We start from the raw sequence: 567,422 nt of genomic DNA on the forward strand, positions 1-567,422 counted from the left end.
GGTTATATCAAGGACGCTGCAGCATACCTAAAGGAAACAGAGATATTTACCTTTTGGGATCAAAAGCCAATGTCATGGCGGTCTCGGCTAGGCGAGCATTGTGGATTCACCAATGGAATGCTGATGCAGACTCCCAAGAAAAATATGGAGTCTCTCCAATATAAAGATGGTGTCTTGATTGGGGATGGCCTCGATGATTTGGTATCTACGGCTACCGCGGGTAAGTCATCTTTTTTGCCTTCTGTTCCTCAGCAACAAAAGAAAACGCACCACTATCAAATGCAGTCCTTTCGGCCCAATAAATGCAGAAGAGGGCGAGGCTCTTCCTTGCTAGTAGAGGGAGGGGAAGAGGTAAAGGATCAACAACCTTGTCGAGTTCGCAGGAGCAGAAGTCTTCCCCTGCTTCTGCCAAATCCACCGCATGACGCTGGGGCTCTCTTGCAGGAGTCCGCACCGGTGGGGGCACGTCTAAAACTCTTCAGTCAGTTCTGGATTCGTTCGGGCCTAGACCCGTGGGTTTTACAAATAGTGTCCCAAGGGTACAAACTGGAGTTTCAAGACGTTCCCCCTCGCCGATTTTTTTTAAATCGGCCTTGCCAGTTTCTCCTCCGGACAGGGAGGTAGTAAGCGAGGCTATACAAAAGTTGTGTCAGAATCGAGTCATTATCCTGGTTCCCCCGTCACAACAGGGAGAAGGCTTTTATTCAAGCCTTTTCGTGGTCCAGAAGCTGGACGGCTCGGTCAGGCCAATCCTAAACCTGAAATCCCTAAATTTCTACCTGAAGAATTTCAAATTCAGAATGGAATCTCTCAGGGCAGTGATCTCCAGTCTGGAGGAAGGAGATTTCATGGTTTCGGTGGACATAAAGGATGCCTACTTACATGTTCCCATTTATGCTCCGCATCAGGCTTACCTGAGATTTGCGATTCAGGATTGTCATTACCAGTTTCAGACGTTGCCGTTTGGTCTATCCACGACTCCGAGGATTTTCACCAAGGTGATGGCGGAAATGATGGTCCTCCTTCCAGGGACCAGTTGGTGCGAAACATTGCACTCTCCCTGACATCTTCAACAACATGGTTGGCTCCTAAACTTGCCAAAGTCGCAGTTGCTTCGAACAACGTGATTGTCATTTTTGGGAATGATACTGGACACAGAACTTCAGAGAGGTTTTTCTTCCAGTGGAAAGGCTCTGGAGATCCAGAGTCTGGTCAAACAAGTTCTGAAACCAGCAAGAGTGTTAATCCATCAATGCATTCAGTTGCTGGGGAAGATGGTTGCGGCCTACGAGTCAATTCAGTTTGGCAGGTTCCATGCCAGAGTGTTCCAGTGGGACCTGTTGGACAAGTGGTCCGGGTTCCACCTACACATGCACCGGAGGATAATCCTGTCTTCCAAGACCGGGTCTCACTCCTGTGGTGGCTGCACAGCTCTCGCCTACTACAGGGGCGCAGGTTCGGGATCCAGAACTGGATCCTAGTAACCACGGATGCAAGCCTCCGAGGCTGGGGGGCAGTCACGCTGGGAGAAAACTTCCAAGGAAGATGGTCAAGTCAGGAAACTTGTCTCCACATAAACATTCTGGAGTTAAGGGCCATTTACAACGGCCTTCTGCAAGCAGAACATCTTCTCCAAAATCTACCCGTACTGATCCAGTCGGACAATGTAACAGCAGTAGCGTACATAAACCGTCAGGGCGGAACGAAAAGCAGATCGGCGATGGCAGAAGCCACAAGGATTTTCCGCTGGGCGGAAAAGCATACAAGCGCTCTGTCAGCGATCTTCATTCCAGGAGTGGACAACTGGGAAGCAGACTTCCTCAGCAGACACGATCTCCATCCAGGAGAGTGGGGCCTCCACCAAGAAGTCTTCGCAGAGGTGACAAGTCGTTGGGGAGTTCCTCAAGTAGACATGGTGGCATCTCGTCTTAACAAGAAGCTGCAGAGGTATTGTTCCAGGTCGAGAGACCCTCAAGCAATAGCAGTGGATGCACTGGAGACACCGTGGGTGTTTCAGTCGGTGTATGTATTCCCTCCACTTCCCCTCATTCCAAAAGTTCTAAAGATCATAAGAAGAACAAAGATTCGGGCGATTCTCATTGTCCCAGACTGGCCAAGGAGGGTTTGGTATCCAGATCTTCAGGAATTAGTCATAGGGGATTCCTGGCCTCTTCCTCTGCATGAGGACCTGTTACAACAGGGGCCGTGCGTGTATCAGGACTTACCGCGGCTACATTTGACGGCATGGCGGTTGAGCGCAAAATCCTAGCCCGTAAGGGTATTCCCAGTGAAGTCATTCCCACACTTATTCAGGCCAGAAAAGGGGTAACATCTAACCATTACCACCGTATTTAGAGAAAATATGTTTCTTGGTGTGAATCCAAGAAGGCTCCTACGGAAGAGTTTCAGCTAGGACGTTTTCTCCATTTTCTACAAGCAGGTGGGGATGCGGGCCTAAAATTGGGCTCAATTAAGGTACAGATTTCAGTCTTATCGGTTTTCTTTCAGAAACAATTGGCCTCCCGTCCAGAAGTTCATACTTTCGTGAAAGGCGTGTTGCATATCCAACCTCCATTTGTGCCTCTGCAAGGCGGGTGTCTGAGTTAGCGGCCTTGTCTCACAAGAGCCCTTATTTGATCTTCCATGAAGATAGAGCTGAATTGAGGACACGTCAGCAATTTCTACCGAAGGCGGTTTCCTCTTTCCACATGAACCAACCTATTGTGGTGCCTGTGGCTACTGACGCTTTCGCTGAGTCGAAGTCTCTGGATGTGGTCAGAGCTTTGAAGATTTATGTCGCCAGAACGGCTCAGATTAGGAAAACAGAGGCTCTGTTTGTCCTGTATGCTCCCAACAAGATTCGGTGTCCTGCTTCCAAGCAGACCATTGCGCGCTGGATCTGTGGTACGATTCAGCGTGCTCATTCCACAGCAGGATTGCCATTACCGAAATCGGTGAAGGCCCATTCTACTAGAAAGGTGGGCTCGTCCTGGGCGGCTGCCCGGGGGTCTCGGCGTTACAGCTCTGCCGAGCAGCTACTTGGTCGGGATCAAACACTTTTGCTAAGTTTTACCGGTTTGATACCTTGGCCGATTACCTCAAGTTTGGTCAATCAGTGCTGCAGAGTCATCCGCACTCTCCCGCCCGTTCTGGAGCTTTTGGTATAACCCCGTGGTTCTAATGTGACCCCAGCATCCTCTAGGACGTATGAGAAAATAGGATTTTAATACCTACCGGTAAATCCTTTTTTCTTAGTCCGTAGAGGATGCTGGGCGCCCGCACAGGGGGGTGTTGTGTATCTGCAGTTATTAGTTGTGGTTAAACAGATGTTGTGTTACGTTTGTCAGCATGTTGCTGCAATTGTTCATGCCGTTCTGTTGAATGCCACGTTGTGTGGCATGCTTGAGGTGTGAGCTGGTATGAATCTCACCTTAGTTTAACAATAAATCCTTTCCTCGAAATGTCTGACTCCCTGGGCACAGTTCCTACTGGAGTCTGGAGGAGGGGCATAGAGGGAGGAGCCAGTTCACACCCTTTCAAAGTCTTAAAGTGCCCATGTCTCCTGCGGATCCCGTCTATGCCCCATGGTTCTAATGTGATCCTAGCATCCTCTATGGACTAAGAGAAAAGGATTTACGAGTAGGTATTAAAATCCTATTTTTTTTTGTTTTAGATTAATTCTCCCCCTCCCTAATATTTTTGGATAAAAAAAAAAAGTAACCATTAAAACCTATTTTAATACAGATTGGCCCTCATTCCGAGTTGTTCGCTCGGTGTTTTTCATCGCATCGCAGTGAAATTCCGCTTAGTACGCATGCGCAATGTTCGCACTGCGACTGCGCCAAGTAACTTTGCTATGAAGAAAGTAATTTTACTCACGGCTTTTTCATCGCTCCGGCGATCGCATTGTGATTGACAGGAAATGGGTGTTACTGGGCGGAAACACAGCGTTTTAGGGGCGTGTGGTTGAAAACGCTACCGTTTCCGGAAAAAACGCAGGAGTGGCCGGAGAAACGGTGGGAGTGTCTGGGCGAACGCTGGGTGTGTTTGTGACGTCAACCAGGAACGACAAGCACTGAACTGATCGCACAGGCAGAGTAAGTCTGAAGCTACTCTAAAACTGCTACGAGGTTAGTGATCGCAATATTGCGAATACATCGGTCGCACTTTTAAGAAGCTAAGATTCACTCCCAGTAGGCGTAGGCTTAGCGTGTGTAACTCTGCTACATTCGCCTTGCGAGCGAACAACTCGGAATGAGGGCCATTGTGTCTTATGATTTAAATGTGCCTGCAGTATTTCAAGACTACATTTTGCTACTGCAGAGGTTCCCAAACTCCTCTACTGCAGTCCAGGTTTTAAGGGTATACATGCTTGAGCACAGGTGCTAGATTAGTACCTCAGTCAATTTTATTTAACCATCTGGGCTCAGCATGGATATCCCTAAAATCTGGACTGTAATGGTGGAGTTTGGGAACCTCTGTGCTACTACTTTAATAATGGGGAGGTGTTAGTGGGAACAGATCTGTCTGTCACCTGAAACACAAAAATGTTCTGCATTATGGCCCTCATTCCGAGTTGTTCGCTCGCAAGCTGCTTTTAGCAGCTTTACACACGGTAAGCCGCCGCCTACTGGGAGTGAATCTTAGCATAGTAAAATTGCGAACGAAAGATTCTTTAAAATTGCGATTACACACCTCTTAGCAGTTTCTGAGTAGCTTCAAACTTACTCGGCATCTGCGATCAGTTCAGTGCTTGTCGTTCCTGGTTTGACGTCACAAACACACCCAGCGTTCGGCCAGACACTCCTCCGTTTCTTCAGCCACTCCCGCGTTTTTCCCAGAAATGGTAGCGTTTTTTCGCACACACCCATAAAACGGCCTGTTTCCGCCCAGAAACACCCACTTCCTGTCAATCACATTACGATCACCAGAACGAAGAAAAAAACGTGAGTAAAATTCCTAACTGCATAGCAAATTTACTTGGCGCAGTCGCACTGCGGACATTGCGCATGCGCGACTAATCGCTCCGTTGCGAAAAAAAAATAACGAGCGAACAACTCGGAATGACCCCCTATAATCGCACACTGATCTACTGCAGTTGTGGGAATGTTTTCCTGCTGAATGTGCCATGCTATATAACTGGATGTTACATTCTGTAAATCTGTGTTCAGGCCTACACTATGCAGCAATCCTTGTATAATGGTTCAACCCTCTGTTGTGAACTTTTAGTTAAGCGGGTACTAGGCAAACATATTCAGGTTTTAGGTAAATTTCCCCATAACTGGAGGTTTATTCAAGTTTAAGTTGCTTTTCATGCTCCTTAGAGGATTACTCTGATAGGGATGCCGTTAATATGCTGGCTGCTTAGATCCTGGCAGTGGGAATACCGACACCCATCAGAATGCTGATGTTGGAATTCCAAAAAGGTCAGTACACCGCTGGAATCCCAGCCATAGTGATCAATAGTGGTTTAGGCCTGGGTGGGTTTAGTTAGGCGCAACCTTGAGAGGTTATGCTTAGCAACGCCCGGGGAGGGTTAGGCTGTGAGAGAGGTTTAGGGTGTATGGGAGAGGGGAGAATATAACATACTCACCCCTGTCTATATTTTATTGACCGGGATCCCAGCGTCTATATAATGACAGTCTGGATCATACTGAACCCCTCTGACTCTTGTACAAGAGAGAGGTACTTCAACCCACTGCAACCAGATGATTGCTTCAACTTTCTGTATGAAAGTCTGTAGAACAGTCCTGACCAACCTGTGGCTCTCCAGCTGTTGTGAAACTACACATCCTAGCAGACCATGCCACAGTTTAAGCAATCCCTAATGATAATGCTGTGGTAGGGCATGCTTGGACTTGTAGTTTCCAAGCTGCTGTAGAGCCACAGGTTGGCTAGGCCTACTCTAGAACATAATTTCTCAAACTCTGTCCTCAGGACCCCAAGCAGTTCATCTATTCCAGGTCTCCTCAGAGAATCACAAGTGATGTACCGTATATACTCGAGTATAAGTCGACCCGCATATAAGCCGAGGCACCTAATTTTACCACAAAAAAATGGGAAAAATTACTGACTCGAGTATAAGCCTAGGGTGGGAAATGCACGGTGCCGTGGGTTTTCATGCTCAGGGTGTCATGCTCGTTGCCATGGGTTTCATGCGGTAGGTGTTATGCTTGTTGCCAGGGGGTAATGCTTGTTGCTAGGGTTGTGCCCCCAGTGCCACATATACCCCCAGTGACATATATCTCCCCACAGTGCCAGATAAAAACATGCCCCCGCTGCTTTGCCCCCAGTAGTTATGCCCCTTCTTTGCCCCCAGTAGTTGTGCCCCCTCTTTCATTGCCCCCAGTAGTTATGCCCTCTCTTTCTTTGCCCCCAGTAGTTGTGCCCCCTCTTTCATTGCCCCCAGTAGTTATGACCCCTCTTTCTTTGCCCTCAGTAATAGTGCCCCCTTTCTTTGCCCCCTGTTACTGTGCCCCCGTTGCCGCTTACAAACACACAAAACACACACTAAAACAATACTTACCACTGCCCCGCTCCTGCTTCCCGACCGCTTCTTCTGCTGCTGCGCTGCTCCGCTCCGTCTGTCCACCGCTCCGTCTGGCCGCCCGCTCCGGCGCCCGCTTCCCGGCACCCGATCATGTCTATGGGAGAGACGTCATGACGTCTCTCCCATAGCAACGCCGCACAGACACTAGAGGTCAATAATGACCTCTAGTGTCTGTCCCTGGAGCCGGCTGCAGCGGACGCCCACACAGCCCACGGCGTCTGCTGCAGTTGTTGACAACTTGACTCGAGTATAAGCCGAGGGGGGCTTTTTCAGCATAGAAAAATGTGCTGAAAAAGTCGGCTTATACTCGAGTATATACGGTAATTGGCTCCACCTGTGGCTGTTTTAAAATGTGTCAGTGACTAATGAGCACTGCCTGTGCATCTGTAAGGTGACCTGGAAAATGTGAACTGTTTGGGGTCAGAGTCTGAGAACCACTGTTCTAGAAAGCAGTCCGGAAAAGCAGTGTAACCAATAAAATTACCTACTGTAAGCTACTGGACCAGCGCTAATGTAGAGATTATTTCTCTAACGTCCTAGTGGATGCTGGGGACTCCGTAAGGACCATGGGGAATAGACGGGCTCCGCAGGAGACTGGGCACTCCACAGAAAGATTCAGCACCATCTGGTGTGCACTGGCTCCTCCCTCCATGCCCCTCCCCCAGACCCTAGTTAGAATCTGTGCCCGGCCAGAGCTGGGTGCTCCTAGTGGGCTCTCCTGAGCTTGCTAGAAAAGAAAGTATTTTGTCAGGTTTTTTATTTTCAGAGAGCTTCTGCTGGCAACAGACTCTCTGCTACGTGGGACTGAGGGGAGAGAAGCAAACCTACTCACTGCAGCTAAGTTGCGCTTCTTAGGCTACTGGACACCATTAGCTCCAGAGGGATCGAACACAGGTACCTAACCTTGATCGTCCGTTCCCGGAGCCGCGCCGCCGTCCCCCTTGCAGAGCCAGAAGTACAGAAGCAGCAGAAGCATGAAGACATCAAAATCGGCGGCAGAAGACTCCTGTCTTCACTTAAGGTAGCGCACAGCACTGCAGCTGTGCGCCATTGCTCCCGCAGCACACCCACACACTCCGGTCACTGTAGGGTGCAGGGCGCAGGGGGGGGCGCCCTGGGCAGCAATTAAGATACCTGATGGCAAAAGTATACGTATATACAGTCAGGCACTGTATATATGTGCGAGCCCCCGCCATTTTTACACATGAGAACCGGGACAGAAGCCCGCCGCTGAGGGGGTGGGGCCTTCTTCCCCAGCACACCAGCGCCATTTTCTCTTCACAGCTCCGCTGGAAGGACGCTCCCCAAGCTTTCCCCTGCAGTATACAGGTGCTATAGAGGGTAAAAAAGAGAGGGGGGCCACATAAATTTAGGTGCAGATAGATATATATATATATATATATATATATAAAAACAGCAGCTACTGGGTAAACACTAAGGTACAGTGTAATCCCTGGGTTATATAGCGCTGGGGTGTGTGCTGGCATACTCTCTCTCTGTCTCCCCAAAAGCCTTTGTGGGGTCCTGTCCTCAGTCAGAACGTTCCCTGTATGTGTGCGGTGTGTCGGTACGCCTGTGTCGACATGTTTGATGAGGAAGGATACGTGGAGGCAGAACAAGTGCAAATAGATGTGGTGTCGCCCCCGACGGGGCCGACACCTGATTGGATGGATATGTGGAAGGTGTTAAATGATAATGTAAGCTCCTTACATAACAGATTGGATAAAGCTGTAGCCTTGGGACAGTCGGGGTCTCAACCCATGCCTGCTCCCACAGCGCAGAGGCCGTCAGGGTCTCAAAAGCGCCCAATATCCCAGTTAGTTGACACAGACATCGACACGGAATCTGATTCCAGTGTCGATGACGATGATGCAAAGTTGCAGCCTAAAATGACTAAAGCCATCCGCTACATGATTGTGGCAATGAAGGATGTGTTACACATTTCTGAGGAAAATCCTGTCCCTGACAAGAGGATTTATATGTATGGGGAGAAAATGCAAGAAGTGGCTTTTCCCCCTCACATGAATTGAATGAATTATGTGAAAAAGCGTGGGATTCCTCTGATAGGAAGGTAGTAATTTCCAAGAGATTGCTGATGGCGTATCCTTTCCCGCCAACGGACAGGTTACGCTGGGAATCCTCCCCCAGGGTAGACAAGGCGTTGACACGCTTATCTAAGAAGGTGGCCCTGCCGTCTCAGGATACGGCCGCCCTAAAGGATCCTGCGGATAGAAAGCAGGAAGCTATCCTGAAGTCTGTTTACACACATTCTGGTACGCTGCTGATGCCAGAAATTGCTTCGGCCTGGATGTGTAGCGCGGTAGCAGCATGGACGGATACTCTGTCTGAGGAGTTAGATACCCTGGACAGGGACTCTGTTCTAATGACCCTGGCACATATCAAGGATGCGGTCCTATATATGCAGGATGCCCAGAGGGACATTTGCCTGCTGGGCTCTAGAGTAAACGCAATGTCCATTTCTGCCAGAAGGGTCTTATGGACTCGGCAATGGACAGGGAATACCGACTCTAAAAAACACATGGAGGTTTTACCTTATAAGGGTGAGGAATTGTTTGGGGACGGTCTCTCAGACCTAGTTTCCACAGCTACAGCTGGGAAGTCAAATTTCTTGCCTTATGTCCCGCCACAGCCTAAGAAAGCACCGTATTACCAAATGCAGTCCTTTCGTTCGCAAAAGAGCAAGAAAGTCAGAGGTGCATCCTTTCTTGCCAGAGGCAGGGGTAGAGGAAAGAGGCTGCACCACGCAGCTAGTTCCCAGGAACAAAAGTCCTCCCCGGCTTCCACTAAATCCACGGCATGACGCTGGGGCTCCACAGGCGGAGCCAGGAGCCGTGGGGGCGCGTCTCCGACATTTCAGCCACCAGTGGGTTTGCTCACGGGTGGATCCTTGGGCTATACAAGTTGTGTCTCAGGGATACAAACTGGAATTCGAGGTGACGCCCCCTCACCGTTACCTAAAATCGGCCTTGCCAGCTTCCCCCATAGAAAGGGAGGTAGTGCTGGCAGCAATTCACAAGTTATATCTCCAGCAGGTGGTTGTAAAGGTTTCTCTCCTTCAACAGGGAAGGGGTTACTATTCCACTATGTTTGTAGTACCGAAACCGGACGGTTCGGTCAGACCCATCTTGAATTTAAAATCCCTGAACATTTATCTGAAGAAATTCAAGTTCAAAATGGAATCGCTCAGAGCGGTCATTGCAAGCCTAGAAGAGGGGGATTTTATGGTGTCTCTGGACATCAAGGATGCTTACTTGCATGTCCCCATTTATCCACCTCATCAGGAGTACCTCAGATTTGTGGTACAGGACTGTCATTACCAATTCCAGACGTTGCCGTTTGGGCTCTCCACGGCACCGAGAATATTTACCAAGGTAATGGCGGAAATGATGGTGCTCCTGAGAAAGCAAGGAGTCACAATTACCCCATACGTGGACGATCTCCTCATAAAGGCGAGGTCCAGAGAACAGTTGCTGATCAGCGTAGCACACTCTCAGGAAGTGTTGCAACAGCACGGCTGGATTCTGAATATCCCAAAATCGCAGCTGATTCCTACGACGCGTCTGCCCTTTCTGGGCATGATTCTGGACACAGACCAGAAGAAGGTGTTTCTCCCGGCGGAGAATGCTCAGGAGCTCGTGACTCTAGTCAGAGACCTCTTAAAACCGAAACAGGTGTCGGTGCATCACTGCACGCGAGTCCTGGGAAAGATGGTGGCATCATACGAAGCCATTCCCTACGGCAGGTTCCATGCGAGGATCTTTCAGTGGGATCTGTTGGACAAGTGGTCCGGATCGCATCTTCAGATGCATTGGCTGATCACCCTGTCCCCCAGGGCCAGGGTTTCTCTTCTGTGGTGGCTGCAGAGTGCTCACCTTCTCGAGGGCCGCAGGTTCGGCATACAGGACTGGGTCCTGGTGACCACGGATGCGAGCCTCCGAAGATGGGGGGGCAGTCACTCAGGGAAGAAACTTCCAAGGGTTGTGGTCAAGTCAGGAGGCTTGTCTGCACATAAATATCCTGAAACTAAGGGATATATACAACGCCCTGAGTCAAGCGGAGCCTCTGCTTCGCAACCAACCGGTGCTGATTCAGTCAGACAACATGACCGCAGTGGCTCATGTAAACCGCCAGGGCGGCACAAGAAGCAGAGTGGCGATGGCGGAAGCCACCAGGATTCTTCGTTGGGCGGAGAATCACGTGCAAGCACTGTCAGCAGTGTTCATTCCGGGAGTGGACAACTGGGAAGCAGACTTCCTCAGCAGGCACGACCTCCACCCGGGAGAGTGGGGACTTCATCAAGAAGTCTTCACGCAGATTGCAAGTCGGTGGGAACTGCCACAGGTGGACATGAAGGCGTCCCGCCTCAACAAAAAGCTAAAAAGGTATTGCGCCAGGCCAAGGGACCCTCAGGCGATAGCTGTGGACGCACTGGTAACACCGTGGGTGTTCCAGTCGGTCTATGTGTTTCTTCCTCTTCCTCTCATACCCAAGGTACTGAGAATCGTAAGGAAAAGAAGAGTGAAAACAATACTCATTGTTCTGGACTGGCCAAGAAGGACTTGGTACCCGGAACTGCAAGAAATGCTCACAGAGGAACCATGGCCTCTGCCTCTCAGACAGGACCTGTTGCAACAGGGGCCCTGTCTGTTCCAAGACTTACCGCGGCTGCGTTTGACGGCATGGCGGTTGAACGCCGAATCCTAGCAGAAAAGGGCATTCCGGATGAAGTTATTCCTATGCTGATAAAGGCTAGGTAGGAGGTGACAGCAAAGCATTATCACCGTATATGGCGAAAATATGTTGCTTGGTGTGAGGCCAGGAAGGCCCCTACAGAGGAATTCCAGCTGGGTCGATTCCTGCACTTCCTACAGTCAGGTGTGACTATGGGCCTAAAATTAGGGTCCATAAAGGTCCAGATTTCGGCCCTATCCATCTTCTTTCAAAAAGAACTGGCTTCACTGCCTGAGGTTCAGACGTTTGTTAAGGGAGTGCTGCATATTCAGCCCGCTTTTGTGCCACCAGTGGCACCTTGGGATCTTAACGTGGTGTTGGATTTCCTGAAATCCCACTGGTTTGAGCCACTTAAGACCGTGGAACTAAAGTATCTCACGTGGAAAGTGGTCATGCTGTTGGCTTTAGCTTCAGCTAGGCGTGTGTCAGAATTGGCGGCTTTGTCGTGTAAAAGCCCCTATCTGGTTTTCCATATGGACAGAGCAGAATTGCGGACTCGTCCGCAGTTTCTGCCAAAGGTGGTGTCATCTTTTCATTTGAACCAACCTATTGTGGTGCCTGCGGCTACTCGTGACTGGGAGGACTCCAAGTTGCTGGACGTAGTCCGGGCTTTGAAGATTTATGTAACCAGAACGGCTGGAGTCAGGAAGACTGACTCGCTGTTTATCCTGTATGCATCCAACAAGCTGGGTGCTCCTGCTTCAAAGCAAACTATTGCTCGCTGGATCTGTAACACGATTCAGCAGGCTCATTCTGCGGCGGGATTGCCGCAGCCGAAATCAGTGAAAGCCCATTCCACAAGGAAAGTGGGCTCTTCTTGGGCGGCTGCCCGAGGGGTCTCGGCATTACAGCTTTGCCGAGCTGCTACTTGGTCGGGTTCAAACACTTTTGCAAAATTCTACAGGTTTGATACCCTCGCTGAGGAGGACCTTGTGTTTGCCCATTCGGTGCTGCAGAGTCATCCGCACTCTCCCGCCCGTTTGGGAGCTTTGGTATAATCCCCATGGTCCTTACGGAGTCCCCAGCATCCACTAGGACGTTAGAGAAAATAAGAATTTACTCACCGGTAATTCTATTTCTCGTAGTCCGTAGTGGATGCTGGGCGCCCGTCCCAAGTGCGGACTTTCTGCAATACGTGTATACAGGGCCGTCTTAACAGCAGTGTAGTCCCCTGCGCACAGCAATGCACTGGGCCCCCTACCCATCCTCCAGCAGTAGGGGTGGGGGGTGCTATCAGCGGCAGCTTTGAAGTCCCGCGGGCGGTAGGGGGTGTTCTATCTTCCGCTCAGCATGTAGGACCTGGAGCAGTAATTTCTGCCAATTACTCCTTTACTGCACAGGTGGGGTTAAACTGTAGAAGGGGGCATTGGGCTGAATGAAGTGACCTCGGTACATGACTTCCAGGGTGGTAGGGGGTGTTTAATACGTAGGGGAGGGGATGGACAGTGGAGTGGGCTTAATATTTATCATTTTCCGGTGGGAGGGCAGCTTGCTTGACTGCAGATATCTCAATTTCCTCAAAATATATTTCTTAGCTTTGAATGGGATAAAAATTAGAGAGTCCCGCCTTTCAGAAGGTTCTGGGGACTTGGGGATCAGATTTCAGGAGCCAGAGCAATTCACCAACGAAAATATAAAACTGCATACCAGGCATGTGGAGCTGGAGCAGGGATCAGCTGCTTGAAGGCTGATATCTCTGGTTCTGGGCATAATAGAGACAAGCTGCCAGTGTCCACCACAAGGGGAGAGCCTCAGTTTTGGATTATACCCTCAGAAGAACTCTAAGTCAGACAGAACCCGAGATATCTGTCTGGGAAGAGCAATTAACAGGCTTGGATGGGGACCACTGCTTTCAAGTCGCATATCTCCGGTTCCCCAGGGCCGATTTTCAAAAATCTGGTACCCCTGGAAAGAGGGGACCCTCAGCTATCAGCTTATGGCCCTTATACTCCTGGGGCCCTTGGGCAAGAGCCCATTGAGCCCATACGAAAAGACGGCCCTGCGTGTATATAGTTATTGCTTAACAAAGGGTTATGGTTATGTAGCATCGGTTGAGTGATGCTCAGTTGTTGTTCATACTGTTAACTGGGTAAGTTTATCACAAGTTGTACAGTGTGATTGGTGTGGCTGGTATGAGTCTTACCCTGGATTCCAAAATCCTTTCCTTGTAATGTCAGCTCTTCCGGGCACAGTTTCCTTGACTGGGGTCTGGGGGAGGGGCATGGAGGGAGGAGCCAGTGCACACCAGATGGTGCTGAATCTTTCTTTGGAGTGCCCAGTCTCCTGCGGAGCCCGTCTATTCCCCATGGTCCTTACGGAGTCCCCAGCATCCACTACGGACTACGAGAAATAGAATTACCGGTGAGTAAATTCTTATTTTTTGCAATCCTGGATCCACGGTTTTACCTGCTCTATTAAAGCAAGTAGTATCTGCTGGCAGGTACCAAACCGCTTGCAAGGACTTGGTAATAATACTCTCTTACTGGGTACTATACAGATTTGTTTGATTTAATATCGATTTACAACCAGTGACTGTGTCTTAAGACATATAAAAAGAATACATTATTTCTCCTTCAGGGTCCACGGCCACCGTATTTACATTGGGTTGTAGGTGGCATCAGGATTGGGCACCAAAAGGTTAAAGCTTTTGGGGATCCCAGCATGCATTGGTCCATAAGTGGGGGTGGTCATATGGACCACCCCCACTTCTACTGTCCTGTATGTCCTTCCATTCAAGACCCCTTCAACATCTGATTCTATCGAAATGAAATGGACAGCATCAGACGATAGACAATGACCCTTCCACTGAAAGATTGTCAGTCATTAGCCTCGTGGCTACAGACGTCTCTTCAGACTGGGTGTTTCTGACAATGGACGCCAGTCTCCAAGGCTGGGGAGCCGTAACACTGCTTGTCTGCCCTATCCTTTTCTCTGTCCCCTGCTCCCACTTCTATCCTTCTCCCCTCATTTCCTTCTCTCTCCCCTCCTTTGTCTCCCATCCACTCCACTGCCTCATTTCCACTCCTCCCCTGACACCCCACTGTCATTCACCTTTACCCTACCTTGGGCCCAATCGTCCACCACTTTGCCCTGTTCCCTCCCTATCTCTCCTCATACCCCTCTGTACCACACTTTACTCCCTCCATGCTCAACTGCTGCAGTGTCCCTTCCTAGCCCAGGAGGGAGCCAGCACCCTCACTACACCCTCTGTATCCCTGTCTTCTAAATCCATCTCACCTCATTGCTACAGCAACCCTGATAATCTCATTCACATCACTACCTCAGACTCTCTCCTGTGCCCTCTGGAATGGCAGATCTGTCTGTAACAAACTGGTCCCCGCCTATGACCTTTTCATCTCAAATTCCTTGCATCTCCTAGCCATCACTGAAACTTGGACTACCCCCACTGACACAGTTTCTCCTGCTGCTCTCTCTGCAGGGGGTCTCGCATTCTGCCAACCCCCCCCCCCCCCCACGGTGGTGGTGTTGTGCTTCTACTACCCTCTAGCTTAGCGGTGGCCAACCAGTGGCACTAAGTGGACTGAGGGAGCCGGATACTAGGTGAGAACCCACTGAGGAAGCCGGATACTAGGTGAGAACCCACTGGCAAAGGGGGACTACAGCTACCTCAGCATGGACCACCTCAGGTTTGGAGCAGGGGCTACTGGACACATGAAGGGCTACTACAGTGGCATGGGGGGCTGGAGTGACACATGGAGGAACTGAAGTGTATTATGTTAATCTTGCTTTTAAATGTATTTTATTTGGCTCTGGCTTTTTTAATGTATTTTATGTGGATGTGGCTTTTAAAATTAATTTTATGTGGATTTGTCCCTTTCTATGTATTTTATTTTGGATCTGGCTTTTTCAATGTATTTTATAACGGCCGTGGCCTAGCGGGCACCAGACGCCATGCCCCATTTTTGCACACGGGCCTTTGGCGTGCACATGGTGTTGGCTCTTTGGCATGCCCAAAGATTTTTATTGGCTCTTTGTCGCTGACTGATTGGCCACCCCTGCTCTAGCTACTCATACCAACTCATACATTTGAGGTCCATGCGATACACCTCTTCCAACCTGTTCATCTCGAGTAGCTGTCATTTACCGCCCACTTGGCATGCCCTCCAAATTCCTTGACAACTTTGCTTCCTGGCTTCCTCACTTCCTCTCTTCTGACATTCCCTCCATTATCCTAGGTGTGTTCAACATCCCTATTGATAACCCCACAAAATTACCTGCCTCTAAACTCCTTAACCTCACCTCCTCTTGGTCTCTCCCAGTGGACCTCCTCCCCCTCCCATGTGAGTGGAAGCTCACTGGATCTGGTTTTCTCTTACGTCCTAGAGGATGCACCATGGGGTATAGACGGGTCTACCATTGGCACTTTAAGAGTTTGAGAGTGTGGGCTGGCTCCTCCCTCTATGTCCCTCCTACCAGACTCAGTTTAGAAAATGTGCCCGGAGGAGCCGGTCACAGCTAGGGGAGCTCTACAGAGCTTCTTTAGTAAAGTTTTTTTTAGAGTTTATTATTTTACAGGGAGGTGGCTGGCAACGGCCTCCCTGCATCGTGGGACTAAGGGGGGGGGTTGAGTAGTGTCCACCCTGCAGGGTCTGAGCCACTATCTCTGCTGACGGGACACTGAGCTCCTGAGGGGATAGAATGTTCCCCGCCACAGGGGATCGCTCCACCCAGCAGCATGCAGCCACCCTCTTACAGAGCTGAAGATCAGTGGCGAGTGAGTCACCAACCCCCCCCCTTACCAAGCGGGGGGCCAGTGTGAAGATGGCGGCAACAGGGTACCAGAGGCTCAGCTGTATTTAGTGCGGCGCCCTGAGCCAGTGCCTGAACCCTGCACTGGTTAGCAAGCTTATCGGGGTCCGTGGATCTCAGCTAGCATTTTATCTCGGACCAGTATAATCCTTGTGAAGAGTGGGACTTCAGCGCCATTTTGGGGGCGGAGCTTCGCATCAGAGCAGACCCAGCAGTGTTCAGTTTCATTTTCTTGCCTGCATAGTGCTGTCCAGGAAGAGCAAGTCCCTCCACAGCAACTCCAGCTATCTCTCACGGTACCAGGTGGTTGTAGAAGGGGGGAGGGAGGCTGAATTAAGACTGTGTAATCTATTAAGGTGCACAGTCGGCGCTAGTAGGGGTCTCCCATTACATTAAAAGTGCTGTGTGTGGGTTGGCTCCAATCTCTGTGTCTCTCTTGCCATTCTTGGGGGTGAAACTGTGTGTGTGTATGGAGTGTCTGTGGTCTCCATTAAGCAATGTTCAGGGACTTTGTGTCATATGCTGCAGAGGATATGTCCTCTCAGGATGATCCCATTCCATGTAATCGGGATTGCACTGGTTTAGCACAGGTACCAGCAAGGGAGCCTGAGTGGTTATTCTCTATCAAATCTATGATTTCTCAGATTTCAAATAGGGTTGCACAAAATGAATCTGCAACTCAGGCTTTACAGAACTCTATGGCAGTCTGGCACAGTTCTGGTACCTCAGGGCTCCCCGCTGTATATTCACATAAACGTGCTCTTGCGGAGATCATGCAAGATGATACTGATTCTGACACTGCAGACGGTGACGGGGATGTGTTGCGGGGGGAAGCATCTCTTTTTAAAGGGGTGCAGTTTATGATAGAGGCTATTAGAGATGTGTTGAATATTGCTGATACAACACCCGAGCAGGTTGAGGAGGCTTACTTCACTGAAAATAAGAAAGCCTCGCTAACCTTCCCTGCATCAAAGGAATTAAATGCTATTTTTGAAAAGGCTTGGGAAAACCGGGATAAAAAATTCCAGATACCTAAAAGGGTTCTGGTGGCATTTCCTTTCCCGGTAGAGGATAGGAAAAAATAGGAAAATCCACCTATTGTTGACGCATCAGTATCCAGACTCTCAATTAGGTGGTTTTACCTGTTCCAGGATCTACCGCCTTGTAAGAGCTGGCTGATCGTAAAATTGATAATATGCTCAAATCCATGTACACGGCTTCTGGGGCAATACTACGTCCCACTATTGCCAGTGCTTGGATTGCCAAAGCTATAGTAAAGTGGTCAGGCACGTTACTTGAAGACTTGGATACTATGGGGAAATGTGATATTGAATTGTTTTTACGTAACATTCAGGATTCGGCAGGATTTCTGGTAGAATCCATGAAAGACCTGGGTTCCATGGCTGCGGGAATTTCTTCCATGTCTGTATCAGCTCGTCGAGGACTGTGGTTGCGCCAGTGGTCTGCCGACGCGGAATCCAGGAGAAGTGTGGAGACCCTACCCTACACAGGTCAGGCTCTCTTTGGGGAAGCGTTAGATGCGTGGATCTCCACGGCTACGGCTGGTAAGTCACCTTTTCTTCCCTCAGCTACACATGCCCCGAAGAAACCCTTTTCTTCAGCTACATCACAGCCCTTTCGGTCTACCAAGCCCAGAAAGGCTCCAACACCTTCTTTCGGGGAGTTCGGCCCAAGTCCAAGAAACCTGCGGCTGCAGGTTCCCAGAAACAGAAACCTGCTTCAGGTACACCAAAGTCCTCCGCATGATGGTGGACTGCACACCCCGGAGGTGGGGCCGGTGGGAGCGAGACTCAGGCATTTCAGTCACGTCTGGGTGTCATCTGGCCTGGACCCCTGGGTGCAAGATATTGTGTCTCAGGGGTACAGGCTGGATATTCAAAATCTCCCTCACCGATTTTTCAAATCAGGCTTGCCAGCTCTGCTGGCAGACAGGACTGTCCTGCAAGAATCCATCCAGAAGTTGGTGGAGGCACAGGTCATTGTGCCAGTACCACCTCATATGCAAAACAAAGGTTACTTTTCAAACCTTTTCGTGGTACCAAAACCGGATGGTTCGGTCAGGACCATTCGGAACTTAAAATCACTAAACCCCTTTCTGAGGGAGTTCAAGTTCAAAATGCAGTCTCTAAGGGCAGTGATATCAGGCCTGGAGGAGGGGGAATTATTGGTATCCCTGGATATCAAGGATGCGTACCTCCACATTCCGATTTGACTGCCGCATCAAGCTTATCTTCGATTCGCACTGTCAGACTGTCATTTTCAGTTCCAGGCCCTACCATTTGGCCTCTCCACAGCACCGAGGGTATTCTCCAAGGTGATGGCGGAAATGATGATTCTCCTCCGCAGACAGTGGGTGAACATAATTCCGTATCTGGACGATCTGTTGATAAAGGCATCGTCCAAGGAGAAGCTGTTACGGTCCATAGCTCTCTCGATCCAGCTTCTCAGGGAACATGGTTGGATCCTGAATCTTCCAAAATCACATTTGGAACCAACCTCGAGGTTGTCCTTTCTGGGAATGATCCGTGACACGGAAGTGCAGAGGGTGTTTCTTCCAGGGGAAAAAGTGTTAGTGCTTCAAACGATGGTCTGGGATGTCCTGAAGCCAACCCGGGTGTCTGTTAATCAGTGCATTCACCTTCTGGGAAAGATGGTGGCCTCTTACAAGGCCCTGCAGTACGGGAGGTTTCACGCTCGGTCCTTCCAACTGGATCTCCTGGACAAGTGGTCGGGATCCTATCTACACATGCACCAGAGAATGCGTCTGTCACCAAAGGCCACGATTTCACTCTGGTGGCTGCAACTGCCTCACCTAGAAGGACTGGATCCTTCTAACCACAGATGCAAGTCTCCGGGGCTGGGGCGCAGTCACTCAAGGTGAAACCTTCCAAGGAAGGTGTTCAAGTCTGGAAGCCGGCCTGCCGATAAACATTCTGGAACTAAGAGCCGTCTACAACGGTCTTCACCATGCGGCCCATCTTCTGAGAAATCGGGCCGTTCAAGTGTAGTCAGACAATGTGACAACAGTGGCTTACATAAACTGACAGGGCGGAACGAAGAGCAGAGCTGCAATGTCAGAGGTAACAAGAATCATCCTCTGGGCAGAAAAACCCACGTTGGCGCTGTCGGCAATCTTCATTCCGGGAGTAGACAACTGGGAAGCGGACTTCCTTAGCAGACACGATCTCCATCCAGGGGAGTGGGGTCTCCATCCGGAGGTGTTCAAGGAGGTAACAGATCTTTGGGGCGTACCCCAGATCGACATGATGGTCTCTCGTCTCAACAAGAAGCTTCGGCATTATTGTTCCAGGTCGAGGGAACCACAAGCAGTGTCGGTGGACGCCCTAGTGACTCCGTGGGTGTTCCGGTCGGTGTACGTGTTTCCTCCACTTCCACTTATCCCAAGAGTTCTAAAGCTCATAAGGAGAACAAGGGTTCAAGCGATCCTCATTGCTCCAGACTGGCGAAGAGGGGCTTGGTACGCGGATCTTCTGGATCTACTGCAAGAAGAGCCGAGGCCTCTTCCTCTTCGGGAGGACTTGCTGCAGCAGGGGCCGTTCGCCTATCAAGACTTACCGCGGCTACGTTTGACGGCATGGAGGTTGAACGGCTGATACTAGCTCAAAAGGGAATTCTGAACAAGGTTATTCCTACCCTGGTACAGGCTAGGAAAGGAGTAACGTCTAAACATTACCATCGAATTTGGAAAACATATGTATCTTGGTGTGAATCCAAGAAATTTTGTTCGGTGGAGTTTCAACTGGGACAGTTTCTCCTCTTCCTACAAGCCGGTGTGGATATGGGCCTGAGGTTGGGAACTGTGAAGGTCCAGATTTCGGCCCTATCCATTTTCTTCCAGAAATAATTGGCTGCCCTCCCTGAGGTTCAGACCTTTTTGAAGGGTGTTCTGCACATCCAACCTCCCTTTGTACTGCCTACACCTTAACGTGGGACCTTAATGTGGTGTTGCAGTTCCTCCAATCGGACTGGTTCGAGCTTCTACAGGAGGTTGAGGTCAAATTTCTTACATGGAAGGCTGTCACATTGTTGGCCTTAGCTTCTGCTAGACGTGTGTCGGAGTTGGGGGCTTTGTCATGTAAAAGCCCATACTTGATCTTCCACGAAGATAGAGCTGAGATCCGGACACGTCAGCAGTTTCTTCCGAAGGTTGTGTCGGCATTTCATATCAACCAACCTATTGTGGTCCAGCGGCTACTGACTCCTCAATTTCATCAAAGTCCTTGGATGTTGTAAGGGCTCTGAAAATCTATGTGGAGAGGACCGCTCGTCACAGAAAATCGGACTCTCTGTTTGTCCCGTATGATCCCAAGAAAATTGGGTGTCCTGCTTCTAAGCAGACGATCTCTAGCTGGATCAGGTTCACTATCCAGCATGCGTATTCTACGGCAGGATTGCCGTGTCCTACGACTGTCAAGGCCCCATGGTACTAATGTGGACCCCAGCATCCTCTAGGACGTAAGAGAAAATAGTATTTTGGTTACCTACAGGTAAATCCTTTTCTCGTAGTCCGTAGAGGATGCTGGGCGCCCGCCCAGTGCTTCGTTTTCCTGCTATCGTTATTTGGTTCAGTACAACTTCGTTTTAGTTGAGTACTGCATTGTTACGTGGTAAGTAATGTTTCAGCGGTTGCTGAGTTTTCAAGCTAAGTTAGCTTGATGTGCCATGTGGATCCCAGCATCCTCTACCGACTACAAGAAAAGGATTTACTGGTAGGTAACCAAAATCCTGTTTTCACTCACCGCTGTGATCTTTCTGATTTCTCTAACTGTTCCCCCTCTCTGACCATCACCTGCTCACTTTTAACCTATCTCTGTCTGCTTCTCCATCTTTACCACTTAAGACTACCATCACTAAGCGTAACATTGAGGCTATTGACACCACTTCCCTAACTTCCCTTTTTGACTCCCTGCTCTCTCCTATTCTCTCTTTCCTGCCCTGAACAAGCTTCTTCCTTTTACAATGCATCCTTTACTCTGCTCTTGACTCTGTCGCCCCACCAACCACTATTCACCCTCGCAGATCGACACCTCAACCCTGGCACACCAAATGCACCAGATATCTGCAAAAATGCTCACGTACCACTGAGCGACAGTGGAGGAAATCACGCAATAAGGCCGACTTCCTCCACTACAAATTTATGCTCTCATCCTACTTTGCTGCCCTTACCCTCTCTAAACGATCTTACTTCAAATATCTCATCTCCTCCCAATCCTCAAACCCCAGGCGCCTCTTTGGCAGAGGAGCGAGTTGACAGTGGCAATCTCTCCAACTACCGACCCATCTCTCTTCTCCCTTTTGCCTCCAAAATCCTTGAGCATATTGTCTACAACCGCCTCACTGTCTTTCTTTTTTCCCACTCACTGCTTTACCCTTTCCAGTCTGGTTTCTGTCCTCAGCACTCCACTGAAACTGCCCTCACGAAAGTCTGCAATGACCGCCTTGCTGCTAAATCCAGGAGCCACTACTCTCTGCTTATTCTCCTTGACCTCTCTGCTGCTTTTGACACTGTAGACCACCCTCTTCTCCTGCAAATCCTTTACTCCCTTGGTTTGCTTGATACTGCTCTCTCCTGGCTGTCCTACTACTTTTCTGACCGTTCCTTCTCTGTCTCCTCTCATGACTCCACCTCCCCCCACTTCCTCTACCAGCAGGTGTGCCCCAAGGTTCTATTCTTGGGCCTCTCCTTTTCTCTCTACACATCATCATTGGGTGAGCTCATTAGCTCTTTTGACTTAAAGTATCATCTCTACGCTGACGATACTCAAATCTACCTTTCCTCCCCTGACCTCTTCCCTCTTCTCCTCACTCGTATCTTCAAATGTCTCTCTGCTATCTCCTCCTGGATGTCCCAGCGCTTTCTTAAACTTAACATGTCTAAGACTGAGCTGATCAACTTCCCTCTCTCCCGCATAACCTCACCTCCCACAATTTCATTATCCATTGATGGCACAACTATCTCCTCTAGCCCCCAAGTGTGATGTCTTGAAGTAATCCTTGACTCCTCCCTCTCCTTCAAACCACACATTCAGTACCTCTAGAAAACCTGCCATTTCCATCTCAAAAACATCTCCAGGATCAGACCCTTTCTCACCTAGGATGCTACTAAGACCCTCATCCACTCACTGGTCATCTCCAGATTGGACTACTGCAATCTCCTCCTATCTAGCCTCCCTCAAAAATGCCTCTCTCCACTTTAATCTATCCTCAGTGCTGCTGCCTGTCTCATCTTCCTCACCAAACGTACTACATCCACATCCCCTCTCTTGCAGGACCTTCACTGGCTACCCTTCCCATTCAGAATCCAATTCAAGCTTCTCACACTCACCTACAAAGCACTCACCCACTCTTTTCCCTCTTACATCTCTGACCTTATCTCTCTTTACATTCCCACCCGTCCTCTTCGCTCTGCTAATGCACGCCATCTCTCCTGCCAACTGATTACCTCCTCCCACTCCTACCGACAAGATTTTGCATGTGCTGCTCCCTATCTCTGGAATGCTCTCCCCATCTGACTCTTCACCTCTCTACAAAACTTAAAACGGGCTCTCAAGACCCACTTCTTCACCAAACCCAGCCAACTCTCCTCCTAACCCTCTTGTCTATGCTCACTGTCTACCCCTTCTGTGTCACTCCGATCTGTTAGCCCCTCACCTTACATTGGCCCTCATTCCGAGTTGTTCGCTCGCAAGCGGATTGTAGCAGATTTGCTCATGCTAAGCCACCGCCTACTGGGAGTGAATCTTAGCATCTTAAAATTGCGAACGATGTATTCGCAATATTGCGATTACACACCTCGTAGCAGTTTCTGAGTAGCTTCAGACTTACTCGGCATCTGCGATCAGTTCAGTGCTTGTCGTTCCTGGTTTGACGTCACAAACACACCCAGCGTTCGCCCAGACACTCCTCCGTTTCTCCGGCCCCTCCTGCGTTTTTTCCGGAAACGGTAGCGTTTTTTCCCACACGCCCATAAAACGGCCTGTTTCCGCCCAGTAACACCCATTTCCTGTCAATCACATTACGATCTCCAGAACGATGAAAAAGCCGTGAGTAAAATTCCTAACTGCATAGCAAATTTACTTGGCGCAGTCGCAGTGCGAACATTGCGCATGCGCATTAAGCGGAAATTCGCTGCGATGCGAATAATTTTACCGAGCGAACAACTCGGAATGAGGGCCATTGTAAGCTCGCAAGAGCAGGGACTTCTTTCCTCATGTGCCTTTCCTTTTCTTTCTTACACTATCTTATACTCCATACTCCCTTTGATGGCACCTAACCCCGGGTTTTCTATACCTGTTGTCAGCGTCCGGAGTCTTACCGGTACGCTGGGGCCACGGGGCTGGCTTCCTTGGCGATGTGCGAGCAGCGGCGGAGGTGGGCTGCTGCGCCGGATCCGTGGGCAGCAGTAGCGGCGGTGAGGGGGTCCGCTCGTCGCGGCGGGACGCCGCTACAGCGGGTCACTCTTGCTGAGCCGTTGCTAGGAGACCTGGGGCAGTGAGCATTGTGGCTTTGCAAAAAGGTCTGCATTACTGGGCGCCGCCATGTTGGAGACCAAGTTTTAAGCATAGTTCCCGTTTCCTGTTTCTTCCAGCCAATCCAGGGGAAGCTCTCCCTATAAAAGGGGGCTAGTTTAGGACAGGGATGCCAGTGTTTCAAGTTACAACCCTGTTGTAGGTGCTTTAGCCTGTGCTACCAGGATTCCTGCTGTATTCTGGTTCCTCCTGATTCTGTTTGGTCGGTTCTCTGTTGCTGCTGCAGCCCTGCCGTCTCTAGCCTGTATCTGCCTGTGGAAGCGCTCCTGGAAAACCCGGTCCAGTAAGACTCTTTGGGCACAGTCGGCCCCGGGTCCGCTGCCTCGTCTTTCAAGCCACACTCCACAGATCTCCTTCACCAGTCACGCCTTTGTACCACCGACCACAGCCTGCAGATTATTATCTTCAGCCTTGTTTAACAAACCACAGTCCACAGTCTTTGTCTCCAGCCACGTCTTCAACCACCATCCACAGTTCCACAGTTCATCATCTACAGTCTCGTCTTTCAAATCACAGTCCACAGTTCTTCGCCCCCTGCCACGTCTTTAACCATCGTGCTCCGTGTCCCATGCGAAGGAACTATATCCAGCCCCCTCATCTGGTTCATTCACAGCCTGCTTCCTCCTCGGGCAAATCTCAGCTGCCGGATCCTCAAACCTTGCTAGACGTGACACCTATCCTATATTGTCTTGTACTGTAAGTGCTGTTTTCTTGTTTGCTCATTTGATTATGTACTGTGTAATGGGCGCTGCGCATTCCCTGTGGCGCCATATAAATAAAGAATAATAACAACAGAGCAATACTCTCTCCAGGGGCGTTGGACCAAGGATTGAAGTTGTCTGCATATAAATGTCCTGAAACTTCGGGAAATCTATAAGGCACTCACACTGGCAAAAGAAGTGCTTCACGCAGGGCCAGTGCTAGGGGGTTAGGCGCCCCCTGCAAACTATAAATTTGCGCCCTCCCATCTTTAATTAAGGGATAGCGTTTGCCAAAGTCGCACAACACAAAAATGGGTGTAATCTCACAAGAAAAGGGAGTGTCCACACAATTAGACATTTCCTTCTATCCCCGTCTGTCTGTGCTTCTACATGTGCTCCATTCTGTCTGTGCTTCAACCTATGCTTCATTATATCTGTGCCTCTATCTGGAACCCCTTCTGCCTCTCTGAACCCCTTTCTTCCTCTGTGCCCCATTCTGCCTCTCTCTGTACCCTCTACTGCCTCTGTGCCCCATACTGCTTCTCTGTACAACATTCTGGCCCTCTGTTCCCCATTCTGGCTCTCTGTGCCCTGTTTTGCCTCTATCTGTACCCCCTCTTGTCTCTCTGTCTGCCCTTCTGCTTTTCTGTGCCTTTATCGACTTTCTGCCTATTTTCCCATTCCACGCTATCCATTATTTATTTCACCCCCTACCCCTGTGTTCTCTCCCTGCCATTGTCACCCCTTACCACTATGTTCTCTCTTAGCCACTGTGTCACCCTCTACCCATATTATCTCCCAGCTATTGTCACCCCCCCCCCCCACAGTGTTCCTCCCCCTTCCCTCCCACACTGAGTCAGTGCTACCTATTGAACTGAGCTACTTACCTGATCCAGTAGACCAGGTATAGCTGCTCCACTTTAGTGTATGTGGTGGGCCGGTCATTATAGTGCCTTCCAGGTCTCACTGAGCAGCGCAGGTACAGGCGCTAACCTCTGATTCTCCACGTCTGTGTTTGCCGGCATCTATGTATGGCAAACAGCAGCAGACGGCATCCCTCCCATTCCCCTCCCTGCCCTGCTATTGGTTCGCATTTCCCCACCCCGCCCACACACTACCCCTCCTCCAGAATGCAGCAGGAGAGCTCACTCACTGTGATTGCAGCTGCCTTGCTTCCACCGGCGCGGTGCCGCTCTGTCAGGACGTGAAGTCAGAGTATCGTGCTGGTGCTACTGCTCAGCAGGGTAGCAGAGCGGGGAGAACGCCTCTCCAAAAAGGCGCCTCCCTGCTTTGTATACCCTTGCTGAGCGGGTTGCACCAGCTCTGGCTTCACGGCAAACAGATTCAGATTCAGTCGGACAACGCCTCTGCAGTAGCGTACCTCAATCATCAAGGAGGCACTTGCAGTTGGATGGTAATAAGGGAAGTAAGCAGCACATTAAGGTGGGCAGAACTTCATCATCCAGCCGTGTCCCCAGTATTCATACCCAAATTCCTAAATTGGGAAGCAGTCTTTTTCAGCCAGCACGATATTCATGCAGGAGAATGGGCATTGCACCCAGAAGTTTTTCAGATTCTGGTAAACAAATCTGGTCTGCTGGAAGTGGACCTAATGGCTTCACGTCAGAACAACAAGGTATCAGCTTACGGGTCAAGAACAAAGGAACCCGAAGCAATGTTCGTGGATGCCCTGTCAGTAAGATGGCATATGTCTTCCCACCAATCTCCCTGTTACCCAGGGTGATTCAAAAACTCAAACAGGAAGGGGGCGCCGTTATATTAATAGCTCCGGTGTGTCCCAGACAGAATTGGTAAATGGATCTGCAGAGGCTATCTGTGGACGCTCCGTCCCTACTACCTCAACGACCAGATCTACTGATTCAGAGTCCCTGTCTCTACGAACACCTGGATCATCTGTTTTTGACGGCATGGCACTTGAAACATCCATATTAAAAGTAAAGGGCTTTTCACAAGTGGTAATTCAAATGATGCTTAAAGTAAGGAAGCCATCCTCAGCTCGCATCTATTACCGGATATGGCATGCATATTTTCAGTGGTGTTCCACCAGAAAATATGATCCAAGAACTTTCAGAGTTTCAAGAATTCTAGCATTCCTTCAAGCTGGAATGGAACGAGGTGTCCGCATAACTACCCTGAAGGTATAAATATCAGCATTAACTATTTGGTTCCAAAGGAAAATTGCAAATCTACAAGATGTTCACACCTTTTTCCAAGGAATGTTCACATTCAGTCTCCGTTTGTACCACCAACAGCTCCTTGAAACCTAGGATTGGTTCTCAGGGCACTTCAAGTTGCTCAATTTGAACCACTGCATCGCGTGGATCTCAAATGGTTAACAGCTAAAGTTCTCTTTCTACTGGCAATTGCTTCAGCTAGAAGAGTATCAGATTTAGGGGCACTGTCGTGTCATCCTTCATTTCTAGTATTCCATCCAGACAGAGTGGTTCTCCGAACCAAATCTGGATATCTTACTAAGGTAGTCTCAAAGTTTCATCTTAATGAAGAAATAGTAGTTCCTGCCTTCCAATTGCCGGATCTCTCTGTGGGAAATGCATCATTGGACGTAGTTTGTGCACTAAGGATCTACGTGGATCGTACCAGTGCCATCAGAAGTACAGACTCTCTTTGTGCTATACGGATTTCACAAGAGAGGATAGCCTGCCAATAAGCACACATTGGCTAACTGGCTTCAGAGGACTATCTCAGAAGCATACTCTCAAGCCGATCTCCCTATCCCGGAAAATGTCTCTGCCTATTTTACCCGTTCAGTAGGTCCTTCATGGGCAGCCTACCATGGTGCCTCAGCTGAGCAACATGGTCTTCCATAAATACATTTATTAGACATTATGCCTTTGAAACCTTTGCCTCTCAGGATGCTGCGTTTGGGCGTATGCTTTTCCTGTCCAATCAGGAGCGTCCCCTCCCTTAATTACTGCTTTGGGACATCCCAATGTATATCCTGTGGATACTACTGTGGACCCTGAAGGAGAAAACAGGAGTTATGGTAGACTTTCCATTGATAACTCTGTTTCTCTGAAGTCCACAGTATCCACTGGGAACCCACCCTGATGCACATGATTTGAGAATCTATACACTTACTCAGGGCTGCCATCAGAAATTGTGAGGCCTGGGACTTCCCCTTCTCCGGGGAAAGGTGGAACGCAGAGGTGGGCGGAGCTGTGACTAATGTGGGTGGAGCTACAACGGGAGTGGGACATCAATTGGTGCGTAAACCAGTTTAAAAATAAATTGCCAAAGTTTGGGCTGTGGGTATAACATGTTATCATATTATACTATAAAAATACTGAAATATAGGAGAGAAAACTGATGTAAATTCACACACCCACAGAAAACCAAAATATATACTAAATTTATAGTGAAAGTCAAATCAATTCTACATACACACACCTAAATTTGAGAGGAAAAGGGTGAAAAACAGAGGAAGAGGGTAGCAGGCAGGTGGAGAGGGTGGCGGGGAGAGAGGAAGATGGTGACAGGGAAAGAATGACGGGGTGAGGAAGAGGGTCACAGGAAAAGGAAGATGGTGACAGGGAGAGGATGACTGGGCGAGGGTGATGGAGAGGAAAAGGGTGACATGGACAGGATGACAGTGAGAGGGATATGGTGACAGAGAGGATGATGGGTGACAGAGGGTGATAGGAAGAGGTAGTGGGTGACTGGAAGAAATAGAGAGGGAGAGGGTAAGTGTGACAAGAAAAGGGTGATAAATATACGTAGTGCTAATTACAATTTACTTACCTGGGTGCACGGCAGAGCTGCAGCATCACCTCAGATCCACATCAGTGGTCGCAACGGCAGGTGAAGAACTTCCTCAGAGAGCAGGCAGTCACTGGAAGAGGTAAGAAGTGCAGGGGACTCGGGGAGAGATGACAGGAGGGAGGAAATGTTGTGGGCGGGTGGGGTAGGGGCTTTTGAAGGATGTGGGGGTGGCCTTCCTCTTCTCCAGGCAGACCTCACCCTCTCCTCCCTGGCCTGGATACCAGCTGGCGGTTTTCCTATATACCTGTACATTTGGCGCTGGGGATGGTCACTAGAACATGACCTCAGATCCCCAGCACCCAAGCTCAGCAGTCACATAGCAGGGAAAGCGAAGGACCAGAGAGGAGAGATGCAGCTCAGCGGCTCCTCCTTCCCCTCTGGCCTCCATTCACAACAGCAGCAGCAGCTGCTTCAGGACCTGAGTGTCAGCACTGCAGTGTGGTATATGTAGTGCCGGACCGACCAGTGTTCCAAGTAGCGCAGTAGCCAGCATATAGAGAGAGACAGGGACAGCGGCATTTTAAATGTGGAATCGGCCGCAGCCCGCGAGCCAATCGGTGCTCGTGAACCGGCAGCCAATCAGGAGCCAGCGGTCCTCGAGCTCTGATTGGCTCGCGGCCGTTGCCATATTTACAATGCAGCTCTTCCTGTCTCTCTCTATATGCCGGGTACTGCCTGCCGCTTGTGAGCTACCTGGAACACTGGTGGGTCCGACACTACTCAAGTACCTGCAGACCCCTCTTGATGGCGGGCCTGCACTTACTAATCCCTTCCTTCCTTCTTGTATAGAAGTGTGAGTGTTCTTCTCGCCTGAATAGGTCTTCCTTCTTGATCTGATCCTGCGCCTACTTCGGTTTTGTAACAAACTGAGGCTGGGCCAATGCATGCTGGGAGCCCCAAAAGCTGTAACCATTTGGTGCCCGAGCCTCTGACGCCACCTACAACCCAATGTATATCCTGTGGATACTGTGGACTTCGAAGAAACAGAGTTATCAACAGTAAGTCTACCACAACTCCTGTTATCTCCATTTTCAGTGCAATAAATGAATGGATTTCATTCATGGTTTTTTCTTCAATAAACCGGTCTATTGACATTTTAGAGTTAAAGACACACTTCTTGTATTTGTTAATTATCATGTATTTTATTTTGTATTAACATTTATTCAATTTATTGTTTTTTTAACTAAACTGCATTCTCTATATCAATATGTTGATTACACAAATTGTGTTAGAAAAGCCCCTAGCACTGTTAATTTTTTCTTTTTAGTCAAAGCCGTGCTGTAGCTCATTATTTGTCAGCTGTCTTAGCAGCTCAGTTGTTTTCTTCTTTACCCCAGTAACTGATGCAAAATGGGTTCTCTTGAGTACAGATTTGACTTTAGGGAAAATAAATAAGTCTCACTGTTCTAGGTCAGGTGGGAATGGAGGGTGTTCTAGCACTGCAATCTGTTTCTCAGTCAAAACTGCTTTACAGAGAGAGGTGGGCTGGTGCATTGTCCAGATAAAGGGTGAAACTCTTTTCCCACAACTGTGGCCTACCTTCTGTTTCGATGTGGGGTTTGTTTGGTTTTTTTTGGGGGGGGGTGTTCCCCTGCAAAGTTTCTAGAACATTTCTGCAGTAATGTTGATTTCAATGTTGCGCCTTCTGGTACCCAGTCTGCCACAATAACACTGGACCGGCTGAGCTGGATGGCTTTAGTGTAGCATACCTTTACATTCTATTAACACTTATCACTTATTCATTTCTTTAACACTATGGGCGGGATGTACTAACCTCCGCCACCACATTAATTGCCGTTTTCACTGCGATCTGAGTCACCGCTCCGCTAGGAGAACTCTGTGGCCGCGGCGGTGATGAGGAAGGAGAAGAGAAAGAAGACGGGGAGCAAGGGGGTAGCGGCGGGCAGCAGATTGGTGACTCAGATCGCAGTGAAAACGGCAATTAATGCGGCGGCGGCGGTTAGTACATCCCGCCCTATTTCTCCATTTTAATATTTTAATTACATCTAATTTTTGTATCACTTTCTTTATAGCTTCGGCTTCCTAACACTAATTTATTACCACTATAGTTTTTTCACTGGTATGCTGCCCTGGACTTTCTGGCTTATGCTTATTTTTTGGGGTGCCACACCCTGCACCTAGATATAGCGCTAGGGACCCCAAATATACAGAGAGGCCTTGACGCGGCTTTGGGGCTTATTCATACATTTGCGCAAATATATGTAACCGAGAACTCTGAATTCTAATATTGTGTGGGATTTAAATCTGGTTACTGTTATCATTCAGGGTGCTCCGGGAAACAAAATGCCTTTTTTTCTTGCTTAGAAATACCCCTCCCTTTCAAGCACCTGAATGTTATCACTAAGCTAATTGAGCATCTGCCACTATATATGCCACAATAACACCCCTGATATCAAAGAAAACAATTAACATGGCTTTGGAGTTGCTTTAACTTGGTTTCTTCATTCTTGGTGTTGATGGTGTTTCCAGTACATGGACTTATCTCAGGATCATCCATGTTTTATCACAAATAAGTAATAACTTTATATAAAAAAATATGCAGATCTACTTGAATTTGTTCCAAAATGTCTGTACAAATTTGCTTGGCAGTGAGAAGCCATGGAACCATACTAGCACACACTTTTGTCATACCAAGATCTCGATGCAAAACTTTCCTAACAGTTTCTTTGAATGATAACAGAAATGGTAAATAAGTAAGTGATTGCCCCTTTTAAAAAAAAATCCGAGTTTGGCTGGCATTACATCCAGCCCAGTATGTTTTTTTTTAATCCTATTCTTTAATAGCCATACCTCATACATGAATTAGTTATCTTGTGTGGGGATGTGTGTATGTGTCAAAGCTGACCCTAGCGCTAAAAGCATAATGTAGGAGAATTGTTCAAGTCAAACTACATTTAGCAATAATACTTTCATTATTAACAGACAAAAATAATTGTTTTTATTTTACAACATTATTTCACAAGAGACTAAGAGGATCCTTCTTCCCCATGGCAGTGCCCCATATGTCCCCTGCATTCCCTCCAGCCTCCTGTGTCACTTCTAACCTTACGGGTCCTATGTCACTCCAGAGCCCAAACTTCTGCAGCCCCCTCTTCTGTTTTCCCAGTGTGTGCCTGCACCTCTAAGTGGCTTAGCGGCTACTCTTTCCTTCGGCAGTGCAATGGGATGACATCAAGATGTATGCTGCCCAGCAGAGAAAGAAAACTGATCTGCGTGTTACCCGCTTTCAGAGGGAGAGGTAGCCTGGCAGCTGTGTCACGCGCATCATCTAGTGTGTTGGGCAACGCACATAGGTACTTTAACCTTTGTTGTGTCTGGGTTGGCCCTTTCGAAAATGTCGCTAATGACTCGGAGCAAATTGCGCAGTGTGTACGCTACCAAAGACAAACGATATGTAAATTCAGGCTGAAACCCACCAATTTGGTAGTTCAACGACTCGCATATCTCGTTTAGTCTGTTGTAAAATCGCTCAGTGTGTATGCACAGTATCGTTTGTCCGGGAGTTCAGGGAAAATCATGTGCAACATCGTATCGTTTGCATGTCGTCTAGTGGGGATCTGCCATTACTGAACTTAAGGGTGTATATTTGTCTTAAGCACATGTGACTGGTCTCTCTTGTATACAATTAGCATGTCTATAAATAACTAACCAGAGATCTTACACAGCTGCCTGCAGTGAAAAGAACCTGTAGGCCAATCTCCTGAAAATATAAACTTCTCAGATAATTTATTCTAAAATGTATTAACAAAAAGCACTATTATTGAAGAGAAACCAATTTCAGTACAGCAGCCACCCCAAAACAACTGTAAAATAAAGATTCATTTATCCTGCCCCAGTGTTCTGTATAATCCTGGTGCAGATAATACATGCTTTTTTATGCTGCTACCTCTAGCTAATGTGTTGGATGGGAATATGCAGTAAATAACTTCACCTATATCGATTTAACATCTCAATATTTCCTTGAAGCCAGCTCTGCACAGTATACTAACCTTATTAATTCACCCACCTTGTTGCTTCTTCAGTGCCTATTATCGCAGGGTTATAGGATCCTGTTATTGTAAATGACAACAGACTTTGATTTTGTCCCTGTCTGCTCTGGGTAAACATTAGAACAGTTTTGACATATTTATTATAGTCCAGGTTTTCCTTAAAGTCAATATTGTCGTTGCTTTACTCGCTTGCGGACTGTGTGTCTCTTTAAATCCCATGTATTCCTATTGTGATCCAGCCAGGATCCTGGTGGTCAGAATACCGGGTAGGTGTTAGGCTGTAGGAGGGGGAGGGTTAGGTTTAGGCTGCTAGAAGTTAAGGTTAGGGGACCATTGGGGGAAGGTAAGTATATCATTAGTATGCTGCGGTCAGTATTCTGACAGTCGGCATCCAAACCACCGGCATTTCAATCCCAAACCTGCAAATTTGCAGCACAGTAATCAGGTCTGAATTAGGCCCTTTGTGTTGTCAAAAGTGGAGACTTATTTGACAAACCAAGTGTTGTTCATTGTGTAGACAATTATTGTACTTTAAGGACTATATATAATATACATTTCTGCTTCACCCACTAGGGGACACTGGAGGCTTATGGCAGTGGGGTATAGCTGGGTGGATAAGTAGAGCCAGAACTTTAAATTTAGAGGTGTGACTGTCTATTCAACACACACACACACACACACACACACACACACGTTTTAGAAATGTGCCCGAGGGAGCTGGTCACTCTGGATTTTCTCCAGCAGTTTTTTTTAGCTGGAAGACAAGCTTTGAGGACAGGCGTACCGAACTGCCTCTGTCTGCCTGCGATGTTGGAGCTGTTGGGGGGACTGGTCGCTGCCTCTTGAGGCTGATGCCAGTGTCCCTGGCTGCAGAGACACCAGTCTCTTTCAAATGTAGCTGCTTTCGGCTTGCGTTTTTGGTCATCACCAGGAAAGCAAGGCAGAATTTAAGTATTACCGGGAAGAAGAATAGGGCAGTAATTAGGGTCAGCTTAGCAGACAGCAGTGCACAACATAGAGTAAAAGAAAAACAACTCACAACAGGGTAACCGCAGCATGTATGACAGCGCTAGCATTTTTTATTTTTTTTTAAAGAGTGCCATACACTGAACAGCAGAGGGTCAGAGTTTAGCTCAGTGGGGATTTCAACTCTCAGTCTCCCCAGCACTTCCTGTCTGACTCAAGACAGCCCCTGCACATGGTTTCAGCCATTTTGCAAGAGCACATTGCTGTTCCATCTCCCTGCGTCCAGCCATCCCAGAGTTCCCTATTGCTGTCTCTCCTATACCAGAATACATATTATCTGTTTTCTGTATAACTTTCTGTGTGACAGTACTGTGAGAATGGCAGGCAAAGGGGCTGCAATAGAAGCTTCACAGAAACTATTTACATGTAAAAAGTGTAATACAAAATTTACGCAGAGCCAGACAGAGGCCTCTCTGTTTTGTGACTCCTGTGAGTCTGCTGATTCAGTTTCTCAGGTAGATCCACCTGCACAGGACCCTAATCCAACTTGGATGTCCACACTAGTAGGAGTGATGTCAGATTTATCCTTGGAACTGGTTGCCTCTAGAAGGGACAAAGAGACATCCAGATCTCTAATGAAATCAACACCAGAACCTGCTTGGGCGCAGGCTTTGCTAGGTCGGAGGAGGGACTGACAAGGGCCATGGCTCCTACAAAACAGCCATCTGCTTCTTTAAGCAAGACTACCTCAAAGAAGAGACTTTTACTGTCTGTTTTACAATCAGACTGAGGAAAAAGAACACACTTCCAGGAGTGGGAATTTCTCAACGAGTCAGAGGAGGAAATTCCTCAGGAGGACTTGGAGGTAGTTTCCCAGGGCATAGAGCCACTTATTTTGGCCATGCATCAGGTGTTGAAGGTCTCCGATAATGACCAGAGACCTTCATCTGCCTGTATGGCAAGATGGTGGCTACATCCAAAGCCATCCAGTTCAGTTATTTTCATTCACAACCCTTTCAGCTGGATCTCCTCTCACAGTGGAAGGAGTCACACTTACAGCTACATAGCCTAGTTCACTTAACACTCAGAAAACCGGAGTGTCGATCCTCTTATGGTTGCAGACCTCTCACCTAGAAGGGTGTCGATTTGGCATATGGAACTGGGCTCTCCTCATGACGGATACCAGCCTCTGAGATTGAGGTGCAGTGACAATGGACAGTTACTTCCGGGGCAGTAGTCTCCTCACCAGTCATCCCTGACAATCAGCAGTCTGTATCTCCGGCAGATATACAATGCCCTTCTTCTGTCTTTTCTTCTACAGAGAGGTCCGGCAATTCAAATCCAGTCAGACAATGCCTTGGCAGAGGCATACATAAACAAACAGGGCAAAACTGGAAGCAATGGAGCCATGCGAGAAGTAAGACGCATTCTCCTCTGGACTGAAAAGTATGCCATCTTCGTCCCTGGAGTAGACATTTAGGAAGCAGATTAAGTCATCAGGATCTTCATCCTGGAGAATGGGCGTTAAATCCACTGGTATTCACGCAGCTGGTCCATCGTTGGAGCGAGCCTTGAACAGACTTCATGGCATTCAGGCAAAGTCATCAGCTCCGGAACTTGAGACCCAAAAGCTGGGGTGGTAAATGCCTTAGGGACTCATTGGCCATTTCAACTCATCTACCTTTCCCGCCGTTTCCTCTTCTACCTCGAGTCCTCAAATGCATAAAGATCGAACATGACACAATCATCCTCATAGCTCTCACAGAGTATGGTACTGACCTGTGGCTTCTTCTAACAGATTATCCTTGGCCACTGCCTCTGAGGAAGGACCTTCTCCACCAGGGTCTGTTTGTCTATTCAACCTTACAGCATCTGTGTTTTACGGCGTGGCTGTTGAAACCACATTGCTGAGAATGAGCGGTATTCCCAGGTTTGTGATTCCGACTATGCTTCGGGTTCAAAAGCATGTGACATGGTGTGGTGCGAAAGTAAGCAGTTTCCTATCACGCCATTCAGGTTGTCCCGACTCCTGCTATTTTTTCAGCTAGGGTTTTCAACTGGATTAAGGCTAGGGTCTTTGCAAGTGCAGATCTCTGCTCACTCCATTTTTGCAGCGACGCCTAGGCTTAATTCAGGCAGTGCAGACTTTTTTCCAGGGCGTGGTTAGACTTCAGCCTCCCTTTGTTCCTTCCACTGCACATTGTGACTTAAACATGTTGCTCTCTTTCCTCCGGACATCCTTTTTCGAGCCTTTAGTATCTGCTGAGTTAAAGTTCTCTCCTGGAAGACTGTGGTCCTTCTGGCTTTGGCTAGAAGGGTTTTGGAACTGGGAGCTTTGTTGTGTCGCTCTCCTTATCTAGACTTTCATGAGGATAGGGTGCAACTCCATACACAGCAGGATTTTCTGGCCAAATGGTTTCTTCTTTCCACATTAAGCAGCCTATTGTTGTACCTGTTTTTAAAGGGATTCTCCATCCTCTAACTGTTTGGACGAGGTAAGAGCCTTGTGCATCTATGTGATCGGGGTGGTTCAACTGAGGAAATCAGATGCTCTCTTTATCCTCTATGATCTAGCTATGCAGGGGTGGCCTGCGTCAAAGCAGACGTTGGCTTGCTGGATTCTCTTCACTATTCCACAAGTCTGTCTGGCTTCTTCTCGAACTCCATTGGCATCCATTTCTGTACACTCTACACATTCGGTGGGACCCTCATGGGCGGCTACCCGAGTGGTTTCAGCCATACAACTGTGTCACGGAGCTACTTGGGCTAGTCCGATTTACCAAATTGATACCTTTTGCAGCCCCTGAATCTCAATTTGGCCACTCTGTATTGCAGGTGTCCCAGCGCTCTCCCCACTGTCATAAGCCTTCAGTGTCCCTTAGTGGATGAGGGAGAAAAAAGGATTTTGGCACTTACCAGTAAATCCATTTCTCCGATTCCACAGGGGACACTGGGCGCCTGTCCTGAGCTATGTTTTCCTGCTATTGTATGTTTGGTGTTTGGTTGTGACTGCATCTGTTGTGCAGATTCTTATACAATTTTCATATTCTATTTTATACATTTAACCTCCTTTTAAATTTATGTTCTCTCCATCTCTCCTCATGCTCCGTTTCTCTAACTGGTCTGGAGTAGTGGCAAAGATGGGGAGGAGCCAGTCACACTTCTAAAATTTAAAGTGCCGGCACCACTTATCCACCCATCTATACCCTACTGTCATAAGCCACAGGTTCCCTTGTGGAATCAGAGAAAGGGATTTACCGGTAAGTACTAAATTCCAGTTTTTGACACTCTTAGTATGACTCACAATCATTTTTCTATGCATTTAACTTCTAGGCTGGATGACAAAAATGTGGTCTTTGGATATGTGAAAGATGGCTATGATGTAGTCAAGAAAATGGAAGCCTGTGTGAGCAAGAATGGACGTCCTACCAAAAAGATTGTTATAGCTGATTGTGGCGAACTTGATTAAAGTCTAATCCTTCCTGGATCTGGATCACCTTGTAGCTGTGAATTTTTTCAACCATTTCACTTTTGTGGAATCTTGTAATGTGATTTGTGCACTTACTGTACAATGGAAAGTTGGTAACCAGGTACAACTAAAGACTTCACAATGTCACTTACCTCAGCCTTTACGAACACTTACTAATGGTTTTTCTAATCACATTTTTTTATATTTTTGTATTATTTTAATCTCACCTATCACTTACATAGCACCTATGTGCTTCTTAATTAACCCTTACTATTTTCTTAATTTTCACCTGTGTGCTGCCCTCTGGTTGCCAGCCTGTACCTATTGTTATGGACTCCTAGTGAAACACAGACGCCTTGCCGATTGGCCTGGGTGCTTAAACCCTATATTTGCAAATATAAGCAACCAAGATTTCTGTATATTTTATTTATGTAGCGTTATTTCAAAAGTCACTCAGTGTGCATTAGGGATATCAAAATGTTTTTCTTCATCAGCCTGAATGTCTTGTTTCATTGCCTGAGTAGCTGGCAGAAATAAGTGTGTGATGCTAATGAGCACTGTTCAAGTTTACTGTAATCTCTGATTTTATGAACATTAACGCTTACTTACCCATAACAGAATATGGGGCAGATGTATTAACTTGTAGAAGGCATAAGGAAGTGATAAACCAGTGATATGTGCAAGGTGATAAAGGCACCAGCCAATCAGTTCCAATATGTAAATTAACAGTTAGGATCTGATTGGCTGGTGCCTTTATCACCTTGCACATATCACTGGTTTATCACTTCCTTGTGCCTTCTCCAGGTTAATACATCTGCCCCAATTTGAAACGCAAACCTGCTTCTTGGTAGTATTAAATTATTATTATTTTTGTATGTATTGTGAGGGTGTGGTTTTTTATTTTCGTTTTGTTCATTCTTCATGTGCATTAAACTTTTAACAAGCAAATGTCAAATCACTGTACTGATATGTGTATGTTACTAATTTGTAATAATTAGAATCTTACATATTTGTGTAGTCCATCATTGATTCTGGGACTGTTTCTAGGCTCCACCCACCCCCCCATTTAAAATTTGGAAAAGCCTTTCATAGTCCTATCACAGAAAGTCAGAATGCACATTCCACAGCTTCCGTATGTAGGTTTCGCTTTGTGCCTCTCAGCAGGTAAAGTGGAGCATGTTAGACAGAACAGATTTTTGCTATACTCTTCATAGGCTTATTTACACCAATGTAGAATAAGGAAATGAATAATTACTAAATCTTACTATGCCAATTCTAGATGTTTGAGGTGTAGTTCTCTGCTCCTGAGTACATGGCTGGAAATGCTATTTCAGGAGCTTGCCAATGCTACACCCTGTTCATGAGAATCTGTGAAATCTTTAGTCTGCTGAGCACTATTAACTGAGGATCACCTTGTGATTTACAGGTAATGTAAAAATGTATTGCACATTGTATCCACCCAATGCATACCTCCCAACATGACCCTCTCTGTGAGGGACAAAATGCTCTGTTCCTGGACTTCCCTCTTATTTATGACTGCCATCACCTGTGCTGAAACACCATTCTTATCCATTAACCTGCTCAACACAGGTTCAGGTAATAATAATACATTAAGAGGGAGGTCCCTCCTGGAGAGGGTCATGTTGGGAGGTGTGCCAATCTGATATGTCTTCCCATGTTTCCTGTTGTCCAGTAATGCTTTCCTCACACAAGCAGAGGCAGGCTGTAACATTCATGCAGCATGCTAATTGTGGGCATGCCTCAGCCTGGGGACCTGCCTGATTGGGTGGGATGCCTGACTAAGCAAGATAAGTAATATACTAGGTTAGTGTTGCACCCACAAATTAATTCTCAGATTTTGGTGGAGATTTCTTTAGAAGATAAGGCTGGCCCAAACGTGTGCTATTTACTGTATGTACATACAAGGAAGTATTTGCAACCCTACTGTATTCTGTTTATGTATATGATCTACAATAATAGGTGAATGTGATTATGGGTTTTTTAATGTGTGTCTGCTAGAACGAAGTTTGTCCTGTTCGTTCCTCTCCCAGACACAGTTGTATGGTTGTATTATTATTTTTATTTATATATGTTTTATTCTCCCTCCTCATATTTTGGGATAAAAAAAATAGTTTACACATTAAAACTTATTTTAATACAAATTGTGTCTTCTGATTTAAATGATTAAATGTTAATTTAGTATTTCTACAGTACCATATTTCAAGACTACATTTTCTTTCTACAGAGGTTCCCATATTCTGCCATTACAGTCCAGGTTTTAATATTCATGCTTAAGCACAGGTGGCTTAATTAGTACCTCAGTCAATTTAATTTAACCATCTGGGCTCAAGCATGGATATCCCTAAAACCTGGACTGTAATAGAGTTTGGGAACGTTTGTGCTACTACTTTTAATAATGTGGAGGTGTTAGTGGGAGCAGATCTGTCACCTGAAACACTTGTAAAATGTTCTGCATTATAATCGCACACTGATCTGCTGCAGTTATGAAAATGTTTCCTGCTGAATGTGCCTTGCTATATAACTGGGGGGGTCATTCCAAGTTGTTCGCTCGCTGACGATTTTTGCACCGCAGCAATCAGGTAAAAAAATGGCAAAACTGCGTATGCGCCGCAATGCGCACACGCGTCGTAAAGGTTCAAAGATCATCGTTGCTGTGCAATGATTCTAGCGAAGAATCTATTCGCACAGCCGATCGCAAGGAGATTGACAGGAAGAAGGCGTTTGTGGGTGTCAACTGACCGTTTTCTGGGAGTGGTTGGGAACACGCAGGCGTGTCCAGGCGTTTGCAGGGCGGGTGTCTGACGTCAATTCCGGGACCTCCGTCGCTGGATTCATCGCACAGGATAAGTACAGGGCTAAAATTTTGGGGTTAACTGCGCACTGAGTATCTCCTTGTTCAGATGAGCTGCTGCACTTGTAGGTGACCAGCCTATTTAGCAACAAATAATACAGAATCTAGTGCTGCGCTTAATCCTAGCCAATAAGACTAGTTGTATTAGGCTATGTAATGTTTGTCTTTGGACAGATTGTAGTGAGTAGGATATGATCTACTGTGTCCCCTTTAAATGTTCCATAAATTACTATCTAAATAGTGTAGCTTGTATTAATACAATAAGGCCAGAGTGACTCAAATCTTGTACTATGCTGAAACCAATAAATAAACAATGCACAAATGTATATAGTCCACTTTAGCACTGTTGTGTGCCACTTTAATTCAGAAAAAATTCAAGATTCGCTTAAGAAAAGGCGATGTCCCTTTAACAGTTTATCACAGTCTCTGTAGTAGATTGCGGCGTCCCGCACATCTGCATGTGAATGCAATTCTGCTTAAATGGAGTAACACTTTGAATAAATGCTTCAGTAAACCCCTAAAGGTTTTCACGGTGTGAAGAGCTTCTGGTGTAAATAGCACAAAGTAGGATAACAATGGGGCTCCGGACTGGCTTGTCCTCTCTCGCCCCAGCTGCCCGTGGTACGTCCTGGGCGCCGGTCGGTCCGAGAGGCAAGCGTGTCTAGGGTCAGGGGAAACTCAAAGAGCGCTCTGCAGAGCTGCCCGCTGTGTGACCTCCACCTCGTACGGATACTCACCTGTCATCCTCTACCGCTGTCCACCGCGCTCAGTCACCGACTTCCTCCCCTCGTTCCCCGTGTTGCAGTTGCCTGGTTACGGGTCTGGGTCTCCTGGTCACGTGACCGGGTCTTTCTCAGTTCCTCCGCGGTGAGCGCTCTGTATAGCGATTGTCAGTGTAACACAAGTAACAAAGTCAGTTGTAGCTCCAACGCGTTTCAGCCTCTGCTGAGCCTTCCTCTGGGAGAAGTGAATCTTGTTTTGCACAAAATGTTTTTGTACCACTCGGCTGCAAAGACTTTCGCACGTGGGCGACGACAATGCGTTTACACGGCTGGTAAAAGTAGCTAGCGAGCGATCAACTCAGAATGAGGGCCTGGATGCGTTACATTCCGTATATCTGTGTTCTTGCCTACACTATACAGCAATCCTTGTATAATGACGCAACCAACCCCCTTAAGGTACATACACACGGTGAGATAATGCCTACATGCCAATTTTTACTTTGCGATTTCCCTTGATCTCCCCAGAACACAGAACCACCGATATTGACTATCTTTACTTGCGATTTTGACTAGGTGGCAATTTTGACTATACTATGTACTAGATTGTACACAATATAGTCAAAATTGCCTTGCCTGCACAGTCTATTTTTTCTTGTGCTACCGACCCCACGGGACCGCGCATCGATATCGCAAGCTATGGGGTGTAGTTTGAGTGGCCAGCTGTCGGGATCCCGACGCCCAGAATACAGATGCCAGGAGCCTGACAGTCAGAATGCTAGCAGTGGGGTGAGCGCAAAAGAGCCTCTTGTGGGCATGGTGGTGCGCTATGCACACCTCGCTATTTATTCTCCCTCCAGGGGTGTCGTGGACACCCCAAGAGGGAGAATAATTGTCGGGATCCCCGCGCCGGTATGCTGAGCGCCGGGATCTCGACAGCCGGTATATCAAGTGCCACCCCAAGTTGTGTACACACGGTGCTATTTGCACTAACTTTCCTTAAAATTTTCACTATATAGTCAAACCGTGTGTATGCACCTTTACTCTTGGTTTAAAAGCTCTGACAAATTACTTGTAAACTTTTAAGCGGGTACTTTGCAAACGGGTGGTCTTCAGTTTGCCGGCTGTCGGGATCCTGGCGCCGGAATCCTGACAGCCGGCATACCGATACTTTATCTCCCTCTTGGGGGTTCACGACCCCCCTGGAGGGAGAATAAATTGCGTGGCGAGCGCAAAGAGCCCGCAAGGGGCTCATTTGCGCTCGCCACGCTCTCGGTATGTCGGCAGTCGGGATTCCGGCGCCGGTATGCTGGTCACCGGGAACCCGGCTGCCGGCATACAATACTACACCCTTGCAAACATTGATGTTTTAGATATAACTGAAGTTTTATTCAAGTTTGAGTTCCTTTTCATGCTCCTTAGAGGATTTCTCTGACACTTGTATAAGTGAGCGGTACTGTAACCCACTGCAATCAGATAATTGCTTTCATTTGCTATATGACTCTAGAACAGGGCTGGCCAAACCAGTCCTCGAGATCTACCAACAGTACACATTTTCCAGACCACCTAGCTGGTGCACAGGTGTAGTCATTACTAATTAAGATGTGCTGCATTCATTCCTAACTGACAATTCTACAGATCTCCAGGAGGCCTGGAAAACATGAACTGTTGGTAGATCTCGAGGACCGGTTTGGCCAGCCCTGCTCTAGAACAAAACTCTGTCCTCAGGACCCCACACAGTGCATATTTTCCAGGTCTCCTCAGAGAATCACAAGTGATGTAATTTGCTCCAGCTGTGGATCTTTTAAAATGTGTCAGTGAGAAATGAGTACACCTGCTAGGTGAGCTGGAAAATGTTAACAGTGTGAGGTCCGAGTTTGAAAACCACTGCTCTAGAAAGCTGTTCATTAATTTTATTGGTTACACTGCTTTTCCTAAGTTATGCACACTGGTTGTTAGTTTTACATATATATGTCCAAATAGTAATAGAACTCGGTGCCTTCAATGTCCAGTCAATCCTTAAAAATTATACATATATGCGTACCAACAATCAAAGTGCCAGATTCAAATGTCCATCTCCCCTCGCGCTTCCTATCGCGCCCGCCGGCAGTGTTCTAATGTTACTGCCGACGGGCTCGACAAGTTAATTTCAGCTTGCTACCCCCGGAGGTAGCAAGTTGAAATGCAAGTAAAGAGACTCTCTTCACGATCGTGCCCATTAGTTTAGTTGGGTTTAGGTGCTTTACGCACCTAAACCCGACTGTACTGGGCACAATCAGCATGATAACGGGGGCCATTTGAATATCGCCCCTCTATCTCCCGTCACTTTAGACGGGAGATACGGAGCGCGTGAACATTTGAAATCCTCCCAAAGTGTTTCCAGCTTGTAGCAGTGTCTTTGATCTCTTTTTCCTCTTATAACCCCTATGGCCCTCATTCCGAGTTGTTCGCTCGCTAGCTGCTTTTAGCAGCAGTGCAAATGCTAAGCCGCCACCCTCTGGGAGTATATCTTAGCTTAGCAGAAGTGCTATTAAATATTTTCATGCAGTTTCAGAGTAGCTCGAAACTAACTCCTACCTTGCGATCACTGCAGACAGTTCAGTTCCTGTTTGGATGTCACAAACACGCATTGCGTTCGGCCAGCCATTCCCCCGTTTCTACAGGCACGCCTGCGTTTTCTGCTGACACGCCTGCGTTTTTTAGCACACTCCCGGAAAACGGTCAGTTACCACCCAGAAATGCCCCTTTCCTGTCAATCAGTCACCGATCACTCGTGCGATATAAAACAGTCGTTTGACCATGTGCAAAATTGCAAAGTTTTGTGTGAAAGTACTTAGCACGTGCGCACTGTGACCCATATGCATGCGCACAACAGCCGATTTTTAGCCTGACCGCTATGCTGCGAAAAACGGCAACGAGCGATCAACTCGGAATGAGGGCCTATATTCGATTGGTACATTGGATCATGGGTATGGGGAAAAGGACGAAAAGTTTTTCTTATGGCAAATAGATAGTGACTTATGATCACATAAATAAAGTGAAAAAAAAAAGCAGAAAGGTGATAACTCTCAATCAATTAGAGCTCACCAAATGCACCCAGTGTAGAACAACGCTACACAAACTATGCCAATCAAGTCAATAAGCCCACAGCGCTGGGCAAAGGCAATGAGATCAATGAAAGAGAAAATAACTTTAAAAAAATAATGATATATATATAATATATAAAATTTTGGGGTTCCAACAATATGCTTGTGGGAAACGCTGTTGTCCTGTAAATGCTTCTGAGGACTTTAATCCTCCACCTTAAGTTTAGAACAAACTCCCAAGAGGGAAAAAATACCATCACGGAAGCGTCTGCTTACAAATTTATTCTGCAGCAGGACAACAACCACAAACATACAGCCAATGTCATTAAGAGCTATCCTCAGTGTAAAGAAGGACACGGAGTCCTGGAAGTGATGATATGGCCCCCTGATCTTAACATCATCGAGTCTGTCTGGGATTACAAGAAGAGACAGAAGGATCTGAGCAAGCCTACATCCACAGAAATTCTTTGGAACAACCTCCCCGCTGAGTTCCTTCAAAAACTGGTTGCAAGTGTACCTTGAAGAATTGATGATGTTTTGAAGGCAAAGGATGGTTACACCAAATATTGATTTGATTTCGATTTATCTTCTGTTCATTCACTTTGCATTTTGTTGATTGATAAAAATAAACTATTAACACTTCTATTTTTGAAAGCATTGTTACTTTGCAACATTTTTTCCACACCTGCCTAAAATTTTTGATGACGAAGGATTTGCAGTAGTCCATGTGGGAGCATCTAAATCAGTGGTTAAAATTTTTTTTTTTTAAGCACAGCGCCCTAGAGCATCAGAATTTTTTTTCATGTCACCCCTAGTTTCTTATTGAAAAATTTAGAAAAAAATATTAAATTAAGTTGAGCTTATATACCATCCTTAGGCTCAATTATGTGATGAGAGGCTAGACTGGCTTCTGTTTATCCATGTAGTTTATGATTGGCAGTCACCAGCACTGGGTTTGTATAATACATTGACCATAAATAATTGTAATTGGTCCTGGACCACAAACCCAGGGCACCCGTGCAAGTGTCCTGAGGAACCCCAGTTTGTTTAATTATATTAAGTACTGTACATTTCAACTCCATTCCCCTTCTACATACCCCCATTCTGCATCCACAGACCACTGCATTCTTACTTTCCATTTGTCAGAGCCGTGCTGTAGCTCATTATCTGTCAGCTGTCTCAACAGCTCCGTCATTTGTTTCTTTACCTCAGTAACCAATGCAAAACGAGTTCCCTTGAGTACAGAGCAAGAAGTCACACGGCGCTAGGTCTGGCAAGCATGGAGGTTGTTCTAGCGCTGCAATCTGTTTCTCTGCCTAAACTGTCTTCACAGAGAGAGATGTATGGGTTGGTGTGTTGTCGTGATGGAGGATGAAACCATTTTTCCACCACTCTGGCCTCTTTCTTCTGATTCTTTCTCCCAAAGTTTCTAGATAATTTCTGTAGTAATGTTGATTAACTGCTGCGCTTTCTGGGACCCAGTTTGCCAAAATATCAAAGAAAACAATTAACATGGCTTCGAATTTTGGGTTGATTTAACGTGCTTTTTCATTCTGGTGTTTCATGATGGTGTTTTCCAGTGGATGGACTGGCGTTTTGTCTCAGGATCATACAGGAAGATCCATGTTTCATCACAGGTAATAACTTTTTCTAAAAATGCAATTCCGATTCAATTTGTTCCAAAATGTCTGTACAAATTCTCTCTTTCGGTTTTATTTTTGTTTGGAAGTGAGAAGCCTTAGAACCATCTTAGCTCATACTTTTGTCATGTTGAGATCTTAATACACAATGTGCCCAACAGTTTCTATGTCAATGTTTACCACTTCTGCTACTATTGTGCGTAGACGATCAATTCAACCATTAAAAAAAAAATTTGCCTACATTTTTGATGTTTAAGGTCTTCCGGGACATTTAAAATGGACATCCTCACAACCATATTAAGTCTTTGGTGCCACTGAAACACAAGGGCACAAGACATCTGCCCCATAATCCCGAGTTAGCATACAGAATGTTTCAGTGTGCGTTAATACATTGCTCTACTTTTGAACTAAATATTTTTTAACACGCATGTGAAAAACAACTTATTCGAACACTGTGCAACAGCAAACTATCTGTGAGAGGGGTGAAACTTGCAAAGACATTTTGCGATAGTTCAAGCTCAATGTTACCCCACTCCTTTTTAACTCATGCAGTGTGTTGGTTTTCTTTACAAGTACAGTCTCATTATCTAATAGCCACACCTCGTACACAAATGAATTATCTTATGCGTGTGTGTCAGGGCTGTCCTCAACTCTAAAAGCACCCTGCGGGAGAATTTTTAAAGTGCCCCCATCAAACTACATTTATCAATAATACTTTAATTATTACAGAAAATAAAATGTTTTTAATTTTACAACATTATTTCACAATAGAGACAAAGAAATACAAAGGTTCATATAGCCCCACCCCTCTCTTCTTCTGTGTTACACCAGAGCCAACCTGCCCACAGCCCCCTTTATTTACCTTTTGTCTGCTGGCTCCTATTCCCTTTGGCGGTGCAATGGGATGACATCAAGACATATGCTGCTCAGCAGCACAGCAGAGAAAGAAAACTCTGTGTGTTACCGGCTTTCAGAGGGGGAGGAAGCCAGACAGTTGTGCTGCCCACATCATCTTTATGTGTTGGGCAACAAACAGCAGGTACTTGAACCCAGTGTCGGACTGGGACATGATGGGCCCATAGGGGGGGAATGCAGTGGTAGGTCCCATGCTTAAGGGTATGGCCAGTCTTCAAAGGGGGTGTGGACAGGCAGCTTCCACAGTGGCTTGGCTAACATTTAGAGAGTGCCTGGTCTGGGCCCCTTGATACAGTGCATCTGGAAAGCATTCACAGTGCTTCACTTTTTCCACATTTTGTTATGTTACAGCCTTATTCCAAAATGGAATAAATTAATTTTTCCCCAAAAAAATCTACACACACTACCCCATAATGACAACATTGCAGCACCTCTAAAGCTCCATCAGGTTGGATGGGTAGCGTCGGTGCACAGGCATTTTCAGATCTCTCCAGAGATGTTCAATCGGATTCAAGCCTGGGCTCTGGCTGGGCCACTCAAAGGACATTCACAGAGTTGTCCTGAGGCCGCTCCTTTGATATCTTGGCTGTGTGCTTAGGGTCATTGTCCAGATGAACCGTCGCCTCAGTCTGAGGCCAATAGCGCTCTGAAGCAGATTTTCATCCAGGATGTCTCTGTACATTGCTGCATTCATCTTTCCCTCTATCCTGACTAGTCTCCCAGTTCCTGCCGCTGATAAACACCCCCACAGAATGATGCTGCCACCACCATGTGTCACTGTAGGGATGGTATTGACCTGGTGATGAGCGGTGCCTAGTTTCCTCCAAACATGACGCCTGGCATTCACACCAAAGAGTTCAATCTTTGTCTCATCCGACCAGAGAATTTTGTTTCTCATGGTCTGAGAGTCCTTCAGGTGCATTTTGACAAACTCCAAGCGGGCTGCCATGTACTTTTTACTAAGGAGTGGCTTCCATCTGGCCACTCTACTTTACAGGCCTGATTGGTGGATTGCTGCAGAGATGGTTGTCCTTCTGGAAGGTTCTCCTCTCTCCACAGAGGAATGCTGTAGCTTTGACAGAGTGACCATCGGGTTCTTGGTCACCTCCCTGACTAGGGCCCTTCTCCCCCGATTGCTCAGTTTAGACGGCCAGCAAGCTCTAGAAAGAGTCCTGGTGGATCCAAACTTCTTCAATTTACGGATGATGGAGGCCACTGTGCTCATTGCGACCATCAAAGCAGCAGATATTTTTCTGTACCCATCTCCAAATTTGTGCCTCGAGACAATCCTGTCTCGGAGGTCTGCAGACAATTCCTTTGACTTCATGCTTGGTTTGGGCTCAGACATGCACTGTCAAGTGTGTGACTTTCCAAATCATGCCCAATCTACTGAATTTACCACAGGTGGACTCCAGTTAAGCTGTAGGAACATCTCAAGGGTGATCAGTGGAAAAAGGTTGCACCTGAGCTCAATTTTTAGCTTCATGGCAAAGGCTGTGAATACTTATATACATGTGACTTCTTTGTTTTCTATTTTTAATAAATTTGCAAAAATCTAAAAACAAACTTTTTTTTACGTTGTCATTATGGGGTATTGTGTGTAGAATTGAGGCCAAAAATTAATTTATTCCATTTTTAAATAAAGCTGTAACATAACAAAATGTGGAAAAAGTGAAGCGCTGTGAATACTTTCCGGATGCACTGTAAATATAGTAAATAATGCTAGTGCATCATGATAATTTACCAGATTAATACCAGTACTGCACTGCAGAGAATACACTATAGTCCTGGGCAGTATTAGGTAACATATGTTTTATGTATAGTTCAAATGTACAGCCTGGGACCTGATCACTAGAGGAGGAGGTGGGCCTGCAGGCAGGGTGGAGAGGGGCACCAGGGGGTCTCCCCGGTACCCCTGTGGGTCAGTCTGGCACTGCTTGAACCTCTGTCTGCAGTGTCTTTGTTGGCCAGGCCACAGTACTCCTTTAGCTTTGGCGTCCTAGGGCCTAATTCAGACCTGATCGGTGCTGTGCGTTTTCGCATAGCAGCCGATCAGGTCTGAACTAGGCATGTGCCGGCGCCACAGTGCGCCGGCGCATGCAAGACAGCTGACAGCCGTCTCAGCCCTGCAATCGCTTCTGCCTGATTGTCAGGCAGTGGCGTTCGCTGGGTGGGAGGGGGCGGGTCGGCGGTGTTTGGCTGCGGTTTTAGGAGAGCGGTTTTAGGGGCAACGCAGGCATGCCCACCCCATGCAGGGCGGGCCACGGCGGCTGCGTGACGCCACACGCAGCCACTGTGACCCTCACAGCGACAAGTAGCTCCCTGCCAGTGCGCAGGAGCTGCGCTGGTGGGGAGCTACTCCTAAAGTACAAAAGCATCACAGCTGTGTGTTGCTTTTGTACTTGTGTGGGGGGGATAGGGCCTGACATGCGGGGCAGACTAGCCCTGTGCTGGGCATCCCCCCGCATGTCAGGGAAGCTGATCGTAGATGTGCTAAATTTAGCACATCTACGATCAGGTCTGAATTACCCCCCTAGTTCGCCAGCACTGCTAGAACATGCTTTGGACCGGTCCTGATGTGTGTATAATGCATATGTATGTAACTTGTTTTGAGTAAAGTTTGGTTGTTTGAAACAATTGATGTCCATGAGCAATGTCAAGGATGACTGGGCAGTGAGCTTGAGGATTTATCATTATGTAATCATCTACAGAAAGATGCTGGATAAGGTTTTTAATAGAAAACAAAACCGCAAAATTTGTTCTACTTATATTTAATCCAGGCTGATATCTGTAAAGGGCCCCATACACTAGAACGATAATGCCCGATGTCTTGCAATTTCGACCTTTCGGTCCGATATATCGGATGAAAAGTGTCACATTGTATGTGTTTTCCATCCAATCCGATCCGATGCGCGTTTCCGCGAGTGTCAGTTCGGATCCCCTATGTCGCTAGTGCTGCACTCATGATATATCGTAATCGCATGGAATCGTATGAAAAAAGGTGTGTTTTTTGTGCTTGTGAAATATCGCATACAATATATCGTAGGAAGTTTGACTGGCATTCTCTGGACACTCCCATCAGCAGCAGCAGTAACGCAGCAGGATGAGAGCTCTACTCTGTATATCCGATTTGATTGTATTTCGCATTGCCCCAAGTATGTATTTCCACACTGACCACCAATCACTGTCCACCTAGCACATTGTCTACCAATGTATATCAGTGTCCACCAATGTATATTACACTGTCCACCAATGTATTCTAAATTATTGATCACATTTTGTTAATTTCTGTTGCCCCAAAGTCATTTCAACCCCCAAATGGCCTTGTGTTTTCACTACCACTGTACCCCAATACTGCACCTTGTGTTTCTGTGTCCCCAAAGTCATTTTAACCCCCAAATGGCCATGTGTTTTCACCGCCACTGTACCCCAGTGCTGTGCCTTGTGTTTCTGTGTCCCCAAAGTCATTTTAACCCCCAAATGGCCATGTGTTTTCACCGCCACTGTACCCCAGTGCTGTGCCTTGTGTTTCTGTGTCCCCAAAGTCATTTTAACCCCCAAATGGCCATGTGTTTTCACCGCCACTGTACCCCAGTGCTGTACCTTGTGTTTCTGTCCCCAAAGTAATTTTAACCCCCAATGGCCATGTGTTTTCACCGCCACTGTACCCCAATGCTGCACCATTGATGTTTGGGTAATGAGGAAACTATTTTCAAAAAACAACTTTATTTTAAAACCATATATTATCCAAATTTAACCATATATCAAAACATTTCGAAAGTATATGTTTAAACTTAAGTAAAACCATTTTGAAAAAGAAAAAACAACTTTATTTTAAAAACAAATATTACCCAAATTTAACCATATACCATATAACCATTTAACCATATACCTTAAGTAAAACCATGTTGAAACAGAAAATATATAACAGTTTTTGCACATATTATGTTTTCTTATAGATATGTCTCTGGATCAAGACATAGACTTCTTCACCGGCCTACTAGACATGTACCGTAGCCATTAGAGACAAAATATGGAGAAAAAAAGAGACTCTTTTGTGGGCGCACTCTTAACTTGGAATAATGTGTAAGATATTGAGAGTAATTTGTAAAATAAGATTTAACTTTTATTTATATCATCAGATAAAATTAGTCAGTGGTCACTAGTATAGAGTAACATTCGATTATTACAATAAAGTGAGTAGCAAGTAAAATACTAATGCTAACATAAGTGAACTGAGTAACAGTACAATCAATCACAATTTAATGCTAATATTAGCATAATATCTTCCAGCTGCCAGAGTCTGATCAGAGTCCTAGGGGAAATTCCCCTTGGAGAAAGATTTTTGTGAATAAAAATAAGCTGCCAATATGTGTTAGCCCCACATCAAATGAGTAATTTAAGTATCTTGTGAAACTCTGAAATTCAAATGATGAAATGGATAATAACCAGCTTTCATGAGGAAAAGAGGAAGAACAGTAGGAGATAAGATAGCAGGGTGAATCTGCTGTCAGTGTTAGACTTATAGTATTTTGGCTGTGTTTTTAAAATGAAAATGCATTTGTTTATAATTCTCTTGTTTTACTCTTATTTTTCTTTTATGTAATATCGCCCGCGGGTGTCCCTGCCGAGTTGAACTGGTCTGTGAATACAACACATAGCCGGGTTTGGCTGTATAAACTTAGTGATATCAGCTGGCAAGCAACAATTCTGTTCGCTCATCTCAGCTGTCACGTAATACATCTGTCCAATGATTGGACATGAAGTGACCCAGACCACGTTTAAAACCTGCAGGATTACAGTCCGCACCAGGAAGTGATCAAGCCCGGCTGACGGGTGAAACGCGTCTTCCGACTGCCTTTCTTTTCCGGCTCTCCAGAGTACTGCATATCCACTGCATATCCACTGACACCTGCCGCTGCCCTGCGCTGCTTATGGAGTTCGAGAATGTTACTAGCTTCCTGACCGCCTTGCCATTTTCTCATACCCGGAGTGCTACATACCCGCCGCTGCTCATCTTCAAATGTCAGAGACGTATCCCGGCGCGGACAATCCACAGTAACCTGCGCCGCAGGTTTTTTCAAGCCCGACCGCACGCTCCATCCTCCACTGACGGAGATTCTTTGCGGCACACCTGAGGTCTCATCCCCACAGCTGCTCCGATTTACCACCGCTCTCTCAAGCCCGGCCGCACGCTTCATCCTCCATTGACGGAGACTCTTTGTGGCACACCTGAGAACTCATCCCCACTGCTGCTCCGATTTACTACAGTACGGACGTCGTCACCCATCTGGAATTGTCACCTTGCCAGCACGGTCGCCTGTTCATCCCTCTCAGTGACGGCCAATTTACATGCAAGGCACAGAATTTTCCATTTGTTTCCTGCTGTGGGTAATCTTCTTCTCTTCAATTCAATTGTCATCTGAGCTATATGAATAGTTGTGGGTACCTGCTTATTTATTTCCAGCATTTATAAGAATCAATATCCTCTCGTTACTTTGCTCATTATTTGACTTCTACCTTTAAGGTAAAATTATTTAAAATGATTTAATATTATCGGTAATGCATGGATCTATTCAATATATTTTCATCTGCACAGATTTAATTGCATCGATTGTCTCCTGCAGCTTATTATTAGTTTAAATTACCAATATAATGCGCATCATTTATGTTAACTATTATTCAGTTATCAATTTATAACATGTTTTGAGGTCATCTTTTGCAGCCTAACTGTGATTGATTTGCAACCACTCTCTCATACAGCTCATATGTACTCACAGTCTATCAGATACTGACAGAGTACTGGATACATTGTTATGTTTTCTCTGCAGCTCAATTATTGATACGTTTGTACTTGGCACTCGAATTATAGTATCATTATTCTGTTATTCTGATACTTATATGTGGGCTCATGATTTTGAAGTAGAGATACTCAAGATCATTGTACTTAACATCCACTGTTGTAGATTTTACAAGGTGTTTCACCGCAATCTATTTCATTTCGAACAGTAAAGCTGTGTGTTCAGCCCAGTATACTCCTGTGATTGCCACCAACAATTCAAAAGTGCCCATTGCCAAGTAAATCCTGACCATCTGAAAGGGCTCTTATATTCTCCCTTTCTTCTTCCCATTTTTTCTTTTGCCTTTTTCTAATTCTCATTCAATCTTTACTCATTTTCGTGGACTCTCACCACTGATTCAGGGTTATCCCTGTCTAACATTGGCAGCAGATCCATCTAATTCTTTGCACTATCAGTTTCGTGAACTCTCATCAGTGATTCCAGAGTTTCCGTTATCGTTTAACTTTCCCTACTATCATACCACACTGGAAACGTCCAAAGCCGTCCGAACTTGGAAGCTAATCAGTGTTGGGCTGGGTCAGTACTCAAGTGGGCGACCATTGAGGAAGACCTAGTATAGTAGAGCATAGACCGGTCTATTACGCTCAGAGTCTAACACTGACAGCAGATTCACCCTGCTATCTTATCTCCTACTGTTCTTCCTCTTTTCCTCATGAAAGCTGGTTATTATCCATTTCATCATTTGAATTTCAGAGTTTCACAAGATACTTAAATTACTCATTTGATGTGGGGCTAACACATATTGGCAGCTTATTTTTATTCACAAAAATCTTTCTCCAAGGGGAATTTCCCCTAGGACTCTGATCAGACTCTGGCAGCTGGAAGATATTATGCTAATATTAGCATTAAATTGTGATTGATTGTACTGTTACTCAGTTCACTTATGTTAGCATTAGTATTTTACTTGCTACTCACTTTATTGTAATAATCGAATGTTACTCTATACTAGTGACCACTGACTAATTTTATCTGATGATATAAATAAAAGTTAAATCTTATTTTACAAATTACTCTCAATATCTTACACATTATTCCAAGTTGAGAGTGCGCCCACAAAAGAGTCTCTTTTTTTCTCCATATTTTGTCTCTAGTAGCTTACATTGACTCAGGGTGCACCACCAAATTAGAATCAGAAAACTACGTTTTCGTGTTATCCTGTATTTTGGTATTAAAATTGATACTTTATATCTATTATATACACCAGTGCGGTATTTCCCCAAACATACAATGTACCGTAGCCATGAAATATCTATGGAAGGTCAAAGCTAAGGATTCCGATAAAGTGCGTCAGAATGCGGCCTTGGAGGAGCTAGTCGATTACAGCAGGCCCTTTGTGTCCAGTGCAGACAAGGACTGGGTTAAGAAAAAGATCCAGAACCTGCTCAAAGAACACAATAAAATGGAACATCAAAAAGGTCTGGAGCTGGTTCCTCCCAAGTTTACAAGACCTCGCTCTGGTACTACCCCTTTCTGGAGTTTGTCCTGGACCAGAAGCCTACCCAGACATGTTTCACCTCCTTCACTCTGACTACAACACCAGAGCCTGAAGAGGGTGAACTACCTCTGTCGAATCTGTAAATATATTTTTTGGAATACGTTTTTAAAAGGTTCACTAAAGTTTTTGCAAGTTCCATCAGTTCAACACAGTCGACTTAAATGTGGTCCTCCTGCCAATCGACTGCACCCACCCCGTTAAAATAGGCCAGGTACTCATTCCTGACCTGTTTTGCCTGTACACTCGCCCTAGAATGGAGTGGAGGTGGTTCCACAGAGGGAAACGATGAATTCTCCTCTGGGTGTTCTGGGTCTGGGTCTCTTGGCGCTGCTCTGGACAGTGTCCTATGCTGGGTGACTTTTCTGCGCAAATAGTTATGCAGGACACAGCACGCAGTCACCATCCAATCTATCTTCTCCACCTGCAAGTTGATAGCCATTAGGAATATCCGGAAGCGGCTAGACAGGATGCCAAAAGTGTTCTCTACAATTCGGCGTGTCCGGGATAGCCTATAATTGTAGATCTGCTTCTCCCTTGTCAGGTGCCTCTGGGGGTATGGCTTCATAATGTTCTCGTGGAGTGCGAATGCCTCATCAGCCACAAAAACAAAATAGAGGCTGTGCTTGGTTTGCTCCCTAGATGGCAAGTTCAGGGTCTTTGTGGTGAGCCACTCGTAGAAGGTGGTATTCTTCAGCGAGCCACCGTCTGATGCACGTCTGTTTTCTCTGACGTCCTAGTGGATGCTGGGAACTCCGAAAGGACCATGGGGAATAGCGGCTCCGCAGGAGACTGGGCACAACTAAAGAAAGCTTTTAGGTCACCTCCTCCCACTATGACCCTCCTCCAAGCCTCAGTTAGATTTTGTGCCCGGCCGAGGTTGGATGCACACTAGGGGCTCTCCTGAGCTTCTAGAAAGAAAGTATATATTTAGGTTTTTTATTTTACAGTGAGACCTGCTGGCAACAGGCTCACTGCAGCGAGGGACTAAGGGGAGAAGAAGCGAACCTACCTGCTTGCAGCTAGCTTGGGCTTCTTAGGCTACTGGACACCATTAGCTCCAGAGGGACCGACCGCATGGAACTGGCCTTGGTGTTCGGTCCCGGAGCCGCGCCGCCGTCCCCCTTACAGAGCCAGAAGTAAGAAGAGGTCCGGAAAATCGGCGGCAGAAGACATCAGTCTTCACCAAGGTAGCGCACAGCACTGCAGCTGTGCGCCATTGCTCCTCATACACACTTCACATTCCGGTCACTGAGGGTGCAGGGCGCTAGGGGGGGGGCGCCCTGAGCAGCAATAAAAAGACCTTGGCTGGCAAAAATACCACAATATATAGCCCCAGAGGCTATATATGTGATAATTACCCCTGCCAGAATCCATAAAAAAGCGGGAGAATAGTCCGCAAAAAAGGGGCGGAGCTATCTCCTTCAGCACACTGGCGCCATTTCTCCCTCACAGCTCCGCTGGAAGGAAGCTCCCTGGCTCTCCCCTGCAGTCTACACTACAGAAAAGGGTAAAAAAGAGAGGGGGGGCACTAAATTTAGGCGCAGTATATATAACAGCAGCTATAGGGGACATAATTCAGTTAGTCCCTGCATTATATAGCGCTCTGGTGTGTGCTGGCATACTCTCACTCTGTCTCCCCAAAGGGCTTTTGTGGGTCCTGTCCTCTGTTAGAGCATTCCCTGTGTGTGTGCGGTGTGTCGGTACGGCTGTGTCGACATGTTTGATGAGGATAATGATGTGGAGGCGGAGCAGATGCATATAGAAGGGATGTCACCCCCTGCGGGGCAGACACCTGAGTGGATGGACTTATGGAAGGAATTGCGTGCACGCGTCGACTCCTTACACAAAAAATTTGACGACATGCCAAATGCGGGACAGCCGGCTTCTCAGCTCGTGCCTGTCCAGGCGTCTCAAAGGCCTTCGGGGGCTCTAAAACGCCCGCTACCTCAGATGGCAGACGCGGATGTCGACAAGGATACGGACACCAGTGTCGACGACGATGAGTCTAGTCTAATGTCCACTAAGGCCATTCGTTGCATGATTGAAGCAATGAAAGAGGTGTTACAAATTTCTGATATAAACCCAGGTACCACTAAAAAGGGTATTATGTTTGGGGAGAAAAAACTACCCGTAGTCTTTCCCCCATCAGAAGAATTAAATGAAGTGTGTGAAGAAGCGTGGGCTTTCCCTGATAAAAGATTGGTAATCTCTAAGAAGTTACTAATGGCGTTCCCTTTCCCGCCAGAGGATAGGTCACGTTGGGAGACACCACCTAGGGTGGATAAAGCGCTCACACGTTTGTCTAAAAAGGTGGCACTACCGTCTCCAGATACGGCCGCCCTCAAGGAACCTGCTGATAGAAAGCAGGAGGCTATCCTGAAGTCTGTATATACACACTCAGGCATTATACTTAGACCTGCTATTGCGTCAGCATGGATGTGCAGTGCTGCCGCTGCGTGGTCAGATTCCCTGTCAGAAAATATTGACACCCTAGACAGGGACACTATTCTGCTAACCATAGAGCATATAAAAGACTCAGTCTTATACATGAGAGATGCACAGAGGGAGATCTGCCGGCTGGCATCTAAAATAAGTGCACTGTCCATTTCTGCTAGGAGAGGCTTATGGACTCGCCAGTGGACAGGGGATGCAGATTCAAAAAGGCACATGGAAGTTTTGCCTTATAAGGGTGAGGAGTTATTTGGGGATGGTCTCTCGGACCTAGTTTCCACAGCAACTGCTGGGAAGTCAGCATTTTTACCCCATGTTCCCTCACAGCCTAAAAAGGCGCCGTTTTATCAGGTACAGTCCTTTCGGACTCAGAAAAACAGGCGTGGAAAAGGCGGGTCCTTTCTGTCCAGAGGCAGAGGTAGGGGAAAAAGGCTGCAACAAACAGCAGGTTCCCAGGAGCAAAAGTCCTCCCCCGCTTCTTCCAAGTCCGCCGCATGACGGTGGGGCTCCACAGGCGGAGCCAGGTACGGTGGGGGGCCGCCTCAAAAATTTCAGCGATCAGTGGGCTCGCTCACAGGTGGATCCCTGGATCCTGCAAATAGTATCTCAAGGGTACAAACTGGAATTCGAGGCGTCTCCACCCCACCGGTTCCTAAAATCTGCCTTGCCGACAACTCCCTCAGGCAGGGAGGCTGTGCTAGAGGCAATTCACAAGCTGTATTCCCAGCAGGTGATAGTCAAGGTGCCCCTACTTCAACAAGGACGGGGTTACTATTCCACACTGTTTGTGGTACCGAAACCGGACGGTTCGGTGAGACCCATTTTAAATTTGAAATCCTTGAACACATACATAAAAAAATTCAAGTTCAAGATGGAATCGCTCAGGGCGGTTATTGCAAGCCTGGACGAGGGGGATTACATGGTATCCCTGGACATCAAGGATGCTTACCTGCATGTCCCCATTTACTATCCTCACCAGGAGTACCTCAGATTTGTGGTACAGGATTGCCATTACCAATTCCAGACGCTGCCGTTTGGACTCTCCACGGCACCGAGGGTGTTTACCAAAGTAATGGCGGAAATGATGATACTCCTTCGAAGAAAGGGAGTTTTAATTATCCCGTACTTGGACGATCTCTTAATAAAGGCGAGGTCCAAGGAGCAGTTGTTGGTGGGAGTAGCACTATCTCAGGAGGTGCTACACCAGCACGGTTGGATTCTGAATATTCCAAAATCACAGCTGGTTCCGATGACACGTCTACTGTTCCTGGGTATGATCCTGGACACAGTCCAGAAAAAAGTGTTTCTCCCGGAGGAGAAACCCAAGGAGCTGTCATCTCTAGTCAGAGACCTCCTGAAACCGAAACAGGTATCGGTGCATCACTGCACGCGGGTCCTGGGAAAGATGGTGGCTTCTTACGAAGCAATTCCTTTCGGCAGGTTCCATGCCAGAATCTTTCAGTGGGACCTGTTGGACCAGTGGTCCGGATCGCATCTTCAGATGCATCGCCTAATAACCCTGTCTCCAGGAACCAGGGTGTGTCTGCTGTGGTGGCTGCAGAGTGCTCATCTTCTAGAGCGCCGCAGATTCGGCATACAGGACTGGGTCCTGGTGACCACGGATGCCAGCCTTCGGGGCTGGGGGGCAGTCACACAGGGAAGAAACTTCCAAGGACTATGGTCGAGTCAGGAGACTTCCCTACACTTAAATATTCTGGAACTAAGGGCCATTTACAACGCCCTAAGTCAGGCAAGGCCTCTGCTTCAAAACCAGCCGGTACTGATCCAGTCAGACAACATCACGGCAGTCGCCCATGTAAATCGACAGGGCGGCACAAGAAGCAGGATGGCAATGGCAGAAGCCACAAGGATTCTCCGATGGGCGGAAAATCACGTACTAGCACTGTCAGCAGTGTTCATTCCGGGAGTGGACAACTGGGAAGCAGACTTTCTCAGCAGGCACGACCTCCACCCGGGAGAGTGGGGACTTCATCCAGAAGTCTTCACGCTGATTGTAAATCGATGGGAACGTCCACAAGTGGACATGATGGCGTCCCGCCTAAACAAAAAACTAGAGAGATATTGCGCCAGGTCGAGGAACCCTCAGCCGATAGCTGTGGACGCTCTGGTGACACCGTGGGTGTACCAGTCAGTTTATGTGTTCCCTCCTCTGCCTCTCATACCAAGGGTACTGAGAATAATAAGAAAACGAGGAGTAAGAACAATACTCGTGGTTCCGGATTGGCCAAGACGAGCGTGGTACCCGGAACTTCAAGAGATGATCTCAGAGGACCCATGGCCTCTGCCGCTCAGACAGGACCTGCTGCAGCAGGGGCCCTGTCTGTTCCAAGACTTACCGCGGCTGCGTTTGACGGCATGGCGGTTGAACGCCGGATCCTGAAGGAAAAGGGCATTCCGGAGGAAGTCATTCCTACGCTGATTAAAGCCAGGAAAGATGTAACTGCAAAGCATTATCACCGCATATGGCGGAAATATGTTGCTTGGTGTGAGGCCAAAAAGGCCCCAACAGAGGAATTTCAACTAGGTCAATTTCTGCATTTCCTACAAGCAGGAGTGACTATGGGCCTGAAATTAGGCTCCATTAAGGTACAGATCTCGGCTCTGTCGATTTTCTTCCAGAAAGAACTGGCTTCATTGCCTGAAGTTCAGACGTTTGTGAAGGGAGTGCTGCATATTCAGCCCCCGTTTGTGCCTCCAGTGGCACCTTGGGATCTCAACGTGGTGTTGAGTTTCTTAAAATCACATTGGTTTGAGCCACTTAAAACCGTGGATCTAAAATATCTCACGTGAAAAGTGGTCATGTTATTGGCCTTGGCTTCGGCCAGGCGTGTGTCAGAATTGGCGGCTTTGTCATGTAAAAGCCCTTATCTGATTTTCCATATGGATAGGGCAGAATTGAGGACTCGTCCTCAGTTTCTCCCTAAGGTGGTATCAGCTTTTCACTTGAACCAACCTATTGTGGTGCCTGCGGCTACTAGGGACTTGGAGGATTCCAAGTTGCTGGACGTAGTCAGGGCCTTGAAAATTTATGTTTCCAGGACGGCTGAAGTCAGGAAAACTGACTCGCTATTTATCCTGTATGCACCCAAGAAGCTGGGTGCTCCTGCTTCTAAGCAGACTATTGCTCGCTGGATTTGTAGCACAATTCAGCAGGCGCATTCTGCGGCTGGATTGCCGCATCCTAAATCAGTAAAAGCCCATTCCACAAGGAAGGTGGGCTCATCTTGGGCGGCTGCCCGAGGGGTCTCGGCTTTACAACTTTGCCGAGCTGCTACTTGGTCAGGGGCAAACACGTTTGCAAAATTCTACAGATTTGATACCCTGGCTGAGGAGGACCTTGAGTTCTCTCATTCGGTGCTGCAGAGTCATCCGCACTCTCCCGCCCGTTTGGGAGCTTTGGTATAATCCCCATGGTCCTTTCGGAGTTCCCAGCATCCACTAGGACGTCAGAGAAAATAAGATTTTACTCACCGGTAAATCTATTTCTCGTAGTCCGTAGTGGATGCTGGGCGCCCGTCCCAAGTGCGGATTGTCTGCAATACTTGTACATAGTTACTGTTAACTAAAGGGTTATTGTTGAGCCATCTGTTGAGAGGCTCGGTTGTTTTTCACACTGTTAAACTGGGTATAGTATCACGAGTTATACAGTGTGATTGGTGTGGCTGGTAAGAGTCTTACCCGGGATTCAAAATCCTTCCTTATTATGTCAGCTCGTCCGGGCACAGTGTCCTAACTGAGGCTTGGAGGAGGGTCATAGTGGGAGGAGCCAGTGCACACCAGGTGACCTAAAAGCTTTCTTTAGTTGTGCCCAGTCTCCTGCGGAGCCGCTATTCCCCATGGTCCTTTCGGAGTTCCCAGCATCCACTACGGACTACGAGAAATAGATTTACCGGTGAGTAAAATCTTATTTTTGCCAACGTCAATGAAGATGAATTCATAGTTGGCATTCACCACTGCCATCAGCACGATGCTGCTGATATACCCTTTATAATTAAAATAAGGGTTGATGCTGATGTGTTTGCCATCTATCGCTCCCCCACAATTAGGAAATTGCCAGGTGGTGGCAAACTCCTCTGCCATGGCTTGCCATTCTGATATACTTGCAGGGAGCTATAAAAAAATAGAAATAAAAAATTAAAACGTATTTAAACAGTGTATTGTTTTTTTTAATCTACTACAGAGTGGAAGTGTGGAGATTCCCAACACCCCAGACTTCAGTCTCCAGGATACGGAGGAATCCCAGACCCAAGATTCTACCTTTGAAGCACCAGCTCCTCCGCCGTGCCAACCCCAAGCTCCCTGGAAGAGAACCCCCCCAAAAAAACCTCATCTTTGTGGAGATCAAGGCAAGACTTGCCCAGCCCCCCGACCACTATACAAAATTTGGGGAATTCATGGCCTCTGCGATGCGCAACCTGCCACCTGGGCAAGCGGAGCAGATTGCGCGTCTAAATTTCAAGATGCTTAACAAGGCCCGAAAAGCGCAACTACATGATAATGTCATACTGTTCGAGTGCCTTCCAGTCACTGCTCCTCCCACCCAACCCCATCTTATTCCGCCACCCAACCCCATCTTATTCCGCCCACTTAACCACAGCCTATTCCGCCCACCCAACCACAGCCTACTCCCCCACCCACCTGCTCTTTAGCCATATACTGTGCTATGCTGGAGGCAGAGGAGGACATGCCTCAGTTTAAATTTTTATAGGCATCTTGTAATTCCCCCAAAATATGGTGCGGTATAGTCTATATGGCGTTTTGGGGGCAGATTTTTGGCGGAGGATACACGCATGCTGCAGGTGCATAATAATCGGGCCAGGCCCATTCATTCTGCACTTTACAGCATATGTGTATTCTCCCAATCAAATCTGTGCCCAAAACACCATGTTAGGAGTAAAAGTACCCCACCATATTTATTGGGAATTAAAAGTAAAATAAACTGTTATTTAATCATTTTATCTATTTTATAACATATATAACGAAATTGTGATGTCATGTTTTATATTTATATGTGCCATGTTGGCAAATCATTGCATAGTTATGGCCCAGTTGTTTTAAAGAAAAATAAAGTTTAAAAGCAACTAAACAGGTGTGGTGTGTATTTTATTTACCTTTAAATACTGGTCCTGCAGCACCTTCACAATGGCATTGCAGGTGTCAGGATTGATCTGACCCAAAGCCTGGGGGGAGATGAGGGTCCCGAACTTCAGGTCCTCCAGCGACCGCCCAGGAGCCAGGAACCTCAGCGTAGCAGTCAGCCTCTCCTCAGCAGTGATGGCCCTCCGCATCTTGGTGTCCTGCCTCTCGATGTAGGGAGTCACAAGGCCCAGTAATTCCTGGAAGGTATTGTCATCCATTCACAGGTAGTTGCGATAATCTTCAGGGTTATTATCCTTAATCTCGGTCAGGAGCGACATGTGAGAGAGAGTCCCCCTCTTCAGCAGCCACTCCTTGCTCCAAACAGACATCACCCTCTTCTGTTTCAGATCCCTGTCACGTTTCAGCTTCATATAGCCATAGGCAAACAGAAGTTGATACCTGTAGGAATCCATCACAGAATAGGGTATAGCACTCAGAAGGTATAAACCAGCCTCGCTAATCACAGAGCAGCAGTGTGCACATGGCTAAAATGGCTGCTGCTATTTATATGCCTATTTGGGCCAGCCCCCCTAGCACCCTAATCAAGCCCATCAGATATATCTTATGGTACATGTGAATGCATTGCAATAAATCGCATGCGATATGTCGCTGTGTGACATCGCATGCAATAGATCGCATGCACACAAAAAACACACATGTACCAAATCGTATGGAATAATATGGAACCACTCCCGGGAAGCTCCTAGGAGAGTTCAAGGGAAATCGCATCTGACTTCAGCCTCAGACATATCGTTGTAGTGTATGGGGCCCTTAAGGCTTTCTTCATCCACAATGTGTTTTTTTTCGCCTCATTTATTGTGTCCTTGTATGAACAGGTAATAACATTATAACGCTTTCAGTGTTTATGCAATGTGTATTTTTTCCCCAGGAATTTACAGAATATTTTTGACTCTGATACAGTGTTAAGAATTTATAGGATTATTTTTAGTTCTTCTGTGTTTGTCACTCTGTTTACATTTAAAGTTCTAATTAAGGTTCTGTCTTGACAAACTATACAGTATGTGTGTCACGATCCGGGAAACTAGACGCCTTTTTTTACCGGTTAAGTGCCCCCTGAGGTAGAGATGAGCGGGTTCGGTTTCTTTGAATCCGAACCCGCACGAACTTCACTTTTTTTTCCACGGGTCCGAGCGACTCGGATCTTCCCGCCTTGCTCGGTTAACCCGAGCGCGCCCGAACGTCATCATGACGCTGTCGGATTCTCGCGAGACTCGGATTCTATATAAGGAGCCGCGCGTCGCCGCCATTTTCACTCGTGCATTGAGATTGATAGGGAGAGGACGTGTCTGGCGTCCTCTCCATTAGAATAGAGATAGATAGATTAGATAGAGAGAGATTGTGCAGAGTCGCAGACAGAGTTAGTTTACCACAGTCAGTGACCAGTGCAGTTGCTAGTTAACTTTTATTTAATATAATATATCCGTTCACTTCTCTCTGCTATATCCGTTCTCTGCCTGAAAAAAAAAACGATACACAGCACAGTCAGTCACACAGTGTGACTCAGTCTGTGTGCACTCAGCTCAGCCCAGTGTGCTGCACAGTCATCAATGTATAAATTAAAAGCTTATAATTAATTGTGGGGGAGACTGGGGAGCACTGCAGGTTGTTAGCAGGAGCCAGGAGTACAATTATATTAATTAACAGTGCACACTTTTGCTGCAGGAGTGGTGACCAGTGCCTGACCACCAGTATAGTATTGTTGTATACTACTAATATCTCTTTAAATATCAACCAGTCTATATTAGCAGCAGACACAGTACAGTGCGGTAGTTCACGGCTGTGGCTACCTCTGTGTCGGCACACGGCAGGCAGTCCGTCCGACCAGAATTGTATTATTTATTATTATATACCTACCACCTAACCGTGGTTTTTTTTTCATTCTTTATACCGTCATAGTGTCATCCTAATTGTTACGAGTATACTACTATCTCTTTATCAACCAGTGTACAGTGCGGTAGTTCACGGCTGTGGCTACCTCTGTGTCGGCACACGGCAGGCAGTCCGTCCGACCAGAATTGTATTATTTATTATTATATACCTACCACCTAACCGTGGTTTTTTTTTCATTCTTTATACCGTCATAGTGTCATCCTAATTGTTACGAGTATACTACTATCTCTTTATCAACCAGTGTACAGTGCGGTAGTTCACGGCTGTGGCTACCTCTGTGTCGGCACACGGCAGGCAGTCCGTCCGACCAGAATTGTATTATTTATTATTATATACCTACCACCTAACCGTGGTTTTTTTTTCATTCTTTATACCGTCATAGTGTCATCCTAATTGTTACGAGTATACTACTATCTCTTTATCAACCAGTGTACAGTGCGGTAGTTCACGGCTGTGGCTACCTCTGTGTCGGCACACGGCAGGCAGTCCGTCCGACCAGAATTGTATTATTTATTATTATATACCTACCACCTAACCGTGGTTTTTTTTTCATTCTTTATACCGTCATAGTGTCATCCTAATTGTTACGAGTATACTACTATCTCTTTATCAACCAGTGTACAGTGCGGTAGTTCACGGCTGTGGCTACCTCTGTGTCGGCACACGGCAGGCAGTCCGTCCGACCAGAATTGTATTATTTATTATTATATACCTACCACCTAACCGTGGTTTTTTTTTCATTCTTTATACCGTCATAGTGTCATCCTAATTGTTACGAGTATACTACTATCTCTTTATCAACCAGTGTACAGTGCGGTAGTTCACGGCTGTGGCTACCTCTGTGTCGGCAGTCGGCAGGCAGTCCGTCCATCCATAATTGTATTATTATTATAATATATACCACCTAACTGTGGTTTTTTTTGCATTCTTTATACCGTCGTCATAGTGTCATACTAGTTGTTACGAGTATACTACTATCTCTTTATCAACCAGTGTACAGTGCGGTAGTTCACGGCTGTGGCTACCTCTGTGTCGGCAGTCGGCAGGCAGTCCGTCCATCCATAATTGTATTATTATTATAATATATACCACCTAACCGTGGTTTTTTTTTCATTCTTTATACCGTCGTCATAGTGTCATACTAGTTGTTACGAGTATACTACTATCTCTTTATCAACCAGTGTACAGTGCGGTAGTTCACGGCTGTGGCTACCTCTGTGTCGGCAGTCGGCAGGCAGTCCGTCCATCCATAATTGTATTATTATTATAATATATACCACCTAACCGTGGTTTTTTTATACCACCTAACCGTGGCAGTCCGTCCATAATTGTATACTAGTATCCAATCCATCCATCTCCATTGTTTACCTGAGGTGCCTTTTAGTTCTGCCTATAAAATATGGAGAACAAAAAAGTTGAGGTTCCAAAATTAGGGAAAGATCAAGATCCACTTCCACCTCGTGCTGAAGCTGCTGCCACTAGTCATGGCCGAGACGATGAAATGCCAGCAACGTCGTCTGCCAAGGCCGATGCCCAATGTCATAGTACAGAGCATGTCAAATCCAAAACACCAAATATCAGTAAAAAGCCTCTTTTTTTCTTTGCGTCATGTGCTGTTTGGGGAGGGTTTTTTGGAAGGGACATCCTGCGTGACACTGCAGTGCCACTCCTAGATGGGCCCGGTGTTTGTGTCGGCCACTAGGGTCGCTAATCTTACTCACACAGCTACCTCATTGCACCTCTTTTTTTCTTTGCGTCATGTGCTGTTTGGGGAGGGTTTTTTGGAAGGGACATCCTGCGTGACACTGCAGTGCCACTCCTAGATGGGCCCGGTGTTTGTGTCGGCCACTAGGGTCGCTTATCTTACTCACACAGCGACCTCGGTGCAAATTTTAGGACTAAAAATAATATTGTGAGGTGTGATGTGTTCAGAATAGGCTGAAAATGAGTGTAAATTATGTTTTTTGAGGTTAATAATACTTTGGGATCAAAATTACCCCCAAATTCTATGATTTAAGCTGTTTTTTAGGGTTTTTTGAAAAAAACACCCGAATCCAAAACACACCCGAATCCGACAAAAAAAATTCGGTGAGGTTTTGCCAAAACGCGGTCGAACCCAAAACACGGCCGCGGAACCGAACCCAAAACCAAAACACAAAACCCGAAAAATTTCCGGCGCTCATCTCTACCCTGAGGTTGGCGCAGCGAGCCAGGGCCGGGCTGTAGTTTGTGTTGCCTACAGCGCTGTCTTTAGCAGGCCTCAGTGTTTGCACTGGCGGTGGTGCGGCGTTCTCAGTCCCGTCGCGGCTGTTGCTGCCGCGCCCGTGGTTCCCCGTTGGATGTTTGTGCTCCGGCTGCCGCTTCCATCTCTGTGGCCGATGAACACGCTGGGCGCGTGGACTTCTGCTGTTGCGGCCTCCACCACCATTGTTACCTCACACATCGGTTCTAAGTTCCTAATTCCCCTTCTGCATTCGTCTATGGGTGCAGCCATGTTGGGTTTGCATCACATGATACCGTTTCACCTATCCACAGTGCTGACAGAACCGGAGCCTAATTGCCCACCAATCCCAGTCATCCTACAGGTATAAATATCCTGTCCCAGCGCTTGGAGGGTTGTTAGTTCTTCACTTGTCTCCTGTGACTCCAGTGTGCAGTTCTCTGTGGACTCTCTCTCTGCATTAGCCTGACTCCCTGGTGGTTTCCTCTCCGGTGATATTCCAGCTCCCTGTGCTCCTGCCCTGTGGTGCACCCTGTCACCATTGTTCCTGCACCCAGTGCTAATAGTATTACATGCTCCGGCTTCCCAGTAGCCACTTCCCAGTGATCTACAGTTTTCCAGCGAACCCTAGCTTCAATTACACTTTTCCAGCGAACCCTAGCTTCAATTACACTTTTCCAGCAAACCCTAGCTTCAACTACAGTTTTCCAGTGAACCCTAGCTTCAATTACACTTTTCCAGCAAACCCTAGCTTCAATTACACTTTTCCAGCGAACCCTAGATTCATCTACAGTTTTCCAGCGAACCCTAGCTTCAATTATAGTTTTCCAGCGAACCCTAGCTTAATCTACAGTTTTCCAGCGAACCCTAGCTTCATTTATATTTTAACCACAAACTCCAGTTTTATTTACAGCTTCACCTACTGTTTCCAACAACATGTTATTACTTCACTTGGGTCCTCAGGCATTATACAGAACTTTATTTCACATTCCGGATTACTGGTCTGACCAGTTGTGCTTCAAATAACCACTTGTGACGTGTTATTATTCTTGTGCACCTTATACAGGTTGAGTATCCCTTATCCAAAATGCTTGGGACCAGAGGTATTTTGGATATGGGATTTTTCCGTATTTTGGAATAATTGCATACCATAATGAGATATCATGGCGATGGGACCCAAGTCTAAGCACAGAATGCATTTATGTATCTTATACACACAGCCTGAAGGTGATTTTAGCCAATATTTTTTATAACTTTGTGCATTAAACAAAGTGTGTGTACATTCACACAATTCATTTATGTTTCATATACACCTTATACACACAGCCTGAAGGTAATTTAATACAGTATTATTAATAACTTTGTGTATTAAACAAAGTTTGTGTTCATTGAGCCATCAAAAAACAAAGGTTTCACTTTTTCACTCTCCCTCAAAAAAGTCCGTATTTCGGAATATTCCGTATTTCGGAATATTTGGATATGGGATACTCAACCTGTATGACTTTTATTTAATAAAATCCCTGAAAGATACTCTTAGTTGTCATGGTCACGCCTTCGGGCATTCATTTGCTACTGTCTTAGCGCATGTCTAGGAGTCTACTCACACCACCCAAATTACGGTATCCGTCAGCCCCTACAACTGAGGCTTCCAGATACCCTCACCAGCCCTCAGTTGTGACAATGTGGAGGTCAGTGTGTATGAGCTAATATTTGATGGCCCTTTAGTGAGCCTTCATGCCTTAACTATTTTTATTTTCTTTTTGTTTGTAATAATATATAATTTATACTATGGCTAATATTGATTTTTCTGAGCAAATATGTAGAAAATATAAACCCTTTGAGACAGGGAAATGCTAGTCTGTTTTTTTTTTTCTGATAGTAGTATGATTTACACCTGTGAGGGCAAACAGTCTTGTATAGATAAATAGAAGAGTCATTTTATTAAGAGGAAGTGAGATCGAGTTCAATCTCTAAACAGATAAAAACAAACCCCCCAAAAAATGGATGACCTCTACAGAACTAAGGGCACTATAAATGCTTATTTGTCATACCAAATGCTCTGGGCAGCTGATTACCATCCTGGTAAAACATGATACCAGCATTCTAGAAAGGTATTCCAAAGAGATTGATATTTTAAGCATGAAACGCTAAAACTAAAGCAGTTAACTGTTTTGGTTACCTGCCAAAAACAAGCTCGAGGTGTGGAATAGTGACTTTAAAAAGTTGCAGTATTCACACAAATGATATCACCTCTTTTTTTTTTTTTTAAGATGGCTTTGTATTTTCAGAAAATACCATCAGTGTTTTTACTCGTAACATGTAAAAAGAAAATGTATCCCAAATAGTCCAAAAAGTTTTTTTTATATCTTTCAAACAAATTTTCAGTGAAATTCCAAGAAAGTTTCTTTAAAAAACAAAACAAAAACAAACAACTTTTCACCCTCTTCATGTGAACGCTTCCTACTGTATGGGTAGGGAGACTATGGTAACCCATCAAAGCCTACCATTTTTAACCTAGAGAGCCTACCACATTAGATGAGGAAATACTTTTTTTATTTAAAACAAAATGGGGGAGATATGGGCTTTAGAGCCCCCCTGGTCATCAGACAATAGCTGCTTAAGAAACAACATAATTTGAAAGAGGGGATTTTCCTCTTTTATATGTGTATACCCCACTGTGACCGGAGACCCCCGTCCCACGTGGCAAAAATGGCCACAGTGATTTGTACACTTCCTGTAAAATGGAAAGTTGGTTACCTACAGTAGGTACAACTAAAGACTTCATAATGTCACTTACCTCAGCCAGAATGTCCTCTATTATTGCCTGAGTAGCTGGCAGAAATAAGAGTGTGATGCTAATTAGCACTGTTCAAATTTATTGGAATTTCTGTTTCTATGAACTTAGACACACACACACACACACGCGCAAAAGTTCTCACTCATTCACCACTTAGGGGTTATGCAATTACCTCCAATCATTTCGGAGCTAATTAATTCGCCCCACTGAGTATCCACTTAGGGCCATTTTCGTATGTTTTGAAGGCATTTTTGCCAATGCCTTTTCACCTTTTTTTTTTAAGTGAAAAGTCATTGCTGAAAAATGCCTCAAAATCGTCGGAAATGGCCAGCGTCTTTGACTGAAAACACGTGGTTTTGCCAATCCACATGTTTTCCGCCCCGGCTGATTTTTCACCTAGGCAAGAATACGGCCCTGCTATGGCATAGGTTGAATCCCTATTCAGCCTAAAAATAGCGAAAAAGCTCAGTTTTTTTCACCTTGGCAAAAAAAAACCGGAGCTAATCTTACTTCACTTCCCGATATGTTAAGAAGCTGAAATTTAACATAGGTATCTTCAGGTGGGAAATGGGAAAACTACTTAATTACAATTTTAATAAACCTCCCCTAAGGGGATGAAAAGGGGGTTGACATAATGACATCATTAACGATGCGTGGCTTGCATTGTGGGAACGAAAACGCCCAAACTGAGAATTGTATCAAAAATTGGATTGCACCTCCAGTGTGTAGAATTTAATAATGGGAATTTTAATGAACCTCCCCTAAATGGATGAAAGTGGGTTGACATAATGACAACATTACCGATGGCTTGCGTTGCATGAACAATAACGCCCAAACGGACAATCTTATAAAAATTTGGATTGCAAAAATGGTCCTGTCACTTTTTAATGTATCTGCTACGGGTGCTCCTCAGGTAACACCAAGTACCATGGATTAATATTTACTTACATTAAGAAGTCTCAAATTTGCGTCTCTTTGCATTTACCAATTTCTAACACTCAGTTATATTTACAAGCGTGAAAATCAGAAACTCCCGTGTGAAGAACGAGTAGAACCGCTAGTAACTGAATATATTTGAAATTCAAACCTGCTCCTTGGTGGTATCCCTTTTTTTTTAATGCATTGTAGGGGTGACGTTACATTTTGAAGAGTCTTTCATAGTCATATCACAGAAAGTCAGAATACACGTTCCACAGCTTCCATAAGTTTGGCTTTATGCCTCTCAGCAGGTAAAGTGGGACATGTTAGACAGAACAGATTTCTTGCTGTACTCGTCATAAACTTAATTACACTAGATTAGAATAAGGAATAAATACTAAATCTTACTATGCCAAGTGTAGGTGTTTGAGGTGTATATCTCTGCTCACATGGCTGGAAATGCTATATCAGGAGGTTGCCAGTGCTACACCCTGTTCTTGAGAATTTGTGTAATCTCCATTCTGCTGAACACTATTCTCTAAGAATCTTTCTTTTAGTTTTTATTCTCTGAGGATCATCTTGTAATTCAAAGGTCACATAAATTAAAATGCAATCCAGTACATTACCTGCGTTTCAGCATTACACCCAGTCCAATGGGTCTTCCCCATGTTTTCTGTTGTCTAGCAGTGACGTGTGGTGGGGTGAGGGGAGAGCCTTTCCTGTCATACTAACGTTTGTACCAGAGTTTTTACTGTGTAAAGTATATGTAAAATACAAATAATATGTTTGAAATATTTTTTTCTATTATTTCAATCATTTTTATAGCCAAAATTCTACAGTAAAAAGTCCTTGCAATCTTTTCCGCACCTCTCAGATCAAAACTCACAAATAATCCAGGAGTTTATACTGCTGCACCCGTGTATAATGCCCAGATGTACACTTTGGCTCATAGATTGCGTTTAAATCTGGCTCTGGCGCTAGCCAGTGCCTCCTGAGCCATTTAACTCACCGCACGTTCCTGTAAAATGTCCTAGTAATGCTTTTCCCACACAAGCGGAGGCAGGCTTTATCATTCATGCAGCATGCTGATTGTCTCACTCTGGGGTCCTGCTGGATTGGGTTGGATGCCGGACCAAAGCAAGATAAGAAATATGCTAGGTTAATTTTACTCCCACAATAACATTTTCTGGTTTTGGTGGAGATTTCTTTGGAAGATTAGGCTGGTGCTAATTTATGTCCATGCAAGAATGTGGAACCCACACTGTTCTGTGGTTATAATATTTAGAGATGAGCGCCTGAAATTTTTCGGGTTTTGTGTTTTGGTTTTGGGTTCGGTTCCGCGGCCGTGTTTTGGGTTCGACCGCGTTTTGGCAAAACCTCACCGAATTTTTTTTGTCGGATTCGGGTGTGTTTTGGATTCGGGTGTTTTTTTCAAAAAACCCTAAAAAACAGCTTAAATCATAGAATTTGGGGGTCATTTTGATCCCATATTATTATTAACCTCAAAAACCATAATTTCCACTCATTTTCAGTCTATTCTGAATACCTCACACCTCACAATATTATTTTTAGTCCTAAAATTTGCACCGAGGTCGCTGGATGACTAAGCTAAGCGACCCTAGTGGCCGACACAAACACCTGGCCCATCTAGGAGTGGCACTGCAGTGTCACGCAGGATGTCCCTTCCAAAAAACCCTCCCCAATCAGCACATGACGCAAAGAAAAAAAGAGGCGCAATGAGGTAGCTGTGTGAGTAAGATTAGCGACCCTAGTGGCCGACACAAACACCGGGCCCATTTAGGAGTGGCACTGCAGTGTCACGCAGGATGTCCCTTCCAAAAAACCCTCCCCAATCAGCACATGACGCAAAGAAAAAAAGAGGCGCAATGAGGTAGCTGTGTGAGTAAGATTAGCGACCCTAGTGGCCGACACAAACACCGGGCCCATTTAGGAGTGGCACTGCAGTGTCACGCAGGATGTCCCTTCCAAAAAACCCTCCCCAATCAGCACATATAGACATATAGCTAATATAGACTGGTTGTTAAAGAGATGTCGTAGTATGTATGTATAAAGAAGAAAGAAAAAAAAACCACGGTTAGGTGGTATACAATTATGGACGGACTGCCGAGTGCCGACACAGAGGTAGCCACAGCCGTGAACTACCGTACTGTACTGTGTCTGCTGCTAATATAGACTGGTTGATAAAGAGATGTCGTAGTATGTATGTATAAAGAAGAAAGAAGAAAAAACCACGGTTAGGTGGTATACAATTATGGACGGACTGCCGAGTGCCGACACAGAGGTAGCCACAGCCGTGAACTACCGTACTGTACTGTGTCTGCTGCTAATATAGACTGGTTGATAAAGAGATGTCGTAGTATGTACGTATAAAGAAGAAAGAAAAAAAAACCACGGTTAGGTGGTATACAATTATGGACGGACTGCCGAGTGCCGACACAGAGGTAGCCACAGCCGTGAACTACCGTACTGTACTGTGTCTGCTGCTAATATAGACTGGTTGATAAAGAGATGTCGTAGTATGTACGTATAAAGAAGAAAGAAAAAAAAACCACGGTTAGGTGGTATACAATTATGGACGGACTGCCGAGTGCCGACACAGAGGTAGCCACAGCCGTGAACTACCGTACTGTACTGTGTCTGCTGCTAATATAGACTGGTTGATAAAGAGATGTCGTAGTATGTACGTATAAAGAAGAAAGAAAAAAAAACCACGGTTAGGTGGTATACAATTATGGACGGACTGCCGAGTGCCGACACAGAGGTAGCCACAGCCGTGAACTACCGTACTGTACTGTGTCTGCTGCTAATATAGACTGGTTGATAAAGAGATGTCGTAGTATGTACGTATAAAGAAGAAAGAAAAAAAAACCACGGTTAGGTGGTATACAATTATGGACGGACTGCCGAGTGCCGACACAGAGGTAGCCACAGCCGTGAACTACCGTACTGTACTGTGTCTGCTGCTAATATAGACTGGTTGATAAAGAGATGTCGTAGTATGTACGTATAAAGAAGAAAGAAAAAAAAACCACGGTTAGGTGGTATACAATTATGGACGGACTGCCGAGTGCCAACACAGAGGTAGCCACAGCCGTGAACTACCGTACTGTACTGTGTCTGCTGCTAATATAGACTGGTTGATAAAGAGATGTCGTAGTATGTATGTATAAAGAAGAAAGAAAAAAAAACCACGGTTAGGTGGTATACAATTATGGACGGACTGCCGAGTGCCGACACAGAGGTAGCCACAGCCGTGAACTACCGTACTGTACTGTGTCTGCTGCTAATATAGACTGGTTGATAAAGAGATGTCGTAGTATGTACGTATAAAGAAGAAAGAAAAAAAAACCACGGTTAGGTGGTATACAATTATGGACGGACTGCCGAGTGCCGACACAGAGGTAGCCACAGCCGTGAACTACCGTACTGTACTGTGTCTGCTGCTAATATAGACTGGTTGATAAAGAGATGTCGTAGTATGTACGTATAAAGAAGAAAGAAAAAAAAACCACGGTTAGGTGGTATACAATTATGGACGGACTGCCGAGTGCCGACACAGAGGTAGCCACAGCCGTGAACTACCGTACTGTACTGTGTCTGCTGCTAATATAGACTGGTTGATAAAGAGATGTCGTAGTATGTATGTATAAAGAAGAAAAAAGAAAAAACCACGGTTAGGTGGTATACAATTATGGACGGACTGCCGAGTGCCGACACAGAGGTAGCCACAGCCGTGAACTACCGTACTGTACTGTGTCTGCTGCTAATATAGACTGGTTGATAAAGAGATGTCGTAGTATGTATGTATAAAGAAGAAAGAAAAAAAAAACACGGTTAGGTGGTATACAATTATGGACGGACTGCCGAGTGCCGACACAGAGGTAGCTACAGCCGTGAACTACCGTACTGTGTCTGCTGCGACTGGATGATAAATAATGATATAAAATATATATATATATCACTACTGCAGCCGGACAGGTATATATATTATATAATGACGGACCTGCTGGACACTGTCTGTCAGCAGAATGAGTTTTTTATAGAATAAAAAAAAAAACACCACACAAGTGAAGTCACACGACGAGTGTTTAACTTTTTCAGGCAATCACAATATAGTATACTACTAACTATACTGGTGGTCAGTGTGGTCAGGTCACTGGTCAGTCACACTGGCAGTGGCACTCCTGCAGCAAAAGTGTGCACTGTTTAATTAATTTTAATATAATATGTACTCCTGGCTCCTGCTATAACCTATAACTGGCACTGCAGTGCTCCCCAGTCTCCCCCACAATTATAAGCTGTGTGAGCTGAGCACAGTCAGATATATAATATATACATAGATGATGCAGCACACTGGGCTGAGCAGTGCACACAGATATGGTATGTGACTGTCTTGTACTCCTGGCTCCTGCTATAACCTATAACTGGCACTGCAGTGCTCCCCAGTCTCCCCCACAATTATAAGCTGTGTGAGCTGAGCACAGTCAGATATATAATATATACATAGATGATGCAGCACACTGGGCTGAGCAGTGCACACAGATATGGTATGTGACTGAGTCACTGTGTGTATCGTTTTTTTCAGGCAGAGAACGGATATATTAAATAAAACTGCACTGTCTGGTGGTCACTGTGGTCAGTCACTAGTAAACTCTGCACTCTCTTCTACAGTACTCCTAAGCTCCAGTAAATCAGGTCAATCTCTCTCTCTCTCCTAATCTAAATCACTGTACTCCCTAACAGCTGCTCCCCGTCCCCAATCCTCCCCACAATTATAACTAAGTCACTCAGTCTTTACTCTTTTCTACTATAACGGAGAGGACGCCAGCCACGTCCTCTCCCTATCAATCTCAATGCACGTGTGAAAATGGCGGCGACGCGCGGCTCCTTATATAGAATCCGAGTCTCGCGAGAATCCGACAGCGTCATGATGACGTTCGGGCGCGCTCGGGTTAACCGAGCAAGGCGGGAAGATCCGAGTCGCTCGGACCCGTGAAAAAAAACATGAAGTTCGTGCGGGTTCGGATTCAGAGAAACCGAACCCGCTCATCTCTAATAATATTATTAATATTATTATTAGATATTTTAATTCTCCCTGTCCCTTCTCATAATTTTTGGATGTAATAAACCATTTACACATTAAAACTTATCAGAAGACAAAGTTTGTATTAAAATATTAAATGTGATTTCGATTTAAAACATCAATATTTTTGTTTGTAATAATAATTAAATTATACTGTGGCTAATATTTATTTTTATGACCAAATATATATAAAATCTAAAGAAAATATAGAAAATATATAGAAAAGGAAGTGCTAGTCTGTTTTTTTCTGATAGTAGTATGATTTACACCTGTGAGGTCAAACACTCTTGTATAGATAAAAAGAAAACTCATTTTATTAATAGGAAGGGAGACTATAGTGGTCAATTTAAATCTTCAAATCTAAACAGTTAACCCCTCCCCCCACCCCCAAAACGGGATGACCTCTACAGAACTAAGGGCACTATAAATGCTTTTTTTGGCATACCAAATGCTCTGGGCAGCTGATTACTAACCTTGTAAAACATGATACTAGCATTCTAGAAAGGTATTCCAAAGAGATTGATATTTTAAGCATGAAACGTAAAAACTAAAACAGTTAACTGTTTTGGTTGATTGCCAAAAACAAGCTTGAGGTGTGGAATAGTGGACATGAAAAGTTGCAATATTATTTCTGTGCAGTATTCACACAAATGATATCAACTTTTTTTTTTAACATTGCTTTGTAAGAAAATGTATTCCAAATGGGCCAAAATGTTTGTTTTTTTACATCTATCAAACAAATTTTCAGTAAAATTCTATTATTATTATTATTATTTTTATTTTTTTATATATTTTTTTTCACCCTCTCGATGTGAACGCTTTCTATGTGTAGGGAGACTATGGTAACCAATCAAAGCCTACCATTTTAATCCTAGAGAGCCTACCACATTAAATGAGGAACTACTTTTTTTATTTGAAATAAAATAGGGGAGATAGGTGTTTTAGAGCCCCCCTGGTCATCAGACAATAACTGCTAAGGAAGCAACATAGTTTGATAGAGGAGATTCTCCTTTTTTTTTTATATGTGGGTACCCCACTGTAAACGGAGACCCCCAACCCACATGGCAAAATGGCCTCATTGGCACTGAAGGGGTGCTAGGCACAAATTTTAAATGTATGATTGGCAGAAGCAGCGGTGAAAGTATGCAGGTACGCTCGGGTACGGAGTACCCTTAAGAATTTGGCAGCGGGTACGCAGTACCACCTGCCACACACTTTGCTATTACCACAATTATAATGTGCCACAAAGCAACAAGACCATGGGGCTTGGCAGCATGATGGCTCCTCCCATTTTGTCAGGGTTACTGGGAGTGCGATAGTGGCTGTATTTTCCTGTTACAATGGAGGCATAACTATATATTGTTATTAAATTGGGGACATTACTATATATTTCTATTATACTGGAGGTATCACTATATATTTCTATTATACTGGAGGCATTACTATATATTTTTAGCCTTGCCTCCAGATTCCCCCCAAAAAAGGGGTTGTGTCTCACTAGCAGCATGTGGCCATGCCCCCTCACAACACATGACCACGCCCAGTACCACTAAGAAAATATTTCTACTTGCACCACTGGGCAGAAGGTGCCATTTTTTAATATAATACCGATGCTAGGCACAATTTGTGTAAAACAAAATAAAAAATGTATGTTTTTATGGGCTATTTCAGCGGTGGCCAACCCGCATCTCTCGAGCCGCATGCGGCTCTTTCATCCTCCGCATGCGGCTCGATCCGCTCCCGGCCACCGCTGCCCGACACACAGCAACTTCTAAGGCTTAGAAGTTGCTGTGTGTTAATCTACACAGCGTGTGAGGAGAGGGCAGGAGAGCGCAGTGAGCGCCTTTCCTGTTCCTCTGACTCCTGCGGCGGCTTCAATTCAGTGCCGGCCCATGAGCCAATCAGAGCTCTGATTGGCTCACGGGCCGGCGCTGAATTTAAGATAGACACCGCCGCCGGAGTCAGAGGAACAGGAGAGGCACGCGCTGCGCTCTCCTCCCCTCCCCTCACAGCAGTAGCATGGCGGCTGAGCAGCACTTGGGAAGGGGGGGGGGGGAGGCACTGTGGGGACATGTGGATCTGCACTGGGGGCATAGCTGGCACTGTGGGTACATGTCGATCTGCACTGGGGACATAGCTGGCACTGTGGGGACATGTGGATCTGCACTGGGGGCATATCTGGCACTGTGGGGCATGTGGATCTGCACTGGGGGCATAGCTGGCACTGTGGGGGCATGTGGATCTGCACTGGAGGCACAGCTGGCACTGTGGGGGCATGTGGATCTGCACTGGGGGTATATCTGGCACTGTGGGGATATGTGTATCTGCACTGGGGGCATATCTGGCACTGTGGGGACATGTGTATCTGCACTGGGGGCATATCTGGCACTGTGGGGACATGTATATCTGCACTGGGGGCATAGCTGGCACTTTGTGGACATGTGTATCTGGCACTGGGGGCATAGCTGGTACTGTAAGGACATGCATAGCTGGCACTGTGGGGACATGTGTATCTGGCACTGGGGGGCATATCTGGCACTGTGGGGCATGTGTATCTGGCACTGGGGGCACATCTGGCACCACTAGGACATGTGTATCTGGCACTGGGGGCATAGCTGGCACTTTGTGGACATGTGTATCTGGCACTGGGGGCATAGCTGGCACTGTAAGGACATGCATAGCTGGCACTGTGGAGACATGTGTATCTGGCACTGGGGGCATATCTGGCACTGTGGGGCATGTGTATCTGGCACTGGGGGCATAGCTGGCACTGTGGGGACATGTGTATCTGTCACTGGGGGCATAGCTGGCACTGTGGGGCAGGTGTATCTGGCACTGAGGGCATATATTTATTTGGCCCTGTGTGGACATATGTGTATCTGGCACTGTGGAGGGGGGGGGTATATGTATCTGGCACTGTGGAGGCACCCATTTTTGGGCATTTTTATATGTATGTGGCACTGTACTGGGGCAATATATGTATATGGCACTGTACAACATGACTAAAAACGGGGTTATGACACAAGGTCATACTCATACAAATGTCATACCGAAAGGTGCGCGCACAAAAATGGGGTGTGGCTTTGTGAAAAGCAGGCCTCACCCCCATTTTTGTGCGTGCGCCTACGGCGCGCGCATGATAGTGGCTCTTGCCCTTTACTGTGGATCTTTTCTGGCTCTTTGCCTCTGACTGGTTGGCCACCCCTGGGCTATGTGATGTGCCACAGGCAGCCCCCAAATGAAGGGCCTAATTCAGATCTGATAGCAGCAGCAAATTTGTTAGCTGATGGGCAAAACCATGTGCCCTGCAGGGGGGGGGGGGGGGGGATATAACATGTGCAGAGTGTTAGATTTGGGTGGGTTATTTTGTTTCTGTGCAGGGTAAATACTGGCTGCTTTATTTTTACACTGCAATTTAGGTTTCAGTTTGAACTCACCACACCCAAATCTAACTCTCTCTTCACATGTTATATCTACCCCACCCCTGCAGTGCACGTAGTTTTGCCCATTAGTTAACAAATTTACTGCTGCTATCAGATCTGAATTAGGCCGGAACTCTGGAGACCACGAGGAAGCAATGTGTTGACTGTATGCAAAGAGCCACTGCAACCAGGACATAGTCCCAGGGCTGCAGGGCTGTATGCCAACTATAGGGGGCCAGGAGCTTAGATCCCAGTCCTCAGCACTACAGGGTAGTCAAGCTGTTTGGCTGTATGCTGGGGGACAAGGAGATCCAGCCTCCCCGGATCCCCAGCACTGAGGGCAGACGAGTAGTAGATTTATAGTCTGGAGCACTGCACCTAGGAAGAATGTTTGAAACTGCCTGCTGGGGTACCAGAAAAAGCCGGCTCCCAGTGTAGCGTTTCAAGCTAACACCCGGTGTGCTGCTATGCACCCGGGGAGAGCCCCAGCAGTCCCAGGCTACTGGACTACGTTGAATAAAACAAACAAATGCATTAATGTTTCAAATAAACTGTATAATTTACGTTAAAAGATATGGTCAGCACTGAGCTAGGCAAGCACTTCTTGTGCTGCATGGCTACAGTGTATATAGTCTGGTGCAGGGGACCAGGCATAGAGTATGTATTTAAAGTTAAAAAAAGTAAAAATGCACTTACTCTGGTCCCTGGAGACCAGGGTGATCCACAGCTCTCTGTGGGCTGCTGTGTCATCCAGCCCACTTCCCAAGCACACGGAAAGCCTTCCTCTACAGCAGGCATTCCCAACCACGGTCCACAAGGCACACCAACAGTGCAGGTTTTAGTGATATCCAGGCTGCAGCACAGATGGTTAAATCAAAATAACTGAGCTACTAATTAAGTCACCTGTGCTGGAGCCTGGATATCACTAAAACCTGCACTGTTGGTGTGCCTTGAGGACCGTGGTTGGGAATGCCTGCTCTACAGTCTCATACCTGAAAATGAGAGCGTGCAGGGGGAGCTGATCCATATAGTCAGCTAATTGGTTTCAGAGAGCTTCCACTGGGTGAACGGACAGTAGACTCTGCCAGGGGATCTTGTCTGCCCTTCTTTGGAACTCAAGTGTAGCCAGAGTAGATGATCAGCTGCCCCTAGCAGAATCCTGGGAGTCTGTTTTGGAGGGAACTATCCCCCCTCTCTAGACTGGGTGTGACTATCACTCCAGGTGTGCTCAGTCAAAGGAGTGGCCACGTCCCACTGTCCGCCAGCTACTATGGGGCCCAGAGCTGAGAGAGGCCACCTTCCCTGTCACAGTTACATGTGTTATATATAGGGGTGTAGCTACCTTAGGTACTGTGACTGCCTACCAGTGCAATGCCTCACCTACTGGTCTGATCTCCACCACCTCCTGTGACACGATCCTCCTGCTGTGACTGCCTACCAGTGTAATGCCTCACCTACTGGTGTGATCTCCACCTCCTGTGACACGATCCTCCTGCTGTGACTGCCTACCAGTGTAATGCCTCACCTACTGGTGTGATCTCCACCTTCTTTTACACGATCCTCCTGCTGTGACTGCCTACCAGTGAAATGCCTCACCTACTGGTGTGATCTCCACCTTCTTTTACACGATCCTCCTGTTGGTGCTGTGACTGCCTACCAGTACAATGCCTCATCTACTGGTGTGATCTCCACCTCCTGTGACATGATTCTCCTGCTGGTGCTGTGACTGCCCACCAGTGCAATGCCTCACCTACTGGTGTGATCTCCACCTCCTGTGACATGATTCTCCTGCTGGTGCTGTGACTGCCCACCAGTGCAATGCCTCACCCACCGGTGTGATCTCCACCTCCTGTGACATGATTCTCCTGCAGAGAATATATGACTGGCTGCTATACAGCAGGCCAGGAGCACGAGCAGGACAGTAGAGTAACAGTCATATCAGTAATAATTTGCGGACCCTGTGAAATTAGCATTCAGTAAAGACGGGAGACTCGGTCAATGAATACATAAAACATTTTTTAGTTTATGTTAAAATATAAAAAGTTTATTAAGTGGAATATTTTATAAATAATATTTGCGAGACATCTCCAAAAACATTCTGTTTTGGGGGCTGCCCACAAATATTAACCAGCCCCTAAATGTATGTATTGGGGACTGTAATGGGTGTAGTATGGTATGCTGGCGCCGGAAGCCCGACCACCGGCATACCGACAGCGTGGTGAGCGCAAATGAGCCCCTTGCGGGCACGCTGTGCTCGCCACGCTGCGGGCACAGTAGCGTGCTATGCGCACCACGCTATTTATTCTCCCTCCAGGGGGGTCGTGGACCCCCACGAGGGAGAAAAACTGTCGGTATGCTGGCTGTCGGGATTCTGGCGCCGGTATACTGTGCGCCGGGATCCCGACAGTCGGCAACCTGAAGATCACCGGACTGTAATGGATATTTGAGATATCTATTGCGTTCCTCCTATTTTGAACACAAAAGCCGCCACCAAAAGTTTCTACGGCAGATGGTAAACTGTGAAACTCACCAAGCTCCAGAATGCAAAGCATTTCTGAGCTTGGCCCGGCAGCTAATGCCATTTCTAAATGGCTTTTGTAGCCTGTGGGCTACATTATGCAATAATTCCCAGGACTGCTTTACTGTCTGCTCTCACATACGCAGTCTGACGATTGCACATGTGAACTAGCGCAGCTGGGGTCTAAACCCAGAAGTAAAGTGATCTCATTAGCAATTATTTTACTTATACATTGCAGGGACGGGCATGAGATTGATACTCATTATGGCATAAAAGCTACACCTCTGGACTCACGAAGAGTTATCCTTCAGCACTCAGGAGAGGAAAACCCTCTTGGGGGGAAACCTCTGGGGAACCATGGCCTCAGGATCACCCTTCCCTCTGGGCATTAAGAGGTGCACTAATAGGGGGTTAAGTATGCTATCCCAGCGCATGGATTCCCGGTGATTGTCATACCAATGCCGGGATCCCAGTACAGAAAAGACCGACAGGGCTGAGTAAGGGGTGTTCTCCCCTCTCCCCACTCCCCTAACCCTGCCTGTCCACAATCTAACCCTAACCTCCCCCTTTGTGCCTAACCCTCCCACGGAGGTGCCTAATTCTAACCTCCGTCCCTGCTGCCTAAACCTAACCCTCCCTCTCCTGCAGCTTAACCACCCTCCCTCCGTCCCTGCTGCCTAAACCTAACCCTCCCTCTCCCACAGCCTAACCACTCCCGGGGGTGTCTAACCCTAACCCACCCTACTCGCAGCCTAATGCTAACCTCCCCCCACACACAGCCTAAACGTAACCCAGTGCCTGACGCCTAAACCTAACCCCCCCGCCTGATGCCTAAACCTAACCCTCCTTCCCCTGCAGCATCCTTCCCCCCCCCCGGGGGTGCCTAACCCTAACCCACCCTACCTGCAGCTTAACCCTAACCTACCCCCACCCATGGCCTAAACTTAACTCCCCACCTGATGCCTAAACCTAACCCTCCCTCCCACGCAGCCTAACCACCGCTGGGGGTGCCTAACCCACCCTATCTGCAGCCTAACCCTAACCTCCGCCCACCTGCAGCCTAACCCTAACCCCTCACCTGATGCCTAAACCTAACCCCCCGCCTGACGCCAAAACCAAACCCCACCACCGCAGCATAACCACCCCACCACCCCCCAGTGCCTGATGCCTAAACCTATCCCCCCTTGCCCAGCCCTAAACCTATGATCGTGGGGATACGGGCATCAGTATCCTTGCCCATTCGGAGTTCCAACGTCGGGATTCTGAAGAGTGTCGGGATCCCAGTGTCAGTATTCTGACTGCCGTAAACCCGACAGCCGGCATCTTTACCGCATCTCCTAATGGATAATGCATATGTCCCAACATTTAGAGCATGTGTTCGCAGCTCTCCTCCCAGGACAGCTATTCAGGGATCACCCACTGCGTGTAGACGAAGAGGAAGAGATGAAAAATCATTGTTAGTGGATGAACAAGCAGAGAGACAAACTGCAAACAGTGGTGTGGTTGTGTAGAGAGAAAAATCTTTCTATGTAAATATGTTACTCTAACTACTGAGGACATGGAAAATACCTAAAATAAGGACAATTATCTCAAAGGACCAATTGTTTTTATACAATACACACATTGGGGGGATAAGTTCTCTCTTTCAGTAATTAGTGGGTACCTTCAGAAAAGAAATTTGACAAGGAAATAATAAAATCTAGAAATTGCTAACATTTAGGGGTCAATCAAATTAGGTACGAGTTACCATTGCTGCAACGTTTCAACAGCATCCAAACTCACACCCTTCGTGGCCAGATTCAGCCTATGGGGCTACCAGAAAGTGCGGCTGTTGTAAGACAAACTCGCACCTAATTAAAGTGACCCTTTAGTTGTTAAATGTGATAAAATAGTACAATATAATAGTGTAATTGTGGGCCTGATTCAGTTGTGGTTGTTGAAGCGATCGCTGCTGCAATCTTGCCGTTCACAATTGCATCGTGAGTCTTTGCAGTCGTAGGCTGAGCCAGGGGCGGAACTACCGCCAGTGCAACCAGTGCGTTGCACTGGGGCCCGCCTCTGTCCAGGGGCCCAAAGCATGTAATGAGTCAAACTGACTCATTACATGCCGCTGTGCGCTGCGGGCAACCGCTGCCCGCAGCGCACAGCCGCCCAGGAAGAGGAGAGGAGCAGCGGTACGGGGGAGAAGGAGGAGGAGGGAGCCGCAGCAGCGCTTTACTACTGGTGGAAGTGCTGCTGCTGCTGCCCCTCTGCTTCACTATAGGCTGTCTTCCGAGAACAGCCTATAGTGAAGCAGAGGTACAGCAGCAGCAGCGCCTCCACCAATAACACAGCGCTGCTTGCGGCTCCCTCCTCCACCTCCCTCCTCCTCCTTCTCTCCAGCCCGGGAATCGTCTGACGCTGCACCGAGGAGCCTGAGCCAGCGGAGACGCCAGAGAGGGTAAGCATAATTCTTTCTTTCTGTCTCTTTCTTTCTTTCTTTCTTTGTTGGGACTGCCTGCCGCTATGTGTAAAAAGGGGGAATCTGCCTGCCGCAATGTGTAAAAATGGGGAATCTGCCTGCCGCAATGTGTAAAAAGGGGGAATCTACCTGCCGCAATGTGTAAAAACGGGGGACTGCCTGCCGCAATGTGTAAAAACGGGGGACTGCCTGCCGCAATGTGTAAAAACGGGGGACTGCCTGCCGCAATGTGTAAAAAGGGGGAATCTGTCTGCCGCAATGTGTAAAAATGGGGGACTGCCTGCCGCAATGTGTAAAAATGGGGGACTGCCTGCCGCAATGTGTAAAAAGGGGGAATCTGCCTGCCGCAATGTGTAAAAAGGGGGAATCTGCCTGCCGCAATGTGTAAAAATGGGGGACTGCCTGCCGCAATGTGTAAAAACGGGGGACTGCCTGCCGCAATGTGTAAAAATGGGGGACTGCCTGCCGCAATGTTTAAAAAGGGAGAATCTGCCTGCCGCAATGTGTAAAAATGGGGGACTGCCTGCCGCAATGTGTAAAAAGGGGGAATCTGCCTGCTGCAATGTGTAAAAATGAAGGACTGCCTGCCGCAATGTGTAAAAACGGGGGACTGCCTGCCGCAATGTGTAAAAACGGGGTACTGCCTGCCGCAATGTGTAAAAATGGGGGAATGCCTGCCGCAATGTGTAAAAAGGGGGAATCTGCCTGCCGCAATGTGTAAAAACGGGGGACTGCCTGCCGCAATGTGTAAAAAGGGGGAATCTGCCTTCCGCAATGTGTAAAAAGGCGGGACTGCCTGCCGCTATGTGTAAAAATGGGGAATCTGCCTGCCGCTATGTGTAAAAAGGGGGAATCTGTCTGCCGTAATGTGTAAAAAGGGGACGCTGTCTGCCGTTATGTGTAAAAAGTGCACGCTGTCTGCCGTAATGTGTAAAAAGGGGGACGCTGTCTGCCGTTGTGTAAAAAGTGTACGCTGTCTGCCGCTATGTTTAACAAGGGCACGCTGTCTGCCGTTATGTGTAAAAAGTGTACGCTGTCTGCCGCTATGTGTAACAAGGGCACGCTGTCTGACGTTATGTGTAAAAAGTGTACGCTGTCTGCCGCTATGTGTAACAAGGGCACGCTGTCTGCCGTTATGTGTAAAAACGGGACGGTGTATGCCGTTATGTGTAAAAAGTGCACGCTGTCTGCCGTTATGTGTAAAAAGGGGGACGCTGTCTGCCGTAATGTGTAAAAAGAAGACGCTGTCTGCCGTAATGTGTAAAAAGAGGAATCTGTCCGCTGTAAGGTGTAAAAGGGTCTCTACCTGGTGTAGTGGTGCTACTGTGCGGCGTAATTTGAAGAATGGAGACTACTGTGCACCGTTTTATGAATTGGTATTATTTTGTGGCCACACCCCTTCCCCACGAAGCCACTGCCCCTGTTTAGCATGCAGGGGTGGGGCTCCGATGCCGTTTCTTGCACACAGTGCTAAAATGTCTAGTTACGGCACTGTTGCTAGGTATCCATTTCTCTGGCCCTGAGCAGGTCCCCCTCACCAGATCCTCTCCAGGGGTGAGGGGGTGGACTTGGATGGAATGTGGGGGGGGGGGAAAAGCATTTTGTCGCACCTGGGCCCACCGCTCGCTAGTTCCGCCACTGGGCTGAGCAAGTCTTCTAGACACAGGGGGCTCTCCAGTAGCAACACAGGTCACAATGGCTAATTTATGCACGCACATGGAGCGGCATTTGAATGGACCTGACACGCCTGTATACAGTTAGCCACCCCCGTTACCACCTCAGACGCTGACTGCCTGTCAATCACTTTGCGATGGGATCCTCTATGTGAGCCACTTGGTGCAACAGCAGCTCTGCGTCCGCATCTGAATCAGGCCCCCTGAGCGGTAAGAAGGACTCTAGGGAAAGGACTATGGGCTAGATGCATCATCGCTTGTAAAGTGATAAAATGGAGAGTGAAAAAGTACCAGCCAGTCAGCTCCTAACTGACATGTCACAGGCTGTGTTTGAAAAATGTCAGTTAGGAGCTGATTGGCTGGTACTTTTTCACTCTCCATTTTATCACTTTCCAATAGAGATGAGCGGGTTCGGTTTCTTTGAATCCGAACCCGCACGAACTTCACTTTTTTTTTCACGGGTCCGAGCGACTCGGATCTTCCCGCCTTGCTCGGTTAACCCGAGCGCGCCCGAACGTCATCATGACGCTGTCGGATTCTCGCGAGACTCGGATTCTATATAAGGAGCCGCGCGTCGCCGCCATTTTCACACGTGCATTGAGATTGATAGGGAGAGGACGTGGCTGGCGTCCTCTCCATTTAGATTAGATTTAGAAGAGAGAGAGAGAGAGATTGCTGTGATACTGTAGATTAGAAGAGAGTGCAGACAGAGTTTAGTGACTGACGACCACAGTGACCAGTGACCACCAGAGACAGTGCAGTTGTTTGTTTTATTTAATATATCCGTTCTCTGCCTGAAAAAAACGATACACAGTCACACAGTGACTCAGTCTGTGTGCACTGCTCAGCCCAGTGTGCTGCACATCAATGTATTGTATATAAAGCTTATAATTGTGGGGGAGACTGGGGAGCACTGCAGGTTGTTATAGCAGGAGCCAGGAGTACATGATAAATAATATTATATTAAAATTAAACAGTGCACACTTTTGCTGCAGGAGTGCCACTGCCAGTGTGACTAGTGGTGACCAGTGCCTGACCACCAGTATATTAGTAGTATTGTATACTATCTCTTTATCAACCAGTCTATATTAGCAGCAGACACAGTACAGTGCGGTAGTTCACGGCTGTGGCTACCTCTGTGTCGGCACTCGGCAGGCAGTCCGTCCATCCATAATTGTATTATAATATATACCACCTAACCGTGGTTTTTTTTTCATTCTTTATACCGTCGTCATACTAGTTGTTACGAGTATACTACTATCTCTTTATCAACCAGTGTACAGTGCGGTATTTCACGGCTGTGGCTACCTCTGTGTCGGCACTCGGCAGGCAGTCCGTCCAACCATAATTGTATTATATACCACCTAACCGTGGTTTTTTTTTCATTCTTTATACCGTCGTCATACTAGTTGTTACGAGTATACTACTATCTCTTTATCAACCAGTGTACAGTGCGGTAGTTCACGGCTGTGGCTACCTCTGTGTCGGCACTCGGCAGGCAGTCCGTCCATCCATAATTGTATTATAATATATACCACCTAACCGTGGTTTTTTTTTCATTCTTTATACCGTCGTCATACTAGTTGTTACGAGTATACTACTATCTCTTTATCAACCAGTGTACAGTGCGGTAGTTCACGGCTGTGGCTACCTCTGTGTCGGCACTCGGCAGGCAGTCCGTCCAACCATAATTGTATTATAATATATACCACCTAACCGTGGTTTTTTTTTCATTCTTTATACCGTCGTCATACTAGTTGTTACGAGTATACTACTATCTCTTTATCAACCAGTGTACAGTGCGGTAGTTCACGGCTGTGGCTACCTCTGTGTCGGCACTCGGCAGGCAGTCCGTCCAACCATAATTGTATTATATACCACCTAACCGTGGTTTTTTTTTCATTCTTTATACCGTCGTCATACTAGTTGTTACGAGTATACTACTATCTCTTTATCAACCAGTGTACAGTGCGGTAGTTCACGGCTGTGGCTACCTCTGTGTCGGCACTCGGCAGGCAGTCCGTCCAACCATAATTGTATTATATACCACCTAACCGTGGTTTTTTTTTCATTCTTTATACCGTCGTCATACTAGTTGTTACGAGTATACTACTATCTCTTTATCAACCAGTGTACAGTGCGGTAGTTCACGGCTGTGGCTACCTCTGTGTCGGCACTCGGCAGGCAGTCCGTCCATCCATAATTGTATTATAATATATACCACCTAACCGTGGTTTTTTTTTCATTCTTTATACCGTCGTCATACTAGTTGTTACGAGTATACTACTATCTCTTTATCAACCAGTGTACAGTGCGGTAGTTCACGGCTGTGGCTACCTCTGTGTCGGCACTCGGCAGGCAGTCCGTCCAACCATAATTGTATTATAATATATACCACCTAACCGTGGTTTTTTTTTCATTCTTTATACCGTCGTCATACTAGTTGTTACGAGTATACTACTATCTCTTTATCAACCAGTGTACAGTGCGGTAGTTCACGGCTGTGGCTACCTCTGTGTCGGCACTCGGCAGGCAGTCCGTCCATCCATAATTGTATTATATACCACCTAACCGTGGTTTTTTTATACCACCTAACCGTGGCAGTCCGTCCATAATTGTATACTAGTATCCAATCCATCCATCTCCATTGTTTACCTGAGGTGCCTTTTAGTTCTGCCTATAAAATATGGAGAACAAAAAAGTTGAGGTTCCAAAATTAGGGAAAGATCAAGATCCACTTCCACCTCGTGCTGAAGCTGCTGCCACTAGTCATGGCCGAGACGATGAAATGCCAGCAACGTCGTCTGCCAAGGCCGATGCCCAATGTCATAGTACAGAGCATGTCAAATCCAAAACACCAAATATCAGAAAAAAAAGGACTCCAAAACCTAAAATAAAATTGTCGGAGGAGAAGCGTAAACTTGCCAATATGCCATTTACCACACGGAGTGGCAAGGAACGGCTGAGGCCCTGGCCTATGTTCATGGCTAGTGGTTCAGCTTCACATGAGGATGGAAGCACTCAGCCTCTCGCTAGAAAACTGAAAAGACTCAAGCTGGCAAAAGCACCGCAAAGAACTGTGCGTTCTTTGAAATCCCAAATCCACAAGGAGAGTCCAATTGTGTCGGTTGCGATGCCTGACCTTCCCAACACTGGACGTGAAGAGCATGCGCCTTCCACCATTTGCACGCCCCCTGCAAGTGCTGGAAGGAGCACCCGCAGTCCAGTTCCTGATAGTCAGATTGAAGATGTCAGTGTTGAAGTACACCAGGATGAGGAGGATATGGGTGTTGCTGGCGCTGGGGAGGAAATTGACCAGGAGGATTCTGATGGTGAGGTGGTTTGTTTAAGTCAGGCACCCGGGGAGACACCTGTTGTCCGTGGGAGGAATATGGCCGTTGACATGCCAGGTGAAAATACCAAAAAAATCAGCTCTTCGGTGTGGAGGTATTTCACCAGAAATGCGGACAACAGGTGTCAAGCCGTGTGTTCCCTTTGTCAAGCTGTAATAAGTAGGGGTAAGGACGTTAACCACCTCGGAACATCCTCCCTTATACGTCACCTGCAGCGCATTCATAATAAGTCAGTGACAAGTTCAAAAACTTTGGGTGACAGCGGAAGCAGTCCACTGACCAGTAAATCCCTTCCTCTTGTAACCAAGCTCACGCAAACCACCCCACCAACTCCCTCAGTGTCAATTTCCTCCTTCCCCAGGAATGCCAATAGTCCTGCAGGCCATGTCACTGGCAAGTCTGACGAGTCCTCTCCTGCCTGGGATTCCTCCGATGCATCCTTGCGTGTAACGCCTACTGCTGCTGGCGCTGCTGTTGTTGCCGCTGGGAGTCGATGGTCATCCCAGAGGGGAAGTCGTAAGCCCACTTGTACTACTTCCAGTAAGCAATTGACTGTTCAACAGTCCTTTGCGAGGAAGATGAAATATCACAGCAGTCATCCTACTGCAAAGCGGATAACTGAGTCCTTGACAACTATGTTGGTGTTAGACGTGCGTCCGGTATCCGCCGTTAGTTCACAGGGAACTAGACAATTTATTGAGGCAGTGTGCCCCCGTTACCAAATACCATCTAGGCTCCACTTCTCTAGGCAGGCGATACCGAGAATGTACACGGACGTCAGAAAAAGACTCACCAGTCTCCTAAAAAATGCAGTTGTACCCAATGTCCACTTAACCACGGACATGTGGACAAGTGGAGCAGGGCAGGGTCAGGACTATATGACTGTGACAGCCCACTGGGTAGATGTATGGACTCCCGCCGCAAGAACAGCAGCGGCGGCACCAGTAGCAGCATCTCGCAAACGCCAACTCTTTCCTAGGCAGGCTACGCTTTGTATCACCGCTTTCCAGAATACGCACACAGCTGAAAACCTCTTACGGCAACTGAGGAAGATCATCGCGGAATGGCTTACCCCAATTGGACTCTCCTGTGGATTTGTGGCATCGGACAACGCCAGCAATATTGTGTGTGCATTAAATATGGGCAAATTCCAGCACGTCCCATGTTTTGCACATACCTTGAATTTGGTGGTGCAGAATTTTTTTAAAAACGACAGGGGCGTGCAAGAGATGCTGTCGGTGGCCAGAAAAATTGCGGGACACTTTCGGCGTACAGGCACCACGTACAGAAGACTGGAGCACCACCAAAAACTACTGAACCTGCCCTGCCATCATCTAAAGCAAGAAGTGGTAACGAGGTGGAATTCAACCCTCTATATGCTTCAGAGGTTGGAGGAGCAGCAAAAGGCCATTCAAGCCTATACAATTGAGCACGATATAGGAGATGGAATGCACCTGTCTCAAGTGCAGTGGAGAATGATTTCAACGTTGTGCAAGGTTCTGATGCCCTTTGAACTTGCCACACGTGAAGTCAGTTCAGACACTGCCAGCCTGAGTCAGGTCATTCCCCTCATCAGGCTTTTGCAGAAGAAGCTGGAGGCATTGAAGAAGGAGCTAAAAGGGAGCGATTCCGCTAGGCATGTGGGACTTGTGGATGCAGCCCTTAATTCGCTTAACAAGGATTCACGGGTGGTCAATCTGTTGAAATCAGAGCACTACATTTTGGCCACCGTGCTCGATCCTAGATTTAAAGCCTACCTTGGATCTCTCTTTCCGGCAGACACAGGTCTGCTGGGGTTGAAAGACCTGCTGGTGACAAAATTGTCAAGTCAAGCGGAACGCGACCTGTCAACATCTCCTCCTTCACATTCTCCCGCAACTGGGGGTGCGAGGAAAAGGCTCAGAATTCCGAGCCCACCCGCTGGCGGTGATGCAGGGCAGTCTGGAGCGACTGCTGATGCTGACATCTGGTCCGGACTGAAGGACCTGACAACGATTACGGACATGTCGTCTACTGTCACTGCATATGATTCTCTCAACATTGATAGAATGGTGGAGGATTATATGAGTGACCGCATCCAAGTAGGCACGTCACACAGTCCGTACTTATACTGGCAGGAAAAAGAGGCAATTTGGAGGCCCTTGCACAAACTGGCTTTATTCTACCTAAGTTGCCCTCCCACAAGTGTGTACTCCGAAAGAGTGTTTAGTGCCGCCGCTCACCTTGTCAGCAATCGGCGTACGAGGTTACATCCAGAAAATGTGGAGAAGATGATGTTCATTAAAATGAATTATAATCAATTCCTCCGCGGAGACATTGACCAGCAGCAATTGCCTCCACAAAGTACACAGGGAGCTGAGATGGTGGATTCCAGTGGGGACGAATTGATAATCTGTGAGGAGGGGGATGTACACGGTGATATATCGGAGGGTGAAGATGAGGTGGACATCTTGCCTCTGTAGAGCCAGTTTGTGCAAGGAGAGATTAATTGCTTCTTTTTTGGGGGGGGTCCAAACCAACCCGTCATATCAGTCACAGTCGTGTGGCAGACCCTGTCACTGAAATGATGGGTTGGTTAAAGTGTGCATGTCCTGTTTTGTTTATACAACATAAGGGTGGGTGGGAGGGCCCAAGGATAATTCCATCTTGCACCTCTTTTTTCTTTTCTTTTTCTTTGCATCATGTGCTGATTGGGGAGGGTTTTTTGGAAGGGACATCCTGCGTGACACTGCAGTGCCACTCCTAGATGGGCCCGGTGTTTGTGTCGGCCACTAGGGTCGCTAATCTTACTCACACAGCTACCTCATTGCGCCTCTTTTTTTCTTTGCGTCATGTGCTGTTTGGGGAGGGTTTTTTGGAAGGGACATCCTGCGTGACACTGCAGTGCCACTCCTAGATGTGCCCGGTGTTTGTGTCGGCCACTAGGGTCGCTAATCTTACTCACACAGCTACCTCATTGCGCCTCTTTTTTTCTTTGTGTCATGTGCTGTTTGGGGAGGGTTTTTTGGAAGGGACATCCTGCGTGACACTGCAGTGCCACTCCTAGATGTGCCCGGTGTTTGTGTCGGCCACTAGGGTCGCTAATCTTACTCACACAGTCAGCTACCTCATTGCGCCTCTTTTTTTCTTTGCGTCATGTGCTGTTTGGGGAGGGTTTTTTGGAAGGGCCATCCTGCGTGACACTGCAGTGCCACTCCTAGATGGGCCCGGTGTTTGTGTCGGCCACTAGGGTCGCTAATCTTACTCACACAGCTACCTCATTGCGCCTCTTTTTTTCTTTGCGTCATGTGCTGTTTGGGGAGGGTTTTTTGGAAGGGACATCCTGCGTGACACTGCAGTGCCACTCCTAGATGTGCCCGGTGTTTGTGTCGGCCACTAGGGTCGCTAATCTTACTCACACAGCTACCTCATTGCGCCTCTTTTTTTCTTTGCGTCATGTGCTGTTTGGGGAGGGTTTTTTGGAAGGGACATCCTGCGTGACACTGCAGTGCCACTCCTAGATGGGCCCGGTGTTTGTGTCGGCCACTAGGGTCGCTTATCTTACTCACACAGCGACCTCGGTGCAAATTTTAGGACTAAAAATAATATTGTGAGGTGTGAGGTATTCAGAATAGACTGAAAATGAGTGTAAATTATGGTTTTTGAGGTTAATAATACTTTGGGATCAAAATGACCCCCAAATTCTATGATTTAAGCTGTTTTTTAGTGTTTTTGGAAAAAAACACCCGAATCCAAAACACACCCGAATCCGACAAAAATAATTCGGTGAGGTTTTGCCAAAACGCGTTCGAACCCAAAACACGGCCGCGGAACCGAACCCAAAACCAAAACACAAAACCCGAAAAATTTCAGGCGCTCATCTCTACTTTCCAAGCGATGATGCATCTAGCCCTTTGTCACCTTTATTATATGTAAAGATAGGGAAACAGTCACTTGTTACAGTTACAGCTCCAGTTCACATCATTTATACCATTCTGTACCATTTCATAATTTGGTTATTCTATGGGGGAGATGTATTAAGCCCTGCAGAGTGTTAAGTGGAGAGAGGTAAAGAACCAGCCAATCAGCTCCTAACTGCCATGTTACAGGCTGTGTTTAAAAAATTACAACTTGGAGCTGATTTGTTGTTAGTTTATCTCTCTCCACTTTATCACTCTCCCAGGCTTTGTACACCTGCCCCCAGCTCATTGATATACTTTAAATGTCAGCCATTTCACTATCTCCCCCGATCTGTATGTTCTGTGTCATGCTCTCCCCACCCTTCTTGTTTTTCTGTATTACAGTATGTTCTACATCTCGCAACCCCCAAAAAGTGTATCTCCTTCCTTTATATGTCTTATAGAGTACTCCACAATTTCTATGGTTTTGTATTGTGCCCCCACACACCATCTGTATGTCCTATACCAAGTTGCCCCCTTCTGCATGTTTTGTATTGTCCGCTCTCCCCCACCATAGACCCTATGTTTTGTTCTGTGCTTTCAGTACCCCCCACCACACACACAATTACACAAGTATGGTAACTTACCTCCTGCATGCTATTCTCCAGTCACTAATTCCACTGTGACCCCTCCCGTCGTCTTCAACTAACACTTTGCAGATCTCTTTGCCGGTCACCCGACACTCTGCAAATCTCTCTGCCAGAACTTTGCCAAATGATGATCTAAATAACCAGAATTTCCTAGTCAGACATACTGGGGTATATTTACTAAGGTCCCGATTTTGACCGAGATGACGTTTTTTCTTCAAAGTGTCATCTCGGGAATTTACTAAGCAAAAATCTCGGCAGTGATGAGGGCATTCGTAATATTTTGGAAGTCCTAGGAAAAAATTACGAATCAATACACCATCGGTCAAATACGCCTGCAATTTGGTAGAAATCGGTAATTTACTAAAAAGTGCAAATCACAAACACTGCCGACAATAGCCAAACACTGCCATGCTGAAATACAAATCGTGAAAAAGTGCTAAAAAAAAAAACAGACCTGCTTTTTTATCCCGTGTTTGGATAGGCATGCACGGATCCATGAGATCCGTGCATGTTTATCAGTGGGAAGGGGATGGGAAAGTGTTTTGTTTTGTTTTTTGTTTTAAATGCGTGGGGTCCCCCCTCCTAAGCAAAACCAGCCTCGGGCTCTTTGAGCCGGTCCTGGGTGCAAAAATATGGGGGGGGAAATGATAGGGGTTCCCCCATATTTAAACAACCAGCACCGGGCTCTGCGCCTGGTCCTGGTTCCAAAAATACGGGGGACAAAAAGCGTAGGGGTCCGCCGTATTTCTGAAACCAGCACCGGGCTCCACTAGCCAGATACATAATGCCACAGCCGGGGGACACTTTTATATAGGTCCCGGTGGCCCTGGCATTACATAACCAACTAGTCACCCCTGGCCGGGGTACCCTGGAGGAGTGGGGACCCCTTCAATCAAGGGGTCCCCCCCTCCAGCCACCCAAGGACCAGGGGTGAAGCCCGAGGCTGTCCCCCCATCCAAGGGCTGCGGATGGGAGGCTGATAGCCGTTTTGTAAAAAAATGAATATTGTTTTTAGTAGCAGTACTACTAGTCCCAGCAAGCCTCCCCCGCAAGCTGGTACTTGGAGAACCACAAGTACCAGCATGCGGAGGAAAACCGGGCCCGCTGGTACCTGTAGTACTACTACTAAAAAAAATACCCCAATAAAAACATAAGACACACACCTTGAAAGTAAAACTTTAATGCATACATCCACACCTCCATATACACATACTTACCTATGTTCACACGAGGGTCTGTCCTCTTCTCCATGTAGAATCCATGGTGTACCTGTTGAAAAAATTGTACTCACAAAATCCAGTGTAGAAGGCTCCTCTTGTAATCCATTTGTAATCCAGGTACTTGTCAAAATAAAAAAAACGGACACCCGACCTCGCACTGAAAGGGGCCCCATGTTTTCTCATGGGACCCCTTTCCCCGAATGCCAGAAACCCCCTCTGACTTATGTCTAAGAGGGTTCCATCAGCCAATCAGGGAGCGCCACATTGTGGCACCCTCCTGATTGGCTGTGTGCTCCTGTACTGTATGACAGGCAGCACCCGGCAGTGTTACAATGTAGCGCCTATGCGCTCCATTGTAACCAATGGTGGGAACTTTGTGGTCAGCGGTGAGGTTACTTTCGGTCAACCGCTGACCACAAAGTTCCCACCATTGGTTATAATGGAGCGCATAGGCGCTACATTGTAACACTGCCGGGTGCTGCCTGTCATACAGTACAGGAGCACACAGCCAATCAGGAGGGTGCCACAATGTGGTGCTCCCTGATTGGCTGATGGAACCCTGATGGAACCCTCTTAGTAACCAGCAGCAAAGCTACAGAGTTACAGCTATCTTACATATACATTTTCTACATCAATTACAACTGGATATACATGAGTTTCTAGTTTTAAAAAAATGAGACTAGTGTAGAAAATGAAGTATAAGGCAATGTTGTACAGAGTGCCTCAATATATAGGTAAAGGGAAAATATAAGTGACAGGAATTTCTAGACTAAATCACGCTTACATTTTATAAGGATAAAAAGCTCTTCATCTAAGAGGCTGAATTAATCATTTTCCATTATGTGTGTGTGTATGTATATATATATATATATATATATATATATAATTTTCCATTATGTGTGTGTGTATATTTACATACCCTAGCAGAATTTGTGATTTTCTGGCCATTTGTCAGGGAATATGAATGATAACTCACAAACATTTCTTTCACTCATGGTTAGTGGTTGGGTGAAGCCATTTATTGTCAAACAACTGTGTTTACTCTTTTTAAATCATAATGACAACAGAAACTACCCAAATGACCCTGATCAAAAGTTTACATACCCCAGTTCTTAATACCGTGTATTGCCCCATTTAACATCAATGACAGCTTGAAGTCTTTTGTGGTAGTTGTGGATGAGGCTTTTTATTTTCTCAGATGGTAAAGCTGCCCATTCTTCTTGGCAAAAATCCTCCAGTTCCTGTAAATTCTTGGGCTGTCTTGCATGAACTGCACGTTTGAGATCTCCCCAGAGTGGCTCAATGATATTGAGGTCAGTAGACTGAGATGGCCACTCCAGAACCTTCACTTTATTCTGCTGTAGCCAATGAAAGGTCGACTTGGCCTTGTGTTTTGGCTCATTGTCATGTTGGAACGTCAAGTACGTCCCATGCGCAGCTTCCAGGCTGATGAGTGCAAATTTTCCTCCTGTATTTTCTGATAACATGCTGCATTCATTTTGCCATCAATTTTGATCAAGTTTCCAGCTCACACATCCCCAAAACATCATCGATCCACCTCCGTGTTTCACAGTAGGAATGGTGTACCTTTCATCATAGGCCTTGTTGACTCCTCTCCAAATGTAACGTTTATGGTTGTGGCCAAAAAGTTCAATTTTGGTCTCATCACTCCAAATGACTTTGTTCCAGAAGTTTTGAGGCTTGTCTCTGTGCTGTTTGGAGTATTGATTGGAAGCACACAGAACAAATAGCGCACTTGGAGATAACATGTGATCATTTAACAAACGAATAATAATTAAAGCACAAATCACCCTTGTTTTTCTTATGACTTGAATGCTTCAACTTTGATCATAATCCAGCATCCAAATATTGAATCTAGAAAACAGGTGTTCTTGCCACACAGATTAAATCAGTGTAGAAAGAACACACATAAACGAATATAGTGTAGTATTTCTTTAAAAACACCATTCATTCAAGAATTCCAAATGTACACTTACAAACGTAAGCGAGTTCACAGCATATAAAAAGTCGAGAATGCTCTCAGCTGATTGGATCTTCTCACAGACGATCTTTCTACGTCAAGCTACAAGAACAGAACCTCTAATCCCTGGACACTTTGCAGTGTATCCAAGTAAAGAGAGAAAGGAAAATAATAGTGCAGTAGTTCTTGATTAAAGATAACAAAATTTAATACTAGTTGCACTTACAAACAGAAAAGATATAAAAGCATATATCGAACTCCAGGTAGACAAACTGCAAACAAACAGGATTCCTATCACCTTCCCAGATGGAGCAGTAATGGAAGAGGGAGAATGGAGTCCGGAATTCCAATCCTACCGGTGGTAGATCCTGGTGTCCGTCTATGTCTGGAGTCTATGTATCAATAGTCCCGCTTAACGCGTTTCAGACCGTGTATGGTCCTTCCTTAGACGCTTCTGGGAAGGTGATAGGAATCCTGTTTGTTTGCAGTTTGTCTACCTGGAGTTCGATATATGCTTTTATATCTTTTCTGTTTGTAAGTGCAACTAGTATTAAATTTTGTTATCTTTAATCAAGAACTACTGCACTATTATTTTCCTTTCTCTCTTTACTTGGATACACTGCAAAGTGTCCAGGGATTAGAGGTTCTGTTCTTGTAGCTTGACGTAGAAAGATCGTCTGTGAGAAGATCCAATCAGCTGAGAGCATTCTCGACTTTTTATATGCTGTGAACTCGCTTACGTTTGTAAGTGTACATTTGGAATTCTTGAATGAATGGTGTTTTTAAAGAAATACTACACTATGGCCCTCATTCCGAGTCGTTCGCTCGTTCTTTTTTTTCGCATCGCAGTGAAAATCAGCTTAGAGCGCATGCGCAATGTTCGCACTGCGACTGCGCTAAGTAATTCTGCTATGAAGAAAGGATTTTTACTCACGGCTTTTTGTTCGCACCGGCGAACGTAGTGTGATTGACAGGAAATGGGTGTTACTGGGCGGAAACACGGCGTTTTATGGGCGTGTGGCTGAAAACGCTACCGTTTCCGGAAAAAACGCAGGAGTGGCCGGAGAAACGGGGGAGTGTCTGGGCGAACGCTGGGAGTGTTTGTGACGTCAAACCAGGAACGACAAGCACTGAACTGATCGCACAGGCAGAGTAAGTCTGGAGCTACTCTAAAACTGCTAAGTTTTTTTTGTTCGCAATATTGCGTAAACTTCGTTCGCACTTTTAAGATGCTAAGATACACTCCCAGTAGGCGTAGACTAAGCGTGTGTAACTCTGCTAAATTCGCCTTGCGACCGATCAACTCGGAATGAGGGCCTATATTCGTTTATGTGTGTTCTTTCTACACTGATTTAATCTGTGTGGCAAGAACACCTGTTTTCTAGATTCAATATTTGGATGCTGGATTATGATCAAAGTTGAAGCATTCAAGTCATAAGAAAAACAAGGGTGATTTGTGCTTTAATTATTATTTGTTTGTTAAATGATCACGTTATCTCCAAGTGCGCTATTTGTTCTGTGTGCTTCCAATCTGTATTCTATGTAATTGAGTGGTTGTGGATTACCCCTCTAGCACCTAGTTCAGCTGCACCTGGTGGTTTTACTGCGCCTATTCTTGGAATTTTTCTCTATACTGTTTGGAGTATTGTAAGCGGGATGCTTTGTGGCATTTGCGTAGTAATGGCTTTCTTCTGGCGACTCGACCATGCAGCCCATTTTTCTTCAAATGCCTCCTTATTGTGCATCTTGAAACAACCACACCACTTTTTTTCAGAGAGGCCTGTATTTCAGCTGAAGTTATTTGTTGATTTTTCTTTGCATCCCGAACAATTTTCATGGCAGTTGTGGCTGAAATTTTTGTTGGTCTACCTGACCGTGATTTGATTTCCACAGAATCCCTCATTTTCCACTTCTTAATTAGAGTTTGAACACTGCTGATTGGCATTCTCAATTGCTTGGATATCTTTTTATATCCCTTTCCTGTTTTATACAGTTCAATTACCTTTTCCCGCAGATCCTTTGACAATTCTTTTGCTTTCCCCATGACTCAGAATCCAGACACGTTAGTGCAGCACTGGATGAAAGATGCAAGGGTCTTTCAGGAGTCCAGAAACTCACTGACCTTTTATATACACACACACACACACACCACACACACCACACACACACACACACACACACACACACACACACACACACACACACACACACACACACACACACTACAAGCAAACAGATCACAGGTGAGGATGGTTACCTTTAGTAGCCATTCAAACCTGTTTGTGTCAACTTGTGTGCATGTTATCAGGCCAAAATCTCCAGGGTATGTAAACTTTTGTTCAGGGTCATTTGGGTAGTTTCTGTTGTCATTATGATTTAAAAAGAGTAAACACAGTTGTTTGACAATAAATGGCTTCAACCAACCACTAACCATGAGTGAAAGAAAAGTTTATGAGCTATCATTCATATTCCCTGACAAATGGCCAGAGAATCACAAATTCTGCTATGGTGTGTAAACTTATGAGCACAACTGTATGTATGTGTATATATATATATATATATATATATATATATATCAGAAGAAAATGATGAGGCGGCACTCGGAGTCTTGTGAAATACCAACAACATGTAATAGTGCAGAATTCTGCACTATTACATGTTGTTGGTATTTCACAAGACTCCGAGTGCCGCCTCATCATTTTCTTCTGATGTTATACAAAGGGTTTGTACCCCTGGAGGAGGGCACCTGAGCAAGTCAGCCCCATAGCAGGGGCAGAGCCGAGTGCCGGAGCAAAGCACGTGTGTATATATATATATATATATATATATATATATATATATATATAGGGAGAGAGAGAGAGAGAGTGATAGCCATACTAACTATACTATCCCATTAAACCAGGTAATTCATGAATTATACAGTTTCTGTGGCTGGCTGACCTCATGTCTGCATTTCACCTGGTTTAATCAGCCACAGAACCTGTGTAACCCATGAGGAGAAGAAATAAGAGTTGTTGTTTTTTGCTGGCGCACTAGAAATGTATTATTCAATACCAGCGTATATAAAACTGTAAGGCAGGCCCGCAAGGTAACATTCACAGGGAATAGGTAATGACATCATCTCCACTTGTTCACACCCGCTGGACGTGTTGGAAAGAGGTTGAGTGGACAGTGAGCGTGGCTGTGCCCCGTGGCACCACATGGCACCCTTGCACCAACAGCCGGACTGCTGAGAACGGAACCTGGAGGGTACATAACTTTTTTGTTTTCATGTCATCTCATGACGCTCCACCCAAAGCTACTCTTCTGGTTATCCTATCAACTAGGACAACAATGAAGGTGACTCCATAACATTTCTTCCATTGTTTTTCCATGTCACAGAAACATTGCATGTGTGTTACAGGTGACCATCCTAATCATCTCTCCTTCACTTCACAGTAATGTCATTGTTAGTGATACATTATTTGGATCAAGCATCAAAAGGAAACTTAGGTATAAAAGTCTGTCCGGCATATCACTTATTGCATGACGACCTTGTGCCTGCGCTGTACTGTATGTAGATGGAACATTTGGTTTTGCTAATGACTTAGATAGACTCCATAAGAGGGCATGCCGACATAGCATATTATTGAATGTTAACATGTATGATCTTAAACTCTATCTATAAATGTTCTGTTGAGACTTCCAATATGCTCAGAATATTGCTACTGTGACAGATGATTTAGTATATACTAGCTGAAGTACCCAGCGTTGCCCCGGATTTTATGAATGTCTGTTTACAAAAATAAATGGAAATATTAAACACACAGTATAAATAACATTGTAGATAGCTGAATACCCGTGCTTTGGTACGGGATGAGGATGATAAATTAGAATGATAGTTTGTTAATTTACGTTGATTGGAGATCTAGTATATAGGCATATCTTGCTTCCCTGATGCACTTTGTGTAGTGGCCGCACATCTTTTTGGTCCCCCAAGGGACCCTGCACTTCCCACTATACAACTCACAGTCTGTGGCTTCCTGCTGCCTCCATTCCCCTCCTCACATCATGTCACTGGCCCTGTCACTAGAGATGGCTACTGACTCTCTGTCTCAACACAGTGACTCGAATCATCAGGAAGTATGAATGATTCGAGTCACTCACTGTTTAATGAGTCGAGACAGCTGCAGCAGCCTCCCTCAGCCAGAGGGAGAAGACTCACTCAGTGGGGTAAATTTACTAAGATTCGTATTGTTACCGATTTGGTGAGCAAATCATCACGAATGACATCGAAAGTGTAAAACTGCAACTTTTTGAATTGATTACGACTAATTTACTAAGCTGTCGTAATTGTATTTTTAGTGTTGTCCGATGTCGATGTCATTCGTGTTTTTTTGATGTGTAATGCGGCCGATTTTGTTGTTTTGCGGCCGTGTTCTTAGTGTTTTTTACGACTGCGTCACATGTCTGTTACGGCAGTGTTTTTTCGTTTCCGGACGCGTTTTTTTACTAAGTTTCGTTTTTGTCACTCGTCCGTGATTGGTTGTATTCGTGATGGAGGAGTGTCTGTGCACATTACTATAAAAACGCCCCAAACCGTCCGCACCTCGTGGGTTTGGCTAGTGGAGAGGAGAGAGGAAGGTGTATTAGGAGTTGGTGAGTTTGGAGGAGTTTTTGGTGGATTTGGAGCGGAGTTTTGCGATTGTTGAGTGCTGTACTGTGTGTGTAAGTAGTCTTGTCATACTTGTGTAGTTTTTTCGAAGTTTCTCTACTTTTTTGTCATTGTTTTTTTTTTCTAGTCTATTGTCATTGTTTGTGAGTGAGTGAGTGTGTGTGTGTGTGTGTGTGGTGTGTAGTGGTAGTGGAGGAGTGTGTTTTCTGTTTTTTTTTCTCAGTGTTTTGTGTAGTTTGTGGGGATTATGTCTCAGTCAGAGGTCAGTGTGGTGGAGGAGGTTAGTGAGAGGGAGGAGGTGAGTGAGGTGGAGGAGGTTAGTGAGAGGGAGGAGGTGGAGGAGGTTAGTGAGAGGGAGGAGGTGAGTGAGGAGGAAGAGGAGGGGGTGCCTGTTGCTGCGTTATCCAGTGATAGTGATGGTGCTGTGGCTCCGCAGCCACGCACCACTACCAAGACTGGGCGCAATGTGAAGTTCAGCTATGCTGAAAACATGGCTTTGGTGCGGGAGCTGATGAGGCATCATCGCCAATTGTTTGGGCAGGATGCTGTACACAAAGTGGAAAGCTGCTCAATCAGATTGTAATGTCACTCAGGTGCTAAAAGGGGAGGGGTAATTCTGTGTAGGAAAAAAACTGTGTTCCCTAATGCACACCGAGTGAATAATATTACTACATAATAATAGTCAGATAATACGGAGATCTTAGTTGCGTATATCTGCAGATATAGGGTTAAGCCCCCAGGCCGATCGACAAGGCTTCTCCGTCACTGGGGGTCCCTAATACTAGGTATGGGCCCGGGGTGCAGGACCCCACGATGTCGGCACAGGTCGGCCACCCCAGGTCAGCACACAGGTGAGAATTAATAGGGGTTAATAAGAAGCACAGAAGTGCTATGTAAGTGGTGTGATTAAAATAATATATACAAAGTGATAGGAAAAATAATAAGGATGCTGCCAAGGTGTCCTCACGTAGGAAGTCGGTCCTGTGGGGAAAAGTTATTGCTGCAGTCAATAGTGAGGGTGTGGTGAGGCGGACTGAGGACACGTGTAGAAAAAGGTTTTATGATATCAAGCGCCGTGTCGAGGCCAAGATGGCCAAGGAGGCCAAATCAGCCCGCCAAACCGGGGGTGGACACCCTTTCCGTGCCACTTTTTGTGATTGGGAGGAGCCTGTGCGGTCACTTATTCCTGCAGAAGTGGTGTCAGCGACTCATGTTCGGGATTCGGACCGTCCAAGGCAGGATGGTGAGTTGTATTTTATAATTTTTTGGCACTTGTTATTTTTAAAATGATAATGCTGCTAATTGTTACGGTGTTTGTAAATATGCAAACATTGTGTTGGTAATGTCGTGCAGGCCTGTGCAACCTGTAGCTGTAAATGTGTTTCAAAACTACAAGGCCCATCATGCATTGCCAGAGTTTTGCTATTATTGAATGTGAAATCTGTTGCAGTGCATGCTGGTATGTGTAGTTATAATACATAATCTTAGATTTTGCTTGTCCCTATCTGTTTTTTCAAATGGCCTTTTTTTTATTATCTTTTTAAATAATTTTTTTTTTAATGGTTTTTATGTTTGTGTGAAATTTTATATTAAAATTATCTGCAATATATTGTGACGAATTAAGCTATGTTTCTGGATTATTTAGTGCAACATCATCTTAATTTAAGAATACACACCCAATTAATTAATCCAGAATAGCTTAAACATAAAATAGTTAACTTAACATTAGGTGCGAGATGTTTACATTACAATAATGATTTTCAGATAACAATGAGTTTTAAAAGTATGGTCATAATGTTTTGTGCAATTTTTCAACAGTACGCCAGAGACGCGACACAGACAGGCCACAGCCAACTGATGATGCTGCAGGGAATGCAGGTAAGAAATCAGTGTTGTCACATATTCAGCAAACACATAGAACCTCAAAATATTAATGTTGCTATTTTCACATAGGTTCTTCTTCTGCAAGCCGCCCTCCTCTAAGGCGGCCATCACAGGGCTCTGTGACTTTAACTAGGAGGCCCACTAAGACGCGGCGTGTGGAGTCGGAATCTGCGCCTCCTTCTTCACCACCCAGGCGGCGCATCTCGGCAGTCTTGCCCCAGCCACCACAGGCAATTTTGGCTAGTCCCCAAAGTGATGAGCCACGATCACCTCAGCTGTCTGGTGAGTAAAAACTTAAAAGAAATACATTCAAACATTTCGACACAGTACATTTACTATGATGTGAGCTCAATGTGAGATGGCATGTTTCCCGTAGCAACCATTCAGATTCCAGGTATTATCTTCTTGAAGGTGCCAAATAAATGTGAATTAAAGTCTTATTGGTTGCTATGGGCCACATCACATTTTAAATAGAACACCCACCTTACTAGATTGAGCACACAGACGTGCACAGAAAATGAATAGCGGGTTTCTCACCGGACTTAAACCCCCCCCCCCCCTTCCACAGCATTATATTCTTCCCACACCTCCCCTGTCCGGGATGTAGACTGCTTACCTGATGCGCTCCTCTGGTCCGTCCAGGTGAGAAGTCTATATCCAGGACAGGGGAGGTGAGAGAACACAGTATAATGCTGTGGAGGGGGGGAAGTTTGGTGCGGAACCCGCCAGTCAGTCTCTGTGCACGCCTGTTATGGCACATATGTGTTTGTAAAGGAAAGATTCCTAGTTTAAAAAAAAAAAACCTCCAAAAAAATAATTAATTTTTTAAAAATAAGTATGGAATGTTTAGGACAAGCAAAGATATTTAATTATAACTAAACAGTGCCTGTTGGCCACCCCATACAGAACCAACCTTCATGGGAGACGATGACCAGCAGGAACCAGACCAACAGGCAACCTATACACTGCAACTTACGACTGTTGATCCTAACCAGCCAACCCAGCCGCAGGATATGCCCCAAGCCTCCTTAAGTCCACAATTGATACCACCTCCACCCCAGCAACAAATGTCCGCTGACTTTTGGTCCAGTTGGGCAACGCAACAGGCCCAAAACACTGCCTGGCTGAACACACACACACAACACCTTGCCAGTCTGCCCCATCATCTTCCGCGCATTAGTCGGAACTCGGGCAGACTGATTGTTCAGGTAGGCAGAATTGCGACATCGATGGAACAAATCAGGGCGGACAACACGCAAATGCTGGCAAATTTGACGCGCATCATCGATGAGCAACAGCGGCATCAACAAGCCCTGATACAAGTGATCCAACACAATCAGGTAGTAAATGAGACTTTGTCTCGGATTGTGGCCAGCCACACTGCCAGTAATAATCAATTGAATGCCAGTATCCATAACTTGAGCCAAAGCATCACTCTGATGTCAGCACAACATCTCATCTCTAGCTCAGGAACGACTACCCCTAGCCAGACCCCAGTTACCTCCCCTGTTCGACGATCATCCAGAACACGGGCCAGCGACCCTGCTCAAACCTCGGCACCCAGCACACAAAAGAAAAAAAAATGAATCTGACATGACATTTGTGGAACACAATTAAAATTTAAATATTGTCTTCACCAAAAATCCTGTGTCCGTGTCAAACATTGTAAAACACGCTATGTGTGTATGGTTTAATGGGGTAATGAGTGTCAATGTTTTAATATAAAATTAAAATACAAAATTACACAACAGTATAAAGAACAAACAATACTGTGTTCTAAGACCGACCAGACGCAACACTTAGACATAGACGTGTATGTATTTTTCAACACACCTATTTCAAAAAATTTGAAAAGGTTGGCTGGGAAATAACAATGACGTCGCCTGTCACAGCCTGGAAGCTGCCAGTAGCCATAAAGTGCTACACAGCCATGAGTTTGTGCAAGCCTGAGACAGAGCGTGAGCGTGCTGTCTCAGGATATAGTCCCAGTTTGACAAGGTCATACAGACGGCAAATGTTAGATGTTTTTAGGGGAAACATCTATATAACCCTATCATCAGACAATGCGTTTAAGTTTAAACGTACCCTAAACAAACGTGGCTGGCGCAGCCTCCGCGGAACCTGTTCAACCTGCTGACCATGTACACTTACCTGGGCCAGATTTCTTGAAGAGTCATGGAGCACTCTCAGGTATCCCCCAGCAAACAAAAAATCTGTTGCACACACCACAGCAGCCATTTCAGAGTGAGAGATATTCAAAATGTGCCTGGGACCCTTTTATAGGGCCAAACATTCAGGTGTGAGTAATGGATAATTGACTACACATGTAAACACGCTTCTCAAAAGCAGGTCTGTTTTTTTTTAGGACTTTTTTACTAAATGTTTTTTTTCACGGCCGCAAATGCATTTTCACGGTAGACATTACAAATACGAATGGTTAGTAAATGACCGAGATTCATATCTAAACAGCCGCGTTTTGACCGATGGTGTATTCATTCGTATTTTTACACTTGAACTTCCAAAAAAATACGAATGTACTCATCACTGCCGTGATTTTTGCTTAGTAAATTACCGAGATGACACTTTGAATAAAAAACGGCATCTCGGTCAAAATCGGGACCTTAGTAAATATACCCCAGTGTGTCCTTCAGTCAGTGTGTTCTGCTGAGTGTCTTTATCAGTGATTGGCCAGAGGCTATACCAGGTGGCACCCACTGGGAGGGGGGAGGGAGCAGTCACGACTCGCCAGTCAGTGAGTGCTGTGCCTGATCCATTTCATGAATCATTCATGATTCATCCTGAGTCTGCCAGTGAGGTGAGACAGTTGTACACTGTGTAGACTCAGTGACTCAGTGGATGGATCTGATTCATGCAGCATAAGCCTGCAGGAGGTGGAGCCCCTGTGGTACAGGGCTCTCAACTCACTGTTCCTGCTCAATGTGATTGTGGGTGGTAAACTCCCTGGAGGCTAGATAGCATACCCTCCAACTGTACCTTTTTAATAGGTACAGTACCTTTTTTTCATGGTCTGTACCGATTTTTGCCTCTCCAAACTTCCATTGAAAGTATAGGAAAAGGGGCGTGACCACGCCCCCTTTACACACGGACACGCCCCCTTTTCGGATTTGTACCGATTTTTCTGTGTAAAATGTTGGAGGGTATGAGATAGTGGATAATATAATAAATCCAAGCCCACCTAAAAAAAAACGCCCATCTAAAATCATCCAATTAGCAAAGAATGCAAAATAAAAAATTACATTTTTATTTGGTTTAGTTACAGACTGAATGATGTGTTTCATGGCTGTTAAGCTTTCTCTCCTCAGCCAGAAGTAATGTGCATATTCTGTAACTAGTATGCAATAAGTGCTTATTAATAATATATCAACATAACAGTGAATCTATATTAATATATTATTAACAATCAGTGCATAAGCACTGCAGCTGCCTCTCCCAGATACACTGCACATTCACTGCAGCTGAATAACTCACTCCATGAGTCCAGCACTGATCTGCCAGCACTGGCAACTTATACCCCTTTTCCACTAGCACAAAAAACACGGGTAAATGCTAGTGATGAGCGGATTCGGTTTTACTCGGTTTTACTCGGTTCTCAAAACGGCATCTTATTGGCTCACGGATGTCACGTGTTTTGGATAGCCAATAAGATGCCGTTTTGAGAACCGAGTAAAACCGAGTAAAACCGAGTAAAACCGAACCTCGCTCATCACTAGTAAATGCACGGGGGCGCGCATTTACCCGTGTTTTTTGCAAGTGGAAAAGGGTAAACCCGGATCGAGTGACCCGTGAACCCTACCCGGCTATCTACCTGGGTAGGACACTAGAGATGAGCGGGTTCGGTTTCTCTGAATCCGAACCCGCACGAACTTCATGTTTTTTTTCACGGGTCCGAGCGACTCGGATCTTCCCGCCTTGCTCGGTTAACCCGAGCGCGCCCGAACGTCATCATGACGCTGTCGGATTCTCGCGAGACTCGGATTCTATATAAGGAGCCGCGCGTCGCCGCCATTTTCACACGTGCATTGAGATTGATAGGGAGAGGACGTGGCTGGCGTCCTCTCCATTTAGATTAGAAGAGAGAGAGAGAGAGAGAGATTGACCTGATTTACTGGAGATTAGGAGTACTGTAGAACTGTAGAGAGTGCAGAGTTTACTAGTGACTGACCACAGTGACCACCAGACAGTGCAGTTTTATTTAATATATCCGTTCTCTGCCTGAAAAAAACGATACACAGTGACTCAGTCACATACCATATCTGTGTGCACTGCTCAGCCCAGTGTGCTGCATCATCTATGTATATATCTGACTGTGCTCAGCTCACACATCTTATAATTGTGGGGGAGACTAGGGAGCACTGCAGTGCCAGTTATAGGTTATAGCAGGAGCCAGGAGTACATATTATTATTAAAATTAAACAGTGCACACTTTTGCTGCAGGAGTGCCACTGCCAGTGTGACTGACCAGTGACCTGACCACACTGACCACCAGTATAGTTAGTAGTATAGTATACTATATTGTGATTGCCTGAAAAAGTTAAACACTCGTATCTGACTGTGCTCAGCTCACACATCTTATAATTGTGGGGGAGACTGGGGAGCACTGCAGTGCCAGTTATAGGTTATAGCAGGAGCCAGGAGTACATATTATTATTAAAATTAAACAGTGCACACTTTTGCTGCAGGAGTGCCACTGCCAGTGTGACTGACCAGTGACCTGACCACACTGACCACCAGTATAGTTAGTAGTATAGTATACTATATTGTGATTGCCTGAAAAAGTTAAACACTCGTCGTGTGACTTCACTTGTGTGGTGTTTTTTTTTTTATTCTATAAAAAACTCATTCTGCTGACAGACAGTGTCCAGCAGGTCCGTCATTATATAATATATACCTGTCCGGCTGCAGTAGTGATATATATATATATTTTATATCATTATTTATCATCCAGTCGCAGCAGACACAGTACGGTAGTTCACGGCTGTAGCTACCTCTGTGTCGGCACTCAGCAGTCCGTCCATAATTGTATACCACCTACCCGTGTTTTTTTTTTCTTTCTTCTTTATACATACATACTACTACTACATCTCTTTATCAACCAGTCTATATTAGCAGCAGACACAGTACAGTACGGTAGTCCACGGCTGTAGCTACCTCTGTGTTGGCACTCGGCAGTCCGTCCATAATTGTATACCACCTACCCGTGTTTTTTTTTTCTTTCTTCTTTATACATACATACTACTACTACTACATCTCTTTATCAACCAGTCTATATTAGCAGCAGATACAGTACAGTACGGTAGTCCACGGCTGTAGCTACCTCTGTGTCGGCACTGGGCAGTCCGTCCATAATTGTATACCACCTACCCGTGGTTTTTTTTTTCTTTCTTCTTTATACATACATACTACTACTACATCTCTTTATCAACCAGTCTATATTAGCAGCAGACACAGTACAGTACGGTAGTCCACGGCTGTAGCTACCTCTGTGTCGGCACTGGGCAGTCCGTCCATAATTGTATACCACCTACCCGTGGTTTTTTTTTCTTTCTTCTTTATACATACATACTACTACTACTACATCTCTTTATCAACCAGTCTATATTAGCAGCAGACACAGTACAGTACAGTAGTCCACGGCTGTAGCTACCTCTGTGTCGGCACTGGGCAGTCCGTCCATAATTGTATACCACCTACCCGTGGTTTTTTTTTCTTTCTTCTTTATACATACATACTACTACTACTACATCTCTTTATCAACCAGTCTATATTAGCAGCAGACACAGTACAGTACGGTAGTCCACGGCTGTAGCTACCTCTGTGTCGGCACTGGGCAGTCCGTCCATAATTGTATACCACCTACCCGTGGTTTTTTTTTCTTTCTTCTTTATACATACATACATACTACTACTACTACTACATCTCTTTATCAACCAGTCTATATTAGCAGCAGACACAGTACAGTACGGTAGTCCACGGCTGTAGCTACCTCTGTGTCGGCACTGGGCAGTCCGTCCATAATTGTATACCACCTACCCGTGGTTTTTTTTTCTTTCTTCTTTATACATACATACTACTACTACTACTACATCTCTTTATCAACCAGTCTATATTAGCAGCAGACACAGTACAGTACGGTAGTCCACGGCTGTAGCTACCTCTGTGTCGGCACTGGGCAGTCCGTCCATAATTGTATACCACCTACCCGTGGTTTTTTTTTTCTTTCTTCTTTATACATACATACTACTACTACATCTCTTTATCAACCAGTCTATATTAGCAGCAGACACAGTACAGTACGGTAGTCCACGGCTGTAGCTACCTCTGTGTTGGCACTTGGCAGTCCGTCCATAATTGTATACCACCTACCCGTGTTTTTTTTTTCTTTCTTCTTTATACATACATACTACTACTACTACATCTCTTTATCAACCAGTCTATATTAGCAGCAGACACAGTACAGTACGGTAGTCCACGGCTGTAGCTACCTCTGTGTCGGCACTGGGCAGTCCGTCCATAATTGTATACCACCTACCCGTGGTTTTTTTTTTCTTTCTTCTTTATACATACATACTACTACTACATCTCTTTATCAACCAGTCTATATTAGCAGCAGACACAGTACAGTACGGTAGTCCACGGCTGTAGCTACCTCTGTGTCGGCACTGGGCAGTCCGTCCATAATTGTATACCACCTACCCGTGGTTTTTTTTTTCTTTCTTCTTTATACATACATACTACTACTACTACATCTCTTTATCAACCAGTCTATATTAGCAGCAGACACAGTACAGTACGGTAGTCCACGGCTGTAGCTACCTCTGTGTCGGCACTGGGCAGTCCGTCCATAATTGTATACCACCTACCCGTGGTTTTTTTTTCTTTCTTCTTTATACATACATACTACTACTACTACATCTCTTTATCAACCAGTCTATATTAGCAGCAGACACAGTACAGTACGGTAGTCCATGGCTGTAGCTACCTCTGTGTCGGCACTGGGCAGTCCATCCATAATTGTATACCACCTACCCGTGGTTTTTTTTTCTTTCTTCTTTATACATACATACTACTACTACTACATCTCTATCAACCAGTCTATATTAGCAGCAGACACAGTACAGTACGGTAGTCCACGGCTGTAGCTACCTCTGTGTCGGCACTGGGCAGTCCGTCCATAATTGTATACCACCTACCCGTGTTTTTTTTTTCTTTCTTCTTTATACATACATACTACTACTACTACATCTCTTTATCAACCAGTCTATATTAGCAGCAGACACAGTACAGTACGGTAGTCCACGGCTGTAGCTACCTCTGTGTCGGCACTGGGCAGTCCGTCCATAATTGTATACCACCTACCCGTGGTTTTTTTTCTTTCTTCTTTATACATACATACTACTACTACATCTCTTTATCAACCAGTCTATATTAGCAGCAGACACAGTACAGTACGGTAGTCCACGGCTGTAGCTACCTCTGTGTCGGCACTCAGCAGTCCATCCATAATTGTATACTAGTATCCATCCATCTCCATTGTTTACCTGAGGTGCCTTTTAGTTGTGCCTATTAAAATATGGAGAACAAAAATGTTGAGGTTCCAAAATTAGGGAAAGATCAAGATCCACTTCCACCTCGTGCTGAAGCTGCTGCCACTAGTCATGGCCGAGACGATGAAATGCCAGCAACGTCGTCTGCCAAGGCCGATGCCCAATGTCATAGTACAGAGCATGTCAAATCCAAAACACCAAATATCAGTAAAAAAAGGACTCCAAAACCTAAAATAAAATTGTCGGAGGAGAAGCGTAAACTTGCCAATATGCCATTTACCACACGGAGTGGCAAGGAACGGCTGAGGCCCTGGCCTATGTTCATGGCTAGTGGTTCAGCTTCACATGAGGATGGAGGCACTCAGCCTCTCGCTAGAAAAATGAAAAGACTCAAGCTGGCAAAAGCAGTAGCACCGCAAAGAACTGTGCGTTCTTCGAAATCCCAAATCCACAAGGAGAGTCCAATTGTGTCGGTTGCGATGCCTGACCTTCCCAACACTGGACGTGAAGAGCATGCGCCTTCCACCATTTGCACGCCCCCTGCAAGTGCTGGAAGGAGCACCCGCAGTCCAGTTCCTGATAGTCAGATTGAAGATGTCAGTGTTGAAGTACACCAGGATGAGGAGGATATGGGTGTTGCTGGCGCTGGGGAGGAAATTGACCAGGAGGATTCTGATGGTGAGGTGGTTTGTTTAAGTCAGGCACCCGGGGAGACACCTGTTGTCCGTGGGAGGAATAGGGCCGTTGACATGCCTGGTGAAAATACCAAAAAAATCAGCTCTTCGGTGTGGAAGTATTTCATCAGAAATGCGGACAACAGGTGTCAAGCCGTGTGTTCCCTTTGTCAAGCTGTAATAAGTAGGGGTAAGGACGTTAACCACCTCGGAACAACCTCCCTTATACGTCACCTGCAGCGCATTCATAATAAGTCAGTGACAAGTTCAAAAACTTGGGCCGACAGCGGAAGCAGTCCACTGACCAGTAAATCCCTTCCTCTTGTAACCAAGCTCACGCAAACCACCCCACCAACTCCCTCAGTGTCAATTTCCTCCTTCCCCAGGAATGCCAATAGTCCTGCAGGCCATGTCACTGGCAATTCTGACGAGTCCTCTCCTGCCTGGGATTCCTTCGATGCATCCTTGCGTGTAACGCCTACTGCTGCTGGCGCTGCTGTTGTTGCTGCTGGGAGTCGATGGTCATCCCAGAGGGGAAGTCGTAAGCTCACTTGTACTACTTTCAGTAAGCAATTGACTGTCCAACAGTCCTTTGCGAGGAAGATGAAATATCACAGCAGTCATCCTGTTGCAAAGCGGATAACTGAGTCCTTGACAACTATGTTGGTGTTAGACGTGCGTCCGGTATCCGCCGTTAGTTCACAGGGAACTAGACAATTTATTGAGGCAGTGTGCCCCCGTTACCAAATACCATCTAGGTTCCACTTCTGTAGGCAGGCGATACCGAGAATGTACACGGACGTCAGAAAAAGACTCACCAGTGTCCTAAAAAATGCAGTTGTACCCAATGTCCACTTAACCACGGACGTGGACAAGTGGAGCAGGGCAGGGTCAGGACTATATGACTGTGACAGCCCACTGGGTAGATGTATGGACTCCCGCCGCAAGAACAGCAGCGGCGGCACCAGTAGCAGCATCTCGCAAACGCCAACTCTTTCCTAGGCAGGCTACGCTTTGTATCACCGCCTTCCAGAATACGCACACAGCTGAAAACCTCTTACGGCAACTGAGGAAGATCATCGCAGAATGGCTTACCCCAATTGGACTCTCCTGTGGATTTGTGGCATCGGACAACGCCAGCAATATTGTGTGTGCATTAAATATGGGCAAATTCCAGCACGTCCCATGTTTTGCACATACCTTGAATTTGGTGGTGCAGAATTTTTTAAAAAACGACAGGGGCGGGCAAGAGATGCTGTCGGTGGCCAGAAGAATTGCGGGACACTTTCGGCGTACAGGCACCACGTACAGAAGACTGGAGCACCACCAAAAACTACTGAACCTGCCCTGCCATCATCTGAAGCAAGAAGTGGTAACGAGGTGGAATTCAACCCTCTATATGCTTCAGAGGTTGGAGGAGCAGCAAAAGGCCATTCAAGCCTATACAATTGAGCGCGATATAGGAGGTGGAATGCACCTGTCTCAAGTGCAGTGGAGAATGATTTCAACGTTGTGCAAGGTTCTGATGCCCTTTGAACTTGCCACACGTGAAGTCAGTTCAGACACTGCCAGCCTGAGTCAGGTCATTCCCCTCATCAGGCTTTTGCAGAAGAAGCTGGAGACATTGAAGGAGGAGCTAACACGGAGCGATTCCGCTAGGCATGTGGGACTTGTGGATGGAGCCCTTAATTCGCTTAACAAGGATTCACGGGTGGTCAATCTGTTGAAATCAGAGCACTACATTTTGGCCACCGTGCTCGATCCTAGATTTAAAACCTACCTTGGATCTCTCTTTCCGGCAGACACAAGTCTGCTGGGGTTGAAAGACCTGCTGGTGAGAAAATTGTCAAGTCAAGCGGAACGCGACCTGTCAACATTGTTAGGCGCCGAGGGTCCGCCCGTCAGTGCGGCCCGGCGCCTAGCAACTAGGGACGCCGCAGTCAGACAGCCGCCGGCTCCCTAGCAACGCTAGACGCCGGGCGCACGGAGCCGCTCAGACCCTAGCAACGGGGACGCCACGGTCAGACCGCGTTCCCCGTTGCTGGGTCTTAATTAATCAGTGCTTGTGTATTCTGGCCGTGCAGCATGCAGCTGCACGGCATCATTATGTGATTACCCTGTCTGGATCATGATTGGAGGGCTCCCAAATTTAAGCACTCTCAGGACTTCTCACAGACGCCGGTGATAGCTTCCTGTTTGCTGTGTCAGTTACAGAGAGTTTCCAGTCCTGCTCAACCCGGTTGTTCCTGTCCTCCGTGATCCAGTACTCGGAATTTGTCATCTATTCCTGGAGTCCGACCGAGCACCTTTAACATCCTGTGGTGTTCGTGAGTCGCGGCGTAGCCGTGTGTTGCGGCTTGACCGCTTACTATTTATTATTTAGTTTATTGTGTTCTGGAGCTTTTGCGGAGGATTCCGCTCCCACAAATCCACTCTGGTATCCAGCGGTGCTGGATAGGAGTAACGGATCAGTGGATCTTTGGTTGTCCTTTTCCCTGGCGGTTTGTCCGCACATACTTTTGGTTTAAGTTAGATAGCTTGTAACCCCTGGCCTGGTTGCTTAGTCAGAGGGCCCCTTGTTATCACCCTGTCTCGGATTTCCCTTTGTCTCCCATTAAGACCTGAGGGGGCATCGGGGTTGGGCAGACATAATCCGCCCTTCGAACGCGGCTGCCATGGGCTCAAGCAACCATAGTCTCGCAGGGGATTTCTGATAACACGGGCGAGACAACGGAGTTAGGGCGCCAGGGGTTACTAGGCTTTCCTGCTCCCGTACCAGCATATCCTTCCAGTACTCAGACCTCTGCCATAAAGATCTCCTCTGGTCTGGAGTACGGGAATCACAACATTATCACCGGCCCAACTAAAATGTAAAAATTAAACAGGAGTTAATTTTTTTCCCCTTATTCTGTTGGGAGATTTGTCAGCCTCATGAATCCCTCCGGTGTTGGGCCAAATCCTGGCCAGCTTTTAGTTAGCCAGATTCAAGAGCTTACTCAGATGGTTCAAGATCTGTCCCTTCGGGTGAGGTCACAGGAAGATCTGTTACGGACTTCCCCGAGGGTCATTCCTGAACCAAAAATGCATCTGCCTGACCGTTTTTCTGGGGATAGAAAGCAGTTTTTTAATTTTAAAGAGTCTTGTAAACTGTATTTTCGTTTAAGACCAGTCTCCTCAGGTACGGAATCTCAGCGGGTAGGAATTATTATTTCTTTGCTACAGGGGGATCCTCAGACCTGGGCTTTTGGCTTAAAGACAGACGATCCGGCTTTATTGTCTGTAGACGCCTTTCTGGGGTCTTTAGGGCTATTGTATGACGACCCTGATAGAGAGGCATCCGCCGAGAGTCAGTTGCGTGCTCTCAGACAGGGTAGGAATCCCGCAGAGATTTATTGTACGGAGTTTCGCCGTTGGTCGAACGACTGTGGATGGAATGATCCAGCCCTGCGCAGTCAGTTTCGCCTCGGCTTATCCGAGTCTATAAAAGACAGTCTCCTTCAGTATCCCGCTCCTGAGACTCTCGATAAACTCATCGAGCTCTCTATTAAGATTGATCGTCGTCTCAGAGAGCGGAGGGCTGAAAAAGGAGCATCTGTCGGGTCTTCTCCTTGTGTTTTTTCCATTCCTGTGGACATAGAGGAGCCCATGCAGATAGGCCTCTCCAAACTGTCTCCTGAAGAAAGAACCAGAAGGCAAAATTCTGGTCTTTGTTTATACTGTGGGGGTAAGGGACATTTTGCCCGTAGTTGTCCGAACAAGTCGGGAAACGCCTCGACCAAGTGAGTTGTGAGGGGGTTCACTTTGGTCTGCAGCTTATCTCCTCAAATAATTCACTGTTGGTTCCAGCTAAAGTTTCCTTTGGCAGCCTCTGTTCCTCGATCTCGGCTTTTGTGGACAGTGGAGCTGCAGGGAACTTTATGGATTTAACATGGGCTAAGGCCTTAGGTATTCCTCAGTTAGCCTTGGGTAGGTGTATCACCATGCATGGTTTAGATGGGAGTCCCTTGTCCAATGGGGTTATTTCTCTCTGTACACCTCCTGTTCTACTTTCGGTAGGAGCTCTGCATTCTGAAAAGATTGAGTTTTTCCTTACCCATTGCCCAGCAGTTCCTGTGGTTCTGGGTCACCCTTGGCTGGCCTTTCATAATCCCATCATTGATTGGCAGTCGGGGGAGATCTTACAATGGGGTACCATCTGTAATAAGGAATGTATTACGCTTCCCATCAGAATAGCTGCTGTCATTCCCGCACCCATTCCTGTGGAATACCAGGATTTTGTTGATGTATTTTCCAAGGGCAATGCGGATATTCTGCCTCCCCATAGGCCTTATGATTGTGCTATCGAGTTAATTCCTGGTGCCACTTTGCCTAAGGGAAGGTTATATGCATTGTCCGGACCTGAAACTGTGGCCATGAATGAGTATGTTAAAGAAAGCCTAGGGAAAGGATTTATCAGGCCATCTAAATCCCCTTTAAGTGCAGGCTTCTTCTTCGTGGAGAAGAAGGATGGATCACTCAGACCTTGCATTGACTTTAGAGCCTTGAATAAAATCTCAGTAAAGAATACTTACCCTTTGCCGCTGATTTCTGTCCTCTTTGATCAGCTACGTTCGGCTGTGATTTTTTCTAAGATTGACCTGAGAGGAGCATATAACCTCATCAGAATCAAGTCAGGGGATGAGTGGAAAACGGCATTCAGTACTCAATCAGGCCACTATGAGTATCTGGTTATGCCATTCGGCCTGTCCAACGCTCCGGCAGTTTTCCAGGATCTCATTAACGATGTGCTCCGTGAATTTCTTGGAAGATTCGTTGTAGTCTACTTAGACGATATTTTGATATATTCTGACTCTATTGAACAACATGATACCCAGGTGCGTCAGGTTCTAAAAAAATTACGTGAAAATCACCTATATGCCAAGCTGGAGAAGTGTGAATTTCATGTCACGGAGGTATCCTTTTTAGGGTACATTATTTCCCCTCGGGGATTCTGTATGGAACCAAAGAAGCTCCAAGCCATCCTTAGTTGGGCGCAACCCACCAATTTAAAAGCAATTCAGCGCTTTTTAGGGTTTGCGAATTACTATAGAAGATTTATTCACTCTTTCTCTGACCTAGTTGCTCCCATTGTGGCACTGACTAAAAAGGGAGCAGATCCTACCAACTGGTCACGTGAAGCGGAGTTATCTTTTCAGGCCTTGAAACAAGCCTTTGTCTCAGCCCCGGTCCTCAGACATCCCAACCCAGAATTGCCTTTCATTGTTGAGGTTGATGCCTCGGAGGTTGGAGTAGGGGCTATCCTATCTCAGAAGGATCCGGATTCCCTGGAATTACATCCTTGTGCCTTCATGTCCAGGAAATTCTCATCTGCTGAATCCAACTACGGTGTTGGTAACCGGGAATTACTGGCTATTAAATGGGCTTTTGAGGAGTGGAGGCATTGGCTTGAAGGAGCCACTCATACCATTTCAGTTTTGACTGATCACAAAAATCTTCAATACATTGAATCAGCTAAACGGCTGAATGCCCGGCAAGCTCGTTGGGCCGTATTTTTTACTCGTTTCAAGTTCATTATCACCTTCAGGCCAGGTTCCAAGAATACCAAGGCAGATGCCCTGTCACGCAGTTTTCTTCCAGTTCAAGACAACAGTCCTGTTACTCCCATACTTCCGTCTTCAGTCATTCGGGCAGGTCTCACACAAGATTTATTTACCCAGTTAAAGCAGCTTCAACATCAAGCTCCTGGAAATACTCCTGCTGGTCGTCTTTTTGTCCCCGAGTTTTTGAGAGCAACGGTTTTGACGGAGTTTCATGATAGCAAGGTTGCCGGGCATCCGGGGATCGCTAAAACTTTTGAATTAGTTTCCCGCTCGGTATGGTGGCCTGGTCTTTCCAAAGACATTAAGGAGTTTGTTTTTTCTTGTCAGGTCTGTGCACAGCATAAGGTTCCCCGTTCCTTGCCTATCGGTCAACTTATGCCCTTGAATGTTCCTCTTAGGCCATGGTCTCATATTTCCATGGATTTTGTGGTGGACCTCCCTCTGTCAGCCGGATGCCGAGTCATATGGGTGGTAGTGGACCGTTTTAGCAAAATGGCCCATTTCATTGCTCTTCCCCGATTGCCATCTGCCCAGGGATTGGCAGTCTTGTTCCTCCGCCATGTTTTCAGACTCCATGGGTTACCCACTGATATTGTTTCTGATCGGGGTCCACAATTCATTGCACAATTTTGGAAGTCTTTTTGTGCCTCATTAAAGATGAAATTATCTTTAACGTCTGGCTACCATCCCCAATCCAACGGGCAGACTGAGCGAGTTAATCAATCATTAAAACAATATTTGCGTTTGTACTCGGCCAAACTCCAAAATGACTGGTCTGAGTTTCTTCCGTTTGCAGAGTTTGCTTACAACAATGCCTGTCATTCCTCCACCAATGTATCTCCATTTTTTACAGTTTTTGGTTTTCACCCCAGAGCTAATTCCTTTTTTCAACATTCTTCTGTCTCCTCACTGACCTTGACCTCTCATCTCAAACTCATTTGGAGAAAAGTGCACCTGGCTCTCAGAAAAGCGGCATTTCGGGAGAAAAAAAATTCTGACAGGCTCCGGCGGCCGTGCACTTTTAAAGTTGGAGATAGGGTATGGTTGTCGACTCGCAACATTAAACTTCGACAAACCTCAGCCAGATTGGGTCCTAAATTTATTGGACCATTTCATATTATCAAAAAAGTCAATCCAGTGGCTTTCCGGTTACGTTTACCAAAAACTTTACGGATCGGAAATACCTTCCATTGCTCCTTGTTAAAACCATATGTTTCGTCCAGTAGATTTCCTCGCAAGATCTCTCAGGGGAAATCACCAATAGATGTACAGGGTCAGCAGGAGTTCTTAGTGGAGAAGGTTCTCGATTCCAAGTTGTCCCGGGGTCGGCTTTATTTTTTGGTACATTGGAGAGGTTATGGTCCAGAAGAAAGGTCTTGGGTCCTGGATGAGGATCTCCATGCCCCGAGGCTCAAAAGGGCATTTTTTCGAGAATTTCCTCAGAAACCTGGCCTTAGGGGTTCCTTGACCCCTCCTCAAGGGGGGGGTACTGTTAGGCGCTGAGGGTCCGCCCGTCAGTGCGGCCCGGCGCCTAGCAACTAGGGACGCCGCAGGCAGACAGCCGCCGGCTCCCTAGCAACGCTAGACGCCGGGCGCACGGAGCCGCTCAGACCCTAGCAACGGGGACGCCACGGTCAGACCGCGTTCCCCGTTGCTGGGTCTTAATTAATCAGTGCTTGTGTATTCTGGCCGTGCAGCATGCAGCTGCACGGCATCATTATGTGATTACCCTGTCTGGATCATGATTGGAGGGCTCCCAAATTTAAGCACTCTCAGGACTTCTCACAGACGCCGGTGATAGCTTCCTGTTTGCTGTGTCAGTTACAGAGAGTTTCCAGTCCTGCTCAACCCGGTTGTTCCTGTCCTCAGTGATCCAGTACTCGGAATTTGTCATCTATTCCTGGAGTCCGACCGAGCACCTTTAACATCCTGTGGTGTTCGTGAGTCGCGGCGTAGCCGTGTGTTGCGGCTTGACCGCTTACTATTTATTATTTAGTTTATTGTGTTCTGGAGCTTTTGCGGAGGATTCCGCTCCCACAAATCCACTCTGGTATCCAGCGGTGCTGGATAGGAGTAACGGATCAGTGGATCTTTGGTTGTCCTTTTCCCTGGCGGTTTGTCCGCACATACTTTTGGTTTAAGTTAGATAGCTTGTAACCCCTGGCCTGGTTGCTTAGTCAGAGGGCCCCTTGTTATCACCCTGTCTCGGATTTCCCTTTGTCTCCCATTAAGACCTGAGGGGGCATCGGGGTTGGGCAGACATAATCCGCCCTTCGAACGCGGCTGCCATGGGCTCAAGCAACCATAGTCTCGCAGGGGATTTCTGATAACACGGGCGAGACAACGGAGTTAGGGCGTCAGGGGTTACTAGGCTTTCCTGCTCCCGTACCAGCATATCCTTCCAGTACTCAGACCTCTGCCATAAAGATCTCCTCTGGTCTGGAGTACGGGAATCACAACAAACATCTCCTCCTTCACATTCTCCCGCAACTGGGGGTGCGAGGAAAAGGCTCAGAATTCCGAGCCCACCCGCTGGCGGTGATGCAGGGCAGTCTGGAGCGACTGCTGATGCTGACATCTGGTCCGGACTGAAGGACCTGACAACGATTACGGACATGTCGTCTACTGTCACTGCATATGATTCTCTCAACATTGAAAGAATGGTGGAGGATTATATGAGTGACCGCATCCAAGTAGGCACGTCACACAGTCCGTACTTATACTGGCAGGAAAAAGAGGCAATTTGGAGGCCCTTGCACAAACTGGCTTTATTCTACCTAAGTTGCCCTCCCACAAGTGTGTACTCCGAAAGAGTGTTTAGTGCCGCCGCTCACCTTGTCAGCAATCGGCGTACGAGGTTACATCCAGAAAATGTGGAGAAGATGATGTTCATTAAAATGAATTATAATCAATTCCTCCGCGGAGACATTGACCAGCAGCAATTGCCTCCACAAAGTACACAGGGAGCTGAGATGGTGGATTCCAGTGGGGACGAATTGATAATCTGTGAGGAGGGGGATGTACACGGTGATATATCGGAGGATGATGATGAGGTGGACATCTTGCCTCTGTAGAGCCAGTTTGTGCAAGGAGAGATTAATTGCTTCTTTTTTGGGGGGGGTCCAAACCAACCCGTCATATCAGTCACAGTCGTGTGGCAGACCCTGTCACTGAAATGATGGGTTGGTTAAAGTGTGCATGTCCTGTTTTGTTTATACAACATAAGGGTGGGTGGGAGGGCCCAAGGACAATTCCATCTTGCACCTCTTTTTTCTTTTATTTTTCTTTGCGTCATGTGCTGTTTGGGGAGGGTTTTTTGGAAGGGACATCCTGCGTGACACTGCAGTGCCACTCCTAAATGGGCCCGGTGTTTGTGTCGGCCACTAGGGTCGCTTATCTTACTCACACAGTCAGCTACCTCATTGCGCCTCTTTTTTTCTTTGCGTCATGTGCTGTTTGGGGAGGGTTTTTTGGAAGGGACATCCTGCGTGACACTGCAGTGCCACTCCTAAATGGGCCCGGTGTTTGTGTCGGCCACTACGGTCGCTAATCTTACTCACACAGCTACCTCATTGCGCCTCTTTTTTTCTTTGCGTCATGTGCTGTTTGGGGAGGGTTTTTTGGAAGGGACATCCTGCGTGACACTGCAGTGCCACTCCTAAATGAGCCCGGTGTTTGTGTCGGCCACTAGGGTCGCTTATCTTACTCACACAGTCAGCTACCTCATTGCGCCTCTTTTTTTCTTTGCGTCATGTGCTGTTTGGGGAGTGTTTTTTGGAAGGGCCATCCTGCGTGACACTGCAGTGCCACTCCTAGATGGGCCCGGTGTTTGTGTCGGCCACTAGGGTCGCTAATCTTACTCACACAGCTACCTCATTGCGCCTCTTTTTTTCTTTGCGTCATGTGCTGTTTGGGGAGGGTTTTTTGGAAGGGACATCCTGCGTGACACTGCAGTGCCACTCCTAAATGGGCCCGGTGTTTGTGTCGGCCACTAGGGTCGCTAATCTTACTCACACAGCTACCTCATTGCGCCTCTTTTTTTCTTTGCGTCATGTGCTGTTTGGGGAGGGTTTTTTGGAAGGGACATCCTGCGTGACACTGCAGTGCCACTCCTAGATGGGCCAGGTGTTTGTGTCGGCCACTGGGTCGCTTAGCTTAGTCATCTAGCGACCTCGGTGCAAATTTTAGGACTAAAAATAATATTGTGAGGTGTGAGGTATTCAGAATAGACTGAAAATGAGTGGAAATTATGGTTTTTGAGGTTAATAATAATATGGGATCAAAATGACCCCCAAATTCTATGATTTAAGCTGTTTTTTAGGGTTTTTTGAAAAAAACACCCGAATCCAAAACACACCCGAATCCGACAAAAAAAATTCGGTGAGGTTTTACCAAAACGCGGTCGAACCCAAAACACGGCCGCGGAACCGAACCCAAAACCAAAACACAAAACCCGAAAAATTTCAGGCGCTCATCACTAGGACACGGGAATGATCCGGGTAGGGTTGTAGTGTAAACGGGAGCCATGTCGATGCGACACGGCTCCCGTTTACACTGTATGGAAGGGCGGCGCTGGGAGATCATGTGATCTCCCTGCGCCGCCCCTGCCGCCTCACTAGAAGCGTCACCAACCCGGCATATGCCGGGTTGTGACTGCTGATGGGAAAGGGGCAGAGCACGGGTCGCAGCAGGGGGCAGCTCCCGTGTCAGGCTCCCGGCTGCGACCCGTGCTCGTAGGTGGAAAAGGGGTATCACTGATTCATGTGCAGTCTCTGCAATACATTAAAATACAAATGAGTCATGACTCATGTGCCGAGACACTGACTCGAGACACTTCACTGAACTGAGTCATGTGTCTCAGTTCAGTGAATCACTTTGCCCATGACTACCTGTCACATGCAGCCCTGTCATCATTGACATATCAGGTATGTCCTGATATAGTGTGTGCTGCTGTCCCACCCTTAGGGGTGCTAGGGGTGTCTTACCCCCACAATGTTTGTTTCCACAGTGAAAGTCATATGTGTACCAAGTTTGTTGTAAATTGCTGCAGGCATTCCAGAGTTATGCTGTCTGCTGAAATACTCAGTGCTGCTGCCTCACCCCTAGGGGTGCTAGGGGTGTCTTCCTCCCACAGTGTGTGTTCCCAGATTGTAAGGCATATGTGTACCAAGTTTTGAGTACATTGCTCCAGCAATTCCGGAGTTATGCTGTCTCCTGATATACTCTGTGCTGCTGTCTGCCCCCCTAGGGGTGCTAGGGATTTCTAATTGTTTTAGTTGCCTCCGCTGTGTTTTAATACGCTCGTATGTAAAATTTCCCGATCGTCGCTTGTAAACTGTGGATTTGTATAGGAAGACAGAAGGACGGATTTTCACTTTTATATAGTAGATACACTTAGAGTTTACTTCGATATGTGTCTGTCATACTTGGCAACATTTTATAACAAGTTCCAAGGATGCTTGGTGGCCAGGGCCGGTTCCGGGGCTTCTTGCGCCCCGGGCGGCATTAGGGGGCGTGGCTTCATACAAGGGGTGTGGTCAGTTATGCCCCCTGTACTGTAGTAGGATGTGCGGTCAGCGATGACGTCATCGCGCACCGCACAGCAAAGGTCCCCTCCATGAAGGAAAACTAGACGCTAAGCGTCTAGTTCCCTTCGTGGAGAGGACCTTTGCTGTGCGGTGCGCGATGACGTCAACGCGCACCGCACATCATTACAGTTAAGGTCCTCTCCAGGAAGGGAAAGTAGATGCGTAGCGTCTAGTTTCCCTTCACAGGGCAGCGGGCAACGGCAGCGGGGGGCACCACAGCAGCAGCGGATCTTGCCATGGTGCGGCGCCCTCCGGGTGTCTCCGGCGCCCTCCGGGCAAAAGTCCTGCTTGCCCGTGGCAAGATCCGCTACTGTTGGTGCCTGAGCGTGCATGGTGGAATATTGCGGATCTGTTTAGGAGGACCTCTGTGCACTACAACTCCCATTGTGTTATGTTTACTGGACTTCATTATAATGTGATGATTTGTTTTTAATTCATGTTAATTACTCATGTGTAACACACTGATATATAAATATACACAGTTCTGCTAATAATACATTTAATGTTAAATGTTATATAGAAAGTTAATTATTGAAATTATTATCTACTGTGGATCCCTCACAGAGGGAAATGTGGCTTTGGATCCCTCACTGAGGTAAATATTACCAATAGAATAATTCCCCTCATGGAGGGGAGTTGGAGCTGGCTGCACAGCCGGGGGTATAGTTAATGGGTTCCCCGGCGCGTGGCAGACGGCTACCCTAAGCTGCAAACATGGGAGCTGGATGGACTCGCGGGCAGTATCCCTTAAAAAGACCGACAGGCTGGCAGCGCAAGTGGGGGCGAGAGTGGGGGAGATTCCCAGCCTGCTCGTGACCGGGCGGTTGAGGGACCGCAGGTGCTGCCGGGAGAAAAGTGAGACTGCGCGGTCGGCGCGAGAGGGTACCGGAGCGCGGTGTGTAAAGGCCGGTCAGTGAGCGGAGGGCTGCGTCAGTGATCTCCGGTTCTCCGGTTCCCGGTTGTGTGCGGAAGGAAGAGGCGGAACTACTGCTGAGACTCTCTGGATAACCCTGGTGACATCGGCGGGAGGCGGCGATTGATCCGTCCCAGAAGGCGGGGAGAGGTGGTGCCAGAGCCTGCTAGGAGGAACCGGGGAGCGGCCTGCTGGAGATTGACAGAGGCGGGCGGAGTCACCTTAATAACCCCATACTGAGTGACTGAAAGAGGCAGATCGAGAGGCGGAGCTTCGCCCCATATGAGGCTACAGGAGACTGGTACAGCTACAGCTGCTAGAGGTACATTGCACCCACAGTTAACATCCTACCTCAGTGTAGAGTTCTTAATTACTTAGCGAGGACACCTCCAGGACAATTTAGTCATAATAAGTGCACTTATTATATATGGACGTAAAGAAAGAGAATTGACACTGCAGTGTAATAAAGGATCATATTAAATCTATCTTGTGAGACAGTGCAGGCACAGCCATAGGCGTGCGCAGGACATTTTATTAGGGGGTGCACGATTAGAAGGACGTGTTTAGCACCGCCTATTGGGCATGTTTAACACCACCTATTGGGCATGTCTAGCACCACCTATCAGGCGTGTCTACCACCACATATTGGCACTCAATGCAAACTAAATAATATAGAGAATTGATGCACAGATAGATAGATAGATAGATAGATAGATAGATAGATAGATAGATAGATAAAATCTGTTTAATATATGTTCAATTTATATATTTTATTACCATAGGTTATATCCTATTCTCTCGAAATATATATTGATATTGAATTTGAACTTGTCCTCCTCCAAGAGGAACGCTGTATTCTGTGGTGTTGGCACATGATGAGGAGAGAGAGAGTGTAGGTGGGAGCATGAGCGGCCATGCACGCGGCATGACATCATCACGACACATCCCACAGGTTAGAGGAACTGGGAGTAGGATTATGTCAGTGATGCTGCACCATAAAAATGAATAACAGCCAGACTGAGCGGAGGGGTTGGCGGGCGCAATTGGTGGGAGGACAGAAATGAGCACACTCGTCGATCACTGATACTGCAGCAGCTGGTGTTTGTGAGGGGGTTACAGACATTAGGGGGTGCCTGTGCGCACCAGGCACCCCCTCTGCGCATACCTATGGGCACAGCTACAGCCGTCAGATGTCATATGTAGACTATTACAGATCCCCATTCTACAGCATCCTGCATCTCTGCTAGAACCCAGTCCTCAATAGCGATCCAGCTGTAACATCAGTTATTAGCTGCTCAGTGTACCTCGTCCTAGTCCCTAGGCGATTAATTTGTGCCATCAGGATTAGCAAGTAACAATATTCTGCACTCTCAGAAGATTACAAGTAGCTTTTACAACTACGTAATTAGCACCTGCATTTATCAAAGTTGCTTAGTCTTGCCGGAGTCACCAACTTTTATACTAACTATCCCAAGGAGGAAGGGAAGCGACTAGCGTGTGGTTAAGTAATACCCTAGTACAGGATTGACTAGTCAGAACTTCAACTGTATCGTCCATTTACTTGCAAAGAACATTCCGAGTCGCCTCAATGAACTAGTACTCAATTAAACTGTATGGTAGGGACAGACGTGGAGTTTAGCCGTAGAAGTTTCTTAAAGTAATACTGTTATATTATATATTTACCAAGTGTTATTCGTAGTTTGTTTGTGGTTACATATGACCAGCACGTTTTAACAATTCCTATTTAGGTATCAGCTTACTTGAGAGAAGGCGTCGACACATTAAATCTTAGGGTGAAATATTTCGTTGACATTTGAAATTCAATTGTATTGTATCTGTTTCTATAAATTTAGGCTTATTTAACCGGTACAAAAATTCCTTTACAACCTATACTCCAATAAACGGAAAATTAGTTTTAACGCAACTTAAATGTGACAGTTATTCTTTAGAAAGCAGTATCCTCACCTCTCTGTGAAGATCCAAGAGTGGGAAGATTCTGAGCGACCACCAAAAGGTAATCCTAGCGCCATTTACCTACATACTTACCCTTACGTGCAAATCAAATACTTAACGGAACATCACACATGTTCCATACATTTCCATTTAAACCACTTAATGTGCACATAACACAATGTTTAAGCCGTGCAACCGCACGGGGCACCCGCCGCGGCACTTCTGGTGCTCTTTGCTTCCCCCCACCTCCTGAGTACCCAGCTCGGGGGGGCGGAGTTTTGCAGAATGACGCGGTTGCGCTGTGACGTCACGACGCAATCGCGTCATTCCGTGAAACTCCACCCCCCGAGCTGGGTACTCGGGAAGAGGGAGGAGGGGGAGCCAAGCTACAGGAAGGGCCGGCGCGACGACAACGAGGGACAGGCGGGCCGAAGAGCGGGAAGAATCGCTTCAAACGTAAGTTTCTCTCTCTCTCTCACCCCCCCTCCTCCTCTGCCACCTGCCTAATGTATAAAATGGGGACTCTTGCCTGCCGGAATGTGTAAAATGGTGACACTCGCCTGCTGCAAAGTGTAAAATGGTGGCTCTGGCTGCCGTCATGTGTAAAATGGGGACACTCGCCTGCCGTTATGTGTAAAATGAGGACACTCGTCTGCCGTCATGTGTAAAATGGGGACTCTTGCCTGCCATCATGTGCAAAATAGGGACACTCGTCTGCCGTCATGTGTAAAATGGGGACTCTTGCCTGCCATCATGTGCAAAATAGGGACACTCGTCTGCCGTCATGTGTAAAATGGGGACACTTGCCTGCCATCATGTGCAAAATAGGGACACTCGTCTGCCGTCATGTGTAAAATGGGGACACTTGCCTTCCTAATGTGTAAAATGGGGACATTCGCCTGCCTAATGTGTAAAATTGGGACACTTGCCTGTCATCATGTTTAAAATGGGAACTCTTGCCTGCCGTAATGTGTAAAATGGGGACACTTGCCTGCCATAATGTGTAAAATGGGGATTTGATGTATCAAGGGCATTGCGGTGTGTGGCATAATATAATTTTTTTTTTTTCCTGTGGTCGCCGTGATCTGTCAGTGCAAGATCAAAAACTGGGGTGAAAGGTATTTTTTTCAGGTGAGGCCACGTCCATTTTAACTAGCCATCCACGTGTGAGTTCAAATTGATCCATAATCCTGGGCCGCAGCTCCAGAGGCGGGATGGGCCTGCGTTGGCTAGCTGTATAGTGGAGACATCAGATGTCCTCTCATGCTTTGCAGTGTTTAGTTGCAAAATTGGTGGTGGTGGTGGGTGTTTGGTAGGGTAAAGCACTGGGGCTCGTTACAAATACTGGAGTCTATTTACTAAGCCTTGGAGAGAGATAAAGTGGACGGAGATAAGTACCAGCCAATCAGCTGCTAACTGTCATTTTATAGGCTAGGTTTGAAAAATTACAGGAGCTGATTAGCTGGTACTTTATCTCCATCCACTTTATCTCTCTCCAAGGCTTAGAACATAGACCCCATTGTATGCAGTGGATGTGGGGGTGATGAAATGGTTAAAAAATAGATACTTTTTTGCTGGTGAGCTACAGGGCCCAGATATCACACACTTACCAAGTTCTTGGCTGCCAGTTGGGAGGGGTATGGCGCAACCATGTGGGCATGACAGCAGAATAGCATCAAGTCACAGTATATAAAGCCACGATTACATCATTGTAAAACGGGGGAAGGGGCTATGATGATGGGATTCAGCAGGAATAGCGTCATCAGCTCGCCTGGACTGGTCACTTCACACGGGAAGTGGGCATCAGCGTGTGGAACTGAGGTGTTACTGAAGATATGCCTACACCTTGGTGCCTGCTATCGTAGAGTCTCCAAGACATTGCGGGAGAATAGGCAAGTACCATATGCTCTATCATGCGTTGGGCTCGTGTAACCATCGGTTGGGATCCCAGCGGTCAGCATCCTGATGCCAGGATCCTGGCCGCCAGATTGCCGGGGAGGGTACGAGTGCAGCAGAGCCCCACGCGGGCTCGCCAAGGGCGTAGCTACCATAGGTGCAGGGAATGCAGCTGCTATGGGACCCAGAGCTGAGAGGGGCCACCTTTCCTGTCACAGTTACATGTGTTATATACAGGGTGTAGCTACCATAGGTGCAGGGAGTGCAGATGCTCTGGGACCCAGAGCTGAGAGAGGCCACCTTCCCTGTCACAGTTACATGTGTTATATACAGAGTGTAGCTACCATAGGTGCAGGGAGTGCAGCTGCTATGGGACCCAGAGCTGAGAGAGGCCACCTTCCCTGTCACAGTTACATGTGTTATATACAGGGCGTAGCTACCATAGGTGCAGAGAGTGCAGATGCTCTGGGACCCAGAGCTGAGAGGGGCCACCTTCCCTGTCAGTTACATGTGTTATATACAGGGCGTAGCTACCATAGGTGCAAGGAGTGCAGCTGCTATGGGACCCAGAGCTGAGAGGAGCCACCTTCCCTGTCACAGTTACATGTGTTATATACAGGGTGTAGCTACCATAGGTGCAGGGAGTGCAGCTGCTATGGGGCCCAGTGCTGAGAGGAGCCACCTTCCCTGTCAGGGTTACATGTGTTATATACAAGGGTGTAGCTACCTTAGAGATGTGCACCGGACATTTTTCGGGTTTTGTGTTTTGGTTTTGGATTCGGTTCCGCGGCCGTGTTTTGGATTCGGACGCGTTTTGGCAAAACCTCACCGAAAATTTTATGTCTGATTCGGGTGTGTTTTGGATTCAGGTGTTTTTTACAAAAAACCCTAAAAAACAGCTTAAATCATAGAATTTGGGGGTCATTTTGATCCCATAGTTTTATTAACCTCAATAACCATAATTTCCACTCATTTCCAGTCTATTCTGAACACCTCACACCTCACAATATTATTTTTAGTCCTAAAATTTGCACCGAGGTCGCTGGATGGCTAAGCTAAGCGACACAAGTGGCCGACACAAACACCTGGCCCATCTAGGAGTGGCACTGCAGTGTCAGGCAGGATGGCACTTCAAAAAAAATAGTCCCCAAACAGCACATGATGCAAAGAAAAAAAGAGGCGCACCAAAGTCGCTGTGTGACTAAGCTAAGCGACACAAGTGGCCGACACAAACACCTGGCCCATCTAGGAGTGGCACTGCAGTGTCAGGCAGGATGGCACTTCAAAAAAATTGTCCCCAAACAGCACATGATGTAAAGAAAAAAAGAGGTGCACCAAGGTCGCTGTGTGACTAAGCTAAGCGACACAAGTGGCCAACACAAACACCTGGCCCATCTAGGAGTGGCACTGCAGTGTCAGGCAGGATGGCACTTCAAAAAAATTGTCCCCAAACAGCACATGATGCAAAGAAAAAAAGAGGCGCACCAAGGTCGCTGTGTGACTAAGCTAAGCGACACAAGTGGCCGACACAAACACCTGGCCCATCTAGGAGTGGCACTGCAGTGTCAGGCAGGATGGCACTTCAAAAAAATTGTCCCCAAACAGCACATGATGCAAAGAAAAAAAGAGGCGCACCAAGATCGCTGTGTGACTAAGCTAAGCGACACAAGTGGCCGACACGAACACCTGGCCCATCTAGGAGTGGCACTGCAGTGTCAGGCAGGATGGCACTTCAAAAAAATTGTCCCCAAACAGCACATGATGCAAAGAAAAAAAGAGGCGCACCAAGGTCGCTGTGTGACTAAGCTAGTATACTTGACGACACAGAGGTAGGTAGAGCAGTGGCCTACTGTACCGTAATGCTATATATTATATACTGGTGGTCAGCAAACTGTGCAAAACTGAAATGCACCACAGGTATGGATGGATAGTATACTTGACGACACAGAGGTAGGTACAGCAGTGGCCTTCCGTACCGTACTGCTATATATACTGGTGGTCACTGTGTCAGCAAACTGCAAAACTAAAATGCACCACAGGTATAGAATGTAGATGGATAGTATACTTAATGACGACACAGAGGTAGGTACAGCAGTGGCCTTCCGTACCGTACTGCTATATATAGTATACTGGTGGTCACTGTGTCAGCAAACTGCAAAACTAAAATGCACCACAGGTATAGAATGTAGATGGATAGTATACTTAATGATGACACAGAGGTAGGTACAGCAGTGGCCTTCCGTACTGCTATATATAGTATACTGGTGGTCACTGTGTCAGCAAACTGCAAAACTAAAATGCACCACAGGTATAGAATGTAGATGGATAGTATACTTAATGATGACACAGAGGTAGGTACAGCAGTGGCCTTCCGTACCGTACTGCTATTATATATAGTATACTGGTGGTCACTGTGTCAGCAAACTGCAAAACTAAAATGCACCACAGGTATAGAATGTAGATGGATAGTATACTTAATGACGACACAGAGGTAGGTACAGCAGTGGCCTACTGTACCGTAATGCTATATATTATATACTGGTGGTCACTGGTCAGCAAAACTCTGCACTGTACTCCTCCTATATAATATTATACTGGTGGTCCCCAGTCCCCACAATAAAGCAGCACACTGAGCACAGATATGGAGTGTTTTTCAGGCAGACAACGTATACTGGTGGTCACTGTCAGCAAAACTCTGCACTGTACTCCTGCTATATAATACAGCTGCTCCCCAGTCCCCACAATTAAGCAGTGTGAGCACAGATATATGCAGCACACAGCACAGATATGGAGCGTTTTTTTCAGGCAGAGAACGGATAACTGCTGGTCACTGATCAGCAAAACTCTGCACTGTACTCCTCCTATATTATACAGCTGCTCCCCAGCCTTCCCCACAATTAAGCAATAGTGCACAGCACAATCAAGTTCAACAATAACGGAGAGGACGCCAGCCACGTCCTCTCCCTAACATTTCAAATGCACGAGTGAAAATGGCGGCGACGCGCGGCTGCTTATATTGAATCCGAATCTCGCGAGAATCCGACAGTGGGATGATGACATTCGGGCGCGCTTGGGTTACCCGAGCCATATGGGAGATTCCGAGTATGGCTCGGACCCGTGTAAAAAGGGTGAAGTTCGGGGGGGTTCGGTTTCCGAGAAACCGAACCCGATCATCACTAGCTACCATAGGTGAGAGGAGTGCAGCTGCTATGGGGCCAAGTTGCTGAGAGGAGCCACCTTCCCTGTCACAGTTGCATGTGTTATATACAAGGACGTAGCTACCATAAGTGCAGGGAGTGCAGCTGCTATGCAGAGCTAGAGGGGCAACCTTCCTTGTCACAATTACATGTGTTATATGCAGGGTGTAGCTACCATAGTTGCAGCTGCTTTGGGACCCACAGCTGAGAGGGGCCACCTTCCCTGTCACAGTTACATGTGTTATATATAAGGGTGTAGCTACCATAGTTGCAGGGGCGGATTGGCCCACCAGGACACCATGACAGATTTCGATGGGCCGGTCCCATATCCCCCTCAGCAAGGCCGATTCACACTCAGGCTGGGTTGGCTCACACTGCTTCCAGTACTTGTGGTTCATTGAAATGCAATCCAGAAGTTAGGATAGCAGGCACTTCCAGGTGCCACCACCCGTGAAAAGTGGTGATGCTGTTCTACCAATGGGGGACCTTGAGAAAGTTAACCTGCCCAGCAGCATCCTCTCCTTGGCCCCAGCCAAAGGTCTCTTCAACGAGCCCACCCCAGGAGCAGCAGCAAAGCGATGGTCGGAGCCGGGTTCACTACACCCGCTGCCACCCTAGCTCCCGCACTCTCACTGAACTGGCCAGAGCGGCGACTGAGCACTGAAGGGGACCCGGCAGAGAGGTTATTTTTAATTAAATTATTAGCATTATCATGATGGTGTAAGGGTTAGGGCGTCCCGGTCATAGTGTATGGTTTGGGGACTGGACAGGAGCAAGATGTACCTTTTTCTCAGGATGCCAGCTGACCAGGCTGCACTCACAGCCAGCCCTGGTACAATCTCTAATGCAACATCCTTCAGCCCTATATCTGCCCAATGTCTGTCTATGATGATGGGCCTATTTATGCGGTGTCTACGTATGTAATGCGGTGGCTATTTATGTAATGTGGTGCTATACGTGTAGTGCGGTGTTATACCTGTAATGTTGTGCTATTCGTGTTATGTGGTGCTATTTGTGTAATGCAGTGCTATATGTGTAGTGCTATACATGTAATGCGGTGCTATACGTGTAATGCAGTGCTATTTGTATAATGTGGTGCTATGTATGTAATATGGTGGCTATGCAGGGGCGGAACTACCGCCAGTGCAGGCAGTGCCTTGCACTGGGGCCCAAAGCATGTAATGAGTCAAACTGACTCATTACATGCCGCTGTGTGCTGCGGGCAACCGCCGCCCGCAGCACACAGCAGCCCGCCTAGGAGAGGAGAAGAGCGCAGCAGCATGGGGGAGAAGGAGGAGGAGGGAGGTGGAGGGGGAGCCGCAGCAGCGCTGTGTAATTGGTAGAGGCGCTGCTGCTGCTGTCCCTCTGCTTCACCATAGGCTGCCCTCCGCCGCTGTGAATGCTGAGAAGTGCATGCTGGAGGATTCTGTCTGTCGTAATGTGTAAAAAGAGGGATGCTGTCTGCCGCAATGGGAAAAAAGGGGACGCTGTCTGCCGTAATGTGTAAAAAGGGCTTACTGTCTGCCGTAATGTGTAAAAAAGGAGCCGCTGTCTGCCGTAATGTGTAAAAAAGGGCACGCTGTCTGCCGTAATGTGTAAAAAAGGCACGCTGTCTGCCGTTATGTGTAAAAAGGGGGATGCTGTCTGCCTTAATGTGTAAAAAGGGGACGCTGTCTGCCTTAATGTGTAAAAAGGGGACGCTGTCTGCCGTAATGTGTAAAAACGGGACGCTGTCTGCCGTAATGTGTAAAAAGGGGAATCTGTCCGCCATAAGGTGTAAAAGAGGCTCTACCTGGTGTAGTGGTGCTACTGTGCGGCATAATTTGAATAATGGAGACTACTGTGCACCGTTATATGAATTGGTATTATTTTGTGGCCACACCCCTTCCCCACGAAGCCACGCCCCTATATATTTTTGTGCGCGCCTACGGCGTGCACTGCCCCTGTTTTGCATGTAGGGGTGGGGCTCCGATGACGTTTCTTGCACACAGTGCTAAAATGTCTAGTTACGGCACTTTTGCTAGGTATCCATTTCTCTGGCCCTGAGAAGGTCCCCCTCACCAGATCCTCTCCAGGGGTGAGGGGGGCCGCTATTTGTGTAATGCAGTGCTATACGTGTAGTGCTATACATGTAATGCGGTGCTATACGTGTAATGTGGTGCTATACGTGTAATGCAGTGCTATTTGTATAATGTGGTGGCTATGTATGTAATATGGTGGCTATGTATGTAATCAGGGGCGGATTGGCCACTGGGACAGATTCTGCTGCGCTGGTCCCCTGTATCTGTGTTTCACTACTTGTGTGTGCTCCCTCCCTGTACTGTGCTGTATGTAGTGTGTGCTCATTTCCTGTACTGTGCTGTATGTAGTGTGTGCTCCCCCTCCCTGTACTGTGCTGTATGTAGTGTGTGCTCCCTCTCTGTACTGTGCTGTATGTAGTGTGTGCTCCCTCCCTGTACTGTGCTGTATGTAGTGTGTGCTCCCTCCCTGTACTGTGCTGTATGTAGTGTGTGCTCCCTCCCTGTACTGTGCTGTATGTAGTGTGTGCTCCCCCTCCCTGTACTGTGCTGTATGTAGTGTGTTCTGCCTCCCTGTACTGTGCTGTATGTAGTGTGTGCTCCCTCCCTGTACTGTGCTGTATGTAGTGTGTGCTCCCTCCCTGTACTGTGCTGTATGTAGTGTGTGCTCCCTCCCTGTACTGTGCTGTATGTAGTGTGTGCTCCCTCCCTGTACTGTGCTGTATGTAGTGTGTGCTCCCTCCTGTACTGTGCTGTATGTAGTGTGTGCCCCCCCCCCCCTCTGTACTGTGCTGTATGTAGTGTGTGCTCCCTTCCTGTACTGTGCTGTATGTAGTGTGTGCTCCCCCTCCCTGTACTGTGCTGTATGTAGTGTGTTCTGCCTCCCTGTACTGTGCTGTATGTAGTGTGTGCTCCTCCTCCCTGTACTGTGCTGTATGTAGTGTGTGCTCCCTCCCTGTACTGTGTTGTCTGTAGTGTGTGCTCCCCCTCCCTGTACTGTGCTGTATGTAGTGTGTGCTCCCTCCCTGTACTGTGCTATATGTAGTGTGTGCTCCTCCTCCCTGTACTTTGAAACATATAAGGTTAAAAAAAGGGGTTTGTAGAATGAAAAATCAATAAAATCAGAAGTAGATTAAAGGCATGACAGCAGTGTCAGTAGACACAGTGGCGTAAGTTTGTCTCAGTTGCCCGGGGGCAAGAAAAATATTGGTGTCCCCCCCCCCCCCCCATGTATGTAATTTGCTCCTGCATAGTAAGCCTGCAGATTCTAAGAATATGAAGCTACTACAAAACCATTGCAACTAGGCAGATCTATGTAGGGGTCCAGCCACACACTACATAGATCTGCTCAGTCCCTCCCAATGCTGATTATTTCTGGGACAATTAATATGCAAGTGTCGTATCCAGGATTAGAACCCACAACCTATTACACTGGAAGTATGCACCTTACTGATGGCGATATCTGCTGTTGCATAGGAAGTATGAGAATTCTAACTATATGAAGTTACTTGTAATTGTCAGAGAAATAACTCCATTTAGTTAGAATTCTCATGCTTCCTTTATAGGAGCAAATAGCTTAATCAGTAAGGTGTCTGCTTACAGTATATCTATAAAAAAAGAGCGTGTGATTTGTAAGGTGTAGTGGCTAGTGGGGAAGTTGGCTGCGGAAGAGTTACCGGCTGTTGTCAATTAACTTAATGTTGCTGAACACACAGAACAGGAGGAGAGGTGCCCCCCTTCAAAGCAGGAGCCCGGCGGCAGCTGACTCCGTTGCCTCCCAGAGTTCTGCCTCTGAGTAGACACTAAAAGTGGGCATATCAGTCCTTGTATATTCAGACGTATAGATGTACATCAGGGAAGGGTATTGTAGCAGCATATGCATAAAGGGGGTCATTCCGAGTTGATGGCTCGCTGACGATTTTCGCAGCGCTGCGATCAGGTACAAAAACGGCAAAACTGTACATGCGCTTGCGCCACAATGCACATGCGCGTTGTACGGGTACAAAGAGCATTGTTGTTGTGCAATGCTTTTAGCGACAAATCCATTCGCACAGCCGATCGCAAGCATATTGATAGGAAGAGGGCATTTGTGGGCGGCAACTGACCGTTTTCTGGGAGTGTTTGGGAAAACGGAGGCGTGTCCAGGCATTTGCAGGGCGGGTATCTGACGTCAATTCCGGGACCTCCGTCGCTAGAATCATCGCACAGAATAAGTAACTACAGGGCTGGTCTTGTTTTGCACAAAATGTGTTCATGTCGCTCGGCTGCACATGCAATCGCACACTTGCAAAGCAAAAATACACTCCCCCCATGGGTGGCGACAATGCGTTTGCATAGCTGCTAAAAGTAGCTAGTGAGCGATCAACTCAGAATGAGGGCCACAGTCACAGGTAAACAATAGCATAACGCAAAGCAAAAGAGGCCCCAACTGTGTCTATTTCAGAATCAGGACCTCTGAGGTGTGACCCCGCCCTCTTGACAGGCCCCTCCCCCTCGACAGACTCCACCCTCATTAGGTCTGCTTCCATAAATTTCCCGGGCTGGTGTTCGATCCCAATCCGCCCCTGGCCACACACATGCCATGCTCTCCGGCACTGCCAATGTCCATAGTCCCTGGCGCTGCAAACTGATCCCTGCTCACTGGCCCCTAATAGGCAACAGCGCCATGCACTGTGGGTGTTTAGGAGTTTTAAGCCTCCTCTCCTGCACCTGACTTCCTGCTGTCTCTGGGTGAGCTGGAAAACCAGGACTTCTGTTTCTCCAGTTGCAGCTGTGCAATGAATTATAAACCTCCACTACAGGTGCAGAATGTGCAGGTCTTGTTTTCTTCTCCCTTTGAGGCAGCTGATCCCACCAGAATGTGGACAATTGTGGTGAGACACAAGCCCTCTCATCACAATATACTGTATATACCTATACATACTGTACGCAGGCATGGTTGAGTTACATTTTTTTGACCATTTGCTAATAGCCAGAGAAACCACTTTGGAACCCCATACACAGCAGGGTCCGCTGAACTGTCATTTTAGACACACGTCTGGTAGCGCCCAGGTTCATTTGGTGGTGAGCTGCTCCACTGTAGCGTGTAGTTCGGCCCTTTTCACCTTTGTAGCTGATGTTCACCTCACATCAGTGGCAGATGGTGATCCGCAGTTTCCACGTCGGTAATTCACAATGGTGCCATCACAATACACCTTCACCACAGCAGCACGCAAACAGTTCACAAACTGCACTTGTGATATCGCTATAATGTGGGTTCGTACCTGAGGTTCGGTCGTCTTCGGCTGTATCCACTCTTCAACGATGTCGAGGCCAGCGACTATTCTTTCCGTCACCTGTGAGGCTGGGACAGAGGGACCAGGAGAACCCCGGAAGGACAACCCAAACACAATATACTCAAGGACCACTACACATGGGGACGGTGACAACCATTTATTGCATTGAAAATATCAGTCACCGCTATAACTCAATTCTCACTTGGAGCAATTGCATATATTAAACATCCTCACAATACCCTATTTCTTTCCCTGTCTACAGCAGTAATCGCAGCTTAAGTATCTGAAAAGATATGACAATAACTTGGTCAAACAATCAATCATGTTACATACAACAGTAATCATTTGAACTGTAATGACATTTTGAGGTAAGCAATGTCCGGGCAGTAACGTGGAAGTACTTCCTAGACTGTCCGCAAGAGGGCGTTATACGCCAGGTACTAATGTTCCGTTCCTGCGCCCCAGTGGGCGTTAGGTAAGTATTCGTAGGAAAGTGTGCAAAACTAACTGTTGGTAATACAACACAGCAGCAATGGCTAACGGTATCCACGGAAAAGGTAAGTCACTGAGGGTCACTCTACTCCTAAGCAAAATATCGCCCCAGGCAGACGGGCACGCCATAGACGCTGGTGGCTTGTCACGATCCAGGTATCTGGACGCCATTACTTGCCTTTTAGATGTCTCCTGAGGCTGGCTCAGCGTTCCAGGGCCGGATCTCATCTGTGTCCACACTCTGCATATCCCTCCTGTCACTCTGAGACGCTGTCACAGCGGCGCCATGTTTGAATCCTGCATGGCGTCTCCCGTCCTCCGCGGCCTCTGCCGCCGCTCCTGTGTTCCAGTATGCAGGTTGTCAGAGTGGTGTCTCATGCCTGCCGCGGCCTCCGCTGTCATCCATGTGTCTCAGTGTGCAGTTGTCAGTCTGGCGTCTCCTGTCCTCCGCAGCCGGCGCCGCCATTGCTGCTGTGTTTCCACATGGTTTCCCAAACCAACTTTCCCTCCAAGTACTAACATGGGCGCAGCCATGTTGGTTCCAGTCACATGTTCTATCTCCACCAATCCGCTGCGCTGTGGAATCTGCATGATTGGTCAGCCAATGCCTGCTTTGCAGCAGGTATAAGTATCCTGTGCCTGAACCAGGAAATGGTCAGTGCTTTGGTTGTCAAACTTTGTTCCAGTCTCTCTCTCCTGTGGTTGTTTCTCCAGGTTCCAGCTCCTGTCTCTAGCATCCACTAAGAGACACGCACCTGCCTTCCATCCTGCGGTGCAGCCTGACTCTGCAGTCCTCCGTGGCTATTCCAGCTTCCAGCTATTAACCCATCTGCTTCCAGCGGTCAGCTTCCAGCAGTATCCAGCTTCCTTAAAGTGCCGGTGTTGTTCCAGCGGATCCCTACTTACCAGCAGTATCCACAACCACCGGTAACCTCTTTTCAACTCTCCTGTTTCCACGCTCCCTAGCATCTTACAGTATCCACTCCGTGTCTTCATCACCTGGCTGGTTCCATCCAGCATCCACTCCGTGTCTTCATCACCTGGCTGATTCCATTCAGCGTCCACTCCGTGTCTCTACCACCTGGCTGGTTCCATCCAGTATCTACAACAGTCTATTCAAGTTACCAGCTTCATCTAATACACCTACTGGCGTGTTCCTCGGCTATCTTCACTACTACAGCCAGGCCTGGTAAGGTTATTCCATCTAAAGACTTTAACATCTGTTCCTCAACCTACCAGTGCTCTGTGATACCTTCCATGGTTATAGTGATCCAGGAACTATATTATTTGTCACTGCTCATTATCAACTGTGAATACTGTTGTTTCTACACGGAGTCTGTTAATAAAGCTTTTATTGACTTTTAACCTGGTTGTCATGGTCACACCTTCGGGTAATCCTTCTACACTTACATGTCCAGGGGTCTGATTAAACCTCCCAAGTTTAATTTCATTTCAGCCCCTACAGCTCCTGTCAGCTCCTGTCAGCCTAAACCCTCAGTTGTGACATGGCTTTCTACACAGATTGACTTTCAAGGGACTTCACATAGAAACAGCTCATGTGGGGTGTCACTGTAAGGGCCAGGTATAATGGAGGCTGAGGGGAGCTTTTTTAGACTGTAGCGTCTCTGGGTAGGGGCGGCCCCCTGTTTACCCTGTATATTTCATTACAGTTGGACCCCACTAAATGTAGGTTTTCAGGGGTAAAAGTGGCTCGGTACCTGCTATAGGGGTGGATGCCCCGGTTTAGTGGTCTCCATCCGTTAGGTTGTGGCAGCGTCTTCTCTTTTTTATCCACGGAGCGGTGCTTTCTGTCTGCACCCGCCGCGGCTCTTGTACAGCAGCCTCGGACACCAGGACCGCTCCCCTCTGCGTGCAGCGGCAGCCGGCGATACCTTCCCGGCTGGTCGCGTCTTATCTCCCCTGCTCCGGTCACTCACTGGCGGCGGCTGGCGGGAGTCTGCGCTCCTTGTTCCCTGGCTGCGGCTGGCGGCTCTCCTCTCTCTCTATCTGTGGTGGCTGTGACGGGCGGCGGCCAGCTCTCCTGCGGCTCTCTGTAGCGGCTCTCACCTCCACACACGGCCGTTCTCTCTCTAGGCTGCTGTCGGCTCTTCTCCTGCGGGCACTCCCGTGGTGGCTGGCGGCTCTCCTCTCAGCCCATCCACACGACGGAACCCTCTCTCTTGGTGCGGTGAAGCGGCAGCGTGCCCGGCCTCTCTCTCTCCTCGTGCTGGTCCCGCTGCACTCAGCCCTATCCCTCGGTTTCTCCTCCTCCTTGCTTTTTCCCGCGTCCTCCAATCCCCATCCCCAGGGCTTCCCGCTCTCCAAGAACCGGGCAGTTGCTAGGTGACCACCAAGGGACTTAACTCTTAGTGTCCCCTTTTTTACAAAAGTCTCTCAGGCAGTTTTGGCTGTAAAAAAAAGGGAAAGTCAGTATGCCTTGGGGTCCCCAGACATGGGTACCACACACTGTTTCAGAAATTCTGCCACCCTTGGCTCAAAAGCCGATAATCATCCTATTTTGCAGTTCTGATAAGTCGCTCCTCTTACCCATCACAGCAACAAGTGATATGTGTGCAGATGGCCTATCACACATCTTGTATACCCACCAAGCCAGCGCACGACACGTAACATACTTCATGGGCTACGTACTGCCGACATCAAATGTAGGAGGTGGTCATAATAATGTGTCTCGACTAGATATATATATATATATATATATATATATACACACACACACACACACACACACACACACACCATGGTACATTAGATTGTGACATTTCATCTGATAACACACACATACGAATATACACTCACACACACACATGACATATCATCCGATAACTGCACAAGCAGCAGATACAACATACACATTGTGCATTACATTGTGACTGGTGCAGTACGAGTGATCGCCGGTCAGCATACCTCCGCCGGTATCCCGGCATTGGAATGCCGGCCAGGGTGATGCGAGTGTGGTCGCTATGGGTTCTATTCCCACTCTATGGGTGTCGTGACACCCACGAGTGGGAATAGTCCCTGTTGGTTGGCATGCCGACCGTTGAGATAGTGAGTGGGCGGGATTTAGGGGGAGGTATTGTGAACGGCGGTCTCTTGACCACCAGTCACATAACTTCAACCCCTTTGTGACATATCATCCAATACATATTTCTTTTACGATGGTTGCGCAACAGTGAAACAGTGAAAAGAAAACAAAAAGTACATACAGTACACACTTGCCTACTTTTGAAAAAGCATTTCAGGGAGATTGTGAAAGTAACACCTATCAGCGCGGACGTGCACGGCTACATCTGAGAGGCGTGTCATAAAAATGACTAACATCCAAATGTAAATGAGCCCAAAAGTTAGTAATATCTACTTGTTCAAGAAAAGACACTGATATTTTGCAGGATTTGTTTGTGTATTGTGCTTTACAAGAGCTTCCATATACTGTAAGTGGCCACAGGAAACCTTTAAAATGCATGTAGCCATAGGGATCATTGTGCCTTATAACCAATATAGGAAAATAGCACTGATGATACCATTTAAATGTATGTAGCTATGATTTATTTTTTTCAGGGAGATTGAGGGACCATTCAGGGAGTGAGGGAGATTGCTGCTATTTCAGGGAGTCTCCTGCAGAATGAGGGAGGGTAGGCAACTATGATACAGTATTAAATAAATGAATGCACCCAGCCATTACCTACAGTTGTGCATAAGGTTGCAACATTTTTCACATTAATTTTACACAAAGTAGTAGATGCAAATTTCTTAATATTGACACAAAGCTGTGTGCAAAAGGAAAGAGATCAGACATCTGTGACCTGAAGGGTGTATTTTACACCACTAGGTGGTAGTCTAAGTTAATGTAGTTCCCTTAAGCACACATACAGTATTTTCAGAAGTGAGATACTCTAGACCAGGCATTCCCAACCGCGGTCCTCAAGGCACACCAACAGTGCAGGTTTTAGTGATATCCAGGCTGCAGCACAGATGGTTAAATCAAAATAACTGAAGTGCTAATTAAGTCACCTGTGCTCAAGCCTGGATATCACTAAAACCTGCACTGTTAGTGTGCCTTGAGGACCGTGGTTGGGAATGCCTGCTCTAGACACTCGTAATTAGTTATATTATTGTTCCTCATGCACAAAATAAAATGCATTTGAGATCAATTGGAGCCTGACTCATACTCAACGTATAATTCTTGTTGTATACAATGGTAGTGTGTGGCATTACTTCTACATTTAGGAATGAATATAAATAAATTTAAGCCAGGATTAATGTTGGCAACAGAAAACTGGACATATTTTGCACTAATTCTCAGATAAAAATTTCAGTGGATTAATAGATTTTTTTTTTAAATCAATATCATGTTCTAGTTTCAAAAGACAGAAGATGGAAACTGAGACCTGATACTGACTAAGGCAGCTAATCAAAGATGGCCGCTGCTGCGTTCGCATGCAGTGGCCACATCCATAGGTTCTGCGCACACGCACCAGTCATGGTGCACATGCTCGACCATTCACCATGCGATCGCATTATGGAAGGAAGCGATCGCACTGTGATTGACAATGGCGGGCGGCGTCAACGCAACATTTGGTGGGCGTGGTCTGGACCATTATTGGGACGGCTGTGGGACGTCACATGCAGCTACTGCGAGACCAAATTTGGCACCGGACCGCCTACCAGCGCAGCTAGATTGAGCAGCCAGGGGTCGTCCTCTAATCGATTTGTTCGCAATTAAGTTGCGAACACATCCCAGGGCAGTGCAACACACATGCCAGGCGGCCTTGCCCTGTGCTGGACGGTACTCGTTATGTTAGTACAGTGCATCCGGAAAGTATTCACAGCACTTCACTTTTTCCACACTTTATGTTACAGCATTATTCCAAAATGGAATACATACAGTATATTTTTTCCCCTCAAAATTCTGCACACAATACCCCATAATGACAACATGAAAAAAAGTTTTTTTTAGATTTTTGCAAATTTATTAAAAATAAAAAACTAAGAAATCACATGTACATAACCCACAGCCTTTGCTCAATACTTTGTTGATGCACCTTTGGCAGCAATTACAGGCTCAAGTCTTTTTGAATATGATGCCACAAGCTTGGCACACCTATCTTTGGGCAGTTTCACCCATTCCTCTTTGCAGCACCTCTCAATCTCCATCAGGTTGGATGGGAAGCGTCGGTTCACAGCCATTTTCAGATCTCTCCAGAGATGTTCAATCAGATTCAAGTCTGGGCTGAGTGGCCTCTGTCTGGGTCACTCAAGGACATTCACAGAGTTGTCCTGAAGCCACTCCTTTGATATCTTGGCTGTGTGCTTGGGGTTGTTGTCCTGCTGAAAGATGAACCGTCGCCCCAGTCTGGAGTCAAGAGCGCTCTGAAGTAGGTTTTCATCCAGGATGTCTCTGTACATTGCTGCATTCATCTTTCCCTCTATCCTGACTAGTCTTCCAGCTCCTACCGCTGAAAAATATCCCTACAGCATGATGCTGCCACCACCATGCTTCACTGTAGGGATGGATTTGGCCTGGTGATGAGCGGGGCATGGTTTCCTCCAAAAATGACACCTGACATTCTTGCCAAAGAGTTTAATCTTTGTCTCATCAGACCAGAGAATTTTGTTTCCCATGGTCTAACAGTCCTTCAGGTGCATTTTGGCAAACTCCAGGCGGGCTGCCATGTGCATTTTACTAAGGAGTGGCTTACATCTTGCTACTCTACCTTACAGGCCTGATTGGGGGATTGCTGCAGAGATGGTTGTCCTTCTGGAAGGTTCTCCTCTCTCCACAGAGGAATGCTGTAGTTCTCACTAGGGCCCTTCTCCCCCGATCGCTCAGTTTAGACAGACGGATATATGGATGATGGAGGCCGCTGTGCTCATTGGGACCTTCAAAGCAGCATATTTTTCTGTACCCTTCCCCAGATTTGTGCCTAGAGACAATCCTGTGTCAGAGGTCTACAGACAATTCTTTTGACTTAATTCTTGGTTTGTGCTCAGACATGTACTGTCAAGTGTGGGACCTTATATAGACAGATGCGTGCCTTTCCAAATCATGTCCAATCAACTGAATTTACCACAGGTGGACTCTAATTAAGCTGTAGGAACATCTCAAGGCTGATCAGTGAAAAAAGGATGCACCTGAGCTCAATTTTGAGCTTCATGGTAAAGGCTGTGAATACTTATGTACATGTGATTTCTTAGTTTTTATTTTTCATTAATTAGCAAAAATCTAAAACAAACTTTTTTCACGTTGTTATTATGGGGTATTGGGGGGTAATTCCGAGTTGATTGCAGCAGCAAGTTTGTTAGCAGTTGGGCAAAACCATGTGCACTGCAGGTGGGGCAGATATAACATTTGCAGAGAGAGTTAAATTTGGGTGGGTTATTTTGTTTCTGTGCAGGGTAAATACTGGCTGCTTTATTTCTACACTGCAATTTAGATTTCAGTTTGAACACACCCCACCCAAATCTAACTCTCTCTGCATGTTATATCTGCCCTCCCCCCCCCCCCCCCCCCCTGCAGTGCACATGGTTTTGCCCAACTGCTAATAAATTTGCTGCTGCGATCAACTTGGAATTAGGCCCATTGTGTGTAGAATTTGGAGGGGAAAAATGAATGTATTACATGCTGGAATAAGGCTGTATCATAACAAAATGTGGAAAAAGTGAAGCTTTGTGAATACGTTCCGGATGCACTGTAGATGGACGTAAGATCTGTTTCCGATGTCCATATTTTTAGCATAAATTCATCCATATATACAGATTCGGACACTTCATACACAACTCTATATGCTTATAGAGGCATGACGGGGAAGGTATGGAGCAGCCAATCGCAGGCCTATCAGTAAAGGCATTAGTGTAATAAAGTCAGAGGTTAGACAGCATAGATCTAGTGGATGCTTTACCCCTTGAGCAAGCAATCCGTGCTGAGAAACAGTGTGGGGCTCCCCCTGCAAAAGCCACAACCAGGGAAAACCTGCAGCATGGAGCCACCGAGCTTACTCACCATGGGTCTGAAATTCTGGCCATTACAATCCAGGTTTTAAGGATAACCAGGTTTGAGCACAGATGACGTAGTAACATAGAAACATAGAATTTGATGGCAGATTAAAACCTCTTGGCCCATCTAGTCTGCCCTAAACACCTGTACTTACACATTAGGGTTATTTTTTGTAGAGCTAATTAACCAACTTGTATATTTTTGGATTGTGGGAGGAAAGCGGACCACCAGGAGGATACTCACGCATGCACAGGGAAAATATAAAAACTCTACACAGCTAGGGTCATGGTGGGTATTGAACCCATGACCTCAGTGCTGTGAGGTAGTAATGCTAAACATTACACCATCCGTACTTCAGTTTAATTGAACCATCTGGACTGTTATTGCGGGGTTTGGGAAACTCTGCCTTACGTTTAAGGTGGCGGGGCAAAAACAGGATTTTTCCTGGTGGTTTCTTTAGAATGAAACATGTTTGGTGGCCTCCCATGCAATTTTGTCTGGTGTTTGTGCCATCGTCGACTCTGGACCAAGCAAGCTCGTTTGTATAATTATATCTATCTATCTATCTATCTATCTATCTATCTATCTATCTATCTATCTATCTACAGATGGAGCCACGCTAATCATGCGTACGTGGCGTGCGCACGTCCGTGATGCGCACGCACCCCATTCACTAGGATGGGAGCGCTCCTGATGTGATTAAGCGGACAGATCGCCTAGTCACGCCGGGAACACTCGTATGCGATGGAGCTGCATCAGATATATATATAATTATCGAAAAGGCAGGCACTCCTATTCAAAGCATAACTGACGCCAGGGTGCCAAAAGATATAGAGCATACAACAAAGAGCAGACGGCACTCCATGGACTTATACAAAAACTTCACAGCAACATCCTTGTTATGCAGCGTTTCGGGGTCCTTTATTCCCAGTCGCCAGGCAGCACATACATCATATGTAAGTGCTGCCTGACGACGGGGAATAAAGGACCCCGAAACGTGCTGGATCATCCATTTTACCGATCTATCGTGGAACAGTCACAGGGGCATCACGGCGGCTAACCAGATCGCCCCCTCCAACCTCCTTAACCTAAACCTCCCACAGCCTGACCCTCCCCCTGCAGCCTAACTCTACCCTGCAGCAAAACTCTACCCCTCACGCAGCCTAACTCCCCACCGCAGCCTTTCTTAGCCCTCCCACAGCCTAACTTCACCCCGCAGCCTGATGTGTCCGGACCTCCCGCAGCCTAGTTTAGCCCTCCCACAGCCTAATTCCTCCCACAGCCTGACTTTCCCCAGGAGCATGATGTGTCCGGATTAAAAGAGGTGCCGGACCATCAGGCTCCGGATACGGGGTGCAGTACCTGTGTGTGTTTGTGTATCTCTCTCTCTCTCTATATATATATATATATATATATATATATATATATTCACACACACACACTCACACACACACAAACACACACACACACACACACACACACACACACACACTTACCTTGCAGCAGGTTGTAGATGGGGATGAGAACATGTACTAGGACCCTCCCCCAGCGGCAATATGCTACTAGGAAGGTAGCGGAGCTTAAATGACACAGTTCTAGCCATATGGGCTCTGCTCCCTCCTCATTGACATATGAATCATGGTATTTTGACGCAAGAGTGCAGGTCTTAATAACATGGTGCCCGCTCTCACGTCTGTCAGGGTGGTTTTACAGTTACTCCCAAACCCCATGCGCAAACCACTGGATGGAAATAAGCATATCTATAGGCAGCACAAGGTCCCAGCAAGCCCTGGCACCCATAATCTGCTAGGTTATGATGGTGCTTATGGAACTGCAAGCATCTCATAACATAATGTTACACAAAAAAACAACAACACATACTTTTCTTTTGGAACTAAAAAACATGTCATGACTAACAGGCGAGGAGACCTGTAGCCAACTAATCCAGGGTTTCCCAAACTTGGTTCTCTACTCAAGGAGGACACATATGGTATAATCACACTGACTGGGGTACTAATGAAGTCACCTGTGCTTAAGTGTGGATATCTTTAATTGTGGACTGCCAAGGCGCCTTAAAGACAGAGTTTGGGAACCCTTGAACTAACCAGGCAAGTAATTATGTATGTCACTCGACTTTGCATTTCAGATTTGTTTTTACTAACATTAATAATGCAAGTAACATGCCAATGGGTATGTGTCTTAGAAATGCATAATGTAATTCACCCACAAATAAAGAGACCTGTCGTTTGTAAGGAACAATTATCTCGAAGATGAAAATTTTTAGCTATTCAAGCTCAGCCCATCTGAGAATAATTACAGTGAAAGATTTAAATCTTGGATAACCCAGGTCTTCTACTCCCCAGTGCAGACATCGAAGATTTGTAGAAAATGTAGCCCCTCTTATGTCATGCTCTGATTTCCCAGGGGTCATTACATGTGCTTCTTTAGATGGGTTTGTATAAAAAAACAGGCCCAATTTAAAAGGAATTTTTTTTATGGTGGAAATCCTTGCAGGCAACACTTGCTGTGTGCTACTTTGTAGATGGACAAGGAAACGCCCATGGTGAGTCAGGAAATCAAAAAAGAAATATGTATACATGAGCCCTGTTACAACTGGAATACACTTGCTTTAGTTAACTCTTTGACCTTCAAAGTCACCTGTGAGCATTTTATTTAGTTTTGCCACAATACATGTCTATCCCCATATGTGTTCAAATGGTAAATCAGCAGATATAGGCGCTAACTGCGCAAGTGCCATAAACTTCTATGGGGCTGCGATGTTCTCATATGCATCAAACGCCAGAAGACGTAACATTCCTGAACTTGAGCCGATAGACAATGCCTTCTATAGATGGTGTTGCCTACAGAAGCTTTGGGTTTCTTTTCATAAGAAGTCCCTGAAGAGGGATCCAAAGTATCCGTTCTCCAGTGACTTAAACTGGGCACACACACATAGTGATGAGCGGGTTCGGATCCTCGGGATCCGAACCCGCCCGAACTTCACCTTTTTTTTCACGGGTCCGAGCGACTCGGATCCTCCCGCCTTGCTCGGTTAACCCGAGCGCGCCCGAACGTCATCATCCCGCTGTCGGATTCTCGCGAGATTCGGATTCTATATAAGGAGCCGCGCGTCGCCGCCATTTTCACACGTGCATTGAGATTGATAGGGAGAGGACGTGGCTGGCGTCCTCTCCATTATATTAGAAAAGACTAGTAAAGACTGAGTGACTTAGTTATAATTGTGGGGAGGATTGGGGACGGGGAGCAGCTGTTAGGGAGTACAGTGCAGGGTTTTGATTATACCACCAGTGAGTTTAATCCTTTGTTTCTCTGCCTGAAAAAAAACGCTCCACCATATCTGTGCTCACTCAGTGTGCTGCACTGCTGCATGATATATCTGTACTGAGTGCACTGCTGCTCACACTGCCTAATTGTGGGGACTGGGGAGCAGTTATAGCAGGAGTACAGTGCACAGTTTTGCTGACAGTGACTACGAGTCCAGTATACGTTTGTCTGCCTGAAAAACACTCCTGTGGTGGCTTTTTTTTTTTCTTCATACTAGTTCAGCAGTCTGCTGACAGTGTCCACCAGGTCCGTTATTTTATTATACAGTATATTATATTTATTATATATATATTAGCAGTACGGTAGGCCACGGCTGTACCTACCTCTGTGTCGTCAGTGCACTCGTCGTCCATAAGTAATATAATACTATACTATCCATCCATCTACATTGTATACCTGTGGTGGCTTTTTTTTTCTTCATACTAGTTTAGCAGTCTGCTGACAGTGTCCACCAGGTCCGTTATACAGTATATTATATATATAAGCAGTACGGTAGGCCACGGCTGTACCTACCTCTGTGTCGTCAGTGCACTCGTCGTCCATAAGTAATATAATACTATACTATCCATCCATCTACATTGTATACCTGTGGTGGCTTTTAGTTGTGCGCATTAAAATATGGAGAACAAAAATGTGGAGGTTAAAAAAATAGGGAAAGATCAAGATCCACTTCCACCTCGTGCTGAAGCTGCTGCCACTAGTCATGGCCGAGACAATGAAATGCCAGCAACGTCGTCTGCCAAGGCCGATGCCCAATGTCTTAGTACAGAGCATGTAAAATCCAAAACACAAAAGATCAGTAAAATGACCCAAAAATCAAAATTAAAAGCGTCTGAGGAGAAGCGTAAACTTGCCAATATGCCATTTACGACACGGAGTGGCAAGGAACGGCTGAGGCCCTGGCCTATGTTCATGGCTAGTGGTTCAGCTTCACATGAGGATGGAAGCACTCATCCTCTCGCTAGAAAAAAAAAAAGACTTAAGCTGGCAAAAGCACAGCAAAGAACTGTGCGTTCTTCTAAATCACAAATCCCAAAGGAGAGTCCAATTGTGTCGGTTGCGATGCCTGACCTTCCCAACACTGGACGGGAAGAGCTTGCGCCTTCCACCATTTGCACGCCCCCTGCAAGTGCTGGAAGGAGCACCCACAGTCCAGTTCCTGATAGTCAAATTGAAGATGTCAGTGTTGAAGTACACCAGGATGAGGATATGGGTGTTGCTGGCGCTGGGGAGGAAATTGACAAGGAGGATTCTGATGGTGAGGTGGTTTGTTTAAGTCAGGCACCCGGGGAGACACCTGTTGTCCGTGGGAGGAATATGGCCATTGACATGCCTGGTCAAAATACAAAAAAATCAGCTCTTCGGTGTGGAATTATTTCAACAGAAATGCGGAAAACTGGTGTCAAGCCGTGTGTTGCCTTTGTCAAGCTGTAATAAGTAGGGGTAAGGACGTTAACCACCTCGGAACATCCTCCCTTATACGTCACCTGCAGCGCATTCATAATAAGTCAGTGACAAGTTCAAAACTTTGGATGACAGCGGAAGCAGTCCACTGACCAGTAAATCCCTTCCTCTTGTAACCAAGCTCGCGCAAACCACACCACCAACTCCCTCAGTGTCAATTTCCTCCTTACCCAGGAAAGCCAATAGTCCTGCAGGCCATGTCACTGGCAAGTCTGACGAGTCCTCTCCTGCCTGGGATTCCTCCGATGCATCCTTGAGTGTAACGCCTACTGCTGCTGGCGCTGCTGTTGTTGCTGCTGGGAGTCGATCGTCATCCCAGAGGGGAAGTCGGAAGACCACTTGTACTACTTCCAGTAAGCAATTGATTGTCCAACAGTCCTTTGCGAGGAAGATGAAATATCACAGCAGTCATCCTGTTGCAAAGCGGATACCTCAGGCCTTGACAACTATGTTGGTGTTAGACGTGCGTCCAGTATCCGCCGTTAGTTCACGTGGAACTAGACAATTGCTTGAGGTAGTGTGCCCCCGTTACCAAATACCATCTTGGTTCCACTTCTCTAGGCAGGCGATACCGAGAATGTACACGGACGTCAGAAAAAGAGTCACCAGTGTCCTAAAAAATGCAGTTGTACCCAATGTCCACTTAACCACGGACATGTGGACAAGTGGAGCAGGGCAGACTCAGGACTACATGACTGTGACAGCCCACTGGGTAGATGTATTGCCTCCCGCTGCAAGAACAGCAGCGGCGGCACCAGTAGCAGCATCTTGCAAACGCCAACTCGTTCCTAGGCAGGCTACGCTTTGTATCACCGCTTTCCAGAATACGCACACAGCTGAAAACCTCTTGCGGCAACTGAGGAAGATCATCGCAGAATGGCTTACCCCAATTGGACTCTCCTGGGGATTTGTGGCATCGGACAACGCCAGCAATATTGTGCGTGCATTACATCTGGGCAAATTCCAGCACGTCCCATGTTTTGCACATACCTTGAATTTGGTGGTGCAGAATTATTTAAAAAATGACAGGGGCGTGCAAGAGATGCTGTCGGTGGCCAGAAGAATTGCGGGCCACTTTCGGCGTACAGGCACCGCGTTCAGAAGACTGGAGCACCACCAAAAACGCCTGAACCTGCCCTGCCATCATCTGAAGCAAGAGGTGGTAACGAGGTGGAATTCAACCCTCTATATGCTTCAGAGGATGGAGGAGCAGCAAAAGGCCATTCAAGCCTATACATCTGACCACGATATAGGCAAAGGAGGTGGAATGCACCTGTCTCAAGCGCAGTGGAGAATGATTTCAACGTTGTGCAAGGTTCTGCAACCTTTTGAACTTGCCACACGTGAAGTCAGTTCAGACACTGCCAGCCTGAGTCAGGTCATTCCCCTCATCAGGCTTTTGCAGAAGAAGCTGGAGGCATTGAAGGAGGAGCTAAAACAGAGCGATTCCGCTAGGCATGTGGGACTTGTGGATGGAGCCCTTCATTCGCTTAACCAGGATTCACGTGTGGTCAATCTGTTGAAATCAGAGCACTACATTTTGGCCACCGTGCTCGATCCTAGATTTAAAACCTACGTTGGATCTCTCTTTCCGGCAGACACAAGTCTGCAGAGGTTCAAAGACCTGCTGGTGAGAAAATTGTCAAGTCAAGCGGAACGCGACCCGTCAACATCTCCTCCTTCACATTCTCCCGCAACTGGGGGTGCGAGGAAAAGGCTACGAATTCCGAGCCCACCCGCTGGCGGTGATGCAGGGCAGTCTGGAGCGACTGCTGATGCTGACATCTGGTCCGGACTGAAGGACCTGCCAACGATTACTGACATGTCGTCTACTGTCACTGCATATGATTCTCTCACCATTGAAAGAATGGTGGAGGATTATATGAGTGACCGCATCCAAGTAGGCACGTCAGACAGTTCGTACGTATACTGGCAGGAAAAAGAGGCAATTTGGAGGCCCTTGCACAAACTGGCTTTATACTACCTAAGTTGCCCTCCCTCCAGTGTGTACTCCGAAAGAGTGTTTAGTGCCGCCGCTCACCTTGTCAGCAATCGGCGTACGAGGTTACTTCCAGAAAATGTGGAGAAGATTATGTTCATTAAAATGAATTATAATCAATTCTTCCATGGAGACATTCACCAGCAGCAATTGCCTCCAGAAAGTACACGGGGACCTGAGATGGTGGATTCCAGTGGGGACGAATTAATAATCTGTGAGGAGGGGGATGTACACAGTGAAAGGGGTGATGAATCGGACGATGATGATGAGGTGGACATCTTGCCTCCGTAGAGCCAGTTTGTGCAAGGAGAGATTGATTGCTTCTTTTTTGGTGGGGGCCCAAACCAACCAGTCATTTCAGTCACAGTCGTGTGGCAGACCCTGTTGCTGAAATGATGGGTTCGTTAAAGTGTGCATGTCCTGTTTTTACAACATAAGGGTCGGTGGGAGGGCCCAAGGACAATTCCATCTTGCACCTCTTTTTTCTTTCATTTTTCTTTGCGTCATGTGCTGTTTGGGGAGTATTTTTTGAAGGGCCATCCTGCGTGACACTGCAGTGCCACTCCTAGATGGGCCAGGTGTTTGTGTCGGCCACTTGGGTCGCTGAGCTTAGTCACACAGCTACCTCATTGCGCCTCTTTTTTTCTTTGCGTCATGTGCTGTTTGGGGAGTATTTTTTTGAAGGGCCATCCTGCCTGACACTGCAGTGCCACTCCTAGATGGGCCTGGTGTTTTTGTCGGCCACTTGGGTCGCTGAGCTTAGTCACACAGCTACCTCATTGCGCCTCTTTTTTTCTTTGCGTCATGTGCTGTTTGGGGAGTATTTTTTTGAAGGGCCATCCTGCGTGACACTGCAGTGCCACTCCTAGATGGGCCAGGTGTTTGTGTCGGCCACTTGGGTCGCTGAGCTTAGTCACACAGCTACCTCATTGCGCCTCTTTTTTTCTTTGCGTCATGTGCTGTTTGGGGAGTATTTTTTTGAAGGGCCATCCTGCCTGACACTGCAGTGCCAGTCCTAGATGGGCCAGGTGTTTGTGTCGGCCACTAGGGTCGCTTAGCTTAGTCACACAGCTACCTCATTGCGCCTCTTTTTTTCTTTGCATCATGTGCTGTTTGGGGAGTATTTTTTTGAAGGGCCATCCTGCGTGACACTGCAGTGACACTCCTAGATGGGCCAGGTGTTTGTGTCGGCCACTAGGGTCGCTTAGCTTAGTCACACAGCTACCTCATTGCGCCTCTTTTTTTCTTTGCGTCATGTGCTGTTTGGGGAGTATTTTTTTGAAGGGCCATCCTGCCTGACACTGCAGTGCCACTCCTAGATGGGCCAGGTGTTTGTGTCGGCCACTAGGGTCGCTTAGCTTAGTCACACAGCTACCTCATTGCGCCTCTTTTTTTCTTTGCGTCATGTGCTGTTTGGGGAGTATTTTTTTTGAAGGGCCATCCTGCCTGACACTGCAGTGCCACTCCTAGATGGGCCAGGTGTTTGTGTCGGCCACTTGTGTCGCTTAGCTTAGCCATCCAGCAACCTCGGTGCAAATTTTAGGACTAAAAATAATATTGTGAGGTGTGAGGTGTTCAGAATAGACTGGAAATGAGTGTAAATTATGGTTATTGAGGTTAATAATACTATGGGATCAAAATGACCCCCAAATTCTATGATTTAAGCTGTTTTTTAGGGTTTTTTGAAAAAAACACCCGAATCCAAAACACAACCAAATCCGACAAAAAAATTTGGTGAGGTTTTGCCAAAACGCGTTCGAACCCAAAACACGGCCGCGGAACCGAACCCAAAACCAAAACACAAAACCCGAAAAATTTCCGGTGCACATCACTAATATCACATCACTCAGTGTGCTGCGCATCAAACCAAGCGTCCATCGCTAGTGTCCTGTTATGTTCGGCATCCTGGCAGTTGGAATCCCGAACGCAGGAATCCCGACACTGCTTGGAATGCTGATGTCGGCATCCCGACATGGATCTAAATGCCGACAAGAGGATCCCGAATTCTGGGATCCTGATCGACCTCACACCTACTTCCGGGAGTCCACATTGGTCAGCCGCAGGGAGGGGGGAGGCTAGGTTTAGGCTGCAGGGGGACGGTTAGGTTTAGGCTGCAGGGGGAGGGTTAGGGTTAGGCTGCGGAGAAGGGAGGGTTAGGCTGCGGGCAGAGCCGGCCCTAACCAATATGATGCCCTAGGCAAGATTTTGGCTGGTGCCCCCTAGCACCACCGCTAGTTTCGCCTCTGACCCTGCACCCCTTTCCCAGCACCATCACCCCCCACCCATAGCAGTCCTTTTTTTGTTTTCCTACCTTCTGTGATTTAAATAAGAACAGTGTGCACATTTGGTGCACAGCCCAAAAAGGTATGTGTTTTTGCTGGCAAGGGGCATGACCACACAATATTACCCCCAATTCAACTTTTGTCTCACAGTAGTGCAACTTTATTCACAATTTATAATGCGATAGTGTCCCTTATTCACATTACATCACACAATAGTACCACTTTACCTTATATACGTTCAGTGGCGTAAGTTCGTCCCAGTTGCCCGGAGGCAAGAAAAATATTGGTGTCCCCACCTATTTCCTATATTAAGATAAATAAATGTATGCATGTGTGTGTGTGTGTCACACAATTCTTAGCAGTCATACCCAGGATTAGAACCCATGACCTGTTACACTGACAGCAGACACTTTACTGATGGAGCTATTTGCGCCTGTACGGGAAGCATGAGAATTCTAACTATATAAAGTTACGTGTAATTGTCAGAGAAGTATCTTCATATAGTTAAAATTCTCATATTTCCTATACAGGAGCAAACAGCTTCATCAGTAAGGTGTCTGCTTCCAGTGTAATAGGTTGTGGTTTCTAATCCTGGCTATGATACTTGTAAAATGTGTTTATTCAGTATAATAAAGAGGGTGTGATTTGTAAGGTGCAGGGACCACTGAGGAAGTCGGCCACTGAAAAGACAGCGACAGATATCAATTAACTTAATTCAATGGTGTCACAGAATGGGAGGAGAGGTGCCCCCCTTCAGAGCAGGAGCCCGGCGGCAGATGACTCCGTTGCCTCCCAGAGTTCTGGCTCTGTATACGTTACTCCTCACAGTAGTGCCCCTAATTCACATAACACCACACCATATTGCTCTTTATTCTCATTACACCACACCATATTGCTCCTTATTCACATTACACCACACCATATTGCTCTTTATTCATATTAGACCACACAGTAGTGCCCTTTCTATACATTATGCCACAGTAGAGCACCTTACACATATGACACACATTATTAATGTCCTTATAAACATAATGCACCTTACACATTATGCCAACCCTTATTAATGCCCTTATACACATAATTTCCCTTACACATATGCCACACATTGTTAATGCCCTTATACACGTAATGACACACATAAAGTCCCTTACACATATGCCGCTCATTATTAGTGCCCTTATACACATAATGACACACATAGTGCCCCTTACACATATGTTACACATTATTAATGCCCTTATACACATAATGACACATATAGTTCCTGGCGTGAGTCAACTGGCAGTACTGCTAACGTCGGGTGCCTATTTTTTATGAAAATGCATCTTATTTGCATTGCTATGTGGCTAGGATGCACAAGCAACTTCTGCTGATTAAAATGATATGCAGCATGCCTATATACTGTGTGCGACTGTGGCTGTATCTGCATACGAAATGCTACGCATAGGCATGCCACATATCATTTTAATCAGCAGAAGCTGCTTATGCCCCTAGGCATACCAGATGCCCTAGGCAATTGCATAGTTTGCCTATGCCTAGGGCCGGCTCTGGCTGTGGGGAAGGGAGGGTTAGGTTTAGGCACCACCGCGGAAGGTTAGCTTTAGGCTGCAGGTGGGGGAAGGTTAGGGTTAAGCTGCGGGAAGGGGGGGTCCTGTTGGGATTCTTTACTTCGGGATGCCGGTGACGGTCATATGACCGCTGGCATCCCATCCGCTAGGAAATCGTATGTTTTCCACTGGGACAGCTCTAAATTGAAAGAGCTATCACGGGGCAGGTTGTGTTGCAGTTTATTTAATATAAATGATAAATCTCGCCCTATATGTCTGCTGAAGGGCAAATTGCCCACATAATGTAGTGTGTATGGCTATATTGCACAGATAAGGTTCTGAAGGCATCTGGAAGACAAACAGAGATACACAGTAATTGTATTATTGGCCATAATGACCCTGCACAGTCAAAATGACCTAGCGGGTCAAGGTTCAATCTATATTTCCATCATAACCATTATTATGTAAGTCAAATGTTTTTGATTGTGTACAGCAACATTTTCAGAACCCAGTCAATGGTTAATTAATTTGATCAATTTGGTCAGATTGATGAACCAGCATTGTAATATTGATGCAAAGCTTTACCTTAATCTTTTCCTGACACTTCTGCAGACATTTAAGTTCAGTATATTAAATCATAATTGTATTATTTTATTCATAGAATTTTTAAGTCAAGTGGATTTTATTTTCTTTCCCGTTAGCATCACAGTCCACACAGTGTAGCTAACAAAGCATCATCTGTGACTTTTCCTTTTATCTAACAATTGTGCTGCATTTTTTCCATACCTCCCAACTTTGCGGACTGCCGAGGAGGGACACCTACGCGCGCCTTCGGCTTGTGCCCGAAATTAGGGGGCGTGATCTATCAGAAAGGGGGCGTGTCTCACAGCAAGTGCCGCGATTGCAAGCCACGCCCCCGTTTTCATCATTATGGGGGCATGAACAGCGCTGAGAGAGCTGCTGACATGCCCCCTGTCCCTCTCTATCATGAATAGACACTGTGCGCATGTTCCCAGCATCTACTCACCGCTGCTCTGATCAGAGCAGCGAGTGACAGGGCGGGATCTCCCAACTGACCCAGTTCGGAGGTATGTTCCCCAGTCCCACCAGTGCCCTTTACCTCTTAAAGGGGCCCATTTATCAAACAATATTTGCAGCTTTTAAAAAAGCGTTTTCGTGGTTTAGCTGCATATATTAAATATCCCTGCATGATCTCCGATATCTGCTGCTATACCTCCATTCCCACATGCAGCTGCATCCCCCATAGGTTTATGTGGAGGATGCGATTCTATTAGATTTACCAATATCTGTAATGTGAAGCATTCCCGATATTGGCTACCGCCATCTTCAGATATTGGTAGCCCATTGTAATCTATTAGCTATACATCAGGGGTGTAGCTCAGGAGAGTTTCCCTGGAACCCTCCACCGGCAATGGGCGAATGCATGCATGGTCAGCCTGACCACACATGTGAAGCACCCGCGGCAGCACTGGGAGCATATCACAGGAACGTGGGGGTCTATAAGGCTTGGATACAGATAAAGTACCAGCCAACCAGCTCCTGTCATATTTCACACATAGCCTGTGACATGGCAGTTAGGAGCTGATTAGCTGGTACTTTATCTCCATCCACTTTCTCTCTATCCAAGGCTTAGTAAATAGACCCCTTAGTCTTGCATCAAATAAGTTGTATAGTCCAAATGGAACCAAATACATATGCACTTCTGTTGAACTGTTTGACAAATTTCCAGCGTACAGCAGTTGTTGTCTTGTGTTGTAGTACAGTAAAGGGGGTACACACGGAGAGATCCGTGCTTAAATTCTAAGCAATCTGACTAGATTTCTTAGAAATTCAGCACAAATCTCTCCGTGTGTATGCAACACAGCGATACCGATGCGCGGCCCCTCGCGTCGCTATCACTGACTCTAGAGTTGGCATGCATGCATGCCAAATATAGATCACCAGTGGGTGAAATTAGTGTGTGTCCCCCTCGTTCAGCACACATCGCGCTGCGTGCTGAGCGGGGGAGAGATGTGTGCTGAGCGGTCTGTACTAGATCGCCCAGCACACATCTCCCTGTGTGTACGGGGCTTTAGACCAGTTGCATGTGATAAGTACAATCACATGATATGAACGCATAATACCAGAAATGCAAATGTGTGTGATTATGCTGTAATGCTGCTACCATGGCTTTCGTGTGCAGTGTGCACATTTCATATATTCCAAAGGGTGAAAATGCTAAGTGATGTTTTGTAATTGTTTCTATGTGTATGTATGTATGTGTGTATATATATATATATATATATATATATATATATATTCTGCATTTCCTCCCTTACATTGACTGTGTTGTTGTTGTTGTTGTTGTTGTTGTTTTGTGTTCTATCTCGCTACTGGAATACTAATGATTTCCCCTATTCTCTCTGAAATTGCTAATTACAGTAGTCATCTGTCTCCATGCTCAATATCCCTCTGCACTATAATGTATAACATATACTGTTCCATGTATTTCCTTCTACTGCAACATGCGTGCTGTGGAGGCTACCATTGTTCATCCCGATACTGTGTGTACATATTGCTGTATTTGACTTTTTTCTTTTTTACCAGATTACAAGTTTATGAAATTCTGACAAGGTGATTTGTAATTATGGTTAGTAGTGCATACCAATTGCAGCTACAGTACTTGCAATCAGTGCCGTAACTAGACATTTTAGCGCTGTGTGCAAGAAACAGCATCGGCACCCCCCACCCCCCCATATACAAAACATGGTCAATGCACGTGCCAAAAATATAGGGGTGTTGCTTCATGGGGAAGGGGCGTGGTCAGAGCTCCCTTTTACACATAACATTAGGCAGAGCTCCCTTTTACACAGTACAGCAGGTATAGTCCCCTTTTACACATTACGACAACAGAGTCCCCCTTTTTACACATTACGGCAGCAGAGTCCCCCTTTTTTACACATTAGGCAGGCAGAATCTGAGAATCCCCTTTTTTTACACATTAGGAAGGCAAAGTCCCCCTTTTTTACACATTACAGTAGCAGAGTCCCCTTTTTACACATTACAGTAGCAGAGGCCCTATTTTACACATTAGGCAGCAGAGTCCACCTTTTTTTACACATCACACAGCAGAGTCCACGCATTCCCCCCTGTTTTGCACGAGAGTGTGTGTCTGTCTGTCTATGCTCTGTCAGTCACCTGGAGGTGGTAAGCAGCATCCAGGCGCATGCTGTGGTGACGCTACTTACAAGAAGCATGAGAGCGGGTCCGGGAGCAACCTGCGACAGCGCTCCACACCCTGCCAGCAGGAGACAGCCAGTGGGACTCAGGGACGGAGTGGCGGGTTCACTGCTGTCCCATGACGGCTGTGGCACAGCTCCCATTCTCCTGCACTCACAGCGGGACTCTGGCACGATGGCGGCAGTGGGACTCGGGGCAGCTGTGTGCTGCTAGATGCCGGCTACAGCGACGCTCCCACTCCCATGTAGAGCCGGCACAGGACCGACAGTACTGACTGAATGGCCGTACGGGTAGGTGTGCTGCCAGATAGTGCACCTTGCCCACATTTGCGCTGTGGGTAAGGCACCCTCGGCACACACCTAGTTACGGCACTGCTTGCAGTTATTCAGATTTGCAAATAAAGTGGCCACAATTGGCAATTTCCATGCTCAGGAATAAACGCGAGTCTCCTGTTTTCAGCGATGGCCACCAAGGCCATAGCAGAGTGATAATCCGCCCTGTGCCAGCCCCACCCCCAATGATGTGACCTAACATCATGAAGAGGGGTGGGGCAGCCAGGACCAGGAAGTAGCTAAGCTTGGTAACTCTCTATGCTGCAGGGAGCCATTCCAGACAACAAACTCAGTCCTCAGGACCCCAAACAGTTCATGTTTTCCAGGTCTCCTCACAAGAATCACAAGTGAAATAATAAGCTCCACCTGTGGATCTTTTAAAATGTGTCGGTGACTAATAAGTGCACCTGTGCTACTGCTGGGTGACCTGGAAACCGTGAAATGTTTGGGGTCTTGAGGACCAAGTTTTAGAACCACTACTATAAGCCAAAGGCAGGGGTCTTGAGGAAGCAATGGTACCACCCACTAGGCCCTGCACCCTTTGCTGGGACACCATTTGGCCACCTCTAGTTACGGCCCTGTCTGTCACATCTATGTGACCACACAGCGATCCTCCATCCACTGGTGAAAGTAGCCATCAGCAGCAGCAGCATGCAATGCACCAGCCCTGTCTTTGGTACAGCAGATCTGTCTCTAGTCGGATGGATCTTGCACATGCATAGCTGTGAATAGCTTGCATTTTCTCTAATGTCCTTGGGGATACTGGGAATCCATTTAGTACAATGGGGTATAGACGGGTTCACTAGGAGCCTTGGGCACTTTGATAGTGTGCGCTGGCGACTTCCTCTATGCCCCTCCTACCAGACTCAGTTTAAAAAATATGCCTGGAGGAGCCGGTCACATCGCTGGAAGCTCCTGAAGCATTTTCTGCATTTATTTTATCTGTTTGGGAGTTAGGGGGGGGGGGGGGGGCAACTTCTTGAAGGTTTAATGGTCCCGTTCCCCGCTGACAAGACAATAGCTCCTGAGGGAACTATTCGCAAGCCCCACCACGGCGAGCATACATTCCCGCAGCACGCCACCACCCCTAACAGAGCCAGAAGAATGAAGAGTGGTGAGTACTAAGCCGGCGTCCAGGTTAGCGGATCGCCGGCCATTATGGCGGCATGAGTGTACGGAGTCACACGGCTTCTACATGGAGCGGCTAGGTCTCCAGACTCAGTACACAGTGCCGACGCACAGCTTCTGAGGGGGCGAACAGAGTCTCAGTACACTATATTTTGTACACAGTACCCAGACAGACATTAAAGACTTAAAAGGGGGCTGACTCCATTTTAGGCACAAAATTACCTCAGCCAGTATAAAAAAGAGCCGGAAGACCGTGCGCCATTGAAGGGGCGGGGCTTCACTATGAGCATCTCCAGCAGCTCACCAGCACCATTTTCCCTCTGCAGTGGACACAGACGCTGACTGAGAGGGACGCGCAGCTCCTCCGGAGAGACTCCAGATTACCTCAGCGGTACCAGGGGGTCATAGCAGGGGGGGAGCGATTATTAGTTTACTAAGTACCCAATCTGGTCACTTAGTCTGCGACCTGTCTAAGCTTGGCATTAGCTGTAAGGGCGCTTTGTGCTGGCTCCATACTATCTCTGTGTCTCCCTGGAAGGGCTCTTTGTGGGTTAATTGTGCATTTAATCTCTTCCTCTGTGTGTGTGTGTGTGTGTGTGTGTGTGTGTGTGTGTGTGTGTGTGTGTGTGTGTGTGTTGTCACTGTCACAGTATGTCAGACAAAGAGTGTGTTTCATGTAAGGTACAGTATTCCTCTTCTCCAGGGGGTTCACTACTGAGTATTCAATGCATTGTACCTTCCCAGGCTAGTCGGGCAGAGCCAGGTTAGCTGAACGCCATTAAGGGAATGATTTCCAATATTTCCAGTAAATTGTCCCGCAATGAGAAAGAGATGCAATACTTAAGATAATCGATGACTGAGTTTATGAAAAAAACAGCATCTCAGTCCCCTGTCATTTGTACGCAAAAACGTACTTTGGCCCATATACTGCAGTCTGACTCTGATGATGAAGGGTCAGACATGGAGGAGGTGGGGTAGGCTACTCTTTCACAGGGAATAGTGGCGCTCATAGAGCCTATCAGAGAAGTTCTGCATATCCCTGATAAGGTGACAGAGGAGACTGAGGAATCTTATTTTAATATAAAAAAGAAATACTCAGCCACTTTTCCTGTGTCAAAGAAACTAAATATCCTGTTTGAAGAACCGTGGGTTAATCCTGATGGGAAATTTCAAATCCCTAAAAGGTTGCTATCATCTTTTCCTTTTCCTCCTGAGGATAGGGAAAAATGGGAAAATCCACCGATAGTGGATGCATCAGTATCCAGGCTGTCACGAAAAATTGTATTGCCTGTCCTGGGTGCAGCCTCCCTAAAAGACACGGCTGATCGTAGAATTGAGACTACACTCAAATCCTTGTATACAGTTGCTGGGATAACCCAGAGACCCACTATAGCATGTGGGTGGATTACTAAGGCCATCGCTAAATGGTTGGGTAACCTAACTGAGGGGTTAGATACCTTGCCTCAGGGTGAGATTATTTTACTCCTGCAACATATACAGGACTCTGCAAACTTTATGGTGGAAGCCATAAAATAAATAGGCTTGCTTAATGCACGCACCACTGCTATGACAGTGTCAGCACGCAGAGGCTGATGGCTACACCAGTGGACAGCTGACACGGACTCCAGGAGAGGCATGGAAGGCCTACCCTTCACAGGAGATGCCTTATTTGGAGATGAACTAGACAAATGCTGGTTCGCAGGAACAGAGCTCAAGCTCTGCTTCCTCAAAGCCTTCAGCATGATGGTGGACAGCGATGCCTGGAAGACTGGCAGGTGGGAGCCTGACTAAAATTTTTCAGTCACATCTGAACAGGTTCGTCCCAGGATCCCTGGGTCATAGATTTTATTTCCCAGACTGGAATTTCAGGAGCTCCCACCTCACAGATTATTTAAATCAGGCTTTCCAGTTTCGCAAGAGACAAGTATAACCTTACAGGACGACATTCAAAACCTGGTACAGACTCAGGCCATTGTTCCAGTTCCACCTCATCTGCAGAACAAGCGGTATTATTCCAACTTGTTTGTAGTACCGAAACCGGACGGTTCGGTAAGACCGATTTTAAACCTCAAGTCGTTGAACCCGAACTTACGAGAGTTCAAATTCAAGATGGAGTCTCTGAGAGCAGTGATCTCAGGTCTGGAGGAGGGGGAATTCTTACTGTCTCTGGATATTATCCAGAGACAGTAAGAATTCCCCCTCCTCCAGACCTGAGATCACTGCTCTCAGAGGTAGAGGCCCCAGAATAAGCATGCTTATTCTGTGGCCTCCTCCAGAGTTTGCAAGGATGTGTACCTTCACATTCCGATCTGGCCGCCTCATCAGGCTTATCTACGGTTTGCACTGCAGGACTGTTACTACCAGTTCCAGGCTCTGCCGTTTGGTCTCTCCACGATGATGTTTCTACTCCGCAAACAGGGAGTGAACATAATTCTGTACCTGGACAATCTTCTGATAAAGGCACTGTCCAGGGAGCGGTTGTTGGACAGTATTGGCCGCTTAACCAGACTACTCCTGGATCACAGGTGAATTCTGAATTTACGAAAATCTCACTTGGAACCGATGCAGAGGCTTCCTTTTCTGGGAATGATACTGGACACAGGTCTCAGAGAGTGTTCTTTCCCTTGGAGAAGGCTATGGTAATCCAGTCGATGGTTCGGGCTGTACTGAAGCTGACCCGGATTTCGGTGCATCTGTGCATTCGCCTTCTGGGGAAAATGGTGGCCTCTTACGAGGCACTTCAGTGCGGCAGGTTTTATGCGAGGCCATTCCAGCTTGATCTGTTGGACAAATGGTCCAGATCGCATGTTCACATGCACTAGAGGATCTGTCTGTCGCCAGGAGCCAGAATCTCCCTTCTGTGGTTGCTACAGACTTCTCACCTCGTCGAGGGTTGGAGGTTCGGGATTCAGAATTGGATTCTGCTAACCACAGAAGCAAGCCTCAGAGGTTGGGGAGCAGTCACCCAGGGGGGGCAGTTTCAAGGAAGATGGTTAAGTCAGGAAGACGTCCTTCCAATAAACATTTTGGAACTCAGGGCAATCTACAACGCCCTTCTGCAGGCCTTATCTCTACTTCGGAATCAGGCCATTCCAGTCCAGTCGAACAATGTAACGGCAGGAACGTACATAAACCAACAGGGCGGAACGAAAAGCCGAGCAGCAATGTCAGAGGTGTCAAGAATTCTCCTCTGGGCGGAAAAACACTCCGTGGCGTTGTCAGCGGTCTTCATTCCGGGAGTAGACAACTGGGAAGCAGACTTCCTGAGCAGACACGACCTACGCCCGGGGGAGTGGGGCCTCCACCCAAAGGTGTTCCGGTGGTTGACACGTCGGTGGGGATATCCACAGATCGTCATGATGGCTTCTCGACTCAACAAGAAGCTCAAGCGGTATTGTTCCAGGTCGAGAGACCCACAAGCAGTAGCGGTAGATGCTCTGACAACTCTGTGGGTCTACCAGCTGGTGTACGTGTTTCCTCCACTTCCTCTGATCCCAAGAATTCTAAAGAGAATAAAAAGGGAAAAGGTTCAAGCAATCCTCATTGCTCCGGACTGGCCTTGAAGGGCCTGATACGTGGATCTTCTCGAGATACTAATCAAAGATCTGTGGCCTCTACCTCTTCGCAAGGATCTTCTGCAACAGGGCCCGTTCGTCTATGAAGACTTACTGCGGCTACGTTTAACGGCATGGAAGTTGAACGGTTGATTCTAGCCAGGAGAGGGATACCTGACAGGGTCATCCCGACTATAATCCAAGCCAGAAAGGGGTTAACGTCTATACATTACCACCATATAACGAAGAAGTATGTCTCTTGAACAATATTCTGAGGTGTTATTTCATCTGGGACGTCTAATGATTTTTCTGCAGTCAGGAGTGGATGTGGGCCTATGCCTAGGTTCCATTAAAGTCCCGATTTCGGCCTTGTCTATTTTCTTTCAGAAACAATTAGCTTCTCTCCCTGAGGTCCAGACGTTCTTGAAAGGTGTTCTGCACATCCGGCCTCCCTTTGTGCCTCCCACGGCACCTTGGAATTTCAATTTGTTGTGACGGCATTGAAGGTGTATGTAAAGAGAACAGCTCATCACAGGAAATCAGACTCGCTGTTCGTTCTCTATGATCCCAATAAGATTGGGTGTCCTGCTTCAAAACAGTCTATTGCATGCTGGATCAGGCTCACTATCCAGCATGCTTATTCCACGGCAGGATTGCCGGTTCCAAAATCTGTACAGGCCCACTCTACTAGGTCGGTGGGTTTTTATTGGGCGACTGCCCGGGGTGTCTCGGCTTTACAGCTCTGCCGAGCAGCTATTTGGTCAGGTTCGAACACATTTGCAAAGTTTTATAAGTTCTATACTTTGACCAACCTGAAAGTCCTCAGAGGCCAATCAGTTCTGCAGGAACCTCAGCACTCTCCCACCCGATTTGGGAGCTTTGGTACTTCCCCATGGTACTAAATGTATTCCCAGTATCCCCAAGGACGTAAGGGAAAATAGGATTTTAATTATCTATCGGTAAATCCTTTTCTCGTAGTCCGTAGGGGATACTGGGCGCCCGCCCGGTGCTTCGTTCTTCCTGCACTGTTACTTGGTTAAGTATTCTGGTTAGTTCAGCTGTTGCAGTTCCTGTTTCAAGTTTGGTTAGCATGGTTTTCCTCTTGTTTTGTTTTCCTCTGTTCGTAATCTCACCACTTTTCTTATCTATCCTTCTCTCAAAGTATGTCCGTCTCCTCGGGCACAGTTTTGTAGACTAAGTCTGGTAGGAGGGGCATAGAGGGAGGATCCAGTGCACACTATCAAATTCTTAATGTGCCCAAAGCTCCCAGTCTATCCGTCTATACCCCATGGTACTAAATGGATTCCCAGTATCCCCTATGGACTATGAGAAAAGGATTTACCGGTAGGTAATTTAAAATCCTATTTCTCTAACGTCCTAGTGGATGCTGGGGACTCCGTAAGGACCATGGGGATAGACGGGTTCCGCAGGAGACATGGTCACTTTTAGAAAGAATTTAGGTTCTGGTGTGCACTGGCTCCTCCCTCTATGCCCCTCCTCCAGACCTCAGTTTGATACTGTGCCCAGACGAGCTGGGTGCTTTTCAGTGAGCTCTCCTGAGTTTACTGATAGAAAGTATTTTGTTAGGTTTTTTATTTTCAGGGAGCTCTGCTGGCAACAGACTCCCTGCTTCGTGGGACTGAGGGGAGAGAAGCAGCCCTACTCTCTGAAACTAGGTCCTGCTTCTTAGGCTACTGGACACCATTAGCTCCAGAGGGATTGGTACGCAGGATCTCACCCTCGCCGTCCGCCCCGGAGCCGCGCCGCCGTCCCCCTCGCAGAGCCGGAATATAGAAGCCGGGTGAGTATGAGAAGTAAAGAAGACTTCAGAGGCGGCAGAAGACTTCATGATCTTCACTGAGGTAACGCACAGCACTGCAGCTCTGCGCCATTGCTCCCACACACCTCACATACTCCGGTCACTGTAAGGGTGCAGGGCGCAGGGGGGGGAGCCGTGGGCAGCAATATAAACCTCTTATTTGGCAAAAGGAGCTTATATACAGCTAGACACTGTATATATGCATGAGCCCCCGCCAATTTTACACTTTTAGCGGGACAGAAGCCCGCCGTCGAGGGGGCGGGGCTTCTCCCTCAGCACTCACCAGCGCCATGTTTTTCTCCACAGCACCGCTGAGAGGAAGCTCCCCGGACTCTCCCCTGCTTATACCACGGTAGAAGAGAGGGTTTTAAAGAAGAGGGGGGGCACATAATTTGGCGCAGATAATAACAGCGCTACTGGGTAAACATTAAATTGCTGTGTTTTTCCTGGGTCATATAGTGCTGGGGTGTGTGCTGGCATACTCTCTCTCTGTCTCTCCAAAGGGCCTTGTGGGGGAATTATCTTCAGATGAGCATTCCCTGAGTGTGTGGTGTGTCGGTACGTGTGTGTGTCGACATGTCTGAGGTAAAAGGCTCTCCTAAGGAGGAGATGGAGCAAATGTGTGTGTGAGTGGTGTCTCCGTCGACAACGCCGACACCTGATTGGATATGTGAAATTAAGTGCTGAGGTAAATTTATTGCACAAAAGATTAGAGAACAGACAGTGAATCTACACAGGTCTGTCCCTATGTCGCAGAGACCTTCAGAGTCTCACAATGCTCACTATCCAAAATAATAGACACTGATATCGACACGGAGTCTGACTCCAGTGTCGACTACGATAATGCAAAGTTACAGCCAAACTGGCAGAAAAGTATTCAATATATGATTATTGTAATAAAAGTTGTTTTGCATATCACTGATGACTCATCTGTCCCTGACACGAGGGTACACATGTTTAAGGGGAAGAAAGCTGAGGTAAATTTCCCTCCTCTCATGAAGAAAAAGAGCGGGAATCTCCAGACAAGAAGCTGCAGCTTCCCAAAAAGAATTCTCAGGGAGTATCCTTTCCCTACTAGGGCCAGGATACGAGGGGAATCTTCCCCTAGGGTGGACAAAGCCTTGTCACGTTTACCCAAAAGGTAGCGCTGACTTAACAGCTATCCTCAGGGATCCTGCAGATAGCTTGCAGTAAAAGTACTTTGAAGTCCATTTACACACATGCTGGTACACTACTCAGACCGGCGATTGTGTCGGCATGGGTTTATAGCGCTGTAGCAGCGTGGACAGATACCTTATCAGCGGAGATTGAAACCCTAGATAAGGATACCATGGTATTGACCCTAGTATATGTATGTGTGTGTATATATATATATATATATATATATATATATATAAAAGATGCTGTCTTATATATAAAAACATGCCCAAAGAGACATTAGTCTACTGGGTTCTAGAGTCAACGCTATGTCGATTTCTGCTTGCAGTGTCCTGAGGAACATGCAATGGACAGGTGATGCCGACTAAAAGAGGCATATGGAAGGTTTACCTTACAAGGCTGAGGAATTGTGTGGAGAAGGGCTCTCGGACCTGGTCTCCACAGCTATAGCTGGTAATTCTGATCTTTTGCCTTATATTCCCTCACAGCCTAAGAAAGCACGACATTATCAAATGCAGTCCTTTCGGTCGCAGAATAACAAGAAAGTACGAGGAGCGTCCTTTCTTACCAGAGGTAAGGGTACAGGGCACAGCTAGTTCCCAGGAACAGAAGTCCTCCCCGGCCTCTACTACATCCAACGCATGATGCTGGAGCTCCGCTAAGGGAGTCCGCCCCAGTGGGAGCACGTCTTCGACTCTTCAGCCACATCTGAGTTCACTCACAGGTGGTTCCCGGGGCAATAAAAAATTGTTTCTCAGGGTTACAAGCTGGATTCGAAAGGTGCCTCCTCGCCGGTTTTTCCTTATCGGACCTACCGGCTTCTCCCCCAGGAAGGGAGATAATATTAAATACAATTCACACATTGTATCTCCAACAGGTGGTGCTCAAGGTTCCCCTCCTGCAACAAGGAAGGCGATATGACTCAACCTTGGCTGTAGTCCCGAAACCATACGGTTCGGTCAGACCTATTTTTAAAAATTAAAATCTCTGAACCTATACGGGAAAAGGTTCAAATTTAAAGTGGAATCGCCCAGAGCGATCATCGCCAGTCTGGAAGGGGGGGATTTGATGGTGTATCTAAACATAAAGGCTGCATACCTTCATGTTCCCATTTATCCACCCCATCAGGCGTACCTGACAATTGCGGTACAGGATTGTCATTACCAATTTCAGGGTAATTGGCGGAAATAATGGTGCTCCTACGCAAGCAAGGAGTCACAGTTATCCCATACTTGGACGATCTCCTAATAAGGGCGAGATCAAAAGAGCAGTTGTTGAACAGCGTGTCACTTTCGCTGAAGGTGTCACAGCAACACGGCTGGATTCTCAATTTCTCGAGGTCACAGTTGGTTCCTATAACTCGTCTGCCCTTCTTGGGTATGTTTCTGGATACAGACCAGAAATGGGTTTACCTTCAGATAGAGAAGGCCCAGGAACTCATGATTCTGGTCAGGGACCTATTGAAACCGAGACAGGCGTCAGTGCATCACTGCACTCGAGTCCTGGGAAAAACATTCCCTTCAGCAGGTTCCATGCGAGGACTTTCCAATGGGACCTACTGGACAAGTAGTCCGGGTCACATCTACAGATTCATCAGTTGATCACCCTATCCCCCAAGGCCAGGGTATCTCTCCTGTGGTGGCTGCAGAGTGCTCACCTTCTAGAGGGCCGCAGATTCGGCATTCAGGACTAGATCCTGGTGACCACGGACGCGAGCCTCCGAGGCTGGGGAGCAGTGACACAGGGAAGAAATTTCCAAGGTCTTTGGTCAAGTCAAGAGACTTATCTTCACATCAACATATTGGAACTAAGGGCCATATACAACGCCCTAAGTCAAGTGGAGACCTTTCTTCGCGACCAACCGGTTCTGATCCAGTCAGACAACGTCACCGCAGTAGCTCATGTAAACCGCCAAGGTGGCACAAGGAGCAGAGTGGCAATGGCGAAAGCCACCAGAATTCTTCGCTGGGCGGAGAATCATGTAAGAGCACTGTCAACAGTGTTCATTCCGGAAGTGAACAACTGGGAAGCAGACTTCCTCACCAGACATACGTCCTGGAGAGTGGTGACTTCATCAGGAAGTCTTCGCACAGATTGCAGTTCAGTGGGGACTGCCACAGACAGACAGGATGGCGTCCCGCCTCAACAAAAAGCTGCAGAGTTATTGCGCCTGGTCAAGAGACCCTCAGGCAGTAGCGGTAGACGCCCTAGTGACACCGTGGGTGTTCCAGTCAGTCTATGTATTTCCTCCTCTTCCTCTCATACCCAACGGTTGAGAATAATAAGAAAAAGGAGGAGTGAGAACAATCCTCATTGTTCCAGATTGGCCACGAAGGATCTGGTATCCGGATCTGCAGGAAATGCTTACAGAAAATCCGTGGCCCCTTCCTCTAAGGCAGGACCTGTTGCAACAGGGCCCATGTCTGTTCCAAGACTTACCGTGGCTGCGTTTGACGGCATGGCGGTTGAACGCTGGATCCTAGCGGAAAAAGGCATTCCGGATCAGGTCATTCCTACGCTGATAAAGGCTAGGAAGGACGTGACATCTTAACATTATCACCGTATCTGGCGAAAATATGTTTCTTGGTGTGAGGCCAGGAATGCTCCTACGGAAGAATTCCATCTGGGCCGTTTCCTTCACTTCCTACAAACTGGAGTGAATTTGGGCCTAAAACTTAGGCTCCATTAAGGTTCAGATTTCGGCCCTATCCATTTTCTTTCAAAAAGAGTTGGCTTCTCTACCAGAAGTTCAGACGTTTTTAAAAGGAGTGCTGAGTATTCAGCCTCTTTTTGTGCCTCCGGTGGCACCTTGGGATCTTAACGTGGTGTTAAGTTTCCTAAAGTCACACTGGTTTGAACCACTTAGAACGGCGGAGTTAAAATATCTCACGTGGAAGGTGGTCATGTTATTAGCCTTGGCTTCGGCTAGATGTGTGTCAGAATTAGCGGCTTTGTCACATAAAAGCCCCTATCTGGTTTTCCATATGGATAGAGCAGAATTGCGGACCCGTCCACAATTTCTGCCGAAAGTGGTTTCATCTTTTCATATGAACCAACCTATTATGGTGCCTGTGGCTACTCGTGACTTGGAGGATTCCGAGTTGCTTGATGTGGTCAGGGCTTTGAAGGTTTATGTAGCCAGAACGGCTAGGGTCAGGAAAACAGAGTCGTTGTTTATCCTGTATGCATCCAACAAGCTTGGTGCTCCTGCTTCAAAGCAAACTATTGCTCGCTGGATCTGTAACACGATTCAGCAGGCTCATTCTGCGACTGGATTGCCGCTGCCAAAATCAGTTAAGGCCCATTCCACTAGGAAGGTGGGCTCTTCTTGGGCGGCTGCCCGAGGGGTCTCGGCATTACAACTTTGCCGAGCAGCTACTTGGTCAGGTCCAAACACTTTTGCAAAGTTCTACAAGTTTGATACCCTGGCTGAGGAGGACCTCTTGTTTGCTCAATCGGTGCTGCAGAGTCATCCGCACTCTCCCGCCCGTTTGGGAGCTTTGGTATAATCCCCATGGTCCTTACGGAGTCCCCAGCATCCACTAAGACGTTAGAGAAAATAAGATTTTACTTACCGGTAAATCTATTTCTCGTAGTCCGTAGTGGATGCTGGGCGCCCGTCCCAAGTGCGGACTTCTTCTGCAATACTTGTATATAGTTATTGCTTCAATAAGGGTTAAGTTATGGTTGCATCAGGGTTTGACCTGATGCTCTGTTATTTGTCATACTGTTAACTGGTTGTTATTACATGTTATTGTGATTGGTGTGGCTGGTATGAATCTTGCCCTGGATTACCAAAATCCTTTCCTTGTACTGTCAGCTCTTCTGGGCACAGTTTCTCTAACTGAGGTCTGGAGGAGGGGCATAGAGGGAGGAGCCAGTGCACACCAGAACCTAAATTCTTTCTTAAAGTGCCCATGTCTCCTGCGGAGCCCGTCTATCCCCATGGTCCTTACGGAGTCCCCAGCATCCACTACGGACTACGAGAAATAGATTTACCGGTAAGTAAAATCTTATTTTTCTTCTATACGCCCATGCAACAGTGACGTGCGGCAGTGGCAAATCTAGACTCTACTTTAAGGGGTGGCGGTTTAATAATTATGACTCCTCGTCTCTAATCATAGCTCCACCCACTTAGTTTTGACCCTCCCATTTTCAATATTGACGTATAAAAAAATAATTAAAAAAATATATATATATTTACCACAGGCTACCTATACACACTATAAGTGCCCAGAATAAGCAATTACAACAAATTTCCCAGGTGTTATTTATTTGTGGTCACTAAGCTAAGTACCAATCCATAATATAGCACAGCCATGCAGTCCCCATGTGTGTGTATGTATGTATAATTATATATATATATATATATATATATAAAGCAACAGAAGTATGGCGCCACAGGTGAGTGTGACTAATCTCAAATAAATGGTCACTGTTGGCACAATACAAACACTTCCTTATTCTTATAGAGTGTCAGCTAACCCCTAAGTATTTGGCATAGGTAAGATGCCTTTTAAAGATAGATAGAACTGGGGGGAAAGGGGTATCAGCGACCAACGGTGTCTGAATAAATATAAATATCTATGAAGAAATAGCATAAAAAAGATAAGTAATAATAGGGTAAAAAATTTTAACAATTGATTTATTTTCACATGTAATAATAACATAAAAGGATCCAGCTATAAAATAAGATGGACTAAAATAAAGGTAAAGGAATTGCAAGACACTGAATATTAATAAAGCGCTAAAACCATAGATTTAAAAAATAAATAAAAGAGAAATAAAAAATGAGAGATTCCTGCTTATCTTAGTATGGAGAGTCACATGAGGTACACCCAACGCGTTTCGTCTGTCTGACTTCATCAAGGGGTCATATATATATATATATATATATATACATACACAAACACACACACTTGCTTATGCACATATTATACACATATATATATATATATATACATATATACACATACATACACACACACACACACACACACACACACGCACACAAATATCAAAATAACCCTACACTCCCACACTGCTGCAGTCATCTCATAGAACAATGAGGTACTTCCTTGTGTGCCATCCAGTGGGAGGTCCTCCCCCCAATAATAGCAATAGTGGTGCTATATGCCCCATTGTGGTCCTGTCAGACCCACTCAGTTACAATGGACATTCAACTGAAATCCATATGAATCTGAATACTGGTAATTGCTAACAGTTTTGAATGCGGGCTCCAGTGTATGCACAGTTTGCTAAAAATCGTGAGTTCCATACAGAGATGGAATGGCATAGAACTCACAAAAAGCCCTGTGTGTGTATTTCAGTCGTGTCGACATCTGCATTGCTTGTTACCCTATATACAGTATGACACGTGTTTGTATCATATACATTACAGTCATGTAGCATTAATGTCAGCTAACTGCAATGCAGCCATGTAACGTGTATTTCATACTTTGGAGGCCATCTACTTAAGGTCAGTTTGAAGAAATAGTAATAAAAATAGTGATTTACAGATTGACTGCCTAATTACTGGTCTATAAAATGCAGACTGACCTCTCAATCACCAGGTTGCCAAACCTCTAAAAATATATAGCCAGGAGGTATGGCCTGGCTGGCTGACAGGACGGACGTGTCTGTGCAGAGCTCCCTCAGACCCAGCTTTCCAAATCCTTCCCCTTGTGTATCTGTTGTCCCTGGATCGGTGTCCCCGCTGTCTCTGCCGACCCCCATAGCCCTCCAGTGTGTGGCTTTGAGCTGCGGAGCCGGGGGACGGGATTACCCATCCTTGCATTCCCTAAATCACAAGCAAACAATATAGATACATACTGTATTAGTCAACAGCCAATTAGTCTACTGATATGTTGGTGGGTTGTTTTGCGTATGGTAAGAAACCAGAGCAATTGGAGGAAACCCTTGCAAACATGGGGAGGAGTGCTCACTGCTGCAGTGTGAATAAATTAGACAGGCAGCAGGAGGTCTGAAAACACCTTTACTAATCTCACCACTTTCACTACTTGAATTGTTTCTGGATTATTACATGTCCAAATAGTAATGGAAGAAGTAGCACTGTTTTAGCAAAATAAGTAAGAACTTGTTTAATACAGTAGTGCAGGGGCGTAACCAGAACATTGTGGGACCCATAGCAACATACTGAAGGGGTCCCTGTTATAAAAGTTAACAATATATTTAAAACCAGTGCAATTGTTAATGTAACCGGACGCAACTCTGCTTCAATTAGTGTACGCCACCTCCAGTGCTATGGATACGCAAGCTCAAATCTGTGGGCGTATGGACGCAACTCCGATGAGGAGAAGTACGATACTTTACCTTAAATAAACACGTTACAAATGTATTGTGCTCCAATCCGCAAACATTTAATAAAGAGAAAAGGGGAAAACAGATACAGAATGCAGTAACAAATGATCAAACAATAAACACAGGTATACAGAGAAATGCTAGTACAGTATAATACACCAATAATGACTTACAGGTAACAGACCAAATTCATACGCAAGTGCCCCTGGATCCAGGCCACAGTCATCAGCAGATAACTGCGATGATTCAAGATAGGAGCTCTAATGCTTACTATGGCTTGTCCTATATTTATACAGGATTTCCAACCCCCACCGTGCAGTGGGGGATGCACTGCTACGATTGGTCAGTAAAGTACACAGTTTTAAATCTTGATAGTCCATTGGTCCCCTTCAAAGGTAGTGTCTACAGGAATACGACTGTTACTGTCCTCAGGGTCTCACCAGACAACTAGTTTCTGTGTACCTAATTACTTATTCATATTATGTTCACATATCTTATACTTGCTAATATCTTGCAAATGCTACCAGATATTGAAAACAATTATGGTGTGTGTATTCTGGCGCGGTTTAAAGTGTCAGCCCAATTTCACTCCTCTTGTGATCTGCCCAGTCTCAAACCACATACAATAATAGGAAATAAAGGTCGTTGAGGGGAAATCAAAGGCGATACTGAATAATTGAAACAGGGTAGAGAAAATAAATAATTAAATATACATCACATGAAATCTCGACGAGCTGGTATCAATTTGAATTTCTTTCTCATCCAATGTCTATAATAGTTCTTTTTCAATTCAAATGAATCTCCAACGTGAAATTCATAGGAAACAAAAAATGGGAAAGAGGCACACAATGTGTAATAATGTTTGTCATCAGATAATGTAAATGAATCCAGTGACTTCTCCAACGGGAAAGGAACCCTATATGGTGGAAATCTTGATAGCTGAGAAAGGGACAGTTCCTCACCACCTTTTCATTTAAGGATAAACGTACCAAAACTCACTTAAAATAGTGTAGCATCATACATATCAAGGTATCTTTATCAATTCATGAATAGAAGACAATAAAAATTCGTTCAATTTGAACGTACCGCACTCACTTTCTTGGAGTGTGGGTATCCTCACGTAATGGTTTCTTTAAAATGGATATGAATGCAGCCGTTTCTTTCCAAAAAAGGTTGTTTATTGTCACAAAATTAAAAATTACATAAAAATTTCTCCTTATATATTACCATCACAAGGTATATACACAAAGGGTGGGTCAGATGAAATGAGACTAACATAGGTGAATTCCGGACTAACACCTAGGTAACACCCATGTACTATACCTTCAAGATTTGGATGGTAACAGGAGGACGCAGTAAAAACACGGATAAATCACTGTCTAGGAGCACCAATGTCGTTTCGACCCAAAGGTCTTTTTCAAGGTGTGTGCCTAGACAGTGATAGACAGGATATTTATGCCATAAAACAGGAAATAGTGAAGGAGCATGGGTAATGACTTCTATTAAAATCACAGACTTCTAATCCTATATTACCATTATTAATTCCTATCTATGAGACCAATTCTTATGTTCAAAAAGTCTCATATATATACTTTAAGGTATTTGAATAAAAGTAGACAGCTTAAAAGGTCTGGGACGAGATCGCGGGATATCTACTTCCGCGTTCCAGCGTGCGTTCCACGGAACCGGTAGTAGCCCGCGATCGCGTCATGCTAAAGAGTCCTCTAATGTGTACAAGACCAATCATCATAATTACCAGTCTTATCTGTGGGCTATGGAACATTGCAGTAAAAAAGGGGTAGGAAATCCAAGATTTTCCGGGGTGAGATCGCGGGATGTTTACTTCCGCATTCCGGCATGCGTTCCACGGAACCGGAAGTGGCCCGCGATCGTGTCTGACTAAGAATACACTAGTTTGTACTTAGTGTTAAGTGGTCCTACAACACTTGTGCAGGCTCACTCAAAGTGTACTATGTGTGGGCACTTTATCTTAGGGTTGAATTGATCCCCTTGTAATTATAATTCTTATGGAAGCCACACTTCCGCGTTCCATTGTGCGTTCCATTTACCCGGAAGTGGTCCACACTCATATCTACACCAGTTATAAATTTACAAATAGAATTATGTGTCATAAGTTTATGCATTTAAGGGTATGGGATTAAAACAACTTTCATTCCCCTTATATTTGGTCCTCTTCCACAATGCTTCTCTGTATTACACATTGCATAAATAAGCAAGACAAAAAGAAAAACCCATAATAATACTATATAATAGGAAAATTAACCGTATAATAGGAAAATTAACCGTCTCAAATGAAATAACAATAGATGGATTACGATCATAGCATAAACAGTTCACATAAACCATTTTAATTCGAAATCCGAATTTAAACCACAAGGGAAAAGAGTATTTAGGGGGTAATTCCAAGTTGATCGCAGCAGGATTTTTGATAGCAACTGGGCAAAACCATGTGCACTGCAGGGGAGGCAGATATAACATGTGCAGAAAGAGTTAGATTTGGGTGGGTTATATTGTTTCTGTGCAGGGTAAATACTGGCTGCTTTATATTTACACTGCAAATTAGATTGCAGATTGAACACACCCCACCCAAATCTAACTCTTTCTGCACATGTTATATCTGCCTCCCCTGCAGTGCACATGGTTTTTCCCAGTTGCTATCAAAAATCCTGCTGCGATCAACTTGGAATTACCCCCTTAATCTAAAAATCCAGCGCATTTCAGCTTTAGCGAGATTGGTCTCAATATCCCTATCTCTCCAATTAGATCTAATTTGCTGAATGCCCAAAAAGTATATTATTTTGGAGGTGGAACAGTTGTGTTTTTTGGAAAAATGTTCGGAAAGCGAGTGTGTTTGCATGCCTTTCTTTATATTACGTATATGCTCTGCTATCCTTGTTTTTAGGGCTCTACTCGTTCTGCCCACATAAAATAAGCCACACTCACATTTTACCAAATACACAACATTAGTTGTGTGGCAAGTGATGAAAGTATTAATTTTATATTCTGTATTGTTGACCTTGAAACTGGTAATTTTTGAAGTATCTGACTGTATGGTGCGGCAAGCTATGCATGTGCCGCATCTGTGAAATCCCTTCGTGCGTATGGGATTAGTGGAATCAACTGAGAGAGCGCTTTTTACCAAAGTACTTTTAAGGTTTTTTCCTTTCCTATAGATGAACTTTGGTTGGGCTGGAATGATTTCTTTCAACACTGGATCTTTTAAGAAGAGATGCCAGTGTTGTTGGATAATCTGCTCCTGTTTTTTATAATTCGCTCCAAATTCTGAAATAAATGCCCATTCTGCCTGATTTGATTTGGAATTCCTATTTTCTTTTATCAGGATATCTTTCCTATCCATAATTTCCACTTCTTCTTCAGCTTTTTTTAGAAGTTGTAAATTATAACCCTTTTTCAAGAATTTTTTCTTCATGGTATTTTTTTGGGTCTCATAGTGATGATTCTCACTGCAATTTCTCTTTAACCTTAGGAATTGTCCTTTTGGAATGCCCTTTAACCAATGTGGGTGATGTTGACTTGAGAAAGGGATAAAGCTATTTGAATCCGTGGGTTTCGTGTACCCTTTGGTATGTAATATAAAATTAATACTTTCATCACTTGCCACACAACTAATGTTGTGTATTTGGTAAAATGTGAGTGTGGCTTATTTTATGTGGGCAGAACGAGTAGAGCCCTAAAAACAAGGATAGCAGAGCATATACGTAATATAAAGAAAGGCATGCAAACACACTCCCTTTCCGAACATTTTTCCAAAAAACACAACTGTTCCACCTCCAAAATAATATACTTATAGGGCATTCAGCAAATTAGATCTAATTGGAGAGATAGGGATATTGAGACCAATCTCGCTAAAGCTGAAATGCGCTGGATTTTTAGATTAAATACTCTTTTCCCTTGTGGTTTAAATTCGGATTTCGAATTAAAATGGTTTATGTGAACTGTTTATGCTATGATCGTAATCCATCTATTGTTATTTCATTTGAGACGGTTAATTTTCCTATTATACGGTTAATTTTCCTATTATATAGTAATATTATGGGTTTTTCTTTTTGTCTTGCTTATTTATGCAATGTGTAATACAGAGAAGCATTGTGGAAGAGGACCAAATATAAGGGGAATGAAAGTTGTTTTTAATCCCATACCCTTAAATGCATAAACTTATGACACATAATTCTATTTGTAAATTTATAACTGGTGTAGATATGAGTGTGGACCACTTCCGGGTAAATGGAACGCACAATGGAACGCGGAAGTGTGGCTTCCATAAGAATTATAATTACAAGGGGATCAATTCAACCCTAAGATAAAGTGCCCACACATAGTACACTTTGAGTGAGCCTGCACAAGTGTTGTAGGACCACTTAACACTAAGTACAAACTAGTGTATTCTTAGTCAGACACGATCGCGGGCCACTTCCGGTTCCGTGGAACGCATGCCGGAACGCGGAAGTAAACATCCCGCGATCTCACCCCGGAAAATCTTGGATTTCCTACCCCTTTTTTACTGCAATGTTCCATAGCCCACAGATAAGACTGGTAATTATGATGATTGGTCTTGTACACATTAGAGGACTCTTTAGCATGACGCGATCGCGGGCTACTTCCGGTTCCGTGGAACGCACGCTGGAACGCGGAAGTAGATATCCCGCGATCTCGTCCCGGACCTTTTAAGCTGTCTACTTTTATTGAAATACCTTAAAGTATATATATGAGACTTTTTGAACATAAGAATTGGTCTCATAGATAGGAATTAATAATGGTAATATAGGATTAGAAGTCTGTGATTTTAATAGAAGTCATTACCCATGCTCCTTCACTATTTCCTGTTTTATTGCATAAATATCCTGTCTATCACTGTCTAGGCACACACCTTGAAAAAGACCTTTGGGTCGAAACGACGTTGGTGCTCCTAGACAGTGATTTATCCGTGTTTTTACTGCGTCCTCCTGTTACCATCCAAATCTTGAAGGTATAGTACATGGGTGTTACCTAGGTGTTAGTCCGGAATTCACCTATGTTAGTCTCATTTCATCTGACCCACCCTTTGTGTATATACCTTGTGATGGTAATATATAAGGAGAAATTTTTATGTAATTTTTAATTTTGTGACAATAAACAACCTTTTTTGGAAAGAAACGGCTGCATTCATATCCATTTTAAAGAAACCATTACGTGAGGATACCCACACGCCAAGAAAGTGAGTGCGGTACGTTCAAATTGAACAAATTTTTATTGTCCTCTATTCATGAATTGATAAAGATACCTTGATATGTATGATGCTACACTATTTTAAGTGAGTTTTGGTACGTTTATCCTTAAATGAAAAGGTGGTGAGGAACTGTCCCTTTCTCAGCTATCAAGATTTCCACCATATAGGGTTCCTTTCCCGTTGGAGAAGTCACTGGATTCATTTACATTATCTGATGACAAACATTATTACACATTGTGTGCCTCTTTCCCATTTTTTGTTTCCTATGAATTTCACGTTGGAGATTCATTTGAATTGAAAAAGAACTATTATAGACATTGGATGAGAAAGAAATTCAAATTGATACCAGCTCGTCGAGATTTCATGTGATGTATATTTAATTATTTATTTTCTCTACCCTGTTTCAATTATTCAGTATCGCCTTTGATTTCCCCTCAACGACCTTTATTTGCTACCAGATATTAGCTAATGAACTGAGGATCATTTTGATACCAGACATGGGGAGATAATGTCTTTGTGTGTCTGTAAGCGTTATTGCGCAATTGTCACTGTTACACATTTTACAATATATATATAAACGGTGTGTTGGGTAGATGGTGCCTATATGTATATTATCTGTAAGTAAAAAATATTTGATAAGTGTTACAGTATGATATTTATTAACAAATGCGTCTTCTACCGTAATGTGCACAGTAACTCGCCATTACAGTCATTCGCACCCTACCGTATTATCTATAGCATGCGTATTTGATGCATGCATCGTAGACGCGTCCATTAGTAAATGCCATAGTAGTGTATTCTAAATATTGAAATATGCAATTTGACTTTGACAGACCACCCTTTGATAGTAACCAAAACTATCACATACATTTCATAATTCATATTTCATAATACTTATACACAACATTTGAGTAAGTACCTTAGAAGAAGAAGAAGAAGATTTGTAGATGGGAATATATCTATTATTGTATGACCTAGTGGGATAGGTAAAGCGTGTATGTATGGGTTTGTGTTTGAGGGGAATATATCATTGTGCCATAATAAGTCCTAGTTCTACAAAAAGCTTCTAAGTCTGCAAAGTATTAATTTAGTCCTTCTCATCCCGTATTAAGGGTCTGTAGATGTTCAAACAAACATACCGAGCTTTTTACAAAAGGGCATTTCTAGCTGCCCTCATCTTGTTTGTATTATTAATAAATGGGGAAGCAAATTTACCCGATGATACATTTGGGGATATGTATGTGTATGCCATTATGTGTGGATAATGTCCCTGCATTGGCTATCTGTATTATTAACTGGAGATTACAGAAAAGAGGGTAAGACAACCTATATATACACTCAACGGGTAAATAAGGCACATGGGTACGATGTGAGAGTGCATCCAACCTATAAAGGATGTTTAGGAAGTCCAAATCCAGGCGTTGTTGAGACGACGATCAATGGCGCAGAGAGGGGGAAGAAAACAGTGCATACAAATATTGGCATTTACATGGTAATCCCTTATCTGATCACCGCTTCCACTTCAGAGATATAGACTAGGTCTTCTTCCACAGTACTGCTTCTCCTGAAGCTCATTAAATTTGAGCTAACATTGTCCGGTCTCTCCTGCCTACTTTTTCTCTGGTTTATCGCCCGAACACATTTAATCGCCAAACCGATAATAATGATGACACCACAGAGACACAGGAGCAGCTTCCCTATGCTGGATATCATTTCCTGAGCCCATTATCCTAAACCAGAAAACCATTTAAGCGGATTCAACCAGGAGGTCCATCCCCCAATCTTCTCGCCCACGGTCGTTAAAGTAAGATTGTGCCTTCTCCTAAACTCCCATTTGAGTTGTAGGATCTCGTCCATTTTGTGGTCTATCACCTCCCTTGGGTCCTCAGTACTATTCGTGATATATTTGAAACATTTGACTCCAAATTGTGTTGCCAATGTTACACATTATCCGCCAGTTACAGCTGTTACATAATTCAGAACCATGCGGTGCTGCACCAGTTCTTTCTTATATGCCTGTAACTCCCTGCCTGTATATCTGAAGGTGTCATCATACATTTCAGTTATGTTATCTATCAAATTCGCCAACGCTTGGGTGTACTTATAATTTACAATACTTCTGGCAGTTCGAGTTATATCTAATGCCATCAGAATCTGAATCCCCATGGATTCTTGGATCAAATTAGACGCCATCGTTTCTACTCCATCTACATAATTTCTCTTATGAATGTGTTCATATTGGGTGTGAGTTTAAGGAGAAGAAATACTTCTGTGAATATTTACCATGTTGTAATGCGTAAGGGTCATTGCTTCTGGCAGTATTCTCCCAAGGTAGCATAACCCTTTGGAGTTCGCAGAGAGCCACTTGTACGCTTTTCTACTACAGATAAAATAGATGTCATCTAGGAGTACATAGGGAACAGAGTGAATCATTATCATGTCACACAAAATTCTGACAAAGAACCCTGTCCCCATTTCTTTCATTTGGGTATAACAAGTTTCTGGCTTTATGATTTTTATACAATAGCCTTCTACAACTTTGCCGACCAATATCTTGCTATACCCTCTCGTATACCTATACCTGTAGTGTTTTCCACTACTGATGATCCCTCTTACTGTTTCTGCATCGAGAGGCTCCCTATCAGCTTGATGTGAGTAGGTTATTGCCTGATTGTTCCATATTAGCTCCCAATTTCCTGGTTTCTGTGAATTGGTGAAATCTAAACATATCAGGGATTTATCTACATGGTACTGGTGGAGTCTTAGGCTAGGGACTTAGTTAAATTATATTTTTTATCCACCATTCTCCCTCCCATCAATTCAAGTACCTCAGATAACTTTAGTGGGAATGCAACTAAGCCTACATTATTTTGTCCTTGAGGTACCTGTGAGCACACCCAACATTCTGTTTGGTTTAAGACCTTACCCACTAGTGAGTGGTAATCACTCAAAGTATGTCTGTCAAATTCTGCCTTATTGCTAGACTGACATCTTTGGATGCGCTCATCTTCAATTATAGGATCACAATACTTACTTATACAGTATTCCTCAGACAACAACCCTTCACATTGTCTCCGAACTCCGTACTCTCCAGACCTCTTACTCACTCCTGCTTTGAGCAAAGTATCACACTGTGCCTGGAATTCTATCAAGTCATCGCCATTTCTTGAAAAGCCTGTCCCAGGCCCCAACTCAATTCTTTCTGAACCTTCACAAAAATAAACAGTCCTGAGAAAAATAAAGGCAAAAAGGCAAAAAAAAAAAAAAGTTGATTGTTGACGATCTTCCATCTCTCATCCAAAAGTCCTGTGTGGCCACTTAATACACTCAAGGGGGGTGGGGATGTCCACTGTTATCGCCTCTCAGTTCTCCCGGAATAGATTCTCTGGTGATATCTCCTCCATTTCACTTCTTTCCCGAGCTTCTTCCGGGTTACTGGCTTTCTTGGAATATGATGAATGGACCCAAGTCTCTCACTCTGCTACCTTCAATGAAGTGGTGCTGGTCAACAAAACTTGGTAGGTCCCTCCCAACGGTCTATCAAACAACCTGAGCGTAAACAATTTCGAATCATCACATAGTCCCCTGGTTCAATATCATGGCAGTTTGAATTTGGCATACCTGGAATCAACAGTTTTAAGTTCTTTTGCTGTTCTCTCAAGTGCTTATTCATTTTTATGAGGTATTGAACGGGAACCGGTCTGAAGATCGACAGTGTCTAGGTCGACAATGTTTAGGTCGACCACTATAGGTCGACAGTCACTAGGTCGACAGGGTCAGAAGGTCGACATGTTCTAGGTCGACAGGTCAAAATGTAAAAAAAGTTTTCTTTTTTTTACTTTTTCATACTTAACGATCCACGTGGACTACGATTGGAATGGTAACCTGTGCCGAGCGAAGCGGTAGCGGAGCGAGGTACCTTGGTGAGCCATGCGAGGGGACATGGGTGGTCATTCTGAGTTGTTCGCTTGTTGCCGATTTTCGCTATATTGCGATTAGTCGCTTACTGCGCATGCGCAAGGTTCGCAGAGTGCATGCGCAAGGTTCGCAGAGCACATGCGCTTAGTTATTTTACACAAAAGTTAGGTATTTTACTCACGGCATAACGAGGATTTTTCATCGTTCTGGTGATCGGAGTGTGATTGACAGGAAGTGGGTGTTTCTGGGCGGAAACTGGCCGTTTTCTGGGCGTGTGCGAAAAAACGCTGGCGTTTCTGGGAAAAACGCGGGAGTGTCTGAAGAAACGGGGGAGTGTCTGGGCGAACGCTGGGTGTGTTTGTGATGTCAAACCAGGAACGAAACTGACTGAACTGATCGCAATGGCTGAGTAAGTCTGGAGCTACTCAGAAACTGCTAAGAATTTTCTATTCGCAATTCTGCTAATCTTTCGTTCGCAATTCTGCTAAGCTAAGATACACTCCCAGAGGGCGGCGGCTTAGCGTGTGCAATGCTGCTAAAAGCAGCTAGCGAGCGAACAACTCGGAATGACCACAATGGTGCACTAATTGGGGTTCATGGTCACGCTATAAAGAAAATGACACCAAAAAAAACATTAAAAAACTCATGTCGACCTTTTGACCTGTCGACCTACAACATGTCGACCTTCTGACCCTGTCGACCTAGTGACTGTCGACCTAAACATTGTTGACCTAGACACTGTCAATCTAATGATCCACACCCATATTGAACTGTCACCTCATTGTTGCATTTCAAATCGTCCTGAGGGTCTATCATCACATGAGGTTGCCTTACAAAAAGAATTTCAAAGGGTGATAAATTGAGAGGAGCCCTGGTAGTGGTCCTGATGCTATACCCCACCAGTGGCAGCGCGACTGGCCACAGTAGTCCAGTTTCAGTCATCACTTTGCTCAATTTGTTCTTGATAGTACTATTCACTCTCTCCACCTTTGCACTGGCTTGAGGTTGATAGGGAGTGTGAAGCTTAATATCAATCCCCAGGAGTTTGCACATGATCTGAAATACCTCCCCTGTGACGTGGGTACCCCTATCACTTTCAATAATCCTAGGGATACCATATCTACATAAAAATTCTTGCACTATCTTATTGACAGTGAAGACAGCTGTGTTAGAGGCAGTTGGGAATGCCTCTACCCATTTGGAAAACATCAATGCAAAATAACACATATTTCAAAAGTTTTCTGATCTGTGACGCATGAGTTACTGGTGTGCCTGCTGCTGTCATGAAATTTCTGAGGCGCCATAGGGCCCCGAAATCATGCACCACTCCAAAAGCATACCTAGAATGTGTATCTATTGGCTGACTTACCCTCAGCCAGTTCACATGCCCTTGTCAATGCTACCAATTCAGCCACCTGTGCTGAGTGAGGTGGTCCAAGGGGTTCAACCTCTATGATACCTTCATCATCTACAATGGCATATCCTGTGCAGAGTTCTGCAGTTTCTAATGGGCTGTCACTTATGTCAGGTCTCGCTGTAAAGGTCTGGTTCAAGTACTTCATGCAATCATGCTTCTCAGTGTCCATACCAAATCCTCTTTCACCAGCATTCCCATCCTCATCCCCCACCCTTTGTGCCTTACAAGGCACATAAGGTAAGAATGTAGCAGGGTTTAGGGTATTACACCTTTTAATGATAATATTCACTGGAGCCATCAAAGGTAGCTCCAATTTTGTAAAACTTGCTGATGAGACATGCCTAGTTTGGGCAGAATTTAGAAGAGCTGATACACCATGCAGTGCATGAACTGTCAAGTCATATCCCAGTACCACGTCCTCGCTCTTACTTACCAGCAAGGCCATTGCCGATACACTGTGCAAACAAGTAGGGAGTGATTTTGCTATAGTGTGCACTGTAGTATGCTATTGGTCTGCTGGCATCACCATGTTTCTGCGTCAAGACTCCTGCTGTACACCCAGCAGCTTCAGTTCCATACAGGTCAAAATGTTTCTAAAAATCAGGCATTCCCAGTACCGGGGCCCTTTTTAAGGACCCTTTTAGTTTCTCAAATGCCAGTTCAGATTCCTCAGTATGAGAGACCCATTTTGGCTTGTTTGATTAAACCATTTCCTGCAATGGCAATGCCAGAATAGAGAAACCTGGGATCCAACTAAGGCAGAATCCACACATTCCCAAGAAGGTACAAATCTGTTGTTGGGTTTGCGGTAGTGTCATGTTGTGTATGGCTTGTATCCTGTCACCTGTCAGAAGTTTGAATCCTCGTGTGAGGCAGTGTCCCAAGTATTTAACCTTGGTCTGGCACAATTGCAACTTGTCTTTTGAAACCTTGTGACCTGTTTGAGAAAGATGAAATAGTAGCTGTCTGGTGTCAGCCACTGAGGACTCAAATGAATTAAAACATAACAAATACTGTAAACAATCATGTAAGGCCTGAGAAAATATACTTGGGCTGTCAATGAATACTTGGGGAAGGCGGGTTCAGGTATACTGTACACCCCTATAGGAGAAGGCAAACAGATACTGGCTGTCAGGGTGAAGTGGGACAGAAAAGAAAGCAGAACAGAGGTCAGTTACAGTAAAGTGGGTAGAATGAGGAGGAAATTGCATTAGGATGACAGCTGGATTAGGCACTACGAGGAATTGGCTCTCAACTACTTTGTTTACCCCTCTTAAATCCTGCACTAGCCTGAAGTCCCTCCCCCCACTTTTATTTACTGGAAAGATGGGACTATTGGCTGTGCTGGAAGTTCTGATTAGAATTCCCTGTTGGAGCAGCCTTTCAATTACAGGATACACCCCTAATTCCACTTCTGGCTTCAGGGGGTACTGTGGTATTCTTGGAGCTGTCCTACCGTCTTTTAATTGGATTACTACGGTTGCTACATTCACCATTAATTCAGCGTCCTGTCCATCTTTGGTCCAAAGGGAACTCGGTATTTGCGAGATCATTTCCTCTACCCTAGATGGATGCGAATCTGGAACGGGAGAATGCAACATTAGTCTTTGGGGAATGTCCAACATGTCCTGTACTTCCTGAGCGAAGTTTCCTGGGGTGTCTAAAAATACACCATCAGGGGTACAATAAATCACACATCCCATTTTACAAAGCAAATCTCTTCCCAGTAAGTTAGTAGGGGCCGCTGCAGCCAGGAGAAAAGAGTGTTTGGTGTGAGCAGACCAATAGTAACCTCTGTTTGCTTAGTTAAAGGGTAATGTTGCACAGTTCCCATTACCCCCATTGCCTAAATAGTTTTCCCAGTCATTTCTAAACTAAGTGGAGAAGTCAATACTGATCTGGCCACCCCTGTATCTACAAGAAAGGTTTGCTCTGTACCATTTATGTCAACCATCACTTGGGGTTCTTTCCTAAGATCATTAGTTAACCTAACTGGTTGTAGGATACAGGTGTGACCTTCTACCTATTGACTTCCTTGGTCATTCCTCATAGCGTTAGTTGCTATGATGTGTGCAGGTATACTTGGAGACACTTCTGAGTCTAGCCAGTCTCTTCTGGGGGTGTCTATGTCTATGAATCATAATCCCTTCTATGTGTGTCATAACTCCTAGTGTTCCTATGTCCTGGGCAGTCTCTGGAATAGTGCCCATCTCTCCCACACGTGTAGCATCTGATAGGTCTTTTACGTGGTTCCTAGTGTGTATTAGTCTGTTTTGGTCTGGTTGTGGTGTTTTCTAATGCCTGGATACTTACCATCATTAGCTTCTCATTTTGTCTTTCTTTGTACTTACCTATGGGGGTCATTCCGAGTTGATCGTAGCTGTGCTAAGTTTAGCACAGCTACGATCGTTAACTCAGACATGCGGGGGGACGCCCAGCACAGCGCTAGTCCACCCCGCATGTCAGTGCCGCCCCCCACCGCACAAGTACAAAAGCATCACACAGAGACGATGCCTTTGTATTTGAGGAGTAACTCCCGGCCAGCGCAGCTCCTGTGGCTGGCCGGGAGTTGCTCATCGCTCCTGCTGCCCAAACGGTCCGGCCATGCCTACGTTGGCCACACCACTCCCCCTTAACGGCGGATTAACGCCGCCGTTCAGCCCCCTCCCGCCTAGCGACCGCCTCTGTCTCAGAGGCGAACGCTAGGTAACGAAAGCTGCCATGCAAAGTTCCGACCCGATCGCTGCGCTGCGACAAACTGCAACGAGCAATCGGGTCGGAATGACCCCCTATGTTCCTATCGTGTTCTAGTGCAGATTACCTGAGGGCATCTACAGTTCTCCCATGCCAGTTTGGTAAGGATGTCTGCACTCTTACTTGTAAACTTTCCTTTAGGCCATCCATAAGCACCGAAACAGCCACCTCCCTATGGTGTGCATCGTCTTTGATATCAGTAATTCCTGTGTATTTAGACATTGCTAGCAAACTTCTAGCAAAATAATCTGCGGCCGTTTCATTGTCCTTCTGTTTTATGGAAAAAATTTTGCTCCAGTCCACTACTACTTGAAAGTATATTCCTAATTGGGTATTTATATAGATCACACTGGTTTGGTTGTCGGCATCCGTTAAGGTCTTATCTTCCTCTAACTGACAATCTTTGATCAATTTCAAGACATCAATATAAGGAGGAAGACATGACCTTAATACTACCTGCCAGTCTTTATTCGTGGGTTCATGAGCATTGCCCAAGTCCCTGATAAATAAATGTCTGACTCCCGACTAAATCCTTTTTAGGAACTGGAAATTCAGTCATAATGGACCTTAATTCAGCGCTGGTCCATGGACAGTAATTATTAATGGGAATTACTCCTTCTCTGTTTGCTTTCCCACTAGGGATAGCCAGAGTACGTATGGGGTACATTCCTGCCACTTCACTACTGCCCGACTCAATTTTTTAAATGACTGTTTCAGTGCTATGGACGGTCTCATACTCACCGATTTCACGGATCTCAGCCATCTCCCCTATTTGAGAGGAAATCCCTCCTCTTGTTTGTTGGGTTTGCACCTCCTGCAGGCTACTGTTAATCGCATGTGAGACAGCCGAGATCAGGGTAGCTTCGTCCACCTCTCCTGCTCCGTTACCTTGGAACTTACTTAAGACAGGATATAAATTGCAAGGGTTAGTCTTATCACTTTTTGTATTGGCTGTTACCTTTTCCCCATCCACATATGGTGGTGGTGGTGGTGCAGTTGCCCCTATTGGTGTTATTATACTTGCATTTGCTGCATACCCCATTTCTCTCTGTGTTTCACCTTCATGCTGCCACAAATTTAAACATTCATTATGTCTTATCCTCAGTTTATGGCATTTTATAAGACATATTCTATTTCTTTTACTTGTGACTTTTATGCGCTATTAATACCGGTGCATGAAATGACTAGAGCCCACATCAATGTAATAGAAATATGTATATAGAAAATTTATTTTATGTAAACATTAAAAAAAATATATAAACAGACATTTAATATCACTTAAACACAACCTCAAACAGCATCCAGTGTTATATATAAAAAATATTATCAAATGGATTTTTTGTATAGCCACGTGACTCTTCCTGTATTGAATCCAGATACAGTGTATAAATAGACTAGAAATTACTATTCACTAGCGCCTTGATAAGTTTGGTGACTATATTCTGTTTCTTACAGTATGTAATACCTCCAGGTCAAAACTACCAATTATAGGAAATTATGTTTTACTCCCCTCAGTCATTCGCACCCAATCATCCACGAAAGTCAGTGTATAACTACCATATTTCTGCATCATTATAGATATCGCTTACCCTTTTGGCCCGATATCTTCCGCAACCTGAACCTGAGTTGCAACAACGGCCATTCCACGTGAACCTTTAGCTCCCATTGTGGCTTTCTGCAATCCTTAAAGGTTTCCCCGCGAAATGCCGGTGAGGGATTCCTGAGCTGCCCTCGCGCACTCCCTCCAACTGAGAAACAACTAACAAACAAGAGTCGCCTATGTCGGCCACTTGTTACTAGGATGTTGGAGATAGATTGTGTGTTACAGTATCTCACACCAGCGGAGCCATTTGTATGACCGGACTGGTTCTTTTGACCTGCTTTCTTTACACAAATCACATTTGCATTTAATACGCAAATCGAATGATACACAATGCGTATTTGACGCAGAGACGCACGGTCCAGCCACACAACACACAAGACCTTGTTACTTGTGTACTCTATGGCTATGGAGACGTTTGGTGAAGGTACGCCTCTCCTAACCCTGCCTATCAGTCCTTCGTATTGTCGCTTATCGGACCTTCTACGAATTGACCTCATCCGTAGGCTATACACAAATCAATTTAACATATGGTATAACGCCCGTATGCCGCTGGGTCCCTCTACCCTGGCATCACCTCGGTATACCCTTTTCTGGGTTCTCTCCACACACACTTTACTTTTGACCCACACAAATTCACAATATTTTTCTGTACAGAAAAGAATCACTTCCCAAAACTGGAAATGTCCCAGAGGTCTTACTATACCCTAGCAAGATGTACACTAATAATGGCCCCTTTCAGGTTGGATTGTTATAATGCACCCTATACACTTCACACTTATGTACTTATTTTCGCGTCCGGGTTCCGATTTCCCGCGACAATTTACACAATGCGTTTTTTATACGCTTACTTAACTCTATTACTCAGTACAACTACTTGCATACTTTTACTTAAAGCAACTTATATCTGTTATTACTCAATTTAAACCGTGTTTCCTATAGCGTTCGTCTGAGGCTTGAGCCGCAAAGGCGCTCCAAATATGACATGACCACACAGCGTATTTTAGCAATTACCAAAGCATACCTTAGTATTCACCAAAATGTACTTTAGCACTCGCCAAAATGTACTTTAGCGCTCACCAAAATGTACTTTAGCACTCATCAAAGCGTACTTTAGCACTCACCAAAGCATACCTTAGCATTCGTCAAAACATACTTTAGCGCTCGCAAAGTTATACCTTAACACTTGCCAAAGCGTACTTTAGTACTCGCCAAAACGTACTTTAGCGCTCCCTGCAGGCACCGATTGTGAAAACACTCACTGTTTGCAGATGAATCTCCGTTCAGCCGCGTGTTAACTGCTACCAAGTATTGATTACAGGCTTATGATTTTACCATGGGAGAATATACGCTTGGTTTTAAACTGTTAGCAAACAAACAATCTGTCAAAGTCAGAAAAATATCACGCTGCACGTTGCCATATATTCACCTCATGCGCATGCCTGCTGCACGTGCACATTCTCTCCCGTGCGTGTGGATATACGCAGCCGCGTGATGGCGCCTCGGCCATGCGCTCGAGCGCGTGGTATGTGCATTTACGGTAGACTTTGTGTGCGTCTAGCGGGCGACTCAATCGTTTAATAATAGAACCAAATAGCTCGTTTTATAGATAATGTTCCCCTTAATGATAACTGTAAGTTTGGTTAATGTGACTTGTTCACGGACTTGGGAATCCCTCTTTACGTGGTACAAAGGGTCTGATTAAGGTTGAACAGCTGTGTCTGGTACCTAACTGAAGAGTATTTTAATAGCAATAATCCGGTGTTGGTTAGGTAAAGATTAAACGCTCCTGCGTGTAGTTATGGCCATTAGTAGTTTCTGGACATATTCTATATTTGCAGTTCATTATCCATGCGGCGGGAATCCGGAGATTCCCACCCACCTGAGCTGTTTAAAATAGTCACAGCCCACCTGTTCAAACTAACCTATGACCTTTTGATATGATGCGAGGAGACATTCCTGTGTCCAATGAACAATGAGATTGTAGGTCCCTTTGTAGTATACTGTACCCAGTGTATATAAGATCAGCCAGCCTGAACAGCTCCCTCACTCTCCACAAACGGTTTTCATATTGATTAACTCGGGGCTGGTACCAGGCTGCGCTGCGATCGTTCCCAGTGTGTGTGTAAGTAATTCTCTGTGATTATCTCGCTCTTTGTTTGTATTGGCCACATTCTCTCTCTCTCTCTGTTTAGTTTAAGATTGTAACGTTATTGTATATTTCTGTCTAGATATTCTGTTAGAATTATATGTTAGTATGTAGTGTATGACTTGTAACTGTTTTACCCCTTTTCGATATAACTAAAAGCTTGTTAGTAAAGGTGTTGGATCCTTAGCATGGTATTGTGTGTTCATTACATTGCAGAGAGTAATAGGAGCGTCTCGATCGCTGAAACAGCTTTAGTGTTAACAAGGTTAAGCAGCGTTATATCGCTACAGTGTTTCAGTACAAGGTTTACAGTATTAGAATATCCTTTCTGTGTGTTACATTCAAGGTTTACTGATTGTCATCTTGTAAGCGTCTGCGCCGCTCGTGATCTCCTCGTGGTCTCAAGCGTCCGCTACGCTGATAGCGTAGCATTACGGTTGTCGCTCGCCTATAGCGTGCTCGACACCACGCATTAAGCTGTGATCACGGCCTAGCGTATGCTACGCTAAATACGTACCCTTACGGTACCCCATACGCCAATTGCGTACTGTGTCTCTTACCCATTATTGTGAAGGTTATAAGGTAATCATAATCAGCATTATCAATTGGCGGCTCGTCCGTCCTCCACATATCCGCACTTGCGAAAACAAACGTTATCCGTCAGCAAGGGCGGGAAGGCAGTATCCCTTCGTATCGGGATACAGTAGTGCTGACTAGATAAGCGTCTGTTTCGCTAGATTGAAGGAGTGCTGGTGGGATCCGGAACCGGAGGTAAGAACAATACGTTATTGTTTTTTTTTAAACTGTTTATTTATGTTTGCGTACACACGCACGCACACACACAACTGTATCTCTTTTCATTTGTGTATTTTCACATATCACCTTCCTGTTTGCCATTTCACAATTGATAACGTGCTGAGAAAGATTTGTTGCTATTGGTAGTTAAAAGTTAAAATTAATACTTAAAGGAGTAATTATAAAAACACGCACACAGCCTGGCCTAGTTAAAGGTTGATAAAGTGGAATCTGTGTGGTGTTCGGTAAATGATTATAGCTAAATATCATTTGCATTGATAGACACGTGTTATTTGTGTTACTGCGGACGTGTCTGGCCTGTGTACACGTGTCTCTAACAAGGGGCAGAACGAGTGTACGCAACGCAAGGGTCGACGCACGGAGCGTATATTACGCAACGGAGCGTCTGGGTACGCCCACATAATACAAATCACACGATAGTATTATTTTAAATAGGCGAAAAGGAGGCAACGCGATAATAGCGCAAGTCAATTTCAGTGTCCAAAATTTTAAGCTAATAGATCCTTCTCTAATTTGCAACCCATCTGGACTAGACTGTGTTACTGAATGAAAGGGATTTCTGCGCAGAAACGAAAGTAAAGTGTATATGAGGTGAAAGAGTGTGTATACATATATATATAAGTTTCTAATTTTTGGGGTTGAACCAAAGGAAATCGAGTTCTCGTGAAGGTACATACGTGTAAGTGACTGCATGGTGGCTTGGGAGGCATCCCTTGTTAAACATTAAAAAAGAGCATTAGAGTATAGCAGACCAGGAGGTCTACTGTAGCACAGACCAGGAGGTCCAGACAGACCAGGAGGTCCAGGTACAGCAGACTAAGAAGTCCGCTATAGATAAAGAGTAGCACAACACCAGTAAGGGTTGGTGCGGAACCCATATAGGCCATTAAGCTCAGGCTGAAGGAATTCGCAGCCACAATTTTCGATTCCACTGGTTGCTCCGCACATAAGATTAGTTGCTTATGTGCGGAACGATTGTACCGCACGTAATTGTGTGCATTAGTTAGTAACTTGACCCAGTACCATTTGCGTACGCTAGAGGGGTCATAAACGCTATTTGTACATTCTAACGTGATTTGTGTAATATTTTTTTATTTTAAGGGAAGTTCGCTAGTCACTTGGGAACTATCCAACAACCAATAGTTACTGGAAAGGGTTAATTGCTCTTCGGATCACACCCACATGTTCCAGTAAATAGAGGTTCAGGTCGCAGGGGCCCTAGGTTGAGTACGCCAGCGCTAAGGCAGTGTGTGGGCATATTGGTCGATGTGGGCGAGTGAGTGGAGTACTCGGTAAACTTCGCCGCCGGCCTACCCAGGACATCTTGGTTTTGTAAGGGTTTGCTGAAGACCCTGATTTGAAGGTCAGAGGTAGTGAAAGCAACACCTGCAAGGATGGGGGCCAGTTGTTCAGGTAGGGGGCGATCAACCTCGGTTCGGGTTGACTTCATAAACCGACCAATCGGGTCGGCAAGGTATGTAATGTGTGAGAAATACGGATCACACACAGAGGTTTTGTGCAATGAATGGGAAAGAATGACTGTGCACGATGGGGAAAACTTCCCACGGGTAGGCAGTTTTAGCCCAGATATGTTGCAAAATCTAAGGAGAAGGATATGTCTCATTAAATCTGCAAAGAGACGAATCAAACATTATGACTATTTACAGTTATGGCAGCAGGAGGGTGAAATACAGAGAGGATTGGCTCAGGCGACTGGATCTAACCCTATCAAGAAACTGATAGCCACGGCGCCACCGCCACCTTACATAACAGGAGAGCAGGTGGTCACAGAGAATGGCACACTGGTGAATGATAAACATGCACTTAGTAACTGTATAAATGTTAAGAATAATGTGACTAAGATTATCGATGCAAATACTAACCCATGCAAGCTGTACCCTGTTTTAAACTTTCCCCAGGAGTGTGATCAAGAGGATGAGCCAACAACAATATCGGCACTCTCTCTAGCAGCCACCATAGCAGAAACAACCGTGGGCACGGCCCAACCCGTAAGATTAGCGTCAAAGCCCCCTAGCGGAGGGACAGGTGAGGTCGTATCATCCGGTAAGTACGGCACCATACACTATGCTGAAACCATTTCACCACATATTGTAGAATCTGCTCAGAAGGATGTTATTGGACTTAATCCCGTTAGGGTAATAGCAGTGCCAAATGGGAAAACTGACACTTCAGGAATCACTCCTGTCAGAAACATCGCCATGCACTGCCCCTTTTCCCGAATGGAATTAAGAACAATGGTGTCTTAATTCCCTGATCCTAGGAAAGATCTAGCTGCTAGTCAGAAATACATTAGAGATCTAGGAAATACTGTGGAGCCCAATAACAAAGACTGGCAGATATTGCTGAGGGCATGTTTACCCTCCAATGTCGACTCAGCAAGATTTTTAGCTGACTGTAAATTAGATGAAGATGTACCCCTTACGGATGTGTACAATCAAGATAATGTAAAGAGAATAAATTTACAGTTAAAAGAGTATTTTCCAGCTGTTGCCAAATGGAATAAAATTTTTACCATCAAACAAAAAGAGGGAGAAACAGCTGCTGATTATTTTCATCGGGCACTACAGGAAATGGCTAAGTATACAGGCATAGAAGATATTTCGACAAATGTAAATCATAGAGCAGTAGCAGTATCAGTGTTAATGGAAGGTTTAAAAGAAGTATTAAAGACAAGGGTACAGACCACCCAACCATGTTGGCGAGGTCTGTCGGTGGCTACTTTGAGAGAGGCTGCTGTTGATCATGAACGGAATATCACCAGACACAGGGAGTCACAAAGTGATAAGTTAATGGCCGTAAGTATACAGGCCCTGACCACAAGGCCATCTCTGTATAAATCTCCGACCCCTGTGGGTAAGTCAAATGTGGTAACTTGTTATTATTGTCATAAAGAGGGACATTTTGCACGAGACTGTAAATCAAAGAATGCACAAAGATCATACCAACCCCCTAGACAACGACATGACACACGAAATTTGGAGCAAGGACAGCAGAGACGGAGTTATGAGCCACACGCAGGGGAAACAAAAAGGTATCCCCCAAAAAGAGACTGGCAAGTCACTGATAGATCCCATTTACCCCCTTCACAGGTAATAGCTGCCAGTGCAACACAGGGAGGCCACCACACACCATAGGGGCGAGGCCACACCTGTAATCTACAGCCAGTGAAATTAATTGCGAACCTTGGAAGTGAACCCGAGGTCACAATTGATGTAGCTGGTAAATCTCTAAATTTCCTTGTAGATACGGGGGCAGCCAAGTCAGTGATAAATTCGACCGTGGGCATGAGAACCACTGGTAAAACAATTCCAGCCATGGGAGTAACAGGAGTAGTACAGCACTACCCTTTAAGCAAACCCGCAGAGATTACGATAGGGCCTTTGCATACCAAGCATTCTTTCCTGCTGGCTGCATCGGCTCCGACTAATCTCTTAGGGAGAGATTTACTGTGCAAAATGGGATGTGTCATATACTGTACTCCTGAAGGTGTGTTCTTGGACATACCCGAAAACCACGCTCAGGAAGCACAAGATATGCTAGACTCCCCAACAAGATTAATGTCACACACTGTTATTATAAATAGGTGTCCGTCCAAGGTAGAAGAAATGATTTCCCAGATACCGGAGTCACTTTGGACCAAAGATGAACAAGACACTGGATTGATGGCAAATGTAGCCCCAGTAGTTGTGCAAGTAAAAGATGGTAGGATAGCTCCAAAAATCCCACAATATCCTCTGAAGCCAGAGGTGGAGTTAGGAGTTTACCCTGTAATAGAGCGCTTGCTACAACAGGGCATTCTGGTAAGGACGTCCAGCACTGCAAATAGTCCCATCTTCCCTGTTAAAAAGAGTGGGGGGAGGGGCTACCGATTAGTGCAGGATCTAAGAGGGATCAACAAAATAGTTGAGAGTCAATTCCCCGTAGTGCCAAATCCAGCTGTCATCCTAATGCAAATCCCTCCCACTGCCAAATTTTTCACTGTGATTGACCTCTGCTCCGCTTTCTTCTCGGTACCTCTGCACCCTGACAGCCAATACTTATTTGCATTCACATACAGAGGAGTTCAATATACATGGACTCGCTTACCCCAAGGTTTCATAGACAGTCCAAGTATTTTCTCACAAGCCCTGCATGATTGTTTACAGTCTTTCCAACCAGTGAGTGGATCAGTATTGATACAGTACGTGGACGATTTACTACTGTGTTCAGATTCATTGGAAGCGTCCCTGAGAGATACAAAACAGCTCCTGTCTCATCTTTCAGACACAGGACACAAGGTTTCCAAAGACAAGTTACAATTATGCCAGACTCGTGTGAGGTATTTGGGACACTGTCTAACACAAGGACTGAGACACCTTACCGCTGATAGAATTCAAGCAATTCGTGACATGACCCTGCCACAAACCCAGCAACAGATTAGAACGTTTTTAGGAATGTGTGGGTATTGCCGTAACTGGATCCCAGGTTTTTCCATACTAGCCCTACCTTTGCAGGAGATGGTCTCATCAAGTAAACCTGATCGGATCTCGCACACGGACGAATCCGAGATGGCATTTGAAAGACTAAAACAGTGCCTAACACAGGCACCGGCATTAGGTATGCCTGATTATGGGAAACCCTTTGAGCTGTACGGAACAGAGAGTGCTGGTTGCGCAGCAGGTGTCCTAACCCAGAAGCATGGTGATGCCAGCAGGCCGGTAGCCTACTACAGCGCTCAGCTAGATACGGTAGCGCGATCCCTCCCCACATGCTTGCGAAGCGTTGCAGCGATAGCATTGCTAGTTACAAAAAGCGAAGATGTAGTGCTAGGACACAACCTCACAATCCATACACCACATGCAGTGTCAGCCTAACTAAATTCTGCCCAAACCAGACACGTCTCATCAGCGCGGTTTACAAGATGGGAATTGGCACTGATGGCCCCCATAAACATTACCATAAGGAGATGCAGCGCATTAAATCCTGCAACGTATCTCCCAGGTGTGCCTGGACAGGCACAAAGGGTGGAGGATGAGAGTAATGGTGAAGGAGGATTTAATACAGAGGATGACACACATGATTGTATGGAATATTTGACCCAAAATTTCACGGCAAGGCCTGACATCAGTGACAACCCACTGGAAGATGTAGATTTTACTTTCTACACTGACGGTAGTTGTCACAGACAGACGGACTCAGGAGACTTGTGTACTGGATACGCAGTCGTAGATGACCAAGGTACCATAGAAGCAGAACCGCTAGGCCCACCTCACTCAGCACAAGTTGCTGAACTGGTTGCCCTGACCAGAGCATGTGAATTGGCTAAGGGCAAGTCAGCCAATATCTACACAGATTCTAGGTACGCATTCGGAGTAGTCCATGATTTCGGAGCCCTATGGCGCCTCAGAAATTTCATGACGGCAGCTGGCACACCCGTAGCACATGCAGCCCACATCAAAAGACTTCTAACAGCGATACAGGAACCCGACAGAGTGGCTGTTATCAAGTGTAAAGCTCACACATATAGCCAAGACCCAGTATCACTTGGTAACAGCCGAGCAGACGAAGCTGCTAAATCAGCAGCTAGTAACCCCATACAAACAGATAGTACACGACTGATGGTATTTAATACTGTAAACACACAGAAATTGTGTGAAATGCAAAATTTGTGTTCTCCACAGGAAAAGGCAGTTTGGAAGTCAAAAGGATATGACCAGGAGTCCTCAGGACTCTGGACAGATGGACATGGTAAACCAGTTGCACCCAGAGCATACCTTCCAAGTCTAGCGGAAGCAGCACATGGGCTGACTCATCTAGGCAAAGAAGGGATGTGTAAGCTAGTAAGAGCTTATTGGTGCGCCCCAGGATTTTCTTCCCATGCGGGTAAGAGAGCGATGACATGCCTCACTTGCTTGAGGAAGAACATCGGAAAGGCAATACCGACAGAGCCATCTCATATCCCTCCAACAGATGGCCCTTTCCAGGTGATACAAATTGATTTCATACAATTGCCACCTTGTAGAAATTTAAAATATGTCTTGGTCTGTATTGATGTATTTTCAAATTGGGTTGAAGCATTTCCTGCGGTTGCAAATACCGCTGTATTTACTGCAAAGAAAATTGTGCAGGAATTTGTGTGTAGGTACGGTATCCCTAGAATAATTGAAAGTGATAGGGGTACCCATTTCACAGGTGAAGTCTTTCAAACAATGTGTAAGTTGATGGGAATTAATAGTAAGCTGCATACTCCGTACCGCCCCCAGGCGAGCGCGAAGGTGGAAAGAGTAAACAGCACTATTAAAAATAAATTGAGCAAGGTAATGACTGAAACAGGACTGTTATGGCCTGAAGCTTTGCCAATCGTATTATACAGCATCTGAACCACTCCCAGGTCCCCTCTTAATCTGTCTCCTTTTGAAATTCTGTTTGGTCGACAACCCCATGTTATGATTAACCCCCAGGATGATTTGAAATGTAACAATGAAGTAACCGTAAAGTACTTGGTTAAGATGAGTAAGCAATTGAGGAATCAGAATGATAATCTAAAGTTGGTGATTCCTGATTTGCCAGACAGTAATTGTCATGACATTGAACCTGGGGATTATGTAATGATACGGAATTTTCTATGCTCAGGTTGCCTTATTGACAGATAGGAAGGACCATATCAAGTCTTATTGACCAGCACAACTGCTTTGAAGGTTACCGAGAGAGAGACTTGGGTCCATTCGTCTCATTGTAAAAAGGTCACTGACCCAGAGAGGTCCCGTGATAAAGAACAGACGGTAGAGGTTGTATCACTAGAGTGTCTGTTCAGGGAGGATTGAGACGACACCTGAGCGCTGAGAATAACAAGACCGGAAGCTTGTCGAGCCAGATTTCTTTTTCCCATTTGTTATTTTCTCCAGTTCCCACTTCCCTCCTATTTCCTTTCCCCCTTCTTATTTTTCTCCTTTTACTCCTCAAAGATGGACTTGCCCCAAGAGACTGTGATCCGGATTTTCCTGTTGACCATGATGTTGACCAGAGCAGTCTGTTTCGGTGAGAGTACCATGGAGGTCGAGAAAGGATCAGGAATGGGTTCTGATGACCAGGATGCAGGCGTAGATTTCCAAGAACAACATAATCTCCGAGTAAAGGCGAGTATCAGAAAACGATCTGGTAGCATTGACAATAGAAGGAATTGTGAAGGATTGTTAGCTGAAGAGAACTGCATCTGTAGGCATTGTGACAATATAGTTGAGGATGGGTGCATAAAGAAATGTCAGTCCAGTTTTAATGTCCACATGGACCGGCATCCATTGAGTGACTATCACTCCTTAGTGGGTAAAGTGTTAAATCAGACAGACTGTTGGGTATGCTCTCAAGTACCTCAAGGCCATAGCAAATCAGGACTAGTACCATTCCCTTTAACGGTAGGAGAGGTACTTGAGCTAAGTGGTGGGAGGCCGGTGGACAAGAGGTTTAATATCTCTAGTCCTCCTAGTTTGAAGCTCCACCAATATCATGTGGATAGGTCCTTAGTGTGCTTTAACATTTCCAATCCCCGAAAGCCGGGAAAATGGGAAGTGTCATGGAGTAATCAAACCATGACATTCTCACATAGAGCCGACAGATTGCCCATAGACACAGAACTTATACGCCAGATAGCCGACCATAGGAAATTCTTTCGGTATAGGTACACCTTAGGAAGTAGGATCATGCGAGTTGGAGAAGTATCACCAGGATACTGTGCACAGATCGTACAAACTGATACGTGTACTAAACAGATGGAAGAATTAGGTCTAGGAGAGTTCACATGGAAAATTTGTAATATGGTTATGTCACACTCCGTCCCATATGTTCTCCCCGATGATGCATACTTCATATGCGGGAGGAAGGCGTATAAGTGGCTTGCCCCAAACTCAGAAGGGTTATGTTATATTGGAAAAGTACTGCCTGAGGTAATGACTGTATCCCACCCTAAAATGAAAGATATTCCCCGTGGTGCCCAAGCTCCTTACACTCACACTCATTACGAGCACATCGTTAAACGGCACTTGATAGAAAGAACAGAGCATTCAGCCTCTGACCTGATCCATGAATCCACCGGGATTCAATTCCTACTCGCGTTAGATATCACTCGTACCGCTAGAGGAGTGATAAATTATAAATATATATCTGCGCTTGCAAATTTATTAGACAATATCACCGAAATGTATGACGACACATTCAGGTACACTGGGAAAGAGTTACAAGCCTACAAAACAGAACTGGTTCAGCATAGGATGATTCTCAATTACCTCACAGCTGTGACAGGCGGGTATTGTGTTACCCTGGCAACTCAATATGGAATCAAGTGCTGCACGTACATCACAAACAGCACGGAGGACCCAGCCGAGGTCATAGACCAAAAGATGGATGACATTTTACAATTAAAATGGGAGTTCCGAAGGAAACACAATCTCACCCTGGCTGCTGTGGGTAATGAGCTGACCAGTTGGGTGTCATGGTTGAACCCACGAAATTGGTTCTCTGGTTTAGGAGAATGGGCCCAAGGTATTATCATGGATGTAGGGAAATTCCTTTTGTGTATTCTGGGTGTCATCATATTGGTCGGTCTGATATTTAGATGCGTTCGGGTTTTAACGAAGTGTAAACGTAATGCCCGAGTGATGAGTTTAAGAAGCGAGGACACTGTATTAACAACGATTAATTTGATGTATGACCCAACAATAGAGACAATGTTGTGATGAAAATGTGATTCCACGGTCCGTTTCTTTCACCCGTTTCTCCTTTGTTTTCCTCCAAGGTACAAAGACATCCGCTTGGAAGAAGAATTTGACAACCTTTTACACAGACCATTGATGGACAATGCCATAGACCCCCATTTTCCCTAGTGACTCTAAAATTTTACGATAGCCCAACACTTCAAAGATTGTAAGTCTATGAACATTGAAAAAGCTTTTTGCTCAAGCAATTATAGCAAAAGCATCGGGAGACTACAGTCAACATGTACATCGAGACAAGACATCAGACAAGACCTCAATCGGCAAATGTACATTAAACTCACATAGTTTACGACTGCATTTACCATAATTGCTTCTTATCTCCATCTCTACAACCTTCAGGTAATGACACACATAGTCGATAGAGAATATAGGCACAGATATCAGCACTCACATATCCCCCCATTCATGTATCATCAACTAAAATGTGCTCCCCCATTTTGTTGCAACCAAAAGCCGAAAAGAGCTCGGTAAAGTTTGACAGCCCATCCACAGACCCGTACCACGGGATAAGAAGGAATTCAAATGTATACTTCGCAATACCTCGAAGCTTGATTTAAAACACGTACGGCACGATGATACATGACCCCTCAAACATGGACTCATACATACATGCTTCTACTATCTCACTAGGTCATACCTTTTTCCCACCTTCTTCTCTTCTCCCTTACCCAATCATAGAAATGTATTTTTACATGACATATATTTTTCTCTTTTTGAACTGTTTTCAGGAAGTGGCAGTTATTGGTGACTGCCAAAGGGTGGACTGTCAAAGTCAGAAAAATATCACGCTGCACGTTGCCATATATTCACCTCATGCGCGTGCCTGCTGCACGTGCACATTCTGTCCCGTGCGTGTGGATATACGCAGCCGCGTGATGGCGCCTCGGCCATGCGCTCGAGCGCGTGGTATGTGCATTTACGGTAGACTTTGTGTGCGTCTAGCGGGCGACTCAATCGTTTAATAATAGAACCAAATAGCTCGTTTTATAGATAATGTTCCCCTTAATGATAACTGTAAGTTTGGTTAATGTGACTTGTTCACGGACTTGGGAATCCCTCTTTACGTGGTACAAAGGGTCTGATTAAGGTTGAACATCTGTGTCTGGTACCTAACGGAAGAGTATTTTAATAGCAATAATCCGGTGTTGGTTAGGTAAAGATTAAACGCTCCTGCGTGTAGTTATGGCCATTAGTAGTTTCTGGACATATTCTATATTTGCAGTTCATTATCCATGCGGCGGGAATCCGGAGATTCCCACCCACCTGAGCTGTTTAAAATAGTCACAGCCCACCTGTTCAAACTAACCTATGACTTTTTGATATGATGCGAGGAGACATTCCTGTGTCCAATGAACAATGAGATTGTAGGTCCCTTTGTAGTATACTGTACCCAGTGTATATAAGATCAGCCAGCCTGAACAGCTCCCTCACTCTCCACAAACGGTTTTCATATTGATTAACTCGGGGCTGGTACCAGGCTGCGCTGCGATCGTTCCCAGTGTGTGTGTAAGTAATTCTCTGTGATTATCTCGCTCTTTGTTTGTATTGGCCACATTCTCTCTCTCTCTCTGTTTAGTTTAAGATTGTAACGTTATTGTATATTTCTGTCTAGATATTCTGTTAGAATTATATGTTAGTATGTAGTGTATGACTTGTAACTGTTTTACCCCTTTTCGATATAACTAAAAGCTTGTTAGTAAAGGTGTTGGATCCTTAGCACGGTATTGTGTGTTCATTACATTGCAGAGAGTAATAGGAGCGTCTCGATCGCTCAAACAGCTTTAGTGTTAACAAGGTTAAGCAGCGTTATATCGCTACAGTGTTTCAGTACAAGGTTTACAGTATAAGAATATCCTTTCTGTGTGTTACATTCAAGGTTTACTGATTGTCATCTTGTAAGCGTCTGCGCCGCTCGTGATCTCCTCGTGGTCTCGAGCGTCCGCTACGCTGATAGCGTAGCATTACGGTTGTCGCTCGCCTATAGCGTGCTCGACACCACGCATTAAGCTGTGAGCGAGCGTGCCGCATGTGCATCTCGATCACGGCCTAGCGTATGCTACGCTAAATACGTACCCTTACGGTACCCCATACGCCAATTTCGTACTGTGTCTCTTACCCATTATTGTGAAGGTTATAAGGTAATCATAATCAGCATTATCAAATCCAACTTGAATTAAGCCCTAAATGATTTGCATAAACCTGTGGCAACAATACAGCAACCCACAAAAGAGAGAAGACAATAATAGATATTTAACACAGATAATACAGTAAAACTTATTAATTGCACCCAGTACAGATAAGGAAATAAATGTTCCTTATTGTCCCTGGATTCACTTTAGTACTTTGCAGACTTACACACAACAGCAGACGTGGTTTGTCAGCATTGGATGAAAAAAAGAAAAAAAAAACTAAACAATTTTGTTTACCTTAAATTATGCGTCCTCCACCCTTTGGTGACAAACCAAAGTCTTTCGCTGTTTCTGTGTAAAATCAGCAAAAATATAAAGCCACAGAAGAGCCCCCAAACTGTAAAAGTTGACAATATATTTAAAGCCAGTGCAATCCTTAATGTAACCGGACGCAACTCTGCATCAATTAGTGTATGCCACCACCAGTGCTATGGATACGCAAGCTCAAACCTGTGGGCGTATGGATGCAACTCCGATGAGAAGTGCGACACTTTACCTTAAACACGTTACAAGTGTATTGCGCTCCAACCCGCAAACATTTAATAAAGAGAAAAGGGAAAAACAGATACAGAATGCAGTAACAATTGATCAAACAATAAACACAGGTATACAAATAAATGCAAGTACAGTATAATACACCAATAATGACTTACAGGTAACAGACCAAATTCATACGCAAGCACCCCTGGATCCAGGCCACAGTCGTCAGCAGATAACAGCGATGATTCAAGATAGGAGCTCTAATGCTTACTGTGGCTTGTCCTATATTTATGCAGGATTTCCAACCCCCACCGTGCAGTGGGGGATGCACTGCTACGAATGGTCAGTAAAGTACACAGTTGTAAATCTTGATAGTCCATTGGTCCCCTTCAAAGGTATTGGGGGTCATTCCGAGTTGATCGTAGCTGTGCTAAATTTAGCACAGCTACGATCAGGCACTGAGACATGCGGGGGGACGCCCAGCACAGGGCTAGTCCGCCCCGCATGTCAGTACTTGCCCCCTCGCAGAAATGCAAAAGCCTCGCTCAGCGGAAAATCTTTTGCATCTGAGGAGAACCCCTTTGCTGCCCTGGGTCGCAGCAGCTGCATGTGACATCACTCAGCTGCCGCGGCCCGCCTCCCCCAACGGCCCGGCCATGCCTACGTTGGCCGGACCATGCCCCCTAAAAGGCGGCTTAACGCCGACGTCCAGCCCCCTCCCACCCAGTGACCGCCTCTGCCTCAGAGGCGTTCGCTAGGCAATGATGGCTGGCATGCGCCGGCGCACTGCGGCGCTGGCACATATGCAGTTCCGACCCGATCGCTGCACTGCGATAAACTGCAGCGAGCGATCTGGTCGGAATGACCCCCATTGTCTTCAGGAATACGACTGTTGCTGTCCTCAGGGTCTCACCAGACAACTAGTTTCGGTGTACCTAATTACTTATTCATATTATTTTCACATATCTGATACTTGCTAATATCTTGTGAATGCCACATGCTACGGTTTTTCGCTACTACCGGATATTAGCTAATGAACTGACGATCATTTTGATACCAGACATGGGGAGATAATATGTCCCTGTGTGTCTATAAGCGTTATTGCGCAATTGTCACTGTTACACATGTTACAATATATATAAACGGTGTGTTGGGTAGATGGTGCCTATGTGTATATTATCTGTAAGTAAGAAATATTTGATAAGTGTTACCGTATGATATTTATTAACAAATGCGTCTTCTACCATAATGTGCACAGTAACTCGCCGTTACGGTCATTTGCGCCCTACCATATTACCTATAGCATGCGGATTTGACACATGCATCGTAGACGCGTCCATTAGTAAATGCCATAGTGTATTCTAAATATCGAAATATGCAATATGACTTTGACACTGTCCCAATGCTTCTTGAGAGACACCTCTCCGCAGCAGTTGTTAATTTTTTGCCCCATAACAGTGCCCTAGTTCCCTAATTTACATGATGTCACATTGTAGGGCTGCCAGTACACATCATGCCACACAGTATCCCCAACTCACATTACCACATACAGTGCCCACTGTTCATACTGTGCCACAATACAGTGCCCTCCAGTTCAAATTATGTCATATACTGACTTCATTTCATATAGTGTCACAGGACTTATTATGTGACATTATTGTGCCCTCCAAATTACAGTGAGCAGATCCGATTATGACACATTGCAGTGACCTCCAGTTCATATTGTGCCACACTACAGTGGCCCCTTACCATTACAACATCCACTATACACTCTTCTCACTGAGAATGTTATGTCACACAATCAGGCTGGGCAATGAATCAGACCCAATTGCTTAGCATGCAAATCTGGGAAATTGTATACAACTCTATTACTTGGGTCCAGCCCCCCTAAGCTTCTGGGCCCCATAGCAATGGCACCCCTTGCACCCGCTATAGTTACACCCATGCAATGGTGATGTGTGTGCAGCCAACAGCTTTTAGCTAGGATTATTCCATGTACAGCAAGGAAATTAAAGCTACATTAACATCTATCTGGGAGCAATTGTGCATTATTTCTATGACTAGGTTATAAAATAAGCTCAAGACCAATGCTGGTATTATGTTTTTGGTACATCAATAGACATTCACAATCTCCATACCTACTATTCCAAAACAGGAAATAAAAAAGGTACAGAGCAAGGTTTAAATGGAATGTAGAGCATATGGATCCAGGGCCATCTTAATGTATAGGCACACTAGGCAGCTGCCCGGGGCCTCACGATTCCAGGGGCCTTCAAGCAGGGCCAAGGGTACTCTGCCCTGTGGGCTGGTGCCTCTGGATCTTCTTGGGAGGCCGGTAGAGAATGCTTCCTGTCCACTCTGATTGTAAATTACACACAATCAGAATGGCCAGGCAGCATCCTCTACCTACCTCTCAGCCTGGAGCCAGACAGTGAATGGCTGCCAGCATGCTGATTGGTCGATGGCTGAGCTATCCACCAAAGTACTGACAGCCACTCACTTTATGGAAGCATGTGCGGGACCGCAGTAGGGGTAAGTTATGATTTTATTTTTACATTTATTCCTGTGAATGGGCGCATAGGGTCCCCAGTGCATTGCTTTGATCAGGGTCTACAATGCTGTTAATACCCCTTTCAGACAGCCTTCAAAATCCCAGGTTTTTGCACATGAACGCGCATAAACCCGGGATTTTGGCATGTCTGAAAGACCCCAACCCGGGAACACGTTCCTGGGTTGCCGACCCTGCAATGAGTAGGGTTAATCCCTAGACTTTTTTAGACAACCCAGCTTAGATCTGAAAGGTGCGACCCGGGAACTTGCTCCCAGGTCGCACCTGATTGGCGTGTGTACTTGTGGAAGGGGCGGGGCTGCCTGGAGGGGGCCAGAGTGAAGAGAGGGCGTGCACCGGCTGCTGTAGTCCATGCTGCTGTGAGTAGTTGAAGCAGCCTAAAAACAGAGAGGCGGACTGTTGTGGTGAGTTTGTGTATGAGTATGTATGTATGTGTATCATACTTGCCTACCTGACCCTCTCCATGAGGGAGAAAATGCTCTGTTCCTGGACTTTCCAGGTAATGTATGATTGCCATCACCTGTGGTGAAACACCTTTCTTATCAATTATCTAGCTCACCACAGGTGATGGCAATCATACATTACCAGGAAAGTCCAGGAACAGAGCATTTTCTCCCTCATGGAGAGGGTCAGGTAGGCAAGTATGATGTGTATGAATTTGGCATGTGTGTGTATATCACTTGTATGTGTGTGTTTGAGTGTGACATGTGTATGTGTAAGACATGGGTGTGTAAGACATGGAAGAGAGTGTGTGTGTGTGTGTGTGTGTGTGTGTGTGTGTGTGTGTGTGTGACATGAGAGTAGCCTGGTCTGCCCTGGCCGCCAGGGCAGACCAGGCTTATGTCTGAAAGGGGTTGACCAGGAATTTCCCACGTCTCAGGTGTAGTGTGAAAGGAGGTCCCAGCAAAACCTGGGATTTTTCAGAGGTGAAAAACCTGGGACTGAGCAGGGAAGTTCCCGGGTCGTATGTCTGAAAGGGGTAGACAGCCCTGTATAGATCAGTGTTTCCCAACCTTGGTCCTTAAGGCAGGCATTCCCAACCGCGGTCCTCAAGGCACACTAACAGTGCAGGTTTTAGTGATATCCAGGCTTGAGCACAGGTAACTTAATTAGTACCTCAGTTATTTTGATTTAACCATCTGTGCTGCAGCCTGGATATCACTAAAACCCGCAGTGTTGGTGTGCCTTGAGGACCGAGGTTGGAAATGCCTGCCTTAAGGCATACTCCAGGATTTAAGAATAGCCATACTAGAGCACCGGTGACTTAATAAGTACCTCAGTTATTTTTATTTAACTATCTATGCTCAAGCATAAATGTACTTAAAACCTGTACTGTTAGGGTGCCTTGAGGAACGAGGTTGGGAAACACTCATATAGATGATATGACGGTGAAACTCTTAGGAAAGGTAGGTAGGTTCTGTAAGTATTGAAGTACATATCCTCTGCCTGGTCACACCTGGGGAGGTTAGGTAATAGTTCTGAGATTACAGAACCAGTGTAATTTTGCTCCTAACAGAGATATTAAGTACTTACACATTACCATCTAACATAACCAAATCAGCTGTTACAGTACGTAACAAAGCATGGCATGAAAATATTAGGCTGCATGCGGACGCAATATGACTACATTGATTTGAATAAACTTTTCACGCATTCTGATTTAAATGATAAAAGTTTTTTTTATTGAAATAGTCACATTAATAATGTTTAAGTTATAACATGTGATATTAAAAACTGCCTAAGGGATCACCAGGATCTAATGTCTCACACATACTGTAGAAGTCATATCTAGGAGTGCCAACTAAGGGGCGTTATATGTACAAGATAATTACATTTCTTCCTATGACCATATAGTTGTGATGAAAACTAAGAAGTCAAATCAGAGTCAAGGTCATCTCTGTTGGGTGTTTTTTAATAAAAATTTTATTGACTTACAAAACCCATTTTAGCACAAATATAGCACAGTACTACAATAATGATAAGAATATATAATAGAAGCGTATGGGTAAATAGGTATTGGGAGACATTCATACCCCTTTCACACCACACAAATAACCCGGTTTCGACCTGATATATTGCCAGGTCGACACAGGTCGCTGTGTGGTGAGAAGGACCCGTTTCCAACTCACGGGTGGAACCCGGCATTGCGATCTGAATATGCTTTCAGAGAAGCAGAAACAGTACAATACCAGGAATTATGGTATGTATGAGGTAGGGAGGCCAATCCCGGGATCGGGATCGGTGGGATCCCGGGATTTTGGCCCAAAAATGCCGGGAATTGAATCCCGGGATTGGAGCCTCCAATCCCGGGATTCACGGGATTACATTGCGCATGTGCAATTGTGCAGTGAGGGAGGGTGGGTGTAAGTAATACTACTTACTATTAGGCGCGCGGCAGCCATGGACACACGCTGAACGCGGCTGCACTTCAAATGTAGCGCCGGCCAGCAGCCAATCAGAGCTGGAGGACCGGCAGCCATCAGGGAGTCTGCCGCAGCAGCCGCAGCCAATCAGGAGCGACTGCTGCGGCCGCTTTTCTGATTGGCTGCCGGTCCGCCAGCTCTGATTGGCTGGTGGCCGGTGCTACATTTGAAATGCCACCGCGTTCAGTGTTTCCATGGCTGCCGCCCACCTATTAGTAAGTAGTATTACTTACACCCACCCTCCCTCCGTGCAGTGCTCTCTAACAGCCTCCCTCCCGCACCGCTACCTACACCCTCCCTCCCGCGCCGCTACTTACACTAACCCTTCCGCGCCGCTACCTTCACCAAACCTCCCGCGCCGCTACCTACACCAAACCTCCCTCCCGCTCCGCTACCTACACTAACCCTTCCGCTCCACTACCTACACCAACCCTCCCACACCGCTACCTACACCAACCCTCCCGCGCCGCTACCTACACCAACCCTCCAGCGCTGCTCCCTACACCCTTCACCACTGCCCTTCACTGATCCCTACTGCAATACCGGGATACCGGGAATCCCGGGATTGAGCATTTTTCAAGCCAGAATCCTGGGATTGAAAAAAACAGCCCTGAATTGGCCTAGCTAGTATGAGGGTATCAGGACTCTAGGTCGTCACCCATTAGGTCAACACCCATTGGTTGACAGTGGATGGGTCTACACTAGAAATATGTCGACATGAACAAGGTCAACATGAAAAAAGGTTGACATGATCTTTTAACTTTTTTGGGGGGGGACTTTTTCATACTTCACGATCCACGTGGACTACGATTGGGAACGGTTACAGTAACCTGTGCCAAGCACGGTGGTAGCGTGGCGAAGCACCTTCCACGCAGCATGGCGAGCAAAGTGAGCCATGCAAGAGGACGCTGTGCACTAATTGGGGTTCCCGGTCACTTAACGGAGAAAACGACACCATAAAAACATTAAAAACTCATGTCAACCTTTTTTCATGTCGACCATGTTCATATCGACCTAATGCCGGTGTCGACCTATTTCTCGTGTCAACCTACCCACTGTCGACCTATGGGTGTCGACCCTGAATCCCATACCCATGTATGAGAGCTACAGCAAAATCAGGTATAAATAGTAAACAACAACTTGGTCATCTCTGTTTTAAACAACAAATTGGAAAAAGTGAAAAATAAATGTTAATAGAACTATATAAATTTGTTTGTGACCCTACAATAATCTTAGCATTTAAGTATGTAAACAAATATGACTTTCCAAACCAAGTAAACAAACCATTAAACTACAGTATACAGTATATGAATATTTTCTGGGGCTACTTTGACACTAAATTTAATGGGCAATCAGTTATAAAATGCAAAAAAGGCCTAACTGATGTCTTCTTTAAATTTAGTGTAAAACGCACCAAAATCACGCTGGTTCTGTGATCTTAGAACTATTACATAACCCCCCTTGGTGTTGACAAGAGAAAGGTGCTATTTGGGGAACATTTACAAATCCTGCAAGTCAGGGGTTTTTCCATCATTTTCACATAATAGTAGTTATCTAGTATTTTGCACTATTTTCACGTGTGTAGATGTTTGTAACTATATTATCACCTGTATTGCAAACATATAATAATTATTCTCCCTGTCACAGGTTATCCTGGCAGGAGGAGGGTTAATACACTGGGGGTATTCTCTTCCTGTGATTTGGTAACCACACACAGCTGTTTTCCTTGCAGTAGTCAGGTGATTCTGGGGAAGCCTGCTTGTGCTGCAACAGAATATTGGTAATGGCACAATCACAAAAAAAAACCCAGGTATGTTTTGCTTTTTTATTTATATGTTTGTTCTCAACATTTTTTTTACTGTATGTATTCTTTGAGATCAATGCAGATAAATCCATCAAGTTTGGCAAGCATCCTTTTGAAATAGTTTACAGGGATCTGGGCTCTTAGGTGACAATCACACATCGGGACATAATTATAATATAGTTTAGATGTAACCTGGGTACTAAAGGTGCATACACACGGTGCGATTCTGGCTATGGTCGATTTTGATTATGCGATTTCCCCTGAACTCCCTGGAGCCCAGAACCACCGATATTGACTATACACACAGTGAAATTTTGGCTATGGCTGATTTTGACTATACTAGAAATGGCTCATTGTAGATTGTAAGAATTGAGCTGCCTGCATAGTCTATTTTTTTCCTACGATACCGACCCAACGGGAGCGCGCATTGGCATCGCAAGCTGTATAGACTCTGTGTGATATGGACTATGTTTTCTACTGATATGGACTATGTAGTCCATATCGGTAGTCCATATTGCAGCGTGTGTAGGGATCTTAACATTCCCTCTATGACACTAATGAGCACTGATATAATTCTAATTTGGGGTGGATTTTTATTAGGGATGAGCGGGTTCGGTTCTCTGAGAACCGAACCCTACCGGACGTTACCATTCGAGCCCGGATCCGAGCCAGGCTCGGGTTTTCCCGCCTGACTCGGAAACCAGAACGAGGCAAAATGTCATCATCCTGCTGTCAGATTCTCGTGGTATTTGGATACCATAAAAGGAGCCGTGCGTCGCAGCCATTTTCACTCCAGTCTCGGAGTGTAGTGAGAGGACGTGTCTCCATCCTCAGTGTCTGTGTGGGAGCGTGAAAGTGGGGTAGCGATTCTAGTGCTGTCTTGTGCTGCTCAGTCCAGTTCAGTGTAGTCAGTGTCTTATGCTGCATCAGTCCAGCCAGTCACAGTGTGGGTGTCCTCTGCTGCTATATGTCCCCAGTGCTGCTGGCTGCTGTATAAGTCCCTTGCATTTTTGCTGTGTTGTCTTGCATCAGACCAGGGGTAGTGTCTCTCTTGTGCAGCATCAGTCCAGTGACCAGTCACAGTGGTGGTGTCCTCTGCTGCCATATATCCAGTGTTACTGGTGTATAATACTAGTGATATTGCCGTATAATTCCCGTGATACTGGCGTATAATTACAGTGATATTGCCCTATAATTCTCGGGATACTGGCGTATAATTCCCATGATACTGCCGTATAATTCCAGTTATCCTGCCGTATAATTCCATATAATTCCGTATAAATCCAGTCCAGTGGTGCTGCCATATAAATTCAGTGGTGCTGTCCTGTGCTGTATATTATTTACTCCAAATAAAGGGGTTATTAATATTTAATCCAAATAATTTTTACAGGGTTTGCCCTGTGAGGTGTAGGGGTACACTCTCCTGTGCCGCATATTGTGTTATATATCTCCAGAAAAATAATGGAGAACAAAGATTTGAAAGATAAAATAGGGAATAATCAAGAACCACTTCCTCCTAGTGCTGAAGCTGCTGCCACTAGTCATGACATAGACAATGAAATGCCATCAACGTCGTCTGCCAAGGCCGATGCCCAATGTGATAGTAGAGTAGAGGGCATGTAAAATCCAAAAAGCCAAAGATCAGTAAAAAGACCCAAAAAAATACATTTAAATGGTTTGAGGAGAAACGTAAACTTGCCAATATGCCATTTACGACACGGAGTGGCAAGGAATGGCTAAGGCCCTGGCCTATGTTCATGACTAGTGGTTCAGCTTTACATGACGATGGAAGCCCTCAACCTCCATTTTGCCGTATAATTCCACTGATTTTGCCGTATAATTCCACTGATTTTGCCGTATAATTCCAGTTCCAGTGATTTGGCCGTATAATTCCAGTGATTTGACCGTATAATTCCAGTGGTACTGGCGTATAATTACAGTGGTACTGGCGTAGAAGTCCAGTCCAGTGATACTGCTATATATATATATATATATATATATATATATATATATATATATATACCCTGTTGCAAAGCCGATTACTGAGGCCATAACAACTATGCTGGTGTTAGACGTGCAGTGGGACTGCAGTGCCAACCCTAGATGGGCCAGGTGTTTGTGCCGCACACTTGTGTCGCTTAGCTCAGTCATACAGCTACCTCATTGCCCTCTTTTACTTCTTGGCATGATGTGCTGTTTGAGGACTATTTTTTTTGAAAATGCCATCCTGTCTGAAACTTCCGTATATGTCCAGTGGTACTGCCGTTTAATTACAGTGATTTTGCCGTATAGTTCCAGTGATTTTGCCGTATAATTCCAGTGATTTGGACGTATAATTCCAGTGGGAATTGTTTGTGTCGCTTGGCTTAGTCATACAGCTACCTCATTGCACCTCTTCAGCATCTTTGCATGAGGTGCTGTTTGGGGCCTAGTTTTTGAAAAGTGCTATCCTGTCTGACACTGCCGTATGAGTCATGGGGTACTGCTGTATTAGTCCTGGGGTACTGCCGTATAAGTCCACCAGTTGCAGAATTATTAAAAAATTACAGGGGCGTGCTGGAGATGTTGTCAGTCTACCGATCAATTGCGGCCCACCCTCGACATTCAGCCACTGCTTGACACTACTAGATGGGCCAGGTGGTTGTGTCGCTTAGCTTAGTCATACAGCAACCTCGGTGCACCTTTTTTTTCTTCTTTGCATCATGTGCTGTTTGGGGCCTTTTTTTGATATCTGCCCTCCTGTCTGCCACTGCAGTGCCACTCCTAGATGGGCCAATTGTTTGTGTCACTTGGCTTAGTCATAATACAACTACCTCATTGCAAATCTTTTTCTTCTTTGCATGATGTGCTGTTTGGGGCCTTTTTTTTTTAATATCTGCCCTCCTGTCTGCCACTGCAGTGACACGCCTAGATGGGCCAATTGTTTGTGTCGCTTGGCTTAGTCATACAGCTCCCACATTGCACCTCTTCTACATCTTTGCATGAGGTGCTGTTTGGGGCCTAGTTTTTGAAAAGTGCCATCCTGCCTGACACTGCAGTGCCACTCCTGGATGGGCCAGGTGTTTGTGCCGCACACTTGTGTCGCTTAGCTTGGTCATACAGCCACCTTGGTGCAACTTTTAGGCCTAAAAACAATATTGTGAGGTGTTCATAATAGACTGGAACTGAGTGGAAATTAATGTTATTGAGGTTAATAATACCGTAGGAGCAAAATTACCCCCAAATTCTGTGATTTTAGCTGTTTTTATGTTTTTTTAATAAATCATCCAGATCCAAAACCAAAACACAAAAGGGTGGTTTTGGCAAAACCAAGCCAAAACCAAAACACGAAAGTGGCATTAGAATCAAAACCAAAACACAAAACGCGAAAAGTGCCAGCCGCACATCTCTATAATATTTTTTTTATTGCATGCTAATTGGCTTGTTTCATAACATTTTATTGTCCAGAAAGTTTTTTTTTTTCTACTGAAAGCTTGCCACAGAAATTTGGAGTGGTATTTTCAGATATTGTGCAACAATACAAATGACACTGGTCTATGCGGAGCAGGGGGGAATGGTATGCCAGGGAGCATGGCTTGGTGGCCATTTTCCCACCATTTTGTGCATGCGTACTAGAGAAATTGCCAGGAAATGGACATCTGGGCATTACAGTCTGAGCCCCTAGTGCTCATACTTTAATGCGAGTCTGGCTAGATTCCCAGACGAAAGAGGCCTCCTCCTCTCCTAAACTGCCCCTGGGCGCACTAATACTTAACTAACAGGTTGAAAGCAGCCTAATAGTGCAAACATAACGATCAATGGGGCTTTTTACCAATGAGTTGTAGCTTTTACAAACTGTATGATAAATGGCGCTCCAGTCAATCAGCTCTAAGTATCATTTTTCAAACACATGACGGGAGCTGATTGGCTGGAGCACCATTTATCATATGCAACAAGTTTTAAATAGCTACATCCTGTTGATAAATGCACCCCCCCACACCCACACACACACCCATATTGACTATCTCCGATTTTGACTGCGATTTCCCCTGAACTCCCCAGAGCCCTGAACCACCGATACTGACTATCTTTACTTGAGATTTTGACTAAGTGCCAATTTTGAGTATACAATGTACTAGACTGTACACAATATACTGTCAAAGTCGAAAAATATCGTTATTCTCATGCCTTGTACTAACCCCATGCGCTTGCCCGCTGCTCGTGAACCCACTCCCCCGTGCGTATGCATCCCCTCAGGTTGCGTAAGGGACGCTCCGACGTCTCCTGCGCATGGAGATGTGTATTTATGGCGGAGTTTGCAGGCGTCTAGCGAGCGACTCGATCGCAACATATTTAATCCAAATAGTGCATTTTGTAGGTTATGGTCTCCTTAATAATATCAGTAAGTTTGTTTAGTGTAACTGGTTTATGGACAGAGAAATCCCTCTTTACATGATACGAAGGGTCAGACAGGTTTTGAGCAGTGGTGTTTAGTATGCAACGGTAGAGTATATTATTAGAAACATTCCGGTATTGGTTTGAGAGAAATCAATCGCTCCTGCGAATAGTTATGTCTATAAGAAGTTTATGGACATTTGCTATATTTGCAGTTCATTATCCATGCGGCGGGAATCCTGAGATTCCCTCCCACCTGAGCAGTATAAAATAGTCACAGCCCACCTGTTTGAATCAACCTATGACCTTTTGTTATAATGTAAGGACAGATTCCTGCGTCCAATGAACAATGAGATTGTAGGCCCCTTTGTAGTATACTGTATGCAGTGTATATAAGGCAGCCAGCTTGGGCCAGCTCAGTCTGCTCTCCACAAAAGGTTTTCATCACTGACTAACTTGAGAGCTGGTACCAGGACTGCGCAGCGATCATTCCCCAGTGTGTAAGTGTTTCTCTGTAACCAACTTGTTCTCTGTTTGTATTTGCCATACTCTCTCTCTCTCTCGCTCTCTCTCTCTCTCTCATTGTTACGCTGTTGTATATTGTATATGTGTAGTTATTATGTTTAGATATTGATGTTAGCCTGTAGTGTATAAACTGTTAACTGTATTTTCCCTTTTTACATACTATAATCTCGTTAGTAAAGGTTTTGGAACCTTAGCAAGGCATTGTGTGTTTATTACATTTCTAAGGGTATTCGGAGCGTCTTAATCGCTCCAACAGCTTTCATACGATAAGGGTTAATCAGCGTTGCATTGTGGTAATATTACAGTACTAAGGTTTACAGCATAAGCATATCCTTTCATTGTGTTGCATACAAGGTTTACTGTGTGTCATCCTGTGAGCGTCTGCGCCGCTCGTGTTCCTTTTGTGGGCACGGCGTCCGCTACGCTAGTAGCGTAGCATTACGGTACTCGGACCGCCTATAGCGTGCTCGATACCTAGCGTAAGCCGTGAGCGAACGTGTCGCTCGTGCGTCTCGACCACGGCCAAGCGTCTGCTACGCTAAGTACGTACCCTTACGGTACCCCGTACGCCCATTGCGTACTGAGTCTCTTACCAGTATATAGTGAATGTTATAAGATAAATATTTAGCTTTATCAATTGGCAGCTCGTCCGTCCTCCACATATCCGCTCTAGCGAACACAAGCAGACTTTATCTGTCAGCAAAGGGCGGGAAGGCGTATCCCTTTGTATCCATGTTGGTGGTGAGGGATACGGTAGTGCTGACTAGATAAGCGTCTGCATCGCTACGCTGTAGGAGTGCTGGTGGAATCCGGAACCGGAAGGTAAGAACAGTACGCTATTGTCTTTTAAAACTGTTTTATTTCTGTTTAATACGCATTGCATACGCAACACACGCACACACCTGCATTTTGTCATTTGTGTAATTTTCACATCTCACTCTCCTGTTTTGCCATTTATCATTGATAAACGTGCTGAGAAAGATTTGTTGCTATTGGTAGTTAAAAGTAAAATTAATACGTAAGGGAGTAATTTGTAAAAAACGCACACGGCTTGCCTAAGATACAAGGAAGTTCTGTGTGGTGTTCAGTAAATGATTACAGTTAAAGATCATTTACATTGATATAAACGTGTTACTTGTGTTACTGTGGACGTGTCTGGCCTGTGTACACGTGTCCCTAACAAAGGGCGGGACAAGCGTATGCGACGCAAGGGCTGACGCACGTAGCGTATATTACGCAACGGAGCGTATGGGTACGCCCACGTAATACAAATCACACGATAGTATTGTTTTAGTAGGTGATACGGAGGCAACGCGATAATAGCGCAAGTCAATCTCAGTGTCCTAAATTTTAGCGTAAATAATCCTTCTCTAGTTGTAACTCCTTTCGGGACTAGACTGTGATACTGAATGAAAGAGATTTCTGCACAGAAACGAAAGTAAAGAGTATATGAGGTGAAAGAGTGTGTATACATATATATAAGTTTCTCATTTTTGGGTGGAATCACAGGAAATCGAGTTCTCGTGAGGTACATACGTGAAAGTGACAGCACGGTGGCTTGGGAGGCATCCCTTGTTAACATATTAAAATAAGAGCATTAGAGATAACGGACCAGGAGGTCCAGAGACAGACCAGGAGGTCTAGGTACAGCGGACTAAGAAGTCCGCTACAGATAGAGTCAAGAAGCACAACACCAGGAGGGTTGGTGCAATACCCATATAGGCCATTAAGCTCTGGCTGAAGGAATTTGCAGCCACAATTTTCGATTCCACTGGTCGTTCCGCACATAAGATTAGTTGCTTATGTGCAGAACGATTGTACCGCATGTAATTGTGTGCATTAGTTAGTAACTTGACCCACTACCATTTGCGTACGCTAGAGGGGTCATAAACGCTATTTGTACATTCTAACGTGATTTGTGTCAAAAAAAAATTATTTTAAGGGAGGTTCGCTGGTCACTCAGGAATTCTCTAACAACCGATACTTGCTGGGGATGGGTAACCTACTCCCACAACGCCCCAGTAAATAAAGGTTCATAGGGGCCCTAGGTTGGGTACAGCAGCTCTGAGTCAGTGATTGAAGTACTGGCCAACGTGGGCGAAGGGTGAGTGGAGGTACTCGGTAAACTTTCACCGTCGGCCTACCCAGGACATCTTGGTTTTTGTAAGGGTTCGCTGAAGACCCTGATTTGAAGGTCAGAGGTAGCGAAAGCAACACCTGCAAAGATGGGGGCCAGTTGTTCAGGTAGGGGGCGATCAACCCTGGTCCAAGTTGATTCAGTAAACCGACCAATCGGGTCGGCAAGGTATATCATGTGTGAGAAATACGGTTCACACACAGAGGTTTTGTGCGATGAATGGGAAAGAATGACTGCATGACGGGGAAAAGTTCCCACGGGTAGGCAGTTTTAGCCCCGAGGTGTTACAAAATCTAAGGAGAAGGATATGTCTCATTAAATCTGCAAAGAGACGGATCAAACATTATGATTATTTACAATTATGGCAACAGGAAGGTGAAATACAGAGAGGATTGGCTCAAGCGGCTGGATCTAACCCTATCAGGAAACTGATAGCCACCGCTCCACCACCACCATACATAACGGGAGAGAAAGTGGTTACAGAGAATGGCACACTGGTGTATGATAAACATGCACTTAGTAACTGTATAGATGTTAAGAATAATGTAACTAAGATTGTTGATGCTAATACTAACTCGTGCAAGCTGTACCCTGTTTTAAACTTTCCCCAGGATTGTGACCAAGAGGATGAACCCACAACAATATCGGCACTCTCTCTAGAAGCCACCATAGCAGAAACAACAGTGGGCACGTCCCAACCAGTAAGAGCAGTATCAAAGGCCCCTAGTGGAGGGACAGGTGAGGTCGTATCAACTGGTAAGTACGGCACTGTACACTATGCTGAAACCATTGCACCACATGCTGTAGAATCTACTCAGAATGATGTTATTGAACTTAATCCCGTTAGGGTAATTGCAGTACCAAATGGGAAAACTGACACTTCAGGAGTCACTCCTGTCAGAAACATCGCCATGCACTGCCCCTTTTCTCGAACGGAATTAAGATCAATGGTGTCTGAATTCCCTGATCCTAGGAAAGATCTGGTTGCAAGCCAGAAGTACATTAGAGAGCTAGGACATACTGTAGAGCCCAATAACAAAGATTGGCGGACATTGCTGAGGGCATGTTTACCCTCCAATGTTGACTCAGCGAGTTTTATAACTGACTGTAGACTAGACGAAGAAGTACCCCTTACTGAGGAGTACAATCAAGATAATGTGAAAAGAATAAATTTGCAGCTGGGAGTATATTTCCCAGCTGTTGCTAAATGGAACAAAATTTTCTCCATCAAGCAAAAGGAGGGAGAAACAGCTGCTGATTATTTTCATCGGGCACTACAGGAAATGGCTAAGTATACAGGGATAGAAGACATTAAGACAAATGTGAATCATAGAGAAGTAGCAGTATCTGTGTTAATGGATGGTTTAAAGGAAGTATTGAGGACGAGGGTACAGACCACCCAACCATGTTGGCGAGGTTTGTCGGTGGCTACTTTGAGAGAGGCCGCTATTGATCATGATCGGAACATCACCAGACACAGGGAGTAGCAGAGTGATAAGCTAATGGCTGTAAGTATACAGGCCCTTACCACAAGGCCAACTCAGCATAAGTCACAGACCCCTGTGGGTAAGTCAAATGTGGTAACTTGTTATTACTGTCATAAAGAGGGACATTTTGCACGAGACTGTAGATTTAAAAGTGCACAAAACTCATATCAACCCCCTAGACAACGACATGACACACGAAATTGGGATCGAGGACCGCAGAGACGGAGTTATGAGCCACACGCAGGGGAAACAAAAAGGTATCCCCCAAAAAGAGACTGGCAAGTCTCTGATAGTTCCCATTTACCCCCTTCACAGGTAATAGCCGCCAGCGCAATACAGGGAGGTCACCACATACAATAGGGGTGGGGCCACACCTGTAATCTGCAGCCAGTGAAATTAATTGCGAGCCTTGGAAGTGAACCCAAGGTCACAATTGATGTAGCTGGTAAATCTCTAAATTTCCTTGTAGATACGGGGGCGGCCAAGTTGGTGATAAATTCGACCGTGGGCATGAGAACCACTGGTAAAACAATTCCAGCCATGGGAGTAACAGGAGTAGTACAACACTACACTTTAAGCAAACCTGCAGAGATTACGATAGGGCCTTTGCATACCAAGCATTCTTTTCTGCTGGCTGCATCGGCTCCGAATAATCTCCTAGGGAGAGATTTACTGTGCAAAATGGGATGTGTCATATATTGTACTCCTGAAGGTGTGTTCTTGGACATACCCGAAGACCATGCTCAGGAAGTGCAGGATATGCTAGACTCCCCAACAAGATTAATGTCACACACTGTTATTGTAAATAGGTGTCCGTCCAAGGTAGAGGAAATGATTTCCCAGATACCGGAATCACTTTGGACCAAGGATGGACAAGACACTGGATTAATGGCAAACGTAGCCCCAGTAGTTGTACAAGTAAAAGATGGTAGGATAGCTCCAAAAATCCCACAATACCCTCTGAAGCCAGAGGTGGAGTTTGGAGTTTACCCTGTAATAGAGCGCTAGCTACAACAGGGCATTCTGGTAAGGAAGTCCAGCACTGCCAATAGTCCCATCTTCCCTGTTAAAAAGAGTGGGGGGAGGGGTTACAGATTAGTGCAGGATCTAAGAGGGATCAACAAAATAGTTGAGAGTCAATTTCCCGTAGTGCCAAATCCAGCTGTCATCCTTATGCAAATCCCTCCCACTGCCAAATTTTTCACTGTGATTGACCTCTGCTCCGCCTTCTTCTCGGTACCTCTGCACCCTGACAGTCAATACTTATTCGCATTTACATACAGAGGAGTTCAGTACACCTGGACTCGATTTCCACAAGGTTTCATTGACAGTCCAAGTATTTTCTCACAAGCCTTGCATGATTGTTTACAGTCTTTTCAACCTGAGAGTGGATCAATATTAATACAGTACGTGGATGACCTACTGCTGTGTTCAGATTCACTGGAATCATCTCTGAGAGATACGAAACAACTCCTGTTTCATCTTTCAAACACCGGACACAAAGTTTCCAAAGACAAGTTACAATTATGCCAGACCAGGGTAAAATACTTGGGACACTGTCTGACACAAGGACTGAGACACCTCACCGCTGATAGAATTCAAGCAATTCGTGACATGACCCTGCCACAAACCCAGCAACAGATTAGAACGTTTTTAGGAATGTGTGGGTATTGCCGTAACTGGATCCCAGGTTTTTCCATACTGGCCTTGCCTTTACAGGAGATGGTCTCCTCAAACAAACCTGATCGGATTTCGCACACAGACGAGTCTGAGATGGCATTTGAGAGACTTAAACAGTGCCTAACGCAGGCACCAGCATTAGGCATGCCAGATTATGGAAAACCCTTTGAGCTGTACGGAACAGAGAGTGCTGGGTGCGCGGCAGGTGTCTTAACCCAGAAGCATGGTGATGCCAGCAGGCCGGTAGCCTACTATAGCGCTCAGCTAGACACGGTAGCGCGATCCCTCCCCACATGCTTGCGAAGCGTTGCAGCAATAGCATTGCTAGTAAGTAAAAGCGAAGATGTAGTGCTAGGACACAACCTCACAATTCATACACCACATGCAGTGTCAGCCTTACTGAATTCGGCCCAAACCAGACACGTCTCATCAGCACGGTTTACAAGATGGGAATTGGCATTGATGGCCCCCGTAAACATCACCATAAGGAGATGCAGCGCACTAAATCCTGCAACATATCTCCCAGGTGTGCCTGGACAGGCACAAAGGGTGGAGGATGAGAGTGATGGTGAAGGAGGATTTAGTAAGGAAAATGACACACATGATTGTATGGAATATTTGACCCAAAATTTCACGGCAAGGCCTGACATCAGTGACAACCCACTGGAAGATGTAGATTTTACTTTCTACACTGACGGCAGTTGTCACAGACAGACGGACTCGGGAGACTTGTGTACTGGATACGCAGTCGTAGATGACCAAGGTACCATAGAAGCGGAACCCCTAGGCGCACCACACTCAGCACAAGTTGCTGAACTGGTTGCCCTAACCAGAGCATGCGAACTGGCTAAAGGCAAGTCAGCCAATATCTACACAGATTCTAGGTACGCCTTCGGAGTAGTCTATGATTTCGGGGCCCTATGGCGCCTCAGAAATTTCATGACGGCAGCTGGCACACCCGTAGCACATGCAGCGCACATCAAAAGACTTCTAACAGCGATACAGGAACCCGACAGAGTGGCTGTTATCAAGTGTAAAGCTCACACGTATAGCCAAGACCCGGTATCACTTGGTAACAGCCGAGCAGACGAAGCTGCTAAATCAGCAGCCAGTAACCCCATACAGACAGACAGCACACAACTGATGGTATTTAATACTGTAAACACACAGAAATTATATGAAATGAAGATTTGTGTTCACCACAAGAAAAGGCAGTTTGGAGGTCAAAAGGATATGGCCAGGAGTCCTCAGGACTTTGGACAGATGGACAGGGTAAGCCAGTGGCACCCAGAGCATACTTTCCAAGTCTAGCGGAAGCGGCACATGGACTGACTCATCTAGGCAAAGAAGGAATGTGTAAGTTGATAAGAGCTTATTGGTGCGCCCCAGGATTTTCTTCCCATGCGGGTAAAAGAGCGATGACATGTCTCACCTGCTTGAGGAAGAATATCGGAAAGGCAATACCAACAGAGCCATCCCATATCCCTCCTACAGATGGTCCTTTCCAGGTAATACAAATTGATTTCATACAATTGCCACCTTGTAGAAATTTAAAATATGTATTGGTTTGTATTGACGTGTTCTCAAATTGGGTTGAAGCATTTCCCGCGGCCACAAATACCGCTGTGTTTACTGCAAAGAAAATTGTGCAGGAATTTGTGTGTAGGTACGGTATCCCTAGAATCATTGAGAGTGATAGGGGTACCCATTTTACAGGTGAAGTTTTTCAAGCAATGTGTAAGTTGATGGGAATTAATAGTAAGCTGCACACTCCGTACCGCCCCCAGGCGAGTGCGAAAGTTGAAAGAGTAAACAGCACTATTAAAAACAAATTAAGCAAGGTAATGGCTGAAACAGGATTGTTGTGGCCCGAAGCTTTGCCAATTGTATTATACAGCATCAGAACCACTCCCAGGTCCCCTCTTAATCTGTCTCCTTTTGAGATTCTGTTTGGTCGACAACCCCATGTTATGATTAACCCCCAGGATGATTTGAAATGTAACAATGAAGTCACTGTAAAGTATTTGGTTAAAATGAGTAAGCAATTGAGGAATCAGAATGATAATCTAAAGTTGGTGATTCCTGATTTGCCAGACCGTAATTGTCATGACATTGAACCTGGGGATTATGTAATGATACGGAATTTCCTACGCTCAGGTTGCCTTATTGACAGATGGGAAGGACCATATCAAGTCTTATTGACCAGCACGACAGCACTGAAGGTTGCCGAGAGAGAGACTTGGGTCCATTCGTCTCATTGTAAAAAGGTTGCTGACCCGGAGAGGTCCCGTGATAAAGAACAGACGGTAGAGTTTGTATCACTAGAGTGTCTGTTCCGGGAAGGTTGAGACGACACCTGAGCGCTGAGAATAATAAGACCGGAGGCGTTTGTCGAGCCAGATTTCTTTTTCCCTTTTGTTATTTTCTCCAGTTCCCATCTCCCTCCTATTCTCCTTCCCCCTTCTTATTTTTTTTTCCTTTTCCTCCTATAAAGATGGACGTGCCCCAAGAGACTGTGATCCGGATTTTCCTGTTGACCATGATGTTGACCAGAGCAGTCTGTTTCAGTGAGAGTACCATGGAGGTCGAGAAAGGATCTGGAATGGGTTCTGATGACCAGGATGGAGGCGTAGTTTTCCAAGAGCAACATAATCACAGAGTAAAGGCGAGTATCAGAAAACAATCTGGTAGCATTGACAATAGAAGGAATTGTGAAGGATTGTTAGCTGAAGAGAACTGCATCTGTAGGCATTGTGACAATATAGTTAAGGATGGGTGCTATAGATTGTAAGCTTGCGAGCAGGGCTTTCCTACCTCTATGACTGTTATCACCCAGTTTGTTATTGTTATTTCAAATTGTAAAGCGCAACGGAATTTGCTGCGCTATATAAGAAACTGTTAATAAATAAATAAATAAATCAAGAAATGTCAGTCCAGTTTTAATGTCCACATGGACCGGCATCCATTGAGTGACTATCACTCCTTAGTGGGTAAAGTGTTAAATCAGACAGACTGTTGGGTATGCTCTCCAGTACCTCAAGGTCATAGCAAATCAGGACTAGTACCATTCCCTTTAACTGTAGGAGAGGTACTTGAGTTAAGTGGTGGGAGGCCGGTGGACAAGAGGTTTAATATCTCTAGTCCTCCTAGTTTGAAGCTCCACCAGTATCACGTGGATAAGTCCTTAGTATGCTTTAACATTTCCAATCCCCGAAAGCCGGGAAATTGGGAAGTGTCGTGGAGTAATCAAACCATGACATTTTCATATAGAGCCGATAGAATGCCCATAGACACAGAGCTTATACGCCAGATCGCCAACAGTGGAAAATATTTCCGTTATAGGTATACTCTAGGAAGTAGGACCATGCAAGTTGGAGAAGTATCACCAGGATACTGTGCACATATCGTACAACCTGATACGTGTACTAGACAGATGGGAGAGTTAGGGTTAGGAGATTTCACATGGAAAATTTGTAACATGGTAATGTCATACTCCGTCCCATATGTTCTCCCCGATGATTCATATTTCATATGCGGGAGAAAGGCGTATAAGTGGCTTGCCCCAAACTCAGAGGGATTGTGTTACATTGGAAAAGTACTGCCTGAAGTAATGACTGTATCCCATAACAAAATGAAAGACATTCACCGCGGTGCCCAAGCTCCTTATACTCACACTCATTACGAGCACATCGTTAAAAGGCACCTGATAGAGAGGACAGAGCATCCGGCCTCTGATCTGATCCATGAATCCACCGGGATTCAATTCCTACTCGCGTTAGATATCACTCGTACCGCCAGAGGAGTGATAAATTATAAATATATATCTGTGCTAGCGAACTTGTTAGACAATATCACCGAAATGTATGACGACACGTTCAGGTACACTGGGAAAGAGTTACAAGCCTACAAAACAGAGCTGGTTCAGCATAGGATGATTCTCAATTATCTCACAGCAGTGACAGGCGGGTATTGTGTTACCCTAGCAACTCAGTATGGTGTAAAGTGCTGCACGTATATTACAAACAGCACTGAGGACCCGGCCGAGGTCATAGACCAAAAGATGGATGACATTTTGCAATTGAAGTGGGAGTTTCGAAGGAAACACAATCTCACACTCGCTGCTGTGGGTAATGAGCTGACCAGTTGGGTGTCATGGTTGAACCCACGAAATTGGTTCTCTGGTTTAGGAGAATGGACCCAAGGTATTATAATGGACGTAGGGAAATTTCTCTTGTGTATTCTGGGAGTCGTCATATTGGTTGGCCTGATATTTAGATGCGTTCGGGCTTTAACGAAGTGTAAAGGTAGTACCAGAGTGATGAGTCTGAGGAGCGAGGACACTGTAATAACAACAACTAATTTGATTTATGACCCAACGATAGAGACAATGTTGTGATGAAAATGTGATTCCATGGTCCGTTTCTTTCACCCGTTTCTCCTTTGTTTTCCTCCAAGGCACAAAGACATCCGCTTGGAAGAAGAATTTGACAACCTCTTTTATACAGACCATTGATGAACTATGCTACAAGCCCCCAATATCCCTAGTGACTTTAACTTTTACGATAGCCCAATACTTTAGCGACTGTAACTTTATGGACAATGGAAAAGCTTTTGCTCGCTATTTATAGCAAAAGCACCGAGAGACATCAGACAACATGTACATCAAGACAAGACATCAGACAAGACCTCAATCGGCGACTGTTTATATAAACTCACATAGTTTACGACTGCATTTATAACGATTGTTTCTTATCTTCATCTCTACAACCTCCAGGTAATGACACACATAGTCGACAGGGAATATAGACACATATATCAGCATTCACATGTTCCCCTCTTCATGTATCATCAACTGAATGTGCTCCCCATTTGTTGCAACCAAAAGCCGAAAAGAGCTCGGTAGAGTTTGACAGCCCATCCACAGACCCTTGACACGGGATAAGAAGGATTCAAATGTATACTTCGCAATACCTCGAAGCTTGATTTAAAACACGTACGGCACGATGATACATGACCCCTCAAACATGGATTTCATACACACATGCTTTTACTATCTCACTAGGTCATACTTTTCCTACCTTCTCCTCTCCTCCCCTTACCCAATCATAAAAAGGTGTTTACATATTTTTCTGTTTTGTTTAGGAAGTGGCAGTTATTGGTGACTGCCAAACGCTGGACTGTCAAAGTCGAAAAATATCGTTATTCTCATGCCTTGTACTAACCCCATGCGCTTGCCCGCTGCTCGTGCACCCACTCCCCCGTGCGTACGCATCCCCTCAGGTTGCGTAAGGGACGCTCCGACGTCTCCTGCGCATGGAGATGTGTATTTACGGCGGAGTTTGCAGGCGTCTAGCGAGCGACTCGATCGCAACATATTTAATCCAAATAGTGCATTTTGTAGGTTATGGTCTCCTTAATAATATCAGTAAGTTTGTTTAGTGTAACTGGTTTATGGACAGAGAAATCCCTCTTTACATGATACGAAGGGTCAGACAGGTTTTGAGCAGTGGTGTTTAGTATGCAACGGTAGAGTATATTATTAGAAACATTCCGGTATTGGTTTGAGAGAAATCAATCGCTCCTGCGAATAGTTATGTCTATAAGAAGTTTATGGACATTTGCTATATTTGCAGTTCATTATCCATGCGGCGGGAATCCTGAGATTCCCTCCCACCTGAGCAGTATAAAATAGTCACAGCCCACCTGTTTGAATCAACCTATGACCTTTTGTTATAATGTAAGGACAGAGTCCTGCGTCCAATGAACAATGAGATTGTAGGCCCCTTTGTAGTGTACTGTATGCAGTGTATATAAGGCAGCCAGCTTGGGCCAGCTCAGTCTACTCTCCACAAAAGGTTTTCATCACTGACTAACTTGAGAGCTGGTACCAGGACTGCGCAGCGATCATTCCCCAGTGTGTAAGTGTTTCTCTGTAACCAACTTGTTCTCTGTTTGTATTTGCCATACTCTCTCTCTCTCTCTCTCTGTTATTGTTACGCTGTTGTATATTGTATATGTGTAGTTATTATGTTTAGATATTGATGTTAGCCTGTAGTGTATAAACTGTTAACTGTATTTTCCCTTTTTACATACTATAATCTCGTTAGTAAAGGTTTTGGAACCTTAGCAAGGCATTGTGTGTTTATTACATTTCTAAGGGTATTCGGAGCGTCTTAATCGCTCCAACAGCTTTCATACGATAAGGGTTAATCAGCGTTGCATTGTGGTAATATTACAGTACTAAGGTTTACAGCATAAGCATATCCTTTCATTGTGTTGCATACAAGGTTTACTGTGTGTCATCCTGTGAGCGTCTGCGCCGCTCGTGTTCCTTTTGTGGGCACGGCGTCCGCTACGCTAGTAGCGTAGCATTACGGTACTCGGACCGCCTATAGCGTGCTCGATACCTAGCGTAAGCCGTGAGCGAACGTGTCGCTCGTGCGTCTCGACCACGGCCAAGCGTCTGCTACGCTAAGTACGTACCCTTACGGTACCCCGTACGCCCATTGCGTACTGAGTCTCTTACCAGTATATAGTGAATGTTATAAGATAAATATTTAGCTTTATCAATAGTCCAGATTGACTTGCCTGCACAGTCTATATTTTCATGGGATACCGGCCCCACAGGAGCTCGCAGCGGTATCACAAGCTGTGTACACACGGTGCGATTTGCATTAACTTTCCTTACGATTTTGACAATATAGTCAAAATCGTAAGGTTACATTGCACTGTGTGTATGCACCTTTAGGCTGTGGGTGGCGGTGGAGGTTAATATTAGGCTGCCGGGGGGAGGAGCTCGCAGCATCAAGGCCAATTGGATAGCCCCTGGCAAACCTATTAACAGTGATAAATTACAGCTGCTAATATGATGAAGGGGGTGGGGTGGGGGGGCGTCATGGTTTATTGCTTCTTACTTTTTATTCCACTGACAGATACATTTGATACATCTGCACATTATTATGATCACGGAAAAATACACATAATTTGTGACCAGTGGTAATAGGAACTATTCAGTTATCCATAGTACAGTGGTTCTCAAACTGTGTGCCGTGGCACCTTGGGGTGCAGCGAGGCTTTTGCAGGGGTACCCTGAGTTTGTGGTCCAGGACCAATTCAAATTATTTATGGTCAATGTAATAGGCAAAACCAGTGCTGGTGGCTGCAAATCATAAAATATGTGGACTGACAGAAGCAAATCTTGTCCCTAACCACATAAGTGACCTAAGGATGACATATACAGTGCATTTGGAAAGTTTTCACAGCGCTTCACTTTTTCCACATTTTGTTATGTTACAGCCTTATTCCAAATGGGAATAAATTCATTTTTACTCTCAAAACTCTACACACAATACCCCATATTGACAACATGGAAAAAAGTTTTGTTTTGTTTTTTTAGATTTTTGAAAATTGTACTAAACATAAAAAACTAAGAAATCACATGTACATAAGTATTCACAGCCTTTGCTCAAAATTGACCTAAGGTGTATCCTGTTTCCACTTATCATCCTTGAGAAGTTCCTACAGCTTAATTGGAGTCCGCCTGTGGTAAATTCAGTTGATTGGACATGATTTGGAAAGGCACGCATCTGTCTATATAAGGTCCTACACTTGACAGTGCATGTCTGAGTCTAAACCAAGCATGAAGTCAAAGGAATTGTCTGTGAACCTCTGAGATAGGATTGTCTCGTGGCACTAATCTGGGGAAGGGTACAGAAAAATATCTGCTGCTTTGAAGGTCCCAATGAGCACAATGACCTCCATCATCCGTAAATGGAAGAAGTTCAGAACCGCCAGGACTCTTCCTAGAGCTGGTCGGCCGTCTTAACTGAGCGATCGGGGGAGAAGGGCCCTAGTCAGGGAGGTGACCAAGAACCCGATGGTCACTTTGTCAGAGCTACAACATTCCTCTGAGAGGAGAACCTTCCAGAAGGAAAACCATCTCTGCAGCAATCCACCAATCAGGTCTGTATGGTACAGTGGCCAGATCTCTTTGGCGTGAATGCCAGGTGTCATGTTTGGAGGAAACCAGGCACCGCTCATCAGGCCAATACCATCCCTACAGTGAAGCATGGTGGTGGCAACATCATGCTGTGGGGATGTTTTTCAGCGGCAGGAACTGGGAGACTAATCAGGATAGAGGGAAAGATGAATGTAGCAATGTACAGAGACATTCTGGATGAAAACTGCTCCAGAGTGCTCTTGAACTCAGACTGGGGCGATGGTTCATCTTTCAGCAGGTCAACGACCCTAAGCACACAGCCAAGATATTAAAGGAGTGGCTTCAGGACAATTCTGTGAATGTCCTTGAGTGGCCCAGTCAGAACCCAGACTTGAGTCCGATTGAACACCTCTGGAGAGATCTGAAAATGGCTGTGCACCAATGCTTCCCATCCAACCTGATGCAGCTTTTGAGGTGCTGCAAAGAGGAATGGGCGAAACTGCCCAAAGATAGGTGTGCCAAGCTTGTGGCATCATAATCATAAATACTTGAGGCTGTCATTGCTGCCAAAGGTGCATCATCAAAGTATTGAGCAAAGGCTGTGAATACTTATGTACATGTGATTTCTTAGTTTTTTATTTTTAAGAAATTTGCAAAAATATAAAAACAAACTTTTCTCACATCAGTATGGGGTATTATATGTAGAATTTTGAAGGAAGAAATACATTTATTCCAGTTTGGAATAAGGTTGTAACATAACAAAATGTTGAATTAGTGATGCGCTGTGAATACTTTCTAGATGTACTGTAATCTACTTTATTTAATATTTTATTTTCTAAATTTACCAATAAGAAACTTTTGGCCCAGAGGTGCCGTGAAAATTTTTGTGATGCTCTGGGTGGCGTGATTCAAAAAAATGTGAGAACCACTGCCATAGTGTGTAATAAATGAAACTTCTCTCCTTGAATTAGGTGAATGAGAATAGTATATTAACTTTTTTTCATGATATGCCAATTTGCATTCTCGAATCATACTTACGTATTTATTCAGTATTCTATTCGAGAGTAGCCCGGAGAGGAGATGCTGCATGTCAATTTGGGGGCATAGCCAATTGGTCTCCATTAGGCCCGCTCCCAAAAATTGGAAACACCCGTGATTCGCGGGTCGATGGCAAGTGGTGGAGCTTATGGGACATCCTCAATTCAGGGAAATACCCATGATTACGGGTCTGCGGTGAGGGGCGAAGCTAAATGGCTAATGCCAGTAATTTAGCTCCACCCCCTTTCCGTGGCCCCGCGATTGCCGGTGATTTTTACACTACCTTGCCCGCTTCACTGTGAAGTGGGTGTTGGCAGAGTGTTCTGGGCTATCTGGTGCAGTGACGTCAGTCCACACATTTAGTAACTTAAACAGTAATGCAGGTTTATTTAGTGTACACAGGTGACTCAGATGTAACACTGATATCGGTAATCAGGAGCCCATATATCACAGAAGGTAACAGCATTAGGTAGTGGTACTTATCAGGAGATGTCTGTGGTGGTGAAGCATGGAGAACTGCACAGCCGCGCAGTCTGACTCCTACTGTAGAGAAGATGATGCATGCAAGTAAATTGTTTAAAAATCATACAATGTGATTTCCTGTTGTTTTTTTTCCCCCCAGATTCTGTCTCTCACAGTTGAAGTGTACCTATTATGGAAATTACAGACCTCTCTCATCTTTTTAAGTGGGTCAACTTGCACAATCTGTGGCTGTCAAAATACTTTTTTGCCCCACTGTAGAGATAGATATATAGATATCGAATATGTTTACGATATACACAAATATTTATTCTAGGAGTTGTCCAAAAAATACTTTCTTTAAGAGTCAATATACCCATCAATTTTTAAAGATATTCATTACATTGTAAAAGAGTGCCCCAAAAAGGAATTTCTTGCCTCTTGTAGCTTTTGCTAAATTATTGTCTTGAACATAAAACTGATATACTGTAAGCATGTTGGAAGGAACCATGCATTCTATAACCAAAAATCTTGACATCGCATTGAAGGGAGACGGGAAAAAAATAAAACAAAAGAAAGTTTGTCCTTGCACATTTTTCAATAAAAGTGTTATCTTTATAAAAGTATTGCAGGAAGGGCAAGCTCCAGATTACAATTAAAGAGCTTTTCAAGGCAGAAGCATAGGGGTCAGTGTCCTGGCCACACACCTTGCCAAGAGAAGGTTTACTTTCTGGGAATGCTCCCTGGGGTGTTCCGGAGACTAGTTATACAGGGCAACATGGAGACAGAAATATAACTGGAGGAGGGTTCAGGGGAAATTATGACTGTGGAATGAAAGATAACTGGAAATATTTTGGCAGGGCTATTTTTTTTTAGTAGTCTTCTTAACGATGTTGGAGCTGAGTTATATTAAGCAGTGTTCACCGCTCACTTTTTTTCTATCACATGATCAAATATAACATTCTAATACCTGCAAATTCTGCAACTGTGAACAGACAATGATGGCTTTACCATATTTATCACATGATAACTTAAATTATGGCATCAGTGCAAACTTGGTAACCATAACATTATTTTCTCCAGCATTTTAGCTGAGGAAAAGATCATTTTTATTTTATCCCTATTTAAAGAAAAGAAAGTTGGAGTGAGATTTAATTGAGATTTCTTATCTCTTCTCTTAGAGATACAGCCCCCATGGATCTCAATAGGGGTAAGAGGGGGATCAGTTATGCTGTTGATGAAGAAGTAGGGTTGCCACCTTTATTCTGGCAAAATATAGTAGGGGGGGGGGGGGAATGACAAACCCTACAAATAGAAAAAAGCGCTGCAAAGCAGCACCGACCACTGCAAAGGGTGTGCTATCTGAAGAGTAATGCCCTCAGTTCCTGCCGACCACCCAAACCCTCCTCACTTTGTAGTGTGCTATCTGAAGAGTATTGCACTCATTCAGTCCCTTCCGATTACCCTCTGCTCCCCTCACCTTATATTGCATCCAACCTAATCACACCTTGTAGAATGCTATCTGCTGAGCATTGCCTGCCTCAACTTGTGTGCTCTGTACAGGTAACTGTAGGACGCCCTCTTCTGGAAAGTCCTCTCCATGTCATGCATCAGTTGGTACAGGGAGTGGAGTCCCAGCAACAGTCAATCTCAGCTCACCAGGCAGTCAGCCTGTTCCAGCACTGCCTCCTTCAGCCGGGGCAGCCGGAGTCTGTGATACATCAGCGTGTTGCCATGATGGGTAGCGTCTAGTTTCCCTTTGTGGAGAGGACCTTTCCCATAAGCCCCTGGGTCCATGTCACAAACTGTTTGGAATAGTAACCTGTGGCGAGCGAAGCGGAGCGAGACACCAAGCCCGTAGCATGGCGAGCGAAGCGAGCCCAAGAGGGTCCAATGGCGCATAGAAAAAAAAATTAACGCCAAATAAATGGGGAAAACATTTAGGTGCTGTAAGGGCGGAAGTTCTCTCCTGCCCACTCGTTATGTCACTTGCAGGTCCTGATCACGAAGGTAACATAGCCACAACCGTGCCATGATGATGGCTGAATACTCACGAGACTTCCGGATTCTCAAGTCTTGCGGGACTTAGCTAGTGGTTCTTAGAGTAGACATCCATCTGTATACACTCACTGCTGGATGTGAGTGTTAATATGAGGTAAACTGCATTCCGTTTTGAATCAGTATGGAACATAGAATGTTCCTTTCAAATCTGGGACTATTCTGTATAGAACAGGATGGGTGGCCATCCTATGGAGAAGTAAAAAATCTTATCTTCTCCAAAAGATATGTACCACCTATACCACTATATGGCGTCATAGTAGGAAAAAGCTGAAACCTTCAGTATCTCCTTCTGCTTCATATCCCAAATGTGTGGCTCTCCCGGCTATCCTAAAATAACACTGACACAGTGGTAGCTGATATCAACGTTTCAATAGATAGATTTTCATTCAAATATGTGTTTTTGAATGTTGATAGCAGTTACAACTGTGTCAGCCTTATTTTATGATAGCCGGGAGTGCCGCACTTTTTGGATATGCTATGAATACAGCTTGTGGAGGCACCGGGCACAGTCACTTTGTTTAACGGAGTGCTGGACTATATTATGTATAATATACTGTATAATCTCAATCACAAAGATAAGCACAGACCATGTGAATTCCAAATGCCATGGTGCTGCCCAGATGCACAACAAAGCCACAACACTAGGATATGATGTGTATTATATATGCACACACACTTGATAACCTTTTAGCTGCCCCCTCTAGGAGGTCAGAAAAGTGGGGGTTGTGGTTCAAGGAGCATAATGACATCATTGACATTGTGGCCTCACCATTGCTATTTTATAGAATACCACATCTTCAAACACGGTCTAGTGACGACTGTTTTGGTCTTGGTGTGGAGAGCATGAGGAAGCTGCATGGCAGCACCGAAATGGCTGTTGGGCCACGCCTCTGTTTGAAGATGTGTTACTCCATGTTACTGTTATAAGTACCTTTTCTCCTGCAAGGTCCACAGATTATCCACTGGATAAACATTGGGATATGAGTTAGTGTCAGCGGATTTTCACCCACGATCAAAAGCTTTCGGCCTCCCAGAATTTAACGGGACAGTCCCCTATATCCCTGCCTCCTGGCTCAGGCAATTCAGTTTTTTGTTGGTGCGGCAGGAGCCGGACCATGATTTTTGGCCTGATGGTTTTTGCAACCATAAGCTTGTTATTTCATTTATTTTTACAGTTTTATGTTTTTATTGAGAGACGTTTCTAAAAAGCGTCTTATACGTACCTTAGAAATAGTTGCTCCAACAACTCTCTGCCGGGTCGCAACAACGCTTACCCACGTGTGCAGTGCTGTTTCGGCGGGCGTCTGTGTAGGTTGTACTAGAAAGTCCAGCAGATGTTACCAGGCTGTGGCCGGAGCATGGGGAGAAGGTAAGGCGTCAGTTCCGCTTAGCGGGGGAGACGCAAGACCACAGCCACACTGTTTCGGGAAGGAGACTACCGAACAGTTGCTGACGCGGCTGATACCTTGGGTGCACCAGCGCTAGGCTTCAGGATTCATAGGCTCCAGGGATTAGTGTGAGGCCGCGATCCCTGGGGTTGATGTCAGCCGTGGGGAGTAAGATGCTCCCCTGGTCGCCCCTCCCCCCGGTTCATAACCAGTTTCCTCCGAGTTTCCTGCCATGAACTTCCCGCTTCCGTCTGAAATGCTGTATATCCAAAAGACCCAGTCGCAGCATAGGCGGCTGTGTGACTGGTGTGTCGGTGTTCACTTGGGCGTCTGTGTTCACTGTGGGTTCACTGGGCATTTGTGTACACTATTAGCTTCTGGATCCACTCAGCATTTACTAACATATTGATCGATCCTGGAACCAGGGTGAAGTCTCCCTGTATCCCACTCTCCTGATCTAGGTGATACAGCACTAAGGCTCTACCTACCAGTAAGTACGAGTAGTTGGATAAGTGCCTGGGGCATATGAGACTGTAAACTATTGCTGCTGTTTTTCTTTTGCTGTGCGACTGAATACGTTTAATAGTCCTGTTTAAGGTAATGCAGTAATATGTTTCTCCTACATACTTAAAATGTATCTGTAGTTGAATATGTGCTCATATTGCTTATTATACTAATGTATACCTTGTGACTGATTGCTAGAGTGATTGCTGACTTTACTATTTCTTGTCAGTTACTGTGTATAATAACGATCCTCAATGCTGGTGCAAGGCAGGGAGGGATCGGATTTTATGTCACTTTAACAAGCTTTAAAGTGATTTCAGTCACAAATTGTTTGGTTAACACCATACAGGTGTGTGATTTGTTTACCATGTCTAAGAGAGGCAAGGGTGAGGAGGATAAACTCTCCACAGCAGAACCAACACTGATTTCATGTTTGTCTTGCAAAGCTGGGTTAACCTCTCAGGATCTGGTTCAAAATGGATTATGTGCAAATTATTTTAGCTTTCATCAAAGCCTCCAAGGCAGACATAGGTTCAAAATGAACCTCCATGGGCTGCTTTTGCGCAGACATTATCCAAAATTGCTGAGTGGATAGTGCCAGCTCCTATAGCAGGGATAGTTTACCCTGTTAACCCTTACATGCAACATTCTCCCTGGGTTTTATCACATCCAGTCCAGGAAACTACAGCCTTTCAACAAAAGCAGGCTGAAAGGCCTGGGAAAGGTAAATCACACAGACATGAAACAGCAGCTTCACAGTCTACAAATGTTTCAGATAGGGACACATCCGAGGATGAGGATTCCTTGCATTCTTGTTCTGAATACAGAGATGAGGATGAAGGTCCCAGCTCAGTGGATATACCTGAACTAATTAGTGCTTTGAAAGCCATTCTATCCTTAGAGGAGGCAGCAGAGCCTTTGTTAAGATCCAAGGCTCCTATCTTTACATTCCAAAACAGTCAGAACTAAATTTCCAGGGTCAGAACAACTGACGGAGATTATGCAAGAGGCTTAATCTCCAGTAAGAAGTTTAGAATTCAAAATAAATGGAATTCCTAATCTCTTACAGCTGGGAGGTGGCTCCCAAAGTACGTCATTTGATTGGTGCGAATATCTACATTGCCTTTGCCTTCAACATCATTAAATGATGTTACGGATAAAAAAAATAGATATTTTTTTCAAAACCATTTTCTCCTTGTCGGGGGCAATTGTAAGACCAGCCATACTGTAGCTTCAGCCTGGATGGCAAAATCAGTGGTGGCCTGGGCTGATGCACTGGAGGATGATTTTTCATTGACATCTAGAGAGCAAAAATCCCATATTGCACATATTAAACAGGCGGCTAGTATTATGGAAGAAGCAGCCTTGGATATGGGTACTATTGCCTCTCAAGCATCAGCCTCAGCAGTAGGAGCTCGCAGTGCTGTCTGGCTACGTACATGGAAGGCTGACTCGGAGTCCAAGAAGGTTTTAGAGTCTTTGCCTTTTACGGGAGATATTCTTTTTGGTAAAGAATTAAACAGTATTTTGGAGTCAGACTCCAAGAAAGTGAAGTTTCCTTCCACACACAAATCTAAACCTAGGTTTCCAGCTCTTTGGCCCTTTCGGACCCAATGGAAAGTCTGTTAAGATTAAAAAGCATTGGGCTACCAGAAGACCTGCTTCCAAGACAGAAGATAAGCCATCAGCCTGATGGTGCGGGCCTCCACCTGGGGGACCCCAGGGTGGGAGGCCGACTTCTTAATTTTGCACAGATCTGGCAGCAGTCCACCACAGATGCCAGGGTGCAAGAAGCGGTATTTCACGGTTATGCATTTGCCTTCAAGAAACACCCTCCACAAAGGTTCTTTTGTACCAGCCCGTCTTCAGTAGAAATGAAGGCCAGGGCCTTACATGAGGCAGTTCAGAAGTTGCTTCAACCAGGAGTGATAATTCCAGTTCCTCCTGCGCAACAATGACAAGGTTCCTATTCCAACCTGTTTATAGTTCAGAAGCTGAATGGGTTGTTCCGGCTCATACTCAGTCTCAAAGTGCTAAACAAGTACATTTGGGTGCCTTGCTTTCATATGGAGACTTTACGTTCCATTATTTTGGCCATGGAGCTGGAGGATTTTATGGTATCCCCTGGATAACCAGGATGCTTACCTGCATGTTCCTATAGCACAGCGCACTCAGTGCTATCTCAGGTTTGCTATTCTCCAGCAACACTTTTAGTTTCAGGCCCTGCCATTTGGACTGGCTACAGCTCCAAGAGTGCTCACCAAAATTATGGTGATAGTGGCGGCTTATCTCTGTCGGCAGGGGATAAGGATTTTTCCATACCTCAACGACCTATTAATCCTGGCACAGCCTCAGGAATTGCTTCAGTGTCATCTGCAACAGACTTACAGAAATACGGTTGGCTCATAAATTGGGCAAAGTCATCCCTGGTTCCGTCACCACATATGACACACTTGGGGGCTGTGTTGGATTCCGGTCTTCAGAGAGTGTTTGTTTTTACCTCTGCACAAAATATCCAAAATTCAGTTGAGGATTCAGGAGCTGCTACACAGTTAGAGGGTATCCATTCATGCAGCAATGTGTGTGATGGGATCTATGGTGTCGACATTTGACATGGTGGAGTATGCTCAATTCCACTCGAGGCCTCTTCAATGTCTGATCCTTTCCTAATAGAATGGGTTACATAAGACGACAAAAACTCAGACTATGGTCCATCAGCGGTACTATCAGCACCTTGAAAAAGTTGCGTGAACACAACGAAACGTGTCGGTGAGATCTGCTGTTTTGTGTTCACTCCCACCAATTGATCTATCGGACGATTGATACCTGGACCAGGTCCCCCGTTGTTATACGACCCTGCCATAGGAGCGATTTCTTCACATCGTGGAACTGTGTCTGCATCACCAACCAAGGGAAAGCCATTTGCGGACGCCTATCCGCTTAACACCTTGAGAGACGCTGGTGGTAACTATTACTCATGGTTGTGACTTGTATGGGCCTGTTGGGACCAAGGGGACTGTTTATTGGAATAGGTTTATTGAACTTTTCTTCAATCACGATCATTTGAAATTGGGAGGAGCACTACTCACTTTGTATACCAACTTTTCCAAATATATTTCTACCAATGTGGATTTTATATACATTTTTTTTTATATTTTGCTCATTTTTATTCTATTAAATTGTGATATTGTTGTGACCCACCTTTCTCATTTGTGACCTTTAAGCACTACTTGTTTTCTTGTGCTCATAATTTATTTGGGGTCTGACCAACCCCTTTTGTGTTTAGCTGCTGTGTTGAACCTCCCCGTCAAGCGCCAGGAGTCAGTTACCCTAGGGTAATTTTTTTTCACAAGAGAGGATGGCCTGCTCACAAGCAGACACTGGCGAGGAATATTTCAAAAGCATATTCTCAAGCTTATCTCCCTATTCCGGCTCACTCTACTCGTAAGGTAGGTTCTTTATGGGCAGCACAACGTGGTGCTTCAGCTGAACAGATATGTAAGGCAGCCACATGGTCTTCCATTAACACATTCATTAGACATTATGTCTTTGATACCTTTGCCTCTCAGGACGCTGCATTCGGGCAAAGGATTTTCCTGTCCAATCAGAAGCGTCCCCTCCACTAAAATTGCTTTGGGACATCCCAATGTTTATCCTGTGGATAATCTGTGGACCCTGCAGGAGAAATACTTAGTTACGGTAGACTTACCGTCGATTACTCCTTTCTCCTAAGTCCACAGTATCCACAGGGATCCCACCCTGACTCACCTGATTTGTGGATCCTTACACCTACTAAACTCTTCCTTCTTGTACGGAAGTGTGTGTATGTGTGGTGTTCTCACCTAATTAGGGATCTCTATGATGCTCCTGCCTTGAGCTTTGGAAAACAACTGAATTGCCTGAGCTAGTAGGCAGGGATATACGGGACTGGCCCGTTGCATTCTGGGAGGCCGAAAGCTTTTGATCGTTGGTGCCAATCCGCTGACGCTACCTCATACCCCAATGGTTATCCTGTGAATACTGTGGACTTAGGAGAAATAGAGTTTTTGATAGTAAGTCTATTGTAACTATGTATTTTTTCATAACCCTGTGGAAATGTTGTTGCCTTTCAATGCATGATTGTCATGCCTTACAGTGTTTGGAGTTCTGGTCTATTCTGTGTGTCTTTTTTTTCTTCTGGGTTATGGAATAGCATTTGGATTGGTAATACTTCATATATATATATATATATATATATATATATATATATATATATATATATATATATATATATATATAAAACACTCACTTCTCCAGCGATGCAGAAAAAGTAGACAAGCACTCACGTGTAGATGAAAGAAAAGCAGGATTTATTCCTTAACCAAACGGCATGGTGAAATACAGCAAACATAGCCCGACAGCAGTTTTCCAACCGACTGGTCTTCCTCAGGGGCCCATGAGGAAGACCAGTTGGTTGAAACAGCTGTCGGGCTGTGTTTGCTGTATTTGCTGTACTTCACCATGCCGTTTGGTTAAGGAATAAATCCTGCTTTTCTTTCATCTACACGTGAGTGCTGGCTTGTCTACTTTTTCTGCATCGCTGGAGAAGTGTTTTATATTTATATATATATATATATATATATATATATATAATGTTTTATATTTATTGCTGCCTTGCACCACCATTTTTTGCTTTATATACATAGGCTTTGAGTGCTGTCGTGATGTCCTATATATATATATATATATATATATATATATATATATACACAGTGGGGATTGAAAGTTTGGGCACCCCAGGCAAAAATTCATTTTAATGTGCAAAAAGAAGCCAAGGAAAGATGGACAAATCTACGAAAGGCATCAAATTACAGATTAGACATTCTTATAACATGTCAAAAAAAAGTTTGATTTTATTTCCATCATTTACACTTTCAAAAGAACAGAAAACAAAAAATGGCGTCTGCAAAAGTTTGGGCACCCTGCAGAGTTAATACCTTGTACTGCCCCCTTTGGCAAGTATCTGCTTGTAAACACTTTTTGTAGCCAGCCAAGAGTCTTTCAATTCTTGTTTGAGGTATCTTCGCCCATTCTTCCTTACAAAAGTCTTCCAGTTCTGTGAGATTCCTGGGCTGTCTGTGACGCACTGCTCTTTTAAGGTCTATCCATAGATTTTCAATTATGTTGAGGTCAGGAGATTGTGAAGGCCATGGCAAAACCTTCAGTTTACGCCTCTTGATGTAATCCACCGTGGATTTTGAGGTGTGTTTAGGATCATTATCCATTTGTAGAAGCCAGCCTCTCTTTAACTTCAGCTTTTTCACAGATGGTATCAAGTTAGCGTCCAAAATTTGCTGGAATCTTATTGAATCCATTTTTCCTTCTACTCGTGAAATGTTCCATGTGCCACTGGCTGCAATACAACCCCAAAGCATGATTGATCCACCCCCATGCTTAACAGTTGGACAGAGGTTCTTTTCATTAAATTCTGTGCCCTTCCTTCTCCAAACAAACCTTTGCTCATTCCGGCCAAAAAGTTCTATTTTAACCTCATCGGTCCACAGAACTTTATTCCAGAATGCATCAGGCTTGTCTATATGTTCATTTGCAAACTTCAAACGCTGATTTTTGTGGTGAGGACGTAGAAGAGGTTTTCTTCTGATGACTCTTCCATGAAGACCATATTTGTATAAGTATCTCTTTATAGTGGAATAGTGTACCACAACTCCTGCCAGATCTTCCTGGAGGGATCGTGCAGTCAAACGTGGATTTTGACTTGCTTTTCTCACAATCCTGCGAGCTGTTCTGCCTGATATTTTTCTTGGTCTTCCAGATCTTGCTTTAACTTCCACTGTTCCTGATGACTGCCATTTCTTAATTACATTCCGAACAGAGGATATGGGCACCGGATAACGCTTTGCTTTCTTCTTATAGCCTTCTCCTGCTTTGTGAGCGTCAACTATTCTCAGTTTCAGTGTTCTACACAACTGCTTAGAGGAACCCATGGTGCTGATTGTTGGAGCAAGGTCAGATGAGTGTGGGCTTTTAAAACCTTTTGAGATTGACATCACCTGGTCTTTCCAGACGATGATTGAGAACAATCCATGACACTGCCAGGTCTCAGCTGTCCAAAGGGGGCAGTACAAGGTATTAACTCTGCAGGGTGCCCAAACTTTTGCAGATGCCATTTTTTGTTTTCTGTTATTTTGAAAGTGTAAATGATTGAAATAAAATCAAACTTTTTTGACATGCTATCAGAATGTCTAATCTGTAATTTGATGCCTTTTGGGGATTTTTCCATCTTTCCTTGGCTTCTTTTTGCACATTAAAATGAATTTTTGCCTGGGGTGCCCAAACTTTCAAACCCCAGTGTGTGTGTGTGTGTGTGTGTGTGTGTGTGTGTGTGTGTGTGTGTGTGTGTGTATGTATGTATGTATGTATGTATGTATGTGTGTATATATATATATATATATATATATATATATATATTATGCAATGTGTGGTGGCTTCTAATAAATATGTGATTAAAATGAGAGCACCCTAAGTGAAAAATCTTCAGTCTACGGGTGTAGTGAGGACCACCACTATGTATGATCGAACGCTATGGATTTAGTGAATGCATACCACAACTCACCATGGGGATGGTGGCATTCACTAATTCCATAGTGATTGACCACACATGATGGTGGTCCTCACTACACCCTTATACTGATTTTGTTTCCCCACATCTCCACCCATATGGATACATTTGTGGAGGAACTCCCACAAGACAACACTATTCAAAGAAGGGGAGGACAAAAGAACTCCACACCAATATAAGGGATGTATGGTTACATTACGCATTTATCATTTTAATCAGAAATGTTATCCATAGTCTGCTTTCCTTGCTCGAGCCAAAAGGGAGTGCCTTGTGTTCATTCTTTTAAAATGTTTTTCTGTCCTGTGCCCTGGATGATCTTATATTCTAACGTCCTGAACACTCACAAAGACCAATTTTAAGCCTGAAGGCAAGTTACTTACCAGTATGTCTTTCCACCAATGGGGAGCTTTGGAATACCCAGAGCATACTTGCCTACCTGACCCTCTCCATGAGGGAGAAAATGCTCTGTTCCTGGACTTTCCTGGTAATGTATGATTGCCATCACCTAGGGTGAAACGCCTTTCTTATCAATTAACTAGCTCACCACAGGTGATGGCAATCATACATTACCGGGAAAGTCCAGGAACAGAGCATTTTCTCTCTCATGGAGAGGGTCAGGTAGGCAAGTATGACCCAGAGGAAACATAAAAACTCCACACACAGAACAGAATTCATGGCCCCAGTTCTGCAGGCAACATTGCTTATTGTATGATCCATTTTGCTGAGTGACCTTAATATGAATCTAGTAGTATTTCACTGGGTAGCCTGTAACTTTCTCTTCTTCTTTTAAACTTCTACCATTAATACAGAGATTGTTGAATGTGCTCTATTAAACCTGACAAGTCCCAGTGATTCTCTGAAGTCCTGCAGGATAAGGTAAGGCTAGACACTTGCTATAGAGCATTTTATGGGTCCGTAAAAAGGTCATCAGCAAGTTATAATTTTTGTGTTAAAATATAATTTGTTTATTTGGTGCTATATTGTTTTATTAATGTGATATCATTTTATCATATAGGGCATTGAAGTATACTGATTACCAATCAAGAGAAAAGTTATTCTATAGATACTGTTTGTAAAAGCTGTTTACAGAAAATATGCACCGTTATTGGGAATTACTGTAGATGGAATTCTCCAATACTTTCCTCCACTTCCATATACTTCGGTTTACCCAGGAGTTATTGATTTGATTTGTGTCATTAAGTGACAAATTTCCTGGAATCAGGAGAAATTTCATAAATGCACTCTCATTATCAAAGTTTTTGACCTTTTTGAATTACATTCTATTTTGTGGACTGTTCTAGCTGTTGTGTAATCTAAACCCATTATTTAGATAATTTGATAGAATGACTGTAATGTATTGTAGCACCAAGTGAATGGCACATTGTTACTTTTGAGAACTGCTACCTGTGTGTGACTTTCAGTAATCTTTGTCATAGGAAAACCCTTTGTAAATAGTATTGGACAAATTATGTAAATGATGGGCAACATGGTTGGTGAAATGGTTAGCACGACTGCATCACAGCAGTAAGGTTGTGGGTTCGATTTCCAACATGGACGTAACTGTGTGGAGCTTACACATTCTCCCCGTGCATGTATGGATTTAGTCCCGGCACTCTGGTTTCCTCCCACAATCCAAATATATACTGCTAGGTTAATTGGCTGCAGGTATAACAAAGAAAAAAATTAACCTAACTTTGTGTTTGTGTGTACATGTAGTCAAGGGTGTAGTGAGGACAGAGCTGCATTGCCTGGACCCCGAATCTTTCCCTACAGGCTGCTGCAGCTGTCACTCAGGCGGAGCTGGGATGCAGGGAGCCCTTCCTTCTGCTTTCCAGCTCATACTTTTCTGTTGCCGGATGCTGCCGGGGAATGCCTGGACATGGGTGGAATCTGATGCACTGATCATAGTCTTGTGACTGGCCCCGGTCACTGGTGAGAAAAGCAGGAGAGGATTCTGTTGCCCTGCCCCTACCACTGGCTGCCCACCACTGATGCCACAGTATGAGTAGAGTAGACTCTAGTGCAATAGAATATATGGACCTTGCAAGACAGGATTTGTGCCTAGCCTGCTTGGATGATGATACATTGTAACCACACATTTATATCTGCATCAGCTTATTGTCACTGATCAGGATGGTTTTGTACCGTCTAGACAGGCTATAGACAATACTCGGTGTACGGTCAATCTTGTCTCCTATATTAATAGACTTAAAACTCCAGCTGTATTGTTATCATTGGATGCAGAAAAAAGCCTTCGACCGGTTGTCCTGGCCCTTTATGTTCCAAACTTTACAAGCGTATGGTTTTTGCAGTGTTTTTTTTGAAGGCTGTTCAAGCATTGTACTCTGACCCATTCGTGACCGTGTCGACTAATGGACTTTCATCATCGACACTTAAACTAAGTAATGGAATCAGACTGGGCTGTCCCCTTTCCCCACTTGCTCTATGCATTAAGCATTGAACCTTCGGTGACTAAGATTCAGGACAACCCCAACATTAAAGGTACAATATTTTAGTGCTAAATGAGGAATACAAATTGTCACTGTTTGCAGACGCCGTATTGCTGACCCTCTCCTCCCGCAGGAACTGTGTAGAGACATATAGATGATGTTTGATTTGTTCCTTTCTCTGTTATCTTCTATTTTCTTATGAGGTTATTTTTGCCTTACAGGGATGGCAAATAGCAACTTTAGCCCTAGGCTGACCTGCCCTTGTAGGGGATAAGTGGGAGAGTGGTTGGGGTGTGTGTGTGTATCAATTTGGGGTAGCTGACACAGGTGAAGACAGAGGAGGACGACGTGAGCCAGGACCATAGCTGGGTAGTGCTTTAACCCTTTCATCTCGTCTCTATTGCAAAACTAGTGCTAGGTGATATCAGAGTCATACATATGTGTGTGAGTGCATGTGTGTATATGTATGTATGTATGTATGTATGTATGTGTGTGTATGTGTGTGTATGTATGTATATATATATATATATATATATATATATATACCAAACAAAAACACGTGGCACTCTCAGACTTGTAAATGGGTGGAAAACACGCCGCTTCACCCCGTGAAGAGTTTTATTGAAAACAACAGGTAACATTTCGGGGGGACATCCCCTTCCTCAGACCCTGGTCTGAGGGAGGGGGATGTGTCCCCGAAAATGTTACCTGTTGTTTTCAATAAAACTCTTCACGGGGTGAAGCGTGTTTTCCACCCATTTACAAGTCTGAGAGTGCCACCTGTTTTTGTTTGGTGCATGTCGGTGGACTGGCATGTCCACAAGGAAGGGCACCTCAGCCAGCTAATTTGGAGGAGTGCCGGGGCATACTTTGGAGATATAGATATATATATATATATATATATATATATGTATATAGTAAGCACTCTACTTTACACAATGTGTTTTATGTTTTAATCTATAGGTTAGAGATGATTGAAGCTTTTTGTGGAATGTAATTGTGGAATACTTACATATAATCTGCCACGGTATGCTCGGAACAAGGATGCGTAAGTTCTGCATACATTGCGGAGATAAATCCCTTGGTGCCCGTGTATTAGTGAGCCTCTAATTTATTGTTGAATGGAAATGTTGATCTTGTAAATCAGGCATTCCCAACCACGGTCCTCAAGGCACACCAACAGTGCAGGTTTTAGTGATATCCAGGCTTCAGCACAGATGGTTAAATCAAAATAACTGAGGTACTAATTAAGTCACCTGTGTTCAAGCCTGGATATCACTAAAACCAGGACTGTTAGTGTGCCTTGAGGACCGCGGTTGGGAAACACTGTTGTAAATATTGAATAAAATATGTATGGTGAATGGAAAATTTGGTTTGGATATCTGTAAATATAGGAAATAATGAATCGCAAATGATATAATTTAGCCATCGAATGCCTCCAGTGCAGAGGTTCCCAAACGCGGTCCTCAAGGCACCCCAACAGTCCAGGATTTAGGTATATCCATGGCTCAGCACAGATGGTTAAATCAAATTGACTGAGGTGCTAATTAAGTCACCTGTGGCCAAGCATGGATACATTTAAAACCTGGACCGTTGAGGTGCCTTGTGGACCGCGTTTGGGAACCTCTACTCTAGTGGGGCAGAGTTTAAAGGTAGCTCTATTATAACCTGGACAAAAGTCTGGATTGTAAAATAAGAGGTTATTGGGCTTGGGTGTGGTGTTTATGGAAGTTACTGTTAGCAAGATCCCATATATCTGATGTGTGTGAAATGACAGGATGGTGCAGGGATGCTTTAGGCTGGGTCAGTCGGGCAGCCAGAACAAAGAGGAAATCGGATGTAGTTTAATTATCATTAGAAACCTTTTAAGGATGCCTCTTTCTAGAATTTGGACACCTAGGGATAGATTAATAAGGAGTGGGTTGTCAAAACAGCCAATCATCAGTGACATTGGGGGTCATTCCGAGTTGATCGCTCGCTAGCAACTTTTTGCTGTGCTGCGATCAGATAGTCGCCGCCTATGGGGGAGTGTATTTTAGCTTTGCAAGTGTGCGAACGCTTTTGCAGCCGACGGCACAAAAAAGTTTTTTGCAGTTTCTGAGTAGCTCTGGACTTACTGAGCCGCTGCTATCACTTCAGTCCTTTTGGTCCCGGAATTGACGGCAGACACCCGCCCTACAAACGCTTGGACACGCCTGCGTTTTTCCAAACACTCCCAAAAAAATGGCCAGTTGACACCCACAAACGCTCTCTTTCTGTCAATCACCTTGCGATCGGCTGTGCGAATGGATTCTTCGTTAAATCCATCGCCCAGCATCGATCCTCTTTGTACCCATACGGTGCGCCTGCGCATTGCGGTGCATGCGCAGTTTTGCAGAGATTTAACCTGATTGCAGCGCTGCAAAAAGTTGCTAGCGAGCGATCAACTCGGAATGACCCTCATTGACCAATAGGTTTTAAAGGGCAAAAGAAAAAAACGCTAAACCTGGCAAAACAACAAAAAGGCTCAGTATGCGCCAGTATAAAGGCTGGTAGACCCATTAAACCCCAGTTAGGCTTCTTCAGTCACACAGTAAGTGTAGACACGATAGAAATGTGTGGAAGGATTATGTGGATACCCTCTCTCCTGTGTTTAAAACCAAAATACAAAATTATTTAGAATACTAAGGGGGTATCCAATTAGCCCCGATTTTTTTTTTTCACATTAACGAAAATTTATTTTCCCCAACCTATCCAATTATCCCCCCCTTTTTATTGTACCTATGTGTTTTCGCAACCCCCCCCCACCCCAAACAAAAAAAAACCAACAACAAAAAAACAAAATTGATGCTGTAGGGACTGCCTATCGTGGATTTTGTTTTGCGTGTCTCGAGCACAAAATCCCCAGTAACTGCTGGCATTGAGGACAATTGAATATCCCGGGAGGGTGGGGCAATTAGCTGTATAAAGTACAGCGGCTAATTGGATATCGTCCAAAAGTGGCATAGGAACAGAATGCTTTCAAATAACACTTATAATATCATAGTGGGAAGGTTTGATTCTCAATAATGGGAAGGTATTCTATGCTCTGGTGTGTTTGGAATGGTTTTACGCTGGTCTGCATGGTTCCTCATCATTATGTAAAATTTTCACTGTATACACTGTTTGGTGAGCAAATTAATTAAGTTCTAATCATACCCTTTGCGTCGCTTGCATAGACTGTCCATGTTCCCTGTGGCGGTACATTCATGGTTCCCCACCTTTGGTTTTCCAAATAGGTCCTTCATAACCTCAAAACATGGATTTCACATAAATTGAGACACAAGAAATAAGAAACACACAGACGGAGCTATTTTGAAAATTTTAATTATTTGTTAAAATACTAGAGCACTACAAAGAAGGCAAAGCATTTAAGGCACAAGTCGGAATGCCAATATGGAAACGGAGCTCAATCCAGATAGTTCCACTTTGTGGCCACCAGATTGTGAGTTCCGCCCATCCTTTTAGCGCTACATATGGTAACAGTTTATTCAATCTACACATTTTAAAAAAACAGTGTGATCTCAACGTCAAGAAAAAAAAACATAATGAGAAATTCTGTCTACAACCTCAAAAATACATACTAATATATATATATATAGAGCTCAGTTAGTGCTTGCATTATTGCTGCATATAACGGAAAGTAGTAATTTTATTAAGTGTCTTCTGTAAACCGTGGCTAAATAGTCTATTTTCATGACAGTGCTTACAATTAAATCTGCACACTGTATGAACAAGATGAAGTTATCTAACTTGAATTTAAGACTATTTAACATGGAGATTTAAAGTGTGTGCCATGGTGTGAATTTTATGATGATCTACACAGGAAAATAGTTAATAGTAGAGATGTGCGGGTTTGTATTTACTCAGATATACCCAGATATACTCAGATCTCAAAACTGCATCTAATTGGCTATCTGGCTGTCACATGTCTTGATTAGCCAATAAGAAAAATCCGGATAAATCTAAACTTGTGCAAATTTGGCATTAAGAACTCTGTAAATCCGAATCCAAATGGATCTACTACAAACTCTTTGTATATTTGTGCTAGTCTATATAAGGCACCTTGTGATTGTTACTTTTCTTTAAAACATTCACTCTCTCTCTCTCTCTCTCTCTTGTAAACTCAGGCTTCTTTACATAATGTAGGATGGATTTATGCTAATCCCCAATAATTTTTTATATATATATATATATATATATATATATATATATATATGCTACAGTGTGTGTGCGCGCGCGCGCGTGTGTATATGTGTATGTGTGTATATATAAATATATATATATATATATATATATGAGAGAAATATACTATGTATATATGTATGTATGTATGTATGTATGTATGTATGTATAGGGTGGGGGCTGCCATGCCCCAAGCTGCTTATGCCTGTCATCATATTCTAAGTATACCTTTATTACTGCTTCATGAGATGGTGTTGTTATGCTAATTGAAGATAAATCTTTCATGAATCTATCACTGGTTGCGCTGGTCTTTCCACCATGAGAACCTTTGGAAACTTTTGATGGACTCTCTCTCTTTCTCTTTCTCTCTCTCTCTCTATCTATATATATATATATATATATATATATATATGAGAGAGAAATATACTATGTATGTGTGTGTGTGTGTGTGTGTGTGTGTGTGTGTGTGTATATATATATATATATATATATATATATATATATATAAATTATTGGGGATTAGCATAAATCCATCCAACATTATGTGAAGAAGCCTGAGTTTGCAAATTGTGGCCCTCATTCCGAGTTGTTCGCTCGCAAGGCGATTTTAGCAGAGTTACACACGCTAAGCCTCCGCCTACTGGGAGTGAATCTTAGCTTCTTAAAATTGCAAACGATGTATTCGCAATATTGCGATTACAAACTACTTAGCAGTTTCAGAGTAGCTTCAGACTTACTCGGCATCTGCGATCAGTTCACTGCTTGTCGTTCCTGGTTTGACGTCACAAACACACCCAGCGTTCGCCCAGACACTCCTCCGTTTCTCCAGCCACTCCCGCGTTTTTTCCGGAAACGGTAGCGTTTTTATCCACACGCCCATAAAACGCCGTGTTTCCGCCCAGTAACACCCATTTCCTGTCAATCACACTACGATCGCCGGAGCGAAGAAAAAGCCGTGAGTAAAAAAACTATCTTCATAGCAAAATTACTTGGCGCAGTCGCAGTGCGAACATTGCGCATGCGTACTAAGCAGAAAAACGCTGCGATGCGAAGAAAATTACCGAGCGAACGACTCGGAATGAGGGCCTGTATCTCTTAGGGATTAATGATCCCTAATGCATCCCAACACCATCTCTAGGAGGAAGAACTAAGCACGGATGGAGTAAAACAGCCTGTGTACACTAGCTTCCACAATACTTCAGTTCTTTTTTATCCCCCCCCCCCAAAAAAAAAAAAAAACCCACAAAACCTGGCTCTGTAATGATCCACGTGCGTACCTGTTTATTAGGAAATATTACAGTGGTAAGATATACTTTCAAACTCCATGTTATATAGTTTTAAAGCTTAGTAAATAGTTTATATAAGATTACATATTCCTTCCTATGTAAATCTGCTAATTGCTAGATGAAACCTTCTGAATCCATAACTTGTCCAATCGGACAGATGATGCAATGTCAGACAGAATTAGTGTAAAAAAAGGGCCTTAATAGACTAATAGTTAAATATGATTAAAACAGATTGACATAAAATGAAGACAAACCTTTTGATTTTAAAACAACCTATATTTTAATAATCAAGCATAATCAGGGAGTTAGCGTTTGCTGCAACCAAAGCAAGGCGACGTTTCCCTTTTTAAGAGCTAATACCTTTTCAATAATAAACACCTAAAACTTCAAAAGCAGTATTTGTATATTATATGTAACTGCTTTGATGCTGTAGGTGCCTGTAACGTAATACAATAAATGCACAGAGGCATCTATGGCAGCAAATAGTTTACCTGCTGTGATTATAATATGTTCATCCATTAGAATTAAATGTAATATTCATTAAAACAACAACAATAACAAATTGCTTACATAAATGTAAAGGTCTTTCTTTAGAAATTATGTACCAACTTTAATATAATACTTTTCTGCAGATATTATGTTCATCTTGATGACATTTGGTAACATACTTTATACAGACACAAGTATAATAAACAAAACATAACAAAACAAAATCTTTCATAAATATTTCCTATAGGATACATCCTTGACTTGTAACATATATGTAAGAAAAAAAACCCTTCATTTTCATTAGTGTTCAAATAAAGAAACAATAGGCCCTTTAACACATTTAAAACTTTAAAACACTTTTAAGGAGAAAAAAAAACTTGAAAATGAAAATGTTCTGGTAAACTTGATAGGCCCCAAAATATATACAGATTAAACCATTGTTGAAAACTGTTCCATTATCAGAGAATTGAAGCTAGTTCCAAATAAAATTTTAACATCTACAAAGTTGTTGTTGTTTTTTTGTCCCAAAATACACATATAGTATTAAAAATAAAAAAGAAAGAATAGCTATGTCAAGTAATACTGGGTATAAATAGGTATCTGCAAGCAAAGTTGTCGAAAAATACGGGTAAACAACAGAAACAATACGATTGTCCCTTTTTATAATATCATACAAGACACAAAGAACAAAAATAAATTTGCAAAATGGGAAATGTCCTTTAAAACACTACAAGGTTAAAAAGAAACTGAGAAAGTGGGGAAAGGCATTCGCTAGAGATCTGCTCTCCAGCAGCTAACTTATGCCATGTCAAAATACATGGAAACACACAAAATTGCACACATTCACAATGGGAAATAAAAACAAAATTATGAAATGAGGTAATCCTCATATCTGTGTACTGCCTTCATATGTCCATTAACCCATCCATCTATTACAAACCTCATAAAAGACCATGCCACTTGTAAAATACACCTAAATAATAATATATGGCACTGAGGTACGTCAACTCTGAAAATTGTAAAGCTGGCTACTAGCCTTACTGTAAGCCGAAGCTATCGCCTTGTATTAACAAAGTTAGGTCAGACATGGTTTCTCCATCAGGCCTAGTGATATCCCGGTTGTAGATCAATGGCCGACAAGAAACCTAGTGCCTTTGTTATTCACAGTATCTGTATTCGGAGTAAAGCTAAAGATATAGTTGTTCCCATTTCCGAAAGTTTTAAAATGAACAAGTCTCTATTTGTTTTTCCATCTGACATGTCCTGTGATGTCAATCATATCACAGAACCGGCACTGTGGCGAGATCACCAAAACTAGTTTACAGCTAGTCCCACAGAGTTCAAAACACAGATCGCTGTAGGATATAATTATTAAGTTGTGCAGCACTTGTTAACATTAAACTGGCCAATCCATGACTATTGTGTGACAAACGGCTTCATTGCACCCCTCCCCACATGTACTTACTAAATTCTCCCTTTTATAGATACCAGATCAGTCATGTCAATTTTGAGAAGTATGATCTGTACACATGTATGCTTCATGTTTATACAGTAGTTCTTACTGCGCAGGCATACGCCTGTGAAATGTCCAAACTGACCTGTTAACACTGTCCTTATATAACATGCTCCGCCCCTCAAGTTCCTTGACAAACTTTTCAACCAATCAGCTGCAAGGTATTTACTAACCATTTACACAATATTATATATATATATATATATATATATATAAAACAGTCTTGCAGCCTATCACTCCTCCAATGTAGTATCACTAGAGCTGTTAACATTTCTATAGTGTTATAATGTTAAGAATGTTAAGCCCCTCTTCTTATATTTTCAAATTGCAACAAACTAGGCTGAAATAATTAGTGTTCTGGGTATTATTTTCACATCCATTAACCATTGCAGCCCTAATTACTATAACACAGATAATAGAGGAGAAACAGCAGCAGAATATTATAATTACTATACTGTACATCTTGAACCTATTGGTCACATGTGGTTTCTTAATAAGAGAGATGAGAGAGAAGATGAGATGACATTGTTAGGTTTTCCTGAACTAGAACAGAACCTTTATGGTCACAGAATAACCCCACCCCATTTAAAAAAACCCAAAACAAAACAGTAGAATTGAGATATTAACTACATTTTGTCAAAAGGACAGCGCTGTTATTTAGGAACATTCTTGCAGTATTAAACAAAATAAAGGACAGACTTTCTGTATAATAATTATATACTGTATATAGATGCACCATTACTCTTATGATATAAATTCTGATTTTATTTATCTGGCATCAATTCCTGAAGAATACTTAGGGTGGGATGTTTTTGTTTAATTTACAAGGCATGGTTTAGCCTTGTAAATGATTGTCCCTTTAAAAAAACGTCCGCATTCAGCTGGCATCCCGCACGGCCGCTGAACTCATTACATTACATCCCGCCCTTAGACTGGTGAAAACTGCCTCAGTGATCTACGCAACAAAGGATGGGTGAAATACGAATCAGGACAGTATGCTGTTATTTTGTCAACAATTAGTACATCGGCACTGAATATGCTGATGGGAGAATGCCATGTCAGCATTATAACTTTAAACATAATGCTTTAAGATTGTGTTTAAAGTTATAATGCTATTTACTGTTGACATAACGGGGGAATTCAGTTGTTTTTCCCCGTGGCCACCTCTAGATGGAGACCAATGTAGCAATTCAATTGTTGCTCCATTTAGGCACGATAAGCCACGGGGAGACACATTTCAGCTCGTGCGAAAAGTAACCCTCTTGGGTGCCCAAGCAGCACATTTTGCATCGCAACCAGCACTTTAGGCGGGTTTAGCACGATAAAAAAACAACAACCCTGCAATCTCCGATCACTTTAGACAATTGAATTCCCCCAGTTAGGGCCAAAATATATGTATTCCATCAGGACAAATATGTAAATTGGCCCTTGCTCAGCCCATCACGTTCACCTCTTGCCTTCTTTTAAGTCAAAATTTTTACTATTTCAGATAAACAAAATAACATATGAGGGTCAAGAGATGTGCGGTCAGGAGTCCCATATACAATATGAAGATCTGGAGGGAGATTTATCAAACCTTCTAAAGAGAACAAAAGAAGAAGTTGCCTATAGCAATCTTTTGGCTTCTAGATATCATTTATATTTTACATTCTATAAAATGTAGAATCTAAGTTCTATGGGCAACTTCTCCAGTTTAGAAGGTTTGATACATCTCCCCATAAAGGTACTATGACCTGACAGTGGTTACATATGCAATGTAAGAATTAGGACCACAGCCGCTTGGTGCATGTACAGGACTTGGAACCTGCCAGATCCATTGCACAGGTGCCAGGACTCTGCTGTCCGTGGGCCAGTTCTCTCCTCTCCCTCTCCAGCATGGCCAGCAGCAGACCCCTGCCTGAAAAAGGTAGGATGCGCCGCTGCTTGCATCCCCCTCTCTGTCCCTCTGATAAGAACCTAAGTAGAGACAATGTTGACTTATTATTATTTTTTTTACTACCAAAACGGGATATAGATTCAGCAGTGATATAACAGGTAATTCCTAGCTGTAGCAGGTACAATTTACAAGTCCTAGAGTATAAGAAAAGTGCTAGGTAGAAGTAATAGTGCATATAATTGAATGAGTACTACTAAAAAAAATGTCCTCCTAAATATCAAGGTACAAGGAGACAACCGAGACCTCCCGCTCAGAACTGCAAGAATGCAAACCCGCTGTCATTTTGACCAATAAAGATCTGGTAGTACAGTAGGTATGGAATTATTAGACCAGAATCATGCCTACGGTAGAACGTTTGGGTAACAAGACATTGGGATCTGCTGAACTGTATAAAAACATAATTTATGTTATTTTACATATCTGTCATTTAGACAGAAAATAACTATATTAGTTATGTCCTACAGTAAACTCTAGAGACTGGTTCTGTTTCTAAGTCTGGACCAGTATTCTCCTCTACTGCTGATTATGTAAACATACGTCAAGGCTTCCCAGACCCACTGTCTGTCTCCTAGTACAGCTAAAGCGGATCTTCCCTGATGCAATAACATTCCTCTGCCAAACCAGAATAACTGCATCTGTGGTGACCACATTACCACCGTCCATTCTCAATGCCTGCACTTGCAAATCTATAGCTCCTTCTGTAAATATAAAAAGTTAGCCAGTTTGTATAACGCCAGCCTCAGTGGGATTTAACCTAATATATGAGCAATGAAAATGCAGTAAGTAAACTATTTACCATGTACCGTAATATTGAGAACATGGTAACCTGGTCCTCACAGGTATATCTCTCCACCTTCACCTACCTTGCCTGTTTTCACAAAATTTCTGAAATAATAATAAAATATGCAATGTATAAAGACTGTTCTTCCGTCCATCAATCTCACATAAATCTCTCATATGCAGACATCTGAAAAAGGTCTTCATGATTCTAGTGCAGGACTACTGTATGTTATCAGCTTGAATAGAGACCTCCAGTAAATCTGCAATACTGGATGTACACACAATGGGGGTCATTCCGACCGATCGCTTGCTGCAGTTTCTCGCAGCGATCGGGTCGGAACTGCACATGCGCCGGCGCCGCAGTGGTCGGGAGCTACTCAGGAACTGCAAAGGCATCGCCGCTGTGCGATGCCTTTGCACTTCTGCGGGCAGGGGGGGGGGGGGCAGCACTGACATGCGGGGCGGGATAGCCCTGTGCTGGGCGTCCCCTCGCATGTCAGTGTGACTGATCGGAGCTGTGCTAAATTTGGCACAGCTACTATCAGCTCGGAATGACCACCAATATTCTCAGTTCTGCACGCTCTGACCCGTGGCTTTAGGTTACTATTTACTTTTTGCGGGGTGTAAAATAAATGGTACACTTTGCCTTGTCTGTTAAGGTGGAAATATTGTATTCTTTGCCATACGACTAATAGAGCCTAAGGAGTTCACAAATAATGGCAGTAGGTTAAGCAGCACTGAGTACTTCTCTGGGCAGCCAATAATCCTAAAGCACCACTTTACGATCACGTTACATAAGGTGAAGCTGCTTGATGTTTCCAATATGAAGTCACTCATAGAAAATGTTTCTGCAGCGCTGCCCTTACAGTGTTATTTATGTTTGGCAAATTTCCACAGCTTAGAAAATCCTTCCATTCTTGCAAAGGATCAGAGACGACTGTGCGAGAACATAGATGGAAGGTATAGCTCAATATAGGACAATACACTGCCTTATAAGGAGTAAAACATATTAGTGGAAAAGATTTGATCTATTCCCAATGTGTGCTCAAAATTTGGTAACTTAGAGGCATATCCAGTTAGCTTTGGCTAACTGACAGCCCAGACCTATTCAGTTAGGCCCTGCATCCCCTCATCGCCTCAGGTGCTGCGAGGAAAATGCATTACATGCAGCCTCTGGGGTTTAATGCGTGGGGAAACGGGTATATTTACTGAAGCAACCAATCCCATTCTAGCTTTTATCTTCTAGAAGGTACTAGATAAATGAGAAGCAGAATCTGATTGGTTGTTATGGCCAGCATCCCCACTTCTGTAAACCCGCACTTTAGTAAATATACCCATAGACTCCAGCATTTACCCACGGGGTAAATCCAGAATGATGCTCCGGGCATTAAACCCGGAGCTTTCCCAATGCAGTAAACCCCGTGGCTAATGGGATATGCCCCTTAGAATAAGAGGAATCCAGTACACCACTATATACACACAAAAAAACACATCAACAGAATAAAAGAAATCTATAAAGTGGCTTAAAGACAACAATTATAAATAGTTCTTCTTGTAAATGTCTAGCTCAAGGATTAGGGACAATTTTCATCCATGGACACTCCCGTATTCACAGTTATCATTTTATGTGTGCTTTTGGCCTACAGAAGAATAAGATAAAAACACAAGAAGTAACACTGCTTCTATCCAACACAATAATAGTAGTTGTTGTGATTTTGCTTTCCTCCACCTTATTTGAGGCCAGTTTTATTTCATTAATTGTAATCCCCCCTTTTGCTGCTGCGGACACAGCCTTGAATTCTTCCAGTAGCAAAAATGCTAAATTACATGTAAACAAATGTCCCTTACTGTCCCATACAGTGGGAATAGGTTTTTTGTTATTGGTAACTTCATAATTTGTGGAAAACCCCTTTTTAATTAAATTAATTTTCCAAACCGATAATAGTACTTAGGGGGAAGGACCCCACCACATTGACGGGACCTCTGGTGTTCTCCTTTAGCAGGAAGGCAGTCCATTAGATCTGTTCTAGGCTCTCTGCTGCTATTGAATGCAAACCATGCCATAGGTGGTCTGCAGAAGTACAAGAATCCCAGTAAATACCGTCATTGGCTGGGGTCTGTGGGAAGTGTCCCCCACCGAAGAACCATTATTGGCAAGGGAATTAATTTATTAAAACTGGGAAAACTCCTTCATTGTTGCCACCTGCATCCAGATTTTTTTTCTGTGGGGTCAGTTTCAAACAAATAAAATATTCATCATTACATAGGTTGCTGCAACCTCAAATGCCTATCAAAGATCAAAGCTAAATGGAGGCCACTGCTTTCTGTACTGAAAAAGCAGTTTTACATGTCCCAGACATAAAGGCGTTTGAAAGATTAACTACTTAGCTCCCACAGGGGTACTGCAGATGTGTTAAAATTGGCTATTTGTGTAATGAGGACATAATGGGCTCAATGGGCGGTATTCAAATGATATATCACGCCCAATCTCCTTTCCAAAATTATCCCCGTTATTGTGCATATTGTGCCCATAGTAGTAATCAGGTATAGCTGTGTAAAGGGTTAGGGTGCCTCGCTACCCCGTGGGTAGAGAGCTGAAATGATAGCATGCCCCCGAGGGCAGAAACAAAACGGGTGTGGAAGGGGGTGAAAAGAATTGAATACCGCCCAATGTATCACTATTTGATAGGCCTGATAACATATCTGGCACAACTATTTTTGGCATGTTTAACACATGCTACAGTTACATCACAATATATTTATACTGGTCGCTTCAAAGCTGTTTATATCATGGTTTAGCCTAAAAAGCTGGAAAGGAACCCATTCTAGAAAATGTATTTCCCAACTAGGCAACCTAATATTACGGTGGAAAAAGATAAATAACAGTTTGTTTAAATATCTATTTCCTCAGTCTTAAAAACCCAACAAAGTGGGAGAAAATCTGGAGACAGATGGCAACTGCGTTAACAGTTTTTTTTAAAAATAGCCCTAATACTTCAGAAATACAATTTATACACATACACAGGAAGAATGTTACATTCTAATATTATAAGGCATATTATTAGTTTCAACGCAAGTCACTGTGTCTTTGTTCTTCTTCCTCTCTCCCGTGTGCACTGATCAGCCGTCCTCTTTATTGGACACGACGACAGTAATAGCCAAGAACCTTGCACTTCTCACACAGGTGCTGGGGGTGCTCCTTGCTTTGATCTGACACGTCCAGGCCATCAGGTTTCTCTAAAGGTCGCTGATAATGGGGGGGAAAAGAACAGAGGAATCATTAGCACCTGCACTACTTCAGTTGAGTTATTAAGTTGGTGTGTATGAGCAAATAACACATTGTAATTAAATGCCCTTTACATTGTGCCCTTATCCTGAACTGCATCTTTAGTTTCTTGGATTCCTGGCACATGCAATTAAATATGTAACTACTGTAGCAGAAGAATTCACTGTATTCAACTCTATGTAGAAGACTGAATGTTAGTATAAGGTAGCCTAATATCACAAATGCTCTTACACACCTTTATGGGGGTGCAAGGGTAAATTAGTGGTGTCAATGGCCACAAAGCCACTCATCAGCTATCACATAGCATTAAATAATTCCCTATGTTTTTATAAAAAGATATGCAGAAGTTGTTCTATAATAAAGGGCCTAATTCACAGTTGATCACAGCAGAAAATTGTTAGCAGTTGGGCAAAACCATGTGCACTGCAGGGGGGGGGGCAGATATAACATGTGCAGAGAGAGTTAGATTTTGGTGGGGTGTAACAGTGCACATGGTTTTGCCCAACTGCTAACAAATTTGCTGCTGCGATCAACTCTGAATTACCCCTAAAATCCTGATTTTTCTGCGTAATTGAGCTGCTGTGTATAAAGAAATATTGTAGGATGCATTTCTTTCATGGAGCAATTTTTATTTATACAATACCATTACAGGTGACCAGGGGTGTTTTAACAGAGGAGGGGGCCCGTGTGCACCTCCAGGTTGGCCCCCTCTTCTGCACGACACAGCAGTCTCCGGCAATGTGCCAGAGTATACTGTGCATGCACAGGTCTCCAGAAACATGGCCCGCCATGTTCCGGAGACCAATTTGACTACTGCGCATGCGTGGTGGCCATTTTGGCTGTGATTTTCACCATGACTGCAGCGCCCGACGCTGGACTCCGGAAAGGTAAGTATTAAATACGTTGCACCCATTACAGAAACTTCAATGCAGGTGGCACGTAGGAAACACAGGATAAGCATACAATAAATAATGCAGTCTGACGAAAATCAGGACTAGCGGAAGACTAGAAAAATGTATAAGTCCATATGACATGGTTGCTCTGAAAGGCTCATGAATGCCGAGTTCCCATGCATTATTATAGTAGTGTGCCCGACGGACATATTAATGCACTCGTATATGGGCAGCATGGATGGTGTAAAGGTGAGCATTGCTGCCTCGCAGCACTGAGGTCATGGGATTGATTTCTGCCCTGACCCTCACTGTGTGGAGTTTGTATATTCTCCCCGTGCTTCCGTGGGTTTCCGGTACTCTGGTTTCTCCCACAATCCAAAAATGATACTGGTAGGTTAATTGGCTCCTGACAAAATTAACCCTAGCATGAATGTGTCTGTGTGTACATGTGATAGGGAATATAGATTGTAAGCTCCACTGGAGCAGGTACTGATGTGATTGGCCAAATATTCTCTCTGTAAATCGCTGCAGAATTTGTGTGCACTATATAAATAACTGGTAATTAAATTAATATATACTACATAATTTGGAATGCTAAATACAAAAATGTACAGCAGAATCCCAAATAGCACTAAACTTGTGTCGACATGTGTCCTCAACACCCCTGCAAAGGTAATGTCAGAACCCATGATAATAACCATCAAGTTATTATTTGGGGGAATTCTTAATACATATATATAATGAAGAGATAGATAGATAGATAGATAGATAGATAGATAGATAGATAGATAGATAGATATGTAATGAAGAACTCTTTCCTCACGAAGACATTTGGTTTTGTAAAAACAAATCCTACAAAGAACATTCAAATCTCTGCACTATTCCTTCTGACATCATGGGTTTGGCTTTTAAAATGTGGCATGACGTGCCAGTGACAGCTCTGGCAGCTCTGCAGACCAGATGTGAAGTTGATGGGTGTGGGTGAAAAATACCATATGAAAGATGGCTACTTCCTGTATTTGGAGACTTGGATGTAATCACTTTCCTTAAGAAACGTTCCTGTATCTGTTTCAGCATTTACAGGTGTACTTTTGTTTTACCTATCAAATATTACATTTTGGTATTATTAGCAGTGCTATGCTGTAAGGGGTAATAAGTTGCTGGAACTAGAGAAGTCACTGATTAATGAAGTCCTGTAAAAGACTCTCTTACGTATGCTTTGCACTAGGTAGGCTACCATAAGGGCCTGTGGCATACTAAGGGGACTATACATATCAGTACTATGTCCCTCATTCCGAGTTGTTTGCTCTGTAATTTTCTTCGCATCGCAGCGATTTTCCGCTAATTGCGCATGCGCAATGTTCGCACTGCGACTGCGCCAAGTAAATTTGCTATGTAGTTAGGTATTTTACTCACGGCATTACGAGGTTTTTTCTTCGTTCTGGTGATCGTAATGTGATTGACAGGAAGTGGGTGTTTCTGGGCGGAAACTGGCCGTTTTATGGGTGTGTGTGAAAAAACGCTGCCGTTTTTGGGAAAAACGCGGGAGTGGCTGGAGAAACGGAGGAGTGTCTGGGCGAACGCTGGGTGTGTTTGTGACGTCAAACCAGGAACGAAACTGACTGAACTGATCGCAGATGCCGAGTAAGTGTGGAACTACTCAGAAACTGCTAAGAAGTGTCTATTCGCAATTTTGAGAATCTTTCGTTCGCAATTTTGCTAAGCTAAGATTCACTCCCAGTAGGCGGCGGCTTAGCGTGTGCAAAGCTGCTAAAAGCAGCTAGCGAGCGAACAACTCGGAATGAGGGCCATGTGCCTTGATAATCTTAAAGATGTAAAAAGAACTGAAAAAAGTTACCCCCCCTGTCCTATAACTCACTTATACATTACATGTCAACTAATTCTGTATCCACTATAACTTCATACATATCCTGTTAATGTACTGTAGACTTATCATGCGTTATAACTGAGCATAATAAAGTGTTAATGCAGGGAGTCATACTGCCTGCTGTGATTCCTCTAGTACAGAGGCTCCAAGCCACAAATCTGCAGTCCATGCTTATCATGTTTATTGATAGAAGCCAGCTAGTGCTGTTATGCTTTCCCCCTGGCTTGGGAGTAGTGTGCTGAGTTTTTTTTTTTTTTTCGTCTCTTCATGGAAATTCAGAATAGAACTCTGGGAGAGGCGACTGTGAGCCAGCAGACTTTAATGTGGGGCCCTGCATGACATAGACGCCTCCATGTGACCTGGCTGATGAGTTGTGTGATTATGGAAAGGACACAGGCTGTAACATCGTTAACCGTTTATTAGTACTGTGCATATAGAAATCATTTTACTCGTTATCTATCGTTTATACTTAGTAACCTCTAAAGGTGGAACTGCTTTTCTGTTGTTATTCCCTGCTGTGGCTGTAGACATTTATTGGATTGTCACATTGTTTTATGCCCACTAATTATATGCCCACTATTTGTATGATCTTTTCACACTCTAGTCCGCAGGGCCGGATTAAGGGCCTGATGCAGAGATGGATGCAGTTGCACAGCCACTAATATATGTTAATGCTGCAGGAGGTGTCTTGTGTAAATGGGAGGCCTCCTGCCGGCTTCAGACGAAGCATCGGATCATGCGCATGAACGTTGGTCATCTGATAACCCTCAGGTTACTCATGATGGCCGGTGTTTCCATGCAGCCGGGGGCAAGGACACAGCCACTGGCCTTGGCACACCAAGAAAACGGGGCCGATGCGACCCTGTTTTCTGGATTGCTGGCTTTCCCCACCCCTTCCTGCCTCTCAATCATGCTGCAGATTAGGGTGCACTACGACCATCGTCACAGAGATCTGCACATGTGCTGAGCCTCGCATGTGCAGATCAGTTACCATCGGACATGTATGTACCGTCAGGTTTGTGTACATATCTGAATCTAGCCCTAAGAGCCATATGAGCCTGTTGCTGTAAATGATCAAGCACCCACATAGCACTGGTCACACCTCCCATTGTAAGAGGAGGTTCTGTGACCGGTGCTACTGAATGTGGGTGTGGCCAGTGGCATCTTCATTGTTACCTAATTACCTTTTGGAGACATTTTACCTACATATGACATTTGATACATTCGTCTTTATATAATTTCTTATTGCCGTGAATAGCAGTGATAAGAAATGACAATGATAACTTGATAATTGTTAAATATGCCCCATGTCTGGGGATACCAGGAGACTGTGTGCGCAGGGGGACATCCTGACCTTTCACTTTGAGTCTGCTTTCTATTTTGATTCAAGTATGAGACTCACTAATCTGTTTGGGGATTCTAACTGCGCCCTATTCTGTGTAAATCTGCTCTCTTCATATTACTGGTTGTGTCAGCACAATTAAAGCATAGTGTTCCTGTGTTCCAAGAGGTAGGCTCCTGACCACAAACGATCCTGGGACCGAGTGTTAAAAACTAGCAGGAGGCAGCTAATCTGGACTGTATTGGAGTCGAGTGTTGTGAGCTTGCACTGAGAGGCATTTTGAGGCTGTATGTACAAGTGTCTTAAGTGTACTCAGAAATAGACTTTGAGGCAGTGTTTGAGTGAGTAATGGAGGATAATAACTAAAATAAAATTGAGCTTTACGTATCTCTTTCAATCAATGTGATCTGGTACCAGAGCCGCAGGGCCCCGCCATATATTGGTGAGAATAAACCATTCCTGTGCTGATTTAACCATTAAATGACCTTAACGTAGAGAGAGGGGATGAGCTACCTACCGCTGGCAGTTGACCGAGAGATGTGATTGGATATTTTATCAGACTTAGCACCCATTACCCTAGGGAATGGATGCTGCAAAGGCAGCCAATTACAACTGCCCCAAATATAATCGGTATTGCCTTTGGCGTACCCAATGTTACTAGAAGGTAGGCATTAAGGCTACTGGTTACATATAGTAATAGAAATGTCCAATATGTTGGAAAAGGTCCCGCCCCCTCTTGGCAGAGCCCTTGCAATAGGTAAAGCAACTGCTCACCTGCCAGCCTAGGCTGATGCACATAACTTTGGGGAAACTAGAATTGTGGTCCTGTAAATCACATTAATGAGCATACAATCTGCCTAAACAGTAGTTTGTGGTAGTTTCTACTATAGAGTAAGAAAGCTGTAGTTGATAGTTTGGTATGTTTCTTTGCACTTGTAATACTGTGTAGTAGTGCGTGTGTATTATTCGGTATGGCAGGGCGGATCATCCATCCACATCCTTTCTATCTGGACTTAATATGACTATTTTCAAAACATTGATTTGTATGACATTCTTGTTGTGGAATGTACACTCTGTTTTTGCCAGACATAAAGCCACCGCACGCTCCAAACAAATAGATTAGTACAAGATCATGGTAAATGCAGGGGTGCGAAGTCTTCCTATTTCTGATGAGTGGCGTTTAGTCGATTGCTGCAGTTATTATGAAATGAAATGTGGACTAGCACAGTATTGCACCTCCAGATATGACCTCTTGTGTTGCAGCATGAAATACATCAATCTGCTTCACAAATGGCGAGCATTAGGGGATGTTTATAGATGAGCAGGTGGTTGCAGAGGTATTTTTTATCCCTACAAAATGATATAATATATATAATATTTACATGTATCCACTGTGGCCTGGGATATTGAAGAGGATGTAGTCAGAATGGTCTTAATGTCCACAATGACATAATAATGTCTACATTATGAATGTCATCAGAATGTCAACACATACAATTAGGGTTAGGCTACAAGTAGTGTTGACTTTGCAAAATGTCAACATAATAAATGTCGGCATTTTGAACATGTTGGCATTCTGAATGTCATCATATCCTACTACACCCATATTGTGTGCTAGATACTAGATAGTACAAACAGGCTATAGTAACGGTCCGGTATGAATGGTCAACAATGTTAAGGTCGACACTGACATGGACAAATAGTCAACATGTGAAAATGGTCGACGCATGAAAGGTCGACATGGCTTTTTGAACATTTTTGTGTGTCATTTTTTCCGTAACATGACCAGGAACCCCAATTAATGTATGGCGTCCCCGTGCATGGCTCGCACTGCGGGCAAGGTGCCTCGCTCCACTACCGCCTCGCTCGGCACAGGTTACTATTCCTAATCGTAGTCCACGTGGATGGTAAAGTATGAAAAAGTTAAATCTATTTTTTTTAAAAGCCATGTCGACCTTTTCATGTGTCAACCATTTGTCCATGTCGACCAACAGTGGTGAACTAATGAGTGTCGACCTTAATATTGTCGACCATCTGAACGGATACCCATAGTAACACAGTGAGGTTGAAAAAAGAAAAGTTGTCCATCGAGTACAACCTTTGTTTGGATCCTATACTGTTATGAATGTAACCAAAGTATACCCGTAGTAACGCAATACAAACTCTTTAAATGTTATATCTCTGGATATCTTTATCAGTTAGAAATTTATCCAACCCATTTTTTAAATCAATTACGGAGTCCGCCATTACTACCTTCTCTGGCAAGGTATCCCAGAATTCCTAAATGCTAATGTGATTGTGGACATATATATATATATATATATATATATAGTGCAGAGCCTGGCACTCCTCCGGTAATTGATGTGCCCCGGTGCCTTCAGTGAAACTGACAGTAGACTTGAAAAAAAGACTGCGGCACTCAGGGGCTTGTAGCTGAACGATGTGTATTACGGAATCACAACATGTAACATCATGTTACATGTTGAGATTCCGTAATACACATTGTTCAGCTACAAGACCCTGAGTGCCGCAGTCTTTTTTTCAAATATATATATATATATATATATATATATATATAATATATATATATATATATATAATATATATATATATATATATATATATATATATATAGTAAAATATATATAAATAGGTGCATCAGTGCTAATGGGTTATTGTGGAATACATACCATTACAGCATCATTTGCATACCACAGTACTTTCTGCAGCGCAATCTTCATTTTTGAAGTCTGGCATGTTTCCTTTGCATTAATATTTTCTACGTACAATAAAATCTTTCACAGGAATAGAAATGACCAATTCATTATTGGATAACTGCATTGTTCCCATTAGAAGCCAAATGTCATAATCGGTCCTGCAATGGATTATTTTCTTCCTCCAGATCTGATGTTTAAGGAGATAGGCATCCAGGTGCACCCAGTAAAGCATGCATCAGGGCCACAAACAATTGGAGTAGCGGCAACCAAAGGGCCCTTTTGGGGTTTCAAATACCTTATGTAGGTGGGAAATTCCTTTAAAGATTATTTGTACTGTACTAATGCAAATCACTCTCAACTCTTAAAATATAATATATCAAAGTCATATTACTAAAAACACATAACAGATTTAACTTTCTCATTACTACCCCTTTTACAATTGGTTTTGGAATGCTGTTCAGATCCGGGACAGACCCCGTTTACACTGCAGCTCCGACCTGGGTTATTCCTGGGTCAGCCCCACTTACACTACACACGAGTGCAGTTTTAACCATTTTGCTGGCACTTTGAGATGACATCATCTCCAGGCTCCAGGGATACGGTTGGATTCCTGGGTCACTGGATACAGGTTATTTTTTAGGGACCCTTTCACACGAGCCGTGACCCGGGTCGACATGGCAATAACCTGGGCTATTTTTGGCGGTGTGAAAGGGGTAAAATTATTACATAAAAAATAAACCAACATGCAAAAGCAATATGTGAAAAAGTAAGTACTCTCTCTGGATCAGTACTATAGGACCATCTACAAAGATTATCCTCTGAACACATGATTAGCTCATTGATGGGTTAGGGTATTCATTTACGTAGCACTCTCTTGGGGGCATAGTCATTGTCCTTACTAGTAGGTGAAAATACAAATTTTCACTTACTTTTGTAAAACTTTTAGATTTGGCTACATTCACTAAACATGAGATTTCACTGAAATCTACTGCTTACCTGTCATCCCCAAAGCGCACCAAGATCCCCTTGCACTAGCATGGGGACCTCCTTATTTCCGTAAACATAATTTCAGAGTGTGATTGTGAGAACGAATGCCATCTTCAGATGGTGTCCATTGCCAATGCCCCACTCTTTCCTATGGGAAGGAATCCCCGTGTTGCAGAATGGATGCCTCCGTCAGCTGCTAGGTTTATTCTGCAGGTGCGCAAAGTTCACACATGTGCTCTAACACTGCCAAGTCAATTGGATTACTTCATTTTTAGGTGCCCCTTAAGCTGAACGTTTTCTCACTTGCTGAGGCCAGTTTTCAATGTTTACGCTCGTCACATTTCAACACACTGATATATTTTTTATGTAGTACCCAGATAACTTTGTATTTACAGCAAATATCTTTAGTTTATTTGCACATCAAATAAAATCTAACCAAATGGCCCAAAACTTTATTTGTTTTTTTTTTACATTTAAATTTCAAGAAAGTTAACCAAAAGAAAACACAATTTCTTAAGGTGCATACACACGGTGAGGTGTTTGCTTACGATTTTGACTATATAGTCAAAATCGTAAGAAAAGTTAGCACATATCGCACCGTGCGTATATATCGTGCAATACCGATGCGCGCTCCCGTAGGGTCGGTATCGCAACAAAAAATATACTGTGCAGGCAAGGCAATTTTGACTATATTGTGTACAATCTAGTTTCTAGTATAGTCAAAATTGTATATAGTCAAAATCGGTGGCTCGGGGGAGTTCAAGGGAAATCACAAAGTCAAAATCGGCACTTATTGTAGTCAATATCTCACTGTGTGTATGCCCCTTTACTGTCTTGTAAGTATCACATATAAATACTCTGTGGTTCTTGTTTCTGCAATAATCCACTTTTCCACAATTGCAAAAAGTATTGGTCAATAGGGTTCTACATGTAGTTTTTGAAAATTAATATTTTAAACGGGACTCCTCATTTTGATATGTTGGCACCTTCCTTTACAGATATAATTAAGGGCATTAAAGTGTGTGTGTAGTGCTCTTCTGCCCATATACAAAATGTTTTGTATTTTTAATAGTGCAGGGTAATATTGTCTGGTGATCACCAAACAATAGCTTTTAGGGGGCCACATCATTTGACTCCCCTCTAAAATGGGTGCCCTCAATTATTGGAAGCCAAGTAGTGGTAGAGATTTCCCCATCCATGGACTTCATGATGTTAAAGTAGGATAGCTTGTTTTGCCTGGTGACAACACTCTGATAAGTGCTCCCATGTTTAAAATAAGAGTTCCATCTTTGTACATGCAGTGGTTGGGTAGATAGAGGTGCTTAAAGTATGCATGTGTGTATGTATATGTATGTATGTATATATATATATATATATATATATATATATATATTCATATATATATATATATATATATATATATTCATATATATATATATTCATCCAAATCAGTCGGCACTCAATTAACTCAATGTCCAGCTTCCCCTGTTGGCTGAATCCTTGATCACATAAATGTCCAATGGCGGAAATGAACGGCACTCACAGGGTATATCATTTCAAAAAAACTGGTATATTGATGTAACGTTTTGGAGCACCAGCCCCTTCTTCCAGACAACACCAGATTCTGGTGTTGTCTGGAAGAAGGGGCCGGTGCTCCGAAACGTTACATCAATATACCAGTTTTTTTGAAATGATATACCCTGTGAGTGCCGTTCATTTCCGCCATTGGACACTTAATATTATATATATATATATATATATATATATATATATATATATATTATTTATTTATTTATTTATTTTTTACAAAAGCATATCAGTAGGACCAGTGGTGGGGGGGAGGGGAAGGTAAAAACTTGAATTTCTTATTTATTTCCATCCCCTCGCTGTGAAGTACAAGTGAGGCTCATCCTCCGCAGTCTGGCTGTATATCTTTCGCAGATAGGTTAATATACACCATAGCAGCTCAATGAGTTTAAGTCACTTGGACTTTGCCAATCTGGAACTTTACTTTACTTTATATTTTTATCAGTTATTTACATGCGGATTTTCTGGCGTGCTTTGGATCACTGTCCTGCTACGTGATCCAAATTCCACCTAGCATCAGTTGCCAACCAGATGGCCTCAACGATCACGAGATGTGCGTGTTTTGTGGCTACAAAGCACTCCCAAATCATCACCCCTCCACCATGCTTGATGGTTACCAAGTTCAGACGGTGATACACTGCCAAACAGTGTTGTGCATTAAGATTAAACAACTAAACTTTGATCTCATCTGCCCAGAGTACATTATTCAAGGTTAGTTTGTTCTGTAGATGGAACTTTTGAAACCTATACTGTGAGATTTGGTTTTTATTTATGTAGAGGTGTGTCTGTCATGAAAATGATTATTTTTCTGTAACTTTAACTTTTTACAGGGTTTACTGTTCATAGACTTCTTCGTAGTGGCTTGTTTTATTTACAAAACAATGACAAAGTAAAGTCTATAATGGATTATTTGGCCTAAAATACAATATATATTAAGAGTAATGTTAAAAGAAGTATGGTACCCTGGGGTCTTCCACCTCCTGACTGACCTGTTTGTGAGGGTAGACATTAATGTGGCACTTAATACACTCTTGACCCATGTTGGCCCAGGAGTTCCCACTCATCCATTTCCGTTTGCATTTGGGGCACTTATATTCTCCAAAACACCGTTTCTTTCCTTGATATGGGGTTAGACCTTCACCCTTTGGACGAGCCTGGGAAAAACAAACAAGAGAACAAGGATTATTCAGCAGACACACACATGATGACTTTGTACGTACTTCTAATGTAATTTGAGTTCTGTACGTCAGGCCATTTTGTATGTGTTGCCCCAACATGCTTTTCTGCAGAACCGAAATGTCCACTGCAGCGTACTACAGATCATATTTATTATTTTGTCTAATCGTTTTGTGAGTGGGAAAATTAAGTCTGATTACACTTAGCACATTTTCATGACTAGACTATGTAGAATGTACTTTAGCTAGTAGAAGCTGATGAAATTAGCAGCTAAAAGAAAATGTATTTCTGTACAAAAGTGCAGGTACAAGATCTGTAATCTGCAAATCTGGTTTTTAGAAACATTTGAAAATGTGAGTAAATAATTCTCAGTGAGAAATGATCACAGAGCATGTCCTCCGACAGGCGCGGTGTACTACCAATGACACAATGGGCCTAATTCTGAGTTGATCGCAGCAGCAAATTTGTTAGCAGTTGGGCAAAATCATGGCCCTCATTCCGAGTTGATCGCTCGCTAGCTGCTTTTAGCAGCAGTGCAAACGCTAAGCCGCCGCCCTCTGGGAGTGTATCTTAGCAGAAGAGCGAACGAAAGATTAGCAGTTCTGCTATTAAATGTTTCTGAGTAGCTCCAGACCTACTCATAAATTGCGATCACCTCAGTCCGTTTAGTTCCTGGTTTGACGTCACAAACACGCCCTGCGTTCGGCCAGCCACTCCCCTGTTTCTCCAGCTACTCCTGCATTTTTGCCTGGCACGCCTGCGTTTTTAGCACACTCCCAGAAAACGCTCAGTTACCACCCAGAAACACCCACTTCCTGTCAATCACTCACCGATCAGCAGAGCGACTGAAAAGCATCGCTCGGCCATGTGTAAAATTGCATAGTTTTGTGTTAAATTACTTAGCTCGTGCACCCTGCAGCCCATACGCATGTGCAGAATTGCCGGTTTTTGACCTGATCGCAATTCTGCTAAAAACGGCAGCGAGCGAACAACTCGGAATGACCACCCATGTGCACTGCAGGAAGGACAGATATAACATGTGCAGAGAGAGTTAGATTTGGGTGGGGTGTATTCAAACTGAAATCTAAATTGCAGTGTAAAAATAAAGCAGCCAATATTTACCCTGCACAGAAACAAAATAACCCACCCAAATCTAACTCTCTCTGCAAATGTTATATCTGCCCCCCCTGCAGTGCACATGGTTTTGCCCAATTGCTAACAAACTTGCTGCTGCGATCAACTAAGAATTACCCCCCATATTGGCCCTCAATTAATTCAGAGTGAATCCACCTAGATGGCGCAATTTTACACTTTGATAAAAACAAGTTGTGCTGCATAGGGACTGCTACTACTGACCGTAATAATAATTAAGAATTATTTTATTTGATGCAATTTTTTTCCAATAGGACTCAAGGAGCTTTATATTTAAAGACAACAGCACATGATACAGTGAGGTGAGGCAGCTGACTCATGCACACTGCTGTATGGTGTTACAGTGAGGAAGCGGTTTGGGTACGAAATCCCAGCAGTCACAATCCCTGCTGACAATGGCATCCCGACAGTCAAGTACTTACTGTTGGGATTCTGAACGTTGGGATTCCGCTGTCAGTATTCTGACTGCTGAATCCTGACTGCATCCTGGTCAGGGTCCGGCAGTCCTGACTGGGATACACAACACAGTTGTAACAATGAGCAAGATACATAGGCATAATCGGCTCCATGCATCATACATCCTATCTGCAACCAGTGAGGCAGCCATCTTGTGTGCACTTTGTGGTTCAAGTAGGGTAAGCAATACAGGGAAATAAGAAAAACAGTGGCAGAAATACAGAAAATGAATCTGACACATATGTCATGTCATGTTATGTATGATATAGATAGATAATCAGTTGCACATATATGACACCTGGGATACAAAGTACACAAGGAATCATCAGTTAATTAATGTTCATCCTATAGGGGGTAACCAATTACTTGCAGTCAATGACCACGGGTAATTGTATTGTCAGGGACTATCCTATTAGCCCCAATGCAGCAGGCTCCTCCCCCCGATGCCGGCACTTATTGCGGATTATGCTTTGAGTGCCTGAGGCACCCATAGCATAAACCTCGATAGGCGGGCAGCCGGAGTCGCGATAACACATGGGATTGTGGCCATATTCCCGATCCCATGTGTTTTCGCGCGATCACATGTCCATTTTCGGGACTCTAATTAGATACAGCAATAATGACCATATGTCAAAATCGCGATGTCCAGCCATTTCGATCCGCCAAAAACGGATTGCACCTATTTTTAGAAATGTGGAAATCCGTGGGGTAATATGAAATGGAAAAAAAAAAACACCCCAAAGCCATCATATCCACAGATTGTTCAGCAGACTTTGGACCACGTGTACTTTTGCCTTGAAAAGTGCTAAAAGTGGAGAGTGATAAACTACCAACCAATCAGCTCCTAACTGCCATTTTTTATACACAGCCTGTAACATGGCAGTTAGGAGCAGATTGGCTGGTATGTTTATCATTCTACATTTTACAATTTTTCAAGGCTTAGTACATCTGCACCAAAACTTAAATCTGCGAATGTCATATTTTTTTCTTCAAAGATGGAGCCCAATCATTTATAGCAAAAGTATTTAAGAAGCTGTACTACCTGACATTAAATCATATACAATTACTTTTTTATTTCCACTCTGGGGATTCCCAGAATGGAGATGCAGGTAGCAGGGGCCACGGGGTGTAATTATGTGAATATTATCATTCTGACACCACCTCCCACCATACAATGCTACTATCTGTTGCTACGATTTCATAATTCGTTGATAATCGTGTCACTAGCATACTGGAGGGTGATCTTTTCTTTCAGGGGACTGTGGGAAATCCCCAACATTTGGGAGTCTCCCAAACATGCCCAGAAAGTGGGTATATACTGTATGTATGCATTAAACTTTGCCTACTGTAGTAAAAAAAAAAATGAAAAGTTAACTGCATCAGCAATTTAGTTACACCCCCACCCCTTAAATACACATCATTTATAAAGAAGGTTTTAGTCACTGCTTTATCTCAAAGAATCCCCTCGTATGTCAGTGCAGATCAGCAGCCATATGGCTTGAGTTAAAGCTTATCTGTTTCAGTCCGCTATATTGTTTGATCTTAGCTAGAACATTAAGTAGCATTTTTATATTTCATTATCTCAGATTATTTACTAATCTAGCCGTAAATGCCCAGGTGGCGGGATGGCTCATCATTAGGCCCAGGATTTTTAGAATCTAAAAAAAATCAAAATTAGTTTTTTTAATCCATGTGCTAGAATTTTATACATTTTAAAAAGTTCAGTTTAGGAACTTATACTTTGAAAATAAAACAAAACCACGCAGCATATCATTATGTTTGAAGCACTGCGCCTTTATTACAGATGTGTCCTGCTACTTCCTTGCAGTGTTTACTCCCACGATACGCTATAGTGGCAGGAGGTTGCAATCCATTCACAGCCGTGGCTTTCCCATAGAAGCAAATGGGTTGTTGGTGCGTATGTACATTCGCACACGTGACTCTTGGGAGCCAGCAGTTGCGCTACATACGCTACGCAGCAAAGGCTGTAACAGTATATATGAATTACATATGAAAACTACTCACTCCACACATTTCCACGGTCCATTTATATGAACTTAAGTAACAGAATTAGACCTTTTTAAGTTCTAACAGTCAAATAGGTAATTTTAGGTACTCAGGGGTACATTTACTAAGCAGTGATAAGAGCGGAGAAGTGAGCCAGTGGAGAAGTTGCCCATAGCAACCAATCAGCACTGAAGTAACATCTATAATTTGCATACTATAAAATGATACAGAGCTGCTGATTGGTTAATGGGGAAATTTCTCCACTGACTCACTTCTCCGCTCTTATCACTGCTTAGTAAATGTACCCCTAACGCCCAGATCAGGTTAAAGGTCCTGTAGAAATGAAGTATGTTATTCCATGGTACATAAAATATAAAAGGACACTTCAATTTTGAGTGTTATAGGAAAGGATTGGAATTGGTTAGAATCTAAGAACCCTGGGTTTACTCATCACAGGGCCAGCACCTTAGAGGAGAACTTATCTGCTACAGTACAATATGTGGAGATTACTTTAGTGTGTGTGGTTTTGTTTAAAATGTCTAAAAAAAAAAACCAACCATTTTCCAAACATTCCAAGTTCATTCAGTGCATTATATGTTTATATGCTTTACTTGAGAGTGACCATATTATCCCTTTTACCTGGGACGCTCATGTATTACACAGGTTCTGTGGCTGGCTGACTACAAGCCTACATTTCAGCTGGTTTTAATCAGCCACAGAACCTGTGTAATCCATGAGTGTCCCAGGTAAAAGGGATAAAATGGTCACTATTTACTTCATGTTGCAGTCTTACCATACCTCCCAACTGTCCCGATTTTCGCGGAACAGTCACGTTTTTTGGGGACTGTCCCACTGTCCTACCCGCGGGCCGCAGTGTCCTGCGGTGGGGGGTGAGGGGTAGTTGAAAGGCTCTGTCTCTCGCTGCCCTGCTTAGCAGAGCAGCGGTGAATATTCAGGGGAGACAGGAGGAGAGGGGGCATGCCAGCAGCTCACAGAGCGCTGGGCATGCCCCCTCAGTGACAAAAACGGGGCGTGGCTCGCGATCGCGGTCCTCTCGTGAAGCCACACACCCTTTTCTTAGGCCACGTCCCTTTTCGGGAGCGCGCCTCTTTATGAAAATGAAAAGTTGGGAGGTATGATCTTACAGATGTATCCATGCTCATGCTTGCCGTGATGTGTGAACATGGGCATTTGTATTGTGGCAAGCTGCAGGGTATTAGTATTTGCAGTGTTAGAGAAATGTTCTATGAAAGAAGAGAGTCTCCAGCATGCATACTTGACAAGACAAAAAACCCACATATTTCCTTTACCGCTAATTGTGCTCAGTAATGATCCTACCTGTATATCCAATTGTCTATTCGTCCATCCATAGGGCACAGTACTGTCACCCATATATGTATATGTAGGTGGCCAGTCTATGATTGGATGGTGATAATCTAACAGCATAAACATTACATTTGGTTTGGATTCCACAATGTGAGCACAACACTTGGGAATTATAATGTAGTTCTAATGTCAAAATCTTCATCTGATGCTTTTTTGAGAAGTTTTTTTCAGTAGTAACAAGGGCCACTCATGGAGTCATGGAAAGTTATCATGTTGCAGATCACATTGCGTGTAAAAATATATGACCTGTACTCAAGTTTCCAAAGCATATTTATTTATTATTGGATATTGGTCCCAAAAATTCTAATTTCTTATCGCAGCAATAAGAAATTAAGGATCACCGGTATTTACCATAGTTCACATACAAGGACAGGTGCTCCAATAGGAAGACATCCCTGCGATGATTTTCCACTTCAGCAAAAGTCTTGTTTTTTTGGCCCTGTACGTATAAGAGCCTATGGCCTACAGTAGCCTTTCTTTATTTAATAAAGGCGAGGAGCACAGTTATTTAACACTCACAGTATCAGTCAGGAAGCTGCCTTTTGTTATGTAGTTTACATGTATCTCTTGTCTGCGCGCTATTGGTGTTCTGCAGCCACCTAGTGGTTTGGTTACAGGCCACCTACACACACCTCTGCCAGCACAAACACCAATGCTGACTGATCACGGAACATAAACATTTTGACATTTTATGAAATCACGGTAGAATTCAACATCCGTTCAGCATCCGGAGCACACACAGGCACCAACACATGACTATGCTATTGTGGTTCATTTCTCTTAGCGGCCTATTTACAGTGCAACAGGGTCAACATGTCACATATTTGGGGGCTTGGTAAATATCCAAAAGTGGATGATATTCAGTAATTTAAAGCACTGGATTATTTCCCTGGCGTCGTTCTGACATGCAAGACAACCACGCTTGTGTTTACATTAAGGATTACATGTATTAACTGTAGCCGTACGTGAAAGTTTTGATTCGGGTTCTTCTGTAAGGGCTGCATGGAGTTATCCTAAAATGAATACTCCTTTAGATTGCACTAATTGGGAATAGCTGTACTGTTTATTATTACTCAGATACCAGCTATTTAATGTTCCCATGCATAAACCCATCCATTACAAAGCAAATGTAGTAGATGATACTGCGCAACGAGAATATAAAAGTGGATCTCTCATATTTTTACCATGCCTTCCATGTTTACACCAGCCACAGGCTTTGTTGAAGTGGGCATGTGAGCCACGCTTGTGCACAACTGATGGGTGGTATTCAATATGTTGGCTGCAGGGATCCCGACGCTCAGTATACCAGCGCCTGAATCCCGACACCCAGCATACCGACAACTATTCTCCCTCTTGGGGGTCCACGACCCCCGCTGGAGGGAGAATAAATAGCGTGGCGTGCGGTCGGGATCCCGGCGCCGGGATCCCGATCGCCGGCCACTCATACTACACACCAACTGACTAGTATGAGACATCAAGCATAAAATATCTTTTCCCTCTCCTTTAAGTTAGTATACTGTACAGTATGCTTCGTATACATTGGTGTTATTATTGTGTGTAAGAAAAAATGCATATAAATAGACTACAATCTATCTGCTTACAAATACTGTCATTATGCTTTATTTTTTTATTTTTTTTACATTCTCTTTGTTTAAAAAGATAACTGTTCTACCACACGTATGTGCAAATCATTATGTTGGTGCTTCTTAGCTGTATTTCAGTGTGCTTACAATGTCCTCCCATTGAAAATAATTTAAACTTCTATCTACATCATTTGAATATCAACTGAAAAACACCCTTTCTTAAGGGCCCTACACATTTAAAGATCCGCCGTCGAGCTGCCCGACGGCGGATACGGGCGACACGGCGGGAGGGGGGGGGGGCAGTGAAGTTTCTTCACTCCCCCCGTTACCCGGCTCCATAGAAGTGCAGGCACATATGGACGCGATCGTCCATGTTGGCCTGCATGTACAGCCGACTGGACACCAGCGATGAACGAGCGCGGGGCCGCGCATCGTTCATCGCTTGTGCCTCTACACTCAAAGATATGAACGGTATCTTGTTAATTAATGAACAAGATCGTTCATATCTTTGAGTGATATCGCCCAGTGTGTAAGGCCTATAAGACAGTGCACTGCAGCTGATACTGATTTGGGAACACCGTAAAAAAAACTTTGCAATTGGACAAACCATGTTGCAATGCAAGGGGTTAAATTCATTTTCAGGTTTTTTTTTTTGGCATGCAGGTTAAATCCTGCCTGCGTTTCCATGTAGCCCACTAATGATGGTCAGATTTATTTTTACACTGCAATTTAGATATATTTGGAGATGAGCGGGTTCGGTTTTACTCGGTTCTCAAAACGGCATCTTATTGGCTATCCAAAACACGTGACATCCGTGAGCCAATAAGATGCCGTTTTGAGAACCGAGTAAAACCTAACCCGCTCATCTCTTTGGACACATCCCTCCCAATTCTAAATCTCTCAGTATATTTTACATCTGCCCCACCTACAGTGCAGCATGGTTTTACTACGGTGCACAGACAGGTACTTGCTTTGCTCCCAACTCTGATTTAGCCTTGATTGTTATTTTCACATAATCTTTGTTTAATGGCTATCAACAGAAAACAATGAAAAATACAATTTCAGGTTAATATTCCAGTATAGACCATTTGGCGGCTATAGGGAGGGGAATGCTTGACATAGGAGCTGAGAGGAATGTTAAGTCCTACTTTGTCAGGGTGTTCTTATTATGTATATTTAAACAAAGTTGCTGACTTTGTGGGACTACCCTGTAAGGGGATATCCCAGGTGTAACTATGGAGCATGGCATCATAAATTACACCGTTGTGGCACTACCCCTCCCACTTCATGCAAGAGGATTGTCTACTCTACTATCTTGGGAGCGCTCCCAGATTCTTAAGCATCTCATGGAAATTGTAGGATAGGAGACAAGTGTTGTTTAGATATTTGACCCATGTACCATTTTAATTAATTTATTAACTCATCCAGAGGTATATCATGTTTATTTTCACTTTTATTTACATGCATACATAATTTAAGTAAGAATGCAGCCTCCTTCTATAACTCTTCCATAACCTCTGCTCTCGAGTCTCTGGCCCCCCTCTCCTCTGTCCTCCTCAGCCGCTCTAAACCCCAACCCTGGCACACCAAACTAATATGATTTTAACAACAATGTTCACGCTCCGCTGAATGCTTCTGGAGGAAATCTCACTCTCTGGTGGACTTACTCTATTTCAAGTTTATTCTCTCCTCCTACAGCTCTGCTCTCTCCCTCGCCAAGCAATCCCAAGCACTCATCTCTTCTCAGTCCTCTAGTCCACGCCGTCTCTTTGAAACTTTCAATGCTCCTTTGCCCCCTCCTCCTCCCCTCCCATTCTCCCTCAATGCCACTGACTTTGCCTCCTTCTTCATCTATAGCCTCTCTAGCATGGTCCTTGACTGGTTTATCTCTTACCTCACTAACCGCTCCTTCTCGGTGTCTGTCTCCGGCACCACCTCACCCTTCCATCCTTCCTGTTGGTGTCCCTCAGGGTTCTCTCTTTGACCCCCTTTTGTTCTCCCTGTACACCTCTTCCCTGGGTGCGTGCATTAACTCCTTTGGCCTCCAATACCACCTCTATGCTGATGACACACAACTCTACAGTACTTCTCCTCTCCTGATCTGTCCTCCACTGTCCTCTCTCAGGTTTCCAGCTGCCTCTCCGCCATCTCCTCCTGGATGTCTGAGCGCTCTCTGAAGCTCAACATGAACAAAACTGAACTCATTATATATCCCCCAGCCAGAGTAACACCCCCTACCCCAATCTCTATCACTGTTGACAACACCATCATCTCCCCCGTTCCCCAACTCCGCTGCTTGGGTGTCACTGTTGACTCCTCCTTCTGCTTTACACCCCACATCCAAGCTCTGGCGCAATCCTGTCTGTTCCAGCTATGCAGCAGTGCTTGCATCAGGCCATTGCTCTCCCAAAGTGCAACTAAACTTATCATCCACTCTCTGGTCCTCTCACGGCTTGACTACTGCAACGTTCTCCTCACTAGCCTCACTCGCTCCCCTCCAATCTGTCCTCAACTCCGCAGCTAGGCTTATCTTCCTCTCCCACAGCTCCACTTCTGCCACACCCCTTCGACAAAATCTGCACTGGCTCCCATTCCCCTACAGAATCCTATTCAAACTCCTCACCCTCACATACAAGGCCATCTCTAATTCCACTGCTCCCTACATCTCCAACCTCCTCTCCCTTTATACTCCCTCCTGTCCCCTACGGTTGGCCAATAAACGATGCCTCTCCTCTACCCTGGTCACTGCTTCCCATGCTCGAGTTCAAGATTTAGCACATCCTGCACCCCTTCAGTGGAACATGCGAAGCTTCACACGGGCTCTGAAAACCCACCTATTCATCAAAGCATACCGTTCCAATGCATAACCTAGTCCCAAGGCTGCTCCTTCAACCCCCTGCCTCATCCCTTGACCATCTCTGCTTTACTTACATCCTGCCATTAGGGTACCTCCAGCTTGCTTGCACCTCATGTCATCTGTCTGTCGTCCCTTGCCACTAGATTGTTAGCTCCTCAGAGTAGGGACCTCTTACCTCTTGTTGTGAAAGCCCTCTTCTCCTCACATTTCACTTACAGCTCTCACCTACTCAGCGACCATCTTTACCCACATATTTTCCTCCTGGTAAAGGCTCATCTCTATCTATGGCCGCCAGCCCCTAGAAGTATGCTGATTACTCCCTCCCTCGCTAGTTACATCTAAGCTGTTTTTGTGTATTGAGAATTGTGGTGCTCTTTGTTACCTGTAATCGATTTTTTTATTTTTTTTACTGTAATGTTAAGTTCTGTCTCCCTGTACTATTCTATTGTATGCCCTTTGTGTGGCGCTGCAAAAAACGTTTGGCACCTTATAAATAAAATGTAATAATAATAATGGCGTCTTCACCGTAGAATTGTGATGCCAGTGCATACATATTCACCGTAGAATTGTGATGCCAGTGCATACATAGCCTTAGGAAAGTAATTATGGAATGAGAAAATTATATAAAGTTGTAAAAAGTATTAGGCCTATGAGAATCATCAACTCTTGATTCTTAGGCCTTTATAATTTTATGTACCACATAGCAGTTTTTAGTTTAAATATTTAGCAAAACTTTATAGCACAAGTTGTAATAAACATTTTAAAAAGTGGTTCATATCCTATATACCGTTGATGGACAACAGACGGCCCTCTGAGCCGTGGCATGCTGTCCTAACAGGCAGAAGACTAACAGCAGGATCCCGATGGTCAGAATCCCGACACAACCCAGTAAGTATTTTTACCCTGCCCCTAACCCTAACCTCCTCCTGCAGCCTAACCCTAACTCTAGCCTCCACCTGGAGCCTAACCCTAACCCCAATTCCAGTACTTACCCCCCGGGATGTGTCTGAATTCTGACCATTGGGATCCTACTGTCAGTATTTTAACTAGAGATGAGCGGGTTCGGTCCACCAAGAACCGAACCCTACCGAACTCCACGTGTCAAACAAGGTTCCGAGCCCGGCTTGGTTATTCCCGCCCGACTCGGAAAACCCGAACGAGGCAAAACGTCATAATCACGCTGTCGGATTCTCGTGGAATTCGGATTCCATATAAAGAGCCGTGCGTCGCCGCCATTTTCACTCGGGCATTTTAGAGAATACAGAGAGGACGTGGCTACGTTCTCTCAGTGTCAGTGCTCAGTATCAGTGCTCATTGTCTTGTGCTGCTCAGTAATACTAGTACAGTGTCTTGTGCTGCATCTTGCTGCTGTAGGGTGTTGTGGTAGTAGTGTCCTGTGACTGTGCATCGGTTATCATCATTCCAGTCACAGTGGTATCTGGGGGGTGACAATTCCAGAGTGCTTTTGTGCTGCTCACTAATTTGTTTGTTTGTGCCGGCCACTTGGGTCGCTTAGCTTAGTCATCCAGCAAACTCTGTGCAAATTTTAGGACTAAAAATAATATTGTGAGGTGTTCAGAATAGACTGGAAATGAGTGGAAATTATTGTTATTGAGGTTAATAATACCATAGGATCAAAATTACCCCCAAATTCTATGATTTTAGCGGTTTTTGTGTTTTTTCCCCCCAAAAATCACCCGAATCCAAAACACATACGAATCCAAAACCCGAAAGGGTGGTTTTGCCAAAACGCGTCCGAATCCAAAACACAACCGCGGACCCGAATCCAAAACCAAACCGCGAAAAATGCCCGCTGCACATCTCTAATTTTAACTGCATTTTGTCAAGTGACGGACTGGGGCACACATGTCACAGGGGGCGTGGGCACTGCTCATATGCCGCATGTCTAGTGGCGTGGACTCGCGGTATGGCCATATGTTTCTAGGCAACATGCATGTCAGGTGTCAAGCAGCTCCCAGCTGTCTGTTTGACAGGACCGGACCAACAGGCCATCGGCACTTCTGGCATTTGCCAGAAGTGCCAGATGGTCAGTCTGACCCTGTTCTCGTCCCAACAGCTCCTTACTTTTGTCAGGTTTGTTTTTGCTTGTCTACAATGCCTGCTGATATGGTATTACAGATAACGTATTTCTTTGATTAAATATAATGTTTTATGTTTATTACAGAAATTAAGGCTAATGTGTGGCCATTTTGAAGCTTAGATGGACACTCATACGGCACCGGACGTGCATCCGGTTGCCTATCACTGTGTGCTTATATTGTAATTTTTTTTTCTTTGTGTGTTTTGTAGTATATCATAGTTATCAGCATGCACTTATTTTATTGTGGCTGCTATTAAAGTCTCAAGAAAAATAAAATTGGAGATCTATATTACTTGCAGGGTTTAATTTTTATTTTGTTTGTTCTTTTCTTATTATTACTGGTCCTGCTTGGATAACACTTGCAAAGCCATTCTAAAACATAGCCTAGGGCAAACAGGTCTGAGTGAGGATTGCAGAAAAATGCTATTACGACACTCTGAAGTTTTCCTATACTGATCTGGTTGCTAACTACCCTAAACTAACTAACATTGTCTTCATGGATTAGACTGCAATTTAAAACATGATTTGATTGATGGAAAATGAAATATGATTCCTTAAGAATCTGCACAGGGCATAAAGCAATTTTTTAATTTAATATTTTTCAAAGTATTCATAATGCCTCTGTTGTGGATAAAAATGTGACATTACATAATAACAGTTCTATTTACAAAATGTGGATTTAATATACTGCCAGATGTCTCAACGACAACAATTATAAAAGTCATGCGTCAAATTACTAGTATAATATGTTACTCTTCTTTAAACAATGTTATTTAACTTACAAAAATTAAATAAATGTGCTAATATTATTGGTAAAGCACTATGTAGTCTAGAGTACAAGTTGCCTTGCATAAAAGAGCAATAGAATTCAGCTGATTGCACTGCATGGGTCCACTGCTTCCTCTCACGTCGCCGGTTTAATTGAGCTCTACATACTGTATGTGTCACCAAATTCAACACTGTTACAGTCATTCAGCACTCAATCCCCGAATATTCGTCTTAAGCTCAGTACACACTGTCACGAACCTCGGGCAGCGGCGACCGCGCTTGTCCCTGCGGGTGGCCTGGTCTGCCCGGCGCCTCTCTTCCCCTGTCAGTCTCCGGCTTCAGCGGCGGGTCGGCGCTGCTCTCCGGCGGCTTCCCGGAAGCAAGGGCGCCGCCATCACAAGCAAGGGCAAGGAGGCGGAGCAGGTCTGACGTCACCTGCCTGCTCCGCCAATCAGGCTAGGGCGGGGAATTTAAAATCAGATACCAGGCAGAGATCCGATGCCTGAGTATCTTCGTTTCTCCTGTGGAAGCTATGATCCAGAGCTCCCTCGTCCCTGCAAGCATCCTGTGCTTCCAAGCATCCTGTCCCTGCAAGCATCCTGTGCTTCCAAGCATCCTGTCCCTGCAAGCATCCTGTGCTTCCAAGCATCCTGTCCCTGCAAGCATCCTGTGCTTCCAAGCATCCTGTCCCTGCAAGCATCCTGTGCTTCCAAGCATCCTGTCCCTGCAAGCATCCTGTGCTTCCAAGCATCCTGTGCCTACAAGCAACCTGTGCTTCCAAGCATCCTGTGCCTACAAGCAACCTGTGCTTCCAAGCATCCTGTGCCTACAAGCACCTCCGTGCCTCCAGTTACCTCCGTGTCTCCAAGCACCTCGTGCCTCCAAGCACCTCCGTGCCTCCAAGCACCTCCGTGCCTCCAAGCACCTCGTGCCTCCAAGCACCTCGTGCCTCCAAGCACCTCCGCGCCTCAAGCACCTCCGTGCCTCCAGTTACCTCCGTGCCTCCAAGCACCTCCGTGCCTCCAAGCACCTCGTGCCTCCAAGCACCTCGTGCCTCCAAGCACCTCCGCGCCTCAAAGCACCTCCGTGCCTCCAGTTACCTCCGTGTCTCCAAGCACCTCGTGCCTCCAAGCACCTCGTCCCTCCAAACACCTCGGTGTCTCCAAACACCTCCGTGCCTCCAAGCACCTCCGTGCCTCCAAACACCTCCGTGCCTCCAAGGGTCTCCCAGCACTCCCTGTACTCCCAGTACCTCAGTGCCTTCAATACCACAGTGTCTCCAATATCTCAGTACCCCAGCCTTCATTATTTCTACAAGTCTTGTCTTACAGGAGACCTACAAGAATTCCTCTGGGCCTCCCGCCTGCCGTCTTAGTTCTGCATGAGGAAGACCTACATCCGGCCATCTCTACTACGACCCAGTGGCGGTTCCTCTTCCCGGTCATCGGAAGAAGCCCCGAGTCCACAACACTCCCAAACCAGGTCAGTGATAGTATACTCAGGCCTCATGGACTCGGGGGATCGGAACACGGACTCTAGTGCCATCCAGAACCTGGCTTCTCGAGTGCAAAGTCAGGAAGCAGCACAAGGTCAGGTGATGCAGTACCTCCAGCAGTTGTCCGGGCGTCTGGATCAGATTCAGGCGTCTCTGGCCTCAGTAATTCCGGCTCCTGTTCCAGCAGTCGCACCAGTTGCCGTTGCCAGCAATGTTCAACCATCGGCCGGTGTCACTCCACGCCTTCAGTTGCCTACTCCGTCCCGCTATAATGGGAATCCCAAAAATTGTCGTGGTTTCTTGAACCAGTGCGAGGTACATTTCGAGCTACTTGCACACAACTTTCCTACAGACCGGTCCAAGGTAGCATATATTATTTCTCTGTTGGAAGGTTCTGCTTTGGATTGGGTGTCTCCATTATGGGAACGATCTGATCCCATGGTTTCCAACTACACCAACTTCATCTCGTCCTTTCGAAGGATTTTCGACGAGCCCGGCAGAATGACCACTGCTTCTTCCGATTTGCTCCGTGTTCGGCAGGGCGCCCGTTCCGTGGGCCAGTACGTGGTTCATTTCCAGACCATTGCTTCCGAACTACGCTGGAATAATGATGCCCTGAGAGCTGCCTTCTGGAACGGTCTTTCCGACCGGCTGAAAGACGAGCTGGTTACTAGAGATCTGCCGGATCCATTAGAAGATTTGATTTCCCTTTGCGTCAAGGTGGATCTTCGGATGCAGGAGCGTGGAAGAGAACGTAACCGTTCGGATCGTTCCAGGTTCCGGAATCCTACTCCTAGGCCGGTGGCCTCACCTAGCTCAGATGAGCCCATGCAAATTAACCGCTCCCGACTGTCTCCGGAAGAACGACAGCGTCGTCGTGAGGGTAAACTCTGCCTTTACTGTGGAGCCGCAGATCATTTTCTTAAATCTTGTAAAGTCCGTCCGGGAAACGGGCAGACCTAGCTTGTTCCGGAGGAGTCAAGCTGGGAGTTACGACAAAAGCTTCTCCAACTTCGGACTGCTTGCTTCCAGTAACTCTAGTCTCCAATTCAGTCTCCAGGTCTTGTGAAGCCCTATTGGATTCCGGAGCTGCAGGGAACTTCGTTTCTTCCTTCTGTGCCCAAAGTTTGGGTTTAAAGTTACGGCCTATCGAGCGGCCAATTTCACTGACGGCTATCAACGGGACTAGAATTTCCAAAGGTCTCATAATGTGGCGCACGGGGCCAGTTAAGCTGCGGGTCGGGGCTCTACATCAGGAAGATTTGGAACTCTTGGTAATCCCAGAAATGCCCCATGATCTGGTTCTTGGAATGCCTTGGCTGAAAAGTCATAACCCCCACATCGATTGGAAGTCGTCACAAATTCTGTCCTGGAGTTCCTTTTGTCACACTAATTGTCTTACTCCTGTTTGTCCGCTCCGTGTTACCTCCAAAACGGATGAAGAGCACATTCCGGAGGCATATCAAGGGTACAAGGACGTATTTTCGGAACAAGCTGCTGACCTGTTACCACCTCACAGGCCTTGGGACTGCCCTATTGACCTTGTCCCAGGGAAGACGCCACCTCGTGGTCGCACATATCCTCTGTCTCTTCCCGAGACTCAAGCCATGTCGGAGTATATTAAGTCCAATATGCTCAAGGGATTCATTCGCCCCTCTTCCTCCCCTGCTGGTGCAGGCTTCTTTTTCGTGAAGAAAAAGGACGGGGGGTTGAGACCATGCATCGACTACCGCGGCCTAAACGACATTACTATTAAGAATAAATACCCCTTGCCACTAATCACAGAGTTATTTGATAGGGTTCGTGGTGCCCGCATTTTTTCAAAACTCGACTTGAGAGGAGCTTATAATCTTATACGCATCCGAGAGGGGGATGAATGGAAGACTGCCTTTAATACCCGAGATGGGCATTACGAATACTTGGTGATGCCGTTTGGTCTTAGTAATGCTCCCGCGGTTTTCCAGGGATTCGTCAACGAAATCTTTCGTGATATGCTGTATCAGAGCGTTGTGGTATATCTGGACGACATACTGATTTTTTCCAAGAATCTTGTCGAACACAGGACTCAAGTCAAAGAGGTGCTACACCGTTTACAAGAGAATCATCTCTACGCCAAGCTTTCCAAATGTACCTTTGAAGTAACATCTATTCCGTTCCTCGGTTATGTCATCTCGGGGACGGAGCTTCGCATGGATCCGGAAAAGTTGTCGGCCATTCGTGATTGGACTCAGCCTCTTTCCCTGAAAGCAATACAAAGGTTCCTGGGCTTTGCGAACTACTACAGGAAATTCATTAAAGGTTTCTCCACCATTGTTGCACCCATTACTGCCCTGACGAGAAAGGGTTCTAATCCTAGTTTGTGGCCTCCGGAAGCCATTGTAGCTTTTTCTCGCTTAAAGTTAGCTTTCACGACGGCTCCAGTTCTCCAACAACCAAATTTCGAGGAACCCTTCTTCTTAGAAGTTGATGCATCTTCAGTCGGGGTGGGGGCTGTCCTCTCCCAGCATTCCTCTGATAAGAAATTACATCCGTGTGGCTTCCACTCTCGTAAATTCTCTCCAGCCGAACGAAATTACTCTATTGGAGACCAGGAACTCTTGGCAATCAAATCTGCCTTGGAAGAATGGAGATATCTTCTAGAAGGGGCTAAACATGTGTTTACCATCTACACGGATCACAAGAATTTACTGTACATCAAATCCGCACAATGTTTGAATCCTCGCCAGGCGAGATGGGCACTTTTCTTTTCCCGATTCTCGTTCATTATCAAGTACCGTGCCGGGACTCTCAATATTAAAGCAGATGCGCTTTCCCGTTCACAGGTTCCCACAGACGAGGATGAACCTCCGGAGCGGGGTTTAATTCTGAATCCAGTTTCTGTCTCTGCTGCTTTAACTACTCCAGCTCCTCCTCCTGGAAGAATGTCCGTACCAGCTAGATTCCGCCCAGGAATACTACGGTGGGTCCATAACTCCAAGTTTTCCGGTCATCCCGGCGCTCAGAAGATGTACAAGTTTCTGCAAAGGTCTTACTGGTGGAACACCATGAGGAAGGATGTACAAGATTGCGTTAATTCATGTCCCCAATGTACACAACATAAATCTCCTCGTCTGCCTCCTGCAGGGTTACTTCGTCCTCTGCCTATCCCTGTGAGACCCTGGACTCACATTTCCATGGACTTCATCACTGACTTGCCCTGTTCCAAGGGTTGCAACACCGTTTGGGTTATCGTTGACCGTTTTTCGAAGATGGCACACTTTGTGCCCTTGACTGGTCTTCCGACAGCACCGAAACTGGCTCTATTGTTTATCCGAGAACATTTTCGTTTGCATGGGTTGCCACAAGAGATTGTTTCTGACCGTGGAGTACAGTTCACCGCCAGGTTTTGGAAAGCCCTTTGTTCAACTCTACACATTAAACTTAAGTTTTCGTCGGCTTATCATCCCCAAACAAATGGACAAACGGAACGAGTCAATCAAGATCTAGAGACTTTTCTTCGGTTGTATCTCTCTCCTTCACAGGACAACTGGGTGGAGTTGTTGCCTTGGGCGGAGTTTGCCCATAACCATTTGTTTCATTCTTCCACTGGGGAATCACCATTTTTCGTCAACTACGGGTTCCATCCCCGTGTTCCGGAATTTCCAAGCCTTCCGATAATAGAGGTTCCTGCTGTAGCGTCCACTCTACGACACTTTGGACAAATTTGGAGAAAGGTTCATGCTAATCTTAAGCAGGTTTCTGTTCGGTACAAGTTCTTTGCAGATAAGAAACGGCAAGCCGCACCTCAATATAAAGTTGGGGACAGGGTATGGCTGTCCACACGGAATCTCCGGTTGAAGGTGCCCACCATGAAATTCGCTCCAAGGTTCATCGGTCCTTACCCTGTGCTACAAGTCTTAAATCCTGTGGTCTGTAAACTGGGTTTGCCTGCCCATCTTCGCATACCTAACGCCTTCCATGTTTCTCTACTCCGTCCCCTCATACTGAATCGATTCCACTCAGCACTCCCAAGGCCAACGTCCGTAGTGGCAGAAGCTGGAGCGGAGTTTGAAATCAAAGCTATTCTGGACTCTCGTTATCTTCATAAAAAATTACAGTACTTGGTGGACTGGAAGGGTTATGGACCTGAGGAGAGAAGTTGGATTGGGGCTACTGAAGTAACGGCTCCTCGTCTGATTCGGATCTTCCACTCCAGACATCCGACTAAGCCCGGGAAGTGTCCAGGGGCCACTCCTGGAGGAGGGGGTACTGTCACGAACCTCGGGCAGCGGCGACCGCGCTTGTCCCTGCGGGTGGCCTGGTCTGCCCGGCGCCTCTCTTCCCCTGTCAGTCTCCGGCTTCAGCGGCGGGTCGGCGCTGCTCTCCGGCGGCTTCCCGGAAGCAAGGGCGCCGCCATCACAAGCAAGGGCAAGGAGGCGGAGCAGGTCTGACGTCACCTGCCTGCTCCGCCAATCAGGCTAGGGCGGGGAATTTAAAATCAGATACCAGGCAGAGATCCGATGCCTGAGTATCTTCGTTTCTCCTGTGGAAGCTATGATCCAGAGCTCCCTCGTCCCTGCAAGCATCCTGTGCTTCCAAGCATCCTGTCCCTGCAAGCATCCTGTGCTTCCAAGCATCCTGTCCCTGCAAGCATCCTGTGCTTCCAAGCATCCTGTCCCTGCAAGCATCCTGTGCTTCCAAGCATCCTGTCCCTGCAAGCATCCTGTGCTTCCAAGCATCCTGTCCCTGCAAGCATCCTGTGCTTCCAAGCATCCTGTGCCTACAAGCAACCTGTGCTTCCAAGCATCCTGTGCCTACAAGCAACCTGTGCTTCCAAGCATCCTGTGCCTACAAGCACCTCCGTGCCTCCAGTTACCTCCGTGTCTCCAAGCACCTCGTGCCTCCAAGCACCTCCGTGCCTCCAAGCACCTCCGTGCCTCCAAGCACCTCGTGCCTCCAAGCACCTCGTGCCTCCAAGCACCTCCGCGCCTCAAGCACCTCCGTGCCTCCAGTTACCTCCGTGCCTCCAAGCACCTCCGTGCCTCCAAGCACCTCGTGCCTCCAAGCACCTCGTGCCTCCAAGCACCTCCGCGCCTCAAAGCACCTCCGTGCCTCCAGTTACCTCCGTGTCTCCAAGCACCTCGTGCCTCCAAGCACCTCGTCCCTCCAAACACCTCGGTGTCTCCAAACACCTCGGTGTCTCCAAACACCTCCGTGCCTCCAAGCACCTCCGTGCCTCCAAACACCTCCGTGCCTCCAAGGGTCTCCCAGCACTCCCTGTACTCCCAGTACCTCAGTGCCTTCAATACCACAGTGTCTCCAATATCTCAGTACCCCAGCCTTCATTATTTCTACAAGTCTTGTCTTACAGGAGACCTACAAGAATTCCTCTGGGCCTCCCGCCTGCCGTCTTAGTTCTGCATGAGGAAGACCTACATCCGGCCATCTCTACTACGACCCAGTGGCGGTTCCTCTTCCCGGTCATCGGAAGAAGCCCCGAGTCCACAACACTCCCAAACCAGGTCAGTGATACACACTAGCTGAGCCCCCGCCAACGCTGATATTGGCGGGGTGCCGGCATCGGCAAGTGCATGCACACTTGCCGGTGCCAGCGGGGAAGGGAGCGACTGCAGGGGGGGCGGCGCGGAAAACGACACCCAGCATGGCTGTCGTTAACGAGGACCTCCCTCATCTGTACATGTTCAGATGAGTGAGGGGGTCGTTAATGATGCACGCTCCCGCGCATCGTTAAGACATTGTGGGCTAGATGCATCATCGCTTGGAAAGTGATAAAATGGAGAGTGAAAAAGTACCAGCCAATCAGCTCCTAACTGCCATTTTTCAAACACAGCCCGTGACATGGCAGTTAGGACCTGATTGGTTGGTACTTTTTCACTCTCCATTTTATTACTTTCCAAGCGATGATGCATCTAGCCCATAGTGTACACACTGGAAGAGATTATAAAAGATCTCACTCAGATTGGCCCTTCTGAGCGAGATCTTGAACTTTCTCATCTAGTGTGTTGGGGCTCTAGGACACTGGAGAGCAAGTGTTCCCAACCACAGGCCTCGAGCCACACTAACAGTCCAGGTTTTAAGGCTAGCCATACTTGAGCACAGGTGACTGTCATTTAACCGTATGTTCTCAAGCATAGGTAGCACTAAAATCTGGACCATTACTGTGCCTTGAGAACTTAGGTTGGGAATCACTGCTGCAGAACTAAGTCTCTTGGCACATGAAACCCTATGGTTGCTCTGATGGAATTTTGGAGCCGGTGTCAGTGGAACTGCAGTTTTTCTTGACACCAGCCCGCTCCCAACACGCCCGCCAACACCTCCACCGGCGTCATTGCCTAGGAACACCTATGGGAATTGCACAGATCGCCATGCAATTCCGATCACCGCCCGCCAACAGTACCCTTCAGGATGCATGAGCATTGCATCTAATGTTCTACATCCGTTCAAGTCTTACCCAGGCCCTGAGTCTCTCCGTGCTTGTATACATGGGTGCCTTGTTCTAACCCTTGGTGAGGGATAAAGTGGACAGAGATAAAGTACCAGCCAATCAGCTCCTAACTGCCATGTTACATGCTTTGTTTGAAAAATGACAGCTGGTTGGTTGGGGCTTTATCTCCGTCCACTTTATTTCTCTCCAAGGCTTAGAACACAGACCCCACAGTCAATGTCTGATATGGAAGGAAACTGGTTCACAGTCCTTCAGGAAGATTGAATGTACTGCTACAGTGATCTCTACTAAATTATTTATCAGCTGAGCTGCAGGAGTAACGTCCAGGGAACGTAGGAAAAAAATTGGCAGTCAGTAAACTTACTGACAGTCAGTAAAACTAAATCACATTCCCCCCAAGCCCATCAGTAATAATAAATATGTCAGTTAGAGTCAGACCTAATGCAAGATAATAACATATAAACATAAAAACTTAGTTGCAGAAAAAATAAAAACATATGCTTGTACAGTACATGCATCTATAATATAGAACAAAGACAGTGGTGCTTTGCAGCTATTCCGACACAGATCTAATTACATCCAGCATACTGGACGGGATGTGGTACTATATACAGTTGCTCATGCAAGAACAGACATCTCGTATTTTGCTAAGGAACTCATTAAATAATAAGGGAGAATATATAAGTTGATGTGCAGTGTATGTTGGGGAGAGGGTATTTATTATATATTATTTTAATAATGATATTAAAAAACACAGCATCGTCAATCACCAAACACAACGTATCACTCTTATACCAACTATTGCCAAGGGTTGTTGATTTAGGGGTACATGTACTAAGCAGTGATAAACAAGGAGAAGTGAGCCAGTGGAGAAGTTGACCATGGCAACCAATCAGCATTGACATAACATTTATAATTTGCATACTACAAACATATACAGAGCAGCTGATTGGTTGCCATGGGCAACTTCTCCACTTGCTCACTTCTCCACTTTTATCACTGCTTAGTACATGTTCCCCTTAGCGTTGTTCTGCAACTACAGAACCTGGATGCCTTGCAATCATTGAGTCCACTTCACACACATACTGTACACAAGACTCCATGAAATGCTTAGTCTAAATTTTCTACCACACAACACATATGCTACAGCAGATTTTGTCAGAAGTGAATTAACCTACTAGCATGTTATTGGACTGTGGGATGAAGCAGAGCAACTCCATGCAACATGCATACTCCAAACAAATAGGACACTGCTTGCAATGAAAAGAATGGCCCAGAAATGAAACAGCAATACTAACCACTGTGCCACAGAAATATTGGAATCATGGGGACCGATTCCATTGTAATTTTTTGGACGCCTAATAACAGCGCCAACTGTTTGCGCGTCATTCGCGCCCATTCCGGCATCCCCGATGATGATCTATTCTGAGGACTACAGCTTGTCATCAAAATAATTTCTATTTTTCTAATCCTCACTCATAACCAATGTAACAAACCATTTCCCTGTTAGAAGTCAGAATACATTTTCTGCAACTATAACTTAACATGAAGTAAATCCTAGCTAATAGCTCTCACAACCTGGTTGGCAGTGCCGGTATTCTAGTAGTGTGTGTGTGTGTGTGTGTGTGTGTGTGTGTGTGTGTGTGTATGTATGTGTGTGTGTATATATGAGAGACTACCACAGAAGTATTGTACTGCATACAACCAAGTCACTGCATTGCCTCCTGTTTTAACCAAACAAAAACAATACTGACGTATGCTGTGGTGAAAGAGCCCAGGGTGTGGAAGGATAGAATCACAGCCCGTAACACACACACACAAAACATAGATTTTAGCAAATAAAAGCCAGCTACATTCCCTTGGGGAAGACAACTGAGGCCCTCACTATGCATAACTGCAACAGCAGGCTGTGGCCTACACCTCTCGCTGTAAATACCTCTGCACGCTAGTCATCATTTCCAGCTGCAGCAGGGCCTTCTCCTTGGCTTTCAAGGAAAAACAGAGAAAGTGCTGGCCAACTGATTGCTTAACTTGTACAGTTGTTAAAGATATGCTCCATCTATTGAATAATCATCTGTAGTTCCAGTTCTTGCTGTATTTGGGAAATAAAACAACTGCTAGAGTGTTAGAGATGAAATGAAGAAGCAGTATTACTGGAATGAAAAGTATGAAGGAATCAATGATAATGGAAGCTAAAGGTAAAACATGTAATGATACCGCATGACAACATATGCCTGCCCTGCTGCTGTGACTTACATAGTTAGCAGAAGACCTAAGTAATACAGGTACCAATATAATCCTCACTATACAGTAGTTATTCTTTTTATAGCTCAAAATATAATTTCTTACAAAAAAAAAGAAAGTAACCATTATGCTATAAAATCTACAATAAATTGTATTTAATATAAAAACACATGCATTTTTTTTAAAGAAGTTCAGCATTTACTGGTAGGTTATAATTCTGTGCCCTCAATTATAGTTAAACATAAACCAATGGCGTACAGAACAGTGTATCTTTGGCAATCAGCATCAGAATGAAACATGCTATTGCTACAGTATTGCCTATTCTTCAGGAGGGAGGCAATGTGTGGGAGTTTCCGTGGAGATCAGACAAGCCTCCCATATGTGATCCACTTCTGCAGTGACTTGGACAGGACAGGGACTGTGGTGATGTGATGTGCAAGGGAAGCGTCTAGTTCCCCTTCCGTAAATGTTAGCCGGTGACATCACAGGCCATGTGACCAGACCATATGACGGTCCGTTTTTCAACAGGGTAGCATCTAGTTTCCCTTCGTGGAGAGGACCTTTCCCATAAGACATGTCACAAACTATTTGGAATAGTAACCTGTGGCGAGCGAAGCGAGACACCGAGCCCGAAGCGTGGCGAGCGAAGCAAGCCCGCGAGGGTCCATTGGTGCATAAACAAAAACAAATAACCTATCTGAACAGCGGGGAACAAAAATTTACATAAACAGAAGGGGAAATAGAGGGTTTATAATAAATAATCTAGTTCCTCTTCAGTTACTGAAACAGAGGGGGATCTAGTCTCCACTTTGATAGTGTCTAGTTCCCCTTCCGTAAAAACGTACATAAACAGAAGAGGAAATAGAAGGCTCATACTAAATAGTCTAGTTCCTCTTCAGTTACTGAAACAGAGGGGGATCTAGTCTCTACCGATGTGCTATGGGGTACAATTAACTGAAGTCGGATCCATTCCGACATTCATTTGTCGGAATGGATCCGACCTGGGCTATTCAATGCAATCTCAATTCGACTTTAAAAAAAGTCGAATTGAGACGCAGGAGCCGATCCACGTGCTTTTCAACAAGTCGAATTCCTCGAATTGTCAAATAATTTGGGGTTAGACTGAATAGGTCGGAACCCCTTCCGACCTAAAAAAGTCGTAAACTGACGTCTTTTCGACAGACAGCAGCTTTCGACTTCAATTGAATATATCCGTATGACTCTTATCATTGTGGCCCCTTTACAAAATGCATTGAATCAGTGTTTTGCAGCATGGATGGGGCCTAGACAGTGGCGTATCTATGGGTGCAGAGTATGCAGTGCACACGGGCCCCTGGGTCCAGAGGGGCCCACATCCTGCACCCATTTTTTTCAATACTTACCTCTCCTGAGTCCCGCAGCAGCGACAGTGAGCACTAGGTAGTGCGCAGGTCTACGAGAAAATGACACGGCTGCCATTTTACTGGGGTTATGCGCATGTATAGTTGTGAAAATCACATTGCCTAGTGCTCAGGGTCACTGTCCTTGCCACTGCCTGCTATAGAGGAGGGGACCCCAACACATATTGCACAAGCACCCTATCCTCTCTGAGGGGTCTATTGCCCATGGCAACCAATCAGCATTGAAGTAAATTTTATAATTTGCATACTATAAAATTATACAGAGCAGCTGATTGGTTGCCATGGGCAACTTCTCCACTGGCTCACTTCTCCACACTTTTCACTGCTTCATGAACAGACCCCTGTGTGGTTCAGCGATGTACAATGACTCCCCAGTGGAGAGCAGAGTGGGAGTCAGGAAGGCTAGAGCAGCATTATCTTGCCCTGACCCAGATTTGGTTATGCTGCCGGGCAATGACTGTTCCTGATTGGGCTATATGGAAAAGATATTTATGTATGTAGGTCAAACATGCAGTTTAATGGAAAATGTATTTCTTCCATTTAGCTGCCTATTGATTGATTTTCTTATGAAATCATTGTGAAAATCTGAATAAGCCTCTGATACCACTTTGAGACAGAAAAGTCTGAAAGTCCCAGCATTGAAATTAAATGCTGGGTAGTTTTGCCGGGACCTGCCTGACCCCACTTTCACACAGACAAGCAAATTACCGGATCGAGAATTTCGACCCGTTAATTTGCAGATCAACACTGGTATTTTGTCTGTGTGAAAGGGTCAACACGGGTCAAAATTCCCGTGTCTCCGACCCTGGTAAATTCCAGGGTCGAAGTCCCGGGAATTTCAACCCGGGTTGACCCTTTCACACAGAAAAAGGACCTGTGTGTTTCATGAAATTACAGGGTAGAACTGCTTCACCTGGTAATTTCAGTTTCTCTCTGAAAGGGGTTTGAGTAGTATATTTTTCAAGAAGGACCCTTTTAGTATCACTGACCACCACCAAATCACTTTACTAGTGTTAGTTAATTATGGCTTTAAAGTTACAAACATTTTGGAGATTCATATATGACACAATGAGGTAAAAGATTGTGGGTGAAATGTACTAAGCCTTGAAGAGAGATAGTACCAATCAATCAGCTTCTGGCTGTCATTTCTGAAACACCGCCCGTAACATGGCAGTTAGGGGCTGAGTGGCTGGTACTTTACCTCTCTCCACTGTATCTCTTCAAGGCTTGATATGTCTCCCTATATATATGGCAAATAGTAGCGCTTACAGTATAGGTCTGCAAACTCTGTCCTCAGGAACCCACACAGTGCATGTTTTGCAGGTCTCCTCACAGAATCACAAGTGAAATAATTAACTCCACCTGCGGACCTTTTAAAATGTGCCTGTGAGTAATTAATACACCTGTGCACCTGCTGGGTTACCTGCAAAACATGCACTGTGTGGGGTCCTGAGGACCGAGTTTGCAGACCTATGCCTTACAGTGAAATATTAGACTATCCAAATCAGAAGTAATAAAGAGGGTTCTATCACCATATAAATCAGTATTTCACATATCATACACTAAGTACTCTATCCAGTAGTCGTATAATATACCCAATTTAAAGGGGAAAAAAAGCCATTATTTTTACACATCTGACAAACAAATGACTACCCTGGAATACTTTGTATACTGAAGTTAGTAAATGTTAGCAGAGTAGGGTGCCACTTCATCTTGAGACATGGCTGTGTGGAATATAGGCCCTCATTCCGAGTTGTTCGCTCGGTATTTTTCATCGCATCGCAGTGAAAATCCGCTTAGTACGCATGCGCAATGTTCGCACTGCGACTGCGCCAAGTAACTTTACTATGAAGAAAGTAATTTTACTCACGGCTTTTTCTTCGCTCCGGCGATCGTAATGTGATTGACAGGAAATGGGTGTTACTGGGCGGAAACACGGCGTTTCAGGGGCGTGTGGCTGAAAACGCTACCGTTTCCGGAAAAAACGCAGGAGTGGCCGGGGAAACGGTGGGAGTGCCTGGGCGAACGCTGGGTGTGTTTGTGACGTCAACCAGGAACGACAAGCACTGAAATGATCGCACAGACAGAGTAAGTCTGGAGCTACTCAGAAACTGCTAAGTAGTTAGTAATCGCAATATTGCGAATACATCGGTCGCAATTTTAAGAAGCAAGATTCACTCCCAGTAGGCGGCGGCTTAGCGTGTGTAACTCTGCTAAATTCGCAATGCGACCGATCAACTCGGAATGAGGGCCTTAGGTTGGAGGAGTACCCTCCTATTGAACACATTTTGGATTCCTTAAGAATCCTGGAGGCAGGGATGAGATTACCTTTGACTGAACAGGTTCTTCAGCCATCCAATAGGCTGCCTCACTTTCACTGAAGGGATTTTCCAGCTGTCTGGAGGACTGCAAAATGCAGTGGCAGTGCCGTAACTAGACATTTTAGCGCTATGTGCGGAAAAACAGCATCGGCAACCCCCCTCCCGATACGTAAAACAGGGGTAGTGCGCGCCATAGGCTTGCAACAAAATATAGGGGCGTGGCTTCATGGGGAAGGGTGTGGTCACAAAATAATACCAATTCCTATTACACTGTACAGTAGTCTACATTGTTCAAATTACGCCGCACAGTAGCACCACTTACACACATTATACCAGGTATTTTACACCTTTTACACATTACGGCAGGCAGGGTCCCCTTTTACACATTATGGACGGCAGAGTCCACTTTTTACACATTACGCAGGCAGAGTCCCCCTTTTTAGACATTACGGCAGGCAGAGGCCCCTTTTTACACATTACAGCAGCAGAGTCCCTCTTTGTACACAGTACAGCAGCAGAGTCCTCTTTTTACACATTACGCAGGCAGAATACCCTTCTACACATTACAGCAGCAGAGTCCCTCTTTGTACACAGTACAGCAGGCAGAGTCACCCTTTGTACACATTACGGCAGGCAGAGTCACCCTTTGTACACATTACGGCAGGCAGAGTCACCCTTTGTATACATTACGGCAGGCAGAGTCACCCTTTGTACACATTACGGCAGGCAGAGTCACCCTTTGTACACATTACGGCAGGCAGAGTCACCCTTTGTACACATTACGGCAGGCAGAGTCACCCTTTGTACACATTACGGTAGGCAGAGTCACCCTTTGTACACATTACGGTAGGCAGAGTCACCCTTTGTACACATTACGGTAGGCAGAGTCACCCTTTGTACACATTACGGTAGGCAGAGTCACCCTTTGTACACATTACGGTAGGCAGAGTCACCCTTTGTACACATTACGGTAGGCAGAGTCACCCTTTGTACACATTACGGTAGGCAGAGTCACCCTTTGTACACATTACGGTAGGCAGAGTCACCCTTTTTACACATTATACTAGGCAGAGTCCCTCTTTTTACACATTACGGCAGGCAGAGTCCCCACACATCATGGCAGGCTTTTACAAAGGGAAGGAGAGTGAGAGAAAGGGAAAGAGTGAGTTATAATTAAGTTTGCTCCGGGGCAGCACTAAGAGCAGTGGGCGAATAGTAGCATCCGTCCAGCACCGCCCTGCAGGGTGACACAATGACCCCGATGTCACGGAAATGGCTTAAGGAGAGCTTCTCTATCCTCAGCAGCGCTATGGGTGGGAAGCAGCGGCGTCCAAGATAGATGTGTGGCTTGCGGGACTCAGGAAAGCAGCATCTCTGTCTCCACATTCTGCTCCCTACGGCCGGGCTCTGGGGTCACCACAGCCGCGTCTTCTCAGGAGCTAGTTGGCGCTTCTCTTCATTGGCTGCTGCCTCTGCTGCCATAGTACCCAGCTGGGGGAGGAGGTGGAGCCCACACAGGACAAGCAGCGCTGCCTGCTGTACTGTATATCACTAGCAGTGCATCTGGGAGAGAAGGAGCCGTGTACGCTGCTACTGTTATACATTGCAGCGGGTGGATGATGCTCAGTGGCGCAAAAACATTTTGGTGATCTCGGGGTAAGGCGGACGGTTGCGCCCACAGACCAACTGCGCTGTGTGCAATGCACCGTCCGCACTGCCCTAATTACGGCTCTGGGCAGTGATATCCAATAATAAAATGAAGTGGGGGTCCATGGGTGGTAACCATTATCTAGGAAGTAACGTCTAAAGATAGATCTTCCCAATAAAGAGAAACATACCCTTCATACATGTACCCCAGTGTGATGCTCCAGTGGCAAGTATATTAATAAGGTCCACAAATAACCAGTAACCTTATATACAAGGGTCTTCTGCTATCATCTGGCACTGCATCAACATGGGTGGAATTCAATTGTTTGAAAAGTCGGCTGGGTGTTTGTTTTTTTCCTGTCTATTAGATAGGAATAAACAGACACCCTACTGACTTTTTCAACAATTGAATACCCTCCAATGTGTCCATATGTTGCCAGTTGACTAAGGTCTACAATCCCCTAACCATTCCAATTCCTGTCATGTAACAAAATTAGTCTGAGGCCAGAGATGACTGTCTTATTCTAATGTGTTCGCTATGGCCAGGAACCAAATAAACCATTTCACCCACTCACAGCCTGTGGAGTCTGCAGGAAAAATAACAAGGTTTATGGGAGGTATTGTCTTCAGGCTCGTAGGGACAAGTGTGGGATGAGAAGAGACTTCCCGGGTTCGTTCTTTGGCAGCTTGTACTGATGTTTGAATGTTATTTGTTTGGCTAAATTAGGGGGCTGAATTACTTTTTTTTTCCCCCTTCAGAAACATGTTTTGTGTTTATAACCCATTGTTATAAATGTTCTATCTCTCGCCTGTAGCACAACACTCAAAGGTTAACTATCTGCTTAGCATAGTAGAAGGTTAACAGGATTTCTAACACCAAAATACATTTTCATTCCAGGTACAATAATGACAATTTGGCATTTGCCTGCTTTAATGCTATGGCGAGAACATTGGTCACAGGTCATATGGCTTACTTAATGCCCAGATTCTTCTTTGCCATACCTTTATGAGAGAGAGCTAAGCAAGGCTTTCATTATAGTTATTGTTCTTCCATGCTCACTGCCTGCCACTCTGTGTCACCCCTGTCTGCCCCTCCCCTCTACAATGTAAGCTCTCACGAGCAGGGCCCTCTTCCCTCATGTGCCTTTTATTCTCTTACTCAAACTAAGCTTCTACTCCATACTCTCTTCGATGACCCCAAATTCCTCAGTTTTCTGCCACCCTTATTTCAGTGTCGTCTGCTGATGCAGCCATGTCTTTATACCCTGTACCTATTATATTGTCTTGAACTGTAAGTTACTGTTTTCTTGTTTTGCTTATTTGTTTATATACTCTGTAACTGGGCGCTGCGAATCCCTTGTGGCACCATATAAAGGATAATAATATGCAATGTGGTCTGCCTTACTGCCTGGCAGACCTGTTACATAAGTATCCCTGCAGCTGACAAAAAAACAGTGATAATGACTTGGTGAATAAAAATTAAGAAGGAATCTCATGTAAAATCTGCTTGTATGGATGTTACCTATAAACAAACAGCATGAGCTGGGATTACAGACATTAACCGGGAAATGCTTGACTAAATGTAGTAGCAGATGAATAGGATGGGTATGGGTCAACACAACTTAGGTCGAAAGTCATTACGTCGATCACTGAAGGTCGACATGGGCATTAGGTCGACATGTATTAGGTCGACAGGTGAAAAGGTCGACATGAGAATTTGGACTTTTTTGTGTCGTTTTCTTCGTAAAGTGACGGGGAACCCCAATTAGTGCACCGTGTCCCCTTACATGGCTCGCTTCGCTCTCCATGCTTCGGGTAAAGTGCCTCGCTCCGCTACCGCTGTGCTTGGCACAGGTTACCATTCCCAATTGTAGTCCACGTGGATCGTAAAGTATGAAAAAGTAAAAAAAATTGGATTTTTTAAAAAAAAACTCATGTCGACCATTTGACCTATCGACCTAGCACATATCGACATAATGATCGTATCGACCTAGTGCATGTCGACATAATGCCCATGTCGACATTCAGTAGTCGACCTAAGTTGTGTTGACCTAACGACCGTATCAGGATACAGGTCTCCCCTGTACCATAATGCTGCCAGATCCAATGTCAAGTGACACATCCATTACTGACTGCAGGAGATAACACATGATATTTTCCATGATGCTACAGCTAATATATTATTTCTTAAAAATGTTTAAAAAATAATCAGAAAAATGTTCTGCCTTATCTTAGTCATATATACAAAAAGTAACTGCCAAACGAGTAAAGCAGTGTACAGATTAAAAAAGCAGTCCTGAAACAGGGACAGGTTTCCCTAGACAGGACCCGTTTTTAGGTTGGATTATGAAAGCTTAAAGAGCAACAAAGTGTCAACCAATCAGCCCTATCTGTAAAATTTAAAACATAGCCTGTAACATGACAGGAGCTGATTAATACTTTATCACTCTCTAGTATCTCCAAGCTTTGATAAATCTCCCCCTTTGTTACTAGAAGTATCTTATTTTTGTACAATTTAACGGATTAATAAATTAAATGTTACTAGATTTGTTTCTAATTATATGTTCATATTACAGATTTAATAAAAAGCAAAAAGTGTTCTTTACAAGGACTCTTTTTAAATCACAGTAGAATACTCTGTTCTGATTAACAGAAACAGAAGCATTTGCTTTGAATTTATTTGCACTTCCATTAAAAAAATAAAGATGGAATACTAAACCTGCCAATACAGGAAGAGATGCAGATATATCTTACCAAGGGTAAAGATTGGGTTCCTTTCTATTCAGTATATAAAGGTTAGGACGCCAGTCCTTTAAGTCACTTCAGTGCGTAGTATATGAAGTGGCTAGTTATAAAGTGGCAGTTTAAAATCAATAACAGCCAGGACCGGATTAAGGCAGGTGGGGGCCCAGGGCAGCGGAGGTTGTGGGGGCCCCGCTATTGCTGTAAAAAACCCCATCCACCTACTCCACAGCGTGCGCCCGCCCCTCCATGTCCCCCTAAAAGGTGTTGGGGTAAGTCCTTCAGACTGCTCCTCATTTTACCTTTGTGTCTCCCTGGCAGGTGGTGCCCATGTTGAGCTGGAGAAGCGGGTAGGGAAGGCGCCTCATCCCACTAGTAGCGGGGTTCCCCTATTCTGTCAGAGAGAGGCGGGCGCTGTTGTGTGTGAGTGTGAAGGAGGGTGCGATGTCAGCGCCGCCCTGTCAGATCCGGGAGAGGGGGGGACCGCTCAGAGCATAATTTCACATCCAGAGCGTGCTTTGTAGAAACAGAGGAGAGCGAGATGGGCGGCCTTGCTGGCACTGCTGCCAGCAAGAAGCTGCCGTTGCTGCAGCATATACAGGGGGCAGCCAGCAGGCAGGCAGAACTCCCCTCTGCACGGGACTCTTACAGGCAAGTGGGACACTGGGACAAGCGGAGGAAGACTCCTCCGATTCCAAACATGCTGTGTGTGGGGGCCCCTGGATGGCCGCCCCTATCGCCCCTCCCTCAATCCGGCCATGATACAACAAACCAACATTACTATAGAAGGACTGCTTACACCTCAAAGATCAGAGTCATTATGTGGCCTCTCCACAACTCTGCAATGAAAACTCCAGGACCAGGCTTACCACCCCTCTGGCTGAAAACATCAGGTCTGCCCCCAGGTCTAACCCTCAACATAAACAGGGAAGAGGACCAGGAGCAGGCTCAGCAGCGACATTGTCATCGGACTTGAGTGTGCTCCCACATTCTCATACCCCCTCCATTGGTTACTATTCCTGTAATGTGTACCTGTACTGTTTGCACACCTTGTAAATGTGACCTATGCAGTGCACTCCAGATGGTGGCCTCTGATGGTTCCTCCATGGGCAGGATGTTCTTCATATGGATCTTTCCAAACAGGGTATATACTACTACTACTACTACTACTCCTACTACTACTCAAGTGTCAGTTTTCCCATGTATGCAATGGGCCCTTGTATGGCTCACCTTCCACAGTGTAACCTTCGTAGTGCGCCCAACATGGCTGCCTCATCTGGTACGCTTGTGGGTGGGATGAAAAATACGTGGACCTGACTGTTTCGTTGGGACCCTACTCTTAGCATTAGGACGCTGAAATCAACCCATTTTGTGTCATCTCTTCTAGGGGTAACAAAAAAGAAAACACCTACACTCAAGTAGTCCCCCTGGCGCCAATATAATTAATTTTATTCAATTACCAACATGTATATGTCCCAAATCCGCATGCAGCTCACCATACACAGAGGGACTTCCCAACCCCCTTCAAATGAACAAGAAAAACAAAAGAAATACAGATAGCGCTTGCAGATTTCTTATTATAATAAATTTATTAATTAACTTTTATCTCGATGATAATTCTCCACTAGTACTATTATAGTACCAAGGATATAAATTGATAAAAAATCTTTCCCTTGCCTTGACAACAAATTTACATATATATAAAAATAAAAAATAAAAAACTAAAACCACATTGACATCAATTAATAGTATATAAAAAAATGCTCTGCTCCACAGATTGGTTTAGCTAGCCCTCTTAGTGCAAAAAAAGAGATACAGTAGTTTCAATGAGTCCCAGTGTTTCACTTAATTGCTACAAAGCTGCAACAGCTGAGTCCATTGTCTGGTTATTTATTTTCACTTAGTTTGCTGCTGTTTCCTTTCTTTGATGATTGTAATCTTGAGATAGATGTTATAACATTAGATAATGTATGATATATAGAATAGGGCTTGCTTTCAGTCACACATAATACGTATAGTATTTAGCAGCTTTTTTATCCACTTTAAATGACGCTGATCAGGTTAGCAGCAATTTCATCATATAAACTCTTGAAGCAGTGAAATTAATGGATATAGTCACAGTTTTTATAAGACATGGCCATGTTAAGTTTTAATTACCACTCCGCCCCAGGTTTCCGTCTTTGTAGTCCTCCCGGCTCTGGTGCTAATTAACCGTTCCAGACGAGCCTTATCCGGAGATACGTCCAAAATCCTCCTGATGCTCGGCGTGAGTGGTGCAGATACAGAGACGCGTTTCACTACCTCCTGGCATCGGCAGCTTCCTCAGTCTGAGGAAGCTGCCGATGCCAGGAGGTAGTGAAACGCGTCTCTGTATCTGCACCTGCCAGTGACAACCTACTCTACCACTCACGCCGAGCATCAGGAGGATTTTGGACGTATCTCCGGATAAGGCTCGTCTGGAACGGTTAATTAGCACCAGAGCCGGGAGGACTACAAAGACGGAAACCTGAGGCGGAGTGGTAATTAAAACTTAACATGGCCATGTCTTATAAAAACTGTGACTATATCCATTAATTTCACTGCTTCAAGAGTTTATATGATGAAATTGCTGCTAACCTGATCAGCGTCATTTAAAGTGGATAAAAAAGCTGCTAAATACTATACGTATTATGTGTGACTGAAAGCAAGCCCTATTCTATATATCATACATTATCTAATGTTATAACATCTATCTCAAGATTACAATCATCAAAGAAAGGAAACAGCAGCAAACTAAGTGAAAATAAATAACCAGACAATGGACTCAGCTGCTGCAGCTTTGTAGCAACTAAGTGAAACACTGGGACTCATTGAAACTACTGTATCTCTTTTTTTGCACTAAGAGGGCTAGCTAAACCAATCTGTGGAGCAGAGCATTTTTTTATATACTATTAATTGATGTCAATGTGGTTTTAGTTTTTTATTTTTTATTTTTATTTATATGTAAATTTGTTGTCAAGGCAAGGGAAAGATTTTTTATCAATTTATATCCTTGGTACTATAATAGTACTAGTGGAGAATTATCATCGAGATAAAAGTTAATTAATAAATTTATTATAATAAGAAATCTGCAAGCGCTATCTGTATTTCTTTTGTTTTTCTTCTAGGGGTAGACTATTCCACTGCAGGGTAATCCTACGCAGCGCGCACAAGATGGCTGCCTCACCTGGTACCTGTGAGGGTGGAATACACAACCCTTGGAAGTTGTTACCCAAAATGCTTACATCAATCCTGCATTATGCTTACTGTGTGCTCAAGGTTTTCTTTTTATGTCTGTGTGGCTTGTCAATTGCTGTATTACTTAAATCTAGAGATGAGAGGGTTCGGTGCCCGGCTCGGATTTTCCCGCCAGCCTCTGGTCCGAAAGCGAGGCAAAACATCATCATCCCTCTGTCAGATTCTCGTGGGTTTTGGATTCTATGTAAGTCATGGCGCCATCTTCACTCCAGCACTGGAGAGTATTACATGGACGTGTCCATGCTGGCTTGTGCTCTGTGTCCTCCCATGTGCTCTGTCCGCCATAGGCCTGCTGTTGTAGGGGTGATTCAGGGGCTCTGCTGATCTGTCAGGGGGCTCTGCTGCCCCCCCCCCCCCCCCGCAAAAAAAAACCATTAAAAAAAACCCTATTGTGCTCGGTGTCACCCCATGTGCACTGTACTCCATAGGCCTGCTACTGTAGGGATGATTCAGGGGCTCCGCTGACCTGACAGGGGGCTCTGGTGCCCCCAAAAAGTTATAATAAAAAAATAAATATATATATATATACATACACACACACACACACACACACACACACACACACACACACATAGGACAGTGTGTGTGCTCTCCTCTCATTTGTTCTCTGTCCTACATAGGCATGCTGTGTTTTAGGGGTGCTTTAGGGGCTCAGTGCTGACCTGTCAGGGGGCTTTGCTTGCTGCCCCCACAAAAACATATTTTAGATTAATATTTTGTGTTGTATCATCATCCCAGGCCAGTGCTAATCCAGGCACTGCTGCTGTGTGCATCCATCTAGGCCCTAGGGGTGTTTCGCTCTCCGTCCAGTGTTAAAAAATAAAATAAAAATTGAAAGTAAACTAATAAAACAAAACAAAACACTGTAGGTGAAAGTGATCCGCAGTGCATCATATTATATGCAAAGTGCTGCTGCTATATGCTGCTAAGCACATCACCGATGAATGGCGCCATCACACCATTGCTTATACTCCTGTACACCTCTACTGGGTGCAAGCCAGGAAACATCTGTGACATTGGTGTACCAGAGTAATGGTAGGAACACCAGGCAGTGCTGACCCACTTGTGCCAAGTTTATAAATTAATAGAATACTATTTCTTAGATTTAATTATTCATGGACTACCTCATAACCCAGCCAGTGCCACAAAATTGGCAGGAAAGGGCTGTGGTAAATGGCGTACAGATGGATATAGAATAGTAGAAGGATAGAAAACCACAATTATGTGATAAACTATTGCCCTGATCGATCTTTTAAATGGCAAATTAAATGTAATTAATGTCATGTTTTATATACAGCCTGTTTCTTCTAGTGCCTGGCACTACAGAGCACTGTGGGGGTCTTACAAATCAGCAACAACAATAATAATGATGATGATAATAATAATAATAAGAATATAGATAACTTTAATGTACTACACCTAGGCTGGGTCAGTGCCAGACTGAGGCATGAAGGGCCCACCGGGAAATGCCAGGGTAGGGGCCCATGTTTAGAGGTGTGGTCAGTTTCCAGATGGGGTGTGGCCAGTCCCCACAGAGCCTTGGCTTACCATTATAGAGAGCATGGTCTGGGCCCCTTGAAAAATATATGTAACAAATACTGCTAGTGCATTCATGGTAATAATACCATATTAATAACAGCAATGCTCTGTAGAAAATACACCATAGTCATGTGCATTATAATGTAACATATGAGTAATGTATAATTCAAGTGCACAGTCTGGAATCTGATTCCTAGAGGAAGTCTGGCCTCAGGCATTGAGGACACCGTAACCAATTGGGTAATTGGGTTCCCTGTAACCCTGTGGGCCAGTCTAACCCTGGGCTCAGCAGATAGGTTTGCTATTTCAAGTACATGCATGCTGCTCTTCCAGTGTCTTGGTGGGATGTGTCTCTCACTCATCATCTGCTCACTGCCCACGGAGGTGAGCTACTGATATTGCAGCACATGGTCCTGGTGTTAGTTCCTGTGTTACTGAATTGGGCCCTAAAGGTAATAAAACTGGGTAAAACTGAGAATAAGTAAGATGGAAATTATTAAAGTTAAGTGACTCATGGGGACATTTATCAAAGCTTGGAGAGAGAGAAAGTGGAGAGAGATCTGGACCAACCAATCAGCTCCTGACTCTTTTCAAACAAACAGACTGTTGCATGGCTGTTAGAAGATGAATGATTAGTACTTTCTCTCTCTCCACTTTCTCTCACCAAGCTTTGATAAATACTCCCCTATCTGGTGCTAGATAGTGTCTGTAATAAGAAATCAAATTGTGGGATGCATGAAACCCCCTTTTTCATGCATCCCATTTGATTCCTTATGTGACGCAAACATAGCGCTTCCATGGTATAAGTGACAACTTGAATATGGGTTGCAGTTTTGGATGCTTTACTGTACGAACAAATCAACAGGGCTTAAAGAGGAGCAACAACATTAATAATGGGATGGATGGTGCCTTAGTCACTTAACTAATATGAAGACTATGGGGTAGATTTACTAAAGCTTCTAAAACAGAAAAGAGGTAGTGTTGCCCATAGTAACCAACCAGATTCTGTCTATCATTCTCTAGAATGGAAAATATTATGTGACTCCAAAAACTCACAAACCTTACAGAGCACAAAAGTTCATTAAATGGAAGAAACATTGTTTCACCACGAGTATAGGAAGAGGTCAGTCCTGTACTTAGTATAGGACACTATGGAGGTCACTGTTCCAGGGGATTTATCATTTGTAAATGATAAATCCCCTGTGGCTTCAGTCTCACCAAACAGCCCCTCTCACCACTCCAGGTCCTGGGCAACTCACCAGATCATCTTTTTCATTCAAAATGTTTATTTTATACTCCTTCTGACCACCAGCAAAAGCCCGGGTTATTGCATGTGAACCCGGGTTGCTGTGCAGTCTGAAAGGGTCCAGTTGAAATAATCTGGGTTGAGCGACCCGGTATTTCAGCTCGGGTAGCGACCAGTTTGAACGCCGCTTCAACCTGGGTCACAGTGCTGTATATAAAAAGAGGTGGCTCTTGGAGATCATCTAATCTCCAAGCGCCGCCTCTGGTTGTGTCCCTGGTGACGTCATCAACCTGGCAAAAAGCCCGGGTCGGGACATGGTCTGAAAGGGATCTCTGTACCCATGTAGAAATCCCAGGTGTAACCCAGTATATGCAGCCTGAAAGCGGTATCATTCACATAAATAAAACTGGAAGAGATAAAAGTACCCTTTGCTAGACTGCACTGATCAATTTCTTGTGTAACATTTGTACATCTGTGTGAATGAATCTGTGTATGAAGTGCTACAATGCAGAGGCTGCAGCGGTTTCTCATGCCAAGTTCCATTGTGTTACTGTACCTCTGTGACTCTGTATGTGCTTAAAACAAATTCCTGTGCGGTTACAGTCTCTGCCCTGTGTCTCTAGTGCAGTGTGAGTGGTGTTTTCCATGGGAATAAATCTCTGTACACACTGGATGACACACTAGACGCTATGAAGGACAACCATCTTTTTTTTTTTTAAAGATCTATTGTTCATATCGTGTAGTGTGTATAATAGAACGATGCGCGCATCCGCTGGTCATTCTTGTTCAGGCATTATCTACAGAACACGCAGCTCAACCTTAACTATATTGTTGAGATGCATGTTCGGGGAGTGCCGGGGATGATGTCACTGAACGATACTGTTCATCGATATCATCCAGTGTGTATGCAATGGCAATGTCCCCTAATTAGCAATCGGCGATATAGGGCTGATGGCTAACTAGGGGACGTCGCCCAGTGTGTACCCAGCTTAAGATGCAAGATTCAAAGAATAAAATGGTACGTTACACATCCCAGAGCAGGACAGTCGAATCGGGAGTCTCGTTCTATATGGTGGGGTACTGATGAGGACGCATCTGTACACACAACCACGTTATAGGCAAAGGAAAAATGGAACAATAGTTTTGATAGAAAAAATTGCATTCACTATTAGGCTTGATTTAAATAAAAACCTGTATATTATGGACAGATACATTTCTTCTTGCACACAAATGTGACAGATGTATCTGTGTCTCTGTACAGCTCTTCTGCTTCCCAACATGCATTACAACTGCAGTCCTGGGCCTACATTAGACTGCTGTTTCCTCCACTCGTCCCACCGCTCTCCTCACAAGCAGTTGTGGAAATATGCATTCACACTTGCGGGCACCTTGTATGTCAGCATGAGTGGTGCAAACTTACGTTACACAAACAAGAACACATCCAACTTGGCCTCAGGTCCTATATGCAGAAATATGACTAGTGTAATCCTAAAACGCCCACATTTTATTATAGTGTTGACCCTACTTAAAATCTATCCTTGTTTTCTTTTTCTTTTTGGTATGAAGCATAAACCTGTACTAATCAAGGAAAATAATAATATAAATAGTAAAATTAATCACAATGTTCTGCTGACCAAGGGCAAAGTGGAGCTTAATGAACGACGTAAGGACAGCTGGATTCTATTGGGGAAAGGGGTCTGCTGGTGCCAAGTAAAACAGCAGAGAGAGGAAGGGGAACAGGTTTGTTAGTTTGAAGGAATAGACCACATGGTGTCCACGAGAGGCTAGGAGATCTCATGTTCTGCCTGTACTGTCTCAGAGGAGCTGGGGTAGGGGGGTCCTTTGTTTATATTGATCGCTTCCAGATGCTCTAGACAGCGAGAGCCAACGACTTGAGATAACATTGGATGGAGTTCTTTCTTTTAGCTAGAACTTTAAACCTTGGCCTCTGCTTCAAACCAACAGATAAAGAAAAAGTAAAGAACAAAGTAAAAGCTGTAATGCTTAAGGACTCAGCCTTTCTAATGTATGTATTTTTCAATGAGCGAGCTAACTATATGTACTACTAGGTCTGCAATCTAAAATGTGTCATTTTTCTTCTATTGTCATTCAGAGTTAAAGGGAAGCTCAAACGCAGCTGTTTTAGGAATCAGGTTACTAAATCCTTAGATTAAGTGCTGTCATGAAGAAACAAAACCACAGAAAGGTGACATTTATCAGGGCAACCTTATATAAAGCTGATACTGTATAGAAAGTTATCCTGTTACAGCCACAACTAATGTGTATGTGAAAGTGGATGTAATAGAGAACTGCTCAGTGGGACATATATAACATATATGTAGTCCAGACTGCTTGGATACGTTTATACCCGGAGGACATAGTGCGCCGTTTCAATAGACTATTTAAATCCACAATGAGTCATTTTAGTACTGTCCTTAAAAAACCTTTTATTTTTTGCTTTCTCCTAGATAATCTTTTTCAGTATATCTATAGGCTTTGTAATGTTCTCCTTCCTATAATACCTACTGTAACTCTAATGCATACACGCTAAGGGGTCAATCCAATTAGGTGTCAAGTCTGTGAAAGTGAGTTTGCTTCAAGAAACTCTCATACATCGTATGCATGTAGGCACCCGAGAAATGCGGAAATGCCAATTTGTGGTAATCACAGCGAGGTTTGTGTCTTTTCTACTAAATGTGACCTGGGAGAAGTGCATGAAATAGTGGAGAAACCATCCTGGACCCCTAAAAACTTATACTGAGATAGCAGGACCTTATAGACGGCTGTCAGTGGCCATAAGGAGAGTACTGGAGGTTTTGAAGCTGTCAAAATAAGAATTTACTTACCGATAATTCTATTTCTCGTAGTCCGTAGTGGATGCTGGGGACTCCGTCAGGACCATGGGGAATAGCGGCTCCGCAGGAGACAGGGCACAAAAATAAAGCTTTAGGATTAGGTGGTGTGTACTGGCTCCTCCCCCTATGACCCTCCTCCAAGCCTCAGTTAGGATACTGTGCCCGGACGAGCGTACACAATAAGGAAGGATATTGAATCCCGGGTAAGACTCATACCAGCCACACCAATCACACCGTATAACTTGTGATCTGAACCCAGTTAACAGTATGACAAACGTAGGAGCCTCTGAACAGACGGCTTACAACAATAACAACCCGAATTTGTTTGTAACAATAACTATGTACAAGTATTGCAGACAATCCGCACTTGGGATGGGCGCCCAGCATCCACTACGGACTACGAGAAATAGAATTATCGGTAAGTAAATTCTTATTTTCTCTAACGTCCTAAGTGGATGCTGGGGACTCCGTCAGGACCATGGGGATTATACCAAAGCTCCCAAACGGGCGGGAGAGTGCGGATGACTCTGCAGCACCGAATGAGAGAACTCAAGGTCCTCCTCAGCCAGGGTATCAAATTTGTAGAATTTTGCAAACGTGTTTGCCCCTGACCAAGTAGCAGCTCGGCAGAGTTGTAATGCCGAGACCCCCCGGGCAGCCGCCCAGGATGAGCCCACTTTCCTTGTGGAATGGGCCTTGACAGATTTAGGTTGTGGCAAGCCTGCCACAGAATGTGCAAGTTGAATTGTGCTACAAATCCAACGAGCAATCGTCTGCTTAGAAGCAGGAGCACCCATCTTGTTGGGTGCATACAATATAAACAGTGAGTCAGACTTTCTGACTCCGCCGTTCTTGAAATATATATTTTCAATGCCCGGACCACGTCCAACAACTTGGAATCCTCCAAATCGTTAGTAGCCGCAGGCACCACAATAGGCTGGTTCAGGTGAAACGCTGACACCACCTTAGGCAGAAAATGAGGACGCGTCCGCAGTTCTGCCCTGTCCGTATGGAAAATCAGATATGGGCTCTTATATGATAAAGCCGCCAATTCTGATACTCTCCTGGCTGAAGCCAGGGCCAGTAGCATGGTTACTTTCCATGTAAGATACTTCAACTCCACCGATTTGAGCGGCTCAAACCAATGGGATTTGAGAAAATCCAAGACTACATTAAGATCCCACGGTGCCACTGGGGGCACAACCGGGGGCTGTATATGTAGTACTCCTTTTACAAAAGTCTGGACTTCAGGAACTGAAGCCAATTCTTTCTGGAAGAAAATCGACAGGGCCTAAATTTGAACCTTAATGGACCCCAATTTGAGGCCCATAGACAATCCTGTTTGCAGGAAATGTAGGAATCGACCCAGTTGAAATTCCTCCGTGGGGGCCTTCCTGGCCTCACACCACGCAACATATTTTCTCCAAATGCGGTGATAATGTTGTGCAGTCACCTCCTTCCTGGCTTTTACCAGTGTAGGAATGACCTCTTCCGGAATGCCTTTTTCCCTTAGAATTCGGCGTTCAACCGCCATGCCGTCAAACGCAGCCGCGGTAAGTCTTGGAATAGACACGGTCCCTGCTGAAGCAGGTCCCGTCTTAGAGGTAGAGGCCACGGATCCTCAGTGAGCATCTCTTGAAGTTCCGGGTACCAAGTTCTTCTTGGCCAATCCGGAGCCACTAGTATCGTTCTTACTCCCTTTTGCCGTATAATTCTCAGTACTTTTGGTATGAGAGGCAGAGGAGGGAACACATACACTGACTGGAACACCCACGGTGTTACCAGAGCGTCCACAGCTATTGCCTGAGGGTCTCTTGACCTGGCGCAATACCTGTCCAGTTTTTTGTTGAGGCGGGACGCCATCATATCCACCATTGGTTTTTCCCAACGGTTCACAATCATGTGGAAGACTTCTGGATGAAGTCCCCACTCTGCCGGGTGTAGATCGTGTCTGCTGAGGAAGTCTGCTTCCCAGTTGTCCACTCCCGGAATGAATACTGCTGACAGTGCTATCACATGATCTTCCGCCCAGCGAAGAATCCTTGCAGCTTCTGCCATTGCTGTCCTGCTTCTTGTGCCGCCCTGTCTGTTTACGTGGGCGACTGCCGTGATGTTGTCCGACTGGATCAACACCGGCTGACCCTGAAGCAGGGGTTTTGCCAGACTTAGAGCATTGTAAATCGCTCTTAGCTCCAGTATATTTATGTGAAGAGACATCTCCAGGCTTGACCATACTCCCTGGAAGTTTCTTCCCTGTGTGACCGCTCCCCAGCCTCTCAGACTGGCATCCGTGGTCACCAGGACCCAGTCCTGTATGCCGAATCTGCGGCCCTCTAACAGATGAGCACTCTGCAACCACCACAGAAGAGACACCCTTGTCCGTGGCGATAAGGTTATCCGCTGATGCATCTGCAGATGTGATCCGGACCATTTGTCCAGCAGATCCCACTGAAAAGTTTGTGCGTGGAATCTGCCGAATGGAATCGCTTCGTAAGAAGCCACCATCTTTCCCAGGACTCTTGTGCATTGATGCACAGACACTTTCCCTGGTTTTAGGAGGTTCCTGACAAGTTCGGATAACTCCCTGGCTTTCTCCTCCGGAAGAAACACCTTTTTCTGAACCGTGTCCAGAATCATTCCCAGGAACAGCAGACGTGTCGTCGGGGTCAACTGAGATTTTGGAAAATTCAGAATCCACCCGTGTTGTTGCAGCACTAGTCGGGTTAGTGCTACTCCGTCCTCCAGCTGTTCTCTGGACCTTGCCCTTATCAGGAGATCGTCCAAGTAAGGGATAATTAATACGCCTCTTCTTCGCAGAAGAATCATCATTTCGGCCATTACCTTGGTAAAGACCCGAGGTGCCGTGGACAATCCAAACGGCAGCGTCTGAAACTGATAATGACAGTTTTGCACCACGAACCTGAGGTACCCTTGATGTGAAGGGCAAATTGGGACATGCAGGTAAGCATCCTTTATGTCCAGGGACACCATAAAGTCCCCTTCTTCCAGATTCGCTATCACTGCTCTGAGTGACTCCATCTTGAACTTGAATTTTTGTATGTACAGGTTCAAAGATTTCAGATTTAGAATAGGTCTTACCGAGCCGTCTGGCTTCGGTACCACAAATAGCGTGGAGTAATACCCCTTTCCCTGTTGTAGGAGGGGTACCTTGACTATCACCTGCTGAGAAAACAGCTTGTGAATGGCTTCCAATACCGTCGCCCTGTCTGAGGGAGACGTTGGCAAAGCAGACTTTAGGAACCTGCGAGGGGGAGACTTCTCGAATTCCAACCTGTAACCCTGAGATACTACCTGCAGGATCCAGGGGTCCACCTGTGAGCAAGCCCACTGTGCGCTGAAATTCTTGAGTCGACCCCCCACCGCTCCTGAGTCCGCTTGTAAGGCCCCAGCGTCATGCTGAGGGCTTTGCAGAACCCTGAGAGGGCTTCTGTTCCTGGGCAGGGGCTGCTTGCTGCCCTCTCTTACCCCTTCCTCTGCCCCGAGGCAGATATGACTGTCCTTTTGTCCGCTTGTTCTTATAGGACCGAAAGGACTGCGGCTGAAAAGACGGTGTCTTTTTCTGTTGGGAGGGGGTCTGAGGTAAAAAGGTGGATTTTCCGGCAGTTGCCGTGGCCACCAGATCCGATAGACCGACGCCAAATAATTCCTCCCCTTTATACGGCAATACTTCCATATGTCGTTTGGAATCCGCATCACCTGACCACTGTCGCGTCCATAAACTCCTTCTGGCAGATATGGACATCGCATTTACTCTCGATGCCAGAGTGCAAATATCTCTCTGAGCATCTCGCATATAAAGGAAAGCATCCTTTAATTGCTCTATAGTCAATAAAATACTGTCCCTATCCAGGGTATCAATATTTTCAGTCAGGGAATCCAACCAGACGACCCCAGCACTGCACATCCAGGCTGAGGCGATGGCTGGTCGCAGTATAACACCAGTATGTGTGTATATACTTTTTAGGGTAGTTTCCAGTCTCCTATCAGCTGGATCCCTGAGGGCGGCCGTATCAGGAGACGGTAACGCCACTTGTTTTGATAAGCGTGTGAGCGCATTATCCACCCTAGGGGGTGTTTCCCAGCGCGCCCTAACCTCTGGCGGGAAAGGGTATAATGCTAATAACTTTTTTGAAATTAGCACTTTTCTATCTGGGTTAACCCACGCTTCATCACATACATCATTTAATTCCTCTGATTCAGGAAAAACTACAGGTAGTTTTTTCACCCCCCACATAATACCCCTTTTTGTGGTACTTGCAGTATCAGAGATATGCAAAGCCTCCTTCATTGCCGTGATCATATAACGTGTGGCCCTACTTGAAAATACGTTTGTTTCATCACCGTCGACACTAGATTCAGTGTCTGTGTCTGGGTCTGTGTCGACCGACTGAGGTAAAGGGCGCTTTACAGCCCCTGACGGTGTCTGAGACGCCTGGGCAGGTACTAACTGGTTTGCCGGCCGTCTCATGTCGTCAACTGATTTTTGTAATGTGCTGACATTATCACGTAATTCCATAAACAAAGCCATCCATTCCGGTGTCGACTCCCTGGGGGGTGACATCACCATTATCGGCAATTGCTCTGCCTCCACACCAACATCGTCCTCATACATGTCGACACACACGTACCGACACACAGCAGACACACAGGGAATGCTCTTATCGAAGACAGGACCCCACTAGCCCTTTGGGGAGACAGAGGGAGAGTTTGCCAGCACACACCCAAGCGCTATAATATATATGGGAACAACCTTATATAAGTGTTGTTCCTTATAGCAGCTTAAATATATCAAAATATCGCCAAAAAATGCCCCCCCTCTCTGTTTTACCCTGTTTCTGTAGTGCAGTGCAGGGGAGAGTCCTGGGAGCCTTCCTCACAGCGGAGCTGAGCAGGAAAATGGCGCTGTGTGCTGAGGAGAATAAGCCCCGCCCCCTATTTCGGCGGGCTTTTCTCCCGGAGTTTTAGATATCTGGCATGGGTTAAATACATACATATAGCCTCAATGGCTATATGTGATGTATTCTTTTGCCATAAAGGTATTAAATATTGCTGCCCAGGGCGCCCCCAGCAGCGCCCTGCACCCTCCGTGACCGCTTGGTGTGAAGTGTGTGACAACAATGGCGCACAGCTGCAGTGCTGTGCGCTACCTTCATGAAGACTGAAGAGCCTTCTGCCGCCTGTTTCCGGACCTTCAATCTTCAGCATCTGTAAGGGGGGTCGGCGGCGCGGCTCCGGGACGAACCCCAGGGTGAGACCTGTGTTCCGACTCCCTCTGGAGCTAATGGTGTCCAGTAGCCTAAGAATCCAATCCATCCTGCACGCAAGTGAGTTGAAATTCTCTCCCCTAAGTCCCTCGATGCAGTGAGCCTGTTGCCAGCAGGACTCACTGAAAATAAAAAACCTAAAAACTTTTTCTAAGCAGCTCTTTAGGAGAGCCACCTAGATTGCACCCTGCTCGGACGGGCACAAAAACCTAACTGAGGCTTGGAGGAGGGTCATAGGGGGAGGAGCCAGTACACACCACCTAATCCTAAAGCTTTATTTTTGTGCCCTGTCTCCTGCAGAGCCGCTATTCCCCATGGTCCTGACGGAGTCCCCAGCATCCACTTAGGACGTTAGAGAAATAGATGTTTTTTTCACTCTTACTAGTGTTTGAAACATGACAACAAGTAAGTGTTTGTTTGTTTTTTTTGTTTGTTTTTTATCAAATTAATGTCTTTCCAGCATTTTGGGGTACACAAACATGTATTTACAGTCACTTTTCAGTGTTTTATAAAAAGGTGTAAAAAACTGTAATAAACACTTTTTAACTTTTCATCTGCAAGTTCAGAAACCCCTCTCTCATCAATACAACACATCCAGGTACCTGTCCCACATCATTTCATCTGTTTTAGAGCATTTCACCTAAAAAATGTTGTGTCTTTATTGGCCAAATTATGCAATTTAAACCCCTCCAAGTGAATAATTATTCATTGGTAGGGGTGTACCACAGGTTCCGCACTGTGCTCTGACATTTTTACTTTGAAATAAAGATTTCCCCTAGCTTTTCACCTGCTGGAAAAAAATTAAATAAAAATGTAATCTAGAAAATCAAAGCCAGTTTTTCTAGAAGACCGGTTCACATATATCTCCAGAGCGACCCATTTTCTGTTCAGCTATCAGTAGTCAATCAACGCACAGCAGTGTGTGCCGGACTATAAGTCGGATTCAGAGTTAAGAGCGAAAAAGGAGAAACTTGCTCCTGGAACAAACCATACTGCAATGCAAGAGTATTGCAAGAGCAATATGTATAGATTTGTCGGGATAAAGTCTGAATCGAGCCTGATTCTGTTCACATTCAAGTGTGTCTGACTTCTGCCAGAGATACTCAAGTGACCAGCAAAAGGTACTGGTGAAATAACTAAGTTACATAGAACAGAGGTTCAAAAATGCAGTCCTCAAAGCACCCGAACAGTCCAGGGGGTAAATTTACTAAGATGGGAGTTCTATTTAAGATGGGATGTTGCCCATAGCAACCAATCAGATTCCAGGTATTATCTTCTAGAAGGTGCTAGATAAATGAGAAGTAGAATCTGATTGGTTGCTATGGACAACATCCTTCTTAAATAGAATTCCCATCTTAGTAAATTTACCCCCAGGTTTTAAGTATATCCATGCTTGGCCACAGGTGACATAATTACTATCTCAGTCAATTTAATTTTAATCTGTACTAAGCCATGGATATACCTAACACCTGGATCGCTGGGGTGCCTTGAGGAATACGTTTAAGAACCTCTGACACAGAAATATAGCATTTGACGGCGGATAAGAACCTCTTGGCCAATCAAGTCTGCCCTTTTTCTTTTCTTTTTTCAATATAGATATCTTGGGAAATATAACACGGAAGTCAGGGCCATCAGATGGGGTGTGGTATGATATGTTGACACCATAATGTCTACACGTTGAAAATGATGACAGACGACATGTTGATGTAGACATAATGTTGGCATTTTCAGATTGTTGACTATATTATTTTAGCATAAAACTAACCCTATCTGCAGCCTAATCCTAATTACAGTCTAATTCTAACGCTAATTGTAACGTAACCTTAGGGTAAACCTTTTTGTTGCCTAAACCTACCTGCATGTGTTGACAATGTTACAGTCCACACTCTCTCTAAACGTGTTGACATCCTGAATGTCAACATTCAGAACATGTCAGCATGCTTGTGCTGACATTTTGATTGACATTCTGAATGTCGCCATGCTAATTGGAACCAGTGAGATGCTGCTTGAAATGTGCATGTTTCAGCACAGGTGCTCGCTCAGGCTGATACGCTAAAGGTCGTTGTAATCCCTTACTGCACGGGATAAGTAGTTGAAAGCCGCTTGTTATCACCCTGTGCATGGGTGAGACATCCGTCAGCGGTACGTTCAGGTAAGAACCGTTCCCTTCAGTGCGGCACAGTGTGGATGCGCCGGACCGCCGTGCAGATCCCCCAGCTCAAGTGAGCAGTGCCCAGCCGGGCAGAGTGTTGCTGTGTTCCAAGTGCAGGGGGAGGTTTAAGTGAGATAATTTGATTGCAGGCTGAACAGTTCACCGGCAACTTGTAACAAACAGCCAATAACGGTGTGTATTTCTCTCCTTGGGACACTTAATGGTCAAAAGCGGCCCTTTCTTCTGTACCCTCAACGCGTTTCTCTGCACCCCAGGCGGCTTCTTCAAGAGGCAGAGTGTTCCTCTCTGAGCACTTTTTTAATTCTTTTATACCTTGTCCTATTGTAATCATTAGGGGCAGGTGTGTATGGAGGCTCAACAGGTGCATTGGAATCTTAGCCTTCATACACAGATAGAAGTGTCTCAGAGTTTTTAATTAAACGTGGTCTAATAAAAAACATTTATAAATAGCTTAAAACTTAATCATAAGAATGTCGGTTTATCATATATAAAAAAAAATTTCTGTTATGCGGACAGAATCACAATAATCCCATGGGGTTGCAGCTATACTAAAAATCCTTCTAGCACAGCTGCATAATTATAATTTAATAGTTATTAAATTATAATTATGCAGCTGTGCTAGAAGGATTTTTAGTATAGCTGCAACCCCATGGAATTATTGTGATTCTGTCCGCATAACAGAAAATGTTTTTTTATATATGATAAACCGACATTCTTATGATTAAGTTTTAAGCTATTTATAAATGTTTTTTATTAGACCACGTTTAATTAAAAACTCTGAGACACTTCTATCTGTGTATGAAGGCTAAGATTCCAATGCACCTGTTGAGCCTCCATACACACCTGCCCCTAATGATTACAATAGGACAAGGTATAAAAGAATTAAAAAAGTGCTCAGAGAGGAACACTCTGCCTCTTGAAGAAGCCGCCTGGGGTGCGGAGAAACGCGTTGAGGGTACAGAAGAAAGGGCCGCTTTTGACCATTAAGTGTCCCAAGGAGAGAAATACACACCGTTATTGGCTGTTTGTTACAAGTTGCCGGTGAACTGTTCAGCCTGCGATCAAATTATCTCACTTAAACCTCCCTCTGCACTTGGAACACAGCAACACTCTGCCCGGCTGGGCACTGCTCACTTGAGCTGGGGGATCTGCACGGCGGTCCGGCGCATCCACACTGTGCCGCACTGAAGGGAACGGTTCTTACCTGAACGTACCGCTGACGGATGTCTCACCCATGCACAGGGTGATAACAAGCGGCTTTCAACTACTTATCCCGTGCAGTAAGGGATTACAACGTCTCAGTGAGTAACAGCAACCGTTTGGTTTTATTATTGCTATTTGCTCCATGGAAACAACTATCTAAATTTGGACACTTTTATATGGTCATAGACGTTAATTACATCATTTGGAGGATTTATTCCCATTTGAACTGTGAGACATGGAATTATTTTGAGAGACTAATTCTATCCAACAGAGAGTGGCTCTCTCCTATATTTCAGCGTCCCTTTCACACATTAATACACTATATGTATGCATCTATGTAATCTTAGAGGCTTATAATACCTCAGTTATATGCTTTGAGAATTGTTGTGGTCTTTTAGTAAGTCTGTTATTGTTTTTATGTTAATAAATTGCTTTTTATCAACATCATTGCCATTGTGCGCCGACCTGGTGGTTTGTTTTAGTTGTTCATTTTTAAGGAGGCCGGCTACCTCCTTACCAGGTGGCTGCCAATATCAGTGTTATATTTACACGACTCTGTTCAGCGCCTACAAACCCTTTTTCTGTTGATACGCTAAAGGTGCATACACACGGTGAGATCCTTGCTATGCGATTTCCCTTGAACTCCCCCCAGAGCCCAGAAGCACTGATCTGTACTTTCGATTTTGTGTATGTACGATTTTGACTATACTTTGTACTAGATAGTACACTAGATAGTCAAGACTGACTTGCCTGCACAGTCTCTCTAGCCTTGCGATACCGTCCCCACGGGAGTGCGCATCGGGATTGAATCGGTATTGCAAGCTGCCTAACACCTTGAGATGTGCACTCACTTTCCTTGCTATTTTGCCTACAGTATATAGGGGGTAATTCAGAGTTGATCGCAGCAGCAAATTTGTTAGCAGTTGGGCAAAACCATGGGGGTAATTCCAAGTTGATCACAGGAGGAATTTTGTTAGCAATTGGGCAAAACCATGTGCACTGCAGGGGAGGCAGATATCACGTGTAGAGAGAGTTAGATTTGGGTGGGTTATTTTGTTTCTGTGCAGGGTAAATACTGGCTGCTTTATTTTTACACTGCAAATTAGATTGCAGATTGAACACACCACACCCAAATCTAACTCTCTGCACATGTTATATCTGCCTCCCCTGCAGTGCACATGGTTTTGGCCAACTGCTAAAAAATTTCCTGCTGCGATCAACTTGGAATTACCCCCCATGTGCACTGCAGGGGAGGCAGATATAACATTTGCAGAGAGAGTTAGATTTGGGTTGGTTATTTTGTTTCTGTGCAGGGTAAATACTGACTGCTTTATTTTTACACTACAATTTAGATTTCAGTTTGAACACCCTACCCAAATCTAACTCTCTCTGCACATGTTATATCTGTCCCCCCTGCAGTGCGCATGGTTTTGCCCAATTGCTAACAAATTTGCTGCTGCGATCAACTCTGAATTAGGCCCACAGGTGGTCATTCCGAGTTGATCACTCGCTAGCAAATTTTAGCAGCTGTACAAACGCATTGTCGCCGCCCACCGGGAAGTGTATTTTCGCTGTGCAGCAGAGCGCCTGCAAAAACATTTTGTGCAGAACAAGACCAGCCCTGTACTTACTCTTCGTGTGCGTTGATTCTAATGTTGGTGGGTTGCCTTTTGAAGTCACACACCCGCCCAGCGTTCGGCCAGCCACGCCTGCGTTTTCCCTGACACGCCTGCGTTTTTCTAAGCACTCCCTGAAAAAGGTCAGTTGACGCCCAGAAACGCCCCTTTCCTGTCAATCTTCTTGCGGCCGCCAGTGCAAATGAAAACGTCGCTAGAACCTGTGCAAAAAGGCCTTTGTACCCGTACGTCGCGCGTGTGCATTGTGGTCCATACGCATGCAGAGAAATGCCAATTTTTTTGCCTGATCACTGCGCTGCGAACAACGGCAGCCAGCAATCAACTCGGAATGACCCCCATAGTCAAAATCAAAAGGAGAAATCTCCCCGTGTGTACACACCTTAAGACTGAGGTCACCTGTTCAATAACTGTTTGAGTATGAAGAGCTGCACGGAAAACAATTTTGCGGACTGAACCAGCTCTTGTGTATACAGTGGCGTCATGAGGTGGGTGCGGCCCGCACCTGGGTGTCACCCTTCAATAGGGTGACACCAAAACAAGCCGCACACTCACACGCACGCACCACCATCCCCTGACATGACAAAGCTTGGTCCACAGTTGCGACCATACCCCCTCCTCCCAGGCCCCGCCTCCTAAAGCCCGACACTCTCACCTGTCCGTGAGATCAGCAGGCAGCAGCCACAGAGCCATATCCCATCATGTCACCACATTTCACCAGCTGAGCTGCGGTTTAGTACGCTGCTCATGTATTCCTATGGGTGCTTGTGCTTAGACGCACATGTGCACCCTAGTCGTGGCAACACTTGATTGACGTAAATATGCCAAGCTGCAGGATGGAAGTGTGTAGGGGGCAGGGCAATTGAAGGAAGGCTCTTGATACAACCCATGATGCAGGTCACACCCACACACCACTGGTCATGCCCACCACATCACTAGTCACATCCCCTGCGGCAGCACACAATAGGCCTTTTATGAATTTCAGCTCCAGGCCCATGTGAACCTTAATCTGGCACTGGCTGTGACGTTGGTCTTCGTGACGTCACCACGCATGCCAGCACTGCTAGCAATGCTGGGAGAGCATTCTGTATTGCTGCCGCTGCGTTACAATAGTGAGGACCTGTAATGCAGTGAGCAGTTCACTGAACTTGAAGTCTCCTACTGGCTGCTGCTGTCACTCTCTGGCTGGCTGTCAGGCGTTTCAGCTGCCAGTTTAGTAAATTTGATGAAAAGTTAGTATTTCCATAAAAATACACTATCACTTAAAAATATTTCTTTTACGTCCTAGAGGATACTGGGGTTCCATTTAGTACCTTGGGGTATAGACAGGTCCACTAGGAGCCATGGGCACTTTAAGAATTTGTTAGTGTGGGCTTGCTCCTCCCTCTATGCCCCTCCTACCAGACTCAGTTTAGAGCCAGTCACGCTTATGGAATCTCCTGAAGACAGTTCTGCATTTATTTTATATGTTTGTTATTTTCAGGCAGGTCTGGATGGCACCATCCTGACTGCTTCATGGGACTTAGGAAGGGGGGGAGGGGCGCAGCACGCCGCTACTTCTAACAGAGCCAGAAGAATGAAGAGTGGTGAGTACTAAGCCGTCGTCCTGGTTAGTGGGGCGCCGGCCATTATGGTGGCATGAGGGTACGGAGATGTAGGGCCTCTAACCTGGGCAGAATGCATCTCCAGATAGTACACGGCTGCGTCTCAGTACACTGTACACAGGCCCTCATTCCAAGTTGTTCGCTCGCAAGCTGCTTTTAGCAGCATTGCACACGCTAAGCCGCCGCCTACTGGGAGTGAATCTTAGCTTAGCAAAATTGCGAACGAAAGATTTTCAAAATTAAGAAATTTCTAAGCAGTTTCTGAGTAGCTCGACACTTACTCTGCCACTGCGATCAGTTCAGTCCGTTTCGTTCCTGGTTTGACGTCACAAACACACCCAGCGTTCGCCCAGACACTCCCCCGTTTCTCCAGCCACTCCCGCGTTTTTCCCAGAAACGGCAGCGTTTTTTCACACACTCCCATAAAACGGCCAGTTTCCGCCCAGAAACACCCACTTCCTGTCAATCACACTACGATCACCAGAACGAAGAAAAAACCTCGTAATGCCGTGAGTAAAATACCAAACTACTTAGCAAATTTACTTGGCGCAGTCGCAGTGCGAACATTGCGCATGCGCAATTAGTGGAAAATCGCTGCGATGCGAAGAAAATTACCGAGCGAACAACTCGGAATGAGGGCCACAGTACCCACACTGGCAACAACAACCTTAAAACGTTTTTCTTTCCATTTTAAGCACCAGATTACCTCAGCCAGTATAAAAAAGCGGGAAGACCACGCGCCATTGAAGGGGCGGGGCCTTCACTATGAGCGCATCCAGCAGCTCACCAGCACCATTTTCCCTCTGCAGTGGACACAGACGCTGACTGACAGGGACGCGCAGCTCCTCTGGAGAGACTCCAGATTGCCTCAGCGGTACCAGGTGTTCATAGCGGGGGGGGGGGGGGGGGGGCGATTATTACTGTACTAAGTCCCCTGTCAGGGTACTTAGTATGCGACCTGGCTAAGCTTGGCATTAGCGATAAGGGTGCGTGGGGGCTGGCTCCAAATAACTCTGTGTCTCCCTGAAGGGCTCTTTGTGGGTTAATTGTGCTTAACCTTTTCCTGTGTGTGTGCGCTGTCACATTTACATTGTGTCAGGCAAAGAAAGTGTTTCTTGTACAGCAGAGTGTTCCTCTTCACCAGGTGGCTCACTACTGGGTACTCAGGGCAGTGCACCTTTCCAGAATAGTGGGGCTGAACCGGAGTGGGTTAATTCCATTAAAGGAATGATCTCCAATATTTCTACGAAATTCTCGCAATGAGAAAGAGACACAATACTTAAGACAGACTGTGGATGAGTTTATGAATAGGGACTCCAAAACCAGCGTCTCAATCCCGTCCCATTTGTCCACAAAAACAATCTCTGGCCCACATCCAGCAGTCTGACTCTGATGCTGACGGGTCAGACATGGAGGAGGGCGAGGTGGATTTGGAGGGGGGGATGCTACTCTGTCACAAGGAATAGAGGCTCTTATAGAGCCTATCAGAGATGTTCTGCAAATTCCTGATAAGGTGTCAGAGGAGTGTGAGGAATCTTATTTTAATGTAAAAAAGTAATCAGTCACTTTTCCTGCGTCAAAGGAATTGAATACCCTGTTTGAAGAACCGTGGGTTAATCCTGATAAGAAATTTCAAATCCCTAAAAGGTTGCTCTCATCTTTTCCTTTTCCTCTAGGCTGTCATGAAAAATTGTATTGTCTGTCCCTGTGCAGCCTCCCTAAAAGACACGGCTGATCGTAAAATTGAGACTACACTCAAATCATTGTACACAGCTGCTGGGGTGGCCCAAAGTCCCACCATTGCATGTGCGTGGATCACAAAAGCCATTGCTAAATGGTCAAGTAACCTAATTGAGGGGTTAGATTCCTTGTCTAGGGGGGATGTTTTACTCCTGCAGCATATACAGGACTCTGCGAACTTTATGATGGAAGCCATAGAAGAGATAGGCATGCTTAATGCACGCATCGCCACTATTGCAGTGTCAGCACGCAGGGGCTTGTGGCTACACCAGTGGACTGCTGATGTTGACTCCAGGAAAGGCGTGGAAGGCCTACCATTCACAGGAGAGGCCTTGTTTGGAGATGAACTAGACAAATGAATCTCCAAAACGACTGCAGTTAAGTCTAATATCTTCCTTCCGCAGCTCCCCCAGCCGGGAAAGCTTATTCAGCTTCAAATTTACAGTCCTTTCGGATGGCCAAGTTTAAGGGCAAATCCAGAGGTGCTTCTACAGCCTCCAGAGGCAAAAGAGGTAAACCACGCAAACCATGCAACTGCAGGTATTTAGGAACAGAGCTCAGGCTCTGCTTCCTCAAAATCTTCAGCATGACTGTGGATTGCGATGCCTGGAGGGCTGTCAGGTGGGAGCCCGACTAAAATTCTTCAGTCACATCTAGTCAAGTTCGTGCCGGGATCCCTGGGTCATAGATCTTATTTCCCCGGGCTACAGACTGGAGTTCCAAGTGCTCCTACCTCACAGATTCTTCAAATGAGGCTTACCAGTTTCACAAGAGGCAAGTATAACTTTACAGCATGCCATCCAAAAACTGGTACAGACTCAAGTCATTGTTCCAGTCCCACCTCATCTGCACAACAAGGGATGCTATTCCAACTTGTTTGTAGTACCAAAACCGGGTGGTTCGGTACAGCCGATTCTGAACCTCAAGTCCTTGAACCCGTTCTTAAGAGTGTTCAAGATGGAGTCTCTGGGAGCGGTGATCTCAGGTCTGGAGGAAGGGGAATTTCTAGTGTCTCTGGATATCGAGGATGCGTACCTTCACATTCCAATCTGGCCACCTCATCAGGCTTATCTACGGTTTGCACTGCAGGACTGTCGCTACCAGTTCCAGGTCCTGCCATTTGGTCTCTCCACGGCACCGAGGGTATTCACCAAAGTGATGACAGAGATGATGTTAATACTCCACAAACAGGGAGTGAATATAATTCCATACCTGGACGATCTTCTGATAAAGGCGCCATCCAGGGAGAGGTTGCTGGACAGCATTGGTCTCTCAACCAAACTTCTCCAGGATCACGGGTGGATTCTAAACCTTCCGATATCTCACCTAGAGCCAACACAGAGGCTTCCATTCCTGGGAATGATACCGGACACGGAGTCGCAGAAAGTGTTCCTTCCATTGGAAAAGGCTTTGGTAATCCAGTCGATGATTTGGAATGTCCTGAAGCCAACCCAGATATCTGTGCATCTATGCATTCGCCTTCTGGGGAAAATGGTGGCCTCTTACAAGGCGCTTCAATACGGCAGATTTCACGTAAGACCCTTCCAGCTGGATCTGTTGGACAAATGGTCCGGATCGCATCTTCACATGCACCATAGGATCTGTCTGTCGCCAAACGTCAGGATCTCCCTTCTGTGGTGGCTACAGACTTCTCACCTCATCGAGGGTCGGACGTTTGGAATTCAGAACTGGATTCTGTTACCCACGGATGCAAGCCTCAGAGGTTGGGGAGTAGTCACCCAGGGGGTGCAGTTTCAAGGAAGATGGTCAAGTCAGGAAGTCATCCTTCCAATCAACATTCTGGAACTCAGGGCCATATACAATGCCCTTCTGCAGGCTTCATATCTTCTGCAAGATCAGGCCATTCAGGTGCAGTCAGACAATGTGATGTCAGTGACGTACATAAACCGACAGGGCGGAATGAAAAGCAGAGCAGCAATGTCAGAGGTGTCAAGAATTCTCCTCTGGGCAGAAAAAAAACGCTGTGATGTTGCCCAGCGGTTTTCATTCCGGGAGTAGACAACTGGGAAGCAGACTTCCTCAGCAGACACGACCTGCACCCAAGGGAGTGGGGCCTTCACCCGGAAGTATTAAGGTGCTTGACACGTTTATGGGGATATCCACAAATCGACATGATGGCCTCTCATCTCAACAAAAAGCTCATGCGGTATTGTTCCAGGTCGAGAGACCCACAGGCAGTGGCGGTAGACGATCTGACAACTCCATGGGTCTATCAGATGGTGTACGTGTTTCCTCAACTTCCTCTGATCCCAAGAAATCTAAAAAGAATAAAAAGGGATAAGGTTCAAGCAATACTCATTGCTCTGGACTGGCCAAGAAGGGCCTGGTACACGGACCTTCTGGAGATTTATTATTTATTTATTTACAGTTTCTTATATAGCGCAGCATATTCCGTTGCGCTTTACAATTAGAACAACAGTAATAGAACAAAACTGGGTAAAAACAGACCGACATAGAGGTAGGAAGGCCCTGCTCGCAAGCTTACAATCTATAGGGAAATAGGCATAGATACACAAGGATAGATGCTACCTATTACATAATGGTCCACCAGATTGCTAGGTTCTTAATGGGTTGTATGATGATACCCCATAAAGTTGGCCAAGTGTCAGGAGGGTGTGAGACTAAAGAAAGACAAGATATGTGATGTTACGTGTACTGTACAGAGAGGATGTAATTAGATAGGGAAGCACTGAAGGTTATGTGGGTGGGTCTGGAATTTGAAAGGCTTGTCTGAAGAGGTGAGTTTTCAGGGAACATTTAAAGGTTTGGAGACTAGAGGCGAGTCTTACTGTGCGTGGGAGGGCATTCCATAGAGTGGGTGAAGCCCGGATAAAGTCCTGTAATTTTGAGTGTGAACTAGTAATGCGTGTGGATGAGAGACGTAGACTTGTGCAGAGCGGAGAGGTCGGGTAGGGAGATATTTTGAGATGAGTGAAGAGATGTATGTTGGTGCAGTTTGGTTAATAGCCTTGTATGTGAGTTAAAGTATTTTATATTTAATACGGTAGAATACCGGTAACCAATGGAGGGACTGACAGAGCGGATCTGCAGACGTCTGGCAAGGAAGATTAGCCTCACAGCTGCATTCAAAATGGATTGTAGTGGTGAGAGCCTATGTTTGGGAAGACCGGTCAGGAGACTATTACAATAATCAATGCGGGAGATAATGAGAGCATGGATTAGAGTTTTTGCTGTGTCTTGTGTAAGATATGGTCGTATTTTGGATATGTTTCTTAGATGTATGTAACATGATCTTGAGACAGATTGAATGTGGGTAACAAAGGACAGTTCAGAGTCAAGAATGACACCTAGGCAGCGGTGGGATAGGGGTGATTACTGAGTTCTCAACAGTGATAGAGATATCAGGTTGGAAACTACTATTGGCCGGTGGAAATATAATTAATTCTGTTTTGGAAATATTAAGTTTGAGGTGGCGAGATGTCATCCAAGATGAAATGGCAGAAAGGCATTCAGTGACATTCAGAGATGCTCCTCGAAGATCCGTGGCCTCTACCTCTTCGCGAGGATCTTATGCAACAGGGCCCGTTCGTCTATCAGGACTTATCGTGGCTACGTTTGACGGCATGGAAGTTGAACGGCTGATTCTAGCCAGAAAAGGGATCCCTAACAAAGTTATCCCGACTATGATCCAAGCCAGGAAGGGGGTAACATCTAAACATTACCACCGTATTTGGAAAAAATACATCTCTTGGTGTGAGAGCAGAAATTATTCTGCGGTGGAATTTCATCTGGGTCATTTCCTACTTTTTCTGCAGGCAGGTGTGGATGTGGGCCTACATCTGGGCTCCATAAAAGTCCAGATTTTGGCCTTGTCCATTTTCTTGCAAAAACAATTGGCTTCTCTCCCTGAGGTCCAGACGTTCTTGAAAGGTGTTCTGCACATCCAACCTCCCTTTGTATTTCCGACGGCACCTTGGGATTTAAATTTGGTGCTGCAGTTCCTCCAATCGGACTGGTTTGAACCGTTACAGGAGGTGGATGTAAAATATCTTATGTGGAAAACCGTCACACTTTCGCCTTGGCTTCAGCAAGACATGTGTCGGAGCTGGGGGCTTTGTCTCACAAAAGCCCCTGTTTAATTTTCCATGAGAACTCATAACTCGTCAGCAATTTCTTCCTAAAGTGGTGTCTGCATTTCACATCAACCAACCTATTGTGGTTCCAGTTGTCACCGACACCTCTGCTACTTCAAAGTCTTTGGATGTTGTGAGAGTTTTGAAGGTATACGTAAAGAGGACAGCTCGTCACAGGAAATCCGACTCGCTGTTCTTTCTTTATGATCCCAATAAAATTGGGTGTCCTGCTTCAAAGCAGATAATTGCACGCTGGATTAGGCTCACTATCCAGCAAGCTTATTCCACGGCAGGTTTGCTGGTTCCAGAATCTGTAAAGGCCCACTCTACTAGGTTGGTGGGTTCTTCCTGGACGGTTGCCCGGGGTGTCTCAGCTTTACAGCTCTGGCGAGCGGCTACTTGGTCTGGTTCAAACACGTTTGCTAAGTTTTACAAGTTCGATACTTTGGCCTCTGAGGACCTTCAGTGTGGTCAATCAGTTCTGCAGGAACTTCAGCACTCTCCCACCCGGTTTGGGAGCTTTGGTACATCCCCAAGGTACTAAATGGAACCCCAGTATCCTCTAGGACGTAAGAGAAAATATTATTTTAATTACCTACCGGTAAATCCTTTTCTCGTAGTCCGTAGAGGATACTGGGCGCCCGCCGAATGCTTTGCTCTTCCTGCATTGTTTCTTGGTTAAGTATTGTTGGTTCAGCTGTTGCTGTTCCTGTTAAAAGTTTGGTTAGCTTGCCTTTCCTCTTGTTTGTGTGTGCTGGTTCGGAATCTCACCACTATCCTTTATATCCTTCTCTCAAAGTATGTCCGTCTCCTCGGGCACAGTTTCCTAGACTGAGTATGGTACGAGGGGCATAGAGGGAGGAGCCAGCCCACACTTTAAAATTCTTAAAGTGCCCATGGCTCCTAGTGGACCCGTCCATACCCCAAGGTACTAAATGGAACCCTAGTATCCTCTATGGACTACGTGAAAAGAATTTACCGGCAGGTAATTAAGATCCTATTTTTTTTTTTTCGCTGAAGTAAATGTTGACTGTATTGAAATTAGTACCATTTGCATGTACCAAAAAAATGGTTAATTACAATATAATCCAGTATTATTTCAGAAAAATGAAAAAACAATTTAGTTTTTTTTTACCTCAATGAGGGGAATACAAATACAGATATGTCCTAGAACGTTGCCTGCGATGCATATGCATCACAGACTGTTTATCCCAGCAGAGCTCCCACTACACAGACAGAAACAGAACGCCTCAAATGCGGACACAGGCAGCGGGAGAGCGATTCTCCCTCTGCCCAGAGCAGTAAGGGGGAGCCGGCGTTGGAGAATAATCAGGGGTAGTGAGAAGCAGTGCTCCTGCTACCTATAGTGTATGCAATAATGTTTGGCCCGCTAGCGGGTGCGTTTGCACGCACGCATCAATGGATTTTGGGCCAAATTCAGCATCAGTAGTAGTTTTGCTTTCTCTAGCATGAGGGGGGGCCGCCCAGCACAGGGCGGGTCCGCCCCCCTTGCTGATATGCTCGCATTTTAAGGGTAGCCCTCTGCCTCCGCAGCCTAGCTGTGAAGGCAGTCGCCGGACTACTATCTTTTAGTTCCCCCAAATGGTCTGTAAGCATCTGCGTTGTCCGGACCACGCCCCTCAAACGGAGCGTCAAAGCCCCATCACCACCCCCCACCAGGATTCCTTGTGGTGTGATAGGGGAGGAGGTCCATGGGGGGGGGGGGGGGGGTGACAACATGAGTTACCACACTAGGTGACACCAACCCTAGTGACGCCTCTGTGTGTATACTGTGGTTACAGATTATTATATTCCAAATACTACTACAGTATTTGCTGCGCTAAGATTAGAAAATGATTGGTGTAATGTATTGCTGATATTATAGGCTAGCATACATGTGGCATTTACATTCCAATGTTTGTTTAAGATGTGAATAAACAGTTTTTGTATGAATATTTGTTCAGTGACTTTCTACAGATAGCACGCAGCAGGTGTTCTTTACGTTCTGTTCTTATATAATATAATGGGATAATGTGAAATACAAAATAAAGGTCATAACTTTACATACAGTCTCTTATCTTTCCCCCTCTCCACCATAATGTTATCTGTTTATTCAATCAATATATCCTCTCCTCATGGTCTTCAAAGATAATCTACCCTCCAAATGCAGGAGCACCTGTTTGCTAACTTTAAGCCACAGGAGTCTGAGATGCAGAAGGGTAGTTTACACAGGCATACTACAAGGTAGGAGTAAAGCCCACTGCAGCGACACAACCCATCTATATGGATTTGGTTTATTTGGATGACATGGTTGTAATGTTGACACTGATGAAATGTTGACATGATTAGAATAGTCACAAAATGTCCCTAGTTGTCTAGTGGGTACTTACCTAGTGTTGTGGGCCTAGCATCTCCAGCAGTGTCGTCCGGGTTCGGCGGTGCCAAAATGATGACTTACGGCGGATCCTGCGGCACGTTAAGAAGTGAGCATTGGTAACCTCTATTCCTAACCTCCTTCCAGTACCTAACCCTACCCTCCCATAGCCTAACTTTCACCCCCTGTAGCCTAAGCCATGCAGAATGATGACATTTCACATGACATTATATTTGTCTATATGTGTGTGTGTATATATGAGTATATATATATATATATGTATGTATGTATGTGTATATGTATGTATGTATGTATGTATGTGTGTGTGTATATATATATATATATATATATATATATATATATATATATATATATAAATGTACAGTATCTATCTATTTATCTATCTATCTATCTCTATACACACATATATATATACCTCACTCTTGGGTGGCCGTATTGCTCTGATATACGACAGCTTTCATATACATTCAACCACCTAAGGTGTGCGTATATCAGAGCGCAACAAACACCCCAGATTGGTGTGTCTGTATATTATATATTGGGGTTCAGTATGATTTACAGATGGTCGGGATGCCGGCCATCAGTATACCGACAACGGCATCCCGGACATATGTATGCCCGCAGCGGTGTGTGCGAAAAGAGTCCCCTTGCGGGCTCGCCACACTGCGGGCTCGGTGGCTTTCTGCGCAAACCACAGGTTCTATTCCCACTCTATGGGTGTCGTGAACACCCACGAATGGGAATAGCCCCTGTGAGGCAGGATTCCGGCTGTCTGTATTGTCAGCAGTCGGGATTCCGGCATCTGTATCCTGACCATCGGGATTCCGACTGAGGGCAAATTAACTGCATCCCGTCATTGACATGTCCACAATGTCGACATGTGAAATGCAGTCAATCGTCAGGGACATAAGAGTGGTATATACAGCTTATAAAATGGCCCATATGTGACAAAATAGGGTGAGACTTTGACTTTAGACTGTCATTGGCGCCGGTAGGGTAAGCTTGCCAGCACTGTGGCAGTCAAAGGCAGGGAATCTCAAAAAATTGCATGCCACTGGGATAGGTTTAGGGTGGCATCATCAATGGGGAAGTGTAGTGGTTGAAAGTGTTGGGCAAGCTGCTGGAGCCATGTTTTCATTACAGCATACATGATATTTTCAATCCATCCGGGCGTGTGTTACTTAGGCATTGGCATGGTATTCTTTTATGCTCCATTCTCCAGCGGTCTGTTAGTTTTACTTGTTGGATGTTTCATTGGATTCGGTATGATAAGCCAATGGATGGGATGCCAGAGGTCAGATTACCGACAGCGGCATCCCAACCATCAGAATCCCGACAGTCCCCCAGAAAGTACCCTAATCCTGCCATGTGGGTGCCTAACCCTAACCACCCAATGGTGCCTAACCATCCCTTTCCCATCCCTGCACCCTAACACCAACCACCCCTTCTAATGCCTAAACCTAACCTCCCACCCCCTGTGGCAGGACACGAGCTTGTCCCACTAAAAGTGCATTCGTGTCTCCAGGCATCAGTATTTTGACGCCGGGATCCCAATCTCCTTCGGGATTTTGATGCCAGCATTATGTTGCCGTTTGGAATTCCAGAGTCGGTATTTCGACCGCCGGGATCCCGTCCGGCGGCATTGTAACTATATCCCATTTTATTAGCACCTCATATGGAAATGTTTTAGCCTTGTTACAGTAAGTCACTTTTAAGAATTGTTCATGATTCTGATCCACAAAATAATATTGCTCTAACCTATGGATTGAATTCCTTCATTTTTGTGGCAATGAAAATGTCCTGTTGGCTCCAGAGGACAACGGCAGCTGTAGCACAACCTATACAAATCGTTATGTCTGTTGACCATTGATAGTTCAAACATGGTATTTAAAGGGATCTACTTGTTCACTGATATTTCCATCTAGGTTTAGCTGCACAGGGGTGGCACTTGATATGCCGGCTGTTGGGATCCAGGCGCTCAGCATACTAGCACCGGAATCCCGGCAGCTGGCATACCGACAACTATTTTCCCTCTTGCAGTGTCCACGACACCCCTGGAGGGAGAATAAATAGAGTGGTGAGCGCAGCGAGCCCGCAAGGGGCTCTTCTGCACTCAACCCGCTGCCGGTATACCAGCGGTCAAGATTCTGGCGCCGATATGCTGGTTGCCGGCATACCCTAGTACACCTGCTGCACAGGCATGGTTCCAGTAAAAATGTACTTGTTTTTTTCCCCCATCATTTATTTGTAAGCCAAGCTTTGCTGCATTTGTGCGGAGCTTGTTTAGGAATCTTTTAGGCACCTTACATGTTTTCGGCCTGGAAAGAGATATCATTGGCTCAAACTAGATCGGCGTTCAGAATACACTGTTTAATGAATGAACATTTAACTGGATAACAGTGTAATACCCCTTTCACACTATTGCCGAGTGGCACCCGGTTTATTGCCAGGTTGGTAACGTCACCGCCGACGCATCAGGAGGTGGCGCTTTGTGAGAAGATAAGCCATATGATCAATAGTATCAGCTACTATTATCAATTAAGGAGGCATGCTTGGATGAATACGAAGACGTATAATGGTCTATTGACATAAAATGTATAAAGGTTACACCATAAACTTAACGTTTGGGGGTGTTATAGGTATGATACGTTCACATTCAGATACAGAAACAAAAGAAACACCGCTATGTGACTGTGTGGACGTTGCTTTGGTTTCCTAATCTTCCTGCCTGATGGATTTCCCATGTAACAAAGCATGGCGAGGAGCCCAGAGGCACAGCTGCCAAATCCTAAAGGAGAAACCACTCTCACATCCAAACAAGCACACTGGTGAAAGCCATGCCAAATACTCAGAAACGTCATGGGGATCTCAGTCTCCCAGCTATACATCACTCTAACGTGCCAATTTCATAGCTGTCGTAAATCAGGATGGGAAGCATTATTATACAGACACCAGTTACATTAAATCATCATTAGCAACCAACCTTTAAAGTTTAATATATGGAATAATGCACTCCCTACATGTAAGCAATAGATATTGGTAGTCATCCATGAGTTCTGTGTAGGCAGAGAGCTATTATTCTGGGCGCATCACCAGGTAACTTCTATTACCTATAATAATTTAGGGTAGGGGTAGAAATGCATACATTCTCATAATAATCTCCCTAATTATCTGCTGACATCACCTGTGTGTTACAAAATCATAATTCACTATAGTAATACTATCTGGTTTATGTGTAAATCATACTTGCCAACGTTTTAATGCTTCTCTCAGAGAGAGAGCAGAAGCAGCAGCAGCTGGGCACTATAGGGGGCGGGGACAAGCTACCCCATAATTGGGCAAGGGGCGGGGCTTGTGTGATCCATAAAAATGGACAGATTACCTTTTACTAACAGATCCATTTTGTATGAGTCTATTAGAGCTGTCTGGCAAGTCTGACCCTGAGGTGCAGATACATTTATGTTTATGAAGCAAATGGAAATATTTATCTACTGTTGTTCATAGAATGATAATAATGTAAATTAAGAGATAATATTGGGTTTTTACTCCAGAGGCTAAAGCAAATATCTTATTACAGCTCCCATCTGTTGAAGGTGCTGTAGGTGTTTTTCATCAATGTGTACACAAATGCCAAGTTGAAAGACCAATCATACAAAAGTGCTGTACAGCAGGTTTAATGAAGGAATATAAATGTTTTTTTTTGTAAACCCAGGCTCACACACACACAGACTCACATGCATGTTACCAGCATCCATCCTGCCCTGACCAAATGACCCTGGTATCATGTGTCTCTGTGACCTGGTAGCTCCCATTTCCTATTCCCACAGTCTAATATTGGATCCATATGGTAGTCTAACAAGCACAGATTCAAAATGGTAACCTCTATACATACATGCTTTATTGGATTGACTAAAGGCCACTGGAGTACACAGATAGAACCAGCTTGAGATAACCTGTACTCTGTTGTACGGTGTGCTATGTTGCTTTAAGTAGCCACTATGAGGATCCAATACTGTGGCAATAAGCAATTCTCAAATAAAGGACCTAATGAGTAGCAAGTAAATATCACTTGCACCAATACCACCAGTACAGGAGGAACCGTGGATTCTTGCTACTTATGCCAAATCAGACATGTCCTCTGCTTTTGTAGCAGAAATTGAGACTTGTCAGATCAAGCAATGTCTTGTCAATCTTCGGCTGTCCAGACTGAAGCCTGTGCCCACTGTAGCGGCAGCTTTGAGAGGAGTGTAACCTGGTGTGGTCTTCTGCTGGTGTTACCCATTCACTTCAAGGTCTGATATGTTGTCCTGTCAGAGAAGTTTTTCTGCATACCAGTATTGTGTCACATGGCTATTTCAGTTGCTTATATTAGACACACACTGAATTACCAAAGGCGCAGTGAGTTAAATACCTACAAAGAATGGATTATTGTTGGGAAACAAAATATAGATTTGTCTGCACTCAGAAATGTCATGTGTTTAATAATTTCCCAACTAGGTCATCATTTAATCACAACACACACAAAAAAAATTGCATACACTGTGTGTATATATAATATATGCAATTATGAATACTTTAACAATAAATAATTGTACCACCCATGAGATGATGACACTTTCAGTACGAGTAGTGATCTATGTATCTGTCCCGTCAAGTTATTATATGCTCCGGACAGGGATTGCAGTAGAGTAGTGAGAGTTACAGATAATGTACCTGATAATTAATAGTATAAATACTGGTGATATATTCTGCACTATCCAATGCAAAGATATTCAAAGGTCTTTTGGGAGTAATAAATTGTAAGATGAATGTGGTGGCATTGGACACATACTGCCCACTCTCTTCCACCAAAAAAATGTGCGCTGAGGCTCATTGTGTATTTAAACACCAACAATATTTCATGGAGCTGAAACAATGCAGATCCGATTGTGCTATTCTTTTTATATTGCAATAAAAAGACTTTTTTTTTTTAAATCTGCTAACTCCTATGTTTTTCTTTTTGGTGCAACTCTAAGCTGTTCAGGAAATGTACTACTCCCTACTGACCCTAGAAAATGTTTACAGGCGTTACCAGGACTAGAGAGAATAAGGAAAGGACAGAGGGATGATGCACAATCTATTTTCCCTGTCTGTCTGACAGAACAGATATGAGTTCCTGTGCCATTGTTCTTACAGTAAAATAGTAGCCAAGCTACACTCTATGCATTCTATGGGGAACCATACTGTTTATAAGAAATGAAAGTGAATACTGTATATTAATCAATTGGGGTTTTTTTTTTTTTTTTACATTAAATGCATACATGCTTGAAGGTAGAGAGCCCCTTCTGATTGAACGTATAACGCATCTTTTGACTTTTTGTATTTTCATCCCACATTTTTGCGGAAATGCTTGGATGTAGACTGGGCATTTAGGACCCACTAAATAACGAGTGATAATTGTTCTATCACTCAATGCTAATGGTAACTGTATCTATTAAGGCAGATATCGCAGTTTGTTCTATTCTAGTGAGCAGTGATCAGCTGCATTCTCACACCCATACAAACAGTAAGGGCTTTGAATTTAACAACGAGCGGTAGCTAAAACTTACCACTTGTAAAGATTCATAGCCGCCAGGTAATCCTGGTGTCCACCTGCATCTATCAGTGGTAATGTCCTTGCGGGTAGCCAGCATCCAGGACATTACCCACAATGCAGTGCTGTAGCTCTGTCTTATGGCCCTTTTCACTGCCCCTCCCTCCTTTTCTTCAACCCTGTTGCCCACTCTTTTTGCTTTCTCCCGTGCTATCTGTGCAGAATTCTTACCTTTTCAGCGGCCGGAGGGCAAAAAAATATAACCCTCCCGCCCGCTGCATGGCAAGCTAGTGTTGAATACCAACAGTATATAGCTAAACAGGGCTTGCAAACATTAAGATTACCCCTTGAAGAGTGGCGGATCAAAGCTGAAGTGGGGCCGAAGGAAAAAAGAATGACTGCCTGTACTGTATACTGGCCAGGGGCTGCACTGGGTGTTGGGACTAAAGTAAGAGTGTGTTGGTATGGGGCCACCACTGCCATTGCACGTAGGAGGTTAAAATATTCTATGACAAATACAACAAACCTAAATGCATAAAATAAACTGAAAAAGAAAACGGTATGTAGAAAATCAATACAATAATACAACTAGGGAGAGAGGAGAGATGGGGATGAGGGAGAGAGATGGGGATGAGGGAGAGAGATGAGCACAAGAGAGTGAGATGACAAAAGAGATGAGGGTGAGAGAGAGAAATAAGGACAAGAGAGATGAGGGCAAGAGATAAAGAAGAATAAAAAAAACCAGTCAGGGACAACTACTAATGCAGAATAATTTCAGTAATGGAGCTTAACAGCACTGTGCAGTTGCACTTCAACGGATGTCCAATGTCAAGGACTCTCCCATGGTGCTGGGGATATATATATAATGACAGACGTACGGGCAGGACACCTATACCCCCAGTAGTGTGTCGCACTGTACCTGGGCTGATCCCCGGGGTACAGACACTGGGCTGCGACGATAGATGGGAGCACTCAGTCGGCGGGGGCCAGCACACTCCCAGCTGATGGCAGGTACTTCCAGGCTGCTGCTGTCTCCATTAGTGCGGATGCCGCTGCTGTCAGTTTAGAAATCTCACACGCCAATCAGAGACCAGCCTGACCTCTCTGTGACATCCTGTCTGCAGCCAACAGGGATAGTCAGTCACAGACGCACATCAGTCCACCCCCCCCCCTCTCGTGGTAACTGTGTGGGGGCCACCTTTCTGTGGGGGCACCAGGACAACCACTCATGTTACCCCCCCACTTCTCTATAATCTGGCCCAGACGGAAGTTTGACCAGTTGTGTTAAGGATACAATCATTATGGCGATCCTTCGATTTACATCCGATATTGAAGAATTGCCAAAATGACTGTATCCGTGTGTACGCAATGCTGATGAAGGAGCATAAAACAATAAACTGCTTGTAACACTCCTTTAATGGCCAGAATAGAATGTTCTAAACTTTGAACATGTTTGATTTTGAAAGCTTCAATCATCTGATCCCATAGAAGCCCATATGGACACTGTACATCTTGTGCTATAGTCTGCACTGTATGTACGATGCTCACAAAAGCTGAAAGGGGGTCATCCTGAAGACACACTAGACGGTTGACTGGGAGACTTTACCCTGATCAGCTGCCATGTGTATCCACCTTTACCGATTACTGGACTCATGATGGCTACAGTCAAGCACAGAATGCAATCTCGGCCATGAACAATTCAAATCAAAATAGATTTTAATTTCTATTCCTTTTTTGACAATTCAAATATAGGGGTCTATTTACTAAGCCTTGGATGGAGATAAATCCGACAGAGATAAAGTCCCAGCTAATCGGTTCCTAATTGTCATTTTTCAAACACAGCCTGTGACATGTCAGTTAGGAGCCGATTGGCTGGGACTTTATATTATAGTGTCTCACAAAAATAATACCCAAGAACTTGGGCACCAGTACTGTACAAAGGTTGTCATTTACAATACAAATATAAAAGTTTACAGCTTTCATTTAAAAAAATTTCTATTTTTATTATATATCTCTTAATGATGCACACATATAAATAGTTTTTGTGTGTTTATAAATTCTATGGCCAATTTCTTGTTCAATGGTCAGGATTAATGCGGATGGTAGTATTGACTGATTTCCTTATTCCAGTGTTAAGGCCCCTATCCACTAGTGCAATATAGGCTCTTTTTATGCAATTCAGACAAATTGCTTAGACTGATTACATGAAGTGTCGCATCGCATGTCCTTTTCATGCAATTGCGATGCGAGGCTCGTTCCTGTGTGCCTCGCATCGCAGTCGCAGATCACACAGGCTGACCATAAAATTTATCTCAATCGCAATGAAATAGGTTTAATAACGTTAAGATCGCATGAGATAAATCACATGTAAAAAATGGGTGGTCTTCAGTATGCCGACTGTCGGGATCCCGTTGCACAGTATACCGGCGCCGGAATCCGGACAGCCGGCATACCGACACTTTTTCTCCCTCGTGGGGGTCCACGACCCCCCTGGAGGGAGAATAAAATAGCGCGCTCGCCGCGCTGTCTGTATGCCGGCAGTCGGGCTCCCGGCGCCGGTATGCTGGTCGCCGGGTGCCCGGCCGCCGGCATACCGTACTACACCCCTAAAAAATAAACTCAAGTAGCAAATTGCAGTCGCAGGGCTCCCAGGAAGCTGCCAACCAGATTGCAGGAAAAAAGGATCCAAGTCATTGCTGAGATAAAACTTGCTAGTGGATGGGGGCCTTTAGTATTCAAATCCGACCAGTGGGAAGAAATACAGTACAAATCCTGGCTGCAGCACACAGACAGGGGAAAAGATAAAGACAAGTGAGGCCTGATAGAAAACAGGAATACATTTCAGAAACAAACTGCTTCACTGCCCTTGTACAAAATGTGCATTACACCACTGCACAGCAGCACTACACACACAGTAACAAAGTTTTTTCCCCCTAAATACAAGTAGAATTCTTCAGTGTTTATACCCAATTCAACTTTTAAGGACGTCTGCTACAGATATATCGCATCGGCCATGCGCAATTAATAATGTGCAATGTGTACCGACGATTGCTGTATACAGACACATGATTGGCAGCTCATGATCCTCTGATCAGACATATCATTTGGTTAGTATTGATGATTGCATGCCCCACGGCAAAGGGGCATGGAGACTGTCCCGGCAAAATTGGGGTGGGTGGGACTTGGAGGTATGCTTTTTAGGGCTCTGAGCCAATGAAACGTAAAATAACTAAAAATAAATCAGGTTTGTATATTTACACAGCTTAGTGCCAGTGACAAGTCAGTCACCCTGAATGGTGTGTATGTTATAGTATTAACTTACTTGCCACTTTTGTGTGATTGTGCTGCTCTGGCATTGTTCCTGATCTGCCTGTTTGTGCACAGATGGGGAGGGAGGGGATCCTAAGAGGAGGTCCTGTCCCTGAGCTCCTCGCCCAGTGTTTTGCTGCATGGCGGAATGACATGTCAGGCTGCAAGGGAGCCACAAGTACGGAAGCCCAGGGCATCCAAAAGGTATTTACTGTGTGTGCGTGTACATATAAAATATAGAAATAGGGATAATGGCAATCTATTAAAAGTTTACACAAACAAGTTAATTCGAAAAATGCATATAGGGGGTTCAATAATAAAATTACACAAGCACAAAAGCCATAAAAAAAGTTTACAGTAAATACAGTGTATATAAAAACCAGAAGGATTTTTTTTTATTTCTATAAAAGCAATATAATAAATATGAGATTCTCTTATCTTAATGTGGAGAGTCAATGAGGTACAACCAACGCGTTTCGTCTGTCTGACTCCATCAAGGGGAAAGAGACAAATTTAGCAAGACTGTTATTTATACATAGTGTGATTAAGGGAATAGGCTATGACATAATTTCCTGTCAATTAAAATGATTTACTAAAGTGCAGGAACAGGTATTATCTATCCAAAAGTATACTAAGGGGTATATGCAATTGCGGTCGAATTGCCGCAAAAGTCGAAAAATAGGGCATTTTCGACAAATTGGATTCGACAATGCAATACAGTACTTTTCGACAAAAAAACGGACGTTTCAGATTCGACTTTTTGCAATTTCGACATTTTTAAAATTCGACATGTCTGCAGTGGTAAAAATGCGGCTTTTCGACAAAAGCATATTCAATTGAAGAATGTCGATTCGACAACAGTGCTTTTCGACAGTAATTTCGTAAATTTCATTCCGCCTCACTTTGCTGGCGGAATCTAATAAAAAATTAGCGGGTAACCTCACCGCTGACCGCAAAGTTCCCACCATTGAATATAATGGAGCGGCTGTGCGATGCGCTGTCTGACAGCTCAGACGCGCATAGCCAATCAGGAGAGTGCCACGACCTGGCGCGCCCTGATTGGCTGAAGGGCCCCTCTGTGACAGGAGTCACGGGGGGTCTCAGCATTCGGGGAAAGGGGTCCCATGTTTAAACATGGGACCCCTTTCAGTGCGTGGTCCGGGTATGCGGTTTGTTTTTTTGCCAAGTACGTGGATTACAAAAAAGAACAGGACAGCTACACTGGATTTAGGCGAGTATAATTTTATTTTGGATTCATCTTGGAGACGTGGACAGAGTCGGCGTGTGAACATAGGTAAGTATGTGTGTGTCGGCATGTATGTAATAAAGTTTTACTTTCACGGTGTCTGTGTACTGTTTTTATTTGGGTATTTTTTTTTCAGTAAAACTACAGGTACCAGCGGGCCCGTTTCCCCCCCGCATGCTGGTACTTGTGGTTCTCCAAGTACCAGCTTGCGGGGGAGGCTTGCTGGGACTTGTAGTTCTGCTGCAAAAAACAATATTCTTTTATTTGTCACAAGGCTATCAGCCCCCCATCCGCAGCCCTTGGATGGGGGGGGGGGGCAGCCTCTGGCTTCACCCCTGGCCCTTGGGCGGCTGGAGGGGGGGGGGACCCTTGATTTAAGGGGTCCCCACTCCTCCAGGGAACCCCGGCCAGGGGTGACTAGTTGGGGATTTAATGCCACGGCCGCAGGGACCGATATAAAAGTGTCCCCCGGCTGTGGCATTATCTCTCCAGCTAGTGGAGCCCGGTGCTGGTGTTAAAAATACGGGGGACCCCTACGTCTTTTGTCCCCCGTATTTTTGGCACCAGGACCGGACGCAGAGCCCGTTGCTGGTTCTAAAAATACGGGGGATCCCCTGTCAATTTTTTTCCCGTATTTTTACAACCAGGACCGGCTCAAAGAGCCCGAGGCTGGTTATGCTTAGGAGGGGGGAGCGCACGCAATTTTTTTCTGGCTTTTTTAACCATTTTTGTGCCGTACGAAAAGTCGAATCCAGGACGCACTTATCCGTCAATTAGTCCGTTTTTTGACAGCAGGACTGTCGAATCCGTTTTTAATTGAATATGTCGAATTCCGGCACCCGCCGGCCGGGATTCGACGGTCGAATTGTGTCGAATTTAAAAATGGGCGAAAAAAAGCCGCAATTCGCCCGGAATTGCATATACCCCTAAGACTGCTTAGATATGCAGTATAAGGGCCATCCTTTAAAATTAATGAAATAACGAGCATTAAAAACATTGACTAAATCAAGGGTAATTCAGTGCATTAGTCGGTGGCACATCCACCACACTTCCTGTGTCTATTTAATGTAGTGCGCATGCGCGTCCGCCCCACTTAAACACACACCTCGTTAAACTATCTATGTTTCTGCTGCTTGTGTTCAATGAATTAGAGAGATACCTCTGGATACTGCATCCCCCATTTGGGCAGGCAGAGTTGATACTTTTTACTTGTAAACTTGATGTACGTTTTTATGTGTGTTGCTATTAAATGTTATTACTTTTTATTCACTATTGTGCGCACGATTTCCTTTGCATAGAAATTTGGAGTGTCTCCTGAACAGGAGGAACATTTCAAGGGAAGCTTCAAGTGGTAAATATGAAGTAAAACTCTGCTAAGGACCTACTTCAATGAACTTTACTTTATGGACTAACATGGTGATATATAGATGTGTCCTCAACAGTAACTAGGTTTATCAATATTGTTCGACAGTGACTAGATCGACACCTGAAATAGGTCGACACGGTCATTAGGTCGACATGGGTATGGTCGGCATGGAAAAAGGTCAACGTGAGTTTTTCATATTTTTTGGGTGTCGTTTTCTTCGTAAAGTAACCGGGAACCCCAATTAGTGCACCGTGCTTCGGCCAAAGTGCCTCGCTCCACTACCGCTGCGCTCGGCACAGGTTACTATTTCCAATTGTAGTCCACGTGGATCGTAAAGTATGAAAAAGTTAAAACATTATTTAAAAAAAAAACTAATTTCGACCTTTTCATGTGTTGACCTTTGCCATGTCGACATAGTGACCATGTCAACCTAATGAAGGGTTATACCAAGGTATATTCGGGTGCTTGATGTATGAGGCACTCTAGATAAGCTGCAGCCAAAAATAGGGGAAGTCACTCCCTCAATAATACAAAAAAAGCAGAAGGAAGCTGCGCTCTAATAAAAAAAGACAATGGTTGCTAGTAGCGATTGCATACAATTAAAAACGACATTTTAATAAAAAAGCACAGATATGTGTACAAACAACATATAACATGAATTCAAGTATGTTAATAAAATGGTTTATATTACCCTGGGTATTGGGTCAGGAAATATAGTAAGGTTTTATTGGAGTAGTCTGTTGCAGACAGTGGCCCTTGTCTGTGTAAAAGTCCAGTCCAGTAAGAGTCTCTTTAGTATGGAGTAGTGATGCAACTGATAATTCACCGCTAGAGGAGAAAACAGCTTGAAAACATCCTGTTGTAAGTGGGTTCCTCATGCAATACAGTGTTGATATTAAGTTGGTAATTTCTCTGAGTCTCCTCTAATGGAAAGATGATGAACATGGGCTGATTCAGCTCCAATTGCATGAAACGTCCTGACCTCGTAGACACCACCTCTGGTGACATTATTAAAATGTCATTTTTAATTGTATGCAATCGCTACTAGCAACCATTGTCTAATTAGAGCGCTGCCTTCCTTCCGCTTTTCATGTCGACCTAATGCATGTCGACTAATACTGGTCGGCCTAAGTCCTGATGACCTAAAGACCGGACACCGTGTTGCCGCAATGCGTGCACCCATGCACCGATATGCAGCGCTATGCTGCATATGCACACACCTGTGGCTTTACCAATCATTGAGAATGAACCTCGGGTGCGAGTGTATGTACATTGCGTCAACAGCGAATACACAGATATGCAAGTGTCCTGTGTCAAATTAATCAGCACAGTCTCCTCGTGCGTCCTAGTCACATTGCATGGCGAATAAGACACATTTTTGGCAAAAAAAAAAAAAGTAGGAAAGGCACCTGACGTTAGAAGATTCTCACGCGACCTGTTGTGCCAAGAGGGGCTGTTTGGCGTGACTGCAGCAAAGATGTATGAGGACATATCTATAGACAATATTCCCCTTGTTACCTTATGAACTCATTAAACACACTCCTGAATAGACATGCTGTTTGTAGATAGCCCCCTTATATATCACACAGGAACCAGCATACACCCCCTCTCCTGGAAGCGCATCCAGCAGTTACACAACACACTCCTGTTATTCCCTATTGCTAAACCTCTCACCCTCTTTTTTTTAACCAGAGCAAAAATCAAAGCAGCAATAGATAACAATTCTGAAATTAACCCACAGCATGAACCATCGCCTATCCCCGGGTTTAAAGAACATTAAGGTGAACAGTAGAGAAAATTATCCGCACAGAGTACGTGCAAAAGAAAAACAAACAAACAAGAAATCCTTAACAGACAAATAAGGCTGGGTACACATTAGACGATATGTCTGATTAAATAGCTTTGATGCAATCGGAACAATCTATCGGCCACATCGTCTAGTATGTATGCCCAATCGCGTTCTCTCACAGGTTGTTTGCTGGGTCATCCCGTTGGGCGTGCTGCATGCCCAATGGCACAATACTGGCAATGATGGCATGCATTCTAAACGCCGGCATGTTTGATAAATTGTGCAGTCACGCAATACAGCGTTCAGTGTGTACGGTGTACAGAGATATTGTTATGATGTGTACCTAGCCTAAGGCTCCCTCCTCACCATACGTAAGCTACATCCTTACCCCAAGCTGTTAAATACTCTACTATCTGAGAAAGCAGTCACCTCTATCACATAGCTACAGCAAATATCCCACCACATGTAATCTCCCACACAGGAAAGCCAGCAGATGCCACTGATGCCTATCTATTCTTGACTTATGTCCTGAATATATCCCAGTCTGAAATAGAAGCACTTAATGCCCCAGTCATAAGAGAGGTCATCCCTCAAGCCATAAACTAATTTAAGTCTTTACAGGCACCAGGGACAGATTTTGTAGTCAATATTATAAAAAAAAATAAGAATTTACTTACCGATAATTCTATTTCTCGGAGTCCGTAGTGGATGCTGGGGTTCCTGAAAGGACCATGGGGAATAGCGGCTCCGCAGGAGACAGGGCACAAAAAAGTAAAGCTTTTACCAGATCAGGTGGTGTGCACTGGCTCCTCCCCCTATGACCCTCCTCCAGACTCCAGTTAGGTACTGTGCCCGGACGAGCGTACACAATAAGGGAGGCAATTTGAATCCCGGGTAAGACTCATACCAGCCACACCAATCACACCGTACAACTTGTGATCTAAACCCAGTTAACAGTATGATAACAGAAAGAGCCTCTTAAAGATGGCTCCTTAACAATATAACCCGAATTTGTTAACAATAACTATGTACAGTATTGCAGATAATCCGCACTTGGGATGGGCGCCCAGCATCCACTACGGACTCCGAGAAATAGAATTATCGGTAAGTAAATTCTTATTTTCTCTATCGTCCTAAGTGGATGCTGGGGTTCCTGAAAGGACCATGGGGATTATACCAAAGCTCCCAAACGGGCGGGAGAGTGCGGATGACTCTGCAGCACCGAATGAGAGAATTCCAAGTCCTCTTTTGCCAGGGTATCAAATTTGTAGAATTTTACAAACGTGTTTTCCCCCGACCACGTAGCTGCTCGGCAGAATTGTAATGCCGAGACCCCTCGGGCAGCCGCCCAAGATGAGCCCACCTTCCTTGTGGAATGGGCCTTAACAGATTTAGGCTGTGGCAGGCCTGCCACAGAATGAGCAAGTTGAATTGTGTTACAAATCCAACGAGCAATCGTCTGCTTAGAAGCAGGGGCACCCAACTTGTTGGGTGCATATAGTATCAACAGCGAGTCAGATTTTCTGACTTCAGCCGTCCTTGAAATGTATATTTTTAAGGCTCTGACAACGTCCAACAACTTGGAGTCCTCCAAGTCGCCAGTGGCCGCAGGCACCACAATAGGTTGGTTCAGGTGAAACGCTGATACCACCTTAGGGAGAAAATGCGGACGAGTCCTCAGTTCTGCCCTATCCGAATGGAAGATTAGATAAGGGCTTTTATAAGATAAAGCCGCCAATTTAGATACTCTCCTGGCGGAAGCCAGGGCCAGTAACATAGTCACTTTCCATGTGAGATATTTAAAATCCACCTTTTTCAATGGTTCAAACCAATGGGATTTGAGGAAATCTAAAACTACATTTAGATCCCACGGTGCCACCGGAGGCACCACAGGAGGCTGTATATGCAGTACTCCTTTAACAAAAGTCTGTACCTCAGGAACTGAGGCCAATTCTTTTTGGAAGAATATTGACAGGGCCGAAATTTGAACCTTAATAGATCTCAATTTGAGACCCCTAGACAATCCTGATTGTAGGAAATGTAGGAAACGACCCAGTTGAAATTCCTCCGTCGGAACACTCCGATCCTCGCACCACGCGACATATTTTCGCCAAATGCGGTGATAATGTTTCGCGGTGACTTCCTTCCTTGCCTTAATCAAGGTAGGAATGACTTCTTCTGGAATGCCTTTCCCTTTTAGGATCTGGCGTTCAACCGCCATGCCGTCAAACGCAGCCGCGGTAAGTCTTGAAAGAGACAGGGACCCTGTTGTAGCAGGTCCCTTCTCAGAAGTAGAGGGCACGGGTCGTCCGTGACCAACTCTTGAAGTTCCGGGTACCAAGTCCTTCTTGGCCAATCCGGAGCCACTAGTATTTCTTACTCCTCCTCACCGTATAATCTTCAATACCTTTGGTATGAGAGGCAGAGGAGGAAACACATATACTGATTTGTACACCCAAGGTGTTACCAGTGCGTCCACAGCTATTGCCTGTGGATCTCTTGACCTGGCGCAATACTTGTCCAGTTTCTTGTTGAGGCGAGACGCCATCATGTCTACCATTGGTCTTTCCCAACAGTTTATTAGCATGTGGAAGACTTCTGGATGAAGACCCCCCTCTCCCGGGTGTATATCGTGTCTGCTGAGGAAGTCTGCTTCCCAGTTGTCCACGCCCGGGAAGAACACTGCTGACAGTGCTATTACGTGATTCTCCGCCCAGCGAAGAATCTTGGCAGCTTCTGCCATTGCACTCCTGCTTCTTGTGCCGCCCTGTCTGTTTACATGGGCGACCGCCGTGATGTTGTCCGACTGAATCAACACCGGTTTTCCTTGCAGGAGTGGTTCCGCCTGGCTTAGAGCATTTTAGATTGCTCTTAGTACCAGAATGTTTATGTGAATAGACTTTTCCAGGTTCGTCCATACCCCCTGGAAGTTTCTTCCTTGTGTGACTGCTCCCCAACCTCTCAGGCTGGCGTCCGTGGTCACCAGGATCAAATCCTGTATGCCGAATCTGCGGCCCTCCAATAGATGAGCCTTTTGCAACCACCACAGAAGATATACCCTTGTCCTTGGCGACAGGGTTATTCGCAGGTGCATCTGAGGATGCGACCCTGACCATTTGTCCAACAGATCCCTTTGGAAAATTCTTGCATGGAATCTGCCGAATGGAATTGCTTCGTAAAAAGCCACCATTTTTCCCAGGACTCTTGTGCATTGATGTACAGACACCTTTCCTGGTTTTAGGAGGTTCCTGACAGGTCGGATAACTCCTTGGCTTTTTCCTCGGGAAGAAAAACCTTTTTCTGAACCGTGTCCAGAATCATCCCTAGGAACAGCAGACGTATCGTCGGAAAACAGCTGCGATTCTTGGAATATTTAGAATCCAGTCGTGCCGTCGAAGAACTACTTTAGATAGTGCTCTTCCGACCTCCAACTGTTCTCTGGAACTTGCCCTTTTTAGGTCGTGCAAGTAAGGGATAATTTAGATGCCTTTTTTCTTTGAAGAAACATCTTTTCGGCCATTACCTTGGTAAAAAGGCCCGGGGTGCCGTGGATAATTCAAACGGCATCGTCTGAAACTGATATTGACAGTTCTGTACCACGAACCAGAGGTACCCTTGATGAGAAGGACAAATTTTGGACATGGAGGTAATCCTTGATGTCCAGGGACACCATATAGTCCCCTTTTTTCCGGTTCGCTATCACTGCTCTGAGTGACTTTATCTCGATTTGAACCTTTTATGTAAGTGTTCAAAACATTTTAGATTTAGACTATGTGTCACCAAGCCGTCTGGCTTCAGTACCACAATATAGTGTGGAAAAATAATACCCTTTTCCTTGTCGTAGGAGGGGTACTTTGATTATCACCTGCTGGATATACAGCTTGTGAATTGTTTCCAATGCTGCCTCCCTGTCGGAGGGAGCCGTTGGTAAAGCAGACTTCAGGAACCTGCGAGGAGAAGATGTCTCGACTCTCCAATCTTTACCCCTGGGATAATACTCGTACGATCTAGGGGTCAACTTGCGAGTGATCCCACTGCGCCCTGAGACTCTTGAGACTACCCCCCCACCTTGAGTCCGCTTGCACGGCCCCAGCGTCATGCTGAGGACTTGGCAGACGCGGTGGAGGGCTTCTTTTCCTGGGAAAGGGCTGCCTGCTGCAGTCTACTTCCCTTACCTCTATGTCTGGGCAGATATGACTGGCCTTTTGCCTGCATGCCCTCATGGGAAAGGAAAGATTGAGGCTGAAAAGACGGTGTCTTTTTTAGCTGAGATGTAACTTGGGGTAAAAAAAGGTTGGATTTCCCAGCTGTTGCTGTGGTCCCCAGGTCCGATGGACCGACCCCCAAATAACTCCTTCCCTTTATACAGCAATACTTCCATCTGCCGTATGGGATCTGTATCACCTGACCACTGTCGTGTCCCTGACATCTTCTGGGAGATATGGACAACGCACTTATCTTGATGCCAGAGAGCAAATATCCCTCTGTGCATCTCACATACATATATATAGAATGCATCCTATTAAATGCTCTACATGAATAAAATATTTTCAGTCAGGGAATCCGACCAAGCCAACCCAGCACTGCATCTCCAGGCTGATGGCGATCGCTGGTCGCAGTATAACCACCGTCTGTGTCGACCGACTGAGGTAAATGGGCGTTTTTAAAACCCCTGACGGTGTTTCTGAGACGCCTGGACCGGTCCTAATAGATTGTCGGCCGTCTCATGTCGTCAACCGACCTTGCAGCGTGTTGACATTCTCACGTAATTCTCTAAATAAGCCATCCATTCCGGTGTCGACTCCCTAGAGAGTGACATCACCATTACAGGCAATTTCTCCGCCTCCTCACCAACATCGTCCTCATACATGTCGACACACACGTACCGACACACAGCACACACACCGGGAATGCTCTGACAGAGGACAGGACCCACTAGCCCTTTGGGGAGACAGAGGGAGAGTCTGCCAGCACACACCAAAAACGCTATAATTATATAGGGACAACCTTATATAAGTGTTTCTCCCTTATAGCATCTTTTATATATATACAATATCGCCAAAATCAGTGCCCCCCCTCTCTGTTTTAACCCTGTTTCTGTAGTGCAGTGCAGGGGAGAGCCTGGGAGCCTTCTCTCCAGCTTTTCTGTGAGAGAAAATGGCGCTGTGTGCTGAGGAGATAGGCCCCGCCCCTTTTTCGGCGGGCTCGTCTCCCGCTATTTTTGAAGTTAGGCAGGGGTTAAATATCTCCATATAGCCTCTGTGGGCTATATGTGAGGTATTTTTTGCCTCTAATAAGGTTTTTATTTGCCTCTCAGAGCGCCCCCCCCAGCGCTCTGCACCCTCAGTGACTGTTGTGTGAAGTGTGCTGAGAGGAAAATGGCGCACAGCTGCAGTGCTGTGCGCTACCTTTATGAAGACTCAGGAGTCTTCAGCCGCCGATTTTGGACCTCTTCTCTCTTCAGCGTCTGCAAGGGGGCCGGCGGCGCGGCTCCGGTGACCATCCAGGCTGTACCTGTGATCGTCCCTCTGGAGCTAGTGTCCAGTAGCCAAGCAGCAAATCCACTCTGCACGCAGGTGAGTTCACTACTTCTCCCCTAAGTCCCTCGTTGCAGTGATCCTGTTGCCAGCAGGACTCACTGTAAAGTAAAAAACCTAAGCTAAACTTTCTCTAAGCAGCTCTTTAGGAGAGCCACCTAGATTGCACCCTTCTCGTTCGGGCACAAAATCTAACTGGAGTCTGGAGGAGGGTCATAGGGGGAGGAGCCAGTGCACACCACCTGATCTGGTAAAAGCTTTACTTTTTTGTGCCCTGTCTCCTGCGGAGCCGCTATTCCCCATGGTCCTTTCAGGAACCCCAGCATCCACTTAGGACGATAGAGAAAAACAATATTGACCTTACTAATACCTAAAATTATCATATTTAACAACATCTGTAAATGTAATCCTGAAACTATTTGCCAAGGCCCTAGTGGCCAGACTAAATAAACATTGTCCCACTCATTGTCCATCCAGGCAATATTATTTTTAAAGAAACATAGAAACATTTGGGCGCACATAGGCGATCAACATACAATCAATGCCACAGTACTAATTATTTCAGAGTGAAGTTTCCCAAACTCCACCATTACAGTCCCATACCTCCCAACTTTCGGCTTTAGGAAGGTGGGACTCTTGAGCGGCGTAGCCGCGCGCCGATCCGAAAAGGGGGCGTGGCCTCGTCCGTGGTGGGCATGTCATCGTCCGCGATGGGCGTGGCCTCACCAAAATGGGCGTGGTCTCGCCAAACGTGCATTTTCCTGCCTTTTGGGGGCGTGCCCAGCGCTCCCCGAGCAGCTGGGCAGCCCCCGCTCCCCTCCTAGCACTGAATGCATGCAGTGCTTGTGCGCACAGCATGTTTTCAGTGATCACCGGCTGCTCTGCAGTGCAGAGCAGCGGGTGATCAAAGGCTCTCCCAACTGCCCCCCTGCCCGCGGGACAATGCTGCCCGCGGGTGGGACAGCGGGACAGGGTCCGAATAGCGGGACTGTCCCGCTGAAAGCGGGACAGTTGGGAGGTATGCAGTCCAGGTTTTAAGGATATCCATGATTGGGCACATGTGACCTCAGTCAATTTGATTTAACCATCTGGACTCAAGAATGGGTATCCTTAAATCCTGGACTACAATGGCAGAGTTTGGGAAACTCTCAATTAAATTGAATTAACCATTGCAACATAGTGCAGAGGTTCCCAAACTCCACTGCAGTCCAGGATTTCAGGATATCCATGCTTGAGCAGTGATGATTAAATAAAATTGACTTAGGTAATAATTATGTTAGTCCCCTTTGCTGAAGCATGGATATTCTTAACACCTGGACTGTAATGGCTGAGTTTGGGAACCTCTGATATAGTGGTTAACCAAATTTGATAGATTTGCTTTATATCATTTTAATCTTCAGAAGCTACTCGTGCGTCCTATTACATTACTTTGCGTCTAAGAAGCGTTTTTGCTGGAAAAATGCAAAAATAGATGCTCTGCGCTACCGAGTCACACGGCATTTGTTAGAGGGCACATCTGTAGCTTTAACCCCTCTATAGGCAACAATTATTGGGCTACACCCCTCCCTTCCTCTTTTTTTACACTTTTTCTTCCCTGCAACAATGATATCAGTTATGCCCTCAACTGGAAGGAGAGTGGACACAAACAAAAGCACCCAGCATCCCAATTGTTCGGATGTGCTTTCCCACATGAGCAAACCAATCAACACAACAAAATCCAGAGAAAGGGAAGATCAGCAGAAGAGAGACTGATCATAAATGTGATTTGCCGTATAATTTTGGCTTCCTTAATCCTCCATACTAGCCCCTATTGGTCCCCTCTGTGCTGCAAAAAATGGCATTAGGCAAACTCATCCAATCATAGGATTTAACCCCCTTTCAGGCTGGTGGACAACCTTCTATCGTCATTGTACATAAAAAATAAAAAAAACATACATACATCAATCAGCTCACTTTGTTATACAGGCTTGCAGCAGCTGAGATAGATATTGTTGTCTGCAGCACATTCTGACGTCTGAAAGTGCCAAAGACAGGGCACCTTCCACAGCTACTTATACACCTGTTCTATGGTAATATACAAACTTTTATACAAGTATTTCATGGTTGAGTGTTTTCACTTTTTACTGCCACACCAATATGTCTTTATGTTGGTCTTCTAGTACTAGAGAGAGTTTTGGTGGTGGGGATAGGTTAGACAACTTGGCAAGTATTGCTAACCCCCCCCCCTATCATGTGCTAGTTTCTGATGATTTGCACAGCTGTTGCTGGGTGCAGGGTTTCAGACGACTAAAACAATTATAGATTAACTCTTTCACTCAGGCTTAAGTACTGTAGTTGTCTCTCGTTCACTAGTCACCATACAAAACTTCCTGAGGTATTGAATGCATTAGACATCTCTGTGCACTGCGGATGCTTCTCTCCATTTTCATCAGTGCCGCAGGGTCACTTAGGAGCAGACTGAATTAGCCACAAGGGTTATCCAGCTGATTCCCAACCATGATCCTCAGGGCACACTTACAGTCCATGTTTTAAGGATAGCAGTACTAGAGTACAGGTGACCTTTAGGGGGAGATGTACTAAGCAGTGATAAGAGTGGAGAAGTGAGCCAGTGGAGAATTTACCCATGGCAACCAATCCGCATTGACGTAACATTTATAATTTGCATATTATAAAAGTATACAGAGCAGCTGATTAGTTGCCATGGGCAACTTTTCCACTGGCTCACTTCTCCCCTTTTATCATTGCTTATATTTGTACCTTCGTTATTTTGACTTAACCATCTATCACTAAAACCTGGACTGTTACTGTGCACTTACAGTAGCGCAGATTGTTCCTTTGGAGCTGCACTGGTAACAAAGAGATTTCTTAATGCAGAAACTATGGTGTAAAGTAAATGAGGAACATGCATGTTGATTGAATAGCTCTGGCCATTAAACTTGGAGCTTTACCCTTGCAGTGAACACTGCATCTAGATAAATCTGCCCCAAGTGGCAAGATGGTTAAAATGGGAGCTGCTACGGTATGTATGCTTTGCCCCCTATGGCGCTAACCATGCCCACACAGCACTGGTCAATCTGCTTCTCACACACTAACCTTAATTGCCAGCTCCAGGTAATGTGGCCCTAATTTGCCTCCGTTAACAAAACTCCAAAGTTCAAAGTGTCATTAACTATTTTGTCTGGGCCTATATGAGAACTTCTTATCAATATTTTATTAGCGTTTATGAAAAAAATGCCTGTATAGTAGGATTTCTCGACCTGTAGTACATTTTCACTTATGCCCCTTTCACACCAGCCTATTTTCCCGGGATGATTCCGGCAACAAATCGAGTGTAGCGCTGGTGTGAAAGGGTCCCGGGACAGAATCCCGGGAACCATGCCCCTGCATTTCAACCCTACAATCAACCAGGGTTGGTCCCGGGAACCTGGTCAGTGTGAACGGGAGCCGGGTCAATGCGCCCCGGCTCCCGTTCACTCTCTATGTAGCAGGCAGCACTTGGAGATCATGTGATCTCTTGCGCCGTCACCGCTGACGTCAGCTGACTGCGGTATGCAATGCGTCTTACCCCGGAATGTCCCTGCATGATCCCGGGACCGTATTCCCAGGTAAGACCCGCAGTTTTTTGTGTGAAAGGGGTATTATAGAGTTTAAAGTGTCCAAAACAGATTCAAAAGTATCTTCATGCTGTTACTCTATACTCCAAAATAAAAGTTATGGTAGTGAAAAAATAGACTTTACAGAAAGAAAAAATACATGGAGTATAGGTAATATTTAAAGATACAAGGGTATATATTTACACTTTGAAATAACTTTAGGGTGTACTACTTGCCATAAAATACAGATGTGTCCACTTACATCTTAAACGCCTTGAGTCCTATAGGAGAAAGAACGCTATATAAATAAAATTATTATTATTTTTACATCTTTGCTATTTTGCTCAATTCGGCACAACATGCAAAATACGGCTAAGCTGTTTTTCATGAGAAGCGAGTGGATGGAGTTTAATATTTTTTTTGCCAGTATGGATGGTGTAATGGTTAGCATTACTGCTTCACAGCACTGAGGCCATGGGTTCGATTCCCACCATGACCCTAACTGTGTGGAGTTTGTATATTCTCCCCGTACTTGCGTGGGTTTCCTCCGAGTACTCCAGTTTCCTCCCACAATCCAAAAATATACTGGTAGGTTAATTGGATCCCAACAAAATTAACCCTAGCGTGAATGTGTGTGCGTGTACATGTGGTAGGAAAATAGATTGTAAGCTCCATTGGGGCAGGGACTGATATGAATGGCCAAATATTCTCTGTAAAGAGCAGTAGCGGATCTTGCCACGGGCAAGCAGGACTTTTGCCCGGGGCGCCGCCTTCCGGAAGGCGCAGGGCGCCATCCGGAGGGCGCCGCACCAGGGCAAGATCCGCTGCTGCTGTGCCCCCCGCTGGCCGCCTGCCCCCCGCTGCCGCTGTGAAGGGAAACTAGACGCGTACGCGTCTAGTTTCCCTTCGTGGAGAGGTCCTTTACTGTGCGGTGCGCAATGACGTCATCGCGCACCGCACATCGTTTCAGTCTGCACAGGGGGCGTAAATGACCACGCCCCCTGTACGAAGCCACACCCCCTATTGTCGCCCGGGGCGCACAGCGCCCAAGAACCGGCCCTGGTAAAGAGCTGCGGAATGTGTGTGCGCTGTATAAGTAACTGGTAATAAATAATAATAACAGAATATGTATAAAGTAACATATATTAAAGAAGCAAATTAAGAAAAATCACAAGGCATGGCTAAATCTCTGAGTCTATGGCATGCAAAACCGTGCCATATATGGTGGGATATAGCAAAGATGTATGTGGACACATCTGTAAGTGCACAAGTCACAAAAGTTATGATGCTCAAGTTATATATACATTGCAATCATCCAGGTATTTTTACGGACAGTCATGCTTTTCACAGTCTGGAAAGGCTGGGATCAGCCATTAGGACCAAAGCACATGTACACTCAATAGCACATTGCCATCCACACATTATATTAAACCACTGCTTATTATATAAGACTAGACTATAGGATTATAGTTGGCAACATTTTAAAACACTTTTAAATATTAATGTCTAAAGTCAATACAATAAGAATAGGTGGTAAGAATTGCAATTTATTTAACATATATGAATTCTATTATGCAGCTGGTTATTACTGACAAGTAAGGAAAGGTACTGTACTTTGGGCCTAATTAAGACCTTCGCAGCAGCAAAATTGTTATCTAATGGGCAAAACCATTTGTACTGCAGGGGGGTGGCAGATGTAACATGTGCAGAGAGATTTAGATTTGGGTGGGGTGTGTTCAAACTGAAATCTAAATTGCAGTGAAAAAATAAAGCAGACAGTATTTACCCTGCACAGAAACAATATAACCCACCCAAATCTAACTTTCTCTGCACATGTTACTTATGCCCTCCCTGTAGTGCACATCAGTGATGTGCGGTGAGGTCTGTGGCTGGGGAGGCGCTGGATGATTCACTAGCCCCCCCACCACCACTACCACCACCAGAAAGCCCAGTGCTATGCCCTGCACCCCTGGTGGCAGCGGTTGCGGGGTTCATGCCATGCTAATATTTTTCTTTACAGGCGGCCTACAGGTCCCAGCAAGCCTGCCCCAGCATGCTGGCACTTGGAGAACCACAAGTGCCAGCATGCCCGGACATAAAGTACCCGCTGGTACCTGTAGTCCTCCTGTAAAGAAAATATTAAAATAAATACACAACACATTTAAAAAAAAAAAAAGTTTACTGTACAGGGTCTTCACCTGGGGGACGGCAGCCTTAGCCCAGTTCTTTTGCATGGCCACCGCCTCCCCAGGGCTTCCCAGCATCTTCTGTCTTCACCTGGGTGGGCGGCGGCCTTTGGGCAGCTCTTTTGCATGGCCGCCGTCTCCCCAGGGCTTCCAGGCATCTTCACCTGGTGGGCGGCGGCTGTTAAGCTCTTTTGCATGGCTGCCGCCCATCCAGGATTTCCACGGCGTCTTCTGGCTTCAGGAGCTCTTCTCTGCTCCTCCTCCTCCGTCAGACTGACAGCCGCTCCCTCGCGCTGACTTATAAGTCAGCCAGAGGGGGCAGGGCGATGACGTGGCGAGCCGTGACTGGCTCGCGGCGACCATCTTCAATTTAAAAAAGGGCGCCTCAGTGCCATTTTTGAAATTGGCACCATTGCTAAAATCAAAATTGTGAATTGCAGGCAGGGACTGGAATCTCTCGGATGCAGACCTGCCGCTAACACCCGCACCTCCACCGCCGTTAACACACGCACCGCCGCCGCATATGCCCGCACCCACTCAGTGATGATTGACAGCAGATCCAGTGACGGATCCGCTGTCCAATCACATCCCTCCTCCCTGACAGGGGCGTGCTTTCATGGGTGAAAGCACGTCCCTAGATCACAGCGGCACTTTAATAGGTGCCGCTTCTTCATTTATTTCCAACAGGCTTTTAGAGCCCGCAGTATGGCCCCGCCCCCTGCTTTGTCCCCTGTCCCATTGACTATGGGAGGCACCAATATCGGTGCCTCCCAAAGTCGATTTAAAAGTCAAAATGCTTAAAATAATATGAAGCAGATATTTATGACACAGATCGTATCATAAGTATCTTCTTTGTATTATTTTAATCATTAATGGTAGGGGAGGCCCTGCCTCCCCTGACTGCACGTCCCTGGTGAACATGGTTTTGTCCTTTAGAGAACACTGAATTAGGCCCTTTATACATCCTATAAAAGGCCCTCTAGGAGTAGGGCTGTCGCAGTAGCAGTTGCATACCATTGTGAGCGTATTTCATCATAGATGGAACTTAATTATAGGGTTTAAATTGTATTCTAATTCAACTGCTGGTAGATTGAGATTATTTTGTGCACTTTATAAACCCAACCCAGAGAAGAATAGAGAGAAGTCCAGACAATATGAAAGGTAAGTATGCAATTTGCTATATTCACTCAGCAGCTGGTACAGTACCTATTAAGTAAATGCCATACAACGAAACTACAAGTAGAGATGTTGGAATCGGAGAATCAGAGAGATCGAACATTTTGGATTTCCCAGATTTGCCGATCCCGACCAAACAATGATCGGGATAGGCAAATAGGTTTTTTTTTAACATGCAGAATTTCCCCGATTCCCCGGCGGGTCACCAATCACTGATGGATGCTAATAGCCATTTTTAATCTTCAGATTGAGAATCTGGGAAATGCGGCACAGATGTATGGCCTGTACTAAGGATCATATCTAATGCATGGTCCATTAATTAGTTTGATGCCTTTATGATATGCAATGTAATCTTTTTTATTTAACTATATACACAAAAGACATTATTTGTAAAATTCGTTAAAACAACGGAATAACTAATTTTACGTTTTATTCCCCCTACTGACTAAAATTGGCAGGGTGCTATTTGGACTTCATTCAGATACTTGTATTGTTCTATTTCAGTTAAAAGAAGGTAATGTTACAGTCAGTCCACAGCGGTACATAGTGATTTGTAAAAAAATAAAAGAATCATTTTAGGAGCATAGCTAAGCAAATATGATTCCCCTAGAACTCTCACTTGGGGCCAGATGTAATAAAGTCTGAGTTGGCCACAGGCGCGGGTTCCCAGCCTAACGATTATGTTTTTTAAGGCAGCAATCAGTTTACAAGGCATAGTTTTGCCTTGTACATTATTGTCACTTAAAAAAAATAAAAATGGACATAGTATAATACAGAGGTTCCCAAACGCGGTCCTCATGGCACCTCAGTGGTCCAGGTGTTAAATATATCCATGCTTGGCTACAGGTTACTTCATTAGTACTTCAGTCAATTTGATTTAACCATCTGTGCTGACCATGGATATCTTTAACACCTGGACCATTGGGGTGCTTTGAGGACCACATTTGGGAACCTCTGGTATAATAGTTACTTGGACCAGATTCTTACACGGACAATGGCAACAAATCCAACCTTTCTTGTGATCTCCCATAATTTAATGTTGGGAGCAAGAGAATTATAATTTCTTATACAAACCAAACCTACAGGATCTACTACAAAGTGACCATTCAGTATAGGGTTTAACAATCTGCTATCAACAAAGTAGCCATGCATTTCACATACAACTACAGTATAACATGATGTTTGATATGACAATAAAGCCAGTTCTTTTCTGGAGATGCACCGAGCAACTGATGGGCATTTGCCTCTCACCAGTGTGCTAGTATGGTATATAGGGTTTACTGTATGATTACTTAAGTAGTGATCTTTGTAAAACAAAATGTTCATTGTCATAATAACAGGAAGGATATGTAAGAAACTAATACATCCTATGTTTTGTTATCAATACAGGAACCTATGATTACCAAACTCTGTGTTAAACATTGTGAATTGCTCAATACTACATACAGTATGAGTGGCCTATTTGTCTATGTACAGAAATATGTAGACTGGCAGCGATTCTTAAATATTCAACAGGCCCTAATTAGCAGTTAAAGAAAAAAGGTTCATTAGCTAATTGCTTATTTTCCTCCTCTTAGATGTTTAATCACCTCATGTTGAATCAATCAAGCGTCCTCCTATTCAGGTAAATATTTAGAGACGGTAATTTCAGTTAAGACAGAGCTACTTTAATGCAGGCAAATATTCTATCAGCAAGTTAACCCCAAATTGATTAATTGTAACAAAACTCTCTCTGTTTGTTGTCATACTGTTACTCTTTCTAATGGGGTCATTAATCAAGGCAGAATGCAAACCTATCTGATGTCATTGCTTTTAGGGTTTGGTTTTAAAAAGATATCCATATTATTTATAAGAAATAAAGTCAGTAGCAATAAATATACCATATAAATGAAAAGTTGTTTCCCATAATACAAATGATTGGTCAATTCAGTAGTAGATCTCAATCTCGCTACCAATTTTACTATTGAATTCTCAAAAGTTTTCAGTGTGTTTCTTAATTTTTGAACACATTGGTCTGTATGTCACTGTTATCAGCCGCAGCACGGCTCGTGGAGGAGGCAGGTCCCGGCCGTTGCCAAGTGACCGGGACGCTACACTTCCTCCGTCAGCCGGCGCTTCCGGGTCCCGTCCTGCGCCTAGCAACACTACCGCAGGAATGACTGGGAGCCGCCTAGCAACCGGGACGCTAGACGCAGGCAGCGTTCCCGGTTGCTGGGTAACTAGTCTAGCTGTGACTTGTGGATGTGCAGCAGCACAGCTGCACGTCCTTTCATTAATATCTATTACTGGGTTCTGATTATTGTAGCACCATTTATATTCCCTTCCTGGCCTCTCACAAATCGCTGGTGATAGTTCCTGCGTTCAGTGTGAACCTGCTAGCTTGTAAGAGATCCTGTCTACCTGTGTTGTACCCGTGACCCGGACACCTTGCTCGATTGATTACCTGACCAGATCCAGCCAACCAGCCAGTTTGTGTGGAAACTCCACAAAAATCCAGTTCAGGTTTTTGTGGAGTTTCTACACAAACACTGCTTTGCCTGCATTTCTGTTTTACAACATCTTTTAGCATTGTTGCTTTCACTGTTTATTAAGTTGCTTATTACATCTTATGCATTGTTGCTTTCACAAACACTCGTATATTCAGTGTCATTGCTTTCAACACTGTGCATTGTGATACATATAGGCCTTCAGTCCGAGTTGATCGCACCAAGCAACTTTTTGCTGCTGGTGCGATCAACTAATCTCCGCCTATGGGGGAGTGTATTTTAGCATAGCAGGGCTGCGTTTGCTTGTTCTGCCCTGCTATGCTAAAAAAGTTTCACTCAAAACAAGACCAGCCCTGGACATACTTACCCTGTGCGACGGATCCAGCGATGATGGGGCCAGCTTTGACGTCACACCTCCGCCCTCTGTTCGCCTGGACACGCTTGCGTTTTACTTACCACTCCCCGAAAATGGCAGCAAACGGTAAGTTGACGCCCCGGAACGCCCTCTCCTCTCTTTTTGCCTTGGTTCCTCTGTTGGGATTTCAGCAGCCGTGCCGCACATCTGTTCGTTGTCCTTTCTGTATTCTCTCCCAGTAGTCATGCTAGTCTTAGTTAGCTTCCCCTTATTCACTCACAGTCTCAGTTGGTGCCTTGTTACCTCGTAAGACCTGGGGGCATCGGAGTCTGGGCGGACCTAATTTGCTGATTCAAACGCGGCTGCAATAGGAGAAGACCAGCATTGCAGGCACCAACTGACCACTGGGGGGAGTAACGGAGTCAGGGGTTAGAGTAGGCATTGCTGCGGTCATTCATAACTAGCCGCAGTTTCACTCAGGAGTACTGGAACTACCCAGTTGCCACCCACTCCCCAGAAATCCAGGTATTCCGTTCATAACCGTAACAACCAGGTTGGTAATTCTTACAGCAGTGCACAGACAATGCATATTACCATATCACAGGTATTTTCAGGGAATATGATTGAAGTGCCAAAAGTCCTGGGATAGGTGCCTAGTATCCCGTAGGACCTCTCTAGCCCGGCAAAGTACAGCAACTTGAAGTGGCATCGATTCCACAAGTGGAAAGGAGACCCCTGGAGATGTTGACCCATGCTATCTGCATAGTTTCCCAAAGCCCCCTGATATTTGTAGGTGTAGGATCTTGGGTGAAAATGCACCTCTCCATTTGTTGGAGCCATCCAGAATGCGCCTCGAACCAATTCTGGACAACATGGGACTCATAACACTGTGTATTATCCTGCTGGAATATTCCATTGTTGTGGGGGTACATGAAGTTTATAAAGGGCTATTAAGCACTGCCACGTGAACACAGCCACACCATTATGGAACCATCACCAGCCTGCACGGTGCCTTGTTGAAAACTGATCAACTCATGGCCTCATGGGATCTGCACCACACCTGAACCCTACCATCATCCTGAAACAACTGGATCCGTGACTCATTGGATCGTGCCACATGTTGCCAGTCCTCGGCACAATTAGCATGATCATGTGAGGCGCTGTGTCCAGTGTACCAGTGTTAGCAGGGGCACTCTGGTGGGTCTTTTGCTCCCATGTCCCATGGAAGCTAAAGAACGCTGCACCGACCTGATGGAAATGCGTCTTCATTGAATGAGGATGTGATTTGAGCCAGTGTCACTTGTCTGTTACCACAAATAATTCCAGCCAGATGCTGATGGTCACGATCATTAAGCACCCGCGCTTGTTAGTGAGTGGTAGTTAGTGAATGGCTTCCATGAGGTATTCCCAGGTAAACACGCGACACTGGTAGATCGAGGAATATTGAATGTCCGCACAATGGAATGTCCCATCTTTCGGGCATGACTATCATGCCCTGTTCCAACTCTGATAATTCACATCACCTTGTCATGAGCAGCCTAGACAGTGTTCAGACTGACTCACTAGATGCCACCCACCATTACCAAAATAGATGCTTTTATTCAAGCTATAATTGAAGCCATCCTATCAAAAGTTCTATACTTTAATGATCGACATAACTGGCAGTACAGTAGCTCCCAGCATGCTGATGTCATTTTGGCGGGTAACACACCTTTGTCAAGGGTCAGCCAATATAAATCTCTCTATCTATCTATGCGCAGTATGGGCCTTGCACTGTTGCATGGAGTTCTCCTCTGCTGCTACCTGCCCTTACAGACAGCTGCATTGAGGGGTGGTGATAGGCCTGCGTTCCTGATGTCTTCTCCGTTTTCTTGGAGGGAAAAGCCAATTTCCGTCTATCTCTGAATCAGGCCGAGTCTGGTCCATACTGTACATGACATGGGTTACTGTCACACAGATTTGGCTGGGGCAGTCTGATTAAAGGTCTGCTCAGCTGTCTATATCTCTGAATAGATTCTGCATGAGTTAAGAGTACCTCTGTGGGAGGTGCCCTATACATGGAGAGCTTAGCAGAGGTGGCAGGCAGCCAGGGACTGGGAGGGCCATATCACACACTGCAGGTGCAGCTACATTCAGGGAATGCACAGTATCTGAAGTAGAGACTGCTAGGCCAGGTGGCTACATTTCCTGTGCTCTTGTTTGCACATTCCTGGGATAAAGACTTTTCTGTTTTATTCTATTTCTTCTGACTTAATAAATAAAGGCAATGTGAAAAACACAAAAATGGGCTTTACTTTATGTTCCTTCCTTCATGCGCCATGGCGTGATCCATGTAAGCTAATCTGCTACATCTTGGTGATATTGGGGTGTGCATGCCACTGATCCTTACAAGGACATACAATTTGTTTAATTAAATAAACGTCATTTGCAGATGTACCTTACCTGCAATTTACAGCTGCACTACCACCAGTTTCCAGGGATTGTGACCCACAGACACTGATACACACTTACACATACTCCACTGTCATTAACATTTGGTGAATTACCGTAAATTGATTTATAGAAATAGCAGAGCCCTAAGTAAAACAGCACCTAGCTAATAAGCTTATCAGCGAGTTGTAGATACATGGTAATCTTGATGATGATTTCATTGTATTTCTTATCTTAAAAAAATAAATAAGATTTTACTCACCGGTAAATCTATTTCTCGTAGTCCGTAGTGGATGCTGGGAACTCCGTAAGGACCATGGGGAATAGCGGGCTCAGAAGGAGGCTGGGCACTCTAGAAAGATTTATGACTACCTGGTGTGCACTGGCTCCTCCCACTATGACCCTCCTCCAAGCCTCAGTTAGGACACTGTGCCCGGACGAGCAGACATAATAAGGAAGGATTTTGAATCCCGGGTAAGACTCATACCAGCCACACCAATCACACCGTACAACTCGTGATACTATATCCAGTTTGACAGTATGAAAACAACTGAGCCTCTCAACAGATGGCTCAACAATAACCCTTTAGATAGCAATAACTATTTTCAAGTATTGCAGACAATCCGCACTTGGAATGGGCGCCCAGCATCCACTACGGACTACGAGAAATAGATTTACCGGTGAGTAAAATCTTATTTTCTCTGACGTCCTAGTGGATGCTGGGAACTCCGTAAGGACCATGGGGATTATACCAAAGCTCCCAAACGGGCGGGAGAGTGCGGATGACTCTGCAGCACCGAATGAGAGAACTCAAGGTCCTCCTCAGCCAGGGTATCAATTTTGTAGAATTTTGCAAACGTGTTTGCCCCTGACCAAGTAACATCTCGGCAAAGTTGTAAAGCCGAGACCCCTCGGGCAGCCGCCCAAGATGAGCCCCCCTTCCCTGTGGAATGGGCTTTCACTGATTTAGGATGCGGCAGTCCAGCCGCAGAATGCTCCTGCTGAATCGTGTCACAGATCCAGCGAGCGATAGTCTGCTTAGAAGCAGGAGCACCCAGCCTGTTGGGTGCATACAGGATAAATAGCGAGTCAATTTTCCTGACTCTAGCCGTCCTGGAAACATAATTTTTCAAGGCCCTGACTACGTCCAGTAACTTGGAATCCTCCAAGTCCCTAGCAGCCGCAGGCACCACAATAGGTTGGTTCAAGTGAAAAACTGATACCACCTGAAGGAGAAACTGGGGACGAGTCCTCAATTCTGCCCTATCCATATGGAAAATCAGATAAGGACTTTTATATGACAAAGCCGCCAATTCTGATACACGCCTGGCCGAAACCAAGGCCAATAACATGACCACTTTCAACGTGAGATATTTTAGATCCACGGTTTTTAGTGGTTCAAACCAATGTGATTTTAAGAAAACTCAACACCACGTTGAGATCCCAAGGTGCCACTGGAGGCACAACTGGGGGCTGAATATGCAGCACTCCTTTTACAATGTCTGAACTTCAGGTACTGAAGCTAATTTTTTCTGGAAGAAAATCGACAGAGCCGAGATCTGTATCTTAATGGAGCCTAATTTTAGGCCCATAGACACTCCTGCTTGTAGGAAATGCAGAAATCGACCTAGTTGAAATTCCTCTGTTGGGGCCTTTTTGGCCTCACACCAAGCAACATATTTCCGCCATATGCGGTGATAATGTTTTGCAGTAACATCTTTCCTGGCTTGAATCAGCGTAGGAATGACTTCCTCCGGAATGCCCTTTTCCTTTAGAATCCGGCGTTCAACCGCCATGCCATCAAAACGTAGCCGCGGTAAGTCTTGGAACAGACAGGGCCCATGCTGCAGCAGGTCCTGTCTGAGCGGCAGAGGCCATGGGTCCTCTGATATATAGTTTCTTGAAGTTCTGGGTACCAGGCTCTTCTTGGCCAATCCGGACCCACGAGTATCGTTCTTACTCCTCGCCTTCTTATTATTCTCAGTACCTTTGGTATGAGAGGCAGAGGGGGGAACACATAAACCGACTGGTACACCCACGGTGTTACCAGAGCGTCCACAGCTATCGCCTGAAGGTCCCTTGACCTGGCGCAATATCTTTTATAGCTTTTTGTTGAGGCGGGACGCCTTCATGTCCACCTGTGGCCTTTCCCAATGGTGTACAATCCTTTGGAAGACTTCTGGATGAAGTCCCCACACTCTCGGGTGGAAGTCATGTCTGCTGAGAAGATCTGCTTCCCAGTTGTCCACTCCGGGAATGAACACTGCTGACAGTGTTAACACATGATTTTCCGCCCATCGGAGAATCCTTGTGGCTTCTGCCATCGCCATCCTGCTTCTTGTGCCGCCCTGTTGGTTTACATGGGCGACTGCCGTGATGTTGCCTGATTGGATCAGGACCGGCTGGTTTTGAAGCAGAGGCCTTGCCTGACTCAGGGCATTGTAAATGTCCCTCTGTTCCAGAATATTTATGTAGGGAAGTCACCTGACTTGACCAAAGTCCCTGGAAGGTTCTTCCCTGTGTGACTGCCCCCCAGCCTCAAAGGCTGGCATCCATGGTCACTAGGACCTAGTCCTGTATGTCGAACCTGCGGCCCTCCTTAAAGATGGGCACTCTGCAGCCACTACAGTAGAGATACCCTGGTCCTTGGAGACAGGGTTATCAGCCTAATGCATCTGAAGATGCGACCCGGACCACTTGTCTAACAGGTCCCCCTGAAAAGTTCTTGCATGGAACCTGCCGAATGGGATTGCTTCGTAGGAAGCTATCATTTTTCCCAGGACTCGCGTGCAATGATGCACCGATAACTGTTTTGGCTTCAGGAGGTCTCTGACTAGAGATGACAGCTCCTTGGCTTTCTCCTCCTGGAGAAACACTTATTTCTGGTCTGTGTCCAGAACCATCCCCAGGAACAGTAGACGTGTCGTAGGAACCAGCTGTGACTCTGGACTGTTTAGAATCCAACCGTGCTGTTGTAGCACTTTCCAAAATAGTGCTACCCCGACTAGCAACTGCTCCTTGGACCTCGCCCTTATAAGGAGATTGTCCAAATACGGGATAATTAAAAACTCCCCTTTTCGAAGGAGTATCCTCATTCCGGCCATTACCATGGTAACACCCTCGGTGCCCTGTACAGTCCAAACGGCAGAGTCTGGACTTGGTAATGGTAATCCTGTACCACAATCTGAGGTACTCCTGGCGAGGATAGTAAATAGAGACATGCAGGTAAGCATCCTTGATGTCCCGGGATACCATGTAATCCCCCTCGTCCAGGCTTGCAATAACCGCCCTGAGCGATTCCATCTTGAACTTGAATTTTTTATGTATGTGTTCAAGGATTTTAAATATAAAAAAGGGTCACCCCGAACCATGCGGTTTCGGTACCCCAAAACCGTGTGGAATAGTAACCCCGTCCTTGTTGGAGTAGGGGCACCTTAAGTATTACCTTCTGGGAATACAGCTTATTAATTGCCTCTAGCACAGCCTCCCTGCCTGAGGGAGTTGTCGGCAAGGCATATTTGAGGAAACGGCGGGGGGAAGACATATCGAATTCCAGCATGTACCCCTGAAATACTACTTGAATGAAACAGGGATCCACCTGTGAGCGAGCCCACTGATCGTTGACATTTTTGAGACGGCCCCCCACCGTACCTGGCTACACCTGTGGAGCCCCCGCGTCATTCTGTGGACTCAGAGGAAGCGAGAGAAGAATTATGATTCTGGGAACAGGCTGACTGGTGCAGCTTTTTCCCTCTTCCCTTGTCTCTGTACAGAAAGGAAGCGCCATTGACCCGCTTGCTTTTCTGAAGGCGAAAGGACTGTACCAGATAATACAGTGCTTTCTTAGTCTGTGAGGAAACTTGAGGTAAAATATTTCTTCCCAGCTGTTGCTGCGGATACGAGGTCCCACAGACCATCCCCAAATAATTCCTCACCCTTATAAGGCAGAATCTCTATGCGCCTTTTAAGGGCAGCATCACCTGTCCAATGACAGGTCTCTAATACCCTCCTGAGAGAATGGACATTACATTCATTTTGGATGCCAGCCGGCAAAATATCCCTCTGTGCATCCCTCATATATAAGACGACGTCTTTAATATGTTCACTTCTCATGTTAGCAAACTAGCATGTTTGACAGGGTCACCGACCACGCTGCAGCAGCACGCTCTGCAGGTTTTAGTCTAGTACCTGAGTGTGTAAATACAGACTTCAGGATAGCCTCCTGCTTTTTATCAACAGGTACCTTCAAAGTGGCCGTTCCTAAAACGGCAGTGCCAAACCTATTTTGACAACCGTGTGAGCGCCTTATCCACCCTAGGGGATATCTCCCAGCGTAACTTATCCCCTGGCGGGAAAAGGTACGCCATCAGTAACTTTTTAGAAATTACCAGTTTCTTATCAGGGGGAACCCACGCTTTTCACACACTTCATTCATTCATCTGATGGGGGAACAAAACACTGCCTGCTTTTTCTCCCCAAACATAAAAACCCATTTTTTAGAGGTTAATGTCATAAATGTGTAACACATTTTTTATTGCCGGGATCAAGTCACGGATGTTCCTAGTGGATTGTGTATATGTCTCAACCTAGTCGACACTGGAGTCAGACTCCGTGTCGACATCTGTGTCTGCCATCTGAATGAGCGGGCGTTTTTGAGCCCCTGATGGCCTTTGAGACGCCTGGGCAGGCACGGGCTGAGAAGCCGGCTGTCCCACAGCTGTTACGTCATCCACCCTTTTATGTAAGGAGTTGACACTGTCGGTTAATACCTTTTACCTAACCATCCACTCTGGTGTCGGCCCCACAGGGGGCGACATCACATTTATCGGCATCTGCTCCGTCACTATATAAGCCTCCTCCTCAAACCTGTCGACACAGCTGTACCGACACACCGCACACACACAGGGAATGCTCTGACTGAGGACAGGACCCACAAAGCCCTTTGGGGAGACAGAGAGAGAGTATGCCAGCACACACCAGAGCGCTATATAATGTGGGGATTAACACTATAACTGAGTGAATTTTCCCCCATAGCTGCTTGTATATACAATATTGCGCCTAAATTTAGTGCCCCCCCTCTCTTTTTAACCCTTTGAGCCTGAAAACTACAGGGGAGAGCCTGGGGAGCTTTCTTCCAGTTGCACTGTGAAGAGAAAATGGCGCCAGTGTGTCTGAGGGAGATAGCTCCGCCCCTTTTCCGCGGCCTATTCTCCCGCTTTTTCCTGGATTCTGGCAGGGGTATTTACCACATATATAGCCTCTGGGGCTATATATTGTGGTATTTTTGCCAGCCAAGGTGTTTTTATTGCTGCTCAGGGCGCCCCCCCCCCAGCGCCCTGCACCCTCAGTGACCGGAGTGTGAAGTGTGCATGAGGAGCAATGGCGCACAGCTGCAGTGCTGTGCGCTACCTTGGTGAAGACTGATGTCTTCTGCCGCCGATTTTCCGGACCTCTTCTTGCTTCTGGCTCTGTAAGGGGGACGGCGGCGCGGCTCCGGGACCGAGCACCAAGGACTGGGCCTGCGATCGATCCCTCTGGAGCTAATGGTGTCCAGTAGCCTAAGAAGCCCAATCCGGCTGCAAGCAGGCGAGTTCGCTTCTTCTCCCCTTAGTCCCTCGCTGCAGTGAGCCTGTTGCCAGCAGGTCTCACTGAAAATAAAAAACCTAATTCTATACTTTCTTTCTAGAGGCTCAGGAGAGCCCCTAGTGTGCATCCAACCTCGGCCGGGCACAAGATCTAACTGAGGCTTGGAGGAGGGTCATAGTGGGAGGAGCCAGTGCACACCAGGTAGTCATAAATCTTTCTAGAGTGCCCAGCCTCCTTCGGAGCCCGCTATTCCCCATGGTCCTTACAGAGTTCCCAGCATCCACTAGGACGTCAGAGAAAAATAATTAAATGTCTGAGCCTAGTGATTTTAAAACCCTGCAAATGTACAGTATGTGTAGTTGATCTTTCGCACAAGCTCTCATGCACCAATACCAGGTTCTCCTAATGACACGCATATCTGCGGGTTTCTGCATAGGATACATTTGCATAAGCATTCCCGTAACTACTCTAGAAGCGTTTGGACATCTCCCCCCCCCCCAATTCCCCCACTCCAAATGTGAAGAGGCGCAGGTGTCAGATATGAGACACTCTGCATTCCAGCATATACAGTATGTATGCCGTGCAAATTTATGCATTGTACGCTATACAACAGGCGTCCTATCCCAGCATCAGTCCAACAGTGTCTCCCTATACGCTTGCTGGGCTATACAGTATGTCAGGATAAGGAAGGCTTGTATGCAAGGTTCATGCCAGATAACTGCTTCCTCTATACCTCAGAGGGACTAGTTATAACAGAGGGGGCCTGATTCTGAGTAGCACGCAGCAGCGTCTATTGGCAGTCGTTTGTCTGCGAGTTTATGCAAATACCACTGTGGGCACCCAGTTTTAGCCTTGATGCATGCTGTACTACCAACTGCACGCTGTTCCGCCAACTGCTGCAAGCTGTACTGCTGACTCCATGCTGTCCTAGCGATGCACGCTGCTATACAGATTACCCTCTGTAAGGCTGACTGCACGCTGTTCTACCGATTGGAACATCCTTATACACCACTATCACCATAGAAAATTGCACCAGCCCTATAGCCAGTGCAGTTTCTTCGTCTGACCATTGACACGCCTGTGATACTTCCATACCACACCTACTTTATGCACTACTAGCCAACGCTAAGTCACCGCCCAGGAGCACCCATCACTTTTCCGCTACATTTGTGATACCGCCTATCACAAACGCAACAGCACCTTTGACCACTCAGTGTAACGTATGCACTGTAGGGGTTTCCAGAACTGCATGTGCAGTTGCAAATAATCGCTCAGTTGCATGACCATCAGCTCTGCGTGTGACTCAGAATCAGAAGACTTTTTGAAACCAGTATAGATATTCACAATCTGTCAATGGTAACGTAGGGTTAACTTATTAAGGGTAAGTGTGGTCCAGTAGCACCTAAGTAATGCTAAATTAGTCTGCTACAAACAAAAGGATTATTTAAGATGTGGTATTTGTTAGTTCTGGATCAGAAAACTGAAGCCCTGGCATAATCCCTGGAGTGTTTAGCCGTATTGGCTTGGTGTGCAATACAGGCCATATATCCCACATTAGCACTAATAGCTTCAGGGCCGGCGCTACCACTAGGCAGCTTTAGGCAGCTGCCTATGGGCGCCGGCACTTGAAGGGCGGTGCTGAGTAAAACAACAGAAAAAAATATATATATGTAAGGCCACCGCTCTCTGCTCACCACTCCTTCACTGCTGCGTCGTTCACTCCCCCTCCCTTCTCTTACCCGCCCCGATGACCAGGGGCGGCCCCTTCACCCAGAGAGGAAAGGCCTAACTGCAGATCCATCACCCCTCGCAGCGGGTGGGCGGGGGTGGGCGAGTCCCTGGTCCCTGGGACGCGCTCCACGGCAGCCCGGCTGGATTGGACTGGATAGAGGTACTGTTTCCGCAGCGATGGGGGAGTGTTTCCCAGTGTTCCCGTGGATGGTGCGCAGGGGGGTTTGGAGAGGACGCGAGGCAGTGTGCTCATCGCTCGGCTCCTGCGGGGGTAAATGGCATCCTGCTCAGACTCAGTGTCCCCGTGTCTGGTAGGCGGCCGGGGAAACGTGGGTCCGGATGTTCAGTGCTCGCCTTCGGCGGGGGAGAGTTGCAGCTGGCTGTGTGGTCAGTGTCCCTGTGGCTGTGGCGGGGGAGGAAAGGAGGGGAGAGAGAGGAGACGCTCATCGCTCTGGCGGGTGTAAGTGGCAGGTGTGCTTATTGTTCCCGTGGTGGTGGCGGCGGGTATCTGTGTGCTCTGTGTCCCAGTACTGCCCAATCTGCCATCTACCCTTACCCCCTCCCTACTCTCCAGCACTGCCTGTCCCAATAAACCTCCTTGCCCCCAATAGTGCCCTAAATACTATCCACCCTTACCATCTCCCTACCACTCAGTGTTACCTGCCTCTAACCCCCTCCTTGCCCTCCAGTACTGCCCCAGCTGCTATCTACCCTTACCCCCACCCTATCCTCAGCACTTCCCCAACATCTGCATGACACCCCCAACCCCCCCCCCCCCCCCCCCACACACACACACACACACACACACACCAATATTATGTTATGGGACCCAGAAATGGTGAAGTGTGACCCCAGTTTTCTATAGTGAGGGGTCCCAGGGACCCACAATTTTTATTTGCTCCGCACGATCTCCGATGTTGCTCCCATCCCTGCTCGGTTGCCGGCGGCTGTGTAGAGCGCTGTACTAGCTCACAGCCGTACGCCGCTCACCACCGCCAGCCGCTTACCATCTGCCAGCCACCAGCCGCTCAGCCGCAACAAATGAGTCAGGTAATGTTCCCCTGCTGTCACCCTCTCTCCCTGTCGTTACTGTCCCTGTCCCTACTGTAACTCTCTCCCATCTGTCACTGTCCTCACTCTCTCTCTCTCCCTGTCGTCACTCTCTCCCTGCTGTCACTCTCTCTCTCTCTCCCTGCTATCACAATTTCAGCTCATTCAGTGTGCTATAGTGTGACTGTCGGCTCATTTAGTGTGCTACAATGTGAAATTCGGCTCATTCAGTGTGCTACGACGTGAATTTTGGCTCATTCAGTGTGCTACAATGTGAATTTCGGCTCATTCAGTGTGCTACAATGTGAGTTTCGGCTCATTCAGTGTGCTACAATGTGAGTTTCGGCTCATTCAGTGTGGTACAATGTGAGTTTCGGCTCATTCAGTGTGCTACAATGTGGGTTTCGTCTCATTCAGTGTGCTACAATGTGAATTACTGCTCATTCAGTGTGCTACAATGTGAAATTCGGCTCATTCAGTGTGCTACGATGTGAATTTTGGCTCATTCAGTGTGCTACAATGTGAATTTCGGCTCATTCAGTGTGCTACAATGTGAGTTTCGGCTCATTCAGTGTGCTACAATGTGAGTTTCGGCTCATTCAGTGTGCTACAATGTGAGTTTCGGCTCATTCAGTGTGCTACAATGTGAGTTTCGGCTCATTCAGTGTGCTACAATGTGGGTTTCGTCTCATTCAGTGTGCTACAATGTGAATTACTGCTCATTCAGTGTGCTACAATGAATTGCGGCTCATTCAGTGTGCTACAATGTGAATTACGGCTCATTCAGTGTGCTATAATGTGAATTTCGGCTCATTCAGTGTGCTATAATGTGAATTTCGGCTCATTCAGTGTGCTATAATGTGAATTTCGGCTCATTCAGTGTGCTATAATGTGAATTTCGGCTCATTCAGTGTGCTATAATGTGAATTTCGGCTCATTCAGTGTGCTACAATGTGAATTTCTGCTCATTCAGTGTGCTATAATGTGAATTTCGGCTCATTCACTGTGCTATAATGTGAATTTCGGCTCATTCAGTGTGCTACAATGTGAATTTCGGCTCATTCAGTGTGCTATAATGTGAATTTCGGCTCATTCAGTGTGCTATAATGTGAATTACGGCTCTTTCAGTGTGCTACAATGTGAATTTTGGCTCGTACCGTGTGCTATAATGTGAATTTCATCTCGTACCATGTGCTATAATGTGAAAGGGGCACCAGTACTAGATAGTATAAGGGGTTCTACTACACTGGATATGCCCCCTTTTGGATGACCACGCCCCCTTTTCTGGATCGCGCGCTTAATTGCGTCCTTGACTCTTGCATACCCCCACTTAAAAATTTTCACTTCGACCACTATATATATAGTGTATAATTTGTATATATAATATACAAAAGTCCCGGCACTCCTCTTAAGGTAAATATGTGCTGCGGTGCCCTCCCAGGGGAATGAATCCCCTATGCATAAACGTGGAAGAAAGGCGTCACTCGGACAGTATATCTATAATATATATATTTTTTTATTTGCTTTTCTTTGAGGAGAGGGGGGGGGGGGGGGGGGGATTTGCTGAAGATTTGCCTAGGGTGCTGGGAAACCTTGCACCGGCCCTGAATAGCATATAAAGGCCCTCATTCCGAGTTGATCGCTAGCTGCCCTTGTTCGCAGCACAGTGATCAGGCTAAAAATGGGCACTTCTGCGCATGCGTACGGGCCGCAGTACGCACGTGCGAAGTACTTTCACACAAAACTATGCAGTTTTACACAAGGGCGAGCGACGCTTTTCTGTCGCTCTGTTGATCGGGGAGTGATTGACAGGAAGTGGGTGTTTCTGGGTGGTAACTGGCCGTTTTCCGGGAGTGTGCTAAAAAACGCAGGAGTGTCAGGTAAAAACGCAGGCGTGCCTGAGGAAACGGGGGAGTGGCTGGCCGAACGCAGGGCGTGTTTGTGATGTCAAAGCAGGAACTAAACAGACTGAAGTGATCGCAAGGTAGGAGTAGGTTTGGAGCTGCTCAGAAACTGCATGAAAATTTTTACGAGCAGTTCTGCTAACCTTTTGTTCGCACTTCTGCTAAGCTAAGATACACTCCCAGAGGGCGGCGGCCTAGCATTTGCACTGCTGCTAAAAGCAGCTAGCGAGCGATCAACTCGGAATGAGGGCCAAGGTTAGATGCTGGTACTACACTTGTTCACACTAATGAGGCACCTATATAGTGTATATGTTTGAAACCAGTATCTCAAGTTTGCTATTGTGAAAAACTACATGTTGACACCTAGTGGAAGTCTACAACATACCTCCCAACATGACCCTCTCCAGGAGGGACACAATGCTCTGCTTCTGGACTTTTCTCTTAATGTATGATTGCCATCACCTGTGTTGAACAGGGTAAAGGATAAGAAAGGTGTTTCAGCACAGGTGATGGCAATCATACATGAAGAGGTAAGTCCAGGAGCAGAGCATTCTGTCCCTCCTGGAGAGGGTCATGTTGGGAGGTATGCTACAATTCCAAAACGCGTCAGCCCTAGCCTCCGCCACAGCTGGATTGGCCAATTGGCAAATGATATAAGGGCTGATGGTTGGATCCGGCTGTCTGGGTGCCTGGTCAAGCAGCTCTGTCTCCTAGTACTCTGCTTGGCCGGCATACTTGGACAGGGCCCCTTTTCTGTGCGCACATTCGATATTTGAAATACCGAACTACGAAACAGAGCTGCACACCAATCTGATTTGTGGAGAGATGTGTGTGTTTGCACTGCGCGTTTCATGAGGCTGAACGCACGCGTCTACGGACTATTCAGAGTAATAGGCAACTAGTCACATCTCTACTTGTGGCTGCGGGGCCCTAGCTGGGAGGCAATGTTCACTGAAGGCGTGTACACGGGATTGCAGGCTATGCAGCGTTACTGCAGCCGGCAGTACAGCATGCAGGCTGATTTCAGATCGATTTATTGCAACAAGGAGAGGGATTGTGTAAATTTGTGCTGATAATGATGATGGATATGAAATGAAGTGTGCGTGTGGGGGTGATGCCGTTGCATGGATTTATACAACTCTGAAAACTGGCCACTATCCACATTTACTACCAGGCATGCAACGCAAGTGCAGTTGCTCCAATATGCGTGCAGCTGTTCATCGCCCCCAAAATTTACACAATTCAGTTAAACGTATGTACAGATGGTTCTTCATACATTATTTCTGCAGTCATGGCAAACATCTCTCGGTGTACCAGGCTCACGTGCAACTCTGCCAGCACCGGGCATCTTTTTACCTGAAAATGCATCTTTGTCATAATGTGAAGTGACTAAGACGCACCAGGAGACTGTGCTGATTAATTTGACGTGCGACACTTGCATATCTGTGTGTGTTACCTTTAGGCCACCTCCCACACCATTCAGTAACACCTGTTGCTTTGCCTCTCTAGTTCTGATACTAGCTCTCCCATACGCAATAGCGCCTTGTGCGTACACTCAGCCTGTTTCATAGGGGTTTCTGGATGTTTCACACATAGCAAACCGTGTGAACATCTGCATTGCCCGCAGTTTGCGCACAAATCTGAATCAGGTCCACAGTGTGATTTTAGGATGCAATGGTTGGAATGAACCGATAAGAAACTATTGTTTCTACTTTGAATACAGTTGTTGGGTCTTAGCTGGATATAAGCGCACTAACAGTGGTGTAAACAAGCCCACTAAGGTTAAATAAGCCCATAAGAGTATTGGTGTAAAGGAAATCTGAGGGTACTGTATGTTTAAGTACAGAAGAAACTAATTTTAGTCAAAATACACCTCCTGATAAGATTTTGGAACTGGTTTTGCAGACCGTGAATTCCCAGATCAATATGTGAGGACTGCAGAAGAGGTGAATGGTGAAATTTTATGGTGGTGCAGTGGTTAGCTTGCAGCATCTCAGCATCACTGGGGTTATTGGCTGTATTCCAGCAAGGTCCCCATATGTGCAGAGATTATATGATCTCCCCTGTGTGCGTGGGCCTCTTCCCACAATCCAAAAACATACTAATTGCGTAAATGAACCCTAGTGTGTAAGTGTGTGCCTTAATCCAGCTGTGGCCATTGCAACATCACTTGTAATGTCATGCAGCCATTGCAACATAACTATCAATAGTTTAATAATTGCTGGTTATTTGGTGCACATATTCAGCTGACCTCTGGATTCCGCACATGTGCAATAGGTGCTGTGAACTCCGCTTCCGGGTGTCCACAGCTGCACTAAAGACACACGTTATGAGATGGTCGTATGATGGAGGTGTGCAATGGCTGGCAACCATCACAATCCTGGCATCGGATGGGAAAATTATGTCCATCAAGTGGCACCATCGATGCTTGCTAACCATCGGCTTCCAAACAAATCCCTAATGTAAGGCTCAGAGGCTGACATAAACGGAGAAAAATCTGGGATACCGGCCTAAACTCATAAATACTGTCAGGCACTCAGACTATTACTAAAAATGCCAGACTGCCATTCCCGACTTGTGTTACAGTGTTACTTATATACGCTGCAGTTAGCTACCACACATGACTGGCCATTTCGAGTATGTAAGTTGTAGCAAGATAAATTGTTTATTTAAAGCACAAAATAGTATATTAGTCACACCATCTACTGAGCACAAATGTAGAAAGCGTTGAAAATACAGGTGAATAACAATTTCCTGATGTGTGAGGAGGGCTCACATATTGGCCTGATTGTGTAGTATGCATGCAGGAGCGTTAGCCAATAAATGGCTGTGAAAGCTCCTACAGCGGTCAAATCAGGAGGTTGGGAGCTGGTGTGCTATCTCGTTCCCGACCGCCCGATCACGGTGAAGAAACCAAAGAGAGTATACACTGAGCAAGAAATTGTTCAGTATCTGTGGGTGCCCAGCGATCATCCGCTGCAGCAAAGCATTTATTGGACATGTGTACCCAGCTTTAGACCAAAAATCTGTTCAATGCCAATTTAAATAGAAACTGATTCGGAGTTTGTATGCAAGCTGGCCGCTTGCAAGGACCAAAACAAAGCTATTCACCAGTATGCTGAGATGTATGCATCTATGCACCTGCACTGTCCCTATATATAAACGTATTCACATAGCCATCATAAACATGAGTACACATGTGCATCAGCCCTTTACCTGGTGCAAGAGATACATCTGACATGTGCAAGAGATACATCTGACATCAGAACACTGCAAATGCACACAGCCCGCAATCCCGACTACACACCCACAACATACCTACACATAAAGATAGTTACCACCAGGTAGAAGGGGGGGTTGGGTTTAGGCACCATCGGGGGAAGGTTAGGGTTAAAGGCCTTACACATTTAACGATCCACCACCGAGCTGCCCGATGGCGGATACGGCCGACGGGCGACCCGGCGGCGGGGGTCGGGGGAAAGAGTGACGGGGGGAGTGAAGTTCCTTCACTCCTCCCTGTCACCCGGCTCCATAGAAGTGCAGGCAAATATGGACAAGATTGTCCATATTGGCCTGCATGCACAGCCAACGGGGGCCCCAGCGATGAACGAGTGCAGGGCCGTGTATCGTTCATCGCTTGTGCCTCCACACTGAAAGATATGAACGGTATCTCGTTCATTAATGAACAAGATCGTTCATATCTTTCAGTCAGATCGACCAGTGTGTAGGGCCTAGTCGGCTCCAGGAAGGGAGGGTTATGGTTAGGGGATAACTTACATACCTCGCCCCAGTCGGGATTTCCAAGGCATCGTTGGTATTGTGACTGCTGGCATCCCATCTGCCAGTCAAACATACTGAACCCTTTCTCATGGCCACTTGAGAGTATACTGTATATAGAGATGTGCTGTTTGGTTATTTAGAAATCCGAACCCACCCAAACTTTGTGGGTACGACCCAATCTGAATATTGAGGTTTGCATTGCGAAAATTACATGATTTTAGCTGTTTTTATAAATTTTCAAGAAATCCAAAACCGAAGATTTGGATTTCAAATCCAAATTCCGAAGCAAAACACTTGGTCAAAACCAAAGATTAAATTAAAACCAAAACCCAAGATTGTGCACATCTCTAATATATATGTGCCAAACCATAACTGCTTAGGGGCTCATTTACATTTGGATGTAAGTAAATTTTATGACACGCCTCTAAGGTGGTGCACATCCACTTTAACACTGCAAATAGGTGTGGAGCAGAAAAGCCTCCATCAGCACCCGCCACGCCACACTACTTTTCCACCCACCAACTAGATGCAGCGCTGCCCTAGGAAAGGAGTGCCACCCGCCCACAAGCTCCGCCCTCTCCCTCTGTCTTGAGATTTGGGAGAGACATCTTGACGTCTCTCCCAGCCTGCCCCCAGCACACACACACAGTGCCCTGCGAGGAGCCGCAGCGTTGTGTTCCGGTGGGAGGGAGATCCCGGAAGCTGAGCAGCCAGGCAGATTGGACAGCCCACCCCAGCCCCCAGCAGCAGGTGCAGCACTGCAGCATGTGCACCTGACAGTGTCTGTACCCCCACCCTGCAGGTCAGTGCCCTCAGTCAGTCTCACGGAGGGGAGGAGGGGGAGATTCTGACTACCTGGTGTAATGTGTATACAGGGTTCCACCTGGCGTAATGTGTATAAGTGCTCTACCAGCCATAATGTGTAAAGGGGAGCTCTGCCTGCCGTAATGTGTAAAAGGGGGCTCTAACTGCCGTAATGTGCAAAAGTGGTCTCTACCTGGCGTAATGTGTGACAGGGGCTCTACCTGGCGTTATATGTGACTGGAGCTCTACCTGGCGTAATATGTGACTGGGGCTCTACCTGGCGTAATGTGTTACTGGGGCTCTACCTGGCGTTATGTGTGACTGGAGCTCTACCTGGCGTAATATGTGACTGGGGCTCTACCAGGCATAATGTGTAAAAGGGGCTCTACCTGGTGTAATGTGTGTAAGTGGCGTTACTGTGCGTCGTAATTTGAATAATGGAGACTACTGTGCAGCGTAATATTAATTATTTTGTGGCCATGCCCCTTCCCCGTGAATACACCCCCTATATTTTTGGCAGGCGCGCACTGGCCCTACTTTAAATAAGGTGGGGGGGGAGGGGGGCTGCCGATGCTGTTTCTTGCACACAGCCCTAAAATGTCTAGTTACGGCACTGGCGCTCATAGGTGGTGTTTTCACAATCTCCCTGGAATGCATTATGAAATGTGAGCTACAGAGTTTGAAAAAATTGTAAGTTCAGTACCAAAAAGACGGACTTGCGTATGTGTAATGTTAGCAAGTGAAGCTGCCACCCAGAAATGAAAAGAGACGCCCACCGGAGCCACCACAAACTCATTCACGATTGTATACACCAGGTATTACCACAAAAACATGTTTCCGGCTTTGTTACTGCTGTGCCTAGTCTGTGTAGCCATAAGTCTACTCTTGCAGTCTATGGGGTATATTTACTAAAAATCGTATTTTCCCGATTGAGGTTAAAATTCAATCACGAATGACATCGAAAGTGTAAAGTTGCAACTTTTTGAATTTATTACGACTAATTTACTAAGCTGTCGTATTCTGCATTTTCGTATTTACCGATGTCGATGTCATTCGTTTTTTTTGCAGTGTTTTACGTGAGTGACTTGTAAAACACTGCCGACTTTAACACAATGAATCTCGGCCGGATCTGTGAGATACGTGCTGGGCTTCATTGTGCACCTTTATTAAAATAAAAATCATTGTTAAAATCTTTAAAAAAAATGCGTGGGGTCCCCCTTCCTAAGCAAAACCAGCCTCGGGCTCTTTGAGCCGGTCCTGGTTGAAAAAATATGGGGAAAAAATGACAGGGGTTCCCCCATATTTAAACAACCAGCACCGGGCTCTGCGCCTGGTTCCAAAAATACGGGGGACAAAAAGCGTTGGGGTCCCCCGTATTTCTGAAACCAGCACCGGGCTCCACTAGCCAGATACATAATGCCACAGCCGGGGGACACTTTTATATTGGTCCCTGCGGCCCTGGCATTACATACCCAACTAGTCACCGCTGGCCGGGGTACCCTGGAGGAGTGGGGACCCCTTCAATCAAGGGGTCCCCCCCCTCCAGCCACCCAAGGGCCAGGGGTGAAGCCCGAGGCTGTCCCCCCCATCCAAGGGCTGCGCATGGGGGGCTGATAGCCTTTTTGTAAAAAAATGAATATTGTTTTTAGTAGCAGTACTACAAGTCCCAGCAAGCCCCCCCCCCCCCGCAAGCTGGTACTTGGAGAACCACAAGTACCAGCATGTGGTGGAAAACCGGACCCGCTGGTACCTGTAGTACTACTACTAAAAAAATACCCCAATAAAAACAGAAGACAACACACCTTGAAAGTAAAAGTTTAATACATACATCCACACCTCCATACACACATACTTACCTATGTTCACACGAGGGTCGGTCCTCTTCTCCATGTAGAATCCATGGGGTACCTGTTGAAAAAATTATACTCACAAAATCCAGTGTAGATGGCTCCTCTTCTTTTCTATTTGTAATCCTGGTACTTTGCAAAATAAAAAAACGGACACCCGACCACGCACTGAAAGGGGCCCCATGTTTTCACATGGGACCCCTTTCCCCGAATGCCAGGAACCCCCCCTGACTTCTGTCTAAGAGGGTTCCATCAGCCAATCAGGGAGCGCCACGTTGTGGCACCCTCCTGATTGGCTGTGTGCTCCTATAGTGTATGACAGGCAGCACACGGCAGTGTTACAATGTAGCGCCTATGCGCTCCATTGTAACCAATGGTGGGAACTTTGTGGTCAGCGGTGAGGTTACTTTCGGTCAACCGCTGACCACAAAGTTCCCACCATTGGTTACAATGGAGCGCATAGGCGCTACATTGTAACACTGCCGTGTGCTGCCTGTCATACACTACAGGAGCACACAGCCAATCAGGAGGGTGCCACAACGTGGCGCTCCCTGATTGGCTGATGGAACCCTCTTAGATAGAAGTCAGGGGGGGTTCCTGGCATTCGGGGAAAGGGGTCCCATGTGAAAACATGGGGCCCCTTTCAGTGCGTGGTCGGGTGTCCGTTTTTTTATTTTGCAAAGTACCAGGATTACAAATAGAAAAGAAGAGGAGCCATCTACACTGGATTTTGTGAGTATAATTTTTTCAACAGGTACCCCATGGATTCTACATGGAGAAGAGGCCAGACCCTCGTGTGAACATAGGTAAGTATGTGTATATGGAGGTGTGGATGTATGTTTTAAACTTTTACTTTCAAGGTGTGTGTCTTCTGTTTTTATTGGGGTAGTTTTTTAGTAGTAGTACTACAGGTACCAGCGGGCCCGGTTTTCCACTGCATGCTGGTACTTGTGGTTCTCCAAGTACCAGCTTGCGGGGGAGGCTTGCTGGGACTTGTAGTACTGCTACTAAAAACAATATTCATTTTTTGACAAAAAGGCTATCAGCCCCCCATCCGCAGCCCTTGGATGGGGGGGACAGCCTCGGGCTTCACCCCTGGCCCTTGGGTGGCTGGAGGGGAGGGACCCCTTGATTGAAGGGGTCCCCACTCCTCCAGGGTACCCCGGCCAGGGGTGACTAGTAGGGTATGTAATGCCAGGGCCGCAGGGACCAATATAAAAGTGTCCCCCGGCTGTGGCATTATGTATCTGGCTAGTGGAGCCCGGTGCTGGTTTCAGAAATACGGGGGACCCCTACGCTTTTTGTCCTCCGTATTTTTGGAACCAGGACCAGGCGCAGAGCCCGGTGCTGGTTGTTTAAATATGGGGGAACCCCTGTCACTTTTTTCCCCATATTTTTTCAACCAGGGCCGGCTCAAAGAGCCCGAGGCTGGTTTGGCTTAGGAGGGGGGATCCCACGCATTTTTAAAAAAAAAAAATAACACTTTCCCACCCCTTCCCACTGAAAAACATGCACGGATCTCATGGATCCGTGCATGCCTATCCGAACACGGTAAAAAAAAGCAGGTCTGTTTTTTTGTAGCACTTTTTCACGATTTGTATTTTAGCACGGCAGTGTTTGGCTATTGTCGGCAGTGTTTGTGATTTGTACTTTTTAGTAAATGACCGATTTCTACCAAATTCCTGGCGTATTTGACCGATGGTGTATTGATTCGTAATTTTTTCCTAGGACTTCCAAAATAATACGAATGCCCTCATCACTGCCGTGATTTGAGTTTAGTAAATTCCCGAGATGACACTTTGAAGAAAAAACATAATCTCGGTCAAAATCGGGACCTTAGTAAATATACCCCTATGTTCCTCAGTTTTGCATATAGTCTGTGAATGTGTATGCCAGGCATTCCCAACCTCAGTCCTCAAGGCGCACTAACAGTGCAGGTTTTAGCGATATCCAGGCTTCAGCACAGATGTCACCTGTCACCTGTGCTGAAGCCTGGATATCGCTAAAACCTGCACTGTTAGTGCGCCTTGAGGACCGAGGTTGGGAATGCCTGGCATACACATTCACAGACTATATGCAAAAATTAGGAACATAGACTGCAAGGGTACACAGACTAGGCACAGCAGTAGCGCAGCCGGAGCCATTTTTTTGTACATATAAGATCGCAGTTGACGGCAAGTACAGGCCCCCAAAATGGCATTTTTGAAACCACTCCCCATTAATACATCCAAATGGCCACTTCCTGTCAATCACTTTTCCATGAAACCCTCATTGCGAGCGGGATCGCAGTGCGATCACAGCACATGTGCATTCTGCCAATAATCGCTCAGTTGCGTGAACTTCGCCCATTGTGTACAAACATGACTTAGGCCCTTTGGAGGGGTTCATTTATGTGCAACTAGTACTTGTGGTAACATATATAAAAATGCTACTTTTGTGAATCAATCATTTTCAGTACAATACTGGTAAAAAAAAAGACGTTACTAATTAATGATAACGGCACCCGCACTGTGGAGTTGTACAAATTAGTACTTTGATTGGATCTGGAAGACCCCCACAGCACATGAGACTTGATGCAGAGACACGGAGCGTGTACACAGGCAGCCTCTGTGCTTGGAGAAGAAAGCAGACAAGAACTAGGAAGAAGTGCAGTTCTGTCCTATGAAGAAGCCTCTTTGTGGCTCACATTCCTCAGCAAACAGCAGGGCTAATCAGTCACACATTTGGACAATAAGCCCTTGTGGGACATAACCCCATACACCAGGCCCTGCACTGCTCAGAGTGCTGAGAAAGATGTAACAAATGCTATATCTAGATATATAAAATGGCAATACATTGCAATCCCAAGCAGAGGTCAGGCAGAGGCCTTCTATGCAGCTATAAATCATAACACTGGCTTCTTTCAGGCCTAAGCAGAAATGGCTATTTTTTTTTATACATGTTTTTATATGAAGTATAGTAATACACCAGTTTGTACCGTATTATATGCTACTGATATAAACATCATAAACAGTCAATCACAGGTACCATTTATATAATTGTGTGTCACATACTCTGTATATCCTGTCTGAACGGGTGGTCTTCTGTATGCCGGCGGTCAGGCTCCCGGCGCTCAGTATACCGGCGCCGGGAGCCCGACAACCGGCATACCGACACTTATTTTCCCTCGTGGGGGTCCACGACCCCCATAGAGGGAGAATAAAATAGTGTAGCGCGCCACCGTGCCCGTAGCGTGGCGAGCGCAGCGAGCCCGCAAGGGGCTCATTTGCGCTCGCCACGCTGTTGGTAAGCCGGCGGTCGGGCTCCCGGCGCCGGGATGCTGGTCGCCGGGAGCCCGACCGCCGGCCAGCCGTAGTGAACCCGTCTGAACATCTATAGGAATATACATAGGGGTATATTCAATTGAAGTCGAAAGCTGCCGTCTGTCGAAAAGACGACAGTTTTCGACTTTTTTTTAGATCAGAAGGGGTTCCGACCTATTCAATATAAGCCCAAATTATTCAACAAGCCGAGGAATTCGACTTGTCGAAAAGCACGTGGATCGGCGGAATAGCTGCCGATCCGAGTGCTTCTGTTAAAAACTGTTTTGTCCCCTTTTCGACCATCTCAATCCGACTTTAAGAACAGTTGGATTGAGATGAGGGAGCCGAGTGGAGGAGAGGGGTGAGACCAGCGGGGATACGGGGGAGAGCAGCACTACAGCAGCGGCTATATATAGCAACATAGCCGGAGGATGTGTCACAGCAGCCGCTCACAGCAGCGTCCACCCGGCTCCAGCAAGCAAGACCTGCTGGAGCTGGGTGGACGCTTCCGTGAGTGGTGGCTGTGACACATCCTCCAGCTACGCTGCTATAGCAGCTGCTGTAGCGTTGCTCTACCCCGTCTGCCCGCGGCTCTCCCCCGGCTCAGCTCCCGCATCTCAATTTGACTTTTTTTAAAGTCAAATTGAGATGATATTGAATAGCCCTTGTCGGATCCATTCCGACAAATGAATGTCGGAATGGATCCGACTTCAATTGAATATACCCCTAAGAGTTGCAAAATATGAGACTTTCTTTTCCCTCGGTAACAGAAAATAATAGTGAGTATGGGGCAGAGCCGGATTAAGGGGGGAACTCCGGGGGTAAGTACCCCTGGGCCCCTCAGTCTGAGAGGGCCCCCCTGCCACCAGCCACAGATCGGATCTCTGTTATAGATCCGATCCGCAGCTATGAGTTTCCCTGCAGGCACTGATTGCCGTCACTGCCGCCGGCGCCGCAGACCTTTGCTGGGTTGCTAGGTGACGGCTCAGCTAACCAATGGGCTGTACAGCTGCAGCCTGCGTCTCCTTTACTGGCTGGAGCGCAGGCTGAAGTGGAAACGGAGCAGCCTGTGGACTCGTGGAGCAGGGAAGATGTGCTCCGAGGAGAGCAGAGGATCTCTCCCTCTGCTCCTGTACTGTGTCTCTCGCAGCCTGTCTTTATCAGCAGCAACACAAGTAAGACAGGCTGCATTGAATTTTTTCTTTGCTGTAAAGAATTAAATTTGAGTTAAGGCTCTGGGTCATATATATATATATATATATGCATGTATTATTATTTTTTTTTAATGGTTTTAATTTTAGACCTGAGAGGGCCCCCCTGTCTTAAGTACCCCGGGCCCTCCGAAGTCTTAATCCGCCTCTGGTATGGGGCATATTTATTACAGAATACTTGCAGGACACCTTCACATATTCTGGGTTCCCTGAATGCAAGAAGGTGGAACCGCAGCATATGTCTCAGATTCGATCACATATGAGATCACCTTACTTACAGAGCCCCTGTCCGGGCGAACACAGAATCCTTATTACTAGGAAATCTATGGGGGCATACCTTCTTTGAGATAAAGGGGCAAATTTATTAAGCTTGGTGAAGTGATAAAGTGGAAGGTGATAACGCACCAACCAATCAGCTCCTAACTTCCATGTTACAGGCAGGGTTTGAAAAATGACAGTTAGGAGCCGACTGGCTGGTGCTTTATCACCTTCCACTTTATCACTTCACCAGGCTTAATAAATCTGCCCCAAAGTTCTAAAAGAAATATAATCTTGCATTACTTACATATGTTCCTGAAGGTTAAACACAGAATGCTGCCATAGCAATTTAAAGGTCTCTACAGGGCCGGACTGGCCCACAGAGGTATAAGGGAAATCCTCTGCGGGCTCCACTTGCCTGAGGGACCCACTTCCTCTTTTAATGGCAAGTTTCAGAGAGTACTCATGAATTATGCATTGCTGCTCTATTACAGGGTCATTTCTGGTGGTTGGACAAATCCCTTAGACATGGGGTCTTACCACTTCCTACCCCAGGTGAGCCCTTAATGCCCTAGTCCGACACAGTATCTGTGCTACATCTATCACTAAAGCTGACCACTTTATCTTCAAATTAGGGATGGCCATCGATGGTCACCCATAGCATAGTTGGTGTCCATCAATGGTCACTCACAGTTTCGCCATCGATGGCCATCCCTACTTCAGATACCATAGTACTGAGTAATCCGCATCTCCCTCCTGTCCTTGCCCGCCCCCAGGCTCCCATTGGCTAGTTACACAGGTGTCACAGCTGACACAGGGGTGAGGTGCTGAATGCTCTGTCCAGGAGGAACCTTGCTGTGATATATGGCACTGATCCCAGGGAAGCTTACTTTTCTGCAGACACCCAGCAATAAAACTCCCCCCCCCGTTCCCCCCCAAAAATATAAATAAATAAATCCATTTACATGTACAGGTAGGGTTGTTATGTTTTATCCGGCTCCCCTCTGATTGTTTTGGTTTGTTCTGCAGCCATGGGGGAACGACCACCGCTGCTCACAATTATTCATCTGTTTTGAGCATTAAGCAGAACAGAAGGTGCAGATGTTACCAGGGTTAGTACTGTACCACAGCAGTTCCCAAACTGGGTGAAGTGTCACCGTGGGGTGCCACAGGGATCTTGCAGCGGTGCCTCGGGTTGGTGGTCGAGGACCAATTCAAATTAGGATGACATATAAACGCAATTTATTTATAATTGTTTTCTGAATTTCTTAATAAGAAACTTTCGGCCTAGGGGTTCTGTGAAACAAATTCTGATATTCTAGGGTGCCATGTTAAAAAAAGTTTGGGGGGGGCGTGGCCTGGCTACTGAAGGCAGCAGACGTACATCGCATGGGCTCCTGCTGCTGGAAGCCTTAAAACCCAGCTATACAGCCTTTTATTGCCCCTGCTTCCTATTAAGTGGATCCCGGGTTCTCCCTGACTCCCCTAGAGTGCCCCTGCAGGTGCCACGGAATCGGGGAGCACCTTTTGGAGCTCCTGCGGATTGCGGCCTGCGGGCACTTCCCAGACCGGGACCTCAATTTACCTCCCGTCCGGAGGGCCTTCCAGGACCATTGGAGCTGTGCCGCGGATTCCCCTTCTGCCTCCCGGTGACGGAGCAACTGCTGGGCACTGCGTGAGGCGGCCTCTTGAGACCTGCAGCCGCACTCTGACCCCAGGCTAGCCGGAACCATCGAAGGTTGGATGGAGCTGAGCGGCGCCCGGCGGCCATTCTGGATGGAGGCCTTGCTCCGGGCTCGGAGGTCATGCTCGCGCTTCAAGACACGCTGCCTGCGGGTCTCCAGCGACGGGACGGGTGGACATTACAGTGTATCAGCACCGCTTATTTAGAGAGCTCACCCCGGTAAGACACCTTTTTATTGTCGCCCTCGCCCTGGAGCCCCCGTACAGTTGCTAACCTCCGCAGCTCCGCAAGATCCACGGGCTCCCTTATACACAGCGCATTTGGGGGGCGGTAATATACATGCCAGCTCCTGGTGTCGCCAGTCACCTCCCTGACTCCTGGACCACTTACTGGTGGCCAGACGGCCTGTAACACCGTGATTCGACTGGAGAACGGGGTTTGGCCCCTAACCGGCTGCTGCTATACCTATTTCCTTGCCACAACATATTTACGACTGTCTCCGGCTGGAGTCGGACATTTTGCTGATATATCCTGCGTCTCTTTTCTGAAGTTTGCTGCAGACGCAAACCGCAGCTCCGCACATAATTATGTGAAGACCTCCGGTAGTCGCCTGAAAGATGATGCTGCTGGCCTGATGTTTCCTTAAAGCCACGTGGGGGCTACTGCACGGCGACGATCCGCGTATTTCTATGTTACCTGGGATATGTAAGAGTGACACATTATACCACCTTTCTTTATAAACCGATCTCATGGTGAGAGGCACGAAGAAAAATAAGGCCAAGACCAAGCCAGACGAGACTCCAAACTCTGCGGCCCGTCGTTCGTCAGATCTTTGACAGCTGAAATCAACGAGATTCTTTCCCATGTCAAGTCACTTCCCACGAAGCAAGATTTCTCGGCGTTAGAGACCCGCTTACTGTCTACCATCAAACGAGAGGTGACTGCGCTGCAACAAGACATGTCGCAGATTGCGACCCGCTTCGACATCTTGGAACGACATGAGACATCTAGTTCTGCTACTTTAACTAATTTTCAAGAAGTGATTTCCCATCAGAGGAGTGATATTGCCTTTCTTAAATCCTGTGTTGAAGATATGGATAACCGTGGGAGGCGGAATAATATCCGGGTCAGGAGACTCCCGGAAAGTGTCCAACAGGCTGATCTGACGAATGTACTAACAACGATATTTGGAGAGCTTATTGACTTTGACACGAACGGAGACATTATGTTCGATAGAGCTCACCGTGCTCTCCAGCCTCGAGGCTTACCATCGGACAGGCCAAGAGATGTGATCTGTAGGCTCCACTATTATGCTCAAAAGGAGGAGATACTGAGAAAGGCCCGTCAACTGGATAATATTGATTTCCAAGGCGACAAGGTTCAGTTATTCCCTGACCTGGCATGGTCAACACTACAACAACGCAGAGCCTTGAAACCCCTTACTGACTCCCTTCGGAAACTCGAACTGAAATATAGATGGGACTTCCCTTTCTCTCTTTAGGTTTCCCATAATGGTAAGGTGGCGGTGCTCTCCAAACCGTCCGATCTACCGGCCTTTCTCACAACTCTAGGCATTCCTCCAATTCTGTTGCCTGATTGGGACTCTTACCATCATCAGCCTATTATAGCAACCGTGACCCCTCCAGATGACATGTGGCAACAAGTGCGATCCCCGCGAGTGCGGGGGACTCCTCCTACAAGCTCACAATCTTCGAAGCCTCCATGATTGGGACCTTTTGCCTGTATTGATGTGTTAGTTCCTGTGTCTACGGACGCATATGTAGCTCTTCCTTTACGTGCTAATCCATGCTTCTAAAATATGTGATCTGTTATGTTAAGGTTCCTTCAGTTAGGTGGTTTATTGCTATAATTGTTGCGTTGTGGTTGAAACGTACTCAGGTTGCATCATGTTTGCTTATGATTACGTTTCTTCAGAATATTTAGATCTCTCTCTTAGGTATTTCATATGGTATTCATTATTATTCCTAGGTAAATTTTTTCGTAGAGTAAATTTTGAACCGTGGGTGGTCGCCGTCCCTGGCCCCCCGTAGGACCCCCACTATGCTGCATCCCCTATCCTCTTGGGTTGGGAGACGGCAGGTTTCTGCTTTCATCCCCTTTGCAGCAGTTCTTTTTCTCATATTGCTGTTAACAAAGTTTACTATTGATTCATTTTGCAATGTATCTTTCCACATTGCAATTTCTTCTTCTACTTTTCATGATTTCCTTTCCAAGCTACTGTCCTTTCTTAGTGCCCTTCTTTCTCCCCTCTATATTTCTGTGGTAGAGATGTCTATTGCTAATTTTTTGAAGTTTCAGTCATAATGGGTCCGGATGATTTACGTGTAACTACCCTTAATGTAAAAGGCCTGAATATTCCTGAAAAGAGATCCAAACTCCTCAAATGGCTTAGAGACGAGAAAGTGGACGTTGCCCTTCTCCAAGAAACACACTTTAAGATTGGCAACGTCCCGTCGCTTAAATGTCACTACTACCCCCATGTTTTTATGGCTAACAATCCTTTCGGAAAGACGTTGGGCGTAGCCATTCTATTGGCCCGCCACCTACCCATCCTTAATGTTTCCTCCCACAGGTTGATTGAAGGTAGGGGGATGCTGGTTAAGTGTGATATCCATGGCCAAAGTTTTTCCTTTTTAAATGTTTACGCTCCCAACACTAAGCAGCCTTCCTTTCTGTCTTCAGTTTTGGAAGCTGCTGAGCCTCTCCTTGAGGGGGTGGTGGTGATGGGGGGTGATTTAAACTGGACTCTCGACCCCCTTCATGATACCTCTAAGAAGATTGCCTTTCGGCCGGAGAAGGAGTATAGGGGAGTGCGACGTACCCTGCTCGACCACCAGCTGATTGACTCATGGAGACTGACACACCCTTCTGAGGTAGATTTTTCTTTTTATTCACATACCCATCAAACATATTCCAGAATCGACTATCTATTTCTAAGTCATCGACATTTACATTTGATTTCTGATTCTTCAATAGGGCAAATTGTTTGGTCTGACCATGCTCCGGTTAATCTTACAATTCGTCTACCGTCTGTTACACGACGCCAATGGTCATGGCACTTTAATTATACTTTATTGCAAGACGTGATTTGTCGCAACTTGACTCGGCCTTAGATTCCTACATTAGCACTAACGACACGGAGGATATTTCTAAAATCTCTGTGTGGGAGGCACATAAATGCATCCTAAGAGGGGTGTGTATCCAGTTGGGTTCAGTTCGTAAAAAACAGAGGGAAAAACTCCGGGATGACTTACTATCTAAGATAAAATCCCTAGAACTCCTACATAAAAATTCCCAAACCCCCCAAAACTATTCTGATCTTGAGGCCGCTCGGGCCGATTTGAATAAATTACTCTCTGACAGGGTTAAGTTTTCTTATCGGAAGTGCCGAAGCAGATACTATCAATGGGGCAACAAACCCGGGAAATTGCTGGCTAAGGCTCTTCGTGAGCAACGCGCACTTACCTTTATTCACTTAATTAAGGACGATATGGGCCGGCCCCAACACGAGACTGTTAAAATTGCTAAAGCCTTTCAGGATTATTATTCCACCTTATATAATCTTTCTGGGCCAACTGGGCGGGTGGATAAGCTATCCCATCAAGCAGGTATACCTGCCTATCTGAGATCCCTAAACTTCCCGACATTGTCCAAAGAAGATGCAGACGGCTTGGATGCCCCTTTCTCTACCGAGGAAGTCATGAAAGCTATTGATTCCTCGCCCAATGGTAAAAGCCCGGGCCCTGATGGGTTTACTATTGCCTACTATAAAGCTTTCAAAGAGAAGCTAACACCTCTCCTTACGAGAGCCTTCAACACCATCTCTGATACGTCACATTTCTCCTCTCAATCCCTCGAAGCACATGTCACAGTTTTACCTAAAGAGGGTAAAGATCCCAGTCTCTGTGCTAGTTACCGGCCGATTTCGCTGCTGAATATAGATATAAAACTTTTTGCTAAATTGGTTGCAAATCGTCTTAAGCTTTTGTTGCCGGATTTGATTCATGGAGACCAGGCGGGTTTTGTCTTGGGTCGTGAGGCCAGAGATAACATGTCTAAGGTACTTAGTATGATCCACTATGCCAACCAATCCACGTCCCACTCAATCCTGTTATCGACTGATGCTGAAAAGGCATTCGATAGGGTTGACTGGGATTTCTTGTTTGGTATTTTGAAGCATTTGGGGCTGGGCAACGCGTGTCTCCATAGAATCTTGTCTCTCTATGCTACCCCTTCCGCCAGAATTAAAATTAATGGCTCCTTATCAGACTCCTTCACTATCTCAAATGGCACAAGGCAGGGCTGTCCATTATCCCTATTACTTTTTATTCTGTGTATGGAAGCTTTAGCTAGAAGTATAAGGGCTAACCAAAATATTTCTGGTCTGCTGGTGAGAGGGAACGAATACAAATTGGCCCTATATGCGGATGATTTACTCACTCTAATTTCGAACCCGGTCACCTCACTCCCTAACCTGATGTCGGAATTTGATAGGTTCGGAGCCCTTTCAAGTTTCAAGATTAATTACTCCAGATCTATTGCACTGAACTTGACTACCTCTCCTACTGTGGTTACGGGTTTGAAGTGCTCCTTCCCTTTCACTTGGCACGATCATAAGTTAAAGTACTTGGGGGTTATGCATTCTAACGACCTGTCTAAATTATTCTCCCTAAACTTTGGCCCCTTGTTGAACATGCTCCGCATAGATTTCCGAAGGTGGAGGAAACTACGACTATCTTGGTTTGGTAGAATTAATGTAGTCAAAATGAATGCCCTACCTAGGATATTGTTTTTTCTCCAACCCCTCCCCATACACATCCCTCCCCAATGGTTTCGAGACATTCAGAATCTTATCCGAGCTTTTGTTTGGGGCAGCAACACACCTAGATTCAAACACGACATACTATTTTGGAGAAAACATCAGGGGGGACAGCAACTTCCACACATCCCCAGTTATCACCATGCTGTACAATTGAATAGAGTTTTGGAATGCACACGGGCAAAGGACTGTAAGCAGTGGGTACTTCTGGGGGAAGGTTGCCTGCCACACTATATTGAAATCACACCGTGGCTTCCCAACCTCCCAAAGGTTTCCCACCCCACAGTCTCCCCCACGCTTAAATTGTGGAACACACTTAGGCTGAGAGGTCACATATCTTCCAAATGGTCACCTCTGACTTCTTTTCTCTCTAACTCTGAGTTTATTCCGGGTCTCCATGGAACGGCCTTCGCCTCCTGGGCAGGGACGGGGCTTTTCAGGGTCGGCCAGCTGGTGAGTTCGGGCAGGGTGCGTTCATTTTCAGATATTCAATCTCTTTGGAATACACCGAATCCCGATTTTTGGAAATTTCTCCAGGTTCATCATTTCTTAACATCCTCCAAGAATCTCTCTGACATAACTAGAAATCTTACCGCTTTTGAAAAAATGTGCGTTTCTCCTCAAACTCCCACACACACCATATCCCAGATCTATGTGATTATCATGGAGGACCTCTTCCCGCAGCCCCCTACTTTCATGAGTACCTGGGAGAAGGTAATGCCGAGGTTGGCATTACAATCTAATTGGGAATCTGTATTCCGTAATACCCAGGCTAGCTCTTTGTTTGTCGACGATGGAAACTCTTTATAAACTCATATATAGATGGTACAGGACTCCTTTGGTGCTTAATAAGATGTTTCCTGCTCTTTCGAACCTTTGCTGGCGATGTAAGGGAGCCCCAGGAAACTTTTTGCATATATGGTGGGATTGCCCTCTTATAATTTCCTTTTGGAGGGAAGTTTTTAAATGCTCAGAATTGATATTTGGAGATATAGTCCCTAAAGACCCGGAGTTTTGGCTCCTCAGCCTCACCCCTGTAGGTTCACACACCTATAAGAGCTCACTACTGAGACCTCTTAACAATGCAGCCAAGGCCGTTATACCGACTCTATGGAGGTCGATCTCACCTCCTTCGATCAAACAATGGTTTAATAGGATTGATTACTTTCTAGATATGGAGGATCTTATTTCCTTCTCATTGGGAAGATCCATTGATTTTACAGCCATTTGGTTTCCCTGGTATGACTTTAAAGAGTCATCTGTATATAAGACTTACATGTCTATTTAGAATCTATCCTACTACTAATCCTGATAATTTCTCAACATATTTCAGACCACCTGCCAGTTGTACCCTTCCTCTAATCTATTGTGAGGCCCATTTAGACAATCTCTCCTATTTCTAATTTTTGCATCTCTACCCTCTCTCCCCCCCTCTTTTCTATCTGTTCCTTCTTTTTTCTTTTCTTTTTTCTTAGCTTCTCTTTGTACACTGTTTTATCATATAGTTATCTCTATATATTTGTTTGAGACTGAAAATAGACAATGTTTTTTCATATTTTAGAAGACTAAATTGTGATTTCTTACTATGTTTGATCCGCAATGATTCTGTCTTCTATTGTCAGAAATTTGTTGTTCAACCTGTATGTCTATTGACGCAATAAAAACAGTTAAAACTTACGTTAAAAAAAAAAAGTTTGGGAACCACTGCATTACCGTCTCATTTCCATCCCCTTCCAAGCAGTTTCCAAACCATACAGTTAGTTTCTGTCATCCTGTATAATCTTGCCCCATAATTCATGCAGAATGTTTTAAAATATATGCACACATATCTCAAGTTTCTTGAAATCTGCTCTCGCAGCCTACGGCTTGTCTGGTGACTTCCTCACTGGTCTCCTGGCACTATACCCCTTCCGCTACAGTATTGATAAATGGCTTGCCGTCTGCCCCAGTCCATATCTCTAATGGCACACGGCAAGGATGTCCCCTATCTCCATTGATATTTGCCCTTATAATTAAACCGCTTGCCTCCCAAATTAGATCCCATCACGATATACATGGCGTTCAAGTGGGCCATACCAATCCCAAAACCTCTCTCTTTGCGGACGATATTCTCCTCTCCCTGACGCAACCTGCAATATCTCTCCCGAACCTATTCTCGGTCCTCCGATTTTATGGTTTTTCGGGCTGTAAGATTAATTAATCCAAGTCCCCCCGGGATGCCGAAACCCTTAGAACAAATTTCAACTTCAAATGGCACCCCAAAAAGATCAAATATCTGGGGATCTATCTCACCTCCCACTGTGACTCTCTCTTCCGTGAAAATTTCCCACCTCTGTTCTCCAAAATGCACTCTGATTTGTCATCTTGGAACAGTCTTATTATTTTGTGGCTGGGCAGGATCATCGCCGTTAAAATGAATATAATCCCCAAATGGCTTTATCTCTTCCAGACTCTCCCTGTAGCCAACCCTGCCTCCTTCCTTCGCAATATTCCAAAAGCCCTTATCCGTTTTATTTGGAACCACAGGTCCCCGCGTATTGCTGCAAACACCTTGAAAAGACCGGTTTCCGCCGGTGGTAGGGGTCTTTCTGAAATTAAACTCTATTATCTCGCCTCTCATCTCTCCCATATTGTAGCCTCCCATGCTCCCTCTGGCTCTGTTTCCTGGCTTGATATTGAATTGGCTTACATTACTCTCCCAGATCTGACCCCCTTTATGGGGTCTACCCTCCACATCCCGACTCCTTACTTCCCAATTACTTCCTACCATCAAATTTAATCTTTGACTCTGGGACTGTTATTCTGCAAAATTGAATCTTGCCTTCCTCCCCTCCCCCTTGACCCCTATTTGGTAGAACCCTTTAATTCCTCCAGGAGCCTCGGTTACGAGATTCCGTACATGGACTCAACTTGGTTTTAAATTTCCAGCTGATTTTGCCAATCAGGGCCAATGGTTATCCCTGTCTGATCTCCAACAGAAAACCCCCTCACGAACTCTTAACCCCTTTGAATTTCAACAAATTTGCCATTTTTTATGTTCCCTGTCTTCGCTCAAAGTACTTCGTGCCCTTACCCCCTTTGAAACTATGTGTAAAAACTCCCTCCTCTCCAAAGGCTTAATCTCCCAGCTCTATGCCCTCCTACTAGACCCCACCCTTCCCCCTTCCAGACCCCATGAAATTGCTTGGGAACGAGATCTTGGACCTCCCCCGGCAGCTGAGGACTGGGACGACATGAGACTGGGGATTGCAAAGAGCTCTATTTCAGCCAATATCAAAGAGTCTTCATACAAGATTTATTATCACTGGTATTATACTCCTGACAGACTCAATAAGCTCCTTCCATCTTCTTCTCCAAATTGCTGGAGGGGTTGTGGCTGTAGAGGTACTATGCTCCACATATGGTGTACCTGTCCGATAATTACCCCTTTTTGGGACTTAGTTCATGCCCTTTTGAACTCCCTCCTCGAAACCCCCACTGCTGAAAGACCCTTGGGTTCCCCTCCCCTCCTCGTCCCCCCCCCCCCCCAGTCCTCCTTATACCACCCACCTCATTACCCATTCGATACTTATTCAATGTTGGTTTTTGGTATATATTATTCTTTAAAATAATATGGTCATTTTTGGTTGTCCGTTTGCTGCTTCTATTTGTACTGTTTCTACTTTACCTGACCATACAAAGTAAAGAATTAAAAATAAAAAATAAAAATGTATGCACACCTACTTCTTCAATGGTGGTGCATATATGCAGTGCACATCATTGCAAACATGTAGGTAGGTGCTCCGCAATAAACCAAACCTGGTTCAGTAAAGTGTGGCCCAGGAAGTAAAGTGAATGGGTTGGCGAAGCTGGCCCAAGGTGGTGGTTGCGGCATGTCACTTACCAGTCACTGCGACTTGTCCCTTCACTCTGTATCGTTCCCTTCCACCCCCCACCCCCTGCTGTGTAGAGCTGTTGATTGTGAAGGAGGGGGTGCACGCCACATGCCAATCTCATGAAATGCTTTGGAAAATGATATTTTACATTTTAATTTTGAAGCTGAAGTCTGTACACATCACCACCACAGCTAGTGAGAGTAAGGTAGCTCTAGTAAATAAGGTGGGGTTTCAGAGAGGCTTTAAAGATGTGAAGGCTGGAGGAGCGTCTTTTAAGCTCTAGTGAAATTAGTTTCAATACTAAAGAACCCACTGTTTGCAGCATAGTGAAACGTAAAAGGCCATTTTGACCAAGACAGTAATTATTTAAAAAAAGAGCCCCCCACCCAAAAAACAACAACCTGCAGCTCTAACAATGAACCAGTAAAATAATTATTTAGGTTAGCTTTAGGCTGCAGGGGGAGGGGTATGTTTAGGCTGTGGGAATGGGGGCAGAGGGGTAGGTTTTGGCACCAATGGGTGTGGGGGGGGGGAGTTAGGTTTAGGTTGCGGAAAGGGAGAGTTAGGGTCAGGGATGCATTGAGGGAAGGTAAGTATACTTACCTAGCCACTGTCGGGATTCTCACTATCGGATGCTGCAGTCGGTCTTCTGACCAACTGAATCCTGATCACTGGCATATCATACCCAACCCGAAAAATGACCAAATGTTTCCAGAAGAAAACCTAACTGACAGTTCACTTCTCATCACCAATGAACTTTGTTGTTAATGATTAAAATAATTGCTGGTATATGTGTAAGCAATTACTGAAGGTTGACATTAGAGAGAAAACGAGAGTGTATACTATAGTATCTTCAAAGCACTCTAGAGCAGAGGTTCTCAAACTCGGTCCTCGGGGGCACACACACTGCATGTTTTGCAGATCTTCTCACAGAATTGCAAGTGAAATAATTAGCTCCACCTGTGGACCTTTTAAAATGTGTCAGTGAGTAATTAATACACCTGTGCACCTGCTGGGTTACCTGCAAAACATGCACTGTGTGTGCCCCCGAGGACCGAGTTTGAGAACCTCTGCTCTAGAGAAAGTTCAAGAGGGGGATCTGGTGCGTTTTTTTTTTTTTATCTAAAGACTATCCTCTCTTCTACCAATAAAAAAAAATCCTTAAATAAAGCCCCTGTTAACAGAATACAATATATTTAACATTGTTTTACAGTTTGCTGTGCAATGGATTGCACTGTATTGTGCTCAATCAGCCAATAGTCTTCTGTGTGCAGGTAAGTATGGGGGATACAATTACAACCATCCTCAATTCTGATAAACTCTAGGTAGATGTAGAACTACTAATGGTGGCTTATGAAAGGTTTAGCGTTTTCTCGTGTTGTTGTTATTTTAAAACTAACAGTCAAAGCTGGCGAGGATCGATGGCCTTGATAAACCAATGGTTAGTAAATCTACTCCCAGGAGTTTATCAGAATGGAAGAAATTTGAAATCCAGTTAATTAATAGATGTTTTATGTAAGCCAACATGCACTTAAGACTTAAGATTGCTCATCACCTACTGTAGTTCTTCTTCATCTGCGACTTTGTACTTATTTAAAACTAATTCCTGTGCAGTTAGTCGCAGCCCGACGTCTCTGGTACAGATGTAGTGGTGATGAGTAGTGTTTCACTGCGTCTGCATCGCAAATAGCATATCACCTGCACCAGGCGTCTCGCAGCATTTTGAGGCTTGGTGTATGAGGACACATCTGTAGGACAAGTGCCCACTTCCTGATAAGCCCTACACCTTTGTGGTTCATGATTTGGGACAATTATAACAAAAGTGAGATTATTAGGAGTGGAGACAAGGGTAAGAAAACCTTTGGTGCACCCCCATCCCTCAAAAACAGATTACCAATATTCTGTAATAGGAATATCACAGGTTGTGGATGACGGACTACTGTTTTCCTATGGAAGCATACGTGAGAACCTGCTTCCTGTGGCTGAAAGCCTAATGATGCTTATGCCTTGTTAGGAGAATGTGATTAGCAGCAGCCCCTTCGAAAAAAATGCTTTCTTGCTGAATTTGATCAATGTTGCTTCTTAATGAAGAGTTATGTGAATGGGATGTAATCACGTTACTGGTGGTCGGGATCCCGGCGGCCAGCATACCAACGCCGGAATCCCGACCATGAATGAAGACCCGCCATCTATCGCATATAATCCATTCAGTCAGACAGATGGCAATTAAGAGGTCTCTACAGAATATACAATATAGATGTACTACTCCCATATTACCAAAATACCCATTTAGCTTCACATGTCAGATAACCAATATAATAGATAAGCCCATACAGCATATAGCCACTGGCTTCCAGAGTTCATCATCACCTAGCAACAGTCCCCACTTGCTGCCAGGCCCCCAGCAACAGCTGCTATGTAACTAGGGGTGTGTGAGAGGTGCCGTCACTGTCCCACACCAGGTGCAGTGCCGCCCACTTATGCTCCTATGGCACTAGGAGAACCCTACAAAATATTACAGTGGGACCCATAAATGTGTAGTGACAAGCGTTAGTGATGTGATGGGTCCCTACTCACTTCATAGATTATAGTGTCATCATGAATATTGTTATAGCCTGACAAAAAGATTATCTACCATTGGAAAGATTATAGAGGAAAACCTGATTATCTTACGTTTCGGGTGAGGAATACATGATCTTCAATTACTGGATTGTCGACGCGGAGCAAAACCTTCAGAGAAGCTGTTACTCTTTCTTGCTTTAGTATGTACAATATTCTATATGAAGCTTGAGCACTGTATTAATTTACATCACTTCAATATACTACACTAGCAGGCAATGACAACATTAAACATTTCTATCTTTACTTAATTTATGTATATTCCTCCTTTTTTATACAGTACATTCATAGTGATGAGTCTCAGTTTGTAGTTTCCCCTTACTGTCTATATTTCACTTCCTGTGGATGGTCAAGCTATTTCCATCCTGTCCTGCCATTAAACGCATATCACATCTACTCAGGACTGAGACTGCCACTCAGGAAACAAAACTGCATGCAAGTTGCAAATTCCAGTACACAGGGAATGCTGCACTAGTTGCTGTTTGCCCTGTAGAACCTGAGGCTACATTCCAGGGCTGGTAAAGGTCTGGTTGTGATCCCTGCTAATAGGTTAAATAAGGTCAGTTTAATATGGGAGACATACTGTACACTCCCCCTTAAGCCGCTTTCAAATCGCCAATAGCGGGTCGCACCCTGAACGTAGGTCTTTCCCACATGCGCCCCGCTTGAGACCCCTTTCAGACTGGCAGCCCAGATATGGCATATTACCATGTCGATTATGTTACTGCGTCACGAGCGGAAACAGCGCTTGGAGATCAGACGCTCCTATAGTGTGAACGGGTAGCGGGTTGTATTGACCCAGCAACCCGTTCACACCACACAGCAACCCAGATCCAACGCGTGTTTAACCCTGCTTTAAACATGGGTTGAAATGCCAGGTTGCTTGACCTGGGATATTTCGCCTGACCCCTTTCACACTGCACAAAAACCCGGGTTACTGCACGTTCACGTGCAATAACCTTGGCTATTTTTGGCAGTGTGAAAGGAGTATTATTAAGTACACCTGTACACATACTAGTTAATGTAAATACCTAATCATGCATTCATGTGGCAGCAACACAATGCATAAAAGCATACGGCCATGGTCAAGAGGTTCAGCCATTGTTCAGACTAAACACCAAAATGGGAAAGTAATGTGATCTAAGTGATTTTGACCATGGAATGGTTGTTGGTTACATACAGGGTTGTTAGTGTAATAAACTGCTGATGTCCTAGGATTTTCACATAGGACAATCTCTACAGTTTACAGAAGACGATACACAATACAAAAACATTCAGTGAGCAGCGGTTTTGTGGGTGATAATGTCTTGTTAATAAGAATTAGGAATGGGACGGCCAGACTGATTAAAGCTGACAGAAAGCAGACTGTACCGTATGTTCCAAAGGGGTCTCTTTACTAAGCCTTGGATGGAGATGAAGTCGCTGGAGATAAATGGGTCTATTTACTAAGCCTTGGATGGGCATAAAACCGACAGAGAAAGTCCCAGCCAATCGGCTCCTAACTGTCATTTTTCAAACCCAGCCTGTGATATGGCAGTTAGGAGCCGATTGGCTGGGACCTTATCTCCATCGAATTTATCTCCATCCAAGGCTTAGTAAATAGACCTTAAAAAGCTTTATGCAGAAGACTACTGTATCTCTGAATGCACACAGCAAAGAACCTTAAAGTAGATGGGCTACAGCAAGAGAAGACCACACCGGGTACCATTCCTGTCAGCATGGAAGAGAAAACTGAAGCTACAATTGGCTCAGACACATAAAGATTGAGGGGAAAAACGTTGCCTTTTCTCAATTGAAATTCTGTTGTAACTTACAGATGGTAGGGTCAGACTTTGGTGTAGACCACATTAATCCATAAATGTATCCTGCCTTGTGTTTACAATTCAGGATGGTGGTGGTGTAATGGTGTGGGAATGTTTCCCGAACACAAATTCCGCTCCTTAATACCAAGTCACCATCATGTAAATGCCACCGCCAACCTGTGTATTGTTGCTGACTATGTGTATGGTCACAGTCTACCCATCTTATAATATCTACCTGCATCAGAATAACGCGCCATGCCACAAATCTCACATCACCTCAAGCTGGTTTAATGATCATGACAACGAACTCTGTGTATTCTAATGGTCTCTACAGTCACCAGATCATTAGACTTTGGGAGGTGATGGAACAGGAGATTCGCAGCATGAAGTGTGATGCTATCATGTCAGTATTGTGAATGCCAAATTGATTTCTCACAAATATTTAAAATGCCCGCTCTAATATATATTGTAAACGCCTGCACCTCTTATTACCATATCCCATGAATGTGCGCTATACATCGCAAAACACTGCATTCCATAAGAGAAAACAATACACCCACACATTATCTGAGTTTCAAAGCTCATTGATGTATATATTTGTTATTAAAAAGGATATGGATTCAATATATATTACAAAGTACAGTATACCTATAGTTACATGGTTACACTCACACAGTAAGCAGTTAAAACATACAGTTACATACAATTACATACAGTTACAGGCCAGCGATACTATTACCATTCCCTCCAATGCATCTTATGTCTCTCTCCCTCTGTAAATAAATACAGGAACTGAACTGACAGCAAGTCCATCATCCTCTGAGACCAAAAAGCAACTGAGCTCCTGTGTGATCAATGTGTTATCTAGTTTCTGGGGGAGGGGTTCACGATGAGTCACCAGTCCCTTTGTATATGGTAATCAGGTTCAGCCTTGAAGACATCCAAAGGGCTGGCCTGAGTTTCCTGTCCACTGTCCTAATAAGAGTGATTTTAGTTTTTATACATTTAATCATAATTATCCGCTGCAATGTCCCACAACTTCACAACTAGCATCAAATTAATCTACACATCAATCTGGTTGCTTCAATAGTAAACATGACCGGTCTATCTTGTTTCGTTCAAATAATACACATACATGACATTACTTCCTTATATATAATTTTAAATCATCATGATGTCTGGCACTTGATATTATTATAATTATGTACTGTATGAAAATAAGTGTCGAATCCATCTCTGTGGCATGTCCGTGTAAATGCGTGTGTTACCATATATTGCTGTGCTCGCTGTGCGTATTTGCAAGTCTAGCGACTTATATGTGTGTAGTTTGTATGTTCTCTTTATGTAATATTTTTTTGACTTCGACAGTATGGACCTGAATCTATAAAGACTGTTTTCAGCCCCTTGTAGAATACATGCATGAAAAATTCAGGCTGTTCTAGGGCAACGGATGGCCAAGTTGCAACACTCCAGCAACACTACCTGTGTAATTTATATAGACCTCTATGAATGTGATACTTGCTCCCCCCCCAAAAAAAAAAATAAAATCTGTACTTATCACGAACCACTTAGACTAGGAATGGGGAACCTTCGGCCCTCCAGCTGTTGTTGAACTACACATCCCAGCGTGCCCTGCAACAGTTTTAGAATGGCCAAATAGCAAAATTGTAGTGAGGCACGCTGGTATGTGTAGTTCAACAACAGCTGGAGGGCCGATGGTTCCCCATCCCGGCCTTAGACTGTATGTACTTTTGACTAACACAGGGCAAAGTATATTCTAGACAGGGTTTTATGCAATTCCATTGTACCATTGATAAGCTTAGTGAGTTGCCATCTCGTAGCCTGCTCTCTCCGTTACGTTTTTTGGGTCTTTTGAGAAAAACGTGTGGGTGTGGAGTCCTCCAGTCAAAACTAGTATGAGGCAGATCTCCTGAGGCCAAAATGCAATACAGGTTGAGTATCCCATATCCCATATCCAAATATTCCGAAATACAGATTTTTTTGAGTGAGATAGTGAAACTTTTGTTTTCCGATGGACTAATGTACACAAAGTTGTTATAACTATTGTATTTAATGACCTTCAGGCTGTGTGTATAAGGTGTATATGAAACATAAATTAATTGTATGTACAGTATTTGCTGGCGTATAAGACTACTTTTTTGCCCTGAAAAACATGCCTCCAAGTGGGGGGGTCGTCTTATACGCCGGGTGCACTTCAGTTGGGATAGACATAGCTGCCATAGTGGCCTTCCGATACTCGCCCGGTGCCCATAGTGGCCTCCCGATGCCCGCCCACCTCATTCTACTCACCATCCAGTATCGCGCGATATCCAGTGCGGCCGCGGCGGGTCACTAGTGCCAATTACAGGGAGATGCAGGGACTGGCCGGAGGCGCTGCAGTCGCGTTGTGGCCGTGCAATGGTGACAATGACAGGTACTGTAATGGCACTAATACTAATACTAATGGCACTCATGTGAAACCGGTAACACTAAATGCACACAGGGGTATACTTTTATACATTTTACAACTTTCTCCTCGCCCCCTCCCCACTTCTTATGCATACCTTGATAAATACTCCCTATCCAAATCTCTTATCAGGTCATAATATACAGTATGTCACAAATCTGATGTTCTTTTACGTTTTATTTGGTGTGTGGAAGGGGGTAGTCTTATACGGCGAGTATATAACAAACTCTATATTTTGAGTGGAAATGTTGGGGGTCGTCTTATACGCCCAGTCGTCTTATACGCCGGCAAATACGGGTATGTACACAAACTTTGTTTAATGCACAAAGTTATTAAAAATATTGGCAAAAATGACCTTCAGGCTGTGTGTATAAGGTGTATATGAAACATAAATGCATTCTGTGCTTAGACTTAGGTCCCATCGCCATGATATCTCATTATGGTGTGCAGTTATTGCAAAATACTTCCGGCCCCAAGCATTTTGGATATGGGATACTCAACCTGTATGTAGATTCATAAAAAAAAGCAATGCTACACACCAATAGATTAATAAGTCAAAACATGCCATAATACCTATTTTATTGAAGCAGAACAGACATGCAGACTGACATCTAAAAAGAAGCAGACCTTTTGGGGCTAAAAAAAAAGCAAATTCTTCCAGTGCAGAAAGATGTACATTCTTTTTAGATATAAATCTGTTCTGCTTCAATAAAATAGTCCTAATGGGCATGTTTTGATTTAATTACCTACTGGTGTATACTATAGCCTAATTATTATTCTGAATGTAAGCCTTTCTGAACCTGGGACATGGCTATGTCCCAAATTGCAACTTGCTATTGTCATTGGGTCATTGGCGATTTGACAGGGGCTTGAGGATGTGACCGTGCGTGAGGGCTTGGTCATGCCCCATTGCATGATGGTGCCCAGCTGGATGCCCTGGCCCCATTGGTGGGCAGAGGAATCCTGATCTGTCTGGGCCCTATGGACTGGTCCTTTCAAATTCAAGTGCAATGTAAGTGGAATATGACATATCAAGTAGATTGACAGAGGTCTTAGAGGAGATATAGGATTCTAGGAGATATGGGTCAAAGGGGGAGATGTATTATAGCAGCATGGATCGTGCCGCTATAGCACTTCCTGCTATACCTCATCACTGAGGCGAAGCAGGTAGAAACATTGTGCCTGAAAACTTCCCCCTCCGGCGATCCCCGTCAGAGCACTAGTGCTGATGCGCTGTGTCTCCCTGCCCAGCCGACTCCAGTGTGCATGTGCGAGATCTCGCTACTCGTGCAAGATCACACGGAGCTGGCGCCCACCACAGCCAGGGCACAACGACACCTGCAGCTGTTTAAATCAGTAGCTGCAGGTGTTGGAACAGTCAGTGCTTATCGGAGTTCTATCTGACAGATACCACCCCCCCCCACACACACACACAAATATGACACACTTTCATACATCTACCCCAGAGTATCAGATAGTAACTTTGGGGTCTATTTACTAAACCTTGAATGGAGATAAAGTGGATGGAGATAAAGTGGATGGAGATTAAGTCCCAGCCAATCAGCTCCTAACTGGCATGTCACAGGCTGTGTTTGATAAATGACAGTTAGGAGGTGATTGACTGGTACTTTATCTCCGTCCACTTTATCTCCATCCAAGGCTTAGTAAGTAGACCCCTTTACCCCTATATACTGTGCTGCAAAGCCTTTGAGGTACCAAATAATAATAGTAACATTATTATTATTATTATTATTATTATTATTAAGAATAATAATAATGTAAGAAATGATATACCTCCTGATTATATCAAAACCAATTAACAAAATCTGTATATTGTAATTAGTTAAACTTTAGACAGTGTAATGATTAGCATTACTATCTCAGCACTGAGGTTTTGGGTTTGATTCCCACCATAGCCCTAACTGTGTGGAGTTTATATATTCTCCCTGTGCTTGTACAGTTTCCACCAGGTACTCTGGTTTCCTCACACAACCCAAGAATATACTGGTAGGTATAAACACTAGTGTGTAATGTATGTGTGTTCATGGAAATGTGCTAGCAAATACCAGATTGCAGGGAATGATATGAATGGTCAAATATTCTCTGTAAAGTGCTGCAGAATATGGGTGCGCAATATAAATGACTGATGATAAATTAATAAAAGGTCATACTCTGTCCTCATAACTGGAGTAGTAAGCCTTGCATACTCTAGTTATTTACGGTTCTGGCTGCTTAGCCTTATACAAAACTCAGTGAATGTGCTGAAGGTTTATTAGTAAACAAACTTGAAAGCAAGTAAAGGTGTTACTTGGCTGAGTGATTCCCCAGCACCAATTACAACACATGGGCTACTCTCACAAAACTCTCAAACCAACTGCAAATCTTGTGAAGCTATAAGCTGACATGCAGCTACTTTTCCAGTGTGTACACAGGGAGGGTAGGGTTACAGCTGTTCCCGGAATTCCTCTTGATTTCACTTGTGGTAACCCAATCCAGCTGATATTGGAGTGGGGGGCTAGCTATTATTTTGGGAAGGTAAAGAGGGGGGTTGTAAAAACATATGGATTTTATTTGCAGTATCTTGAAAGCTGAATGTTACACTATTATTTTGCCAGGAAAGACTCCTGCATGATATTAAACTTTCTAGAGGTAAAAGGGTTAACAAGGCAGGCATATCTGGGGCAAGCAATGCAAGGAGGTTATGGCATAGTTAATACAGTAGTACACAGAAGGAAATGCGTCCCTAGTTAGACTATCCTGATCACATTATGTGGTCTATTCATGAAGCAGTGAAAGAATAGAGAAGTGAGCCTGTGGAGAAGTTGCCCATGGCAACCAACCAGCTGCTCCGTACAATTGTATAGTATGCAAATTATAAATGTTACTTCAATGCTGATTGGTTGCCATGGGCAACTTCTCCACTAGCTCACTACTCCGTACTTTTCACCGCTTCATGAATAGATCCCTATGTTAGTTATACCCCTTTTCCACCTACGAGCATGGGTCGCAGCCGGGAGCCTGACACGGGTGCTACCTGGCTGCAGCAGTGCTCAGCCCCCTTTCCCATTGCGCTCACCAACCCGGCATATTGCCGGGTTGGTGACGCTGCTAGTTACGCGGCAGGGGCGGCGCTGGGAGATCACATGATCTCCCAGCGCCGCTCTTCCATACAGTGTAAACGGGAGCCGTGTCGCATCGACATGGCTTCCGTTTACACTACAACCCTATTCGGATCATTCCCGTGTCCTACCCAGGTATTTACCCGGGTAGGATTCACGGGTCACTTGATCCAGGTTTTTGCGGAGGGACCCTTTTCCACTTGCAAAAAACACGGGTAAATGCGCGCCCCTGTGCATTTACCCGTGTTTTTTGAGCTAGTGGAAAAGGGATATCACCAAAATCACCAAATTAACCAAAATCACGTTTCAAGCTGACAGGAATAGTGTTGCTGTTTAAAAAACAAACGTTACAATCTAAAGTGTTTTTAGATTGCAACACAATGAAGCAACCTCTTGCTTATGAAGTCAATTAGTTATTGGCATTAGATAAACACTTTTAACTGATTTATTGTATACTGAAAGACATAAAAGGAATGCCAAAGTCATCAATTTGTGGTGCTTAATTATTCCTAGCACAGTGGAATGTGCATGTTAGCCATCGCTTTATGTTATCCTTCTGTGTAGGCCAGTGTTTCCCAATCTTGGTCCTCAAGGCACACTTCCAGGTTTTAGTGATATCCATGCTTGAGCACAGGTGGTTAAATCAAAATAACTGAGGTACTAATTTAAGTCACCTGTGCTCAAGTATTACTATCCTTAAAATCTTGACTGTTATACCCCTATTTATGTGACATGAAAATCCTGGGTTATAGTACGTGAACCCGGAATTTTTGTCAACTCGAGTCCAGAGACCCAGGAATCAAACGCTGATAGCGACCCAGGTAAGGTTCAGTGTAGACGCGGAACACTGGTCATTCGACCTGAGACCCGTTTACAGCAGGGGGAGAGCTTGTACTTCCAAACTGTAGTGTCCCGCGGGCCATCAGGTGATTGGGGGAAAGGCTGTTTGCGCTGCTGCTCTACAGACTGAGTAACGGTGCCAGTAAAGGTGAATGGATGCCGTGCGCGTCCATTTGGTGCACAGAGGAGGACGTGGTATGTTAGGTATATAAGACTTAGGTCAACAGTGTCTAGGTTGACCACTATTGGTCGACAGTAAGTAGGTCGACATGGTTTCTAGGTCGACATGTACTAGGTCAACATGAGTTTGTTTTTTTTACTTTTTTTGGTGTAATTTTCTCCATACAGTGACCGGGAACCCCAATTATTGCACCGTGTCCCCTCGCATGGCTCGCTTCGCTCGCCATGCTTCGGGCAAGGATACCTCGCTCCGCTACCTCAGCACAGGTTACCGTTCCCAATTGTAGTGCATGTGGATCGTAAAGTATGAAAAAGTTCTAAAAATGAAAAAAGTGAAAAACTCATGTCGACCTTATGTCAAGTCGACATAGACCATGTCGACCTAGAGTCCCTGTCGACCTTACTGTCGACCAATAGTGGTCAACCTGCATGCAGGCCAATCTAGCACCAGCGATAGCGATGCGCTATCACTGTGAGGGATACACCCGGAGTGTCAGATTGCTTAGATTTTAAGCAGCGATCGCTCCGTGAGTAGCCCCCTTAAGCCACTGTATACTGAAGGGATTGTCGCACCTCAATTTGCATAACTGAGAGCACTGGTAGAGGTTAAATGTTTTGGGGAAAGAAAAGTAAATGTACTAAATGATGATGATTTCAAGTAGCATCATTGTAGAAGCTAGACAAAGTTCTATAGCAAGAATATCTGTAAGCATACAGATCTGTCCTACACTGAGCGTCTTTATGCCATATGGCCCATGATGCGACTGAGACGCTCCTAGATGAGTAGTGTACCATATTCTTCTTCTTAGTGACATTGCAGACACAGCGAACAGCCGCACACAATGTACGAGATATACTAGGCTGTGACATTAATCGCGCAGGAATTGGTCATACACATGTGCAAAGACACAGATGAAGCTCAAGGTAACCTGGCATGAGAAAAGTGTTGACTGTTCGTATCAAAGCCATTTTTACACAGTTTCAGACTCGGTCGCAGACAGATATACAAGTGCCACAAGTCCCAGTAATCAGCGCACGCTATCAATGTTTCGTTGTTTCTTTATGTTATCATTATGCAAATAGGAAGCACATTTTGAGAGAAACAGACGTTCGGCACAGGACCAGACACGCCGAGAGGGGCTTTTTGATGCGACTTGAGCCACAGTGTACAGAGGACACAACAATATTCAGGGCTATAGCGGATTTAAATGGCTACAAATGCTTAAAGCACTTTTCCTATTATATCAGGCCGATTCAGACATTTGGGGAGATTCAAATGTTTGAAAAGTCAGTTGGGATTCTGTTTTTTCCTATCTGATAGACAAGAAAAAACAGACACTAAACCAACTTTTTCAAACATTTGAATTCCCCCAATGTCTGTGATTTGCCATTCTGGAATAACACATTGCAGTCCAGTTTTTCTTTACAATCCATACAGGTGTGCAGGAAAACTTACAGAGCCTGATTATGAGTCGGACGCTGCAGCATCCATATGTGTGTCTTTTACCGGTCTTGCATATGTCACTTTATGCTCATACTGCTACAGGCCCTTCCCTATTGTACAGGTATGCATCTGAATATGCAAGGACTGAGATGCCCACTTTGAGATTGTTCAATCTTTTAGATCAGGGGTGTCAAAGACAAGGCCCGCGGGCCAAATCCGGCCCGCCAGACCTCGTCTGATGGCCCGCGGTGCCGCCGCCATGAAACCCCCTTCTCCCGAGTGCCCAGCTCGGGGGGGGGGGGGGGGGGGGGGGGGGGGCGGGGTTTCGCGGAATGACGCGATTGCGTCGTGACGTCACGGCGCAAACGCGTCATTCAACGAAACCCCGTCGGAGGAGGGAGAAGGGAGCCGCGCAGACGAGGAGGGAGAGGCGGCTGAAGAGCGGCGAGAACCGCTTCAAATGTAAGTCAGCCCCTCTCCCTTCCTCTCTTTCTCTCTCTCTCCCTCCTTCCACCACCTGCCGCAATGTGTAAAATGGGGACCTGTGCCTGCCACAATGTGTAAAATGGGGACCTGTGCCTGCCACAATGTGTAAAATGGGGACCTGTGCCTGCCACAATGTGTAAAATGGGGACCTGTACCTGCCGCTATGTGTAAAATGGGGACCTGTGCCTGCCGCTATGTGTAAAATGGGGACCTGTGCCTGCCACAATGTGTAAAATGGGGACCTGTGCCTGCCACAATGTGTAAAATGGGGACCTGTACCTGCCGCTATGTGTAAAATGGGGACCTGTGCCTGCCACAATGTGTAAAATGGGGACCTGTGCCTGCCACAATGTGTAAAATGGGGACCTGTACCTGCCGCTATGTGTAAAATGGGGACCTGTGCCTGCCACAATGTGTAAAATGGGGACCTGTGCCTGCCACAATGTGTAAAATGGGGACCTGTACCTGCCGCTATGTGTAAAATGGGGACCTGTGCCTGCCACAATGTGTAAAATGGGGACCTGTGCCTGCCACAATGTGTAAAATGGGGACCTGTACCTGCCGCTATGTGTAAAATGGGGACCTGTGCCTGCCACAATGTGTAAAATGGGGACCTGTGCCTGCCACAATGTGTAAAATGGGGACCTGTACCTGCCGCTATGTGTAAAATGGGGACCTGTGCCTGCCACAATGTGTAAAATGGGGACCTGTGCCTGCCACAATGTGTAAAATGGGGACCTGTACCTGCCGCTATGTGTAAAATGGGGACCTGTGCCTGCCACAATGTGTAAAATGGGGACCTGTGCCTGCCACAATGTGTAAAATGGGGACCTGTACCTGCCGCTATGTGTAAAATGGGGACCTGTGCCTGCCACAATGTGTAAAATGGGGACCTGTGCCTGCCACAATGTGTAAAATGGGGACCTGTGCACTATAAAAGGGGGCACATGGCTGGGCACTATAAAAGGGGGCACATGGCTGGGCACTTTAAAAGGGGGCAGATGGCTGGGCACATATAAGGCAGGTGGAGCGGTAAATTTTGGATAGACCTACAGATACAACCGGCCCTTTGATGGGGACCAAACTGCTGATGCGGCCCCCGATGAATTTGAGTTTGACACCCCTGTTTTAGATTCTTCATGTGTCTGAATAGACACCTCTCAGTCACCGCCCAGCACATTTCCAGTACACTTTGGATTATGGGCTGGATGTACTAAGCATCACATCCTGCAACTTATCCTGCACATACATATGTGATTAGTATCGCAAAGGACAGCTCTCCCAACAAGAGCTGTCCTTTGCGATCACTGCACTTCCAGGTTAAAGTGTGACGCAGGGGCTGCTGTGCTGGGAGGGACCTAAATGGATCTGCGGCCTGAGGAGGGACAGGTGACATGGTGTCATTTATACTGGGGCCCGGGGGTCCATAGTGACACATACTTGGTCATGAGACACACACATGGTGGGGGATACGAAGATACACTGTATACACTGCAGTTGGGGTGGGGGGGCATCTACATACCTGTATAAACACTGAGGAATAAGAGTGGTGGTAGAGGGGGTGCAGCATATGCATAGGAAGAGAAGTACCTTGTATGGAGAAAAGGATCAGGGCCCAGGGTCCTCTCTCCGCTGCCTGGATTGGGGAGAAAGGCGATGGGCGAGCTGGCAATCCACTCCCTGTAGACAATCCCGGCTGCTGCTCTGCCCAGAGCACAACCGCTCATGCAGGCACCGCCACTGATCACCATAGTGTAATCCCAGGTGATCGGCTCTGCAGTGCCGCACACCTCCATTCCATGCTTGCCCACCAGGCTGCCGTGCCACTGTCATAAAGTTTGCTGTGGCCTAGGGGGATGGAGGAAGCTGAGACAATGGAGGAGATACCCCCTTCAGGACTGGAGCCCGGCGGCAACCGACTCCATTGTCTCCAGTACTTTCACCCCTGCTCTCAGGGCTGAGTGCGGAAAGAAGCCCATAGGCTTCTATTGGGTAACGCCAGCTAAAGATGGTCGTTACACATTGGCTCCAAATTAGAGCATACAGGAATGCAGTAAAAACGTAGAAAATTGGATTTTTGGAGGTTTTACTGCATGTTTGGCTTTAGTACAACCCTCCCACTATGAGTTTCAATCAGTATTGTGACTTTGTGGGAACACACCACAGGACGCATGCACGCTGCAACTTATTAGTAAATTAAACGCATGCACAATACAAAAGAATCACTGTACTACTGTGTGTGACTATCGCAATACGTCCAACTCAGAATCAAGCCTGCAATGCTACAGGTACTATATATGGAGGGTATGTGCACGTAAGCATTGCGGAGATACTCTGCGGCATACCCCACTCTATTAAATTAGCCACTATGTGACTAGAACAGAATACACATATAATACTTCCAATACCCATCTCCTAAATCTGTCCTCACGGGTTAAAGAAGTCAGTTTGAAAAACATAAACATATAATTATTTTGCCTTCTTCGTTATACTTCTTCCTTGGTACCATTAAATTAACAATTTGGGGTTTATCAATTCTCATTTTATAGCATATTTTGCCACTGTTTCAATGATTCTATAAGGAAAAATGTTGTTAGGGAGGCCCCATTACATCTGCACTTGCAAGAAGTGTGTAGTAAAATGTCTAGTGTCACTCCTAAAGTTCAAATACGAGGACAAAAGATCAGGGGCTATATTTCTTTTGTAAGTCGTGCTTTACACTAATGCTGGCCATATACTAGGTTTATATCGTGTACGAATGTCCAATTTCAACGTCTTTGACCTTATTCAGTAAGGGTTGCAATTTCTGCTAAAAAGCAGTTACTGCAATCAAATATTTGCCGCCCAGAAAGAGAAAAAACGCACATTGCAGAAATTGCGAATGCATCACAATATGCGGGCTGATCACAAAACCATACGCAATTCCCGTAACATCAAAGATTTTTCCTATCTGCGCCAAGCAAGGTCATCCACAATTCTTGAGACACAAGAATCTGTAAGTGGTCATCACTGACGTTAGAGGCCCTCCTTAAAAACGCCTGGGTACGCCTGCGTTTTTTCAGACACACCCAGAAAACGTCAGGTTTCCACCCAGAAACACCGGCTTCCTGTCAGTCAAACAGTGGCTACACTGTGCTCACGATGTGTAGGCAATTTCTGTCACTATTTTTACTTGTGCGTGTGCGATGCGAACGCTGCGCAGTCACTCGATAATCGTCACGATTTACGATTGATAAATTTTGCATTCCTTACTGAATAAGGCCCCTCATTACATGCATCGTGTGCACATCGTGCATGTTTTGGGTACGATTACGATGCAGTGGGAGTCCCCGTACGTGCAGTCCATATTATCCGTTGTAATCGTATGTACATCGTACCAAGTTTTATACACACAGGATGCATCGTACGATTTTGAGTGGCATTTCCCTGGCACACAATCGATCGTTTAATGAGGGGTCATTGGCACAATGTGTGTCACTCGGACTGCCAGGGAGCTGCCAGGGAAGTTGAAGGAAAATCGTGATACGACTCGCATTGGACGGGAGTCGTCCTGATGTATGGCCAGCATGAGTGTTAGTGCTGCTTTACATTGTAGAGCTCTGTTTCATAACTATAGTCCCAGGTGTTTTATTTTGATTGCAATTTAATGAACCTTGTGGGCTATGCAAAGAGCCTTGTACAGTATGTGTATACTGTATATACAGCTGCGTCCTAATACAGCCTCAATACACCAAGCAGTGTGAGATGCCTTCTAGGTCCCGTGCAACTCTGCTAACGTTGAATGTCTTTTTTTTGCCAAAAATGCGTCATAGTCGAAATGCAACACACTGGCCCAAATGTATTAAGCCTTAACAAGAGATAAAGTTCAGACGCATAAGGAGTGATAAAGTACCAGCCAACCAGCTCCTAACTGTCATTTTTCAAACACAGCATGTGACATGGCAGTTAGGAAGCTCATTGGCTGGTACTTTATCACTCCTTGGGCCCTTATGCGTCTCAACTTTATCTCTTGTTACAGTTTAATACATTTGGGCCAGTTGTGTGCTACTGAGTCTGTATATGAAGCACAATGGAAATTGTTTTGGTAAAAAGCTGCGGCCACTACATTGTAGCACTTTGTGTACAGATTCAGAGACTCAGTCGCACACAGATATACAAGTGCCATATATCATATTAATCAGCGCAGTCTTTGACTAAGAGAGCCATTTTTTGAAAGAAAAGATGCCCGACGCTAACAGAGTATTACAGGGTCTGGTGTGCTAATAGGGGCTGTTTGACGAAAATGCAGAAATGATGTATGAGGATACATTGGTAGTTGGTGGTTTGCGAAACACTAAGATCAGACATACGATGCATACACACTAGGCTATTTTGTAAACAATACTGCTAATATTAATCCTCCTGCGTGATCTTGTTTACAATATTGCCCAGTGTGTATGCTACCAGCGATGGCCGATGTGCGCTCCCAAAATCCGCTGCTGACTGTACATGCAGCTCAATCTGACTATATCATCAAAAGCTTCATGGTCAGGCCATCCGCGGCATGACGTCACTGTGCAATATCACATAGTGTGTATGCACTATGTCGGCGGACACTATGCGATATCGCTCATGGGGGCTGATTCAGAGATGGACGCAGATCGCTGCATACGCAGCCAGATCTGCATCTATCTCCACACATGCTGGGAGCCACCCAGCACAGGGCAAGGCCGCCCAGCATGTGAGACAGGCCGTCTCCCAATGTATCCACAATTAGATTGCAGGGGCATCAAAACGAAGGTTGACCCCTGGCAGCGCATCAGGCCGCCAGTTTTTAATGATATTACACGCCTCCCCGAAAACTGTCACAGCACTCCCCTGTAAGGCCCGCCCCGACAAGTCGCCACCTCGCGAATGGTCGCCGCTGTCAATCACACTGCGGCCACATCCTTCCAGGATGCGGCCACAATGTGTAAGGCGCGCATGCGCACTGCAGCCAGTGCGCATGTGCAGGCCAGATGGACGCGACCGTTGCGTGCGGTCACACGGCTGTGTCCATCTCAGAATCAGCCCCATGGAGTGTATCACAAAGTATGTACCCACCATTAGACAATGATAATAGAAATAAATTCACGTAATAAAGCCAGCATAAAAACAAAACAACCACATCTGAAACTAGTAATAGTTTGTAGTCCACAGCAAATTACTGCATTGCTCTAATGTCCCACATTTATCTCCTCCAGAAAGCCGCAACAGTGATTCGTAACATTCCATTTCAGCACTTTACAAATAAACAAATGTTCTTTTATTTTCATTGGATAACATACAGTGTAAAATAGTGCAGCACATTTTTAAGATGTGTTCAATATTTATATCTCTATTTATGTACTGTATATAATCCATGTTTCTGAAATAATGTAGAAAAACACAAGGCAGAATTATTGTCAAATTCACTTCACTGCTATAAGCTGCTTTTGGGTCATGAAATACTGCAGATGGCAAATGCAACCATAAAGCCGGTGCCTGCATTATACTTCCCAATTGCCCAGTCTTAGGCAGGTCAGGCTGAATGTGAGTTCTATGTGAGTATGTTCTGCTCATCCGTGTTAGGAGATAAGTTCTGCTCATCCACTAATGTGATATAGCCACTTTTCATCCTATTCCGAACTTTAGGAATGAGGGATCGGATGAAAAGTGTCACATCGCATGTCATTTTCCTCCGACTCCGATCCGAGGCGCGTTCCCGTGCTCCTCCGATCGGAGTTGCAGATCGCCATGGCTGCCATGAATATTTATCGCATTTGTACACCTGCGATCCTATCGCAGACAATAGCTCGGAGGAGTCACTTGACTGGCACCTTGGGCACACCCATCCATATGCCCAGCAGCAGCGGAGAATAAATCAGATGCGATATATCGGATGTAAAAAAAAACACTCAAGTAGCAAATCTTAATCTCAGGACTCCCGGGAAGCTGCCGGGCAGATCAGGGGTAAATCTGATCCGACTTTTATAGGCCCTACACACATGCCGATATCACTGCACGATATGAACGGTCTCGTTCATTAATGAACGAGATAACGTTCATATCGTGCAGTGTGGAGTCACCAGCGATGAACGATGCGTGGCCCCGCGCTCGTTCATCGCTGGTGACATGTCGGCTGTGCATGCAGGCCAATATGGACGAGATCGTCCATATTTGCCTGCACGTCTATGGAGCCGGGTGACGGGGGTAGTGAAGAAACTTCACTGCCCCCCCGCCGCCGGGTCGCCCGTCGGCCGTATCGGCCAACGGGCACTTCGGCGGCACATCGCCTAATGTGTAGGGTGCCTTAGTTCAGATAAGTCTCACTAGTGGATGGGGGCCTTTAGGCGATATGTCCTGCTCATCAGTACAGGTTGAGTATCCCATATCCAAATATTCTGAAATACGGAATATTCCGAAATACAGAATTTTTGGAGTGAGACTGAGATAATGAAACCTTTGTTTTTTGATGGCTTAATGTACACAAATATTGTTTAATACACAAAGTTATTAAAAATATTTGTAGTAAATGACCTTCAGGCTGTGTGTATAAGGTGTATATGAAACATAGATGAATTGTGTGAATGTACACACACTTTGTTTAATGCACAAATTTATTAAAAATATTGGCTAAAATGACATTCAGGCTGTGTGTATAAGGTGTATATGAAACATAAATGCATTCTGTGCTTAGACTTAGGTCCCATCACCATGATATCTCATTATGGTATGCAATTATTCCAAAATACGGAAAAATCCCTTATCCAAAATACTTCTGGTCCCAAGCATTTTGGATAAGGGATACTCAACATGTATTAGGCGGTATGTCCTGCTCATCAGTGTTCATAGGTAAATTCTGCTCATCAGTGTTAGGAGGAGGTGGTATTCAGTATGCCGGCTGTTGGGATCCCGGCGCTCAGTATACAGGTGACAGAATCCCGACACCCGGCATACCGACAACTATCCTCCCTCTTGGGCTCATTTGTGCTCGGCCAGCTGTCGGTATGCCGGCGGTCGCGATCCCGGCGCCTGTGTGCTGGGCCCTGGGATCCCGACCGCCGGCCACTCATACTACACCCTTAGTAGGGATAGAGGTTAGCCTCTTGCATTCCAATAATTCTTAAACTACAATTCCCAAGGGGTGCAATCAGCAGGCTACAGATACACAGCTTGCCTAGCTCTGATACAAAACAAACTGAAGTGTACACTAAGAGGTATGTGTATTATACATACGTTTCTTACCTGTGGACAGTCCTTGATGTAATGGCCTTTGTTGAAGCAGAGGTGGCACAAGTAGTTAGGAGGGGGCCTCTTGCTGGGTTTCCTGTTCTCTGAGGAGAGGGAGATTTCTGAGAAGTGTTCGGTTAGAGAGCTCAGCCCGTCCACAATGTTGTTCAAGGATCCATAAGGAGATGCATTTTTATAAAGGCTGCTGCCTAATGCCTATTGGAAGACAAATAAACCACGTGTTATGAACAGTAATAATAATCACAACTTCTATCACCACCTAATCTGGTCTGGACATAAACATTAAGGGGTCTATGTACTAAGCCTTGGAGAAAGAGAAAGCTGAGAGTGATACATTGCCAGCCAATCAGTTCATATCTGTCATTTTTCAAACACAGCCTGTAACATGACAGTTAGGAGCTGATTGGCTGGTACTTTATTTCCATCCACTTTATCTCTCTCCAAGGCTTAGTACATAGACCCCTAAGTCTGTGTTTGAAACAGTTTGGTGCATGAAGAGGAAAGGGAAATGTACTATGGTAGTCTGAGACTTTGTTCCATGTTTTCTATTAAATCAACAGACTTTGGGAGCAATGTATCAAACCTTGGTGAGAAATAAAGTACCAACCAATTAACTCCTAATTGCCGTGTTACAGATTGTGTTTGAAAAATGACAGTTAGGAGCTAATTTGTTGGTACTTTGAGGGGGGAGATTCTATTACCCGCCATACTGCAGGTGGAAACAGGAAGCAGCCTCAGGCTTTAACGCCCAAGGCTATTTAATTAAACAATCGACTCTCCCGATAGCCCAGTTAATTGAATAGCCCCAGGGAATCAATTAGTCTGTGGTAATCTACTGCGGCGTCTGTGGTAATCTGCTGCGGCTAACCGAGTTTCCTCTAGCTCTTTTCACTTTAGCTCTCTCGAAGCTTTGATACATCGTCCCCTTTGTAACACTCAAAGAACAGCTGAAAGTAACACAACCTGTAAAAGGTTTAACTATTTACCGTAACCTGATCAAGAAGTGTTCTTCAGTTTGAGACAAATAAAGTACCTCTATGTTCTGTATATGTAATGACCACACGTTAGGAAGTCAGGGAGTAAAAATTCTGTAGTCTCCAATCAATGTCACATTGAGCTCTTAATCTATCTGCCACCAAATTATATGACGCTAACTTCAGTGTCATTGTTTTGTGAATCACTGGGAATCGATAATAAGCATGTAACTGAGCTAGAGTTTTCTGTGGTGGAAAATATTTAGAAGGCTTTGATGAAACGCCCTGTGTTTGGCAAATAAAGCAGCTTTAGTGAGGCTAGAAAATTAAACATGAGCTGACAAACAACTGGCAGGACATTGCAAAATGATTTCATTTCACTGAAAACCACAGTGCATGTCTACTTTATTGCCATCTACATGCTAATCAATATGTGTCATCTCGTAGCACGTAAGACGTATGCGACAATTAAAGGAGTCTTAGCTCAAGTAAGCGGATGTGTGCTTTATGCAAAAGCATGCAAAAGACAAAAAGGTATTTGCATTCCTTGTATTGTGACATGGTTTGTCCAGGTGCAAATGAGCAGGCTTTGGCTGGATTTACTCCTAAATCTAAATGAAAGCTGGGTTCACACTAGATGATATCGTGGACGATGTGCCTGATCCCAACACATCGTTCACGGTATCATCTAGTGTGTATGCACTATATTGCTGACAATGCGCGCATGCAGGTCCGACGGACGTCAACGCTAGCTAGGGCCCCGCCGTCGCTCATCACTGCTGGCATCAGCAAGTGTGTATGCACTTGCCGATGCTGTCCCCGCTGCTGGATCCCATCGCTGACGAGATCACGCTGGGTACACCATTTAATGTGTACTCAGCTTAAGTCCAATGTACAGATAACTTATAGGCCCTACACACTCAGCGACCCGCCGCCGTGGTACCTGACAGCCGATACGTCCGACAGGCGACCCGGTGGCGGGGGGAGGTGACGGGGGAGTGAAGTTTCTTCACTCCTCCCATCACCCGGCTCCATAGCAGTGCATGCTAATATGAACGAGATTGTCTATATTTTGCATGCATAAGCGACCCGGCACCAATTATGAACAAGCGCGGGGCCGTGCATCATTCATCGTTGGTGCCTACACACTGAACAATATGAACAAATTCTTGTTCATTAATGAACAAGAACGTTCATATCGTCCAGTGAAATCTTTAAGTGTGTAGGGCCCATTGGTCTATGTATACTTGTCCTTTTATTTGTATTTGGTACTATACAATTTTTACTGTATAAGTATATTAACCTGGTATGTCACTCGGTGTGACTTGTGAGGCTCGTGGCTAAAAGTGTTCAGAAGCCTAACGGGGACAATGAGGACCCGCTTGGGGTCATCCTGTAAGTGGTTAAATAGCTGTGTGCAATTTCAGTCTTACACTGGAGCCTTGAAATAACTCCCGTCATATCTCTTGTAGTGCATTCATCCACAGGGCTCGGCTAGTTCTGAAATAGACACAGACTAGGATGCAGAATTTGCGTAGGTTTATTTAAAGCACGTTCTGAGATTCCAACTCCCCATTCACAGCTCTGCACAGACAAGCAGACTAGGGTGGCCTCCAACTATAACCTCAAGAAACATTTTTTTAAAGCAAGGAGGGCCAGAGATCAGTGTGGGGGCGAGTTACTAGTAGGGTGATTCTATTTTTGGCTGTTCTGGAAGGTATTTGGTTAAAAAGTGATCTGAGTCAGATGCTTTCATAATATTTAATATTTTGTAACTGTGGATTGTAGAAGATGCCCAAACACTGTGCAATGAGATATTACACGCTGCTGACCTTGAAAGGGTTGAACACGCTTTAAAGAAAAAAAACATAGACCTTTAAAGTGACAACAGCCTAACCCTAACCCTCCCCGGTGGTGCATAACCCACCCCCCTCCACCCTCCCCACAGCCTACACCCAACCCTCCCTACCCCATAGCCTAACCCACCCCAGGGGTGCCTGATCCTAAATCCCCCTCCCTGCAGCCTAACCATCTGCCCCTCCGCCCACCCCCTGCAGTCTAAGCCTACCCCCCCTTGGCCTAAACCTAACAGTTTACCTCTCCTGGGGCCCGTCAAATCCTCATTTGGGATCTCGGCACAGGGATAGTGATTGTCGGGAATCCAGCGCTAGGCATTCAGAGTAGTGTCGGGATTCCGGCGTTGGTACTTCAACTGCAGGGATCCCAACCGCTGTGATCCTGACCAAATCCCGTTTCAAGCACCTTACCCTAAATCCCATTCTATTTAGTATTTTGTAATAATAGCAAGGTGGCATCATGTCAAGACTGCTGTATAGAAGGATAAGTTATGCGTCAACATCCATAGCCAGTATACAAATTTAAAAACAGTAGAGCAAGACAAAGAAAACTAATGCATACTGGTGTTCTACTTGGTGCTCATTGCTGAATCATACAGTAAGAACATTTTGAGGTGTTTACAAAAATGTAGAACAACCCTTAGTCCCCTATGACTACAAACATTGAGAAAGATGGATCATAGCTGGATCACTGTGACTAGAAAAGATTTTCACTGACCGCAATAATTTTAAATTTTTGTTTTGGAAACTAGAAAGCTTTAGACCAGTTTTAGGTTCATTCATAGAGCTCTTTAAAACTTAGCAAACCTCAACTATGGAATGTTATTATATGTATATCAACTTTTTTTTGTGTGGACCCATGTCAATGTTTTGGTACCCCAAAGATGTGCTTCCTAATATATTGTGTTGCATGTCTCAGAGAGGGAGATGTATCAAAGCTTAGAGAGATACAGTTGATAAGTTGCCCATAGCAGTGAATCAGCCTCTGTTATACCCCTTTCACACTGCCAATGCCGGATCCCAGCCGGGAATTGGAAACAGGTCCTTCCCGGGTGGGATCCGGCATTGGACCCTGACATGCGGCTTACTGACCCGGCAATATGCCGGGCCGGTTGCCATTGCGGTGGAGGGTGGAGCCAGCTGCGGGGGCGGAGCCGGCGCTGGGAGATGAGCTCATCTCCGTGCCGCTTCTCCCCTGGGAGCACGTTCACGCTGCCACTGACCCGGTATTCAACCCAGGAATAACACTGTTTTATTCCCGGGTTGAATTACCGGGTCAGGCGACTCGGGATTTCGAGCATGGCGCTTTCACACCGCACACTGACCCGTGTCGACCCGGCAATATACAATATGATACACTTACATACCAGATCTAGAATACGAATTGGTATACTGTAGCAATCTCCCCGAAGCATGGTAAGCAAAGTGAGGGTACACGTTTCCATTGGTTGTGGTCACATATGATGCAACATACAACAACTTGTGTCGACCACTGTCATGTTGACCTTTATGACCCTGTGACCTTTTGTATCTGTCGACCTTACACACTGCCTACCTTTTACCTAATTGCAAATTCTGCTAATTAGCAGAATTTGCAATCCGTACTGAATTAGGCCCATAATCCTCACTTGTGCTTATAATGCAGTTTTCCTTGGTTTTGGAAATTTGGGAAAACGTAGCACAGGAACTTTTGCTGGTGGGTATTAAAGCAAAGGAAACTGCAAAATGTAAAAGTTTTGATATACGCTAATAAAGCCTTACACACTTTCTGCAATAAAGGGGTTAACATGACTAACGTGCATTAGGTGTTGCAAGCACTAAATGTACATAAAGTGAAGTATACAGTACTATGTACACATCCATTGTATATTCAGAAGTATGGGGAAGAAATAACCTAACCCCTAACCTTTTTAATTGAACCCTGATACCCTAACCCCAATACCTTACCCTAAAAGGGCAGACTAGATTGGCCAATTGATTCTTATCTGCCAAATTCTATATTTCTATCCTAAATATGTTACTATCTTTAGAGTACATGTGTCAAAGGTAAATTTGGCATTCATTTACATTTAATTGTCCTTTTCTTTATTTTCGGTCATATGGCACGATTTATTATGTGTAGAAAAGGGCTCTGTGCTTGACTTGCTGCTAAACTGTGTGTCTTGTCAGTCAAAAAGAGTAAATGTTTATTTTATTACACAGCAAATACCCTATGATATTTGTACTTCACAATAAGCCTGTTTTTCATTATGTAAGTTAAATCAAATCTGTCACAATGAATTAATTTTTCTAATTTTTTATAAAAAAACTATACACGCAATATGTCAGCCATGTGTGCTCCCCCTTTCTTGCTCCCATTGTAAGTAGTAAAAGGCATTCCATTATAAGCATAGCAAAAAAAAAAGAGCCAGATTGAGCTGGCATTATAGGAATTTTAAAAGTCTGATGTGCCCTGCTGCCGTTATTGCTGCTGCAGCAGTGCATCCTGTGAAAAGAAAATCAGAAAATTACGGATTATTTAAAAAAAAAATTCTATAAATGGAGTGAACACTAATGCTGGGTACACAATGATTTTTTTTAATGATGTGGCCGACTGATCGCAATGACACATCCTTAAAATTGCCCACTGTGTACGCACTATGTCGCTGACGATGCGGTCCCAGTTGGCCAGCACCAGTGCACTCTGCAAGCCGAGCCAGCTCCATGAGCCAGACAGTGTAAAAAAAATGCAATCAAAAAGGCCCTGGGAGAACACCGCCTTTTTACCCTAGATTGTGTACTTTGGTGGTCATTCCGAGTTGTTCGCTCGGTAATTTTCTAAGCATCGCAGCGATTTTCCACTAATTGCGCATGCGCAATGTTCGCACTGCGACTGCGCCAAGTAAATTTGATATGAAGATTGCTATTTTACTCACGGCATTACAAGGTTTTTTCTTCGTTCTGGTGATCGTCATGTGATTGACAGGAAGTGGGTGTTTCTGGGCGGAAACTGGCCGTTTTATGGGAGTGTGTGAAAAAACGCTACTGTTTCTGGGAAAAACGCGGGAGTGGCTGGAGAAACGGAGGAGTGTCTGGGCGAACGCTGGGTGTGTTTGTGACGTCAAACCAGGAACGACAAGCACTGAACTGATCGCACTGGCAGAGTAAGTCTCGAGCTACTCAGAAACTGAACAGAGAAGTCTTTAAGCAATATTGCGAATCTTTCGTTCGCAATTTTGATAAACTAAGATTCACTCCCAGTAGGCGGCGGCTTAGCGTGTGCAATGCTGCTAAAAGCCGCTTGCGAGCGAACAACTCGGAATGAGGGCCTTTGTTTACAGTTTTGCAACTTTTTCCTACATTTTGCTTTTTTATCCATTGTGTTTTTTTCTGAATTTTTTTTACTGAATTTGCTTATAGAGTACTAAGTACTTTGGATTAGTGTCTTAGCACAGCTAAATTGGCACGGTAAACAGCGCAGCATAGCCCTACCCATCATTTTTACAATGCCGGTAATCTGGACATTTTATAGCAGGGGTGGGGTCACAATGACGCACTGCCCACCTATGACAATGCCTCACCCCCTGCTGTGTTGACCTCTCCCCGAGTGGGCAGTCAGAATTCATAAGTATAATGTGGACACATTTATAATCTAAATTTTAAAAAATGAAATGTAAATGTGAAAAATAATTACATAATTACAAAATCCCATGTACACAACTCCGTACACACACTAGAGCAGGCCTGGCCAACCTGTGGCTCTCCAGATGTTGTGAAACTACACATCCCAGCATGCCCTGCCATAGTTTTAGCATTCCCTAATAGCAAAACTGTGGCAAAGCATGATGGAATTTGTAGTTTTACAACAGCTGGAGAGCCACAGGTTGGCCAGGCCTGCACTAGAGTTTATTGAGAGATGCAAATATGAAGTGAGATCCAGTTTGAACCTCCCCTGCTCACCTAATGGATCCCTTGTGACTAAATTTATCCCAATGATGTACTAGAGATATCACATGGTTTCCTTCTACCTTTATGTCTGAATGGGGAAATGTCCAGGCCTTCTCATGTCTGAACAGATCACTCCCACTGAGTGCGTTGTTTAAGTGATCAGATAAAAAGGAGCTAATCGGCCAGTTCCTACCCACTCTCTGGCCCCTTAACCTACCATCGATGGCCCTGGGTCAGGTAATGGCAGAGTGTGAGGCCACCATTATCTTCATGATACCAATATTGACACTGACGCAGAATAATGTGTTGATGTCGCATACATAGGCAGTGATATAGGGGTCCGAGTAAACACGTCCCTCTCTGTAAACTATTTGGTGATGCATTTAAATGGCATCAAGTATAGCACAGCATGACAACTGAAACCATACAGTAGCTACACATAATGCAAGAAAACGGTTAATGGAGGCGGCAATTTTATGCTCTGAGCCAATACGCAGGAAATGCAATCTATTAATACTGGAACCCGCAGCATCACTTCTTCTTGCCTGTGCAGTGCAAGGTATACCTCATGGTACGGAGACTTTATAGCACAATATTAAATGGAACTGCGGAACTGGAATAAATAGTGAAATCCCTGAATAACATGCCCAATTAGATCAAGAATTTGTTTTATTTTGTATTTTGGTTACTGATACCAAAAACATGCACAAAGGGCTTGTGGTGTTCTCCATTTTAGTCCCCACAGGTGTTGTAAAACCTGCAGTTTTCTCATATTTTCTGTGTGATAATGTAGAAGCACAGTTCAGGCAAAAGATTAGGGGGCAGGGGACTTATTACCCTGGCACAGAAGTGTCCACGCACTGCGCATATTGTTTTTACACTCTTTTTTATTTTTTATTTTTTTATGGGTCTTATCATACCTCCCTGATATGACCACGCCCCCCTCGTACCCGGAGCCTGTGGATGAATAAGTGACCCTGCAGGTAACCACACACACCTATCACCTCAGCACACCAGAAGATCCCCTCAATGTGTGCAGAGGCTGAAACATCACTACTGTCAAGATCATGCCAACCCCTTACTCCTTTATTATTGTCCTTTTTTCACTTTTCAGGTTTTTATCTCTTTTAACATACTGCTTCGTTTAGCCTCCCTTGTGGCTTTAAATAATTAGGAGCCCTATAGGACATGTAGGGCTGTAACTAGAGGTGTGCAACCTTGTATTTAGTATGCAGGGTGTGAAGTCATGGCCTCAAAGAAGGGATGGGAAACATTAGTGCACTGCTACAGCTCACTTGCTGGGGGTGGGAGCAGAAGTACCCTGCTATGGCCCACTTGCTGGGGGTGGGTGCAACAGTGCCCTGCTATGGCTCACTTGCTGGGGGTGTGAGAAGTGCCCTACTATGACCCACGTGCTGGTGGTGGGAGCAGAAGAACCCTGCAATGACCCACTTTCTGGGGATGAGAGCAATAGTGTTTGCTGCAGCTCACTTGCTGGGGGTGGGAGCAATGGTGCCCTGCAATGGCTCACTTGCTGGGGGTAAGAGCAGAAGTGCCCTGCTACAGCTCACTTGCTGGGGGTGGGAGCAGAAGTGCCCTGCAATGGCTCACTTGCTGGGGGTGGGAGTAGAAGTGCCCTGCAATGACCCAATTGCTGGGGATGGGAGCAATAGTGCCCTCCTACAGCTCACTTGCTGAGAGTGGGAGTAGAAGTGCCCTGCTATGACCCACTTGCTGGGGATGGAAGCAATAGTGCCCTGCTACAGCTCACTTGCTGTGGGTGGGAGTAGAAGTGCCCTGCTAAGGCTCACTTGCTGGAGGTGGGAGCAGAAGTGCCCTGCTATGGCTCACTTGCTGGGGGTGGGAGTAGAAGTGCCCTGCAATGACCCACTTGCTGGGGATGGGAGCAATAGTGCCCTGGCACAGCTCACTTGCTGGGGGTGGGAGCAGAAGTGCCCTGCTATGGCTCACTTGCTGGGGGTGGGAGCAAAAGTGCCCTGCTACGGGTGTGGATCTTCAGATCGACAGTGTCTAGGTCGACAGTCACTAGGTAGACAGGGCTGGAAGGTCGACAGGGTTTCTAGGTCGACATGTGTTAGGTCGACAGGTCAAAAGGTCGACATGAGTTTTTTTTGGGGGGTGTTGTTTTCTTCGTAAAGTGACTGGGAACCCCAATTAGTGCACCGTGTCCCCTCGCATGGCTCGCTTCACTCGCCATACCGTTCCAATCGTAGTTCATGTGGATTATTAAGTATGAAAAAGTTCAAAAAAAGAAAAACGTGAAAAACTCATGTCGACCTTTTGACCTGTCGACCTAGAAACCCTGTCGACCTTCCAACCCTTTCAACCTAGTGACTGTCGACCTATAGTGGTCGACCTAAACATTGTCGACCTAGACAGTGTCGCTCTTCAGACCGGATCCCCCCTGCTACAGCTCACTTGCTGAGGGTGGGAGCAGAAATGCCCTGCTATGACCCACTTACTGGGGATGGGAGCAATAGTGCCCTGCTACAGATCATTTGCTGGGGGTGGGAGCAGTAGTGCCCTGCTATGGCTCACTTGCTGGGGGTGTGAGCAGAAGTGCCCTGCTATGGCTCATTCGCTGGGGGTGGGAGTAGAAGTGCCCTGCTATGGCTCACTTGCTGGGGATGGGAGCAAATAGTGCCTTGCTACAGCTCACTTGCTGGGGGTGGGAGCAGAAGTGCCCTGCTATGGCTCACTTGCTGGGTGGTGGGAGTAGAAGTGCCCTGCTACAGATCACTTGCTGGGGGTGGGAGCAGAAATGCCCTGCTATGGCTCACTTGCTGGGGGTGGGAGCAGAAGTGCCCTGCTATGGCTCACTTGCTGGGGATGGGAGCAATAGTGCCCTGCTACAGCTCACTTGCTGGGGGTGGGAGTAGTAGTGCCCTGCTATGACCCACTTGCTGGGGATGGGAGCAATAGTGCCCTGCTAGAGCTCACTTGCTGGGAGTGGGAGTAGAAGTGCCCTGCTACAGATCACTTGCTGGGGGTGGAAGCAGAAGTGCTCTGCTATGGCTCACTTGCTGGGGCGGGAGCAGAAGTGCCCTGCTATGGCTCACTTGCTGGGGGTGGGAGCAATAGTGCCTTGCTACAGCTCACTTGCTGGGGGTGGGAGTAGAAGTGCACTGCTACAGATCACTTGCTGGGGGTGGGAGCAGAAGTGCTCTGCTATGGCTCACTTGCTGGGGGTGGGAGCAGAAGTGCCCTGCTATGGCTCACTTGCTGGGTGGTGGGAGTAGAAGTGCCCTGCTACAGATCACTTGCTGGGGGTGGGAGCAGAAATGCCCTGCTATGGCTCACTTGCTGGGGGTGGGAGCAGATATGCCCTGCTATGGCTCACTTGCTGGGGGTGGGAGTAGAAGTGCCCTGCTATGACCCACTTGCTGGGGATGGGAGCAATAGTGCCCTGCTACAGCTCACTTGCTGGGGGTGGGAGTAGTAGTGCCCTGCTATGACCCACTTGCTGGGGATGGGAGCAATAGTGCCCTGCTAGAGCTCACTTGCTGGGAGTGGGAGTAGAAGTGCCCTGCTACAGATCACTTGCTGGGGGTGGGAGCAGAAGTGCTCTGCTATGGCTCACTTGCTGGGGGTGGGAGCAGAAGTGCCCTGCTATGGCTCACTTGCTGGGGGTGGGAGTAGAAGTGCCCTGCTACAAATCACTTGCTGGGGGTGGGAGCAGAAGTGCCCTGCTATGGCTCACTTGCTGGGGGTGGGAGCAGAAGTGCCCTGCTATGGCTCATTTGCTGGGGGTGGGAGTAGAAGTGCCCTGCTATGACCCACTTGCTGGGGATGGGAGCAATAGTGCCCTGCTATGGCTCACTTGCTGGGGGTGGGAGTAGAAGTGCCCTGCTATGACCCACTTGCTGGGGATGGGAGCAATAGTGCCCTGCTACAGCTCACTTGCTGGGGGTGGGAGTAGAAGTGCCCTGCTATGACCCACTTGCTGGGGATGGGAGCAATAGTGCCCTGCTACAGCTCACTTGCTGGGGGTGGGAGTAGAAGTGCCCTGCTATGACCCACTTGCTGGGGATGGGAGCAATAGTGCCCTGCTACGGCTCACTTGCTGGGGGTGGGAGTAGAAGTGCCCTGCTATGACCCACTTGCTGGGGATGGGAGCAATAGTGCCCTGCTACAGCTCACTTGCTGGGAGTGGGAGTAGAAGTGCCCTGCTACAGATCACTTGCTGGGGGTGGGAGCAGAAGTGCTCTGCTATGGCTCACTTGCTGGGGGTGGGAGCAGAAATGCCCTGCTATGGCTCACTTGCTGGGGGTGGGAGCAGAAGTGCCCTGCTATGGCTCACTTGCTGGGGGTGGGAGTAGAAGTGCCCTGCTATGACCCACTTGCTGGGGGTTCACTACGGCTGGCCGGCGGTCGGGCTCCCGGCGACCAGCATACCGGCGCCGGGAGCCCGACCGCCGGCTTACCGACATTGTGGCGAGCGCAAATGAGCCCCTTGCGGGCTCGCTGCGCTCGCCACGCTACGGGCACGGTGGGGCGCTACGCGCGCCACACTATTTTATTTTCCCTCTATGGGGGTCGTGGACCCCCACGAGGGAAAATAAGTGTCGGTATGCCGGCGGTCGGTATGCCGGCGGTCGGTATGCCGGCGGTCGGGCTCCCGGCGCCGGTATACTGAGCGCCGGGAGCCCGACCGCCGGCATACAGAAGACCACCCCTTGCTGGGGATGGGAGCAATAGTGCACTGCTACAGCTCACTTGCTGGGGGTGGGAGTAGAAGTGCCCTGCTATGACCCACTTGCTGGGGATGGGAGCAATAGTGCCCTGCTACAGCTCACTTGCTGGGAGTGGGAGTAGAAGTGCCCTACTGCAGATCACTTGCTGGGGGTGGGAGCAGAAGGGCTCTGCTATGGCTCACTTGCTGGGGGTGGGAGCAGAAGTGCCCTGCTATGGCTCACTTGCTGGGGGTGGGAGTAGAAGTGCCCTGCTACAGATCACTTGCTGGGGGTGGGAGCAGAAGTGCTCTGCTATGGCTCACTTGCTGGGGGTGGGAGCAGAAGTGCCCTGCTATGGCTCACTTGCTGGGGGTGGGAGTAGAAGTGCCCTGCTATGGCTTACTTGCTGGGGGTGGGAGTAAAAGTGCCCTGCTATGACCCACTTGCTGGGGATGGGAGCAATAGTGCCCTGCTACAGCTCACTTGCTGGGGGTGAGAGTAGAAGTGCCCTGCTATGACCCACTTGCTGGGGATGGGAGCAATAGTGCCCTGCTACAGCTCACTTGCTGGGGGTGGGAGTAGAAGTGCCCTGCTACAGATCACTTGCTGGGGGTGGGAGCAGAAGTGCTCTGCTATGGCTCACTTGCTGGGGGTGGGAGCAGAAGTGCCCTGCTATGGCTCACTTGCTGGGGGTGGGAGTAGAAGTGACCTGCTACAGATCACTTGCTGGGGGTGGGAGCAGAAGTGCCCTGCTATGGCTCACTTGCTGGGGGTGGGAGCAGAAGTGCCCTGCTATGGCTCACTTGCTGGGGGTGGGAGCAGAAGTGCCCTGCTATGGCTCACTTGCTGGGGGTGGGAGTAGAAGTGCCCTGCTATGACCCACTTGCTGGGGATGGGAGCAATAGTGCCCTGCTATGGCTCACTTGCTGGGGGTGGGAGTAGAGGTGCCCTGCTATGACCCACTTGCTGGGGATGGGAGCAATAGTGCCCTGCTACAGCTCACTTGCTGGGGGTGGGAGTAAAAGTGCCCTGCTACAGATCACTTGCTGGGGGTGGGAGCAGAAGTGCTCTGCTATGGCTCACTTGCTGGGGGTGGGAGCAGAAGTGCCCTGCTATGGCTCACTTGCTGGGGGTGGGAGTAGAAGTGCCCTGCTACAGATCACTTGTTGGGGGTGGGAGCAGAAGTGCCCTGCTATGGCTCACTTGCTGGGGGTGGGAGCAGAAGTGCCCTGCTATGGCTCACTTACTGGGGGTGGGAGTAGAAGTGCCCTGCTATGGCTCACTTGCTGGGGGTGGGAGCAGAAGTGCCCTGCTATGGCTCACTTGCTGGGGGTGGGAGCAGAAGTGCTCTGCTATGGCTCACTTGCTGGGGGTGGGAGTAGAAGTGCCCTGCTATGACTCACTTGCTGGGGATGGGAGCAATAGTGCCCTGCTATGGCTCACTTGCTGGGGGTGGGAGTAGAAGTGCCCTGCTATGACCCACTTGCTGGGGATGGGAGCAATAGTGCCCTGCTATGGCTTACTTGCTGGGGGTGGGAGCAGAAGTGCTCTGCTATGGCTCACTTGCTGGGGGTGGGAGTAGAAGTGCCCTGCTATGACCCACTTGCTGGGGATGGGAGCAATAGTGCCCTGCTACAGCTCACTTGCTGGGGGTGGGAGCAGAAGTGCTCTGCTATGGCTCACTTGCTGGGGGTGGGAGTAGAAGTGCCCTGCTATGACCCACTTGCTGGGGATGGGAGCAATAGTGCCCTGCTACAGTTCACTTGCTGGGGTTGGGAGTAGAAGTGCCCTGCTACAGATCACTTGCTGGGTGTGGGAGCAGAAGTGCTCTGCTATGGCTCACTTGCTGGGGGTGGGAGTAGAAGTGCCCTGCTATGACCCACTTGCTGGGGATGGGAGCAATAGTGCCCTGCTACAGATCACTTGCTGGGTGTGGGAGCAGAAGTGCCCTGCTATGGCTCACTTGCTGGGGGTGGGAGTAGAAGTGCCCTGCTACAGCTCTGTGAACATATTACTGTCTTTATTTCAGGTGCCAATTTTGCATGTACTGTAGGAAACATGAGTGCTCTTCTCTTCTAATAACTATTTCTCACACAAATCCTGGGAATTGAACTTTGGCTCAACACCTGCTGCCAGGGTTGTACTGGCCCACAGGGGTACAGGGGAAACCACTGGTGGGCCCCACTGCCTGGGGGCCCACCTCCTCCTCTATGGATCAGGTCCCGACTGTGCACTTGCATTGTACATTATACTTATTATCTACAGTGCATTGCAGTTATTAATCTGGTACAGTATCATGCATGCATTAGCAATATTTACTATATATATTTATCATGGCGCCCATACCATGTTAGCCAAGCCTCTATGGCAGCTGGCCACACCCCTAAGCATGGGCCTTTACTTTTGCATCCCCCAGGTGGGCCCTCCATGCCCCAGTCCGACACTGCCTGCTGCACCTTTTCACACCACACTTTGGTCTTGGGAAAATCCAGAGCCTTTTCATTTCACACTAGTCCCGAGTATTGTCATATTGTAACATCACTGCTGCTACGTGTGACTACTACTAACTTACTTCCAATCAGCCAATAAGGTTCCTTGGTTATAAAGTAGAGTAACCTGGGTCCCCCCTTTCATACCACAGCAAAAGAACTCTTCCGAAAATGAACCTATGAACCCTTTGCAAAGTAAAGTCTAGTTTCTGAACTGCTCTAATAAGGTAGGAAAAGTTACTATGCCACCTAACAAGAATACAGAATCAATGTGACTACAAATGGAATTCTAATGCTTACACAACCAACAGATATTCTTATTTGATCTATAGCACACTTTTTTCTGTTTATATTTCTATCCATAGCTGTGGTGAGTTGTTTTTATGACACTGATTTTGTAATGTTTGTATCCTGTTTTATAAAGAATTACACTCAGTCTGTTGAATAACATCTGGTATCAGTCAGAGTTACTGCACTCAAACAGGTGGGAAAGAGCCCGGGGACACAACTAGGAGGTGTATATATAGATGGAAAATGAAGCGTGGCTTTTCAGAACTGCCTGACAAATTGCAGGGTGGTAGTGACAGAAGTGAAGCAATCTCGGGTCTGCTGACTCTGTACTTCCTACTACAAGTGACAAACATGACCCCTGATAAAATGCTGCCTTTACAGCAGGAAGCCACACTAACTAACAAAAGGGTCTATGTGTCCATCTAGTCTCCGTGACATGTTTCCATGTAAAACCCAGACTTCAGACTCCTTGAAATCATCCTTGCCCAAAGCAATCACATGTATTTAATCTACACAAGTTTCGGCACCGTCCAAGTTTACTAACTTTCTGGGAAAAGTTAGACTGGATCCCCATAAAAGTTCAATACAAGTAGGAAAGTCTATGGTGGGAGAAAAAAAAAGTATTTTGTTCCAAGTACAATCACTTAAACTATCAAACATAGGGCTTGATTTAATTCAACACGAATTGAATAGTGCCAGGAAGGAGGTTCCGGAGCTATTCAATTCAGCGTGCTGCTATGTCTGAGAATGCCGGTACTTGTGAACTAAACAGGGGCCAATATTTACAAAAAAATCGAGTTTGTCCGATTTGTGTTTTTTTTTCAAAGTCCCAATCCGGGAATTCACTAAGCACAAATCTCGGCAGTGTCTGGTCTATTCGTAATGGATTTAACGGCAAAGTTCTGAAATACGAATGAATAGACCATCGATCAAACGCGGCTGTTATTTCATACAATACGGGTATTCACTATTCATTCGTATTTGGGTGTTAGTCTCTGAGTGCTCAAGTGCGGGTCTATTTTTTTGCGAATCGTTAAAAAAAGCAGCAAAAAAATAGACCTGCTTTTTCCAGTCGAGTTTGGATAACCATGCACGGATCAGTGAGATCTGTGCATGGTTATCTATGGGAAAGGGTCTGTTTAGTGTAAAAACAGAAAAAAAATTGCGTGGTGTCCCCCCTCCTTAGCATACCAGCCTCGGTCTCTTTGAGCCGGTCCTGTTTGAAAAAATATGGGGGGGAAAATGACAGGGGTTCCCCCATATTTCATCAACCAGCACCGGGCTCTGCGCCTGGTTCCAAAAATACGGGGGACAAAAAGGGGTCTCCCGTATTTTTTAAAACCAGCACCGGGCTCCACTAGCCAGGTACATAATGCCACAGCCGGGGGACACTTTTATAGTGGTCCCTGCGGCCCTGGCATTACATACCCAACTAGTCACCCCTGGCCGGGGTACCCTGGAGGAGTGGGATCCCCTTAAATCAAGGGGTCCCCCCCCTCCAGCCACCCAAGGGCCAGGGGTGAAGCCCGAGGCTGTCCCCCCCATCCAAGGGCGGCGGATGGGGGGCTGATAGCCAAGTGTAAAAACTGCCAGGACCCCCCCTGACTCCTGTCAAAGAGGGTCCCTTCAGCCGATCAGGGAGCGCCACGTCGTGGCACTCTCCTGATTGGCTGTGTGCTCCTGTAGTGTCTGTGAGGCAGCACACAGCCAATCAGGAGAGTGCCACGACTTTGACAGGAGTCAGGGGGGGTCCTGGCAGTCGGGGAAAGGGGTTCCATGTGTAAACATGGGACCCCTTTCAGTGCGTGGTCGGGTTTTCGTTTTTTTGTTTTGCCAAGTACGTGGATTATACAAAGGACAGAAGCTACACTGGATTATGTGAGTATAATTTTTTTCACAGGTACCCCGAGGATTCTACATGGAGAAGAGGACCGAGCCTCGTGTGAACATAGGTAAGTATGTATGTTTGGAGGTGTGCATGTATGTAATAAACTTATACTTTCACGGTGTGTGTGTCCTGTTTTTTGGGGGGTATTTTTTTAGTAGTAGTACTACAGGTACCAGCGGCCCAGGTTTTCCACCGCATGCTGGTACTTGTGGTTCTTCAAGTACCAGCTTGCGGGGGAGGCTTGCTGGGACTTGTAGTACTGCTACTAAAAACAATATTCAAATTTTTTACACTTGGCTATCAGCCCCCCATCCGCCACCCTTGGATGGGGGGGGACAGCCTCGGGCTTCACTCCTGGCCCTTGGGTGGCTGGAGGGGGGGGACCCCTTGATTTAAGGGGTTCCCACTCCTCCAGGGTACCCCGGCCAGGGGTGACTAGTTGGGTATGTAATGCCAGGGCCGCAGGGACCACTATAAAAGTGTCCCCCGGCTGTGGCATTATGTACCTGGCTAGTGGAGCCCGGTGCTGGTTTTAAAAATACGGGGGACCCCTACGCTTTTTGTCCCCCGTATTTTTGGAACCAGGACCAGGCGCAGAGCCCGGTGCTGGTTGATGAAATATGGGGGTACCCCTGTCATTTCCCCCCCCAAATTTTGTCAACCAGGACCGGCTCAAAGAGCCCGAGGCTGGTTGTGCTTAGGAGGGGGGACCCCACGCATTTTTTTTCAGAATTTAAAAGACTTTAAACACCTTTTTAAGGTACACAATGAAGCCCTGCACGGATCTCACAGATCCGGCCGGGATTCCTTGGGTTTTGTCAGGCAGTATTTTACTCATCACTCCCGTAAAACACTGCCTGACATTACGAATCACATCGACATCGGAAAAAACGAATGTGCAAAACTCGGCAGCTTAGTAACTGACCGTATCAGGATTCAAAAAGTTGCAGTAAAATGCACCCGATACCATTCGAGTTCAAACACCCTTAAAAACGTCTAAAACACGAATATTAGTAAATATACCCCAGGGTGTTTATTGGCATGACCAGGCATTCTCCGACTAAAGTTCCTTGCTGTAATACTGTTTGCATAGTGCTAGGGCACAAAACTTTATAGTGGACCTAGTTTTGCCTTATTTCTGCTAGCACCCCCAGGAGGGGTGCGAGAAAAAATCCTGTAGTCTAACATAACATCGAGCTGAATTGAATAGCTCCAAGAGCACCCTACCGGCGCTTTTAACAGCACGCTGAATTGAATAAAGCCCAAAGTTTCAAAGCACTCACTGATTTGTTACATGGAAGGATCAATTGAAACCAGCCTGGTGTTGTGAGGACCGTTCCATGCTGCGTGTGTTGGAAAAAGACTTGTAAAACCCATTATTACAGATTGTATAGCTTCAATATTTCCAGTTACCTTAATATTTGGAAAATGTGAATACAGATGTAGCCATGCTCATCTTTGCTGCGATGCAGCATGCTGCAACACAGTTTACTGCATGGCGGGCCAGGCTTATTCCTAAAGGAATAAATGAAGCGATCGCCGGCTGTGAATAGTCGCAGCCTGGCCCGCCATGCAGCAAGCGGTGTTGCAGCATGCTGCACCGCAGTAAGAGGAGCATGGCTACATCTGTACTTCCTCCATATAAATGGCTTCATTCTGTACATGGGGGTTGATGTGTCATGCAGTGAAAAGAGTGGAGAGTGGGCCAGTGGAGAAGTTGCAGATAGTAACCAATCAGCATCTACCTGTCAGTTGATAGAATGTACTTGAAAAATGTTACCTCAAGGCAGGGCTATTTTATAGCTACACTGGGCCGCTGCCCAGTGGCCTTCCAGCAGGGGCAGGAGGTGGTCACACAATCAAAGTGGCGAGGCAGCGTTCTCTAGCAGCCTGCAGCCAGAGTGCTGACAGCCATTCACTGTATGGGAGCATGTGGAGAGACAGAGTAGGACTGCAGGAGGGGCAAGTTATTCTTTTTTTTTATTGGTTCCTGCAAATGGGGCCCTTGTTTATTGCTTTGCCCAGGGCTTACAGTGCTGTTAAGAAGGTCCCACCTCAAGGATGATTGGTTGCTATGGGCAATTTTTCCACTTGTCCACTCTTTTCACTGCTTGATACATGAATTCTTTACTTACTGATGGGTAGATGACGGAGAGGGAGGCACCGGTTGAAGGTTCAGGGGGCATGATGCCATGAATCAAGGCTCTCCACCATTTGTGGCATTGTCCTGGGGGTTAGGAATTCTCCACGTTATTGAACCCCTGGCCAGGCCACTTCTCTGGGGAAACGCGTGGATCATGGGAATCCAGGAGAGCCCCATGAAATGTGGGGATCCCAGATAGTCCGGGAGAGTAGGCAAGTATCATTTTGGGGTCTATGTACTAAGCCTTGTAGAGATATAAAGTGGACGGAGATAAAGTACCAGCCAATCAGCTCTTAACTACCATGTTACAGGATGGGTTTGAAAAATTACAGGGGGTGGTTGGGTAGTACTTTATTTCTGTCCACTTTATCTGTCTCCAAGGCCCTTTAATCCAGTCTTATAAACTGGATTAAGAGGCTGAAATGACATAAAGGAAATGGTAGAAATCACTATGTAAAATATGCACCATAATGTTGGAATCCCACTGGTGTATTAATACAGTTTAATTTAATGATTGGGAGGAACATGTTCAGAGTCATTGTTACTGATTGTTGAAATAAAGCTTTTATGTTGTTTAAACAAAAGCATTCTTGATTCTTGCTGCTTTGCATTTTTTAATCGCAAAACCCATTTAAGGTTTAGCTAGTATTATTGTGTGGATGTGTATGACAGAGGGGGAATGAAGCATACTGTACATAAAACTGGGAACATACATGAAAGACTGAATAAGTGTAGGCTGGAAAACAAAGGATGTGACAGAGCTTGCAATCAAGTGTTAGAAATGAAATAGTCTGGTTTAATAAAGCCACTTCTAAGCTAGAACTGTACTGGACAATATTTAGGGGACCAATTCAATTATCCATAAGATTCCAGATTCGCAAGATATTAGGGTAGTTAGACCACACTTATTTCACACCCGAACCTTCCCCTTACACCACCACCGCCACCATCGTAGTACAAGAAGAAAAAAAAATCTGTTTTAACATTTGCAATAGCCAGAAACATCCAACAAGAGCTTGTGGCTAATTGAATTAAAATTGAATTTAATAGAATTTATTGCGAAACGCAATAAAAGTCTCATTCACACAAGTGAGATATGCTTGTGCATGGAGTGTTTTGCTGCACTACTCTACAATGTAACATAAGTTGCACCTATTGGGTTTGACAAATGTCTCCTAGAGCCAGCCAAGCAGCAATGAGGGAGATCATCTAGCTACCCAGCTTCAGTCAGCTCAGTGTGGTGCTTAGTATCATGACAAAACTTGACCATGTCTCTCACATGAGATTTGAACTCTGCAGTACAGTATCTGAATGTCAATCTGGTATCAAATCAGAGTGCAGATTATAAATGCTGAGCTGTAGTCAGACTGTATTTCTTTAGTAGTTCCAGCATTGCAGTGAGAGACTCGACCCAAACACACAATGCCTGCTGCTATCAGAAGTAATAAAAGGTACACCTCTGAGAATAATGGGACATGAAACCAAAAAATTGTTCCAGACAAAAGAATGCACCTCACCAAGGATATAAATTATTAGAAAACAGTATATAAGGTACATGTAAGATGAATGCAATTATATATTAGGAAAAAATAACACTTCTGAGAGCTATCGGAAAGTTTTGGAAGTAAATGAGCACAGGAGGATTAGGGTTCAAAGGAAAGGCTGTCTTTTCAATAAAGCGCCGTTGGGCCGGGAGATTATCTCTGAGTCTGCTGCTTTGGAGGAGGTCACTGTTCAGCTGTTTTTGAAAGTAGTCGGCAGGATGTACTTTTGAAAATTATGTAAAACCAGATCCATTGCTGGGACAACCTTTTATATTGCGATCTCCCTGGATTTATATGCTAAGAGAATTTTTGCTTTCGTACTGTTTTAATCTCACAAGGTGTTATACCTAGCACCTGCACTGCTGTGTTTTATGAGAGCTAGATTGCTACAAATGTGCTGGAACATGCAAGTGCGGGTGGACGTGTGATCGGATATGTAAACATTTGCATATAACAGTTACAGATTGTACTTTTATCATTGGTTCAGCTGTTAATTGTAGGGGTGAAATAGTTAAAGTCCAAATCCACAACTTGCAAGAACAAATTGTTCAGAGCTAGGAGTTCTCCTGAACTGACACTGGACACACTCTGTGCTTTTGTTCCCTTACAGATGAGGCTTATACTCTAACATGTTTCAGGGCACAAAGGGAGTTTGCACAGGGAAACAGCTGGCCTACACAAACAGCTGTTTTCTGTTTCTTACTTTTCCAAAAGGCTCTCATTGTACAGGAAAGAGGCTAGCAGCCTTCCCCGGGTCTCTTCTCATATTCTGCCTGCTTTTCATTTCCCTATTCCTTCTCACTCTGTTTTTCTCTTATTTCCAATTTTTCATCCATCAATTCCTAAGTCCCACTTTACATTCCACTTCCTCCATCTCCTCTCATCCAGTTATTTCTACTTTGTGTCTGTAATTAGACTCATACCAACAATGGAATATGTCCATGAACCAAACCAAGAAACTTTAATTCACAAATACAAAGTAATGTTAATAAAAATATTAGTGACCGATGCCCTCAGTCACTGAAAGGTTATTCCTGGCAGAGTCTTTTGTTCTATGGTACATTGCTAAATTACCATAAAGGTACCTAAAGACCTACTTTTACTTTTACGTGCTCAAAATGCTACTGAACTCTTCTCAACTTTCAGACAAAGGTAACACTTCAAATGCACCACAGTCAGGTTTGGATTAAGGTTTGTGGGGACCCCACCAATATTTGTAAGTATGATTTACTAAAAAGTAAATCCTCCCAGCATCACAAATGTGTTACACACCCTGTAGTGCCCCCAATTCACATTATGCCACAGTGCCCCTTAAGATTGTGCTGTAGCTACGTGTGGGGGCCCCTAGACAACTGCTCCGGCTGCCCTATTATTAATCGAACACTGATCACAATGAAGAAAAAAATCCTCACATCAACAGCAATAACATTTGTTTCATTGACCTACTGTATATTCTCTCTTTTTACATGAAATGTTCTAAACTGGAAACGTCTCCTACACATGGAACATCACTTGAACCTTACAGATATTTCTTAGGAAGCATTACATATTATGCAACATTATATATTACATATTCAGGACAATGGACTCTAAGGACTTGTGTGTTTAGGTTGTTACAAACATGTAGATGACAAGTCATCCTTAGCACTTTGAATCTGCATAGAATTTACTATTGTTATTATATGTATAGACCATGGTTAGGCTATCTCCAAAAGATAATAATTCTAGCACTGGCTCGGTGGTGCTTCCAGATGATAGTTCTGAAAACTAGAGTGCAAAGGTTATTTACTAAGGCAAAAAGCAGACTATTAATATTACTATTATAACATTTTTTTAATAAGGCGCCACAAGTGTTTAGCAGTGCCATACGTACGATACATCAGAACAAACATATTCTCCATCAGCACGTTTCGTCCCATATGTTCATCTAGGACTTCATCCTCCTGATGAAGCCCTAGATGAACCCGTGGGACAAAACGCATTGAGGGACTCCTTTGTGCTGTTTTCGTGGAGTACTGATTGATTCTCCCTCAGATAAGCTCCATGTCTTTTACTCCAATGTATGTTTTGGATATTTTGTTATTAAAATGTATGTATCTATACCTCAAACATCTGCATCACTTGTTCTTCACATGGTTTGGTGCTACTTTAATGCTGAACACTGAAGCCATGTACATTGGTATGCATTTGGACAACAGGGGCAAACGCAGAATTTGTAAGAGGGGGGGGGGGGGGTTCCGTGCATGTGTGTGTGTGTATATATATATATATTGTTATTAAACAATCTTTATATAGCAGAGATATTTCTATTGTATATACTTGTTAGTGCTGAATTATCTGCTATGTGATACAAGTACCAATACTAATATAATGTGTTACCATTAGACTATCTATAAAGCAGAAACTCACAAAAAGCACTGTAGTCCCAGTCCAATCAGGTAACTATCGGGGTGGATGTTGGGGTATTTAAATGTGTGTCTTGCACCAGTTGTGTTTATGCTATCCTGACGACGGGCATGAGCCCGAAACGATGATCAATAAAAGCACCTTTTTTTGCAATATTGGAAGCATCTGAGTGCCGCCATCAAGTATATATATATATATATATATATATATATATATATATATATAATGGGACAGTCATCCCTTGCTTGCAGGGCACCGGAGCAAGTAATTCTTCACATAACTAGTGCCGGATATTTGCTTTGTTTATATGATAGAATATTGGTGTTGTCCGGCACTCCAACGCTGTCAATATTTTTTTATGTAGATATACAGCAGTAGTGGCAGCACTCACGGACATTCAAATGGACATATTTAATTTTCTACGTTTCAGTTTTATTCACAAAACAGTCGTCAGGAATACAAATGCTTAAAAAGTCTTACCTTAAATATAGATTTACGGTAAGACTTTTTAAGCATTTGTATTCCTGACGACTGTTTTGTGAATAAAACTGAAACGTAGAAATTTCAATATGTCCATTTGCATGTCCTTGAGTGCCGCCGCTACTGCCGTGTGTATTTGCATTGTATATTACATAGTAACATAGTTTTTGAGGTTAAAAAAGACAATTTGCTAATCAAGTTCAACCTATTAGTCTTAAAATATTGCAGTATAGAAGATAACTAATTTTAACTTTGGTGAATGTTTATCTGTTATGTCCATTCCTATTTTTTATAGTTATTTTATTTTATTATTAAAGTGCATGATTTACCCACCATAAGCCTGAATATCCTTATCCATTAGGAATTTATCTAGCCCATTCTTAAAAGTAGTGACCGAGGGGGTCATTCCGAGTTGTTCGCTCGCTAGCAGATTTTAGCAGCATTGCACACGCTAGGCTGCCGCCCTCTGGGCGTGTATCTTAGCTTAGCAGAATAGCGAACGAAAGGTTAGCAGAATTGTGAATAGAAAATTCTTAGCAGTTTCTGAGTAGCTCCAGACCTACTCACAGATTGCGATCAGCTCAGGCCGTTTCGTTCCTGGTTTGACGTCACAAACACGCCCTGCGTTCGGCCAGCCACTCCCCCGTTTCTCCAGACACTCCCGCATTTTTCCCTGACACGCCTGCATTTTTCCGCACACTCCCAGAAAACAGCCAGTTTCCGCCCAGAAACACCCACTTCCTGTCAATCACACGCCGATCACTTCAACGATGAAAATTCTTCGTTTGGACGTGAGTAAATCTACTAAGTTTTGTGCTAAAATACTTAGCGCATGCGCACTGCGTACCATGCGCATGCGCATTTTTGCCTTAATCGCTCCGTTGCGAAAATCGGCAACGAGCGAACAACTCGGAATGACCCCCCGAGTCCGCTATTACTACTTTTTCAGGCAGGGAATTCCAAGTACGTATTGTCCTTACTGTGAAGAAACCCTTCCATCTCGGAGTGCTAAATCTCTTCTCCTCTAACCTAAGCGGGTGTCCCCGTGTCCTTTGTGGTGATCTTACCAAAAACAAATCCCCCGCTAGCTCTGTGTATTGACCCCTTATATTTGTATATATTAATCATGTCCCCTCTTAATTTCCTTTTTTCCAGTGTAAACATACCTAGCCTATCAAGGCTTTCCTTGTATTCTAGCATCTCCATCCCCTTAATCAGTTTGGCTGCCCATCTTTGAACCTTTTCTAGTTCCAGGGTGTCCTTTTTAAAGTATGGTGCCCATAGTTGTGCACAGTGGGGGTCATTCTGACCCAATCGCACGCTGCAGTTTATCGCAGCGGTGCGATCGGGTCAGAACTGCGCATGCGTCGCTGCCGCAGTGCGCCGGTGCATGCCAGATGGGCGAAGGCCGTCGGGCCGCTACGATCGCCTCTGCCTGAAGCTGTCGCTGGGCGCGGGGGGGGGGGGGGGGGCGGAACGGCGGCGTTTGGCCACCGTTTCGTGGGCACGGTCCGGCCAAAGCAGGCGTGGCCGGACCAAACGAGGGCCGGCCCGCAGCCGCTGCGTGACGTCACACGCAGCCGCTGCGGGTCGGGGAGCGATGAGTAGCTCCCGGCCAGCACGCTAAAGCTGTGCTGGTCGGGAGCTACTCTTGAGGTGCAAAGGCATCACCGCTGTGCGATGCCTTTGCACTTCTGCGGGGGGGGGGGGGCGGCATTTACATGTGGGGTAGGATAGCCCTGTGCTGGGCATTCCCCCGCATGTCAGTGTGAATGATCGTAGCTGTGCTAAATTTAGCACAGCTACGATCATCTCGGAATGACCCCTAGTATTCGAGATGTGGCCACACCAGTGATTTGTACAATGGGAGTATAACACTCTCATCCCTTGCATCAATTCCACGCTTTATGCATGCTAATACCTTGTTTGCCTGTTCTGCTGCATTCCTACTTTGGGTACTGCTGCTAAATTTGTTATCAATGTAAACACCTAAATCTTTTTCCAGTACAGAATCCCCTAGTTTCTCCCCATTTATGTATGTAGGTAGTGTTTCTGTTCTTTCTACCAAAGTGCATTACCTTACATTTGTCTATGTTGAACCGCATTCTCTATTTTACTGCCCATGTTTCTAATCTAAATAAGTCATTCTGTAGAGACTTAGTATTCCCCTCCAAATTTATAACCTTACACAGTTTGGTATCGTCTGTAAAAATTTACACTGTCTTCTCTAGACCCACACCTAGATCATTTATGAAAATGTTAAACAATAGTGGTCCAAGTACAGACCCTTGTGGCACACCACTTAGTACTTCAGTCCAATTCGAAAACATTCCATTTACCACCACTCGCTGCTCCCTTTTTTCCAACCAATTTCTAACCCAAGTGCATATTGTGCTCCCTAGCTCAAGTTCTCTTAATTTATATATGAGTCTCATGTGAGGTACTGTATCAAAAGCTTTGGCAAAGTCTAAAAAGATTACATCCACCTCTTTACCCTGATCTAGGTTCGCACTAACCATTTCATAAAAGCGTATTAAGTTGGTTTGACATGATCTACTTTCCAGTACTTTCCCCACTATAGATGTAAGACTTACTAATCTATAATTACCGGTTCAGATTTTAAATATCGGCACTACTTCCGCTATACGTCAGTCTTTGGGGACTATGCCTGATGTAAGTGAGTCAATGAAAATCAAGTATATGGGTTATGCTAATTCGGAGTGTAGCTCCATGAGAACACTTGGGTGAATTCCATCAGGACCAGGTGATTTATTAATCTTAATTTCTTTTAATCAGTCTCTGACTACTTCACTCACTTAAATAAGCAATAAGATGTGGGTAATTAACGTTACTGAGGTTATGCATTAAACCCGCCATCAGGTGAAAACTGATTAGGAAAACTCATATAATTTTTCCGCTATGTCATTGTCATCTTTGATTAGGACACCCAAATTGACTTTTAAAGGTCCTATACTGTCTTTCTTTACTCTTTTGCTGTTGATGATGTATTTAAAAAACTTTTTGGGGTTTGATTCACTTTACCTTTGCTACTAGCTTTTCTGTTTCTATTTTAGACGCTCTGATTTCTTTTTTGCATACTTTGTTACAACCCTTATACAGGTTAAGTATCCCTTATCCAAAATGCTTGGGACCAGAGGTATTTTGGAATAATTGCATACCATAATGAGATATCATGGTGATGGGACCTAAGTCTAAGCACAGAATACATTTATGTTTCATATACACCTTATATACACAGCCTGAAGGTCATTTTAGCCAATATTTTTTATAACTTTGTACATTAAACAAAGTGTGTGTACATTCAAACAATTCATTTATGTTTCATATACACCTTATACACACACAGCCTGTAGGTCATTTAATACAATGTTTTTAATAACTTTGTGTGTTAAACATAGTTTGTGTACATTGATTCATCCAAAAACAAAGGTTTCACTATCTCACTCTAACCCCAAAAAGTCAGTATTTCGGAATATTCCGTATTTCGGAATATTTGGATATGTATACTCAACCTGTAGTACTGGAATGACCCCGCCTTCCCGTCTGATTTATAAGTTTTGAATGCTCGCTTCTTTTTGCCCATTAGTTCCTTAATCTTTTTGTTAAGCCACATTGGTTTGAAATTATTATTCCTTCATTTGCTGCCCAGGGGAATGAATTTACGAATATAACTAGCGAGCAACGTTTTTAATACATTCCATTTCTCTGTAGTATTCTTGCTTTGAAACAAAATTTCCCATTCAGTTTCACTTAAAGCTTCTCTCATTATGTCAAGTAGTGATCATTTAGTGTGTTTAAAAGCCTATTACCCCTAGCAGTATCATGTGAATCATTTGTCCAATTAATCTATGGATAGTTAAAATCTCCCAACACTATTACGTCTCCTAATCCTGCTGCTTCTTCGATTTGCTTCAATAACAATTCCTCATGAGACACATTAATATCAGGCGGTTTGTTGCATATCCCTATAAGTATCTTTTTCAGTCACTTTTCCCCGCATGCAATTTCTACCCATAAAGTCTCAATAATATTTATGGTCCCATCAAAAAATGTCTTCCTTTATATCAGGTTTTAAAACGTTTTTACATAGAGACATACCCCTCCACCACTGTTATTTAGTCTGTCTCTCCTGAACAGCATGTAACCCTCCAGATTAGCTGTCCAATCATGAGATTTATCCTACCAAGTCTCAGTAATACCTATAATATCATACTGTTTGTTTGCTGCAAGGACTTCTAGTTCCCCTATTTTCCCTGTAAGGCTTTTAGCGTTTACATACATACAATAAGATAAGTATTTCCTCTAATGCTAGGAACTTTATTTTCTATGTGAATTACTGGGCCACTACTGTTCAACATATTTATCAATGACCTAGAAATAGGCCTGGAAAGCACAGTGTCAATCTTTGCAGATGACACTAAACTGTGTAGGGTAATTAATTCAGAAAAAGATGTGGAGTTGCTGCAGATTGACATATCTAAACTTGAAATCTGGGCGTCTAAATGGAGAATGAGGTTCAATATAGAATAGAAATATGCAAGGTTATGTATGACTAAAAACAAACTTGCATCCTACATTTAAAACAGGGAAAGTCTAGGGGTAACAGTTTTGGAAAAGGATTTGGGGGGTACTCATTGATAATAAGAATTTACTCACCGGTAATTCTATTTCTCGTAGTCCGTAGTGGATGCTGGGAACTCCGTAAAGACCATGGGGAATAGACGGGCTCCGCAGGAGACTGGGCACTCTTAAAAGAAAGATTAGGTACTATATCTGGTGTGCACTGGCTCCTCCCTCTATGCCCCTCCTCCAGACCTCAGTTAGGGAAACTGTGCCCGGAAGAGCTGACATTACCAGGAAAGGATTTGGAATCCAGGGTAAGACTCATACCAGCCACACCAATCACACTGTGCAACTCGTGATAACTATACCCAGTTAACAGTATGAACAACAACTGAGCCTCAGTAACAGATGGCTCATAACAATAACCCTTTAGTTAAGCAATAACTATATACATGTATTGCAGAGAGTCCGCACTTGGGACGGGCGCCCAGCATCCACTACGGACTACGAGAAATAGAATTACCGGTGAGTAAATTCTTATTTTCTCTGACGTCCTAGTGGATGCTGGGAACTCCGTAAGGACCATGGGGATTATACCAAAGCTCCCAAACGGGCGGGAGAGTGCGGATGACTCTGCAGCACCGAATGAGCAAAGGCAAGGTCCTCCTCAGCCAGGGTAACAAACTTGTAGAACTTAGCAAACGTGTTTGAACCCGACCAAGTAACAGCTCGGCAAAGCTGTAAAGCCGAGACCCCTCGGGCAGCCGCCCAAGAAGAGCCCACCTTCCTTGTGGAATGGGCTTTTACTGATTTAGGATGCGGCAATCCTGCGCAGAATGAGCTTGCTGAATCGTGGTACAGATCCAGCGCGCAATAGTTTGCTTTGAAGCAGGAGCACCCAGCTTGTTGGGCGCATGCAGGATAAACAACGAGTCAGTTTTCCTGACTCCAGCCGTCCTGGCTACATATATTTTCAAAGCCCTGACTACATCTAGTAACTTGGAGTCCTCCAAGTCCCTAGTAGCCGCAGGCACCACAATAGGTTGGTTCAAATGAAACGCTGATACCACCTTAGGGAGAAATTGGGGACGAGTCCTCAATTCTGCCCTGTCCATATGGAAGATCAGATAAGGGCTTTTACACAACAAAGCCGCCAATTCTGACACACGCCTAGCCGAAGCTAAGGCCAATAGCATGACCACTTTCCACGTGAGATATTTTAGCTCCACGGTCTTAAGTGGCTCAAACCAGTGGCATTTCAGGAAATCCAAACAACGTTAAGATCCCAAGGTGCCACTGGAGGCACAAAAGGGGGCTGAATATGCAGCACTCCCTTAACAAACGTCTGAACTTCAGGCAGTGAAGCCAGTTCTTTTTGAAAGAAAATAGATAGGGCCGAAATCTGGACCTTTATGGATCCTAATTTTAGGCCCATAGTCACTCCTGACTGTAGGAAGTGCAGGAATCGACCCAGCTGGAATTCTTCTGTAGGGGCCTTCCTGGCCTCACACCAAGCAACATATTTTCGCCATATACGGTGATAATGTTGTGCTGTCACGTCTTTCCTAGCCTTTATCAGCGTAGGAATCACTTCATCTGGAATGCCCTTTTCTGTTAGGATCCGGCGTTCAACCGCCATGCCGTCAAACGCAGCCGCGGTAAGTCTTGGAACAGACAGGGCCCCTGCTGTAACAGGTCCTGTCTGAGAGGCAGAGGCCATGGGTCCTCTGAGATCATTTCTTGTAGTTCTGGGTACCAAGTTCTTCTTGGCCAATCCGGAACGATGAGTATAGTTCTTACTCCTCTCTTTCTTACAATCCTCAGTACCTTGGGTATGAGAGGAAGAGGAGGGAACACATAAACCGACTGGTACACCCACGGTGTCACTAGTGCGTCCACAGCTATCGCCTGAGGGTCTCTTGACCTGGCGCAATATCTTTTTAGCTTTTTGTTGAGACGGGACGCCATCATGTCTACCTGTGGCCGTTCCCAACGATTTACAATCAGCGTGAAGACTTCTGGATGAAGTCCCCACTCTCCCGGGTGGAGGTCCTGCCTGCTGAGGAAGTCTGCTTCCCAGTTGTCCACTCCCGGAATGAACACTGCTGACAGTGCTAGCACGTGATTCTCCGCCCATCGAAGAATCCTTGTGGCTTCTGCCATCGCCATCCTGCTTCTTGTGCCGCCCTGTCGGTTTACATGGGCGACCGCCGTGATGTTGTCTGACTGAATCAGCACCGGTTGGTTTTGAAGCAGGGGTTCTGCTTGACTCAGGGCGTTGTAAATGGCCCTTAGTTCCAGAATATTTATGTGAAGGGAAGTCTCCTGACTTGACCACTGTCCTTGGAAGTTCCTTCCCTGAGTGACTGCCCCCCAACCTCGGAGGCTTGCATCCGTGGTCACCAGGACCCAGTCCTGTATGCCGAATCTGCGGCCCTCGAGAAGATGAGCACTCTGCAGCCACCACAGCAGAGACACCCTAGCCCTCGGGGACAGGGTGATCAGCCGATGCATCTGAAGATGCGATCCGGACCACTTGTCTAACAGATCCAACTGAAAGATCCTTGCATGGAACCTGCCGAAGGGAATTGCTTCGTAAGAAGCAACCATCTTTCCCAGGACTCGCGTGCAGTGATGCACCGACACCTGTTTTGGTTTCAGGAGGTCCCTGACCAGAGATGACAATTCCTGGGCCTTCTCCACCGGGAGAAACACCTTCTTCTGTTCTGTGTCCAGAATCATGCCCAAGAACAGCAGACACGTCGCAGGAATCAGCTGCGACTTTGGGATATTCAGAATCCAGCCGTGCTGTTGCAGCACTTCCCGAGATAGTGCTACGTTGACTAACAACTGCTCCTTGGACCTCGCCTTTATAAGGAGATCGTCCAAGTACGGGATAATTATAACTCCCTTCTTCCGAAGGAGTATCATCATTTCGGCCATTACCTTGGTAAATACCCTCGGTGCCGTGGACAGACCAAACGGCAACGTCTGGAATTGGTAATGACAGTCTTGTACCACAAACCTGAGGTACTCCTGGTGAGGTGGGTAAATGGGGACATGCAGATAAGCGTCCTTGATGTCCAGCGACACCATAAAATCCCCCTCTTCCAGGCTTGCAATAACCGCCCTGAGCGATTCCATTTTGAACTTGAACTTCCTTACATAAGTGTTCAAGGATTTTAAATTTAGAATGGGTCTCACCGAACCGTCTGGTTTCGGTACCACAAACATTGTGGAATAGTAACCCCGTCCCTGTTGAAGGAGGGGAACCTTGATTATCACCTGCTGAAGGTACAGCTTGTGAATAGCCGCCAGCACTACCTCCCTTTCCCTGGGAGCCGCTGGCAAGGCTGATTTGAGGTAACGGCGAGGGGGAGTCGCCTCGAACTCCAGCATGTATCCCTGAGATACCACTTGTAGAACCCAGAGATCCACCTGTGAGCGAACCCACTGGTTGCTGAAGTTCCGGAGACGCGCCCCCACCGCACCTGGCTCCACCTGTGGAGCCCCAGCGTCATGCGGTGGACTTAGTGGAAGCAGGGGAGGATTTTTGTTCCTGGGAACTGGCTGTCTGGTGCAGCTTTTTCCCTCTACCCCTGCCTCTAGGCAGAAAGGAAGCGCCTCTGACCCGCTTGCCTTTCTGAGGCCGAAAGGACTGTACTTGATAATACGGTGCTTTCTTAGGCTGTGAGGAAACCTGAGGTAAAAAAGTTGACTTCCCAGCTGTTGCTGTGGATACGAGGTCCGAGAGACCGTCCCCAAACAATTCCTCACCCTTATAAGGCAAAGCCTCCATGTGCCTTTTAGAATCAGCATCATCTGTCCACTGCCGAGTCCATAATACTCTCCTGGCAGAAATGGACATTGCATTAATTCTAGATGCCAGCCGGCAAATGCCTCTGTGCATCCCTCATATACAAGACAACGTCCTTTATATGCTCTATGGTTAGCAAAATAGCATCCCTGTCGAGGGTATCAATGTTGTCTGACAGGGTATCAGACCATGCTGCTGCAGCACTACACATCCATGCTGAAGCAATAGCAAGTCTCAGTATAGTACCTGAGTGTGTATATACAGACTTCAGGATAGCCTCCTGCTTTCTATCTGCAGGCTCCTTTAGGGCGGCCGTATCCTGAGACGGCAGTGCCACCCTTTTAGATAATCGTGTGAGCGCCTTGTCCACCCTAGGGGATGTCTCCCAGCGTAACCTATCCGTTGGCGGGAAAGGGTACGCCATCAGTAACCTCTTAGAAATCACTAGTTTTTTATCAGGGGAACCCCACGCTTTTTCACACAATTCATTTAATTCATCAGATGGGGGAAAAGTCACTGGCTGCTTTTTCTCCCCAAACATAATACCCTTTTTTGTGGTAACCGGGTTAATGTCAGAAATGTGCAACACATTTTTCATTGCCGTAATCATGCATCGGATGGCCCTTGTGGACTGTACATTTGTCTCATCCTCGTCTACACTGGAGTCAGACTCCGTGTCGACATCTGTGTCTGCCATCTGAGCTAGCGGGCGTTTTTGAGCCCCTGATGGCCTCTGAGACGCCTGGGCAGGCGCGGGCTGAGATGCCGGCTGTCCAAAGGCTGTTACTTCATCAAACCTTTTATGTAAAGAGTTGACACTGTCGGTTAATACCTTCCACATATCCATCCATTCCGGTGTCGGCCCCGTAGGGGGTGACATCACAGTTATCGGCTCCTGCTCCGCCTCCACGTAGCCCTCCACATCAAACATGTCGACACAGCCGTACCGACACACACAGGGAATGCTCTGACTGAGGACAGGACCCCACAAAGTCCTTTGGGGAGACAGAGAGAGAGTATGCCAGCACACACCACAGCGCTATATAACACAGGGATTTTCACTATACTGAGTGATTTTTCCCAATAGTTGCTTATTAACACCAATTTGCGCCTATATTTATGTGCCCCCCTCTCTTTTTTACCCTTGTCGTACTGAATATTGCAGGGGAGAGCCTGGGGAGCGTCCTTCCAGCGGAGCTGTGAAGAGAAAATGGTGCTGGCTGTGCTGAGGAAGATAGCCCCGCCCCCTCAGCGGCGGGCTTCTCCCGCTTTTTATAATGTTAATGGCGGGGGGTTTTGCACATATACAGTGTTATACACTGTATTATGTGCTATTTTTGCCAAAAGGTAAACTAATTGCTGCCAAGGGCGCCCCCCCCCAGCGCCCTGCACCCAACAGTGACCGGAGTGTGTGGTGTGCTATGGGAGCAATGGCGCACATCCTGCAGTGCTGTGCGCTACCTTAATGAAGACAGGAGTCTTCAGCTGCCGTTTTTCATCTTTATCTTCGGTCTTCTGGCTCTGCAAGGGGGACGGCGGCGCGGCTCCGGGAACGGACGATCGAGGTCGGGCCCTGTGTTCGATCCCTCTGGAGCTAATGGTGTCCAGTAGCCTTAGAAGCACAAGCTAGCTGCAAGCAGGTAGGTTTGCTTCTCTCCCCTCAGTCCCTCGTAGCAGTGAGTCTGTTGCCAGCAGATCTCACTGAAAATAAAAAACCTAACAAATACTTTCTTTTCTAGTGAGCTCAGGAGAGCCCACTAGGTGCATCCAGCTCTGGCCGGGCACATATTCTAACTGAGGTCTGGAGGAGGGGCATAGAGGGAGGAGCCAGTGCACACCAGATATAGTACCTAATCTTTCTTTTAAGAGTGCCCAGTCTCCTGCGGAGCCCGTCTATTCCCCATGGTCCTTACGGAGTTCCCAGCATCCACTAGGACGTCAGAGAAAATAAACGTAGTAACCATATACAATGTCAAAGTGCAGTAAAGAAGGCAAGTAAGGTGTTAGCGTGCATAAAACGGGAAATTGAGTCAAGGGACGAGGATGTAATTCAGCCGCTGTACAAATCATTGGTACGTCCGCACCTGGAATATTGTGTTCAGTTTTGGGCACCACTGTATAAAAAAGATATCGGTGAACTTGAGAGGGTTCAAAGGCAAGCTCTAAATTGATTAAAGGGCTTGAGGGAATGGATTACGAGGAAAGGCTTACTAGGTTGAATATGTATACGCTGGAAAAGAGGCGTCTAAAAGGAGACATTATTAATGTCTTCAAATATATAAAGAAGCACTACAAAGAGTTATCAGAGGAATTATTTATTAAAAGAACACTGTTTAGGACACGTGGGCACTCGCTGTTGCTGGAAGAGAGAAAATTCTGCATGCAACGGAGGAAAGGGTTCTTCACTGTTAGGGCAATAAGGATTTGGTATTCCTTGCCAGGGAAGGTGGTAATTGTGGACACTGTAAATGCATTTAAAGGGGGATTGGATGAATTTCTGATTGAAAAGGATATCCAAGGTTACAACACTTAAAATATTGAAGTTGTTAATCCGGGTGTAACGTGATTTGTAGTTATTAACTAGTCATAAAACATTCTTCAGCAGGTACATTAAAATCAACTCAACTTAATACAATAAACAGGTTGAACGCGATGGGCATTTTGCCTCTTTGCAACCTCGAATACTATGTTACTATGATCCATGTTCATCATTAATCCGGGTGTGGATTATTGCATCGACAGTTTCTAGGTCGACAATGTTTGAGTCGACCACTATAGGTCGACAGGCACTAGGTTGACAGGGTTGGAAAGTCGACAGGGGTTGTAGGTCAACATGGTCTAGGTCGACAGTTCAAAAGGTCGACATGAGTTTTCCATGGGGTTTTTTGTGTCGTTTTCTCCGTACAGTGACCGGGAAGTCCAATTAGTGCACCGTGTCCCCTTGCATGGCTTGCTTCGCTCAAAATGCTTCGGACAAGGTGCCTCGCTCCGCTACAGCTTCACTCGGCACACATTACCGTTCCAATCGTAGTCCACATGGATCGTTAAGTATGAAAAAGTTCAAAAAAAGAAAAAAATGTAAAAAAGTCATGTCGACCTTTTGACCTAACGACCTAGAAACCATGTCGACCTTGAAACCATGTCGACCTAGTGACTGTCGACCTAAACATTGTCGACCTAGACAGTGTCGATCTTCAGACCGGATCCCCATTAATCCGTGTTTTGGCAGAACCTTTGGTAATACCCTTGCCTGCTTTTTCCCTCCCCCCTTCTCCACCCTTATTCAGCTCAATACCTCCATCCTTAAGGGGGGTACACACGGAGAGATCCGTTCTTAAAATCTAAGCAATCTGACTAGTGTGTATGCCCCACAGCGATAGCGATGCGTCGCCCCGTGCGTCGCTATGGTTGGTGCTAGATTGACCTGCATGTAGGTACAATCAAGCACATCGCTCATTTCCCCCGCTGGGTGAAATGAGCGCCCCCCTCCTTGCTCAGCACACATCGCGCTGTACTGAGCGGGGGGTGAGATGTATACTGAGTGATCTGTCACCACACATCTCTCACCGTGTGTAATGCCCTTAACTATACTATTTGTATATTGAACCAGGGTTCGGTACTCCAACTTAACCAAAATATAGCTGCAGCTGGTGCTCTCACTAAGTAACAATGCAGAGGGACGAAGAGCTTAAATATATACAGGTTGAGTATCCCTTATCCAAAATGCTCGGGACCAGAAGTATTTTGGATATGGGATTTTTCCATAGTTTGGAATAATTGCATACCATAATGAGATATCATGGCAATGGGACCTAAGTCTAAGCACAGAATGCATTTATGTTACATATACACCTTATACACACAGCCTGAAGGTAATTTTAGCCAATATTTTTTATAATTTTGTGCATTAAACAAAGTGTCTACATTCACACAATTCATTTATGTTCCATATACACCTTATACACACAGCCTAAAGGTCATTTAATACAATATTTTTAATAACTTTGTGAATTAAACATAGTTTGTGTACATTGAGCCATCAAAAAACAAAGTTTTCACTAACTCACTCTCACTCAAAAAAGTCCGTAATTCGGAATATTCCGTATTTCGGAATATTTGGATATGGGATACTCAACCTGTATATGCAAACACATACACACACACAAATCACATATACTGTACATATACACACAGAGCACATACACACATAAATATACAATTAGAACACATACATACATACATATACACACATACATAACCATAGAAACACTTGCATAGAATATATACATACTGTACACCCAAACACACAGAACACATACACGCACATAGAACACATACATACATACATACATACATACATACATACATACATACATATACACACAGACAACACAAACACACAACACAGTTACTTACTGTACTTACATAGACAGGTATACTACTTCAAAGTTTTGACTATAAAAATGATTAGAATAAAACAACAAAGATATATTTATATTTTTCTATTATTTTTAAAGTCAAAAGTCTGGAATATACTGGTGACAGGTGAGGCACTGCAAAGTTTGACACCCAAAAATGCATACTTGCCTCTGAGCGTGTTGGCTTCGGGCCACTGAGAGATAAATGGGTGTCTGATCTGAGTGCTCTCGATGATGAGGACTGGGATTGTATGCTCGGCTCTCCTAGAACCGCTACGGCCTATGCTAGATTCCAATAAATCCAGCTCTATATTCTTCACAGAATTTATGGGACTCTAAGTAGGTGGATTACCGTCCAATGCTTGTCCTAAATGTAAGGCTTTGGATACTAGCTTCTGGCTCTGTCTACGTGTTTCTGCTTATTGGGAGGAGGTGACGAACTGTATCCGTGATAGGGGTATTCAGTTCCCTATTCTGACCCTTCGCATATGTATATTTGGGCTGGATTTGGAGGAATCTCTCAGTGGTCTTCTTAAGTTGTATCTTAATAATCTATTTACTTTGGCACGTACCTGGATGGCGCGGGACCCTCCCGCTTTTCCTGCATGGACGGCGCTTGTTAACACTATGCTCTCTCATGGCGTTTTATGTATGCTAAACGCAAATGTCTGGGTAAATATGATAAGGTCTGGTGTTTATGGGTAAAATCTAGATACTCCATCGATTCTCCAGCCCCATTGTAGGGTATTGGTTACTTTTGTGTGTCCCTCGCCTCTAGCATTTGCCGAACTACCCTCTCTGTACACATATGTGTTATTTTGATGATCTCTGTATTCTCTCTGCTACTTGCTGTTTGCCTAAATTCTGAATGTCGGATTGTATGATGCATTTTTCATTATTGTTCACCTGTGATTGAGATCTATAGTTGCTGATTCTCTTCAAGAAATGCAAGGTTCTTTTTTGTTTCAATGTCTTTCTTTGTTTGAATGTTTTTCAAAAATCTATAAAATACACTTGATTTTTTTTTTAAATGCATACTTGCCTACTCACTTAGAATGTCTGAGAGTACTAAAGACACTTAGAAAGTGGGCGGGGTGTGAATCGCATCATATATGAGTGAATCCACATCCCACAAGGATTCTGTACTTTCCTGGTATACTGTATACTGTACAGGAATAAAAAGCCCACCTTTTTGAATTTTAGACTTTGCTAACTGTAACTTGAAGCACTCTAATTCAACAAAGCACACTTTTTAGCATAGATAAAAGTATGGATCCTAACTCCTATATGGCTGTCTTTATGTTGAAGTTCTCATCAGTAGAACAGGACATATAGGGTGGAGGCTGTGGCTTGATCTGAGCGCAGAGTAACAACATTGATGTCTAGTTTGGTCATACAGTGGATTACTTCTGGTGCGCCTGTGACCTGTTAGTTCAATCAGAAGGTGACCCCATACACAGGCCAATTAGAGCAATCTCCTGACCCGATTTACTAGCATGTTAGCTAATACTCCAGTTGACTTTAATCACATATTTACAAGCACTATTTCTGAGCACGCACACTGCAATATTTGGCCAATTGCCCGATACAGCAGAGTGTGTGGTCAGCATTAAGTGGTATAGATCCTGGATGCTGCTGGTTAGGGCTTGGAGAGTTAATAGATCAAGAATAGTATACGTGCTGGGCCACACATAGCGGCCAAGCAGGTCCTGCTGAACGGGACCCGCTTGGCCGGGATGGATGGGTTTGTGTGCACACGGATCCTGTTTTGCAGAACAGGATCCGGCCAGTGACACACGGGATTTCAGTGCGGCACAGCCGCACTGTGTGAACACATACATTGAAATGTATGTGTTCACCATGAAATCCTGCCGTCCTGTCATCCAGCCCGACCGCGGAGCCAGCGGCAGCGGGACTGCCGTACATGTGTAGGCGCCTGCATAGGTGCCCATGTTCAGTCACCTTGCGGCCAAACAGGTCCCGCTGAACGGGACTCGCTTGGCCGCTATGTGTGGCCGTATACTTATTGTATAGTAGACTACGGTTCTGTACATAATATACTGTATAAAAGCCTTAAAGGGGATTTACTTCTTTAGCTCTGCATCTCCACATCATTAGTGCAAAACAATAAAAAAAAAAAAAAAGGAAAAGCTGGTCCAGAGACTGCCAAGCAGAGGAAGTGATATCACCATATAATGTCACTGCAACCAAGTGACTCACAGAAATAACCACATTCCTAAAGGATGCTCAGGTCAGAGCGAGAAACCTACTACTGTACCAGACAAAAAGAACATGGACATTTCTAATTAAACTTTGATTTCCGTTGATTTTTAGAAATGTTGCTCTTACTAAATAGAATTTTTTATTTTTCATCCCAAACAGTTATTTTTTATTTGTTTACATGCAGATGACCTATTTAATGCAGCATTTGTACAGCAGGACACATTCCACATCTAACATCTCATTCCCCATCTAAAGCAGTTTATCAACTGTAACTAAAACAGATATACAGATTATATATAATAATGTTTATATGATTTATTTTTATACATCCACTTAACTGTTTTGTATTCTAATTGGTAACATGATCTGTAGACGCTATTTTTCATTTGGATGTGTATTTATTATTTAGAAGAGAAACATTGTAACTTTACAACTGTTCATCAGTTGTGAGTGTAGCTACCGTATTTTTCGGACCATAAGACGCACTTTTTCTCCCCAAAAATGTGGGGGGAAAAGTATTTGCGTCTTATGGAGCAAATAAGACGTGTTTGCGGGTAGCGCCTGCGGCCGGCGGGTAGCGGCGGGTCCTGGATGCTGCTGCTGCGCCGTCATCAGCAGAGCGCCCGCATCTCAGCAGCAGAGCCGGCGTCATGTGACTCCCCCGCTCCCCCCCACCTCCTCCCTCCTCAGGAGTGCACCGCGGGCAGCGTTAGCTGAGAGCCTGAACGCCGGGAACCACTGGTACTGTCAGTATGTGTGTGTGTGTGTGTGAGTGTGTGTGTGTGTGTGTCTATGTCTATGTGTATGCTGGATCTGATGTGTGTGTGTCTCTGTATGCTGGCTCTGACAGAAGGCTGCACTGTACAGAATCCTTGTAGGAGTCTGAGATATCACACAGAAATATCTCTTAGAGGTTGGTGAAAACTACGGAGGCAGCGCAAGGATGATAAAGCAGAAATGGTTCAGAATATTTTTTTTCCAGTTTTCCTACTCTAAAAACTAGGTGCGTCTTATGGTCAGGTGCATCTTATGGTCCGAAAAATATGGTATGTTGCAGAAAGTTGCAATAAAGCTAAAAACAAGACTATAGCAATGTTGACAGCCTACCTTATACAGCTGTAGAACGGTATCCGTTCACATGGTCGACCATGTTATGATCGACAGTCATTAGGTCGACCACTATTGGTCGACATTGACATGGACACATGGTCGACACATGAAAATGGTCGACACATTAAAGGTCGACATGTGAAAAGGTCGACATGAGGTTTTTTTTTTGTTTTTTTTTCTTTTGGGGAACTTTTCCATACTTTACGATCCACATGGCCTACGATTGGAATGGTAAAGTGTGCCGAGCGAAGCGGTAGCGGAGCGAAGGCACCATGCCTGAAGCATGGCGAGCGAAGCGAGCCATGTGAGAGGACGCGGTGCACTAATTGGGGTTCCCAGTCACTTTACGCAAAAAACGACACCAAAAAAGTTAAAAAACTCATGTCGACCTTTCCATATGTCGACCTTTCATGTGTCGACCATTTTCATATGTCGACCATGTCAATGTCGACCAATAGTGGTCGACCTAATGACTGTCGACCATAACATGGTCGACCATTCATACCGGAACCCTGTAGAACATAATGCACCATGCCCAATGGATCTTAAATACATGCATTTATGGAAAAAATTTTAACATTAGTGAAATGCATGAAAATTAATCTGACAGCAAAAACCATTGTCCAGATAAACACATACATTTTTGCATATATTCGGCTATATTCAGGGCCATCCTAACGTATGGGCATACTGGGCAGCTGCCCATGGCCCCATGATTCTAGGGAGCATGTGTCCCCTCCGGGCTAGTGCCTTCAGAGCATCTTGGGAGGCAGGTAGATAATGCTGCCTGGCCACTCTGTGAATTACACTACACACACTCAGATTTGCCACACTCACCTCCCAGTCTGAAGATAGACGGTGTATGGCTGTCAGCATGCTCATTGGTGGATAGCTGAAGCTATCCACCACTCAAAGTGCTGATAGCCATTCACTGTATGGAAGCATGTGGAGAGATGGAGTGGGACCACAGGAGGGGGAAATTATATTTTCTTGAATTTATTGCTGTGAATGGATGGTTAGGGGCCTCGTATTACTTTGCCCTACAATGCTGTTAAGGTGGCCCTGAATACACTGTGATTTTGCTCTGCTCCATTCAATCATTTAACCTACATTGAGTGCCTTCCTGCAAGTAATGCTAATCAAAACAATGTATGTGGAACACATTTGCATTTGATACAGTATGTGGTTTCATATGCATATGAACCTGCATTTTTAATTACAAATGGGTTTAAGGCCTAAGGAGGAGGAGGGTGGGTACTGATCAAACTGCTATATTTAAAAAAAAAAAAAAAAATAGGAAAATAAGTGTAAAGTTGGGAACATACGCTTTGATTCTGTCTCTAATCTCAAAAGCCAAGTGGCATGATCGAAATCCAAATTGGACTAGATCCAGACATTCAGCATTTGGCCAGATCATTTTAGGAATCTCAGAGGTCTGTTTTACTCCTTTCAGATCACCAGCAAAAGCCTGGGTTATTGCATTTGAACACAGGTTGCTGTGCGGCTTGAAAGGGTCCAGTGGAAATAATCTTGGTTGACCCGGTATTTCAATTCAGGTAGAGACCAGGGTTGAACATGGCATCGATGGGTCCTGGCACCCGTTCATCTCATCTCCAAGCGCCGCCTCTGCATACGTCACTGGTGATGTCACCAACCCGGCAATATGCAGGGTCAGGCTGCAATCTCAAAGGGGTCTCTTGCCAATGTACACGTGTACACGACCTGGTATGCAAATCTGAAAGCGTTGTTAGTGTGGTGTTTTGGTAATTTACTGATATTGGCCCTTTAGATTTTGATGGGCTCACTGACCGGAATAGAGGTTGTTTTGACTCCATATATTTTGCAGTTTTGATTGTATAATCCGCATTCTAATTCTGCCAAAATTTACAGGTCTGAAGTCGATTGGTCGGTTATTGGATATGATTTGAAATAAAGTGTTGGAATTCTCTTTTATGTATAATAGATATATAACTAATACCCAGAAATACAATTAAAGACATTACTGGGTTTATTTTCTCTTTGAGTATCAATTCAAACTCAAATCAGAATTATAGCACTGATGTACAGAAGACGTGTTTTGATGTATTAAACAACTTAAAATATATTATTAACCAGTGTCTGCACGCATACAATAACATTTCCATTATTCATTGTTAAACGCAATGGGCACAGAGCTGAAAAATCTAAATAGGCCAGAAGAGAAATAAATAAAAAATAAAACTATAGAGTATTTAAAAATTCCTAAATACAAGGCACAACTAATCGGAAACTGAATAGTAGAGATTCCACAGTGTTAAATATGAACCCACCCCATTTTAAACCCTGAGTATTTTTGTAGCCTGCACTGCAATCAATTAATCTGTTTCTATTTTTGCCTATGCTAGGTCAACTCTTAATTTAACACACACAGTCATCTGGTCTGTCATTGTCACTATCCCTGCCCCATAACCAGTTATGAGGCCTGAGATGCCAGTGATGGACTGAACTGAAACACAGCTATAGCATGGCATATGCACATACTGATAGTTGCATTGCATTTATTACATGTTGAGACACAAGCAAAAATGCACTGCATTTGTATGTGTTTGATGTGTTTATTATCTGGTATTTATATAGCGCACACATATTCCGCAGCGCTTTACAGAGAATATTTGGCCAGTCACATCAGTGGAGCTTACAATCTATATACCATACCTCATACACACTAGGATTAATTTTTGTAAAGAGCCAAATAACCTACCAGTATATTTGTATTGTGGGAGCAAACCGGAGTACTAAGATGAAACCCCACGCAAGCATGGGGGAAATATACAAACTACGCACAGTTAGGGCCATGGTGGGAATTGAAACCATGACCTCAGTGCTGTGAGGCAGTAATGCTAACCATTACACCATCCGTGCTGCCCAACTGTGTTCACACATGCAAGGGAGTTAGCTTGGCAAGCCACTGACATGTGAAAGCACATCATTGCTGCTAAACATGTCAGATGCACTGAACAAAAAGCATAATTTTTTTGTTAATAAACAAACAATACACTACTATGTATCATAGTTGCCTACCCTCCCACATTCTGCAGGAGACTCCCTGAAATAGCAGCAATATCCCTGACTCCCTGAATAGATCAGCAATCTCCCTGATTACACCTTACCTACCCCATTATGCAGCTGTTACATTCTTGGAAAGGGGGGGGGGAGAAATCAGAGATACAGACATTACCCTGCATTGGTTTACAAGGCACAATGATCCCTATGGCTACATGCATTTTAAATAAGGTTTCTCGTGGCCACTTACAGTATATGGAACCTCTTGCAAAACACCATACACAAACAAATCCTGAAAAATATCAGTGTCTTTTCTTCAACAAGTAGATCTTACTAACTTTGGGGCTCATTTACATTTTGATGTAAGTTATTTTCATGACACGCCTCTCAGATGTAGCAGTACACCCCCGCGCTGATAGGTGTTACTTTCACAATCTCCCTGAAATGCTTTTTCAAAAGTAGGCAAGTATGCTACGAATGTAAAAAAATAAAACCTATAACGATTTGATACAAGGCTTTTAATTTTAACGTCCGTTTAAATGCACTTAACTGGTGTTAGATTTGAAATTGCAGTGCAAAACATCTACATTCAGGAAAAGGTGGCCATACTTTGCCATGACTATGGGATGATATGATACAATATTTTTCCTTACTTAGCATGGCACACTATCGCCACTTCTATTAAAAACAAAACATCCATAAACCATATCTTCTCTTCTCAATGTAAATAACAAGTAATGCTGCGGTTCAAGAGTATTCAACCCGCCAGCACTGCACGGAACCCACTTCATGTTTCAATAACAAAGGCAAAGAGGAGGTGCAATGTGACTGTTTGTAACACGTGCACAGTGTTGGCTCTGTCTAACCAGGTAGAGGTGATTCGTAGGGATGTTCACTTTTTAAATCCCCCATATTATCAGTGCAAGGAGAGGAACCTTGGCAGAGGTGGCAGAAATAAAGGCTTGTGAACTGTGGCGTACATGGCATGGAATGCTGACCACTCTGCTAGACACAAATGGGGAGCCTGCTGACTACAAATTAATCTGAGGATGGCGATATCCTAGATTGGTTGTGGGGGTAAAAAGCGCACTGAGCTACCCTTATATAGGTACAATGTATATATAAGCCGGGATGCAGAAGGACAATATTTTGTGATTAAATAATACCCACTTCCTATGGGAAAAACAAAATTGTAAACTAGCAAATAGAAAGGCCGGCGGTGATCCCTCAAGTTGTGGAGAACAGATCACATAACATGCAAAGAGAAAAAAGACAACTCTTTTTTATGGGGCACTCTTACTAATAATCTAAAACTTGGACTCACATTAACATACTGACATATAACATATATTCAAATGAGACAATTTATGGTGTGACTGGCTATGCCTCTAGAGAAGTCTCCCTGTAACATCCTTCTGACTATGTAAATTGTTGTAACATAATTGTAGCAAATTATCTGTAAATATTTAGTTATACTCATGCGAATGATTACTTATAAAGAAACTAATCTGTGGCCTGCTGCCAGAAACAAAGTTTCAAATATGCACTTGTTAACGTCTATCCTATGTGACATAGGTCATTTGTATAATATAGCAGCTGATGGTCCCCGAAATTACATAGAAAGTTATTAAAGCGGCTATCACGATACACATATAAATAAACATGTATTATGTGGCTGAGTTTTTTAGCCAGTCACAAGTGTACATGTGTTTAGCCAGGTAAACGTATTAGACAGTTGTATAAGTAGAGAAAGAAAATGTCAGAAGGAAGACGGGGAAGAAAAGGTGACTAGATACCTGGTTTCAGCTTTTGGAAATCTGCTAAGAAGCATCGAATTTCCAATGAGAGAACCACCTGGAGCATATGCACCAATCCCAAGACCTGTATCTGCTGTTAACTTTTCCTGCCCAATTAAGGGCAAAGTTAATGAGAGTGCAGGGGAGAGGTCCCTAGTCAGTATAAAACACCTATATTGCTTAATTCTTATAGGCCCATTGAAAAATAATAATAATAATTATGATAATAACAACAACGTTTTAAAATATCAAATGCTATCTTAATATGACCACTCGGTCGCAATTAGATCTGCGGCATCCATGGAAAACATTCAAAAAAAGGAGGAAGGGAAATTCCTTCTATATCGGTTATGGATATAAGTAACAGGTACTAGATTTGTACAGAAAATTTCTATGAAATACAGATTTCATATGCAATAACATCCAGGATTTCTACTGTCCTCAATCATATCTGTCGACATCGAATTAAAGATGAGAGGATCCTTTGGGCGTTTATGCAAAATGAAAAAAGTGTGCTTCTGCTGTCGGTATCTCAATAAATGAGTTAAGCCGATGAGAGAGCACTGAAACAGAAAGAGAAGAAAGATCATATAATTAATATGGATATATCCTTATGAGTGTATCCACGGATGATATCATTACGTGTTAAATAACCAAGTATCTAACCATTTCGCCCTCATATGATTTATAATTAATTGTAATGAGCACAATGTTAATCTTCCCAGAAATTAGGGTCAATAGGTTAGAAAAAACTGTATTAAACTTACACATGCAATGGTAATATCAAAATTGCATCATATTTGCAGTAATATCAAAATTGCATCATATTTGCAAACAGCGTCTTATATGCACGTCACCAATTAGCACACCTATAAATTGGAGATTATATTTCCCTGATCTCTATATGTATATATCCATTTCCATTGTACAGTTAGATATAGATCTCCATTAATTTATGTGCTATTTACTGCTGTTAGATATAAAATAAAGATAATTTAACTTATCTGCTGCAAATTCTCTAGAATCGATTATTGGTATGTATATCCTCAGATGTAATTGACACGGTGCTCCCGGGTTATATTGTGAATATACTCTCACAGTATAGCTCCCTTATGCGGGGTAATAGAGGCTATCTGTCAATTAGGGTATCAGGTCTGGTAGTCTATGACTCTCCCCCTCCAATCCGATCACATCTGCAGAAGCCGCAGAAGTGACCAAAGTAACCGTAACTCCGAGATATTGAGGACGGGTCTGGTAGCAGTGAATCTCCGCTCACAGTCAATCAGAGCAGCATGTGAAGCCGCTGCTGGCAGCATGCGGCTCACCGCTAATCCCCGAGTCCGTGTGTAGAGGCAGTAAAGGTGACGTGCACGTGCGCCGTGTATCCGACGTGTACGTTTCACCTGGGCGGCTTCGTCAGGGATTGTGATATAAAAAAGAGTTGTCTTTTTTCTCTTTGCATATTAGATGGCGATATCCTCTAAATTCAAAATGCATCTAATACAGCGTGTGCTTAGGTCTGCACTGTGTCCTGCACATAGAATTAGGTGACTTTTTTGTTTCACGGTTCGTTCAATGGAAATATAACATGACAGTCAACAGTAAATTTTCATTTGATGGTATTAGGTGGAAAATAATGTAATGTTTGTAGATATCTGTAGAACAATAAAAACATTTGTTTTAGTCTTTTACTGATCTAATGAGCCTGACACTCCCCAACTACAATTTAATTACAACTTTGATAACTTTCATATATTCACACACTTTTTGTCTATAGCTTTGTATTTAAGAGTACATACAAAAATGTGTATTGCAAACTACTCTGCAATACAAATGGAAATGACCATCCTTCTTCGTACAAGTAGCGGCTGACATTTTAATATGCCATTGCAGCTTCACTGACAAGGTCCAAACCAAAAAGCACCCGAGGTTTCACCTGGCTGGTTATAACCGATCTGTAGGTAGGGGTGAATTCGCTGGGTTTACAGCAAGATTAAATTATCCCTGAAGGCAGAGGGGCAAGAAATAATAAGTAGTGGCAGTGGGCCCCCAAAAAACTATCAATCCTTATAGCCACATATTGCAGCCAAAAGGAATGAATGTTCTGGCCACATCAACAATGTCTTACTGCTGGGGCAGCTGCTCCCATAAGCAGCTATTACAGTGAGTGTTAAGAGATGTACTGTCACAGTTGATGGCAGGGGTAAATGTTTACACTGTAAGCTACTGTCCTGGTAGCGTTCCTGTGCATATGTGACCATACGCTGTGTATGTGCACTTATAGAGCCGTATGTGTCTGAAAGGGCCCCTCTTCACTCTGATACCTCTTTCCATTTGCAAGCGCTTGTTAGCGCCATATTTTCTTTTGGGATCTTGATAAATAGCACAATTGCAATGTTCCCCATATACCGGAGCATGCTCCAATTCTGCCATTAATGCAGGAGATTAACACGTTACAGATTTGATAAATAAAAACTGTCATTTTGAGAAACTCATGCAGACAGGAAGACGAGCAGTGTCACAGACATATATAAGGATGGAAAGTGCACTCAAGCTGTACATTCCTGCAGGATGAGCATAATTCATACCCCTTTGGATCTGCGGCACATAGCACAAAGTACCGATGTTTGGTACTATGCGCATGCTCCGGACATGTGCTACACATGTGCAGTACAAGTACTGTGTCATTCAGCACACTACAGCTGCAGACTGTCAGTGACAGTCTGCTGCCATTTGGGGACGACTGCCATTGCTCAAAATGGAGGCGTGCCCATTTTGGGGGAGTGCTAAAGCCAGGATCTCCATCAGAAGACTGAAATTTCATGGCCCCTATGTAGGAAATGTGGCGGCCGGCTTGCACGACCCCGTTGATCATACAGCTGGCCGATGGTGTCGCAGATGATCCAATGCTGTGTCCTGGGATGTAGCACAGATCACTAATGCAAGCAGGAGGCGTCTACTTATATCAAATGCCTCCTGCTGCATTACCATATTAGTGCACTGCTGGATGCCTCCTCCAACCACATCTGGATAAGGACCAATAACTCCAACCTGTCTGCACACACATAATTCAAGCGGATTAGGATAGTCATTTGTTGTTTGTGTGTCTGCTATCATGCTTGTGAACTAGGATAATTTCCTTGCTCAATGAAGATGGACTTAAATAATACTGTATGTTGTATCTGATGTAACATTTGGGGAATTACAATCATTACATAAAATATTATCTGAAAATTGCGGTATTTTTATTTGATATCAAATAAGTCATTCCATAGCATTAATTGCCGTGACCATATGATATATTTATAAAATCAGGTTTTATTTTGTTTTGCAACATCATCATGGAATGAGCCTTATATAAGATAAAAAAAAAAAAAGTATGATAATGGACATACACTGACAAAGAGGGTTATTCAGAGTTGTTCGTAAACAAAAAAAATTAGCAATTGGGCAAAACCATGTGCACTGCAGGTGGGGCAGATGTAACACGTGCAGAGAGATTTAGATTTGGCTGGGTTATATTGCTTCTGTGCATGATAAACACTGGCTGCTTTATTTTTACACTGCAATTTAGATTTCTGTTTGAACATACCCCACCCAAATTTAAATCTCTCTGCACATGTTACATCTACCCCACCTGCAGTGCAATGTGATTTTACCCATTGATGTGCTTTTTTGGTTTGCTAACAACTCTGAATAACCCCCAAAGACTGTGTTGATGTGACTGCTCACGAGCTTTAACCCAGTTTGCCACAACCTACGTTGCAGTGAAGAGAAGGAAGCCTTAATGGTTGTGCCTTGGAAAGGCAGAACTGCACATTTTACTTGCTGGGTGAAACTCTGAGTCCTGGTCAGGCCAAGAAGGGTTCCCATCAGTGGCGTAACTACTGCCCCCGCAGCCCTCGCGGTGGCTTGGGGGCGAGGGGCTGCGGGGGCGCCGCCACTGATTTAGAGCAGATTGACATGCGGACGAGCGTCCGCATGTCAATCTGCTGTCTCCTCTCCCTCCCTGCTGTAACGGGACACAGAGGACACAGCGCGCCGCGCGCGCCTCTCCAGTGTCCATCCTGCGTCTCCGTCCATCTGGTCTAATAATGGAAGTGCCGTTCGTGAGCTCTGATTGGCTCACGAACCGGCACTTCCTTTATTAGACCAGAGAGAGAGACGGAGATGCAGGAGGGACATGAGAGAGGCGCGCGCTGTGCCCTCCTTGTCCCTCCTTCACAGCAGCGAGGGGGGGGACATGTATGGCACTGAGGGGGCATGTATGGCACAGGGGGCATATATGGCACTGAGGGCATATATGGCACTGAGGGGGCATGTATGGCACAGGGGGCATATATGGCACTGAGGGGGCATGTATGGCACAGGGGACACTGAGGGGGCATATATGGCGCTGAGGGGGCATGTATGGCACAGGGGGCATATATGGCACTGAGGGCATATATGGCACTGAGGGGGCATGTATGGCACTGAGGGGGCATGTATGGCACAGGGGGCACTGAGGGGGCATGTATGGCACAGGGGCACTGAGGGGGCATATATGGCACTGGGGGGGCACTGAGGGGGTATATATGGCACTGGGGGGGAAGTGTGGGGGCATATATGGTACTGGGGGGGGTACTGAGGGGGATATATGGCACTGCATGTGTACCTGGCACATGGGGGGGGCTATATTTGGCACTGGGGGCACATGAGCACCTGGCACTGTGGGGGAATATCTGGCACTGGGGGCATATGTGGCACTGGGGGAGGGGGGGCTATATTTGGCACTGGGGGCATGTGAGTACCTGGCAGCGTGGGGGAATATGTGGCACTGGGGACATATGTGGCACTGGGAGCACAGCCCTAGCAACAAGCACTACCCCCTAGCAACGAGCATGACGCCCAGTGCATGAAACTCCTGGCAACGAGCATGACACCCAGTGCATGAAACACCTGGCAACGAGCATGACACCCTGAGCATGAAAACCCCTAGCACCGTGCATGGAACCAAGAGCATGAAACCCCTGGCAACGAGCAGGTAATTTAAAAGTAATTAGAAGCCTTACTGTAGGACTTAATGTGTAATGGGCATTACGGTGTGTGGCATAATGTATCACGGACATTGCGGTGTGTGTCATAATGTGTCACAGGCATTACGGTGTGTGGCATACTATATCACGTGCATTGTGGTATGTGGTATAATGTCTCAGGGGCATTGCAGTGTGGCATAATGTATAACGGGCATTGCGGTATGTGTCACAGGTATTATGGTGTATGGTATACTATATCACGGGCATGGTGATATGTGGTATAATGTCTCAGGGTCATTGCAGTGTGTGGCATAATGTATCACGGACATTGCGGTATGTGTCATAATGTGTCGGGCATTACTGTGTGTTGTATACTATATCACGGGCATTGTGGTATGTTGTATAATGTCTCAGGGTCATTGCAGTGTGTGTCATAATGTGTCACAGGCATTGTATGTGCTATAATCTATCAGGGGCATTGCAGTGTGTAGCATAATGTATAACGGGCATTGCGATTCCTGTCGTCATGTGTCACAGGCATTACGGTGTGTGGCATAATGTGTCACAGGCATTACGGTGTGTGGCATAATGTGTCACAGACATTGTATGTGCTATAATGTATCAGGGGCATTGCAGTGTGTAGCATAATGTATAATGGGCTTTGCGATTCCTGTCGTCATGTGTCACAGGCATTACGGTGTGTGGCATAATGTGTCACAGGCATTACAGTGTGTGGCATAATGTGTCACAGGCATTACGGTGTGTGGCATAATGTGTCACAGGCATTACGGTGTGTGGCATAATGTGTCGGGGGCATTATTGTGCGTGGAATAATGTCTAAGGGCCATTGCAGTATGTGGCATAATGTATACTGGGCATTACTATAAGGAGGAAAAATGACAAATAATGTAAGGGGCATGAATCAGGATTATTTTTCTTTCCAGTGGTGGCTAACGTCTGGGCGTGCAGGTTGCAAAACTGGGGTATAAGGAAGTCTTTTCCTGCAATACCACGCCCCTTTATGCAAAACCACGCCCATTCCAACGAAGCCACACACCCTTTCATGGTGCCAATTATGGGGGATGGGGGATTGGGGGGGGGGGGGGGGGCGCCGAAGAATTTTTTGGCTTGGGGGAGAAAAACTTCTAGTTACGCCACTGGTTCCCATCCCTCAGCATGGATTATTACAGTCCAGTTGTTATTTACACAGTGATGGTAGGTTAGACATGGCATACATGACCCTTTAGTTCTGGTTAGGGGCATGGTTTCCTCTAGTACCCAAGTGCCTAGAATACCCATTGATGCTCTTAAGTTAAAAAAGACTGTGTCACTATTTTGTTCATTTTATAGTCTCAACTATGAAATTAAATTTAAAGTGTACTGGGGACAAAGAAGTAGATTCTCTGACTAAAGTCATGAGCATGTCTCTTAAGGTGCATACACACTTACTGAAAAATGAATGACGTCGCACATTTTAACCCTTCCTGAGCGACGTCGTTCACTATCTCGGCAAGTGTGTATGCCGGCAACGACTGCCAATGCGCAGCCCTGCGGGTCGTTAACAACCCTCGCTGTTGGCCGTGCATGCATGCTCAGTCTGGACTGTCGTCCAAGAGCTGCCTGCATGGCTCGGTGGCGGCATGACGTCACTAAGCGTTATGAACGTCATATCCCTCAATGTGTACGGCCGGCCATCGACCGCCCGGCCCTGGAGGGGAAAACACTACACAACATCGCTCTTAGAGCGCGGTCTAGTGTGTATGCACCATTAGCCGTGGAGCATAAGTTCATCGGGTCAACTAAGTTATCCTCAACTGCTTTGGTACATCTTGCAGGTACTGAATGTGCACAATTTGGTTTTTATAGCTTTGGCCAAAACCTGAGAGAGGGTCTTGTTAGGTAATAGATAGTTTGCCGGCGGCCGAGATGCTGGCTGTCAAGATACCGACAGCGACATCCCGGCCGCCAGTATGCCGGCAGCGGGGCGAGTGCTAGAAAGCCCTTTGCGGGCACAGTGGTTTGCTGCGCTCGCCGCAGGTTATATTCTTCCTCTATGGGTGTCGTGGACACTCACAGAGGGAGTAAAGCCTGTGGCGGTATTTCACCACCTGTTGGGATTTCGGTGTCGGCATTGTGACTGCTAGGATCCAAACAGGCGGCCACGTGATTGTCTTCCCTTGTTAGGGGGGTGCTATCCTGTTGCTTATTGTGTCCCAAATCCCCTAGTGCAACTGCAGTTTATCTGTACACAATACATAAAGCCAAAGTCTCGTTTGTAAACTGGTTTACACATGAGATGAAAATTGTCTCAGACTATGCAGTATCTCTGGCTAGAAATAAAATCAACAAGTCTCCTTGTAACTAGTCTTAATTATAATAATTCCTATCATATGCACACTCCCAAATTATACACTATGATGATAATCTATGCTTTCCCTTTAGTCCCGTAATTTAATCAATTAACACCATTCTGTAAACACTACTTACACTCAGATAGGACATTAGTAAGGGACCCTTAAAACTTTACAGTCTGTAACATTAATGAATACTGGGCCAAAAAGAAATGCAAGCCTAAGTACAGACATAGGATGAACACCTCCTAACCACATGTACAGTTATATATGGAGAAACACGTTTAGTTACTTCATGTTCAGTCCATTAGCACAGTTTCTCAGATACCTATAAGCACTAGTCAGCCTGCCTAACAAGCTGCAATACCTCTAGTATTGAAGGCGTTAAAAGTGGGAGGAATGAGTTTTATATGTTCAGACCACATTAAACCATGTACAAAAGTCCCTTAGCACATAAAATGCCAACCATCCCCCCCTCTGTATCATTACCAGCGGCTGCTCTGAGCACTCCCCACTCTCTAGCACACTAGGAATACTGAATAGTTTAACTGTTAAGGGTGATTTGTATTCGGCCAGCATCATGTTTTGTGTTAAAGAGGAGTTATCAATGTGTATGCTCTATTCACTTTTGTTTAGATAGTTTTTCATTAGAACCAGCTCAGAATGCAGTGGGTGCCGCTTCGCTACTGACCGTGGCGATAGAAACAAACTGAACCCCAATTGCCTAACAGATAATTAATGTAACAGTCTTTGAGTAGCAGCAAGTACCACTGTTTGATTAAAGCATGCCAATATGCATATATGTCTAAATACGAGACTGCACACTTGCATTAGCTGTGGATATAACTAGGGGCTATTACACCAGTGTGCAGGGATATAACCTCTGCAAGTACGTGTCTAAAATACTTGCTGGGCTGCTTAATTATTTGTGCAAAATTGAAGACCTTTCCACAGCTGTATAGCAGATCAAACTTTTTTTTACAACTAGTGCAGTGGTTCTTAAACTGTGTGCTGTGGCACCCTGGGGTGCCATGAGGCACTTACAGGGGTGCCCTGAGTTGATGGTCTAGGACCACTTCAAATTATTTATGGTCAATGTAAAAGGCAAAAACAGTGCTTGTGGCTGCCAGTCATAAAATATGTGGGCAAACAGAAGCACATCCTGTCCCTCACCACGTAACTGACCTAAGAATGACATAGAAACATAATTTACTTAATTTAATATTGTTCTTCTAAATTTCTCAATAAGAAACTTTTGTTTTAGGAGTGACATGAAAAAATGTGTGATGCTCTAGGGTGCCGTGATTTTAAAAGTTTGAGGAACCACTGAACTAGTGTATATTGGGGGTAATTCTGAGTTGATCGCAGCAGGAACTTTGCTAGCAGTTGGGCAAAACCATGTGCACTGCAGGGGAGGCAGATTTAATATGTGCAAAGAGAGTTAGATTTGGGTGTGGTGTGTTCAGTCTGCAATCTAAATTGCAGTGTAAAAATAAAGCAGCCAGTATTTACCCTGCACAGAAACAAATTAACCCACCCAAATCTAACTCTCTCTGCACATGTTATATCTGCCTCCCCTGCAGTGCACATGGTTTTGCCCAACTGCTAACAAAATTCCTGCTGCGATCAACTCAGAATTACCCCCATTATCTTAATATACGAGTAGGAGAGTTTAAAGATGAAATGATGTATAGGTTCTGTATAACTGATGAATATTTGCTTGGAAATTATACATATTTATTACAGAAAAACGTAAGCTTAAAATACCTGCCAGTACGTTAGTCCACAAAAGTTATTGCATTTGCTTCTAGTAGTTCGGTTAGATGAACTATCCAGTATGCTGCTAGGGGTGGTCTTCAGTTTGCCGGCTGTCGGGATCCTGGCGCACAATATACCGGCGCCGGAATCCCGACAGCCGGCATACAGATACTTTATCTCCCTCTTGGGGGTCCACGACCCCCCTGGAGAGAGAATAAATAGCGTGGCGAGCGTAGCGAATCCGCAAGGGGCTCATTTGCACTCGCCACGCTGTCGGTATGCCGGTATGCTGGTCGCCGGGAGCCCGGCCACCGGCAACCAATACTACACCCTGCTGCTAGGGCAGAGTTGAGTGGCCCACAGGGATACTGGGGAAACAGTGGACCCTCCTACCTGAGGATCCCACCTCCTCCTTCAAGCATGGGCACTGCATGCTCCTTGTAGGCCCTTTATGAGCCAGTCCGACACTGGGCCCGATTCATTAAGGATTGCAAATGCAAATATCACCTCCTCCCTGCATTTGTGATGCGTTCGTATCTCGGATGATTCATCGCAATCATAGGTCGCAATGTAAATTTGCGACAGCAGTCTGAGTTACCGTCGCAATGTGGCTTGCGGGACCAAAGAAACTGCATCTCACAGGCAGATGCATTAGCATTTTAGAGATTGCAGGACTCATTCTGCACGTGCGCAGTCCCCGAACATTGGCAAAATGCAGTAAGTGTTGTTTTTGCGATTCTTAATGAATTAGGCCCACTGTGTGTACTTTCAGAACAGTATATGGTATAATAGTTGAAGATTAAATAGGAGACACAATGGGTCTGATTCAATTAAAAGTGATGTGCTGCCGGAGCGGCATCTGAATACATAAAATGACGGCAAACTGTGACCATATCATGGCTCACTTTAGCTTGCATCATGTAGAGCAGGGATAGGGAACCTTCGGTCCTCCAGCTGTTGTTGAACTACATATCCCAACATGCCCTGCAACAGTTTTAGCATGGCCAAATAGAAAAACTGTAGCAAGGCATGCTGGTATGTGTAGTTTAACAACAGCTGGAGGACCGAAGGTTCCCCATCCCTGATGTAGAGGGTGAAAAGAAAAAAGCAATGATACTCAACTATTTCGTTGCCACACAATCACAACACACTAGTCACAATATAAATCAAGTCTCATTTTACAGGCCTGCTAGTAAAAATTTTATAACACTCCTTTTTCAAATTTGCACAATTTTTTACTCAAAACTTTAAAGCCGTATATACACGGTGCAATATCACTACCGATAAGGACTATATAGTCCATATATTGGAAAACATAGTGCATGTGTGTAAACACCTTGTGTTGCTGATGCGCACTCCTGTGGGTTCGATGTCGCAAGAAAAAACAGACTGTGCAGGCAGGCCAATTTTGACTAGAATGTGTACAATCTAGTACATAGTATAGTCAAAACTGACCATAGTCAAAATTACACCGTGTATAGTCAATATCGGTGGTTCTGGGCTCCAGAGAGTTCAAGGGAAATCGCATAGTGCAAATCGGCCACATAGGCCGAATGGCACCGTGTGTAGGCCCCTTAATGCTATTTACACTTATAGAAATTGAAGATACTTTATTTTTCTCGTTTAAAGCTCTGGGGTACCGCCATTCCTCTGACAGCTGTAATTGAAAGTTTGGGGGAAGGCTTTAGCTTGTGATTGCCAAATAGCATTGATTTGGTGGTTCTGAAGAGCCCAGAAAAAATGGCTGCTCGCAGCAGCCCCTAGGTCTTCAGTAGGAGGAAGGAGCACATTAGTAATGTTTTTTGTTTTTTTTAAGGTGGTAGTGCTGCTTTTAACCTTTAATCACAACCTGTACTTGGGCAAATAAACATAGAACTCTCAATTGACATAAGATGACAAGATGTATCATTTAGGCACAGTGCTTGCTTGATGAAGCATATGAATGAGTTATACGTACATCTTATTTCCATGCAGAACATCTTTTTCTCATCTTAGAAACAATGTTTAGTGCAGTCATTTGTTACCTCAAATGTACAGTACTCTGTATGTGATGGGAGAAGCAGCTGTTCTGCTTATCAATGTCACTTACTGTACGGCGAAAAAAGGGTAACCTTTTCCATACATGAAGTTTCATTGGAATTAGTCAAAAAGCCAGCTAGATTCTGTGAACTGAGTAAAGCAGGGATTTATATTTCTGTACAGCAATGTTAATTTCTTATATGTCTCAATTACAAAAAATGACGTTACTATGTATCTCTCTGTGTGTAGGTACAGTATATGTATGTATATATAGTATGTGTTTGTAAGTTTAACCAACTTTTCTTTTATATGACAAAACGGGAAATACATTCTAAAAAGCAATAGATCTACAGAGAAGTAAAGCAGAGGACTGATCATTTGGTATACAATATAAATTCACTGCTACTATAGTCTGACTAAAGTGTGTTATACATATAGCAGCTGTAGAAGAAACTGGCCTATTAGAAATGGCTGACTGCTGTCCTACATTTTTTATTCCCTGTGATTTTTTGGGGATTAACGTTTTTGTTTTAGAAATTGGCCCAAAGGATTTTTTTTCCAGGAATACTTTGACGTTTGCAGAGAAAACAAAAATCCTGAAATAATTAATAATGAGAGCGCAAATACATTAAAAATGCAATAATATATTTAATTCACACATAAAATGATATATAAAAATAGATAGATTGCATAGATCTTGCGTAGAGCAATTGCTCTACATAAGATCTATGCAACCTATTTTTATATACCATTTTATGTGTGAATTAAATCTACTATTGCATTTTTAATGTATTTGCGCTCTCATTATTAATTATTTTACTAGTGTCTTTAGGTGATATTCCTGATCACCTTTTGGGAGCAGCAATTACTTATTTATCAATTTATAAATTTTTAAGAGCTCATTTATTAATCTATTATTAACTGTTTGTGTTTTTTGCGCCTAATATATAATAATTGGTTTAAAAATCCTGAAATGGTTATTATTTTTTATGCAGCTTATCATTTATTTATTTTTTCCTCCACTTTTTTTTCCTTCTTATTGTTACAGTTCTGGATAGATGTTACAGTCTGGGATCACTCAAAGGGAAATTTGTGTAACCACTTGTCTACAATAGCAGCTGTCAGGGCAATGGTCTGTCCAGCCAAGTACTTTGGCACTGACTGGGTTAATCACACTGTCAACAATATTATCCTTACACTTCCCTGGACTCAGGCAGATCTAAAGCAAATAAAGGAATTTTCTGCACAGAGCAATGCCAGATGCCCTTAAATAAAACTTGCTAGCAAGGCAGAAAATATTTTTTGTTCTTTTTAAACAATTTGTGACCAGACACATAAACACTTGCTGGACCACCAAAATGTTGGCCTAAGGCAGTGTAACACAGCATATGAAATAAAAGTCATCACATTGGCTACTGTCATAGTAAATGACAAGGAGTTCCAAGCAACAATTCAAAGTACTACTGTGTACCTGACCTCAGCAGAGGGGCTCTCAGTGACTGCCCAAGTGTATGACACGACTTTGGGGGGCATCACTGCCTAGATAGAGCCAGTGAACACTGTTAAATAAATAATTTGATGTGACCACTAAGAAAAGGAGCAAGGTGCAACTAATAATATACTATACAACATGTTTATGCACATCACCTATATGAGCAGTTGTAGCATAGATCACACACAATGTGCATTTGAAATTGCAGAGAATAAAACACTTTCATGCTTCAGAGATCCATGTAAAAGAAGACTGTAGCAGGAGAGCAGTGACAGACAGAAGGGAGAGGGGGATTTGGGGAAGTGAGGGACACACCTCAGTCCTTTGGAGCTGCAGGAAGCTGCTGAGATAGCTGGAGTGGATGGAGGAGTTCAGGTCTGGGGGGCTCTTGGAGTAGTTGCTGAGGTCGGGGTGGGAGGCAGTACTGGATTCTGGTCTGAAGGCATCAAAGGCAGTTGCTTGGTGTGTGTCTTGCAGGGATAGGTAGACCCAATTGAGAAGCTGGGCAGGCTGGTATACAGAAGCAGTGGTATCTATAGCTGACAGCAGGCTCATCTTGCCCCCCAGTTACAAGAAAGAAACCCGGCCCCCTCCTCTCAAGCAGTCTTTTCTCTTTTTCTACCTCCTGCTCCTTCTTCACCCTCTTCCTCCTCTCCTTCCCTTCTTCCTGCCCCCCTATCTTTCCTTCCTATAGGGATTTGGCAGAGGGCTCAGTGAGGACATTGCTGCAAACTTCTCTCTCTGCTGCTAAACTTTTCCCTTATTTCTCTGCAATCCGCTATGTGACTGGGTCGCCACGCCCACAGCGGGCTGTGATTGGGCAGATTGCGCAGCTCATCTGCATATAGAGCAAGGAAAGGAAGGTCAGTCTGCTGTGTAAAAGGCCCAGCCCACTGTTCTGGGAATCCTGCGCTCACTGTGGCCATGCAATGTGTTTTATCAGTTGTGCAAAAGGGGGGCACTGTAACCCAATCACTGCCACTGATGCAGCACCAATCCCTGGATCCCTGCCACTGATACACCAGTTCCTGGGTCACCAATGCATATTACAGTACAGATTATCTTTTACTACACAACTAATCACTACTGATTTAAGTGAAGCACACTTTTTCTAGCATTATGCTAACTGTAATAGCAATGCTAATGTACAATGAGTGGGTTGTATGAAATGTTTCAGTTCACTGCTGTTGGCTGGCTGCATCCTGACCAGACCCCATCTAGATCATTTTGACAGATACTTTTTGAAAATGTAATACATTCCAACAATTACACACACAAATATCATTCTAACTTTTTTTTTTTCTTTTTTTAATAGTTAACAGCTGTGTAATCTGAGCTGGTAATTGGTTTTTTTTTTCTCTTTCTGCAATCCTTAGTATGTCCTTATTCTGCATATAATAGCATAATAAATGCTTTATTACGATACTCTTTATTGTATTATTATATATTTATCATTTTTTATTTATATTTATATTGCATATTATGTATTAATTTATCTATACAATTTTTTTTTATTTACACATTTTATTATAGCTGCTGAAACAGGGTCTTGATCGTTTGCGCATCTGTACCTGACCGGGATACGGTCATTAGGTCGACAGTCATTAGGTCGACCACTATTGGTCGACATGCATTAGGTCGACATGGTCAATAGGATGACCTGGAAAAAGGTTGACATGAGTTTTGTTTTTTTTCCATTTTTTGATCCTTTTCATGCTTTACGATCCACGTGGACTACAATTGGGAACGGTAATCTGTGCCGAGCGCATCGGTAGCGGAGCGAGGTACCTTGCCCGAAGTTCGCTTGCCATGCGAGGGGACACGGTGCTCTAACTGGGGTTCCCCGTCACTTTACGAAGGAAACGACACCAAAACAGTCAAAAAACTCATGTCGACCTTTTTCCATGTCGACCTATTGACCATGTCGACGTAGTGACCATGTCAACCTACTGCATGTCGACCTAATGACTGTCGACCAAAGTGTGGTCGACCTAATGACCCATACCCACCTGACCTAGCACCCTCTCATAACTGCAGGGTAAACTGCACGCATTCCGTCCCCTCTTTGAATGTATAGGTTTCCATCTTGCCAAAAAGTCTTTTAGCCCGATTCAGGGCCGCAAGCAACGCTGATGTCCACATTGCTTCGCATTCCTTTGCTATAGCGTTCCCTTGCTACTGCACATGCGCAACAATCCCTTAAAATTCCAATAGCGCATGTGTTACACAAAGTGTACTCACACAGGCGCTACTGTGATCAAGACACACCATATCAGAAGTGCACTGGAGAATTGATGGGCGTATCTGGGCGGTTACAGGGAGGTGGTTGAGCGCCGGCACGCAGATGGTCAGTCTGATGGGCGTGATATGTGAGTGTTATGTGCGTGGCATGAAAGTGGTTACGTACACAGACCATCCACTTAAGAGGCCATACACAGATGGAGAAACTGTACCTACTGTATGGCTGGTGCAAATTTCAAAGGTAGCGTCTATATATGCACCAACGCCTATGGACGCTGATGGAGGGTGTCTCGCTCCTTGCACATTCAGAAGCTTGTATGTGCACCAGGGAAGGTTATTGTAGTGGCATTTGCATAAAGTCGCAGATGGGTGACCATTAATAGATGCAGCTGCGCCTCCATTCACCTCTGAAACAGGCCCTATGTTGTTATACTGGCAACTTGTTGTTGTTTTCTTGTGCCTGATTGATTAATAATTAATAATGCCCCCTAAAGACATGCTTATATAGCTTCTTCACAATGCTTGGGCTGTGGGTTCTATTCTGACCAGGGCATTATCTGTGTGTGGAGTTTGTGGACTGTGAGAGGAAACCAGAGCACCTAGACCACAAACCCAGCGAGAACACGCAAACATACTAGTACAGGCCTGGCCAACCTGTGGCTCTCCAGCTGTTGTAAAACTACACGTCCCAGCATGCCCTGCAACAGTTTAGCATTCCCTAATAGCAAAACTGTTTCAGGGCATGATGGGATTTGTAGTCTCTGCGAGTAGAAAGGCGCTGCCCCAACAGGAAGAAAAAATGCCCCCTTTAAGTTAGCGAATGCATCGCAGATCGCTATCCATTTACAGATGCATATGCAATTTCCGGAACATCGAAGCAAATGTACGTAGGTCTGAGGCTGCCACTAACCTGCGACTGAGGCGGCCTGGAAGTGGTCTGCACTGACGTCAGAGACCCTCCCTAAAAACACCTGGGCACGCCTGCGTTTTTCTGACACACACAGAAAACGTCAGGTTTCCGCTGAGAAACGCTTTCTGTCAGTCAAACTCCATTTATGCAGATCCTGAGCAGTCAAGATTTGAGCAACTGCCTCAAACCAGGTTGCTTTGAGAAACATTAATATTTCTTAGAGGCCCAGACTCATTAACGTAAAGGCTATAAACTCAGAAATGTGCTACTTGGGATGAAGGGATGATGCTAGCGGTCAAAAATCCCAGTACCGGAATCCCAAAATGTGACCAAAATTGTGGTGCTGGAACTCCAACATAATTTGCAGATGCCAGAATCCCGACCGCCGACATCCCAAACATAAGTATGCCGGGGGTTCTACACTTTGCCCATGGTGAGGGGGATAGGTTTAGGTTGCAGGGGAAGGGTTAGAGTTAGGCTGCGGGAATGGGAGGGTTCCTTTATTTCTCTAACGTCCTAGTGGATGCTGGGGACTCCGTAAGGACCATGGGGAATAGACGGGCTCCGCAGGAGACATGGGCACTTTAAGAAAGAATTTAGATTCTGGTGTGCTCTGGCTCCTCCCTCTATGTCCCTCCTCCAGACCTCAGTTTGAATCTGTGCCCGGACGAGCTGGGTGCTACTCTCCTGAGCTTGCTATAAGAAAGTATTTTGTTAGGTTTTGTTATTTTCAGGGAGCTCTGCTGGCAACAGACTCCCTGCATCGTGGGACTGAGGGGAGAGAAGCAGCCCTACTCTCTGAAGATAGGTCCTGCTTCTTAGGCTACTGGACACCATTAGCTCCAGAGGGATCGTACACAGGATCTCACCCTTTGTCGTCCGATCCCGGAGCCAGCCGCCGTCCCCCTCGCAGAGCCGGAAGACAGAAGCCGGGTGAAAGAAGCAAGAAGACTTCGAAATCGGCGGCAGAAGACTCCAGTCTTCATATGAGGTAGCGCACAGCACTGCAGCTGTGCGCCATTGCTCCCACACTACACCCACATACTCCGGTCACTGTAAGGGTGCAGGGCGCAGGGGGGGGGGGCGCCCTGGGCAGCAATTAGAGACCTCTTTGGCAAAAGTTTGCATAATATACAGTTGGGCACTGTATATATGTATGAGCCCCCGCCAAAATTGTACATGAAAGCGGGACAGAAGCCCGCCGTCGAGGGGGCGGGGCTTCTTCCTCAGCACTCACCAGCGCCATGTTTTTTCTCCATAGCACCGCTGAGAGGAAGCTCCCCAGTCTCTCCCCTGCAGTTACACGGTAGAAGAGGGTAAAAAGAGAGGGGGGGCACATAATTAGGCGCAAAAATCAATATAAACAGCAGCTACTGGGTTAACATTAAGTTACTGTGTTATTCCTGGGTTAATAGCGCTGGGGTGTGTGCTGGCATACTCTCTCTCTGTCTCTCCAAAGGGCCTTATGGGGGAATTGTCTTCAGATGAGCATTCCCTGAGTGTGTGGTGTGTCGGTACGTGTGTGTCGACATGTCTGAGGTAAAAGGCTCCCCTAAGGAGGAGATGGAGCAAATATGTGTGTGTGAGGGTATCTCCGTCGACAACGCCGACACCTGTTTGGATATGTGTAATTAAGTGCTAAAATGAAATTATTGCACAAAAGATTAGAGAACAGACAGGAAATCTACCCATGTCTGTCCCTATGTCGCAGAGACCTTCAGAGTCTCTCAATGCTCACTATCCAAAATAATAGACACTGATATCGACACGGAGTTTGACTCCAGTGTCGACTACGATAATGCAAAGTTACAGCCAAAATGGCAGAAAAGTATTCAATATATGATTATTGTAATAAAAGATGATTTGCATATCACTGATGACTCATCTGTCCCTGACACAAGGGTACACATGTTTAAGGGGAAGAAAGCTGAGGTAAATTTCCCTATTCTCATGATGAAAAAGAGCGGGAATCTCCAGACAAGAGACTGCAGTTTCCCACAAAGAATCCTCAGGCAGTATCCTTTCCCTACTAGGGCCAGGATATGATGGGAATCTTCCCCTAGGGTGTCACGCTTGCCCAAAAGGTAGCCCTGACGTAACAGCTATTCTCAGGGATCCTGCAGATAGCGTGCACATTCTGGTACACTATTCAGACCGGCGATTGTGTCGGCATGGGTTTATAGCGCTGTGGCAGCGTGGACAGGTACCTTATCAGCAGAGATTGAGACCCTAGTATGTGTATATATATATGTATATATAGAGATATATATATATATTAAAGATGCTGTCTTAAGAGATATATATATATAAAACATGCCCAAAGAGACATGAGTATACTGGGTCCTAGAGTCAAAGCTATGTCAATTTCTGCTTGACGTGTCCTGTAGAATATGCAAGGGACAGATGATGCCGACTTAAGAGGCATATGGAAGGCTGAGGATTGTGTGGAGAAGGGTTCTCGGACCTGGTCTCCACAGCTATAGCTGGTAATTCTGATATTTTGCCTTATATTCCTGCACAGCCTAGGAAAGCACGACATTATCAAATGCAGCCTTTCGAACAAAGAAACAAGAAAGTCCAAGGTGCGTCCTTTCTTGCCAGAGGCGGGGGCAGAGGAAAGAAGCTGCACAACACAGCTAGTTCCCAGGAACAGAAGTCCTCCCCGGCCTCTACAAAATCCACCGCATGTCGCTGGGGCTCCACAGGCGGAGCTAGGCCCGGTGGGGGCACGCCTTCGTAAGTTCAGCCACAAGTGGGTTCACTCCCTGTTAGATCCCTGGGCAATAGATATTGTGTCTCAGGGATACAAGCTGGACTTTGAGAAGATGCCCCCTCACCGACGGCCCTGCCGGCTTCCCCCCACGAGAGGGAAACAGTGTTAACTGCAATTCACAAATTGTATCTTCAACAGGTGGTGGTCAAGGTTCCCCTCCTTCAACAAGGAGGGGGTTATTATTCGACCATGTTGTAGTCCCGAAACCAGACGGTTTGGTCAGACCCATATTGAATTTAAAATCCCTGAACATATACCTGAAAAGGTTCAAGTTCAAGATGGAATCGCTAAGAGCGGTCATTGCAAGCCTGAAAGGGGGAGATTTTATGGTGACTCTGGACATAAAGGATGCATACCTTCATGTCCCCATTTATCCACCTCATCAGTCGTACCTCAGAATTGCGGTACGGGATTGTCATTACCAATTTCAGATGTTGCCGTTTGGTCTCTCCACGGCCCTGAGAATATTCAGCAAGGTAATGGCGGAAATGATGGTGCTCCTGCGGAAGCAAGGTGTCACTATTATCACATACTTGGACGATCTCCTCATAAAAGTGAGATCAAGAGAGCAGTTGCTGAACAGCGTATCACTTTCTATGGAAGTGTAACGGAAACACGGCTGGATTCTATATATTCCAAAGTCGCAGTTGGTTCCTACAGCTCATCTGCCTCTCCTAGGCATGATCCTAGACACAGACCAGAAAAGGGTTTATCTCCCGATAGAGAGAGCTCAGGAGCTCGTGACACTGGTCAGGAATCTATTAAAACCAAAACAGGTGTCAGTGCATCACTGCACTCGAGTCCTGGGAAGGATGGTGGCATCATACGAGGCCATTCCCTTCGGCAGGTTCCATGCGAGGACCTTCCAATGGGACTTACTGGACAAGTGGTCCGGATCACATCTTCAGATGCATCGGTTAATCACCCTATCCCCCAGGGCCAGGGTGTCTCTCCTGTGGTGGCTGCAGAGTGCTCACCTTCTCGAAGGTCGCAGATTCGGCATTCAGGACTGGGTCCTGGTGACCAAGGATGCAAGCTTCAGAGGGTGGGGGGCAGTCACACAGGGAAGAAATTTCTAAGGGCTGTGGTCAAGTCTTGCCTTCACATCAACATCCTGGAACTAAGGGCCATATACAACGCCCTACGTCAAGCGGAGTCCCTGCTTCGCGACCAACCGGTTCTGATTCAGTCAGACAACATCACCGCAGTGGCTCATGTAAACCGCCAAGGCGGCACAAGGAGCAGGGTGGCGATGGTAGAAGCCACCAGAATTCTTCGCTGGGCGGAGAATCACGTAAGCGCACTGTCAGCGGTTTTCATTCCGGGAGTGGACAACTGGGAAGCAGACTTCCTCAGCAGGCACGACCTCCACCCGGGAGAGTGGGGACTTCATCAAGAAGTCTTCATGCAGATTGCAAGTCGGTGCGACTGCCACAGGTGGACATGATGGCATCCCGCCTCAACAAAAAGCTGCAGAGATATTGCGCCAGGTCAAGAGACCCTCAGGCGATAGCTGTGGACGCACTGGTGATACCGTGGGTGTTCCCGACGGTCTATGTATTTCCTCCTCTTCCTCTCATACCCAAGGTGCTGAGAATCATAAGGAAAAGAGGAGTGAGAACAATACTCTTTGTTCCAGATTGGCCAAGAAGGACTTGGTATCCAGATCTGCAAGAAATGCTCACAGAGGACCCGTGAGCCTCTGCCTCTAGGACAGGACTTGTGCAACAGGGGCCCTGTCTGTTCCAAGACTTACCGCGGCTGCGTTTGACGGCATGGCGGTTGAACTCAGGATCCTAGCAGAAAAAGGCATTCCGGATGAGGTCATTCCTACGCTGATAGAGGCTAGGAAGGATGTGACGGCTCAACATTATCACCGTATATGGCGAAAATATGTGGCTTGGTGTGAGGCCAGGAATGCCCCTACGGAGGAATTCCAGCTGGGCCTTTTCCTTCACTTCCTACAGTCGGGAGTGACTTTGGGCCTTAAATTGGGTTCCATTAAGGTTCAGATTTCGGCCTTATCCATTTTCTTTCAAAAAGAACTGGCTTCTCTGCCTGAAGTTTAGACGTTTGTAAAGGGAGTGCTGCATATTCAGCCCCCTTTTGTGCCTCCAGTGGCACCTTGGGATCTTAACGTGGTGTTGAGTTTACCGAATTCACACTGGTTTGAACCACTCAAAATGGTAGAAGTAAAATATCTCAGGTGGAAGGTGGTCATGCTATTAGCCATGGCTTCGGCTAGGCGTGTGTCAGAATTGGCGGCTTTGTCACATAAAAGCCCTTATCTGGTTTTCCATGCGGATAGAGCAGAATTGCGGACCCGCCCACAATTTCTGCCGAAAGTGGTTTCATCCTTTCATATAAACCAACCTATTGTGGTGCCTGTGGCTACTACTGACTTGGAGGATTCCGAGTCACTGGATGTAGTCGGGGCTTTGAAGGTTTATGTAGCCAGAACGGCTAAGGTCAGGAAAACAGAATCTTTGTTTATCTTGTATGCTTCCAACAAGCTTGGGGCGCCTGCTTTAAAGCAAACTATTGCTCGCTGGATCTGTAACATGATTCAGCAGGCTCATTCTGCGGCTGGGTTGCCGCTGCCTAAATCAGTTAAGGCCCATTCCACAAGGAAGGTGGGCTCTTCTTGGGCGGCTGCCCGAGGGGTCTCGACATTACAGCTTTGCCGAGCGGCTACTTGGTCAGGTTCAAACACCTTTGCAAAGTTCTACAAGTTTGATACCCTGGCCGAGGAGGACCTTGTGTTTGCTCATTCGGTGCTGCAGAGTCATCCGCACTCTCCCGCCCGTTTGGGAGCTTTGGTATAATCCCCATGGTCCTTACGGAGTCCCCAGCATCCACTAGGACGTTAGAGAAAATAAGATTTTACTTACCGGTAAATCTATTTCTCGTAGTCCGTAGTGGATGCTGGGCGCCCGTCCCAAGTGCGGACTTCTTCTGCAATGCTTGTATATAGTTATTGCCTAAATAAGGGTTATGTTATAGTTGCATCAGAGTTTATCTGATGCTCTGTGATTGTTCATACTGTTAACTGGGTAAAGTTATCACAAGTTATACGGTGTGATTGGTGTGGCTGGTATGAGTCTTACCCTGGATTCCCAAAATCCTTTCCTTGTACTGTCAGCTCTTCCGGGCACAGTTTCTCTAACTGAGGTCTGGAGGAGGGACATAGAGGGAGGAGCCAGAGCACACCAGAATCTAAATTCTTTCTTAAAGTGCCCATGTCTCCTGCGGAGCCCGTCTATTCCCCATGGTCCTTACGGAGTCCCCAGCATCCACTACGGACTACGAGAAATAGATTTACCGGTAAGTAAAATCTTATTTTACTAATGCAACTTGTGTAAGACAGGATATCCATTTTAACAATGGTACTCCATGTATGCAGATCCTGAGTGGTCAAGATTTGAGCAACTGCCTCAAACCAGGTTTCTTTGAAGAGTATTAATATTTCCTGGAGGCCCAGACTAGGAAAGCCAATCCTGGGCCATTTTTTCAATCCCGGGTATCGGGATTGAAAAATGGCCAATCCCGGGATTCCTGGGATATCCGGGATTGGCTTTTAACTAGGTGGCCTCCCCCTCGCCCCACCCGCCCCGCACACATATAACTCACCATATACCGGGGGCGGGCGGGAGGGGAACACCGCGTGAACGCTGCTGGCGCTCCCAGCAGTGACTGACAGCGCAGCGTGACCAGCGGGACCCGGAAGGAGGAAGCCGGGCAGCGTCTGAGCATCCTGTGGACGCTCAATGCTGATCCCTCAATCCCCGGGATTGGAGCTTCCAATCCTGGGATTGAATCCCGGTCATTTTTGGCCCCAAATCCCGGGATCCCGCCGATCCCGATCCAAGGTATATGTGGTATACACACAATAGCCCATAGCCCAGACAAATTAACATTTAGCTATAAACTCAGAGATGTGCTACTGTGCTACCTGTGATGCAGTCATAATGCTAGTGGTTGAAATCCCAGAGCTGGAATCCCGAAATGCGGACAAAATTGCGGTGCCAGAACTCCATCACTTCTTGACGCTGGAATCCCGACCGCCGACATCCCAAATGAAGTATGCTGGAGTCTCTACATTTTTTTTATCCGTGGAGGGGAGGTTAGGTTTAGGCTGCGGTGGAAGGGTTAGAATTAGGCTGCGGGGGAAGGGTTAGAGTTAAGCTGCGGTGGAACGGTTAGAATAAGGCTGCGGTGGAAGGGTTAGAGTTAAGCTGCGGTGGAAGGGTTAGAGTTAGGCTGACGGAAATGGAGGGTTAGTCTGCGGGGAGAGAGGGTTAGGTTTAGGCACCACCGGAGAGGGTTAGGGTTAGGCTGCGGGGGTGGGAGGGGGACGGGGATTAGGGTTAGGCTACATGAAGGGAGGGGTGGATAAGTATAGTTACCTGACCCCTGTTGGGCTGCTGAGCATTGGCATCCCATATCACACCCGTTCTACTCTGCTCAGCATGAACTCACCAGTACAATGTATTTTTGGTTTGTAGGTTTCTTTTTACATCTGTTTCATAGGGGCCTGTTCAGCATTGCAAGTTGTTGCTGTGGATACAGTACTTAATTTCCATGCAGAGGCAGCTGCTCCGAAAAGCAGCTGTCTCCACGATCCGTAGCAATGCTACTTCAGCAACCGTGACACTTACCTATGTCTGATCTGCCCTGTCCGTATGCATGACTGCAGGTCACTCTCTGAGGAGGAGAGACCCCAGTCTGACTGCACTGATTCCCATAGGAAGGCACGGGGTTCTGGGAATCAGTGCAATCTGAAGATGGTGTTGATTCCTGCAAGCAAACTCCAGTAACTTTCTGTTTCTGGGGCACTGGCAGTTGTTGTGGCTCTGCTAGCTGAATTTTGGACTGCGCTACAGCCCTAACTCTGGAGCCGCTACTGGCACATAGTAATTTATTACTTGATATTCTGCAGCCATTCATGTGGTCTCATGAAGGCAGCGCAGGGTAACATGCAACATAATGCTATAGACTTGAACTATGGGGGTCATTCCGAGTTGTTCGCTCGCAAGCTGCTTTTAGCAGCTTTGCACACGCTAAGCCGCCGCCAACTGGGAGTGAATCTTAGCTTATCAAAATTGCGAACGAAAGATTAGCAGAATTGCGAATAGACACTTCTTAGCAGTTTCTGAGTAGCTCCAGACTTACTCGGCATCTGCGATCAGTTCAGTCAGTTTCGTTCCTGGTTTGACGTCACAAACACACCCAGCGTTCGCCCAGACACTCCTCCGTTTCTCCAGCCACTCCCGCGTTTTTCCCAGAAACGGTAGCGTTTTTTCACACACTACCATAAAACGGCCAGTTTCCGCCCAGAAACACCCACTTCCTGTCAATCACACTACGATCACCAGAACGAAGAAAAAACCTCGTAATACCGTGAGTGATATACCTAACTGCATAGCAAATTTACTTGGCGCAGTCGCACTGCGGACATTGCGCATGCGCATTAGCGACTAATCGCTCCGTTGCGAGAAAAAAATAACGAGCGAACAACTCGGAATGACCCCCTATATCCTGTAAAAGGCAGGGGAGGATTGGGCCACCGATTTCCAGTGCTGAAAAGAATTGTAGCCCTTTCTGTATTGGCACATAGTTGTCTTTAACAAGCAGGCATGTGGGACAGGCATTAGCTCACTATCTAATAACATTCTGTCTGCATTTATTCATATGAGGCTTTTTTAGTTATATGTGCAGCAAGGTATGCGTTCAGAATGTGGACACAGGAGGTCAATACTGAACATGTCAACATCCACAATGTTGACACCTAATCTTTGCAGATTATAGGGTTTGATTGCCACTAGGGAGAGTTAGCAGCCGTATGGGAAACCACATGATCGAATGTCGATAGTCTGATATATACAGTGGCATACGCAGAAGGAGGTTTCTAAGTACTGCATCTAAACACAAAACCTTCACTATACACAAGTATAAATATACACTATATATGTGTATATAAATAATAGTGTTTGCATGCGGCTTCGCTCGCGAGGATGTCTGTTATTGCTCAGCGGAACTAATTTTACTAACACAGTAGTGCCATCTAATATTGTGATACATATTTTATATTGTAGTCACTGATCAGGCAATTTCTTCATAAACAATGGGCCCAGTTTAGACCTGATCGCTGCTGTGCGTTTTTGCACAACGGGCGATTATTGATTGACTGAGTATGCACCGCAATGTGCATGCGCATCGCCAAACAGCGACAAGCTGCTGCGAAAATTTAGATCGTACAGCCATTCACAAGCTGATTGACAGGAAGAGGCCGTTTGTTGGTGGTAACTGGCCGTTTCAGGGAGTGTCAGGAAAAACGCAGGCATTCCCAAGCATTTTCTGGGAGGGTGTGTGACGTCAGCTCCAGCCCCGATCAGCCTTTTTTTCGCACTGTAGGTGTAAGTCCTGGGCTCACTGGAAAAATAATTAGCTGGTGAGTGTTTTGCGAACAGATTTGCAGCTGTCCGCTGACTGAGGGACATTTTCGCACAGCGTACACATGCACACTTGGACGGGGCGAACTTACACTCCCCTTTGGCAGCGACTATCTGATCGCAGGTCAACAAAATTAGCAGCATAGCGATCAGGTCTGAATTAGGCCCAATATTTGGTTTTTTCTTCAGGGATTTACACAAAAAGATGCTTGGGGCTACCAACCCATGGGCAAGCCACGTAAAGCTGCCCATGAGAGAAGCAGCTGGTCCTGCAGCTCTGACCAGGGGCAAACGCAGGATTTGTATGGGGGGGTTTCCAGACATGATACCAAAACATGATACCAAATCACACGTCCTTACTTCAACATTTTGGAGTTTAATCCTTCATCAGGAAGGATACATACCAATGCTACGTATCCGTCCTGATGGCGGATTAAACGCGGAAAATGCTGTAGTAAGAACGTGTGATTTATGCCATGCTTTCAGCCTCCTGGAGTGCCACTCATTTCTGACAAGTATAGTATTTTAGGGCTCTGCTGTGGGCAGAATGATTCTCTGACTGACCGTATATGGAGGTAGGATGCCCCAAACACATATTTTATTTCTGTATAGGGCATTAATCAACCCCCCTCCACACAAAAAAAAAAAATGAATATATATATATATATATATATATATATATACACACAAAAATGAAATGTATTTTATATATATATATATATATATTCATTTAATGTTCAGAGGCACTGGTATGGAGTGGAGGGCGACGGGGCAATCACCTATACACTGTAGTGAGTGCCAGATACAGTTGCTTACTTACACACACACACACACACACACACACACACACACACACACACACACACACACACACACTATTAAACACACACACTAAATTGAACAGCTGCACCTGGAACCTGAGGCAACCACACAGTGCAGCTGACATGCCGTGGCTCCAGGGGAGGAGAAGAAGCAGCTCCCATTCAGTCATCTCCAGTCCTGTACTCGAGACCTCCAGTGACCCGGTCTTGTTGCATGACAGTGCAGCCCATCAAACGCAGCCGCAGCCGACTGCCCGCGCTCGGGAAGAAGGAGGAGCAGTGCCCTGTCAGCATCGCCGTCTTCTTGCACTCCAAAGCAGAGAGCTCTCACGGGCAGAGGCTGCTCTCTCTGTCTGCGGAGCTGCCGGCAGCTCCGCTCGTGGCTGCGGTCAGCAGTAACAGTAGAGACGGAGACAGCTGTCTCCATCTCAGAAAGAAAACTTGCTCTGTCAGGGGTGGTTTCTGGGTACTCAGAAACCCCCCCTGCATGCGCTACTGCTGAGTGTTTGTCCATTCAATTTGTTGATCATTATAGGGAAACAGGCGTTAACAAGAAACTGCAGGCGCTTCACTTGAAAAGAAAACTTGTTGGGGATAAGAGGTATATGTGGTATAAACACAATCTCACCTGCACCACATCCCATTAGAATCATCCTGACCCCGAATCTCTGCCTCTATTAGGTTCTTCTACAGAGCAGTCACTTTAAGTAGGTAATTCAGGTCTGATTGCTGCTGTGCGTTTTTGCACAGCGGGCGATCAGGTCCAAACTGCGCATGCGTATGCACTGCAATGCGCAGGCACGTTGCCGCTCAGAGATGGGTTTGTGCAACGGATCCGTTTGCACGGGCAGTCGCAAGGAGATTGACAGGAAGAAGGCGTTTGTGGGTGTCAACTGACCGTTTTCAGTGAGTGTCTGGAAAAACGCAGGCGTGTCCATGCGTTAGCAGGGAGGGTTCGTGACGTCAATTCCGGTCCTGGAAAGTCTGATGTGATCGCAGCGGCTGAGTAAGTCCTGGGCTGCGCAGAAACTGCACAAAATCTGTTTGTACAGCTCTGCTACACATGCGATCGCACACTTGCACAGCTAAAATACACTCCCCCTGTAGGCAGCGACTATCTGATCGCAGCAATACAAAACTCGCTTGCTAACGATCAGGTCTGAATTAGGCCTTAAGGGGGTTCCGTTGCATAACTTGGGCGGAGTCAAGTTTCTGTAGAAGCATGATCAGAACGCCAACTTTCAATGCGCTGAGTGTCAAGCATCTGGTTTTTCCTTTTATTGTTCCTCTCCCTGATGTCACATCAAGATCATAGATACCTCAGTTTCTTTATAGGTCACTAAGCTATACAATACTGAAAACACAATCCAAATTCATCCAGTATTTTTCGTTAATGCCAAAACAAAGAGACAGATAAAAATCCAGACATTTTTATTCCATCTCCATAGTTCAAAAAACATTCAAAAACATTGCATTTAAAAAAAAATGCTATGTACATACACAACTCTTACAGTTTTATTATATGTACTAGGTGATTCATTGCACCCTACAGGCGCTCTTCACACCTTCGTAAGGGGCTACGCCCCCTTAACCCTTGCACACCCTTGTGGCGTGCAATATTTTTATTATATGGAGTATTACCTCCAATCATAATTGTGTGAGTGGTTAAATATTGCACGGACAAAGGGAGTGCAATGGTTAAGGGGGTGGAAGCCCCTTTCAATGGGGTGAAGAGCGCATGCAGGGCCTGATGAATCACCTAGTAGGTGCTTTGGTTGGGGGAGTGGTGGGTGCGGGGAAGACGCAGATGGGATCCAGGGGTGCCACGAGAGGGGGAGCGTCGGTTGCGGTGATGCCGCAGGTGGGGGAGGGGCTGGTGCGGTGGTGCCGCAGGTGGGGGTCCGGAGCCACCATGGGTGGGGTAGGAGCAGTTGCGGGGGTGCCCCGGGTGGGGGAGGGGCGAATGCGGTGGTGTGGCGGGAGGGGCGGGTGCGGAGTTGCTGCGGGTGGGGGAGGGGGTCCGGACCTACCGCAAGGGCTGGAGGGGGTGTGTGGGGGTGCCGCGGATGGGGCCCGGAGGTACTGTGAGTGAGGGAGGGGCGGGTAATACTTATCCTGCTTCTCCTCCTGTCAGCAGCTAAGCTGCTGTCCTCCCTTTGGCAGTGGCTCTCCCGGAGACTCGCACAGCAGCCAGTCATTATTGTTATCACCGGTGTCCCAACGCGCCGCATTACAGGGAAGAAGATGCACTCAATAAACTACAGCTCCCAGCAGCCCTAAGGGCCGGAATGCTTAGGCGCTAAGGGCTGCTGGGAGCTATAGTTTATTTAGTGTGTCTACTTCCCTGTAATGTGGCGCATTGGGACACTGGTGCTCAGGGCTGCCATCAGAAATTGTGGAGCCCGGGACTGACAAAATAGAAAGGGCCCCCCTCCTGGGCGGTCAGAAGGACATCCCAGGGATAAGTGGGGGCATATATAATGGAGGGAAGGGGGAACATCCCAGAGATAAGTGGGAGTAGATACAAATGTGAGTCAGGGGGACAACCCAGAGATAAGTGGGTGAACTCATTGGTGGGGGTCAGTGGGTTCTCATAGACATAGTGGCAGGAATAAGGTATAAGGGGAGACAAGGAAGAAATAGGGTGAGATAGAGGTAAGAATTAGGGAGCAGGTAAGAGAAGATGGGTGAGTAGGGTATAATGGGGACAGTAGTCTGTATTAGAAGTACAGTAGCATGAGAGTACAGGATGAGATGGGGCAGGGTTGAGGGAACGATCTCAGGCAACATATGGTATACAGCACAAATTAAAATTGTCAGCTCACCTCCAGGATGGCACTAACAGCAGCTTCACAGCTGGGGCGGTCAGTATGAATCACTGAGGCTCGGCTCTTATGGTCCGTGTCTGTGTGTGCATCCCGGGAGCACAGCCTGTGTGCTCTATTACTGCAGCCTGAGCCTCCCCATCAAAGCCGCTGCTGGAGCTGTTTGCCGATGCGGCGACTGGGGCAGGCGGACGCTGTGTCTCCCTCCCTTGATGCCTCACCTGGCACCGCTCTCGCAGCCAAGGTGAGAGTGACAGCGGCTGGCGGTGTTTCAAACATGGAGCCGGCCACAAGCCAATCAATCAGCAGCCACAAATGCGGTTACTATTGATTGGCTGGAGGTCCATGAGCTCACCGTGGCTTGCGGCTGGCACCATATTTTCTCTGACGTCCTAGTGGATGCTGGGAACTCCGTAAGGACCATGGGGAATAGACGGGCTCCGCAGGAGACTGGGCACTCTAAGAGAGAATTAGGACTACTGGTGTGCACTGGCTCCTCCCTCTATGCCCCTCCTCCAGACCTCAGTTAGAATCTGTGCCCGGCTCGAGCTGGTTGCACACTAGGGGCTCTCCTGAGCTTCTAGTAAAGAAAGTATTTATTAGGTTTTTTATTTTCAGTGAGATCTGCTGGCAACAGACTCACTGCTACGAGGGACTTAGGGGAGAGAAGCGAACCTACCTGCTTGCAGCTAGCTTGGGCTTCTAGGCTACTGGACACCATTAGCTACAGAAGGATCGAACACAGGCCCAGCCTCGGTCGTCCGGTCCCGGAGCCGCGCCGCCATCCCCCTTGCAGAGCCAGAAGCAAGAAGAACGTCCTGGAAATCGGCGGCTGAAGACTCCGGTCTTCATTAAGGTAGCGCACAGCACTGCAGCTATGCGCCATTGCTCCCTATGCACACCACATACTCCGGTCACTGATGGGTGCAGGGGGCTGGGGGGGGGGGGGGCGCCCTGGGCTGCAATAAGAGTACCTTAATATGGCAAAACAACACATAATATAGTCTAATAAACTATATATGTGTAAAAATCCCCTGCCATAATATTAATAAAAGAGCGGGAGAAGCCCGCCGAAAAAGGGGCGGGGCTATCTCCCTCAGCACACTGGCGCCATTTCCTCTTCACAGCTCCGCTGGAAGACAGCTCCCCAGGCTCTCCCCTGCAGTTTCCAGGCTCAATAGGGTAAAAAAGAGAGGGGGGGGCACTAAATTTAGGCGCAAAACTGTATATTATAGCTGCTATAGGGAAAATCACTTTGTGTAGTGTAAATCCCTGTTTATATAGCGCTGTGGTGTGTGCTGGCATACTCTCTCTCTGTCTCCCCAAAGGACTTCAGTCAGAGCATTCCCTGTGTGTGTGCGGTGTGTCGGTACGGCTGTGTCGACATGTTTGATGAGGAGGCTTATGTGGAGGCGGAGCAGGTGCCGATAAATGTGTTGTCACCCCCTGCGGGGTCGACACCAGAGTGGATGGATATGTGGAAGGTATTAACCGACAGTGTCAACTCCTTACATAAAAGGTTCGATGACATAACAGCTGTGGGACAGCCGGCTTCTCAGCCAGTGCCTGCCCAGGCGTCTCAAAGGCCATCAGGGGCTCAAAAACGCCCTCTACCTCAGATGGCAGACACAGATGTCGACACGGAGTCTGACTCCAGTGTCGACGACGACGAGACTAATGTACATTCCACTAGGGCCATCCGTTGCATGATTACGGCAATGAAAAATGTGTTGCACATTTCTGACATTAACCCAGGTACCACTAAAAAGGGTATTATGTTTGGGAAGAAAAAGCAACCGGTGGTTTTTCCCCCTTCAGATGAGTTAAATGAAGTGTGTGAAGAAGCGTGGGCTTCCCCTGATAAAAAACTAGTGATTTCTAAAAAGTTACTAATGGCGTACCCTTTCCCGCCAGAGGACAGGGTACGTTGGGAGACATCCCCGAGGGTGGATAAAGCGCTCACACGCTTGTCAAAAATGGTGGCACTACCGTCTCAGGATACGGCCGCCTTAAAGGAGCCTGCGGATAGAAAGCAGGAGGCTATCCTGAAGTCTTATATACACACTCAGGTACTATACTGAGACCTGCTATTGCTTAAGCATGGATGTGCAGTGCTGCAGCAGCGTGGTCTGATTCCCTGTCTGATAACATTGATTCCCTTGACAGGGACACTATATTGCTAACCATAGAGCATATTAAAGACGTAGTCTTATACATGAGAGATGCACAGAGGGATATTTGCCGGCTGGCATCTAGAATAAATGCAATGTCCATTTCTGCCAGGAGAGTATTATGGACTCGGCAGTGGACAGGTGATGCGGATTCTAAAAGGCACATGGAGGTTTTGCCTTACAAGGGTGAGGAATTGTTTGGGGATGGTCTCTCCGACCTCGTTTCCACAGCGACAGCTGGGAAGTCGACATTTTTACCTCAGGTTCCCTCACAGCCAAAGAAAGCACCGTATTATCAGGTACAGTCCTTTCGGCCCCAGAAAGGCAAGCGGGTTAAAGGCGCGTCCTTTCTGCCCAGAGGCAGAGGTAGAGGAAAAAAGCTGCACCATACAGCCAGTTCCCAAGAACAAAAATCCTCCCCTGCTTCCACTAAATCCACCGCATGACGCTGGGGCTTCACTGGTGGAGCCAGGTGCGGTGGGGGCCCGTCTCCGGAACTTCAGCGACCGGTGGGTTCGCTCGCAGGTGGATCCCTGGGTTCTACAAGTGGTATCTCAGGGATACAAGCTGGAATTCGAGACGTCTCCCCCTCGCCGTTACCTCAAATCAGCCTTGCCAGCTTCTCCCCCGGACAGGGAGGTAGTGCTGGCGGCAATTCACAAGCTGTACCTCCAGCAGGTGATAATAAAAGTTCCCCTCCTTCAACAGGGACGGGGTTACTATTCCACAATGTTTGTGGTACCGAAACCAGACGGTTCGGTGAGACCCATTCTAAATTTGAAATCCTTGAACACTTATATAAGAAGATTCAAGTTCAAAATGGAATCGCTCAGGGCGGTTATTGCAAGCCTGGAAGAAGGGGATTACATGGTATCACTGGACATCAAGGATGCTTACCTGCATGTCCCCATTTACCCACCTCACCAGGTGTACCTCCGTTTTGTGGTACAAGACTGCCATTACCAATTCCAGACGTTGCCGTTTGGTCTGTCCACGGCACCGAGGGTATTTACCAAGGTAATGACCGAAATGATGATACTCCTTCGAAAGAAGGGAGTTATAATTATCCCATACTTGGACGATCTCCTTATAAAGGCGAGGTCCAGGGAGCAGTTGTTGGTCGGAGTAGCACTATCTCAGGAAGTGCTACAACAGCACGGCTGGATTCTGAATATTCCAAAGTCGCAGCTGGTTCCTACGATGCGTCTGCTGTTCCTGGGTATGATTCTGGACACAGAACAGAAGAAGGTGTTTCTCCCGGAGGAGAAGGCCAAGGAGTTGTCATCTCTGGTCAGAGACCTCCTGAAACCGAAACAGGTGTCGGTGCATCACTGCACGCGAGTCCTGGGAAAGATGGTAGCTTCTTACGAAGCAATTCCATTCGGCAGGTTCCATGCAAGGATCTTTCAGTGGGATCTGTTAGACAAGTGGTCCGGATCGCATCTTCAGATGCATCGGCTGATCACCCTGTCCCCGAGGGCCAGGGTGTCTCTGCTGTGGTGGCTGCAGAGTGCTCATCTTCTCGAGGGCCGCAGATTCGGCATACAGGACTGGGTCCTGGTGACCACGGATGCAAGCCTCCGAGGTTGGGGGGAAGTCACGCAGGGAAGAAACTTCCAAGGACAATGGTTGAGTCAGGAGGCTTCCCTACACATAAATATTCTGAAACTAAGGGCCATTTACAATGCCCTAAGTCAGGCAAGACCCCTGCTTCAAAACCAGCCGGTGCTGATTCAGTCAGACAACATCACGGCGGTCGCCCATGTAAACCGACAGGGCGGCACAAGAAGCATGATGGCGATGGCAGAAGCCACAAGGATTCTCCGATGGGCGGAAAATCACGTGATAGCACTGTCAGCAGTGTTCATTCCGGGAGTGGACAACTGGGAAGCAGACTTCCTCAGCAGACACGACCTCCACCCGGAGAGTGGGGACTTCATCCAGAAGTCTTCCAACTGATTGTAAACCGTTGGGAAAGGCCACAGGTGGACATGATGGCGTCCCGCCTAAACAAAAAGCTAAAAAGATATTGCGCCAGGTCAAGGGACCCTCAGGCGATAGCTGTGGACGCTCTAGTGACACCGTGGGTGTACCAGTCGGTTTATGTGTTCCCTCCTCTTCCTCTCATACCAAAGGTGCTGAGGATAATAAGAAAGAGAGGAGTAAGAACTATACTCATCGTTCCGGATTGGCCAAGAAGGACTTGGTACCCGGAACTACAAGAAATGATCTCAGAGGACCCTGACTGGACCTGCTGCAGCAGGGGCCCTGTCTGTTCCAAGACTTACCGCGGCTGCGTTTGACGGCATGGCGGTTGAACGCTGGATCCTGATGGAAAAGGGCATTCCGGTTGAAGTCATTCCTACGCTGATAAAAGCTAGGAAAGATGTGACCGCAAAACATTATCACCGCATATGGCGAAAATATGTTGCTTGGTGTGAGGCTATAAAGACCCCCACGGAAGAATTTCAGCTGGGTCGATTTCTGCACTTCCTACAGTCAGGAGTGACTATGGGCCTAAAATTGGGATCCATTAAAGTCCAAATTTCAGCCCTGTCTATTTTCTTTCAAAAAGAACTGGCTTCACTGCCTGAAGTTCAGACGTTTGTTAAGGGAGTGCTGCATATTCAGCCCCCTTTTGTGCCCCCAGTGGCACCTTGGGATCTCAACGTTGTGTTGGATTTCCTAAAATCACATTGGTTTGAGCCACTTCAGACCGTGGAATTAAAATATCTCACGTGGAAAGTGGTCATGCTTTTGACCTTGGCTTCGGCTAGACAGGTGTCAGAATTGTCGGCTTTGTCCTGTAAAAGCCCCTATCTGATCTTCCATATGGACAGAGCAGAATTGAGGACGCGTCCCCAATTCCTCCCTAAGGAGGTATCAGCGTTTCATTTGAACCAACCTATTGTGGTGCCTGCGGCTACTCGGGACTTGGAGGCCTCCAAGTTGCTGGACGTAGTCCGGGCCCTGAAAATCTATGTTTCCAGGACGGCTAGAGTCAGAAAGACTGACTCGCTGTTTATCCTGCATGCACCCAACAAGCTGGGTGCTCCTGCTTCTAAGCAGACTATTGCTCGCTGGATCTGCTCCACGATTCAACTTGCACATTCTGCGGCTGGACTGCCGCATCCTAAATCAGTCAAAGCCCATTCCACGAGGAAGGTGGGCTCTTCTTGGGCGGCTGCCCGAGGGGTCTCGGCTTTACAACTTTGCCGAGCTGCTACCTGGTTGGGATCAAACACGTTTGCAAAATTCTACAAGTTTGATACCCTGGCTGAGGAGGACCTTGAGTTTGCTCATTCGGTGCTGCAGAGTCATCTGCACTCTCCCGCCTGTTTGGGAGCTTTGGTATAATCCCCATGGTCCTTACGGAGTTCCCAGCATCCACTACGGACTACGAGAAATAGAATTACCGGTGAATAAATTCTTATTTTTTAAATGCCGCTGGTGCTGTCACTCTCTTAAAAGAATCTAGCCGCTACCCCCTCTCTCCATGACTGCCTGCTGGAAATGCAGGTGCTGCGCTAACACCCGGGCCCTCATGTCTGGCTGGGCCCGGGACTCCAGTGCCCATAGTACCTCCCTGATGGCGGGCCTGCTGGTGCTAACAATAGTGACTGACTGGCAGAACTGACTGGCTGAATCAATGTAAAAGGTGAGAGTGCTGTGCAGTGTCAGTGACACTGCACACAGGCTCGGCGCTAGCCGCTCAGCAAAGGGATGCCGTGCAGGGAGGTACCAGGAAGGAGAGGCGTTCTCCCTGCTCTGCATCCCTGTGTTGAGCTGCTGCTCCTGCTGCTATCCCTGCTGCTGCTGCCGGCTGCTGTCACACATGCAGTGGCGCCAGCAGCACAAAACCTCCTCTCCCCGTCGGCGCCGGCAGCACAAAGCCTCCTCTCTCCCCCCGCTTCCCTGTGTGACATTCAGTGGCCAGGCGGGAGCCAAAGGGGGTGGAGCTAGATGGGAATAAGGGGCGGTGCTAGACGGGACCATGCTGCAGCAGGAGGATGAGCTGCTACAGCTTGGGCCAGCCAGACTTCATTAGGTAAGTGTCTGGAAAGAGTGTGTGTGTATATATACAGTGTCTGTGTATACTGTATATATGTGTGACTGTGTATGTGCGTAATGTATGTACAGTATGTGTGTGTGTGTGTGTATATATATATATATATATATGTCTGTTGTGTGTGTATGTGTGACTGCTGCATAAGGTGTGTAAGCGTCCCTGGTACAGTAGGCGTTACGTGTGTAAGCAGCACTGGTACAGGGGGCATTATGTGTGTAAGCAGCCCTGTTACAGGAGTCGTTACGTGTGTAAGCGGCATTGCTACAGGGGGCGTTACGTGTGTAAGTAGCACTGGTACAGGGGGCGTTATGTGTGTAAGCGTCACTGGTACAGGGGGCGTTACGTGTCTAAGCGGCACAGATACAGGGGCGTTACGTGTGTAAGCGTCCCTGGTACAAGAGGGTATTACGTGTGTAAGCAGCACTGTTACAGGGGTCGTTACGTGTGTAAGCGGCATTGCTACAGGAGGCGTTACGTGTGTAAGTGGCACTGGTACAGGGGGCGTTATGTGTGTAAGCGGCACTGTTACAGGGGGCGTTACGTGTGTAAGCGTCACTGGTACAGGGGGCGTTACGTGTCTAAGCAGCACAGATACAGGGGCGTTACGTGTGTTAAGTGTCACTGCTACGGGGGGCGTTACGTGTGTAAGCGTCACTGGTACAGGGGGCGTTACATGTTTAAGCGTCACTGATACAGGGGGGCGTTACATGTGTAAGCATCACTGGTACAGGGGGCGTTATGTGTGTAAGCATCACTGATACAGGGAGGTTACGTGTGTAAGCGTCACTGGTACAGGGGGGCGTTACATGTGTAAGCATCACTGGTACAGGGGGCGTTACGTGTGTAAGCATCACTGATACAGGGGGGTTACGTGTGTAAGCGTCACTGGTACAGGGGGGCGTTACATGTGTAAGCATCACTGGTACAGGGGGCGTTCCGTGTGTAAGCATCACTGATACAGGGGGGTTACGTGTGTAAGCGTCACTGGTACAGGGGGCGTTACATGTGTAAGCGTCACTGCAACAGGGGGTTGTGAATGCCAAATTGCTTTCTTACAAATATTTAAAATGCCCGCTCTAATATATATTGCAGACGCCAGGCGCATCTTATTACCATATACAATAAAAGTGCGCTGTACATCGCAAAACACTGCATCCCATAAGAGAAAACAATACACCCACACATTATCTGAGTTCCAAAGCTCATTGATGTATATATTTGTTATTAAAAGGATATGGATTCGATATATTACAAAGTACAGTATACCATAGTTACATGGTTACAACTCATACAGTAAGCAGTTAAAACATACAGTTACAGTTACATACAGTTACAGGCCAGCATACAATACCATTATCCTTAAGTTATATAAATTTGTCTTTCCATATCACTCTCTCTGTAAATAAATGCAGGAACTGGTTTGCCAGCAACTCCTTCATCCCCTGGTACCAAAAAGCAACTAACTTCCTGTGTGGTCAGCAATGTGTTATCTAGTTTCTGGAGGAGGGGACTCACTCATTCATGATGAGTCACTAGTCTCTTTGTATATGTTGAACAGGTTCAGCCTTGGGGATGTCCAAAGGGGCTGCCATGAGCTTCCTGTCCACTACCTGTTTGGAATATCTATTGTTCTAATACAAGTGATTTTAGCTTACATACATTTAATCATAATTATTTGTTGCAATGTCCTACAACTTTATAACACGTATCAAATGAATCTACACACTAATCTGGTTGCTTTAATAGTAAATATGACCGGTCTATCTTGTTTCGTTCAAATAATACACATACATGACATTACTTCATTAGATAATTTTAAATCATCATGATGTCTGGTGCTTGATATTATTATAATTATGTACTGCATGAAATAAGTGTCGAATCCATCTCTGTGGCATGTCCGTGTAAATGCGTGTGTTACCATATATTGCTGTGCTCGCTGCGCGTATTTGCAAGTATAGCGACTTATATGTGTGTAGTTTGTATTTCTTTGTATGTAATATTTTTGACTTCGACAGTCCACCCTTTGGCAGCAAACAATAACTGCCATCAATTATTAACATAAGAAAAATTATTTCATACAATAATCGGTGACCTAGACACAAGTATGTATGCATTTCGCAAATCAGACACTTGACTATATTTGGAGAAGACAGGGAGGAGGACGAGACATCCTCTATGTGCATTCGGCGGTCACGGGACCACTGGTTGGGTGTGGGACAACATTCAACCTATAGAGTATGCTGGGACAGTGCTTTGGCCTATAATGTCTGATTTGCGACGAACATTTCACACATACATGTACCTACGTCTTTGTACACTGATGTTTGGATTCGATTGGGGTTCTGCTGGGTAGATGAAGAAGACACAAACAAATCGTGACAGTGACATATAAAATTTTCATGATCTACATATTCCTATCATTTTCTGAACATTGGGGTATATTTACTAAGCTCCAGATTTTGACCAATTTGGTGTTTTTTTGTCAAAGTGTCATCTCTGGAATTTACTAAACTCAAATCTTGGCAGTGATGAAGGCATTCGTATTTTTTTGGAAGTCAAAGAAAAAAAATACGAATGAATACACCATCGGTCAAATATGCCTGTTATTTGATAGAACTCGGTCATTTACTAAAATTTGTATTTCACAAACACTGCCGGCAATAGCCAAACACTGCCGTGAATAAATACAAATCGTAAAAAAAAAAGCAGTTTTAAAACAGACCTGCATTTTTTTATCGTGTTCTGATAGGCATGCACGGATCCGTGAGATCCGTGCATGTTTATCAGTGGGAAGGGGTGGGAAAGTGTTAAATTTCGGGGGGGGGGGGGGGGGGGGGGAATGCGTGGGGTCCCCCCTCCTAAGCAAAACCAGCCTCGGGCTCTTTGAGCCAGTCCTGGTTGAAAAAATATGGGGGGGGAAATGACTGGGGTTCCCCCATATTTCAACAACCAGCAGCGGGCTCTGGTCCTGGTTCAAAAAATACGGGGGACAAAAAGCGTAGGGGTCCCCCATATTTTTTAAACCAGCACCGGGCTCCACTAGCCAGGTACATAATGCCACAGCCGGGGGACACTTTTGTTGTGGTCCTGGCGGCCCTGGCATTACATACCCAACTAGTCACCCCTGGCCGGGGTACCCTGGAGGAGTGGGAACCCCTTAAATCAAGGGGTCCCCCCCCTCCAGCCACCCACGGGCCAGGGGTGAAGCCCGAGGCTGCCCCCCCATCCAAACATGGGGCCCCTTTCAGTGCGTGGTCGGGTTTCTGTTTTTTTATTTTGCCAAGTACGTGGATTATACAAAGAACAGAAGGTACACTGGATTATGTGAGTATAATTTTTTTTCACAGGTAGCCCTAGGATTCTACATGGAGAAGAGGACCGAGCCTCGTGTGAACATAGGTAAGTATGTATGTTTGGAGGTGTGCATGTATGTATTAAACTTATACTGTCACGGTGTGTGTGTCCTGTTTTTTGTTGGGTATTTTTTTAGTACTAGTACTACAGGTACCAGCGGGCCCGGTTTTCCACCGCATGCTGGTACTTGTGGTTCTCCAAGTACCAGCTTGTGGAGGAGGCTTGCTGGGATTTGTAGTACTGCTACTAAAAACAATATTCTCATTTTTTACACAAGGCTATCAGCCCCCCATCTGCCGCCCTTGGATGGGGGGGACAGCCTCAGGCTTCACCCCTGGCCCTTGGGTGGCTGGAGGGGGCCCCCTTGATTTAAGGGGTTCCCACTCCTCCAGGGTACCCCGGCCAGGGGTGACTAGTTGGGTATGTAATGCCAGGGTGTCACGATCCGGGTATCTGGACGCCATTTCTTACCCATCAGATGCCTCCTAAGGCTGGCTCAGCGCTCCAGGACCGGATTCCATCTGTTATCCTGATGTGTACATTCCTGTATCCTCTCCTGTCACTCTGGGACGCTGTCACAGTAAACGCCATATTACACCTGGCATGGCGTCTCCCGCGGCCTCCGCCGCCGTCCCTGAACTTCTGCATGCAGAGTGTCTGAGTGGCGATTACGTCAGCCGCGGCCTCCGCTGTGTCCGCGTGGTTGGATGTGCATCTGTCAGCCTGGCGCCTCCTGTCTCCGGTGGCCGGCGCCGCCATTACTGTTTTCATTACCACATGGATTACAAACCAAACTTCCCTCCAAGTGTCTGCATGGGCGCAGCCATCTTGGATTCTGTCAGCTGATCATTTCCACCAATCTGTTCTCAGTATTGATAATCTGCATAATTGCCTAGCCAATCCCTTCCTTGCTGCAGGTATAAATACACTGTGCCTGAGCAAGGAAGGCGTCAGTGCTTTGGTTGTCAAACCTAGTTCCTGTTTGTCTCTCTCCTGTGATTGTCTTCCAGGTTCCAGCTCCTGTCTCAAGACTTCCACCATAGAGACCCGCACCAGCATTCCACCTGCGGTGTAGCCTGACTCTCCAATCCATTGTGGATTCATCTGTTTCCAGCTACAACATTACCTGCTTCCAGCTCAGCTTCCAGCAGAGTACAGCTTCCCTTAAAGGGCCGGTGTCCTTTCTACACTTTACCACTCTCCACCGGTATTATTATTTCTCCGCTCTCAAGTTCTACATTTCAGTTCATATTTCATCGCTCCCAAGTTCATTTATTATTTAACTGGTTCCAGCCAGTATCCACTCCGTGCTAACAACAGTTTGGTTCCAGCCAGTATCCACAGCAGCTGTTTTATCTTCAGCAACCCAGCTTTTCCTGGAACACCAGCTGGCACAATCCTGGGTTATCTCCATTGCTACAGTCGGGCCTGGTAAGGACTTTCCATCTAGAAGATCATAAGAACTATCTCACACTACCAGTGCCCTGTGGCTCCTGCCATCCTGTAGTACCCAGGAACTGTATTTATTCTTTGCTGACTTTTTCGTTTTCTTTTACTGCTGCTGTGTTGCGGAGTTGTCATAATAAACATCATTGACTTTTATCCAAGTTGTCGTGGTCACGCCTTCGGGCAGTTATTATTCATGTTACTTACATGTCCAGGGGTCTGATACAACCTCCCAGGTTCCGGTACATCTCAGCCCCTACAACTGAGGCTGCCTCCCGTCAGCTCAGGCCCTCAGTTGTGACAGTAAGCACTGACCTAATGAATCCAGCCGGAGACCAGGATCAAGCGGCCAGGCCGATGCAAGAACTGGCAGCCCGACTAGAACATCAGGAGGCTGCACAGGGCCACATCATCCGCTGTCTCCAGGATCTCTCTACTCGGCTGGATGGGATTCAGACAACTCTCCGTGGATCAGGCGCGTCTGGTGCGTCAACCACAGTGACTCCAGCTATAACCCCACCCACCTTACCCATTTCTGCTCCACGTCTTCATCTTCCAACGCCAGCAAAATTTGACGGATCTCCAAGATTCTGCAGGGGATTTCTCAACCAGTGTGAGATTCAGTTTGAGCTACAACCTGGCAATTTTCCCAGTGACCGTACAAAAATTGCCTACATTATTTCTCTTCTCAGTGGCTCAGCCCTTGATTGGGCATCACCGTTATGGGAGAGGTCCGACACCCTGCTATCTTCCTACACTGCCTTCGTGTCAACATTCAGGCGCATCTTCGACGAGCCAGGCCGGGTAACCTCAGCTTCATCCGAGATTCTCCGTTTACGCCAGGGGTCACGTACTGTAGGACAATATCTGATACAGTTCCAGATCCTGGCATCCGAACTGGCATGGAACGACGAGGCCCTGTATGCTGCATTCTGGCATGGCTTATCTGAGCGTATTAAAGATGAGTTAGCTACCAGAGACTTACCTTCTAAGTTAGATGAGCTAATCTCACTCTGCACGAAAGTTGATTTACGTTTCAGAGAGAGAGCAATTGAGCGTGGAAGATCATCTGCTCCAAAATCTTCTGCTCCTCCTCCTGGCCAACTGTCACCAACTAAAGATGAGCCCATGCAAATTGGCCGTTCCCGTTTAACTCCTGCTGAGCGCCGAAGACGTCTCTCCAAGTCTCTTTGTCTTTACTGTGCAGCTCCGTCTCACACCATAAATGCCTGTCCCGAATGTCCGGGAAAACTCCAAACCCTAGCTCGCCCAGGAGAGGGCCGGCTAGGAGTAATGATCTCCTCTCCATCTCCTCATGATAGTAATCTCCCAGTGTCGCTCCAAATTGCTCAACGTTATCGGAACGTCATTGCCCTCCTTGATTCCGGAGCAGCTGGGAACTTTATTACCGAAGCCTATGTTAAACGGTGGTCCCTACCCACCGAGAGACTTCCTTCGTCCATCTCCTTAACTGCCGTGGATGGCAGCAAGATTTTTGATGCAGTTATTTCCCTAAGGACTCTACCAGTTCGTCTGAGAGTGGGAGTTCTTCATTCTGAATTTATTTCTTTTTTAGTGATTCCAAGAGCCACACATCCTGTGGTCCTGGGCCTTCCATGGCTCCGTCTTCACAATCCTACAATTGATTGGACGACTACGCAAATCCTGGCATGGGGTTCCTCCTGTGCTGAGACATGTTTGTTTAAAGTATTGCCTGTCTGTTCTTCCTCCCCCAGGTCGTCTGATGTTCCACCTCCTCCATATCAAGATTTCACGGATGTGTTCAGTAAAGCTTCTGCTGATATCCTTCCTCCTCATAGAGAATGGGACTGCCCGATTGATCTCGTTCCAGGGAAGGTTCCACCTCGAGGCCGAACTTATCCGTTGTCTCTGCCTGAGACGCATTCTATGGAGGAATACATTAAAGAGAACCTAGCAAAGGGGTTCATTCGACCTTCTTCTTCTCCAGCCGGCGCAGGCTTCTTTTTTGTAAAAAAGAAAGATGGTGGTCTGCGGCCGTGCATCGACTACAGAGGTTTGAACGACATTACCATCAAGAACCGTTATCCTTTACCCCTGATTACTGAGCTCTTTGACAGAGTTAGCGGAGCTACCATCTTTACAAAGCTGGACTTGAGAGGTGCATACAATCTCATCCGGATCCGTGAGGGTGACGAGTGGAAGACCGCCTTTAACACCCGTGACGGACATTATGAGTACCTCGTCATGCCCTTCGGATTGAGCAATGCTCCAGCTGTCTTCCAGCATTTTGTCAATGAGATCTTCAGAGACATTCTATACCGTCATGTCGTGGTCTATCTAGACGATATACTCATTTTTGCCAACGATTTAGAGGAACATCGTTTTTGGGTTAAAGAGGTTCTGTCCCGTCTCCGTGTCAATCATCTCTATTGCAAATTAGAAAAATGCGTCTTTGAAGTCAAGTCCATTCCGTTTCTAGGGTACATTGTGTCCGGTTCCGGACTAGAGATGGATCCTGAGAAACTACAAGCAATCCAAAATTGGCCGGTACCCTTAACCCTCAAAGGGGTCCAGAGGTTCTTAGGGTTCGCCAACTATTACCGAAAGTTTATACGAGACTTTTCCACCATTGTGGCGCCTATTACTGCTTTCACTAAGAAGGGTGCTAACCCGTCCAAGTGGTCTGAAGAAGCCATGCAAGCATTTCATCTTTTAAAACAAAGGTTCATCTCTGCGCCTGTTCTGAAACAGCCTGACATCGACTCTCCTTTCATCTTAGAGGTGGATGCCTCCTCCGTTGGAGTAGGAGCGGTGTTATCTCAGAGGGCTAAAGATGGCCATTTACACCCTTGCAGTTTCTTCTCCCGGAAGTTCTCCCCAGCTGAGCGCAACTATGCCATTGGCGACCAGGAGTTGCTAGCCATCAAGCTCGCTCTAGAAGAGTGGAGGTATCTGTTGGAGGGAGCTTCTCATTCAATCACCATACTTACAGACCACAAGAACCTTTTATACCTGAAGGGCGCACAATGTCTCAACCCTCGTCAGGCCAGATGGGCACTTTTCTTTTCCAGGTTCGACTTTAAACTCCAGTTCTGTCCGGGCTCTCAGAATCGCAAGGCCGATGCCCTTTCCCGCTCATGGGAGCAAGAAAATGAGTCAGAGTCTTCAGACAAGCATCCTATTATAAATCCGTTGGCATTCTCCACGGTAGGGATGGACTCTACGCCCCCATCAGGGAAAAGTTTTGTGAAGCCGATGCTAAGGAAGAAGCTCATGCATTGGGCCCATGCTTCCCGTTTTGCCGGACATACAGGTATCCAAAAAACCCTGGAGTTTATCTCTAGGTCCTATTGGTGGCCAACTCTGAAAAAGGACGTCTTGGAGTTTATTGCATCTTGCCCAAAGTGTGCCCAACATAAAGTATCCCGCCAGTCGCCTGCGGGGCAACTGGTTCCACTATCCGTTCCCCGTCGACCATGGACCCACTTGTCGATGGATTTCATTACAGACTTACCCATGTGCAACAAGTTCAATACCATCTGGGTGGTAGTTGACCGGTTCACCAAGATGGCACACTTCATTCCTCTCACCGGTCTTCCGTCAGCTTCCAAGTTGGCTCAAGTATTCATACAAGAGATCTTCCGACTCCACGGTATTCCTGAAGAAATTATCTCAGATCGAGGAGTTCAATTCACAGCCAAATTCTGGCGAAGTTTATGTCAAGTCCTCCAAGTCAAGCTAAAGTTTTCCACGGCTTACCATCCTCAGACCAATGGTCAAACCGAGAGGGTGAATCAGGACTTGGAGGCCTTCCTCCGCATCTATGTGTCCTCCTCTCAAGATGACTGGGTTCAATTACTTCCCTGGGCCGAGTTCTGTCATAACAACCAGTATCATTCTTCATCTGCTTCAACACCATTCTTCACTAACTTTGGATTCCACCCTAAAGTCCCTGAGTTCCAACCGCTTCCAGCAACTTCTGTCCCCGCAGTGGATATCACCTTGCATCAGTTTGCCAATATCTGGAAGAGCGTACGATCAGCTCTGCTCAAGGCATCGTTCAGGTACAAGAAGTTTGCGGATAAGAAGCGTCGAGCAGTTCCTGCTCTCAAGGTGGGTGATCGGGTATGGTTATCCACGAAGAATTTGAGGTTAAGAGTTCCCAGTATGAAGTTTGCACCTCGCTATATCGGTCCTTTCAAGATTGAACAAGTCATCAATCCTGTTGCTTACAGACTCCAGTTGCCTCCCTTCTTAAAAATACCCAGGACATTCCATGTTTCCCTGTTGAAACCGCTGATCTTGAATCGGTTTCATTCCTCACTTCCTCCAACTCCGAAAGTCCAAACTCAACGAGGCGTTGAGTATGAAGTGGCCAAGATCCTGGACTCACGTCACCGTTACGGTCAACTACAATATCTTATTGACTGGAAAGGTTATGGTCCTGAGGAACGTTCATGGACCAATGCTTCTGATGTCCATGCTCCTGCCTTGGTCCGGAGATTCCATTCCAAGTTTCCTCAAAAGCCAAAGAAGTGTCCTGGGGCCACTCCTAAAGGGGGGGGTGCTGTCACGATCCGGGTATCTGGACGCCATTTCTTACCCATCAGATGCCTCCTAAGGCTGGCTCAGCGCTCCAGGACCGGATTCCATCTGTTATCCTGATGTGTACATTCCTGTATCCTCTCCTGTCACTCTGGGACGCTGTCACAGTAAACGCCATATTACACCTGGCATGGCGTCTCCCGCGGCCTCCGCCGCCGTCGCTGAACTTCTGCATGCAGAGTGTCTGAGTGGCGATTACGTCAGCCGCGGCCTCCGCTGTGTCCGCGTGGTTGGATGTGCATCTGTCAGCCTGGCGCCTCCTGTCTCCGGTGGCCGGCGCCGCCATTACTGTTTTCATTACCACATGGATTACAAACCAAACTTCCCTCCAAGTGTCTGCATGGGCGCAGCCATCTTGGATTCTGTCAGCTGATCATTTCCACCAATCTGTTCTCAGTATTGATAATCTGCATAATTGCCTAGCCAATCCCTTCCTTGCTGCAGGTATAAATACACTGTGCCTGAGCAAGGAAGGCGTCAGTGCTTTGGTTGTCAAACCTAGTTCCTGTTTGTCTCTCTCCTGTGATTGTCTTCCAGGTTCCAGCTCCTGTCTCAAGACTTCCACCATAGAGACCCGCACCAGCATTCCACCTGCGGTGTAGCCTGACTCTCCAATCCATTGTGGATTCATCTGTTTCCAGCTACAACATTACCTGCTTCCAGCTCAGCTTCCAGCAGAGTACAGCTTCCCTTAAAGGGCCGGTGTCCTTTCTACACTTTACCACTCTCCACCGGTATTATTATTTCTCCGCTCTCAAGTTCTACATTTCAGTTCATATTTCATCGCTCCCAAGTTCATTTATTATTTAACTGGTTCCAGCCAGTATCCACTCCGTGCTAACAACAGTTTGGTTCCAGCCAGTATCCACAGCAGCTGTTTTATCTTCAGCAACCCAGCTTTTCCTGGAACACCAGCTGGCACAATCCTGGGTTATCTCCATTGCTACAGTCGGGCCTGGTAAGGACTTTCCATCTAGAAGATCATAAGAACTATCTCACACTACCAGTGCCCTGTGGCTCCTGCCATCCTGTAGTACCCAGGAACTGTATTTATTCTTTGCTGACTTTTTCGTTTTCTTTTACTGCTGCTGTGTTGCGGAGTTGTCATAATAAACATCATTGACTTTTATCCAAGTTGTCGTGGTCACGCCTTCGGGCAGTTATTATTCATGTTACTTACATGTCCAGGGGTCTGATACAACCTCCCAGGTTCCGGTACATCTCAGCCCCTACAACTGAGGCTGCCTCCCGTCAGCTCAGGCCCTCAGTTGTGACACAGGGCCGCCAGGACCACAATAAAAGTGTCCCCCGGCTGTGGCATTATGTACCTGGCTAGTGGAGCCCGGTGCTGGTTTAAAAAATACGGGGGACCCCTACGCTTTTTGTCCCCCATATTTTTTGAACCAGGACCAGGCGCAGAGCCCGGTGCTGGTTGTTGAAATATGGGGGAACCCCAGTCATTTATCCCCCCATATTTTTACAACCAGGACCGGCTCAAAGAGCCCGAGGCTGGTTTTGCTTAGGAGGGGGGACCCCACGCATTTTTCCCCCCTATTTTTACACTATTTTTCATTTTTGTACAGATGCACAATGAAACCCTGCACAGATCTCACAGATCCGGCCGAGTTTCATTGTTGTAATGTCGGCAGTGTTTTAATATTCACTCCCGTAAAACACTGCCAAAAAATACGAATGACATCGGTAAACACGAAAATGTAAAATACGGCAGCTTAGTAAATGAGTCGTAATAAATTCAAAAAGTTGCAAAATTACACATTCGATGTCATTCGTGTTTGAACTTTAACCTCATTCAGAAAAATACGCATTTTAGTAAATATACCCCATTGTTTCCATTTCTGGAACGTATGCTAGGTCTGTTTAATCACTGAACAAGGGTTATAAGTAGTGTCCTTCCTAAATAACAAAAACCTTCGGAGTTCGGGGAGAGCCACTCATAAACCTTTCTTCCACATATATTAATGAGCTCTTTATCTGCAATGTGTGAATAGCCATTGTCTGATTGTTCCTGATTACCTCTGAACTCCATAACTACTAGAACTTTGTTTTCTCTGACTTTAACAAACTGATCGGCTAATCCTGGGATCCTATAAGGAAATCACTCCTTCCTCCAGAACCAGTTCCAGTCCCACACTCGACTCCTCATAAAAAAAAACCTTGCAAAAATAGAATATCCTGAAAAAAAATGTTTGTCAGCGGGAAAGAGAGAAAAGAGAAATAGAACAAAACAACTCTTGTTCATAACAAATCAATTACAATGACTGGTCTTTCTGCAATCCTTTAGTACGCTCAGGTAGTGTTCAACAGTGCCGCCTCTCAGTCTTCACGGAACAGAGTCTCTAGTGATACAAGGTTCTCTTTGCCTTGCTCTTTGAATACACAGTTCACTTGGAACACACAGTTCACTTTGCTCTCCACCTTGCTCTTTGAACACACAGTTCACTTCGAACACACAGTTACCAAACTACACAAACTCGAATGTGAGTAATAAACTACTTTGTCACGAGTTCTCTCCGGGTCAGTGACCTTCTTGCAGTGGGACGAGTGGACCCAAGTCTCTCTTTCGGCGACCTTTAGTGCTGTCAACAAAACTTGGTATGGTCCTTCCCACCTGTCTATTAGGCAACCTGAGCGTAAGAACAATCACACAGTCTCTTGGTTCACAATCAAGACAGTTAGTATTTGGCATACCAGTAATCTACAGTTTCAAGTTCTTTTGTCAAGTTCTCAAATGCTGGCTCATCTCAATAAGGTACTGTACTATCACCAGTTTGGTGTATTTCTGATCATTGTGCGGATCAATCATGACATGAGGTTGTCTTCCAAAAACAACCAAAAAGACACAAATACCAAAACCAAAACAAATTTCGAAGAGGGTGATTCGTTGAGTGAAGATTTGGGAGTGGTTCCGAAGCTACATAATACTAGTGGCAGTATCTATGATCACAATAGTACAATTTCAAGCTTTGCTCCTACTTCTAGGGCTACCATTATCTACACACAAATTTCTGCGCAATTTTTCTTTGCGGTAAACACAGCAGCATCCGTGGTGGCAGGAAATACTTCTACCCAGTTTGAGAAAACATCAGTGCACACCAATACATAACAATAATTCCTAAAGGGTGTTAACTGTACGAAGTCGATTTGTATTTCCTGAAAAGATCCGTCTGCAGGAGGGATATGAAATGGCTCTGTTGGTATTGCTTTACCAATATTCTTCCTCAAGCAAGCAAGACAGGTCATTGCTCTCTTACCTGCATGAGAATAGAATCCTGGCGCACACCAGTAGGCTCTCATCAGCCTGCACCTACTCTCTTTGCCTAGATGAGTCAGACCGTGTGCCACCTCAGCTAGACTTGGAAGGTATGCTCTGGGGGCTACTGGCTTACCGTGTCCACCTGCCTACAGTCCTGAGGACTCCTGACCATACCCCTTTGTCCTCCAGACTGCCTTTTCCTGTAGGGAACACAAATTTTTGTATCTTAATTTAACTATCGTGTGTTTGCAATGTAGAGTACCATGAGCATAACTCAAAAAAAAGAAAAAAGAAAAAGAAACATCTCTAGAGGAGAGAAAGAAGAAGAAAATGAAAAAGAAAATGTCAGGTTTGCCATTCACCAACAGGCATATCAGTGTCTATACAAAATTTCCCTTCACCAGTATTCCCATTCTCCACCCTTTGTGCATGACAAGGCACACTGCAGTAATACTGGTGTCATCGTGCTGTTGAGATATACTGGGTTCGGGCAGAACTCTGAAGGACCTAGGCATGTGGAGTTTGAACTGTAATTGGGTCCATGTATTGTACCACCCTGTGTGAACGTAAAAGATGAAGAGGAAACTGTAGAGAAACAGAATAGAGGTTGGTGACAGATGAGTTTGTAGAGGTGAAGATTTTATAAAAATTTGACAACTGGATTGGGCACTACGGGGAAGTGATTCTCTACTTGGTCTACTCCCCTTAAAAAAAATTCTGTGTTTATCATATCGCTATTGGGACTATCCCAGCCATCCATCCAGTGTCCTGTCCATCCTAAGTTCATAGGGAACCTGGTATCTGTGAGATAATTTCCTCTACCTGTGATGGACAAGCATCTAGAACAGTAGAATGCGACATTAGTCTTCGTGGGTGTCTAAGATACTTTGTACTTTCTGAGTGGGAGCATAGTATATGTATATCATATCTTACAAAATTAAGTTAATCAGGGGCCATTTCTGCTAGGAAAAAGAAGCAAAAGTTTAGAGGCCCCATCTTAACCCCAGCAAGTTTTGTCAAAGGGTAATGTTGCATTTATTTTGTTCTTCCCATTAGCCGAATCTGTGTTTTCTATATGGCTTATGATTCCTTACTTTATGTCCCTTGGTCCCATCTATGTGTTTAATAATGTGGCTTGTGTTTTCTGTCTAGGGGATCTATATTGACTATGTGTCCTACTACTCCTACAATCTCTGGCAAAATGCCCTTCCTTCCTACAGGTGTAACATATTATTGACCATTTGGGATCTGGGGTTTGGACTGATGGGTCTTTCCTGTATGCGCCAGTATACTTACCGTCCTCAACCTCTCCACCTGTTGTTCTCTGCGCCTAGCACTATTCTTGTGATGTTCAGTAACTCACTATCTAAGATTAGCTACTGTGATCCCTTTCCAATTTTGCAAAGAAGTCTGCACCCTGACACTCAATGCCTTATTGAGCCCGTCCATTTGCACAGAGACAGCCACCTCCCATTTGCCGAATTAGTGTTTACCAGGGGTCTTATCCAGATGGAGAGTTTTCTATTACTGCAAGAGACAAAAACAAAAAAAAAGTTTAACAAGCTTCTAGGTCATGCAAAGTATTTCATTCAATCCTTCTCATCCCGTATTAAGGATCTGTACATGGTCCAACAAACATTTCTGAGCTCATCTTTACTAGGGGCATTACTAGGAATGAATACTTCTTATATGGTAACTGAAAGAAATACCCGGGGGTTACCTTGTCTCTGTCCGCTTTAGTACTGGCAAATACTAATGTGCGGACAGATTTTTCTCCATTTCTGACGTTACTTTCTTCATTTTTTTGTTTTATTTCTTTTTTTGTTTGTTTTACTATATATGTACACGAATGATACCATACTTACCTGTTCCACTGGTCTCAGCCACTTCCCCCACAGGCTACTGCTCTTCTTTTACCGGTTGGATACTCCTCTGGGTGCATGAGAAATGGCTGACAACAATCAGGTCACCTTCTCCTCCTAAATAAAACTTCAACATTCATTAGTACATATATAGGTTACAGTCATATTTTTCATATTTTTATTGTTTTCTATAGTTTGTATGCTGGCCGTAACTGCTTCCACATCTACATATGGCGGTGTACTTGCATTCTCTTTTTTTCTTCCTACTTGTTTATTGTTGCTACAAGTACAAACAGTTCTTATATTTCCATTCTTATCTTATATGACTTTGGTTAGACATACCACCTGCAATACCTTAGGATCAAACTCACCAACCCCTCTTGCTGCCACAGGTTTAAACAATTTGTATGTCTGACCCTTTGTTTTCGGGATTTTATCAGACATATTCTTATCCTTAAGTTCTGCAATACCTCTGGTTCAAAGCTTCCCACCTTAGGGAATGGTACCCTATCTTTGTCAGTCATACCTAACCATTCATTGCAAAATGCCTCTGTGTGTGAATCATACTTTTCACACATAATAAACCTTGCTGACCCTCTCGGTCGCAATTCTGACCTTCTCGGTCCCAACTCTTCTTCAGCCTGAACCCTAGCTACCAAAATGCCCACTGCTTGTGCAATTGGATCCCATCACGGACTTTTTGCCAATAAACGCAATCCCCAATGCACACCGCAAATAGACGGTGAAAGACACCTAGCGCTTTCACTCGCTCCTCGCGTTTCAACCCAAATACTCTGGGTCTTTCTCAAGGCCAAATGAAAAAACATTGTCCAGATCCTGTTTATAAACCCCACAAATCCAATCAGCAAAGTTCATTTGATGAACTTTGCTGATTGGATTTGTGGGGTTTATAAACAGGATCTGGACAATGTTTTTTCATTCTGCCTTGAGAAAGACCCAGAGCATTTGCGTTGAAATGCGTTGGCTATCTACTGGACACCCATGTTGAAGTGAAGGACTGGACTGAGATTACGTTCGCCTGAGGGCCATCCCGGACTGTCCACCCAGGGAGACTCTCTGGTGACTTTTAACTAACGTGCCTTTTGAGAACTGCTTCACACCAGTTCTCAATAAACTCTGGTAATTGTTCTATCAGACTAGTCCATATTGCACTTGGGGAATATATAGAATCCTTTTATGTTATATGTGTATGTCATCTGATTAAAAATTGTATTGTACTACACATGATGATATTCTGGTTTTTCCACATATGGTGAGAGTTCTCCGGTCAGAAGAATTGGAAGATATTCAGGAGGATCTTCACCATAAAGGAATGTATTGACACCGCATTGTTGTCTTGATTGAAGTGTTCCTTGTCAATGTTATAACTTGACCTCCAGGAGCTGTTATGGTCTTCAGTGCAATGGAGAAGAAATTGATGGGGTGCAAGCGGGGTCATCCCCATTCAGTACATATTGCTGTCTATAGTGTTAAATGAACTGTTTGAGGGCCTTGTCCTCTTTCCCGAGGGGTAAGGGCACTCAGTACCCATGATCACAGAGTGCAGCGGAAGGGTATCATGATGTTTCAGAGGCATCCAACTCCTCAACTGCTGGTGACCAGCAATGTCTGCTGCAATAAAAAAAAAAATAGCTGCAATAGGGACTTCCGGTGGGTGGCGCATCCAAGATGGCCACATTTTAGAAGAGCTCTGCTCATATGGACTCTATCCGTTGTCATTCACCCGGTTCTGACTCTGCATGGGATATGCTCCCTGAATTCTAACAGAACCCGGCAATATATTTATTAGATGGGTGACTTGGCTGAAAGCCCTATTCCGCGGAGTCTGGCTTGTGATTGGGCCGCCGCATGGTGAGTGACGGTACCCCCTGCCCTTCCGTCTGGCTAGTTCTCGCCCCGATACCACCCTACCTCAATGATTGCTGCCTTTCCTAGTCATCTTGAGTCCACGCAGCTGTGTCTTCCTCGGCCTGGCTGGCCGTGACTGCGGTGGCTGGAGCCGGGGCTGTCCTGGCTCGTGACCGGACTGTTGGGTGCCGTGGGACGGAGCTCTCTGGGGTCTCTACCTGAGTCAATCTCCTCCTGGCTTTGCCCTATACGGACATCATCGCTGAGACGGCAGCGCTGCTCCTTCTGTCCTCCTCCGGCTTGCCAGCTCTACATGCCCGCCTGCTTCCTGCGCTGGTGCGGGGACGGCCGTGTGCGGTGGACTGACCGCTCGCTGCTGTGATGGAGTGGCTGCGGGGCTTGTGCTGTTGGACGCTGTGAAGCGGAGCTCTCTGGCGTCTCTGCCTAGGCGGATTCCCTCCTGACGTTGCCCTGCTTGGACGTCTTGATTGGGACTGCAGTTTCTTCCGTCCCCCTCCGGCTTGCCAGCTCTACGCGCTCGCCTGCCTGCTGCGATTCAGGGATTGCCTTGTACTGTGAACTGTCCGCTTGGTGACGTGACGGCTGTACAGCACGCACACTCTCTGAAGGGGCCCTAGCTGGCGGGGTTGTGGAGCTGGGGACCCTCTATACTATCGGCGTGCACGTGAGGAATCAGCCCCTGACTGCCCAGATGCAGATCCTATGAGATCATCTATTGATTTATTGAGTGTGTGCCCCCCATAGGGTCCTGTCAGCCTTGTCTCCCTCCTGCACATAAAGAGTTGGCTCCTACTCACCTCGCTGCTGATTCTCATGTGAAGCCGTTTGCTGCACTTGTCTGTATACTCCTGTGGGGACCTATCGGCTCTGCCTCCTCTCTGCAATCCTGCCTATATTGAGGAGCCTACCCGGAGCTGCTCGCCTGTATACATTGGGCAGTATAACTGTGCTCTCCCTGCTCTGTGTTGATGTGGAACTTCTATCTCATATACAGTATTACACTATTTTGTGTTATATCTCTTTGTTTCATGTAACAATGTCATCGGTGTGAGGACTACTCAAGTGAAGGAGCATTTGGAGCGCAGAAAGTGAGATTGTACTATTTTTTTCTATTTGATGTGGAACTGGCTATCGTCTCCTTCCCTCACTGAGACGGTGATTGTGAACCTGAGGCAGCTGATTGGGGCTGCATGGTAGAGACTGCCCTGCTCTTAAATTCTCCAGCGAATATCTCCTGAGAACTAATATTGTTTGTCACCCATCTTCTGCACTACTTTTCTATAATAACATCTTCTTTACCCTCTCTGTCATCCAGTACTTGAATCCTTCCCTCTCTGTGCTATCATTGTCCCACCTGCCCCCCCCTCCCATTCTACCCCGTATTCTTGTGTTACCTATTCCTCTTTGCCTCACTCTTCTTATAGCCTAGTACCAAGACTGGTTTACTTGCATTTACAGGTCAGGTACTCAGATCTTCTGTATATGTATATAGTAGTTGTTCACTCGCTCTGTGAAAGAGTATTAGCATATACAGTTTGAGGAATATTTTTTTTTTCAATATTACTTAATATTATACTAACATTTGGGGCCACCTAGTGACCATTTTGATGCATGATTGTATTGTGCTTATACCTGTTTTATTTTGGAATGTATTGGTAATCACTGCCATCTTGTGGTCACTTTTGTTGAATTGCCTTAGGTTCAATAGAAGGTTTCACACCTATGTTCTTGATATTTAGTAACCTGAGTTTTCAATAGGTTCGAAATCACTGCTTTACTTACCGTTAACTGGTGTGCCATCTGCCCATTTATTGAATTTATTTGACCCTTATTACAATTTTTTTTTCTTTTCCTCCTACTTTTATTGGCTTCACTAAAATTGGTGGAACGCTTGCTCTTGCTGATATATCACAAACACTTACCTTTTAGGAAATTGTATTTGTATAATTCGCTTTGGAAATTGTATTCTTCGTTAGCTATTTTTGGATATATTATCTTTGATACTCTTTACTCCTGATAGCTATACTTAACACTTATGATGTGAACTTTTTATTTTTAAAGGGAGAGTGGATGTCCTTTGGGAGGATTATACCCTATTCCTGAAAATGTATATGGTCTCTTAATTCTATATTACTGGTGAGCTCCATCCGCATTTCTCAGGCTTACATTGTCAGACCCAACTAATTAATGGAGAAATTCTTGACTTCTCATTCTCAAACTAGATTTACGCTCAAAATACTCCAAATACCATGGGTAAGACAAAATCTCACAAACAGGGCGGGTCATCCTCCCAAGAGTTGCACCACACAGAACCCATGGCTGAGGACTCTGACCCAGTCTCGCAATTAGATTCCTCAGCTCCCATTTCCCAAACTGCTCGGGAAATCCTATCGGTGCTTATGCCACACATCGATAAAAAAAATGGATCTACTCTACGGGTAGTAGCTTCTAATACCTCAAGAATCTCAGAGTTGGAGCAAAGGATGAGTGACGTTGAGGATTCGGCCCTTACCTGCAATCCTCGGCTGATTCTTCCATTACTATGATCAGGGAGCTCCAAGAGGAATTAGACGATCTTGAGAATAGAAAACGTAGAAATAACTTGCGATTTATTGGCATTCCCGAACAAGTGAAACCATAAGCCTTTAGGGGATTTTTTGTCATCTAAACTGACACGAGCCCTACATATCTCTGATACAATAGAATTCCCTCAGATTGAGCGGGCACATAGGATAGGTATGGAGAGGGTAGACGCCAATACCCACCCAAGACTGGTGGTAGCCCGCTATTTTGACTTTAGAACCAAAGAACTAATCTTGAGAACATATAAAGCACAGGGCCAATTGGTCATCGATGAGCACCGTATTTTAATATTTCAAGATTTTTCACTGGCGGTAACTCAGAAGCGCAAAGCTTTTTCACCAGTCTGTAAGTGTTTAGTGGAATCACAAAAGCGATTTGCGCTTCTCTACCCTGCCAAATTAAGAGTTACAGATAATGGACGCACCATAACATTTGATGACCCTGATGATGCTCACAAACACTTTCTGTCCTATCCTGCTTCATTGAGCTCACCAGCACCCTCTTCCACAAAATCACCCAATCGATGAGGTGAATTAACACGGTCTCACCATATAATCTGTAGTGTAATATCCTCTAACACCTAGATATTAGGTTCTACTAATAGTTAGCACCTCTAGAGGTCTATAACTATACCTTTTGCATATGTTCATTACTAGGTTTGAGAGGAGATAATGGGTTGGCTCTAGCATCTTCACTGGAGCCTACCTGGCCAATCCTTGCTTTGGGAATTTTTGGAATAGTTGATATACATTCAGTGATCTTCTAATATTGATCCGTTGACAACTTTTCCGTGATGTACCATTACTAAACCTTATTTTGTAGTGTGTTCCCCCCTGGGGTGAGCCTTCATTTTCTTTGTTGTAACACAGTTTATGTCTCCACAAATATGTTTATTCTTTCTGTTCATTCTAGATATTACAAAGATATTTCAGGTTTACCTCGGTGATCTCACCGAAGTCCACCAAGTTTGGTTATGGTTTGGAAAAAAATTGAAAATTATATTGAAGCATGCCTTTGTTAATATTCTTTTACACTATACATTCAGAATAATTGTACACATATCGATCCTTTTTTTCTATGTTACCATGTGCGTGGTTTGGGGTCTGGGGGTCATGGTGAAATCCAGGGGGTTGCCTCCCACTCGCTGGGATGGGGGGTCCTCTCATTGTTATTTGAAAACTATAACTAACATTTGGAACAAAATTGGGATTGGATAATGCCACATAACACACAACCTTTACCCTATTCATCTCCCTGTGCTTCACTTAGTTGCGTATCATGGAATACTGGAGGACTTAACTCTCCTGTCAAACGCAAAAAAAGTGATTACACACTTACACTGACTCGATCCAGATATTATTCTTTTACAGGAGACACACTGGAAGATTGGAGATGGCTCATCCCTCAGGGCTAATTGGATTAGTGACTGCTTTTTGGCCTCCTATACCAACAAAACCAGAGGTGTTGCCATTCTTTTTGCACGTCGCCTTTCATATACAATTCTAGATACAGTATTAGACCCTAATGGGAGATATATTCTGCTTGATGTTAAGATTGGTGATACCCTATACAGGGGTGTATCTACCTATTGGCCAGGATGGCACTCGCCAGGGGCGGCAGGCAAGGAGGGGGCGCCGCCTGGTGGTGCCACCCACGGCCAAAGGGTAAAAGAGAAGTACTGTCAGACTGTACCTGGTGAGAGTCTGTTACTGCCGGTGCAGCACCGGTGTCCTTCAGAACTGCACTGCACTGGGAGCTCCCAGCAGCAAGGGCTGCTGGGAGCTGTAGTTTATTTTGAGTCTGATTACAAGTGCGGTGCTGCTGGACACTAGTCTGTTCACTAGTGCAGTGCAGTGCTGACGGACACCGGCAGTAACAGACTCTCACCCAGAGCCAGCCCTAGCCAATAGGCAAATGCCTAGGGCATCTAGCATGCCTGGGGCATCCATTCCCAAGGCTAGGGCCAGCTCTTATCGCAGCCAGCCAGGAGGAGAGAGGAGAATTAGGACAGAGGCTGCAGCAGCACACTTAGCCGAATCTCTGCTCAGTGCTCACACAGGCAGGAAGTGATTTTACTTTCACTTTCTGCCTGCCCTGTGGCTGAGCACAGATGGCAGCTGCAGAGGAAGCCAGGCACTGAGCCTGCGGAGCCAGGACCCTGCCCCATCACACAACAAAGGTAAGCTATGGATGGGATAATGGGGGACTTATGGGGAGAGGAAGGTGGCTAATAACACTGCTATGGGGGGGGGGAGACCTATGAGGAGTGGGGGTAATGACACTGCTATGTGGGAGTGGGGGAAGGGGGGTAATGGCACTGCTATGGGGGTAGACTTGTAAGGAGTGGGAGAAGGGGGTAATGACACTGCTATGAGGGGGAGAACTATGGAAAGTGGGGGTACAGGGGAATATGACTGCTATTGGGGAGAGACAAGGGGGTGTAGGAGCAGCTGATAACACTGCTATGGGGGTAATAAATCACAGAAAAAACAATATGACACCCTATATACGACTTTACAAGATACTTTCTCCTCATATGTTAATACTCCTTCGGAAGAAAGATTCACTGCATATAATCAAAGTAAATCTCTACTGGATAACTTCTTGTTAGCCCAGGCACAGTTATGCATAGATTTTACGAAAAATAGATATTATAGATGGGGTACGCAACCGGGACGCTTACTGGCCTCTTTGACCAAAACGTATAAACAAAAAAATCATATAGTTTCCATAAACAAAGATACCACCTCCCCTTTGATACGGACTTCTGATATTTCGAAGGCTTTTCATGAATATTATAGTAAGCTGTATTCAGCTGACCTTTTAGAATCCCTAGAGGCTGTTATACGAGAAGCTAAATTACCTACTCTGACGCATGATCAACGGGAATTTTTGGATTCCGACATAACTGAAGAAGAAATTAGTTTGGCCATAGCCTCTCTACACACTTGCAAAACACCTGGCCTGGATGGTTTCTCTGGTGAATACTTTAAACTTTTGAAACTGGACATTACTCCTACTTTACTAGAACTCTATCGCAATATTCATAAATCTTGTCCAGTATACTCTTCTTTTAATAATGCATTCACCACCTAAATTCCGAAACCAGATAGGGATCCAACATTGTTAGGATCTTATCGCCCCATAACTTTATTAAACGTGGATTTCAGACTTCTTTCTAAAATATTTTCAATCAGATTACAATCATTCTCCTCTACCCTCTTTACGTCACATCAACTGGGATTTAATTTGTGGCAGACATTCTGTTAAAGGTATCCGTACGGCCATAGCCTCACTTGTAGCAGCTAATACTAATCCTACTATTCCTAATATGCTCCTGAGCCTTGATGCTCAAAAGGCATTCGATACGGTGTCTTGGCCTTTTTTATTTAAAGTACTCTCAACTAGGGAATTTGGTCCTCAATTTATTAATTTAATAGCTTTCTTTTACAACTCTCCTACTACCTCTCTTTTGATAAATGGTACAAGAACTGATCCAATCATAATGTCCCGAGGTACCCGACATGGTTGCCCTCTTTCCCCAATACTATTTAATTTATCGATAGATCCCCTGCTTAGGATCATAGATTCTTGGTCTGTATTACAGGGCATACGTGTAGGGACCTCCGAAATAAAAATAACAGCTTTCGCTGATGACGTCCTAATTCACATATCAAATCCTAAACGCTCTTTACGGCCTCTTTTAGATTTGATTGCTAAGATGGGCTCTACTTATGGATTTCTTGTTAATTTTGAAAAATCACAAGCTTTTTATTGAAAGCATGGATTTTACCGTCCAAAATGGGCTGGACAATTACCCTTGAACTGGGCAAGAACGAGACTCCCATACCTGGGTATTTTTCTTCCTAAAAACATATATAATTTATATGACATCAACATAAAAAAAATTATCTTGCAGATCAAAGAGGGGATTGGGGGATTGAGCCATCTCCAACTATCTTTCTTGGGTAGAGCTAATATAATTCGTAAGATTTATTTTCCAAAAATCTTATATCCATTACAGGTTCTTCCTATATTGTTATCCCGAACAGACTTACTACAGTTAACTTCCTTTTTCAGAAAATGTATTTGGAATAATAAACGGGCACGAATTGGATTGATAAAGCTTTGTCAACCCAAGTCTAACGGAGGAATTAATTTTCCTGATATCTTAACATATAATTATGCTGCCCATGTCCGTTACATTAAGGACTGGTTGCATGGCGAGCAAACATATACTGATACTTTCTTAGAACAACATTTCATTCCTACACTATCATTATCAGCTTTTTTATACATTACGGATGCAGAATTACCTTTAGATCTGATCAACAACCCTCTTCTTCTTACCGCTAGAAGTGTGTGGTTGCTGTTACGACATAAATATAAATTACACCAAAACTTCTCCATACATCTACCCTTTTTACAAAATCCAAATTTCCAAAATGGGAATGCCGCTCACCCTTTTTCTTTGTGGAAATCAGAAGGACTTTATAGAATAGGGCAATTGATTGATTCTGACTCTCACAAACCGCTCTCATACTCAGATGCTTTGACTAAATTCACATTCACATTTCTTGGTCCTCACAACCTGTTGTGCTAGTCAGATCTCTAAACTAATCCCGGCGGGTGATTGGGGCAACCCTCTGGATAATATGTTGCTGAAATCGCCCCTATCTAAAAGGGCTATTTCCTCTTATTATAATTGTCTTAGAAACTTGTTGGAGCACTCTTCCCTCAAAACTGGTTTTGCCAATTGGTTGGAACATTTCCCATCCCTTACCATGGAAACTTTGTTAAAAATGTTACAAAACTCGATTACCACATTCCCAGCGGCTAAATATACAGAGATGTACCTTAATATTTTTCATCGTTCGTATATTTCACCACATAGGGGTTATATAATGGGCCTTTTGGACAACCCTTGTTGTCCTAAATGCGGACAACAGCCCGCTGACCTTTACCACTGTTTTTGGGCGTGTCCCTCCCTTAGACAATTTTGGCTAATGGTATGGCGTTTTGCATCGCAGCATTTGGTAAACTATATTCCCCATACGCCTGAATGGGCAATATTTGGTCTATTGCCACCAAATACTCGCGCACCTAAAGCGGTTAAGAAATTATTATTGGCAATATCATCTGCAGCCCGTAAATCAATTTAACATATGTGGATACAAAGCTCGGTACCAACTTTGGATATGTTTAAAGATAAACTGTTTTTCATTTGTCACATGGATTGGTTGGAGGCTTCTCTCCAAAAAGAATCCCGTACTGAAATTTTTTTTGCTACTTGGGAGAGTTTTATTGAGGTTCTTCCTACACCCACTAAAGAAGCCATTCTTAAATGCTTCCGTAATACCATATGGTATGAAACTCAAATTTTCCTCCAAGATCCTCCTATTGTCATTTGCCGATGTTAGTGAAATGTCCATGGTCTCTGACCCCTTCTTACCACGCACCTTATAATGTTCTATATGTATAATTGTACAATTTCTACTTCTTTTTTCTCTTTAAATATAATGCCACACATTCTGATGTAATTTACTATTTTTCTTTTAATGGAATCACACTCATACGAATGTATTTGTTGCAATATGTTTTTTATTGCTTCAATAAAAAGAAAAGTAAAAAAAAAAAATAGCTGCAATAGGGCATCTCTGTGATTCTGATTAGTGGAGGCAGATCCCTGACATTGTGACTGCTCCACTGATCGAGGGGGGAAGCGAATATGGTAATATGAATATTCTGTGGCCCATCTGTAGCACTCTGGAGAGAACTTTATACTGTCACTTACCTGGGTTTGGAGTGTTGAGAACTCGGGGGTTCTTCCAATGATAGGGAAGAGGAACCACAGCTGGGCCGGAGCAGGGATGGCCGGATGTAGGTTTTCCTCATGCAGAACTTAGCCGTTGTAACCAACGTGTAATGGTAAAGAATTAGTTGTGGCCAAGGCTTGGGGGCGATGCTGAAGTACACAGAAGAATGAAGAACTTGTGAGCGATGTTGACGAAATGAATGAAGATTTGAGAACGATGTTGAAGCACACAGAAAAATGAAGAACTTGTGAGCGATGCTGAAGAGATGAATGAAGATTTGAGAACGATGTTGAAGCACACAGAAGAATGAAGAACTTGTGAGCGATTTTGAAGAAATGAATGAGGATTTGAGAACGATGTTGAAGAACACAGAAGAATGAAGAACTTGTGAGTGATGCTGAAGAAATAAATGAGGATTTGAGATTCAGTGTAATTCTGTAAGTTTGGGAGGCGTTCCACTTAGGGATACCCTGTAATACTGGAAGCACAGGAGGTGTCCCTCTGAGAGATACACTGTAACGCTGGAAACGCAGAGAATGTCCCACTGAGTGATACACTGTAACGCTGGTAGCACAGGGAAGGTTCCACTGAGTGATACACTGTAATGCTGGTAGCACGGGGAAGGTTCCACTGAGTGATACACTGTAACGCTGGTAGCACAGGGAATGTCCCACTGAGAGATACTCTGCAACGCTGGTAGCACAGGAGACGTTCAGCTTGAGAACACGCTGAACGCTGCCTGCACTGGTGATCATTGGAAAAGACAATACTCAGGCGCCGGGGCTCTGTACGGCGTCTGCCTTTGAACTTCCCGCCCTCTCCCGATTGGCAGAAGGGGCCGATGACGTCACCCACTCACCACGCTCTCGTGGATGCCAGGCGCAATGGCGGCGCCCACACCCCAGGAACCCCGCCGGAGGCAGCGCCAGCAAGACACGACGACCCGGAGCCAACCGGGGGCGGTGACCGCCGGGAGACCCAGCGCACCCGGAGCGGTAAGCGCGGCAGCCGCAGCGCCGCGAGTGTGACAGTACCCCCTCCTCTAGGAGTGGCCCCTGGACACTTTCCTGGTTTCGTTGGATGTTTAGAATGAAAGATCCGGACTAGTCGGGGAGCAGTGACTTCAGAAGCTTTGCCCCAGCTCCTCTCCTCAGGACCATAACCTTTCCATTCTACCAGATACTGTAAATTCTTGTGAAGCTAACGAGAGTCAAGAATAGTTTTGATTTCAAATTCTGTTCCAGCTTCAGTCTCTACCGAGGTTGGACTCCGAATGAAACCGATTTAAAATGAAGGGACGAAGGAGAGAAACATGGAAAGAATTTGGTACCCGAAAGTGGGAAGGCAATCCCAATTTGCAGACAACAGGGTTCAGGACTTGCAAAACGGGGTAAGGACCGTTGAACCTTGGAGCAAACTTCAAAGCGGGTACTCTTAAACGAAGATTGCGGGTAGAGAGCCATACCCTGTCACCAACTTTGTACTGAGGAGCTGCTCGCCATTTCTATCCGCAAAGAATTTGTAGCGGCCAGAGATTTTCTTGAGATTAGCATGAACCCTACTCCAGATTTGACTGAAGTGCCGGAGAGTGGAGGCTGCAGCAGGAACATCCTCCAAAGGAAAAATTGGTAATTCTGGGACTCGTGGATAGAATTCATAATTAATGAATGGGGACTCACCAGTGGAGGAGTGGTACAGATGATTATGGGCAAACTCGGCCCAGGGTAACAGTTCCACCCAATCGTCCTGTGAAGGAGAGAGATAAACGCGGAGAAATGTCTCTAAATCTTGATTGACACGTTCAGTTTGCCCATTGGTTTGTGGATGGTAAGCAGATGAGAACTTGAGTTTTATTTGTAAGGCTGAGCAGAGGGCCCTCAAAAATCTTGCAGTGAACTGTACCCCTCGATCACAGACTAGCTCCCGAGGTAACCCGTGCAGGCGGAAGTGTTCACGAATAAATAGTAAAGCCAACTTGGGAGCCATTGGTAAACCTGTCAACGGAACAAAATGTGCCATTTTTGAAAAGCGGTCAATAATCACCCAGATGGTATTGTAACCCTTGGAGAGGGGTAATTCGGTAATAAAGTCCATGGAAATATGGGTCCAGGGTTTCTTAGGAATGGACAGTGGACGAAGCAACCCCGCAGGAGGCAGACGAAGAGTTTTGTGCTGAGCACATTGAGGACATGAATTGACATAATCTTGTATATCCTTCTTCTTGGTGTCCCAGCAATATGACCTTCGTAGAAATTCACACATTTTTTGATCTCCAGGATGACTGGAAAACTTGGAGATATGAGCCCACTGCAGTAACTTTGGTCGAAAATCAACTGGTACAGACATTCCCCTAGGAGGAGGACCCAGAGAGGTGGGAGCTGCTGAAATAGAGACTGGACTGAGAATTAATTCTCCTCATCCGAGGCCGTACAAGAACGAGACAGAGCATCAGCCTTAGCGTTAAGAGTCCCGGCCCGGTACTTAATAACGAACGAGAACCGAGTGAAGAAGAGCGCCCATCTAGCTTGACGGGGATTCAAGCACTGGGCCGTCTTGATATACAACAAGTTCTTGTGATTGGTGTAAATAGTAATTAGGTGTTTAGCACCTTCCAATAAGTGCCTCCATTCTTCTAGGGCAGATTTTATTGCTAAAAGTTCCTGATCTCTAATGGTGTAGTTTCGTTCAGCAGGAGAGAACTTATGAGAATGGAAACCACATGGATGTAACTTCCCATCAGAAGAGTACTGTGAAAGGACGGCACCGATGCCTACTGAGGAAGCATCGACTTCCAAGAAGAATGGTTTTGAGAAATTCGATTGTTGGAGTACCGGAGCAGACATAAAGGCTGATTTCAACTGGGCAAACGCTTCTACAGCTTCGGAAGACCAGAGACTTGGGTCAGACCCCTTTTTGGTTAGGGCAGTAATGGGTGCAACGATGGTAGAAAATCCCTTAATGAATTTCCGGTAGTAATTTGCAAAGCCCAGGAATCTTTGTACCGCTTTCAAGGAGAGAGGCTGAGTCCAGTCCTGAATGGCAGTGAGTTTTTCCGGATCCATGCGAAGCTCCGTATCCGAGATGACATAACCGAGGAACGGAATCGAAGGGACCTCAAAGATACATTTGGAAATCTTGCCGTAGAGACGATTCCTTCGTAATCGAAGAAGTACTTCTTTGACCTGTACTCTGTGCTCTGCAAGATTCTTAGAGAATATCAGAATGTCATCCAAGTACACCACTACGCTTGGTATAACATATCTCGGAAGATTTCATTTACAAATCCCTGAAAAACGGCAGGGGCATTGCTGAGGCCAAACGGCATTACCAGATATTCGTAATGCCCGTCCCTGGTATTGAAGGCCGTCTTCCATTCGTCCCCCTGTCGGATACATATCAGATTATAGGCTCCTCTTAAGTCGAGCTTAGTGAAGATGTGGGCTCCACGAACCCTATCAAATAGCTCAGTAATTAGCGGCAAAGGGTATTTGTTCTTAACGGTGATATCGTATAAGCCACGATAATCAATACATGGTCTTAACCCCCCGTCCTTCTTCACGAAAAAGAAACCTGCTCCAGCCGGGGAGGTAGAGGGGTGAATGAATCCTTTCAGTAGATTAGATTTGATATAGTCCGACATAGCTTGGGTCTCGGGTAATGACGAGGGATATGTGCGTCCCCGAGGTGGCATTTTCCCTGGGATAAGCTCAATGGGACAGTCCCAGGGTCTATGGGGTGGTAACTGATCGGCCGCCTGTTCCGAGAACACATCTGTGAACTCCCGATAGGCCTCCGGAATGAGCTCCCCATCCAACTTGGAAGATGCACGGAGCGGGTAAACAGGAGTGAGACAACTAGAGTGACAAAACGAACTCCAGGACAATATTTGTGACGACTTCCAGTCAAGGTAGACCAAGAACAAGATCGTGAGGCATCTCCGGAATTACTAGAAACTCCAAATGTTCTTGATGCAGAGCTCCGACCTGCAGCTTGATTGGCTCTGTGCGACTTGTAATAAGACCATTAGATATTTTGGTACCATTGATGGCAGTCAACGTTATAGGTCGTTTGACAGACTGTAACTGTAAACCCAGACTCTGAACACAAGAAAGAGAAACAAAATTTCCTGCAGCCCCAGAGTCCAGCAGGGCCTTAACAGGTTTGGCTATAGACTCAGAAAACAGAGACACGGAGAGTAAACAATCTACTGTCGGAGAAGATTTAGATGTAACCCCTAACTTGACTCCTCCGAAACAAGCTAGGCCTGCCCGTTTCCCGGACGGGACTTGCAGAACTTGATAAAGTGATCCGCGGCTCCACAGTAGAGGCAGAGTTTACCCTCACGACGGCGCTGTCGTTCCTCCGGGGACAGCCGGGATCGGTTGATTTGCATGGGTTCGTCCGGACTCGGGGTAACTGTTTGCTTAGGCGGGAGAAGCCGGAATCTGGATCGATCCGACCGACTACGTTCGCCACCTCGTTCCTGCATGCGAAGATCCACCTTGACACAGAGTGAGATCAACTCTTCTAAAGGATCCGGCAGATCCCTAGTGACCAGCTCGTCCTTCAGACGGTCAGAGAGCCCGTTCCAGAAAGCGGCCCTGAGAGCATCATTATTCCAGCGTAGTTCTGAGGCAATGGTCTGGAAGTGAACCACATACTGTCCCACAGAACGGGAGCCTTGACGGACTCGGAGCAGTCCGAGGAAGCTGCAGTCGTTCTGCCGGGCTCATCAAAAATCCTTCGGAATGACGCGATGAAATTAGTGTAACTGGAAACCAATGGGTCAGATCGTTCCCACAACGGAGACACCCAATCCAACGCTGAACCTTCAAGCAAGGAAATAATGTATGCCACTTCGGACCGATCCGTGGGGAAATTGTGTGAGAGAAGTTCAAAATGCACCTCGCATTGGTTGAGAAAACCACGGCAATTCTTTGGATTCCCATTATAGCGAGAGGGAGTGGGAAGCTGAAGGCGTGACCTGGTTCCAGACGAGGATTGAACATTACTGGAGACGACTACTGGAGTGGGTACTGGAGCAGGAGCCGGAACTACTGAAGCCAGGGAGGCCTGAATTTGATCCAGCCGGCCGGATAATTCCTGGAGATACTGCATCACCTGGCTCTGTGCCGCCTCCTGACTCTGAACTCGGCAAGCCAAGTTTTGGATGGCGCTTGACTCTGGGTTCCGATCCCCCGGGTCCATGTGGCCTGAGTATACTGTCACTGACCTGGGTTTGGAGTGTTGAGAACTCGGGGGTTCTTCCAATGATAGGGAAGAGGAACCACAGCTGGGCCGGAGCAGGGATGGCCGGATGTAGGTTTTCCTCATGCAGAACTTAGCCGTTGTAACCGACGTGTAATGCTAAATAATTAGTTGTGGCCAAGGCTTGGGGGCGATGCTGAAGTACACAGAAGAATGAAGAACTTGTGAGCGATGTTGAAGAAATGAATGAAGATTTGAGAACGATGTTGAAGCACACAGAAAAATGAAGAACTTGTGAGCGATGCTGAAGAGATGAATGAAGATTTGAGAACGATGTTGAAGCACACAGAAGAATGAAGAACTTGTGAGAGATGTTGAAGAAATGAATGAGGATTTGAGAACGATGTTGAAGCACACAGAAGAATGAAGAACTTGTGAGTGATGCTGAAGAAATAAATGAGGATTTGAGATTCAGTGTAACTCTGGAAGTTTGGGAGGCGTTCCACTTAGGGATACCCTGTAATACTGGAGGCACAGGAGGTGTCCCTCTGAGAGATACACTGTAACGCTGGTAACGCAGAGAATGTCCCACTGAGTGATACACTGTAATGCTGGTAGCACAGGGAAGGTTCCACTGAGTGATACACTGTAACGCTGGTAGCACGGGGAATGTCCCACTGAAAGATACTCTGTAACGCTGGTAGCACAGGAGACGTTCAGCTTGAGAACACGCTGAACGCTGCTAGTACTGGTGATCATTGGAAAAGACAATACTCAGGCGCCGGGGCTCTGTACGGCGTCTGCCTTTGAACTTCCCGCCCTCTCCCGATTGTCGGAAGGGGCCGATGACGTGACCCGCTCACCACGCTCTCGTGGATGCCGGGCGCAATGGCGGCGCCAACACCCCGGGAACCCGCTGGAGGCAGCGCAAGCAAGACGCGACGACCCGGAGCCCACCGGGGGCGACGACCGCCGGGAGACCCAGCGCACCCGGAGTGGTAAGCGCGGCAGCCGCAGCGCCGCAAGTTTGACATATACATTGTTACTGCATAGAAGAACTCTCAGGGATGTACTATGGCCCTCATTCCGAGTTGTTCGCTCGTTGCCGAGTTTCGCTATATTGCGATTAGTCGCTTACTGCGCATGCGCAAGGTTCGCAGAGCGCATGCGCTTAGTTATTTTACTCAAAAGTTAGGTATTTTACTCACGGCATAACGAGGATTTTTCATCGTTCTGGTGATCGGAGTGTGATTGACAGGAAGTGGGTGTTTCTGGGCGGAAACTTGCCGTTTTATGGTGTATGCGGAAAAACGCTGGCGTTTCTGGGAAAAACGCGGGAGTGGCTGGAGAAACGGGGGAGTGTCTGGGCGAACGCTGGGTGTGTTTGTGACGTCAAACCAGGAGCGAAACTGACTGAACTGATCGCAGTGGCAAAGTAAGTCTCGAGCTACTCAGAAACTGCAAAGAAATTTCTATTCGCAATTCTGCTAATCTTTCGTTCGCAATTCTGCAAAGCTAAGATTCACTCCCAGTAGGCGGCGGCTTAGCGTGTGCAATGCTGCTAAAAGCAGCTAGCGAGCGAACAACTCGGAATGAGGGCCTAAGGGTAGAATGCTGTCAAAACTCTGAAAACTGCCATTTTCGGAAGTTTGCCTCCGAAATCTATCAAGCTCCGGAAAGTGAGACTTTCTTGAGTTTGCGCCATATAGGCAACCCCATCTATAGATGGCTTTGACTAAAAGAAGCCGCTGGGCTCCTTTCTACAGAATTCCCAAGAGGGATCTGAAGAATTGTTGTTGTTTTTTTAACTTCAAGAATTTTTATTGAGGAAAAACATCAATTTTTATAGGGTACAGAAAAGAAAAAAGGGAACGAGCAGTACATCACATAACATAGTACATAGGTATACAGTAAAACGTAAATAAAGAGGGGGGGGGGGGGAGGGTAGGGAGCATCCAGTAAATCTAGAGTGCATGTACTCTCAGAGGCTAGAGAGAAGATGGGAGGAACTTCACAAGGTATAGTGTGACAGAGTTCACCCAACAGGCGTATATGGAACAGTATAGATCATAAAACCTTGGTGCGGGGGGGGGGGGGGGGGGGGGTTGGAGGGGGGAGAATGTACCAATAGCGTCACATAATTAAACTATAATACCAGCACAGAAAACAGAGGCAGTTAAAGAAAGAGAAAGAAGAGGAAAGTGCGTAGGAATGCGCAGAAGGCCCATCAATACACTAATATGAGAAGGAGACAGTGATGACCTGAAATAGTTTGAGGGGGGGTCTCTGTGGGGAAGCGCAGTACTTCTTTACGTGCTATCCGGTTGTTCTATTAAATTAGCTTGAGGAGGATTGCTTGAAGAGGGGATACGAAAGTATTGGGAGCCCTCGTCACCTGTAACAAACTGTTGCCAGGGAGACCAATTTTTCCCAGAAGAGGGTGTGTTGTCGGGGGGAGGGATATATTCAGTTTCCATAAGAAAGTGGTGGTTAGTTTTGCGGATTACTTTTAGTAAGGTGGGGGGCGTAGGTTGTTTCCAGAGTTGGGCCAAGTTAGAGCGAGCGGCAATTAAAATATGACCTAATACATATCTGCTAGAGGGGGGGACGGAGGAAGGAACAATATGTAGTAACGCAAGGGCGGGGTCCGGGGTTAAGTGAGTATCGAGAACTCTATTTATCAAGGCAAAAACTGCAGACCAATATTCAAGAAGGTGTGGACAGGACCAAAATATGTGGAAGATGTGTCCCAGAGCCGCACAGTCTCCAACATTTATTACTGCAGGAGGGCCAAAATCTGTGCAGTCGGTCGGGGGTCAAATATATTCTGTGGATTAGTTTTATGTGCATCTCGGTGTGGTTCAAGCATCGGGACATGGAGTGAGAGGCTAAGAAGACTTTTCGCAAGTCAGTCGGAGAAAACGTTCTACCTAGGTCCGATTCCCATTTCAATTGTGCGTTTGATTTGGAGGGGGAAATAGGGGTAATCAGAAGTTTATACCAGAACGTGATATCACCCCCAGATTTATTTAAGGAGAGACGGGAGAAAATCAGTTGTGAGGTCGTGTCCGATGGTAGCGAGGTATTGGGAATAGATCTCCACCAGTGTGTGATTTGCAAGTAGTGAAACAGTTCCGAAGCGGGTAAGGAGAACTTAAGTTGGAGAGCAGGAAAGGGCAACAGAAAAAGTCAGTCGAGTAGATCGCTTAAAGAAGATATACCTGCATGTTTCCATTTAGAGAGGTTCAGATGGAGTATCATCTTTGTAAGTGTGGTGACAGAGATCTGTGTGAGACAGCAGGTAGGGGTCCGTTGAGTGGCGGATAGTCTGTCCCAGGATGTTAGTGCAGATTGTGTGGATGGGAGCAGGTGGGGGAAGGTGGGTCGGAGCGTTTTGGGGATGCGGAATAGATCTGAAATAGGGAGCGGGTGGACTCGAGTCTGCTCCAGGTCCACCTAGCCTAACTGGGTGTTGACATTGAAATAGTGTTTAAGCGAAGCCAGAAGACAGGCTTCCTGGTATAGGGTGATGTTAGGTAGGTAAAGACCTCCTAGTGCTTTAGGTAGAACAATTTTAGAATGTGCCAAAGATGGCGGCTTCGAGGACCAAACATATCTAGTCATTATAGAGGTGCAGGTCTGGAGGGCCTTCTTTGGAAAGTTGTATGGGATCGTGCGGAACAAATACATTAATTTGGGGAGAAGAGACATTTTAAATGCAGCCATACGGCCTAGCCAGGAGACCTCATAGGAGACCCAGGACTTCGCCAGGGTCTCAAGCGTCTCAATCAGAGGGGAGATATTGGCAGTGAAAACATCGGGAGTTTAGGTCGGGATGTTAATACCAAGGTATTTAATCATATGGTTCTGCCAATTATATGGGTAGGATGATTGGAGGGCCGGTAAGGAGTGGGAAAGGTTGATGGGTAATGCGTCCGTCTTAGTGGTGTTAAGCTTATAGTAAGAAGCCTGGCTATATGCATCTAACGTAAAGTGTAAGAGAGGGAGGGTGTTGATGGGATCAGAGATAAAAAGAAGAACATCATCCGCGAAGAGGCTTAATTTGTGTCGGGAAGATCCAAATTGCAATGCTGGAAAATGGGGATTATTTCGGATTGAGATAGCTAGAGGTTCAATTGATAAGACAAATATTAGGGGAGAAAGGGGACATCCTTGTCTGGTAGCATTGGTGATTGAAAAGGAGTCGGAAAGGAATCCATTGCTGAGCACCCGGGCCGTGGGGGAGCTATATAGCGCCAAAACAGAGGACAAGATACGATCTCTAAAGCCAAAACGCAGAAGAACCTCACGCATATATGTCCAGTTCAGTCTATCGAAGGCCTTCTCAGCGTCCAAGGACAACAAGAAAAGGCCCTGGCCATTTGAGAGAGAGTCAATCAAGTTAAAGACTCTGTGCGTATTATCTGACACTTGTCTCGCAGGCACAAAGCCAGTTTCGTCCAGGTGCACCAGCAGTGGAAGAAATTGGTTAACTCGTGTCGCTATCAACTTGGCATACAGTTTAATGTCGCAATTGAGCAGTGCTATAGGTCGATAGTTGTGTACGTAGGCCGGATCCTTGCCAGGCTTGGGAATGGTGACTGTACGTGCTTCTAAGAGTTCTGGCGGGAGGGTGCCCAGCCCCGAGAACTCGTTGAATAGAGCAGTCAAATGGGGGGTAAGAATATCTTGGAATGCAGTATAAAAGTCAGCGATAAACCCGTCTGGGCCAGGGGCCTTGTTTCGGGGAGAGGATTTAATGGCATTGGAGATTTCAGCTGGGGACCATGGGGCATTACGTGTGGACAGTTGCTCCTGGGTGAGAGTGGGAAAGGGAAGTTCATCCAGGAAAGAGGAAATAGAGAGAGGAGTGGGTTGAGGGGTTGAGGAATCAGCAAGCAAGTCATAAAGTTTGGCATAATATTGTGCAAATAGGTTTGTTATATCCTTAGGGTTTAAGACCTTTTGTTTTGAGGGGGAGTAGAGGAATTTGATTTTGTTTCTAGCCTGTTGGGCTCGTAGTTTGCGGGCCAGCAGTCTACCAGATCTATTACCTAGGAGATAAAAATTTTGCCTCATCCTATTCAATGCCGCTTGGGTACGAGCAAGCAGCAGTTGTTGGAGACGGTTACGTACATTAGATATTTCTTTTTTGAGGAGTCTAGAAGGATTAGCTATATTCTCTGCTTCGAGGGCAATCAGTTCACTCTCTAGTTTCGACTGCAATTGGAGGGCTTGTTTTTTGAGGGTGGCACCAGCTTGGATAGCCGCGCCATGGGTAACCGCTTTAAAGGCACACCAGTGGTTCACAGTAGAGGTGTCTAGAGGGGAATTAGTAGCTAGATAGGAGAGCATGGAGTCATGGATAATTTTCTTAGACAAAGGGTTGTTGAGGAGGTAAGGGTAGAGGCGCCACTGTCGCATAGGGCGGTGGGTGTCATGAAGGTTCCATTTCCAGAGGACGGGGGCATGAGCGGACCAGGTGATCGGAAGGATATCTATATCCCTAGTCCTCTGTAGCGACCATTTATCACACAGAATCAGATCTATTCTGGAATAGGAGTTGTGAACTGAGGAATGGAATGTATATTCTCGACCCGTGGGATTATGGGTCCTCCATATATCGTATAGATCGAATTCTGTGAGCAAATTGCGGAAGGCCAGGGAGGGGCCTGATTGAGCAGATGGAATGGGGTGGGAGGGATAGCGAGATTTATCTAATTTCGGGTCTAACACTAAATTATGATCCCCCAGTATGACCAGGGAACCTTTAAGCGACTTACGAATTGTGAGGAACAGTTTACGTAAGAATGGTACTTGGTTAGAGTTGGGGGCATATAGGCAAACTAGCGTGACAGGTTTGTCGTCAAGCAGGCCCATTAAAATCAGGTATCGGCCACTTTTGTCCGAGACTTGAGAATGGAGGACAAAGGATATATGTTTGCTAAATAGGATAGCCACCCCATTACGTTTGAATGGGCCATTTGCAAAGTAGCCTACGGGAAAGTTGCTGTTTTTAAAGAGGGGAGGGTTAGCAGAGGTAAAATGGGTTTCTTGTAATGCGATTACATCAGCTTTTTGTTGTTGGAAAAAAGAGAGTGCCAATCTGCGTTTGTTAGGTGAGTTCAGTCCCTTAACATTAAGAGAGAGAAGATTCAACATTGGAAATACACGTCAGAGATGAAAGGGAGAAATCTATACAAAGCCTCGTAGAAGGGAGCTTGCAAAAAATCAGAGTACCACAGTAAATGGAGAGCAGAGATGAGTCTGGAGCCATGTCTGGAGCTCGGAGGGGAGGCGAGCATGCGGGAAATAGGTGGGAAGGATTTAAACCGTGGATAGAGGAGGGAAACAAAAAAAGGTCCGGTATATTGGACCTGCATGACTACTGCAGGGAGGGGGAAAAAATAGATGAGCTTGCAGTAGTACAAGAAAAGGTGGAGGCGGGCTGACATAGCAGGCACCGCCACTCAAATGCAACATAAAAAAAACCCAGTAAAAACACAAACATGTAGCGTAAATCACACAAATCAGCAGGTGAATGCATAGGGGACAACAACATACAGTCCACAAGGAGTGTCGACGAAACGTGCTAGAGCCCCTAGATGAGAAAACAGAGCTATGCATCTGCTAACTAGCATAATGAAAGAACATTTATAGAGTAACAAGTGAACGAGTAAACCTGTGACATAGAGACCTGGAGAAGAATCAACCATTTAGGTGGACAACATCGTCAGATAAGCCCTCCCCTCTCAGTAGAGGGGAAGAGGTCCATAACTACAGAGGACCAGAGAAAAAAACTTGAAAGGACCTTAAACAGCGATCCAGCGGCTCAGGTGTTCGACCATTCCTGACGGACGGCAGTAGCACGGGAGGGTGCAGACGGCTTCTGAACAGATATGTCCCAATCCAACAACAATTTAACTCCCGCATCGAGGGAGGAGATAACGTAGGTTGAATCTTCGTAGGTAACTATTAATTTAACTGGAAATCCCCAGCAATACTGGATGTCATGGGACCGGAGAGCGAGAGTGATAGGTGTGAAGGCACGTCTCTTTGCAATGGTGGCAGCGGAGAAATCCTGGAATATTTGAAGTCCTCCTAGGGTATCCGAGTTTTTGGATTCTCTAGCGGCCCTCATGATACGTTCCTTAACAGTAAAGAAATGCACACGAAGGTGGGTGTCCTTGGGAAGGTCAGATGAAACGGTACGTGGTCTAGGGAGGCGATGGATACGGTCTATTAGGAGCTCTGCGGAATCCGCAGCGGGAAGGAGTTTCTGGAATAAAGCAGTGGCATAGGACTCCAATTCAGAGTTGGTAACCGAGTCGGGGATGCCTCTGATCTTGATGTTATTTCATCGCGATCTGTCCTCAATATCCGCTAGCTTAGACTTAAACTGGTCCAGATCTTGTTGTTGGTGATCGTGGGAAGAGATTAGGTCATTATGGGAGGCAACCAGTTCTTCCATCTTGCGCTCTAAATGATCAGTCCTGTCCCCTAACGCCACCAACTCGGTCTTGACCTCGCGGACGGCAGAGGTCAGATCTTTAGAAAGTTCTGACTTGAAGGCAGACAGGATCTGGCAGAGGGATCTCACTGTCAGAGGAGCATCAGACTCACAATCCACTCCCGAAACTGAAAGAGCGGAGGACAGGACACTAGACCCCACAGTGTTTTGCAATTGGGAGATCTGGAGTGGTTTCTGGGGGGGGGGGGAGATTTTAGGAGGCATGGGGTCTTTGTTTTTTTTAGGGGGCATTTCTCGTCGACAGGATTGTATCCAGAAAGCAATAAAAGGCGCACCTTGAGGACCAGGTCCAATCAGATAATGGACATGAAACAGGAGTACTCAGTCACAGCGGTAACATGTACAAGGTAGTTAGGCAAACATGAGTGGCGGTGGAAGGAGTGAGGAGCACTCACATCATGGAGTTGATCTTCGTCTTCAGGGCCCCAGTGTATGCCTTGATGTCAGGAGCAGTACAAGCAGGCACTCCCCCACACAGAACCCCCCGGTGAGTGTCGCACAGTGTGTAGACCCCCACTGCCCACGTAAGAGAGGGCTGCAGTTGGTAGGGACAGAGATCCAGGGACTCACGAAAGATACAGTCACAGATAAAGTCACAGGACCTCTTAGTGCTGGAATGTGGAAGGAGGTTAGCTGCTATGCCCCACCTCAGAATTAAGCGGCAGAAGGTAGGTGGAAATAGTTGCCAGCACCCCGCACCGCCTGTGCGTCACCAGCGGGCGGACAGTGTGTTTGAAGGCCGCAGCCCCCAGGCCTGGGGGGGGGTCGTTGGACAGTCGAGCCAGAGGATGCACTTCCGACTGCGCAGGGTCGCAATAGGGAGGCTGCACATGTATAATGGAGGGGTATGTGGAGCTGGGGATCGTGGGCTGTGCGGCAGATCGTAGGCCCCTAGACGTAGTCCCAGCCATGTGGGTCCCAGGGGGGTAAGCGCCCAGGCACTCTGGGGGGTGAGGGGGAGAAATATACAGGCAATGGGGGTGGTGCGTTGAGTGGCAGGAGCTAAGGAGGTCAGTATCTGCTCCCTCTGCTGTGAGCTCCAAGATGGCCACCGGCGGGTGCACAGGCAGAGTGTCCCGCACTGCAGCCGCGGCTCCCGGGAGCAGTGAGCAAAAGTACCAGACGCAGGGGCCTGTAGCAACAGGTGGATTTAATCCCAGGTAGCTGGAGGCGGGGGCTACGAAGATGGGGGAAATCGGTGGTGTACGGCTGGCACCAGTTACAGAGGTGATTCGGATGTGTTTGTTATGCGGAGCCAGAAATGGTGTGACAGGCACTATTATTGCAGAGTGGAGCGAGTACACTGATATCACTGAGGCAGAAAGAGCTGTGTATGTAATCTCAGCTACTAGTACTGCAGCAAACAGGCACAGAGGTTGTAGTGTAAAAGAGAGGCGGGAGAAGCCGCAGGCAAGGGCACTCCGTGACTCACCCTGAAGGCTCCGGCACTGGGCATCCACAGCGTGTTCCAGCTCCTCCAGTCAAGATGGCCGCTGCTCCAGATCACGGACGCCCGGAGGTCCTCTCTCGTCTCCATCCTCGGATTTCTGCCGTCAGTGCAGGCAAACAGGTAGCGGTGGGGAGCGGCGGGTCAAGCGCCAGCAGGGAGCACAGCAGGAGACGCGGTCGCAGGACTTCCGTGCACGGCTCCGTCGCGCCTCCCGGCACGTCTCCAGACTCGAGGCCCCGGCTCAGTGTAAGTGGGAAGGCCGCAACCCGCGGAGTCGGCCGAAGCCGTCTCCCGATTCCGCGGCACTTACCCACGGGGGTGAGCTCAGTTAGGTGGGGATTGGGGTACTGATGTAGTGGGGAGAAGGCCGCTAATATGCCAATAATAGGCCTTTTTCCAAGTCAGCAGGCCGGAGCACACAGGAAAGGCAGCCTCCTCAGTTGCCAGCCAGGCCACGCCCCAACCTGAAGAATTGTTTTTAAACAGTGATTTTGCATGCTGTCGTGTACCTTCTTATCAGACGTGATGCACTTGATGTACTTTTCTATTTTAATTTTTTTATGCATAAATGCTTTGAAGAGGAATAAAAGATATCAACACATATGAAAGAGGACAAATTAGGAATTTGGGAATAAGGAAAAAAACACTGTTTATATGTATATAACACTGTGTAACATCTATATTCAAGTAAGTTTAAAATTATGGGGAGATAAAGAAGTTCAAAGAAAATTGTACGTATAGAAAGAGATCTTGAGTGTATAGAATATCAGAGACACTTGTGCTACACAAGAACAATTAGTGCATGATGCGATCAACTTTTACACTTACAAGAGAGCTGACGCCGCTGAAACTCCTTTAAAAGGCTGCATTCACGTTTTTTCGACAGCCTTATTTGTAGAGATGAGCGCCTGAAATTTTTCGGGTTTTGTGTTTTGGTTTTGGGTTCGGTTCCGCGGCCGTGTTTTGGGTTCGACCGCGTTTTGGCAAAACCTCACCGAATTTTTTTTGTCGGATTCGGGTGTGTTTTGGATTCGGGTGTTTTTTTTTTTAAACACTAAAAAACAGCTTAAATCATAGAATTTGGGGGTCATTTTGATCCCATATTATTATTAACCTCAAAAACCATAATTTCCACTCATTTTCAGTCTATTCTGAATACCTCACACCTCACAATATTATTTTTAGTCCTAAAATTTGCACCAAGGTCGCTGGATGACTAAGCTAAGCGACACTAGTGGCCGACACAAACACCTGGCCCATCTAGGAGTGGCACTGCAGTGTCACGCAGGATGTCCCTTCCAAAAAACCCTCCCCAATCAGCACATGACGCAAAGAAAAAAAGAGGCGCAATGAGGTAGCTGACTGTGTGAGTAAGATAAGCGACCCTAGTGGCCGACACAAACACCGGGCCCATTTAGGAGTGGCACTGCAGTGTCACGCAGGATGTCCCTTCCAAAAAACCCTCCCCAATCAGCACATGACGCAAAGAAAAAAAGAGGCGCAATGAGGTAGCTGACTGTGTGAGTAAGATTAGCGACCCTAGTGGCCGACACAAACACCGGGCCCATTTAGGAGTGGCACTGCAGTGTCACGCAGGATGTCCCTTCCAAAAAACCCTCCCCAATCAGCACATGACGCAAAGAAAAAAAGAGGCGCAATGAGGTAGCTGACTGTGTGAGTAAGATTAGCGACCCTAGTGGCCGACACAAACACCGGGCCCATTTAGGAGTGGCACTGCAGTGTCACGCAGGATGTCCCTTCCAAAAAACCCTCCCCAATCAGCACATGACGCAAAGAAAAAAAGAGGCGCAATGAGGTAGCTGACTGTGTGAGTAAGATTAGCGATCCTAGTGGCCGACACAAACACCGGGCCCATTTAGGAGTGGCACTGCAGTGTCACGCAGGATGTCCCTTCCAAAAAACCCTCCCCAAACAGCACATGACGCAAAGAAAAATAAAAGAAAAAAGAGGTGCAAGATGGAATTGTCCTTGGGCCCTCCCACCCACCCTTATGTTGTATAAACAAAACAGGACATGCACACTTTAACCAACCCATCATTTCAGTGACAGGGTCTGCCACACGACTGTGACTGATATGACGGGTTGGTTTGGACCCCCCCCAAAAAAGAAGCAATTAATCTCTCCTTGCACAAACTGGCTCTACAGAGGCAAGATGTCCACCTCATCATCACCCTCCGATATATCACCGTGTACATCCCCCTCCTCACAGATTATCAATTCGTCCCCACTGGAATCCACCATCTCAGCTCCCTGTGTACTTTGTGGAGGCAATTGCTGCTGGTCAATGTCTCCGCGGAGGAATTGATTATAATTCATTTTAATGAACATCATCTTCTCCACATTTTCTGGATGTAACCTCGTACGCCGATTGCTGACAAGGTGAGCGGCGGCACTAAACACTCTTTCGGAGTACACACTTGTGGGAGGGCAACTTAGGTAGAGTAAAGCCAGTTTGTGCAATGGCCTCCAAATTGCCTCTTTTTCCTGCCAGTATAAGTATGGACTGTGTGACGTGCCTACTTGGATGCGGTCACTCATATAATCCTCCACCATTCTTTCAATGGTGAGAGAATCATATGCAGTGACAGTAGACGACATGTCCGTAATCGTTGTCAGGTCCTTCAGTCCGGACCAGATGTCAGCATCAGCAGTCGCTCCAGACTGCCCTGCATCACCGCCAGCGGGTGGGCTCGGAATTCTGAGCCTTTTCCTCGCACCCCCAGTTGCGGGAGAATGTGAAGGAGGAGATGTTGACAGGTCGCGTTCCGCTTGACTTGACAATTTTCTCACCAGCAGGTCTTTCAACCCCAGCAGACTTGTGTCTGCCGGAAAGAGAGATCCAAGGTAGGCTTTAAATCTAGGATCGAGCACGGTGGCCAAAATGTAGTGCTCTGATTTCAACAGATTGACCACCCGTGAATCCTTGTTAAGCGAATTAAGGGCTCCATCCACAAGTCCCACATGCCTAGCGGAATCGCTCCGTGTTAGCTCCTCCTTCAATGTCTCCAGCTTCTTCTGCAAAAGCCTGATGAGGGGAATGACCTGACTCAGGCTGGCAGTGTCTGAACTGACTTCACGTGTGGCAAGTTCAAAGGGCATCAGAACCTTGCACAACGTTGAAATCATTCTCCACTGCGCTTGAGACAGGTGCATTCCACCTCCTATATCGTGCTCAATTGTATAGGCTTGAATGGCCTTTTGCTGCTCCTCCAACCTCTGAAGCATATAGAGGGTTGAATTCCACCTCGTTACCACTTCTTGCTTCAGATGATGGCAGGGCAGGTTCAGTAGTTTTTGGTGGTGCTCCAGTCTTCTGTACGTGGTGCCTGTACGCCGAAAGTGTCCCGCAATTTTTCTGGCCACCGACAGCATCTCTTGCACGCCCCTGTCGTTTTTTAAATAATTCTGCACCACCAAATTCAAGGTATGTGCAAAACATGGGACGTGCTGGAATTTGCCCATATTTAATGCACACACAATATTGCTGGCGTTGTCCGATGCCACAAATCCCCAGGAGAGTCCAATTGGGGTAAGCCATTCCGCGATGATCTTCCTCAGTTGCCGTAAGAGGTTTTCAGCTGTGTGCGTATTCTGGAAACCGGTGATACAAAGCGTAGCCTGCCTAGGAAAGAGTTGGCGTTTGCGAGATGCTGCTACTGGTGCCGCCGCTGCTGTTCTTGCGGCGGGAGTCCATACATCTACCCAGTGGGCTGTCACAGTCATATAGTCCTGACCCTGCCCTGCTCCACTTGTCCACATGTCCGTGGTTAAGTGGACATTGGGTACAACTGCATTTTTTAGGACACTGGTGAGTCTTTTTCTGAGGTCCGTGTACATTCTCGGTATCGCCTGCCTAGAGAAGTGGAACCTAGATGGTATTTGGTAACGGGGGCACACTGCCTCAATAAATTGTCTAGTTCCCTGTGAACTAACGGCGGATACCGGACGCACGTCTAACACCAACATAGTTGTCAAGGCCTCAGTTATCCGCTTTGCAGCAGGATGACTGCTGTGATATTTCATCTTCCTCGCAAAGGACTGTTGAACAGTCAATTGCTTACTGGAAGTAGTACAAGTGGGCTTACGACTTCCCCTCTGGGATGACCATCGACTCCCAGCAGCAACAACAGCAGCGCCAGCAGCAGTAGGCGTTACACGCAAGGATGCATCGGAGGAATCCCAGGCAGGAGAGGACTCGTCAGAATTGCCAGTGACATTGCCTGCAGGACTATTGGCATTCCTGGGGAAGGAGGAAATTGACACTGAGGGAGTTGGTGGGGTGGTTTGCGTGAGCTTGGTTACAAGAGGAAGGGATTTACTGGTCAGTGGACTGCTTCCGCTGTCACCCAAAGTTTTTGAACTTGTCACTGACTTATTATGAATGCGCTGCAGGTGACGTATAAGGGAGGATGTTCCGAGGTGGTTAACGTCCTTACCCCTACTTATTACAGCTTGACAAAGGGAACACACGGCTTGACACCTGTTGTCCGCATTTCTGTTGAAATAGTTCCACACCGAAGAGCTGATTTTTTTGGTATTTTCACCAGGCATGTCAACGGCCATATTCCTCCCACGGACAACAGGTGTCTCCCCGGGTGCCTGACTTAAACAAACCACCTCACCATCAGAATCCTCCTGGTCAATTTCCTCCCCAGCGCCAGCAACACCCATATCCTCCTCATCCTGGTGTACTTCAACACTGACATCTTCAATCTGACTATCAGGAACTGGACTGCGGGTGCTCCTTCCAGCACTTGCAGGGGGCGTGCAAATGGTGGAAGGCGCATGCTCTTCACGTCCAGTGTTGGGAAGGTCAGGCATCGCAACCGACACAATTGGACTCTCCTTGTGGATTTGGGATTTCGAAGAACGCACAGTTCTTTGCGGTGCTACTGCTTTTGCCAGCTTGAGTCTTTTCATTTTTCTAGCGAGAGGCTGAGTGCCTCCATCCTCATGTGAAGCTGAACCACTAGCCATGAACATAGGCCAGGGCCTCAGCCGTTCCTTGCCACTCCGTGTGGTAAATGGCATATTGGCAAGTTTACGCTTCTCCTCCGACAATTTTATTTTAGGTTTTGGAGTCCTTTTTTTACTGATATTTGGTGTTTTGGATTTGACATGCTCTGTACTATGACATTGGGCATCGGCCTTGGCAGACGACGTTGCTGGCATTTCATCGTCTCGGCCTTGACTAGTGGCAGCAGCTTCAGCACGAGGTGGAAGTGGATCTTGATCTTTCCCTAATTTTGGAACCTCAACATTTTTGTTCTCCATATTTTAATAGGCACAACTAAAAGGCACCTCAGGTAAACAATGGAGATGGATGGATACTAGTATACAATTATGGACGGACTGCCGAGTGCCGACACAGAGGTAGCTACAGCCGTGAACTACCGTACTGTGTCTGCTGCTAATATAGACTGGTTGATAAAGAGATGTCGTAGTATGTATGTATGAAGAAGAAAGAAAAAAAAACCACGGTTAGGTGGTATACAATTATGGACGGACTGCCGAGTGCCGACACAGAGGTAGCCACAGCCGTGAACTACCGTACTGTACTGTGTCTGCTGCTAATATAGACTGGTTGATAAAGAGATGTCGTAGTATGTATGTATGAAGAAGAAAGAAAAAAAAACCACGGGTAGGTGGTATACAATTATGGACGTACTGCCGAGTGCCGACACAGAGGTAGCCACAGCCGTGAACTACCGTACTGTACTGTGTCTGCTGCTAATATAGACTGGTTGATAAAGAGATGTAGTAGTATGTATGTATGAAGAAGAAAGAAAAAAAAACCACGGGTAGGTGGTATACAATTATGGACGGACTGCCGAGTGCCGACACAGAGGTAGCCACAGCCGTGAACTACCGTACTGTACTGTGTCTGCTGCTAATATAGACTGGTTGATAAAGAGATGTCGTAGTATGTATGTATGAAGAAGAAAGAAAAAAAAACCACGGTTAGGTGGTATACAATTATGGACGGACTGCCGAGTGCCGACACAGAGGTAGCCACAGCCGTGAACTACCGTACTGTACTGTGTCTGCTGCTAATATAGACTGGTTGATAAAGAGATGTCGTAGTATGTATGTATGAAGAAGAAAGAAAAAAAAACCACGGGTAGGTGGTATACAATTATGGACGGACTGCCGAGTGCCGACACAGAGGTAGCCACAGCCGTGAACTACCGTACTGTACTGTGTCTGCTGCTAATATAGACTGGTTGATAAAGAGATGTAGTAGTATGTATGAAGAAGAAAGAAAAAAAAACCACGGGTAGGTGGTATACAATTATGGACGGACTGCCGAGTGCCGACACAGAGGTAGCCACAGCCGTGAACTACCGTACTGTACTGTGTCTGCTGCTAATATAGACTGGTTGATAAAGAGATGTCGTAGTATGTATGTATGAAGAAGAAAGAAAAAAAAACCACGGTTAGGTGGTATACAATTATGGACGGACTGCCGAGTGCCGACACAGAGGTAGCCACAGCCGTGAACTACCGTACTGTACTGTGTCTGCTGCTAATATAGACTGGTTGATAAAGAGATGTAGTAGTATGTATGTATAAAGAAGAAAGAAAAAAAAACCACGGTTAGGTGGTATACAATTATGGACGGACTGCCGAGTGCCGACACAGAGGTAGCCACAGCCGTGAACTACCGTACTGTACTGTGTCTGCTGCTAATATAGACTGGTTGATAAAGAGATGTCGTAGTATGTATGTATGAAGAAGAAAGAAAAAAAAACCACGGTTAGGTGGTATACAATTATGGACGGACTGCCGAGTGCCGACACAGAGGTAGCCACAGCCGTGAACTACCGTACTGTACTGTGTCTGCTGCTAATATAGACTGGTTGATAAAGAGATGTCGTAGTATGTATGTATAAAGAAGAAAGAAAAAAAAACCACGGTTAGGTGGTATACAATTATGGACGGACTGCCGAGTGCCGACACAGAGGTAGCCACAGCCGTGAACTACCGTACTGTACTGTGTCTGCTGCTAATATAGACTGGTTGATAAAGAGATGTAGTAGTATGTATGTATAAAGAAGAAAGAAAAAAAAACCACGGGTAGGTGGTATACAATTATGGATGGACTGCCGAGGGCCGACACAGAGGTAGCTACAGCCGTGAACTACCGTACTGTGTCTGCTGCGACTGGATGATAAATAATGATATAAAAAATATATATATATCACTACTGCAGCCGGACAGGTATATATATTATATAATGACGGACCTGCTGGACACTGTCTGTCAGCAGAATTAGTTTTTTATAGAATTAAAAAAAAAACACCACACAAGTGAAGTCACACGACGAGTGTTTAACTTTTTCAGGCAATCACAATATAGTATACTACTAACTATACTGGTGGTCAGTGTGGTCAGGTCACTGGTCAGTCACACTGGCAGTGGCACTCCTGCAGCAAAAGTGTGCACTGTTTAATTTTAATATAATATGTACTCCTGGCTCCTGCTATAACCTATAACTGGCACTGCAGTGCTCCCCAGTCTCCCCCACAATTATAAGCTGTGTGAGCTGAGCACAGTCAGATATATAATATATACATAGATGATGCAGCACACTGGACTGAGCAGTGCACACAGATATGGTATGTGACTGTCTTGTACTCCTGGCTCCTGCTATAACCTATAACTGGCACTGCAGTGCTCCCCAGTCTCCCCCACAATTATAAGCTGTGTGAGCTGAGCACAGTCAGATATATAATATATACATAGATGATGCAGGCATGCAGCACACTGGGCTGAGCAGTGCACACAGATATGGTATGTGACTGAGTCACTGTGTGTACCGTTTTTTTCAGGCAGAGAACGGATATATTAAATAAAACAACTGCACTGCTGGTGGTCACTGTGGTCAGTCACTAAACTCTGCACTCTCTTCTACAGTATCAGCCTCAGGTCAATCTCTCTCTCTCTCCTAATCTAAATGGAGAGGACGCCAGCCACGTCCTCTCCCTATCAATCTCAATGCACGTGTGAAAATGGCGGCGACGCGCGGCTCCTTATATAGAATCCGAGTCTCGCGAGAATCCGACAGCGTCATGATGACGTTCGGGCGCGCTCGGGTTAACCGAGCAAGGCGGGAAGATCCGAGTCGCTCGGACCCGTGAAAAAAAACATGAAGTTCGTGCGGGTTCGGATTCAGAGAAACCGAACCCGCTCATCTCTACTTATTTGTCTTGACTTGAGACTTCGTGCCGTAAACATGCCCTTACTTTACTTTTGTTGTGACTTCATGCTCACTGTAGTTGCATTGATGTCCACTTTGTGTGAGTTCACGCCTATTCCAACCCCCGGTCTTATCTCCCTAGTCTCAGGGCCTGATTGTGATTTGTGAATAAAGTAACTGTGCACCTGGACAAACCATATCGCACTCCAAGGGGTGAAATACATACTTTTTTATGTGGGGTAAATACTGGTTGCTTTTACAAGTAGCCCACAAATGTTCGACAGCTTTATATTGACACTGCAATTTACTGTAAATAACAATTTTTATACACCCTTCTCAAATCTAAGGGCCTGATTCAACTTCAGTTGCAAATAGCAAAATCGCAAATCAGGCGATTATCGTCAGACTGCGCACTAAATGAAATCATTAATATACTGTACCAGTGGATTGGCCATAAATGTATTCTAAGTGTAGTTTGTTTTTGCAAGCGTTTAAGTGATTCCCCTGTGACATGCGGGATGACTGGATCAACCTGAAGGGCAGATCTATAGAACGGTGGCAGGGCATCTAAATGACCATTCTGGTGACAGGGATGGAATTGTCATATTATTTTGCTTTGGGATGACAAGTCTAAATCCTAAACTTCTAAACTCTCCATTCAGTAAGAGGGTCTCTATAGACTTCCATTCGAACATATAGTACATCAGATGAAGCGGTAATGCCAGGCAATTTTTCAAGAGACAAATAAACTAACTTTATTTAAATGGAACAAAAGAGCACTCCAGAGTTGACTGGGGGATGGAGCTGCAGCAGCGTCTGCCAGAGCTGCTGAAATCAAAAGGTACACTGGACGAAACAGTCAGTGGTTTGAACACCACTTTGGTGCCCTGTCTAATTATTAGGAGCGCCAATAATGACGGGGGTGCATAGCGCTATGGTCCTTTCAGAAACAGCTCAACATTAATACATTCGGGAGAAGTATCAGCAGCACATAATGTGCTGCTACCACTAAATCCCATAATGTCTATTAATACATCTACCCCTAGGTCTTCTAGGGGGGCAGTTGTACTACCAGAACTTCCTACTTTAAATAGGGCAATTTAGCTGCTGATCATGTGACCAGGAACTGTTAAATGTGGATTCCCAGAGCGGAACATGTGCCTAAAGCCAAGATGGCAGAGTCCATAGTCCAGAACGTCGAGAAAAGCTTGGATGAGTACGAGTACATCAGCCACATTTCACATAATTGACTTGGGTGCACTGGAGGCCGCCAACAGGGGCTCATATGGAGAGTAAGGGGGACATTTACTAAGCAGTGATAAGGGCGGAGAAGTGAGCCAGTGGACCGAACAGCACTGAAGTAACATCTATAATTTGCACACTATAAAATTATACAGAGCTGCTGATTGGTTGATGGGGCAATTTCTCCACTGGCTCACTTTTCCGCTCTTATCACTGCTTAGTAAATGTCCACCTAAGTGACACAGCCTGACCTGGTAATGGGGTCCCAGGATCCAGCATGGGACATGAATCTTATTTGCCACTTTCTGAGGGTCAGGATGATTTCTCGTTCTGCACTTCACAGTTTGAACACAGCAAAATCAAAATTAACACATGACATTGTGCCAATTGGACACAATTTCTAAGGGAATTGTGTGAGCTGTGTAAACTTTTTGAACAAAATATTCAGGAATATGAACAGAAACAGCAGAATTTCATACTATGGTACTCACAACTGGTTGAATCTGCCTCTGAATGTAAGCTGTGGGGACAAATGAGGAACAAGTACTATTACTGTGATTTATACAATCAAGAACTACGCTGGACAGAAAGATGCAATTAAAATAATTTATTTCATCAGTAAGATTGTCTGGACTCTATTCATGTGTGAGCCTGTGTCAGCTCCACACCTTTCTTCTTATTAAACCCACGTCTATGTACCTACCCACTGCACTGTGACTCCTAGACATAGAGGACTTCTACCACCGATGCCCGAAGATGTGACCACGACAACGAAGATAAAATTAATGTGTGTTTATTAAACACAGTTCTGATGGTACACCGGCAGTTGCATAGTATGATATGAGCAGAAAGCAATGAGGATACTATGGAGTCAGGCAGGCACCGCAGGGTGGTGATTGGTGCAGGTCTCTGTAGAACTGGAGACTTCAGGAGCTGGAATACCTGGAACACAGTTAGAATCACAGAGAGCAGAAACAGGATACACTGGTGATGACAACCAAAGCACTGACAACTTCCTGGTCTATCATCAGTCCCTTTATACCCTCAGCAGTGCAGGGATTAGATCAGCAATCAGGCAGAGCTCAGTGGGACTGTAGATTGGTGGAGATAGCATCACATGATCAGAACCAACATGGCTGCGCCCACACTGATTCTTGGAGGGAAACTTGGTTTGTAATTCCATGTGGAGCTTTCACAGTAATGGCGGCCGCAGGACACAGAGGATGTTAAAACGGTACAGCAACCTCCCAGCGCCAGCGGCGGAAGCTACCACGGATGAGAGGTGCCGCACAGACCCATCCACACACTGAAGCGCAGCAACGGCGGCCGTAACCGACAGGAGATGCCACGCAGAGCCGACCAAGCGCCGAGAGCACGGCAATGGCAGCAGAGGCCGCAATGAGACAGAAACGCCACTCCATCCAAGAGTTCCCTGCCACAACACCCGCAGACCGGCAGAAAGGAATCACGAAGCAAGGACACTCAGTCACACGACTGAGACCCGCCCCCGGAACGCCGAGCCAGCCCCAGAAGACACCCGAAAGATAAAAAATTATATCCAGTAGTCCGGATCGTGACAGCACCCCCCTTTAGGAGTAGCCCCAGGACACTTCTTTGGCTTCAGAGGAAACTTAGAATGGAAATTCTGAACCAATGTAGGAGCATGGACATCAGAAGCATTGGTTCAGGAACGTTCCTCAGGGCCAGAGCCCTTCCAATCGATCAGGTATTGAAGTTGACCATAACAGAAGCGTGAATCCAGAATCTTGGCGACTTCATACTCAACACTACGTTGAGTCTGGACCTTGAGACCCGAAGGAAGTGCAGAAAGGAACTGATTCAGGATCAACGGCTACAGAAGGGAAACATGAAACGTCCTGGGAATTTTTAAAAATGGAGGAAGCTGAAGTTTGAAGGCTACTGGGTTGATGACTTGTTCAATTCGAAAAGGGCTGATATATCGAGAAGCAAATTTCATACTTGGAACTCTTAACCTCAGATTCTTCGTAGATAGCCAAACACGATCACCCACTTTGAGGGCAGGAATCGCCCTACGCTTCCTATCTGCAAACTTCTTATATCTAAAAGATGCTTTGAGTAGAGCCGCTCGAACGTTCTTCAAGTTATTTGAAAACTGACGAAGAGTAATATCAGCTGCTGGCACTGAAGTTGCTGGAAGCGGTTGAAATTCTGGAACTTTATGGTGAAATCCATAGTTAGTGAAGAATGGCGTAGAAGAAGATGACGAGTGATACTGGTTGTTATGACAGAACTCGGCCCAAGGAAGAAGTTGAACCCAGTCATCTTGGGATGAGGATACATAAATTCGGAGGAAGGCCTCCAAGTCTTGATTCACCCTCTCAGTTTGACCATTAGTTTGGGGGTGATACACTGTGGAGAATTTTAATTTGACTTGGAGGGCCAGACATAAACTTCGCCAAAACTTGGCTACGAACTGTACTCCTCTGTCAGAAATTATCTCCTCAGGGAGGCCATGTAATCTGAAAATCTCTTGGATAAACACTTGAGCCAACTTGGAAGCTGACGGAAGACCGGTGAGAGGAATGAAATGAGCCATCTTGGTGAACCGGTCAACTACCACCCAGATGGTATTAAATTTGTTGCACATAGGAAGTTCCGTTATGAAGTCCATTGACAGATGGGTCCACGGATGATGGGGAACAGCTAGAGGAACCAGTTGTTCAGCGGGTGACTGGCGAGGTACCTTGTGTTGGGCACATTTTGGGCAGGAAACAATAAACTCCGTAACATCGTTTTTCAGGGTCGGCCACAAGTAAGATCTGGAAATAAATTCAAGGGTTTTCTGGATGCCCGCATGTCCGGTAAAACTGGAAGCAAATGCCCAATGCATGAGCTTCTTCCTTAGAGCCGGCTTTACAAAACTTTTCCCTGATGGAGGCATAGAGTCCATCCTTACCGTGGAGAACGCCACTGGATTGATAATAGGATGCTTGTCCTTAGACTCAGACTCATTTTCTTGCTCCCAGGAGCGGGAAAGGGCATCAGCCTTGCGATTCTGTGACCCTGGACAGAACTGGAGTTAAAAGTCGAACCTAGAAAAAAAAAGGGCCCATCTGGCTTGACGGGGGTTGAGACATTGTGCACTCTTCAAATACAGGAGATTTCTGTGGTCTGTAAGAATCGTGATGGTATGGGAAGCGCCTTCTAACAAATACCTCCACTCTTCCAAAGCGAGCTTGATAGCCAACAACTCTTGAACGCCAATGGTGTAATTGCGCTCAGCAGGGCAAACTTCTGAAAGAAGATGCAGATGACCATCTTTGGCTCTTTGAGACAGGACCACTCCCACTCCAACGGAAGAGGCATCCACCTCAAGGGTGAACGGCAAGTTGGTATCAGGCTGTTTCAACACTGGAGCTGAGGTGAATCTTTGCTTTAATAAATGGAAAGCTTGCACGGCTTCGTCGGACCACTTGAAGGGATTAGCACCCTTCTTAGTATAGGCAGTAATAGGCGCCACAATTGTGGAAAAGTCTTGAATACATTTTCTGTAATAGTTGGCGAATCCTAAAAATCTCTGGACCCCCTTGAGGGTTGTAGGTATTGGCCAATCCTGAATGGCTTGGAGTTTCTCATGATCCATCTCTAGTCCGGAACCGGACACAATGAAGCCTAGAAACGGAATGGATTTGACTTCAAATACGCATTTTTCCAACTTGCAATAAAGATGATTGGCACGAAGACGGGACAGGACTTCCTTCACCCAAAAATGATGTTCCTCCAGATCATTGGCAATCAAGGTATACCACGACATGACGATAGAGGATATCTCTAAAGAGCTCGTTCACGAAATGTTGGAAAACAGCTGGAGCGTTACTAAGTCCGAAAGGCATGACAAGGTACTCATAATGTCTGTCACGAGTGTTAAATGCGGTCTTCCACTCGTCACCCATCCGTATCCGAATGAGGTTATAAGCACCCCTCATATCTAATTTCATGAAGATGGTTGCTCCGCTAACCCGGTCAAAGAGTTCGGTAATCAACGACAGAGGATACCGTTTTTTTACTGTGATGTCGTTCAAACCTCTATAGTCGATGCATGGCCGCAGGCCATCGTCTTTCTTCTTAGCGAAGAAGAAACCTGCGCCAGCTGAGGAAGAAGGTCGGATAAAACCCTTTGCCAAATTTTCTTTAAAGTACTCCTACATGGAATGAGTCTCTGGAACAGACAACGGATACATTCGGCCGCGAGGTGGAACCTTCCCTGGGATGAGGTCGATGGGACAATCCCACTCCCTATGTGGGGGCAGGACATCAGCAGAAGCTTTACTGAACACATCTGTATAGTCTTGATACTGAGGAGGTGGAACATCAGAAGACTTGGAGGATGAAGACCATACAGGAAGTACTTTGGAAAGACAAGTCCCAGAACAGGACGGACCCCATGCCAGGATATGGGTCGTCCTCCAGTCAATCAGAGGGTTATGCAAACGAAGCCATGGAAGGGCCAGAACCACCGGATGGGTGGCCTTTGGAATCACCAAAAAGGAAACTAATTCTGAGTGAAGAACTCCTACTTTCAGACGAACTGGTAGAGTCCTGGAAGAAATGACTGCATCAGAAATCTTGCTACCATCCACGGCAGTCAAACATATGGAAGACGAAAGTCTCTTGGTGGGTAGAGACCACCGCTTAACGTATTCCTCAGTCATAAAATTCCCAGCCGCTCCTGAATCCAACAGAGCAATAATGTTCCTAGTACGCTGAGCCACCTGGAGCGAAACTGGAAGATTACAATCATTTGCAGATGGAGAGGAATGCATTACTCCTAGCCGACCCTCTCCTTGACGGGCTAGGACTTGGAGTTTCCCGAACGCTTGGGACAGGCATTAATGACGTGAGATGGTGCAACACAATAGAGACAGAGATGCTCTGAGAGACATCTCCTACGCTCTGCCGGAAATAGACGAGAATGACCTATCTGCATGGGTTCGTCCTTGGGCGGAGATGGCTGATGAGGAGGAGGAGGAATGGACTTGGGAAATGATGATCTTCCCCGCTCGATTGCCCTTTCTCGAAACCGTTGATCGACTTTGGTACACAGAGATATAAGTTCATCCAACTTTGAAGGCAGATCCCTGGTAGCCAATTCGTCCTTGATACGCACAGATAGGCCATGCCAAAAGGCTGCACGTAAAGCATCATCGTTCCATGCCAGTTCTGATGCTAATATCTGGAACTGTATTAGATACTGTCCAACAGTTCATGTCCCCTGGCGGATATGAAGAATCTCAGAAGAAGCTGAAGTTACACGGCCTGGCTCGTCGAAGGTACGCCTGAATCTTGCCACAAAGTCTGTATATGAAGACAGCAAATTATCAGATCTCTCCCATAACGGTGATGCCCAATCCAGAGCGAAACCACTGAGGAGGGAAATAATATAGGCAACCTTTGCGTGATCAGTTGGAAAACTGCCAGGCTGTAACTCGAAATGAATTTCGCACTGATTGAGGAATCCCCTGCAGGCTTTTGGGGACCCATCAAATTTTGCTGGAGTAGGTAAATGAAGACGTGGAGCAGAAGTGGGTATGGTGGGTGGGGTTACCACTGTAGGTACTGCCATCGATACACCAGACGCCCCGAAACCACGAAGAGTCATTTGGATTCCATCCAGCCAAGAGGAGAGATCCTGAAGACAGTGGATAACATGACCTTGTGCAGCCTCCTGATGTTCAAGTCGGGCTGCCAGTTCTTGCATTGGCCTGGCCGCTTGGTCTTGGTCTCCGGACGGATTCATTAGGTCAGTGCTTACTGTCACAACTGAGTGCTGGTGTTGGTCTAAGACAGCCTCAGTTGTAGGGGCTGGTGTATAGGTGAATCTAGGTGGCTGAATAGGACTCCTAGACATAGAGGACTTCTACCACCGATGCCCGAAGATGTGACCACGACAACGAAGATAAAATGAATGTTTGTTTATTAAACACAGTTCTGATGGTACACCGGCAGTTGCATAGTATGATATGAGAAATGATTAAAAACAGTCCATAGTTCCACAAGAAATAGCAGTTGTAATATTCCCTTAGGTGTGGTATCCGCACAAAGCTAGATTGGGAGATTAGGAGATGGACAGTCCTTACCAACACCTAGGTGCTGTTGAATAGATGAAAGCTGGAACTGGTCAGTAGATGTAGTACAGAGGCTGAGCGTACTGTAGAATGAATGATATTTGTACACTGCCGGTTTTGCCAGATGAAACGGATGATGAAGAACTGTGAATGAAGTGCAGATGATCCAGTGTAAATAGCAGAGTTTGAATGACACTGGTGATGCTAGAAATCGATGAATTGAGAAACACAGATGACTTGAATACTGTTGATAACAGGAACACCGATGGCGGAGCACCGATGATAATAGGTAGCTGAACACCACTGGAAGCCCAATGCTGGAAGCTGGTGTTTTTTGGAGCACTGCCAATAGCAGAAAGCAATGAGGATACTATGGAGTCAGGCAGGCACCGCAGGGTGGTGATTGGTGCTGGTCTCTGTAGAACTGGAGACTTCAGGAGCTGGAATACCTGGAACACAGTTAGAATCACAGAGAGCAGAAACAGGATACACTGGTGATGACAACCAAAGCACTGACAACTTCCTGGTCTATCATCAGTCCCTTTATACCCTCAGCAGTGCAGGGATTGGATCAGCAATCAGGCAGAGCTCAGTGGGACTGTAGGTTGGTGGAGATAGCATCACATGATCAGAACCAACATGGCTGCGCCCACACTGATTCTTGGAGGGAAACCTGGTTTGTAATTCCATGTGGAGCTTTCACAGTAATGGCGGCCGCATGACACAGAGAATGTTAAAATGGTATCGCAACCTCCCAGCGCCAGCGGCGGAAGCTACTGCGGATGAGAGGTGCCGCACAGACCCGTCCACACACTGAAGCGCAGCAACGGCGGCCGCAACCGTCAGGAGACGCCACGCAGAGCCGACCAAGCGCTGAGAGCACGGCAATGGCGGCAGAGGCCGCAATGAGCCAGAAACACCACTCCATCCAAGAGTTCCCTGCGACAGCACCCGCAGACCGGCAGAAAGGAATCACGAAGCAAGGACACTCAGCCACACGACTGAGACCCGGCCCCGGACCACCGAGCCAGCCCCAGAATACACCCGAAAGGTAAAAAATTATGTCCAGTAGTCCGGATCGTGACACACTGTACTGTGTCATGATCCTGACTGTATTTCTCATATTCTGTGGCTTACCTCAGCATATCCTGTAACCTACATTTGCTTCAGCTCAGCATGAGGACTGCAAATCTGTGTTGCTTACTCTTGATTAGCCACCTTACTAGGTATTCCTCTGAGTAATCAGTAATCAGCTTTGAGCAGCATTTGATTCTTCACTGTGTTCAGCCCTCTGGAGTTTAGGCCTATAAATCAGCATCCTCTGTTCATTTTTAGAAGTTCAGGCTTCAGTGATTTTCCGGCCTGCTAGGCCTCACTCCACATTAGAGCCTAACCTGGAGTACTGACGTGGCGGTTCTGATCACCTGACCATGTGCTATCCAATCCTGTGCCAGCCTGAGAATTCCTGAATCATCTGACTCTATTCACCAATTACCAAGAACCAAGAGGTATAAGTAGAGAGACCTGTATTTCAGAAGCTGCCAGTTCCTTGAGTCACACAGCTCAGTGTGAGCTTAGTAGCTGAGCTCCCTAAGAGGTAACACTGATTACCTTAGTTCCTGTAAACCTCTGCGCTTTTGCCACCCAGTCCGGATTACAGTTGTGTTACCAGTTCTATCCAGAACCAGCCCGGATTACAGTTGCATTTCCAGTTATATCTGGTACCAGCCAGGATCACAGTTGCGTTACCAGTTATACCAGTACCCAGCCCGGTGCACAGTGCGTATATATAGGAGTGGAAGTAAAAGCCTTTGTGGGGTTCCTGATTGCGTATGTCTCTCTAATTTTTAATCACTGTCTTGACACTGTCCTCTTCCTTTTGCCTCTTCTCATTGTCGAAGTCAAAAAATATTGCAGTACACACATCACGTACAAACTACACACAGATGGCCTCCGTGCGTGTACTTGTTCTGCCGTGCGTGCGCATATTCGCAATTTGCGTATGGTCGCTCCTGCGGTCCTGCGCATTAGCACGTGGTATGAGTATTTACGGTAGGGTTTGTGGACGCATGGAAAAGCTATCAAAACACATTACATATTTAATCCAAATAGTGCACAATGTACACATAGTCTCCCTGCATCACACCAGCAAGTTACAACAGTTTAAATGGTATCAGAACAAAGGGATTCACCTTTACAGGATAGGAGGGGACTGAACAAGGTTATAAGGTGGTGTTTGGTGTCCAGCCGTAGGGTATTTTAAGGGTAATATTCCGGTGTTGGTTTGCAGAAGATCGCACGTTCCTGCGAATAGTTATGTGCAGGAGCAGAATATAAATATAAACTGTATTTACTGTACATTAGGTATGCGGCGGGAACCCAGAGGAGACCACCCACAAGTGCATCTTGAACAGACATCGCCCACCTATTCAAACCAACCTATGACCTCTCCTGTACTGTAAATGACAATCCCTGTGTCCAATGGACAAAGAGATTACAGTATCCATTGTGTTAAGTTTTGGAAGATTATATAAAAAAGGAGCCAGCTGCAGGCCTGGTCTCTCTCTCTCTCTCTCTCAAGACTCACTAAGTTATCTATCTAGATGACCGAGGACCAGACTGGGTAGCGCGGCGAAATTCAAACAAGTATGTACCATTGACTGTAGCCATTATTCTATTGTATTGTATTGCTTTGTGATTGTAACCCCCTTTCAGTAATAATATGCTGTGGTGTCGGAACCCAGCAGTTTAAATACAAATCTGGTGTCGTGTTTTCCTTTCCCTGAAAGGGTTAAAGTGTATTACTATCACATGCATATCTGTTAAGGGTTCACTGTGTAACTTTGGGTGTGTACACGCTGTGTGTACTTTGTACAGCCAGCGCGGCATTTGTACGAAAAGTCCGTACACAGTACGGGACTCTGTACGCTAATGGTGTAATAACTACGTAGCTTGTGGATTAAGTATAGCGGCCGCAGCGGCTTCATTTAAAGTGTATGAAATGTCTTTTTAAAGTGTTGCTTTTAGTTCTGTATGTAAATCAGCGTTTACAATTGGGGGCATCATCCGATTTTCCACATACTCACAGCCTAACAGGTCAGAGCAGACTTAATCTATCAGCAAAGGGTGGACAGTAAGTATCCTACATAACCTTTTCTTGGTCGATGGATACACTGAAAACCCTACTTGTGTGCTGATTAGATGATGTCTGCTCTGTATGGTTTGCAGAGGTGCTGGTAGAACCCGTAATACAACAGGAAAAAAGCTATTTAAAAATCTGTGAATTTTTTTGGCGCCAAATAGCGTACACAAAAGGCAGCCATACTTTGCATACCCTCTCACATTGTTGCCATAAAACTCAGATTGCTAATTTCATTTAGATCTGTGTGAAACCAGAGATATTTGTTGCTATATAGTTAAAAATAAAATAAGTGTTTAAGGAAGTAAGTGTAAAGACACAAACTCAGTCTGGCCTGGTTGTAAAGGTTTATACAGAAAAAAAACTGGGTGTTGTGTTAAGTGAGCGATTATAGTTAGCATTGCTCACATTTATAGAAGTTGTGGGATTTGTTTTACTGCAGACGCACGGTTTTGTACACGTGTCTCGGACAAAGTACAGGACTGCGCAAGCAGCGTAAAAAGACACGCACAGTCACGTGTTTACACAAAGTGCATACGAAGTGCGGGCGATAAGTACAAATTACACAATAGTGTCATTTAGTTCAAAGGTGGGACAGTAGCCATGCTACAATAGCACAAAACTACTCGGTTTCTAAAGCAGATTAGTACAGAACTTTTGTTTAAACTGTATTGCCTCTGGGGTAAAGCTGCCTATCTGAATGAATTAAAATTTTCTGTACAGAAAAAACCAAAGTGTATTTGAGTGAGCGAACGTAGGAGTGAGTGGATTTGAACTCCGGAAATCGGGTCCCGTGGTACACCAAGTAAGTGGAGGCTTGGTGGCGTGAGGTGGCTGACTCACGTTAATATAGATTGAAATACGCAAATCGTGAGGAGATTTGCAGAGGAGCGTAATAGGGAATTGTGCATTGTGTAGTATTGAAGTAAAAAGTTTTTTTTGTTACGCTCCGAGCTGAGGGTCGCAGTTTGTACATTGACCCGTGGTTGTACGGCAGATAGGTAACAAGTACCTATACGCTGTGCGAATGGACCGCGCGTTTGTGGGTGTGATGTATAGCTCAACTTGATACCCCTTTTACCAGTGATGAGCGGGTTCGGTTCCTCGGAATCCGAACCCGCCCGAACTTCACCTTTTTTTAACACGGGTCCGAGCGACTCGGATCCTCCCGCCTTGCTCGGTTAACCCGAGCGCGCCCGAACGTCATCATCCCGCTGTCGGATTCTCGCGAGACTCTGATTCTATATAAGGAGCCGTGCGTCGCCGCCATTTTCACACGTGCATTGAGATTGATAGGGAGAGGACGTGGCTGGCGTCCTCTCCGAGTCCGTTGTATTATATTAGAACTTAGTTAGTTACAATTGTGGGGAGGATTGGGGACGGGGAGCAGCTGTTAGGGAGTACAGTGCAGGGTTTTGAGTTCAATCCGTTGTTTCTCTGCCTGAAAAAAAACGCTCCACCATATCTGTGCTCACTCAGTGTGCTGCACTGCTGCATGATATATCTGTGCTGAGTGCACTGCTCACACTGCCTAATTGTGGGGACTGGGGAGCAGTTATAGCAGGAGTACAGTGCACAGTTTTGCTGACAGTGACCACCAGTCCAGTATACGTTTGTCTGCCTGAAAAACACTGTGGTGTTTTTTTTTTTCTTTCTTCATGCTAGTTTGTTTAGCAGTCTGCTGACAGTGTCCACCAGGTCCGTTATACAGTATATTATATATATAATTAAGCACTAAGCAGCAGTACGGTAGGCCACGGCTGTACCTACCTCTGTGTCAACTCGTCACTCGTCGTCCATAAGTATAAGTAATACTATCCATCCATCTACATTGTATACCTGTGGTGTTTTTTTTTTTCTTTCTTCATACTAGTTTAGCAGTCTGCTGACACTGTCCACCAGGTCCGTTATACAGTATATTATATTTATATATAAGCACTAAGCAGCAGTACGGTAGGCCACGGCTGTACCTACCTCTGTGTCGTCACTCGTCGTCCATAAGTATAAGTAATACTATACTATCCATCCATCTACATTGTATACCTGTGGTGTTTTTTTTTTTCTTTCTTCATACTAATTTAGCAGTCTGCTGATGTCACAACTGAGGGCCTGAGCTGACGGGAGGCAGCCTCAGTTGTAGGGGCTGAGATGTAACGAAACCTGGGAGGTTGTATCAGACCCCTAGACATGTAAGTAACATGTAGAATAACTGCCCGAAGGCGTGACCACGACAACCAGGATAAAAGTCAATGATGTTTATTATGACAAACTCCGTAACACAGCAGCAGTAAAGGAAACATAAAAGTCAACAGAGGATAAATACAATTCCTGGGTACTACAGGGTGGCAAGGGCCACAGGCACTGGTAGAGTGAGACAGTTCTAATAATCTTCTAGTTGGAAAGTCCTTACCAGGCCTGACTGTAGCAATGGAGAGAACCCAGGATCGTACCAGCTGGTGTTCCAGGAAAGGCTGGGTTGCTGAAGATAAAACGGCTGCTGTGGATACTGGCTGGAACCATACTGTTGTTGGTACGGAGTGGATACTGGCTGGAACCAGTTAAATAATAAACGAACTTGAGAGCGATGAAATAATAATGAAGTTTGGAGTTTGAGAGCGGTGAAATAATAATACCGGTGGAGAGTGGTAAACTGCAGAAAGGACACCGGCCCTTTAAGAGAAGCTGTACACTGCTGGAAGCTGGGCTGGAAGCAGGTGATTGTTGTAACTGGAAACAGGTGAGTCCAGAATGGATCGGAGAGTCAGGCTACACCGCAGATGGAATGCTGGTGCGGGTCTCTATAGCAGAAGTCTGGAGACAGGAGCTGGAACCTGGAAGACAACCACAGGAGAGAGACAAACTGGAACTAGGTTAGACAACCAAAGCACTGACGCCTTCCTTGCTCAGGCACAGCTTACTTATACCTGCAGCAAGGAAGGGGTTGGCTAGGCAATTATGCAAATCAACAATACAGACAGCAGATTGGTGGAAATGCTCAGATGACAAAATCCAAGATGGCTGCGCCCATGCAGACACTTGGAGGGAAGTTTGGTTTGTAATCCATGTGAGAATTGAAACAGTAATGGCGACGCCGGCCACAGGAGACAGGAGACGCCAGACTGACAAGCGCACATTTAACCACGCGGGCACAGCAGAGGCCGCGGCTGATGAAATCACCACTCTGACATTCTGCATGTGGAAACTCAGGAACAGCGGGATCCGGTCCTGGAACGCTGAGCCAGCCTTAGGAGGCATCTGAAGGGTAAGTAATGGCGTCCAGATACCCGGATCGTGACAGCACCCCCCCCTTTAGGAGTGGCCCCAGGACACTTCTTAGGCTTTAAAGGAAATTTTGCGTGGAAATTTCGGACCAAGGCAGGAGCATGGACGTCTGAGGCATTGGTCCAAGAGCGTTCTTCAGGACCATAGCCCTTCCAGTCAATGAGGTATTGTAACTGACCGTAACGGAAACGTGAGTCCAAAATCTTGGCCACCTCGTACTCGACTCCCCGTTGAGTCTGAACTTTGAGAGCTGGAGGAAGTGCGGAATGAAACCGATTCAGGATCAGCGGTTTCAACAAAGAAACATGAAATGTCCTGGGTATTTTCAAGAAGGATGGTAACTGTAACCTGTAGGCAACAGGATTGATGACTTGTTCAATCTTGAAGGGTCCGATGTAGCGAGGTGCAAATTTCATGCTGGGAACTCTCAACCTCAAATTCTTCGTGGACAGCCACACACGATCACCCACCTTGAGAGCAGGAACCGCTCTACGCTTTCTATCGGCAAACTTCTTATACCTGAATGAGGCTTTAAGCAGGGCTGCGCGGACGTTCCTCCAGTTATTTGAAAACTGACGCAAGGTGACATCCACTGCTGGAACAGAAGTTGCGGGAAGCGGTTGGAATTCTGGGACTTTAGGGTGGAATCCATAATTAATGAAGAATGGTGTAGAAGAAGATGAGGAATGGTATTGATTGTTGTGGCTGAACTCGGCCCAAGGAAGGAGTTGAACCCAGTCATCTTGAGAGGAAGACACATATATACGGAGGAAGGCCTCCAAGTCCTGATTCACCCTCTCGGTTTGACCATTGGTCTGAGGATGGTAAGCCGTGGAAAACTTTAACTTGACTTGGAGGGCTTGACACAAACTTCGCCAAAATTTGGCTACAAATTGTACTCCACGATCCGAGATGATCTCTTCAGGAAGACCGTGAAGTCGGAAGATCTCTTGTATAAACACTTGAGCCAACTTGGAAGCTGACGGAAGACCGGTGAGAGGGATGAAATGTGCCATCTTGGTGAACCGGTCAACTACCACCCAGATGGTATTAAACTTGTTGCAGATAGGTAGATCGGAAACAAAGTCCATCGACAAATGGGTCCAAGGTCGACGGGGAACAGATAATGGAACCAGTTGCCCCGCAGGCGACTGGCGGGAGACTTTGTGTTGGGCACACTTTGGGCAGGAGGCAATAAATTCCATAACGTCCTTCTTCAGAGTTGGCCACCAGTAGGACCTAGAAATAAATTCAAGGGTTTTCTGAATGCCTGTATGTCCAGCAAAACGGGAAGCATGGGCCCAATGCATGAGCTTCTTCCTTAGATCTGGCTTAACAAAACTTTTCCCTGGTGGAGGCGTAGAGTCCATCCCTACCGTGGAGAATGCCAACGGATTAATAATAGGATGCTTGTCTGCAGACTCGGACTCATTTTCTTGCTCCCATGAGCGGGAAAGGGCATCGGCCTTACGATTCTGAGAACCCGGACAGAACTGGAGTTTAAAGTCAAACCTAGAGAAGAAAAGTGCCCATCTGGCCTGACGAGGATTCAGACATTGTGCGCCTTTGAGATATAAAAGATTTTTGTGGTCGGTAAGTATGGTGATTGAGTGGGAAGCTCCCTCCAACAGGTATCTCCACTCCTCCAGAGCGAGCTTGATGGCTAGCAACTCCTGATCGCCAATGGCATAGTTGCGCTCAGCTGGGGAGAACTTCCGGGAGAAGAAACTGCAAGGATGTAGATGTCCATCTTTGGCCCTCTGGGATAACACTGCTCCTACTCCAACGGAGGAGGCATCTACCTCTAAGATAAACGGAGAGTCAGTGTCGGGCTGTTTCAGAACTGGTGCAGAGATGAACCGTTGCTTCAGAAGGTGAAAGGCCTGTGTAGCTTCCTCGGACCACTTGGACGGATTAGCACCTTTCTTGGTTAATGCAATGATAGGCGCCACAATGGTGGAAAAGTCTCGTATAAATTTTCTATAATAATTGGCGAACCCTAAGAACCTCTGGACCCCTTTGAGGCTTAAGGGTATAGGCCAATTCTGGATTGCTTGGAGTTTCTCAGGATCCATCTCTAGTCCGGAACCGGACACAATGTAACCTAGAAACGGAATGGTTTTAACTTCAAACACACACTTCTCCAATTTACAATAGAGGTGATTGACACGGAGACGGGAAAGAACCTCTTTTACCCAGAAACGATGATCTTCGAGATTATTAGCAAAGATGAGGATGTCGTCTAGATAAACCACGACATGGCGGTACAAGATGTCCCTGAAAATCTCATTCACAAAGTGCTGGAAGACTGCTGGAGCGTTGCTCAATCCGAAGGGCATGACGAGGTACTCATAATGTCCGTCACGGGTGTTAAAGGCGGTCTTCCACTCGTCACCCTCACGGATTCGGATGAGATTGTAGGCACCCCTCAAGTCCAGCTTTGTGAAAATAGTTGCACCACTAACTCTATCAAAGAGCTCGGTAATCAGGGGTAAAGGGTATCGGTTCTTGACGGTAATGTCGTTCAGACCTCTGTAGTCGATGCACGGACGCAGACCACCGTCTTTCTTCTTAACGAAGAAGAATCCTGCGCCGGCTGGAGAAGAAGATGGTCGGATGAAACCCTTCGCCAGGTTCTCTTTGATGTACTCTTCCATGGAGTGTGTCTCAGGCAGAGACAACGGATAAGTTCGGCCTCGCGGTGGAACCTTCCCTGGAATGAGGTCGATTGGGCAGTCCCATTCTCTATGAGGAGGAAGGATATCAGCAGAGGCTTTACTGAACACATCCGTGAAGTCTTGATATGGAGGAGGCGGAACATCAGATGACCTGGGGAAGGAAGAACAAACAGAAAGAACTTTGGCTAAACAAGTCTCAGCACAGGAGGGACCCCATGCCAGTATTTGCGTAGTCGTCCAGTCAATTGATGGGTTGTGGAGACGGAGCCATGGAAGGCCTAAAACCACTGGATGTGTGGCTCTTGGAATCACTAAAAAAGAAATATACTCAGAATGAAGAACTCCCACTCTCAGACGAACTGGAAGAGTCCTTAAGGAAATGACTGCGTCAAAAATCTTGCTGCCATCCACGGCAGTCAAAGAGATGGACGAGGACAGTCTCTCGGTGGGTAGGGACCACCGTTTAACATAAGCTTCGGTTATGAAATTCCCAGCTGCTCCGGAATCAAGGAGGGCAATGACGTTCCTATAACGTTGAGCAATTTGGAGCGACACTGGGAGGTTACAGTCATGAGGAGATGGAGAGGAGATCATTACTCCTAGCCGGCCCTCTCCTTGGCGAGCTAGGATCTGGAGTTTCCCGGACGTTTGGGACAGGCATTGATAGTGTGCGACGGAGCTGCACAGTAGAGACAGAGAGACTCAGAGAGACGTCTTCGGCGCTCAGCGGGAGATAGACGGGAACGACTAATTTGCATAGGCTCATCCTTGGATGGAGATGGTTGACGAGGAGGAGGAGCAGAAGATTTAGGAGTAGATGATCTTCCTCGCTCAGTTGCTCTCTCTCTGAAACGTAGATCAACCTTCGTGCAAAGAGAAATTAGCTCATCCAACTTAGAGGGCAAGTCTCTGGTAGCTAACTCATCCTTGATGCGTTCTGATAAGCCATGCCAGAATGCAGCATACAGGGCCTTGTCGTTCCATGCCAGTTCGGATGCCAGGATTTTAAACTGTATAAGATACTGTCCCACAGTACGTGTTCCCTGGCGTAAACGGAGAATCTCAGATGAAGCAGATGTTATCCGGCCTGGCTCGTCGAAGATGCGCCTGAATGTAGCTACAAAGTCAGTATAGGAGGATAGCAGGGGATCAGACTTCTCCCATAAAGGTGATGCCCAGTCAAGGGCTGAGCCACTGAGAAGGGAGATGATATAGGCAATTTTGGTACGGTCACTGAAGAAATTGCCAGGTAGAAGCTCAAAGTGGATTTCACATTGATTGAGAAATCCCCTGCAGAACCTTGGAGATCCATCAAATTTTGCTGGCGTTGGAAGATGAAGATGTGGACTGGAAATGGGTAAGGTGGGTGGGGTTACAGCTGGTGTCACTGTAGTGGACGCACCGGACGTGCCAGGTCCACGGAGGGTCGTTTGAATCCCATCCAGCCGTGTAGAGAGATCCTGGAGACAGCGGATGATGTGGCCCTGTGCAGCCTCCTGATGTTCAAGTCGGGCTGCCAGTTCTTGCATTGGCCTGGCCGCTTGATCCTGGTCTCCGGCTGGATTCATTAGGTCAGTGCTTACTGTCACAACTGAGGGCCTGAGCTGACGGGAGGCAGCCTCAGTTGTAGGGGCTGAGATGTAACGGAACCTGGGAGGTTGTATCAGACCCCTAGACATGTAAGTAACATGTAGAATAACTGCCCGAAGGCGTGACCACGACAACCAGGATAAAAGTCAATGATGTTTATTATGACAAACTCCGTAACACAGCAGCAGTAAAGGAAACATAAAAGTCAACAGAGGATAAATACAATTCCTGGGTACTACAGGGTGGCAAGGGCCACAGGCACTGGTAGAGTGAGACAGTTCTAATAATCTTCTAGTTGGAAAGTCCTTACCAGGCCTGACTGTAGCAATGGAGAGAACCCAGGATCGTACCAGCTGGTGTTCCAGGAAAGGCTGGGTTGCTGAAGATAAAACGGCTGCTGTGGATACTGGCTGGAACCAGACTGTTGTTGATACGGAGTGGATACTGGCTGGAACCAGTTAAATAATAAACAAACTTGAGAGCGATGAAATAATAATGAAGTTTGGAGTTTGAGAGCGGTGAAATAATAATACCGGTGGAGAGTGGTAAACTGCAGAAAGGACACCGGCCCTTTAAGAGAAGCTGTACACTGCTGGAAGCTGGGCTGGAAGCAGGTGATTGTTGTAACTGGAAACAGGTGAGTCCAGAATGGATCGGAGAGTCAGGCTACACCGCAGATGGAATGCTGGTGCGGGTCTCTATAGCAGAAGTCTGGAGACAGGAGCTGGAACCTGGAAGACAACCACAGGAGAGAGACAAACTGGAACTAGGTTAGACAACCAAAGCACTGACGCCTTCCTTGCTCAGGCACAGCTTACTTATACCTGCAGCAAGGAAGGGGTTGGCTAGGCAATTATGCAAATCAACAATACAGACAGCAGATTGGTGGAAATGCTCAGATGACAAAATCCAAGATGCAGCGCCCATGCAGACACTTGGAGGGAAGTTTGGTTTGTAATCCATGTGAGAATTGAAACAGTAATGGCGACGCCGGCCACAGGAGACAGGAGACGCCAGACTGACAAGCGCACATTTAACCACGCGGGCACAGCGGAGGCCGCGGCTGATGAAATCACCACTCTGACATTCTGCACGTGGAAACTCAGGAACAGCGGGATCCGGTCCTGGAACGCTGAGCCAGCCTTAGGAGGCATCTGAAGGGTAAGTAATGGCGTCCAGATACCCGGATCGTGACAGCTGACACTGTCCACCAGGTCCGTTATACACACAGTATATTATATTTATATATAAGCACTAAGCAGCAGTACGGTAGGCCACGGCTGTACCTACCTCTGTGTCGTCACTCGTCGTCCATAAGTATAAGTAATACTATACTATACTATCCATCCATCTACATTGTATACCTGTGGTGTTTTTTTTTTCTTTCTTCATACTAGTTTAGCAGTCTGCTGACACTGTCCACCAGGTCCGTTATACAGTATATTATATTTATATATAAGCACTAAGCAGCAGTACGGTAGGCCACGGCTGTACCTACCTCTGTGTCATCACTCGTCGTCCATAAGTATAAGTAATACTATACTATCCATCCATCTACATTGTATACCTGTGGTGTTTTTTCTTTCTTTCTTCATACTAGTTTAGCAGTCTGCTGCTGACACTGTCCACCTGGTCCGTTATACAGTATATTATATTTATATATAAGCACTAAGCAGCAGTACAGTAGGCCACGGCTGTACCTACCTCTGTGTCGTCACTCGTCGTCCATAAGTATAAGTAATACTATACTATCCATCCATCTACATTGTATACCTGTGGTGTTTTTTTTTTTCTTTCTTCATACTAGTTTAGCAGTCTGCTGACACTGTCCACCAGGTCCGTTATACACACAGTATATTATATTTATATATAAGCACTAAGCAGCAGTACGGTAGGCCACGGCTGTACCTACCTCTGTGTCGTCAGTGCACTCGTCGTCCATAAGTATAAGTAATACTATACTATCCATCCATCTACATTGTATACCTGTGGTGTTTTTTTTTTCTTTCTTCATACTAGTTTAGCAGTCTGCTGCTGACACTGTCCACCAGGTCCGTTATACAGTATATTATATTTATATATAAGCACTAAGCAGCAGTACGGTAGGCCACGGCTGTACCTACCTCTGTGTCGTCACTCGTCGTCCATAAGTATAAGTAATACTATACTATCCATCCATCTACATTGTATACCTGTGGTGTTTTTTTTTTCTTTCTTCATACTAGTTTAGCAGTCTGCTGACACTGTCCACCAGGTCCGTTATACAGTATATTATATTTATATATAAGCACTAAGCAGCAGTACGGTAGGCCACGGCTGTACCTACCTCTGTGTCGTCACTCGTCGTCCATAAGTATAAGTAATACTATACTATCCATCCATCTACATTGTATACCTGTGGTGTTTTTTTTTTCTTTCTTCATACTAGTTTAGCAGTCTGCTGACAGTGTCCACCAGGTCCGTTATACAGTATATTATATATATAAGCACTAAGCAGCTGTACGGTAGGCCACGGCTGTACCTACCTCTGTGTCGTCAGTGCACTCATCGTCCATAAGTATAAGTAATACTATACTATCCATCCATCTACATTGTATACCTGTGGTGGCTTTTAGTTGTGCGCAAAATATGGAGAACAAAAATGTGGAGGTTAAAAAAATAGGGAAAGATCAAGATCCACTTCCACCTCGTGCTGAAGCTGCTGCCACTAGTCATGGCCGAGACGATGAAATGCCATCAACGTCGTCTGCCAAGGCCGATGCCCAATGTCATAGTACAGAGCATATAAAATCCAAAACACAAAAGATCAGTAAAAAAATGACCCAAAAATCAAAATGAAAAGCGTCTGAGGAGAAGCGTAAACTTGCCAATATGCCATTTACGTCACGGAGTGGCAAGGTACGGCTGAGGCCCTGGCCTATGTTCATGGCTAGTGGTTCAGCTTCACATGAGGATGGAAGCACTCATCCTCTCGCTAGAAAAAAGAAAAGACTTGCGGCAAAAGCACAGCAAAGAACTGTGCGTTCTTAGAAATCCCAAATCCCAAAGGAGAGTCCAATTGTGTCGGTTGCGATGCCTGACCTTCCCAACACTGGATGGGAAGAGCTTGCGCCTTCCACCATTTGCACGCCCCCTGCAAGTGTTGAAAGGAGCACCCGCAGTCCAGTTCCTGATAGTGAAATTGAAGATGTCAGTGTTGAAGTACACCAGGATGAGGATATGGGTGTTGCTGGCGCTGGGGAGGAAATTGACAAGGAGGATTCTGATTGTGAGGTGGTTTGTTTAAGTCAGGCACTCGGGGAGACACCTGTTGTCCGTGGGAGGAATATGGCCATCGACATGCCTGGTGAAAATACCAAGAAAATCAGCTCTTCAGTGTGGACGTATTTCAACAGAAATGCGGACAACAGGTGTCAAGCCGTGTGTTGCCTTTGTCAAGCTGTAATAAGTAGGGGTAAGGACGTTAACCACCTCGGAACATCCTCCCTTATACGTCACCTGCAGCGCATTCATAATAAGTCAGTGATAAGTTCAAAAACTTTGGGCGACAGCGGAAGCAGTCCACTGACCAGTAAATCCCTTCCTCTTGTAACCAAGCTCGCGCAAACCACACCACCAACTCCCTCAGTGTCAATTTCCTCCTTACCCAGGAAAGCCAATAGTCCTGCAGGCCATGTCACTGGCAAGTCTGACGAGTCCTCTCCTGCCTGGGATTCCTCCGATGCATCCTTGAGTGTAACGCCTACTGCTGCTGGCGCTGCTGTTGTTGCTGCTGGGAGTCGATCGTCATCCCAGAGGGGAAGTCGGAAGACCACTTGTACTACTTCCAGTAAGCAATTGACTGTCCAACAGTCCTTTGCGAGGAAGATGAAATATCACAGCAGTCATCCTGTTGCAAAGCGGATAACTGAGGCCTTGACAACTATGTTGGTGTTAGACGTGCGTCCGGTATCCGCCGTTAGTTCACAGGGAACTAGACAATTTCTTGAGGTAGTGTGCCCCCGTTACCAAATACCATCTAGGTTCCACTTCTCTAGGCAGGCGATACCGAGAATGTACACGGACGTCAGAAAAAGACTCACCAGTGTCCTAAAAAATGCAGTTGTACCCAATGTCCACTTAACCACGGACATGTGGACAAGTGGAGCAGGGCAGACTCAGGACTACATGACTGTGACAGGCCACTGGGTAGATGTATTGCCTCCCGCTGCAAGAACAGCAGCGGCGGCACCAGTAGCAGCATCTCACAAACGCCAACTCGTTCCTAGGCAGGCTACGCTTTGTATCACCGCTTTCCAGAATACGCACACAGCTGAAAACCTCTTACGGCAACTGAGGAAGATCATCGCAGAATGGCTTACCCCAATTGGACTCTCCTGGGGATTTGTGGCATCGGACAACGCCAGCAATATTGTGCGTGCATTACATCTGGGCAAATTCCAGCACGTCCCATGTTTTGCACATACCTTGAATTTGGTGGTGCAGAATTATTTAAAAAACGACAGGGGCGTGCAAGAGATGCTGTCGGTGGCCAGAAGAATTGCGGGCCACTTTCGGCGTGCAGGCACCGCGTATAGAAGACTGGAGCACCACCAAAAAAACCTGAACCTGCCCTGCCATCATCTGAAGCAAGAGGTGGTAACGAGGTGGAATTCAACCCTCTATATGCTTCAGAGGATGGAGGAGCAGCAAAAGGCTATTCAAGCCTATACATCTGCCCACAATATAGGCAAAGGAGGTGGAATGCACCTATCTCAAGCGCAGTGGAGAATAATTTCAACGTTGTGCAAGGTTCTGCTGCCCTTTGAACTTGCCACACGTGAAGTCAGTTCAGACACTGCCAGCCTGAGTCAGGTCATTCCCCTCATCAGGCTTTTGCAGAAGAAGCTGGAGGCATTGAAGGAGGAGCTAAAACAGAGCGATTCCGCTAGGCATGTGGGACTTGTGGATGGAGCCCTTCATTCGCTTAACAAGGATTCACGGGTGGTCAATCTGTTGAAATCAGAGCACTACATTTTGGCCACCGTGCTCAATCCTAGATTTAAAACCTACGTTGGATCTCTCTTTCCGGCAGACACAAGTCTGCAGTGGTTCAAAGAACTGCTGGTGAGAAAATTGTCAAGTCAAGCGGAAAGCGACCTGTCAACATCTCCTCCTTCACATTCTCCCGCAACTGGGGGTGCGAGGAAAAGGCTCAGAATTCCGAGCCCACCCGCTGGCAGTGATGCAGGGCAGTCTGGAGCGACTGCTGATGCTGACATCTGATCCGGACTGAAGGACCTGCCAACGATTACTGACATGTCGTCTACTGTCACTGCATATGATTCTCTCACCATTGAAAGAATGGTGGAGGATTATATGAGTGACCGCATCCAAGTAGGCACGTCAGACAGTCCGTACGTATACTGGCAGGGAAAAGAGGCAATTTGGAGGCCCTTGCACAAACTGGCTTTATTCTACCTAAGTTGCCCTCCCTCCAGTGTGTACTCCGAAAGAGTGTTTAGTGCCGCCGCTCACCTTGTCAGCAATCGGCGTACGAGGTTACTTCCAGAAAATGTGGAGAAGATGATGTTCATTAAAATGAATTATAATCAATTACTCCATGGAGACATTCACCAGCAGCAATTGCCTCCAGAAAGTACACGGGGATCTGAGATGGTGGATTCCAGTGGGGACGAATTAATAATCTGTGAGGAGGGGGATGTACACAGTGAAAGGGGTGATGAATCGGACGATGATGATGAGGTGGACATCTTGCCTCTGTAGAGCCAGTTTGTGCAAGGAGAGATTGATTGCTTCTTTTTTGGTGGGGGCCCAAACCAACCAGTCATTTCAGTAACAGTCGTGTGGCAGACCCTGTCGCTGAAATGATGGGTTGGTTAAAGTGTGCATGTCCTGTTTATACAACATAAGGGTGGGTGGGAGGGCCCAAGGACAATTCCATCTTGCACCTCTTTTTTCTTTTTTTCTTCTTTGCGTCATGTGCTGTTTGGGGAGTATTTTTTGGAAGGGCCATCCTACGTGACACTGCAGTGCCACTCCTAGATGGGCCAGGTGTTTGTGTCGGCCACTAGGGTCGCTTAGCTTACTCACACAGCTACCTCATTGCGCCTCTTTTTTTTCTTCTTTGCGTCATGTGCTGTTTGGGGAGTATTTTTTGGAAGGGCCATCCTGCGTGACACTGCAGTGCCACTCCTAGATGGGCCAGGTGTTTGTGTCGGCCACTAGGGTCGCTTAGCTTACTCACACAGCTACCTCATTGCGCCTCTTTTTTTTCTTCTTTGCGTCATGTGCTGTTTGGGGAGTATTTTTTGGAAGGGCCATCCTGCGTGACACTGCAGTGCCACTCTTAGATGGGCCAGGTGTTTGTGTCGGCCACTAGGGTCGCTTAGCTTACTCACACAGCTACCTCATTGCGCCTCTTTTTTTCTTTGCGTCATGTGCTGTTTGGGGACTATTTTTTTGAAGGGCCATCCTGCCTGACACTGCAGTGCCACTCCTAGATGGGCCAGGTGTTTGTGTCGGCCAATTGGGTCGCTTAGCTTAGCCATCCAGCGACCTCGGTGCAAATTTTAGGACTAAAAATAATATTGTGAGGTGTGTGGTGTTCAGAATAGACTGAAAATGAGTGGAAATTATGGTTATTGAGGTTAATAATACTATGGGATCAAAATGACCCCCAAATTCTATGATTTAAGCTGTTTTTTAGGGTTTTTTTTAAAAAAAACACCCGAATCCAAAACACACCCGAATCCGACAAAAAAAATTCGGTGAGGTTTTGCCAAAACGCGTTCGAACCCAAAACACGGCCACGGAACCGAACCCAAAACCAAAACACAAAACCCGAAAAATTTCAGGTGCACATCCCTACCTTTTACGAGCTTTTTTCGTAGAATCGCGGTATCATTAGCGCTGTATAGAGCATACGCAAGCGTGATTTGTGTATAAGAGTATAGGGAGTTTTCGCTGGTCTCTCTCAGGAAAATCTCCAGTGGCAGATATTTACTGGAAAAGGTAAGTCACTCTTAACAACTTCCAGTAAATAGAAACTAGATAGGGCCTCACTGGGTACGCGGTGGTCACTATTGGAGTGAGTCGTGGTACTCAGCGGAAAAGGAGCGAGTGAAAGTGCTAGGTGTCTTTCACCGTCTATCTGCGGTGTTCCCTACAGGAAGAGGCAGTCTGGAGGACAAAGGGATATGGCCAGGAGTCCTCAGGACTGTGGGCAGGTGGACACGGTAAGCCAGTAGCCCCCAGAGCATATCTTCCAAGTCTAGCTGAGGTGGCACATGGTCTGACTCATCTAGGCAAAGAGGGTATGTGCAGGCTGATGAGAGCCAACTGGTGTGCGCCAGGATTCTCTTCTCATGCAGGTAAGAGAGACATGTTTTACTTGCTTGAGGAAGAATATTGGAAAGACAATACCAACAGAGCCATCCCATATCCCTCCTACAGACGGACCTTTTCAGGTAATACAAATCGACTTCATACAGTTACCACCCTGTAGGAAGTTAAAATATGTGTTAGTTTGTATTGATGTATTTTCCAACTGGGTAGAAGCGTTTCCTGCTGCCACAAATACTGCTATGTTCACTGCAAAGAAAATTGTGCAGGAATTTGTGTGTAGATATGGTATCCCTAGAATGATTGAAAGTGACAGGGGTACCCATTTTACAGGTGAAGTCTTTCAGGTCATGTGCAAACTGTTGGGAATTAATAGCAAGCTGCATACTCCGTACCGTCCACAGGCAAGTGCAAAGGTAGAGAGAGTGAACAGCACTATTAAGAACAAGCTGAGTAAATTAATGGCTGAAACTGGATTGTCGTGGCCAGAAACTTTGCCACTAGTGTTGTACAGCATCAGAACCACTCCCAGGTCTCCCCTTAACTTATCACCCTTTGAAATTCTTTTTGGTCAACAACCTCATGTAATGATAGAACCCCAGGATGATTTGAAATGTAATAATGAAGTGACTGTGAAATATTTGGTTGGGATGAGCCAGCAGCTGAGAAATCAACAAAGAAATTTAAAGCTGGTGGTCCCTGACCTACCGAACAGTAATTGTCATGACATTGAGCCTGGGGATTATGTGATGATTCGAAATTTCTTACGCTCAGGTTGCCTCATAGACAGGTGGGAAGGACCATACCAAGTCTTGTTAACCAGCACGACAGCATTGAAGGTCGCCGAAAGAGAGACTTGGGTCCACTCGTCCCACTGCAAGAAGGTTGCTGACCCGGAGAGAACTTGTGACAAAGAGCAGAGTGTAGAGAATCTCATATCACTGGAGTGTCTGTTCCAGGAAAGTTGAGTGGCAGAACTGTTGAAGGGCATCTGAGCACAGAGAGTAACAAGATCTAAAACTGTTGTCGTACCATTTTCCTTTCTTTTTCTCCTTCTTATTTTCCTCCTTTCCCCTAACGAAATGGATCGATCACAAGAGACTGCGTTTAGGGTTCTGTTAGTAATTCTGGTTTTGATCAGGACAGTTTGTTTTGGTGAGGGTCCCAGAGAGGTCGAGCAGGGATCCGGAATGGGTTCTGATGGCGAGTACGAAGTTGTAGGATCTCAGGAGCAGCACATCACTTTAGTGGTATCAGTAAGCGCTCTGGTAGTCAGGGAGCTCGGAGTTACTGTGAGGGGTTATTGTCTGATGAATATTGTATTTGTAGGAATTGTGAGAACATAGTTGAGGATGGGTGCATCCAGAGATGTCAGTCCAACCTTAATATCGACATGGACCGTCATCCGTTGAGTGATTACCACTCACTAGTGGGTAAGGTCTTAAACCAGACAGAATGCTGGGTGTGCTCACAAGTACCTCAAGGTCAGAGTAAGTCAGGATTAGTACCATACCCTTTAGCGATAGATGAGGTACTCGAATTGCGGGGTGGGAGACCGGTGGACAAGAAATTCAATATCTCTAGGCCCCCTAGTTTGAAGCTCCACCAGTATCATGTAGACAGGTCCTTATTGTGTTTTAATATTTCCAATTACTGAAAACCGGGAAATTGGGAAGTGACGTGGAATAACCAGACAATGACCTTTTCATACAGAGCTGATAGGATACCCATAGACTCTGAACTTGTACGCCAAATAGCCAACAGTGGGAGGTATTTTCGGTATAGGTATACTCGTGGAAGCAAGACCATGTGGGTTGGAAAAGTATCGCCAGGGTATTGTGCTCATATCATCCAGCCCGATACTTGTACTGAGCAGATGGGAGAACTAGGGACTGGTTTCTTTACTTGTAAAATTTGTAATATGGTGATGTTATATTTTTTCCCCTATGTTCTCCCAGATGATGCCTATTTCATATGTGGGAGGAAGGCGTACAAGTGGCTTGCCCCGAGCTCAGAGGGATTGTGTTATATTGGGAGAGTACTACCAGAGGTCATGACCATAACCCATGATAAAATGAAAGACGTTTACCGCAGTGCTCAGGCTCCTTATACTCATACTCACTACGAACACATCATCATGAGACACCTCATAGATAGGGCAGAGCACGCAGCCTCTGATTTGATCCACGAATCCACCGGGATTCAGTTCCTTCTCGCATTAGACATTACCCGTACTGCCAGAGGAACTATAAATTATAGGTATATCCATGCGCTAGCGAACTTGATAGATAATATCACTGAGATGTATGATGACACCTTCAGGTATACGGGAAGGTAGTTACAAGCTTACAAGAAGGAACTGATTCAGCACAGGATGGTCCTTAATTATGTCACAGCCGTGACAGGTGGGTACTGTGTTACTCTGGCAACTCAATATGGTGTGAACTGCTGTACTTATATTACAAACAGCACTGACGACCCAACGGAGATTATCGATCAAAAGATGGACGATATCTTGCAGTTGAAGTGGGAGTTCAGGAGGAAGCACAACCTTACCTTAGCGACAGTGAGTAATGAACTGACCGGCTGGGTCTCATGGTTGAACCCACGCAAATGGTTCTCAGGTTGAGGAGAGTGGGCTCAGAATGTCATTATGAGTGTTGGGAAGTTTCTCCTTTGTATCCGGGGAGTCGTCATAATTATTGGTTCGATATTTAGGTGTGTTCAAATTCTAATGTGTCACAAGCACGGCACAAATTTGATGAGTCTAAAGAGCGAGGGCGCTGTTATAGCAGCAGATTTAATTTATGACCCATCCATAGAGACAGTGTTATGATAAGGATTGCAAATGAATTTCATGGCCTGTTTCTTTCACCCGTTTTTCTTTTGTCTCCCCCTCTGCCCAGATACATCCATCCGGAAAAGACATCGGCCCTACCCAAAATGTTTATGTGAATGTATTTTTATATATGTGTCTTATCTTCATCTCTGCAACCTCCAGCTAATGGCATACATAGTCGACAGGTGATATCCACATATACTAGCACTCACATATGTTTCCCCATCCATGTGTCATCAACTAAATGTGCACCCCATTTGTTGGAACAAGAAGCCGAAAAGAGCTCGGTAGTGATTGTTGGCCCATTTACAGACCCTTAATACGGGATGAGAAGGATTGAATGTATACTTTGCAATACCTCGAAGCTTATGTAGAACATATACGGCACGATGATACATGCCCCTCAGACATGGATTCATACTAGGTCATATATTTCCCACCTACAACTCTCCCCCGACCATCCAAGCTTCTGTAGATATTGTATAGATATTTTTCTGTTTATTGATTAGGTAGTGACAGTTATTGGTGACTGCCAAAGGGTGGACTGTCGAAGTCGAAAAATATTGCAGTACACACATCACGTACAAACTACACACAGATGGCCTCCGTGCGTGTACTTGTTCTGCCGTGTATGCGCATATTCGCAATTTGCGTATGGTCGCTCCCGCGGTCCTGCGCATTAGCGCGTGGTATGAGTATTTACGGTAGGGTTTGTGGACGCATGGAAAAGCTATCAAAACACATTACATATTTAATCCAAATAGTGCACAATGTACACATAGTCTCTCTGCATCACACCAGCAAGTTACAACAGTTTAAATGGTATCAGAACAAAGGGATTCACCTTTACAGGATAGGAGGGGACAGAACAAGGTTATAAGGTGGTGTTTGGTGTCCAGCCGTAGGGTATTTTAAGGGTAATATTCTGGTGTTGGTTTGCAGAAGATCGCACATTCCTGCGAATAGTTATGTGCAGGAGCAGAATATAGATATAAACTGTATTTACTGTACATTAGGTATGCGGCGGGAACCCAGAGGAGACCACCCACAAGTGCATCTTGAACAGACATCGCCCACCTATTCAAACCAACCTATGACCTCTCCTGTACTGTAAATGACAATCCCTGTGTCCAATGGACAAAGAGCTTACAGTATCCATTGTGTTAAGTTTTGGAAGATTATATAAAAGGAGCCAGCTGCAGGCCTGGTCTCTCTCTCTCTCTCTCTCTCAAGACTCACAAAGTTATCTATCTAGATGGCCGAGGACCAGACTGGGTAGCGCGGCGAAATTCAAACAAGTATGTACCATTGACTGTAGCCATTATTCTATTGTATTGTATTGCTTTGTGATTGTAACCCCCTTTCAGTAATAATATGCTGTGGTGTTGGAACCCAGCAGTTTAAATACAAATCTGGTGTCGTGTTTTCCTTTCCCTGCTAAGGTTTAAAGTGTATTACTATCACATGCATATCTGTTAAGGGTTCACTGTGTAACTTTGGGTGTGTATGCACTGTGTGTACGTTGTACAGCCAGCGCGGCGTTTGTACGAAAAGTCCGTACACAGTACGGGACTCTGTTCGCTAATGGTGTAATAAGTACGTAGATTGTGGATTAAGTATAGCGGCCGCAGCGGCTTCATTTAAAGTGTATGAAATTTATTTTTAAAGTGTTGCTTTTAGTCCTGTATGTAAAGCAGCGTTTACACATAATGTGAAAAGTCATCAAAGAAGGAGGTGGTATGTTTGTAGCTAGCTATGATTCGGAGAATTTAGCAAGCTTTTTTCAGGGAGAACCACCTGTCGCTGAAATGATGGGATTATTAAACTGTGTATGTCCTGCTTAAACAACATAAGGGTGGGAGGACCCGGGTGCGTGGAAGGCAGTAGCAAATGCAGGATTTACAGAGGGGGGTTTCCAAATGCTATCTGCAAATTTCAAACTCTGCGGAACATGGGAAAAAAGTATAGAGGATCTATAGTATAGGCTGTATTAAACATGTTTAAATTATATAAATAATATAAGTGGTCAGGAAAAGGTTAAACCATACTATAATAAAAAAAGGCACAAACATTATGGAACTAGTACTGCACTTTCTAAGCAGACATTCTCCCACTTCATGGTAAGGCTCCTGTCTCTTCTTTCTGGTATCTACTCTTTGGTCCAGTGCACTGAATAAGGGCTCAAAACCACACACACAACAAACTTGGTAGAAAAAGCTGCTACCACTAGGCATGTGCAGCAGCTCTACATGATGCGGGCTCAAGTAATCGTCAAGTAATCATATTATATACATTGCTATTGTTGTCATAATTGTTGTCATAATTGCCACTTGGGCAACCGGAAACCCCCCTGCGTTTGCCTATGGGAAGGCTCAAGATAATTCTATCTTGCACCTCTTTTTTTTCTTTGCATTATATGCTCTTTGGGGCCTATTTTTTAAAACTTCCATCCTGTCTGACACTGCAGTGCCACTCCTAGATGGGCCAGGTGTTTGTGCCGCCCACTTGTGTTGCTTAGTTTAGTCATCCAGCTACCTCGGTGCAACCTTTTGGCCTAAAAACAGTATTGTGAAGTGTTCAGAATAAAGTGGAAATGAGTGGAATTGAATGTTATAGAGGTTAATAATACCATAGGATCAAAATTACCCCCGAAATTCTGTGATTTTAGCTGTTTTTATGTTTTTGTTTTTTTTTTAAACATCCAGATCCAAAACCAAAACCAATCCAGATCCAAAACACAAGCAGAGATCCAAAACCAAAACACAAAACCCGAAAAGTGTCCACCGCACATCTCTAGTTATTGCACATGACTGCGCATAATCTGTGTTGCTGTATGGTCTGAAAGGGCCCAGGGGAAATATTAACGTGGTATTTCAACACTGGTAGAGACCAGGGTTGAACACGGTTTCAACCCTGGTCACTGTGTGGTGTGAACAGGTTGCCGGGTCGATGCGACCCGTTTCCCGTTGACACTGAATGGACAGCCAGTGCTTGGAGATCATCTGATCTCCAAGTGCTGCCCCCGCACGTGTCACCAACCCGGCAATATGCCAGGCTGGAGACGCCAGTGTAAGGGAACCTGAGGTGGGTCGTACCCGGGAATTGAAAGGGGTATTACAGGTCATTTCTCAACACTCCTCCATACTCATCCTCCTGACCTCTCTGCTGTTTTTAACAGTGACAGTGTTGATAATAATAATAATAATAATAATAATTTTATTTATATAGCGCTCTTTCTCCAATAGGACTCAAGGTGCTTAACAGATACATAGCATAATATAGTACAGAAAATAATGAAGTACATTTTCATAAAATACAGAAGCATGAAGATACTAAAAGGGACATTATGGAAATGCTTGAGTAAACAGGAAAGTCTTGAGTCTACTTTTGAAGGATTCTATAGTTGGGGCCTCTCGCACTGTGCGGGGAAGTGAGTTCCATAGAGTCGGAGCCGCATGACTAAAAGCTCGACCCCTAGATGAATTCCTGGAGATTCTAGGTACTGCTAAAAGGCCTTCATCTACAAATCACAGTAATCGAGTGGGGCAGTATGGGGTCAGAAGCTGCTTCAGGTACCTTGGGCCCTGGTCATGTAATGCTTTGAAACTCGGTAAGCCAATTTTGAAGATGATTCGCCATCTTACAGGCAGCCAGTGAAGGGAGTAGAGGATGGGTGTTATGTGGCTTGAACAGGGCTGGTTGGTTAACAGCCTGGCAGCTGTGTTTTGCACCAGCTGTAAGCAATGCAATTCTTTTGCTGGGAGACCAAGGTAGAGGGCATTGCAGTAGTCTAATCGAGATGATACAAATGCATGTATGACTTTTGGCAGATCATCTGAGGGAATTAAGTGCTTGATTCTGGCTATGTTCCTCAGGTGAAAGAATGACGATTTGATTGTGGCTGATATCTGATGTTTAAGTGTCAAGCCACCATCCAGGACAACGCCAAGATTCCGCACACGATCACTGGTCTGTAATTCTGAATCCCCGAGTGTAAGTCCAGTTGGTGGGCTATGCTGCAGTCTTGTCCTTTGATGTTGCGGTCGTATCATAAGGACCTCTGTTTTATCCGGGTTCAGTCGGTGCCAACTGGTGCTCAGCCACTCCTGTAGCTCAGCTAGACAGCCATTTAGGGTTGCTATTGGGTTATCAGTGCCCGGAGCAAAGGACAAGTACAGTTGTGTATCAACTGCATAGCAGTGGTAGACCAGGCCATGGTGCCTGATTATTTCGCCCAATGGGAGCATGTATACTGCAAAAAGCATGGGGGATAGTATATGGCACTGGTGGTGATGATTATAATCCAGACGATACTCTTTGTGACCTGCATGTGAGAAATGATTTGAACCAGCTTAGGACTGTGCCATCCAGACCACAGAAATGTATCAGTCGCTCAATCAGAAGCCCATGGTCCACGGTATCAAATGCTGCCGAGAGATGCAGAAGGATTAATATTGAACAGTCACCTCTGTCTCTTGCCATCAGAAGATCATTTAACACACACACCAGGGCTGTTTCAGTGCTATGTCTTCTCCTGAATCCTGATTGGAATGGATCATAAATATCATGGGTTGTCAGGCGGGTTTCCACTTTCCAGTTGATTTGCAACCACTTTCTCAATAAACTTTCCTAGGAAAGGAAGGTTTGATACCGGTCTGTAATTGGTCATGCAGTCGGGATCTAAATTAGGTTTTTTAAGAAGCGGTCTAACAATTGCTTCCTTTAGGGGTCCAGGAAAAATGCCTGTCTGCAAAGAGCATTGAACAATTTTTGCAAAGACAGGACCAATTATATCCATACAACCTATTAGAAGCTTGGTTGAGGCTGGGTCCAGATCACAGGTGGTGGGACGCAAAAACTGAGCAATTTCAGCAGTGTCCTTTACATCCACTGGGTTAAAGCTGGTCCATGAAGGCAGGTAGCTTATATTGGCAGGCTTTGTAGTTGGCACTCCTTTGATAGCACTGTGGAGATTCCAGCCCGGATGGTGGATATTTTATCTGCAAAGAAGTTTGCAAACTCGTTGCATCTTGCCTGGGACAGGGTTTCATCAGTCTGCAGGCATGCTGGCTTGCAAAGCATCTCCACTGTGCGGAAAGTTGAGCTGGCCTATTGTTTGCTGCTGTGATCTCATTTGACAGGAACTGTGATTTCTTACGAGTGATTGTCGATTGATATTCTTCGTTATGCTTTATTAGTTTTACTTTGTCATCCACTAGGTTAGTCTTCCTCTATCGTCTTTCCAGTCTACGCCCCCTTTTCTTGAGCTCACTAACACGGTTGTCGAACCATGGAGCTTGACGTAGTGGTTTACGAGGTCTTATACACACTTGGGCGATGGGCGATAATATCAATTGCAGCCATAACATCTCTATTACAATAACGGACTAGGGAACAGGGATCTTCACAGGCACCCAGTATAGCAGAGAGATCCAGATTTGCTGCATGAGCCTGGGGAGTCATACCTCTCCTTGGACGATACCTGGTCAACTCCACAGGCAGAGATCTTATTTGAGGGGTTGCAACTGAGAACCAAAGGGAGTGGTGGTCTGACCAGATGACTGGGTTTATTTTTAGGTCAGTGACTTCTAATCCAATTTAAAAGACAAGATCGAGAGTGTGACCACTTTTGTGTGTTGCAGAAGGAATGACCTCTGTGAAGCCCAGACCATTCATTGTGCACAGGAGGTCTTGGCCAAGGCGTGAGAGCTCATCATCCACCCATGCATTGAAATCCCCGAGGATGAGCCATCTTTGATGTTCCAGAACCAGGCCAGCAACAGTGTCTGCAATTTCTTGTAGAAATATCTTTCCATCTCCAGGGGGCCGGTAAATGAGAAGTACTCTGAAACCTAATCCTGTCGAACTCCGGGCAGCAATGCACTCGAATGAGCGAGTCATTTCAATAGGGTGGACCCTAAGTTTAAGTTCTTTTTTGAAGCAGATAGCCACCCCGCCACCCCTGCGGTCTAGTCTTGGGTTGTGGATGACAGAGTAGTTTGTTGGGATCGCAGCCTCCAATATAGGTGCTGCATTTTCATCTAGCCAGGTCTCGGTAATACAGGCTAGATCTGCAGATTCAATAAGGTCAGCAATTGTTGCAGTCTTGTTTCTTATAGATCTGGCATTACAAAGGACTGACCTGATTGGGCATACCAGATGGCCTTCATTTTTCTTTATGTTAAGTGCAGGAGCTCTGAGTATGGGGGTCACAAAGCGAGAGTTGACAGTTCTGTTCTTCCAAACACAGGGCCGTCTTTTGGGTATCACTTCTATTTGATTGTTCTTTGAATATGGTGGTGAGCAGGTGGGCAAAGGACTTAGGTGGTTACCGGGGGAAATAAATTTCCTGCCTGCTTGCTTCCCACGAATGCGACTGTGTTTTCTTTTTAAAATGCCACGGGATTGGAGAACAGAAGCCTGTGATGGTGTGATAGGAACTGCGGAACGTGGTGGGCGGAGTGAAATAATGAAGCTGGAGGAATACGTATACATCGGGTCATCAATGACAGGTTACTATAAGTATGAGCTGCATATGATGATGAGAGAGGGAGAGAAAGCAGTGTTTTTTTGGGGGGGGGGTTTTGTGTTTTGTTTTCCCCCAATTCGGTATGTGATCCAAAATTATAATGGGTTTATGAACAAAGTTATTGCTATAACCTATTGGGTATATTTGAAGCAAGTGATAAATAAAATAACTGCTGATTTAGTCAGTTATCCTAGGATAGGCAGTCTTGTGGAAAGGTGTAAGGGTGTGTACACACGGTGAGATCCTTGCTATGTTCGATTTTTACTTGTGATTTCCCTTGAACTCCCCGGAGCCCAGATAGGACAGATTTTGACTAACTTTTCTTGAGATATGGACTATGTGTGCTTACGATTTTGGCTTATGTGAGATTTTGGCTTATGTGAGATGTCATTGACATGTGAGATGAACTAGATAGTACACCGATCTAGCAAGGATTGACTTGCCTGCACAGTCTATCTTTTCTTGCGATGCCGACCTGGCGGGGCCGCGCATCGGGATCGCAAGGTGACTTTCACCTTGCGATTTGCACTAACTTTTCTTGCGATTTTGACTATATAGTCAAAATCTCAAGAAAAAATCTCACCGTGTGTACACACCTTAAGAAGCCAATTCCTACTGTGTAGGTGTGAAAAGTGTCAGTGTGAGAGGCCTTTGAAGTAGATTTCTTGTTGGGTTAGTGATAACATGTCCTGGGGAATGGATCCTGATTTGAAACAGTGAGCCTTCAGCAATTCAGAGCCTGACTATACTGATATTAGTTGATCAATGCAATAAGTCAGTTATTTGTTGCTCAGAGAACAGAGGTCACTCTCTTTTCCTACAAACGCTTCATTCCATTGGCCTTTGTGACACTGGTCTTTCCTGGTTAATTTCCTACCTATCACAATGCTCCTGGCACACCTTGCATTCCACCCACACTATCTCTCAGGATCCCACAAGACTCTGTTCTTGGACCACTGCTTTTCTCACTGTTCACCTCTTCTCTTGAGGAATTAATTTGCTCATTTGTCTCTGGTACCATCTGTGTGCTGATGACAGCCAAATCTAACTCTCCTCCCCTGGCCTCTCCTCTACTGTATTAACTTGTATCGCTAACGATGTCTCTGTATGCAGATGGATGTCCCAGCGCTACCTGAAGTTCTACACAATCTTATTATTTACCTTTCTCCAAGAGTTACTATCTTCCCTCAAATCCAATAATATCACAATTTCCTCAGCCTCCCAATCATTGCTACCTTGGTGTCACTCTTGACTCTGCCCTCTACTCTATACCTTACATCCAGTCTCTCTCCCAGTCCTGTCACCATTACCATAGAGATACTGGCAGAATGCACCCTACCAACACTTTAGTTTTCACTGTCTTGTCATCTCCCACATTGACTCTGATGC

At 45.5% G+C, this 567,422-nt stretch overlaps 2 protein-coding genes, 1 long non-coding RNA gene and 1 pseudogene across 5 annotated transcripts; 2 read left to right on the forward strand and 2 right to left on the reverse strand.

Moving 5' to 3' along the window:
- Positions 1-52,129: 52,129 nt before the first annotated feature.
- On the forward strand, positions 52,130-52,248 carry LOC134896841 (5S ribosomal RNA; annotated as a pseudogene).
- Positions 52,249-53,335: 1,087 nt separating this feature from the next.
- LOC135057227 (putative nuclease HARBI1) lies at positions 53,336-61,007 on the reverse strand. The gene is made up of 3 exons (XM_063963122.1): positions 60,762-61,007; positions 59,569-59,760; positions 53,336-53,866 (listed from the first exon to the last, which is right to left on the reverse strand). The coding sequence occupies exons 1-3, from the start codon at positions 61,005-61,007 to the stop codon at positions 53,336-53,338; spliced, it is 969 nt and encodes a 322-aa protein (XP_063819192.1).
- A 144,817-nt stretch (positions 61,008-205,824) lies between these two features.
- Positions 205,825-462,076, forward strand: LOC135055085 (uncharacterized). 2 transcript variants are annotated; one of them, XR_010243641.1, is made up of 3 exons: positions 205,825-205,947; positions 236,962-237,028; positions 461,353-462,076. It is a non-coding gene; the product is annotated as an uncharacterized LOC135055085 (long non-coding RNA). The 2 variants fall into 2 exon arrangements; XR_010243642.1 differs by lacking the exon at positions 461,353-462,076 and adding an exon at positions 237,168-237,319.
- ZCCHC24 (zinc finger CCHC-type containing 24) lies at positions 241,932-462,572 on the reverse strand. 2 transcript variants are annotated; one of them, XM_063958727.1, is made up of 4 exons: positions 462,112-462,572; positions 405,465-405,674; positions 262,499-262,663; positions 241,932-252,056 (listed from the first exon to the last, which is right to left on the reverse strand). In XM_063958727.1, exons 1-4 carry the CDS (start codon positions 462,349-462,351, stop codon positions 251,943-251,945), a joined length of 729 nt encoding a protein of 242 aa, XP_063814797.1. In that variant the 5' UTR covers positions 462,352-462,572; the 3' UTR covers positions 241,932-251,942. The 2 variants fall into 2 exon arrangements, with proteins under 2 accessions (XP_063814797.1, XP_063814798.1); XM_063958728.1 differs by having other exon boundaries at positions 405,474-405,674; positions 462,112-462,571.
- Between the last annotated feature and the right edge of the window lie 104,850 nt (positions 462,573-567,422).

The sequence above is a fragment of the Pseudophryne corroboree genome, chromosome 3 (assembly GCF_028390025.1).
Source record: "Pseudophryne corroboree isolate aPseCor3 chromosome 3, aPseCor3.hap2, whole genome shotgun sequence".
Taxonomy (NCBI): domain Eukaryota; kingdom Metazoa; phylum Chordata; class Amphibia; order Anura; family Myobatrachidae; genus Pseudophryne; species Pseudophryne corroboree.

What these genes read in the sequence shown, in the direction of transcription:
- ZCCHC24 (XM_063958727.1), bottom strand. Translation starts at nt 462,351, where the DNA reads ATGAGCCTGCTGTCAGCTATAGATACCACTGCTTCTGTATACCAGCCT. An exon ending in ACTGTCCACAGGTAAGAAAC is followed by an intron (nt 262,664 to 405,464) that starts GTATGTATAATA and finishes TGTTTTTCCCAG; the next exon opens with GCTCGTCCAAAGGGTGAAGG. An exon ending in ATGTCTACCCTCACAAACAG is followed by an intron (nt 252,057 to 262,498) that starts GTCAGTCAGGAG and finishes CCCCATTATCAG; the next exon opens with CGACCTTTAGAGAAACCTGA.
- LOC135057227 (XM_063963122.1), bottom strand. Translation starts at nt 61,007, where the DNA reads ATGGATGACAATACCTTCCAGGAATTACTGGGCCTTGTGACTCCCTAC. An exon ending in TGCAGGACCAGTATTTAAAG is followed by an intron (nt 59,761 to 60,761) that starts GTAAATAAAATA and finishes ATTTTTTTATAG; the next exon opens with CTCCCTGCAAGTATATCAGA. An exon ending in ATGAATTCATCTTCATTGAC is followed by an intron (nt 53,867 to 59,568) that starts GTTGGCAAAAAT and finishes GGCTCGCTGAAG; the next exon opens with AATACCACCTTCTACGAGTG.